Here is a 576,716-nt window from a genome sequence, read left to right as displayed (position 1 = left end):
AGACAGAGAGAGAGAGACAGAGAGAGAATTAAATTTTTTTTAAATTTAGTCAGGGGCCCGAGAGACTACTCAGTGGCTAAAGCACTGGCTGCTCTTCCAGAGGACCCACGTTTGATTCCCAACACTCACATGGCAGCTCACCACCATCTGTAACTCAAGCTTTAGGTTATCCAATGCCCTCTTGTGACCTCTGTGGCCAACAGGCATAAAGTGCTACATAGACATGCAAACAAAATACCCTTACACTTTAAACAAAACAGAAACCTTAGAAGAACAGACACCACCCTAAGTTTCTCAACAGAAGCTGAAGAGAGCTATTACGGTGAACTGGTTGCACAGCTGCTGGAAGGCGAACCAGGAAATAATACCTTCAGATGGTAGTTACCACCCTAAATCTAGAAGAACAAAAGTGGACAGATTGGACTAAAGAGCTGGAAGGAGGGGACACCATGAAACTAGAGCGTGACATCTGAGGAGGTCCCCACAGGGTTTCTTCTGGCATCATGAGTTGGCACTTTGAGGGAGACTGGTTCTCCAAACAGGAAAAAAGCTGGAGCTGGAGCGAGCTGCCACAGTAGTGTGAAATGCCACAGCTGGTGAAAGGTGCCACATCTGGAACAGTGACGCTAACATCAAGGAAGCGACAATGACTTCTTTCTTTTTTTCCTCCTCTTGACTCTGCCCTCTGCCTCCCCTGGTCACAACCCAAGAGGAAGCCCATTGCAGAGAGAACCCCTGGGTCTGGTTTGCAAAATCCCAGCTGTGTCATTGCAGAACAGAGCACAGAAGGACGACTTTAAAGCCGAGACAACTGGCAAATTGCAACTACTCTTTTAGGCCATTTGAATGCACTTTCTCCACCCTTTCCAGCCTCTTCCCCGGACTCCCACCCATATAATAACCTCTGGCCTTAGGGGCCATGCTTTACTATGCTCGTCAAGCCTTCCGATGACAATCCCTAAAACAATGCTTCAGATACCATGTTGTCTCACGTCATATTCATAAGCCATAACCCACCCTGGGGATTTCTATCTTGCTTCAACTAAGCAGAATATACCAAAGGCTAGTTAATATTTCTCAACCCAGAGAGTAAAGCAGATACTTTCCTAAACGATTGCACAACTCAAGTGTCTCTGACAAAAAATGATCCAAAGACAGAAAAGGAGGATCCTTCCTATAAGTCGGGGGGTAGTAACTACCCAGGTGCATAGTTTTCCCCCATAGATGCGCATTTACTCTGGTTCTTCTGTCTTTTAGCTATCATTGGCAGGTTCCATCTCTCCTCCCCCACTCCTCTCCATGTTGAAAATTCTAACAAGCATTTTCTCTACCTGTCTCTAAGTTTCTTTCTTCCTAATTTTTTGTTTTTTTTTAATTGATTTTATTGAGCTATACATTTTTCTCTGCTCCCCTCTTCTTCAACCCTCTCCCATGGTCCCCATACTCCCAATTTACTCAGGAGATCTTGTGTTTTTCTACTTCCCATGTAGATTACATCCATGTATGTCTCTCTCAGGGTCCTCATTGTTGTCTAAGGTCTCTGGGATTGTGATTTGTGGACTGGTTTTCTTTGTTTTATGTCTAAAAGCCACTTCTGAGTACATATGATATTTGTCTTTCTTTGTCTGGGTTACCTCACTCAATATGATGTTTTCTAGCTCCATCCCTTTACTTGCAAAATTCAAGATTGCATTATTTTTTTCTGCTGTGTAGTAATCCATGTGTAAATATATCACAATTTCCTTATCCATTCTTTAGTTGAGTGGCATTAAGTTGTTTCCAGGTTCTGGCTATGACAAACAAAGCTGGTATGAACATAGTTGAGCACATGTCCTTGTGGTACGATTGAGCATCCTTTGGATATATACCCAAAAGTGGTATTGCTGGGTCTTGAGGAAGGCTATTTCCTAATTTTCTGAGAAATCGCCACACTGATATCCAAAGGAGCTGTACCAGCTTGCACTCACACCAGCAATGCAGAAGTGTTCCCTTTACCCAACATCCTCTCCAGCATAAGTTGTCATCAGAGTAATGACCCTTGCCAAGAATTTGATCTTGGGAAATCTCAAATGCTTTTGCTTTCCCCTATTGTTGTAAAATTTTTGCCTCTTCTCTCCAGTAACACTTCCAAAGCAGCTGAGGTCTGTCTTTTATGACTACTGAGATTAATTGAAGCCAATTGTGTGAAGTAGGCTTATTGTTTGAAGCCCATGTTTCCCTAACAAAAGGTGAATGTAATCCATAAATACTATTGCTTATTTAATTTTTTTAGATCACTCATACATATTGGTTCCCATGTATATTCTTTGACTACCTTAGGGTACTATGTACCAGATGGTCTTTCCGTGGAAATTACCAGACAGGCAGTTAAATCTCTGGGTAAGTCAACTCCAAGTCTGGCACTTATTAATGAGGCTGAATTCTGTCCTTGTACCCTCTGTCCCTGCTCATCAGCTTTGATAATTTCCTCACTCTTTTCAAATCTTTTTACCACTGCCTTTTTTAAAGTCTGAATCTCCTGTCCAGTGTTCTGTTCTAATGCCCTCATTGAGGATTCCAAGGTATGAAATTTGTCCTGTCTTGGCAGGAGGAGATGATTGATCCTCCGGTGTGTAGTACTGTCCATTTCAGGCAGCTGATGAGGTGAAATGCAGGTTTTGCTCTGTGGGTGGCTTTGCCATATCCAAAGGCAAGCCTCCAGAAGGAAGGTCTTCTGCAACCATGCATCTTCTTGGAGGAGTTATAGAATGCTGGCATGTCTCTCTACCATAAGAAGCTCTTTTGTTAAAAGCCAAACTCAGATCGGTTAAGACACTAGAGAATCAGGGTAGCAGAAGATTAGAAGGAATACTTTAAAAGCCAAAGTATATTGGATGTGGAACATCTCCTTGGTAGGACCAGCACACATAGGTACTCTTAGCAAAGACGGTACTGAGGCTTTTACTTTGGCCTCAACCAAAAATGGCAGCTATGCACATATTTGTATTTTTTCAGAGCCGTTGTTAACAAGTTTTACATATTTTAAAACAAGCACACATACACACATAAAACAAGTATACTGTGGCCACATTATTTACGCATATATATTAACAGACAGATGAACAAAACTTTTTCCAGGAAGCTGTGTCTGCTGACCAACTTAAAGATCCTGGAGTAAGACCCCCCCAAAAAAACAAATATGGTATGTACTCACTCATAAGTGGATACTAATCATAAACAAAGGACAACAAGCCTATAGTTCAGAGAAACTATGTAATAAGGTAAAATAAACCCAAAGAAAAACATATATAGACCCACCTGGAAATTGGAATCAGACAAAAATTTGGGAGCAGAGGAGTGGGGATAGAAGGGGAGGAGAAGAGGGATTGAGGAGAACTTGAGGGAATGGGATAGTCGAAATGGAGGAAGGACAGATACGAGAGCAAGGAAAGAGATATCTTGATTGAGGGAGGAAGCCATCATGAAGTTAGCAAGAAATCTGCCTCTAGAAAAATGCCCAAGAACCCACAGGGATGAACCCAGCTGAGACCCTAAGCAATAGAGGAGAGGGTGTCTGAACTGACCTTACCCTGTAGTCAGACTGATGATTATCTTAAATATCACCATAGAACCTTCATCCAACAACAGATGGGAACAGAGGCAATGACCCACATCAGAGCACTGGGCTGAGCTCCCAAGATTCAGATGAAGAGTGGAAGGAGTGAGAGTATGAGCAAGGAATTCAAGACCGTGCGGGGTTCATCCACTGAGACAGTTTGCTTGAGCTAATGGGAGCTCACCAACTCCAACTGGACTGAAAGTGAACAAGCATGAGAACAACCAAGCCCTTGTGAAGGGGGTTGACAGCTGGGGCAGACTGAGGGGCCACTGCTAGTGACTGGGATTTGTCTCTACTCAGATATTGGCTTCATGGGATCCTGTTCTCTTTGGATGTAAATCTTGCTCAACTGAGATGTAGTAGGGAGGGCCTTGGACTTCCCGCAGGGCAGGCGGGTCTGTGGAGGGAGAGGGAGATGGACTGGAGGAGGGAAGGGAGTGGGAATCTAAATTGGTATTTTTTTAAATAATAATAAAAAAGAAAGGGAAAAAAATCCCGGAGTATTTGCATGAGCAAGGCGAGCATACAGGTGGTTCCATTGAGGGCCAGATCAGCAGATGCTGTAAGAGAGAACAGAAACATAAGGATGGAGCACCTATGTCGCTCAGAACAGGAGGACGATGGGGGTTGGGGGTAAGGGGGAAATTGATCCATTGCAGGGAGAATCCCAGAGTGACCAGACCACATGCCAGGAATGCAGACAAATAGCAGTGAGAGAAGCAGGCGGGGTGGGGGTGGGGAGGGAGGCAGGAGCACAGTATCCAGAAACCACGGGCATGTGGGGGTTTTATTTGATCCCACACCAGCAAAAAGTTTTTAGGCATCAAGGACATACGGTGTCAGATAGCCCCAATTTAAAAGATTTTGTAAAAGGCCACCCAAGGGCATTTGGGGTTCAATCAGGCTTTGAATTGCAGGTACCTAGTTCACAAATCTATGCCAGACCCAAAGCCTAGTGCAATGCATCCACTGTGGTAGATTTGGGGTCAAAAACCAACAAAAACACAGAGGGGTGTGAGAAATTCCCTTGAACAGAATGTCTCCTGAAAAAGTGATCCCACAGGGCAAGGCGCGTCCTTGTCCCAGTAAGAGGTCAGGAGCCTGACACAGCTGCATCTTTTGCAGGACAGTCCAAAAATCACAGGAGGCCCTGAGCCTTTAAGGCAAAGACTGGAAAGGACAACTTACCCAAACGAAGCCCATCTTAGCCTGGCAGAGAGCAGGTGCCGGGGAGGCTCTGGGCTGGTGAGAAAAACAGCCCCTCAGTGGAACCTCCAGATGAAATGTTTCTGCACTCCAATAAGCCTCTCTGCCGATGCAATAATCCAAATCAGACCAAATCAAACCGAATTAGAAAAAGTACTGGTTTAATGGATACAAATGCTGTCGGATGGCTTGCCAGCCGGCCAGAAAGGGAACAGAAAAGGAAGACTGAAAAGTTACATGTTTGTTTTCTGAGGGCAGAGTTTAAATACCCTGTGCGACTGTTCTTGAGCATCTCTGGGGTGGGTTTGCGGGCTTTCTCAGGGGCAGAGTCTGGAGTGAGGCAGCCCCAGGGGAGGGAGCTTGGACTGGAGCCCCCACCCAAACATTTAGGTTGACAACAAGTGGAAGAACAGCAACAGTGTCTACCTCTGGGCACAAGAGATGACTAAAGGATGCGGAAGATGGAGAGACTGAATGAACCAGGAGCTCTGCTTCTTAAAGAGGATGGTGGTGCACACACCTTTAATCCCAGCACTTGGGAGGCAAAGGAAGGCAGATCTCTGAATTCAAGGCCAGCCTGGTCTACAGGGCAAGTTCCAGGAAGAACAACCAAGGCTACACAAAGAAACCCTGTCTTGAAAAACAAAAAAGAGAGAAAGAGAGAGACAGAGACAGAGAAAAAGAGAAACAAAGAGAATGGAAACAAGAAGCTTGTTCACAGAACTGAGAAATAAGTGTGGAGAGGAAAAGGGAACTGACTGAAGAATGATATTTTGTTTGATTTTAACAGGGAAATGATTTGGGTGTCAATATGTAACACTAGTTCTAATAGGTGTTAATAATCAAAGCCCAGAGTCAGATATAGGAGAAATGCTGAGAGATCAGAGAGACGAAGGGGCAAGGCCGCAGTCACCTTACCTACTCAACTTCTAACCCAAAAAGAGATCGGGATCCTGTCTCCTCCCGCCTTAACATTTCCTCTCTCTGCCCAGCCACATCACTTCCTGTCTTTCTATATAGATCTCCAGACCTCTATGGTTAGCTAGTGACTAGTTCGGCCCTCTGATCTTCAAGCAAGCTTTATTTGTACAAACAAGAGATCACTAGATCTCTCCTTTTGGTCTAAAAATTTAAAAAGAGGTTATAATTAATATAAAAACTATTTACAACAATTACAATAACTATATATAATATATACAGGCAATGAATACATCAGTAATGTCTAATCTATTAACAACTGACAAATTCAGAGAAAATATTGCATATCTTTCCTATTGTAGTGAGTCCAAAAGTTGTACCTAATTCACTTTCTATTCTAACTTACGGAAAGCTAGTAGTATGATTCTCCGTTAAAAGGAAGCGTAAAGCTAACTCTTGTGTGTACAGTAGCATGGTGCCATGGTCACTACCACAATTCCTAGTGAGTTTGGATTTTAGTTCAACTGCATGCTGTCAGCTTGATTGTGAGCAAGACTTTCAGTCTCTTTGTGCCTCCTATCCATGAAGCATGCCCTGGATGGTTGCTGTGAGAGTTAACGGGGCTCATCAATATTTTGAAATAACTGCAATAACATTGGTATCATAGTGATATACATTGGTAACCACTAAATAAATGCTAACTAGCTATTATGTGGAAAGCAGAGGCTATATGTTAAACACCTGTGTGTGCATATGTACTCAACGTATACTAAATATCTATAGAAATGCAGAGAATGAGCATACTCAGGAAATCCAGAAAGCTCGTACACTGGGTAACTTAGGTTTCTATTGCGTAATTAGAAAGGTTTCTTTCCTGGGCTACAGAAAAACATAAATAACATGAAGAGGTTTTGAAGCTCTTGGAGTCCAACTCCTCCTTCATCCTCTCTCCCCCACTGTCTCTTTCATATCACAGAAGAGGGAACTGAGGTTTGAACAACGTGATGGCACAGCCCTGTAGTCCTGGCGCTTGGAAGCTGGAATAAGACGATGGAATATTTCAGTCCAGGCTGGCTAAATAAGGAATCCAGATCGCAAAACAAAAACAAACATTTTTTTAAAGGGTGAGGGATTAATGGCTTTAGATTATAGAGCAGAGTAAGGTATCAAACCTAGAGCCTTCTGCATGCCACACACACACACACACACACATATCTGCAGTCACAAAATGCAGGTATCTTGATGTTCAATCTAGTGTACAGCAGCCGTCTCAGAGAAAATGCCATAAAGATGACCTTGTCAGTCGGTCTAAATCTAAATTTACGAAATCTGATATAATTTACCAAGGGGTAATAAAGAAAAATGAGGGGAGACCTCTGATGCCAAGGGTGCAAGGGAACACAGCTACACCACACAGACGCCCGTCTCCCAATCCCAGTTCTCCAACTATTCTATTTCTGCTCTGGAATCAGTTAAAAAGACCATGTTGCTAGAAGCAAGCCACAGAATATTTGATCCTGAAACACAATATTGTATAATCAGAATGTTCTCAAAAATGTATATTCAAGGATAAAGAAAAAAACTGCACTTCAAAGAAAAATTTAGAAGTAGAAAAGAAGCAACCACACCCACCCCCCAAAAAAATCTGTGGAATGATAAAAATACAGGCCAAACTTTTAATTTTCCACTTTGGAACTTTATCAAATGATATAATTTTGGTGTGTCCTATTTTATACTAAATAGTCTCTGTTGTATATGGGAAGCCAGATGAGGTTCCACGAGGGCTGGCTGTACTTACTCTCAGATATACTAAACAAAAATTGCTTACCCAGTAGGTTAGATTTTGTTTCTGAATAAACAGCTTGCTGGTTAAATATAGGACCTGAAAGAGTCCAGATCACTGCTGGTTTGCTATTGTTTGGGTCTTCAAAAAGGAGTGATTATTTGGAAGAGAGGGATGGAAGAAATAAAAGAAGCCTGTTTTTTTGGAATAATATAAAAGGACTTAACTTGTACTTTTCAGGGAAGAATCTAATGGGAATAAAATTGGTGTTCTGGGTTTGGGGACCTGAACAGACTCAATATTGATGAAAGAAACAAATATTCTAAGGGAATGTGATACTATCATAAAAACTCCAATTGAACATTTGAAAAACATATTAAGAGGGAAAGTATCTAAAACAGAACTTTTTCACCCAGCTGACCGAAAATTGAGGTATTTGTTCTGCTTGGTTTGTTGGGCTGACAGTGTGGTGGACTTCGGCTCTGTAGTGGAATGGTTTTCTCCCTTGAGAATCTGTTGAATGTTACGAAGAACAGAATACATTAGGTTTTTTTTTTTTTTTTTTTGAGTTGCAGAAACTGAAGCCTCTGGGATTCGTTTTCCATATTCTTAGAAGGGTGTAAGGCAGCTCTGGCTCCCATATAACCACTCATTACATCCCTTTTGGGTACACTCTGCGAGCCTCAAACAATCACATTTCTTAGATAAGCATTGGTTATATGATTTTGGTCTAAACCATGAAATTCGATGCCTGAGTTTACCCACCAATAAATATAAAACGCCTGTGTGTTTCTGTCTTGTTTATGTCTAAGGGGATCGTCAAGAGAAAACAATGCTTGTACCCTTTAAATTGTTTAAGCAATTGGTATCTGAATGGGTTGCTTTACACCAGCTGTGTCCCTCCTTAGAAATCAAAGTTGCTGGATCAGCTACAAGATGTGTCCTGTAATGAAAAAGACACATGTTCACAGGCCTTGAAGCATGTCTATAAGGTAACTTTTCTATATGCTATGTTGTAGCTATCATTTTAGATGGGAAAAATGAAAAAGCTAAGACATTAATTCAACCATTTTCAAGATCATCAACATCCATGTGCTCATGCCCCTACCGCCTGAGAGCGCAGTGAGAAGCCAGCAAGCAGGAAGAATCTACAACCGGACAATGAGTGCCTCTGAAAACCTGCTCCACAAAACAAGAGTGCCGCAGAGGCTGCTAAGTTCAACTTTCCAGACACTTGCAACCGTTGAAAGGATGGTAACTAAAAGCCTTTAAAATTAGGTAAGGAAAATAAACTGTGTGCATTCTTACTCTCTGCTGCCCAGCTTGGCAGTATTCTTATAAACCAGATAGAGAAGTTCATGCCTATCATCTCAGCTTTCAGGAGGAACAGAAGGTCAAGGTTATCCTTAACTTCATAGCACACTCAAGACTAGCCTGGGCTATATGAGACCTTGTATGAATAAAAGAAGTGGGATATACTGCTAAAGAGATGGATCAGTTGGAAAAGTGTTTGCCATAAAAGAATGAGGCCATGAATTCAGGTTCCCAGCATCTGTATAAAAGCTGAAAATGGCAGCATGTAGCTGTAACCTAGAGGATCCTGGCACCTGCTGGCCAACCAGTCTAGACAGTTGACTAGCTATAGGTTCAGTGAGACCCTGTATGGGAGCCCACAGACTGGGTCCATTCCACCTTGACCAAAGGTCCGAGAATTCAAGCCTATTCCTGCTCCTCCAAGGATATGACAGGAGGTTTGACCCAGAGAGTTGCTGCCTACAGGATAGTTGGTCTAAGGTGTGGTCACTGCATGTCCTGCCTAAACAACAGAATGCTTTACTCGGGATATAGTTGCTTGATGTTTCCGGTATTAAAGCAAGTAATTGCTCTGTTTATTCCTTGTATCGTGTTAGAGCAGTCTTGCCTTCTTCCCCCCTTTTTGGGTTGGGGTATATAAGCACACGGAAAATAAAGGCAGGCAGATTCAGTATTCACTGGATTGACCCCCCAGTTCTTCTCTGCATCTCTTTTCCTTTCTTCGTATCTCTTTTCCTCCTATCGAATATTTCTAACTCAGACGCCCCTACCCTGGAATGTGTGAATTCCATTGAGACTGGACCCCACCAGCCCTGCCTCAAAAAAACAAGGTGGAGACCAATGAAAGAAGACACCCAACATGGATTTCTAGCCTCAACACACAACTGCCCATACGCACGCACGCGCATACACCCACCCACACCCACCCACACCCACCCACACACACACACACACACACACACACACACACATACACACACACACGCCTGCTGGTAACCTTGATCTGGGAATATTGCTCAGAGGTAAAGAATTTGCTTAGCATGCACAAAGTCCCAAGGGTGCTCCCAAACCACTAGAATGGAAGAGTCAAACTAGCAACCTCAAAACCATACCTGTCAAAGAACTACCCCCTAGTCTCTAATTAACCCATTAAGGCCTCTAGAGACAGCAGGAGGTTTGGAAGGATTTTAAAAGATACCATCTGTAATCCTTACATTACCATCTGACATTTGTCTGGAAACTCTATATTCTTAAGAGTTGTCTTTATTTGACCTGACTCAGACTTCACTCCTTGGGAAACTATCTTTAACGTGTTTATCAAAAAACAGGCAATTGCCAGGCAGTGGTGGCACACGCCTTTAATCCCAGCACTTGGGAGGCAGAGGCAGGTGAATCTCTGTGAGTTCGAGACCAGCCTGGTCTACAAGAGCTAGTTCCAGGACAGGCTCCATAGCCACAGAGAAACCCTGTCTCGAAAAACCAAAAAAAAAAAACAGGCAATGGTGTAACATTATAGTGACATATAGCATCAATACACATTAAAATAAATAAGAAGCTGGGCCAGGCAGTGGTGGCACACGCCTTTAATCCCAGCACTCGGGAGGCAGAGGCAGGTTCGAGACCAGCCTGGTCTACAAGACAGGCTCCAAAACCACAGAGAAACCCTGTCTCGAAAAACCCAAAAATAAAAAAAATAAAATAAATAAGAAGCTGGTCAAAATACTTAAAAGAAAAAGCTAAAGAATGATCTATCTATAATGGACATTGAAAAATTCTTTCACTATTTTCTTAGGAATCTAAAAGACTCAAAATTGCCAGGCAGTGGTGGCTTATGCTTTTAATTCCAGCACTCAGGGAGGCAAAGACATGTGGATCTCTGTGAGTTCAAGGCCAGCCTGGTCTACAGAGTGAGTTCCAGGACAGCCAGAGCTGCATAGAACAACTGTGTCTTGAAAAACCAAAAAATAAAAGCTTCAAAACCAAGCCCATAAGTATGCCTGGGAAAGGTGTATCTTCTCAACCCTGGCTAACAATAAGATACTGGGCAAGCAAGAATTGAAAAGAAAAGGAGTTCTAAGCCGCTGGCCAGTTCATTGAGAGTGTGCCCCAGTTCTCACATAGAACACAGCATCAAAAAGTAGAGAAACATTTGGTTTAAACTATCTAAAAAAATTTCTCTTATAGCTGGGCACTAAGTCAACCTAACAGAAGCATTAGTGGCCACACAATGCTTGAATGAATGAAGATCATTAAATTAATGACAATGAGGGAAAAGAAAATGTGATTTTCAGGGTCACTGTGTTGTATTGTATTAATTGTCCAGTATTTTTTAAGTGACTTACACACAACAAAACAAGTAAGTCCATGTTAGAGAAAAAAGATAGTTGATAAAAATAGTCATGAAGGAAGTCAGACTTACCAGTAAAAGACCTTGAAGCAGATATAAAATAAATCTTTTCCAAGAAATAAAGAAAAAGAAAACTCAGTCCAGATAGTTAAAGGCAAGTCTGAGAACAATGTCTTACCAAATAAGTCATATAAACAAGAAGCTATTTTTTAAAAGCATGTAATGGCTTTGTGGGAGCCCAGGTAGTTTGGATGCTCACCTTAATAGACCTGGATGGAGGTAGGTGGTCCTTGGACCTCCCACAGGGCAGAGAAACCTGCTTACTCTTTGGGCTGAGGAGGAAGGAAGACTTGATTGGGGGAGGGGGAGGGAATGGGAGGTGGTGGCGGGGAAGAGGCAGAAATCTTTAATAATTAAATTAATTAATTAATAAAAAAAATAAAATAAAAAAAAAATAAAAAAATAAAAGAATTAAATAAAGCTTTTAGAAATGAAAGGTACTACAAATAACCAAAATTAAAATTTCATAGGCAAGAAAACTGAGTTTGTAAAATGCTTGCAAAAAGCATGAAGATTTGGATTCGATTCCCCAGAACCCATCTGAAGGGACGTAGGGCATATACATAGATCGTATGACGCTATTACCAAAGAAACCACACATTTTGGTTGCAGGACATAGAGAAACCAAAGTGGAACTGACCAGGAAACTTCCTCCTTGGCTAGCTTTCAGAGTACCAGAAGGTGCTATGCAGGCAGCTTGGGGAGAGAAGATATCGGTGGTCTTCCTCAGCACTAGACCCTGCAGGCTACAGCCTGGACTTGCTGAGGAAAGCTATGGACACGGGTGCAATTGTGGCATTAGTTACAGAGTAACCAACCACTTTCTGCAGGCCTGCTCTCCAGGAAAGAATTCATCCCCAGTACCATAACCTGGTCAAAACCTCACCTCTGGGGAGACCATAGGCCCTAGGTGTGGGGAGTCTACTATTGTTGCTTTGCTAAATGGTCATGATATCAAATGTCTTTCTAAATATGTGTTTTTTCTACTCACAGACCTGGGCTACTCATAACCTTGGTCAGAGAAGGTTTTGGGTTTTGTCTTAGTTAGCGTTTCTATTGCTGTGACAAAACACCATGACCAAAAGGCAAGTTGGGGAGGAAAGGGTTTATTTGGATTACACTTCAGCATTGCTGTTCATCACCGAAGGTAGTCAAGACAGGAGCTCAAACAGGACAAGAGAGATCCTGGAGGCAAGAGCTGATGCAGAAGCCATGGAGGGGTGCTGCTCACTGGCTTACTTTCCCTGGCTTGCTCAGCCTCCTTCCTAATAGAACCGAGAACCACCAGCCCAGCTATGGCACCACTCACAATAGACTGGGCCCTCTCTCGTTCATTGCTAATTGAGAAAATGCCTTACAGCTGGATCTCATGGAGACATTTCCTCAACCAAGGCTCCTTCCTCTCTGATGACTCTACCTGTGTCAAGTTGACACACAAAACCAGCCTGCATGGGTTTTGCTGTTTGTTCCTTTGTCATAGCTTGCAGCAGTTAACGCAGAGATTTATAACTAGTCAAAATGCGAAGAATAAATGATTGTGAGTACTCGACTCCCAATGAGACGTCTCTATCACGCCTGTACCCAAGGTTCAGGGACCAATGAAGAAGAAAGGGCCAAAAGAATGTAAGAACTGAAGAGGGGATGTGAGTGCCTTGAAATGTTGTCTTCTGCCCATGAGATGGCCGTTGTACTCATGAGCTCACTTTAGCCGTGGTTACTCACACAAGAGCAAGGCCATCAAAACTCCGTGGTTGGGGTAAAGACAAGGCCTCACTACTATCTGAGAAGCCATTGGCCAGTAATAGCTGCTGGTTGAGGGGGAGTCATTTTTCACTGTGTGTATAGCTGCTGGTAAGTCGCACCAGTGGACGGCCTCGAATCTGTGTGCATGCGAACAGCACTAATTGTACTCCGTGGGTTATTTGGTTATTTTTATTTTCAAAGAAAAGGGGCTTGTGAAAAGGCCATAAAGTTGGAAAGGGACCATCTTGAGGGAGGCCTACAAGGAACTGAAGGAAGAAAACAGTGGCGGAATAGTGTGCTGCCAGATTCGGGGCAGGTCCGGGAATGTCCCTTCTGGCGAAGGTGTGCCTCCTAGGTGATTCCAAAATGCAATCACATTGGCAAAGAAAAGTAACCATCACAAGTCTATATAGTTTAAGTCTCTTAAACCCCAGAGCCAACCCTGGGAGATACCCCTGCTAAGCAGAGCACAATTTCCTGAGAAAGGTTAGACCTGGGATGCCACCTGTCTTGGAGTTCAGAGATGAGGCTCGGGGCTGAAAAAGAGAATGTTTGGGAAAATGTTTGAGACACACACAGGAGGGTTAAACCCTCCTCCTTAGCCCAAGCAGTCAACACCTCCAATTCTACCTGCTGTGCCACAGGAGAACCAGGGATTCTTGTAAGAATGCCAGCAGATCATATCAGAACTCAGGAGAACGAAGCAGAGAACAGAGCAGGAAAGGGAACTAATTTGAAAACAGTGTTTGGTGGGGAACATACATTGTTGCTCAAGCACTTCAAAGTCCTGCAGTAAAGTTCACCAGAGCACGAGCCTCACTGCATATACCTTCCTGTTTTTCCTTTGGAGCTATGTCGTAAATGCAAATAATTATATAAATAAGACAATATCCCGTTCGAGGGCATGTTCCCAGTGATGTAACTTCCTTCCCCTAGGCCCTATCTCCTAAAGGTTTCACTGCCTCCCAATAGCGCCAAAAGCTGATGATCGAGGCTTCAATGCTTGGCCTTTGGGGGGCATTGAAGAACCAAACTATAATAATACTAAAATAAAAAGCTAAAAGAATTTAAAGGGGGGCCAGCATCATGGGTCAGAAGGAAAAAGTACTTGCTGCACAAGGCCAATAACCTGAGTTCAAGCCCAGAACCCACAAAAAGGTAGAGGAAGAGAACCAGCTCTACAAAGTTGTCCTCTGACCTCCACAAGTCTGCCAGGGCACACATGTACACACACATACACACACACACACACATACACACACACACGATGTGGGATTCATCTCTGTATGCTGTGAATACGGTTGATTAATTAATAAAGAAAACTAGTTTGATCTGATAGGGTAGAACAGAGGTAGGTGGGGAAAACTAAACTGAATGCTGGGAGAAGGAAGGTGGCATGGAGAGATGCCATGGAGCCACCGCCAGAGTCAGACATGCCAACACTTTGCCAGTAGGCCACTACTGTGTGGCAATTCACAGATTAATGGAGATGGGTTAAATTAATATGTAAGAGTTAGCCAATAAAAAGCTAGCGCTAATAGGCCAAGCAGTGGTTTAAATAATACAGTTTCTGTGTGATTATTTCAGGTCTAAGTTAGCTGGGCAGGCAGGAACCAACAAGCAGCCTTCCATACTACACACACACACACACACACACATATTATAATAATAATAGTAGTAGTAATAATAATATGATAAGCCAGGCAGTGGTGCACATACTTTGGCAAGCAGATCTCTGAGTTCAAGGCTAGCCTGGTCTACAGAGCAAGTTCCAGGTGAGGTTCCAAAGCCACAAAGAGAAAGAAACCCTGCCCTAAAACCAAATACTTTTTAAAAAAGAATTTAAAGTGGTCAGTCATTTCTAGAGGACAGGACTTTGGGAAAGTTGAGCCTGGGCAAGGCAAAGAATTAGAATTTCTTATATCATCATTTAATTTTCTAGATGCAAGAAAAATAATACATTCAATGAAATGACAAGTCATATTTTAGTTTTGATTAATTTACTACAACTTTTGGGGGAGGCTCTAGGCTTCAAACCTGGGGCTGTGCATTCTAGACACTCTACCACTGAGCTACACCACCAGCTTGCCCCTCTTTTAAAAAGGGCTTTTGCTTAAGTTAAATCTAGAAAAGACATACTAAAGGGGAAATGTCACCAGTTTGTATAATCCTTGCTATTGCTATTTCTCTGCTGTAAGCTCTGTCCTTCGTCTGCTCCTATGGTCTCTGCTATTTACACTGCACTCAGAGTAGAATTACTCTCAGTGAACCATTGGTGTCTAAATCCTGAGCCCAGCTCAGATCTACCATCTTATCTGAACTGTGACTAACTAGAAGCACGCCCTTAAGGGAGTCGCTTATTTTAGAACCTCAGTTACTTATGTACAAAACAAAGCACTCTAAGTACTCTGGTCTCCTACAAGTAGGAGACGTGACACAGACATACCTGTGGGTGGAGGTGGGACAAGTTGGTTAGGGGCAGGAGGTGGTGACATTGATTGCTCCAGAGCCAAAATCCTGTGGTTCTAGGTCCAAGGCTGAGCGACTATTCATCTAAGCATTTGTTTATACTGCCCTCTGCTGCTCAGAAATAGCTCTTCCACGAAAGCCACAAAGAACCAGGGCCTGCCAACAGAACTGGGGCGGGTGTGTGTGGGGGAACAACACAGCTAACTCACAGGAAATAGTCTATAACACAGTCAGAAGACGTGAAGAATCAAGCCTGCCAAATACATTCTGCTTCAGGACTTCCAGTATTACCCTCATATTTTATATTTGTTCATGACAGGGCTTCATGTATTCAGGCTTGCTCCAAACTATGTCTTTTAGATCCTCCTGCCTCCATTTCTCAGGGGCTGTAATTACAGGTGGGCACCACCATACTGGGTCTGATACCCTCACATTATTAACCTCAAGTTTTCTTTACACTGGTCCTCCTGGCAGCTGGGCATAATAAAAGTAGGTTAAGTCTTGGGGGAAAGACAACAGCTACATTGTAGAGGATTCCAGACAGTTTTTTTTAAAAGCCCCATACACAGATGTGTCCAATCTTACGGACATTAAGACATGATATTATCATCTACAAAGTTCATATTTAAAAACCAAAGAATCAAATTACAAGCCCCTCGCCATAGCTTTCGATTGATAAATGCTATTGAAAGAGTACGTTTAACCTTTAATTGGATCTCATTTGAATATACAAATCTTTGAGTTGAGAAGGAGCCAATAAGCAACACAGCTAGTCTCTCAAGAGTCTTCTTTTCAAAGGTAGTCAGTTTTCCCCTGCAACCGGAACACAAATTATAGGTTTTTTCTTCCAATCTCCTATATTTGAGCTAACAAGATTGCTCAATGAATGGGATTGGGTGGGATCGTGTGCTCTCAGGACCTCTCTTCTGTGGTGACTTTATTCTGACGTGTGTCAAACTCAGGCTGCCAAGTGAACTACTTTATCTGAGCGGGTGGACATGTGCTAAGAATGTAGGAACCCTTCCCCTGAAACAATTAGATTCACCTAAATATAGCCTGATTCCCTCAAATGTTATTAATTATTCCCAGAAGTGTTCTGCTGTTATACACACACACACACACACACACACACACACACACACCTTCCTAATAACAAGGAAATGTCACCAAGCCCAGGAATAACTGACCTTCAGCTGATGTTGTATATACCTTGTCAAGATTCCTATTACTTCACAGTAGCCCAAGTATATGGCCCGGGGACAGCCATCTGGCCATATAGTCTGGCCCTTTCTCTTCTTGTGCTATAATCCGTCCCAACTAAGACCAAAGGCCAAAGCTTGACAACTTGCCTTTTCCTCAAACTAGTGACAGTGAAGTTCACCTTTCTTTCTGTCTTGACTTTCCCATTTCCTCTTGAGCACACAGAGCTTAACTCTTGTAAAACACAACTGTTGCCTCCTATTCTTTGAAAGGCTTTAGATTGTACTCAACATTTTCTGAAAGCTATGTGGGTTGGACTGTGTGGCAAGATTTTAGAGCCAGAAGACTTATGTTTTAATCTCTACTCTTCCATATACTAGTAATGAAATTTAGGTTATTTGACTCCATCTTTGATCAATGAATTATAATGCATGAAAGAAAAATGCATGAGAAGATGCTTTTCTTCTTAATTGAGGCATAGCTTCAAAGAATAAGAACAAATATTAACTGTTTGGCTTTAGGATTTGATTTTTTTTTTCTGTGCATGTCTCCATGACCACTGCCCGAGTACAGAGTATTTATAAAATCCGGCAAGTTCCCTGTGCTCCTTGTCAGTTGATATCCCTTTATAGGACTTTGCTCTTCTGCTTTTTCTATCATGAATTCATTTTGCCAATTCTTGATCACTGTATATTTGGAATAATGTCATTGTAAAGAGATAAAGATTTCTCCTTAGTTCTCTCAAATGAGATAATTCGGTCAAAAAATTGGAGACAATTTAAACATAAATTTTTCTAAGTGGCACTACTACATCCCAGAGTCTGGAGCAGGTTGGCACAGAGGCATTAGCATCCCACTAACCTGTGTTGTGAACTTTAAAGTTCATATGTAGTTCATACATAGCAGGTGGCAGACATTTACTTTCTTTTTTTTTTCTTAAAATATTTATTTATTTATTATGTATACAACATTCTGTCTGTGTGTATGCCTGCAGGCCAGAAGAGGGCACCAGACCTCATTACAGATGGTTGTGAGCCACCATGTGGTTGCTGGGAATTGAACTCGGGACCTTCGGAAGAGCAGGCAATGCTCTTAACTGCTGAGCCATCTCTCCAGCCCAGACATTTACTTTCTTGTTAGAACTTAATGCTCTAAGCCCAATTTATTAAGCATCTATATTCCCACAGTGATGAGTGGATGCTAATTTTGTGTTAACTTTATTAGGCTACAGAAAGCCTAGTGAGCTGGTCAAACATTCTTTACCAGTGTCTCTAAAGATGCATGGGGAGGTGAGGAAAGGAGGAATGGAAGACATTAGCATCTGAAACTCTGAATCAGTACACAGTAAAGATCACTCTCATTCATATGGGAACTACGGAGGGTCTGACAGGACAAAAAGGCATGCATTTACTATTTGAGGTGGAACAGCCATCCTCTCTGGTCCAGGTCATTGGCATTCCCTGTTCTCAGACTGTAAGGGACTCACATCATGAGTTTTCCAGCTTGGCTTTGAATTGGAATCATAGCACTGGCTTTCTCAGACTTCAGGCTTACAGTCAGCAGGTCACAGAAGTTAGCTTCCACATCCTCATGAGCCCATCTGTCAGAAGACATCCCTATATAACTCTTGACAGCCCATCCACCTCCTCTCTGTCAGTCTCCTCTGAGTGGTTTCTGAAGAACTCTTGCTGCTAAACTCCAGCTGATGATCAATCACTTTGCTCTAGTTGAACTTCTTAGCACTGAGTTATCTTTCTAGGTATTACTTGAATTTTCTTTTTCAATTAAATGAAAACTGGTATGGTTTTTCTGTTGTTGTCTCTGTGCAGCCCTAGCCGTCCTGGGACTCACTGTGTCATCCAGGCTGGCCTCAAACAGAGCTCCGCCTGCCTCTGCCTCCTGAGAGCTGGGATCAAAGGTGTGCACCAACCACCACTGCCAGAAAAATGAAAACAGTTCAAGAATGGACTCTGTACTGTATTTTTTTTATGCCTCTGTAGTGCTGGATATGTGATGGGCACTTCCACGTCATTGACTGATGCATGCATCAATGCTCAGGGTGCTTTTCCTAAAAAAAAAAAAAAAAAAAAAAAATGGGGTTGCAAGTCAGGCCATAGTGGCATATGCCTTTAATCCCAGCATTCAGGAGGCAGAGGCAGATGGATCTCTGTCAAAGGTCAGCCTTGTCTACAGAGTGAATTCCAGGATAGCCGGAACTATAACCTAAAAAAAAATGTCATAACATAAAAAAAGTAAAAATAAGAAATAAATAAAAATGGAGCTGCAGAGATGTGAACAAGAATCCCGAGAAAGCCAGCTGAGCAGCCAAAGTTGGTGGGCTAATTAGAATTTCAGTGGTGTGGAAGCGTTGGAATGGTGCAGGTCATGGCATTACAATTTTCTTATCTATCTTGTACATGGCCATTCCTCACCCACCTGTTTCAGGTCTAACATCCCATGACTAACATATTTTTTTAAAAAAATACCTTTGGTATCTATTAACCTAACAAAACCCTACTCTAACCAACCAAGAGGCTGCATGAGGCTCACAACTGAGATTTCTCTAATTCATTTTCATCTTCAGAGTATTTGAAAGGTGTTGTATGAAGCTGCGGTGGGCTGCGTTCCCAGCACCCTGCCACCCGCACTGTTAGCTTTACCCGAAATAATTACACGGAAACTATTCTTTTAAACACTGCCTGGCCCATTAGATATAACCTCTTATTGGTTAGCTCTTACATATTGTTCTAACTCATTTCTAATATCTGTGTAGCCCCACGAGGTGTAGCTTACCAGGAAAGATCTTAATCTGCGTCTGTCTGGAGTGGGAGAATCATGGTGACTGCCTGACTCGGCTTCTTTCTCCCAGCATTCTGTTCTGTCTACTCCGCCTACCTAATTTTCTATCCTATCAGGCCAAGCAGTTTTCTTTATTAGTTAACCAATGAAAGCAACAGATAAGATACAAGACCCACCTCCATCAGAAAGGCACCTTGATTTACAACTTTCTTTATTGTTACAATAAAAACCTCATAAATATTTCCACATTGGAACATGGAATTTGGGGTAATCTAAATCTATATTTCCGAGATATGATCACTCATATTTGGCTCCAGAATAAGCTGTCTTAATTAAGACCTTTGGAGTAGAAGTTGTCTTGCATCAACAGAATGAATTGCAAAACCACCCATCTCAGGCAGCAGAAAATCAGAATCTAGAGCTAATGCAATGGCTGTATTTCAGTTACTCTTATGCTATGCATGTTTTTCCCGCCTCACCAGCAGAACCAAGGCCAGACTCTGCAGCAATTGAGTCATTAGGAAGAAATGCTAGGATAAGCTGGGGCTAGAAATAACACCTCCCAAAGCTAGGAACCTACCTTCAGGCCTAGCAATGGAGGTCAGGATTGGCAATCCTTCTGTTGTCTTCCACTGGATGCATGGAACACACCTACACGCTTGTATGTGCACTGTTACTACCAACCAAGTTATCATAGTGTGATCTAAGTGGACTATTAAGTAACTATTAAGTCTCACGTAAATTCTGTGCTGTTGCCAAATGATTCCAATTCCCAGCCCACAAATCTCTTGAAAAACTGAATAGATTGTTGTTGTTGAAACAGAAATATGCTAGATATGCCATTTAGGCCTCAGTTAAAAAACAAAAAACAAAAAACAATGCATAGGCTCTGTAAAAAAAAAAAAAATGACATTTAACGCTGGGTGGTGGTGGCGCACGCCTTTAACCCCAGCACTCGGGAGGCAGAGGCAGATGGATTTGTGAGTTGGAGGCCAGCCTGGTCTACAGAATTAAGTTCTAGAACAGCCAGGGCTATTACACAAATAAACCCTGTCTTGAAAACAAAAACATTTAAGGGTTCACATGGGGGGGGGGGGGTCCATCTTATGGTAGCTTATTACTGGAAAATAAAATGCGTTGGTCTCCAAATAGAATTTCTAGATGTTAATTTTTGTTTGAGACAGGGTTTCTCTCTGTAACAGCTTTGTAGCCCCGCCTGCCTCTGCTTCCCGAGGCCTGGGACGGAAAGTGTGCATCACCACCGCCTGGATGACACTCAGTCCTTTCGTGCACAGTGAACTTTTCAACACGAAGACCCTTTATCAGCAACCAGGACTTACTGCAGATTCACGTTTGCCTTTATTTTCCAGTCCTCTAACTTAATAAAATCAGAACTGCAGTGAGGAGCTTGCTAAGTTTTGAGTGCTACAGAATTCTAAGGGACAATAAAGTGAATAACGTGTGTCTCAAACTTGAATATGGCATGCTGGCTGGATGAGCCCTGGCTGTGGGAACCTAGTCATCAGTTAGCAATGGATCTACTTGATGTTGTTAGTAGTACTATCCATCCTACCTGCCCAGCCAGGTACCAAAAAGGTCTCCTGACATGGCCATGTGCTCTTTGCAGTGGGTGAGGCAACGAACATCTTTGTAGGGAGAAACTATAAAGTGCCAGAAGACAGAGTCCACAGTCAGCTACCTGCTGAACAAAGCTATTTCTGAATCTGTTTGTATTTATGCATTATCTCCAAAGTTCAGCCAAGTTTTGTATTTTGCTAATAGAAATTTCAAGGTACAAATAACTCTCCAGAGACAAAAAGATAATTTTATTTTGCTGTCCAGTTATTTTCTTAAAAAACTTTAATGTCTGATAAAATAAAACAAAATTTTAGTACCATAGAAACCTTTTGAAATGTACAATGACTTATTATCACTATGTACAACTTCAAACAAATGCTTCCTGATCCAAGTGAAGTCATGCTCAACATCCGAAATAGAGTCAAGCTGAGGAAGCTTCCCGGATGGCCAATGTAAGCCTTGGCTTGGAAGAACTTAACAGCTTATAGAGTTACAAAGTATAAATAAGACCTTCAATGAGTTGAGAAGCATAACAATGCTGTCTGAAGTCCAGACAGCTGGTCTGGGAAGTTTGTATTGTTTACCAGATACCAGCAAGCAAAATGAAACTCTATGAATAATGTCCAAACTTCAGCCTTCCAGGAGAGGGAGGTCCCACACGTTCACAGTTGGTCTATTAATAATAAAGGTTCCCCATATGACAGAGCTCACTTTAGGATTCATATGCCGTTTTTCACCAGCTCATGAACTCCATTTTCATCGATGATTAAAGGTGCATGGAACTCTCTATCCGCCACATAACCTTCTAGCCCCTAAAAGGATAGAAAAGAGCACAGTCAGAACAGTAGCAGGGGTTGCAGAATATTGCTTTAACTATTTAAAGGTATGCTGCATTTGTTATGTAAAGATGTGTTGCTGTTTTACCCTGCCTGCCTAAGGCACCTGATTGGTCTAATAAAAAGCTGAACAGCCAATAGCAAGGCAGTAGAGGGATAGGTGGGGCTGGAGGGCAGAGAAAATAAGTAGGAGGAGAGAGGATAAGGATAAGGAAACTAAGAGAGAGGAAGAAGGGAACAAGGGAGGGAGGAAGAGGGAGAGGCTCAGGCCAGCCAGACACTGAGGAAGCAGTAAGAGTAGGGCATACAGAATGAAAGAAAGGCAAAAAGTACTGAGGCAAAACATAGATGAAGAGAAACAAGTTAAGTTATAGGAGTTAGTGGGACAAGTATAAGCTAAGGCTGAGCACTGATGACTAGTAATAAGCCTCCGTGTCGTGATCTGAGAGCTGGTGGTGGCCCAGAAGAAAGCCTGCTACAAGCGCTCACGGCACTGGCCTGGCGGGCGCACTAAAGAGTTAAAGTATGAATCCCAAAAGTTGGTTGGAGAGAAAAAAATTAGAAGTTCACTTTCTAGACTAGATATAATACCTGATTTATGGAAGCATAAGGTAAATACCCAAAAAATTTATTCAAATTTCTTTATATTTGGTTTGTGTTGTTTTGCTTTATTTGTTTGTTTGCTTCACTAGTATGGCTGAAACCCAGAGCCTACACATACTTTCCAAGTGATTATAATGCAAGTTCTACATTTACTAAGATGTTAATCATTCATCCCACAATCATCAGTAAAAACAGTTCATTTTCTAAGCAAGATGGTTATATGAAACTCCAGGAAATTTATGCAACCAGAACAAGAGGGAACTTCAACCCCACAGGTCAGTAAGGTAGCAGTGCTAAGTGTATGAACAAAGCAGATAGGTAGTTGGGGAAAGAAAACCGTAGACTGCATTTTAAAAGCAGCCAGGTGATTATAAAACACTTACTTTATTTTTAAAAGCCTACATAGGCATTAATGGGTAGGTAAAAACTATTATATGTTATAGATTTCTGTTAATGGTAAGTAGTTCATTTATGATATAGATCAGTGGTTCTTAACCTTCCTAAGGCTGTGGCCCTCTAACACAGTTACTCGTGTTATTCTGTCACTACTTCATAACTGTGATCTTGCTGTTATGAATAGTAATGTAAGCATCTGATCTGCAACATATGTGACATGTGATCCTCAAAGGGGTCATGACCCACAGATAGAGACCACAGCAGAAGTTACCAAGCATTCAGAACAGACACAGGTCCTCCTGCTCCCTCCCTGGAGGAGTCCTCAGGAAAATATTGCATTCTCTGAAACAACTCTACTGCAACCTAGGGCAACACTACATCCCTGCTTTTGTGAGGTTTTTTAAACTGGTAATAATATGTATTCACAGGGTACTAGCATGTGCCGTGGCATGATCCACATGAGCTAATTAACATATAGACCTCTTCAAATACTCTTTGCACTTCTTGCTGGTGCAAACGTTTAGCTATCTGGAGAAACACAGTACTTTGTAAAAGAACAGAAGGAAAAGGGAAGCCAACTTACTTCTCCAGCATAGGAGATGAGAGGAGAGATTTCACACTGGATTGGCACATCGTTGGCATCTTTCAAGCTAAGAAAAAATACACATGCATGTTAAAGATTCTACTTCCCATGTTACTTGCTAGTATGAAAATAAGACCATAGCTTTCCTCTGAGAAGCTTGCAAGTAACAAAATTCTTGTTAAAGAATGAAACCCGCCCTGGATCGTAGTCTCCACTAAATTCCCCCAAGGTTAACACATTCTCATGGTCAGATACAAAATACTTGACCAAGTACCTATAATTACTTCCAGCTCTTTATATAAGACCCTCTTACACAATCTCATTTCCAGTTCCAGAAAGGTCGTAAGAAAGGACTGCTGACAGACACATCTAAGTGCCAGGTGCACTGCTAGGTCTCTTGGGCCCTTCACATTTATTTTAATTCTCACAAAGCAAACTTGCAAGTCAGATCCTAATGCTAACAAACACTCTAGAGTTGCACGCTCCACACAGTTGGCCTCAGAGCTACTTAAAATGAAAATATTCAAATTAGTGAGAATTTCAAATTTCAGTTTCTCAGTCATAATAATCCCATTTCAAGAGCTCAGGAGCCACAAGTAGGTAATGACAAGCAAATTGGACAGCACATTTAGAAAACATTTCATTCCTTGTTCCATGACTTTCCAGGACAAGATTTTCTTATACAATCTAAGTCTCCTGTATTAGCTCAGTTCATTTATTGATATGTCTAAAAATACTTGTGTTACCAAAAAACCCCTTTTAAAGTACTGAGCAGAAAGTGTCAAGGCAAAGTCAAGGACAAAGTCATCACTGGTCAGTTCTCAGTCTGGGATCTACAGACATTTGGAATTCAGAATTCCTAGATAATCTAAGGTAAGTCGAGAGTGCTTTCCTTATAGTCAGTCCTTGGAGAGCTGTGCTATTTGTTTTCTCAAGAATCTTGCCAACAGCCGGGCGGTGGTGGCGCACGCCTTTAATCCCAGCACTCGGGAGGCAGAGGCAGGCGGATCTCTGTGAGTTCGAGACCAGCCTGGTCTACAAGAGCTAGTTCCAGGACAGGTTCCAAAACCACAGAGAAACCCTGTCTCGAAAAACAAAAAACCAAAAAAAGAATCTTGCCAACAGTAGGTTCAGAATGTAGCTCAGCTGGTAGACTGCTTGCCTACCATGCATGAGGCTCTGGGTTCAATCCCAGCACTGCATAAATCAAGCACTGATTCTACAGGTTTGCAATCCCAGCACTCAGGAGGTGGAGGAAGGAGATCCAGAAGGAGGCCAGTCTGGACCACAGAAGGATGTGATAATGGTAACCAGCAGTTCTCTAACTCATCTGACCATCTGCTTAACAGGGGAAAACTATACCTGGTACTGGAAATTCAGCCAAACACCATATAACACAGGGTAGTGAGGATATGGAGCTTAGAGGAGAACCAGCCACCACCATTTTCTAAGCCACCACAATCCCTAAGTATATTCTAAACATCCACCCTTGTGCTCACAGGCAAGTACAGCTCTCACCCTCTCTGTGCAACAGAAGGAAAGCACCACAGGGCAAAACTCAGAAAAAAGAGAATTGATGGTGGGGTGTCCTGCCGCACTTAATACATCTACAATAGAGCTCCAATACAAAGGAACACCTCGGAAGATGGGGCAGAAAGACTGTACGAGCCAGACAAACAGGAAAAGTGCTGTGGGATTGTCTCCTAGAAATGACAGCGAAGCTTCACACGTGATACCTCAACAACATGACTGCCTAAACACAAGCTAAAGAATGAAGAAGTACATCATGCTAGCTAGTGCTAGCACAAAGGGGAGAAATCTCACCTGGCTCCACTCCTAGACCAGGAACTACCGGCAACAAAGGAATGCTGAGAGCTGGAGAAAAGTCTTCCCTGGGGATGAGCCCTCAAATTGCTCACCAATACCAAATGGTTGAAACCACATACATACAGGAGACACCAAACAGACAGGGACAGAGCAGGTTGTATTTAGATTTATTTACATACATATATTAACAAGAGGCCATGATTTTGAGAGAAATCAAATGGGTATTAGGTACGGGGAAGGGGCTGAAGAGAGAAAAGGAAAGAGGAAAATGATGCAAGTATATCTTAATTTTAAAAAGATAAAAACTTTTTTTTCTTTTTGATTTTTTGATACAGAGTTTCTTTGTCTCTTTGGAGTCTATCCTGAAACGCCCTCTGTAGACCAGTCTGGCGTCAAACTCACAAAGATCCACCTGCCTCTGTCTCCCCAAGTGCTGGGATTAAAAGCTTGCACCACCACTGCCCGGCAATAAAATAATTTTTAAAAAAGAGTTTTGAAAAAAAGAGAAAGGAGGGAGAGAGGGAGGAGGGAAGGAAGCCATATGGAACATGCTTGTAATCTCAGCACTTGAAGAAGCCAACGGAAGTAGATCACTCAGTTGCAGGCCAACAAGGGCTGTAAGGCAAGAGCTTCTCTCTTAAAAACAGAAAACAGTCAGCCAACAGGAGACAGCACACGTAAAACCCTGCCTCTCTGTAACCTTAAGCTACAGATCTCTCCTCTTCCAAGAATGAATTCTCAAACTGTGGAAACATCAATAAAATCAGAGAGCTCCTAAGGCTAGTTGAGGCCAGTCTTCCTCCAAGTAGGTCAACTGAGTATACCCCAGGCACTGTCTATTCCAATGCCCTGCATCCTGCTACTTCCACACAGAACAAGGTGCTATACAATAATGGATTAATCCAAGTTATCCCAACTATGGTCCATCTGATCATACTCATCCTCAACAGTTTAGCCCAGGCCTCAACATCCCCTTGCCATCTCTACTCATTTCGGAGCGATTACTGCTGCTCATTGATAAACTAAATGAATTAGATACCTAGCAATCCCAAGACTAACGATGACTTAGGCCACATGGTCAGATCATAATCTCGTAATGCTGATAACATCTCTATATTTCTATGGATATGGGCCATGAATTCCAATAGGCTGTCAGAAATGACTATTTCTCCTGCATAAGATACTTCAAAACCTAGGAGACTGACAGCAGCTGCAGGCTGAGCTTGCTGGACATATGACTAACCCAACTCCAAAGGTAAACGACAGTCTAGAAGAGACACAGCCCCACATATGTGTCACCGTCTTACGACAAGAGGACTAGCTCTGACCCTCCGGGGAAGTCAGCCATACTAACCAAGGGGGGAAATGCAGGCCCATCACACTGATAAGATGCATAGAGCCAGTTCCATTTCATCCCCTGAAGAATTCAGTTATGATGAGAATGTGGTTGGAACCCAAGAAACAAATACATAACGGGTCTGAATATATAACTTCTGCTCTAGACCTGCAGTGGTAGCCCTTGCATGCAAATGGGACAAAACCAAGAAACTGGACTTCAACAGCTAAGGAGGAAAGACAGAAGTGGTCATCACCAAATGTAGACTCTCAGCTAGCTTATAGGTGAAGCGGCCCAATAACAAACTGGTCCCTAATTCTCTCACCAAGCAACCTCTCAGTAGCTAATAGTAAGTTAAGATGAAAACTAAAAACATCTCTTCTGTCAGCTCCACATCCCTGCTTCCTTTCTTTTCTTCCTAGTCTCTCCAAGCTGTTTCTTCTCTCTCCCGCATGAAGTATTTCCCTTTAATATCTCATTCTTTTCTTAACTTTTGTATCTATCATAGGGCTGTGCGTGCGCACCTCTTTGTATGTACATGTGCATGGGCAGGCTTCCCACAGTGCATATGTGGTGGTCAGAGGACAACAACTTTGTGGAACCCTTTATGTGGGTTCCAAGAACAGACTTAGGACATAAGACTTAGTGGCAAGTGCCTTTACCCACCCAGCCATCTCGATGGCCTTTTACATCTCATTTTCTTTTCTTTCTTTTTTTTTTGGTTTTTCAAGACAGGGTTTCTCTGTAGCTTTGGAGCCTGTCCTGGAACTAGCTCTTGTAGACCAGGCTGGCCTCGAACTCACAGAGATCCGCCTGCCTCTGCCTCCCGAGTGCTGGGATTAAAGGCGTGCGCCACCACCGCCCGGCTACATCTCATTTTCAAATAATCTTTCTGAACTCTCTGTAGGCATCTTTGGTACTAAAGATTTTTAGTAGGATTTTCTTACGAGCCCATGATGTCATTTGGGTTGATTATTCTTAAAAAAAAAAAAAAAGGCAATGGGAAGAAACACTTTTAAAAAAATCCAAATAAGTTACTAATGTTGCTTTTAGCTACATCATTACAAAACTGCTTTTGTTTGGTTTGGTTATTTTGTTTTGTTTTTGTTTGGCTTGGTTTCTTTTTCAAGACAGGGTTTTTCTGTGTAATAGCCCTGGCTGTCCTGGAACTAGTTCTTGTAGACCAGGCTGGCCTCAAATTCACAGAGCTCCGCCTGCCTTCCAAGTGCTGGGATTAATGATATGTGCCACCACCACCAGCAAAACTGTTTCAGTTTTAAAGTAATACTATGGTTCAATAAGGAAACTCAGAGCAAAGCTATATTTCCTAATTTATGAAAGCAGTTTGTTTACATATTAAAAATAAAGGATGTGGCAGAACATGATAAAGGGCTCTGTGCCCCAACTCCCATGGTGTAAGTGACAACAGTCATCTGTGACTCCCGGAAGAAACTAGACAGATGTACAAGATGAGATCCCTTTCTTGTCTACAGGGTCACAGAGACACAATGCTCAGAGCCTTGTCCCCTGGGAAAATGAGTAGCACGACGAGAGGCGCGTGGATGGGAAGTGTCCTCAGGAGTGGCTCTGCTTCCACCTCCAGATTCTTTGCCCTGGACGTTGTTCTAAAACTACCTGAAAATCTTAAAATTCAAACCAAATCTAGCAACTTTTAAACATTTTTTTTTTTTTTAGTTTGTACTTTATGTGTATAGGTAGTTTGTCTGCATAGATGTCTGTGCACCACGTGCTTGCCTGGTGCCCAGTGCTCAAGGAGCCTAGGAGGTGGAAGACTCCTGGAGCTGTAGTTACAGAGAGTTCTGTACTGCTGAGAATTGAACCTGGGTTCTCTGTAAGAACAATCAGTGCTCTTAACCACTGAGCCATTTCTCCAGCCTCTAAATCTAGTTAAAGGGCAGTAAAAATACCAGCTGACCTTTTAGCTACAAAGATAATGGCAAAAATAATACAAAAACAAAAAAATCTCTTTAGTAACTGGATGAGAGGTTATATATACTAAGCTATAAAATGGACTGCTGATAGTGAAAAAAGGATACATGATTTAGAATCAAAATAACTCACAATGACGAAAGCACAGTGACCCAAGCCACACATCGGTGTGTGGCCATAATCCCAGCACTTGAAGGCAGACAGAACAGACTTTTAGGCCAGCCTTGGCTATAAACCAAGACCCTTTCTCAAAACAATAACAAAGACAAAACGTGTGCAAATAAAATAAAAGAGGTCTCTTCCATATTAGAAGCTGTTGACATCAGGAGCAGTCGCCCTCCATATTGAAAGCATATGTATTCAATTCAGGAAAAATCACTGCACAATGCTATCTTCATCCAGCTCATGCTACTGGGATCCAACTTTGTTCGCCCTGCCTGTCACCTGTCCTGGATCCCAACACCTGTAAACATGTCACTATGGGCTCAAACGCCCGTGCTCAGATTCTTTAGTAAAGCATGCTCCCCACTTTCTGCATGCACCGATTCTGAGTTAGTGTTATCCAGATAGATACCTGCCACCAGGAAAGCAGCGCGCCCACACCAGAGCTTCAATCATACCCCCCTCCAGAACCCCAAAAGACAGAACACTAAACTACGATGCCAGTTAGTATGGAGAGAAGCACAGCCCCATCACCATGCACTGCAGGCAGGCTGGTATATTTACTTGTGATTGACATCAGCTGTGATGGTCTCAGACTTTCCATTTGTAGCACTGCTATGTAGGAATAAAAAGCATTAATGGGAATGGAAATAAATAATAACAATGAAATGGAGGTGCAAAATACACTTAACCAAATGGCATGCCCTTATGGTAAATCATAAATTGGGCTCTATAAACAGTCAAAAATTAAATTAAAAAACCAAACTCAATAATCAAAGATGAGCATGAGAATAATGTGACACGTCACAGAGCACGCTTATTAACAAGGCAGAACCTGCTGTAAGTGGCACAACCAGTACCATTCCTTCTAGTAGATTCTGTAAGGGGACAGTGCACTGCCCAGTGGCCCAATGTTTGAGGCTTTCTAACACTTTGGTGTATGCAGCAAGGATTTTACCTCTTATAAAAAAATTAAATGGCAAGATAACTCACCTAAATACAAAAACACAAAAGATTTATAAAGGGATATTGTAGGTGCCAATGAGTTCTATTGTAAGATAAAGGGTTTAGATTAAAAATGCTTTATATAAAATTGGAAAAGCTCCAAGTGCCTTTTTCTTAGCCTCTGAAACCCACAACATTTCTGAAGCTTGTGTATCACTGAATGTAACTGGCATTCACTTCCCTTCATGGCACCTTCTCTAGTGTCACGGTAAGAGAACGCTGCAGACAGCCTGTAGCTGAGAAAGTTTTTGGTAGGTCTCAAAAATAGACAGGGCAGCAGAAACAACTTCTGTGACCCAGAATCAGCCACGTGGCATACAAAAATACTATTGTCTGACCATTATTTAGTGGAAATTACTTCACTGATACAATGAGGATGCTTCAAAACAGACAGACAAGATACTGAGAGCTCTCCAAGAGCTTCTTAAGGAGAAGTGAAGCTGACCTTCCCTTTGTAAAGGGGCAAAGCAGTGGTCACTTTTTGTCAGTAACTACCCACACAATGATACTTTAAAAATAAATAAACAAGAAAAGATCTAGTGATACATCAGGCAGAGGAGAAAGAAGTTCAAAGCAGTACACACATACAAAAGCAAAGGCCTTAACTTACCGGGGAATTGCTGGGAGGCGAGAGCCATTTTCATCTATGAAATGTCCCCCAGCATTGAGAACCCAGCAATGATGAAGGGACATCAAAGCATGCCTTGCAGTGGTCGGGTTGTCCTTCCCATTCTGACTGTCTGCATTCTTGAGCGGAGAGAACTCATCTTCCCGTAACACTTCATACACCACAAACTTCCTAGAGTGGAGCCACGAGACTTCATTCATAGGAAATCAAACTACCCACATAGCCTGACTCCTCCCAGCATCCCAAGGCCTTCAGTGCCTAGGTTTCCAGTGATAACACACAGTGCTCATCACTAACAAAAAGAGAAATGGAACCTTTCTTTTCCATTGCAGAACGGAAACTCCTTTCCACAACACTCATTTTACATGAGACAGCAAAAAAAAAAAAAAAAAAAATGTAATGTCCAAGATCACATTAATATCTATTTGGGGCAGATGAAAAGGGCCTTAGTAAAGCTTGTGGAAGCAGGAGGCTCACTCATAACTCAGCATTCAGGAGTAGAGACACAAAGACCTGGAGTTCAAGCACACCCTGGCTAGTAGCCTGGCCTACATGAACCCTGTCTGCAAACAACAGAGGAAAAGGGAAAGGAAACGAAGGCACATGATTGTATAAGAATGACCTTATATAACTAACTGTTTCTGCATTTTCATATTGGCCAAATTCTGAAACATATACCTCATTACGCAATGTGATCTTTATCTAAAGAGTTCATTGAACACATACTTACAGGTGGACTTGGTGAAACAAAATTAGTCAACTTATTTTACCCTCTTTCATATCTGAGTAAAAAACAAACAGCTTTAACAACTTTGCAACAGATTTAGATAGTATAATTGATTATTGTTAATAGTGTGCTTTCCGGCCACTCAGACCACAGCACACCTGGACAGTGGCGTTAGACTGGAGAGTGATAATGAATTTAGACTACACGCTTGTGATCAAGACGTCTGGAGGAAATAGACACTCTCGGGGGATTCCTGAGCATAGCTTCTTAGCTAACAGTAAAAAGCGGCATTTCAAGGCATATATTTGGTCTTATGGTGCTATTCAAAGCATACTTTGCAAACTGGAAGATGTCAAAGACAAATTTTTCCATCTTTATTCCATTTGGCTTGTCTGGCTTAATTAAGTGCCCCTGGGAATCCACATATGGAATCTTCTTTTGAGCCACATGGTGCTGCAACTGAGGTTCATAAACACTGAGAAATAAAAGGAAGAAAAAGATATAATCACTTTAAAATCCAATTTAAAAGAGAAAAAAAATCTGAAAATACTCAGGCACAAGTGTATCAATAAATAACCCTGAGGTTTTCAGAGTGAAGAATATTTATTAAGTTTCAGTTCATATGTAAAAACCATATAACTGGATTCCCCAGTTATATTCAAATGATTTTTACATTAAAGAAAACAAAAGCAAAGCTAGCCATGGCAGTGCACATCCAGCCCCAATCCTAGCACCTGGAGGCAGAAGGCTCCCTTGGTGGCAGGGGGATGATGCACAGGAACAGCCCACACCCAGCACCTGAAACAGTTGGGGAGAAGCAGTCACAAGTGAGGCATTTTCTGAGAACACAGATTCTCAAGAAAATGAGTTCCGTGGAGAGGAACTTGGGGTTTCTGCCGACCTCCCCAAAGGTTCAGTCTCTAACAACAACTTTTTAGTTGAGGGTCCCTATTCTGTTCTTACTTGACAACATCTTTCAGGAACGGGACAGTGAAGAAATGGTTGGCAATGTTCCCTGCATTGAACAGCAGGCGTCCATCCGAACTCCGCTTCTGAGCTGTTGCCAAGGAAATCTCACTGTACTCTACCACCTGGTAGACTCCGTCCACTCGGCAAACCACCCCAACTGGCTCTGTGGGGTTTGTTTTCTCCACCACCTGCCCATCAAGGAAAAGCAAAAGCAAAGGGAAAATTGATTAAAGGTTCTTCTGGAGACATGCACACGGAAGGCTAACTTTACATTTTACTTATGCCATTTTTAAATACAACCCAAGAGAAAGCTTAAGCTTTAAAAAATTAACTTTGACAGACTTCTTTCCAACCAGAAATCAGGGACAAGTGTCCTTCCTACTTACCAGAGCAGAAGCACCACTACCTACATCCGGCCCAGAGGAAACCAGGACGGGGAATAACTAGATGAACAGCAGATTTCCCCAAATACCTTGCATTTCTAATTTAATTTATCCTTAACCACACTTAAGTACTTGGAAAATAAATTAATTTCTCTGGGAATCCGACCACAAAAGATGCAGGGAAGGCATTCTCTCTCACTTTAAGCTGCCCAGATTACTTCATTTGAATTCTGTTTCTTGAATTTCCAGTCAACAATTAAGTCTTTTCCTTATTTTTCAGAACCTGGATAGGAACTAGGAAGGCGAAAGCAGGAGAAAACCTGGCTCCACCACCTCCAGTCTGAAGACTCAGCCCACACTTACCCACTTTGTGCGGACCTCAGTTGAACTACAGGGGTCTAGGCCTTTACATTATGAAAACCAGTGACTTGCTCATTTGGCTCTAAGCTGACAGAGGAAGTGAGGAAGTGTCTATCAAATCCAAGGACAAAGATAAGAATATACAATTCTCAAAATCCCTCAGATGAGCCTGACCTATTACTACCTAGGTCTCAGCATGACCCAGACACATACCTGGAAGGAAACTATGGACCAACTCCACATTGCACTAACATAAAATCAACATTCCAAACTGACTTGTGGTGGGTTACACCACTGTAATAGAAGCTGAGGCAGAGGGACTGCAAAGTGATAATTAGTTATAATTAAATGTTCAGATGAGGTGATGAATAGCCCATACAAGAATCATTTGACGGCCTTGTTTTATAATGCAGTGTGTAGCAGAGTGAGTTGTTTGTTTTGTTTTGTTTTTCAAGACAGGCTTTCTCTGTGTATCAGTCCTTGCTGTCCTGGAACTCACTTTGTAGACCAGGCTGGCCTAGAACTCACAGAGATCTGCCTGCCTCTGCCTCCAGAGTGCTGGGATTAAAGGCATACAGCACCACTACTGCTTGCCGGCCGAGTTTTTAAAAACCTGTCCCAGTCTGAAAAGTACACCCTAGGTCATGTGAAATATTACCAGTAAGCTCAACCCCTACTTCAGCTATTGACTTCTTAAAATACACAAGGCCAGTCCTGGTCTCCGGCAAGGAACTAAAGTCACCATTGAGGACTTCATTTACACAGCAATTAGAGGCAGGAGAAGAATCTGGCTGCACCGAGAGGGTCCTGCACATGGAAGTGTCTGTGTAGTCAACTGTCTGCTGTAGTGAATCAAGGCTGTTTGTAATTCCTGTCAATCAATCTCTCGCCACTCTCACTCCCCACACTCTACAACAGATGCCTTACTAGGCGGAGAATTTCCAGAGTTTTTAAATGCATGTGAGGTTTATTTTCCAGTCACCACAATGCACCCTCATATCCAACCAGTCATGAGAGATAAAAATAATCATATTCTTTTACATTGTTCACATTATTAGTATAAAACTCTAAATTACAAAATTGTTTGTCAACTGCATCATATTGAAAGACAGCTGTACTATACAGAAAACTTCTATTTAATTTATAAAAACTAAGAGAGCTAGCCAGGCAGTGGTGGCGTACACCTTTAATCCCAGCACTCAGGAGGCAGAGGCAGTCAGATCTCTGTGAGTTCGAGGCCACCCTGGTCTACAAGAACTAGTTCCAGGACAGCTAGGGCTGTTACACTGAGAAACCCTCTCTCTAAAAAAATAAAAAATAAAAATTAAGAGAGCTGATCAATTGTTTATAATGTTCTGAAAAGCAAGAGTCTAAGATAAACACAATTACTGTAATTATTTCACAAAATGGCATCCATTAATAATGGTTCCTATCTTTTTGTATTTGTGCTTTTTTATAAACTACCTCAGTCTTCAAGTTTGCCACTCCATAAAAGAATATTTAATGCATCAAGATAAAGAAAGAAGCTACAAAGTACTATAAATAAATTTACTACCATATGCTAGGGCAATGGTGGCACAGAGCTCTTGGGAGTAACCAACCAATAACTGATTTTACTTAAGGACCAATCTACAAGATGGGACCCATAATCAACACTGCTGGAGTGACCAAGAACCTGAGACTAGATAGTACAAGGACCTAGGGTAATACCAAATGCTACAAAAGGAGAGAGAGAGAAAAGAAATGTAATGAGATTCTGCTACACTCATAGATCAGTGTCTTGCTCAGCCATCACAGAGACTTTCTCCTGCAGCAAATGAACAAAATGACCCATGGGCAGACCTCTGGACACTCAACCATAAATGAGATGTGTAGTAAATTGAAGTGGTGGGCTATGTCCCGCCACCCGACTAGCTTTTTTTCTCAGCATTTTGTTCTGTTTACTCCACCCACCTAAGGGTTGGCCTATCAAATGGGCCAGGGCAGTTTTCTTTATTAATTAACCAATGAAAGCAACAGATTAGAAAAAAATCACTCCCACATCAGAGATGCCTCTATCAAATTCTTCCCCTCACAGCTCAGGCAACCCTGAGTAAGAGGAGGCAGGAGGAGTGTAAGAGCCAGAGAGACTGAGGCAGCGTGCACAGAGCCTGCATGGGTCCGCACTAGGACCTCTGCATATGTTATGGCTTCCAGCTTAGTGTTTTTACAGGATTCCTGAGTGTGCAAACAAGTGGGTCTCTGATTCTTGTGTCTTCTTTGGGTTCTTTTCCTTCTGTGGAAAAGTTATCTTTTCCAACTTCAATGTGACAGTTTTTGTCCTATTATATTTTGTTATATGCATAAAAAAATGAATGAGTGAATGGATGGATGGACAGACGAATGAAAGAATGAAGACCTAGCCGCTAGGGTAAAGGTTAACAACTGAACTGTCATTTATACCTGCTAGGAGAGGGAAAGTCAGTTTTCTCCAATGGAGTGACACTGGGTATACCAACTACTCCAAGGTTAACACTCAGGCTCAGGAGTAGTTGATCAACATATAATGGATTTCACAGGGGCTTTTGGGGGGGGGGGTTTGCTTTTATTTGATTATAGGCCGATGGGTTTTTTGTTTGTATTCTTTCTGAGTGGTATTTTATTTTGTTTTATTGATTTTGGGGGTTTTGTTGTTGTATTTTTTTTTTTAAAGAAAGAACTTAAAGTTGGGTGCTGTAGAAGGAGCTGCGGGCCGCTTCCCACCGCACGGCTGGCTTTACCCGAAATAACAACACACAAATTGTGTTCTTTTAAACACTGCCTGGCCCATTAGTTCTAGCCTCTTATTGGCTAATTCTCACATCTCAATTAACCCATTTCTAATAATCTGTGTAGCACCACGAGGTGTGGCTTACCAGGAAGGATCTTAACCTGCGTCTGTGTTAGGTGGGAGAATCATGGCGACTGCCTGACTCGGCTTCTTTCTCCCAGCATTCTGTTCTGTCTACTCCACCCACCTAATTTTCTGTCCTATTAAAGGACCAAGGCAGTTTATTTAACTAATGAAATCAACACAAAGCAGAAGACTCCCACATTATTTCCCCTTTTTCTGTTTAAACAAAAAAGAAAGGCTTTAACTTTAACATAGTAAAATTACACATAACAAAACAGTTATCAAACAAGAATTACAGTTACAATATTTATATCTATTTTATCCTTTATCATAACTAAGGAAAACAATAACTATCAGGGTGTGTAGGAGGACTTGAGAGAGAGGAGGAATATGATCAAAATATATTTAAAATTAAAACCTATTTAAATAGCAAAAACATAACAAAAAGAAAAGAATATGTCAAAATATATTTTAATACCTTAATTGTCTTATTAAAAAAAAAGGCTAGCCAAGAGGCATATATCTATAATTCCTATACCTGGAAATCAGAGGTGAACTTACACCTCAAAATACAAAGCTAGGGAAAGCAGTATTTGCTAGCATTTCTAAAAACATTAGAGCTATGTCAGTCTAGCCTTAGCTTCATTCCTTCTGAATTCTTTTCCATTCCCTGAATGATTATAGTCTCAGATGACAGACCTGAACAAGTGGTGAGTGTACAGAAGACACAGCTGGACTCTGGCCACAGTCACAGCTAACAGACAAGTGGCATTCCCATCTCTGTGTGCCACTCAAAGTCAGCACACCAGTCTGCAGTTCCTAAGCTGCCAGGAAACACAGGCTACTCTCCACATGGGCTTGTGGAATGGAAGTGAGTGTAGGGATTGGGAAACATAGATTTCTAGCCCTGCTTCAGCAGACACCATTAAAGACCCTTAATCTGGGACTTGGAGAGTGTCTGAACAAAGACTGACAATGTCTTGGTTCAAATAGGCTAAGGAGATCACCTCGGATGTCCCTTCTACATCTACTCGGGTAGCGTAATCTTTCCACTGACAGAAGCTTACAGCAGTAGAGATTACATTTCTATTTCAGAAAGAAGAGTGACACCAAGTGGAACAAAGTCAGAAAGACACTGTTTGACTTTGATGGTTCTCAAGCTTGGTAGCTACTTACATCAATATGCTATGTTTCAATTACGACTCGGTAGCTATAGCACATAGCATGTGCTACTGAGTATCTGATTAGACAGATGTCTTAAATAGATTAACTACATCAATTATTCTCTTCAGAGCCAGAAAGTCTTGTGTGGTTCTTTACCTATAATTCCAGCCCCTTAGGAAGGTAAGTCTCAGTTGACAGCAATACCCTATCTCAAAGAAGGAAGTGTCTTGTTAGACTTATCAATCTCCCAAACCCTGTTTTGCTAAATTGAGGACTTCAGCTTCTGAATATGACTTATACTTTTAAACTAATGTGGCAAGAAATGACTTTTTTTTTATAATAGAAAATCCTTTAACCAAGATTACGGTATGTTTCTTGAGGTCTCATTTCTAACAAACATTTCAAATTCATATGTGATTCACTTTTGGTCAGAGCACATGTTTCTACTTTTATATCAAAATCACACACACTCTACATTTTAACATCTTTATAGTTTAACATTTATATTTAATTACATGTCCATTTGGGGGTGATTTTTGAAGGAGAGAGGAGTTTTACTTAACCAGTTTCCTCATTCTACAATTTGAAATGCTCTATTTTTTCAATGTTTCATTTTTAAATTATTATGATTATGTTTATATAATATAGTATAATTCAATAAATATATGTGTAATGGTCAAACTGGGGTTATTAGAATTTCCACCTCTTTGTTATTACTTTATGGTCAACCCAGTTAAAATGTATATCATCAAAAAAAAAAGAAAAAGTGATATATAGAAAGGGTAACGTTTTAAAAAATCTATTTTATTTTGTTTATGGATGTTTTGCCTGCAGGTTTGTATGCATTCCCCACAGAGGCCAGAAGAGGGCATTGGATCCCCAGGAACTGGAGTATAGACAGCTGTGAACGGACAGGTGAGTTCTGAGAAGGGAATCCAGGTCCTCTGGAAGAACAGCAAGTGCTCATCACCACAAGCTATCTCTCTAGGGCCTAGAAAGGAAACTCTTACACGCTGTTGGCAGAAACACAAATTCTGCACAGAAACTATGCAAAGCAATATGAAATTCCTTATAAAAACCACAAGTGTATTCATTATGTGCTCCAGCTCTAGCGCCACCGCGTACAGGTCCGAAAGAACTGCAGTCGGCGTCTCAAGGTTATTCTGTGTTCCTGTGTTATTGCTGCACTGTTCATGACAGTTAAAATATAGATCAACCCAGATACTCTCCAGTGGGTGAATAGAGCAAATGCTAGCCATACACACACCACACGCAAAATGAAAAACCTATCATTTGCACCAAAACAGATGGCTCTGCAGGACATTCATTATGTTAAGTGAACCTGTGTTTTATCTTGACCGTTTTCCCATTTTATTCCAAACTTTTCAATCATTTCGTCAGTCTCCATGGCATTTAACATGATCATATTATACTTTACTTGCTGAGAATAGAAGCTTTTAAACCCTTTCAGATAAAAAGTGTTTATATCAATATTTTTAAATCTCCTGAAATCTTCAGGTCTCTTCTGACTGTCTTATTCCTACCCTCATCTATGTCTCACATGCACACACGCACACATACACACAGATATTTAAAACTGTTGCCATATACAGCACTACACACCTACCTGCTGTTTATGTATTCCAGCAGACATTTATCACCTTTACATGGCTTTATTGTAATCTCTGCATTTCTATCTTATTCACACACACCGTGAGAGCCCTGTTAAACGCCTTACTCCAGCCTACACCGCTCTTTCTACCACTCTCCCCTTACTGACGCCAGCAGGAGACACAGCAGGTTAGGCTGCTCGAACACGACTTCATAGTGCTAAGTCTACCGCAGGCGTAGCAATCACCGTCACTCACTACATCAAGGAGTCGGTCATCCTCACACAGCTTAAATTCTTACTTGTGACAAGCATGCCATCAAGTAATGAAAACAATGGAACAGCTCAGATACTCGAAGGATGAATGGTTCTAAATTAGCCAATAACCATAAAGACTGACAAGAGAATGGTCATTCGCCTTACCTTTGCCCCACAGTCTGCTCCTTTCTGAATGCAGAATCCAATGAACCGTGGGTCTGCCACTTTTACCAGTATGTTGTCCACACAATAGACATGAATACTCCAGATGCCTCTTTGCTCCATGTCCTCCACAATGTTTTGGGCTGCAAGAGCCCGGTAGAGACCACCATTCCCATCTGAAAAAGAAAATAACCCACTAGTAGCATACCATGACCCACTGTGAAGGGAACCAGAAGATTTACTGGGGCAGCTTTCATAACAGTTTTAAAAAAATTAAAAACTGAATAAGCACTGAGTTCAGGTATCAAAAGTTACAGAACAAAGTTATTTTGAAGGCTTTTTAGTATAATTATGCATAGAGTAACATCAGTAATATAAGTCCAGCAAACCTCAAACAATAATTTAGCCTATACTATATAGTACAATATAACACTTATCAAGCAATGATTATTTCAGACCATTTTAAGTTTTATTAATATTTATGACTCAAATCAGTCCAGTACTTATATACCAAACTAACTTAACTACAGTGATACTTTATGATCTATCAAATAAAGCTTACCTGAAGATGAGTATGCAAAGCTATAGCCTCACTAGTCGGTCATAAGAGGTCAGACAGTGGTGGCACACACCTTTAATCCCAGCAGCCACACTAGTCATCCACAGAAGTCGGGCGGTGGTGGTGCACACCTTTAATCCCAGGACTAGAGAGGAGTATCAGGCAGGAAGATGGCACAGAGGTAAGGGCCCTCTAGTGGCTGGCTGCTTTGCTTTTCTGATCTTTCAGCTTAAACCTCAATTTCTATCTCTGGGTTTTTATTATTTGTGTTACACTTAACTATATCAAAATAAAACTATTTAAGCATTTTATACTAATTCACTTGTTAAGAAGCCAGATTTATACAAAAACCTATTGAGATTTAAACTAAATGTAAGTAAAAGACTTTTTCTGTTTTGATTGCTGTTTTAATATATTTCTTTCAACAATCTTGACCATTATTTAAACAATAATGAAAAAGTTCCCAAAACAGCTAAGAATAACAGTAAACTCTTCTACAGAGAGAGAGAGAGAAATGTAGGGGGGAACACAGTTCAGTTGGTAGCCTAGCATGCATGAAGCCCTGGGCTTGGTCTCCAGTACCTCTAAAACAGAGTGTGGCTATACACACCTGTAATTCCCGCACTCAGGAAGTAGGGGAAGGAAGATCAGGAGTTTAAAGTCTCATCAGCTACATGATTGCAGACCAGCCTGGCTTACATGAAATCTTCCCTCAATGATGGAGGAAGGTCATTGGTTAAAAAATAAACTGCTAGAACATAGGTGGGTGGAGTAAACAGAACAGAATGCTGGGAGGAAGAGGAAGTGAGCTCAGACTCGATAGCTCTGCTCTCTGGAGCAGATGCGATGAAGCTCCGACCCAGGATGGACATAGGCTAGAATCTTCCCGGTAAGCGCACCTTGGGGTGCTACACACATTATTAGAAATGGGCTAGTCCAGGTGCGAGAGTTAGCCGAGTAAAGGCTAGATATAACGGGCCAAGCAGTGTTTAAAAGAATACAGTTTCTGTGTTGTATTTCAGGTAAAGCTAGCCAGTGGCTGGGAGCTGGGCAGTGGAACACAGCCGGCAGCTCCCACTACACCTCAAAACAATATTCTTCTGTAACTAGGAATGCAGATGAAACAGAGGCCCACACATGGCGAAGGTCACTGGTTTACTGTCTATTGATTTCGGTCCTTCCGCCAAGTACAGACTCACATAGATGCAGGTCTCACAGTTGAACTCACACTCCGGGTCACTTACTGTGTGTGGCTATATAAGCAGTACTTTTAGTGGAACTGAAAAGCCATCAACAAACGGTGACATGCATATACTAACTTCATATATACAAGCCAGAGACCCTACTCAGCGTATACAGTTCTGCATCGTACTCTCTTAATGCATCAAGATTTCTCTTGGCCGGGCGATGGTGGCGCACACCTTTAATCCTAGCACTCGGGAGGCAGAGGCAGGCGGATCTCTGGGAGTTCGAGACCAGCCTGGTCTACAAGAGCTAGTTCCAGGACAGGCTCCAAAGCAACAGAGAAACCCTGTCTCGAAAAACAAAAAACAAAAAACAAACAAAATAAAAGATTTCTCTTGGACATTTAATGTCTCTAAGCAATTACCTCTACATGATTTAAGAGCTAAAGTCATTTGTAAACTACCATTTAGCCTCTGCTATTTTGAAGCTTTGTTTTGTTTTTTAGTATTGGCATGTGAACCCAAAACCTTGTGCACACTAGGCAAGCAATGTAGCACTGAATTGCGCCACTAGCCAAGTCTCCTACTTACTAAATACTGATGCTTTCCAGTAATATAGTAAATATTGTGCCGAAGACATTGTTGTATATATGAAGGAATATATATGCACGTGCACACACACACAAGAAAATGAATATTCAGAAAGCTGCTCAGGGGTACAATCACTGGATCCATCCATTTCAACTTTTTAAATCACTGTCAATTTGAAGGGGTGGGGGAACCTGATATTTTTAACAGCCAAACCAATACATTCAAAAGAAAATCAAAAGTTAATGATTTGTTCCTTTACTATCAAGAAACCATCAAATACGGATGATAACAAACCTGGAGCCATAGAGACTTTGTTTTTCTCTTCCAAAATAATTTTCCCATCAAAACTCATAGCAGGCAGCATTCCCTGCTGAAAAAAGACCACATTCTCCTTTTTTAAACCAAAGTACTTGTGCTTTGTGAAGAATTCCTTTGTAGATTCCATTGTTCTACCGCTGGTCATTATATACCTAAGAAAAGAAAAGCCAATTTTCTAAGCAATGGTATTGTATGAGTTAGGGCGAAGGAAAGTGGGATCCACTTCCTAAGCTACAGTCTGCGAGAGCGCCTGCTTCTTCCTCATTTGACTCACTTCATCTTTTTTTCTAGCTAAGGCACATTAATTAGCTGCTAAATTTCTTCCAGAAATTTTATCAATCCTTATGCACAAAATCAGCTCTAGCAATATTAGACATGCTTCCAGAAGCCTATATCTAGCGGCATAAGTAAGAATTTAGAACTCTGTGAAAATGCATGCTAAAGTTAAAAGCTTTATTCTAAATGGGGGGGGGAGATAAAATCAACACTGTAGGCTAATATTTTCTTGCAGTTCTTAATAAAATCTGAAATAGACCCCAGACTGATTACCATCCCAGTATAACCACAGAAGTAAAATTATACATTTTATTGCCACAAAACTTTAATTCAGGGTCTTGAGAGATGGCTCAACAGTTAAGACCACTCTCTGCTCTTCCAGAGGGCAGTGCCCGAGTCTCAGCATCGACAGGTGGCTCATAACTATCTCTAACCCTAGTTCTAGGAATGGAGTGCCTCTTCCTGTCTCCCTGGGCATCGGGCACACATAAAAGTGCTCAGACATATATGCAGGCAAAACACTTATACAAATTTAAAAAAATATATGCAAATCCTTTTTTTTCTTTTTTCAACTGAACTCATGATAGAATGGCAAAGGAAGAAAAAAACCTATCTAAAAATTACAATTAGAAACTGTAGTGGTTCAGGGTCTTACTAGAATATAATCTGCTTAAAAGTTGGAATTTTTGCTTCAGCTAGTGATTAATACTTAGCACTTAGAAACAGTAACTCAGTTAATCATCACTGAAAAAATGAACTGATAAAGAAGGGGCTGGAGAGATGACTCATAGGTTAAGAGCATGTGCTCTTACAGAGGGCCCAGGTTTGCTTCCCAGAACTCACTAGGTAGTTAACCACTGTAACTCCATTTCCAGAGGATCTGAGGCCCTCCTCTGGCCTCTGCAAGTACTGCAAGCATGTAGAGAACAGATAAGAAGGCAAAACATCCATATATCAAACAAAAATAAATTCTAAATTGAAGAATATGACATGATTTCCTACTACAGTAAGTAGGTTGCTAAGAAAATCATTCTGGGCATTTTGATCTTTGTGATAAGTTGGGTCACAATTCTTGGTTTTATACAAATATAAAAGGTGAGAAACTGTTCTGCCTAAGAACAGAAACGGAACACTAAGGAAAATTCAACAAGTAAAAACTGGGGTTGTAAATAACATGTTGGCTACATGGAACACAGATGTCCCTCAAAACCCCCACAGGAATCAAGATGGGGGAAAAAGTCTATAGCATCCCAGTACTTGTATTGAGAAGAACTTGAACATCTTGGAAAATAATTTTGCAAACCATTTCAAAAGGTTCAGAGAGCTGCAGAGCAGTGTGGAGTCAGACCTGAATACCACCCCCAGGGGGACAGGGGATCTTCCAGAGGGGAATCAGGATAAGTAGCTGCTTTGTCCTGACAGTCTTTTCTCATGCTGGTACAGGCTAGGGAATCTATCCTAGGACCAGAGGCTGTTGCTGGGAGACAGAAAAACCAGCAGTTTGGTTGGTCATATGGGACTGAAGTCATAAGGCCCTGAGGGACATCAACTACACAGCTGCTTCCCCCTCAGAACAGGCTGCCCTCCAAAAATGCTCTGAGAAAGAGATCAGAGAGAAAACGAAACAAAACTGAGAGGCAGCACAGAACTGCCATCATGGGGCCCAGGACGCAGTGACCAGAGGGCCTGTGCGCAGCACGCTATAGAGGCTGAGAAAACAAGTATGACCCACAGCAGAGAAGTCAAAGTAGCTTTCATCTCTGGGGTGTGCATGGAAGAGGTGAGCGAGGGGAATAAGGACCAGGCAACCTGTACTTAAGGACCTGACCTGCTAGACTGAAAAAGCCTAATGTGCACCCAGAACAGACCCATGCCATTTTATCATGGAATTTCAGATTCTATAAAGAAGCAGTCCCAAATGCTTGAGTGAGGAAACAAAGAAAACGATTAGGAATCAGAATTACTGGACACCAGGCAGCAACATCAGAAACAATAAAGTAACACCTTCAGATTTCAGGAAACTGGTTTTCAAACAGAAAGCCTCTTCTAGACAGGCCACCAATCAGTAAGATGCTTCTGAACTGAGGGTTTATAGAACCGAAAAGGAATTCCTAAGGTGTTCAGTCAGGGGTGTAAAAATTAAAGAGTATATATCCCTTGTAAAGCCACTGAGGCCATATAGGTAGCTATAATATATATCACCATATACATATACAGAGAATTACACTTCCAAAGAAGACTGGTAACAGAAGTGTGTCTCCCTGTCAGTAAGTTTATATACATTTTGAAGGTTATAGAGCAGATGTTTCGACATGAGACTTGGCTTACCATGGGATGACGCACTTGTTGCCATAGCGTTTTTCAGCTAACTGCTGTAGTTTCAGAATGCGTTCTGCTTGAATCTGAAAAAGGGTCTTGTGGGATGGCAAGCCAACATCATACATGCCCTTCGGATATGCAACTCCAAGTCTTGTCCCCTGACCACCAGCTAGAAGAAGAACTGCTACTTTGTTCTGAGAAATCTGGGAAAGTCCTGGAAAAGAAATCATTTGTATCACAAAACTTCCATAATCAACATACAGAATAAAGCTTAGACAATGCATTCAAACACCTAAAAACTAGACAGAGGCTTCAAGGAACACATTAAAGTAGGTTTCTGGGGCTGGAGCATTGGCTCAGCTGTTAAGAACTGTTCTAGCCGGGCGGTGGTGGCGCACGCCTTTAAACCCAGCACTCACCTTTAATCCCAGCACTTGGAAGCAGAGGCAGGTGGATCTTTGTGAGTTCGAGGCCAGCCTGGTCTACGAGAGCTAGTTCCAGGACAGGCTTCAAAGCTTCAGAGAAACCCTGTCTCAGACCAAGCAAGGAGAAGGACATATGTAGGTATATGCAGAAACAGTATCATTTTACATAAGGGACATAAATATCCACACATTTTAGAATGGAAGCGAGAATGAACCACCCAAGAATACCAATGGATGATTACATCATTGCTTTCAAATTCATATGTAGCATGCTTTCTAATTTGCTAACTTTACATTTCATATATTTTATATATTAGGTTTTTAAAAAGATAATACAGCAGGTAGAGCAAGAATTTAAACATTGATACCTCTATAAAACAGGAGTATTCTTCAGTTCTGAGTTCACATTTTTCTTAATAACCATAGTCCAATGATGGAGGAGGGTCATCTCTCTATTGGTTAATAAAGAAACTGCCTTGGCCCTGATAGGATAGAAAATTAGGTGGGTGGAGTAGACAGAACAGAATGCTGGGAAGAAGGAAAGTGAGCCAGAGGCGATGGATCCAGCCACCAGGTCAGACATGCTGAATCTTTCCCAGTAAGATAGCACCTCGTGGTGCTACACAGATTATTAGAAATGGGTTAAGCAAGATATCATAGTTAGCCAAGAAGAGGCTAGATATAATGGGCCAGGCAGTGTTTAAAAGAATACAGTTTCCGTGTAATTATTTTGGGTAAAGCTAGCCAGTGGTGGGAAGCGGCCAGCAGCTCCATCTACAGTCCAAGGACCTCCTTCGGCAACACCAGCTATCTTTTAATTATATATTTAAAGCATATTATGTTTCCATAACTTTCACCCTTAAAGTAGCCTTAGCTAGCTGAGATTTAATTTTCTTTCTTGCTTTTTATTATTATTTCTATATAATTTAATTGTACCTTATAAGAAGCCAAAATTAAGAAAACTAAATGGGGTAACTTAAGTGGGGAAAGTTCACCCCACTTAAAGTTCATTAGGTCAGACTTTATGACCGATCAGAACTGAAGACAGAGGACTGCAATCTGGACCTCCGCAGGTGTCCAGAACCAGACACACTTCTGAACATCTTTTCCACACACACATTCCAGACAAAGGCTTTGCTTTCTAAACTACGTATTCTCCACACATAGTATACATTTTTGGTTGTCTTACTGTTAATATGTCTTTTTCCATCTTTCCTAAGTTTCTCATTGTTCATTTTCAGCCTGTAAGAACAATACTTTCCTCAGCTATTCCACTCCAAAGCCAGAGCCCCGCAGGCAGCTCCATGCTTTAAACACCAACTTACCTGATGCCATCAACACCACTTCAATGCTTTCTTCAGCTGCAACCAGCCACCAAAATATCCCTATGAACTCCTTCCCTCGACCATGTCCCTAAACTGCTGCTTTACTCCAGCTTCCCAAGCGAATCAGCTTTAATGTTTGTACAGTAACCTCATCCTTTACTCAAGTGATCAGCATTTGTTTCCTAGACCTAGCTTGTCATTCTTCCTCAGTTCTTTCCATCTGTGGATGTGTACCTAGCTGGTCATCCCAAGACAGACAACTGGGACTGTGCCCACCAGTTGCACATTCCAGATTGAAATATTTTTATGTCTATCTTGCCTCCATTTAACAACCACTATTATTATATATAGTTATAGATATAATCTATATATATTGCAATTTAATAAAAAGGTTTTCTGTGGACCTAAGAGAATTTACTCTGTATGCAGAAAGGCCTGAATTCAAATCTCTAGCACACACATTAAAAGTTAGGTATGACTGCATGCCTGTAACCCCAGCACTGGAGGAGACAGATGGATCCCAAGAGCTCACTGGTCAACCAGCCTAGCCAGTCAGCCTACCTGGTAGAAAAGCTGAACTTCATAAATGAACTCCGTCTCAAGGCAGTAAGGGGGAGAGTATTAGCAGGAGACACCTGGGTGTCCTGGCCTCTGCCTGTGCGTGCAACAGTTCACACACTCACATACTTATGAGCATATACCACACACATATAAAATACACAAACGCAAAAGGTTTCTATATTCTTGACTCTAGCCTATGAGTGGACAAAGAAAAACAAAAGGAGAAAGGCAATCTATGGAGAATCAAGCCCAGGACAGTTCAAAATCAAATGCAGTTCATATAGTTGTTCACAGAACCCAAGGGTGGGTGCCCAGCTGTGTAACTACAGCATGCTTCAGTGCTTACCACTAGTGTGCAGTGCTAAAATCAGTGTCTGTCTTATAATGACAGATAAGATACCGCTGGAAATTTAGTCAAAAAATCCAGTGACTTTTTCCAGGTATAAAACAATGATACATTATTTCAAACTGTGTGGTAGCAGCATATATTTCATACAGGGAGCACTGACAAAAAGCTAACTAATCATAAATGTACTTGGCTGAATAAGAGTTAAGAAACTACAAACTTTTCATATCCTAAAGCAGTCTGGGCATGTTTTTTCACACTTGTAATCCCAGCACTTGGAGGCAGAAACAGTTCAAGACCAGCTCAGTCATCACAGCAAAACCTTGTGTCAAAATTTCTTAAATACATATATATGTGTGTGTGTGTGTACTATATATATGTATTACATATGTCCTCAAGAGTCTTCAGAAATATGAAAAGCTGAATCACACCCCTTTATCCTTTTTCACCTCTTCATAATAGGACCCAACAGTTAGACTTTCTTACAGGAAGGATTTTAACACAGAGAAAAACGGTAAGCAAGAGTGAGACAGATCCAGGTCTAGAGAAAATCTCTTTGAAGATCCACGCACTGTGAGCCCAGAAGGCCCGGAAGGTTTACAGTGTCCCTGTTAAAGGTCAAACACTTCCTGCAGGACATCCTGGCTGGACTAGTTCCTCTCCAGTGCTTTAACTTGGACAGGTGCCTAAACAAGGATGGTCTCACCAGTACTTCTGAACAGAGCACAAAGGAACTTCCATTTAAATTGTGAGCACTCCAGGACAAGCCAAGGGGCATCAACAGGCGATTTGACAAGCGGAAATAAAAAAAAAAAATCCAAGCCAGCTCGTCAGAAATAAGACTGAAACACGAGGGGCTTGGCTTTTAGAGACAAGGTCTCACATAGCTCATGCTGGCCTCAAACTCCCTTTACAGGCAAAAATGGACTTGAACTACTACTGATCCCCCTGCCTCCACATCTACGCACTGGGACTATAGGCATGTACCACCACACCCACCTTAAGTCTTTACATTTCAATCATGTTACAACTGAAACTGCTTCCCAGAATGCTGAACCCAAAACAGTGGACTAGTCAAGGACATCTCTGTCCATCTGAACTACTTCTATAAACTAAGGCCTTACCATGAATTCCCCTAGGCATTAAACATGAAGTGCCTGTGATTAGTGTGGGCTGGAAAGACCACATTTGGCATTGTATACATATTTAAAATCATATATTGAACTATGATGACAAAAACAAAATAGTTGGGATTTGCCTTAAAATACAGCAAAGAAAAAAGGGAACAAAAGGGGGAATACATGAATCAAAAAGAAAAAATAATTTTGTCAAAGCACCATATATAGGCATTCACTATACCATATTTATCTCAAAATATAATCATAATATACTTCTACTATTTCATTAAAAATCCGCATAACATTCTACACAATATATTGTGTGTGTACATAAAAAATACTATAAAAGATTACTAGTGGTTATTTTCCTCTGGATTATGGAACAACAGAAATTTGTATTTTTTTTCCCATTGACATTTTTAGTATTTTCTAGTTTCCTTAAGATATACTAGATTTAAGAAAAATTAGGAGATAATGCTATGAGTACATTTCTTCTGCACAAGACAGTTCCTTTTCTACCCTACGGTACTATAAAGTGAAGAAACACCATAGCAGGTACTGGGATGCAGCCGGGCCCTAGCATTCACTTCCAGGAACATTACAAATCCTAGGAATATACCTCATTGCAAGAAAAGTTATTGGGGGAGCACTGAAAAGTTATTAGTATAATAGTGGGCGATTAACTTTTATTTAATTAAATATGCATTTTAAATAAAGGGTGATATTTTATATTAATCAATCATATTTTCCCAGTTTATCTTTACTAAAATGCCATTCTTCCCAAAACCTTTAATTCCTTCTCTTTCAAGATCTCAACAGTTCCCCACTATTCTATATGTAGCTAGAACACTTTAAAACTCAAATTAAAGTAAGATCTCTCATCAACAAGGAGATTACATATTAACCCCTAAGAGACAACTTTCTACCCTTGGTTTCAAACGTTATCATTTCAATAAACAGACATTTTGAAACTACCACAAAATGCTTTTTCCACCATGAGGAAGAACCAGAGTTGTCCTTGAGACATTATGAGATTCCTCACAGTCCTCACAATGGCAGTCTCTCCCCTCCACTTAGTAACTGCAGAAACTTTCTTTTGCTATGAATGTGCAAACACACAGCAGTTTCTGGCTAAGTGAGAAGGATACAAAGTCAGCTACAAAACAAACCTCCACCCTACTGTTAAGCCACAAATAAATACTGCTCCCAGACACTGAGCCAAAAGGAAGTTTGCTTTGCTCCCTCTTGGGCCATACTTGGTCCTAACAACTGTGGACATAAATGTAGACCATAAACATAGATTAGTTCTACAGAGCCCATTAAAAGCTAAAGAAGACTCAAACTGAATGATGTCCTGCTTGTTGCTTGTGGCCATTTCACAAGATTCCTGAAGTGTTAATGCTAAGATTCCACCCTCTTCAAATGCTAAGGAGAACCAGTGGGCAGCTAGGATAAGGGCAGGAAGAAGCCCATGTGACTTCTGGTTTGGAGGAGAAGCCTTTTGAAAGCCAGGAGGAGGGCAGGGTTAGTGATTCCAAAGTCAGTCTAAGTTAAGGCATCACCCAAACTCCCCTCTTGCTCCTTACTGGTCCTGCCCAATTCTCAGTAAGAGGGTAAGAGGCTAGGTTAGCCATGCCTGAGCACTTCAGATCTGAGAGGCATCCTCTGAAGAAATCAGTCTTTCCCAAGCTACTCTTTAACTTTGAATACTCTTAAATAAAGCCTCAGAGAATGATTAAATGCACAGAACAGAAGGGAGCAGAACTATGACAGATGTGAAAGGTTAGAGACCTGCCTAGTTAGAATCTACTTCCTCTTCCCTAAATCAAACAGTTGTCCTAGACTGAACTCCCTGGAGCTCTTGAGAACAGTTTAAACATCAATAACTCTGTCAGTACAGAGGGAGACAGGGGTACAGAGCATGCCAATGGTGCCAGTTATCTTCCTTTTTCAATGAGCGAGAGATGGGATGACAAAAAGTCAAAGACAAAACTAGTCACCAATATAAAACTGTAGCTATAAAATTATTCACATCTATAAAGTAAACATGTGGGGCTGGAGAGATGGCTCAGCAGTGAAGAGCACTGGCTGATCTTCTATAGGACCTGGGTTCAATTCCCAGCAACCACATGGCCACTCACAACTGTCTGACTCTAGTTCCAGAGGATCCGATACCCTTACACAGACATACATGAAGGCCAAAACACCAATGTATATAAAATAAAAATCAACTATTTTTAAAAAGTAAACATATATATATATATATATATATATATATATATATATATATCTAGGTAATACAAGAAAATAAAAATAAACCAGGCAGTGGTAATGCACTTTAATCCTTGCACTTGGGAGGTAGAGGCAGATGGATATCTGTGAGTTCAAGGCTAGCCCGGTCTACAAGAGTTAGTTCCAGGGCTGGAGAGATGGCTCAGTGGTTAAGAGCATTGCCTGCTCTTCAAAGGTCCTGAGTTCAATTCCCAGCAACCACATGGTGGCTCACAACCATCTGTAATGAGGTCTGGTGCCCTCTTCTGGCCTGCAGGCATACACACAGACAGAATGTTGTATACATAATAAATAAATAAATAATATTTAAAAAAAAAGAGTTAGTTACATGACAGGCTCCAAAGCTACATAGAGAAACTGTGTCTTGAAAAACCATAAAAGAAAAAATAAGAAAAGAAAAATAGGTCTAGAGCTGGGCAGTGGTGGCACACACCTTTAATCCTAGCACTTGGGAGGCAGAGACAGGCGGATCTTTGTGAGTTCAAGGCCAGCCTGGTCTACAAGAGCTAGTTCCAGGACAGGCTCCAAAGGGGGGACAAAATAGATCTTGGTCTGATATAATTACAGGCAATTTCTGATATTTTGATATTCATTTCTATGATAAAGTAGATTAGTATCATTTGTTCACTCAGTTCAGAAAATAAGGCAGATTTAACAAGAAGTGTAGACAAACATTCAAAGGTTCTATTGGTCTGTTCTGGAATAGAATATTTGATTAACAATGTAAAAATGTTTGTGTTGCGGAATTGTTTAACTATGTAAAGATGTGTTGCTGTTTTACCTTGCCTGCCTAAGGTACCTGACTGGCCTAATAAAAATCTGAATGGCCAATAAGCTAGGCAGTAAAAGGGGTAGGCAGGGCTGGAGGCAGATGGAATAAGTAGGAGGAAAACTCTAGGCTCAAGAGAAAATGAGGGAGAAAGGGAAGCAGTAGCCAGGGGTTGGCCTGCCAGACAGACAGACACAGAGGAAGCAGGAAAATAGGACATACAGAATGAAAGGAAAGGTAAAAAGCTCTGAGGCAAAATGTAGATGAAGAGAAACAGGTTAAGTTTAAAAAAAAGTTAGCTAGCCAGAAACAAGCCTAAACTAAGGCCAAGCATTCATAACTAATAATAAGTCTCCATGTCATGATTTGGGAGCTGGCAGTCTGAGAAAACCTGCCACATTGATCTGTCTTCACTGTCAACCTGACTTTTCTAGACTCATCTAGGAGACCGGTAAGACCCATTTCTGGGTAATCCAGGAAGTATTTCCAGAGAAGATTAAATAAAGGGAAAGAAGACCCACTGTGCACGAAGATGACATCATCCTATGGTGGGAGTCCCAATAGAATCATGTAGGGACATAGCCCCACCCATTGGGGGCGTGTTCGCCTCGGGCTAATGTTTACGGATAAATCTGCCGGGCGTGAGCCCAGCAGCCCTTTTTCTTTTGCTCCGCTTTTCCGGTACACCGCGGGAACCTGTGGTCCTGTAAGTTTATTTCCTTATTAAAGCTGTATATATCTATATAATCTGTCTACATTCATTTGCGCCACCACATTTGGCGTCCCAACGTCGGGCTATTTTGCCCCCGACCCGGCACAGGGGGGGCGCAAGCTCCACCTTTCCCGGCTAGTTGCCTGAGCTCAGGAAGGCGATTTACAGTGCGCTCCCTGCTCGCTTTCCCTTCCCCCACTCCAGGCCACTACAGTCGCAGAGCAGCGACCCCCCACAGAGCAGTTAATAGCTCCCTGCTTCTTCCAAACCCTCACTGCCTGATTTAAGTGAAGCACCCGCGGTTTTGAAGTAAAAGCCACCAACCCCTTCCCTTAACAGGCAGTACAATAATTTTTGTTTTGAGTTAATTGTTTCAGACCGGCTCTGGCTTAGACCACGTGGACTCAGGTGCATTTCTTTGCCACCACTGGCAGGAAAACTTCATTACAGGTACATAATTTTCTTTTATAAATAAGAAAAATGTCTGAAAACATTACCATTCAAGACTTTAACAGCCTTTTCAGTTGTACCATGTGGGAGATTTTACAAGAAGTGTCTGTCAGCCCACAGATATGGATCTTTCTGGGATTCGTAGTTTTCCTTGGTACTGTATGGTTTGATAATAGAAATATGATAAAGTCTTTACGAGACGAGGTTGAACGCTTAAAAACAATTGAGAATGACAACAATCTTCTCAAAAATCAGTTTGAAGTTCTCCAGGCAGAGAACAGATCTTTGTTTAACACAACTCGACAAACTGAAAAAAATTTAGAAGAGGTACAGGCTGATGTTAAGGAGAAATTCATTACTATGGAAGAGGGAACAGCTGATTTGGATCGTAAGCTTCAGTCCCTTTCAGTAGGAACTGAAATATTAACGGCTGATATTAAGGAGAAATTTATTACTATGGAAGAAGGAACAGCTGATTTGGATCGTAAGCTTCAGTCCCTTTCAGTAGGAACAGAAACATTAACTGAGAGAATCAAAACTGCTGAATGTGACAATCGGATTTTGTCTAAAGCTTATGACAGATTGACAGAAAGATTATCTATACAAGAAGGCACGGTATACGCTATAAAACTTATGTCCAAAGATGAGACGTTATCTCTAATGGACAAACTTCATACTTTAGAATCCTCAATGAAGGCTTTAGAACATAATTCTGGACAGGAGATTCAGACATTAAAGAAGGCAATGGTGAATAGAATTGAAAAGATTGAGGAATTTCTAAATTCTGAGGAAGAAGAGCAGGAGGTAGAAAGGCATATTTTAACTAAATCTGTGGGTAAATCCCTCCGGGACAATTCCCACAAAGCTCTACCTACAGTTCTACCTGCCTTTCCAGTTGTAACAACTGAGAAAGTAGTTGGTTCCAGAAACCCTAGGGTCATCAAGGAAGATACATGGGAACCTGTCCGTATGAATGATCTCAAAGAAATTAAACAGGCTGTAATGACTTTTGGAATGAATGCCTCTTTTGTTAAAGAGATGCTAAGATCTTGGGCTACCACGAATAAGGTCACGCCCAATGACTGGTTTCAACTGAGCTCTGCTGTCCTTGAGAGTGGAACGCAATTGAAATGGAAATGCTTATTCAGGCAAGAGGCTAGACTTTTAGAACAGCAAGAAAGAGCAAAGGGAATTGAGATTTCCATAGATCAAATTTTGGGAGAGGGGCTATTTTCTGAGCCTCAGGAACAAGCTAATTTGGATGAAAACATACTCTCTGTGTGTACTACAGCAGCCTTAAGGGCTTGGGACAGGGTGCAAGACCCAGGACAGAGGATGGAATCATTTGTCAGAGTTAAACAGGGTCAAAGAGAACCCTTTAGTGACTTTTTACAAAGAATAACTAAAGCTGTACAAATAGGGATATCTGACCCAGAAGCAAGACGTATAATGATCGAGACTTTGGCTTATGAAAATGCAAATGTGGAATGCAAAAGGATTTTGGGACCTTTAAAGCTCAGATCAGCGCCATTAGAAGAATGGGTCTTGCATACACTAGATGTTGATACATTTGACTATGGCACTGAAGCATGGGTAGAAGAAGCAATTTCCAATGGTAAAAGGAGACATCAGAATACCAAATGTTTTAATTGTGGCAAAATGGGTCATATGAAAAGGAATTGTAGACAACGGATTTTCAGAAATAATAATAATGCATCTTCTAGAAATAACAGAAATAGGAGGACTCAGCCTTCAGGTTTATGTAGAAGATGTGGAAAGGGCAGACACTGGACGAATGAGTGCAGGTCTACAAGAGATAGACAAGGCAACCTGATACAGACGGGAAACATGAGAGGGGGGCCTCACAGGCCCCCATGGCAAACATGGTTCAGTCATTTCCAGTTACTACAGAGAACGTGACTCGTCAGGACAATTAGAAAGCCCCATGCCTACTGTTACAAGCAATAATGATCAGAAAGATGAGTTCCGTGTGTTTTGGCAAACTTCTATAAATGACCAAAGACCAAAGCTGAGTGTGTAAATGGCATTTTTATTACTGGCCTGCTGGACACAGGTGCGGATGTAAGTATCATTACCCCAGAATCTTGGCATCCATATTGGCCTCTTCAGAATGTAAATGTTCAGCTCCTGGGAATTGGAACCCTATCTCGAGTAAGGCAGAGCACGAGATGGGTTGAATGTATAGGACCAGAGGGACAAATAGAAAAATTAAGGACATATGTAGCCAATATTGCAATGAATTTATGGGGTCGTGACCTATTACAACAATGGAATACCCAAATTAACATTCCTGCTACTTCTAGAGCCTATATTTCTGGGGATAATATTAAAAGATATTACAAACGGAGAAAACCGGCCATTCGGGCTGTACAAGAACAAGCAATTGATGTCCCTTCAGAGATACCAACAGCCTTGCCTTTAAAATGGTTGACTGAGAAACCAATATGGACAAAGCAATGGCCTTTAGCTGAGGAAAAGTTACAGGCTTTAGAACGGTTGGTACAAGAGCAATTAGATGCTGGACATATAGAAGAATCTACCAGCCCTTGGAATTCTCCTGTATTTGTGGTTAAGAAAAAATCAGGTAAATGGAGAATGGTGACAGATCTCAGGGCTATCAACAAGGTTATTCAACCTATGGGCCCTCTGCAATCTGGAATTCCTTTGCCCTCTTTATTGCCAAAAGGATGGCCTCTCATAGTTATTGATTTAAAGGATTGTTTTTTCACTATACCTTTACAAAAAGAAGATAGAGAAAAATTTGCCTTCACAGTGCCTACTTATAATAATTCTCAACCTTCGAGGAGGTACCACTGGGCCGTCCTCCCCCAGGGTATGTTAAATAGCCCCTCCCTGTGCCAATATTTTGTGAATCAACCATTGCAAATAATACGCAAGAAATTTCCCAAATCGATAGTATATCATTACATGGACGACATTTTGTTATCCGATTCAAACATGGATACCTTGAACAGACTGTTTGAAGAAATAAAAATACTTTTACCAAAATGGGGATTGCAAATTGCTCCTGAAAAGATTCAGAAGGGAGATTCTGTTAATTATTTAGGTTATAAAATAGGTTTACAAAAAATTAAGACACAAAAGGCACAAATTCGGAGAGATCGCCTACGGACTCTTAATGACTTTCAAAGACTATTGGGGACATTTCCAGTCTACGGCCAGCTATTGGGATAACACCTGATCTAATAATTCATTTGAACAAAACCTTGGATGGTGACAAAGATTTAAACAGTCCCAGAGAATTAACAGCTGAAGCAGAAAAGGAACTGACGATGATTGAGGAAAAATTACAACAGGCACATGTGGATAGGGTAAATCCAGAGCTCGACTGTATTCTCGTCATACTACCGTCAAAAATTTCCCCTACAGGAATTTTAATGCAGAGAGATGATATTATCTTGGAATGGATCTTTTTACCACATAAACCAAGTAAGAAACTGAAAACTTATGTAGAAAAAGTCTCTGAGTTAATTATAAAAGGCAAGTTGAGACTTCGTCAACTAGCAGGCATAGACCCAGCAGAAATTATAGTGCCTTTCACTGCTGATGAACTAAAGAAATTATGGGAAGATAATGAACCATGGCAAAGAGCTTGTGCTAATTTCTTGGGAGACATTAATAACAACTATCCAAAAAGCAAGAGGCTTAACTTCATAAAGAGAACTTCTTGGATCCTTCCTCGAATCGTCCGTGATACTCCAATAACTGGAGCCCGTACGTTCTATACTGATGCCAATAAATCAGGGAAGGCAGGTTACAAATCAGAAGACTTGGGTAAGGTGGAACAAAGTCCTTATGATTCTGTCCAGAAGGCAGAATTATATGCCATTCTTATGGTGCTAAGGGATTTTAAAGAACCTATTAATATAGTTACTGATTCACAATATGCAGAAAGAGTTATTTTACATATTGAAACTGCTGAATTTATACCTGATGATACAGAACTAACCTCTTTGTTTATCCAGGTGCAAGATTTGATTAGGAACAGGCTTTGCCCTATGTACATAACACACATCCGATCTCATACGGGTCTGCCAGGTCCTCTAGCACAAGGTAATGCAGAAATTGATCAATTATTGATTGGTAGTGTGCTACAAGCCTCTGAATTTCATAAAAAACATCATGTTAATAGCAAAGGTTTGAAGAAAGAGTTTTCTATTACATGGCAACAAGCTAGGGAGATTGTAAAGAAATGCCCTACTTGCTCTTTCTATAACCAAACGCCACTGCCTGCAGGGGCTAATCCAAAGGGCACCCAAAGGAATGAAATCTGGCAGATGGATGTGTTCCACTTTGCAGAATTTGGCAAATTAAAATATGTTCATCACACCATTGACACGTATTCAGGCTTTCAGTGGGCAACAGCTTTAAGTTCAGAAAAAGCTGATTCAGTTATCACTCATTTATTAGAAGTCATGGCTATCATGGGTATACCTACACAAATAAAGACAGATAATGGTCCTGCTTATGTCTCTAGGAAAATGAAACGGTTTTTTGATTATTACAATATCAAGCATGTTACAGGTATACCATACAATCCTACAGGTCAAGCAGTCATAGAAAGATCAAATCGAACTATAAAGGATATGTTGAACAAACAGAAAGGGGTGGAAAACACCCCCAGAAATAGGTTACATAATGCTTTGTTAACCTTGAATTTCCTCAACGCTAATGAGAAGGGAACATCGGCTGCAGAAAGACATTGGATAATGGAAAAGTCTACTGAACTAAATCAACCAGTTTATTTCAAGGATGTGCTGACCTCACAATGGAAGCCAGGAGATGTGCTGCGTTGGGGAAGGGGATTTGCTCTTGTCTCCACAGGTGAGGAAAAATTGTGGATTCCATCAAAATTGATAAAGGTTCGTTTTGATGAAGAGAAGCCAGTTGGGAAAGATAAATAACAATTCAATCACATGGATGGCAATCATACTGATGGTAAGTAATACAAATAGGTTGGGGGCAGGGTTCTCTTCTTATCTCCACAGGAAAATACCCATCTTCAAAGAATTTAAGGTACCCCTAATATTTAATTACTGATGGAGGGACTTGTTCTGTAAGTATTAATTTATATATATATATATATATATATATATATGTCTTAAACTTTCTTTGCTTTTCCTCATATCTGTGTCTTTCTTTATATGTCAGTATATGTCCTTGTTGTTAATGTTTAAATTTCCCATAACAAGCAACAAATTTTCCTACAGTAATCTTTGAAGTTTCCAGGATGAAGATGGGGCCCCACAACATCAACTCCATCTGGTTTTTATGACGTCATGATTTTTTTTTTTAAAGCGCTAATATTAGACCTGTTTTTTGGTACCAACTACAAGAGACAATTTCGAATGGTGCACATTTTTGACAACACTCTGGTCGGACCTTCTCAAAACGCTCTGAGACTAGTTACAATTTTCTTAGGTCAAAGGTTAATTTGGAAATTTTACCATCATTTGCTTTCACAGGACCCCCTAAGAAGAACGTCGCCCCCATGTCAGCTAGAAGCAATCTTAGAGGACGGCATCCCCTCTCCCAACAGAGTTTGCCCTCAGGGTTGGGGACATCTTTTAATGGTTGGTTTAGGGTTGAGGGGATGGGGTGATATTTTTTTTTTTGGAAAAAAAAAAAAAAAAGAAGAAGAAGAAGAAGAGGAAGAAGAAGGGGGTAACTGGTTTTTTGGGATGATTGGTATTTGTGAATTACTGTCTATAGAAAATTGTACTGGTACTGTTTCTCGTATATTGATATGTTAAATATTGAATATGAGTGTTCCTACCTCTATTTTTGTATGAGTATGCTTATAACTTTGTCCATATTGTATTGATACATCTACCATATTACATTGTACATTTCTACCTCTGATACTATGACATTGTTTACAGTTGAAGATCATTGTCTTCATATATTGCACAGTTGTTTATTCTTTTAGTCTTCAAAGTTAGATAGGTATTGAGAATTATATGTTTGTCATATTTATTTTTAAGTTTATCAGGTCTTTTAGTTACATAGAGATTATATTTAGTATAGATAGTATGATCTTCAGCCTCTTCGAAGAGCTGTAGAAAATGGCCTTTAATCTAACCTAAAATTTCTATGCCAAAGAGACACAATTACTCCTGGCAACACCACTCTACTCCCGAGAGAACGTTGAGCACCAAAGACACTCCACTGGGAGCTTGTCTTCTTGGCAGAACTGGCCTTTGGGTTAAGAAAAGCCCATACCTCAACTTCTGACAAAGATACAGAATATCCCTAAGTGGATGAAACAGGATTGTCTTATCTTGCCAAGACAGGGTAGGATAGTCCTAAGAAAGTTCCTTGCCTTTAATAATGGTATGCCAGTTATGTTAGGCCTTAGCCAAAGTTGGTTGACTCAACATTGCAAACGAGACTTTGGGTGATTGCCCAGGTAGTCAGTTGTCTCTGTCAATTGTTGCACATTTTGGATATCTCTCGATTGTTAAGTGATATTTATTCCCTTCTCAGATCTTTGACGGAGTTGAAGATTATATAATTGTAGTTACTCTCTATGTTATTTAGACTCCTTGAGATAGAATGTTTAGCAAAAGTTTTGTTCTCAATATTGTTTGTTATATTTATTATTTGTTATTATTGTATATAGTTGTATTTGGTTTGGTTCTATCTTATTTAGACAAAAGGGGGAGATGTAGGGACATAGCCCCACCCATTGGGGGCGTGTTCGCCTCGGGCTAATGTTTACGGATAAATCTGCCGGGCGTGAGCCCAGCAGCGCTTTTTCTTTTGCTCCGCTTTTCCGGTACACCGCGGGAACCTGTGGTCCTGTAAGTTTATTTCCTTATTAAAGCTGTATATATCTATATAATCTGTCTACATTCATTTGCGCCACCACAGAATCAAAGGGGAAAGAAGGAGCCAGTGAGACAGCGGCATTCTTTCCTTCCAGGTCAGCCATACGTGAACTGCTCTGCTCCAACAAACCTTCTAATCAGGATGGAGGGAACTCTCTGAAACTGTGACCCAAAATACATGTTTCTTCCTTTAAACTGATTTGTCTGGTAATTCGTCAGAGCTATGCATGGATCTAGGGTATAATTTAGCAAACTTCTTATTACAGAAGAGTACTTTACTAAATTATAAAACAAAATTTTCAACTCTACCAAAAACTACAGTTGAGCTATTCTGCCATTCTCAAAAACACAAATTAGTCCTAGACATAAGACTAAATTATTGCATGTTGTAAACAATAAATCTTTGGAAAAAACACACAATATTGATCAATGTATAAGTGCAAATTTTCCTTCTAACTGATGTCTGACATACATAGACAATCAGAACATAGACTGATTTTCAAAAGTTTATGACATATTGAGAAAAACAAAAGCGAACAGCTCTTACTAAAGGTGGAATCAAATGCAAGTATAAACAACTAAATCCAACTTGGGACACTTAAGAAAGCACTAAAAATAGCAAATATGGCAAATCTTAAAGAATGAATAGAAGGAAGCCAGAGTGAAGGCTCAGTGATTTAGAGCACTGACTGCTCTTAGAGAGGTCCTGAGTTCAATTCCCAACACCTACACAGTAACTCACTGCCATCTGTAACTTCAGTCTCTGGGGATCTGACACCCTCCTCTGGCCTCTGAAGGCACTGCACACAGTGGTGTGCAGGCATACATGAAGACAAGACATTCATATATATAAAACAAAAATAAAGGAAAAAAATTAAAGAAGAATGAATGTAAGAGTTGGGTGTGTAACTCCAACTACTCAGGAGGCTGAGGCAGAAGGGCTGCAAATTCAAAGTCTTCCTGGCCTTCAGAGTGAGCACAAAACCAGCAGGCAACTACCAAGACCCTGTCTAGATCTATAGCTCAGCGCAGAGTACTTTCCTGCAAGCAGAAAGCCCTGGGTTCAAGCTCTAGTACCTCACAAAACAAAGAATGCCAGTCCACAGCAACAGAACCATTGCCTGCACAACTCCACGACCTTCAAGGTGACCCACTAAGCAAAGGCACAGGCCAGACTAAGCTAAAGGCAAACATAAACACAGGAGAAAAATGCATAACAGAACACCTCAGCTAAAATATGTGCAGCAATAGGAAAGGAGGGTAGTAATGCAGAAGAAAACGAAACTGGAAACACAGGCACGGGCCAGTTTAAGGCAGTGCAGATGAAAGCAGCTGAAACTGGAACATTTACTTTGTGCCACAAAATTTCAGGGAAAGTAACCTAGCAAAGGTATGGACTTAAAAGACAAAAAGAGACTGAGGCCAAATAAAGACCAGCATGAGAGGAGCTTTGAAGCCAGGCATCAATAATTCAAGCAAAGCACAGATCAGCAATGGCAGACACTACAGCTACCTTGGCAAGGCTGTTTGTCATTTCTAGTGGGTCACTTGGTTTCTAGTATGAAAGGCACAGTGTTAGCTATATGATCCAGCAACTTGAATGATTTCAGCATAACTCACAATATGCTGTGTAAGACATAAGCCCATGCTCAGTACCTTCATTCTCCCAGGCCTGCAGCTGGTCTTGATCTCTGGTGGCACTGCCTAGCACCTCTCGGGGCACAGGCTCCATTCGTGCATCCACCTTTTCTTGATGAGAGGAATGATCAAATCCTCCAATGGCCTTCCGGAAAAATAAGTTCAGCTCTTCAAAGTTCATGGCCTGGAGCTCCGTATAAAGGTCTACCTGTTGGGCTTCCTCCAGCTCATTCCAAAACTGCAGCAGGTGCTCTTGTCCAGCTTTGGACAACCTGAGTTTGAGGTCATTAACATTCATAGTGCGCTGGTAGCGAGACTTTATAGAAGCAGAGTTGTGAGAGCTGTGAACCAAAAAGAGAAAAGGAACTAAGAACACGCAGAAGTCTAGCTCCAACCGGAGGGAATTTTCCTTACTAAAAAATCATGCACAGCACAATGACATTTTGGTCAACAAGACTATTTATTTGACAGTGGTCCCATGAGACTGTATCACCCCATCCTAGCTACCTTAGGTTATGTATGCTGTGACGCCTGCACAGTAATGAAATAGCCTGGACACACTTCTCTCACAACATAACCTCATCATTAAGCTATGTATGACAATAGTTTTAAAAACTCAATATTTAGAAATGAGCTTCTGCCTTTCTGACACTCACTGTTTGTGAAAGCGCATACTCAGAAGACAATAATTAGCACTGTGAGCCAGCACCACATGAAGCATTTTACTCACAGGTCTTGTCGAACTTTCTAGCCCTTCCATCCCCTGTAATTGTCATCACTATTCATATCACGGAGACTCTAGCACAGACTCAGCAGTGTGGCCAGCGGAGTGGTGCAGGCTGCACTACTCCTCTGAACGCTAAGCTGCCACTTCATATTTCAACTGTTCTCCTTTTGCCATTTTTAACCACTGCTGTATTCAGAGCACAACAATCTTCAGTAGGATAAGACCACCTATAACCATGAAAACTGTATTTCAATAGCAACTTAAACAGGAAAACAAGTGAGATCACATGATTATCTCTACTCACTAAAAACACAGACCCTAGTCAGGTGGTGGTGGTGTACACCTTTAATCCTAGCTCTGGGGAAGCAGAGGCAGGCAGATCTCTGTGAGTTCAAGGTCAGCCTGGTCCACAAACCAAGTTCCAAGGTAGTTCCTTTACAAACAGAAACCCTGTCTCGAAAAACAAAAACAAACAAAAAGCCCACAGACACTAACTGGAAAGAAAAGTAAGCACACATAACAGTCAGAGATGAAGACCTGTTAGTCACAAACATGAGTATTCTATGATCACAAATCAAAATCTTAAACCGCACAGTGCGGTAGGTCAGAGAATGAAGAAATATTTAGTTTACCGCACATCTAGTATTGATAAATGCAAGATCTGAGATAGGCACTGGCCGGAAAAAGTTCACAATCTAGCTCTATCTGCAGGGTCAAGCAGACTACACAGACGAGAGCAGGAAACAAGGAGATCTTGATGGCCCTGGGGTAAGAGCGTGAGGAAGAGAAGTAGCAGTCAGAAAGTGAACGCTTAAGCACAGGGACTAGATACAGTGTAGGGCAGGGCTATCCCTTGAAAACCAGGTAATGGGTTAGAGATCAAAGAATAAGCAATAGGAAGCCAACAGTGGAATGCTACACAGGGCACTGTCACCATGTAAAAGACGAGAGAAAGAACCCAGCAGTGGTGGTACACGCTTTAAATCCCAGCATTCAGGCGGCAGAGGCAGATGGAGCTCTGTGAGTTTGAGGCCAGCCTGGTCTACAAAATCTAAAAAGTGAGTTCCAGGACAGCCAGGACTGTTGCACAGAAACTCTATCCTGACAAACAAACAAACAAAAGAGAGAGAAAGAGAGAGGAAGCAATGATACAGAATACATGGTAAAGATAGCTAGAAGAAGGAAAGCAAGCTAAAACACAAATGTGGGTATGAAAAACCAAGGGGACCCAACTAGAATGGCTATCATCAAAAAAGCAAACACTTGTAAGACAGCTCAGCAGGTAAAGGCACTTGCCTCCAAGTCTGAGGATCTGAGGTCTATCCCCAGAACTCACATAGTGAGAAAAGAGAGCTGACTTTCACTGTGGCATGTGTACACACACACTGAAACTGTAAAAAGTAAAACTTTTTTAAAAAATGACAAAAAATGCTGGTAAAGACGCAAAGGGAAAGGAACCCTTGCATGACATGATGCTATAGAACTCAGGATGGAGGTTTCTCAAAAACTAAAAGTAGAACTACCATAGATCTAGCTATCACCACCTCTGGATATCTAAGTCAGCATCCAGGGATAGCTCTACCTGGACATCCACAGTTCTTGAGCGCAGTCAGAATAGCCAGTACACAGAACCATCTTAGACACCTATCAGCATATAAACAGAGGAAGAAAATATGCTATCTAGACCAATGGGATTTTATTCAGTCATAAAGACTGCAATGTCATTTTCCAGAAAATGGGTAGAACTAGTAACCATCAGTGAAGAAAGCCAAATTCAGACAAATATTTCATTTTTTCTTTCATATGCAGAATCTACACTTAAAAAACACATACATACAGGTCTAAAGTGAGTAGAATGAGGAATGAACAGACCAAACGTATGTCTCTTATATGCAATCTAGACTTAACTACAGATACCCTTTATACGTATGTATGACATGAATACAGAAGGAAGACTACTTGGGAAAGGGGACTAAGAAGGCAGAAAAAAACAAATATGAACCATTATTTTGCACGCTAACTAAAAAAGAAAAAAAATAGAGAAAAAAAACAAGGGCATGAGCCAGACTGGTTGGGGTGAGGGGCTCATTTGAGGCTCACTAAAGAAACATCATTGCATTCCAACTGCTTAGAACAGGAGCTAAGGAGAAGATACTAAACAAGCAACCTATTCTTCTCCTTATACAGAATGGTACAAAGTGGTACAGGGTATCAACACTCCATCTGCATTCCTGCAGTTCCCCAGGCCTCAGGTCCATTTCCTATGAAATGAGACGCCCAACAGTTCCTACCTCATCACAACCATTCAGCACCCAACAGTTTACGATGATGAGAGCCTATACTTGGTGTCCACCAAGGCACTATGGCTTTTGCAACAAAAGGCAGCAGGTGCAGGCTCATCCACTACCTTACCAGACACTGAAAGTCAAAGGGTCTACCCCACAGGAAAAAGGTGGCAGCCACCTGGGAGCCAGGTCACCTGCACCTGCACCTCCTGCACCCATAAGAAGTCTTGCACAGAGAACGGACTGTGCTGCAGCACCTGAGCCACCTCTTCCTAGACATATGTAGGGCTCCAGAAGCTGTCAGGCTTGGGAACAAAATTCTCCTAATTTCATTGTCTATACCAAGTCATAAATACTTCCAATACGCGAGTCTATAAATGGGAATAAAATTTTCATTCAATGCTGAGGTCTAACTTAAATAATCTTCACAACCAATGAGAAAATGAGGCTCAAAGACCATTCGCAACTTGCCTCGGGCTACAATACTAGCACCTAGAAGGATGGGAATTTTTCTTTTGTTTTGTTTTTGAGAAAGGGTTTCTCTGTGTAGCAGCTCTGGTTGCCCTGGAACTCGCTTTATAGACTAGGCTGGCAAGGTAGGCAAGGATTAAATGGGTGGACCACCACACCCAGTAGCTGAGGTGTACCTGACTCCAAGTCTACCCTCTTTCCCTGTCCTCACAAATGCAGGAGAAATATAAAGAATCCGAGGAGAGGTCTCACATAAATATAGGCAGGATAATTAGATGGCAACCTTCACTCAACTTTAGAATCAGACTGGCAGGTTCCTACCTCAACTCTACTCCGATACAAGTTTATGATTTTGACCTAGTTATTTAACTCTCCAATGCCCTAATTGTTTTTCTTTTCTTTTTTGTTTTTGTTTTTTTTTTGGGGGGGGTGGGGGGATGGGGGTGGGGGGATGGGGGGGGTTGTTTTTGTTTTTCCAGACAGAATTTCTCTGTAGCTTTTGGAGCCTGTCCTGGCACTCAATCTGTAGACCAGGCTGGCCGCCTGCCCCTGCCTCCCGAGTGCTGGGATTCAAGGCATGCGCCACCACCACCTGGGCAGTAGAACTCTTCCTTAAACAGCCATTTAGAGCTGGGCCAGCCTTTAATCCCAGCAATAGGGAGGCAGAGGCAGGCCGATCTCTGGGAGGCTGAGGCTAGCTCCGAGGGGCAAGTTCCCAGGACAGCCAAGGCTACACAGAAACACTGTCTTGATAGTCTTGATAACAACAGAGTCATTCAATACGCTTCCCCTTTAGGCACTTGAGAAAACGTCATTTCTGCAAATAAAACAATTCATGGTAAACTTTGATATCTGGGCCCGGAAAACCAACAGTCTACAAAAGGTTACCAAAATCCTATCAGCTCATTCACATGTTATGTAACACTCATAATAATCATGATTTGTATTTACCTGACACAGCTACAGCCATCAGTATAGTACCATATTTCCTACTAATACTGGCAAGGAAGTTGTATGTAAGTAAATGGTATATAGCAACAGAGAAAAGAATTAAAGACATGAATTTTTATACTGACAATAAAAAAATCTAAGAGCTAAAAATCTGCACTAGAAATTATGACTAAATTTGGTATAACCTAACACATCAGAATCAATACAAATGACAAACCATTACCAAACATGCCTTTATTAGAATTTTTTTTTTTTTTTTTTTTTTTTTTTTGGTTTTTTCGAGACAACATTTCTCTGTAGCTTTGGTGTCTGTCCTGGAATTAACTCTTGAAGACCAGGCTGACCTTGAACTCACAGAAATCTGCCTGCCTCTGCCTCCCCAGTGCTGGGATTAAAGGTGTGTGCCCGGATGCCTTTATTAGAATTTAAATGCCATATTAAAGATGTTCAATATTTCCCATTTCCTCCTCCCCCACCTCTGCTGTTATATGTCCTCAAAAAAAAAAAATAGGGGTTAGTAAACTCCTTTTGAAAAAGGGTACCAAGTCAACGGTAGTGACACATGCCTTTAATCCCAGCTTTTGGGAGGCAGAGGCAGGTAGATCTCTGTAAAATTCGAAGCCAGACTGATCTACAGAGTGAGTTCCAGGACAGCCAGTGTTACACAGGGAAACCCTGTCGCGGGGGGGGGGGGGGGGGGGGTAAAAGAAAAACCGGTACAGAGACTGAACCTAACCACTAACTGACAGCACAGACTAGACTAGGAAGTCTTTTCCCCCAAGCCAAGTGAGTCAACGAATAGTGAAATAGACAAATGTCTTCAGTTCCCTGAAAAACCTTGGGTCCATGCCCAGTGAACTTCACCTCCAAGTCCCTAAACTACTTTTGCCTCACATAAATACATATTAGCATAATCACTACCACCCGATTTCAGATTTCATCAGGCCAAACTTTAAAAAATCTTCAAGAGCATATGTACGCTCTCAGCCCTCCAGGCCTATCCTTCTACCAGGCCAATAGAGGGGCAAACCCTGAAATTTGAACGCTCTCCCTCTATCAGTAGCAAGTGAGGCAGGGAAGTGGCAAGCCGGCTGGGAGCCAGCCACATCCCCCATCGGGATCCCCTGTCCTCTGAGCTCTCAATTTTTACTCTCCTGCTTCCAAACCGTCCCCAACTCTTTGCCTTGACAACTCCAGCGACCGCTTATTCCCACCGGGGACCCCCAGATATGGTACAACTATTTCCGAGCCCTGACTTGAGACCCTCATGGTTCCTCTTCCCCATCCAGGTGAGAGCCCACTCGCAACAGCGCTGACTCAAGTCAGGGACTCCATCACCGCCCCAGCCTCCTCACCCGGGTCCCCCAAGTCCCTCCGCGCGTCCCAGCCCTGCCGGGACTAAGCCCACGCCCCTCGGGAGCTCCGGGCAGCCGGCGCGGTGGTCGGTGCGGCTACGCGTGGCCCGGTCCGCGCGCTTGGCACGGCAAGCGCGCGGTGGAGGGGGCCCCTACCTCCCTCGGCGTTCCCGCGGCTCCGCCTGGCTCCGGCTCCTGCGGCTTGACTACTCGCCGGCGTCCCGCGCCCTCCTGGAATATATACCGTCATCCGGGGAGGGGGGGTGCCGGGGCGGCGGGGCGGGCCGCGAGCAGCAGCCGAGAGGAGCGTGGGCCCCGGCCACCCCGCCCCTCTCGCCGTGGTGAGCGCCTGCGGCCGCGGGGCGGAGCGGAAGGCTGCCGGTCCGACACGTCAACCTCCCGGAGCGGCCAAAGGGGCGGGCGCCTGCGAGGGGAAGGCGCGGTCGCTCGCGTCACTCAGATTTCTGTCCAATGGGATGGCTCGCGGTCCTGGCAGTCTGCGGCACCGCCCCCTCACGCACTGGCGGGGGCGGGGCCCTTTGCGCGCGCGGCCCTGGGGAGGATAAGACCGGAGGGAGGCGCCACCTTGAGGACAAGCTGCTAAGCGGGGCTTCGGGGGTCTTCCGGGGAGGGTCGTCGCGCCCGGTGCTGGAGAGGAGCGCGGGCAGTGACTTCAGGCGACGGATTTCCGAACACCCACGGGTGTGGTTGGGAAAGACCCGCCGGTTTCTGGGCAGAGATCCCTCTGGGGCGGGGCTGTGACCTTAGGCTAGCTGGTCTCGTCTCTGATTCTCCAGATACCTGCCTGCTACTGCCTCCGGTTTCCTCTGTCATTGTCTTCCAGGATCGTGGGTGCGAAGCCAGCCGGGTTGCCTTTGGCACAGTCACAAGTGAAAGAAGAAATCAAGTAAAAGGGGCTGGATAACCCGAGGTCGTGCTGAGTGTGCCAGTGAGAATGAGTCCAGGGTGCGGGATTTAGCTCAGAGTATGTGGACTTTACCTCGCTCGGAGGAAAGAGCCAATGTGCAGCTGTCCTGTTACACCATCAGCAGCGGGTGTGCACATGCAGGCTGTATTCTCAGTGTTATGAAGTTGCATTTATATTTAAAGTTATGTTGAGTTTTGCAGATTCTGAAAGACAGTCCCAATTTGTTGAGCTGTCAGAAGCACCTAAATTTAGCATATCTGGTAGACAGGCTTCCTCGGTTAGATTTTCAATGGTTTCCTTAGTTGTTCTTGGATATTCATTTTCATTCAGACTTTACTATCAATTGATGTCATTTAGAGATTTTATCATTTAACAAGGGGTGCTATTTGTAAATTAAAAGATAATTTTCCATTCGGTAAGGAACTTTTGTGGCTTTGCGGTATTTAGACGACTGCCCAGACAGCAAAAGAAAATCTTTACCCTCCAGAGGTTAAATGGCTGGATGAATGGGTGGTCAGAGAGTTAAACATAGTTGGTGGAAAAGGATCAAGGACAGGGGTGTAATATGTTAGCAGTATTTGCTTGACCTTGGTCTGGCATGCCTTCTGGTATCCTGTTTATATGCCACGTCAACTGAGAAACTGTAAATGCCACCCAGTGCCGTTGATAGTGTCAGACGTGCCTTCTTGGAGCGAGAATGACAATAGGGGAGTGTTCTCTGGTTTTCATACTTCGTTTTGAAAACACTGAGTCTTAAATGGAGAATATAGAACCTGACACAGTGGGGATTGCCCAGAATCCCTTGATCTTTGCATATGCATGTCTCTGGGGTTGAACTACTCTCTTGAGAAAACCCGGCGGCTACAGCATTCAATAAAGAGCAGATTGTTCAAAATGCATTTGTTGAGTTATTCTATGTTAGACCTTATGATAGATACCACGGGGGATCAAGAGCCTGTTTCTTCCAGGAGTTTCTAGTACAGTAAGAGGCAAAGGAGATAAATGCTTCTTTTTCAAAATGGAGGGGCATGAGTACAACAGCAAATACTCAAATAAAGGCCCTCAGAGCTCAGAGGGAGCAAAGGGATACCTTATCCCTCCAAAATATGTTCACTGAGGGACCACCTCATGCTTCTGAGGGCTGCCCTTCGGTACTCAGCCTCCGTGATAGAGGCTTTCATGTATCTTTCCTTGGGCAACTTCAGTACCTTTACTAATTCCTATTACCTCCCGATACTAATAATTTTTTTAAGACCAGGAAATTTGTCCATAGAATTTTTTTTTAATTGGGAAGGGAAATATCTACCTAAGAGTTGCTATTCTAAAAAAAAAAAAAAAAAAAAAAAAAAAAAAAAAAAGTCGGACAGTGATGGCATTCACCTTTAATCCCAGCACTCAGGAGACGGAGAAAGATGGATCTTTGTGAGCTCGAAGCCAGCCTGGTCTACAGAGTGATTTCGAGGCCAGCCAAGGCTATTATTGCACAAAAAATATCTGTCTTGAATGCCTCCACTCCCCCCCCAAACAAAGGAATACTAGCCAAAAGATACATATTTATCTTTAGGAGCTCAACCCAGTAATAAAAATGAATAATACTTCCATCTACTAGGTAGATGGGTGGATAGATGAATGAACGGACAGATAGTTAGATATTCTGAGATCTGAAAAGGAAAGATCAGCTGGGCGGTGGTGGCACACGCCTTTAATCTCAGCACTCAGGAGGCAGACGCAGGCGGATCTCTGAGTTTGAGGCCAGCCTGGTCTACAAGAGCTAGTTCCAGGACAGGATCCAAAGCCACAGAGAAACCCTGTCTTGAAAAGCGAAAAAAAAAAAATCACCCTGAATTTCAATTCACACAAAAAACTTTATAGAGTTGGAAAGGGAAAAGAGAAAGTGCTGGTCTACAGGCCTACAGTAGTTAGATAATAAATGTTAACTAGGAAAAGGATAAAGGGAAAAGGAAAAGAGAAGTAGGCTGGTTGTGTGGGAAAACTCCAGAAGGGACTAAGGCTGGGGATAGAGCTCATTAATAGCAGTCACCTAGGGTAGATAAGCTTAAGCCCCAGAAACACACAGACAAAAAGTAATGTTGGGATGTGAGATGCTTTACTTTTTATTATAATTGCTAATGTGTATTTGATACTTATATTAATGAATTCACTGTGAATTTCCATAAAAATCTTTCCATGTGTATTTTCCATATATAGATGAAGGTGTGTATGTGTGTGTAGCCACCCTCCTTACTACCTTCTGAGAAAATATGCTTTAGATGAACCATTATTGTGAAACAATTTAAAAATTTTTAAATGTCATATATTATTAATAGTAGATTTTATGTTTTTTCTACACAGACAATGAAATTCTGGTCATTTTATATTATTTTGGGTGGACATATTTTGCTGAATTGTAAATTATTTTAACCTTGTGAAATGTTACTTAACAACATAAACAGCCACTTGGCTTGACTGATTTCCCCAGTGATGTGGCACGCATGTGCCAGTCTGCCCAGATTTTCTTGTTTCTCATCATCCATTATGACCCACCTATTTTTTTCTAAGTGTAGCAGTACTTGGGCTGCCACACCAGAGGAGTCTTCCCTCCATTGTCTGACCATGACAGCCTCTCTGGTTCATGGAGCTCTTTGCCAGGAGGTTCACAATGCACCAGGAGAGTCTGGCTCGGCTCAGGCTCAGATGGGTCAGGACAAGGCCTGAGCACCTATGACATCACTGTTTCCAAGAGAGTGCAGACAAGCAGGTGGTGAACAGATTAGCGTTTTGACTTTCTTATGACGGTTTCCTCGGATGCAAGGAATTTCTTCCCTTGGGAGATGACACGGGTTTAGCTCACCGCTCCTCCCACAATTTTCCATAGTTCGGGGTGTGTTTTGGAATATTTTGAAATGAAGAAAACACCCTGTTAAATGTCAGAGTTTTCACTCTGTTTCCTAACATTTATACAGTCCTTCAGAGGATTCTGAGCTAGACAGTTTATCTAGGATGTGTGGGATGCCGGGAGTGATACACAAGAATGGGTGAATGCATAGCCCTTCCTTCACCACTGACTCTCACCTAAGAAGCACTTAAGTCACTGAATGAAATGAACTAGAAAGTAAAGAAGTGTGTCAGTCTGTGAGGACTCCAGGGAGTGCAAAGCTATAGAACTCACAGGGAGACAAGTTTTGTATGGCTTAAGACTCTGCATTCCATCCCAGTGGGGTTGGCGAGACACCGTCTGGTCTGCCCCTTAATAAAGAAATAACTTTGTCAAAAGTGAAGTGATTTACTTAAGGACAAAATTGATAGGAAGGCATAAAAACAAGATTTAAAGCCAAGATATTACTATATAGCAGCATTTTTGCAAGTAATGACTGTGAAAATAATCCAATAATTAATGATGCGACGTAATAACCAGGCTAGCTTAATATGAAATAGTAAACTTTAATGAGGGAATAGCTTACAACACCAGGGATTCAGCAATGAGCAGGAAATACAAAAAAGGACCGGCGGGGCTCCCACCCATCAGATTTATACGTAAGCATTAGCCCAAGGCGAACACGCCCCCTTGGGCTGGGCTTCCCCTACAAATTAAAAAGTTCAATGATAATAAACTTCTCTGATATTGTAAATGGAGCCTTGTCTCCCACCTGTCTGTTTCCAAATTTCCAGCAGCCACTTCCCAAATTACCACACAGAAGCTTATATTAATTATAAGGGTTTGGACAATTACTCGGACTTATTAATAACAAGCTCTTACATTTAAATTAACCCATTTCTATTAATCTATGTACTGCCACGTGGCCATGGCTTTACTAGTTCTTGGGCAACTGGCTCGAGTCTCCCCAACTCCGCCCTTCTTTCTACTTGTATCTATTTGGCTTTCCCACCTACCTTTATTCTGCCTGACTATAGGCCAAATCTGTTTTTATTATCAACCAGTGAGAGCAACACATATTCAAAGAGTACAAAAAGATCAACCCACAGCATATTTTTTTCTCTCAAAACTAAACAGCTCATACTGTGATAGTTATTCTTCATTGTTAACTTGACAAGATTCAGAATCACCATGGAAACAAATATCTGGGCATTTTTTATGAGGGATTTTTTAGATTAAGTTGAAAGACTCACCCTAAATGTAGGCAACACTATTCCATAGGCCATGATGCACCTGAAAAAAAAGGGATGAGGGAGCCAAAAAGCAGCTTTTATCCTTCTCTGCTTCTTAACTATGGACATAAATGATGAGCTACCTGCTGCTTCTGCCTTCCACACCTTCCCTGCCTTCACAGACTGCATCCCCACGAACTGTGAGCCAAGACAGATCCTTCCTTTAAACTGCTTGTACCAAGTGTTTTATCTCAGCAATGAGACAAGTAACTAAGACATCACCATTGTGAATTCTAGGTCAAATATTGAATGCTTCTGCTGGAGAAGCTGTTGTCTGGAACTTCTAATGCAGACAGCCTTGTAGTGATGTGGTCTCCAGGGGATGACATTTGCCCTACGGATGAAACTAGAATCGAGATATATTTTATTCCAAACCTGCCTTCCTACAGATGTAGTGACTGTTGAACCTCTCACCTCTGTTTTGCTACACAACTGCCCATAATACTGTCTCTCAGATGTAAATGTTTCTCAAAATGTAATTTGGATTTATTGTACATTTTTACCTTGGAGGCATCTCAGCTCAGCATGAATAATGTACATAAGGCTATCACAAGTTATTTCTGTTAGAGATATCACTTAGTCTCACATTTTGCCCTTAGGTAGACCTGCATATTAAAATTGCTTTATATTGTCTCATGTGATATCTCTTTAAATTAATTTATTTTCTGTGTATGTGTGGTTTCTTTTCTGCATTCATGTCTATGCACCATTTTCATGCCTGGTGCCTGCAGAGGCCAGAAAAGGGCATCAGATGCCCTGAGACTCGAGTTGCAGGTGTTTCTAAGCTATTGTTTGTACACTAGGAATTGAACTCAGGTCCTTTGGAACAGTACCTGTGCTCTTATTGCTGAGCCATCTCCCTGGCCCCTGCAGGTAATATATTTAAATAAAGAAAGGATTTTTTAAAAAAGCCTGTTTTACCTTCTACAAAATCTCAGACATAGCAAGAAAATTCCTGAGCATTTTGTTCTAGCCCCATATCTTCTCTTGGTCTGTGTCACTTAGTATTAGTTAGGGCAGATGGGACTTATGTCACAATGAAAGTCTCAAGCAATGCCTGTTGGCTTTGCATCAGAATTAAATTATAGAACTATGGTCTTAAAGCTTACTGTGAATGAAAATTATCCCAGGAGTCAGGAGGCAGGGACAGGAGTATCTCATGTTCCAAACCAGACTGGCTACATAAACACTACATAGAAAAACGGGAGAAGGGGAAGATTTACTTGGATTCTCAGTGTCATTGTCAAGTTAGTTTCTATGTCCCCACAGCATTGGCTTATTCACTTAATTTATTCAACTCAGCATAATAGATGAGAACGTGAACTCCAATGCCAGACAACATGAGTTTGAATTGTGGCTCTGTCTGCAGTCACTACTTTAACAAGTACTTTTAACAAGTTACTTAATACCTTTGGGCGCCATCAAAGATAATAATAAGACCAACCTATTCGGGTTGTTGTGAGGATAATTGCTTTCATAATACTTCAGAGTAATTTCTAACACACATTACTCTAAAGTAATTTGTGCAAATCGTTGCTTGAAAAATAATATTTGCTAAACTTAACTAGGTGTCAGGAAATAGGGTGTGAGTTTGAAAACTGTTTATTCCCCTCTCCTTGAGTTTGGACAGGATTTTTTCCCAATTAATACAGTTTACAAAAGGTGATGAGATATTGTTATGGTTTCAATGTTCCCACCAAAACTCATTGGAATTTAATCTCCCTTGTAAAGTACTAAAAAATGAACTGAAAATGAGTAGTGAGATGGCTCGGTGGTTAAAAGCACTGGCTGTTCTTCAAGGGACCTGGGTTCGATTACCAGCACTTATATGGTGGCTCACAACCTTCTGGAACTCCAGTTCCAGGAAATCCAGTGCCCTTTCTGACATCCATGGGCAAAAAGGCATGGATGTAGTGCAGCAATAATACATACATACATACATACATAAATAAATAAATTTAGGCAAATCACCCACAAACTTAAATGTTTCTAAATAAGTAAGTTAAAAAAAAAAGAGCCGGGTGGTGGTGGCGCACACCTTTAAACCCAGCACTTGGGAGGCAGAGGCAGGCGGATCTCTATGAGTTCGAGACCAGCCTGGTCTACAAGAGCTAGTTCCAGGACAGGCTCCAAAACCACAGAGAAACCCTGTCTCGAAAAAAAAAAAAGAAAAAAAAAAAGAAAGAAAGAGAGAGAGAGGGAGGGAGGGAGGGAGGGAGGGAGGGAGGGAGGGAGGGAGGGGGAGAGAGAGAGAGAGAGAGAGAGAGAGAGAGAGAGAGAGAGAGAGAGAGAGAAAGAAACTAAATGGGACATAGAAGAGTTAATTAGATTGGGAGGACTCCCTGGACATGGTGGCATATGCCTTTAATCCCAGAACTTGGGAAGCAGAGGCAGGCAGAACTCAGTGAGTTTGAGGTCAACCTGATCTACAAAGTAATTTCTCAGACAGCCAAGGCTGTTACACAGAGAAACCCTGTGTCCAAAAACCACACACACACACACACAAACACACACACCAAAGTTAGATCATGAGAACTCAGGAATGGTTTAATAAGCTAGTTTAATGGTAATGGATTAGTTTTAGAACAGGTCTGTTATAAAATGTTTGGTTCTGTTCTTGTGCACACACTTCTTGCTTTGCAATGCCCTCTGTTGTTGTAATAAGAGCGGCAGGGCTGCGTCTCCGGCACCCGGCCGCCCGCATGGCTAGCTTATGCCCCGAAATAATTACACGGAAACTGTATTCTTTTAATCACTGCCTGGCCCATTAGTTCCGGCCTCTTATTGGCTAGCTCTTACATATTGATCTAACCCATTTCTAATATTCTGTGTAGTACCACGAGCTGGCTTACCAGGAAAGATCTTAACCTGCGTCTGTCTGGAGTGGGAGAATCATGGCGACTCCTGACTCAGCTTCTTTCTCCCAGCATCCTGTTCTGTCTACTCCGCCTACCTAATTTTCTGTCCTATTAAAGGGGCCAAGGCAGTTTCTTTATTACTTAACCAATGAAACAACAGATAGAAAGATGACCCACCTCCATCACTCTGTGCCTGGGGACTCTGGAGAGTTCCCACCCTTTGATCTTGGAGTTCCCAGCCTCTAGAATCATGAGCTAAAAACCCTCTATTTGTATTTCTAAACAACCCCGTCTGTAATATTAAATTATAGCAATAGAAAATTGTGTGATATGGCAAAGGGATGGAACATCCCATTTGAGAACATATTCTATTGTGCTAGACTCCTTCCTAGTGTACTTACCTTCATTATTCTGCTAGCCTTGAAGAAAAACAACCTGCCATGTTGCCAATGGCTGTGGATTGAATTACATGGCAAAGAATTTTTCGTAGCTTCTAGATGCTGAGAGTAGCCTTCAGACAACAAAAATACAAATAAGGTGCAAATATGCTGGCACATTGTATAATTCCAGCACACAGAGAAAAGTTCACAAGATTCAGTTTAAGATTGGGCTACATAGTAGGATGCTAACTCAAGACAATACTATCAGTGAAAATATAAACAACAAGCCTGTAGCTTTCAATACTGAAAACACAAGGAAACAGTTTGATAGTGCCTTTGTCTCTGGTGGTGTCTCCAAGATAGGAAGCCTCAGATCTGATCCCTGATTGCAGCCTTCCGAGAGAGCTTCAAAGAGTAGCTACAAGAGTAGACTGGAGAAAACCATGCAACCATGCTGTGTGGTCTGACTTTCTGACTTTAAATTCACAGCTGAGACAAGCATGATGTCTCATTAGGTAAAATGCTTGCCACCAAGCCTGACAAGCTGAGTTCAACCCTTAGGTCCTACATGGTGGAAAGGCATAGCTGACTTCCGAAGAGTGGCCCCTGCCATGAGTGTGCACACATAAAAATAAATAAATAGAAAGACAGACAGACAGACAGACAGACAGATAGTGGGATGTTTGTATACTGTGTGAAGGTATATTTCTGTGATTGGTGTAATGAAAAGCTGACTGGCCAATAGCTAGACAGGAGGCATTGTCCTGGCAGAGAGAGGAAGAAGTGGGCAAAAATCTAGGCACATGAGAGAGATGCCAGGAGACACGGAGGAGGCAGGATGGGCAGTATGTAACAGAACGTTGATGAAAGAAATGGGTTAATTTAAGTTATACAAGCTAGTTAAAAAGAAGCCTAAGATATGGCCAAGTTTTCATAATTAGTAAGTCTCTGTGTTGTTATTTGTGAGCTGGTGGCCCAAAGAAAAATCCGACTACATTTGGCATCCAACATATGGTCCATACCCAGAGCCCACTGCTCACAGCATACAGAGGCCTAACTCATTTTAAGAGGCCTTATGGCTCATTTAAGAGGCCCTGCTATGAACAGCCAATGAGCTACTCTGTAGAGGGAAACTTGATAGAAACGCCGGCTCCAGTGCTGGGGTACTGCAGCTTCCCAGAACTGGGACAGTTAAGTGCAGCTGGAAAGATTATGCAGACCTGAAGGAGGTGGAACCAGCAACCAGTTCCATAAGCCAAAACAAGGCAGCAGAGGGTCTAGCCAAACAGTTTAAGATTTGTCTCACATGGTCAGAGAATACCAAAGGTGTTTAGTCAGTTACAGACTGAAAAAATATCTGAACAGATACAATGTATTTGAATAGGCTTAGTTGATACAGAAATAAAGGAGGAAAAGAAAATGGGTATAGACAGTCATAGAAAAAATAGTTTAAAAATAGTAAAGTATTTAAATAAAAAACTAATGTAAAAAAGATTAAGTCACATAAAGATGGGAAATACCCAGGGTGTCTGGATCTTGTATGATGCTTTGTTGACTTTGAATTTTTTAAATGCTAGTAAACAAAAAAACAATAGGTGCTGAGACATTGGATTATATTAACTGCTAAATTAAACCAACCTACATATTTTTTAAATGTCTTAACTTCAGAATGAACATCATAAATAAGTTGCACTGCTAGTCTCAAATATTTTACATTGGTATGGATTTTTGTATACTGGTGTGGGAAGTTCTTCTATGTGTTGCTTTTATTGGTTAATGAATAAAGAAGCTACTTTGGCCTGTAATAGGGCAGAATAGAGCTAGGCAGAGGTGAGGGGACCTAAACTAAATGCTGGGAGAAAGAAGATGGAGTCAGAGAGAAGCTGTGTATCCCCTCCAGAGATAGACGCCAGATGAAACTTTACCAGGTAAGCCACAACCATGTGGTGATACACAGATTAATAGAAATGGGTTAATTTAAGATGTAAGAGTAAGCGAGAAATACACTTAAGATATTGAACAAACAGTATTGCAAATAATATAGTTTCTGTGTGATTATTTTGGGTCTGGGCAGCTGAGAACAAACGAGCACTTTCCCAACAGTATACTGATACAAATTTAAAGTTGTTTTTGTTATGCTGTATTTATGTTTAAGCTATTATATACTCTTGTTTAAGGTATTGTACCTATGCAGCTCATTTAACAATGTAATGTAATTTTCTAGTCCTTGAAAACTATTATTACAAACTATATAGGATAATTAAGAAATACAGGTTAGTAATTAATCATCTATAATAGTCAAACTTGTCATGTTAGGTATGTTGTCAAGTTCAAACAGATTTTGGATAGATGGGTGGTCCTCAAACACTTCAAAGACCTATAGAATATGTTATTTAAAATGTTTTACTAACATAGGTTTATAATTCATGACAGTGAGATACTTCTGTTCCTGGCAACATCAATTTACTTCATAAAAGGATGCTGTACATTGAAGAACCTACATATGGAGTTTGCTTTTACTATGGCAAAGTTAACCACTGGGCAAGAAACTTCCCTTGCCTTGACTGCTTGATAGTATATTGTCCAAACTGGACAAACAGGCACAAAAGAAAGCTACTGCCAAATTTCACCAAGACAAGGTAGAACCGTACTTCAAAATTCCTGCTTCATAGAAAAGTCTGCCAGATATTCTTGGCCTGTAGGCTGAAGATAGATGCCCTAGAATTGCAGAGGCAGCCAGATATCAGTGCTTTCTTTCTTTCTTTCTTTCTTTCTTTCTTTCTTTCTTTTTTTTTTTTTTTTTTTTGGTTTTTCAAGACAGGGTTTCTCTGTGGTTTTGGAGCCTGTCTTGGAACTAGCTCTTGTAGACCAGGCTGGTCTCGAACTCACAGAGATCTGCCTGCCTCTGCCTCCCAAGTTATCAGTGCTTTCTTAATTTTGGGAATTGCTTGCTCTGCACTTCCTGCTTAATCATATAATATTATATCCTTCTCATGTCTTTGATAGGGTTGAAGACAAGACAGTTATAGTTTTACAGTTTTTCCTGTTACCAAATTCTGAAAAGAAACTCACAAAAGCTGTAAAGCTTAAGTTGTTTATCTAAGAAAATGTTTTGAAATCTAAAATGATAGTTTTGGGTTGGTAATACAAGTTAGGATAAAAAATAAATTAGATATAAAACTTTAGACTCACCAAGATAGGTTAGATAATGGATTTTTTGTGAGATTGCCAAATATAGAGAGACTATAATGTAATTCTTACCTGATAATTGTTCTCATTGTATAATTTTACTATGTTAGAGTTAAAACCTTTCCTTTTAATTTTGACAAAAAGGGGGAAATGCCGTGGGATATTTATATACTGTGTAAAAGTGTATTTCTTTGATTGGTATAATAAAAAGCTGAATGGCCAATAGTTAGGCAGAAGGTATAGGCGGACTTCCTGGCAGAGAGAGGAGAAGTAGGAGGCAGAATCTAAGCACATGAGAGAGACACAAGGACATAGAGAGGGAGCAGGATGGGCAGTATGTGACAGAATGTAGATTAATAGAAATGAGTTAATTTAAGTTATAAGAGATAGTTAAAAACAAGTTTAAGCTAAGACCAAGCTTTAATAATTAATAAGTTTCTATTTTGTTATTTGTGAGCTGGCAGCTCAAAGAAAAATCTGATTACATAAATAAGCAGACAAGTATGAGTTAAAATTAAATCCATAACTATTGCAATACCACAAACTTCTCTAGTCTCCTCATATTGCCATTCTCTTTGGTAATTCCTATATTTTCCTGAGACTCCTATTATTTACCACATACTTACTTACTCTTAACAGATAACCTTGTTCCTTTCATTGAGAAATGGTCAGAAGGGGACTTTCACAGACCCCATACAAACAAATCCACCCAATTACTGTATCAGTGCCAGTTTTTTCTTCAAATGCTCATGATAAAATGCCCATGGTCCAATCCCACTACCTGTGTATGAATGTTCATGCAGAGGTCAGCAAACAACCTCAGGTGTCATCTTCAGGACCACCTTCCACCTCTTTATGAGGCAGGGTCTCTCCTAGGTCTGGAACTCACCAATCAGGCTAGACTGGCTGCCAGTGAGCCTCAAGGATGCTCCTGTCTACACTTTCCCAGTGCTAGGATTACGAGACCATACTATCATGCTGGCTCCTTTTAAATTTATTTTTGTTTTTATGTGTTTGAGTGTTTTGTCTACATGTATGTGTATGTGTACCATGTGTGTACTTGGTGCTCAAAGAGCCCAGAAGAGGGTGTTTGAGCCTCAGGTATGGGTGTTTAAATTGGTTGTGAGCTGCCACGTGGGTAATGGGAATAGGACCCCTGCCTCTGCAAGAGCAGCAAATGTTCTTAACCACTGAGCCAACCTTCCATCCCCATACCTGACTTTTTGTCTGAGTTCTGGGGATTGAATCTACGACCTCATGCTTTCAAGGTAAGGATTTTATCATCTAAGCTATCCCAGAGGCCTTAACAGAAGATTTTTTTGGTTTTGATTTGTTTGGAATTATTTTTGCAGGAGGGAGATTTGAAACATAGCCTCACTATGCTGTTCTGGAACTTACTAGATAGACCAAGTGACCTTGAATTTGGGGTGAACTCCTGCCTCTACCTCCCAAGTTCTGAGATTATAGGTATGTATCACCATGACAGGTCTTAGAGATTTTGGGTATTTGTTTTGTTTTGTTTTTTGTGTTTTGTTTGTTTGTTTGTTTTCTCAAGACAGGGTTTTTATGTGTGTCTTTGGTTGTCCTGAAACTCCTCTATGACCAGGCTGGCCTCGAACTCACAGACATCCCCCTGCTTTGGCCTCCTGAGTGCTGGGATTAAAGGTGTGCACCACCAAGCCAGGCTAGATATTTCTTTTTATTTACATAAGCATTATAAACATAGAACTTTAAATATATGAAAGGGAAAAGAAGAGGGAAGAAAGAAAATAAGGGAAACACCCTCTGGGCCTACCACACATAAGAATTTGTGTGAACACTTCAGTTTCTTTCCTTACAGGCTAGAAATTCTAAATACTTAAGTACTTTAAAAAAAGAGTATTTACAGATAATTTGTAGCATTCTACCCCTCCCTGTCTTCCCCTGAGGAATGAAAGGAACAATTTGGCTTTTTTTTTTTTTTGAAAACCTGACCTGGTGTTTACAAACCACACCCTGACCCAGCTGAGCTCATCTCCAGCCAACAAGCTTAAGAAAAGACTACTGAGAGCTGTTTTGTCTGTGAGCCCAGACCCTTCGCAACACCACACAGAAGTCATTTCTTTCTTTCTTTCTTTCTTTCTTTCTTTCTTTCTTTCTTTCTTTCTTTCTTTCTTTCTTCTTTTTTCTTTTTTTTTGTTTTGTTTTGTTTTGTTTTGTTTTTTGAAACAGAGTTTCTCTGTAGCTTTGGAGCCTGGCCTGGAACTCACTCTGTAGACCAGGCTGGCCTCGAACTTATAGAGATCTGCCTGCCTCTGCCTCCCAAGTGCTAGAATTAAAGGCTGTGTGCGCCACCACGGCCCAGCTTCACAGAAATCATTTCTAATAAGGCTTTCTCAACCATGGGGCTGTCCAGATTCGTGCTCTGAAATGGAAAGAAATTTTGTTGCACTGTATTAGTAAAATAAATGGATGATAAACTATAAACAGAATAGATTGAATCCATCAAAAAAGATAAAATCCTTTCTGTAATTATGCAGCCACAAATAAGTCTGCACTTGCGGGTTCTAGAGCCATACATGTATAGACAAGCCCTCAGGCAAGTGCCTGGATGATAAGGGCCCCATGTGACCCACTTGCCCACATATTTAGTTCCATCCAAGTATGACTCAGCTAAACCCTTGTGAGCATGCATGAGCCCATCATTTGCAAGTGATGTAGTCATGTCAACCCCCTGTGTACTTGTGCTAGGCAGCTTTTCAAAGCTGGATGCACCATCTCCCTCTCTCTCTGCACACCGATTCCCCAGGCCTGTACCCACCCCCTCTAATAAACTCCCAAGCGGGTTTGTTGCATCTTCCGAGTTTCCTTCTTGCTCATGCCAGGTAACTTCACTTTCATTGAAAGGGGGGTACAAACCAGGTACGATGTCATTTGCAGGTGGGAAGGCTGAGGCAGGAAGAGGGAAGCTTGAAGGATAGCCTAAGCTAGTTCCTGTCCCAGCCTGAGCTCGTTCCTGTCCCAAGATGGAGGGGAAGAAGGGTGGAATGGAGATAGGGTGGGGGAGGTAACACAAGAACTTTCTTCGCCTTAACCAGAACCCTCATTAAATTACAGTGTGAGGAATTTCACGCTTAATCTGTTTTTTTTTTTTTTTTAAATCCCAGTGTGCCTTTTAATGTTTGTTTTTGTTTGCTTTTTTGTTTTGTTTGGGGAGGGGGGCATGCTTTGTTTTGTTCTTTCTTTTCCCAGTAGAAACTGTTCTATTGTGTCAGGTTTTATTTGATTCTACTAAAAAGGTGACATTTTTGTTATAGATTAAGTTTCAAATCCGGGTCAAATGGCTGAGATGCCTATTTAACATACCAAAGCCGACCTGGCCACCAGGTTCTCCCAGCATCCCTCAGTCCCTGGTACAGGGTATGACTGGTTTACCTCACCCTCTACCCTGAACTCTAGCTCACTGGCTGGGCTGCCTTTCCCCCAGAGCGTTTCCTCTATCGTCCAGACATTTTAGTTACCGCCCCTTTTGTACCTTTGCCTTTTGGCTGCAGTTCCACTCTCCCTTCCTCTAAGTGTCAGGACCACTCTGGACTCTCCTAGATGTCCTGCCTCTGACTGTGCTCTCCCACATCCCTGTAACAGACTTCCTCCTCCACCATGCCAAGAACAGTCATGTCCTATCAGTTCTATTGATTTTTTCATTCATAGATGATCACTTATTTAAATAAGTGTTTTAAAATTATTTGTTATTGACTTTAAAAAGGAACTGGAATCCACAATTTAACAGACAGAAGTAGTAATTTCCTCATAAGTTACTAATAAATCTAAAAACACAAATGCAGCTTTTCACGTGGCAGCTGGAGGCTGGCACAGCGTATGCAAAGATGGTGGCCTTTGTCTTAGCGGGAGACAGTAGACAATGTGCTTGAGCTGTTTTTCACCATGAAAGTTGAAATCAAAAGGAAAAAAGAAAATATCACTTCCTAGTAATTAATTGATCGCATTTCATCACTCCATCTCTGCGCCGTTCATCTAGAAACCATCAGTAAGCTGCATCCTAAATGTAATTTACTGCTGTGGAATGGGAAGAGTTCCAGAGTCCCATCATTAATTATATCAACTTGCCATTTGTTAAGCACAGAAAAATACTTTTGGAATCTTTCTAAAAAGATTTATTTTTATTTTATTCCAGAATTGGCTGAATTGATACATATCTATTATTTCCTAGACACATGTTATGAGACACTGAGTCCAATCCTAAGTGTGCTAACAAAGTTCAGGAGACTTTTCAGTGATTCTCAAGAAGCACAGTGTGGGTGCTGGGTCCATCTGGGGCTCAGGTGGTTAAAGTACTTGCTGTCCCAGCAAAGCATCTATAGTTAAAGCCGGGTGTGTGGCACAGGCAGTTGAGACAGGCAGATCCTGGGGCTCAGTGGTCAACCAACCTGGCCTAATCAGCAAGCCCCAGGTCACAGTGAGAGACCCTACCTCAAAATTCCAAGTAGATGAGCAGGGTGTGTAAGACTTTAAGACAATTCTGAAGCCATTTCTGACAATTCTGAATCCTCTCAGCCTCTGTGCCATAGTGCTTCCCCTCCTCCCCTGGGAACCAAGGACCTAACAGCTACACATGTGCGTACTCAGTTCCTGAACAATTACCCATATACCTATGTATTGATTCAGTCCCCTGGGAAACAGGGTCAAAATGACCTCTTACCTCATCTGATCTGGCAACAGCTCTCCAGCCAATTATTGGTAATAGCCCTTTTGAATAAGCCAATCATAATAGTCAAAGAACAACCCCTCCTTGCTTCTGTGGCCTTCTCCTTTAAAAGTAGCCTGTGCCAGCTATTCGAGGTCTCTCTGCTTCCCAAATGCTGAGGGACCCTGTCATGACAGAATTAATAAAATCCTCATGCTTTTGCATCAGCTGTGGTGTGTGAGGTGGTCTCTGGGGGAGACTCCTCCTCAGTGTTTGGATGCTAGAGTCCAACAGGTGCACTTGGGAGGCAGAGACAGGCAGATCTTGGTGACTTTGAGGACAGCCTGGTCCACAAAGTAAGTTCCAGGACAGCCAGGAATGTTACACAGAAAAACTCTGTCTCCAAAAACAAACAAACAAACAAAAAATCCAAGTGGACGGTGCTTGAGGAAGGACATTTAAGGATGACTTCCTACCTACACACAAACACACGGGTTGGGGGTTGTGAAGGAGGAGGAGGGAGAAGAAAGAAGAGGTACAAGATGAGAAATAAACGGCACGATGCTTACAGGGAAAAATATGAGAATTCTAAAATAAATCTACATCTAAAATAAACACCTGGCACTTCAACATCCCATTGACAAGTAGTCAATAATCATTTAGTGGATATGGAATTTGTTTTTGTTATTTTGTTTGTTTTTTGTTTGTTCTTTTAAAGATTTATTTATTTAATTAGTTAGTTATGTATACAACAATCTGCCTGCTTTATATATGCTCACATGCCAGATCTCATTATGCAGTTGCTGGGAATTGAACTCAGGACCTCTGGAAGAGCAGCTAGTGCTCTTAACCACTGAGCCATCTCTCCAGCCCTTGTTTTGTTTTCTGAGACAGGGTTTCTCTGTAGCTTTGGAGCCTGTCCTGGAACTAGCTCTTGTAGACCAGGCTGGCCTCGAACTGACAGAGATTCCCCCTGCCTCTGCCTCCCAAGTGCTGGGATTCAAGGCGTGTGCCACCACCGCCCGGCTCGTGGATATGGAATTTGACAAGGCTCAGACAAACCAGTTTTCAGTGGGGTCTGAATTTGGTGGAAGAACAGTCTATACATTTGTTCCATTTCCTCTCCATGAACTTCAGATAACCCCTAGCACTGCACAATTGGGGTGTGGTGGTGCTTACTGTAACCCCAGCTCCCAGGCTCAGACCTAGGATTACTGCAGTCCCAGCACCCAGGTACAGACCTAGGATTACTGCAATCCCAGCACCTAGGCTCAGACCTAGGATTACTGCAATCCCAGCACCTAGGCTCAGACCTAGGATTACTGTAATCCCAGCACCTAGGCTCAGACCTAGGATTACTGTAATCCCAGCACCTAGGCTCAGACCTAGGATTACTGTAATCCCAGCTCCCAGGCACAGACCTAGGATTACTGCAACCCCAGTTCCCAGGATCAGACCTAGGATTACTGCAATCCCAGCACCTAGGCTCAGACCAAGGAGGTTCAGGAAGCTCAAGGTCATCCATGGCTACACAGGGAGGAAATACTGAACCTAAGATACCTGTGACTGTGTCTCAAAAGCAAGTAAATAGAAATGAAGAGATGAAAACCCATTTCTCAGCCTTATTTATACACATAGTTACCATTTCTGGGACTCTGAATTTTCCTCTTATGGCCTAAAATGCCATCTGGGCCACTTCCTTCAGCCTAAAACACTTCCCTCAGTGTAATGGTCTGTCCTGTCCCTTTAAGATACAAGCCCCGCCCACTCCCCCTCTGCCTGGGCAAACTGATCTTCAGCTTCCAGACTGAGCCCTTCCTTTCCAGCTCTCCCCCAAAGAAGCAGCTTCTGCCTCTCTCCCTTCTCCCCACTTCTTCCCACCCACTTGCTTCTCTCCCTCCTTCTCTCCCTCCCTCTCTGTTCTTCCCCTTTCTCCCCTTCCCTTCTATAACCCACTAAATAAATGGGTTATTTAGAGACATTCCCCATGTCTCTGTCTCTCACCTACCACATGGCTCTCTGCATGGGACCAGCTGCCTGCCACCACTGGGGGACCTGCAGCATGGTCTCATGGCGCCATTTAGGAACCTACAGTGTTTCTGCCGCTGCTCCCCTCGGGGAACAGCGCTGATTTTACTTAAACCATAACACTCAGTGTTTCTTGAAAGCAAGCTTGCTGCAAAGAATTTTCTCACACATGTCTAAACCCGGGAATATATTTAGCTTGCCTTCTTTATTTAAAGCATAGCTTTCCAGAATATAAAGGTCACCCGTTTCTTTCTGATAAATTTTTATATTTTTGCTGAAACATGTTTCTCACTTTCCACCCAAATAAGCCAGAACCTGCCAACAGGGAAGGTTGTATTCTGTACTGTGAGTCCTGCAAGGGTGTGTGTGTGTGTGTGTGCGCGCGCGCGTGCATGCGTGTGTGTGTGTGTGTGTGTGTGTGTGTGGCGAGAAACACACACACACACCTAGTAGAAGAAGGGGAGGTGGGGGTGCACCTGGCAAGAATACCACAGGCTCCACGCTCAGACAGAAGCGCATCTCTTTCTCAGATTAAATGCTTTTACATTTACTGTTGGCTTTTGTTTTTTTCCTCAAGCTTGTAAACAATTCTTCTCCTTAACTGCACGTGTGATTTTAGAGCAGTCTGGGAGGAAGGACTTCCCACCATCACACTGCTCTGGTATATACAGATTAAGTGTGTGCAAAAGCTTGGATACTTAGAACAGCACCCAGCAGCTTGAGAACACTTAATTGTATGAGTTGCTTGGCTCCATCACAGAAGCCTATCCTTCTGGAGTATGTCACTTTAGATTTTTTTTTCTTGTTGGAAACTAGAAAAAATTATTTTTTTATCAGGGATCACGGGCAACTCAGATGTCCTGAACATCTGCTGGGTTTCTAGTGTGACATATTATCCATGTACCATTGCTCTCAAAAATAGAAATTTGGAAGCCTCAAGTCACGGCTCATGCTTGTAATCTCAGCACCTAGGAGACTGAAATGGTAGACTAACCACGAGTTCCAGGCTAGCCTGGGCTACAGAGTGAGAGCTGATTCAAAAACCCAGATGATGCTGATGACAATGATGAAAAACTGGGGCTTTTTTTTTCTTAAGAAAGCTTGAAAAAACACAGGAAGAATTCACCTTCAGAAATATTTTCAATTGCTACCACTCCAGAGAAAAGTTTACATGTTTAATATTTGAGTCTATTTTAGATTGCCACCAAGAGAAAGATTTACTAATCATATGTAGCATATTGCCTGTTCCCTCGTTTCTCCATCCCTCCCCATGGCAGGAGCCTATTGTGTGTGTGTGTGTGTGTGTGTGTGTGTGTGTGTGTGTGGACATGGTCTGTTATGTAACTATGGGTATCCTAGAACTTGCTGTGACCCCAGACTTGTGCTCCCTCTGCCTCTGCTCCCAGACGCTGAGGTTGCAGAGATGCACCATCATGCTCTGTTTAAAGATTATTGCTGCTACTAGGATCGATTTCCATCAGAACAAACTTGGAACAAAAAAGAAAAGAATTTTAATTTGAGGTCATACTTCCCCTTCTCTCTCTTTTTTTTTTTTTTTTTTGAGACAGGGTTTCTCTGTAGCTTTTTTGGAGCCTGTCCTGGAACTAGCTCTTCTAGACCAGGCTGACCTCGAACTCACAGAGATCCACCTGCCTCTGCCTCCCGAGTGCTGGGATTAAAGGCGTGTGCCACCACCGCCCGGCATACTTCCCCTTCTTTATGGGAAGAGCTAGGATATAATTTATGGAAGATGAGCCTAGGAAAGACCAAATGCTTCAATAGCCAGAACCCTCACTTTGCAAGGACAGCCGCACCAAGAGTGATATTTAATGTGTGTTTTGTTTCTTTAGCCTTTGTCCCCACAGGGGTGCAGGGTTGGGCGCAGAAATTCTTCTTTTCTGTCTGGGCTTCTGCTCATTTTTGGATAGAAGTCAGTGAGAAGTCATTGGCTAGTCATCGGTAGGAGGGGTGCTGAATTGGGAACGGAGGAGGCACTCCTCCTCCGTCACTTTCCCAAGAAGAGGAGGATCCATCCCCTCAGGAGCTGACACAGACTGGGCAGAAGGGACCACCACTGCCAAAACCTGAGTCATTTCCCTCAGTGCTTAGGCAAACCCTGAAAAGCATTTCCTTCTCCAGCATTTGGGACTAAAATCTCAACATGGCTAAGGAATCTCTTAGATCTGGGAGTTTGGAGTCAGGGAAGGGAAAGAACAGAGCTTGAAGGCAGAAAAGTTGAGAGGGTAGACAGTTTAGTTAGCTGGACTCTAAGTCCCATTTGGTAGCTAAGGGGAGGATCTGCTCTTGACTCAATCCTAGAAGTTACTGTTCTCAAATGTACATGGGTACCAGTCCTGAATTCAAAACTACATAAAAACACAACTTGAACCCCAGATGTACCCAGGTGGGGTTTTGTTGTTCCTGAGAGCATCATAAGTTATTTATCTAAATAAATAAAATAGTCTTTGTGCCATGGCTTTGGGGTCCCCCCACAAGGAGAATAATCAGGAAATCATTTAACATTCTCTGTTTGAAAGTAAGAGAATCCTGTGTTCATGTGTATGTATGTGTGTTTGTGCGCACGTGCATGTGTGTCTGCGGTGGTGGTGATGGCAGCACCCAAGGTTTCATGCATGTTAGGAACCTACCGCTGATCTTCCACAGCTTCTAGAAGTTACTTGGTCTTTGCCATATCTATACACTAGTCTATGTATCTGTCTTTTCATAATCCAAAGCCCACTGAATTGTTTCCTCCAAACAAAAGCTAACTAATTCTCTTTAGAGTTATAAAGTTTGCAAAATTACAGTGGTTTTGCAATCTGTGGCTGTGATCCAAAACCCATTTTAAAATGACTGAAAATTTCCTGGCTTCTTGTTCAAAGTTTGTCTTTAGGCTCTAGGATCTCAATTATCCCATCGAGAATATTTTCTTCTTTCTGTTTATTTTTTATTTTTGAGATGGGTTTTTACCCTAGCTTAGGCAAACACTGAGTTCACCATGTAGGCCAGGTTGGCCCTGGGTTTGAATTGACAGCACTTCCTGTCTTAGTCTCCTGTGTGCTAGGATTAGAAACATAACCACTATGTCCATCTGAGAATATTTTCTTTAAAAAAAATACTCTTCTTATAATGAACAATGTCGTTGGATAGGAAAAACATCTGCGTGTTCATCATACAAATCCCTAGGCGAGAGTCACGTGATCCGGCTGCTGGGGTATGGACTTTCAGTTGTGCTGCCTGTCCAGTATGGTAGGGTGAACCCACCTTTTTCCACTCACAGGCTTCTCAGTGTTCATCTGGATTGTTCTAGCAAAGGTCACAATTGCCATAGTTAATATTTGACTAAAACTATATTTTTTATAAAGAGGGTGTTGCTTCAAGCTAGTTTTAAAAAAAAACCTTCAGAAAGATTTAAGGTGGAGTGGTTCAAGAAAAAGAAAGGCTTGTGAACTCAGACAACTAGAAAACTGAGATATGCTCAAATCGTATTCAATTCATAACCTTTGAGGTTAGTCATTATTAGCTTTAATAACAGAAAATTAATTTTTTGCTATTGTGTGATCAGTTTACAATTGCTATGATGAAAATACTTGACAGGCTGGGCGGTGACGCTCGCCTTTCCTTCCAGCACTCAAGAGGCAGAGGCAGAGACAGGCGGATCTCTGTGAGTTCAAGGCCAGCCTGAACTCTACAGAGTGAGTTCCAGGACATCCAGGGCTGTTATACAGAGAAACCCTGTCTTAAAAAAAAAAAAAAATACCTGATCCACCCTCCACCCCCTCCCTGCTGCTGCTGCTGCTGCTGGGCTCGTCACGCTCCAGCTGAGCCCTGAGTAGCAGCAGGACCAGGGCAGGGACTGACTCCAGTCCTTGGACTTAGGACGCCGCAGCGCCTTCCCTTACGGGCGTGACTTAGTCACATATCATTTCTGTTTATGCCTGGGGTGGGAAGAAAAATTCCAAACCAGCCGTGTAAATGAGTATGGAAGATTATGATTTCCTGTTCAAAATTGTTTTAATTGGCAACGCTGGAGTGGGGAAGACGTGCCTAGTCTGACGATTCACTCGGGTCAAGGAGCCACAGTTGGAGTGGATTTTATGATTAAGACAGTGGAGATGAATGGTGAAAAAGTAAAGTTACAGATCTGGGACACTGCGGGCCAAGAGAGATTTTGTTCAATTACCCGAAGTTATTACCGAAGTGCCAATGCCTTGATCCTTACCTATGACATCACCTGTGAGGAATCCTTCCGTTGCCTTCCTGAGTGGTTGTGAGAGCTAGAACAGTATGCTAGCAATAAGATAAGGTCATCACTGTACTAGTGGGCAACAAGATTGACCTGGCTGAAAGGAGAGGGGTCTCCCAGCAGAGGAATTCTCAGAGGCTCAGGATGTGTATTTCCTGGAGACTTCAGCCAAGGAATCTGATAATGTGGAGAAACCCTTCCCTGACTTAGCATGCCAGCTCCTCAGTGAAGCAAGACAGAACACACTGGTGAACCATGGATCTTCTCCCTTACCCAGAGAGGGAAAGCACCAGCTATTTGACTTGTTGTAATTTCAGCTAAAGGCTGAGGCAAAGAGAATCAAGGGAATCAGTAGTTGCATTGGTGGGCCGTGTGTTGCTGGGGAATCTGGACCTTCTGACTCCTGTGGGCTCAAGAGCTTACAAAGCATGCAGGCCCAGGGCCTCGACTGCAAGCCCAGGGCCTCGACTGCAGGCCCAGGGCCTCGACTGCAGGCCCAGGGCCTCGACTGCAGGCCAGCATCAGCAGCAGAACACATAATGGTTTCAGCCTTTTGCAGTCTGGCATTGGAGCAAGGAGAAAATTGCAGTAAGCGCTCCATGATCTGCAGAGCGTGTGCTTTCGTTTTTAAAAAAGCAAGTAAAAATGCATTCCTGAACACAGTACAGGGGATCACGTACTGTGGGAATCCCTCCTGTGTGTCAGCGGGTGGGGAGGAGGCTGTTCTTTAGACTTCAGTGGTTATCTGGTGCCCATGGTTTTCTTGTCTACCAGGTAAACCAAAACTGGAAAGGCCAAGTACTTATCGGTAAGTACCACTCTCTGTGCCACTCTCTGTGCCACTCTCTGTGTGGTACTTATCGATAACCCCGTTGGAGATTTTTTTTTTTTTTTTTTTTTTTTGGTTTTTCGAGACAGGGTTTTGGAGCCTGTCCTGGAACTAGCCCTTGTAGACCAGGCTGGTCCTGAACTCCCAGAGATCCACCTGCCTCTGCCTCCCAAGTGCTGGGATTAAAGGCATGCGCCACCACCGCCCGGCAAAAGTATTCAGTTTTGCTATGACATTTTTCCTAATAAAATGGTCTCAAACTCACAGGTCTGTGCCCCCCAAGTGTTGGGATTAAAAGCATGGACCACCACCGCCCAGCTGTTTCTCCCTGGCCCTTTCTCCTCCTCTCTAACCCTCTAATCCAGTCCCCCGTAGCCTTCCTTTTGTTCTCAGGTCACAGGTGTCCTTTTGCTCCTCTCCCTCCTTCCTCAACACACTTGGTCCCCTCCTGTGGTCCCCTACCTAGTGTCATATTTATAGGCGGTCTCACGTCCCTCATTTACATATAGGCAGACATCAACACATCTGCTTATGACAGAGAACATGTGATTTTTATCTTTCTGAGTTTGGATCCTCTCACTTAATATAGTATTTTCCAGATCTGTCCAATTTCCTGCATATTCATAACTTTATTTTTCTTTATAGCTAGGTAACATTCCATTTGTTTAAGTTCCACTATAAATTTATTTACTGATGGACATCTAGGCTGGTTCCATTTCCTTGCCATCAAGAATATAGTGCAGCAAGAATACAGATGTATAAGAATCTCTGTGCTAGGATATAAAGTCTATCCATAAGGGTCATTTTAACCTACAGAGTTTCTCTGCATAACTGCCCTGGCTGTACTGGAACTTGTTCTGTAGATCAGGCTGGCCTTGAACTCACAGAGATCCACCTATCCTGTCTCCAGAGCGCTGAGATTAAAGGTGTGCACTACCACCCAGCAATTTTAATTTTTTGGTAAATGCCACACTGATTTAGTAATGTCTTACTAGCTAACATTCCCACCAGCAGTGAATACGGGTTCCCTTTTCTCTACATTCCTTCAAGAAATCACATAGCATTCTGATTGTAAATGTATCCTTTTAGCTGTAAAATAAGCAAGATACAACCATTGCTCTTAGAGCTCTCATGTACAATGGAAATAAGTCGGAAAACGTTACCAAGTGTGGACATAAAACTTGTTGAGACATCAAGGAAGACTAATCGCTGAGTGAGCCTCGGAACCACAGGTCTGCAAACACCTGGCTCATGGCTGGATTCTTAAGTGGCAGTCGTTTCCTAAGCATTGAATATGGAGGAAATATTCTCAGCAGATAGCACAGCAATACCCAGGGGAGAGCTGAAGGAGGAGAGGCAGAGCATATAGAAAGTTTGGTAAGCAAATGAGATGTTAAATTAAAACACAAAGTAAGGCTAGCAAGATTGTCGCAGCAAAGGTGCTTGCTGCCTGAGGACCCGTGCGGGCTCCATCCCCCGAACCCACATGATGAGAACAAATGCCTGAGAGATGTTCTCTATCTTTACAAGCATGCTGGAGCATGCATGTACTCACTCACGCTCTTCTCTCTTACACACACACTAAAATAAATGAAGGCGATAAAGGTTTGGTTTTGCTTTGCTTTGTTTTTCAAGACAGGGTTTCTCTGTAGCTTTGGAGCCTGTCCCAGACTCGCTCTTGTAGGCCAGGCTGGCCTTGAACTCCCAGAGATCCACCTGCCTCTGCCTCCCAAGAGCTGGGACTACAAGCGTGCGCCACCACCTCCTGGCTGGTAATAAAGTTTTTAAAAAAGCACAAATTAGCAGGCTTTACTATAAGTTGGCCAATTAAACATCTCCAGAACAGTGACCAGAGAATCTGTCAGTCAGCATACCAAGTAATTGCTTTTCTTTTTCTTTTTTCCTTTTTTTTTTGGGGGGGGGGAGGCGGAGTACAGGGGCCTCACTGTGCGGCAAAGTTAGTCTAGAATTTACAATCCTCCCATGTCTGCCTCCTAAGAGCTGGGATTCTTGGCTACTGTAACTTTGGTCAAGACTGCCTAACTGAAAAGTCATTGAAGTGCTTCAAAACCAGGGGAAACTAGTCAGGAGAGAACTGTCACTGTGTTGGTGGCATGGAGCCTGAAGTCAGGGAAACCACATTAATAGCAACAGATTCTAACTGCACCATAAGCTGCAATAAGTGCAAGCTTCAGGGGCTACACTTGAAACGCATTTACGGGGCCAGAGAGATGGCTCAGTGGTTAGGAGTATGTACTGCTCTTACAGAGGATCCAGGTTTGGTTCCCAGACCTCAGGCAGCTCACAACTGCCTTTAACTCCAGCCCTAGGGGGATTCAAGCCCTTGGTCCTTTGTGAACATCTGCACATACCTACACACACAGACATAATTTAAAAAAATAAAAATAAATCTTAAAAAAAATTTATTTAAGGGCTGGAGAGATGGCTCAGTGGTTAAGAGCACTGCCTCTTCTTCTAGAGGTCCCGAGTTCAATTCCCAGCAACCACATAGTGGCTCACAACCATCTGTAATGAGATCTGGTGCCCTCTTCTGGCCTGAAGGCATGCTTGCAGGCAGAATACTGTATACATAATAATAAAGAAAACTTTAAAAAAATTTATTTAAGAAGATGGCTAAAGACATTTGTTGCATAAATTTGATGACCTGAATTCAATTCCCATGTGGACATTGTCTTGAGACCCACCCCTGGCATGCACGAACCCTTCCCACATATACTTCACACACAATAATAGTAGTAGATACAAATCAATAATATTTGGGGGCATTTAAAGTCTAAGATGTGGGTGATTTATGACTGAATGTTGGCAATGAGGAATGGATGATTGAGAGGATGGCACAGTGGGGTCTTTTTTCTTCTCCTCCTCCTCCTTTTCTTCTCCTCTTCTTCTCTTCTCCTCCTCCTCTTCTTCTTTCTTCTTCTTCTGCTTCTTCTTTTCTTTTTTAAAGATTTATTTATTATGTATATAGTGTTCTGCCTGCATGTATGCCAGAAGAGGGCACCAGATCTCATTATGGGTGGCTGTGAGCCACCCTGTGGTTGCTGGGAATTGAACTCAGGACCTTTGGAAGAGTAACCAGTACTCTTAACCTCTGAGCCATCTCTCCAGCCCCACACTGCTATTCTTACACCTGATAAACTCAAGGATCCTGATGGCAGAGTCTTGTTAACTGTTCATGTCAGCTAGCATGTCTTTGTGTTGTTGACAGTCGAGGAAGAGAGATGATGAATGGCGACGCAAACAGCTATAAGACACAGAGGTGAAAACATCCGGTCGGGCTCTGACCTATGAGCATGGCACACGGAATGTGACAAGTAGTTGGTATAAAATAAATGTATGCCTGTGTTTCGTGAATCCTGAAGGAATATGGTCACCTCAAAAGAGCAGAACAAGGGAGCTGGAGAGATGGCTTAGAGGTTAAGAGCACTGACTGCTCTTCCAGAGGTCCTGAGTTCAATTCCTAGCAACCACACGGTGGTTCACAGCCATCTATAATGAGATCTGGTGCCCTCTTCTGGCATGTAAGCATACATAGAAGGAATGACTTTTATACATAAATAAATAAATAAATAAATCTTAAAAAAAAAGAGCAGAACAAAAGCACAGAAGAAAAATAAATGTAAGGGGAAAAAAGATAAAAAAAAATACAACTCAATGGCTCACACCTTTAATCCCAACACTCGAGAGGCAAAGGCAGGTGGATGTCTGTGAGTTCGAGGACAGCCTGTTCTACAAGAGCTAGTTCCAGGATAGGCTCCAAAGCTAGAGAAACCAAAAAAAAAAAAAAGGGGGGGGGCAACTTATTTAGGACACTAAAATGCTTAAGAAGTTAAATGTTTACTTCAGTGAATGTAGAAATGATCCCTTGGTTATCGTGGTAAAAACAGAATTGTCCGTCTTAAAATTATTAAATATGATTAAATCATATAAATAAAATAAAATGTATTAATGAGGAGAAAACCTCCCTCTATCAACCAAGCATTACATGGCTTTTACTCCAGATGTGTGAAGCATCCGCACTCAGTGTTTCCAGTGTTTCCATTTCCGCTTGGGAAAAACCAGCCACTGGTGAGCAATGTCATGATGCCGTTGGCTTTGCTCAAGAACAGGGGAGTAATTCCTAGGCTTAGCTCAAGGAAGGACTGGAATGCCTGAGTCACACTGAGACATCCATCAGAAACCACAGTGGGGTGAGATTCTGTCTGGGGTGACTGCCAAACATGTGCTCAGCGTTATTTGTCTTGGAATTTTGTGTAAAAACTTTAAAATTTATTATTAAATGATCACTGGACTAGAGCATTTGTCAAGTATGATAATTCTTTGGCGCATATTTGTTCTTTTTCCTCTTATACTTAGATATTCCTTTAAAAACATACGTGTACATGGAATTTAGTTTTTGAGACGGTATCTCACTATGCAGCCTAAGCTGGCCTTGAACCCACAATGCTCCTACCTCAGTCTTCTGAGTGGTGTGATTACAGGCAAACTCTACCTTATCCAACTAAAATATATTTCTAAGCATAGCCTCTGAAATAAATGTCATTTCAGCATGCCATTCTCCTGGCACACAGACACAAAATTTCATATTGACCCACCTGCACACACACACATACATATACACAGGCACACTCACAGAAACACATGCTCTTTCACCTTCCCACACACATAAACACAATGCACACATGCACATACACACATGCACACGAACACAACACAAAAATGCAACACACAATCGCATGTACAAGCACACATGCATAAACCCTCTAGCACACCCATATAAACACATTCACATATGTAGAAACATGTATGCACACACTATCGGGAATAGAAGGTCATAAAGGACAATTAGAGTTTAGATACATGTGCTCATTTGACTATCCAGGATGAGACAAAGATGGCTAACACTGGACAGCCAGAGGGCCAGAGAGCCAGTGACTGTTATATAACTACTCCTGGGAAAATGCCACTTATTGTAGGATTCTGTTTGAATACAGCCTAGAGAGCAAAAGCTTCAGCTGTCTATCTACTGGCCTGTGTGTCTAATTCTGTGCAGGCTGTGTGCTGATGTGTTCTGGGTACCTGTCAGCATCTACCTGTGTTTCAGTAAATAAAACATTTCGCATTTGTCTATGGCTCCTCAGGTCTTTAATTTCCCAATCCCCTGTGACCTTTCTCCTTTTGTGGTATTGGAGCTCAGACCCAACACACACACACACTCACGCACGCACGCACGCATATACACAAGTATATATATACAAATACATGCAAATACATATGCATAATCACATGCACAATAAAACCACACACATACATAAAGCATATCCACAAACATGTACATAATATATGAAAACATACACACAAAACCAAATATAAATACAATTATGTACCTAAATATATGCACAAATAAATAGGATTCCATCACACAAAAGGAGAGGGCAAGGAACTGAAAGGTGAGAGGGCTAAACCACAGGAATGAATTCGGAATTAGCAGAAATGTGAGTAGTTCCGAATTAGTTGAAGCGTGAAGAACAAGATGGGAAAGACATAGGCACTGAGGCTGGACTGGCAGGCAGGGCTAGATTGTGAAAAACCTCACTAACAATGTAAGAGGATTAAATCACTAACTAGAAGGCAAATGGGCAAAAACAATGTTTGTTTGTTTCCCAACACAGGGTTTCTCTGTGCAGTAGTCTGGCTGTCCTGTAACAGGCTTTGTAGACCAAGCTGGCCTCAAATACAGAGATCCAACTGCCTCTGCCTCCCAAGTGCTGGGATTAAAGGCGTGCACTACCACGCCAGCTAAATGCAATGTATTTAAAAGCAGGAAATAGTGCGGCCAGGCTTATTGTTAAACACAAAGGGGTTGCAGAGATGGCTTGGTGATTAAGTGTACTTGCAGCTCTTGCAGAGGATCCAATTTCAGTTCCTCACACCCACAAGTAGCTCACAGCTGCCTCTACTCCAACTCAAGGGGATTTGATGCTCTCTTCTGGCTTCTGTGGACGAACGTGCGTGCACACACACATTAAATAATTTTTTTTTTAAAAAAAGGCAAACAGCAGTGGAGAGCAGAGCGTATAAAACTGGCAGCAGCTGGGCCTTGAAAGCAGCAGTACAAAGGAGGGTTCAGGGATTGACGTGTTTGCATAGGAAATGGAAAGGTGGATGAGGAGGAAACGGGGTTCTACCGAGCAGTGGTGCAGAGAGCACAGCACGAAGGCTGGCAAGGTGGCTCGGTGGTTAAAGTATTTATGCCGTAGGCAAAAGGGCTGGACCTGGGACTCCCTAGGACCCACATAACGGTAGGTGGTGTGGCAGCTCACCTGTAATTCCACCCACGGAAGGCGGAGACAAAGGATCTCCAGAACAAGGTGGCTAGCCCAGACTGGTCATATTAACAAGCTTTGGAATTGACCGGGCACCCTCTTCAAAGACTAAGGTGGAAGAGTGATTGAGATAGAGTCCTCACATCAATCTTAAGCCTTGACACACGTGCGCACACATGTACACCTCCTCTGCACACACAGCCTCACACACACCACACATATACGAGAAAGGAAAAACAAACACATGAGATGCTAGACATTCATTGTACAGACCAGACCCTAGGTCATGTGAACCTGCTTCAACCATACAATGGAGGCCGGGTGGTGGTGGCACACGCCTTTAATCCCAGCACTCGGGAGGCAGAGGCAGGCGGATCTCTGTGAGTTCGAGGCCAGCCAGGTCTACAAGAGTTAGTTCTAGGTCAGGCACCAAAAGCTACAGAGAAACCCTGTCTCGAAAAACCAAAAAAAAAAAAAAATAAAAAAAAAAAAATCGAATGAGTACTAGCTATTGCACTCAGAGTTAGAACAGGTCTAAATTAAATGGAGGAGAGATACTGCACTTAAAACAACCCAAAAGACCTGTTTGAATGGTTATTGTAGTCTCGAGTGTCAGGGGGTCCTAGGTAGCTTGAGAATTAGTACTGTTTCTGCTTTTTTAGTCTTAGAACAAGCACATAACAGTTTTAAGTGTGGCTCCAGGCAGGCAGCGGCTGTACCTGTGAGCAAGTCAGAAATGCAGTCTCAGACCTCACACAAACTAGTTAGGTCAGGGCACAGCAGCAATATTCTCGAAAGCTCTCTGAACTGATTCTATTGTGTGGTCTATTATGAGAATTGTTGATTTCAACACTGAAATTGCTGATTTCATTCATATTATTATTATTATTGGTTTTTCGAAACAGGGTTTCTCTGTCACAGCCCTAGCTGTACTGGAACTAACTCTTGTAGACCAGGCTGGCCTCGAACTCACAGAGATCCGCCTGCCTCTCCCTCCCGAGTGCTGGGATTAAAGGTGTGCGCCACCACCACCCAGCCTCAGATTATTTTAAGGTACCATTATTCCTCCTAAATCATAGGAAACTGGCTCAGTTTCATGAGACATTGAATTTCAGAACATTAAATATGACCCAAACTCTGGAAAATGTGTCTGCCACCTCACTGATATGCTCTCACGAATCATTACTATCACACTATTTCATTCACTCCTCATAAACATACAACTATTGGCAAAATAACATCACTTGATTAAAGCAATCCACTCTTTAGTATTGTTAATTTGGGTTCTGTAGTTACTAAAACTAAACATATAGTTTTTTGTGTGCATTTATTTAGTTGCATGTGTGCACATGCCTGTACATACATGTGCATCAAAGAACATCCTGTGGAGTGTCAGCTCTCCCTCCATCATGATTTCCAGGGAAAGTAGTTATTTACTCCATCATGTGTGTGTGCGTGTGTGCCTGAGTACATATATGTGGTGTGTGTATGTTTCTGCTGCTTAGAGTAGCCAGGAGGGGGCAGCACACACCCTGGAACTGGAGCTATGGAGTTATAAACAATTATGGGAGCCAAATCTGGGTCCTCTAGAGAGCAGCAAATTCTAACCACTGAACAATCTGTCCAGATCTGGGGAAATTTTAATGAATTAAACCTAGGGTCTTATGCATGCTGGGAAAAATTACTGTCAGAAACCTCTGAAATAAAACTAGGGCAATGACACTCACCTGTAATCCCAGGACTTGAGGTGGAGGCAGAAGGATCAGGAGTTCAAGGCCAGCCTCAGCTACATAGTGAATTGAAGGCCAGCTGACCTACATGAAATGCTATCTTATTAAAAAGAAGAAAAAGAAACAAAAGAGCATTTCTTTTATTCGTAAGCTTTATTTTGATCACTCTTATCCACCACACATCGGGAAGCTATCAACAGTGCATCGCATGGTGAGTCAGTTCACAACAAAACTCAACAAGGCAATTGTGTTTACAGAGGAGTTTTCAGCAGAAGTCCGCAATGCAGCTCGCTGAAACACAGTGCTCACACTTTATAGGGAGGTGGAGATAAAGTCCTCTGCTATCAGCAAGAAAACAGACGTCTGAATGGGGGGTATGGAAATCAGAAATTTAGGGATTTGAAAAAAGAACACCTTGGTACTAAAACACATCTATCTACACTTATAGTCCGTCCCACTTAGTTCAAACAAACAACAACAAAAGCCCAACCATTCGCAAGCAGTAAAACACCATGAAAAACAGAATCATGGCATCAAGAAGTGCCAAGACCAACACACCACTGGAACATGGGGTAGACTGTCAGCGACGGCCCCTCGCCGCGCATTGTCACGCTCCTGTCCTCTGAGGTGAAGGTAGCCCAGCAGGAGCCAACACGCCTTAGAACTGGCTTTGGTTTAGGTGATCCTTCACATGTTTTTAACCAGACCTTCTATGCTCAAAACATGTTTGCAAGGGAAAGCAGTACTAGGTTTTCATATTCAGAGCCAATCACTCCAGTGCCGACATAGTCTCGAATTCAGAAACCATGAAAAGGTATTGATAATAAAGGAATTCCTAGGAGTGACAAAAAGATGGAAAAGATAGAGCCCTTTTTAAGAGGGGAAAAAAAGCCTTCTACCCCAGATCTGAATCTACTTAAAGGAGATTAAGGAATGTTAAAGTATTTTAAGATTTTTCAAAAAAAGAATGAAGAATGAAAAATAAAATTCTGATGGAAAAGATGTGACAGTTTTATATTCTGCTAATTACAGACGTAAAGATTAAGGTTTTTAACATAATAATAAACAGTACTTACACTTCTTTTCACAAGGTGCTGTAACTCTGCAGTTAGTGCATACTAATGCCACCACTTCCTGTGCAGAAGGAAGACACAGACGCTGACCCTCAGCTTCCTTCTGAGTCTCAATTTGCAATAGTAATAAAGCACAAATGCCCAGGGCTGGAATCAAATACTTTACAAAATTAGGAAAAACTCAATATGGACATTTAATCTGGCCTCATAACCCTGACGATAATCTGCTGGGGAACAAGGATGAGGAATGTGTCCGAAAGGCAATGTTTTCATGCTACAGGTAATAACCTGGACTTTTAGACTGTGAACTGTATGCGGAAGTTATGTGAACTAACACCACTAAGTGAGTCACTTTCTTCTTTTCTCTATCCATATTAATCGTTCTCTTCCTTACTCTTACCTCTGACAGCCTTCTGGTGACCCACCTAATAAAATAACATAGTAAATGTAATTCAAGTAACTGAAGAGATTCTGAGAGGAGCTGACAGAGAAAAGGAAAGTGATTCCAACCAAGGATTTTATTTATTTTTATTTTATGTGCATTGCTGTTTTTGCCTGCAAGCATGTCTGGGTGAGGGTGTTGGATTCCCTGGAACTGGAGTTAGACAGTTGTGAGCTACCGTGTGCATGCTGGGAATTGAACCCAGGTCCTCTAGAAGAGCAGTCGGTGCTCTTAACCCCAGCCATCTCTCCAGCCCTCCAATGGAGGATCTTGAAGAATTACTAGAGGTACACTCACTTATAATAGTGGCTGCAGGTGGTAGTAGCCTGTCTACACAAGTTGCTCAGTAAGAAACAAACAAAAAAGCAAACAATTCCAGTTTTCTTCTCAGAATGTAACTTGCTTTCATTATACAGAGAAGTAGAATAAAGCTGTCTCTTGCACAACAGAGATTAATGGTCACTCAGGCAAGTAAGAGCATGCCTTGTTGCCTTTTCATTAAAACACTAGAAACTCAGTTCACAAAACACACACCATCTTCAAAAGAGCCACCAGTTTCTCTTCACATTGTTGTGACAGCTACCTAGTTTAATACTCAGGCAATTGTTTAATGAGGTTCCCAGGAATGCCAGCATTTAGAATGGTTAACACAACTGCCTTGGTTATAACTCTCTGAAAGGCACAAATACAGCAAATTTAAAGCAATCATTCCTATAAGCAGCACAAGAAACAGGGAAAGTGCTGAGCTACAGATAATCAATAGTTTATCAGGATAACAAAATTTGTGTAAACTTTTGTGTTTGTCTTATATCCTGAAAAATTCCCTTAATGATCATCTATAAAGTTTCCTACAAGAGTTGAGCATGATGGTGCACACTGTGATAAGCAGCACTTGGGAGGCTGAGACCGGAAGATCCTGAGCTGGAGGCCAGTCTAGGCTACACTGTGAAACCCTGTCGCCAAAAAGCTGTTTATTCTAAATGCTCCCTGGCATATATGTATTTCTTTGACATCTCATTTCTTCTTAAAGTCATAGCAAAAATAGTCTAAATTGTTTACCTTCTTAAATATCTAGTACCTGCCAGCTGCTGGTCATGGTATGAAGCACTAGTCACCAGACAACTTTAGATATAGTGAACACCATCTTGGGGAGGACAAAAATCATGATCCACCCTGTGGTATCAGGTGAAGAAAGGATCAAAATTCATTACAAACGCGGAGGGGGGGGGCACTCTAAAAACTAAAATATCCAAGTTTCTCCATGATTAAGAATCTAAAAATCCAAACACACCCAGATGAGCTCCACATGACAGAGACTGAAGATCAGGGTGTTCTTTGAGGAAGTTAGGACACCAGGTGGAAAGACCACAGACCCCTACTCAAAAGAAAGGGAAAAGCTGAGCACCTCAAGAAACAGGATTTCTTTTGAGCTAGCAGTGACCAAGGACTGGTCTGTATGTGACCACAATTTACAAGAAATAGAGAGAGAGCTGGAGCAATAAGGTTTGAGGAAAGAACCCTAACAAATGGAACGAGATCTCAGAATTAGATGTGCTGGAGAACTGACCTCTCCATCAACATGCAATGCTGAGATATATCAAGTAGGGATAGTTTCACACATACATACTTTTTAAGTAAGCCAAGGAAATTCTAAACTCACATGACTCAATCCAAGTTATTCCAAGAAAAGTGACAGTGTAGTCGTCACCTGGAGCTTTTGCCCAGATGAGGTTTAATATTCACCAGGAAACACAAGGCACTTGCTCATATGAGCCAGCTACACATCCAACAGATGGAAAGTCACGATGTGATCCTACCTGTACCCTAACCTGAAAAAAAAAAACGCTAGCCTGTACCCTTTGAGTGAGAGTCGGTAGACCACACGGCTACAAGGGTCTCCCTGACTGATTCCCTCACTCACTATGCTGTTCTAATTACCATCGGGTATGATGACGCTCATTTTCAAAAACTGATGAAAAATACAATGCTATGTACAATAGGCCTAAGAAGTCAGAGTGAGAACTACCAAAAATGATAACAAACTGTCAGCCACCTGCCTTTGATCAACAAATTCAAAAGAGCCATGAAACAGCTTCTGATGAAGAGTCTAACCTGCCTTTAAAGTTACTCCGCAGCTGAAGCCTGTACTTGAGGGAAAGTCCAGTGTAATAAGACACCTGCAATTCTTCTGCACTTCTCTGTGAGGCAGCATGGTTGGTGGCAGGTTAACATCTCAACACTCTTTAGCAGCTATAGATGAAAGAGAAGGCTGTGCTTCTCTCAACGAAAACAGAGGCAGATGAGTAAAACTATATTAGTCATATGATTCTAAAAGCAGCTGTAAACTTAGCTCAGGAGACAGCAGAAAGGGAGATTTCCCAAAGATAGCCACTGTGCTAACGGCCGCAAAGGAAGGAGGGCGTCCAATGCTAATGAACCTCTTACTGGGGTGCCCAATACTACTATTCTCTTCTAAATACAGTGTTAGAGCTTTATCACGGCTACTAGCCACCTCCTCCAAATACTTCTAGAGAATGCAAAACCCCCCAGGGGGCAATCACTTCCTATGCCTGATCTGGGACAATGTGCACAGTAGAGCAGTGCCATGGAAGAATAAGGAAGGAAGTGGGAAGGCAAGAGGAACGGAAGCACAAATACTAAAACAGGGAAGAAAAACTACCTGAGATAAAATTTGCCCCTAGAGAAAGGTGCTAATATGAATCCTTGCCTCTTTACCTTGCCTGGTAAGAGAATTCTAGGTTTTTAATAACTTCAAAGAATTAAGACTTCTGTGCATATATTTATTGTGAAAATTGCATCTTTTATAACATTTGGTCCTATTTAAGAAAGTCCTCATGGTATCAGAGGAGGGAGACTATGCAGCTGTCCTCTTTGGTAAATGGGCTAAGAACTAGCAAACAATGGTTTAAATCATAGGAGGGTAGCCTTTGTTTTCAATTTTGTGGCTTCAATATAAAATATTTAATTCAATACATTTACTTGGGCCCACCATTTACTTCCTTAGTTTCCTCAAAATCAAGTTAGCATCGTCTGAAGTAAGTCTACAGAGTCAAACACGACACACATTTATGAGTACATTTGCACTGATGAGGATTACAGAAGGCTGAGTGCAGAAATGTTAGCAGCATCCACCCGACAGAGCTTGGAAGCCTATCTGCAGTTTATTTGCAAGGATCTTTTTTGTGAGACAGGGGAACATATGTCAACATACTTGCTCTTCCAAAGAACTCACTTGTACCCTGTGACCACAGAAGCAGTCCCTGATGTAAATATTTATGCTCTAGGAAAGCGAAGGACTTCACAGTACTGATTCCATGCTCTCCAATTCTTATTTGAAAACCACCTAATCAATTCTGAAAGAGCCTTCTATCTAAGGAACATATCGGGGACCATGATGTAAGACTATGACGTAATCCCCTTAAAACAAATTTAACTTCATAAGAGGGAGCTCTGAATAATTTGATTTTACTAACAAATGTTGGACAATGTATTTTTCAACAGGGTAAAATAACTCATCCTTTAAAATGCAAATTGTAATGGAGCTTTCAGGAGCCTACATGGCTCAGACACGAGAAGACTATATAAGCAGGCTGCTGTCAGGGAAAGACACATGCCCTTTCCTAAGGAAAAATAAATAAATAAAACTTTCATTTAGGTAAGGAGACAGGGAAAATTCCAAACTGGTGTACAGTCTGTGGGTTATTCTGTACTTCCAGTGCTTTACTAAGTTACAGCTTTCAAAGCAACCCACTACAGAATAAGAAGAATCCACGCTCACAATCCTCAAGTCACAGTCCATCTGTGCCCACAAACTCATGAGAACAGGTGCCCTCTAATCAAGGACACATCAGATCACTACAGAGCTTTTAGAAACTCAGTTTTGATTCCTTTCTACTTCCACCTCATAATACCCCAACCTTTCTTTACTCCGTTACAGTCAAAAGCCCTCCAGCTGCAGACAGAGGCAAAGGGGACAAGGGATGAAGGTGGCAGGGCAGCAAGGAGGACACAGAAGAGGAAAGGATCCATGACTACCTTCTTTGCACTTTTCTCTTTTCCCTTCACTGTACAACAAACTTTTTTCTGATCCACTTCAATTTCCCATTACAGCAGAAAAAAAAAAAAAAAAACTACATCTGAAGAAATTTTACAATTATCACAAGAGGTTCAGTACAAAACAGATGAGTTAATCTTGGGTCTAAAGTAGACCAAAGACTGGGATAATTTACATGTACAAAACCTTCTTTGTTCCAGTCACTCGGAAGAGTTTCAGTGTAACCCTGGTCTAGACTCCTGTTTGTTCTGCACTTTTTGTCATTTACATTCTATCAGTCAGACCAACTTTCGAGAAACCTGTTTGTCAAGTCACAAGTGTGAAACAGGCAGGAAGAAATGGTTATAGACTGTATTAGCTCACAAAACTCACACTATAAAGTACACTGACTCCAATTTCTCTATTCTTTCACACCTGCACACCCACTCAAGCACACATACTAGACATAAAAATTGTGCAAGATCAAGCATCAGCTTTCTATTGTAAAAGCCTTAATAGTAATTTTAAAAATGTTGATAGGCTCACTGCAGTTTCTTCAGAGGAATATTAAGTTCTACAGTACTCCCTTAGAAAAATTCACAACTCATTGTTAAGAACACGGTAGGTAACTGCTGCTTGACAATGACTTAACATTATTAGAGCATCCAGTGCCAGCTAGAATAACAATGAGATACACCTGACAATACAAACAAATAATCTGTGATGTCACCAACCCTAACAAATTTGTTAATAATATTCACTATGACAAATTACTCATCATTGCTTCATCATCACATGAAATGACATCTCTTTAGGTTACATACTAAAGAGCAGCACCTGCCCTACTGCACAAGTTAAGGGTGCCCACATGGGTGCTCTAACCCCCTCAATGTATAGCTGAGAGGTCTTGTCCTACTCAATGCCAATGTTTGTAATGCAGTCACTGTTTGGGCAATGGCTGCACATTAGTAGGATTAAATAAATGTACAAGGTACCCTTTAAAATGGGTAAAGGGGTGCTCCTGCATTCAGCTGTGGAATATAGTAATCCAAAAAATGGAAGAGGAGAAACGGGAAATAGTCCTTAGGTTACTAATTAAAGCAAGGTTTGATACAGGTATCCCCTCTTGTAGGCACTCAGCGGGTAGAATGTAGCCACAACAAACTTTCCATCAAACATCCTCCCAGTCAGCAATTTCTGAGCAGCTTTGGAATCCCCAGCGTTTGCGTACTCAACAAAGACCTGTGGAAGGTTAGAGAAGACAGCATCATTTCACAGCAGTGAGTTCAGATTTCGATCAGTACTTTCATGTCTACCCAGTTACATGACACAGAAAAACATTAATTAAAGACATGTGAGACACTGGTCCTCTAAGATCATAAGTGAGTTGGAAATTCATATTGCCTGGTATTTTACTGTACCTTTCTGGCATTTACACCAGTGTTTACCTGTGTATCACAGCTGCCTACAGTATTCAAGAGAGTAATATCCCAGGTTTGTAGGTCAGCAACAACAGACTACATGCAGTCTAGGTGTTTTGTAGGCTCTATCATGTAAGCATAAGTGTGCTGTGTATCAGTTTGCACAACAAAATCACAGAGATACATTTCTCATACTATTTCCTATTATTAAATGACACAACTGTGTATCACTTGGGGATTTTGTTAAAATACAGATTTTGCTTCTATTAGTTCAAAGTGTAGCTTCAGTGTCTGTAATTTTTTTAGAAATTAATTCTGTGTGTGTGTGAGTCAGAGGATAACTTTCAGGAGACAGTTCTCTCCTGCCATCTTATAGGATCCTGCAATTGAACTTAGGCCATCTAGCCTACCCACAGAAACCTCTACCCCAAGTCATCCTACCTGCCTGTGTCTGCTTCGGCACATTTCTTAACAAGCTCTGATGGCAATGCTGATAATCCACTGAGCACACTTTATAGTAGGTTAAAACACTTCCTTAGAACTCAGCTCAATTCATCAAATTCTTAAGAGCTATCAAAGACAAGTTAGGTGAAAAAGCATACGAGTTTTAGTGAAACTCACAGGAGTAAGAAGTAGTAGATGACAGAGCCAGGTAAGGATGTAGAGCCCAGAGAGAAACTAACACCACAATAAAGAAATCTACACTCGTAGAAATACGTGGTAGGAAAATATCTGAACAAAGCTACTAGCAACTATGCCTGTCAAAATATTTGTACAAACTACAGACTGAAACTATAATAAAGAAGTTCAAACCCAGTGATTTCCTTTCCTGGAGCATCTGAATCCTTCCCCAAAGTAGAGACTGGAACAAGGAACCATGGACATTCTCTTTGCTGCCCTAAGCAAAAGGGCAGGGAATGGGAATGATTTGGAACGACTTGTTCTCAGTTATCCCACACATCAGAAAATGAATTAGATTCAAGAACTGCCTCTCTGCTCTCTCTGTCACTTATTCATTATGTCAAGAATTACCACCTGGCGATGGTGGTGCATGCCTTTAATTCCAGCACTCCGGAGGCAGAGACAGGCAGAACTCTGTGAGTCAGCTTGGTTTACAGAGTAAGTTCCAGGGCAGGCTCCAAAACCCTGCCTTGAAAAGAGAGAGAGAGAGAGAGAGAGAGAGAGAGAGAGAGAGAGAGAGAGAGAGAGAGAGAGAGAGAACACTGAGGGAGGGAGGGAAGAAAAGAGGGAGGAAAGGACAAAGGAAGGAAAAAAGGAAGGAAAGAAGGAAAAAAGAAAGAAAAAAAGGAAAGCAAGCAAGCAAACAAAAAAGAAATTCAGAGACCTTTGAAAGCAATGTGAAAATGGATCCTCACCTTCCAGTTAGGTTCAGACAGGGTCCCAAGTCACCCAAGCTGGCCTAAACATATTTTATGTAGCAAGAAACCTTTCAACTTGTTTTTCTGCTTCTGCCTCTGCTTCTCAAATGCTGGGATGATAGGCATGTGCCACCATGCCTAACTCTTCTATACACGTTCTTCTGTGCTTTCACACTAATTCACCTACAAATTCAGGCACATTCCCAGTTTTCACCTCTCCCTGCACAGGAACCCTTCTCTCATTAAAAAAAAAAAAGAAAAAGAAAAAAAAGCCAAGTTCGCTTCCATGGAGTATAAAAAAACATTTCTAATAATACAGCTTCACATGCATGCATGTGTATACGTGTGTGTGTGTGTCTGTCTCTGTGCGTGTGCACAGGGGTGCAGGTGCAGGCCAGAGGCTGAGGATAGGTGTCTTCCTCAATCACTTTTCCATCTTTTTTTTTTTTAAATGACTTATTTCTCACTGTCTAGCTAGAATGGATGCCCAAAAAACCCCAGGAATTCTCCTGTCTTTGGTTCCTCAGTGCTGGAACTGTAGGTACATGACAACACACTTGGCTTTTTACATTGATATTAGTGATGTAAATGGGTCTTCATGCTTGGACAACAAGTCCTTTCCCCTCTGTGCCATATCCTCAGCCCCTAATACCCAATCTTTTATGGAATATTCCTAGGCGACCTATGATTAGTCATTCCATCTCATGCGAGTATTCTGTTAAGCATGATGTGTGTGTGTGTGTGTGTGTGTGTGTGTGTATACATATTTGTATTTTTGAGACAGGGTTTCTCTGTAGCTTTGGTGCCTGTCCTGGAACTAACTCTTGTAGACCAGGTTGGCCTCGAACTCACAAAGATCCTCCTGCCTCTGCCTCCTGAGTGCTGGGATTAAAGGTGCGCGCCACCACCACACAGCTGATGTATAAATTTATACCTAAAGAATTTGGACCTCTGATAGAATTTTCTAAGTTTATATATGTTGGAAAGTGGAAAGGTGGTACTAATTTTGCTCCTTCAATATAACTATGTCTAAGATATGCAGTGCTCTTGAAGACAAAGCAAAGATTAACCAATAATGAACATATGTAAAATGACAGGCAGCCATGCTGCTTTGTCTTAATTTCATCCTCAGAAGGCAGAGAGCCAGGAAATCCCTGGAATAAGCCAGTCTAACAAGACTAGCCATATTCGCAAGCTCTGGGTTTAACGGAGAGACACTGTCACAATAAAGAGGAAAAGAAATGGGGAATGATTCCCAAAATCAGACTTAGGCCTCTAAATGTACAAACACGCACGCACACAAACACACACGAAAATGAAAATAAAAAGTTAGATAAAATATACTTGTCAGCTATTCAGAGACCTCATCTCTAATATATGTCATTAATTGAAATAAAAGCATTTCCAAATGGCCAATGAGCTATAAGATATTATCTTCAATCAGCAGCATGGTGGTGGCATGTGCCTGTAATTCTAGCACTCAGGATGCTGGAACAGGAGGATTTGGTAGAGTACATAGTCAAGTGGTGGCACCACTCCAGATGAACATGTCCAGTGGGAGACGGTCGGGATAGGCAAGGGCTGCTGCAGCACAGCCTACGCTCTACAGGGCAGTTCCCTCAAAGTGAGATGCCTTGAATGTTAATAGCGAGTAGGAGAGAGACCTGAAATGTACTAGAGTAATGTTCTGTTTCTCCAAAAGTAAAAATAACATAAACAAAGCATTTGCATGTTCTTATCCTTTTTTTCATGTGATTTATTAGAGAGAGACCTTCTAATAAAAATAATGTGATCATAGTTTTCACCCAGACATCTGACTGAGGACATATGGACCATCACAGGCTGGTCCAACTGAGACACCGCTCAGGCATGAGTCTCCACCCAGCAATGCTGTTTTTCTTTAAATGATCACTAATCATTTTTATTGCAGTCAGAACCTAATCCAACTGGTTTTTCAAGTGTACTTAATATGAACAAAACTGAACCAATTAGCTCTCTAATTAAACATAATCGAAATGAACACACAATTCAGCTTGTGTCACTGTCTACAATGGCTCAAAAGTACATTTTTTAAAAGCAGAGTTTAAGTGACTACAAAAGTCAAATATACTGCAAAATTTCTAGATGGGTAAAAAGCCTAAGAAAGTAATTATAACCTATACTGAAAAAAATTCTGTACACCTTCCCACAGAACCCATCTAACACACAATTTTAATAGTCTCCAAATAATTCTGCAATTATAAAAAATGGCTTACTTGTCCTCTGCCAGGATTTTCCTTAGGAACAAGCAGAGAAACCACTGGTCCGTATTTCTGACACTCCTCTTTGACTTCTTCTACAATATCTGGTGAGAGAACCGCACAACAGCAGGCCAGTTACCACATGAGGATGCAGGGACACATAGCTAAGTAGGGAAGCTATTTTCCTTACCTTAGGAAAAAAGCTTAAAATATATAAAGTCAGAGCATTAACAATTTAATAGTCTATATTTAATGTTTTAAACTTCCCAACTGTCATTCTGTTTTTCCTGTTAAAGTCAACCAGCACCATGAAGTTACTACTGTATCTGCCAGAGTGTTATCAGTTACACAAGCAAATATAATTTTATGTAGTTTAAGGAACAATTTCCACTTTAGTATTTCTTAAGTATATCTTTGTAGTTTTCTAGATTTTATATTTATTTTAACTTATTACTTAATTTAGTGTATTTAAGTGTTTTAACTGCAGATATACATGTGCAACATGTGGCTGCAGAGCCCCTGAGGACAAAGAGGGCATTGGATCTTCTGGAACTGGAGTTATAAGATTACTGTGAGCTGCCATGTGACTGCTGACCCACCTCTCTGGACAGTTTTCCATATTATTAAATGAAATATTCTCATTTGGTTTTATGACTATGTACTTTTGGACAGTTTACTATACTCAAGAAATTACCCAACGTCTCCCAACTGATGACTACTCAACTATTTCAAAACTTCTTGATATTGTAGACAATACTATTTACAATTCATTTCACTTCATTATTTCTTGCAGCTGATATTCTAGAAATACCATTGCTAGGTCAAAACTGACATAAACTTGCAATATTGTTACAATTATCAGGTTGTCTTTCCTAAGGGTCTAACATAAATTCTTTTAAGCAGTGTAATCAAAAATTTCTTTTCCTATTCCCTATAGTTTTTGCTGTTTCTGTGCCCAGCAACAAAGACAGCAATTTGGATTGAACTGACGTAAACTCACTCCTTTCTACCATAAATGTTTATTGGGTGCCTACTATGCATTCTTCCAAGGGTGCTACAATCCAATTCTTAATCACAGTCATCAAGCCTGTTAGGTATGTGCACACTGGCTACTGTTACAATTTTAAATGTTTTCCACAAGTAAGTTAAGATACAATCATGCCAAGCTGCTGCTCCCTGAACATGGCACACTTTCTACTTGATGTTACTTCTTCCTACCACTCACCTTTTAGGTAACTAATCATTGAGCTCAGCTGTAACCACTGCAGTGAAAGCCCTCACTGATCACTCAAGCTAGGCTGAGCACCCTTTTTCTGTTGTCATTTGTATGTGTTTCTCTTGTATTAAAAACAAGAAATAATCCCATGTGTCTGAATGAAAAGGCTGTTAAAAGGTGCAGAGAGAGAGAGAGAGAGAGAGAGAGAACAGAAATGAAAGCACAGAGGAGGGACAGAAAACAGATCAGAGACAATCTTATGGGTAAATATTAATTTGGTAAAGTAAAATGTCAGAGTCCAAATGACTTTATGAATCTAAAAAGCACAAATATTTTAGACATCACAGAGTTCAATGGCCTGTTTAAATTTTGTGTTTAGAAAAAAACAGAAGACTCTTATGAATAAAATTCAGATTATACAGACATTGGTCATACTGTGTGTGTGTAAGAAACACTACAGTAAAATTTGGGAAGCACTAACCTTCATATTCATCTTCATTTTTAAGATAATCATCATCCAGCACATTGAGGAGTCTGAGCACTGGAGTTGGAAGCATCACCAGATCTTCAATATGAGGGGCTGTGAAGGTTCATGACAATATGGTTAAATGTAATAAATTGAGGACCTGATCAAATAAGGAACCTGAGAATATATACAGATAATTGCCAAAAGACCAGGGAGGGGACATAATGACAGACACAACTTACCAAAAGGAATGCTAAAGAATGGGCTGCACAATGCCATCTCAGCAGGAATCCTTCTGCTTGGGTCATCATGAAGCATGCTGAAACACAACAAAGTCATTACGATTACTGCCAGATCTTCTGAAAGTAAAACTATCAGAAAAACAAAACAAACTCAGTGTTCATCTCAGCACCTCCTTTATTCTCGCTGATTACTGAATCATTTCCCCGTGGAGAATAGAAAGATCACCTGAGTAACAAAACATGAAACATTTCTGACATAGTATCATGCTATGATTTAATGTTTCTGACTAAAAAATGAAACAGGAAAGTGATGCACACGCTATAGCACAGTGGGGCAGGGGCTAGACAAATGTTTAAGATAGCACAAAAAAAAAAAAAACCAGGCAAACAAAAAGCAAAAACAAAAACCAGAAGATAGTAGTGGCGTTATTGAATCTTGCCAAATTCTCCTAATCTTAAAACAATTTTATGTAAAAATTTATAGGCAATAATACCAGAAACAGACTATTGATAGTAGTAATACACAGTATAGGCATTCATTTATAAGAAAGTAGAGAATAGCTGGGCGGTGGTGGCGCACGCCTTTAATCCCAGCACTCGGGAGGCAGAGGCAGGCGGATCTCTGTGAGTTCGAGGCCAGCCTGGTCTACAAGAGCTAGTTCCAGGACAGGCTCCAAAACCACAGAGAAACCCTGTTTTGAAAAACCAAAAAAAAAAAAAAAAAAAAGTAGAGAATAACAAAAGAAAATAAGGCAGGAGAACAAAACAACAGGCCAAACAGATATCACTGGGAAGTGTGTAGGGGAAGTGTAGCAAGCCAATTATTTTATTTTATATATTTATTTATTATGTATACAATAATCTGTCTGTGTGTATGCCTGAAGGCAGAAGAGGGCACCAGACTGCATTACAGATGGTTGTGAGCCACCATGTGATTGCTGGGAATTGAACTCAGGACCTTTGGAAGAGCAGGCAATGCTCTTAACCTCTGAGCCATCTCTCCAGCCCCCAGCAAGCCAATTTTAAAAAAGCAGATTAAACTACAAGGGACTACTGCACTATACCAGGTAAATATAAATGAGTCTCTGGGAAATCCTAAGAGCTAGAGTAACCCAGAAACTAGGATTTCCTAAAATAAGCAGCCAAGACACTGTCATGGAAAATTCCAGTGAGAAAAAAATATTGGGAAAAGAATTCAAATAATTAAAATGGGGGAAGACAGGAAGATAGACAGAGGATAAGTAAGATTTATTAGAACAAAACCAAGGAAGAAGAGTCAGATTGCAGGAAAGGGAAAAAACACACCTTTTTCCCTCTTGTTTGTGGTTATGAGACAATGTCTCACGTGTAGTTTAAGGCAGCCTCAAACTACAGCTCTCCTGCCTCCACCTCCCAAACACTGGGATTACAGACATGCACCATCATGCCTGGCTTTTCTTTAACATTACATAAAAACAGCAGAAGAATGACACTTATATAACTAGAAAGGCTATCTTAATTGCTCTGCTTTGAGACAAGGTCTCACTAAGTAGCTCTGGCTGGCCGGCCTGGAACTCTCTTTGTAGACCAGGCTGGCCTTGAACTCAAAGAGACTCTCCTGCTACTGTCCTGGAATGCAGGGATTAAATCAGTAGCACAAATATAAATTTAAAAAGGAAAAAAAAAAAACTTTAACTGGTAAAGTCTGAGAAGCAAGTTATACTATGTCTAACATACCTTTTGATAAGGTCTCTGAGGTGATAGGCTGGAATTGCGGCATTCACCACTGCTTTACTGGCAAATATATGATCAATAATAGCAGAACTGTTTGCCTAAAAGAGGAATAAAAGTTTTCCTTAGGTTATTCATCTCAGCTCACATTTAGTGAGCAGTAGCCATGTGGGCACTATTCCATGAGTAACATGCGATACCTCTTCCAAGAACTTATAATCTTAATGGAGGAGACTGCATTACAGTGAATTTCTAGAGGCACTAATTAATACAATACCTGGCACTATTAACATCTTCAAAACTCAAGAAATCACACTGAGATGAAATTTTATGAATGGCTGTAATAGGTGGGTTGTAGTGCCTAATGATGAGTCTTTGTTAGTATTCAGGTGAAATAAACTGTCACTGAGAAAAAGGAGGAAGCATGAGAATGTTGCCTTCGTTACATTACCCACATTCCATTTGTAGACGATAGATAGCACTTGCTCCTTGAGTACTGTGATGGTTAATCTTCAATGTCAATTTAGAATCACTGAAGACACTGGTAAGGTATACTTCTTGGGTACACCTGATAGTGTATGTCCAGAGATTAACTGAAGGGAGAAGGCCTACACAGCATGTAGGTGGCACTATCTGACGTGCTTGAGTACAGAATTAAGGAAAAAGGGAGACAGCCAACCAGGCACTAGAATGCCCCCTCTCGGCTTCCTAGCCACCAGAATGCAAACTGCCTGCCACATTGCTACACTCTTCCTGACAGCATGGACCAATACCTCTGAAACTGTGATCCAAAATAAATATTTCCACTAGATATAAAAATGTAACTAACAATATGCAGCGAGTACTATACTAACTCAGAATGCACAACTGTGTAAATAACAAACATTCAGACATCCACAATAACTAGGGTCTACTGGTTACTTTCCATGGACCACACACTATGCTGAAAAACTATGCCAACATTTCTTTTTTAGTTTTAGTACACTTATAAGACATTATATTCATAGTCTTCTTACATTACAGGAAAGTAAAAGGTTTAATGAACCCAAATAACTTAGTAAGAGGTGAAAGTAATATATAGTTGAGCTTCAGAATCTATGCTCACACAAGCTTGGAATTTTGCCTCTGCAGAAGGTGATAAAACAGATTATGACACTATACCTAGAGAGACATACATTTGAGATTCCATTAGTATATGTCATGCCTCCAAATTTCACACAGAAATTTGAGTGTGACTTATCTCTGACGTGCTCTGGGCCAACTAGATACAGTTCAAAGGGCCTGAACACAGTCTAAGCTAATTTAAATGGCTGACCCATATTCAGATAGACACTAAAGAACACTTGGCTTGTTAGCTATTGGGAAATATCATTAATACAAAGAAAATAACATTGGTTTTATGCCCATACATGGCATTTTTTGGGCCAATAATAAATTTAAGGTAATCCCACTAGAGAGTTAGTGTATTCTTTCCAAGAATCACTAAACCAGAAATCAGTGACTATGGTTTAGCACAAATGAAACTATATTATAATGGCCACCTACTATTTGTTAGATGTTTGTTTGTTTATGCTGTTTCAGGACAGCATTTCTCTGTGTAGCCTTGACTGTCCTGGAACCCGCTCTGTAGACCAGGTTGGCCATGAACTCAAAAAACCGTTTGCCTCTGCCTCCTGGGTGCTAGGATTAAAGACATGCACCACCACTGCCTGGCAGCTAGACATTTATTATTAAAATACTTAATTTCAAATACTTATTGCTTAAAACCAGATTCAACGATAATGTCAAAGTATTACATACAGAGATACTGAGAACATCATCATAATAAAACATCACAATACATCTGGAAAACTAATTAGATGAATTCCTAACTTAGAGACATACAAAAGTTCATTTCAGCCGGGCGGTGGTGGCGCACGCCTTTAATCCCAGCACTCGGGAGGTAGAGGCAGGCGGATCTCTGTGAGTTCGAGGTCAGCCTGTTCTACAAGAGCTAGTTCCAGGACAGGTTCCAAAAGCTACAGAGAAACCCTGTCTTGAAAAACCAAAAAAAAAAAAAAAAAAAAAAAAAAAAAGTTCATTTTATGTCTGAGGTTTGGAATTTAAAACCATGCTCCTGCAGAAACAACAAAAGCAGTAATCGCTATACCAGTCACACAGGCTAACTAGGCAGTGCAGAATGTATAATAGCCTATGGAACAGTAACAAATACAAAGTACTATGGTGCTATGGAAAGCTTCTAGAAAAAGAAGCTAGCACATGACCTGGAACCAGCTATATTATACAACTCTAGCAGCCAATAGGACTGTTCAGAAAAGTTAACAAGATTGTGCTATAAAGTACCTTTTAACTGTAAAGCATTATAAAAAGATTATTATTTAAATTAATACCTATAATTTTGCTAGTAATACTTCTGAAGCTAAGATAACTAACTTGATCAACAAAGGAAATTTCTTTTTTGGGGTGGAGGGGTGTTCAAGACAAGGTTTAGGGGGCTGGAGAGATGGCTCAGAGGTTAAGAGCATTGCCTGCTCTTCCAAAGGTCCTGAGTTCAATTCCCAGCAACCACATGGTGGCTCACAACCATCTGTAATGGGGTCTGGTGCCCTCTTCTGCCTTCAGGCATACACACAGACAGAATATTGTATACGTAATAAATAAATATTTAAAAGAAAAAAAGACAAGGTTTAGAGCCCTGGTTGTCCTAGAACTAGCTCTGTAGACCAGGCTAGCCTCTAACTCACAGAGATCCACCTGTCTCTGCCTCCCCAGTACTGGGACAAAAGGCGTGTGCCACCATGATCAGGGAATTTCTTTTGCCAGTTTGGGAAAATGCATTCAGACATTTCAGCAAATGCTTACTATACCCCAGGACCTAGATGAACAGCTGCGAGGCAGCAAGTCAGTGCATCTGAAGCTGTAGGAATAAGAAGAGGCACTGAAGTACATAGAGAACATGAAGGAGAGGAGGCAATCAGATTCTCTGACCAAAAACAAAGAAAACATCATAAAGCAAATTACTAAACTGATGAAGACCCCAAAGCAAAACCCTCGTGCACTTTACCTTCCATTCCTGAGATCTGACTGTATGTTTCAGTTTCATTCCTGAGAACATTTCCAGTAAAATGATTCCGAGGCTCCACAGATCAACAGCTGAGGTACATTCTGTATCACTCTGCAGGCCAGCCTGGGCCAAGCAATTTTGCAGTTCTGCTTCTGGAGCTCGATACCCGTCTGTCTGAATATACTTTACATCCTACGAAGATGAAGACACACTGCAGCAATAAGAAGGCTCTCACTTTCCATCCTTCTCTATCATTCTTCAAAGGCACAGCAGCGACCGACAAAACCAACACCATAAGCTCTAGTCCTCATCTACCATGATTCTTCAGCTCCTTTTAAGGGAGGTTAGCACAGAAAAGCTGCATGCATTCCATACAGTTGCTCAAAAACAAGTTGTTTTTTTTAAAGACAGTCTCTTACCTATTATGATAAAGACCCTCTGCAAAACCCCGATAAATCATAGAGAAATAGGGATTTGCCTGAATTGTCACATCTGCTATCAGTCATGAATTAGAGTCCCAACACCCTAATGCTGACAGACCGAAAGCTTTCTATGTGGGTTAAGCAAGCTTATTAATTTCTGAGCTTTCAGAGACTTACAAACTCCTTCTACCTGACCCAAATTTATGTCCTTGTTTCACAGAGCATCACTGAAGTTCTTTTAATTTCTCTCAGAAGCACCGCGGTACTTTGCAAGTGTCCCTTTAGTCTCTAAACTGCCACTGTTATTAAAAACATTTGGCTTGGATCATCAGAGTTTAAACCATAATGGAGAAGAAAAGAATCTTACCTGATTGCCTTCTTTGAAGCTAAGTCCAAAGTCAATAAGCTTAAAGCATTCATTCTCTGCACTCCACAGAATGTTTCGTGGTTTGAGGTCTGCGTGGACATAGCCCTCGTGGTGAAGGAAAGCAAGGGCCTCCAGAACATCTCTGGCACAATGCTGTATCATCCACATGGAGCAACCCTGGTGACTGGAATATAAAAGCAATTCCGAAACACTGACATCCAGGAGTTCAAGCAACAGACAGCGTGATGGCACATTTGGAGGTAAGTGTATGGTAAAGACTCCATATAAAGTCACTACAAAAAGAAAAAAATTACAGTACTTTAAATGTCAAATTCATAGTAACTCACTACCAAAGTAGTTAACTCTTCTATATAAAATCTAATTATTATGTGTGTGTGTGTGTTTGCACGCGCACATGCATGTGAGAGCTACTATTATAGTAAAACAATGGAATTTCCCTCTAGGTAGACCTTATTTACCCCCTTAAGAGCTAATCCAGTTGGTGGGTCGATGACGGTCTAAGGGTCTAGCCCTAGCCATGCTAAAGAGGTAGGAGGTATATTAGTCCTTTCATGAGATATTTATTTCCCCAGAATTCCAGCCCCTGGCCCAGTCTCTTGCAAAACAAACCATGCTTTTCTCAATCACTTTCTTAAAGGGACCTCCAGGCCTTGTGGTTGTGTGACCACCCCATCTCCCTACCAAACACGGCTGGCCCCCACACTGGCTCGCCACTGGCAACATGGCTTCTTCTTTTATTTTCATTTTCTCCTCCTCAGAGCAGCTGTTGGGATTTCAGCTTGCCTTCCCTGGGGTTTTTCTTTTAAACTCCCAATGGAATTGTCCTCAAGCATTTCCCCAGTGTCATGTGACCACTGAGGCAGTATGCCCCCAAATCTCTAGCAAGACTTGGAACCAACCTCGGGTCCTCTGCAAGAACAGCTGAGCTACTCTACCTCTTGCTCCCAGATAAGGATAACTATGATCAGCAAGAAACTTCCACTATTTTCCAGTGAGTAAACTCTTTGGACAGTGGGGTTATTTAAATAAAATAAAATACTGTATATGGCAGTAGTGGGTGAATATGCACTTAAGATGTCAAGAAAAAATTATTTAAAGTAAAAACCATAATATTAAGTAACCCTTAAAAACAAATTGATTGGTTCATTCATATCTTAAATAGTGAATAAATAAATCAAGACATTGCAGATAACATTTTAATGTAATCTCGCAGGGAATCAACAAGTACGGAGGCTTGCACGAATTTTCCCTGACAAACATCAAGGTTATGGTGATACTCCAGTTAGCAAGCTTAACGAAAGAAAAACACAAGTATCCGAAAATTCTTCTGCCAACAAAGATGTATTATAAAAAGGGCTTCAATTTATACATGGATTCTGTATACCACGATGTATAACCAATACAAGCTTGCCTTCTGAATATCTGAGTCACGAAAGTCTTACTGGAGCAAAAGCAGAGCTCCTAAATTTCACTCTTCCATAATTTCTAGGTAATACTTTATCCCCTCTCCCAAATCCACACTAAATATGTAGCATCTGAGTTGCTAGTATGTCATAAGCTGTCACTGATGTCACTGGATGCCACAGCCCTAGAATATTTTCCATTTTCTATTGGAAGGAAAAGATACAAATATTTCCACTCAAGACATAACAACCTAGCAAAGGAATGCCTTTCGCTGCCGAAGGCATTTCTCTATGCTACTAAGTATAGACTGAAAACCGAAGCACTGCTATGTGATAATCACCTCCACCACACCTCAGAGCGCTGCAAAGGAAAGGCGGAGGGAAAAGGGACCTGCATCGGGCGATAACCAGTGAGGCCCAATCCTCTCCTCCCACCTAAAAGGACCAAGGGCCGGAGGGGCGAGGGCGGCGCTGAGGACAGGTATGCTGGGAGCGGGACCTAGGCAAGAGACGGGAGACGGCCACATTTACCGATGTTCCTGTGGCCCTGCAACTGCTCCAGCGCTGCCCTCTCTTTGCGGAAACCATACTCGGCGGCCGACGCCGCAGCCCCGGTGGTTCCCGGAGGCAGGAACTGCTTGAGGGCTCCGGGGGGCGAGCCCGGGTTGCCGCAGCAGCGCACCCGATACACCGAGGCCGACGAGCCGCTGCCCAGGCGGCTCTGTACTTGCCACAGCCGCCCGAAGGCCTCCAGGAAGCGCGGCGGCTCGGCGCCCCAGGCGCAGCCGGACCCCGCCATGGTGCGGGCTGGGGCGAGGACACGCGAGCCGACACGACGCGCCAGGCAGGCCCGCGGCTCCCGCCGTCACATCCCCGCCCGGACCCGCCGCTCCGCAGGGAGGGGCTCGCAGAGCCCGTACCGACTCCCGGCACCTCAGGCCGCCATGACACCGGAAGCGGGAGTGCGCTCAGGCCCAACTGCCGGAAGTGGGTGAAAAGCCAATCCTAGAGGCTGAAGGAGGCGGGCCTAGAAGGGGCGGGGCCTCCACGGGGAATGGGGGGGGAAGCTAATTTGTTTCGCAAAAAATGACTGTGAGATACTAAACTTAATTATTTGTCCTGGGAGTGTAGTGCAGTAGTCGAGTGCTTGCCTAGCATACACAAGGAAGGCCGTGGGTCCAGTACCCAGCAACACATACGTCAATATTTTTTTGGTTTTATTTATTTTATTTGTGAAGATTTATTACATTGGGATTTATAAGTTTGTGTGTGTTATGCCACATGTGTGCGAGAAGGCAGAAGATATCATCTCTGGTGCTGGAGATACAGGTGTTTGTGAGCTGCCCTGTTTGGGTCATGGGAACTGAACCTCCATCCTCGGGAAGAACAGTATATACTCTTAGTCACTGAACGGTCTGTACGGCTATCTTTTTTTTTTCTGCTCGAGACAGGGTTTCACTGTGTAACCCTGGCTGTCCTGGGTCTCACACTGTAGACCAGGATGGCCTCGAACTCACCAAGATCCACCTGTTTTGTCCTACTGAGTCCTGGGACTAAAGGTGTGCACCACCATACCTGGCCTGTTTGCTATCTTATTTTTTAAGTGCCTGTTATTGCAAGCCCAGTGCGACGTACCTGCTTGTTCGTCTGCCTGAAATCCATCATTATTATCTTCCTTTCTAATATAACCCTGATTTTTGTTTAGTACAGTGACATGCATAAACGAAATACAAGTACTCCCTCAGAGCCGGCTTTGACCACGCCTACAGGTCTGGTCAATGAAACCTTCCTGCATAGCTGCCAAGGGGTTATTGGAAAGTTTTGCTTGGCTCAGGTAGACGTTGTGTTTTCTTCCCTGATGTTTCCTTGTCCATAAATAAATAAATATAAAGTTAAAGACAGATTAGTCATCTTGTGTCCATGCAGCAACTGAGAAAATGAAAATCAGATACTTACGTATTAACTGGATATAGACCTTTTGTTACAAAGAAACCCAAAGTACAGTGTCTTAAACATGGAAACATCTAAATTAGGGTTCTGCCATTTTCCATGGGGCTTCTATCTTTGGGACCTATGTGTTTATTTTGCTTTTCAGCGTTTCATAGTTTTGAGAATGGGGAAAGAGACCAGAGAAGCACAAACCTTATCCTATTAGCTAGTGCTTAGCTAGTCATATAACCTCAGCTAGCCAGCAGACAGGCTGGAAAACCCAAGCATAATTCGATTACTAATGGAAGAAGAGGAGAATGGATGTTTAGGGGCAAAAGTAAATCTACCTCACTCATGTCCCAGCAGAAATACAGAACGCTTCTGGGTCCTTGACAGTCTTGTAGAAATCATTCTGCTTCCCATAACCATTCCCCAGACATCTTGTTATGTGTGTGTGCACATAGGAGACTTGGGGGGGGGGGTCTACAAAGCAAGTTCCAGGACAGTCAGGGCTGTTGCACAGAGAAAACTTGTCTTAAAAAAAAAATCACTAGCTGAGCAAATGGCATGAGAGAAAAGGGAGGGGAACTTCACTTTAGCTTCTACCATGCTCCAGTTTCAGCAGGAAGTAGCCAGAACTGAAACTGGTACCTGTAAATCCCTGGGCCCCATCTCTCACGACTCCCTCTTCTGATACCTGTAAATCCCTGGGCCCCATCTCTCACGACTCCCTCTTCTGATACCTGTAAATCCCTGGGCCCCATCTCTCACGACTCCCTCTTCTGATACCTGTAAATCCCTGAACCCCATCTCTCATGACTCCCTCTTCTAGAAAGTCTTTCTTTTTATATATGCAAAACGTAGGAATATCAGATTACAGAAGCACCTCGGTGGAAGAATCAGCCATGCCTTATATTTTCTGTCTAGCATGCCCACACACCAAGCTGCTAAATTCTTAGCATGATGCAAGCCCAAGATGGGGTGAGAAAATAGAACTAACTTCCTAAATTATGAATTTTATTCTTTACTACTCAGAAAACCCCTTCCTTCTAAGCTCATAGACCCTTCCTTCTAAAGTCTATAAATGTAAGATAACTGATTCCTTTCTACTGTGTGTTGCTATTGGATTTCTTATCCCACTATCCAAAACTGAGAGTGGCTGGCCTTACTAAAAGATATTCTACCTCAAAGAAAACACAAACGAAGAAACCCTCACTGGGCCTGGTGGCACAGACTTGTAATCCAGTTTCTTGGAAGGAGGATGTAGGAGAATCTCAAATTCAAGATAGGTCTGGACTATTAGAATAGGCTCCAGGCCAGGCTGTGAAATTTATCAAGACCCCATTTAAAACTTTTGAAAGTTCTTGAGATACATTGTAACTCAGATTGTAGAATATTTGTAGATTATAAGGATACTCTAGATTAACTCTTCAGTACCACCAACATCAAATATCTAAAACTATAAGTAGTTTTGAAATAAAAAATTAAATGCATAGTAATTTGTCTTACTTAACAGTGTCTATTTCAAAACCAGCAGTTTTTTCTGATTCTGTTTACTCAGTGAAGTAATTCAACATGGCCTGCTTTAAAATATTGTCACTAGGTTTAGGCTGGAGAGATGGCTTAGCAGTTAAGAGATGGCTGCTCACAGAGGTCTTGAGTTCAATTCCCAGCAACCACATGATTTCCTAACTAGTCTATAATGGGATCTGATGCCCTCTTCTGGCATGCAGGCATACATGCAGACAGAGCCCTAATAAAATATAAAATACATAAATAAATAAATAAATAAACATTTAAAAATTACTGATGGGACGAGGGGGGTGGGTCATTGTGCAATAGCACTTTCTGCGCTAATACACGGATCTGAGATCAAGTCTAGAGTACTTATGTAAAAAGCAGACATGGGAGGTATGCCTGTAACCTCAGTGCTAGGGACCCTAGGAGACAGGAGGACAGTTAGGGCTTGTTACATGCCAACCTGACACCCTCCTTTGACTTCTGCACATACACCACATACCACAGAAAGGATATACAATTTTACTAAAAGTTTTAGCAGTAAGAGTTCTAAATTTAAAATTAAATTTAAATAAAAAAATCTAAAAGGTTTTTAAAATCAGAAACAAACAAACAAACCGTGAATAAAAGATGGCAGTGTTTGTTATAAACAGCTAGTGATTACCTGAACATTTAAGGATCTGGAAAGAAGCACTGAGGAATGTTTGAGTCTTTCTGATTAAACCAATCTCACAGGTTAAAAGCGTAGTGGTGAGCTGGGCAGTGGTGGCACACGCCTTTAATCCCAGCACTCTTGAGGCTGAGACAGGCGGATCTCTGTGAGTTCAAGGCCAGCCTGGTCCACAAAGTAAGTTCCAGGAAAGGTTTATTTATGTTATACAGAGAAACCCTGCCTCAAACACAACAACAAGCATAGTGGTGGCGTTAAAATCAAGATGAACTTGGGAGGAACACTTCAGCTTCATTATCTCTTGAAGGGAAGGAAGGAAATCAAGTCTACACCAATGCTTCATGCACACTAGCTTGCAAAATGGCCTAAGATAGGGCTCAGAAATACAAGACAAAAAGGTTTTCCTCAGTTCTCCAGATTGGTGTCTTGTCACGAAATAACCTACCCCCTGGCTCTGGTCCTTCCTGACTGAGCCCCTCCCAGCATCTTCCTCCAAGATGGAATAGAAGAGATGGCACATCATCACAGGTCCCAACAAGGATGACCTCCTCAACCAATCTCTGTAGGTATCTGAGGGTGGACTGTCACCGTCACCAGTAATTCAAACTTCAGAAGTGCTTAATCTGTGACAAGAAGCTGGTACTTCTTCCAGTCTCCATAACAACACAGTAGTTTTTTATAGTAGGAGAAATACTATACTGAGATAAGATATATATATGATAAGATATATATATATATATATATATATATATATATATATATATATATATATATAATACTGAGTCAGAAGTCATTTGCCTAAGGTCACATGCATCATGAAAAAGTCACAAACTTAGGGTTGAAAGCTGGGCAGTCCAACTCCAGAGTCTATGTTCTCTCCTGTGCTTTTGGATATAAATCACATTCTGCTTTCTATAGACCATATAGTAGTTCATCAGTTAACAAGAAATGCTGTCACCTGTCAGTTCTGCTGAGTTCTGCTGAAGCTTACAGCTGATCTTAGATTAATATTTTAGGCGCTAGAATGACCACTAAATGTATCAGTGATACTTTTTTCTTCAGACTATATTTCCTAATTTATGTGTTTTTCTCTTTAATAATCCACTAGCCCCACCACTCCCTAGCCTTCCATATACAACTAGGAGAGGCTAGTGGTTTTAGCTAAGGCTTTCTGGCTTCTGGGAGCAGTTCTAAAACTACTAAAGACGTTTTTCTGATTATTAGCAGAAGTTGGAGAAGAAAGCAGGGAGACTGAGAAGTCATTTTCCCCATCACCACGTAGAGAGATGGTTGAAAGGTTTGAAAGGAGATGATTAAGGTCCCACATTTACTTTTTTCACTCTGCTTTGCCACATTTTAAAGGGGTGAAAATCTCAGTTCTGCTCTTCTTCATTGGTGTGTGGCGTGAGTGGAATACAAATCTTTTCTTCATTGCACATCAAATTAGTGTCCTTAACAAACTCAGTCATTGCTTTCTGTATTATGATACAGCTCTGACACGGCCATAAAGGGAAAAGGCTTCCCACCTTCTCTCTGCACCCACCCCTTCCCCCATGGAACACACACATCAGAAGGTAAGATATTAAAGTATGCTCAGTACTGCAGGCCATGGCAGGGCACAGCTCTAATTTACCCAGCACTGGGGTTTTCCTGATCACCTTTTCAATGTTTATTAACAGTCCCACCAGAAGGTGGAGACAAGAGCGGGGAGATTAAGAAGTCTACATTGCTCAAACAGTACCTTGGGGAAAATGGCTTTCCTAAGTCTGAGGGAGAGACTGTAAGCAAAGAAAGCCACCAAAGTGAACACTTGCTGTGTTTTCCCAGCCCCTTTCCATTGCTGCTTCTTCTCCTTACTTTGCCTTCTCCAAACCCTTCCTATCTTGCATCTGGTATTGTCTTAGTTAGGGTTACTGTTGCTGTGATGAAACCAAGCAACTTGGGGAGTATGCTAGACAGTTTTATGTCAACTCCACACAAGGTAGTCATCTAAGAGGAGAGAACTCCAATTAAGAGAATGCCTCCATAAGCCCAGGCTGTAGGCAAGCTTGTCGGACATTTTCCTAATTAGTGATTGATGAGGGAGGGCCCAGTCCATTGTGGGTGGTACCATCCCTGGGTTAGTACATCCCTGAGTTCTATCAGATGGCAGTCTGAGCAAGCCATGTGGAGCAAGCCAGTAAGCAGCGCTCCTTCATGGCTTCTGCCTTAGCTTCTGCCTCCAGGTTCCTGATCTGCTTGAATTCCAGTCCCGATTTCCTTTGATGAAGAACTGTGATGTGGAAACGTAAGTCAAATAAACATTTCCTCCCCAACTGGCCTTTGGTCATGGTGTTCCACCACAGCAATAATAATTCTCAAAAGAAAACGACATGGAGGAAAGGGCTTATTTGGCTTACGCTTCCATATCACTGTTCATCATCAAAAGCGATGAAGGCAGGAACTCAAGCAGGGCAGGAACCTGGAGGCGGGAGCTGATGTGGTAACTATGGAGGAGTACTGCTTACTGACTTGCTCCTCATGGCTTGCTCTGCTTGTTTTCTTATAGAAACCAGATCCAAGCATGAGCCCACCCCAAATGGGCCAGACCCTCCCACATCAATCACTCATTAAGAAAGTGCCCATCAGCTTTGCCTACAGCCCAATCTTTTGGAGACATTTTTCTCAACTGGGACTCCCTCCTCTGATGACTCCAGCTGTGTCAAGTTGCTATAAAACTAGCCGGTACAAGTAATGCCTTTTAAAAAGTACAATAAATCTGTAAGAATTGTCCTCTGTCTGGAAGAGATAATGTTTCTACATCAAAGGAAAGGAATTAAAGTTATTTTTTTGGTTCTTTTTAAAGTCCTTTTAATCCTACATAAAACAATCAGGGTCCAAGATTGAGGATCAGAAAAAAGCAAACAAACAGCTAGCCGAAGATCCCCCTGCTTCGGTGAGGATTGTGGCCTCAGGCTTTTGAAGAGGGCCTGGGTCACCCCTTTAGAAGTTACAGATGAAGCGGTGGCCGGTCAGCTCGGTTGGTTAGAGCCTGGGGCTAATAGAAGTTTCAGATGACTCTGCTTGGTCTGAGGAAAAGGAATATAGAAAACTAGACATGGAGCTATTTTAAAAAGCAAGAATGGATCCTGTAGGAAGTGAATACTAAACAACAATCCAACAGGCTGTGGGGGTAGCTCAATCGGTGAAGTGCATGCAGGAGAAGCACAGGAACTTGGCTTCAACCTCCAGAGCCCACACAAAAAAGCCAGGTGGGATGGTACACACTTGTAATATTAACCCTGGATGCCGAAGTCGCGAATATCCTTCAGGCTTGCTGACCAGCCAACCTAAACTAATTGATGAGTAGCAGGCTATTGAGAGATTCTCTCTTGGAAAACAAGGTACCTCCTGAGGGACAACATCTGAGGCTGACCTCTGGTGTCTGCACCCACGCATACACAGTGTACCGCACACTCATCCATGCAACCGCATGCACACTTGCACGTACAGCCCACTCTGCCTTACCATGCAATAGTCTTGTACCTGAAGCTTCCCTTAAATTTAAACTTTTTTTTTTCCGATTATTTACATAGAGCAAGCTGCTCTTGAACCCGGGATCTTGGGAACAGCAGTTGGTGCTCTTAGTCTCTGAGCCACCTCAGATGGCTATTGCTTCCTTTAAATTTAGGAGAGGATCTGAGAGACTGCTGTTTCCAAGGAGCACAGAGAATTTCTCTATAAGCTAAGATTCCCTGTGGACAATGCCATGCCCCTGGTACCCAACCATCCTGCTACATTGTCTGTTTTTTGTAGTTTTTACTTGTCTAGGAAATCCTCCTCTGTAGTAAGAAATTGTCAGACTAGTTTGGATCCCCAGCACACAAATAATGACACAGAGAGTTTTTGATTCATTTTTTGTTGTGGGAGCTCCGGGCTGCGTTCCTGCCACCCAGCTCCCGGCCTGGCTAGCTTATGCCCCAAAATAACAACACACAAACTGTATTCTTTTAAACACTGCTTGGCCCATTATATCTAGCCTTTACTTGGCTAACTCTCGCACCTGGACTAGCCTATTTCTAATAATGTGTGTAGCACCCCAAGGTGTGCTTACCGGGAAGATTCTAGCCTACGTCCATCCTGGGTCAGAGCTTCATTGCATCTGCCCCGGAGAGGGGAGCATGGCATCTGTCTCTCAGAGGAGCTGCCTGCATCTGAGCTCACTTCCTCTTCCTCCCAGCATTCTGTTCTGTTTACTCCACCCACCTATGTTCTAACCTATGAGGGCCAAGCAGTTTCTTTATTTTTAACCAATGACCTTCCTCCATCAATTTTTTCTTTTTGAGACAGGGTTTCTCTGTAGCTTTGACATTCTTATAGACTAGTTCTTATAATACTAGTTCTTGTAGAGCAGGCTGGTCTCAAAATCACAGAGATCTGCCTTCCTCTGCAGGATCTTGCTGTCATGCTTGCCTGAGACAAACCCCTTCTTTGTTGTGCTAGAATAGTAAAACATCATCTTCTGAACTTTTGGCATAGCCTATGAGGATGGCATGAAGAGTTTGAAATAAGAGAGAGAAGCTACAAAGAAAGACAGCCTAGCAGAAGACAGCCTGACCAGCGAGCTGTGGCAAGAGCAGACAGGAAACCATAGCTGATCCCTCAACACACGGGAGCTAGAAAAGCTTGTAATAAATGTCATCTGTTTAGTGTGACTTCGTGAGTACAAGGAAACTGAAACTGGGTCTGCATTTGTAACATGTGGAGTCCAATAAGAGAGATATTGAGGGGTAGGAAGGATTGGCTGGTGTAGGCAGAAGTTTGCTGTACTGCAGTCGCTCGCAAACACACTGGGGCTTACATTAATCATAAACTTACATTAATCATAAATGCTTGGCTGTTGTGGGAATTTATTCAGTTAATAGCTTTTGGGGGTACTGGACTCAGGGGCATGGTCTTCTGTTTGTAGATATGATCGCTTTTAAAAGGAGGGACTTGTTCGCTTTCTTGGGTGGTGGTTGGAGATCTGATCACTGCTCCCAGCGCCCACAGAGCAGAGGACCGAGGCAGCTCTCTATCTTGTTGTTCGTGAGTGCTCCCCAATAAATATTTAATAACCCCTCTATCTTGGGCTCTTGTGGATTCATTTACTGTTACTTGGCTAACAGTGCAAGCTTATTACTAACTAGCTCTTACATTTAAAATTAACCCATATTCCTTATTTATGCTCTGCCATGTGGCATACTTTTTTTTTTTTTTTTTTTTTTTTGGTTTTTCGAGACAGGGTTTCTCTGTAGTTTTGGAGCCTGTCCTGGAACTAGCTCTTGTAGACCAGGCTGGTCTCGAACTCACAGAGATCCACCTGCCTCTGCCTCCCGAGTGCTGGGATTAAAGGCGTGTGCCACCACCGCCCGGCGTGGCATACTTTTATTAGCACAGCACATCCATCTCCTGCTCCCTCTCTGTCTGACTGGCAACCCCAGCATCTAACCTTCTTCCTCCTCCCAGCATTCTTAGTCTGGCTCTCCTGCCTAACAATAAATTTGTGATTTGAAACCCTGGTTTTTAGTCCTCTGTGCTGGAGCTACAGAAAGCTAATACAAGGAGGAAATAAGAAGTTTATCTAGAAAACATTCTAAACCCTTCCAGTCATGTCAATCAAACCGAGGGGCCACCTTAAAGAAAAGCTATCCATTCCCCAAGACCCTGAAGGAGCCTTCCTAATGCAAGGAGAGGAAGGGAAAGGTGTTTTAGAAGCCAATGACATGATCTGGGCCCTTCAACATGACTACAGTATGGAGCTTCTGGGGTAGAACAGGGGCAGGTCCGGCAATCTTTCCATAGTCATGTGCTTTGGCTTTTTTTTTTTTGATATAATGGGGCGAGAAATATAAAACCAAGAAATTAAGTGAGAAGTGGGATTAAAGTTCTTTTCTGTATAGATGCTGGAAGAAGGGACACCAACTCCTTCAGATTCTTGTTAGCTGAAATTAGATTTCCTGTAGCCTAGAAGGGAATTTTCTACAAGAGTTTCTCTATGGGAACTTTCTACCCCCTTTGGCAGGAGGTCAGAGGACTGTCAATAGAGGAGGGATAGGGACATAGATTCACATTGCCATCTTCGGCATCTAAGGAGCATCCCCTATGCTTTTAGGGATCCCAGCTCAGGCCAAACCTGGATTCTTGGCTTCAGGGATGGAAGAAATTTCTCAAACTAGCTGGTATTGTAAAGCAGAGTTGAAATTTTTATTAACCACATATCTAATAAATTTATATAATCTTTTTGTTTTTTTGAGACAGTTTTTCTGTGTAACAGCCCTAGCTGTTCCCGAACGAGCTCTGCAGTTCAGACTGGCCTTGAACTCACAAAAATCTGTCTGCCTTTGCCTCCTGAGTGCTTGGATTAAAGGCATGTGCCACCACCAACTGTATTAATTTATATAAATTAAACATATATATCTGACTTTTCAAGACATGGTTAAACATGATAGCTAGGAGAAAAAAAGAAAAAGAGGGGATTTGAAAAAGTAAGACACACCCACACCCAAAAGTATGAATGTGGGCTTCTCGAAGAAGTCAAGGAAAGTAAGATGAGCCCAAATGTGGGTATGGGCTTCTCCAAGAGAAAATAAGCAATTAGTTGCCATAGCTTTAGCCATGGGTACCATTTAGTGACTTGGAGGTAGTGGTTCTCAACTTGTGGGTTGCAACCCCTAGGTCGCATATCAGGTATTTACATTACAATTCTTAGCAGTAGTAAAACGGCAGTTATGAAGTTGCAATGAAATAATGTTGTGGTTGTGGAGGTCAGCATAACATGAGGAGCTGTATAAAAGGGTCACAGCACTAGGAAGATTGAGAACCACTGTAAGCTTACATCTCAGAATGTTGCTGAGAAAACTTCTGTCGGCACCCTCTTGATGAGAGATATGTGAGGTGGTTCCAGAGGCCTTACATGGAAGTATAATGTGATGAAATGAAGCCAGGAACCACAAGGTTGCACAAGAAGTTTAGTATGTTTGTACTTCCCCTATAAATGGGGATTCTGGTGCGATTCCTAGAAAACAGCATGTTTATGGCTGGGATGGGAGAAGATCTTGAGCAATTGTTACTGTGCCGGATGGTCCCTTTTCTGCTGGTGAGAAGCATCAGCCAGTTTCCCAAGTGAGGAAATCTTTTTCTTTCTCATGCCTCTCCAACTATTCTCTGCCCTTCTGTCCTGCCTCTGATCCTCATAGTGGAGCCATCAGAAACGCTGGCCATCCACAAATATTTGTGATTATGCTGTAACTGAAGGTAGCCAATAACTGTAAGCTCTGAAGATCCCAGCTCCCATGAAAGCCCAGAAAACATATTTAAAAGTGACAGAATCCAGGCGGTGGTGGTGCACGCCTTTAATCCCAGCACTCGGGAGGCAGAGGCAGGAGGATCTCTGGGAGTTCAAGGCCAGCCTGGTCTACAAGAGCTAGTTCCAGGCCAGGCTCCAAAGCTACAGAGAAACCCTGTCTCAAAAAACCAAAAAAAAAAAAAATAAATAAATAAAAAAATAAAAATAAATAAATAAATAAAATAAATAAAAAATAATAGTGACAGAGCCAGGAGTGGTGCATGCTGGTAATCTCAGTATGTGGAAAGTGGAGGCAGGAGGATTAGAAATTCAAAGTCATCTTTGGCAATAGAGTGAGTTTGAAGCAAGCAGGCACTGCAGGAGTTCCTGTCTCAAAACAGCAACAGTAAATACCGTATCAGAGAAGATAAGATGTGATATGAGGTTTAGGAAGTGGAGACCTGTGTGGTTTCCTCATGCTCACCAGATGGCCCCTTCCTTGATGTTCTTTAGCATCTGAGTACTAACCAGGCCCAGCCATGTTTAACTTTTGAGATGGGATGAGACGAGACTGGGCACACACAGGGTGCCATGGCCATTCATCCCTCTTATTTCTCCTTCTGCTTAACCTTGACATTTGCTTCTGCATCCTCTTTTGGTTCTGTTTCTTCCTCTGTCAGGTACCAATCTGATAAGCTAACTAATGGTCCTCTACGCTCTGAGCCATGTGGATACGTTTAGTTACTTGAACAAAGAAGAAAATGCCTTCTACTAGGAAGGGAACCACAAGACAGGGAGAGCCAAGAGGTATGGAGGAAGTGGGTCTGGCAAGAGCACGTGACATGGAAGCAGAAGGGAAGCTACTGGGACAGGGTACAAAGAGCAACAGGTGAATGGGAGAAAATCAAAACCAAATTTTGTTTGACAGTCTCAAGAGTAAACCTAATAATTTGTATAGTGATCTTAAAACTAGTTTTTATCTAAAACTAAGATAAAAAATAAGAAAAAGATGTTTTTCAGGTAGAACTGAGATTTCTAATCAGCCTGTTTAAAATAAGGAGATTATTCCAAATTATCTCAGATATATCCAGGGTGTAAACAGGGATGTTCTTAAAATTGGAGGAAGACAACTTGGTGGTCATGGATATTCATGGGAATAAGGGGAAGGTAGAGCAAGCATTTGAGTGGGGATCAAAGGGTCAAAGAAGCTAATCACTGCCGGGCGGTGGTGGCACACGCCTTTAATCCCAGCACTTGGGAGGCAGAGGTAGGCGGATCTCTGTGAGTTCGAGACCAGCCTGGTCTACAAGAGCTAGTTCCAGGACAGGCTCCAAAGCCACAGAGAAACCCTGTCTCGAAAAACCAAAAAAAAAAAAAAAATGTTGAGAAGCTAATCACTGTTATACTGTTATTTGTTCTGAGGATAGAAGAAGGTGATGAGCCAGGAAATGTTGGAAGTGTCAGGTGGTGTGGGAGGTCTTGCTGTCTATATGTTGCTTTTATTTGTTAATGAATAAAGAAACTGGCTTGGCTTGATAGGGTAGAACTTAGGCAGGTAGGGAAAACTAAACTGAATGCTGAGAGAAAGGAGGCAGAGTCAGGGAGAAGCCATGTAGCCCCCTCTGGAGACAGACGCTGGAAGTTTACCCGGTAAACCACAGCCTTGTGGTGATACACAGATTACTAGAAATGGGTTTAATTAAGATGTCAGAGTTAGTCAATAAGAAGCTAGAGCTAATGGGCCAAGCAGTGATTTAAACAATATAATTTCTGTGTGGTTATTTTGGGGCTGAGCAGCTGGGAACCAACAAGCAGCCTCATTCAACAGTCAGGAAATTGATAATGGTGTGACTGACAGCTAACAATAAAAACCCAACCATTAGAGACTTCCAACTGCAATGCATGAAATGTGAGTCCACCAAAGACCCCAGTACACAGAAGATAGATTTTTTTTACATAGAACCTCAAAAAAGAACAGTTCTCTGTGAATATCACAATATTTTAAAGAATTGTACTATTTTTAATTATGTGTATGCATGGGAGCAGTACATACACATAAATACATGTGCATTCCCATGAATGCATGTACATGAGGGAGCCAGAGAGATGTTGTATCCCGTGGAGCTGCAGTTATAGGCATTTGTGAGCTGTATTTCAAACTATACTACAGAGTTATAATACTAAAAACAGCATTGTACTGGCATATAAAACAAACATATAGATCAATCATATAGGATTGAGAACCCACACAGAAGTCCACACTCATATAAGTCAACTGACTTTGACAGAGGCCAATGATACACATTGGAGAAAATAAGACATCTTCAACAAATATTGCTGATCAACATATAGGTTATTATATGTAGGAGAAAAACATTCTATCTTTATCTCTTATCTCTTACTCTATACAAAGCTCAAGTCCGAATAAATTAAGGACCTCAATATAAGACCTGATATCCTGAATCTGATAGAGGAGAAAGTTGGAAACGTGTTTGAACTTTTATTGACCAGGAAAGAACTTGTGAACAGGACTCTGAGAAGCCACTAAGAACAACTAATAAATGGGACCCAGTGAAGTTTTTCAAAAGCTTCTGTATAACAAAGGACACTACAGAGGGAGGGACCAGCCTTCTACAGGTCAGAGAGACTGGGAAAGAGATGCAGAGGAGGAAAGTGAAACTGCACAGGTTTCTTTTCTGAGGGATAAAAGTTTCTTATTTTTCTTATTCTTTCTGTCCTTGTTCTTCTCTGCTCTTTTTCGGTTCTGCCCTTTTACCCTGGTGTTTCCCTTCCTTCTCTCTCCTGATGCTTCTTCTCATGACTTCCCCATGTTTTCCTTTTCTCTCTTATTTTTTCCCTTGTAGCCAAAAACCCCCAACAGAATCTTTCAAACATTATAAAAATTACAACGTGGTTACATTCTGTTTTTTTTAAATGAATGATATCAATGAGTATGAGTAAAAAGCAACATATTTCCCATCTCCCTTTCATGGATAAACACTTTACATATTGCAGGTTAAAAAACCAAATTATCCTCAAGAACCCACATGTAGTTAAACATTTATCTTTTAGACTTCTCATAGATCAGGAGTCTTTCAGCCATAATTGTTTACATATGCAACAGATTTTAAAATTGCCAGGAAAACAGGTGACTAGTTTCACTTTTCATATTTTAGAGTCCTGTCCAGTTATCTTTATTCTTTAATTGATTTTTAATGAGCTCTACATTTTTCTCTGCTCTCCTCCCTGCCTCTCTCCTCCCCTTCAACCCTCTCCCAAGATCCCCATGCTCCCGATTTCCTCAGGAGATACTGTCTTTTTCTACTACCCATGTAGATTAGATCTATGTATGTCTCTCATTGTTGCCTTGGTTCTCTGAGATTGTAATTTGTGGGCTGATTTTCTTTGCTTTATGTTTAAAAACCACTTATGAGTGAGTACATATGAAAACTGTCTTTCTGTATCTGGGTTACCTCACTCAAAATGATGCTTTCTAGCTCCATCCATTTGCCTGCAAATTTCAAGATGTCATTATTTTTTTCTGCTCTGTAGTACTCCATTGTGTAAATGTACCACATTATCCATTCTTTGGTTGAGGGGCATTTAGGTTGTTTCCTGGTTCTGGCTATGACAAACAAAGCTGCTATGAACATATTCGAGCACATGTCCTTGTGGCACAATTGAGCATCCTTTAGATATACATCCAAAAGTGGTATACTGGGTCTTGAGGAAGGTTGTTTCCTAATTTTCTGAGAAATCGCCACACTGACATCCAGAGAGGCTGTACCAGCTTGCATTCCCACCAGCAATGCAGGAGTATTCCCTTTACCCCACAACCTCTCCAGTATAAGTTGTCATCAGTGTTTTTGATCTTGGCCATTCTTTCAGGTGTAAGATGGAATCTCAGATTTGTTTTGATTTGTATTTCTCTGATGACAAAGGATGTTGAAAATTTCCATAAGTGCCTTTCAGCCATTTTATATTACTCTTTTGAGAGTTCTCTGTTTATGTCTGTACTCCATTTTTTTTATTGAGTTATTTGTTCTTTTGATGACCAATTTCTTGAGTTCTTTGTATATTTTGGAGATCAGACCTCTGTCTGATATGGGGTTAGTGAAGATCTTTTCCCATTCTATAGGCTGTCGTTTTGTCTTGTTGACCATGTCCTTTGCTTTACAGAAACTTTTCAGTTTCAGGATGTCCCATTTATTAATTGTTTCTCTCAGTATCTGTGCTACTGGGGTTATATTTAGGAAGTGGTCTCCTGTGCCAATGCATTCAATTGTACTTCCCACTTCCTCTTCTATAAGGTTCAGTGTGGCTGGCTTTATGTTGAGGTTAGCCTGGTATTGGCATAAGAACAGACAGGAGGCCCAATGGAAATGAATAGAAGACCAAGATATTAATCCACACACCTTCAACATCTGATTTTTGACAAAAAAGGAAAAAATATCAAATGGAAAAAAGAAAGCATATTTAACAAATGGTGCTGGCATAACTGGATATCAACATGTAGAAGAATGAAAATAGATTCATATCTATCACCATGCACAAAACTCAAGTCCAAATGGACCAAAGACTTCAACATAAAGCCAGAAGTTCTTTTATTGTACAGTATTGTTTTGGCTATCCTGTTTTTTTTGCTTTTCCATATAAAGTTGAGTACTGTTCTTTCAAGGTTTTGAAGAATTTTGCTGGAATTATGATAGGTATTGCATTGAATCTGTAGATTGCTTTTGGTAAGATTACCATTTTTACTATGCTTATTCTGCCTACCCAAGAGCATGGGAGATCTTTCCACTTTCTGGTGTCTTCTTCAATTTCTTTCCTCAAAGATTTAAAGTTCTTGTCATACAAATCTTCCACTTGTTTGGTCAGAGTTACTCTGAGTTATTTTATGCTATTTGTGGCTTTTGTGAAGGGTGTTGATTCTCTGATTTCTTCCCCAGCCCATTTATCATCTGTGTACGGGAGGGCTACTGATTTTTTTGAGTTAATCTTGTATCCTGCTATATTGCTGAAAGTGTTTATGAGTTGTAGAAGTTCCTTGATAGAATTTTTTGGGATCACTTATATAAACTATCATATCATCAGCAAATAGTGAGAGTTTGACTTCTTTTTCGAATTGTATCATCTTGATCTCCCTTTGGTGTCTTATTGCTCTAGCTAGGCCCTCAAGAGTTATATTGATTAGATATGGAGAGAATGGACAACCTTGCCTTGTTCCTGATTTCAGAGGGATCGCTGGGAGTTTCTCTCCACTTAGTTTAGTGTTGGAGGTTGACTTGTTGTATTTTGCCTTTATTATGTTTAGGTATGTTTCTTGTATTCCTGCTCTCTCCAAGACCTTTATCATGAAGGGATGGTGTATTTTCTCAAAAGCTTTTTCAGCATCTAATTAGATGATCATGTGGTTTTTATATTTTAGTTTGTTTATATTGTGGATTACATTGACATATTTTCATAATTTGAACCATCCCTGCATCTCTGGGATGAAGCCAACTTGATCATGGTGGATGATGGTTTTGAGGTGTTCTTGAATTTGATTTGCCAATGTTTTATTTAGTATTTTTGCATCAATGTTCATGAGTGAGATTGGTCTGTAATTCTCTTTCTTAGTGATGTCTTTCTGTGGTTTGGTATCAGGGTAATCATAGCCTCATAAAAAGAGTTTGGCAATGTTTCCTCTGTTTATATTGTGTGGAATAATTTGAGGAGTATTGGTATTAGTTTTTCTTTGAAAATCCTGGCCGGGTGGTGGTGGCGCACGCCTTTAATCCCAACACTCGGGAGGCAGAGGCAGGTGGATCTCTGTGAGTTCGAGACCAGCCTGGTCTACAAGAGCTAGTTCCAGGACAGGCTCCAAAACCGCAGAGAAACCCTGTCTCAAAAAAAAAAAAAAGAAAGAAAGAAAAAAATCTTGTAGAATTCTGAGCTGAAACCACCTGGTCCTGGGCTCTTTTTGGTTGGGAGACTTTTGATGACTGTTTCTATTTTTTCAGTGGCTCTAGGTCTGTTTAATTTGCTTATCTGGTCTTGATTTAATTTTGGTAAATGATATTTATCAGAAAGATGTCCGAATAAGGTACAGAGTCACATGGCTAACACAGACAAAAATAATGGGCTAATATAAGTTATAAGAGTTAATAAGAAGTCTGAGTTACTAGGCCAATCAGTTTATAACTAATGTAGGCTTCCATGTGATTTCTTTGGGACTTGACAACTGTGGGAACCAGGCAGGACAGAAAAGAAACCTCAGTCAACAATATGGGACACCATAAAAGGGCCAAACCTAAGAATAATAGGTATAAAAGCACAGAAAATATGTTTAACAAAATCATAGAAGAAAACTTTCCCAACCTAGAGAAAGATATGCCTATGAAGATACAAGAAGCTTACAGAACACCAAACAGACTGGATCACAAAAAACAAATGTCCCCTCGCCACATAATAAACAAAATACTAAACATATAGAATAAAAAAAGAATATTAAAAGCTGAAAAGGAAAAAGGCCAAATAACATATAAAGGCAGACCTATCAGAATTATACCTGACTTTTCATTGGAAACAATGAAAGCCAGATGGTCATGGTCAAGCGTTATGCAGACATTAAGAGACCATGGATGCCAACCCAGACTACTATACCCAGCAAAACTTTCAATCACCATAGAAGGACAAAACAAAGTATTCCATGACTAAACCAGATTTAACCAATACCTAGCCACAAACCCAGCCCTACACAAAATACTAGAAGAAAAACTCCAATGAAAGGTAGTTGGCTACATCAACAAAACCACAGACAATTGATGGTGTCATAGCAGCAAATTCCAAAGAAGGGGGAAATGCACAAATTAACATCACCAACAATGAAAACTAAATTAACAGGAGATAGCAATCACTGGTCATTATTGTCCCTTAATATAAATGGGCTCAACTCTCCTATAAAAAGGAACAGGCTAATAGATTGGAGGATTGGATACAAAAACAGAATCCATCCATCTGCTGCATACAAGAAACACACCTCAACCTCAAAGACAGACATGTTCTAAGAGTAAAGGGTTGGGAAAAATATTCCAATCAAATGGACCTAAGAAACAAGTTTGTATAACTATCCTAATATCTAACAAAGTAGACTTCAAAATAAAATCAATCAAAAGAGACAAAGAAGGACATTTCATATTAGTCATAGGAAAAATTCATCAAGAGGAAATTTCAATACTGAACATCTATGCCACAAATACAATGGCACCCTTATATATAAAAGAAACACTTCTAAAGCTTAAATCATACATTAAACCCACACACTAATAGTTGAAGACTTCAACAGTCCACTTCCACCACTGGACAGGTCAATCAGACAAAAAAATGAACAGAGAAATAAGGGAACTAACAGATGTTATGACTCAAATAGACTTAACAGACATCTATAGAATATTCCATTCATACATAACAGAATATACCTTCTGGAACTCAACTGTTTTCCTTAATCAGTCCACTTCCACCACTGGACAGGTCAATCAGACAAAAAATGAACAGAGAAATAAGGGAACTAACAGTTGTTATGACTCAAATAGACTTAACAGACATCTATAGAATATTCCATCCAAACATAACAGAATACACCTTCTGGAACTCAACTGTTTTCCTTAATCATTAACCTAAACCATAGCCTCTATGACTCTTCAAGTAAAACTCATAAGTCCTAGCTATGTGATACTCCCTAATCCCTCTTTTCTATCTTCCGCAGCCCCTGCTTATAAAGGGCAGGGGCAACCCTATATCCTATCTCTACCTACATTAATTTTCTCATTAAATAGCCTCTATCATAATCCTTTACTACTGTTGTTCCCACGTTGAGAACTCCCCGCCCCCCCCGAGAGGCCACCAGAATCTAGTCAAGTCCAGAATGCAAAAGCAAGGTCTGTTTATTATGCCAGCTATCTGGGAGCTGTCCCCAAATGTGATGCAGTGCAGTAGGGAGAGCTCCCACTCCTCTTTTGGGATTGACATATATAGGCAAAAACCAACATTATTCATGGTCAAAAGAGTTAGTCTTTGCTAAATGTAGGGTATGAACCATTTCTGCATACCCCTTTCTTTTTTAATCAGTTACTTCTGTTTTTGTGCATGCCCTCCCACCCACTCCTCAAGCAGTGCCTCTATCTGGACCACAAAGCTAGGTGGCTAGCTGCTTCGGCACTTTTGCAAAGGTTCCTGTTTTCAGCTGACTCTTAATGCTGCAAAGAGTTGTTAGCCAGTGTCTTGACCGGCTCTTGACCAAGCAAAGCTTTTTAAAATTTTATGTCCTTACAACTGCATTTGTTAAAGATCCCTTAATCATCAAAATTCTATTTAAACTAACACTATTATTGTATAAAATCATTACTTCAGTTAAACAGTATAGCTTAAGAGGAAATTATCTTCATGTAATCCACAGATAAAAATGCTCAGGAGAACGGGATACTTCCATGAGATAATGACACTACATTAAAGGCACTGGGAATCCCCCAATACCCAATTACACCATGCCAGATACCAGAGAAAATTACAGTGGCAAACATGTAAAGGCAGAGAAGTAGCAAGAGACAATCCAGTGCCAAAGCCTGTGGAGCCTTGCCTATCCGAGTTTCATCCAGCAGTGTCTTGCATTCTGGTTGGCTGAACTCCTGAAGTCAATTGCCACTGGCTGCTCTTCTGACATGGCCACCAGCAGGACACCATCATTGGAGTGAAGAGGCAGCCCATAGAATGGGGAAAAACTTTACCATCTATACATTTGACAAAAAAAATGGTATCTAGAATGCACAAAAAACTAAAAGAAATTAAAAAAAAAACCTAAATATCAAGAATAAACAACCTTTTTAAAGAGTGGGGTGTAATAGTACTTTCTTGTTGGGACTTCCAGCTCACAAATAACAGACTTCTTATTAGTTATGAAGGCTTGGACTTAGCTAAGGTTTCTCCCAACTAGCTCTTATAACTTAAATTAATCTGCTTCTATTCGTCTATATTCTGCCACATGTTTCAATTTTCTGTACTGTATGTCTGACCTCTTCAGTGTTTCCCTGGTATCTCTACCTCTCTTCTTCCCAAAGTCCTCTCTTCCCATGGAAGTCCCACCTATCCTCTTCTGCCTAGCTATTGGTCATTCAGCTCTGTATTAAACCAATCAGAAGGAGCCTTGGCAAAGACACATCTTCAAAGTGTACAAAAAGATTATTCCACAACATTTACCCCTTTTTGTCTAAACAAAAGGAAAGGTTTTAGCTGTAACACAGTAAAATTGTATGCAGTAAGAACAATTATTAATTAAGAATAATTCACAATGTCCAGTCCATTTGTATTTGTTATTTTAGAGTAAATATTCTTATTATCTATCCTATCTTGATGAATTCAAAGTTTTATACCTAAGCCACTTGTTGTCATAACTTGTATTACAATCTAAAAATATCTTTTTAGACCTTAAGACATTTTTTAGATAAAAAGCTTAAACATTTATGTCTCTCAACATTATAACATTATACCTTTTTTGTGAGTTTCTTTTTTGAACTTGGTAAGAAAGAAAATGCTATAACTATTTAGTCTTCAACCCCCATCAGAGACCCAAGAAAGATATAATATTACCCGAGTAAATAGGAAGTACAGAACAAACAACTTCCAAAGCTACAGAAATGACAAAGACAGCTGGCTGCCTGGATAGTTATCCAAGGTTCCTCTGCAATGTTGAGTATCCATCTACCACCCACAGGCCTACAGTATCTGACATGTGGAGGCCCCAAAAATGTAAGCCTATTTCCACCTTGTCTGATGGTCACAGAGTTTGAAGGTTGCTTAAAATTGTTAACAACAACCAGAGTTACAAATCTTGACCCCGGATGTGGTTGTTTGGTTCTTTTGACATTAAGATGGTACATACAGGTAGATCCACTCCATCCTGACAGATGGTCAGGATATGCAAACATACTTCTGCTCCTTCTTTTGTAACAGGAATTTTGATCTAGGGAATGGCTACCTTCAGGATATTTGATCTAGGGTGGTTTCACTGCCTAAACAACAGAATGCTAATAACTTGATGTCTTAAAGTGTTGAAGCAATTAACTGTTCGAGTTGTCCTTTGTATCATGTTAAAGAAGTCACTTGTTACCTTCTTTACCCTTTTGTATTGTATGTACGAAAAATTAAATGAGGTGTATGAAAAATTAAATGAGGGTGATTTCATTATTCACTGGGACTCCCTCCCAATACTATCCTATGTTTCCGTTTTATTGTTTTTACTTGTGTCTTCATCCTCTTTACTTTTTTTCTGATCCCCATGCCTCTACCCTGGCAAGTGTTATTTTTGTTGAAGCTAGTCTCTAACACTGACAAGCTTTTCTGTGAAGCAGGAATTTTGAAGGACTGTCCAACCTTGTCTTTGCAAAGTATGGCAGTTGCCTTCTTTTGTGTCCTATTTTTCCCATTTGAATAACATATTGTCAGCAGTAGAGGCAGGGGCAGTTTCTTGCCCAGTGGTTAACTTTGTCACAATAAAAGCAAACATCATATGGAGGTTCTTCAATGCTCAACATCTGTTTTTGAAATATATTGATGCTGCCAGGGGCAGACATATCTCACTGTCATGAAAAGCCTTATATTACTAAAGCATCTTTTTTTTCTGATTTTTTCAAGACACAGCTTCTCTGTAGCTTTGGAGTCTGCCTTGAACTAGTTCTTGTAGACCAGGCTGGCCTCAAACTAACAGAGATCTACCGGCTTCTGCCTCTGAATGCTGGGGTTAAAGGCATGTGCCATCACCACCCAGCAAAAAGTCTTATATTATTAAAGCATCTTAAATGCAATATTCTGTAGGTCTTTAAAATGTTTGAAGACTACCTATATGTTTAAAATACATCTCTGTTTGACCTTGAAAACATATATAACATGGTCACAAATTTGATTGTTAGATTACTGCTAATCTGTAATTATCCCAAATAGTTTGTTATAATAATTTTTGAGGACAAGAAATTTACATTACATTATTAAATAAGGTGTATAGTTGTAACACCTTAAACAAGAGAAGAAACATATATACAGTATAACAAAAATAACTTTAAATTTGTATCAATATACAAAAATGCATAGCAATGCAAAATTTTTGCGATTAATAGCTAGGTTTTAGTTTAAAAGTAGATTTAATAATCTACTCTTTTATCCTAGCATTTCTATGTCTCCACTTTTTTATCTTTTTAGAAAAAGATTTCTGAATCTAACCTCTGTTTAGTTTCCTCTCTGACCATGATCAATAACAACTTGTAATTAACCCCTCTAAATAATTACCAATATTCACCAAATGACCAGAAACCATCTACCCTACCTTGGGAATGGGGGTATCATGTTGTCTATATTGCTTCCTGTTATCTATGGTGAAAGCATCTCCAGGAGACCCTGAGAAAATTGGAAAAATGGTCAAGGTCTTGGACAGCTAACTTATTTTTTGTTTAGTCTCTGTGTGGTTGGAAAGGGTAGAGATTATCTGAAGTCTTAGCTCGAGTAGTCTATGAGGCTTGACCATCTTAGCTAGTAGCTTTGAAGTTGTTCTAAATGTAGAATTTTGAGAAAACTGCAGCAGAGACATTTTGAAAGGCTGGATCACCTCAGCTACTTGTCTTTATTGATATTTGACCCTTTTATCTATAAATATACACACTTTTAAAGGAAATATACATATCTGCATTAGCACAAGTATGGAATGTGCAATATGCACAAATCAAGTAAAAGTAATTCTTTGTTCTATGTTTGAGAAGGTAAAGGACATCTGTCAACTTTATAAGTCCATTAGGACTGCATAACCAAACTGCAATACAAATTTCCAGCTACACCATATGAAAAGATTCTATGTAATAATAAGTCATGAGTACTCTGTATCCAACAAGATTTATCATGTTTTATCTAGTCTCAGAGTTTTTCCCATGTAGAAAGTCAGTTTAAATGTCACCTGTCTTGTAGTTTTCTTGTTTATTTCTTCATGTCTAGCCAAGATTTTCAGGAGGTATCCTCCAGTCAATCTGATCTTTATTAATTTTGAAGAAATCTATAGCTTTTTGTTTTCTGTGGAAACAAAAACATAACCTCTCTCCCAATGCAACACAGTTTTTGACTTCCATTCTAGAGTTAAGACATCTTTATGAGATGCCATGTAGCTGTCAAAGGAGTCAGATGTCAGAACCTTACCGGTAGGCCATAGCCTCATGGTGATACATAGATTTATAGAAATAGGTCAATTTAAGATGTAAGAGTTAGCAAGAAATAAGCTTGAGTCATTGGCCAAACAATGTTGTAATTAATATAGTTTCTGGGTGATTACTCAAGTCTGCGCAGTCAGGAAACCAAGGCTCCTTTTACATAATGATGCCCAAAATTTGGCATTGTACATCCACATAAAGCCTAAGAAAGCTTTACAAAAGCACTTCTAAACCCACAAAAATGGGAGTCAGTTGGAGCTTCTTCATAGTCACATATTTTCAGATAGGCTCTGTTTGCTGGCAGTGAGCAGAGGCATGGTTCCTTTTAAGAGAAGTCTTCCTGATTCAGCATTAGCAGCAAAGACTGCATGGCTACTTTAAGAGATGGCTTCCTGGTTTGTGCTGGCAGCATGACTAGCTCTGGTTCTTCAGGGAGGTTCTGTTACAGAGCACTTAAATAAGGTTTGTGAGCAGAGTCTACAAGTTACTTAATGGTGACATAAACCAACTACATCCCTGGAGCTGGAGTTATAAACATGGTTCAAAGAGGTGGTGACCATTCCTCTGTCATGTTGGACTGGGCAGAGCCAACAGACAAAGCCACAGTGTTAATCCTAGCCATGCCTGCTTAGCATTTCAAAAACAAAACAAACAAACAAACAAAATAAAACAAAAAACCTCTCCTGGTCAGAAAATGATCACAGATATACAATAAGACAGATTCAGATGAAAAAGACCTCTGAATGGGTTATAGTTATATATCTATAGTTAGATAAATGTACATAGGCTTAAGAGAAAGAGAAGAAAGAGGAATGCAGATAGTCATAGATTGAAGAAATAAAAATAACAAAATAAATATTAAAAAGTAATAGAGTAAACAAATAAGACACATAAAGACCAAATATATACAGTTAGTCTGATTATGCATATTATTGTGTTTTCTTGACAGCAGAGAGACTTTTGATTATGGGAGCTGCTAAGCTAAACTAATATAAAGGTATCTTGATTTCAAAATTTGAGTCTAAGAATATGTTACTTTGGAAAAGAGGCTCTGCTTTTGTTTCCACAGAAGATGAGAACCTGTCCTTCTAGGCTGTTGTGGTTTGATGGAACAAGACACTGAAAGATCTCTGTGAACCCTAAGAATACTTGCCCAACAAACATCAGGAAGCAGTTTGGAGAAAACAATGCCCAAATTCCCGAAATGATTGTTTATAAAAGTTTGTTTAAAGGGGGGAAATGATATAGAAATGAATACTTTGCATTGGTATGGATCTTGGTCTATTGATACAAGCTTAAGGTTGATTTTTGTTACACTATGTATATGAATATTTCTACTCTTGTTTAAGGCATTATGCTTATATAACTCATTTTAATATGTAATGTATAATTTAAAATGATAGATTAATAGGTAGTCATTTATAATAGTCAAAATTATAGTCATGTATATATTTCACTTATCTAGATAATCTTCAACACTTCAAATAACTACAGAATATGGCATTTAAAATGTTTTAAGAACTTGGAATTTTTTCAACAGTGAGACATGTCTGTTTCTGGCAGCACCAATTGCTTCAGAAAGGTTGATGGGCATTGAAGAAACTTGTTATGGAATTTTCCTTCAATGTGGCAAGGCTAGCCATTTAAGCAAAAAACTGCTCTTGCCTGGACTGCTTGATGATATGCTGTATGAACTGGACAGTCCAGACCCACAGAAAAGTGACTGCTAAACTCTCCAAAAGATGGGATTGTTCTTCAGGATTCCTACTTCACAGAGGAAACTGCCAGACATTCTAGAGGACCCAGAAGAAAGTGACTGACAAATTGGCAATATAGGAAAACAATCTTTCAAATTTCATGTTTCATTAAAAAGTCTGCCAAATACTATGGGTCTGTAAGCTGAAGATGAATACCCCATGATTACAGAAGAACTTTGTGTGACTGTCCAGACAGTGAGCTGTCTCTGTCAATTCAAGAATGTTGGAAGTTCCTTGTAATGCACTTTCTATTTACTTAGGTAATATTATATCCTTCTGGGGTCTTTGATGGAGTTAAAGTCAGATAGTTATAGTTATTATAAAAGATAAATTAGATATAAATATTGTAAGTGTAATTCTTGTTTGATACCTGTTTTGTTATATGTAATTTTACTATGTTAAATTTAAAACCTTCCTTTTTATTTAGACAGAAAAAGGGAGATGATGTGGGATTTCTTTCTCTATGCTATGAATGTATTTTATTATCACTGGTTATAATAAAGCTACTTTGGTGTATGGCAGAGTAGAATATAGCTGACAGGAAAACTAAACTGAATGTAAGAAGAAAGAAGTTAGTGTCAGGCAGACATCATGTAGCTGCCAAAGGCAAAAGATGCTAGAAACTTAAAGTAAGCCACAACCTCATAATGATACACAGATTTATAGAAATGGGTTAATTGAGAATTTAAGAGCTATCTAGGAAAATGCCTGAGCCATTGATCAATCAGTGTTGTAATTAAAAAAAAAACACACATCTTTAAAATATGTAGGCTGGGGGCAGACGCACAAGCCGGGCGGAGACCGGCGGGCAGACACATGTGGGGGAGACCGGAGGGCAGATGCGGCGGGGATCGGAGCGCAGATGCGGCGGATGTGGGATAATCCAAGCATGAAACAGTGAAGCCCACACTGAGAGCAGATCAAGTAGGTTTCTTGGGGCCTAACCTGCAGAGTGGGAGGCCTTTTATTGGCGAGGTCCTCTGGCAAACGGGGAGACTGGTCCTGTCCCTGAAGACCTTCCTGGGTGGGGAGAGTGTTCTTGGCCCGCGGTGGGACACAGAAAACGGAGCAGGGACATTCCTCGACCCCCTTGACCCTCCGGTTAGTCTGTGAGGGCTGGTACTCTCTGCTGGGGCTGCTCCTCCTCTGCTGCAACCTCTCTCTCCCTGGCCCATCCCAGCTTGCGCCCAGAGGCCTCCTTCACTCTCTGTCCCTTCCGTGGGGCCGCAGGACCACCCAGTTTAGCCTGTTTGGGCTCTGGGTCGGGAGCTCGGGACAGAGGGCAGCGGGAGTTTCTCTATTTTGGTGGCTGGCCTGCAGAGTGGTAGACCTTTTGTTGGTGAGGTCCCTGGTGAACGGGGAGCCTGGTCCTGTTCTTGAAGACCCTTCTGAGTGGTGAGAGGGATCTCGGCCCACGGCGGAAGCCAGGAAGCAGAGCAAGGGCATCTTGTAAGTGGGGCCCCTGGCCAGCAGGGAAACCTGATCCTGCTTTAAAAGACCCATTAGATAGCATCGATAGGAGGAGATGGGCAGGCACCAAGGCAAGAATTCACCCAACAATCTGAAAAACAACATGAAAACACCAGAACCCAATGATCTTACAACAGAAGGACTTGAACACCCTAACACAGAAGAAGTGGAAAAAATTGACTTTATGAGAGCAACAGAGTCCCTTAAACAACATGTAAAAAATGCCCTTATAGAAATGGATGAGAAGTATAACAAAAAGTTTGAAGAAATGAATAAATACGTAAATGATACCCTGGGAAACCAAGAAAAAAAGATCAAACAGGTAATGGAAACAGTTCAAGAATTGAAAACTGAAATGGAAGCAAGGAAGAAAACACAAACTGAGGACAGGCTAGATATGGAAAATCTAGGTCAACGAGCAGAGACTACAGAAACAAACATAATCAATAGAGTACAAGAGATAGAAGAAAGAATCTCAGATTCTGAGGACACCATAGAGAAAATAAATGCACTGATCAAAGAAAACAGCAAAGCAAACAAATTCGCATCACAAAACATTCAGGAAATATGGGACACAATAAAAAGACCAAACCTAAGAATAATAGGGATAGAAGAAGGAGAAGAGTCACAGCTCAAAGGCCCAGAAAATATTTTTAACAAAATTATGGAAGAAAACTTTCCCAACATAAAGAAAGATATTCCTTTGAATATTCAAGAAGCATACAGAACACCAAACAGACTGGATCAAAAAAAATACCCTCGCCATATAATAATCAAAACACAAAATGTACAGATTAAAGAAAGAATATTAAGAGCTGCAAAGGAAAAGGCCAAGTAACTTATAAAGGTAAACTGATCAGACTTACACCTGACTTCTCTATGGAAACCATGAAAGTCAGAAGGTCCTGGATAGAGGTACTGCAGAAACTAAGAGACCATGGATGCAAACCCAAACTACTATACCCAGCCAAGCTATCGTTCACTATCAATGGAGAAAACAAGACATTCCAGGATAAGAAAAAATTTAAACAATACATAGCCACAAATCCAGCCCTACAGAAAGTTATAGAAGGAAAATCACAACCCAAGGAATCCAACATAGCCAACACTGCCTACAATAACTCAGGGATCTAGCGACCCTTCACCAGCACGACTCAAAGAAGGGAGGCATACAAACTCTACTACCAAAAACAATAGGAATAGCTGGGCTGTGGTGGCGCACGCCTTTCATCCCAGCACTCGGGAGGCAGAGGCAGGCGGATCTCTGTGAGTTCGAGACCAGCCTGGTCTACAAGAGCTAGTTCCAGGACAGGCTCCAAAACCGCAGAGAAACCCTGTCTCGAAAAAAAACAAACAAAAACAACAACAACAAAAAATTAGGAATAACCGGAGTAAACAACCACTGGTCGTTAATATCACTTAATATTAATGGTCTCAATTCACCTATAAAAAGGCACAGGCTGAGAGATTGGATACGAAATCAGGATCCAACATTCTGTTGTTTGCAAGAAACACATCTCAACCACAAAGACAGGCATCTACTCAGAGTAAAGGGTTGGGAAAAAGTTTTTCAAGCAAATGGTCCTAAGAAAAAAAAGCAGGTGTGGCCATACTAATTTCTAACAAAACTGACTTCAAACTAAAATCAATCAGAAGAGATCGAGATGGACACTTTATACTCATAACAGGAACAATCTATCAGGATGAAGTCTCAATCCTGAATATCTACGCCCCTAATATAAAAGCACCCACTTATGTAAAAGAAATATTACTAAAACTCAAGGCAGACATCAAACCACACACACTAGTTGTAGGAGACTTCAACACACGTCTCTCACCAATGGACAGGTCAATCAGACAGAAACCTAATAGAGAATTAAGTGAATTGTTGGAGGTAATGAAGCAAATGGACTTAACAGACATCTATAGAACACTCCACCCAAATAGGAAAGAATATACCTTCTTCTCTGCAGCTCATGGAACCTTCTCAAAAATTGACCACATACTCGGAAACAAAGGAAACCTCCACAGATACAAAAAAATCAGTGTCCACCTGTGTCTTATCAGATCACCACAGATTAAAGTTAGAAGGCAACAACAATGCTACCCCCAGAAAGCCGACAAACTCATGGAAACTGAACAGTCAACTACTGAACCACACCTGGGTCAAGGAAGAAATTAAGAAAGAAATTAAAGTCTTCCTTGAATTTAATGAAAATAAAGAGACAACATACTCAAGCCTATGGGACACAATGAAAGCAGTGTTAAGAGGAAAGTTCATAGCACTAAGTACCCACTTAAAGAAAACGGAGAAAGCATACATTGGGGACTTAACAGCACACCTGAGAGCTTTAGAAAAAAAAGAAGCAGACGCGCCCAGGAGGAGTAGAAGACTGGAAATAATCAAACTGAGGGCAGAAATCAACAAAATAGAAACACAGAAAACAGTCCAAAGAATCAATGAAACAAAAAGTTGGTTCTTGGAGAAAATCAACAAGATCAACAAACCCCTATCCAAACTAATTAAACGACAGAGAGAGAACACGCAAATAAATAAGATCAGAGATGAAAAGGGGGACATAACCACAGACACAGAGGAAATTCAGAGAATTATTAGATCTTACTACAAAAGCCTGTATGCCACAAAACTGGAAAATGCAAAAGAAATGGACATTTTTTTTAGATAAGTACCATATACCAAAGCTAAACCAAGACCAGGTGAATGATCTAAATAGACCTGTTAGTCGTGAAGAATTAGAAATTGTTATCAAAAATCTCGCTTCCAAAAAAAGCCCAGGACCAGATGGTTTCAATGCAGAATTCTATCAGAACTTCCAAGAAGAGCTAATACCTATACTCCTTAATGTATTTCACAATATAGAAACAGAAGAGTCATTGCCAAATTCCTTTTATGTAGCTACAGTTACCCTGATACCAAAACCACACAAAGACCCAACCAAGAAAGATAATTACAGGCCTATCTCACTCATGAACATCCACGCAAAAATTCTCAATAAAATACTGGCAAACCGAATCCAAGAACACATTAGAAAAATTATCCATTACGATCAAGTAGGCTTCATTCCAGAGATGCAGGGCTGGTTCAACATATGCAAATCTATCAATGTAATCCACCATATAAATAAACTGAAAAAAAAAAACATATGATCATTTCATTAGATGCTGAAAAAGCATTCAACAAAATTCAACACCCCTTTATGATAAAGGTCTTGGAGAGATTAGGGATACAAGGGTCATACCTAAATATAATAAAAGCTATTTACAGCAAGCCGACAGCTAACATTAAATTAAACGGAGAAAAACTCAAAGCCATGCCACTAAAATCAGGAACACGACAAGGATGTCCACTCTCACCCTACCTCTTCAATATAGTTCTTGAAGTTCTAGCAATAGCAATAAGACAACATAAGGGGATCAAGGGGATTCGTATTGGAAAGGAAGAAGTTAAGCTTTCATTATTTGCAGATGATATGATAGTATACATAAGCGACCCCAAAAACTCCAACAAAAAACTCCTACAGCTGATAAACACCTTTAGTAATGTGGCAGGATACGAGATCAACTCCAAAAAATCAGTTTCCTTCCTATACACTAAGGATAAGGAAGCCGAGAGGGAAATCAGAGAAGCATCACCTTTCACAATAGCCACAAATAGCATAAAATATCTTGGGGTAACTCTGACCAAGGAAGTGAAAGATCTATTTGACAAGAATTTTAAGTCTTTAAAAAAAGAAATTGAAGAGGACACCAGAAAATGGAAGGATCTCCCTTGCTCTTGGATTGAAAGGATCAACATAGTAAAAATGGCAATTCTACCAAAAGTAATCTATAGATTCAATGCAATCCCCATCAAAATCCCATCAAAATTCTTCACAGATCTGGAGAAGACAATAATCAACTCTATATGGAAAAACAAAAAATCCAGGATAGCCAAAACAATCTTATACAATAAAGGATCGTCTGGAGGCATTACCATCCCTGACTTCAAACTCTATTACAGAGCTACAGTATTGAAAACAGCTTGGTATTGGCATAAAAACAGAGAAGTTGACCAATGGAACCGAATAGAAGACCTGGACTTTAACCCACAAACCTATGAACACCTGATTTTCGATAAAGGAGCTAAAAGTATACAATGGAAAAAAGAGAGCATCTTCAACAAATTGTGCTGGCAAAACTGGATGTCAATCTGTAGAAGAATGAAAATAGATCCATATCTATCACCATGCACAAAACTCAAGTCCAAATGGATTAAAGACCTCAATATCAGTCCGAACACACTGAACCTGATAGAAGAGAAAGTGGGAAGTACTCTACAACACATGGGCACAGGAGACCACTTCCTATGTATAACCCCAGCAGCACAGACATTAAGGGCATCATTGAATAAATGGGACCTCCTGAGACTGAGAAGCTTCTGTAAAGCAAAGGACACTGTCACTAAGACAAAAAGGGAACCCACTGACTGGGAGAAGATCTTCACCAACTCCGCAACTGACAAAGGTCTGATCTCCAAAATATATAAAGAACTCAAGAAACTAGACCATAAAAGGCTAATCAACCCAATTATAAAATGGGGCACTGAGATGAACAGAGAATTCTCAACAGAAGAAGTTCAAATGGCCAAAAGACACTTAAGGTCATGCTCAACTTCCTTAGCGATCAGGGAAATGCAAATCAAGACAACTTTAAGATACCATCTTACACCTGTCAGAATGGCTAAAATAAAAAACACCAATGATAGCCTTTGCTGGAGAAGTTGTGGAGAAAGGGGTACACTCATCCATTGCTGGTGGGAATGCAAACTTGTACAACCACTTTGGAAAGCAGTGTGGTGGTTTCTCAGGAAATTCGGGATCAACTTACCCCAGGACCCAGCAATACCACTCTTGGGAATATACCCAAGAGATGCCTTATCATACAACAAAAGTAAATGTTCAACTATGTTCATAGCAGCATTGTTTGTAATAGCCAGAACCTGGAAACAACCTAGATGCCCTTCAATGGAAGAATGGATGAAGAAAGTATGGAATATATAAATATTAGAGTACTACTCAGCAGTAAAAAACAATGACTTTTTGAATTTTGCATGCAAATGGATGGAAAAAAAACACTATCCTGAGTGAGCTCAGGGGACATTGCAGAAGAGGGTTCAGAAAAAGAATGCAAAACCCAAAGACTGGGGAGGAGTGCTATGAAGTACCATTTTCTGGATGTGGCATGGTTATTTCACTCATGAACTCATTACTGCCTCTGTGGTTACTTATAAAAGAAGTGCACAAGATCAAACCGATAGGATGAATCAACACCCAAAAGCCTCACTAATTGGACTCATTGACTCACGACAAACAAAGGAACTGAAGCCAAGATGGAGAGATGCTGGTGAGAGCATGCGTGGTATGATCAAAATATATTGCAGACATTTCTGAAACATCAAAAAAACAAATAAAAGATCTAATAAATAAAATAAAATAAAATATGAAGGCTGGTTTAATTTAGCAGTTTTTTTTACAATCCAATGTCTCTCAGTAATGGTTGCCTTTTATTCATTGATACTTAAAAAATTTAAAGTCAGTAAAACAACATACAGGATCCAGATGCCCTGTGTGTCTTCCATCTTTTCACAACTTATTCTTTTTACATTACTCTGCTCTCTCTTTAAAGACTTTACTTTAGCTGATGAGAGAGGGGGAGTTGATTGGGGGACGGGGAGGGATATGGGAGGTGGTGGCGGGGAAGAGACAGAAATCTTTAATAAATACATAAATTAATAATAAAAAAGACTTTACTTTATTATTTTCAAACCATTTATTTTTTCTGTGTCTGTCTATACCCATTTTGTCTTTTTCTTTAGCACCTCACTACATTTTAATACATATTGTACCTGTTTAGAGGTTTTTATCAGTCTGGACCTGATTGTTTGTATGCCTGTAGCTGTGTACTTTGAGAAGACAAATCTTTTTTTTCTTTATTTTTCTGGAGACAGGGTTTCTCTGTAGCTTTGGACCTAGCTTTTGTTGACCAGGCTGGCCTTAAACTCACAGAGATCTGCTTGCCTCTGCCTCCCAAGTGCTGGGATTAAAGGCGTGCATCATCACCACCCAGCCTGAGGAGATAAATCTTAAACTGCAGCGCTATACACCGGTACCTGTCTCCATCCCCTTCAGATGATGAGAGCAGAGCCTCATGCCTATGGGGACCAACCTGGAGCTGGTCTATCCTCCCAGCTCTGGAAAATTTCTGGGTCCACTGTGTGGTAGGCATTTTGACCTAGTCTCCCACCATCAAGTAGTGCTACTCACTGCTCGTAAGCCCCATTCAAGTGCCTGGTAGCAGAGGCTCTTAAAAGATATGTGCCTCCGTACAAAATGACATATCTTCACAGTGTCCAAAAAGATTATTCCACAACAGTGGGGATGGAATTAAGCAGAGAGCTCTCAAACGATGAAATATGAATGGTGGGGAAACTTTTTTTCAAAGCGTTTAATGTCTCTAGTTACCGAGAAATGCAAACTAAAAGACCATTTTAGTTTATTACAGTCAGGGTAGTTAAGATTAAAAACCAATGATGGGCCGGGCGGTGGTGGCGCACGCCTTTAATCCCAGCACTTGGGAGGCAGAGGCAGGCGGATCTCTGTAAGTTCGAGGCCAGCCTGGTCTACAAAGGGAGTTCCAGGACAGGCTCCAAAGCTACAGAGAAACCCTGTCTCGAAAAACCAAAAAAAAAAAAAAAAAAAAAAAAAAAAAAAAAAAAAAAAACAACCAATGATGGCAGATGATGTCATGAACACGGGGAAAGAGAAACACTCATTTATTGCTGGTGGGAGCACAAACTGGTGTCACCACTATAAAAATCAGTGTGAAGATTCTCAAAAAGTTAAAAATAGATCTACCACATCACCAAACAATATAACTATTGGGCATATACCCAAAGGCCCCTATGTACTTCTGTAGAGATTTGCTCATCCATGTTCATTGTTGCTCTGGAAAATTGAAACATCCTAGATGCCCATAGACTGCAAAACAGATAACGAAAATGTGTTACATTTGCTCAATGGAATATTATTTAGTTGTTAAAAAGAACAAATTATGAAATTTTCAGGTAATTGAATGGACTTGGACAATCATTTTTTCCTTTTTTTTAAATTTGAGATAGAGTTTCTCTATGTAACATCCCTTGCTAACCTGGTACTCGCTTTGTAGATCAGGCTGGTCTTGAACTCACAGAGACCCACCTGCCTCTGCTTCTGGAGTGCTGGAATTAAAGGAGGAAATAATCATTCTTAATGACATAACCCAGACCCAGAAATACTGAAGTCGTATATTTTCTCTATTTGTGGGTGTTAGCTTTGAAGCTTTAAATATGTATGTTCTATTTGAAATACCTATAGTGATGAGGAAATTAGTAAGGGCCCATGGGGTGATATTTCAAGAGAGGAACTAGGATGCAGTGATACAAGAAGGGGCTAAAAGAATAATGGTACAGGAAGGGTTAAGTGAGGAACCGGATAGGAGGGTAGGCTAGAAGAGGGAACACGGGGAGGGACAACTAACACTAAAGGCGTTTTGAAAAAGTTCTTTCTACTGTAGAAGTTTGTGTGTGTGTGTGTGTGTGTGTGTGTGTGTGCATGTATACATATATTAAACACTATGGTGGCATTTCATTTATGTCTTAATAAATAAAGCTTGCTGGAGGATCAGAAAAGTAAAACAGCCACACTGATCAGCAAGGACACACACCTTTAATCCCAGCAGCAACACTAGTTTGCCATAGAAACCAGGCGGTAGTGGTGCATGCCTTTAATCCCGGAACTAGAGAGGATTATAAAATGGGAGGAGACAGCTATCAGGCTCAGTCTCATTCTCAGATTCCTGGAGGCAGGATCGCCATTTCAGACTGAGGTAGAGGTAAGAGCCAGTGGCTGGCTGTCTTGCTTTTCTGGCCTTCAAGTTGAACTCCAATTTCTGTCTCTGCATTTTTATTAGTCGTGCTTCAATACACATAAAGGATTAAAATGGCGCTACCTGTAATGGTGCACAAGGCCCCATTAGACAACGCAAGCTAACAACTAAGAATCCTAGTGCCAGGAACGGCTTACTTACTTTGGAGTTGTTGTCTAGTGAGACCCTACCTTAGTTAGGGTTTCTATTGCTGTGAAGAGACACCATGACCATGGCAACTTTTATTAAGGAAAACATTTAATTGGGTGGCTTACAGTTTTAGAGGGTTAGTCCATTCTCATTACGGCGTGACATGGTGTCCTGGAGACATAGTGTTAGAGCAGGGCATGACAGTCTTCACATCTTGAACAGAAGGCAACAACGAGTATTCTGAGACACTGGGTAGTATCTTTAGCATAAAAGACCTCAAAACCCACCCACACAGTAACACACTTCCTCTAACAAGGCCATACCCACTCCAACAAAGTCATACTTCCTAATAGTGCCACTTCCTCTGGGGGCCGCTTTTTCAAACCCACCACAGGTCCCATAGACTTCAAATATTATAGGTTATTGTCATTGTTCTTGGTTATTCTCCAGAACTCTATGGTGAGTCCCTGAAACTGAAGACATCATATACTCAAGTCATAAAACACAGGGAAGATAAAGTGCCTCTTATCTGGAAGCCTCATTCTTGGCTAGCTTTCCCAGCTCTGTATATGCTACTACAGAAGAAAAGTCATCATTATTTTTACGCAGTTGTGAACTCTATGAGTTAAAATAATGACCAACTGTCAAGTTAAGTGCACTGGCGCGATACCAGCACAAATGTCATAGAAATAACACACCCAGTTTCTGATTGGATTTAAAGTTCACTGCACTAATTGAGGTTATAACATGTACCCGGACACTAGTAGACCACTCGAGCTTAGCGTACTGATGCCATGATGAAAGTACCATTGAGGCCATAAACCTCAGTATACAGACGCTGCCACCTGTCAAAACAGTAGTTCTCAACCTTCCTAATGCTGCGATTCTTTAATACAGTTCCTCATATTGCGGTGACTCACAACTGTAAAGTTATTTGGTTGCTACTTCATAACTGTAATTTTGCTACTTTTATGAATCATAATGTAAATATTCGATACGCAGGATATCTGATAGGCAACCCCTGTGAGGGTTACAATCCACAGGTTGGGAACCTCTGTGCCCAAAACGAAAACAAAGACCTAATCCATCCAAGTCCACAGATCTGGGAAAGTCTCTAAAGGTACTAAGCTTGCATTTTAGTTTCTGTAGTCCTGCTCTGGCTGTCCTGAAACTCACTCTGTAGATCAGGCTGGCCTCAAATTCACAGAGATCCACCTGCCTCTGCCTCCCCAGTGCTGAGATTAACGGTGTGCACCACAACACTCAGTTTAGGCTAACTCTTCGTGATGAGGTGTGTTAAGCCAGGATGTGGTTTTGTGCTTGGGGCTGCACAGGGATCCTGAGCACCCAGTGTAGTTACTGCTCAGTTAATAAAGACTTTCTATGGGGACCTGTGTCCGAGTAGTCTTCTCTGATGGATGCTCACAAACAGAGACTTGTGCTTAACACTGTTACTGAGGTCAAGAACCTGTGGCTAGAGGGTTCTTGTACCAAGGGGAGACTCGACTACTATGACTTTGTGAAATGGACATGGTATTAAACCAACACCAAATGACTTATTGTATCCGCAGGTCAGTGCAATTCTCAACCTTCATCAGAGCTTACTTTTAAATAGATGTTGATGAACACAGAGTATGATCAGAGAAAGCCCAAGAAGAATATGGGTATCCAGTACTGTTGTACACAGTGAAGTTGCGCCATGTAACAGGGCTCACATATGAAGTTTATGTAAGAGGAGAGAAAAGGGGAAGAGAAGGGGGCAGAGGCCAGTTCCTGGATTTAAGAGTGGTGGAAGAGAAAGAGAGAGAAGGAGAGGGAGGGAGGCAGGGAGGGAGGGAGGGAGGGAGGGAAAAAGAGGAGAGAGAGAGAGAGAGAGAGAGAGAGAGAGAGAGAGAGAGAGAGAGATGGGAGGTGGAAAGGGAATGGGGCAAATGTGCCCAGGGGATGCTCTCAGTGACTGCAACTGAGGACATATCCTGTCAGGACCCAAGGGCAGGTCAGTACAGATGCCTGAATACTAGCAAGTCCAGCAGGATCAGTAGTGTGCTGGTTAGGGAGCACAATGCTAGCCAGAAGGGATGAAAACCAGTGGGAAATATGCTGGACCAGGGAGCTTGACTCTAGCGTTGCTGCTGCAGCCACGAACAGCATTGCCTGTGAGCTGGAAGGCACTCGCTGCCTTCTGTGAGTCATATTTGAGACACCCACCCCTAGGCTGAATGCCTTGGTCACTTTATCACCCCTCCCTTCTCATTTCCTGTGTCTGCTAAAGCTGACTGAACCCACAGAGCAATTTCATCTTGTTTGGACAATACTTGAAGAAGGGACATTTCCCTTCCACACCACTCTCTCCACTTCCCTCTTCAAAGTCACGAGTTGGCCTGGAGCTGGATCTCAGGTTGCCAGGACAGTTAAAGCATTAACTTAGCCTTCCATGGAGCTGCCTTACTACCACGGCCCGCTAACCAAGCAAGAGTGTGAAACCCTGCTCCTCAAGGGCGGGGAGGATGGCAACTTTCTGTTAAGAGACAGCGAGTCGGTACCAGGAGTCCTGTGTCTCTGCGTCTCGTGAGTAGCCTTGTCTTTATGAGTTGAACCCTGATGGCAGCCATATACTCAAGGAGTTGAGTCTAATTCTACTTTGAAGTGCTAAGGAGTCAGACATGGCCAGGAGAGGCTAGAAGGCTGTGCCTACCCAGCTCTTCGGCTTTCCTTTCCCTCCCAGTTGTGGATGCTATACGAGCAGACCCTGAGATAGCAGAAGTAGGGATGGTGGAGAAGGAAAATAAGAGGGTGATGGGCAGAAGGAATAACTGTCAGAACACCGTCTCCCCTCTGTATCTCTTTATTTGATATAGAGAAGTCGAGGGACCCTTTAGAATGCTTCAGGCTGAAAGGCTCTCTGGCTACATTCTCACTCAGTATCTAAAGTGCTAATATTTCATGCTTTGTCTGGTTGGTAAAAGGCTTTATAAGTAGCATTTCTTTGTTTCTTTTTATCCTTTTTGTGGCCTTTTTGAGGCAAGCAAATGTGACCATCATTTTTATAGACAAAGAAATAGAGAAACAGCGAGTCCTTGGTCATGCCTGTTCGAGACATGGAGGAGGACATTATGGAGGGCCTCCTGAGAGGCGTAGTGATGGATGCAATGGTGACGTCAGTGGGAGAGAGAGTGGGCTGAACTCTGAATCTAGAGTGAACAAGAATTCATAGCGATGAGCAGGATGGGGGGTCAGTACACGGAAAAGTACTAAGAGAAAATTTGAGAGAGAAGAGAAGCGCTGGCTGAAAGGCACCCTGGGTTTTAGCTGAGTAAAGGCCACCATGATTAGATATCATCTGGTGGACGGCGGCAGATGAAAGAAGCCGATGAGATACTGAGGGTGTTCAGATAGTACCAGGATCCTCTGATGAAGCTGAATTTTGTAGCCAAAACGCACAGGTGGGCCGGGGAGGTTTAGGAGCTCGGATGAAGTCTGGGCAGACAGAGGGTTGTTGTCCCTGTAGGAGAGCTCTCTTATGCTTCTCAGAGAAAGTTTCTTGGAGAAAGCTAAGAGGGCAAAAGTGACTGTCATTACTAACTGTTATGGGGGGACCTTTGTTTCTTTAAATGGTGCCTGGAGAAATGGGGGTGTGAGAAAGAGGGCATTAAAGTCCATCCCAGCTTCTGAAGATAAACGTGATTTTCAGGTTGTTTGTGTGTCCATCTGTGGTTCCATGTGTCAGAGGCCTGGTCCCCAGGTAGTAATATTAAGAATGGAACAAGGGGAGACCATAGGTATTGGAACTATTACCTTTGGAAGGATCTTAGGAGATGCTGGGTTAGTTCTTCCTAAGTGTGCAGTTATAAAAATAGTAAGACTGGCCCTTCCTCTGACCTTTGTTCTGGTTTACTGTCTCCCCATGTGATCCTTCCCTCTGCATGATGCCATCTGCGGCTATGTGATACAGCCAAGTGGGTCTTCACCAGAACTGGGCCATCCTGAGCAGATGAGTGGCAAGCGCTGGGATCTGGAACATCAAACTGATAAGGAGAAAGCATTAATCCCAACGTGGAGAATAACACTACGATCACAGTTTGAGCCAAATTTAAAGCAAGCTTGATTTTTTTTTAATGGAGTGCATCAAAGAGCTGGCTAGTGACTGCCTCCTAAATTGAGTTAAAGAGAACAGTCTTGAATCCATTTCTTGGGCACCTTTTGAGGAGTAAAATCATGAGTAGTTTTACAGAAGAGAGACAATGGGGCAATAAGGAAATTAAAAAAAATCTCAAAAAAGAAAAATAAACATCATATGGTCGCCATGATGATTGTGGTTACCTGATTAGGGAAGGTTTAGAGAAGGTTCAGGGAGGGTCAGGGAGGGTCAGGGTGGGCCAGGGAGGGTCAGAGAGGGTCAAGGAGGGTCAGGGAGGGTCAGAGAAGGTCAGGGTATTTTTAAAACCAAGTTCTAGTCATGGGTCGGGGAATGTCAGGTTCCTGGAAACAGAGAGCAACTCAGCTTTTACAGTAAATAGAAACTCATGTTTAACGATATAGCACAATGGCTCCTGCTTTCAAAATACAGCCAGGAAGAGTCCTCATTAGTCCTTAAACTAGTGCTACACCTTTGCCCCTCTGAAGGAAGTGATCAGAACTACTTAAGGTGGGGTACATGGCAATAGGAAAAAGTGAGACTGGACCCGTCTCACCCAGGATCCCAGAGTACATGATCTGCACTGAGATTCTCTTTAAACTCTTAGCTTCCCTGAGGTGTGTCAACCCATCTCATATATTCATCTAGAGCAAAGGCAACTTAGACTTGTTTAAAAACAACAACAACAAAAGTCAAGCGAGAAAAGGAATAAATGAGTAAATATTTGCTGAGCACCTTCAGAGGATCAAGCTTCACCCTCCTCGCTGCCCAGGTCACGGAAGAAGAGGTCATGTCCTCACCCATGTCAGAGAAGAGCCGATGAAATGTCATGTGGGCTCAGACATCAGGTGTAGGTCAAATGACCCTAGTGACCTCATCATAGACTTATGATCACCATTATTTAAAGTTTCTCACAGATCGAGCCCTGGGCTATGTTTTGAGCTGATACCTTCACTACAGGCCTGAGCCCATTAGGGGAAATTAAGAAGGCAGTGGACCCTGTGGGGCATGCAATTGGTATGATGATCAGAGAGTATCGTGGTGCACTGTGGGAGCCGACAATGAAGAAGGACCAATCCATTGAGGAGCGGAGAGTCTCACATTGGTGCTGAGTCTTGGAGGATAAACAGAACCTTCTTTTATTCATTCAGCAAGTGTATGCTGAAGTTCTTTAGGTTCCAGGCATAGTCGTAAGCATTGGAACCCAGCGACAATTAGTGGAGGAAATGCCCCTTTGCAGAGATCCTTGTAGTAACAAATGTTAGCCTATTTTATGAGGGGGGGCTTGTTCTTGTTTGTTATTCGTTTTTTGGGGGTGTGTATGTGTGTGTTTGAGACAGGGTCTCACAAAGTCCAAGTATTCATCACTATGTAGTTCAAACTTATTTCAAAATCACAGAACTCTGCCTGTCTTCACCTCCTAAATGTGATTATAAGTATCCACCACCCAACTGTTTATATAGCATCCTATGTCTAGATTTTGCTAATGCCCCCAGAGTCATTAAAATATGTTCAGGGTGGTTATCTCAGAACTAGGCTATAAAGTGCCCAGGGAACTATGCTATAAAGTGCCCAAGCAGGGAATCTGAGCCCTGACTGTGCCCTCATATCCCGAATCTTGCCATCCTGCTTGCCGGAGACAGACCCCTTCTTTGCTGCACTATATGGACTTCTGAGCTGTTACCGAGCCAAACGAGGAAAGCAAGAAAAGTTAGAGATAAAGGAGGGAGGACAGCCATGGTGGCTCATGCTTGTGGACCTAGCAATTTGGATTGCTAACCTGGATTATAGAATGAGGCCCTGTCTCAAAATCCCAAAAAGAGAAAGAAAAGAAGGAAGGAAAGCCGGAGGGAGGGATGGAAGGAGGGAAGGAAGGAACAAAAGAGGAAAGGAAGAAAGGGAATGGAGGGAAGAAAGGGAATGGAGGGAAGGAAGGGAAGGGAAGAAAGAAAAAGGAAAGGAAGAGAAGATGGAAGGAAGGAAAGAAAAACCATTTAGCCAGGTATGATAATGTATGCCTGGAATCAATTCCAGCCCTTGAGAGGGAGAGCCAAGAAGATCTGGAGTTTGAGGCCAGATTTGGCTACGTAATAAGTTGAGGCTAGCCTGAGCTATACAACATCCTGTTAAAAAATAAATAAAAGATAAAAATCAGGGAGAAATTAAATAATCTTTCCTTGAAAAATAAATAAATAAATAAATAAATAAATAAATAAATAAATAAATAAATAAAAGGAGGAAGAAGATGAGGCGGATAGGAAGAGGAACTAATGAAAGGCGTGGGAAGCCTCAGAGAACGCCAGTCTTGTAGAGAGCTACAGTACATATAGACAGGAAACCGCATCTGATCACCCAAACTCATGAGAGCTAGAAAACTTCAATGTGTGAAATGTCTGTGCAGTGCGACTTCGTGAAAGTGAGGAAATTGAACCTGGCTCTGCCTTTGCACCTGCAGATTCCAGGCAGGATACACATTGGAGGGTGAAAAGAACTCATCCGAGGAAAGACTCCATCAAGGGGAGGGCAGACTTCTTGTAGCCAGAGAGGCTGCAGATGTTGTCTGCACTGAGGGGATTGGGGCAATGACTCTCTGTCATCAGAGTTGCAGCTTCCAGATCTTTAAAAAGGGTTCAGAAAAAAAGCAACAATCTGAACAGCTATATTGTCCTTAAGACATATGCAAACACCTTCAAGAAAAACCAAAGGGCTGGTTGAAGTTCACTGGTAAAGAATTAGTCTATCATACACAAGGCTCTGAGTTCAATCATAGTACCAAAATACAATTACTACTACTAATGTAATTCTCAAAATAAAATGTAAAACTGGGCATGGTGATTCTTGCCTGGGTTCCCAGTATATAGGAGGTTGGGGTAAAAAGATTGTCATGAGTTTCAGGCCAGCCTGAGCTACACAGTGAGTTTCAGATCAGTCTGGAATATGGTGTGAAACCTTGTCATAAGGACAAGAAGAAAAAGAAAAAAAGAAAGTGGGAGGGAAGAAAGGTAGGAATAAAAGAAAGAAAAGAGGAAAAAAGAAAGTAGAAAAATAACCATTAACACTTATAAGAAGGGAAAGAAAAGCAGAAATTATTTCCCTCCAAATTCAGAAGTCACTTATATTTCAACACACATCAGCAAACTTTTTGCCACGCACACATTGCGCTTGTATATGTAGTAAATGTCTCTCTACACAAAATAGTTTTGAACCCATTTTTCTCTGAACATGATGTGTGTGTGTGTGTGTGTGTTTCTGTTTGTGTGTTGCTTTCATTGGTTAATGAATAAAGAAACTGCCTTGGCCTAATTGATAGGGCAGAACTTAGGTAGGCAGAGAAAACAGAACTGAATGCTGGGAGGAAGAAGGGCAGACAGAGTCAGAGAAGCCATGAATCCTCTGCCGGAGATGGACACTGGTTAGAATCTTCCATAAGCCACTGCCATGAGGTGATACACAGATTAATGGAGATGAGTTAAATTAATATGTAAGAGTTAGCCAATAAGAAGTTAGAGCAGTGTTTTAATTAATACAGTTTCTGTGTGGTTATTTCGGATGTAAGCTAGCCTGGTGGCTGGGACAAACAAGCAGCCCTCTCCCTCATAACGTGTGTGTGAGTGTGTGTGTGTGTGTGTGTGTGTGTGTAGGCCAGAGGTCAATGCCAAGCATCTTCCTTAATTGCTCTCCACCTTATTTTTTGCAGTAGGATCTCTCATTGATCCTGGAGCTTACTGATTTGGCCAGACTAGCTTGCCAGACTTCCTCAGTGATCCTCCTGTCTTCTCTTCCTCGGTGCTAGGAATACATGCACACAATGCCATGCTCAGCTTTCACACGGGTGCTGGGGATCCGAACTCGCTTCTTTATGTTTGCATGGAAGCACTTTACTGACTGAGCCATCTCCCTAGCTCAACAAAGCTGGCACTACCATCCTCTGACTGAGCAGCATTTTTCTGGTTGCAATTATTATAATTTTTATATCATCAAACATCTAGGTTATTTCCAATTTTTATTTTGCATTTGATCTGGTGGATTAAATATAATTTGGAACAATTGACAGCTTCAAACTGACATCTTTGAAAACTTGCCTTTCACGAAAGTCTAAACATTTGAATTTTGCCATGCACATCGACAAATTGATACAGCACCAGCTTGCACTTACATATGTCCTAATCAAAGACAGGAAAATGATGGGCAGTCAACAGACTCAACATGGCTTATAACCTTGGGTTCTCAGAGTTCCCAGACATGGCATGGAAAAATGTAGTCCACAATCGTTTGACACCATGGGGTCCCGTAGGTTCTATTTCCTTCCACTAATATTTCAAAGTTTGGTTCAAATAAAACTAAAAGGCTGACCACAAACATGCCTTTCCATAATACTGGCCACAACTTGGGACAAAATACTCATGAATGAACTGCTCATGAATCAGTTGAGATTTACACATAGTGTTTCATGCTTCAGCACCAAACAACCATTCCCAAGGCTAGCCCATGCTGCAGTGAAACAGTTCAAAATAAATGAAGCTAAAAGAGTCTAGCCTTTTCCAAATGTTTTTCTCTTTGATTTTCTTTATACTAAAGTTTCTTTTCTTCTGTGGCACCTATTCTGCTGCTAAACCCATCTAGTGTACTCTTAAGGAAGCTTCACCCTGCTGTTTTTTTGCATCACCATTATCCACACTTTAACTTTCCCTCTTCCCTCCAGATTCTTAAACATCTGGAATAAAATTGTGTTGTTATCTTTTTCTGCTTCTCCTATTATCTGTGTCATTCCTGAGTCTATTTTTATTGACTATCTTATTATGGGTTTACTTCTTCTCATTGTTGGTTTTATTTTCTGTCTTTATTTGTGCCTGGCAAATTTGGATTAGGTGCCAGATACAGTGAATTTTACCTTTCTGAGTGTCAAAATTTAGTGTTCCCATGAATGTTCTTGAACTTTGCACTAAGAGGCACTAAGTTACTTGAAATGGTCTCATCTTTTGAGGGTTTACTAGATCCAAGAATAGCTTTGGTTCCAGAGCAACTTCTGTTCCTCTATGGGGTAGAGGTAGGCTATCTTTCTGCATAGCCCACTGATGGATGTACAAGACAGTCTCCCTGTTCCACGAGAAAGAGAACCATTTTCAGACCACAACCTTGGGCTTCTCTTAGCTTAGTGCCTTTTCATTTTAGGGGAACTGTTCAATGTCATTGCACTAAGTCACCTCTGTCCTTGCCAAGCCACAGGGGGGATAATTGTCTTTCAGCCAAAACTAATGTAGCAAGGCTGCATTTCCCCCTTCTCTTGGGTAACAGTGTCCAATGTAGCAAGGCTGCATTTTTCCACTTCTCTCTGGGAATCGGTGTCCAGTATTCAAAGGCTGCAATTTTGTGTATCTTTCCCCAGTCTCTCAGGGTTTTTGAGGAGAAGGGATAATAAGTATAAGTATGGTCCCATTATTCCATCTTGGCTGGAAGCAGAAGCTATAATTGACATACTTTTAGTACTTACCACAAATATATATATATATATATATATATATATATATATATATATATATATTGCTTTAAAGTTAGAAAAAGCAGTCATCACTGTATGGAGCATTTACTATGCACCAAGCAACAGGTTCACCACTTAACACAACTATTTTAATCATCAGCTCAATAATAGGACTTAGCAGAAAAAATGGAGACTTGAAGGCAGGGGGTCATGATGTTTTGATTTATAATAAAAATGAAATATATCCACAATAATTTACATACCTATTTATGTACACAATTAGTGTTCATCCTTTTTTCTAGTACAGATTTCTAAAACTCGTTGGGTCTCTAGGGTAATGAGTGGCTTTTATATGTTAACAAAACAATGCCAAAGATAGCCTTGGGATAGACTAGGTGGATAAACTATTCAAACTTCTCAAGACATGTGGAGAGAAACAAAAGATGATGTTGCTGGGTGTGGTGGTGCACACCTTTAATCCTGGGACTTGGGAGACAGAGACAGGCAGATTTCTATGAGTTTGAAGTCATCCTAGTCTATGTAGTAAGTTACAGGTCAACCAGAGCTTCATAGTAAGATACAGTATCAAATAAACAAATAACGATTGTACTAATGTATAATGTTGTTGAAAGTGTTTATGAAGTACAAAAGGGAGGAAAAGGAAGAGAATACAGAGAGTGCAGAGAGCCACTAGTGGTTTGGGGACCTCTCTGAGCAACTGAAATCAGACACGCTGATGGAATGGTGAAAGAAGTCAGCCAATAGAAAGAGAGCAGAAGGGAGCAGAAAGTGAGGTTGAATTTGTGGATTCCGTAGGTCATTGGCTGGTGTGGGAAATCCTTCTGTCTATGTGTTGCTTTTACTGGCTAATAAATAAATTTGTTTTGGCCAGTGGCTTAGCAGAATAGGGCAAGATGGGAGTTCAAAGCAGATAGAAGAGGAGTGAGTAGGTGGAGTCACAAGAAGCCATGGAACTGCCGGAGGAGAAAGAAGCAAGCCGCCAGCCCAAATCTTGCCAGTAGCCTACAAGCCTCATGGTGAAATATAAAATAATAGAAATGGGTTAACCAAAGATTTATAAACTAGCTAACGAGCCGGGCAGTGGTGGCGCACGCCTTTAATCCCAGCACTTGGGAGGCAGAGGCAGACAGATCTCTGTGAGTTTGAGACCAGCCTGGTCTACAAGAGCTAGTTCCAGGACAGGCTCCAAAGCCACAGAGAAACCCTGTCTCAAAAAACAACAACAACAACAAAAAAAAAAAACAAAAAAAAAACTAGCTAACGATATGCTTAAGCTATTGGCCAAACAGTATTGCAAATAATACAGTTTCTGTGTAATTATTTTTGGTCTGGGTGGCCAGGAAATTAACAAGCAGCCTTCTCCAACACTTGGCTACTATCAGAGCTTCTAGTTTTATTATAAAAATAGTAAGAATCAGAAAGGGTTGATATTTATCTATCTATCTGTCTATCTATCTATCTATCTATCTATCTATCATCTATCATCTATCTATCCATCCATCCATCTCTCTATCTGTGTTTACCTATCTACTACTTACACACTGTGACTCAGAATATCAGACTCCTGTGGATGTATGTATAGGTGTGTGCACTGCTTGTGTCTGTGGCTTATCATTTATTTATTTATTTATTTATTTATTTATTTATTTATCTCTTTATTTATTTGTTTAGTCTCACATCCTAGCTTAGGCTGACCTCAAATTCATGGCAATACTCCTGCCTTGGCCTTCCAAATACCAGGGTTGTAGGTGTGCTACCACACTGGGTTTATGGTGTGCTGTAGACAGGCCTCGGGGCCTCAGGCAAGCACTCTACCCACTGAGCTGAGTTTCTTCTGTTGCTCTTACTACTACTTTCACTGGCTTGTTCTTTTACTTTTCCTTGCTTGGGGGTTGTTGCCTACATTCTTTCTGGCCCTTCCCTTCTCCCCTCTTCTCTGGCCTCCTTCCTTCTTCCCAGTCTGCATCTTTACCTCTATATCTGATTCATAGTTTTAAAATATTATTTAAGATGCTGTGTGTGGAACAGACTGAAAAGAGTTACATATTAACACAGCAAGGTTAGGAGAGACTACTGAAAGAGTCTAAGTCATCAGAAGTTAGTGAAATAAAAGTGGAAGCGATGTGATGTAATTCAATCAACAAATACCATGAAGGTACTTGGACAGTATCATATATTATAGGACATGAAGATGACTGTGGTCCATTTGCACTTTATTATGAGCAAGAAAACAGGCATACTAATTGAGGCAAAATTATGGCTATTTTCTGATATTTATATCAGATGAAATCAAATGAGTATTGACTACATTACTGTGGAGAATTTTTAAATGGATGAATATACACATACATATATAAAGAAAACATTTTTTGCTTGGTCATATGGGATTATTTAGTCTAAAGAGAATATGAATTGTGAACTGTAATTATAAATACAGTAATGTGGGCTGGAGAGATGGTTCAGCCATTAAAGGCTAGGCTCACAACCAAAAATAAATACAGTAATATTTAATAAGATTGCAACAATTCATCCACACTCCAAGATATATTTAGATTTTGTGCTAGTCAAAGACCCAAGTAATGTAGTGTTGATGTCCATAGTTCATTTCTTTAAGTGGTTTAGTACAGACAGACATTCTTCCAGAGATGGGTTTGTGTTATGGTCTTGGCAAGTGAAATTTGTGCTTTAGATGGGGTTCAGTCAAAGGGAGACATGTATACACACAGTATATATGTAAAAATAGAATAGGGTATTCGATCAAGAAGGATGAACTAAATAATAGCTGGAGGTTGTAGACATCAGAACACAGAGCAGTGTGGAGAAGGTTAGGAAGGGGATGTGGGACACAGAGCATCCAACACAGGGGCCATGTTGGGGTATTCATCACATCAAGTCTAAGAAAACTCACAGGTACATAAGAGGAGACATGAAATAGAGGGATAAATGAACCTGGGATCCAGGGGCAAGTTGGAGCTAGGAACACAAATTAAAATACAATTCAATAAAAATATTTTACTGATGGTCCTTCTGTTTAAAAACACTACATCTTTCTTTATTTGATGAACTGTTCTTTCAAAACCTCCTGGTAGCATTTCTTCGTATAGATTCAGCACATTCAGTGTAAGTCAAGAACTGTGTGCTGGGTCTGTATCTAGAGCCAGGCATTGTGCTAGAATGGATAGATCACACAGTGTGATTCTAGACGTGAGGAATTTACATCTGAGTGTAAACTGTAAATGGATAAATGGCTAATTAAAGTTCAGTATGTTAAGTCCTGGGTATGGATAGTAGCGGGTGATCCTCCCCCTTCTCCCCCGCCAGAAGTCTGTCTCCTTTGCTCTATCTCAAAACTTTTCACTGAGGTTCTCAGCGCCCAGAATCATCAACTCAGCTACATTGTAACCCCAGCTGTCTGCACAGAGCTCTTTACTGGGATAATAATCATAGTGTGATGGTTGGTCTTAATTGTCAATAAGACACAATCTAGAGTCACCTTGGAAGGAAGTCTTAAGGAAGGATTCTCTAGACCAGGTTGGCCTGTGGGCACGTCTGCGGGAAATTATGTTGATAGAGTGGGAAGGGGTCACCCCCCCCCCCGTGGATAGCACCATTCCCTAGATTGAGTCCTGAACTGTGTAAGAGTGGAGAAACGGAACTGAGAACAAGCCAGTGCGTATTAAGTTCTTGCTGTTTCCTTCTTGACTGTGGATGTCAGTGTGACTTCCTTACAATGACAACTAGAGCCCTGAACTAAGATAAACCCTTTCTCCCTATGTCATTTTATTATGGTACTTTATACCCGCAACAGAAATGAAAGACATAGTTTTATAAGAAGACACCATGCACCTATCAGCTCCTCTTCTTTCCCCCACAGGAACTACCTCTGACTATCTCGTCCCTGCCCCCATCGCCACCCCCAAACACACAGGGGAAGAAAATCAGGAGTACAGAATCTCTTAGATTGACATTTTAGGTCAGGTTTTTTAAAGGGTATAAAGAATTTTTTCCCTGAATGTTGAATAAGATCTCCCCCCTATCCCCCCCCACAAAAGAACTGTTAAATAATGAAAGCATAGCCTGGCTCACGCCTTTAGTCCCAGCATTCAGGAGGCTGGAAATCTACACAAAGGCAAATCTTCAGTGGACACTGAAGCCACTGATGAACTCCTCCTTACCCCTTCTTCCTCTCAACATTCCTGCCTTCCTTGACTTTCCATCCCTTCATCCCCCCCCACTTCTGTCCTCCCTAGGGTTTATCTTTAAATCTGCATTTGAATAAAGCCATTTTCTTTCATTTGCTCCATAATGAATAGCAACATATTAATGATAAGTATTGAATCCCCAGTTATTGGGTTCCTCCGTCAATGCAATAAGCCAAATCAGATCAAATCAATAAATCTGGATTCCATAAACAGAGCAAAGCAACTCCTGGGTGACTCTCAGAAAGGCAGGAGAGAAAATCCTATGGCAGCTCTACCCTGTAGGCAGTCTTGTGCAGTTCCAGGGCAGGAAGCACCACACTTGGGTTTTCTGAGGGGTGGGGTCTGGATTGGGAGGCGGGGAGGGGAGGCGTTGGAATGGGGGAGTGGGAGACTGGACTGGAGATCGCCAACAGTTAGGTTTATGGTGTTTTAAGCTTTTTTTTAGAGAGTGTGCGTGTGTATGTGTGTGTCGGGTGGGGAGATTGGTACACATTTGTGAAGCACAAGGGAGCCTGAGGTTAAAGGAGGGAATCATCTGTAATTGTTTTCTTCTTATTCGTTGAGGCAGGTTCTCTCAGTCAAACCCAGAGCTGACAGATGAAATTAGTCTTAATGAAGGGACCATCGCACTGTTGGGTGCAGACCACACCCCAACACAATTTCCAACAAAAAGAGATCCTTGATAAAGAGATAGATGGTGGTGGTTGAATCTGAATCAGGCAGAAACAAGTGGCTCAGTAGAAGACAAAAGGGGAAACCCATGGTAGGGCAAGTGACTGGAAACGTTGGTCAGTGTAGGCAAATAGGGATGTTGATAACTGGACATTGGTGGTCAGCCCCGGGAATGAGGAAGTGGCCAAACAAGGAAGCAGATGGGCAGATGGGAAGAGCAGCCTGCCAGCACCACGTTTGGGTTGGTTAGGGCCTTTGCTTACCAGCCTGCTTGCTCTGGGGATCCCTTCAGAGGCTGGGATTACAGGAAGTCACCCCCACCTGGCATTTCCAGTCCTCATACTTCCATTGTTAGTGTTTTAACCATGGAGCCATCTTCCTAACCCCTACTGTGGAGTTACTTTAATAATTTAATTTAACCACATTAGAGATAATTATGTAATTTATTACTTTATGTATTTACTTGATTTTTATATTCGTGAATTTTTAATATTTTATTTTATCATTTATTTATTTATTTATTTATTTATTTATTTATTTATTATAGATTTCTGCCTCCTCCCCGCCACCGCCTCCCATTTCCCTTCCCCTCCCCCAACCAACTCCCCATCCCTCAGCAGCCCGAAGAGCAGTCAGGGTTCCCTGTCTTGTGGGAAGTCCAAGGATCTCCCACCTCCTTCCAGGTCTAGTAAGGGGAGCATCCAAACAGCCTAGGCTCCCACAAAGCCAGTACGTGCAGTAGGATCAAAACCCAGTGCCATTGTTTTTGATTTCTCAGCAGCCCTCCTTGTCCTATGTTCAGCGAGTCCGGTTTTATCCCATGCTTTTTTTTTCAGACCCAGTCCAGCTGGCCTTGGTGAGTTCCCGATAGACCATCCCCATTGTCTCAGTGTGTAGGTGCACCCCTCGTGGTCCCGAGTTCCTTGCTCATGCTCTCTCCTTCTGCTCTGGGCCTTGGGATTTCAGTCCGGTGCTCCAATGTAGGTCTCTGTCTCTGTCTCCTTTCCTCACCTGATGAAGGTTAATATCCAGGAGGATAACTACAAGTTTTTCTTTGGGTTCACCTTCTTATTTAGTTTCTCTAGGATCACGAATTATAGCCTCAATGTCCTTTATTTATGGGGTCATGCTCAACCTCCTTAGCGATCAGGGAAATGCAAATCAAAACAGCTTTGAGATACCATCTTATACCTGTCAGAATGGCTAAAATTAAAAACACCAACGATAGCCTTTGCTGGAGAGGATGTGGAGTAAGGGGTACACTCATCCATTGCTGGTGGGAATGCAAACTTGTGCAACCACTATGGAAAGCAGTGTGGCGGTTTCTCAGGAAATTTGGGATCAACCTACCCCAGGACCCAGCAATACCACTCTTGGGAATATACCCAAGAGATGCCTTATCATACAACAAAAGTATATGCTCAACTATGTTCATAGCAGCATTGTTTGTAATAGCCAGAACCTGGAAACAACCTAGATGCCGTTCAATGGAAGAATGGATGCAGAAAGTATGGAATATATACATATTAGAGTACTACTCAGCAGTAAAAAACAATGACTTCTTGAATTTTGCATGCAAATGGAAGGAAATAGAAAACACCATCCTGAGTGAGGTAAGCCAGACCCAAAAAGAGGAACATGGGATGTACTCACTCATAATGGGTTTCTAGCCATAAATTTTATTTTATTTTAAAGATGCACTCATTTTTAGCATTTGGGTTTTTGCACCAGGAGTGTGCCTAGTCCCCATAGAAAACAGAAGAGGTCAAATTCCCTGAACACCGCACGGCTGTGAACTATGTGTGTGCTGGAAACTGAGCCTGGGTCCTTTGTCAGAGCAGCAACTGTTAAGTCATTTCTCCTTTTTAAAGCCCCTTTTCCTTTATTTCTTTCATGTGTCTACAGACATCTCCCTTGTCTCCGTGTCCTCATTATCTATTAGTGCTGTAATGGACTTCTCCAGTCTCTGGACGTGTCCACTTGTTGGCTTTAATTAAACAAAGGAACAAAGAAACAACAAACACATTACTCTGTTTTGTAGCTTGAAATTTTTACCATTGAAAGAAAAGTCTTTCTTACTTCAAGGTCATTAAGCTGTTTATTTACAGTTATTTCTCCAAAGTTTAATGTTTTGTTTTTTCCAAAATGGAGTCTTTTTGTTTGTTTGTTTGTTTTTTTGAGACAGGGTTTCTCTGTGGCTTTGGAGCCTGTCCTGGAACTAGCTCTGTAGACCAAGCTGGTCTCGAACTCACAGAGATCCGCCTGCCTCTGCCTCCCAAGTGCTGGGATTAAAGGCGTGTGCCACCATCGCCCGGCTCCCAAAACAGAGTCTTTAGAGTATGGAGCAGAGATCCAAGTTTATGTGTTTCTGCGTGGAGATGATGCTACCTGTGGTCTCTTTCTCCCGCCAATCTGCTGTGGCAGAGCTGTTGTCTGTCAAGCTGTCACAGCTGCGTAGGTCTACACCTGAGCTAGCCTGTGCAGTAAACACCGGTGAATACCGTTCTCCTTGGAACCAGCTCCTCACTGCGTTCTAAGAAGCCTTGGAGCCGTTGAGACGGGACCTTCTACCGTACACACACACTCCAATCTTTTGCTTCTCTAAAATTGGTCCAGCTATTCTAAGCTTAGATTCTGTGTGTGCAGAGGAATGACATGATCTGACTCACAGTTTATAAAGGGACCACACAGGCTGTTGAGTAGACTAGTGATGTCAGAGAGGGGAGCAAAGAATGCCTGGAGCTGTGTCCTTGCAAAGGGAAAATGAGAGGAACTTGATTGGAAAAAGTAAATACACTGCTTGTCTACAGTGACAATGGCCAAGAATTAGAGTTATAGGCTTTCATGTGTGCAAGCATGACAGTGACAGGTGTGACAGTGACAGGTGTGACAGTGACGGGTGTGACAGTGACAGGTGTGACAGTGACAAGTGTGACAGTGACGGGTGTGACAGTGACGGGTGTGACAGTGACGGGTGTGACAGTGACGGGTGTGACAGTGACGGGTGTGACAGTGACGGGTGTGACAGTGACGGGTGTGACAGTGACGGGTATGGCAGTCATGGGTGTGACAGTGACGGGTGTGACAGTGACGGGTGTGACAGTGACGGGTGTGACAGTGACGGGTGTGACAGTGACGGGTGTGACAGTGACGGGTGTGACAGTGACGGGTGTGACAGTGACGGGTGTGACAGTGATGGGTGTGACAGTGACGGGTGTGACAGTGATGGGTGTGACAGTGACGGGTGTGACAGTGACGGGTGTGACAGTGATGGGTATGGCAGTCATGGGTGTGACAGTAATAGGTGTGACAACGATGGGTGTGGCAGTGACAGTAATAGGTGTGGCAGTGATGGGTGTGGCAGTGATGGGTGTAACAGTGATGGGTGTGACAATGGTAGGTATGGCAGTCATGGGTGTGACAGTGGTGAGTGCGGCAGTGATGGGTGTGATAGTGATGGGTGTGGCAGTGACAGTAATAGGCGTGGCAGTGATGGGTGTGGCAGTGATGGGTGTGGCAGTGATGGGTGTGGCAATATCTGAGAAGAGATACTGGTGAGCACATGGTAGAAGGCTGGGATTCTGTCCTGATTGCTTCCATCCTCTCAGTTCCCACTTCTCACCGAGAAGATAAGAGCAATCAGCCGAGAGTAAGACTCTCTAAAGAAACAGAATGCTGTTCCACAAGGAAGCAGAAATCATGATACGTTATCTAGCTAGGCTGAAACAGTATTTATAATGTCATCATAATGTTAACATTTAATATTAACTTACTTAAAAATTATGTGATTACTGAGAAGAAAAAGCAGAAACAGTGAAACAGAAGTACACAAAAGATAAGCCCTCTAAAAGAGATAACATTTTCAAAGAAGACAGTTAACAGAAGTCTGCGTACAAGATTTTGAAATAAGGCAAGTACAAAAAGTTACTAAGAGAGACAGGAAGGACTGGGCAAGAAGCAGTGCCTGGTGCTGAGAATGGAAAAATAGGCAGGAAACTGCAAAATTTGGTTATAAATTTTATAGTTGACATTTAAACTGCATGCATATATTACTCTGGCAAAAATACATAAACCAAAGAAATCATAAAGTTGAAGTTTGTAAGCCAAACCATTGATTTAGGCTACACTTCCTTATAAAGTCACATAAATCATTATATGTGTGTGTGTACACATATACACATATATACACACATATATGTGTACACACAAACACACACACACACACACACACACACACACACATATATATATATATATATATATATCACCTGAGTATTAAAGGAAGTAGTGATAATGTTAAGTAAGTAATCTAAGAAGGATAAATATATTAGCTTGGTTTCTACTGCAGTGATAAATACCATGACCAAAAGCAACCTTCGGAGAAAATAGTTTATTTGGCTTACATGTCCAGATCTCAGTCCATCGCTGAGGGAATTCAGGGCAGGAACCCAAGCAGGAGCAGAGGCAGGAACCATGGAAGGATGCTGCTTACTGATTTGCCCTTTAGTCTCATGTTCAACTACTTAAAAAAAAATCTGGCATATTCATATGTAAAAACAGTGAGTTCACATGAGATATGGAAAAACATGGTTATTATTAGTGATGAGTGGGGTAGGGTGGTAATTTGTGGCTAAAAAAAACTTGCTTCAGACTATCAAGACTCAGAATATTTCATACTGACTTGATAATGATGTGTGCACGACTCTAAAATAGCCCACCTTTCCCTACTAGGGAACCACGGTGAAATGATGTTCTCCTACAGTGGTAAATATTCAAAGAAGCTATTTTTTCTCTGCGTAGCTTTGGAGCCTGTCCTGGAACTCACTCTGTAGACCAGGCTGGCCTCGAACTCACAGAGATCCACTGCCTCTGCCTCCCAAGTGCTGGGATAAAAGGTGTGCGCCACCACTTTCTTTCTTTGTAATGTTATTTTAAATATTGTGAGACAAAACTTATTCTTGCAACAAAAGAATATGTTCTTGGAAATTTAAAGAGTTTTTATAAAAATATATATCAACATAAGTCAGGGAAATAAAAGTGTTATGGAGTTCAAGACTCCTGGAAAAAGACCACAGAATCAATCTGGATAATAAAGAGTTAAATTTGTGAAAACTACTACCAAGAGAACAGTCTCCGAGTCAGCCCTGAGACTGCCATGAGAAGGGGAGTGGGGGAGGATTTTTAAAGTGAAATGAGGGGACTGGAGAGATGGCTCAGTGGATAAGAGCATTACCTGCTCTTCCAAAGGTCCTGAGTTCAATTCCCGGCAACCACATGGTGGCTCACAACCATCTGTGATGAGGTCTGGTGCCCTCTTCTGGCCTGCAGACATACATGCAGACAGAATATTGTATACATAATAAATAAATATTTTTAAAAAAGTGAAATGACAAGAAAAAGCAGAAGCAGGTTCTAGAAGCCAAAAAAGGCAGTTAGTCACATCATAACAAATAGATGGTCACTGAACCTGTACATTTTGGGGTAGGGGGTCACTGAGCCAGGGTTTCTGGGAACTATCTTCCAGGGACAAGCATCAGAGACAAGCTAGCCAGGACTAAGATGGATGACCATCATAAATGGAGCTGGTCAGGACCAAGATGGATGGCCAACATAAATGGAGTTTCTTTTGCCATCACAGAAGGAATCATCCTGTTTCTCCTCTGTGTGTTTAAACCAACTGCAGCTATCTTTTTTATATGTAACAGGACCTGCCCAGGGAAGGCACAGCTCATAGATGGTCTGCCCCCTACATTCATCTTTAATCAAGAAGAGGCCCTACAACTTTCAAACAGGCTAATCTGATAAAAGCATTTTCTCAGTTAAGGTTTCCTTTTTTCAGAGGACCCTTGCTGTGCCAAGGTGACCAAAAAATTAACCAGAACAAGCAAGGAAGGAGTCGAAGGCACATAGGTGAGAACAGTGAAGAGAGGAGAAATTGGTGGATTGGAAAATTCATGGGTCAAGAAATTGTGGAATCAGTGAGCTAGAGAAAGAGATGAGAGACAATAGAAGAGCAGGGTTCTCAATATGAAAAAGTTGCACTTCCTGATAAAGATCAAGATGTAAACAAGAACCTTCAATTCTTCCTCTTCATCCTCTTTGCTAGAGTTCACGCTCTGTTATCTCTAAGAGGCTCTGTTTCCAAACCCTTCTTTCTTTCAAATTCAAATGAGAGAATCTGGGAATGGTCAGTTTCTTTCTTAGGATCTAAAATGGAAAAACACATTGGGTCTGAACTATATAGACAGCCATCACGGAGTTTTGTATATAAGAACATCAGTATTTACAAACTCATCTTTCCACAGGTTTAAGAAGTTTGTCTACACCTACCGAATCTTCAGAGAGAAACATGGATATTACAAGATACAGGTGAGAGAATGCATAAGGACTGTCACACAACAGTATGGGAATTAGGGGAAAGCTGGGGTCGTCTCCTGAATCTTTTTTTTTTTTTTTTTTTTTTTTTTTGGTTTTTCGAGACAGGGTTTCTCTGTAGCTTTGGAGCCTGTCCTGGTACTCCGTTTGTAGACCAGGCTGGCCTCGAACTCACAGAGATCCGCCTGCCTCTGCCTCCCGAGTGCTGGGATTAAAGGCGTGTGCCACCACTTCCCGGCTTTCCTGAATCTTTGATGTGACCACGCGGAGGTTTTTACAAGCAGGAGTACCACACCAAGTTCAATAAGCAGCAAGTGTCACCTGTCTCTGAGAGAAACAGGCCAGTGCTGGAGTGGAGTTCCACGCTTTAGTAATCCTAGCTGTTGCTCCAGACTGCAGAGACAGTCAAGCCCACTCCCATTAAGGTCAATCACACGAATCTGGACACCATTGACAACTGCTGTATAAAACTAAACCATATTCCAGGGTGGGAGTGAGAAGGCAGATGTTCCAAAGTCAAGCGTATCTGCAGCTGTCTGAAAATAGAACAGGAGCCATTAAGTAGCTGGAAGTTTTAGGGACTCCTTTAGTTTCTCTGGTTCCCTGTGAACTCAACAGGGAAATCTCTTTGCTTCTTTTGAATTTAGTTATGTGCTTTAAGAAATTTAAGTATAACAAATGTAATGGAATTCTTAATTACCATCATAAGATCCTAAAATACATTCTGAGAAATATCTTCAATATGCTCACGTAACTGTGAATATCTGAAAGAGATTAAAACATACAGAGATCCCTAAAATACCTAAGCATCTTTTTTTTTCTTTTTTCTTTTTTTGCTGTGGAAGACATCCTCGAGGCAATTGGTAAAATTTGAATTAGTTACAAAATTCAAACAAGATTAGTAAGTAGTACTTCATGAAAGTTAATTTTCTCATTTTAATCATTATAATATGGTTATGCAGTGTCTTTGCTTTTTGGACTACTGAGTACTTAGAATTAGTTAAAGAAATATACCTTCAACTTTTCAAATGCTTTTGAATATTTTTTTGAGATCATACTTAAATTGCATCATGGTCTCTGCCCTTTCTTCCCTCCAGACCCTTTTTCTCTTTCATGGCCTCTTTTTACATTGTCGTTTTACACACACACACACACATACACACCACCTAAGCACACAAGTATAACCTACTCGGACTGCATTATGTTACTTGTATCCATAAGTTTTCACTAACATGACTTGAATATGGATGACAGCAATAGACATACTAATGTGGATGGCGAAAATCTCACGAGGCCTCAACTGTACATAAAGAAAAAAGGCAACTGAAGGATGCTGAGAGCAGGAGAAATGGCCTTCTGAGGAGAAAATTCACACCAGACTGGTTATTGCATACCAAATGGTCAGCCCTGAAAGCTATTTTTAAAAAAGAATGTTCATATGTAGATTGGCTCATGTCTGTAATCCTAACACTTAGGAGGTAGAAGCAGGAGGTTCACAAGTTCAAAGTCATCATCAGTTGAGGTCAGCTTGGGCTACATGAAACCTTTTTTTTTTTTCAAAAATAGAGCAATATATATATATATCCATTTATTTTAGAGAGAATAAAAAGGCAAACAAATAAAATATTATTATATAGTATATGAATTGAGAATTTATGGAAATTTTATTTTTACTATTTTTCCAATTTGCCCGTGTCTGTCTACAATTACCTCAAAATAAAATGCCTTCTATTAAGTAGACCATTTTGAAAGCCATTTTTCTTTTTTTCTTGTATACATTTGGGAATTCTGGATATTCCCTCAGAACCTGCTTTGTCCCTCTTGTTTATGTTTCTGAACAAACTGGAGAGCTCTCCCCGCGGCTCATAACTCAGATCCAGAGAAGCATTTGGCTGAGGGAAGGTTGGACCCTCACAGGCCTGCAGCAGGCAACGTTTCGAGCTGCAGCGACGCTCACACAGCAGCGCACACTGAAGTGTTCGCATCTCTACAATGGAGGTTAAGCAGGTGCTTCAGAAAACCTTCCAGCCCTATCTGTTAGCCAATGCTCGGGCCATAGATCACCACAGTGACGGCCAAGGAAACCACACACAAAAGGGCAGGAGAGAAAAACTCTTCTTGTTTTTAAGGTCCTATCAGAAAAGTTGATTGTTTTTTTCTTTCTGGTTGCTAACCGGAAAACACTAAGTCACGTTGACAACCTACTCTCAGTATAAACTGGGACTTGTTTCTCTTTATCTGCGCCCTATGGAGAGCCCACATGCATCTTATAGGTCAATTATTTGGCATTTTCTCCCAGGAGTCCCCTCACTCAGCAAAGGTCAGGAGCACGGCACAGTCTGGTAGGGAACTCCAGTGGGGCTACAATAAGAACCACCCGGGGCGAATTGCCAAGGAAGGGGTTCACTCAACACAGTGGCTGAGGATCTTTTAAGTAGAACTCCCCTTTATACGGAGTTGCTCAGTCACAAGCTTCCTTTCCAGAATGAGGAACCTCTCTGTGAAAGGCCGTTGGTGAGATCACCGGGCCTGACCTGCTAGCCTCTTGCTTTCCGCTTGTCAACTCAACTCTCAAAGGCAACCCTAAGAAAAACCACTGTTGCAAGAAGTGTCATGTTTCACCCACAGCTGCACAGTGACCAGTGACCTTTCTTATGTCTTTGCAGACTGTGGAAGGGGCACCAAAACAGATCTTTCCAAACCTAGAGGAACTAATCTCCAAATTTGAAAAGCCAGGTCAAGGACTGGTGGTTCACCTTTCAAACCCAATAACGAGAAAGATCTCCTGCCCAAGAGGAAGAAGGATGACGTTAGAGCTGAATGTCTATGGTAAGAGCCCGGACAAAGGGTCAGAACGGACCCTGATCCCCACGTCCACTAGTAGTCTATTCTGTACAGTCAGTGGAAATTGATGCCTTGCTCTAGGACATTCCTCTGAAGAGCTTCATCTTGCTAAGTGCAATTTCTACTATCCTGAGAAACAGCATCTTTTGCCCTGCATGAGGCCAAGACATGGAGTTGTCTGTGCTAGGACAACCAGCAATGAGAGGGAAGGCCCTGAGAAAAAAGTTAACGTGGACTTCATTCTGGGGCCATGTGCATTCCACTCATGGGAATAAATGTACAGATGGGCAGGTTTTCACTGAAAAAAAAATCATATTAAATCACCCACCAAGACTTCTCCTGTTACATTTTGCTCCATTTTTGCTAAGCTTTCATTTGTAAGATGATCAGGAACAAATTATTTCATATATATCCCGAAAAGAATGAAGTCATTGTGATACATGGGGTGGGGGCTTCAGTACCTGTGAGTAAAGTTTACTCACAGGACTCGCAGATTATATTCCAAGCTTACCCTCACCTTCGTCATCTGCCCATTGCAGTACATTTGGGGAGAATCAAGCATCTGTCCGTTCCTGGGAATTTTGAATTAAACACAGACACCCAGAGACATTTCTGGTCCCACCCAGTTCCTCGTGACCAAGTGTGTGGCTTCATTCTGTGCGAGAGGGATTGCAGTTGTCTGTGGGTGGCAATGGTGATGACAGCAGGTCTGCTAACTAGGGAAGGGTGAGAGGGCATGAGTTCTCAGGGGTCCTGGAAGCATCCATATCCATGCTATTCTGTGTAAGCATCCCTATCCTTGCTATTCTGTGTGAGCAAAGTCACTCTTTAGGCTGCTGTGGTAAGCTTCTCAATTCTCTAAAATGATGAAGCATGGGATTTTAATGATGAAAAGAAAATCTGTCCCATACAATTGTTCCCATACATCCACCTTCATTCGGGGGATTGTGTGGTCGGTACAGTCTGGTCATTTCCTACAGGCCCAGCCACAGACATAGCCCTACTTCTCTTTTCCACAAAAATTTACAGAATTAGGAAGTGTAAAAGGTCTTGAGAAATAGTCCGGTTGGTAAAGTGCTTGCCTTGATTGTGTGAGGCCCTGAGTTAGATCCCTAGAAATGATGGTTTTGAAAATCTGGACATGGTGGCACAAGCTTGCCACCCCAAGGCTGAAGAGGCAGACACAGGTAGATCTGTGGAGTGCCCTGACCATCAAACCAGTGAGCTTCACGCCAGGTAGATCTGTGGAGTGCCCTGACCATCAAACCGGTGAGCTCCACGCCAGGTAGATCTGTGGAGTGCCCTGACCATCAAACCGGTGAGCTCCACGCTAGGTAGATCTGTGGAGTGCCCTGACCATCAAACCGGTGAGCTCCATGCCAGGGGAAGGCCCTGTTTCAAGAGAGAAGGTAGATGGGACCTGAAGAACGACATGTAAGGTCAACCTCTGGCCACACTCGCAGGCACTCATGTGCATGCACACCTGCATACACACCTGTATATACGCCTGCCTCCATGCATACACACTTACACACAAAAGTGTTAAGGGGAAGAAGAGGAAAGCAAAAATGTGTCAAAGTCAGATGCTTGTGCAAATCAAGATGAGTTGCTGGGGATGGCTGGGATGGTAATAGTATTGTCTAAGCTGTAATAAAATGCTACCAAATCCCTGGAAATTGGTAGCGAAAGGGGCTTGGGATAGGTCTTTCCCAAGAACTGTACATGGAATTTTCCAAGTGTGATCAGACCTGGTAGAATGTGCTCCAAGTACTTAGCTACCAAAGGGGAAATACCTTCCCATGGCCGGAATTCTTCCTTCTCTTCCTCTTGTCTCCTTAGAATAAGCTCCGTGCAGAGCTACATGAGATTTTCACTGGTGAGGGCAGACGTTGAGTACTAGAAACTAAGGCTCCACTTATCAAACAAAACAAAACAAAAACAGAAACAAAAAACAGAAAAACACAAAAACCCTATTTGGCCAGCCGAGTTCCCAGTGCCACTGCAGCCTTTGACGGTGTCTCTGTGATGTGGAATCGGCACTGCTCTGTGCATGGTGCTCTCTCCCTCGAGTCAGGCTGCCTAGTGGGACTTCTGGGTGTGATATCTCATGGCTGTCCTTTGCTTATCCCCAGAGAATACTAGCGAGGACTACGTGGATGTCTTGCCTTGAAAACAAGAACACAGGAGAAAACAAGCTGGCGGGAAGGTGGTAGAGCTCTCGGCCGCCACCACCTCTGCAAGTGTTGATTGAAAGCGCCAGTTTCTAGCGGGCCTTTGAGACTCCTCTGATCTGGTAGCAGGATCTTCTCTACTGAAGCCTTGGAGAAGTCCCTTCCCACATCCCGGCCTTCAGGCACAGATCATAAGAAGTTCCAAAGCCACCGCTCACCTGTCACTCTCCTATTTTGGGATTGGACAGCCAGAATCCAGTCTCCTGACTGGCTGGTCAGAGGCACCGCCACTGATCCTGGCTGGCAACATCTAACAGGACAATGGGAAGCACTGCTTCATCGAGAGGGAAGAATGCTCTACAATGACTCCAGAGTCCCCGTCCCATGGTTGTATGACTTTGGACAAACCACCCTTTCTGGTGTGGTTGAGTGGTTGATACACACTAACCTGGACCCTCTGTTGAGCCTGGTTGTCCCGGGTGGAGCAGGGGTCTGAGCAGAGGAATTAAGATCTAAGGATACTGAAGAAGCAAACATGTCCTCCACCTGTCTTGGTCTTGATGAGGGCTGTGACCCACCCGTGGTTCCTTTCCCTTCAGTTTGGGCTAGATTGACTTCCTGCCAGACATTCCTCTGGCCACAGTTTTTCCTGATTTTTCTGAATTCTATATATGCAGCAATCACTTTGACATCTCTACCTTCTGATAAACAGGATAAAAATATTTATTTTTTAATAATTTTGTTGGTTAGCATACAGAGAAATGGGTTTCATTCTGACCTTTTTATACCTTAAATCATCATTTTTTCTTTTTCTTTTTTTCTTTTTCTTTTTTTTTTTTTTTTGAGACAGAATCGCAGTCTAGCCCAAGCTAGCCTCAAACTCAAACTTCCTGTCTCAGCCTCCCAAGTGCTTGAATTACAGGCACACGTGGTCACATGTGGCCAATACTTTCTTCATTCTTGATCTTCCATTGTACTGCCCACTTTCCCCAGCTCGCTGGGACCCCCCCATCCCCACAGAGACTCCCTTCTGCATATATTCCTTTGCCTTCTCAGTTCATGCTTCCATTTTAGACCTCTTCCTCCCGTTTCATAGTCTGATTTCTGAACTTTCATGTCCTCCATATGTATGTATGTGTTTATTCATATAAATTTAAATCTAGATTTTGCATAGGAGAAAAATGTGGTTTGTCCTTCTGAATCGGATAAATTTCATTTAACATAATGATCTTCAGGACTGTCCGTTTCTTGGTGTGTGCGTGAATGCTATAAATTCATTGTCCCAATTCCATTGCGTGTGTGTACCAATGCGTGGTTATTTTACGGATGTTCTCACATGGGTGGTCCTATTCCTGCTTGTGTTCTAAGTGCCATCCAAGTATGGCTGTGCCCCCTTGTGGGAACATGATGCACAGAGACACGCCTTCCCTGCACACAGGAATTACGGAATAGACACATTTTTCTGAAGGGTTGGATGTGCTGACTTTAAGGCCTCTTGAATTTTTCTGCTAGTTTAAAATGTTAAGCAACAGCTGGACATGTAACTCAACGGTGGAGCAGGCAAGCAAACAAACAAATAAATATTAATTAAGGCCTGGTTAGAAGCCAAGTGTGGGTGCATTCATCTGAAGCCTTAGCCACTGAGGGGGACTGAAAATTTGAGGTCAGCCTGGGCTGCGCAGTGAATGAAAATGAGGCCATGACTGCTCCAAGGTAATGATGAAAGAGAAGGTTTTATTGTAGATATGAGGGAGAGAACAATTAGAGAAATCTGGAAGGGTCAAGGCTGAACCGGGCCAGCAGACTGAAAGGGCCATGGGAGGGGGCAGGCATACGACACGGGGTGGATGGGACAGGACAACCCAAGAGAGGAAGTTTCACTCAGTACTTGTGGTACCTTCCAGCACTTCTCACCCTGCCCCCTACCCTAAACCTCTCCAGCCCAGGGCCTGGGCTTCCTCTCTCTCAGCTTCTCTTTCCCTTGTAAACTTAGCCTGTGGTTATGGCTCTGGGATCTCGGTTCCTGGTTTCTCCTTAGTCTCTTGGTTACCATGTGCTCTATTTTTGTTTCCTCTCTCTTCTCTTCTTCCTCTCTTCTGTTGTCCTGTACCATCCACCCTGTGATGTGCGCAAATGAAATAAAATGAACCTTGGGTCAGGAGGCTGAGTTAGCAACTAGTTGGTAGAAAGTAATCAGAGAGCATCAGAGGGCATCTGTGAGAGAGAAAAAGATGTACAGGAAGTAGTAGGGAGGGCTTTTGAGTGTTGCAGCCTTTTCTGTTTTGGTAGAGCAGAAGGATGTGCTTTTGGGGAGATACCAGTAAGGAGAGAAGGTTAGCTAGTTGCTACTCAACCTCTCTGAGCTAGCAGGTTTTCACCCCAGCCTTTGAGTCTGGGGTTTTATTTATAAATAGAACAATAGAGATTCAGTTAAGGCTACCTTTATCGGCAGTGGCAAAACCAGGGCATGTGCGAAAAGAATTCACACCGAGCCACTGCCAAAGAAGCAGGAGCCACTGCCAGAGAAGCCAGCCGGTACCTGCAGAGTCACAGTGGCTGAAATAGCAGTGGATTAAGGTGCAACCACTGTGCCAAAGAAGAAACTACAAGTAACAAATTTTACCATACAGGTTTTGTATATTTTATTAATAATTAATTCTTCCTTCCCTTCCCTTCCCTTCCCTTCCCTTCCCTTCCCTTCCCTTCCCTTCCCTTCCCTTCCCTTCTCCTTTCCTTCCCTTCTCCTTCCCTTCTCCTTCTCTTCCCTTCTCCTTCCCTTCTCCTTCCCTTCTCCTTCCTTCCTTCCTTCCTTCCTTCCTTCCTTCCTTCCTTCCTTCCTTCCTTCCTTCCTTCCTTCTTTCTGGCATTTTGAGACAGGGTTTCTCTGTGTGACCTTGGCTGTCCTGGAAATTTGCTTTGTAAACCTTGAACTCACAGAGACTCACCTGCCTCTGCCTTCTAAGTGCTGGGGTTAAAAAGCATGCACCACCACCACCTGGCCAAGAATTAATTCTTAATTAATGTATTAATCATTTTCAATTGCCATAAATTGCAACTTATATTTTATTACTTTTCTACTAGTTTCCAATAGTACCAGGATTCTTTCTTAGTAGACCCACTAGTTTACCTCTTGGCTCTGGGTTTGTACTGTGTAAATTTCTTTCCTCCCCTTTTTTCTTTTCTTTTTTTTTTCCTTTTTCTTTTTTTTTTGGATTTTTGAGACAGGGTTTCTCTGCATAACAACCCTAGCTGTCCTGTGATGTGGGAGTCTCCTCTGTGTGCTGTGATTACCATTAACGAATAAAGAAACTGCCTTGGCTTGTTGATAGCGCAGCATTTAGGTAGGCGGGGAGGACTGGACTGAATGCTGGGAAAAAGAAGGGCGGAATCTGGAGCCACCATGGAGCCACTATGGAGCTGCCAGAGATAGACATGCTGAAACTTTGCTGGTAGGCCATGACCTTGTGGTAATATACAGATTAATAGGAATGGATTAAATTAAGATGTAAGAGTTAGCCAATAAGAAGTTAGAGCTAATGGGCCAAGCAGTGATTTAATGAATACAGTTCCCGTGTGGTTATTTCTGTTCTGGGCCACGGGGACAAACAACTCCTCCTACTATAGTCCTGGCACTCCCTTTGCAGACCAGGCTGGCCTCGAACTCACAGAGATCCACTTGCCTCTGCCTCCCGAGTACTGGAATTAAAGATCTGCACACCACTGCCCAGCCTATGTAAATTTTTTTGAGGGTGTATTTAATAACATTTTGTTCTCTTTCTTTTCAAAACTGATGTGTCCTCTTTTTGAGTTTATTTCATTGGCTAAGGTTCCTACTATACATTAAGTCCTAGACCAGACTGGCTGTGAAGTCACTGAGAACCACCTGTCTCTGCCTCCTGAGTGCTGAAATTAAAGGAGTGTATTACCATCGCACAATGACATTTCATCTTTATTGACATGATATCCTTTTTATTATTTTAATGCTCCTTTTGCAGCTACTGATGTATCTTCTTCATTACTCTGTATATTAATTCTGTCCTTCTCTTTTATATTAACCAGTTCTATCTTAGTCCTTTCAAAGCCAGATTTTTGTTTTATTCTTTTTGCTTTTGTTACTGTTTTTAGATTTTTTTTTTCTTGATAGGTTTCCCATCTATGGGGGCACCTAAACTGTCTTCATTATTTGCCATTTCCTGATTTACTTATTTGTTTTATTTATCTATCCATTCATTTATATTTATTTTGAATCAGAGTCTTCCTATGTAGCTCTGGTTGATCTAGCATTCACTATGAAGCCCAGGCTAGTCTCAGATTGGTGGCAACTTAAGTTTTTACTTCCCCTCCTTTTCTCCTATCTACTGAGAAGATCAAGTTTATTTCTTTTAATATGAAAGCACTATTAGAGTGTTTTGGTTTACTCATAACTCATTATGACTTATATTTCTGTTTTTCTCTGTAATACTGTAGTATTTTCCATTTGACCATCACCAATCTTGCCTGGTTTCTTAATATTATCTAAAATGTAGCCAATTTATTTTGTATCTTTTATCACTTAAATGACAGTAAACCTGGAAGCCAATTACCCATTCTTTTCTCTTATGGGATCTCAAAGCACACAATGTCCTTCTAACTTTATTTTGCTAATGTGTTTACTGCAAGGGGATTTTTGTATCCTGGCAAATTTTCAGTGTTCTCATTAAAGCTGATCTTCGAGTGGTAAACCTTCTTTGGTCCTGAACGCTTTATAATGTCTTTTAGACATTACACTTTTTGACATTGTGATAGTTGAACCAAGCAGCAAATAGCAGATTAAAAGCTCACAAGGTAAAGAGGCGAAGCCATTGTCATCAGCCTCCTTACTTTGGTGCATGGGCATCTTACTGAGAACACATGTCAACTGCATTCTCCTTCACAGCTGAGTTTCCTCCTGGAAATTTAAAGGATGGTTTGTCTTTATGATCTGAAATTTCCATGTAATGTGCCCAATTGTAACATGCTTTAAAAAATATTCTCTCCCCCTCTCTGTTTTGTTTTGTTTTTCTTAATTCTACATTGTTGATTCTCAGGATCTCAGAGTTTTGGAGACTAGTCTCTGTCAACAGGTCATCACTACATTGCTGAGGCTGCCCTGGAACTTGCTAGGTAGCCCAAGCTGGCCTCAAATTCCAGATTGCCTTTTGCAGGCATTATAGGACAGCATGGCCATTCCAGGCCCTACACTTTTATATTATCTTCTCCCTCCATCTAGAATGTCTAGTTAGGGAGTGTCATCGCCTTTATTTTTTCTCCACAAACTACTTATGTGAAGACAAATGAGCTTAGCATAAATGCATGCAACTCTAGGCGGAGGGCAGCATTTATTAATGCCATTTTTGTCATGAAAAATCTTCCTTTTGTGGAAGGGATGAGAAGCTGCAATCCTAAATCGATCCACAAGGGGTCAGCCGGCCATCGCGAAAATGAGTGCCACGAGGATTTTTTGTTTTATTTTGTTTTGTGTCAAGCACTGTTGAGTAACCATGGTAGCTGCAAAACCTGAACGATTTCTTTAGCAGGTATTTGCCAAGCGGGACTCAGCGCCCGGTTGAATAACTCCAGGATCGATAACCAGATACGTGCATAAGCCAACCCTCTCCGAGTTTGTAACAGAAGCACCCCTGCCTCTCGATTCCCGCCACTCTTCTGCAAGTGGAAACGCTTGCATTTCAGAGTGGATTCTTACTAACGCCCTTAAGAAGGAATGTTTTGGGAGAGATAGCTCAGTAGTTGAGAGCACTGGCTGCTCTTCCAGAGGATAGGGTTCAATTCCCAACACCCACATGGCAGCTCTGAGATACCTAGAAAACAAGGATAAGGACTCTTACTGCTAAGGGTTACTGTGGGGATTGTTTTTGTTTGCTTTGGCTTCCTTCCTTCCTTCCTTCCTTCCTTCCTTCCTTCCTTCCTTCCTTCCTTCCTTCCTTCCTTTCTTCCTTCCTTTTCTTTCTCTCTCTCTTTTTTTGGGCGCGGGGGTGGGGGGGTGGGGTGTGTGTTTCAAGGCAGGGTTTCTCTGTGTAATAGCCCTAGCTGTCCTGGAACTCACTCTATAGTCCAGGCTGGCCTTGACCTCACAGAGATCCACCTGCCTCTGCCTCCCAGTACAGACACAAAGGCATGCGCCACCACTGCGATTCTATGAGACTTCTTCCTCACTCTGGTTTCAAAATGCAGTTTGCTGATTCCTCTTCTGGAAAACAAGGGGCAGAAGAGAGGGTCTCTAAATTCCCATACTAAATAGAATATTCAGTGTTCAGGGAAATTGCATTTATCCCTAGAATGAGGTCAAAGTAAAGCAGATATTTTTGGGCCGTGACTAGTTTCTGGACTTCTTATTCGCTGGTGTGGTGGAAGCACACAGAGCTGTGGGTGGCAGGGAAGGGGAGCGATTCCCCAGTCTGAAAACGCTGGCCTTCGGGACTTATTCTGCTTTTCATCATTTGTCATGTTCATTCCCCCATCCCTCAGTGCTGCTGAAATACCCCTCTCAAGATAGAAGAATTAACAGACTCATGTGTGGATTTTTCTGAACGTTGTTAAAGAGTACATGTCTGAAAAATGGGCTTCCTCAGATTGCCTGTGCAGTGTTCCTGAGAAAAGCATAGGAGATGGTGTGTGCAAATTGATCAGAACAATTGCTGGACTCCTCAGAAGCTTTGGAGAATACAATGAATCTCCCACGAGGGCCTAGGATGGCAAAGGGGAGTACTAAGAACTGGAGCTCAGGGGGTAAGCATCTATCTGGCATCAATAGGTGCTAGCATTCCTGCCTTAGACTGAGTATCAGCGTGTTTCTGGGCACCCTGTGGCAGATGGCACCCGTCCATCCAGGGAGCAGAGTTAGTAAAGGCTCTGGATGGACATACATGAGCTACTCACTGGCCTATTGGTCAGTTTCCATTTTGAGAATGGTCTCCCATAGTCCACTGCACAGTGACCAACCTAGCCCAGAAAGGCTGCTCTAGACAGAGACACGGAGGAAGACAGCCAGCCTGAAGCAGCAGCATGGGTCTACTCTAAACCCCGGTAAGTTCATCCCATCTGCCCCACACAGATTAAAATCACAAATTCCTTGAGTTTAGCTCCTTTCATGCACATTTTCCCCAGGTCCCTGCAATATACCAGGTGCTGTGTGGGAACTGTATGAAGATGGCATGACCCCTGCCTGCCCCCAAGTGCTCAGAGACTTGTAGAGAGGCATAGAAGGCTCCACTGCCCTGCAAACCACACGGAGACACATGATCAGAAACGTGGGGTGCTGTGGGGGGCAGAGGGCGTGGGGTGAGTTGTGAATGTAAATATTCCCTACATTTAAATATTTGAATATGTGGGTCCCCAGCTATTGGCCCTCTTTGGGAAGATAAAGCTCAGCCTGGCTTGGAACACATCATTTAACATTCAAAGAGCAACAGGGTGTTGTCAGGGCAGGAAGCCTAGCGGAAGGGAAAAGCCCCAGTGGAGATGTGAAGGATGAATTACCACAGCCTGACCAGATCAGAAGAAAGGAAGGTGGAAGCTTAGATGTGGCAGCCGCAGTGGTGAGTGCCTATAAGCCCAGCACTTGGGAGGCCAAGGCAGGGTGATGGCAAGTTCAAGTCTAGCCTAGGCTACGCAGTCACACCCCATCTCAAAAACCAAAACTAAAACAAAGGCAGAGAGGCAATTCTGGGCAATTTGGGGTGCTGGGATTCTGGGGCAGGGATGGAATGGTGGTATAGGAACCTGAACGGGGAGCTAGGTTGGGGCCTGGCAGAGAACCATCTGACAGCTCACTGCAGGCTTCACAACAGGGCTCCAGGTCTGGTCGCAGCATTTGCTACCCCCACAGTCACGGGTTGATAAAGGCCTGGCTGAAGCCCCTGAGTCCCCTCTTCCTGTTAAGCTGTAATGCACAAGTCACCCCCCCACAGACTAATACCGCATCTCTAAAAGATACAGCTCCCAGAGAAACCTCACCAAATACAGAGCATTCTCCAGCTCTGCTGACTCTTCCAGACAGAGGACCAAAGACTGAGCTGGGCCAGCAAGACTAACTGGAACAGAGTTTACCCAGAACCATGAGCTGACTGAGTCTGCCCATTACAGGTATAGGGAACTCATCAATGGTGCTTGAGTCTCAAGCCCTTCACAGGGCTGGTGGAATTTACTTCCCTCGGCCACAGAAGTCCATGAAGCTCCCTTTGTTATCCTTCAGTGGTTGGGACCATCCTAAATCCCCTGGGAGTTGTGGGTTGGCCCACAGTGTGGGCTGAACACTTGGATGTGCTCGAACATCAGACTGAGCCAACTAGAATTACGTAAGAAGAACAAGTTTAGAGAGATAAGGTGGCAAATGGAGGGTTGTTTTAAGAAAGAAGGTAGCTAAGCAGATGGCACTGGAAACAGCTCACTGTTGAAACAGTTCAAAGGGGTAGGGGAGCTATAGTTTGTTGGTAGGTTTTATTTGTAGGCCTTTTTCTTTTCCTATAGCAAAGGAAAACACAAGCCACGTTCCCTGTGCCATGCAACCAACATAAGTCTTTAGCAACTCCCATGGGAGAGAATGCAGTCTGCTGTGTTCGAGTTGGTCCTTAAATATTTCTTCAGGACTGTTTTCCCTGTCAGTATTAATAGCCGAGTTTCCTGGGGGTAGAGCTGCCCCAGGCTCCCTTGGGCTGGTCTGTTCATCATGGCAGCAGCTGGGGATAAGCTGGACACAAAGACTTGTGTCTCAGGAGGGTCGGTCCCTAGATACGGAAGGTGGAGGAATTTTCTCATTAGTCGGAAGTCTGGGCTTTTATCAGGTGCCCCCGGTGCAGATGGCAGCAGAGAGGAAGGCTCTCTGCGGGGGGGAGGGGACCTCCACAGGGCTTCTACTGGCCAACTGGGAGTTTCCAAAGCAAGCTTTCTTGGGAGATGAAGAGCAGACATACCACTGGTACTCAGAGAGGTAGCGAGTCTGCCCATAGGAGCTATCTGTACTTGTCCCTACTTCCAGGAGCACCATGGTAGGGGGTGCTCCCAGTGAGGCACCCTAAACCTTGGGGGCGGGGGGTGGGTTGTGGGGACCACTACTTCGTGAATCTAAGAGATCCCAAGGGCCAAAATCTTAGAGATAATCATTATAGCCAGGCTGGGCTGGGAAACTCAGAGGGGGCGGGATGTCAGGGAACGAAGGGGCAGTGGAAGCCTACAACTCTCCTGAGCATTCCTAGCACCCCTATACCTCAGGGGGATTCCAAAACTGGTGAACAAACCGACCAAAAAGGAATTCTCTGAGTTTGGGACAGCATCTGGGGCTGTTCAGAAGTGCTAATTCCATTACATTTGAATATCAGCTGGCGTCCCCCACCAGCATTGCACAGACCCTGGGAACAAAGAAGAGCTCCTAAGGCCCTCCAGTAGACTACCAGTGTCCCTTAGCAATCGCTGTAAACCCAGAGGAAACAGACATTCCTACAGTGAAATGCACTGGCCTGCTTTGGGTGGCTCTGCCATGCTCTAAGACATTGGCATCAGTGTCTGGATAAAAGTGCAGTCTTTGTCCCTTTAGTTTCTAGACCAATGGTTCACCGTAGAAGCCAGCACAGAAAAGGGGTCACGTGCACATCCACTTCCACACTTAGAATTTCCCCCAAAACCTTTTTTCATAACCATTTCTGCATACTTGACTATAGGCAAAAACAATAACAAAACCCCAACCCAAACCAAAAAAAAAAAAAAAAAAAAACACCCAACTTTGCACAGCAGTGGGAAAGGAGGACTCGTAACAGGCAAATTTCACACCTGAATTGATGACAGAAGCAGATCCCCAAACCATCCAATGGGAGAGGTCGCCTAAAGAAGGGTCATCAGAGCACACTCTTAAAGACAAATGTTGCTATTGTAAGCATTTTCAATGCATTTTCCCATGCATGGACTACCGCTGGGTCGATTTTTGTGTTACTCCTGTTTTCTTGGAATAATATAGCCGTGCCCCACAGTGGGGCAAGCAAGCTCACTTAGAAAACCCAGTTTTCCTCTTCCTTGTTCCCTTGGGAAAACACAGTGAGATGCAGAAAAGGTCAGAGCCTTCACTTCATGTAGAGATGTTCCTGACATAGAACCAGGGAGCCTCAACATACTAGACCATAGGCTCCAAAGCCAGGTTTAGTCACGGCAGCGAATGAAAGGTCTAGACAAAAAGGCCCCTATCTTTCCCCTCTGGTAATGTGGATGGCTTGTGTGAACTCAGTGGAAGCCCCTTTCCTTCCCTTCCCTTTTCCTCTCTACCATCTTCCTTCTGAGGAAATCAAAGAGCAGCAGTCCCCAACCTTCCTGATGCTGCGATCCTTTAACACAGTTCCTCATGGAGTGGTGACCCCTAACCATAAAATGATTTTCATTGCTACTTCATAACTCTAATTTATGAATCATATTGTTACGCTACTGTTATGAATCATAATAGAGATAGCTGTGCTCTCTATCGGTCTTAGGTGACCCCTTGTGAAAGGGTTGTTGTCACGACCCACAGGTTGAGAACTGCTTCTAGAGCATGAGTCCTCTGGACCTTGAAATCTGACAGCAGTAATGGCAAAGGGACTCCACACCAGTTCTTGTTTATGATGTCAGCAAATGTCACCAAAGGCTGTCCCAGTCCAGAGCAGCCATGGGAAAGCAATTTCCCCCAAGTGGACAGCTTTGAGTATTTCTCTGCTAGTCCCTGATGCTAACTCACTCCCTGTGAGGAGCTGCTCTGGTCTCTGTGGTGAGTGTGCACACAAACATGTCGCTCCATCCCTCTGTGATGGAAGCATGCTGCATAGTCCAGGGTAAGACCTTCAAGAAGGATTCAATGGGCATCTGAGTTTCCTAACAGCTTCCCCCCAAACAGGGCTGGACATGTATCCACCATGTTGATGGTCCAGAAAGTCACAGGTGGAGACTCTTGAAGCAGTCAGCTAGTCAGTGGCATCAAACACGGTCCATCCTAAATGCATCCTCGTTCCTCTAACAGTCTCAAGCTGGAGGTTTGTTTGCAGTAGCCTCCTTTACCATCTCTTCCAGCTCCCTCATCCCTCCATCTTGCAGGTTTGCAAAGCAAAATTTCATGGTTCTGCACCTACCCAGGGAGCCTCCAGGAGCCCAGGACTCCAGAATTTTTCACTAGTCAGGAGGAAAAAAGACAAGCCAGCAAAACACATTACCATTTTATTATGTAATTTCCTTCTACAAGAAAAAAATCTCTAAAAATATAAATATGAACTCTCTAAAAAATACCCAGAATAGAACTATAATCTTGTTCTTCCAAACAGGGACGAACCCTGCTCTGTAGAAGATGATGGATTCGAAACACATGTCTTCATATCTCCCAGATACAGAACATTCACAGATACATTTCTAGAGAGAAGAGTGGGCTGGGACAGGGGAGGAGATACCTTCTCTCCAGGCTTCTGGAAGCTTATTTTGTGATCGCTCTATCATGGTAAAGCTATGGACTGAATAGGGGTATACGATGGGGCTGGAAAGAAGTGGAAGAAAAGGCTCCAAGGCCCCAGCTTCTTTAAACATAGAATTCATATCCTTCATTCCTCTCCATTAGCCTACCCTGACCCCCATGCAAATCAAGCTATGCAAAAACTAAGCCCCCAGGGGATCTTGATTCACTGTGAAGGCGACCGTGTTGCAGTCCAGACTGCTGAGATGGTCAGTGAGCCTGACGCGGCCCTAGATGGAAGAACTGGTGTGAGTCAAAGCCTCAAGAGGATTTGTTCCTGCTGGTCCCTGGGAAGCACTTGGCCCCTAGCACCAGGCCTTATCTGCAGCATCTAAGACAAGGCTCAGTCTCAAAGGACCTCCTGAGGTAGCAGCATCCCATCTGTAGCAGGAAGATGGTGTAGACATCCATGGTACCTAATTCAACATCAAACGCCATCTAAAGTACTCAGAAGTTTCTATTACAGGGGTCTTGGGACAATATGGTGGGATCTCTTGGCTAATCCTACGCCTGAGGGCCAGGACTCCAGCAGTGGCCTGATTGCTTAGGTAAGCCAAGCCTCATGTTGTCGGTCTTAGGCAACCATATCACTTCATCTTTGGGGAGGAACAGCCCCATTGGTCAGCTACTGGCAGAGCTTCCCATCAGAGGAGCAAACCAAGATTCTGGTATGGAGAGCTCAGATTACACTAGACTTGCCCTCTGGTGCATGCTTAGACTTCCCACTCCACAGCCTGAACTCTCTGTTTTGGGTAATCACAAATCATTCTGGGAAAATTCATAGGTCCTCAAATGCTAGTTCTAAGGACTTCTCCGACTTCAGGGTCAGATGTCACATCTTTGGGATGCTCTTGGAGCAAGGCACATGTGACGCATATGTGCTAACAGTCCTGTATACTCCACCAGGGCCTTCAGATGCCTGGCTACACGGGTTCTCATTTGAGAGGAAGAGATAGGACTTTGTAGGGAGCTGGGATGGGTCAGAGGGCAGAGATAGCTGAAGCCATACAGCTGCTTAAAGAAGCACGTGAGAAGGGAAACCTCATCCCAGGGATCCTGCTGAGGCCTTCTCTTCTGGTTCTGCAGGAGTTAGCTCAGATGTCTGCTGGTTGGGAGAAGAGCAGCCCATTGGTGATGTTGAACTGGGAAGTGAGGCCCGTGTGCCCAGTCACAGATGGGAAGCCAAGCAAGCAGAAAGGGGAGGACCACAGAGAGAAGAGAAAACTGCTACATGGCCTGCCCTGGCTGGATGCACCATCTCCAGCCTTCTTGTGGGGCTCTGACATCTTTGTTCAAGAATAGGAATGTCCTCTTCTGGCTACAAAGACCCTTGTGGCTGGGGTCAATACAGGGCCTCCAGGCCACGGGAAGACAGCATGATAGGGCCCCTGGCGGGAGAAAGGAATACAAAGCAAGTTAACCTGGAAGGCAGAGGCTGGTCAGGGGTCGATAAGCCTTGTTGGTTCCTTACACAGATCCTGCGGGCAGAAGCAAAGGAAGATCGCCCTTACCTGGATGAAGGACAGCAGCTTGGGTATCTCTGGGCAGGCCTGGGGCTGCAGGGAATTCAGGCAACCTCAGCACAAGCATAAAGCAGCACCCACACTCGCCAGCATCTGCTCTGCCTCCACAGCCCTCAGCACATTCCAGTCTCTCACATGCTCCACCCTGGCTCCCACACACACTCTTCCCAGGCCCCGGCACTGCCTCCTTCTGGGTGTGGAGTGGCCTGAGAAGCTGCCCTGATTCTCAGTGATCCCCTTCTCAGTCCTGACTTCACTCTTCTCTATGATCTCTGCTCTTGGCTCTTGCAGGCCCAGTCCATGTTCCCAAGCTCTCCTTTTGAACATCAGAACACTCTCTGCTGCTTCTGCAGGGGCCTGCCCACCCCTGTCTTCACACACACACAGCAAGGAACCCCAGCACAACTGCCCATACCATTTTCCTAAGTGTCTATCCAGAGAGGTAGAGCTATATCTAACTGGATGGGAAAACCCTGGGGACCCTGGTGACAAAGTTCAACCTTTGAGGTAGTCCTCAAGGTCCCAAGCCTGGGAAGAACATCCTCTAGCCCTAACCCAGAAACAGAGGAACGATGGTGGCTAGGGCTCCACGCGGCCTAGAGACTGAAGGAACTATGTTGCAGTCAGGCCTGATCCCATCATCAAGCCAAACCTACACAATCTTCCCTAGCAGTACTATCATCAAGGCAGGGAGTCCTGGCACCATTATGGATGAAAGGGGCAGAATCAGGGATTGGGGTGAGGATGAGAGAACAGATAGCATATGCATCTAATCAGACAGCAAAGAGAATTCCTGCCGGACCCATCCTCCTAGGCTGGTGGCCCCGTAATTCTGTAGGAAGCTGGGACAAGCCTGAGAGTGGATGATGAGTCCCAGCAGCAGCAAGAAGATCTTACAGAGAAGTAGGATCCTTTGCCATTCTGCAGACTCCTTAACTGGGACTACTTGTGGCCATCTGGTCCCACAACCCCTCAGGTAGAAAGGGGGGCTCTGCTCTGCCTTCCACAAGGAAGATGAGGGCGTGGCAGAGCTGGACAAAGGACCTGTGTGCAGTGGAGGACACAGTGAAGAACGTGCTCAGCAGGGAAGACAAGGCACACTACTCGAAGGACAGCAGGTCTGGGTGAAGCCCCTCCTTGTCAAGGCTGGAGGTCCGTGCCTGTGGAGGTGGGCTGTTGTTCTCCAAGGACTCAGCCAGGCTGATGGGGCTCAAGCTAAGTTTGAGGCCGTTCCTCTCAATGGGAGCCGGGGAGGAGGTTTTTCTGCACTCGTTTGCTTTCAGCTTGGGTTCCTCCTGGTTGCTCTTGTGTATTAGGTCAGGCACCAACAGGGACACCTCCCCGTTGGGCAGAGCCTCTTCCCTGTCTCCCACTTTACTGATAGACTCCGGCTGAGAGGTATCTGCAGAGACAGGCCGGGCAGTGTGGGGAGAGTCCTGGGCCTGCTCAGGTGACAATTCCATCCCATATTCGAGACTGCTTAGGACAGGCTGTGATGAGATCAGCATGTCCTGGGTGGTCTTCAGGGCCCGAGGGGTTCGCTTCCGGGTTATGGGAGGTGGAGGATCCAGCAGAGGGAAGGCTTCTTGGACAGACCTGCAAGACCATGACAATAAACACCCAGGCTTTATGATGGCTGAAATACTGATCTATACACATTCTCAAGTCTCTACTCCGGCTGCTCCTTCAGCTTGCCTCTCCCGTCTTTCCCCAGTGCGTGTTTCCTCTGTTGAGTGTTCATTTTGGGTTTAAAGTGTAGAGTTTAGCAACTTCAGCACAATTAGCTACAGGGCTCTTCCCTCCTCATGCAGTGCTCAGAGCGGCAAAGAATGCTGCGTCTGTGAGGCTGGATTCCAGTCCTCGTGGAACCCGAGTACTGGGCCTCGAGAAAGGGCACACGAGCTCTTGGTATAGGTGTTGGAACCAAGGCCCAGAAAGGAGCTGTTGGGTGGAAACGGAAGTAGCTGTAGCAGCTGGTTTCTCCCTTCCTATCAGGCACTTAGGCTATAAGCAACAGTTCTCAGGAATGGCTGGCATCAGAACCCACATGGGGAGTTTCTGGGCAATACCAGACTTCAAATTCAGTTCCAAATACTAACTGAGAGGCACAGCTATTTCTCTGAATTGGAGTCATTTGCAAGTGAAAATATATCTAAACCTGCCATAGTGGCTCACATCTATAATCCCAAGAAAGCCAAGACAGGAGAACTGCCATGAACTGGAGGTCAGTTTGGGCCAGAAAGTGAACTTCAGGCTAGCCTGGGTTACAGTGTGAAGCAGAGCTAAGGCCATAACACCCAGGCAGGAAATATTTTCTCTGGTTACAGAGGCTGAGTGGGCTCTCAAGAACACAGGTCTATCTCAGTTTTCCTTGCCAAATGCTCATCCCCTCCTTGGGTCTGTTCTCCTCTGAAGACAATGTAGTCTGTCCTTGTTCCTACCCCTTCAAGTGGGATAACGGGCAACTGGGAGGCCTCACCTTTCATCCTCTAACCAGGCTCCACAGGCTGCATCTTCCCCACCAGCCAGCTGGGCCCCAGCGGTCTTGTTAATCTCCGTCACACCCACACTGCCCAGGCTTGAGGGCTCCTTTCTTCGCAGGAGGTCATTGACTTTGGCCCCCATGGCTTTGCCAAGGTTCTTAAGGTGCTGACTGCTGCCCACCCTCAGTCCCGGTCCTCCTGGTTCTGCAGAGCCAGGGGTGATGGAGTTTGGGGCCACAGATCTGGACAGGTGCGGGAAGGAACGGCTGGACTGGAGCTTTGGAGTGAGGGCTGTGTTCAGATTCTCAAACATGCTGTGGTCAACTATGAACAAAGAAGAGAGAGAGACATGTAAGCCGAGGGGAGGGGGACTCTGGTCTCTGTTACTCAGCTTTCCTTCTTTTATAATACACTCAACACTTATCAACTCACAGAAGTTTGGAAGTTTCTCATAAAGATGCCTTTAAACTTTCCAGGGTAGTTTCTTGTGATAGGACATGAGACCAAAAATTCCAGTTATTCCCCACCCTTGTCAATCAGTAACTGACTCCAGTCATAAAAAGTCAAGCATATTCCTTGAAACCAGCTTCCTTGACTCATGGTTTGACCTCTTTGGCCTCGGGGTCGCCAGACCCTTTGAAGCAGAGAGAACATGAAGATGAGACATGAAAGGCGAGCGGTTTGCACTGGGGCGAGCACATGCTGCACTCTCTGGTCGGGCACTGGGCACAGGTTTTGTATCGGGAGCTGCTTACTGTGTGTGACACATTCTCTCCATGGAATATGGGCCAGCAGCTCCCAAGGTCTCCTGGGGTGAAACCTGGGAGAGTAGATAAACTTGTAGACACAGAGATCAGGCAGCCAATCAGGGCCTTGCTTCCAGTGAAGGACAAATGTCACCATGAAAACCAACTAAAGAAGTTCATTAGACTACGGAGAGGCCCAGAGTAGTAACGGAGGGCCTGATATCACGATACGAGCTATTGATTGTCTGGGATCAGAACTCAGGCCTTCTAAGCCAGATTCTTGGGCTCTGTCCTCTACGTGGGTCATGGAATGGCTATGGAAGATGTTCCTCTTGGGACCTCTGAATGGCTTGAACAGTTGGCTTGAGGGTTCATTTACTGGGCGGTAAACACTTCCAAGGCAGAGGCCACGCATCATGTATCTTTGCATTTATATCCTCAACACCAAGCATGGGTCTGGTACACAGCAGGTATTCAGTGAGTATCTCAAATGAACTGCCCCAATCCACTTGGCCAGTGAAGCATGAGGAAGAGTAAGAGGGCGGCAGCCCTGAGGTCTGTTGTTGAGACAGTTAGAGCTCCAGGCTCTCTGCTATGCTGCTCACACACTGGGTGCTGTATAATTTTATGTCAATTCGACACAGGCTAGAGCCATCAGAGAGGAGGGAGCCTCAACTACGAAAATCTCTCCATAAGGTGACACCCTAAGCAAGCCCGTAATTAGTGACTGATGGAGGAGGGCCCAGCTCATTGTGGGTGATGCCATCCCTGAGCTGGTGGTCCTGGGCTCTCTAAGAAAAGCAGGCTGAGCAAGCCACAGGGATCAACATAGTCAGCAGCATCCCTCCACGGCCTCTGTATCAGCCCCTGCTTCCAAGTTCCTGCCCTGTTTGGGCTCCAGCTCTGACTTTCTTCAGTGATGGTCTATGGATGTGAAAGCGTAAGCTAAATCAACCCTTTTCTCCCCGACTCGCCTTTGGTCACGGTGCTTCATCACAGCAATAGTAACCTCAGGACAAGGTGACTCCTAGGCATCCATATCCTCTCTGAAAATTCATCTAGGTCATTAAAGGAATCAGACTTGGAGCCTCAGTTGTCCGTGACCATTGTTACAGCTTTATTGTCTATCTGGACGAAGAGAGGTTGCACGTGGTCCCTGGACTGTCATTGCCAAAAGTTCTGCTAAGGGTCTATCTCAGTAAGGCTTTCCTACGATTGCCTGAGGATACGCCTTCATGTTCTGTCTCATTTGTCCTGAACTGCTGTGTTCCAGACCAGGGGGAATGCTTCGCTTTCTGTGATTTGAGTTGACAGATCCCCCATTGGATCAGTCACCTAGATAACTTGTATTTGAAGGGTCCCTGGGTGGCAGGGCGAGTGCCATGGGAAGAAGAGTGGAGTTCTCACCCATGGGTGACTTCCATGGTCTTTACCTCTGAGTAGCCTTGACCCATGGACACATTTTTCTCATGGAATATGGGCTGGCAGCTCCTCAGGGCTCCTAGGATGGAATTACCGTGGGAATTTGGGACAAGTCCCCAGCTGTTTGGACTCCAGATGTGCACCCAGTACACTGGCACAGCTCTCAGCCTACCCCACAGCTGCTCCTGACCGATCTCTTAAGAGTGTATCTTGCCATGGTCATACACTTTGACCTAATTTGCCTATCATGACTTAAATCCTTTCGTTTTATTTACTCAGGCACTCCACAAGCTGGCCAAGGCTATTTGGAAACTAATTTCACTATCCCTCTCCTCCGCCCATCCAGAGAGTGCAGAGAACAGAAAGGAATTGTATGTAATGATCTACAGGTGTGTAACAGGAACAGCACGTTCTTCACTGTCTCCCGGACCTCCTATTTCTCTGGTGGTTTCTATATATTGTTAGAGCAAACACACCCAGTTTTTAAGGTGGAAACCCTAAAAACTTTACCTATTGATATTGCCTATCAATGTGATTTGTAAATCAGGAGAGCTTATTACTTTTGAAGCACACCTTTAACTAACAACTTAGATGACGCCTCATCTGGATTTTCTGTACTTCTCTGTGAAAGATTCTACACTCAGCAATTTAAAGTGGATCTATTATATGATTTCTTTATCATTACCTCAGTTTTCCTTGAAAATACACCTGGTCTATCTAACAGAATGGGAATGCCCTCAAAAGGGGCTATAGGATCTTTGAATATTTTCATTATCCACAAGGTCTTGCATAACAACAAGCATTTAATAAATTAGTTTAATCGAATTTGACTTTTATGTGAATTATGAAAAAAGAAAACCCTCATCTCAATGATGGGCTGATAATAGAAGCAGTCACTCAGGCTGGCTCCAGACTTGGGAAGAGTCTCAGGAAGCACTCAAGCCCTCGCTGTGGCGGTGGCTACAAGCACTTGTGAGTGCAGGCTAAGGAACATTGTCTTCTCTGTCTAGCTGGCCTCTGTCGTCCCCACTGTGGGCCCCTTTCCTGCTAATGGTCCTCTCGCACTCTGTCCCTTCAGCCTCTGTCTTGGTGACTGAGAACAGTGATGATGGATGGCAGATGACAGGATCCAGCAGGGAGCCCCCGCCCATCACACCCCATTACATGCACATACTCAAGCAGGGGTGGGGATATTTGGGAAAATACATCATCCACAAGGAAGAGGTGATCTTACCTGTCCGAGAAAAGGGCTCGAAAGGCAGGTGGGGAACAAATAAGAAAAAGACACATTTATGTAGTGACCAACCACTGTGAGAGAGGTATCTCCTGTTTGAGCCATCAGCAACAACACAGGAACAAGGCCGTGCCACAAACCTTTTTAGCAAACCATGGAAAGTCCAAGTTCCCACAGACTCTCCGGGAGCTAAATCAAAACAGGGTCGTGTTTTCAAAACAACAGAAAGACACTACTACAGCCTTCCCAACTTCCCTCCCAACATATTGGCCCCCTTTACAAGAATTCTACGTACCTAGTTTGCACTTGAACCCTGTGCAGATAACTCACATCCATGGCCTTTCACATGTAAACTGCTACATTGTAGCCAGGAAGACATCCATTCGCACACTCTCACTCAGGCTAAAGAAACAGTACAGAAAAGCCAAGTGGTAGAGGCTGCCCACCACAGAGGCAGCTGATGGAAAAGGAGGTTCAAAATCATGTAACCTGACCCCAAGACCCATGAGCTTTGCCTTCCACCATGGTGACCCAAATGACATGGTCAACAACCTTAGAGACACCAAAATATTAAAGTTCAGTGTACACTGGCAACATTCTAGCAGTCTCGGTCAACCATGGGGAGAGACCGGAGGGAAATTAGGTTCCCTCGTTCCTCCAAACGTCCAGGTAGCTGGGAATAAATTCTCAGACAGCTTCTACAAGATGGTCATAGTTGGGAGTTTAGGATGGGACTGTCTTTCTCAGACAGTGTGTAAACATTGCCATTTACATCCAAAGCACTTTTGGGTATCTAAACTGATGGACTTCGATGATCCTGAATCTTCTCTTCCAAGGGTCACAATCATCTTTTACTCTTATTCTATATCCTGCTAAGGCGCCAAGCTGTTATATAGGGAAGGAAGGCAGAGAGATAAAGCGGCCCCAGAGTCCACAGTCTCATGAGCACACCGCCTTACAAGGAGGGAAGTAGGATGGAGGAAGCCACTTGCCTAAGAGCACCAGCAGTTAGAAACAATATCTGATCCCTAACCTTAGGAAACATAGGTTGAAGTGCTTAGGTATAAAAGGATATAGCGTAACTTACCTCCAAATAGTTCAGAAAACAAATAAACAAAGCATATTAAGGACTGGGAATGCTGTTCAGTGCTAGAATGCTTACTCAGCACATACAAAGTGTTGGGTTTCATCCCCAATCACAAACACACACACATGCATACACTCCTGCATGCATGCACACACGCACGCATGCATGTGTATACACACAAATTATGACAGGTAGAGGAACTGATAACACAAATGGGATAAAACGTTAAAACAGGAAAATCTACCTACACAGTATATGGATGTTTTTGTACTAACTTTAAGTTTTGCAAACTTTGGAAATTAACATTATTTCCCAAATGTGTATCAAAAAGCATGCTCTAAACAACACAACCAATAGAACAAGACAACAACAACACCGAATAGAGGTAGAGGCTAGGAAAATAAGAGAGAAGGAAAGCAAGGTGGTCACTCCCAGAGGACGGAGGGTCCCAGATGTGGGAACACATGGGGATGTTAACACCTAAACGGGGACACACATAAAGAAAATAGGGGACAAATGACACCACTGTCACGGCTCTACAATAGTCTTCCCTTTGGCCAAGATGGACCACTGAGGAATGACAAAAACAAACAAAAAACCACCACCACCAACAACAACAACAATGAAGACAGAAAAAGAAAGAAAGGAAGAGAAAGAAAGAAAGAAAGAAAGAAAGAAAGAAAGAAAGAAGGAAGGAAAGAAAGAAAGTAAAAGAAAACGAAAAAGAAAGATAGATAGAGATAGATAGGTAGATAGATAGATAGATAGATAGATAGATAGATAGATAGATAGAGGTAGATAGATAGAGATAGATAGGTAGATAGATAGATAGATGGATGAATGGATGGATGGATGGATGGATGGATGGATGGATGGATGGATAGATAGATAGATAGATAGATAGATAGATAGATAGATAGATAGATAGATAGATTCTGGCCAGTAGCCCCCACCTGAAGTATGGGTGCCAGAGACTTTCTTCCATTTGTGGATACCTGTTCACTCCATCGAGAGTTTCTTTTGCTATGCAGTGGCTTTTTAATTTCATGCAGTTCCATCCTGGGGCTATTTCCTGAGTCCCTGGAGTTCTGCTTAGAAAACTCTTGTCGATAGCTATAATCCTGAAGTGTATTTATGTTTCCTCTAGCAATTCCAGCATTTCTGGGTTGTAATTGTCTCTGATCTACCCTGAAGTCACGTTTGCATGTGAGGAAGGACCGTGGGTCTGACTGTATTCTTCCGCAGACGGACGCAGTTTCGCTAGAACCATTTGTCTTTTCGCTGTTGCATGCTTTTGACACCTTTGTCAAAAATTAGGTGGCTACAGCTTTGCCAGTTTATTTCCAGGTCCCCTGTTGTATTAGTCTAGCACCCATGGAAAGTATAATATTAAACAAGGCGACCCAACTCAGAAAGATTAAAAGCTGGACATCTTTTTTTTAGGTGCGGATTCTAGTTTGTGATGTATATAGATTGGTGTCAGGGTGGTTAAGGTCCAAAAAAAAAAATACTAGAAAAAGAGACCCAGAAATAATTAAAAGAGATGCTAAGCAAAGTGGAAAAGAACAAAAGGACACATGGGTGTGAAAACAGGGAGATGCTGGGAAGGCTGTGGGGGTTGGGTGGCTAGAGGGGGCAGAGAAAGGAGAAGAATCTACCGAAACACAACTTTGTTCAAAAATTCTATAATGATAGCGAATCCTTTGCATAACGATTAAAAAATTTAAGTTAAGAGGAAAAATGAAAACAAAAAAGTAGTTAAGTTTTTAAAAGGCCAAAGTCTTGCATCCAAGAACACTACATCCATCTTTTAAACTCGTAATGGAATCGCAGGACCTTGTGATGTCAGCTTCATTCAGAATGTTTACTGCCTAGACAATCTGGCTAGCTTCTCGGGAGCATCTGTGTGACCGCCATACCTCGTGGTAGTCAGAACATGGAGAGCTTCTCACTTCTTAGCATTTCTAGACCGCGAATCTCTTCCTCTGCCCTGAGTACTTTTCCTGATATCATGTCCTCACTTGCCACCAGCTTGCCAGGTAAATGCTGAAGTCACTAGGACCATAAAGATGTGGGATTCCCTTCATTAAATTCATTGGAGTTTTGTCTGAAAAACATGATCCTGTCAGATCATGCTATAGGATCATGATTGGTTGAGAAAGCCAAGTAATGTCGGGGGAGAATATAAGTTTTCAAAAGAATGCATTCCTGGTAAATTTTGCTGATTCATAATCTCTGGCAAGGACAGACGGCAAAAGCATTTGTGGTCATATTTCTTTCCCTTAGAGGCAGCTTCTATACGAAATCTCAAGTGGGTGATCTGCCTATATAGAGAGCAGGCCCTCCCATTAACTTGGTCTTAAATTGGAGAGAAAAAAAACATTAGTTAGTGGCAAATAGTAGGCTAACTGATGAGCGCAGGGAGGAACAAAGGAAGACACATGAGAACTTGTCAACTGAAGTGTGATCCTGGCTCTTCAGTGTGAGTATCTTGGAAGCTGAGAAAGGCAGCTTCCCAGGCCTCCATCCCAGATGCAACGATTCAGAACAAGATTCTCTAGGGCTTCCCATGCTCACTGGAATTGAGCTGTATGCTGTGGAAGTTCTCCTAAACATTCCTATGCCTCTATAGAGAAAAGTTTAAAATACGTCTCCTCAAAGCTCAGCAATTGTCATGGGTTCAAGGCAGAGCCACTTTCTCCCAGACCCACCCAGTGGAGGTCAAACCCGGAGCCTCATGCACACTTGGCAAGTGTTCTCCCACTGAGCTAATCCCCAACCCTAGATGACTGTAAACTTTTCTTACATGAACTCCTCATTTGAGATTTAGTAGCTACTTCAGCGAACAAAATACAACAAGGCCCCCTACACACCCTCTGAGAAATGCTTCAGTTGGAGAATGTGGCTTGCTTCTCATGCTCACAGGGACTGTGCAACTTGCCTGTGTGGGCTGTGACCAGAGCGTCCATCCCCAGGGCCATGTGGGAAGCTACAAAGTGACAGGAGCCGAACCCCAAAGGGAAGGGTGTCTGCAAGTCCACTCACTACGTGCTCCCTCCTCCCCCGCACCTCCTTTAGAAGAGGCCCATAGGCCCATGAAGGCTTTTTACATCCCCAGTCCTCTCTGCCAAGTTCATGTGGAGAGCCAGTTTCTGTCTGAGCAGTCTATGGATTAGAATGGGTACCGAGACTGGAAAAGTTGGTGGCAAACCATTGGTGGCAGAAAGATTCTAAGATGTCACATGTCTGTCTACCTGTCCTTGCCTATCTTTAGAGGTCAGAAGTCAAGTGGTGTCTACACAGGGCAGGGTCTGTCTCCAGCCCAGACACCCAGTGGCTATTTTCCCTAGCAGGAAAAGAATGCAGCAGGAATGGATGTCTTGGGCTGTTCTTTCCATCACCTCACCACCTGAGATCTCTTAGCCATCACCAAGGTGGAGAACAGGTCTCCTGAGGTTGTGGCTGCCTGTCTGTCTGCTTTCTCTGACTGCCTCCGGACACTTCAACCTTCCTTTAGCCCCAAACTCAGACCCTGCCCTTTCCTTTGCAGACTTGAGGGACAGCCAGAATGGGGAGCAGCTGAGGCGAAACTGCACCATCTACCGACCCTGGTTTTCTCCTTACAGCTACTTCGTATGCACAGATAAAGAGAGCCATCTGGAGGCCTATGGGTTCCCAGAGGTGGACTGGGAAGAGGGCAGAGGGGACAACTGCCTTATTGAGGATGTGACTGAGAATGTCTGCTCATCTTCCTCCTCCCAAGAGAACACAGTCCCCAGGGAGGCCAACAGGAAATCCATGCATGGGTTGGAGTCTATTACATCCCAGGATATCCTAATGGCTTCCAAGTGGCAGCCGGCCCAACAGAATGGCTACAAGTGTGTGGCCTGCTGCCGCATGTACCCCACTTTGCACTCCCTCAAGAGCCACATTAAGGGGGGCTTCAAGGAGGGTTTCAGCTGCAAGGTGTACTACCGCAAGCTCAAAGCTCTCTGGGGCAAGGAGCAGAAGGCCCGGCCAGGAGACAGGCTCTCCTTGGGTAGTTGCTAGGCCTTCAAGTAGTCTGCTGACACCTTCAGTAAATAGGGATAAAGCCTACTTGTGCCTCTGGAGAGGTAACAATAAATTGATGTTAGTCATAATCTTCTTTGGTCAAGTCTGGTCACCACCATCAGCTCTTCTTGGTACCCAGTGGATCTTCGTCATCTTCAATTAGTGATAGCCTAGCAACACCAGACCCACCTCTGTCCCTACCCCCCTCTAGATAAATACTATATATACTTGAAGTTTGAGAGCATCCTCTAAGCCGCCATGAAAGCAAGGTACCCAGACTCACAGAAATCAATAAGAGAAACAATTCTTAAATCATGCTCAGACCTACTTGGTCAGAAACTCCAGGGAAAGAGCCTGACCAGCTGTGCCATAACCATCCTCCACGATGACTCTGAAGCAATTCAGATGGAAAGAAACCACTGCTCCAGGGTGCTGGTCTATAGGACCAGTCCTTGCCCACACTGAACAAAGGGCAGAGAAAGAATTCCTGTAGTTTGAAAGGTGTCTTAGATATTAACCTTTTGAGGGATTTGTACCTCTGGAGAGGACCACATGACTCTGAGCATAATTCAGAGACAAGGAGTATGGGCTGTCCCCACCCCATGTACCATGACTACGACTTGGAGTGTGTGCCTCTTGCTAAAGCAGACAGAATTATGCTTATCCCAGGGGATATATTTCCATGGCTGTTTTGAGTCATGTCAAAATAGGTAAGCAACCATGTGATAACACTGTATTATGTCCCCAAACAATGCACCAGCTGAACAGTCCTGACCCTGACTCCATTTCAGGGCCACTCTCTCTGCCAATCTGAAACAGAAAGAAGACTGGGCATTTCCTTTCGGGATTGGGTATTAATCGTTTTAGTCCCTTTGTTTCTCCCATGATACACGAAGACCCTTCCTGGAGCATGACGTTATGGTTCAGCAGAGAGGCTTCTGTGTATCATTGTGTTGTCAAAATATCGTGCATGATTCTTATGTTTCCCCAGCACGAAAAATGCTGTGCTCAAATCCCCATCACACAACATATTGTGAGAGCAACCCTGACCCTTCATCAAGTCCTGTATTTCACGGCTTTTTCTGTGCCCTCCCTTCTCAGCAAGAGTACAGAGTCTTGACTGTCGGGCTCAAGAGCTGGGATTTTCAGGCCACAACCTGGCCACTCAGAAGCCAGGTGGTCTCTAGGCAACCCTGACATCACTCCCTGGATACCATCCCCCAAGGGATAAATGTAGCTGGTGAGCCTTTCTAGTAGCCACGCTGTGTTTCTTAACTGGAAAAGCCACCGAGTGCTCGAAGGTGGCATCTTAACATGTGTGGTTGTACTTATATGGCATGTCTCTTTGATAGGGCTCCTTAGCAGGTACAGTGAAAAGCATATACAGGAGAGGCCCTTGGGCTCACCACTGCCTGGGGAAATGAATCCTAATTTGCGGCCAACTCCATGCTCCTTGTTATGGGACCTCTGCATTACAAGACCCAAGCAGCCAAGAGGAAGACTGGCCATTGGGACTAGAGAAGGGACCACTCTGTGCTCATTGCTACCTAGGGACAGGAAGGTGTCTTGAGCATTTTGCATTTAATATACCGAGAGGCATCATAACTTCATAATCTAGGACCAAGCCCCATTAAGTTTTAGAACATAGAAAAAGGTGCCCAGCAGTTCCTGTACCTACCAGCACAGGTGTGGGAAGGAGGAAGCACACTAGATGCTATACTGTGTCCCCTGGAGTGGTGTTAGCTATCTCTGCTGGGGTCTTTATAATGCGATCTCATATGCTCTCATGAAAGCTGCATATGACAGGCACCATCCCAGTGTACAGGTGATGAAACAGCCCAGTTCACTTCACTGTCAGAGGAGAATAGAGGGCACATAACCCTGGTTAATGGCCTTCCTGGTCTTGCCTCTGGCCCGGGTCTGACAAAGCACCAGAGCTAACAGCTGCCTGCCTTCAAAAAAGCCAAAAGTCCCAGTTTTTGGAAGTCAGAAAAGTAAAGGCTGCATCGTGAGGCCCATACTCCCACATGCCAGGATTTATCAGTGAATCCTTGTCACTGCAATACTTCTGGGAAGACATGAGGAGGAGCTTGTTTTGTTCTCTGTATGGCACCTGGTTGAAATGGGCACTTTGGGGCAACTACCAAATAGTAATCTCAGAGTTCGGGAGTAAGTAAAATTGCATAGTTCCAATCCTAGATACTATGGAAACAATGACAGTGTTTTTAACAAATTCACTACCACTACCCACATACTCTAATGGTATCTGGAGTCTGAAAAGACCTGGGGTCATAAGAGTCTGAAAAACTGGGTGGAGGCTGGGGGATTACAATCTCTGTTTTAATAGCCTTGGACTAGATAATTATTTGTCAAGGCTCTCCTATGTATGGTAGGATCTCTGATTTCTACCCTCTATATGCCAGAAGCATCTATCCCCTAGCTATGAGCAATGATGAAGCATCGAGACACTGTCAAATATCCCCCAAGGAAGCAAAATTATTTCCAGTTAACAGCAGCAGACTGTCCAACCCTGCAGGGCTGGCTCATAATCCCTGCAACCAAGGATCCACCTGACTCTTCCCCTCCAGGAAATATGGATAGTTTCTATATCATGTCCCAGAGCTGATGATACCTAGCTTAGGAGGTGGGTGCAAAGGAAGGGGACAGAAGAAGCAGGTTAAACAGAAGAAGCAAGTAGAGACAACGGAAAAGCTTTTAGAAATAAGAAAGGTTTATTTAGCAAAAGCCACTAACTAGTGACAACATCCAGGGAGTAAGTGCACTTACATCAACAGAATCGTTTCCCAGAGAGCTGATCCAACAGTTAATGACACATTGGGTTTCAGGAAGCAGAGGGCTAGCAGGGGGGAGGGGGGAATGGGAAAGCAGTCAGGCAGAGTCTAAAGAAATACAACTCATAAACAAGGTCAGCTGAGAGGAACGAGGCTCAGAAAGGTTTTTACAGACAGCATCAATATAAGCAGGAAGATAAGGAATATAGTTTTCAGTTCCCGTAGGCAGTCCATCCTGTGCAGAGAGATTCTGTCCAGCCTCTGCAGCTGAGAAGCCTTGTACGCCCAAGAGCTTTCTGGCACCTGGGGCAGGCTTCAATAAGGAACCCCTGGTGTCCGTGTGTCCTCCATAAAGAGTATGGGCAGAGTAGAAGGAAGGAGAAAGGCAGAGTTGAGTTAGCAGAGCAAGAAGCAAGGAAGGCGGAGGATGCTGCTGGGAGATCAGGTCTGCAACATTGCCTGTCCTGTCCATTGGCATCCATGGAGGGCTGGTGGCTGGTGACCCCACAAGACCACTAGATCCACTCTTTGTGTCCCGTTTCCACATAGCAAGTGTGTACAGGTTTAGTTCTTACTAGGGAGGATACCAGCACATGAAAGAATTCTCCAGAGAAGGTCATAATCAGGGAAACGGGAGGGTCAAAGAAGGCAGAAACCAAGGGCAAAAGTCTAACATGAGTCTCACGTCAGCATCCATCCATTCACAGTCTCTCCAATTCTATTTCTTCCTTTCACAAGCTTTTAAAAAACCATCATCTTCCCCACACACTTCTTCACTCTCCTCTAGCCCTATCCACTCGCAGTTCATGCACCTCCATTTGTCCCCGATTTTATCCTTAGCCTCTGCTCACAGGGTGGCCCTTGAGGAAACAGAACACCCTCCTGCTCTCTCAGGTATACCAAAGCTTGGATCCAAAGGAAACCCTTTCTCGAAAAACCAACCAACCAAACAAACAAACAAACAAAACAAAAACAAAGGTCCTACACTCAAGGAATCCTGGGTTGGGATTGAGTAAGTTAGACAGGCTCAGCCAAACTTGATTCCTGCCAGCTGTTCCTGCAGTTTTGTGAACCTCACATCTCAAATTCTTCCTTCCTTGTGTATCTGGACCTCCTTCCAACGGTTAATTAGAAAATCAACAGAATTTTACCTCTTCAACTAAATGCAGGGTGGGAAAAGGAAACAATGCTATTGCTCATCCCAACACTCTGGAGCTCTTTCTAGTCACGTCTCAAGTTCAAAAGCATGACCTTGTTTCCCTTACACACACACACACACACCCTGATACACTCGGGAGTAATAATGTAAAGCTATGCTAATTTCCTTTAACTTGACTGTTTAGTTTAAAAGAAACTCTATTGTAGCTGTAAGAAAGGGCCATGCTTGCATTCAGATACTTTCAAAGCAAAGCTGGGGCTGAAGAACTCCATTTGGGCAACTCCATCCTTATTAACTGTCAGTTTGATAACACTGCAGTTCAGCCTACACTTGTCCAGGATGAAAATGAACGACTGCCCCCACCAACCCTACTCTCCTAACCCTACCCCTCACCTCCCACTGCCAATCATATGACTTTGAACATGTCTCAGCTATCTTTTCAGGAGTTGGAAAATCTATGAATCAGTTAAGGTCTTATGGGGGGGGGGTTTCTCATGAGCAAAGCCAGTCCATTACTGAGTGGAGACCCCTAGGCAGGACCTAGACGGTGAGAGATTAAAGCTGCACTTCCAACACCTGTGCTCAAGGCACACACTCGCAGAGAGATGGGCTGGGGTGCCATGTCTGTGGTCCCTGATCTAAGTGGCAGTGATTCTGAAGGGTAGATAATCTCAGCCATTAGTTTGCATCCGTTTCTCCCAGTACTGACCACTACAGCCCAGTGGAGGGGACAGGTACAGAGGTAAGGCAAGAGGGCTCTGGGCTCGGAGACTTGCACAAAGGCATATCACTGTCACAAAGGAGTGTTAGGGTAGTTCTTGATCTTATGTATATGAGCTGGGCTGCAAGCAGGAAATGGGTTGGGGCAGGGTTTCCAAACTGAAGAATCAGACCTAAATGAGCTGCAGCAGCAATGAGCTATCCTCCTCCTGGGCTCTCCCAGCAGGGTCCTGAACTGCTTAAAACTCCCAGCTTCCTCAGAGGCAACAGCCAACACCCAGCTAGAGAAAACCCCTAGTTAGCCGTTCTGACTTGTGACTCCCCTCAACTCCAGACTCAGGCGTAGCCTCCCTTTCCCAGGAGCCCAGGGCATCCAGCCTCTATGGTCTCAGCCAGGGCCTGGGGAGGGAATTCTCTTATAGCTCAAGGAAAGGTTAGGCAACTTGTATCATCCTGATATCCAAAAACAAAGTACCCTGAGAAGGTACCAATGGCTTCCCTTTCTGGTCCCCACCACAGAGACAGGAGAGTGTGAGCGTCACCGGGGAGATTGAGTAGAATCTGACTATAGTAATAGCGGTAGCAGCAGGCCTTCCGGAACTGTGGTTCTGAAGACGGACCTTGTCCCAAGGCCCTAGGTTCTGGGAAGCCCTGCTTCCACCCCTTCAGTCGTTAGCAATATGCAGGCGCTGATTCCTGTCTCTGGGAATCCAATTTCTTCCCCCGATTTACCTTCCAAAGCAAAATCCTGACCCTCTTCCGAAGCCCCACACTCTCCGCCATGGGTGTTATTCTCACGCCTTCCCTGGGCATCCCCTGCCGCGGAACAGGCAGACTTGACCCCCTTGGCATCATGCTGCTACCTCCGCCAACTCCTTGCCCTGCACCTACACGGCGATCTCATCATCCAAACTGTCACCTATCTCCTGCCGCTGTAGGACATTGAGCAGGCGTGGCAGCTCCTCCTGGGACCATGAGTCACGCTCCTCGCTTTCGTCCGTGTTGGACTCATACTCTGAGGCGATGCCTGACTCTCGGAACTTGATGAGCTCCAGGCCACCCAGGAGCGGCTCACCCTGCGCCATCGGTCGGGTATCCTCAGATGGGAGGAAACGAAAGCACTCCAGCTTCACCAAACAGTCACGCCTACCTAAGGGACTGCCCGCTGGGTGGGCAAAGTCAGCCAAGCCGGCACCAAGCAGCGGCGAGTGTAGGTCTTCCGGCTTAGGGGTGGTGGGTTCACAGAGCACAGGCAGGGCACCTGAGCGGAAGGTGATCTCCAGCAAGCTGTCCTGGGAGCCCACTGAAGGGAGACAAGGGACAAGAAGAGGCAGTGTTAGGCAAGGCTTCAAACGGGAGCTTATTTATTAACCCTTGCGGCTGGGAAAGCTTGGTTCTGGCAATTACAGTCCTTGAAAGGGTCCTTTGACTGACTCGGCAGCAACCCTGAGAGATTTTACAGCTTAAGCCAGCACTTTGTCTCTTCCACCCTTGCAAACATCAGATGCACTTGGCTGCTGGGTGGGGTGGGGCTGGGGACAGCTTTCAGAGAGTTGGGGAGGATGCTGAATGCCACAGAGTGGATTTGTATGGGGGAAAAGGTACCAACCCACCCACATTCCAAGTATGGGGTAATAGTGGAACCTTGCAAGAGAATCTGGACACCAGAGTGGGTTACACACATTTTAGACCCCCAGCCCTGCCCTGTCTCTGACCACTGATGAGAAGTCCCCATGGGCTGGACTATGAGATAGCTATGAGCTATTAACAAATAGCTATTAGATAGATAGCTATTAGGAAACCAATGGTAGAGCTAGAAAAACATCAGATTTGAGGTGAAGTCTTAAGTGTGAGTCTAGGCTCCACTCACTGTTGGCTAATTGTGTGACTGAGCTACTTATTAAACCTCTCTTGAATGTGTTTCCTCAGTTGTGCAATGGTCAGGATGGCATTTACTACTACAGAGAATAAAGGAACTTACACATTAAAAAATTCGGTCACAGTTCTTTGTGTAATAGCTGATCGGTAGGTATTTGCCAGCGCACAGTCAACACAGGCTTCATGCATGCCTAGAACCCACTCAAAGGCAAGTTTATGACAAAGGCCAGGAACTAGACTGCCTATTGCTTCCCAGTTCAGCTTGGAGGAGTCTGGTATACAGATGGCAAAGCATCTCAGACTAGGGGCTATGCATAGACTCTAGTTATGCCACAGTTACTCAGCCGCCTTATCAATTAAGTGGACATCTACGTAGTGCAGAGAACCAGCTACTAAAGATTTGGGAGGAACCTACCGAGTTCACAACATGATACCCCGTATGGGCTCAGTATATTTTCATCCGGAAAATCTCTCTGAGAAAGAAATGGGCTTTCTTGGAATATAAAGTGACCGAGTTTTCTATAAGGAGAGAGTGAACAGATATGTACTAGTTTCTCCTAGAGACCTTCAAGGTCAAGTCGGGGTAGTGGATAGAAGGCAGCCAATATGGCCCTGTAATTCTATAATTTATGAAATGTGCAGACTAGTAACAATGAAGCCTGTGTTCTATTTAACTATAAGGGCGCAATCAAGGCTTTGAGCAAACATCCCCCGGATCGTGGAAATAACTTATTTTATGAAGAGCGAGGCTGGATGGGACCCCAGCTTACTGGCATTCTGTCCTGACAGCTTCAGCTCCAGCTCCTGCACTTGCTTGACCAGCAGAGAGATATGCTGGAGCATGTCTTTGTTCTGCAGCAGGAGCTGGTGCACTCGCGCCTGGGCCTCCAGCCGTGCCGCAGCCTCAGCAGCCAACTGATCCTTCAGCAAGTGAACCTGCAGAGAGCGAGAGGCAGGAAGACAGAGAGAAGGAGGGACAAAGAAAAAGAGAGAGGCATTACTACAAATGACAGTTGCCAATGGATGGCCAGGGCTGGAGATGCCCCTTTCCACATTCAATTCCAGATGAAGGAACCCTGTATGGAAAATTGGGGACCTAGAATTGTAATGTTGGAAAAGTGGTCCCCAGCCCTGTGGACTTCTCTCTATACTTCAGGCACCACTCTGAGCCCCATGTCAAGTGCAAAAGTAGGAAAGACAGTGTCTGTGAAGATCAACTGTCCTCCATTCCTGTTTTAAGAACTTACTTAGGCCGCATACAGCACATTTTTCTAACTTCAATTGTTTGTTTCGAGACAGGTCTTGCTATACGGCCCTAGCTGGCCTGGAGCTGGCTGTATTGACCAGGCTGGCCTTGAACTTGCAGTCACGCTGTGTTTCTGCCTCCTTGGTACTAGGATTGTAGGTATGTGGCATCACATCCAGCGTTACCCATATCTTTTAAAAAAACAAAAGTAGCTCGGTATGGTGGGTACACGTATGGTGGGGTACACGTATGGTGGGGTGCACGTTGTAATCCTAACATCTAAGAAACAGAAGCAGGAGAATTTTGAGGACAGTCCAGTCTATATAGCAACTTCCAGGCGAGTCAGGGCTAGCTAGCAAGACCCTATCTCAAAATCAATTAAAAAATAAAATATAAAAGCTTATATATTGACCAGACCATCATCATGTAACGCCTCACCCCAGCCCATAACCTTTCCTTCTACTTTCCTGAACATCAGTGCAACAAGACACAGGAGTTAGAACTCCATTGCTGTTAGTGAGCTGGTTGTAATAAAGCTTGGCTTCCCCTATCTGGGTACCAGCTTCTCCATCTTTCAATTCTTTTCTTATTCCCAGTGGACACCCATAGAATCCCCGATTCTTTCTTGGAAGGGGTTAAATGTTTTGTTGAGTGACTAACAGTAGTGCTCTTCTGACAGCCATATAAAGCCAAGGTTGGTGTTCACAGTGGACACTTCATCTATTCATATGCTTCTTGCAGTACGGGGTCAGCCACAGCACATTCAATAGGCTCTAGGCCTGTGGTGGTTACGTGCTCATTCCTGGAGTGTAAATCTTGAATAGAGGTGAAATCACTGGGGAGAGATGGGGCAATTATATCCAGGAAGCTAGCTTCAAGAAAATAGAAGGCCAGGGTTCACGTATACATGGTTCTTGTACTTAGGAAGGGGATTGGAAGGATTTCGGAAGGCTCTCGAGAAAGAAAATGAATGAGCTTGGTCACCTGGAACCAAGTCAGCACATAGGAAAGATGGTTTTCTTGGAGACGAACCATGGTGTTGACCTGGGTGGGTGGGATGTGGGGTGGAAGAGGGGAAGCCTCCACTGTTCTCTCTCCCCTTTTCTGAAAAGCAGCATTCTCTAGAAATTTCCATGTTGCTGAGGCTGACCAAGGCATCTGCAGGCCTCCGCATCTGCTTTCTTGGGACACAGTACTAAGACGATTGTACTGAGGTGCAGCGGGTGCTTCCCTCTCTGCCCCGTTCAGAAGGGCTGGCATTGTAGCTGGCTCTGCTTTGAACTGAGCAAGGGCACCAATGAGGTTTGCCAATGCTTCCCATTAGTGGATCCTCAAGGTTGGGCTCATCCTCCCCGGGGAGATGATGCTTAATGAATCTAAAGAAAATCTGGCCATTTAAAGGACTGTCAAGGACAGAACTCTTGTTTTCATGAGGATGATCCTTTGCTGTTTCAGATTCCCGGGAGAGATTCTCAAGAGGGACGAGACCAGGAAAAGAAGTGTCAGTAACACTGGAGCCTGGGGTTCTGATGGAGGGTGGCTATGACACCTGCAGCTTCCTGGGAAACAGGCACGGAGAAATTTCACCCAGGGGTCTCCTAAATTCTAGTGAATCTAAGAAACAGGGAAATGGCTATGGGAAGCCCCAACCTGCACCCCCACAGGACAGGCAAGCTCAAAACTCTAGCTGCTAGTACTGTTACTTACATGAAACAAGAGTATCAGGGAAAGGACCCTGCCATCTATGCAATCTACTTACTAGATCTTTCACTTTCTACTTACTTTGGAATCAAACAGAAATATAAGACAGAAATATGGACTGTGGCATTTCAGTGGATAAACAGAGCACAGAGCCTTGCACACCACTAATTAGCATCTGTTATAGGCTATACACCTGCTACACCCTCAGGTACCAGCATCCCAACAGAATAGACCCAGTAGGAAGCAAGCATGAGACTGGCAGCTGGGGTGCTGGCATCTTCGCTGACTCCTGAGACAGCCCACTTTTCCTTGGGCTTCATCTGCCCCATCTGTCATGGGAGAGGGCTGGCTAGGGGCTGAGATGGTCAATTCTGCATTCAGACAGTTATAAACACTGGAAGGCACTTAAAAAAAGTCCTCAGATCCCATGGTGACATCTGAGAATTGGGAGGGAGAACAAAAAAAAAAAAGAGGTTCCTTCTTGCAGAAGTTAGGGGAGTGTTGGAAGCTTCTCTGGCAGGTGTCCAAGTTCCAAAGGTGGAGTGCCATCAACACCCGAGAGACGACCCTTGAATACTATGCTTCTGGTAAAACCCATTGACGTTAAGTGCCGTGAGCAAACACCCCAGAGAGTGAGTGCCTCTTGTTCCGGATTACATAAGAATTTTACCTCTGCCAGCGCAGAGCGGTATCATTTCGGATGTTTTTAAGCCCCACGAGCACAGAAACAACGTGCTGCTGTCACTGCCCAAGCCAGCACTAACGAGCCTCCTGCGTCTGCAGTCATCCAAAGTGGAATCAAGCATGAGGCTCAGACCTCTGCCTGCAGCGCCCAAACCAGGCCAAGTGAGGACAACACGGCTCAGAGCTCTTTAAACTCGGAAAGGACTGGTAAGATGAGGTGATGTCAGCTTCACCCTGGGCTTGGGCTCCGTTTCTCAACGAGCACAGGAGTAGAAGGCACCACCCCTGCCCCCGACACCCACGAGTCGTGGACATTTATCTTTAGACACTTTCCTTACAAAGAATCGAACATTTCCCACACAGCTGACCACAGTCCTTTCTGAAAAGGTAACTGTGGAATGTCTCCTCTCCAGAGCATCTTGAGTACGGACTATTCCATTCAGACTAAGCCAGAGGCACAAACACAGCACTGTGGCATTTAGAGCCACACTTTGTGTTGGCATCCAGCTCTGCATCCCAATCCCAGAACAACAGTATAACATCAACTCTGGCCCCTCCAGCCCTGTATCACTTCCCCAAAGTCTGGCACTCACCCTCAACCCACCCGGCCACCTCAGACCATCACCCCACTCACTCTCCGGCCTACTTGCCTGGACTCCAGCTCCTCCATCAGAAGTGGGGGCAGGGCCAGGCTGAAGTTAGGGAGTGGCAGGCACATGGAAATGGCAGCGGGGATAACCACAGCAACGCCCCCCCCCCCCCCACGCTTCCCTATACCAGATAAAGCAGAGGCAGGCAGCGCTGTCTCAGCATGCATTAGGCCAGGGACTGGGAGAAGCCACAAGGACAAGCTACGTGGCGGGCCAGGGTGGGGGTGCAGATTTCAGCGCTGTTTCTCTAACCACAACGCACAATGTCACAAAGCATAAACAACAAATTACTTGTTCCTAAATAAGCGGAAGTGGCAACAGGCAGAGGGCTTTAAATAGCAACAATGAGCTTCACTACCATTTTCCCAAGAGCTAGGCTAGGGCTTGGCAAACTGTAAATATGTCTGGCCCACTTAACTGCTGTCAGTCAGCCACAGTCCTGGAGCCAGGCAGGCCCAGCATGCAGCTATGCAGGTACCAACTACATCCCAGGTACGATTCAAGGTGTGGCTCTGTTTTTCATCCACACCCTTGAACTTCTGGTCCAGGTAAAAGCAGAAGCTAATGCAGCCAGGCGAGCCTCATGCTGGGCTGGGAGAGTCTCAGAGGGACTAGGGTAATTCGTTATTTACGCACTGCAGAATGACCTGGAAACCCTTAGGAGTTGGTTAATACCATCTTTGCTTGTACGTGTTTAAGGCCAAGGAAGGCCTGATCAAGATCAGCACTGAAGGAATTGACATGAGGCTGGAAGAGGACTTGAGGTCTTAGAAAAAGTCACAACAACATCAAAAAGAATGAACTATGGTCCTGAAGGCAAACAGCCAAATCAGATGGGTGTGTGAGAGCCACTGCGGTGGGGGCCATAAAGAACGCAGTAAGCGGCTTTAAGAGCACACATTATCTGCAAGAAATTGGGGTTTTACCCTTAGATTTTAGACTAAGAAGTAATACAGGAGGGTTTGGGAGCTCAGAGAAAGGGAAACGTTCTCGCTCCAAACACTAAGATGACTGTTACAACTGCTGAGTTCTGGGGACCACTAGTGGTTCAATGAGACACCTTGCTGCATGCCAGCCACTGTCTGACAGAACATGGGAAAGTTGACACCCCCAGGGAACTAATCGGTCCTGCGGAAGAACCAGGGGTATTGCAGTTGGTCCGTTGCAGGCCCATGGTAGATGCCAGGATGCCCTGTCATCAGCCTGCTTGCATGCCTTACATAACTGATTAGACCCATAGATAGGGACAATGACAGAAAGTCCTTTGATCAAATCCTACAGAGGAACAGAGCTCGAAGAGGGTGGTTTAAGACTGAACCCACCTGCAGAACTGGGGGGGAGGGGCAAGGGCCAGCTGAGAGTACAGTTGTACCCTACTGTGTCCCTGGCAGTAGATATAAGATGAAGATGGAAGGCAGGTGGTCAGAGAGCGACTTAAGGACAATGACAGGGACAGGGTAGAGGACTATGCTCAAGAAGTCATATGACCTTAAGTCGAGTTTGACGGAAAGTTCAGAAGTCTACCGCTCAAAGTCGTCACTGCCCTGTGGCAGCCTTTTACCGTATTACTGCTTGAGCCGAGGGTCCAGCAGCTCACTTGCCAGCTACACCCAATAGATTCTGAGTAAATGAGAGGCTTGGACTGGCCAACCTGGTGAATCGCCTAGAACTTAGATAGAGGCTCATGAAATGGATCTGGAACACTACACGGTTCCCTTTCCTTAGATCCAACGCCTTCTAGGGGAGAGGCAATTAGAATAGGGCAGGGCAGGGAGGTTTTGCTAAGACAGATACTTGCTATGCCGGAAAGTCACTCTTAGGTTTGGCCCTGACGGAGGCCGACCTGTGACAAGTTGCGCGTCTGACTGAGTGCAGGCTGAGTGCTTCCTTCCACTGCCACAATGCCGCGTGTAGATGTGACACTTGCAACTGATTTCTCTCTAGCACTTAGCTGAGACTTCAAATTCAGATGCCCTTTGCTAATAAGACAGCATGAATATGCATCAGACCTACTCTTGGGTAAATAATAATTACTTGGGAATTGATATGCTGAAAGAGAATCATTCGGAGAATGGATCCGCATTCAGTAGGAAACTTGGGGAAATGCTGAGCCTCGGAATGGGCCGGGGCTGAGATGCACAGGCTTTGTGTTGCTGTCTACCCCCACACTGAGGAGGAGAGTCTCAGACTGCCATGCTGTCATTAGCTAGAGATGGATTCTTTCATTTGACAAAGAACATTTTTCCCCCTCCAAATATAAGAAGTCATTAACGACATTCCCTTTTCTCTGTCACTGATTTGCGAACACCTGCAAATCCTCCCGCCAGCATGGCGTAGCCTTTGATTTCACAGTGAGATCTCCCACCCCCATGCCGCCTCCAAGGCTCTGTCTGCTACTTGGAGCATCGTCCCACTGGTTCCGCTCTCCTGAAATGTGGAACCAAAGTGACCCACAAGGCACCAGCCTCAGGGACAGTCAGTGAATGCTGGATGACAAGAGGGTTCTCTCAGGCCAAGCCTTAGCCGACGGAAGGATCACTCTTTTGGGGAATTCACTTCATCCAGGAGTCAGCAGAAGAGGAAGCAGATCACACAGAAGGATCAGTAAATTCTCCCTGGCGGAGTCTCTTTCCTGTACCGAACACGGAAAATCTCAGCACGTAGTCAAGCCTATCCGATCCAGAACACTGGTGCACACAGTAGCCTTTCACAGACAACTCTCCGACCATCCCATCCCATCCTCCTGACTACCTTCATCTACCCACACAAGGCCTATCCTGCCTGGCTCTGGCTTCACACTTCAGCTTTTACACGGAACAGATGCATGTGTCTTCACCATTCCCTGACCTGCCCGTCATCGAGAGAAGGCTCAAACTACGAAACTCCAAGGAAGTATGGATGGCAACAACCTCCAATGGAAACCAAACAGAAGGGATTCCTGCTGAAAGCAGCAAGGGCAATCAGCTCAATCCTCTCCTCAAAGCAGGAACGATCCAACCAGACTCCAGGGCACAAACTCCATCCAGATGCTAAAAGGTAGCCATTTCTCAAATGGCTAAGATCATCTAGCTGAATTCCCACGAGTTCATTGCTATTATAATGAATTCCTAATCAAATACTGTCTGGAATAAGTAGGTCACTAATGGAGGCTTGAGGACCTGTTCCGGTCAAGAGGGTTGGGATGCCTGAGCAGCAGTCTGTGCAAGGATGCTGATCACAGATTTACACTTGGAGCTGTTTTAAGAGTTGTCACCCCTGTCCTAACTCCAAAGGCATCCCTTCCCACCCCAAACATGAGGAAATAAGGTAGGGAAGGGAGGGTGGGACTGCGTACTTCTTTTTCCTTGGTACATTCAAATCATCATCCAACAATGTTCAGCCAAGCCAGCCAAGCCTAACTCAGAGCGAGGGATACACGGGGGAACCGATGTGTTTTTCCATTTTAACCATAGCTCCCACCTGTCCCCCTCCCCGTCACCTCCTAGAACCCCAACAAGCAATGATCCAATAGCATGAGCAATTCCTTAGAGCTCCCTAGGTTGTAAACCTGCCCTGAGCCCCTTGCTAGGGAAGGCGCGTCAAGCCCATGAGAGTGGAGCCTGTGAAGAAGGGAGGAGGCTGAGGAGAACCTGGGCCACAGCCACTTGCGTCTGCTGCTGCTGCTGCTGGAGGAGCTGCTGGAGGAGCTGCATCTGGTGGTGAGTGGACAGGGGTGTCCCTGCGCCCAAGCCTGGTGGCTTCGAGGAAGCAGAAGGGAGCAGCATGCGGGGTGAGGCTGTCAGCATGGGCTCCTGAGGACTGGGTGAGACCTGAAGAGAAAAGACAGAACATGGCTCATAGGCAGAAACCACCTCCGAGGGAGAGCTCCCTCTCACTGTAATGGTCGCGATGGGTACATGGGCAGAACGAAACCCATGTGCTAGAAATGCCGCATCTTGAATGACAGGAATAGCTCCAGGGAGAAAATACAGGCACACCTGGGCTTGGACCACAGAGCCAGAAAATTCTATCTCCATACCTTGGGAACATCATTTGCCAATAGGGTGGAAGACGGGCAGCTGACAAAACGTTTTTTCTTTTTAACCCCTCATTTCCAATAATATACCTTTCTGATGAATTGGGGCTTCTAGCTTTAGAATCTATGTTTGTGTACACAGCTGCTTATCACGTTACTATGGCAACAAGAGAGCGATGGTCTCAGTTCTTCCCCGCGCTATCCTTTGCTTCCTCTTCTGGGGTCAGATGCTCCATCCTCTCCCATCTCTTCATCTCTTCTCACAGTGAAGAAAGAACATTTGGACATCACATGACCCGGAGGGACTTCTGTTAGCTAGGTGACCACAGCTGCAGTCTCTTTCTCCTGATGGACACGTTCACTCAGATGACTCTGGTAAGTCAGAGTTGAAGACCAGGGAGGTAGGTTTTGTTTCCGGTGTCTCTGCTGATCTTCAGACACGCAGGAAGAAGGCACCCGGGGACAAATGCCTATTGCCCCTATCACCTCCTAGACACCCTTGTAGAGAGGTCATGGGGCAGCAGAGAAAACTGGAGGCACTGCCCACCAAACTACACAGGTGTTTCCTCATGAACTGGTCTAATCCAGTTGGAGGATAGAAAGTGCCAGAGAGCTTCCTGGGAACCCAAGGGTCGGGAGCTTCCCTTTCAGCTTTTATTTTCCTTAGCTTAGTTGCCTCTAAGTTTGAATTTAGTCTTGGGGCTTTCGGGGCTTGTTTCATGGATCACATCAGAAGCTCCCTAAGCCTTAGTTGTCCTACCCATGGAATGCCAGGCTTGGGGTGATGAGGCCTGTCTTAATGTGGTCTGTTTCTAACATGCTGTGGGCCAGTTTCCAGACTCAACAGAGCTGTTAAAGGCACATGACTGCTAGACGAGGCGAGAGGGCTCAAACAGACTTTTTTTTTTGCTAAGTCATGTGATTATCTGCATCACACGGGTCTGTTGGGTGGGCTCTGCACAAATATTACAAGACGCTGTTGTGTATGGAGAAAGGGATAGAACATTGACAGGATCCCCAGGCGGGCAATAAGCTTCAGACACAAGCTCCACGGCACCCTCACATGTGTGCTGGCCTGTGGATGCTGAACCTGCGGAAGTCAGACCTCTGGGAGAGGCGACAAAATAGGCTCTAGCGCTGCCACTGGGTGGCAGGGCACCTCACTTCTGAAGCTGCAGCCAGGGGAGCCATAAGGCACACAGCTTGCTCAGAGGATCACCTACCGTAGAGTCTATGTCTCCATCCTTCCCTACAGCATCCAGGTCCGTCACCCCGCGACTGAACTTGAGAATGTCATTCCCGGGGAGTGGAACCTCCACAGCATCAATGTCAGTTTCCTCTGCCGTAGCCGTGGAGGCCCTTTCGGCTCCAGGAAGCTGGCGGCCTGCAGGGACAACAGGGCAGGAAACCATGGCATAAGGAACAGTATTTTCGCTTTGTTAGTCCTCCATTCGTCAAGCCCAGGTGTGCTATGGGCTTCCTCTGACATTTCACACGTTCTTTAGTTCGAGTACACAAACACACCTTTTCAACCCCGTAAGATACTTTTAGTCTTATCTCATTGTAAAGTTCAGAAACAAACAAAGGTTTGCTCAAGCTGGGTGCAGCATCTCCACAGCCTGGAACATTTCTAACAGCAAGGTGTAGACACTAGAAGAAAGGGCACTGTCATCTCTAACTTCCTCCCAGCTCAGGACTCCAGTTCCCAGCCTGGCAATTACTCTCAAGAGTTCCACAGAGAATATTTCCTTTCCCTATATTTGGGATTAGGTTTGTCACTATGTTCTGTTTTGGTGTTTCGAGATGGGGACGGGGACTTGACTTTATAGCTCAGAATAGTTCACAAGGCCAGCCCTAAACTTATGCCTATCTTCCTGTCTCTGCCTCCTGGGTGCTGAGATTACAGGCATGTGCCACCATGCTCCTCTATGTTCACCATGATTTCTTCAAATACAATTTCCTAATAGCTTTCAGAGACCAAGCAGCAGCTGGAAAATAGAGTTAGGTGGTGGTAGCACGGTACACAGAGTGCTGATTTCCTAATGTTGGAGCTAGCCCAGACAACCAGGTGTCAGGCATGCGTCTGCTATGCAGAGCCAGTGGCTGTAAGTCCTTTCTATGCAGATAAACCTGACCATGTATGGGAGCGAGCTCAGTATTTAGAAGTCAACAGCATGCTAGGTTTTCCTCCTAGCTGATCCAGATTTTTATTTCCTTGTTTGTATTGCGTTTATTTATGCACTTGTATGCCCGTGTATGGGTGAGTATGTGCCACGGTGCACCTGTGGAGGTCAGAAGACAGCTGACCTGAATCGCTTCTCTCCTGCAGTGTGGGTCCCAGGGATCAGATTCAGGCTGTCAGTCTTGGCAGCAAACACCTTTACCTGCTGCGCTCTTTTGCTGGCCGCTAGCAGGTTTTATTTGAATAAAGTCCTTCCAAAGGCTTCCCAGTCTATGTACATGCTGGACAGTTGCTACGTGGGAGAAGGCATACCTCCAAGGAAATAGATCTCTCCCGGGAAACCCTCCCCAGGGAGAGTCTGAGAGAGGGTAAACTGCACAAACAGGCAATAAAGATTTGAGCAGTGGTCCCACCTTGCTCTGAGCCTTGGGGGTGGCCAGAGGCAGCTGTTGCCAAAAGATATAAAAGATATACCTCCCCCATAGTACAGGGAACAGGAGAAGAATGCGGGAGACAAGAAAGACAGGCACAGATCAGGGAAGGAGAGAGGAGGCACTGGGAGGCGTGTAAGTGAGAAGCAACATAAAAACCCCCGCTGAATCCCAGAAGAGAAAGCGCTGACATCAAAGAAGCCAGGACAGCTTCCAGCACTTGCCCTTTTCAATTTCCAAGTGTAAATAAGTTTCCTCTGTACAATGAAGGGCCTGCCATGCCATCACAGGCAGGGCTCCCATGGAAAGATAAACACTGCATTCAATGAAAAGCTCCTCAACACAGAAGCCAGATCCCCACAGGAAACCATCGGTTTTCCTCTGGACCTTCATAGGAAAATCCTTCTCAGGAGAGCAGATGCGAAGAGAAAAAACAGGTTGTCAGCAATTTACACACACTAAGAAGGTGAGTGGTGAGTGGGAGGCATAAAGGAAGCGACCAGGAAAAGGCAGTGAGCAGGCTTCCTGAAGAAGAAAGGGTTCCACCTCCAGATCCAAAGGGCACCGACTGCTGACACTCAGATACACTCAGCCTCATGGCCACAGGAAAGCCAGATCAACCACTCAGCTCATACCTACTGTGAACTACAGACCTTTAGAGCATCCCCGCATCCATCCCTTTGTGCATATGTTCCATATGCAGAACCCTAGCTACACTGCTAGCACCAAGAGCTTACAATAAACCCCGTCCTGGGTTCATTCACCTGCGTTCTCTCAGCGCCTCAAAGAACTGGTACCCAACACATGGTTTGCTGGAGATCACTGAGTGGACAAGGGTAGGGTCAGGAGGAAAGTCTGACTGCCCTGTGTAGTGAACCTGATGCTCCAGTGACCTCTCGACACGGCCTCCTCACTTCCACAGCAGCCAACAGTCTGTGCTAAAGGGCCAGCCACCACAGAAGCCAGGCATCTGCCAAAGATTATTCTAGAGCTTGCTGTGGAGTTACTTTTAAAATTGCAATTAATATTTAAAGCAATAAACCTTGTGTCAAGTGAATGCCCGTCTGTGGGCAGACTGATCTGATCCGATGGAGGGTCAAACAGAACAAAAACGAATCTCCCACAAAGAGCAGGGAATGACAGCAGCGGATGGCCTTCAGACTCAAATTCAACCTTCCCGAGGTCTCCAACAGCACATTACTGATTTACCAGGCACGTGAAACAATTACTTAAAATGAACCACCCATTAAACACAAACACAGACAGAGATGGGAAGGAGGAAAAAGATTTCTGTGTAGCTATTTCTAGCCAAGTTTAACAGCTGGGGAGAGAAGACTCCTCAGGGATGGTGTTCTTGATGCAGCTTCCTTCAAATCACACATGGTCCTGGAGGAACCCCAATAAACTCACTGGTTTCCCAAGCCAGACTTGGGTGTAATATTCTTTACCGTCAGGGCTCTGTGGGCTGAATGAACATTTGTTCCTGTCTCTGCAGGAGAAGTTGCACAACACACACTCACACACACACACACACTCACACACACAAATGATATGTCATGCACACTTTCTCCCTCACATTACTGCATAACCTCACCTTTGCCAGCAGGTGCCTCCCTCCCTCTCCCCTAGGGATGCCAGTATGATAGAGTGTGCCAACTCGAGCTTGATTGGCCTTGAAAAGATACAGCTAGTGTATCTTTGCCATCTTAAACCTCGTAGCAAGCATGCTGGGCGAATTAGTTTGCTTTCGATGGCTGTGCTAAACGTCATGACCAAAAGCAATTTGGGGAGGACAGGGCTGGTTTGGCTTATGCATCTCCGTCACAGTTCATCACTGAGAGAAGCCAAGGCAGGAACTCAAGCAGAAGCAGCAACAGAAACCATGGAGGAGCGCTACTTACTGGCTTGTTCAACCTGCTTTCTTATGCAACCAAAGAGGACTTGCCCAGGGATGGCAGTGCCACGGTGGGCTGGGTCTTCCTACATCAATCATTAATCATGAAAATGCCCTACATGAACATCTGATCTAGGTAATTCCTCATTGGAAGTTATCTCTGTCCAGGTGACTCTAGTTTATATCAAGATGATAAAAACTTACCAGCACACTGGGCTTGGCACTACCTGTGGAAGGCCAATTATATAATTACATTCTTTAAGGTATATAAGAATGTGAAGCAGATGATACCTCATGTATATTAATGCAAATTAAGAAAATTGTCTCTAAAAAGGTAACAGAACAGGCCAGGTGTGCTGGTGCATGCCTCTAACCCTAGCACTCAGGAGGCAGAGGCAGGTGGATCTCTGTGAGTGTGAAGCCAGCCTGGTCTACATAGCAAGTTCTATACTAGACAGGGCTCCATAAAGAGAGGTAACAGAACAGAGGGTTAGTGGTGCCTAGCATGGCTGGAAGGTGGGTGCCGACTTTTATACTACAGCAAGAAGAGAGTAACTATGCCGGACTCTTCAGTAGCCACCGTCTCCGCCACTGCCTTCCTGGCAATCCACCGTTCAGCCTTCTGAATTCACTTTGCGTTTACTGCCTTAGTTGTATTAACTCCCCCAGCCGAGGTGCCATCATTCCTCATCAAAGAGGTGGCTTAAAAGTCACTCTGGTTGGAATCTCTTCTCAATCTTCAAGCTCATCTTAGCATGGAATAAGCACGTTATAGATGATTGTTGACAGTGATTAATACACACGCTATTCCTTGGCCACGCTTATTGACTGTTTGTTAGTTTACCCAACAAGTATTTATTGTGCTAGGAGGTCTCTATGCTCCCAAGGTTCGCAGCCCATTGAAGACAGAGGGCAAGCATCCTCTGCCTGGTACTCAGAGGACTAGATGTTAATGTCAGTGGAATCCTCTAGGAGTGCCCAGAACATAGGCACACAGCAGAAAACAATGTATTCTGAGTTTCTGAAAGGGGAAGGGGAGAGAATGGGAGCTAGGAATCAGGCCCCCCAGGGGAGAAAACAAGAGCACAGAATAAAGAGGAACTCTGCAGGAAGCAGAGGGCACTGCACCAACAATGGCTATAAGGTACATGAACTACCCAGAGCAGGAAAGGAAGGAGTTTGGGGTACCTGGGGGAAATGAGACTGAAAGCAAAGAACAGGAAGTGATCCCTACTGGGAACTCCATGATTCCCCAGAGTCTCCTCCTCAGCACGACAGGAAATCTGTCATCTACCCCAGCAGATGGCTGCAGGAGCTGTAGGTGGAAGGACAGCACTGTTCTGATTGCAGGAAAATAAGGCCTATTTCTTAGTGTTGCCTCTAAGAAAGGTCTCTGGCAGTTCTTGTTACTGGGTCAGCCCAAGACATCCTGACCTCCATGACCAGAGGCTGAGGGACAGATCCGGTTAGCTACTTAGGAATTACAGTAACCTCCTCAGACAGGACTTCTGCGATGACAGTGGTCGTCTCTTCCACTCTAGGGTTAAGCAGTTTCACCAGATCAGTGTACTCTACTTTCTGGTTAGAAATCTCTCTCTCTCTCTCTCTCTCTCTCTCTCTCTCTCTCTCTCTCTCTCTCTCTCTCTCTCTCTGTGTGTGTGTGTGTCTGTGTGTCTGTGTGTGTACCAGCTGCCAGTGTGAGCGTGGGCTTGAAATCTCTTGAGATTTCGGCTGCTACTCTCTACCAGCAAGGCAGCAGGCCATTGGCAAAGTGGTATTAACAGAGGCTGGGGATATGGCTCAGCCAGCCTATACAGTGCTTTCAAGACCATGGCCTGTTATAAACCACAAGTGGTCCAGTGCATAAGGGAAAATACAAGGCTCCATCTAGTGATGGTTATTATTAGGGAAGATTACTGTGATGCTTGCATTAGCCAGAGGCCACCATCAGTTGGCACAAATGAGAGAGCCAAGAAAGAAGCACAATGGTCCCTGTGGTCACAGAGAAACAGGGCACTAGATGAAATGTCATAAATGTCCTAATTTATGACTAACATGTGTCCAGGGTAGAAAAGTTATGAGTACAGTGGGGGTAAATCTTCTTGCCACCTCAGCCACCTGGCTCCTTTTCACAGAATGATCTATGTTGCCACTTTCTTGTGAATCAAGATTCTATGCATGGTAAACTTGCATGTGCACACACATGTACATACATGTATACCAGATGTGTATGCATGATTATTCCTACGTACTTATAATAAAATGTAATCTCTAGGAAGCATAACCACAGTTCTAGAACTTGATTTTTACAAAATAGACAAAATGTCTTAAGATGGAATTATATCAGTTCACAGATAACTGAGTATTCTTCTTAATCTTTGAGCAATAGTTCACTATTTATATTTAAAAGTGACTTCACAGCCAGGCATGGTGGTGTGCACCTTTAATCAAGAGGCAGAGGCAGAGCAGAGGCAGAGGCAGAGCAGAGGCAGAGGCAGAGCAGAGGCAGAGGCAGGCTGATCTCTCTAAGTTTAAGGCCAACTTGGTCTATAGAGTGAGACCAGGACAGTCAGGGCTACAGAGCGAGACTCTGCCTCAAAAAGAGAAAAGAAACGAAACTGTCTTTTATAATCCTTTGGCTTTATAATTGATTCCTCGCTTATGTAACCATGCAGAAGGTTTACTGTTTCACATGTACGGTCTATCTTTAGAATGCAGACCTAGAGATACTACGAGCATGATTTAGGAGTCAACTGACATGTAGAATTTTGAGTTCTGCGGGTATTTTCACGTTATTCTCCCCAGGGATCTGCAATATATTAGCGCATGTGCCTGACTCGGGCTCTGGCCTCCTGCTTTGAGCAGTTCAGTTGCTTCACAACAGCACAGCTCTCCCTGGTCACATCTACACAGATATTTATTTAAATATAGAGTGCGAATCCTTTGTTACTCACTTTTCCTAGAAACTTTCTACCCTTATTTTAAAAAAATTCACACATCTGTGCTCAAATAACAGCAGCTAACGTGTGTATATATAGCTAACATGTATGCATCTATAGCTAACATGTATGTATCCAGGGCTTTCTGTGTGCCAAGCATCAGACTTGGCCTTTTAAAATCTATTAGCTCACTGAATTATGTCATGACCCTGAGGCACACACTCTGAGCTATTTCTCCAGAAGTAGATACTTAGGTTCAAGGCCGAGTGGAACTAACTTCTGCATGCATGCCTAGAGACCGTGACTGTACTGTCCCAATGCAAACCAGGAGCCTGTCTGTCCAGCCACGTGACAATACTGCTGTTTAAGCATAATACCCATTTTTGTGATTTTAAAAAGTATTTAATTATTTATCATGTATAGAGTGTTCTGCCTGCAGGCCAGAAGAGGGCACCAAATCTCATTACAGATGGCTGTGAGCCACGGTGTGATTGCTGGGAATTGAACTCAGGACCTCTGGAATACAGATGTTTGTGAGCCACGGTGTGGTTTCTAGGAATTGAACTCAGGACCTCTGGAAGAGCAGTTTTCTTAACCTCTGAGCCATCTCTACCCCTATTTTTGGGATTTTTTTTTAAACTTTTTTCATTTCTTTTTGAGACAAGCTATATGTACAATGGGTTGGCCTTGAATTCTTCATGATTCTCCTGCCTTTCCCCCCTCTGTTTTCTAACTCCGATGTGAATAATTAGTTCATACGACTTTTAGGATGTCTCATTTGCTAATGGAAATAATTGAATCTTTGCATTTTTCTTTGATTACCATTTTAACTCTTCCACATAAGCTTTTTGGATATGAGTACTACAGGTTACCAGGATGTTCCCTTTGCTGATAAAAATCTGTGCCCTGTAAGACACAGTATTCATGCTTATGACATTTAGGTTTTCCATTCAATACTATGGTATGTTCTTCCATTTCTTAAACTAAATATGTATATCTATCTATTTTTAAATACATTATCTTGGTTAAACTGTTATATTAATGAACTTCTTTTTCTGCAAAAGAAATCATGTAGATCTTGTTTCTGACTAGTTGTTATTGCGACATATTAACACCATCCCTCACTCAGGAAGCTAAGGTAGGAGAAGTCCAAGTTCAAGGTCAGTCTGGGCTACAGAGCAAGAACTTATCTCAAAGCTAAAACAGACAAAAAGAGAACAAAAGGAGAAAATGTAATCAAAGTAAGCGTGGAATTATTAGAATTAGTTTTTAAGTAACTTAACAGCATGGACCACACTGTGTTCTCCCCATCTGCAGCCACGGTGCCTACCTGGGTCTCCTGAGCCGTCGCTGTTCCTCTCACTCTCCCCATCTTCCTGGCCATCTGCATTCTGCTGAGTGTGCTGCAGGCTCAGCTTGTGGCAGACTTCAAAGGCCTGACCCACCGTCCGCACGATTCTCATAGCTTGACTCTGGGAAGGAAGACGGAAAAGAAAGAGTGAAGGATGTGGAGACTCCACAAGGGCACAGCAAGGGTCAGTGTGGCTGAGGATGTGCACAGAGGTCAGAAGCCTACGCAGCCAGAGAAGGAAAGGTGGAAAAATTCAAGATTTCTCAGATGCACACATACTCTAGAAACAGCACCTGTGTCACCATGTCTCTGAAGCGGTCGTCAGCTGAAGACAGGCGCCAGAGGCAAGTGTTCCAATTCTGCACTTAGAATTGGACTTGGCCTCATTTGTCCCTTCCAGTATGAAAGTAGTTCTGATCCTTCAGAATCTGTCACCAGCCACTACCAAATGTCCAATGAGCCCATCAAACTAGGAGGGACTGGGCCATCCGACTTCTAATGGCAAAGTTCCCAGGAGCTCCTACAGACGGGCCTCTACGGGGCTGAGAAGACAACGGTTAACTGCAGAACCAGCTGAAGACTGGCATCCTCACAGACCCACAGTGACCAGCAGAAAGGAGAGGCAACTCTTTACCAGTGCTTCTCCAAGATATTGTATACCCAGATGTGTACACACAACGGGGAGAGTCTCTTCAATCAATGGCATTAGGAAAATGAAATATTTATATGCAGAAGAGTGAAATTAGACTCTTTACTTATGCCATATGTAGAAATTAACTCAGATCAGAGTCAAAACTATAAAACTACTAGAAGAAAACAGCGATGAAGCTCCAGGGCACTGGTTTTGGGACACAATGCAGCTCCTTCCTTGCTTTTATTCTGCTATGTAACTTCTTCCTTTAGGAGCCCAGTGGGAAAGCTCATAGGCTTCCACCACTTAATAAGGAAAGATAGGAAGGGCAGAGAAGCGATTCCCAGATTGTCTGCAGCAACCCAGCACAGCTGGGGTCCCTGGGCATGGTCTCAAAGGGGTCCCTGGTTAGATCACATGATGATTAGTTACCTCTCACCTACTTTCAAGTATTGAAAATGAAAGATATGTAAATATACAGTCTCAGAGCCCACAGTGAGGAAAGCCAAACATTGCACCATCATCAACTCTGGGTTATCTCACTGGACTTTACCTTATGCCGAAGTTGAGCACTAGCCATGTTTTGACAATCCGAGTTTGGGCATGACTGCTACCTAGTGAGACTACATAATCCACTGATAATACTCAAGACCCCCCAGGGGATACCAGCATGAGGTGGATGACACTGTATTACTACTCTAATATCCAAGGCGCTGACAGACCAAGGGCTCCTGCTGAGGTTACAGCATGATTCATTTGTACTTCTCATGATGTTGAGATTTGTCTGTATCTCCCACACTACATCTGTAAACTCCATCCCATTCCTAAAGCATGAGAGCCTGTACTTCAGAAGGTATGGTACCTAACAAATCAATGACAAACATGTCCCAACTCTGTACATCTCTCTTCTATAATGATGATGATAAATCATTTGAGAATTTTATGAATCTCATATGATGTATTTTCATCATATTTACCCTAACTTCTCCCTTTAACTCTTCCCAGATCCACCCCTAACTGCCTACCCCTCCAAACTTCATGCCTACCTCCTCTTTTTTAATAACCCATCAGCTACAATTTGTGCTGTTCAGATACTTCTGTGGGGCCATCAGTAGAGTGTGTGCAACTTCACCAGGAGCTTTATCTTTAAGGAAAGCCTACTGTCCCTCCCTTAGAAACCATAAATTGTTCCTAGCTACTTAGGGGTGGGCTCACAAGTACCGACTGGACTGCCTTCGTCAGCAGGCAACTGCAGCTGCCGGGCTGTAAGGACATCTACATCACTTTTGATCATGAGGATGCTTCCTGGTTAGGGCTGGACCAGGAAGCTCCACCCTCAGATAAAAAGACACTTGCTGCAGCCTCAGTGATGTTCATCTTCTGGTTCCCTCCCCCCTCCTTTCTGAAAAGAGGAGTAGGCTGCCTATGGCTTCTCAATCTTTCGCATCACAGCAAAGCTCATTCCCCAGTCACTGCATGTATGGCTTTATTCTGCCTGCCACTGTCCCTTAATGGAAGATTTCACTTCCCCTCCCCAACTAACTTTTGTAGATTTTCCTCTCCTAAACATCTTTACATGATGCAGAAAACCTAAATGCTTTAGGTTCGCAAAACAAAAATGGATAAGACTAAGCTTTTGGGCTCTTGGTTTTTGTTTGTTTGCTTTTGTTTTTGTTTCGTTTTGAGACAGGTTTTCTCTGTGTGACCCTAGTTGTCCTGGAACTCACGCTGTGGACTAGACCGGCCTCCAATTCACAGAGATCCACCTGCCTTTGCCACTTGAGTGCTGGGATTAAAGGTGTACACCACTACCACCTAGCTGGGCAATATTTAAATAGCAAGAGTTTAATTCTATGACTTTCTTATATATAAATTAACCCAGAAATCTCATTCTGAGTAATATTTTCAAGGAATGGGTCAGTTTTCCCCATCACTCCCAGAATAAAGACTCAGTTTCCCTCTTTAAAATATAGTCACATAGGAAACAAAGCTCATTCCTGAGTGTGTTGCTGTAAAATCTCAAATTTTCCTAAGAAAGACATGGTACAACTTTCATCACCTCTGTAAATCACAGGCATGTCCTCGGATTACAGGATTGGACAGGAGCAGAGGAGGATGTATAGGCTTAGTTTTGCATTTATATAAGAGGCTGGGGTGGGTGGGAAAGGCCTTCATAGAGGACTTTCATCTCTCATGTATCTGCAGCTGATAATGGGTGCTGGGGGGTACTCTAAGAACTGAGTATTTAAAGCCTCTAAATTCTGCCTCAGTCTCTAGTCTTCCACCTTCAACAAGAGCAAAGATGCGGGCAGGCACAACTAAAGGTTCAGCTGTAGAAGCCTGCCATGCTGTATGGAAGTACACTGGCTTCAATGCTTGATGCAAGCAGCATTTTTACATTTCAGTGCATCTTCTAGACTCAACAGCCAACTCTGAGCTCTATCTGATTCCACTGAAAATGCAGAAAGAGCTGCTTTTGGTTACTGGTTGTGCCTTTCCCCCATGTTGGAAGGGGAAAGTCGTCCCCTCAGCCCCTGATGTCCTTCTATCCTCCCCTGGTCACAGTTTCTCTGTTTAAGTTTCTCTGACTCACTAAGGATGTGAACCAGAAGTGTGTCTCTCACCGCATCTCATCCACGGCACGGAGGACCGAGGTGTGAGGAACGCACACGCTAGCAACTCCCACAGGGCTCTCATACAGCAGTGCTCAAGAAATGCTTTACTCTGACAAGTGTAGTATCAGATTTCTGTAATCCTAGTTCTTGGGGGGCAGAGGCAAGAGGATTGGAGTTCAAAGTCAGTCTGGGCTACATATAGTGGCCTTGCCTCAGCTCAGGGGGATGACCTGAGTTTGATCCCAAAGACCCACATTGTGGAAGGAGAGAAGCAACTCCCCCAAGCTGTTTGCTGGCCTCCACATGAATATCATGGCACACACACAAACATGCATACAAGCACACACAAATTAAATAAATAATGCAATAAAAATAAAAACCTCTATTCTGATTAAAAATTTATTGCATCAAAAGGTAATTAAGTCAAGAAAAAGGTAGATCAATTATTCAATTATATTACTTGTATAGTGTTCTACCTGCATCTACACCTGCATGCCAGAAGAGGGCACCAGATCTCATTATAGATGGCTGTGGGCCACTATGTGGATACTGGGACTTGAACTCAGGATCTCTGGAAGAGCAGCCAGTGCTTTTAACCTTTGAACCATCTTTCCAGCTCCCAAAAAGATAGATCTTGATAGGCTATTTGTGTTTTCTTTATTCAACAGCATGAAATATGAAGAATGTAAGAGAATCTCCTTTTCTTTATATATCCTAAGGTCAAAAGGACGATAGCCATGCCATTGCCTCATTCCTATAGCATAAGAGGAAAACCCTTGGGCAAATGCATCTCAATTCTGAGCTAGTCCAACACCTTCTGTGTGGGAAGACGCTGGTGAACTTCTACATTTGCACAGTTGGTGTAAAATGATTTCATTTCAGTTTCTTTTACTCTTTTTTAAAATAAAGGATATGTCTCCATTCACAATAAAGGGGCATAGCGGCATGTTTGATGGATAGCTCTGTGTTCTTGAGGAGGTGACTTGGTACACATGAAACTAGCCTGTCTGTTCTGCAGAATGATGGCATACCTGTAAAAGCCTGTCCCTCGCATTCACCACTCCTAACATTACTTGCCGACAGCTATATTGCGTCCAGATGCCTTTGACCTTTAAGACTTCCCTTTCATCACCACTGAAAATCTTTTTAGAGGACTTTCTAAGAGGACCTTGAGAGGGAACAATTACTTGAAGGCAGGAGCTCATCCTTGCACAGCTGCTCTCTGCACAGCCCAATGGGCTCCTTTCTACAGGTTAACCACACTTGGTGATCCTAGGCAAGAAAACTGGTTCTGCTTGCTGCCTTGAAATGCAGGAGTCATGCAAGCGGGGACCTCTTAGAAGGCCAGGTCTGAACCTAAGAGGGGGAACTCCATTAAAGAGGAGCTTCAAAATGAGCTCTTTCAGAGGTTTCCATGAAGACAGGGTCTCCAAGATCACGTGGAAGCAGCTGCCCGGATCTCATGACATTGGGAAATCAAAGTGGAGGTTTGGAGATTACAGGCATTCACGCACACCGTGGAGCCAGCAAGTGGACTATTAGGAAGACAGCCTTTTCCAGCTTTCAGAGATCTGGCCACTCTCTGGGTTTTACTAGGTTGGGAGCATCATTATGCCGCGTGATTTTTGTACAAATCCAGCTTAGTTTTCCATAATCCCCTGGAAGTGCTGGGTGGCGCATGGACCAAATCTTCCTGTCCAGGAGCCAATTTCTCTTAGCAGCCTGGAGCATGTGTGGCCTCGTGGTTATCAAGATTAGCTTGGATATGGCTGCTCTGATGTTTTCAGAGCTGGAAAGGGGTACCTAACCTCAGAGTGGCTCTCAGCTGCAGATGGAGAGCACTGACACCCACTGGAAGTGCCAATTACAGGCAGTTTCGTGAAATCAGGCCTGGAAGGAAGCTACCGCAGAACCGTATGCCTCTGATCCCACCACACAGTGCTGCTTTAAACCATCTCCCTAGCCTCTTGATAGAAGCCCTCTCCCAGCCTACAGTCCTCCTCTCCCTGGTACGGAAACCAAGCCAAGATGGATGAATTAGCTATTCTCCTCATTATGCCTAATGTGGGCTTCAACATAGCAGGTGTCAATAGTTGAAACACTGGTGCAATGAAAATAACAGGATTCTCTGTGAGCGTGAGCTATCTGCTCAAAAGTAGACAAAGGCTGGTGTATTCGCTTCAGAAAGCCAGAAATCAAATGTTGATTCTTCTATTTGATCCAACCCCAGGAAAACCATTTATGACACCATTTCACCTTCTCCATCTGATGAGCCCGTTGCTGGTTGGCTATCTATACTTGGGAATCTTTTCAGAATTGATGATTGCTGGCACTCTTCTGAATTTCACCGCTCTGGACAAAGCTCCTCTCTCCTTTACGTCTTGTGGAGATGATGAACAAGGAAAGCAGAGCCCTCAGATAAGCAAGGAAAGCAGAGCCCAAAAGCACAAGGTGCAAGGCGCATAAGAGATGGAGAAGATGAAGCTGCCAGTGATGGGAAAAAGGAAGAAGCATGAGGCCTCTTCTGTCAAGAAGCCTTGTTATTGGCCCACCATCCCTCTACTCTGTGGCTATCCCTCTCCATCTTCTGGGATTTATCTCCCAAGTACTTCCGAGTTCTTGGCTTCCACCCAGTCAGGTGCGCAAGGACTTTTATAACTCTCCCCTGCCCACAGCAATAAAGTACAGTGCCTTTATGTTGAGCTCAACTACTGCAGAATATCACCAAGAATAGAACTGAATGTCATGTTTCTTTAATGTGTCACTTAAAGGCATCTCAGAAAGGAGCTGGGGAGATAGTTCAGCTGGGAGAGTGTTTGCCACACAAGCACAAGGGCCCGAGTCTGATTTTCAGAATATACAAATACACACACACACACACACACACACACACACACACACACACACACACACACACGGGGCAGGAGAGGGAGGGAGACAGAGTGTGACATGAGGCCTGGTGGCTCAAGTTTATAATTAATCCCAGCATTAGGAAGATAGGTACAGGTGTATTTCTTAGGCTTGCTGGCCAGCTAACCTAGCCTAATGAACAAGTTCCAGGCCAATGAAATTTTGTTTTAAAAAGCAAGTTGGATGGCACCTGAGGAATGGCATCAAGGTTGACCTCTGGCCTCTGCATGAACACAAACACCCACAAGTCATGCAAAATAAATTAAAGATAGCTTCAGTTTGGCGTTGTCAGGGACTACGAGCTGAAGCATGAATATATTTCTATGTGGGCATAAATATGTGAGGTACTAAGGGCTTGAAATAAATGATAGGTGGGTTAGGATTTTGTCCACTGTGTTGTTGATGGCTCAATTACATAATTTGGTAGAGGGACCTCCTTGGACAATGAATCATTGCCCAGTATGGAAAATTTACTTTCAAAGTGGGTCTGACTTGCAACATTGATGGGAAATAATGGTCATAATCTCAGTGCTGTCAGTATCTAGATAGAGGACAAGGGATGGGTTAACTCACCTTTCCAAATGTTACTAGACACTTGTCATTTTTTCAATACTTTTATATTATAAGCACTGGTATTTTGCCTGCATGTACATCTGTGTGAGGTGTCTGATTCCCCTGGAACTAGAGTTGCAGACAATTGCGAGCTACTGTATGGGTTCTGGCAATCAAACCTGGGTCCTCTGGAAGAGCAGACAGTGCTCTTAATCTCTGAGTCATCTCTCCAACCTGACACTTGTCATTCTTTAACACATGATCGTCACTGCCCTTCCAAACCTCCTATAAACTCTAAAGGACAGCTCGGCTTTGCATCTGTGGACCCCAGTTTGCTGATAAGAGCGTGACAAGAGGAAGCAACTTCTCCTCACCCAACCCAACTGAACTGTGATTGCAGGAAAAAAGGATGTCGAGAGGTTGACTTTGCGGCTGGTAGAACTCCCTGCCATTCCCGCTAACCACTAACAAGGCCTGGGGAAATGGGCTAATAAGCACAGCTATGTGCATCAGGCATGAGTGCATCCTCCTGGGGATGTGAAGAAAACATGCCAAGAGGGTGACATCCACACCACAGGACAGGTGGAGAGGCCAGGGAGGGGGTTGCCCAAGGGAGGAAGAGTCTTGCAAATGATACTATCGTTATATCCCAGAAGGTGGGAAGCACAGGAGATGCCAAGTTGCCAGGAAGTCATCATCAAGAGCTTCCACTGTTTCCCAGCACCAATGGGAAAGGTGCTGGGACCTCTTCACCCCAACCCTGACACGCAGAACTCGATCCTTCAGATCAGAAACACCAGTCCACGGCACACACAACAACTAGCATTCCTAACATGCCTCTCACCTTCTTGGATGACTGGAAGACTCAAGCTCTGAGAGGTTCCTGGGTTTCTCTTCATGCCACAGGGTTAGTGGTAACAGCTCTGGACTGTCAAGGAGGAAGCCTATCTATTTCTAATTTCAGTGACTTTATCCATTCACTGTGTGACCAGGGGTAATTAACTATCCTGGGTCATTTCTTTTGCTAATTATAAAGTGGGGACCAAGCACTGTTAACCATATAAGGACACTATGGGATGAATACCTACGTCACAGTGTTGGGGTACTCAGAGTAAAGGGGATCTTTATAAGCAAGGAGTGATTACAGCAAAAGCCACTACAAATTGGCCTTGAGGACCAGGGCTACACCGTAGGTATGATTTTCTTTTTATTTTCTTTCTTTCTTTCTTTCTTTCTTTCTTTCTTTCTTTCTTTCTTTCTTCTCTCTCTCTCTTCTCTCTCTTCTCTTTCTTTCCTTTCTTTTCTTCTTTCTTTCCTTTCTTTTCTTCTTTCTTTCCCTTCCTTCCTTCCTTCCTTCCTTCCTTCCTTCCTTCCTTCCTTCCTTCCTTCCTTCCTTTCTTTCTTTTTTGAAACAGAGTTTCCCCGTGTAGCCCTGCCTGTCCCGGAACTAGACCAGACTGGCCTCAAACTCAGAGATCTACCTGCTTCTGCCTCTGCCTCCTGAGTGCTGGGATTAAAGGCATGTGCAGCACTTGCTGTCTAGCTTCCGGCAAGAGCCCAACAGCTGCAAACAAACAGCTGCAAGTTAAAATCCCCCAAATGAGAAGCACACGGGTCATTCATGTGAATGACTAGAGAAAGATCCAGAGGTACAGAACAATCGTGTTGGAAGCTAGGGGTAGGGATTCCTTAAAGAGGAAGACCGAGATGTCTGGCCAGTATTCTCAATCAGCAGCAGAGACAACCCATTTTCTATAGCAAGGATTACTCTGCATTAGCGGCCCATCATGAGAAACATGTCACCGGCACACAGAGAGACACGGTGTGGAATAGTGGTAACTAAATCTTAGGCACAGCAAGCAAGACACTTACTCAAGACTTTTCTATGCTGTGATCCATCTGAGAACTCAGGAGAGCATTGGGTCTCCTGGCTTCCCACCAATGTGACTCTTAATGGTCCACAACCATCCTTGCAAGATACATTTCCTTAGAGTCTACAGTTCTTTCTCCCTGTCTCTTAAATATGCCTATGATTTGCCCATTAAAACTCCTTCCCAAGTTATTATCTCCAGAAACCAGAAGGGCTTTGTAAGAAAGTTAAACACTTATTTGGAGGCCAACCAGGATGGCGCGCAAAGCCTCCTAGACACATTCCCCACCCCTCCCAAACTGGGTTTCCTTTGCTGAACAATTCCTTGCTCTTTCCTGGCTTGGAAACGGGTCCTCCTGTCTAGAGTTTAACAGCAACAGTGCTCATAGTCCAGGCGGTCTGGAAATAATTATCCTAGCTGCATGGCTGCAGGCCAGCACAGGGCCTGAGAACCAACCCCACAAAGAGCTACAGACTCAGTAGGTAAGGGCAAAAGGGATACAGAAAGCAGGAGAATGAGAAGTAGCTCTGAGAGCTAGGAGGTGTGAAAGAAACTGGGGTGACCCGAAGCAGAGAATGTGTCCTTGGTCAATAGGAACTCGATTCGGTACCTAACTCTAAGACCCAGGTTCTAGGTGGAGGCCATTCTCACACACTGGTTTGGCAGCAGGACACCTCAGCCTGCTGTGTCACCAGACTAGATCCCCAAAAAGGATCCAGGATCTCCTTCACCTATGTTTTTTTTTTTTCTCAAAATCCTTTTGTTCTGTGTGTTTTCTTGGTTCTAGCGACTGCCTTTCTAGGAGAACCTGGCAAATCACTCAGACTGAGTGTCCATACTAATCTATGAAAATGAGAATAAAAAGCATTTATTTTATCTTCCTCAATATGCATTATAAAGATAAAATGAGATAAACAATGTAAGTAGTGGGTAAATGACTATGTTATCTATAACTCAAATCTCTAAGTTGTACATAGCCTATGCACAAGACTGCAGTCACTGCATAGGTAAGAACTCATTGGAAGGTGGGGTGGTTCACTCTTGGGTGGCACACGAGAGAACACTGCAGACAGTCAGTCCAGTGGCTATCCATCACTGAGCCTCTCACTCTCCTAGCCCTAAACCCGTCCATCCCCAGTGACTAGGACTTATTCTCTCTCCTTCTTCCTACTCAAGTTCCCTTAAGTTCTAACACACAGCCTAATATGGCCTTACTCACATCTCCTGCCCTTCCAACTGTCATATAGACGGTAAGCCTGGCAATTCATCCACCTTCTCATCTCAGTAAGAAGTTACTGCTCCTTTCCTACGCTATATGCCTTTCCGGTTCTAGAACTTTCTGGTCCATTCTATGACATATTTCAAAAGGGCCTGAGAGCTGAAGATGGAGCTCAATGAAAAAACCGTTGGAAAAGATCCTAAACTTCATCCACAGTATAGCCGATCAATCAACCAATCAAACAAACAAACCATACATAAAAGGCCTAAAAATAGTGTGTCTAAGGGCACAGATCTTAGAGGGCATGGTAAGTTAGCAGTGTGTTCCTCCTTCATAGGAAACAAGACATCTATCTGATATGAGTTATGATGACTTGATTTGGCAACTTTTTGACTATTTGATGGCATAAAAGCTACATATACATATGGATGGTGGATGGATGGATGGATGGATAGTAGAAATTATACTTCAAAATTTGAGTTTTTCCCCCTAGACTAATGGTGTTCAGTAGGAAATGCTTGTGGCACTGGACAGTGGCAGCCAGCCATAGCTTCCAGAAATGGCTAGTCCACAGGTACTGCACTGTTGAGCAATAATGGATGCTATATTGGATATATTAAATACATTTTCAGTTTATAATATTTTCAACTTAAGATGGGCTAATCATGACATATCCTCCCGCACGTCAAGAAACACATGTATTAGTGAATTTTGACCTTGTCAGGCCTTACTTGTATGTAGTACCTATTGGATCATGATAAAGTACCCATGAGTCTATGAGTGGCACCTTAAGGCACAGGAGGGGATGTGCAGGCAGTGGATGGGAGTCTTATGAGAAGCCAGACTTGATGGTTTCTCTCTGAGAGTAGAACTGTAAGGCCTTAGAAACTGCTGGAATGCTTTCTAAAAACACACACTACATGAAAAAATCATGGCTATGTAGCCAAATCAGTTTTTGAAATGCTAGACTAAATAAGTTAAGGGGCTTCCTTCACATCAGGGTCTTTCAGAAAATTAAATACAGTAGTTATAACATGGAACACTTTGGGTGATAAATGTTAAAAAATACATTTATTTTTGGAAAGAGCTGGTTTTAAGGCATCAGAGAAAGTGGGAAGGGAACAAGGTGGGGTAACTGGAATGAATATAATTGAAACACATTGTGTACATGTATGAAAATGCCATAAATCTCATTATTATGTATAATTGTATAATTACGATGTGCTAATAAAACATTTTTTAGAAGAAAATGCTAATTTTGTCTATCCTCAATGTATCTTTAAAGAAGCTGAGACTCAGTGGGGTGGCAATCGACTTAAATCATTATGGACTACAGTAGGAGTGTGGGGTTAATTCTAGGTTTTCTACCCCTCAGGCAGGCATTCCAAATCCTAGTTTTGTATGTCAGGCCCTAGAGGAATGACAGGGAGAAAGGGCACCTCTACAGAAGTGTAAAAATTACATTTACCCAGTGTCAAGGTTGTCATATTAAAATAATTTCCCATGACAACCGATATCCTACCCTAAGCTAAATTAGATTCCCCATGTCATGATTTACTAATACAGCTGGACCATTGAGTTATACACAACATTGAGGTCAAGGGTCACCTAAGTCAATGCTTCTTTTCTGCAAGCTAAGGTCAGCATCTCTGCTGGTTCTGCCTATCTGGTCCTCTCTCAAAAGATGTATCAAACAGTGGACCCCTCTCTATTGCTATATGTAACTAAGTACAAAGTTCAGATGATACTACAATCAAAGAGGGTTTTATCACATTGGAGCAATGACAGGTGACTAACGTGGTGTTACCAGTTCTGATATTAAAAAATCCACCTCTAAACCTCAATTAGGGAGACAAATCAATGACAGATACAAGCTGGGTCCATCAGACAAAACTAGCAGATGACCCATGACAGCCCCCTTACCTTCTTTTTGGACTTAAAGACATTACACCTGAAGATATTGCTGGCCCCATCCCGCGCGATATAACTGAAGATTTTCAAGTCTTGGGAATCATGGGAGACGTAGAAGATCCTATGGAAAGAACAACAGAAAAACATACTGAATGTGGCATTCAGTCTAGGGTGTCCACAGGAAGCCTCTGATCACGAAGAGGCGGAAGGCAGAACTCACTGATGCCAAGTCATCAAAGAAAACCCTTTTCCTGTGGGATCCAAAAGCTGCTACGCAGGAGGCTCTACAAACATGGCTGCTCCTGTGAGGGACTTCCAGATTTGGGAGAGAAGGCATGGTAGGGTGTGGAAACCACATTAATATTGATTACATCCTGAGATGACCAACCTCTGTTGGAAGGGGGAAAAATAGTTCCCATCTTTGCCTGAGCAATAAATCTATATTAAACCCAGGGAAATGTACACAAGTTTTCTGAGACCTGCTCACATTTATCCCCCAAAAAGGAGCCTTGGGAAATTAACAATCGGGGCCATGTTGAAAAATCTAAGACATTTGCATTATTACAGGTCTCCTGGTGACAGTGACTTCATTTCCCACCCCATTCTACATGAGCCAGGTTTCTAACTTTTCCTCACGGATCTTGGAAAGCACGGGCAGCCAGGTGCCGTGGCCGCAGCAGGGCGCTGAGTGCTCCTGAGCTCACAAGACTTCTGTGTAGATATCAATACACAAGTAAGATGTGCTAGGGTGAAAACTCCAGCAGTGGAAGCGGCAGAGTATGACAGAGGCCGCTGTTTTAGAAAAGATGGCCAAACAACGCACAGCGATTCAGAGACCTGATGACACGTCAAGGCAATCGCAGAGACTGCCGGGCAAAAGCACTTTAGGAAGAGGGAATAGAGGTTACGAGCCAGCCCTACACAGCACAGAAGGTACTAGAGGGGTTTGAAAAATGACCAGTGTGATTCAAGCAAGATCACAGAACCCAAGGTCAGAACACAGAGGAAGTTCAGAGCGTGTATTCTAAGTTGAAGATGAGAGACCACTGGGGGCTCTTGAGCTGACGACTAACTTCTTCATGCTTAGAACCAAAAGTTCCCTCTGGCTGCTGGCTTGGGGCTTTAGGAAGGTAGGGACAAAAGTGGAGGCAGAAGTAAAAGGAGGGAAGATTATAAATGACGTCCTGGAGGCTGCTTAACATGGGCTGGTCCAGGGTTCTATCGAGCATAAGGTGGAGCAGTGGAGGCCAGTGGGTCAGCTCTGGGTGGTTGGGGTACAGCTCTTAATGAAGTCTACTGGGGCCACAAGTTCTTCACATATCTTTTTTTCCTCTCTCAATAATAACATTGACAACATTGGTAATGTTCATAGGTAAGTTTCTTTCTTCCTTTCCATGTATCTATCTGTCTGTCTGTCTGTCTGTCTGTCTGTCTATTTATCTATCTATATTTATATCCATCTTTTTTTTTTCTTTTTTCGAGACAGGGTTTCTCTGTAGCTTTGGAGCCTATTCTGGAACTAGCTCTTGTAGACCAGACTGGCCTTGAAGTCACAGAGATCCAACTGCTTCTGCCTCCCAAGTTCTGGGATTAAAGGTGTGTGCCACCACCGCTGGGTTATCTTTATCTATCTTGAGTCAGGGTCTTGTTATGTAGCCCTAAATCTCCTATATAGCCTAGGCTTGTCTCAGCTCAAGGCTATCTTCCTGCCTTCGCCTCCCGGGAGCTAGAATTAAAGGTGTATATAGATGGAGGCTACCACTCCTGACAACAGGCCCATTTAAAAAAAAAATAGTGTTAAGGATAAGGGCAAAAGGATGGAACTTAGTGTCTATAGCTTTATAAGTTTGTTATTTACTGCGCTAGAAGTAATGGAACCATTTAGAAGCTTAAATGTGTTGTCTACAAAGTAGGGCTGATCATAGAAATATCTTGTGTGGTTATCAAGAAGATGAATGTTTAGCAACATACCATTTCACTTCTCTTTACCAATTTTGTTGCTAAGTAGTTTAGAAACTGGGACTACTCCTAGAAACTGGTAAATACTAAAAAGAAAAGTGGGCTGAGACTAAGAACACTGCAAAGGACCCTGGGAAGGGAACCACATCTCCTCTGCTAAATTCTTTTCGATGTATTTTGGTGTGTCTCATCTTCCAATAGACACCATGGCTTCCTAGAGAACTAATCTGAGGTTGCAGGGTGCACAGGGTCCCCCTCAGCCTTCTAAATATGTCAAATTGTTAATATATTAATAGATATTAATAGCAAAATAGCAATCAAGCCAACAGCTGGGCCACAGTTTCTCCTAACTGAGCTCTAGGCTCATGAAGTAATCCCCTAGACATCCTCCCTCCTGGAGACTCAAGTTTCTCAGCCTTACCTGTCTTCTACCTACAGTCACCATTAGCCCCTATCTGCCCTTCTCTTCCGCATGGCCTCAATGAGCACAGTATCCACTCAAGACCGAAATCTAGGGACCGGCCTTGAGTCCTTCCCTCTTCTGTTGCCAGTACCCGTTCCTCATGATCAGGTTCTCAGCACTTCTTCTCAGAGTGTCCCTCATTTGTTTTTCTCATCTCCACAGTCTGCTTTTGTTCGGTTGCAACGCATTCCCCAGGATGCGTCTATTTCCTACCTCACTGCCAACCCATTCTTTACAGCGCTAGCACTGGTCTTTTTAAAAACAGGCTACACTCCACTATTTTTATCCTAAAACCATCTAAAGGCTTCCTACTGTCTGCAGGATAAAGCCCAGCCCCTCTACCTTGGAGTATCTGCCCTGTTTCCATCTCATTCCAGAGCCCTGACCTACCCAGGTCTGCAGAGCCAGCTATACACATCCTCTTGAGTGCAATCCCTGGGGACACCCTGCAGCTCCTTTAAGACTTGGATCAGAGAAACCTTCTTTCTCCTTCAGCAGTCTGAGCTGCTTAACCCTGTGGGGCTCACTTGTGTCACAGCGTGCATCACACTATGACATTTGTACGGGAGATCTTTGAAGAAGCGAGGACTCCTCTTGGCATTCTCAGGGCCAGCACAGTGACTGGCATGTGGGAGACAGGCATTCCCACTGTTGTTAAAGGAGAATCTTTAATGTAATCCGCCCAGCTACTCATTTTCCCCACAGGAAGTCAGGACCAGTTAGTACAGACGCATCACACATAAAATTCCTTTGATCAGGTTTTTAATTTATTATGTAATGCCCGTAAGGACTGAGAGCTTGATTTAAAACGGACACAGCAGAGATGAATGCAAACTATCAAGCCAACAAGACACAGAGATATGGAAAGTATGCAGGGGCAGCGGCGGGCTAAGGTTAATGTAACCTTAATAGACAAAGCTCCTTTTCAGACCATCTGGTGACAACCTCTGCATGGAAGCTGTCACTCTTTCTGGACTGTAGCTCTCTGGAGACCACTCTGCTTGCTGCATCTAAGTTCAGAAGTGCCAGGTGTTGTTATAAAAAGTAAGCAATCTCTATGCAGCCAAAAATAATTATTTGGTGAATAGAGACAACATTCTACCAGCAGGACCAAGAAGTAGGACTCTTTCCAATGGGGCCTCATTCTTTAGCAAATGACTAAATCCAGAAGTTAAAGGCTCAGCTCTAGACTTCTAGATACAGAAATACACACCGAGAGCCTTTATTCTTCATTACTCGGTTTGCTGAAAAACTGTGGATAGGAGGTGGGGTGGGTAGTCAAAACTGGGAGGGAGGAAAACCATATTTCAGGGATTTACCTCCTCCCTCCTTTTCCCTCTTTGTTCGTCTTTATTCTTAAGATGAGGGTGGCTCTGAACCTCCTTCCAGAAGTGTCCTGGTCAGTCCTCTTACCCCTCACCATAATCATCAAGGGTAGGGCACTAATGCAGATCATTAAAGTAGTGATGGTCCTAAGGGTTTGGAAGGCTTTGCTCCTCTTCAAGTTCAAAGAGCTCTTGCATAATATGCACAGAATTATAATTTTCCCTTATTTAATAAAACATAACAATGAACCCGTACAGATTCTTTTGTTATTATTATTATTTAATTAAAAATTTCCACCTCCTCCCCTCCTCCCATTTCCCTCCCGCTCCCCCTTCCCCTCCTTCTCCAGTCCAAAGAGCAGTCAGGGTTCCCTGCCCTGTGGGAAGTCCAAGGTTCTCCCCGCTCCATCCAGGTCTAGGAAGGCGAGCATCCAAACAGGCTAGGCTCCCACAAAGCCAGTACATGCAGTAGGATCAAAACCCAGTGCCATTGTCCTTGGCTTCTCAGTCAGTCTTCCTTGTCAGTCACGTTCAGGGAGACCGGTTTGATCACATGCTCCGTCATCCAGCTGGCCTTGGTGAGCTCCCATTAGATCAGCCCCACACCCGTACAGTTTCTTGCGGCCATATACTTTCCACAAAGAGTGAGAACTTCACAATCTCTTGTATAAACTATACTTGGCATTATCATTATGTTGGAGTTCAGGTGGACAAAGCCATAAAGATCCATAAGACTGTCCAGTAATACCCCTCCCCTGCTTCCTGGACTAGTAATTAACAGGTAAAATTGTGTTTCTGTTGAGGATGGTGGTCACAGAATAAAAACAGAATTTCAGATTAAAACACACACACACACACACACACACACACACAAATCCCCAACAACCAGGCAGACATCAGGCTTGGAACCCAACATCTCAGTCAGTCAGAGTTTGTCAGTGATAGGCAATTTGTTTCCTGCAAGAGCATCCATTCCCTTTTGGGAAGGTTCTAATTACTTGGAAGCGTTCCCTTATGTTGATTGGAAATCTACCCACAGGAATTCAGGGAAGGAAAGTGGGTACGAAAACTGGCCTGAGGGTAGGACAGACCTAGATTTCAACAGGGGCTCTGCAGGGATGCTGGACTTAGCCACACCTCCTCCCTGCTCTGGCTCCTTGCTCTTTAGCTGTACAATGGGCGTGGTCATACTGCAGACCCTCATTTACAGGGCTGAAAGAAAAGGTGCAGGGGGTTGACTTAGAGCCAGTGTTGACAAATGGCAACTGCCCAGACTAGGTCCACCTTCCGTCTCTACTCTGACACCTTAAATAAACCTATTGATAATGACTTGAATATTTGTATCCAACTACTACATTTGCATTTATTTTGTTACTTCCCTCTTAGAGACAAACATTTCCTCTTCCTTCAGTAGTTCAACTAACCCATCTCCACATCTTTTTGTTCCAGCAGATTGGCACTGTGGAAAGAATATGAGCGTTGGGATAAGAAGAAACCAGGCTCAAGTCATAGGTTTGCCACTTCTTATCTGTTCGGCTTAAGCGAGACAGTTAAATGATGTAACCTTTTGTTCCTGCATCTAAAACAGCGCAGAAATGACTTCTATCTGATACTATCTTACACGTTAACATATGTACACAGCATTCAATCTGATGCCTAACACACAATGAGCTGCTTGCTCGGTAAACAGGAGTATCACTTCCCTTTTTAACCTTTTATAGCCATGTAAAAACTTGCCATTGACTCCTTTGAAACAAATGCACTTCCATAAAGCGATCTGGCAACATAGACAATATCTTTTGATGAATATTTTCTATGCCTGAGAGCTGAATTTTCATCAGAGATCTGTTTTCTTCTTTCGTTACAGTGTCTCGCTGCTGGCTCGCATTGTGGTCAGCTCACAGCTTCAAAGGCTGTTTGCACATTTGCTCTGAGGCAGATTTCCTAAGCACACCTGGGTACCCAGCTTCTGGGACTGGCTCCTAACGGTCACTCTGTCCTTTTCCAAGCCCTCACAAACCATCTGCTCAACTGTCTTCTAGATTCTATGGGTAATGACGAATCCACTCTGTTCCAATTCCTGGACCTAGATGTCCCTTCTTTAAAAGGCTTGGATGTCTCCGTATAATCTAATATATGCCTTCACAATGTTACAAAGACAACCAAATGGTATTTTGGAATCACACTTTTGAGGATCCAAGGGACTGAGGAGGTCTGGGCACACTGAAAGGAGATGCATTACTTCCTTGCTTTTATATTTTACATCTTCTGTTGTTCTGCATCACATATGTTCCAGTGTTTCTAACTTGAAGATCAGTTCTCTATGTGACAGTGGGGCGGGGGCAGAAAAGAGATGGTTGGGAGGTGGGGAGACTTGAGGCCTTCTCTCTATGCACTAACTTTTTCTTCCCTTCCCTTCTTTCTGCCTTGCCCACGAGTCCAGTGTCCAGGCTCTTAGCTCACAAGGAAGGCTTTTCTCTTGTGTTCGTTTTGAAGCCCCCTTTCACCATGTATACTTCCCAATGTACACAGCATGAAAATCTACACAGCTACGTGATTTCTCTTGGTAGCCGTATATTCTGGAATGTTTAGTCAACTATGCCGTACCTTCATCTTCAACTTCTCATCTCTCTAGCCACAATTCCACTTCTTACCATGCCATGCTTCTCTCTGAGCTCTAGGGAGCCATGGCCTCTTTGATGCCCAGCATTATGTGCCAGCTTGTTAGGGCCATGAGTCCAGCACTGTTCTGGGTATATCTGTGAGACTGTTTCTAGATGATAACATTTTAAATAGTGGACTTGGCAAAGCATATTGTCCTCCATAGTGTGTGTGGGCCTCAAGTGAAGGCCTAAGTAGGACACAGTGGCTGACCAAGAGGGACTTCCTCCTGCCTGAACACTGCACAGCACTGGTCTTTGCTGGTGTCTGGGCTTGAACTGAAACATCAGCTTCTGGGGCTGCAAACCCACCAGCTTTTGGAGTGAAAGTTATACTAGCAGCTTTCCTGGTTCTCAGGCTCAGACCTGGGCTGAAACCAGACATCATCTTTCCTGGGTTTCCAGTTTCCCAAATGCAAATCTTGGAAATTCTCAAGTCTCCAGAATCATGGGTCAGTTCCTTATAATAAATCTGTGAGTGTGTGTGTGCGTGTGTGTGCACGTGTGTTTGTGTGCATGCGTGTATGCACATGTGCACATATACATGTGCATACATACATACTCATTTTGTTGGCTCTGTTCCCTATAGAACCTTGATTAATACAGCCATTGCCTTAGTTAGGGGTTCTATTTCTGTGAAGAGACACCATGACCACAGCAACTCTTATAAAGGAAAGCATTTAATTGTGGCGGCTCATTTAGAGTTCAGAGGTTCAGTTCATTATCATCATGACAGGGAGCATGGCAGCAGGCAGGCAGACATGGTGTTGGAACTGAGAGTCCTGAATCTTACAAAAGCAAAAGGAAGTGGTCTAAGATACTGGGTGATATCTTGAGCATATATGAGACCCAAAGCCCACCTCCACAGTGACATACTTCCTCCAATGAGACCACACCTACTACAACAAGGCCAAACCTCATAGTGCCACTCCCTTTGGGGGCCATTTTCTTTCAAACTACCGCAGCCATAATTTTCCTTATGTTCACATCCTCCCTCTGATGCCTCTCATCTCCACTGAAACTGCTGATTTTAGAACTCCATAGCTGCTGCAAAGAATGTGGAAAATCTTAAACTCCCTGGAAGATTTCCTACCAGGTCTGTATTTAAGCTCTTCCCCATTCCAGACTCACAGAGAAGTCTCCATCCTCTTCCTAGTCAACCCCTGCCAGGTCTCACCCAGTCATCCCAACCATGACATAAGCACAGAACCTGAGGTCAGAGGTCTGGACCTGCCAAGGGCCTTTGAGTCAACTCTGTTCCTTCTCTCAGACCTCATTCTTAATCTTAATTTTTAAACTTTGAAGTAATAATAGGAAAAACATCGTTTACTATTATGGAGGCCATAATGTTCATATGAACCAATAATGAGGAGTGGTAGGCAACATTGTACAAATATTTTAAAATTATGGAAATGAGCCTAGACATATCAAATGAAATACCAAGAAACATACTCACTGCTCGCCCAATATCACTGTCTTTAGAGGTAGGATAAGGTAATTCTGTAGCTTGAACATGGAGCTACATTAGTCTGTTTTTCATTAATATAGTGAAATACCCATGGCAATATATTCTAAAACAAAAACGAGTTTGTTTATACAGCTCACAGCCTAGAGGCCGTAAGTCTAAATAACATAGCATATGATCTGGTGAGTGACCTCTGGCTGTGTGACCATAGCGGAAAGCATATGGACCTCTACATGTCCTTTGGTCTCTTTCCCCTCTCCTTATAAAACATCATCTTGTGCTTAGGGGAGTTCTACTCCAATGACCTAATCGAATCGCTTTCTAAGTCATACTTCTAAACATCATTGTGAGTTAAGTTTTTATGCGTTACTGTTAATACAGTGTTTTAGGGATCAAACCTGGGCATGCATTTGGGGTAGGGTGGGTCAACAGCAAACCACATTCAGAGCACAGTAGGCCGGAGACCTTTTTCCTTGAAGTTCTGTAAGTCACGGGTATTCCTAACTCAGAAAGGCACCCACAGGACGGAGGAGAATGAAAGCCAAGGGAAAAAGACAAGAGATGAAGTTACTACAGTTGGTAGGGACAGAATCAAGTCATCTTCTTAAGGGAAATGCCCAGGATATGTGAAGTACTGTGAAAGACTGCACACCAGAAAACAGCCCCACCCCAGTTGGGTGACGCTTGACTACAGAGAGCATGATCCTTCCAGCCTGACCCTGCACTGAGGAACAATGATTCCCCAGATAGCTCAAACAAGTTTGGTGACCGTCGCCCCAAATGAGCGTGCTATCCCCAGAGGACCCTGGGAAGAGTTTGGAACAGGTGCTAGGTCAGAGGGAGGCCAGTGTCCCCTCTGCTTTGTGGAAAGAATACACAGAGAATCTGCATAGGAAGGACCGCAGCGACCCTCACGCCCACCCTCAGACACTGCCTGAATACTCGCGTGTCCTTTCCCGCTCCCACATTGTGTCATGGCATCAGGACCATTTCACAGTCTGTCCCGGGTTGTCTCTCACTCTCTTTCCTGCACCACATTTATTTTTAGTCCAATCTTTAGAAAGCATTGACCCACCTTGTGTTGACTGTTTTTATCTCTGACTGCTGGCTTGATCTGCTTATCCTTCTCCTTCTCCTGGACTTACAGGACTCATTATCATTTTGGCTGCTTCTCTTTTATTAGCAGTTACTTTGATTTCCATCTTTTACATCCCTCATGCTCAGATCTCAAGACTTTTTGGCACGGAGCATGTGTGCATGTGTGTGTGTGTTAGAATAACCCCCAGCAATGGTGTCCTTTAAGTCCCTCGTGGAACTTTCACATGACATGTAGGTATTGTGACACACTGTCCAGTATCTGTTTGTCACAATGAGTGGGATGTATGTCATCTGCCACAGTATGCTGTAGAAGGAAGTCTGGGATCTCAGGGCTGGGAGACACTTTGACAGCCAGGCTCATTTCTCAAACTGCAGGCAAAGGAAAGCAAATACAGGAGCTGGTTTATAAGGTCCTCTGCAGGAACAAATGCATAAATGTCTCCATTACTGCTGCAAAACATCTCCTGTGCACCCACAGAAAGGAATAAACACAACTGAGTTTTAAAATCTGCTGAGAGCTAGACAAATGTATGCTTATCTTTTGAGAGTCTAGTTAGGGCACCCTTGTGGTCTATCTCAGCTGTTAATTTATGTTTTAATTTCACAGCTGTTACCAAGTTCTTTCTTAGGTCCCACTAAAATCTCCCCTGCTTTGCTTGAATCAACCACAAAGCATCACACAGCCCTTCCTAAATGCCAAGTGCGTGATAAGTTAATTTCTTCTTGTTCTGTACTTGACAGGCAGGAAAGAAAAGTCAGCATCCCTTAAAAACATAGAAAAATCCTTTTCATATACTTCAAGGCTTTCTTTCACTTCTTTCCAACACTCAGAATGTCTTTAAAATAACTTCACCTGCTGTTGGCTGTCAAGATCCAAATCCATTTATACAACCTGCTAATTCTCTTTCCTCTAAGACAGAGTTAGAGTTTGGATACGAAGCTTCTTCCAACCATTGCTCAGGTGTTGGGGGCCTGGTCCCAAAGCAGGATTCAGAGGGAACTTGATCACAAGAGCTTGAACCTTATTAAGGATTAGCCCGCTCACGGACTCATACTTAGATGACATTGTGGGGAGAGGACAGAAACTAAGAGGTTGAACCTCGCTGGAAGAAGCAGGTTCCTGGGAGCATGTCCTGAAAGGGTATCCTGTCCACAGCCCCTTCCTCGTTTTCCTCCCCCCCGTCACCCCTTTCCTTGCTTCCTACCACTTCTTCTACCACAGAGTGAGAAGCCTTTCACCATGTCCTTCCGCCGTTATCTTTCTGCTATGCCACAGTCCTAAGAGCAATGGAGCCCACTGATCTGGAACTGAAAGCTCGGCCATAGCTGTTTGCCCCAAGTATTTCATCATAGAGTTATAAACAAACAAACAAACAAACAAAAAAAACAAATAAACAAATAATGCAATCTATCTATTGAGTTTGCTCACATTTGCTCAGAGTAATCCCTGTTTTTTCTATACTTCTCAGAGTCCTCTCACTTCCTGAAGACTCTTGTTCAAAGATAGAATTTCCAGCCAGTACCAGAAAGCAGAGGGAAAGCCAGTAGTGTTATTCTGTTTGGTATATGTTGGGGCCCTTGCATACAAAACTGCAGCCTCCTCTCCTTTCTTCATGGGCAGTGACCGTGGTCATCAAGCATCCCATAAAGAAAGGCATTAGCGACGGATGTTCCCGGTAAAACCATGCACAGAGGTGTATACCTTCTATCCTTGGCTCCCCATAGTCACACTGAGATCTCCATGTTGTAGAGAAGTGGAAGAACAGACAAGAGTCACACCGCAGGCCACAGGGCGGTTCTACCATGTAAAGCTAACTGAACATTCTGAGACTTGGTCTTTTCAACTGCAAAATGGGAGAAGAGGCTCATGGGATTATTCGAAGAATAAGACTGTGTGGTGGAGACTGGGGGTGTTGGCAAACCCATCCAGGCTGTGAAAGCAACTGCATCCCTTGAGAACTCTGAGGAGAATTAACTGGGAACTATGGGTAGAGGACAGGGCAGAGGATGGGGCATTGCTGAGGACAGAGCAGCACCCTAAGGTGATGAGAACTTCCACAGTCTAAAGAGAGAACTCCATAACAAATCCACAAAGGTAGTCTATAGGCTGGGACCACAGTAGGAAGAGCTGGGGAGAAGGTCTGAGGGGGACAATGGAAAACTGTCAATCACAGAAGCAGAAGGGAGCAGTCGTCATGGTAGACACTGAATGGGAAAGGCAGAGTCATAAGACGCAGTCCATTCGTGGGCAGGGAGCAGAGGGTATGCGGAGGGCCCACAGGAGCTGGGACTAGACGGCTGTCAGGACCAATAGCAGTGAGACCAACTGCATGCTTCAGACCTCACCTCACGAGCTGAGGGCACTGGTGGGGTTCTGAGCAGGGCAATGTGGTAGCTTAGGTCAGCAGGATAAATGGACTGGAGGAGGGCGCCAATGAAAGGCATGCTAACAAGAGGGTGTTGTAACACGGTGTGTGGGCACACAGGAGAGCCTGGACCTGGGGCTTGTCAGGTGGAAGGCTACACTGATCCTCTGTGCCCAGCTGTGAGACACAGTGAGTATTTTAACTCTCAGGTTTTGCTTTGTCTTGATTTTCAATCTAAGCTCTGGGAATGTCATGATAATTTGAGTTTGTCACGTCAGGTGCCAACCACAGGCTAGGGAGAATGGTGTGCCCTGGAAATATGCAGAATAGTCAGCATGGCTAGACTGAGCAGCTTGAGACAAAGTAAGAGATGCCCAAGTCCTAAGGCAAAGGCTGCAGTCACAGGTCTAAGGAGACAGACTTGGGGCATCCCTGACAGGAAGAGGAAAGAAGGGTCTGACAAAGCTGACTGAGTGAATGGCAAGGAGATGGGCATTCCTCAGTTGGGAGGAAGATAACTCTGACATGGGACACTTGGTAGAAAGGGACAAAGTGGGAAAAGGAGGCTGGGAAGGCAGGGAAGGAAGGGACAGAGGGTGGTTGGTGATGGACATGTCAAATTTGAGAGGTGAAATTGGCAGGGACTTATAGCTGGGATTTCTCACCTCTCAGGAAGCAGAGGGAGCTAGACCTGAACTAGGGTTGAGCTATATCTTCAAAAGCCTGCTCTTAGCAACACGCCTTCTCTAGCTAGGCCCCACCTCCTAAGAGCTCTATAACCTTGCAACATAGAACCAGTAGCCGGGATCAAGCTAAGGACCCAGAGAAGGATCATCACAGCAATGACAGATTCAGGAAGGGTTGAGAAGGACCGAACGACCACATTAGAGCTCCCACTGGGTGTCAATGGAAAGAGACCTAGTGAAACATCACTGGTGGATGACCTTGGCAAGGTCCATCTTGGTTGAGTAACTTGGAAGGCCCAGTTAGAAGGAGCTGAAAAGCTCAAGGGAGTTTTGGAAAGACAGACAGCAAATGCAATTAGTTAAAGAGCTTAGCAGCAACAGGGCAAGACTGAGGAGCTGAGAGTTATCTTTCTTTTATAAGAGTGTGTTAACAGAAAGAAAGGAGGGAAGGAAGGAAGGAAGGAAGGAAGGAAGGAAGGAAGGAAGGAAGGAAGGAAGGAAGGAAGGAAGGAAGGAAGGAGTGAATGAGTTTGGACAATAGCTCAGCCAGTAAAGTGATTGAACCCGAGTTAAATGCCAAAAACTCACATGAAAGATACTGGATGCACACAGAGACAGGCATAGACACACACACACACACACACACACACACACACTATGAGAGAGAGATACACAGAGAGAGACAGAGACAGACACACACAGAGAGGGAGACAGAGGGAGAGGGAAACACACACATACACACAGACACACACAGAGCCAGTCAGCCAGGGGACATGGATAGGGAGACAGAGAAACACACACACACACACAGAGGCAGAGAGAGACAGAGACAGACACACACAAAGGAAGACACAGAGAGAAAGAGGGAGAGGGAGACACATAAATACACACATACACACAGATGATGTGGACAGAGACAGAAACACACAGACAGACAGACAGACAGACAAACAAACAGAGAAAGAGAGATACAGAGACACGGAGACAGAGACAATAGAAAATAAGTCTCAGGACCCTGGGAAATTACACAGCATATGATGGCTCAAGATTTAGAGGCAGCTGAAGACAGGGTCTAAGTGGACGAGTCACCTCAAGAGGATGATCTGCCACTATAGTGGGCGCTGGCCTTGACTCCTTCTCCCTTCCTCAGACAGCTCTCTGGCGGCCTTTTGAAGCAGTCCAGCTTTTCCCTGACAGGGAGCTGGAGCTGTTTGATGTGGAAATCAGAGTCGGGTTGGTGGCAGCGAGGGTCAGCACGGGTTTGAGGACAGTGTCCTGATCAAAGCCATTCACCTGTCCATTACTTAGTTGGCTCTTCTGAGGGTGGGGACAGCTAGCAGAAACGTGACCTGGGTCTGAAGAAAAGCAGGCAGAAAGCAGAGGAGATGCGTACTGGCTTATCCTGGCAATGAACTCCCGAGGAACCGGGCTTGTGTAAATATGGAGGCTGGATACACCAGGAGGCCAGGCGCCAGGCAAGGCTCTCCTGGGACTTGGCTTCTGAACACTTGGAGTTTCTCTTTTAGAGTTAGCTTGTCAAATTCTTCTTCATCAACTGAGGTGTCTGACAGGCTTAATTATTTCCTTAGGGCTTAGTTTTCCCTTCAGTGAACAAAGGCAATTGGGAAGATTAGGCTTAGCTCTTTTCCTAATAAAGAATTCTTACCCATGCAGATATTCCCACACTGGCACACACCGAAGTTTGGGTACGACAGCAGACTGACCGGAGTACTCTGTTATTGTTTGGATATTGCCCCAAATACAGGAGGAATTGTACCTGTAGCTTCTCCCATCTTCAAAGATTAATTATGTGCTAAAAGTAGACAATGATCCCATGCACACATCATAACTATGGGGAGCTGTCATTCTGGGGTCTTCCTGCTTATCTCCCTCAAAAGGAAATATTTTATGAGGCCATTAACAAGAAGAAGAAGAGCCCACTTGCTGGTTTTTATCATTTCACCCTTTCATCTACTCTCTGAATGTCAGGAATTATCAGTGAGATTGTAACAAACAGAGCAGGAGGCCAAGTCAGAGGCCAAGATAACGCACAGTCAGGCAGTGATGAATGCACAGTCGGGGGTCTTAGCCAGGCAGCCTCCACCAGCTGCAGGAAGGAGCGTGGGCATTTTCAAAGGCAGCCTGCCCGGCTGTTAATCCCACAGCAGTAAGAGGTGCTGGACTGTCTGAGCAACCGTGAACACGATCGTTTGACCCTTGTTTCTCCCTGTTCCCGACTGCAATGTTCTTTGGAATAGTAATTACTCAGTGGCTTGTTTTCTGTTAGGATACACATTTTCTTGGTCTAACATTACTGTTGGTTTTATTCTTCAAATACTTGCATACAGGGGAGACATTCGGGGTTGAATGCAAGGTATCATAGGTTGATTGGTGAGCTCATCTATTTACCCAATCTTAGACGAAGGTTTGAAGAAGGATCATTTCTACTTTGGGGGAATTTTGTAAAGATTCAAGAAGAAATCAATTAAACTGGACAAATATGCACTGAGCACTGTTATGTGTAAGAGCCGGAGGTCAAGCAGCCGGGGTGACCATTAAGTTGCAGTCCCATTTCCCTACAATTTTATTTTATTCATCATTGGGGCCGTGGGGAGGGCAGAGCTGGAGGGAGGGCAGGAGAGAGAGAGGGGTATGTGTAGTGTGTGGGTATATGAAGGTCACAGTTATGTATGGAGGTCAGAAGACAATTTTTGGAGTTAGTTCCGTCTTGCCACTTTGACATGTATTTTGGGTATTGAACTCAGGTCTTTAGGTTTACACAGCAAGTATTCTTACTGAGTCATCTTGTTGGTCCTCAAATGTTGTTCCTACTAAAATATATTGGACAGCTAAACAACTATTACCAAAGAGATTATCTTAAGAGCACTTAAGAGGCTGAGACAGGAGAATTGCTGCTGAGTTTGAGGCCAACCTGAGCTATAGAGCAAGTACCAGGCCAACCAAGACTATATAGCAAGAACCTGTCCCCCCCAAAAAAACACAAAGCAAGGGAAAAGATAACAAATCTTTACTGTGAAGGTAGGATGAAATACGGAATTCCTGTGGGGTGTGATATTTAAAATAACCCTTTTGAAAGATGGATAAGAATCCGACAGGCAGAAATGTTAAGCCAAACACAGAGAATACTTAATTAATCATACTTTGATCTTGACTGCCGCCAGCAACTTGGAAAAGCCGTGATTCTTCAAGAGCCAGCACCTCAAAATCTCTTGATAGAGGACATAATTCTCACAGACGAGCCAACTCCTATTTGTCCCATCTCATTTTTCATCTCATCCCAACTCCCTGTCCATCCCATCCTTCATCCCACGCAACTATTCTATCCCATTTCATCCCATCATCCCTGTCATGTCCCATCTCATTCCATCATCCCATTCTGTTTAAGGGACTACCAGAAAGAAAACCCAGGGCCACAATCCAGTGATGCTCCCAACAGTGTTAAGACACAAGAAAGAGCCCACAGAAAGCTTACTAGCCAGGCCAGAAAACCAGGCACTGCTATAGCATCAGACTGGTTTTCAATGGAAGGTGTCTTAAGTGGCCAATGTGGGCTAAGCAGTGGCACTACTTACTGTCATCTTAGAAGCTGTCTATTAATATTAAATATCTGTCAACAAGGGACTGTATCACCAAGTCAATGGCTCTTCATTTGCCTTTAAGGTTGGTTACACAGTAGCCCTCCCCATGAACTATGATTTTTTTTTGGTCTCTGGAAGGCGGTAAGCCTTATCACTGTATCACCAAGACATCACCTGCTTTTTAGACCTGTGTGAGACCCAGGCCTTATGTTAACTTCCTCAGAATCCAAAAGATGCCAAGGACACTGAGGATACCATCAAGGCTACCCCTTATGCAAATCCGAGCTTTTAAAGCTATTTGAAACTCAACAACACAAGATTGGTTTGTTCTGAATAGAGAAACTCCTCTAACAACCTATAAATGGCTCCTGGATTGGTGAAGAGGCCAATCATCATTTAAACATTAAATTGTTAAGGAAAGTCAATAGCTTTGATTTTTGTTTTTGCTTCCCAGCTCCTAAACAGTCTGAGAAGTAGGAGAGCTCATGGCAAATCTTCTTGGCTTTAAAAGTAAATTTTTAAAGATGACATGGAACCCTTAGTGTCACGAAAGGCTATTCCTCGGGGCTCATGGGTCCGCAGGACAGTAGGTCCCCAAGTTTCCCTAAAATTGAAAATTCTGATTGGGGCATAGTAGCGCATACCTATAATTCCGGCACTTGAAAGGCTGTGGTGAGAGAATGGCTGGGAGTGTACAAGAGTATTCATCATCCAGCTCTAATCAGATTCTCAAAGATAGTTAAACCTAGGGAGTGTCAAGACCACGCAATGAACGCCCAGGACAATGCCTGCCTGGCAGCAGGGAGGGAGGGGTTTCACTTCGCACACAATTTCCCCTCTGAGATTCCTCAGTGCCTCACAAAGCTCTAAATCAATTCTCTTGGCATGTTTAAGGAGAAAATGAAGCGCCGAGTAATAAAAATCATTTCATAGCGGAGCTGGCCCCAACCTGGCTCCCCAGTTCCCTGCTTCTTCCTCCACAGAGTAATCCTCTCCCTGGAAGACAATGTTTAATTATGTGACGTTTGCTACCGTTGGCCTAATTGGATTTTTCTTCATTAGCGTAAAAGATGCCCTGTAAGGTCAGGCCCAGAGAGGCTGCCGAAGTCGGCTTCAGCTCTTCTCCATGCCGGCCTACTTGCTCTTCAGTGGGCTTTGTGCCACTCTTGGGCTGCTCTTAGGCCACCATGAAGGACAAGGCCACTGTAGTGGTCTGAATGAGACCGGCCCCCACAGGCTCATCTATCTGAATGCTTCGTCCCCATTGGGCAGGGCTGTTCAGGACAGGGTAGGAGGCATGGCCTTGTTGGAGGCGTGTGTCACTGGGGTTGGGCTTTGTTGTCACACCCTGCTGCCTACTGATCAGGACACAGGCTCTTGGCTACTGCCCCAGTGCCAAGTCTGAGCCATGCACAGCCATGACGATAACGGACTAACCCTCTGAAACCGTAGGCAAGCCTCCAGTTAAATGCTTCCTTTTATAAGGTGCCTCCCTTGGTCATGGTGTCTCCTCACAGCACAGGATACCGACTAAGACAGCCACCAAGAGGTCAAGTAAGCTTAATGGCCTTTCTGAAGCGAACATTTTAAAGATTATATTTATTAATTCACTTATTTTGAGGGTGCTGGGGATCCAACACAGGATCTTAAAATTTTTTTTTTTTTAGATTTATTTATTTCATGTGTGCTTTGCCTGCATAACGTTAGGTCTGCATGTCTCTGTATGTATGTGAACCACATGGATGCCTGGTGGTACGTGCAGAGGTCAGAAGAGGGCATTAGAATTCTTGGAACTGTACTTATGGATGGTTGGGCTACCATGTGGGTACTGGAAAATAAACTCTTACTGTTCCTGTAGAGGATATTTCATGTGTGCTTTGCCTGCATAACGTTTGGTCTGCATGTCTCCGCCTCCACGGCGCTTATGCTAAGGGTCGACACAAAGTTCTATTTGTTGATCAGGACTGAATTTCCAATCAAGTGGGATGCCACAAGAGACAGAAAGGACAGTTAGGTAAGTATTGAAGTTCCAGTGGGCGGTGACTGGACCCTTCTTTCCCTCCTTCATTTATTCTCTATACTCAGACATCACTGAGTTGGCCCATGCCTAGAAGAGCTCACGGGTTAGGGCATTTCTGCTGCTCTCACCTGTTTTGTTCCGACACTGATATCTCCCATTATATTCAGACCACGAGGCAACCGTTCCTGTGTTTGTCTTGTTGACCCGCGTGCCCCCCCATTTATCGTACATTGCCCTCCAAGCCAGGTGAGATTCCCTGCAATGCTGCTTTCACTTTGGCACTTTCAGAGCCAAAGGCATCATGGGAAAATTGCAATGCAGAATTATACTGAGCTTTGAAAACACCAGAGTAACCATATATTTGCAAATACAGTACCCTAAACAAGGTGGTAAGATGGATACACCATACACATTGATGATGCTGGGGGCACCAATAGCTTCCCCCTTAAGAAACTAGTATTTTACTTTATACAACAAATATACACTATTTGGGCATTTAGAAAACTTTTTGTCTGAGGGGTGCCCAGATGGCTCAGCAGGTGTCTTAGTTTGCTCTCTATTGCAGTGACAAAACATCATGACCAAAAGTAACTTGGGGGAAAAATTTATTTCAGTTCACAGGCTAGGCTAGGGTCCCTCATGTGGGGGAGTCAGGGCAAGATCTTGAGGAAGGAATGAAAGCAGAGGCCACGGAGGAATGTTGTTGGCTGCCTTGTCCCAATGGTTTGCTCAGCTTGCTTTCTTATACAGCCCAGAATCACCCGCCTCAGGGTGGTACTGCCCATGAGGAGCCTGACCTTGCCACATTAACCATTAGTCAAGAAAACGCCCCTGTAGGCTTGTCTAGAGGCCAATCTGATGAGGACAATTTCTCAGTCATGATTCCCTCTCCCCAGATATGTCTACGTTTGTGTCAGACTGACAAAAACTGACCAGTGCAGCAGGTAAAGGCTGGTGACTTGAGTTGGATCCCAGGAGCCCGCATAAAAGTGGAGAGAACCAACTCCGCTAAGCTGTCTCCCGACTCCCATGTGTGTTCCACCCACATGTAGACACACCATGTACACATTCTCCATGATAAATGAGTGTAAAACCCCTTACATTTGCATCCCATTTCACTAAACATCTGTCTGAAGCCTGTCACAGGGAGTAGAGGCCAGAGCGAAAGTCTGGAGGATAAGTGCTAAGTCCTTTGGTATTTCCACCCCCATAGCTTTTTATGGAGCAGCATTATCCTGACCGGAAAAGAAGTGATGAAAGCAAAGGAAGGAAGACAGAGGAAAAGAAAGGTCAGACAGCTGCCCAACAGGGCACGAGGCTGCAGCTAGTGATTTACAAGTCATCAATCCTTGGTGGAAGCTCAGCGGCCATTCCAGGTGTTATCTGAGACTCACTAAGCAGCACCAGAATATGGGGGTCCTTCCCACCCTATGGAGAGGAATAAAGACAACGCAGAACTTGGCCATAAAGAAAAGTCAAGACTGCTCACAACTCTGAGGGAACGAGAACAAAAGAGGGAGAGACAAAATAAGCAGAAATAAGAGATAGGCAAGAGAGGCATGTGTGTTGAGATCACAGCTGGAATGACGAGAAGAACCTAGGAGAAATGTCTATGTATATTGGGCATATTTCATATTTGGACATATGAAGACCATACAAATGAAGACATAGTGAGCTGTTTCTATGAAGGATATCAAAGCCAGACAGTGAGGAACTGCCAGAGAGTGGGCTCTGATGAAGACAAAACCATGATGTTGGAAAGGAAGGGAAGTTGACAGAGGACATACTCTTGCATGCTGTGTGATATTTTGATTGCATTCTGAAAATTAAGTTTGTTTTGAATCAGAGGGCGGAGCTAGCCACTAGCTGACCAAAATTAACCACAGAGGTTTTGAAGGACTGAGGACAGATAGAGAGCCAGAAAGTAGTAAGGCAGGGCTTAAAGAGGATCTCTGCTCTTTTGGAGAGAGGAAGAGAAGAGGTAGGCAGTCACTGGTGGCTTCTCCGCAGTTTCTCTGATCATTTAAGCTTTTACCCCACTATCTGACTCCTGATGTTTTATTGATAAAGAAGAACTAGAGAAACTACTTACATGAGATTACCAGGACTAAAGGGTAGTTATTTCAAGGCAGAGGACAGCTGAACATGTGTGAAGAGAGGCAGGGAGCCATTGAGATTGAGAAAAGAAAGGACAGGAGCTGAAGCTGACCACGAGTGAGGGTGGGGTCCAGAACAGACACAGCTGGCAGTGGTATGAGGATGCTTTAAGGGACAAGGGAATCTCATGGGGGAGGGATCTCCCACAGGCAGTAAGGGTGTAGGGTTGACAAGTAATAGAAGGTGAAAAGGGCGGGTACATTAGTGAGGATTTCTACCAGAGTGAACAAGGGATCACAGGGCAGCTGTGGGAGGTAACCAAAGCCAGACAAAATGAATGCTCTCCTCCCCCCTGCCTCTCGGTTCTTTTCATAATGTTCTCCATGCAGAAAATTGGGTGAGTTATTCTTACTCATGCATATGTATGAGATACTGTCAAGGAAAGGTCTCAAAGCTGGGAGAAATAAAAACATCAACTTTTCATGAAGCATTACTCATGGTTAGAGTAATAGAACAATTATATCTGTCAAATGAGCTGTCCAGAAATGACACAGGAGAGTTAGGGAGAGATCCCTCGGCCGGGCGGCCTTCACATTCCTGATAGCAGTGTTTCCAGTTTAGCAGAAGCCCCATAAGAACCTAGATAATGGGAAGTAAAAGCAGGAGGAGGGAAAGGTGCTCATCTAGAAACAGTCCAGGACTCTGCAAATAGCAACATTCATTTAGGAGACATCATAAGCAGGGGCTGGCTCAAGGTCCAGGTCTATACCTACATCCCTGACCTTTTAGGGCTTTCTGTAGCCTGGGTTCCTTCCAGAGTCCAGTGGAAATGGACTGCATGCCAGGATTTAAGTTGGCTTGTGGTGGTTTAGAGGAAGGTGCTATGGTTTGGCTGTGCCCTCAACAGTTCATTTGTAAAGCCATGGTCCTTACTTAGTGTGGTACCTGATTGGTGACAGTCTTTGGGAATTGGGGTCTTATAGGAGACTCCACAGGTCACTAGAAATGTCCCCCAAAAGGAGACTATGGGAATCCATATCCATGTTCTCTCTTCCTTTTCCCTGGCTCAAGATGTGTCCACTGACTCCGATATGTGTTTCAGTCATAAGCAACCTTCACGTCATAAGCAACCTTCACGAGAGGTTCAAACCAACAGAAACACCTGAACTGCGAGCACAATAAAACCTTATCTTATTTTATAAATAACCTGGATTGAGTATTTTTTTATTGTGCCAAAAAACTGACTAATAGAGACAGGATTCTCCGGAGCAGAATCATCCCTGATTCTAGAGAGGCAGTCTGAATTCTGGAGCATTCTAAGGGTTTTCTTTGTCTTCATAAAAACAACAGAGTGACTAAGGATTAGTCCACCCACCATCTCTCCTAACTAGCTATCTGAGATCTGAGTTGTGTGTCATTACATGCCTAAACATAGGAACTCTCCAAAGTTGTCTGTACTTTACAGACCGCCAGTCTTTCTTTGTCCCCTACGAATTGCTCCTCTTCCCTTTGTGACCATATTACTGTCTCTTCTTCTTAAAATAGATTTCTGCTCTACCTCATCATCAGTTACAGTTCATTACATCACAATACCTCCTTCCGCTGCCAAGTAACTGAAAGGTTCTAGCCCACACCCCTCGCTGAAGGAGCTTCTTCGACCATCAGGTGCCCTCACATCATCTTTCCTTCTGTCTTACGTCTTCGGCCCAAACGCATCCTTTCAGGATGGATCCTCTCTTATTTCTAAGCCTCTCCACTAAGGTTACCTAGGATTTCTTTTCCTGCTTGATTTTCACAATTAAAATGTTTTAAGGAGCTCTTTCTAAGCTTCAGCACTTAACAGGTACTTAACTTAAGCATATTCTTAACAATAATTCACTGTTTTCTGTCTCTATTCTCCTAAAAAGTATGTTTCTTTCCAGGTATTCTAGTTTCTTTTCTGTTCCTGCAATAAAATACCCTGACCAAGAGCAACTGCAGCGAGAACGGGTATATTTGGCTTACAACACCACGTTATGACCGTGACTTTTGGAAGTCACTGTGGCAGGAATTTGGAACAGCTGGTCACATCACAGCCACAGGTGAGAGCAGACACAAATATACCCATGATGCTCATTTGCTATTCATATATCTTTTTCTGCTCATATGAGATCAAAGAAGACCCCATGCCTAGGGAATGGTGCTGCCCACAGTGGGCTAGTACTTCACACATGAATTAACAAGCAAAACTATTCCCCATTCACACACCCACAGGATGTGTTCTAGACACATCCTCAGTTAAGACTTTATTCTTGTGAGTGTAGGCTTCCCAAATTGACAATTAAAACTAAGTGGTATAGCAGGCAATAGATATTTTTCCCAAGGCATGCCTAAAAATCTTTGTCCTGTGAATTCTAGAGGTTTATTACTATACACCCACAATTTAAGAATAAACTCTCTTTGCTTGAAATCTGGTGTCTTTCCTGAATGTGAGGAAACATACAATGCTTGCTAACTTTATGTCAACCCAACAGAAGCTATAATTTTTGGAAGAGGGAGCTTCACTTGAAAAAATACCCCCACGCCGGGCGGTGGTGGCGCACGCCTTTAATCCCAGCACTCGGGAGGCAGAGGCAGGCGGATCTCTGTGAGTTAGAGGCCAGCCTGGTCTACAAGAGCTAGTTCCAGGACAGGAACCAAAAGCTACAGAGAAACCCTGTCTCGAAAAATCAAAAAAAAAAAAATACCCCCACAAAATTGGCCTGTGGGGGTGCATTTTCTTGATTGATGATTGATGTGGGAAGACCCTGCTTACTATGGGCAGTGCCACTCTTGGGCTGCTGGTCCTCAGTACTATAAGACAGGCTGGGCAAGCCATGAGGAACGAGCCAAGTGTCTTCGGTAACAGGGTCATATCAACCAGTTCTGGTGGGTAACCAAAAACAGCAGAAATTGTTGCCTATATCATTTGGGGACTTCAATATTGTTCTTAGGACCTTGACTAATAAAGTTAACACATATTAATTATATGTAATAGTGAATTTTATTAATTCTGACATTTACACAGACATGATGTATTCTGATTATGTTTGTACACATTCCCACTGTTCTATTTTGTTCTCCTTCTCCCCTGAATCCTCTTTTTCTTAACTAACCCTGTTCTTCTACTTACATGTCATTATTTATTTGTTTTTTTTTTTTTTTTTTTTTTTTTTTTTTTTTTGGTTTTTTTCGAGACAAGGTTTCTCTGTGGTTTTTGGAGCCTGTCCTGGAACTAGCTCTTGTAGACCAGGCTGGTCTCGAACTCACAGAGATCCTCCTGCCTCTGCCTCCTGAGTGCTGGGATTAAAGGCGTGTGCCACCACCGCCCGGCTATTTGTTTACTTTTGTGAACCAAAGACTTTCTTTAGGATTGTTACAGGTAGAGGAGTGAGTGAGACCTTGTTTACAGGGGCATGTACACCTTACTAGTGGCTACAACACACTGAAGAAAACGTCTCTCTTTCCAATCAACCATTATCTACATACAAATCTTGAGGGAGGGTTAGGGCCCTGTGATGGCTAATTTCAATTGTCAGGTTTTTATTCTCTTTCTTTCTTTCTTTCTTTCTTTCTTTCTTTCTTCTTTTCTTTTTTTTTTTTTTTTTTTTTTTTGAGACAGGGTTTCTCTGTATAGCACTAGGTGTCTTGGAACTTGCCCTGTAGACCAGGTTGGTCTCAAATGCATGGAGATTTGCCTGCCTCTGCCTCCTGAGTGCTGGGATTAAAGGCGTGTGCCATCACGGCCCAGTTTTCAATTGTCAATTTGATCAGATCTAAAGCCATCTGAGAGATGACCCCTAAGCCAATGGAGGATTGTCTTGATTTGGTTACTTGAGGTGGGCAGACTTGGCCACTGTGGGTGATACCTTTCTCTGACTCAGAACCTAGATACTGCATAAAAGGCAACTGAGGTCAGCCACAGCATTCAGCACTCTCTGGCTTTTGACTGTGCCTGTGATGTGACCTACCAGCTGCCTCAAGACGCTGCTGTTGTCACTGCTCTGCCATGGTGGGCTGTACCCTTAAACTGTGACACAAAATAAACCCATTCTCCCTCGAGTCGCTTTCGTTAGAGTGCTTCATAACAAAGTAACTAAGGCAGCCCTGAAAGCCTCCTCCTCCTCTAAGCCAGGGTGGTGACAGCCCCTGGTCTTTTAGAGATACTATGGAAGTAATCAGAGATGTTGTGAGTTCAAGAATCCAGCAGCCAGGACTTGTCCAGAAGCCAGGGCTCCACACCACTACCCCCCTTTCTCTGGCTCTAACATTTTTTCTATCTCTTCTTCTACGATGTTCCCTGAGCCTTGGAGGTGGGATAGAGATGCCCCAGTGTGTCCAGACTTCAACAGTGGCTTATTATCTGTACTTTGATCAGTTATGGTTTTCTGCAGTCACCACTGATAAAGAGTTTCTCTGACCAAAACTGACTGTTCTATGAGCACAGATCTTCATTAGAAGCCAATTAGACAGGCACACCATATTCATTCAGCAATGTAGCAACCGTAGCTTAGTACTAAGGCCTACCACCACTCCCAGCCATGGACTGTAGGCATGTTTACAGCACCATATGCCCATTCCCTCCTGTGGAATGGGCATCAGAAAGTGGTTGGTTACTCCTTGTCCTAGCTTTATTTTGTTGCATGTTTACACCATGACCAACAGTAACTTAGGGGAGGGCTTACATTGTCAGGTGATAGTCCACCACTGAGGGACATCAGGGCAGAACCCATGAAGGGAATGCTGATTGCTGGCTCATACTTGTTAGCTTTTCTTATATAGTCCAGGACCACTTTCCCAGGGATGATGCTGCCCGCAGTGGGCAGGCCCTCCTACATCAACTAACAATCAAGACAATGCTCACAAACCAATCTGATTTGGGCAACCCCTCAACTGAGACTCCCTTCTCAGATGACTCTGGGCTGTGTCAAGTAGACAAAGCCAAGTAGGACATTCCCATAATAGACTTGTCAGTCTATTGGACCGGTGAATTCATCTTGTTTGGTTGTCAGTCCACAAGGGTCACAGCTGATTAAGACTGCAGCTGATTCTCCTCCATCCTGCATAACACCTTCTGGCACTATGGTTGCTATACGGCAGAGAGGAAGCTTCCTACCCAGTTCCAACTTTCTTTCTCTATGCCTGTCACCAAGGTATGAAGTGTCTTCAGTAATAGGGTCTTATCAACCAGGTCTGCTGAGTAATTAATAACAGCAGTAATTGCTTGTATTGTCTTGGGAAACCCAGGGACATTCCTACTCAACAATTCTTAGGGAATTGACACTGGGATTTCCATTTGATAACCTATTGCTTATGCAAGCAGCTTAATAGCTTAATAATTATTAGAAAACTCGGTTTAAATCACTATGGTTTCTGTCTCCCGACTGGTCTCAGCATAAAATACCACACTGTTTATCCCAGTGCCAAGCAGTTTTCCATGCACTTCTTCCTCCCTCTCCAGGAAGCCCCGAGTAACGGATTTCTCATTTACTCAAGAATTGAAGCATGGATGGAGGATTAAGTTCAGTACTGGAACACACATACCTGACTTCAAATGACCACAGCAGCTGTTTGGATATTAATGCCATTTCTGAGAACTGTCTGGAAGCCTGTTGGGAACAAATCTATTTGATTTGGTCATTGAAAGAACTGGAGAATTACTCTAGTCTGCTTCCCAAAGACTTTGAGTCATATTAATTTACTTCCTCTAGCATTAAGGGGGAAAAAAGTAGGGGAGTTGTTTGTAGTTCAATCTCTAGTAGCAAGGAATATAAATATCACAGGAATGGATGTAGTCAAATATGCTAATTCTGTCTGTGCTCAATACGAGTAGAAGAGGTGATTTCCAGGTAGTCACACTAAAATTCAGAGGCAATGGTTTCCACGATGTGAAATAAGTAAATACACTATTAAACTTATTTTTATCCTAGGAACTATGTCATTTAAAATAAAAGGTAAAATAAGCATCCTCACGAAGGAAATGAAATCCAAGGTTGGTAAAGAGTTGAAAACAAAACAACAATAAAACCCTCATGCTCTTCCTTTTCCAGACCCATCTCTGCTTTATTCCATGTGTGACTTGGAAGAAGATGCTCTCATTAAAGACACACACACACACACACATACACACACACAGAAAACTAGGAGGGAGAGTCAGCCTGCTACTAGGTTGCTGTATAAATTCTTACTGAGTGAACTTGACCAAGCTAAACCTATGTGTTCCAGGATCTTCTTCCCCAAAGACAGACGAGTGAGAAATCTGGATGGTGGAGGAGAAGCACCAGCTGTCCTCTTCTGGAGATCCTCAGGGGTTAGAGGAAGCATCTGGGCATCATGGTCTCTCGAATGACTTTTTGGAGATTGTCCTCACTTTTGTATGTCCTGTGTCCAGCTCTCCTTCACAGCTGTCAGCTCTGCTGAATAGCAGTGGGCCCAGGTCTGACATCAGAAGCTTGACTGCATTGCCAGGAAGAGCCAGCAGCCTAGCATGGACCCTGCACTTGGTCCCTCTGTAGGTGAAATCCAGCAGACTCTAACTCAGGCTCCCGGATGCTCCCGGATGCTCTGACTCAGAACCCACAGCAGGCAAGGTGGGTGAAGGATTTTGCTCTGACCCTTTCTGGACCTTCTATTTGCAGCTCCCCCCAAACTGTGCAAGTCCACAGCAAGTCCTTCATTTCTGTATTTAGGCTAAGAAAACCATAACATTAAAGAACACATAAAATAGGATTCAAACAACTACTTTAAATATTTCTAAAAGTCTAGAAACTACCACAAGCTAAGACCTGTCATAGTTAGTTACATAAACAAACAATAACATGATGCTGTTTTAAAGAACCATTAAATTCCACATTGTGGAAGTAAATATAGCATCTAGAATAGCCTATCAAATCCTAACACTTTAAAGAAAAATCTCTCTCTCTCTCTCTCTCTCTCTGTGTGTGTGTGTGTGTGTGTGTGTATCTGAGAGAAAGGGAGGGAGAGAGGGAAGGAGGGAGGGAGACAGAGAGGGAGAGAGAGAGGGAGAGACAGGAGAGACAGAATGTGTGCATGTGTTCTGAAGCAAAGAAATACTCATTTAAAAATTCACTGATGTTCCCCTCTTCAGGGTATATTTTTCTTTCTAAAAATGAATAGATGCAACAACAGTTGAGTGGAGAAAGAATAACCTTCAACAAATGGGGTTAAGATAACTGGCTATCCATGGGTGGTAGACAGCAGCGGACAGAGGACAGTGGACGGAGGAGGGGAGGAGGTCTACTTAGTCCACCCCTCACATGCAACCAAAACGAACTATTTGCATGTTCATAAACCTAAAGCTGCCAGGCGGTGGTAGTGCACGCCTTTAATCCCAGCACTCGGGCAGTAGAGGCAGGTGGATCTCTGTGAGTTCGAGGTCAGCCTGGTCTTCAAGAGTTAGATCTGGGACTAGCTCCATAGGTACTGAGAAACCCTGTCTCAAAAAACCTAAATAAATACATACATACATATATACATACATACATACATACATAAATAAATAAATAAATAAATAAATAAATAAATAAGGCCTAAAACTATCATGCCCCAGATGAAAACAGAAAGTCTCTGAGTCAGGGAATGATTTTATGATAAATTTTACTTCTACCAAAATTTGAAACTTAATAGACATAGTAGTGCCCGCCTATAACCCCAGTACTTGGCAGTCCAAGGCAGGAGGACTGCAGGTGTGAGGCCAGCCTGACCTACATAATGCGACCCTGTCTAATCAAGTTAAAAAACATAATTAGAAAAAAAAAACTACTTATGAGATAGGGCTTCTCTGTGTAGTTCTGGCTGTCTTGGAGCCCATTCTGTAGACCCGGCTTTCCTCGGACTCAAAGATCCACCCATCATAAGCATGAAAAGGATTCTATTCAGGAATCTCTCAAAATTCTATAGTGGAGTGGGGGTCGGCAGAATATGGAGTGGGATGAGGAAGGACTAGAGAGGGCACAAGGTGACTCTGGGGAGTGACACCAATGTCTACTATCTTGGCTAAAGTGATGGTTTCACAAATGTACATACACATCAAAATTTGTCAAGTTATTTGTTTGAAAGATATCATTTTTTTAAGAAATGTCATTCTACAATCAATAAGACTATTTAAAAGTAAACAGTTTGTTTAGAGTATATGAAATGGGAAAGTCCTTCCAAGCAAGAATAGGCAAAATTAAAATTCACAAACAAGACAGGCATGGTTGTTCATGCCTTTAATCTAAGTACTTGTGAAGCAGAAGCGCATGGACCTTTGTGAGTTCAAGTCCAGTCTGGTCTATATAGTGAGTTTCTGGACAGTCAGGGCTACACAAAGACACTGTCTCAAAAAAAAAAAATCATGAACAGCATCTGCAAAAGGTCACTTTGTTTTATGTACATGGTGCAAGAAAAAAACCCTCTATCTATCAACAAGATGACTCAATGTTGAAAGAGAACACAGGACCCAACTTTACAGCATCTATATCAGTGGGTGTTGCTCTAGCTTCAGATGATGCGGTGCCCTCTTCTGGCCTCGACAGCCACCCATGCTCATGTGGCTGCACACACAGATGCCACACATTCACATAAAGCGTTCTTCCTTTACAAAATGCACAGTGTAGTAGTTTGTCTATTTATAGTCTCTAAGCTAATGTGATCTGTTTCTTAAAGCCTTTCTTCATCAATCAAATAGAAATTGTTCCCTCTTGTGAATTACCATAATTTATGCTAATTTTCATACCGCAATTTAACGCATTTATCTAACCACTTACTAAGTGCCTCACATGGGCCAGGCATAGGCTTGATAGACCATATACAAAGGTTAACAGAGAATAGTTCCTCCCTTAAAGTGCCTTACAGCCTAGTGATGAATTACTTATTCAATTAGCTAACAAGCAAACAAGCTGCAACAATACACTAAAACAACTCTTTCAAGAGCCCTTACCCACGTTGTCACCAAATGCATGGTAATAATCTGAGAGTTAGCAAAGGCCAAGGTCTAAGTCTAGGTCTCCAAACTCTCCTAAGGATAACTCCTTTCCCAGTGGAGAAAACAGGCAGAAGGGAGGAGGTAGATCTGCAGATGGAAGAATGATGCCCACAAGTCAGGGTTATGCCATGGTTCCAGGCTCAGTCCTGGGTTTTATGCTATTGCTACTGATTTTCTCATCCTTAGAGAAAACACATGGGTGGCAGCCATGGGATTTCTATGGGGATCGTACCAATCTAATTGTGAAAGCAACTTCTGAGGTGTGTCAGTTCAAGTTGCTACAATAGCACACCATAAACCGGATGGCTTGTAACTAACATTGTACTTCTCACAGTCCCAGAGGTTGGAGAGTCCAAGACAAGGGACTGGCAGGCTCAGTATCTGATGAAGGTCTATTTGCTGATCCAGAGATGGTACCCAAGAGCCCTGTCCTTGTGTGGTGATAGGAGCAAACTAATAACTCTCTGAGACCTCTCTAATCCCAGACATCTACCCTCATGGCCTAATTCCTTCCATATACCACCCATCCTCATGCTATCAGCTCGAGGGTTAAGTTATCCACAGATAAATTTTGGAGGATCATAAGCATTCGGGCCACACATTGCCTGGGGGTGTCCTTGGGACATTTTGCTTTTTCACATGACCAAAACCTCTTCCCTATGTTCAAATTCTAAGGAGGAAGAAAAGTGGAAGCGACAGCACTAGGGAATTGGAAGTATGGGAGATGAGCTAACTCAGTTACCTCTCTTCCCATGATCAATATCTATGCGATTACAGAATTCCAAGTAGCACAAAACCCACAAATTGAAAAGGTCTCCAATTACAATGCGGCCATTTGAATTAAACAGCAAGTAGAGATCCCTCAAACCCCCCTCAGGGCAATTCATCACCAGGAAAACTTTTAACCTTAAAGACAGTTCCATCTACAGGTTTCAGAGGGGAAAAGCATTAGTATTTTATTTAAATTGGTCTGCACCCACCGGCAAAAGAGATGGCTCCAGGAGACAGCAAGGGTCCCTGGGGCTCTGCATCCTCCTGAGCACTGGGGCTGGGCTCTTACCTGTAGATAGGGTCCTGCATCACCAGCATCTTGCTCTCATCCCATGTCCACTCCTTTTTCTGCAATAAAAGAAGCTGTAAATGAATAAGTTAGGCTTGTCCTCAGGGCAGAACCAGGGCACACATTGTGCTACTAATGCATATGCAAACACACGCATTTGCTCCTGACTTTTTCCCTCGAAGAGGCTCAGAGTTGATTGCTTCAAAAGGACAAGTGGAAAATGTCATGTGCCTGGTCTGATCAGTTTCCTCCAGGCACTTTAGGAAAGCGTCTCTCCAGGGACAGAGGATGGGAAGGAGCCAAGAAGGCCTCATGGGAGCACAGGCAGACTCTAAATTTCTTTATAGAAAGTAAGGGGGCAGAGAGAAGGCTATATATCAATCAATCAATCCAGAGGAGTGGAAAGGGGGAAATAAAACAGAGAAGTGGGCAAAGATAAACCTTTAGAATACGTGGAGGATGTTGTCCAACCCAAGTGAAATGTAGCCCCAGACTCCTTTTGGAGGGAATAGGGACTGAACCCGTGTGTCAGGTAAGTTGACTAGTGCCCTTGCAGTTCCTCATAAAAGGATATTCCATGCTGGCTGCGACCAACTTGCTGTGAACTTGCTGTGACCACAGAAGAGACTGAGGATAAGAATGGGGATGAGAAAACTCAAACTGAAGCGCCCGAAGAAGTGAGCAGCACCCCAATGTGAGGAGGGAAAGCTCCTGAGATCAGCCACCTTCCCTCAGGCCTGACTCCCAGTGCAGGGACACAGAGAATCCTGTGCCTCCTTTCCTAGTCTTTGTCTTAGATACACAGTGTTGTCAAGGGAAACTGGGGGAGATTGCATTCATCTGTGAAAAAAAAAGAAAAGACTCAAGAGAGCAGGGAAACACTGCATTAGTGAATGAGGTCTTTTAGTGAGGTGGGGTTTTAAATAGAAGGCCAGGATGGCTAGCCACTCTCAAAACATGGAGGTCTGAAAGCTCTCCAAGAGATTACAGAAGACCATGATCAGGCCCAGAGAGTAAACCGGTCTCGCTGAACATAACGGACAATGAGGACTACTGAGAACTGAAGAACAATGGCAATGGGTTCTTGATCCTATTGCACGTAATGGCTTTGTGGGAGCCCAGGTAGTTTGGATGCTAACCTTAATAGACCTTGATGGAGGTGGGTGGTCCTTGGACCTCCCACAGGGCAGGGAAACCTGCTTGCTCTTTGGGCTGAGGAGGGAGGAAGACTTGATTGGGGGAGAGGGGGGGAATGGGAGGTGGTGGCGGGGAAGAGGCAGAAATCTTTAATAATTAAATTAATTAATTAATAAAAAAAAGAAAAGGGAGGCGTGGAATGGTATAAATACAGTTCTCATATATGGAATTCTCAAAAACTAAAATTGAAATAAACAAAATAATAAAAAAAATAAAATAAAATAAAAAAATAAAAAAACAAAAAACAAAACAAAAAAAATATCAGAAGAAGCAAGTAGCTTTACCAAGAGGAAAAACACACACATACACACACACACACACACACACACACACACACACACCACATACTTGTTTCTTTTAAATACTTGTCTGAGAATTTCAGGCATGCATGCAATGTGTTTTGATCCTTCTTTTCACTTCCTTCCCCACCTAACTACTTTTCCTTCCCACCATCATGAGCTCTTTTATTTATATCCATGGAGTGCATTCAATGCTGCCTAGATGTGTATAGGTATAGGAATAGGACCGTCTATGGGAGCAGGAAACTGACTCTCTCTTTCCTAGATACCATCAATTGCCAACAGCTCCTCAGCTGAGGATGGAACTTCACGAGTCCCTACTCCATTCCTGCTGAGAATTTGGCTGGCGTGATCTTGTACAGGCAGTTCCAGCCCTTGACAATGTAACATCAATGCAAAACTAGAGGTAGATTTAGACTGGTTCACAAGTACTCAAGATTAATCAATTAAAACAATTTTACAGTCCACAAAACTTCAGTTATACCTAAATTGTAACTATTGTTTAAAGAGTCTTTTTCATAATGGCTATTCATTACCCTCTAATGTTCTAAACGGCCTATTTAGAATAGCACAAAATGGGGAGACTAATTAATTGTCTAAGAACCCCTTCAGAAATATAAACATAGCAGATTCACAACTTCTTTACTAAATAGTTCCAGGGTTTACAAACAGCCCTTACTGGACACATTTTCCAAAGTTTCTGCTATCATGGTTGGCACGTTTTATACATATGACACCTGTTCCTGCAACCCTGATTCTCTGAAGCCCCTTGACTCTGACTCACCTGTGGTCTGCTCAGCATGGGAGGAAAAGACAGCCCTTGCTGTATTTTGGTAAGGACATCACCCTGAACCCATCGGCTTCACCACTTCATCAGCTGCCTCACTACCCCACGGGCATCCATTGGAGCCATTTTCCAGTTGATGAGCACAAATATTTTCAAGGTTTAAAGTCCAAATAGCTGGATGGCTACTTCCAACCTACAAAAGTTTACTATACACACTATTTAAATAACAATATAAAATATATGAGGTATGATTTGATTTGGGGGTGGGTAGTGGATTTTTTTTTATATAACATGAACATTAAATTAAGCCACATCTGTAGTCACGATCTATTCTGCCTGACCTTTCAACTCAACCAGCAATATTTATAAAGCATCGACTATTCGCTGCTGAGGCCTTCTGGTGAGCTCATTTCAACTGTCATTTTTTGTTGTTGTTTCTAAGATTTCTATTTAATTCTAATTAATACTAATTTCTTATGTATCTACTTTGTACTTTTTTATTTGTTCAAAGACAGAAGCTGGACATGGTGATACTTAAACAAACTGAGCAGGAGGATCACTGACCCCGGGAGTTAAAGAGCAACCTGGGTAATATACTAAGGCATGTTCTCAAAATGAAAATAGAAACAAGAGTCTCTGTGGCTGCTCTAAGAGCATTTTATGACTACTCCGTTAGAGTCTTTGTCAGGTAACTTTACCAGAGTGTTTTGTGCTTGCCTTCCACGTATCCTCCACTTGATACTGCATGCAGACTCATTACTGCCAGGCATTGGTAGGGGTCCAGGAGCCCGAAGGCCTTCACTGACATCACACAGGGAATAAGGTGAGAAGGTGGGAGGAGACATTAGCATCTGGCCAGGATGGAAGACTTTCAGCTTTCTCTGATGGGGTAGGGTGTCTGATTCTAGCCCACCAGTGGGGAAGTCAGGATTCTACTTAGCCGGGTTGGCTTCACTGGGGGTTTAGAGAACAACTATTTTCTAAGCATTTGCCTGAGACAGCAGTTATGCTCAACTGTGTTCTACCTGGCCAAGATGATCAAACCTTCTCCTTTGGCTAGAGAGCAGGCTGCATGTGCTCCCATGGCATTAAAGAAGGGTTGTCAGCTTCTTTAACATGAGTCTGGGATAGATGAGGCATAAAGAAACTTCAGCCCACGATCATTTAATTCCTGGTATCCACGGTCCAAGCCCCAGTAATGGCAGATGGTTTCTGTGACCCACATATATTTCTACTCAAAGTGGCTGTGATATTGAGACCGAATCAGAACCTAGATTACATTTCTGGCCTGCCCAGTCTGCTCCTCCAATTCAAAGCTAACCCTGGGAGGACTCATCTTTGCAACTCTAAAGAACGCAACTAACCTCTCCATTAAAAGGAAAGAGTAGGGAGGCACAACAATGGCAAGCAGCTCTTTCCCTTTTTTGGCATTCCTGGACAGGAGGATGGCAAGGCCAGGCTCCAGGCATCTTGTATGAATTTCATGGGAATCAACCAATACTGGCAGAGTCTACTGAAGCCAGAAATTAATTTTAGGAGCAATTCCTGCATCCACAGAGCACATCCTTAGAAGGCAGGAAAACTCTCTGCAATACATTCACCCAATTATTGTCCTTTTCTGAAAAAAATCCCATTAAGACTTTCTCCTCTTGATTAAAAACCTTGCAATAAGCCTTGGGTGGATTCAACAAATCTATGAAAAGAGCAAGAAATGAACACAGTAACTCAAAAGGTTTAGGGGAAGGGTAGCCTCTCTAAGGTTTTGATTACCCAAGAATTTAAGGCAAACAGGAATTTTGCTTTTTTGTTTTTTTCTTTAAACCCAGACTCTTCCATGTGCCAGTGATACTCCAAAAGTATCAGGATGGGAAGGTCCGCAGCCCTCAATATTGTCACACACCTGGTGCTCTTCCTGCCCACCTCATCCACAGAGCTCACCAGAGTAAGGTGTGGCTCCCGGTTTGCAGCCTCTTCAGGACAAGAACCCAGTCTTCCTGGTTCTCAGAACAATGTTGGCCCCCACTGCTGGGGATAATTTAGACACCATCCAGTGTTGGGAACAGCTCGACCCAGGGGAAGCTCCACACGTCTCCACAGTGCCTTAACTGAAGACCATGGTGGGCTTTTGTTTCTGCAGCACAGCGGACGGAAAACAGAGACTCCCACAGCACCTTGCCACTGAGCTATGTAGACCCCAGCTTAACTAAAGGACTGTTAGATTCTCCTTAGGCCGAAATGATCTCTCATCTCCTCTATTTCACAAGCGTTTGAAAGACAAATAGAGAACAACACAAACAAGCCACTCCCTTCTCACTTTTCCAGATAGAAATACATTTTTCATGGAAAAGTAGCAAATAATAATAATAACGGGAGAATGAAATAGGAAGAAAGACTAATAACTGATCTTTACAAGATTATATATTAAGGTTAGCTTCAAGCTTAGGCTAGAAGGTATAACTGAACAGTTATCATAGCCAAACTGGTTCAACCATCTTCAGCAAGCTCACATATCTCCAAGCTGTATCCAAAGCCAGTCTCCTCTTCTTCTCCCCTCCCCTCCCTTTCTTCTTACATAAATGGTTGAAAATAGGCCTTCAATTCTTGGTAGCTGTGAGGACATTTTTAGTTTTGCTACTCTCCATCCTGGCTCAGCTGTAGTCTCCGAGACAGGCAGGAAATGAAGACGTTCCCAGACTGGAGTGGAGTGGAAGGATACAGGAGGGGTTCAGGCCTCTAAACCTCCAGCAGCACCCCTTTGGGTGCCCTCTGGGGACAGGGTGTCCTTCACAGCATGGGAGGAGCAGCAGGGCTACCTTCAGTCTCCTTCCACCCAAGACATGTCTCACATGGACCCTCTGGGAGTGCAAGCATTAACTGTGGAAGGGGTGGTGGGCAAATTAGCAAAGACTCCAGCAAGAAAACACTCACCTCCCACCAGCTCTGCAAGTACAATATAATGGAATGGAGGCAAGCCACAAGTGTGGAGCTGGTCCCTGGTGAAACACACAAATACCTAGCCTCCAGCCACACCTTGTTCTGCGGCCCTAGGTGTAAGTCCCCTGCTTACCTTCAGGGCCCTACAGAGCCTTTTATGGGTGCTGTGAGCCCAAGTTTATTAGCCTGACCATCTCTCTAAACATGACTCTCTACTTTCTTTTATAAGTTCCTTATCATAGAGTCTTCTTAATGCTTATTTTATTTATTTAATTATTTTGAGGCAGGATCTTACTAATGTAGCCAAGGCTGGCCTGGATCTCACTATGTAGACCATGCTGGCCTTTAAACTCATAGTGATCTTCCTGCCTTCTTAGTGGTAGGATCAAAGGCGAGTACCACTGTAACGTGACTTGCACAGTAGTTTAAAAAGTCATTTGAAAGGTGTGGACACAAGAGCATACTGTAATAAGATCCAGAGAGTGTCGCTAACCTAGTGCCTGGGTGTTGTACCTTGCAGGCCATTACAATCAAGCAGGGATCACACAAGGCTTGGTTGCCACTAACCCAGTACTGGGGAGGGAAAGCAGTCCTCCCAGGAATAGTAGGGAGTCTCTGAGGAATGGCCTGCCAGTCCTGAGGTTGTCCAGCAGTCCCAGTGGCTCTAACCAAGCGGCCCCAGTCTGGCACTCATCAGCCTTTCCCGGCTGCTGCCCCTTTTACCCTTTAGGCCTTTGCCTGGCGCTAGTGTCTTCTCAGACTAACAGGGCAGGGCAGGAAGGACAAAGAGAGGGAGGGAACTCACCTTTACTCCTTTCAGCTTTTATTTTCAGATGTTTCCTAGTTCTTACGGGATAAAAGCCCATTGGGCCTCTTTTGCTCATTAAAAAGTTTTTTAGATCTATTTATTTTGCATGGATGAATGTTTTGCCTACAGGTATGTATGTATCTATGTGTACCATACGCACGCCCAGTTACTGTGGAAGTCAGAAGAGGGCATCAGATCTCCTGGAAATGGAGCTACTGATGGTTGTGAGTCACCTAGTGGTTGGAAAAGGAATCTGAGTCCTCTGTAAGAGCAACAAGTGCTCTTAACTGCTGAGCCGTCTCTCCAATCACTACCCCCCACTGGTTTTTGTTTTGTTTTGAGACACCATCTCTTGTAGCCAGGGCTAGCCTTGAACTTATACAGGGCTAAGGATGACCTTAAACTTCTAATCCTCTGTCCTCTGTCTCCAAAATATTAAGATGATCGGTCTGTAGGCCTACAGCTGGTTTGTATGGTGCTCCATGCATGTTAGGCAAATACGCTACTGAGGAAGCTGCACCTCCAGCCCCCACTGATCTACCTAAGCAGGGAATTTCTGAAGAACATTTCCATATTAAAATTGGCCTCCTGTTTTAAAGATGAACACAGAGGCTGTAGGGGCAAATGAGTTCCCGCTAAGGCCCTTTCATCCTGTTGTAAACAACCTGCCTTATCTGCTTCTAAACCCTATTCTCTTTGTTAAGGTGATGAAATACAAATCTTTTCCTTTCCACTGCCAGGGAGGACTCAGCTTCCAGCAGAGAGAGTGGGGGTGAGGGGCCTGTGTGTGCTTCTCTGAGTCTGATAAAGAGGGAAGCACATCCTGGATCCAGAACCTTCATTCCTTTATGTTCCAAGTCCTCCATGGAAAGGCACAGACCTTTTGACATTCCAAAAGCTTGCACTAGGAAATATTTTCTGAGATCCAGTTCACAGGTAGGACTAGTTAGACAAGTGAGAGAGAGAATAGAATGAATAAGAATTAGCACAGTGTCCCTCTCTCCTTTAGAAAGTCAGGAATGTATATGGCACCTTCGGAGCCCTCTCATAAGAACCCAGAGGTAGTAAAGGAATGTGTACTGAAATTTATTTGCTGACCCTATTGGAGACCAGAGGCAGGCACATTTTAGCCTGAAGTTTGGTATTATTCACTCTCCAGACAGCAATGGCAGCTTATTTTAAAATAAATACAAACGGCCTAGCAAGGCTCTATAAACCATAGGCTGTATAAACTCAGCTTGACACATTCCTCTGCTTTCAGGTGAACAGTTACTAGCCGGAAAATAAAGCTGTCTTCCACGCACAGGGAAATCAATGGCTCCAGGATAACGCATTTCAAAACTGAAGGGCTAATGAACCCCACACAGTGCGTGTGATTTCTAATGTGATTATTTTAAAACTACTAGGAAATAAAGTCCTACAATCCGATAGGAAGACAAGGTTTGGGCTGCGAATTCACAATCTCTCCCTGTCACTATCTGGTGACCTCGCTCTCATCCGCTCATCCTCTGTGGCCACAGCTAATCAACTTGGGGAGGTGGTAATAAACCGGATCATTTTTGAAGTTCTTCTAAACTCTGGTTCTGTAATTCTGTGAGGGCCTCCTTTCCTTACCCAGTGAGCTCAGAAAGAACTCTTTGTTTCCATAGTATCACCAGCACTTGGACAATACGGTAATTTCCTTGCGAGGTGGTGGCCTTGGTAATAGGAGTTCAATATTGGGTTTTGTTGGGGATGCAAGTTAGTTGGGGATGCTTGCCTGATGTGTGTAAGGTCCCGAGTTCAAGCCTCAGGTCTGGAACAATAATAAGCAAGGGATGGGGGTGGGGGAGAGTATGAGAATGGTTTTCACATCCTGGGATACATGAGGATGCAGAAAATTTGAGTGCACCATGGACCACTAGCTAGAAAGCGTAGGTGCTCAGTGTCGGTGTGTGCTATTATTAGCGGCCTCTCCCATCATCATCTCAGGGTGTAATTACTGCTGTCCCTCGCTCTCTCTCTCCACCTTCCAAAGCAGATGATATAACAAGTTAGAGAGGACATGCTCCCTTCCCACGAGAGGCTCACACACAGGTGGGGAAAAGAGATAAATTACTCTAACGTGGGATGGGTCCCTGGGTTCACCCTTCAGCACTCCAAAATACAACAAGATACCTTTAGTGCAGTTTTCCAAGAGCTGTAATGGCCTTATATACAAATGCCGTCAGAAGTAGTCAGTTTGGGGTTGGCAAGATAGTTCAGCAATAAAAGCATTTGCCACCAAGCCTCACACACACACACATATACACACATGCACACACACACACAAATGTAATAAAAATAAAAGCCCCCTGCCTCTCTCACACACACATACATAATAAAAATGATTTTAAGAAACAGTTAGTTTTGGGCTGAGACAATGGCCAGAGTCAAATATGCTGTGGAGGCATAAGTACTGAATTTGGATTTTTAGTCAGATAACAGACAGACAGATGACAGAAAGGCAGATAACAGACTCATACACACACAAATGTAATAATTTTTTTTAAAAAATGAAGTAGCTATGTTAAGGCTGTGGAGTTGGTTCAGAACAGTGCCTGCTACACATAAGCATTAAGAACCTGAATTTGGATGCCCAGCACCTGTATAAAAAGCACTGAAAGCACCTGCCTATATATAACATTAGTACTGGGAGAGCAGAGGCAGGGGATCAGCCTAGCAGAACCTGTGAGTTCTAGGATTGGGGAGAAAACATACCTCAAAAATAAAGTGGAGAATGATGGAAGATACCCAACATTGACCTCTGTCCTCCACACATGTGTACGAACCTATGAAACATATACACACAACTAACGTCTCTCTCTGTCTGTCTGTCTGTCTGTCTGTCTGTCTGACTGTCTGTCTCTCTCTCTCTCTCTCTCTTTCTCTGTGTGTGTGTGCGTGTGTGTGTGTGTGTATGTCCCAACTGTATGTGAGTCTCTCGTGTGAAGAGAGCATGTCTTCTCTAACATGTTATTTCATCTGCTTTGGAAGGTGGAAATAGAGCAAAATCAAAACAAAGTCAACCCCCCCCCCCACACACACACCTGATTCCTCTATGCTTCCAGCCTATAGTTCCCAGAACATGGTGGATCCATGGTACTTACTTAATAATTTGATTATTAGAATGTTGAAGCCTTTCTAATCTGTCACCTTAGGGGATTCCAACAAAGTCAGTGATTTACAGAAGAAATCTGAAAACATGAAATTGAGCTGTTTAACAGAAAAATTCCTTGGACGAAGTGTTAATCTTAGTCAGGATTCTACTCCCCAGCAAATGGTGCCATAGTGTGGTTCTAGGATTATAATAAATGGGCATGATTAGCTACACAGAAAAGCTAACTACTTGGGCCTCCATGAACATTGAAAATGATGTTCTGATTGGAATACATCAAAGCAAAAGCAATTATCTTAGCAACTGAGCTTCTGAAACTAATTCAACTTAAGATTCATTATCTTAAGTTGGCACCAGTTCAGGGAGAGCACATTCCTAAATGCTTGTTAGCAAACCAAAAAGATGGTTTTTACACAGCAATGGAATGACCATCTCATATCTGGCTATTGCCCTCACTAGTGGAATATGCATGAAGGCTTGTACCATCTGAACAAATCCTACTACTCAACACTGATCCTTCTTTGATAGGTGTGTGTGTGTGTTTGTGTGTGTGTGTGTGACATGCTTGCACATGTCAGTCCCAGGCGTGCCATTCCTCAGGAGTCATTCACCTTAGTTTTTGAGACAAGGTCTCTCGCTGGCCTGGAGCTCAACGAGGAGGCTACATCGGCTGCTGGCAATTCCCAGAGATGCACCTGCCTCCATCTTCCCTTTGCTGGATTGTATCATGCTCAGTTTTATATGTGGTGAGCTGTGTATATGTGGCATGTATGCATGCATGTTTTGCATGTGCATGGGTGAATATGCATTCTATTTACATACCTGCACATGGAAAAGCCCAAAGTTGACTTCTGCAGCTGTCCTCCATCTATTGAGGCAGGGTCTTTCACTGAAACTATAGCTCACTCATTCCAGTTTGTCTAGTTAGCCAGGACCTGGGTCCATGTCCCAAGTGTTGGGGTTGCAAAGAGCCCACATGCCTGTCTTGACTTTACCCAGTACTAGGGATCTTGAACTTCAACCTTTAATTACAGCAAGTTCTTTGCCTACTGAGCCATCTCTCAAGGCCCTCTGCTCAGTTTCTTTACACTGGTTCTGGGACTGAACTCAGGAACCTCCCAACTCCCTGCTCAGTCCCTTAAACAGACAGTGACAGAAAAGGAAAACGATGCTATGACCAAAAGTAACAGTTAAGACTTCACTGCTGATTTCTTCTGGATTTAATGATGCGACCGCACACAAATAACAACCATTCATACAGCTAGCCCACAGCCACAGGCAACGGAAACATTCTAGAAATATCAGGCCATCCAGGAAAATGTTGAGCTCACAAAGATAATCCTGGCCTTATAAAGCTCACTAGGCAGCAGGGGTCCCTTTAAAACATGTCTCTTCCGGTGGGAAGAACTCCATCACTGATCAGTCATGGACAGATTGAAGACAAAGAGGCCACCTGATGGCTGGTCTGGGAGGTGTGTGACCTCAGAGTATCCCTGGAAGACTGAAATTGGCTTCTGAGGTCTGCTTTCTCTTCAGCCAAGTAGGTTGACAGGGGCCTGAGCACATACACGTGACCTGGATCTACAAACAAGCATTAAAAAGCTTCATGGCTTGTGCTGAGATCTGAGCTGAAAAATTAACAATGATCCTCGTCAAGCCATCTCTTCACGTCATTGTTAAAAGCTCAAAATGAATTGCTCAGAACATATGCCAGGAAGGGTGGAGGCAGGACCAGAACCCAGGTCTTCTTGCCTCTGCCAAGGGCTCCTTTCAGCGCGGCACACCGACCCAGTGAAAACTACCATGCTTCTTGCAGGAGGGAGGACCAGTCAACATCTCACAAGCAAGTTACTGAGGACGAGGCAGGAGTGCCAGGCTCAACATAAGCTGTGCTGCTCTGCCCAGGGTTAGGGGCAAGAGCGCCAGGCCTTAGCCATGGTGGCCTTAACTCCTGGCACTTGCTCACTGCTCCACTTCTTTGTAGAAAACTGAACAGTTACACTGCGGCATGTCACACCCTTCTCAACCCTATGCGAGGGAGAAAGAGAGTGAGTGTGCCTGACTTTGGTGGCAGCACTCTCAGCTACGGCGACTGTCGTGTGGGAAGCAGACGACAAAAAGGCTGATTGCTGCTAATGCACATTCATCTGCCAGAGGCGGTAGAATATGCACACAGTGATTAAAGGCATTATCCACAGCACAGCCCGGGCCCTGAAATGGACACCGGCGTGGGTGGAGAAAATAAGACAGGAGGCTCCTCTTTCCCAAGCTGGCATGGGAAGAATCAGATCTAGGACTGACCTGCTACCCTGCCTCCTTCCTGGGGCAGGAGGGCAAACGCTACAGATTACCAAGCATGCAGTTTCAGAGTGAGTCACAAGTCCCCAGGACCCCCTCAGGGACATGCTGCCCTAGCTTAGCTTTCATGTACTTAGGGAAAGAGGGGGTGGCTTCTCTCCCAGGTAACACCCCAGCATTCCGCTGCCCTTGTCGGTGTGTGATCTAGCCTGTCTCCCAAGACATGATGGAGATGGCACCACACATGGTACCTGATACAAGGGGGAGCCCTGAGTGAGTTGGGAAATAAAACTATCCTGTAAGGACAAGACCTGAAGTTACTCCATAGTGGACGGCAGCAGAGCTATACTAAGTTATCTAAAGTGGACATAATAGCTCCCAGGGGTCTAGCTAGAAGTAATATGCACCAGGAGGGTGGGGTGGAGATTTTAGGAGTGTTAGCCATAGATGAACTGAAGTCAGACAGTCATGCAGAGAAGCTCTGTCCGGGACTAACTATCAAATAGACTGGAGGAATTGTACTCCCAACAAGGTCATTCTGAACATCCAGTGGACTCAACATTCCTAGTGGAGAATAGGCAGAGCAGGCCTGACTCTGTGTCCACCCAGCAGCCCTGCACTAAATTGCCTTCTTATGTGCTTTGCCTCAGACTGGTAGGAAATGTGTGCTTATGAGGATAACCTCTGGTCCAGGAGACAATTCTACTTCAGAGTGGATTAAGAAACTGTTAGCCCAGTTTATATGTCTTCTGCCTTGAGCTGGTCATGTGACTTAGCGTCCCAGGAATCATAGCTTCAAAACTGTAAGTCTGGATAATATTTCAGGCCAGAGGAATAAGTTTATTATGCATTTTTCTCCTTAAATTTTTTGACAATTTTTTACATGTGTACAATGTATTGTGATCATATTTGCCCCCATTGCCTGCTATGGTTTCTTTCCCATTCCTGCTGACCCCTTCTCCTCCCTAACTAGTCTCCCTCCTGCTGACCCCTTCTCCATAACTAGTCTCCCTCCTGCTGACCCCTTCTCCCTAACTAGTCTCCCTCCTGCTGACTGCCCTCCTCCATAACTAGTCTCCCTGCTGCTGACCCCTTCTCTCTAACTAATTTCCCTTCTTCTGACCCCTCCTCCCTAACTAGTCTCCCTCCTGCTGACCCCCTCCTCTTCCCTAACTAGTCACCCTGCTGCTGACTCCTCCTTCCTAGTCTCCTTCCTGCTGACCCCCTCCTCCTCTCTTACTACTCTTCCCTCCTGCTGACCCCCTCCTCTTCCCTAACTCATCTCCCTGCTACTGACCCCTCCTCCCTAACTAGTCTCCCTGCTGCTGACCCCTCCTCCCTAACTAGTCTCCCTGCTGCTGACCCCTCCTCCCTAACTAGTCTCCCTGCTGCTGACCCCTCCTCCCTAACTAGTCTCCCTGCTGCTGACCCCTCCCCCCTAACTAGTCTCCCTGCTGCTGACCCCTCCCCCTAACTAGTCTCCCTGCTGCTGACCCCTCCCCCTAACTAGTCTCCCTGCTGCTGACCTCTCCCCCTAACTAGTCTCCCTGCTGCTGACCCCTCCCCCTAACTAGTCTTCCTCCTACTGTCACATCCTGTTGCTTCTTTGTGTAGACTATGTGCAGGCAGCCGCAGCTGCAGTGTGCTCATGGTTCCCACACCTCCAGCATATCCAGAGGGCAGATTTCGGAGCACTCTTCCCAATCTCAGTCTCCTATCATCTTCCCGCCCCTCTACAATACTTCCCGGATTTTGAAGTTTGAAAAACTAATAACTCAGCCCCTGGCAAGGGGCGAGGAAAATCTGTGAAGAAATCACCAGCCAATGACACGGCCACAGTGACTGGTGAAGGGCTGTGTAACAGCGGGTGTGAAAGCATCCTGTCACCTGGATAAGCGCTCACAAATGACTTTATCAGTGGAGGATGCTGAGCCACCATTCCCCTCATGTGAAGACCCGAGGACAGCAATCTAACACACATGATAGAAACCAGTCTCCCTGAACCAGGATCGTGGGTTGGACTGGTTCTGCCAACTCTGAAAAGGTCTTCCTCAAGTTATAAGGTCTTTCCTTACTTATAATTTCAATCCCAGAAACTTAAGAGGCATCTACATGCTTCATCATCTCTCTTAGTCAAGAACTTCCCAGAAGAAAACACTTCAGGTCTCCCCCACGGCTATGTGCAGTGTGCAGACCTGTGTGGGTAGGGAGAAGGCACTGCTCAGGGGCAGCAGCGGCTGTGAAAGAAGGCCACAGGTCACAGAGAGTGGGGGCTGCAGGACACTTGGGGTGGGGTTGAGCGTTCCAGGTGGCTGCCTCCTCTCTTGTGCTCTCCCCGCCCCTGAAGCTTGTTACTAATTTCAGGTTGACAATCTCTATCCCAAACATTTAACACAAGCAAGTTTCACATTTCAGAGGACTGGGGGAAGGGGATGCTATTTAGGGAATGTTTGTATAGACTTGACCAGTCTGGAAATCTGAATTTGAAATGGCCCAGCATCAGAAACTTTTGCAGTACTGACATGATGCCCCAGAAATTTCAAATTTTGAAGCATTTTTGGATTTGAGTTGAGCAAAATGCTTTGTGTGTGTCAATGTGGAAGAATTTCCCATCATGGGACTCAGATAAACCAGGTGTGAGAATATACCTGTCATTTCAGTGCTCAGGAGGCCAAGGCAGGAGGAATGCAAATTCAAGTTCAGTCTAGGTTACATAATGAGACTCTGTCTACACACACATGCACACACACACACTCACACATGCACGTGTGTGCACACAACACACATGCACGCACGCACGCACGTGCACACACATACACATCTCAAGGGTAAAGATATTCAAATGAAGGAGAGACTTTGAACATGAGGCTGCTGGGAAATGACCCACAGGCTATGAGTTACTGAAACTCATTCTGAGCAATAGGCCCACTGGGTCACAGGCCTCTGCCTCACTATGCTCCAGCTGTGGCTTAGCAACATTACTGCTGGACAAAGCAGAGGCCACTGGATAATGTTCTAGAAGGAAATGATGGCCCATGCCTAGCTTGCCAGTTTCTGGTCCAGAGTCACTCACCTTTTTCTTCTTCTTTAGAATCACTTTCACACCATCCACGGAGACCATGATGCTCACTTTCTTCTTCTTGATGTTCTTGGCTTTAAATTCATACTGCAAAGAGAACAGAGAAATGGATTCCGATTAGACCAGCCACCTGCAGCGCCACAGCTGGCCACCAGCCTGGCAGCAAGGGCTGCAATGCTGTGCAGTCCGTAACAAGCACCTCTGGGGACGAACAAGCATGTGGACAACTCCAGAGAAGACTCTGGGGGAAGGAACTTCCAGGTTAGAACAGGGACCCGAGTCATCATCAGCTCCCCCTTGGCCCTCACCTAGGACCATGTCGGCAGATCCAAACATCCTCAGATGGACCTAAGCCATTCCATGAGATACAAATACGGTCTGCCTTGAAAGTCTCCCCTATATACCAAAACCTTCTCTCAATAATTCACCCTGCTGTGTAATGACTCACTGTCAGGCAAGTACTCCTGTATCTAACCAAATGCTACTGGCACACCACTCCACCCCCAGGGAAGATTAAGGGCTGGAACCAGCCTTCTTCATACCAGGCTTTTGCATAAGAAAAAAATTGTGAATTCTAAGCTATTCTCCATGAGTTGCACCTCCAAAGTCCTTTACCTGCAAGTCAGTCTCCAAACCTACCCACAGTTTAATCCATCTGAACATTGCCAGGCTGGAAGATAGGGGGATGGGGGAGGAGCTAGACCAATGATACTCATACAGTTTACATTGGAAGATAGTGGGGTGGGGGAGGAGCTAGACCAATGATACTCATACAGTTTGTATTGGAAGATAGTGGGTGGGGGAGGAGCTAGACCAATGATACTCATACAGTTTGTATTGGAAGATAGTGGGGTGGGGGAGGAGCTAGACCAATGATACTCATGCGGCTTGCGTTGCCTCACACCTCTGTGTTTTCAGCTCACATCTGAAGTCCTGCCTCGCTGCAGAACACCTGCTCAGACTACACCCCAAGTCTTTCCATGAAATTTCCCCAATCACAGCCACTTTTTATGCCTGTACAGATGTTTATTGCCGGCGGTCCAATTCATCATTTTCCTCAATGAACTTCATTCTGAGTACTCCTCACATTTAGCAAAACCATTTTCAAGAGGCTTGATGAGCCATGCCCGTAGTTCTAGCATTTGAAAGGCTGGTGAGGGAGGGTTGGCACGAGTTTGTGGCCAGCGTGGTTTACATAGTGAGCTCCAGGCTACATAATGAGACCTTGTCTCAAAAATACAAAACAACAAGAAAACAAAAAGCACTTTCATTTGGTCTCCATTTTAGTATCACCACATTAAAAAAATATATCTGGAAAGCTCTCAAACATGTATGATACAGACTAAAATAATCAATTGCTTCAGACACAGAGCCAAGACTTCCAGCTACGCCATCGTCCAGTCCTAGCTAAAGGCACCCAGCTCCTCACTTGACTCCTGAAACTCCATTATTTTGAAATGAGTATGCTGCTAGGAATCACAGGAATCCATCCCAAGAGAAGGAAGAAAACACATTGATAACCTTACCAGAGGCCATAGCCCGACTTCCCTACCCACGCCCTTCAAGAAGCAGACCTCAAGAGATGCCAAGCTGGTGATGTAGTTAATCTGGAAGAGTGCTTGCCTGCCGTGTGGAAGGTATGGTGGTACACACCTGTAATTCCAGCACTTAAGAAGTGGAGGCAGGGGGAGCAGAGGCAAGGGTCATTCTGGGCTAGGTAGCAAGTTGAAGTTAGACTGGGTTTGAGGTGTAAAGGCACTTCCCAAGCAAAGCTGCTGATGTGAGTTCCCTCCCTGGAACCCACACAAAAGTAGAAGGAGAGGACTGATTCCATGAAGTTGTCCTCTGAGCTCTGTATACATGTAGACACACAAATAATAAACAGAAGTAAACAAGCAAGCAAATAGTTCCCTATTGCCCATAGTCTGTCCCTTACACCAAGATTTCTTTTATTCTAAGTCATTTTATTTTATAAGAATTTGAGGATCTAATTAGTTCAAGAGCCATAACATACACGTAAAAATACATTTAAAATATGGACTGTTTGCTCCTTTATTCAGGCCAGTAATAGACAGAAAATAGAGTAGGAATTGTGGCATAAAAAACAAAACCAAAACAAATGCGGCACCCTCCCTTAGCGCCTAGACCATTCCCTCTGAATACAGGAGGAAAGGAGAGAGAAAGGAGGGAGATTTGGTAGCAAAAGACAATAAAAATTTCACAAGGAACCACCCTTGTCATTACTGGCCAACACCATTAAATAACTTTGCAGTGTAGAGCCCCTATGTTTGGGGAAGAAGCCAAGTATCGTCAATAATAAAAATAAATTACATCCATTTTTGACTTGGGTTGAAGCTGAACTAAAATATAAAGCAAATATTTGGGATTCCTTTTTTTTCCCCAGAAATCTGATTCACCGCTATGCAAATAATCTGACATTTCAAAAATGTATTTTCAGTAACATTTGAATGAACCACCAAGAATTTGCTAATCCTCCTGTTCTGCTTACAATGCTCATACCTCTTGGATACCTGCTTCCTAGAGACAAGGACACAGCCTAACAGAGGTTGTATATCCTTATTTCTACCATCAGCACATGCTGTTGATCACAGCTGAATAATCTCTCGGTGTCAATACCATGTATCTTTCAGTCTGATGGCCACACACACACACCCAGCCTCAAGCACAGTACCCTGCCAAAGAAACATCTTATCATGGGGGCCTGGAAGAAGGGCAAATCCAGGTAACAATTACAAAGAAAACAGCGAAAGTCTGCCTCGGCCAGAATCCAAAGCTAATGGAGAATAAAAGGAAAGAGGAGGGTGGTGTGTATAGAAAGGTGGGAACGGGAGTCTGGCTTGGGATGGGAGCTCAGCATCCCATCACAGTGCCCTCTAGCTGTGCAGCACCCGCACCCCTGGTGGACAGAACCGGAACTGCATAGCAGGCACCTGGGGAATGACTCCAACTCAGTTTGTCCCTGGACTGCAGAGTTCCGTTCAGCTGCACTCTAGATGAACTAACATGACCTTGGGTGAGAAACCAGTCGTGGCAATCTGCAATACAGCTGACTTTGGACTTATGCCGACCAGGAGAGGGGAACCTGCCCTAGTTCCTGACCACACCTTCCTTTACCTCCGTTTACTTGAACTTGAATAAATACACCTTCCAGCTGCACCCCTTTCTGAACAGGCCTTCAAAGGGTAGGCTGCTCCTGCAGTCACACACATGCTCAAGAGGCATGCCAATAAACTCTGGCAGAAGTTACGGGCACAAGAGTCTGGAAAGAGCCAGTGAAGGGCAAAACATGCCCCACGCAGGGCAGTCTCAACTGCTTTTCTGTCTTTGGTTTCTTCAAGGATGCCCCTTTCACATTTTCTTACATAGTTCCCTTTTCCCCCTTTATAGCAACAAAATTATTATTATTTTTTTATTGGTTTTTCGAGACAGGGTTTCTCTGTGGTTTTGGAGCCTGTCTTGGAACTAGCTCTTGTAGACCAGGCTGGTCTCGAACTCACAGAGATCCGCCTGCCTCTGCCTTCCGAGTGCTGGGATTAAAGGCGTGCGCCACCACCGCCCGGCTATAGCAACAAAATTAAAGCAGATCCATCAGTACCTGCTTCTGCTAGGTACTGTGCCGTCTCTTCTACCCTCAATTTTACTGTATTTGGGTGTGTATGGAAGGGGATAGGTGCCCGTATGCATGCATGTGAAGACCATCAGTCAACCTCAGGTACCATCCCTCAGGAAAGAATGGCCTTGTATTTTAGAAAATGCCTCCCAGGTAGCTAGACTGGACTGGCTGGCCAGAGAACCGCAGGGATCTGCCTTGCTCCATGTCCAAAGTGCTGTGCTTACAAGCACATACCACCATGGTTTTTTTTGGATCAAACCCTGGTCCTTAAGCTTTCAAGGCCGTGCACTTTACTTATTGAGCATCTCTCCATCCATAGCCCCAATTTTAGATAATTAATTGCCTACTAAGCCAAACACAGGTGCCTCCTATTTCGAGACGAATCTTGTAATTGACTACATCTCTTCCCTATTTGTCTACTTCTCTGCTGGATTCACTCTGGGATCAAATATCATGATTCATCGCCTAAGCCTAGAAAGATGTCCCCAGCTGGTTCCTTGTGATTCTGAATCTTACCTGTATTTTTACAGTTCATGTAGAATGGGGTATGGTTGGTGCACGCCTCTAATCTCAGCACTTGGGAGGTGGGGCAGGCCGATTTCTATGAGTTTTAAGTCATCCTGGTCTTCTACATAAAGAGTGACAGGCCAGTCAGGGTTACATAGTGAGACCCTATCTCAAAGACAATCAAAACATAACAGAACAATAATAAAAGAAAAAAAAAAGGCAAAACCCTCCACAAAATCTGGGGTCACTGAGATGGCTCAGTGGGTAGGATACTTGCTACCAAGCCTGGTGATATGAGTTCAGTTCCCAGAACCCACATGGTGGAAGAAGAGAATAGACTACTTCAAATTATCCTCTAACCTCTTCATGAGCTCTGTGTCATAAACACACACACACACACAAAACAACAACAAAATCAAAATCACAAAATGGAACTAAACTTTCTTTCAATTGGAAGCACTTTCTGTCTCTATCACCATGCACACGCAGGGCTCTTATAGGTCTGTGGGTGCAACTATTACCAAAAAAGTGAGACACTATTTTCTCCCAGAACTCAGTGACATTGTCAACACAGGTGCCTCTTCTAACAGTTGGCAGAATGCTCCGGAGTGCTTCAAGTTGAAAAGGAACGAGAGACGCAGGACGCAGGCCCCTAGGTCCCATTACACGCAACTGCCAGCACTGCCCGCACGCTGCCCGCAAAGGCTCCGAGCTCCGTCACCCTCTGCGTTAGTCCACCTGCCTCCTGATGTCCTGACCGCTTTCCACCTGCAGAACTGGAATGGAGCTGCAACTCTTCTGGGAACTCCGGACATAAAAGCAAAATGCCGAAATACATTTGCCATTAAGCCATTTCTTTTCAGGGTAATAACCCTCCACTCAGACAGCCATGCTTTCATGCTCATTATGGGGAGAAGGAAGGGAAGGGGCTCCCAGAAAGAAGTCCTCCCTTTTACTGGCTGTTGTTGCTCTGAGGTAGAGTGCTGTTGGGTAAGCGGGCTCGGGAGGAAGCATCTGTGTCCCTTGGGACAAGAATCTTATCTGCTCAGGAGTTGCCAGGGGCTGAAGAACAAATAGAATCGCTGGTGCCACCACTGTGGATCAGGCCAGCAGCAGAGTGTATGCCAACAGGCCTGGCCCTCCACCCACTGTGGCCAGACTCTTTTGATACATTCACTTTGCTGGCCACGTTAAACCGGAGGACCCAACATTTGAGGGAACAAAACAATACAAAGTCCTGGAACACCAACCCCTTGGAATGTCAAAGGGAAACTACGTGAGGTTCATAAAAAGCCTTGGGATCTTGTATTGGAACGAAGGCCATGGAACTCGGTGTGCTGTGCCCGTCAGTGAGGCCCAGGAAAGGGGAGGCTGGCTAGGGGATGCCAAGGTGTCAGGAGGACGCACTTGAGAAGTGACATGAACAAGAGGATTGGTTAGAAGCCAAAGCTGCATCCAGACCAGCACTCGGGAGGCAGAGGTAGGGGGATCTCTGTGAGTTTGAGGCCATTCTGGTCTACAGAGTGAGTTGCAGGACAGCCAAGATTACTGGGGAAAAAAAAGAATGCAACACATTTTTCCATCATTAAAACAAATGCTTCACAGTATAAACAAATGCAACACATCTTAAAATAATATTCCACAACAATATGACTCAGTCAAACCCAAGGAGGAGGGCAATGAGCTTCTGTTGTCTAGGGTACCCAGCTTCTCTCAGTTCCAGCTCCTGTACATATGAAATAAGAACTTGAGAGACAAAGGCCCTAAAGCAACGGTTCTGACACTGTGTACCAGTCAGGGGCCTGTGGGGTTTAGTTATAAGAAATCTCAGAACACCATCAAGATCTAGAACAGAGCAGATGCCAGATCTCATCTGCAGAGTCTGTGAGGATTCCTGAGGAATTAATTTTTCCTCCATCAGCTTCAATATTCTAGCCACAGGCGGGAAAAAACAAAAAACTATTCCATGGGCTTGAACTTTGGGCTCAGTCACTACGAGGCCTTGATTCTACATTTGAAAGATTGGCTGGTTTTGATGTAGCAGGATTTTTAATGGTCTAATGAAACATTACAAATTTTATTAGTTTAAGAGAATAAAACTGGATCTAAATAATAATCCATATAATCTGCAAAATCCTTTAAAGAATGTTAACAGAAAGGTTATCTTTAAGAGGATATTTATCAGCCCAGCATGGTGGCACAAACCGTTAATCTCACCACTGGGGAGGTAGAGGCAGGAGGATCTCTATGAGTTCAAGGCCAGCCTGGACTACAGAGCTAGTTCTAGGACAGCCAGGGCTACACAGAGAAACTCTGACTCAAAAAAAAAAAATACGTATTGTTCTCATGACACATGGAATTGCAGCTCTGTTCAGGTTCAGCTCTGTCAACCGAGGAGATCTGGAGTTAAGTTTTAAACTATATATTGCAAATAAACACCCATACCCCCACAACAACAGACAGCACAAAAGGAGATGCTCATCCAGGGGATCTGGTGGAAAGGCCAATGCTGCTTTTCTTCTTGTTTCTAATGTGAATGGTGGTAAGGCAGGAGGATCCAGTCACGTTGTCTAAAGGACACAGGTTTCCTCTGTAAGTATACCTGACGGGGGTTATATAGTGAACGAATGTAAATAAGGTTACTCTCCTGTTAGAGCTTCAAGTGATGAAAGCAGTCAGGCACAAACTGATCGATCGAATACTGACGCACTGTTCTTCCATGTCTGGCCAACAGACAGCAGACTCAGGTAACTGCCTCATACAGAAAGAGACGGTGAACAGATCTGAAACTTTGCTGTTATCTTCTTGGTTCCCAAGTCAAAGACTGTAAAAGAGACTTTTGTCATTTCTAAAGGCCCCTGGGCCTATGACAATTATAACTTCAGACCCACTATTTTCACGGAATCCATGATCTAGGCTGATTACAAACTCTGATTGTCCTGGATAGTGGCCCATAACTATAACCCGAACTCTTGGAGGGCTGAGAGAGGAGGATCACAAGTACAAGGTCATCTTGGATAACACAGCTTGTAAGCAGGCTTGAGTGTAATAGGAAGACTTTGTCTCAAAAACGCAAGGGCCAAGAAGCTGGGTGTGGTGGTACACAGCTGTGGTGCCAGCATTTGGGAAGCAGAGGGAGGAGGACTGCCTCAAGTTGGAGTCCAGCCTGCACAGACTCAGCCTCAAAAACAAGACAAACAATAACCAAAGGCTAGAGGTATAAATCAGTGGTAAAACACTATCTTCAAATCCTTGGTTCAATCCTCAGCAGAAGGGTAAAAAGGAAAGGAAAAAAAAAAGTGAACATGAGAAATATAAAATCTGTTGGCAATCTATGGGGACTCCAGTCTAGCCCACTGATAATGCATATGGAGACCACACTTTTGTTTCCTGGTTGCCCAGAACCTAATAATCACACAGAAACTATACTAATTACAACACTATTTGGCCAATGGTTTAGGCATATTCCTTGCTAGCTCTTACATCTTAAACTAACCCATTTCTATTAACCTATGTATCGCCACAAGGTTGTGGTACCAGTAATGTTCTAGCATCTTTCTCCTTTGGTGGCCACATGACATCTTTTTGACTCCACCTACTCGCTCTATCTGTTTGGATTTTCGGCTTGGCTTTACTTTGCCAATTCATTGGCCAAAACAGCTTTATTCATCAACTAATAAAAGCAGCACATAGACAGAAGGACATCCCACATCATACTGATGTCAAGCAAGAGATCTAAACAGCCATTGCTATTCCAAGGGAACTTGTGTGTTCCAGCTACAAGATTCATCGCACTATCATAGGCATCCCATACACCTTGTACTGGCTCCCAGACTGTGCTTCAGCCTTGATGGATTCAGAAAACTTTTAGATGATTCTTCTTATAGCTGTTTCAGATGGTCACTCAAGACCTGCAAACAGCTCTCTTCAATAGGCTCAGAAGGATCACTTCCCTTCGCCTGTGACATCCAGTGTGCTTGTATGATTAGATCTATAAGTAAACCTCTTACTCTCAGCACAAAGTGAGAAATTTGCTCCCTGCAATGATGATCAGCTTGGCCTCAGTCCCATAGTAAGGGACCCAGTTGGCCATGGACTGGGATCTCTAAGACCCTGGACCAAAATGAGCCTTTCTTTTTTTAAGGTGTCCCTGTCAGAGGCTTTTATCCTAGTGATTAGAACCTCACATACCTTAGCACACATAAAAACAATAAAAAGAGTCACCTTAGAATAAAACAATGTGCCAGGATCACAGGCACACCACTTTTTAATATATCTATTACTGCAACCATTGAAACTCAGATTCTTAAGAAAGGATCATTGTGATTCGCCATCATCCATTTGCTAAACTAAAGGCTGTTAAAACCATATTACTAGTGTGCTGGAAGCAGCTCCTGCTAGGTGGTAGGTGTCAAGTCCTGCCCATACACACACACATACACACACACACACATACAGAGAGAGAGAGAGAGAAAGAGAGAGAGAGAGAGAGAGAGAGAGAGAGAGAGAGAGAGAGAGACTCATACCCTTTGTATACCTGTATGTTTAACCCCATCAAAAAGTTTTTAGAGGAAACCTGTGTTTGAAACATCTGGATTCACAAATGTTGTCCAAGATTTTTAATCACACAGATGAGAAGCTGGTGCCCAGGGCTGGTAAAAAGACTCCCTTCCAGGTCCCTCTGCAGAAAACCCAAGCCTGAAACTCACATCTCTTGATTCTTAGCTTTGTGATTTTTATGTTGCCTGACATCTGTACTTTTCACTGGCCTCATATCATTGCTCCAGGAAGTCAAATTATTCATTAACATCTCCATTCATTCATGTATGTTTAATGAGTTCTTTGATGTGTACGCAACCCTATCTTAAGACAGGAAGTGGGAAGAGGAAGAGGAACTCATTGGAAAACATGGGGTCAGGGACATTTCCAGGGTCTTAGTTGGAAATCTGCAACATCCTCCCCACCAATTCTTCCCACCCTAATGGCACAACCTGCCCTCATTTCTTTTGCTTCTTCCCACTCTCTCCTATGCTCAGGAACATATGCCAATAACCCGGGGAAAGCACTGAATACCAACAAGGTCAGAAAAACATGGTCCAAGGACCTGCTGAACAGAGATGACTACCAGGCAGGAAGTAGACAAGTTCATTGCTGTCTGAAAGACAGAGAAGGCATAGGAGAAGTTTGTCCAAACACAGATGCTCTGTAGGCAGGAGGCATTTTCATAGCATCAAGAGACCAGAATGATGGAAGAGGGCAAATTAAAGCAGGCCCTCAGAGGAAAGGCAGTGGCAGCCTCGAGCATAGGCAATTTGGGCTGTGTTCTCAGGGGAGCGCCAGAATGGCAGCTGTTCCCTGTAGAGAAGACACAAGACTGCCTTGGAATACAGATAGTGCTTTTTCCCTGGCTGGGAGCATACTGACAGGTCATGGGGAGCTGAACAGCCATCCCAAATGATTGAGGGCCTGACGGTCTGATTTATCAAGCAAGATAAGTACCAGCACTAAAAATAACCCATTGCTTCCAGGTTGCCTTTCCTTCTAGAAACTCGCACAGCCCATCAGAAACAGGAACAGGCTTCCCTCAGTGTGTGGGGTTGGCCCCCTGATCCATGGCAGATACTCTAAAACCACAAAGGATGAAGTCCCTTATATAAAACAGCGCACTATACACACATAACCTTTGCACAGCCTCTTGTATATGTTAAATCAGTGTTGGGTGACTTACAATCCATTATTTGGCGTAAATTCTATGAAACAGTTGCTGTGCTCTTTTTTGTTAGGGACTAATGAGAAAAAAGTATCCACATGTTCAGGACAGATGTTCAATTTTTCCTCCATGGTTGTATGGCTCACATGTAGTTGGGAAAGTGCACTACATTAGAACCTCTTTCTTTAAGTCCATTCAGAGACAGAGGAGGACCAATCTAAAAATGTAACGCAATTAACTCAAGTCCAGCCAGTTCTGTTATTCTCCTCGGCTCTCCTCTAACTAGCTCATATGACTTAGCACACAAGTGGGAGGGCGAGACATCAGACTTGCCGTTCAGAAGCAGGAAAGGCACAATACTGCTCTCAGGGATGGCTCAGACCTACACTCTCACACAGCAGAAAGAAAAACTTCCCCAGGATTGAGTAGAGTCACAATTTAAGGTGTTCTTCCTTAAGGAAAAATGGTTATGAAACAAATGATGGATCCTCTGTCTGTAAGGTTTGACCTCCCTCTCTCTGTGAAAGACATGTTTCATGGCCCCCAGCACTTCTCAGTGTCCACCACACACATCCCACCTACCTTTAACAGAAACACTTTCAGCCACGCTGAACCCTAATGAGAATCCCATAACAAGCATTTGGATTGCTTTGTGCAACCGTGAGGAGCCCTCTGATCTCTCTGGGTATCATTCTCCCTTTTGCACACTGAGTACATTGGTTTAGATTGCATCTGAGAAACTTCGTGGCGAACACAAACTTCAGAACCCTTGTCAGAAAGGGTAGAATGGGCACATTTAAGGAAATGAAAATAAATCGACAGAAACAAAGAAATGAAGGAGTTTGGCGACATCGGATGGACCTTAGAAGCAAGGGACAAAGATGGAGAAGGAAAAGGGTGTAGATATAGAGGAAATGTGAAATGGGACTTTGAGATGTAAGTAGGAGGGTGTCTCAGGCTGAAGGGTTTTTATAAAGAGTGAGAAATAGAGAGGCAGATGTTGAACATGATTTTGGCACCAGCACTGAGAATTCAGAAGGAAAGACACTGGGAATAAGAAATTCAAGAAAGAGCAGGAACATGTATCAAACATTGGGTTACACAAATTTCTTACTTCTGGATGAGATCACTTTATAGGCTGAGAAGCAGGATGAAGAAATGGTTTCTAAATTCCACGCCTGGAAAAAGCAGCAATGCATTCAATGAGCACATGAGAGCACAAAGGATGTCCTATGCATCTTGCACCAGAAAACCGGGGAACAAGAGTCACAGAAAATTTTCAGAGGCCCAGAAGTCATTCACTGGGACCCCTTTCAAAGTCCTTCTCGAGTCCTTAAAACACTGACTCTCCTCTACAATTGAAGGTAAGTAAGAGGTAAGAGACTAGGTTGTGTTCATCTCTTAGGACCTAGAGAGTTCCAGGCATGAGGCAGGTACAGAAACCACAGGAAGAATAATAGAGGCCTTGGTGAACACCCAGGGTAGAGAGGAAGGCAGGATGAAGGAAGGATTCTAAGGAGATGCTGAAGAAAGTATGGGGAGGACACTAATAAAACCAGAACTGACCCAGTACACCTTTGATGCCAGCACTCAGGAGGCAGAGGCAGGCAGATCTCTGTGAGTTCAAAGCCAGCCTGGCCTACAAAGTGAATTCTAGGACATCCAGAGCTACACAGGGAAACCCTGTCTCAAAATAAACAAACAAACAAACAAACAAACAAACAAATAATCAAACACAAACAAAAAAATATTAAGTAAATGAAATTAGAACTTGGAAAAATACTAAGAGTCAACAGAGCTGTCAGTCATTCAACCTATAAAAGATGAATGAAATCTCTAAAATGCAGTTCTTCCGATGCTTCTGGAACCTGCCCCTACCACCAAGCATCTACTTACTCGATTCTTGAAAGTTGTGTTTCACAACAGTTTAGGTCCTTAGGACTCTCTAGGGGTCCTTGATAAATCATAAGCTCTGCAGGTTTAAGGGAGATCACTCAAATTCTAACAAGGTCTTAAGGCCATGGACACTATGAGCCAGCTTTGGGTGGCAAGGCTCGAGAGCTGTCGGCTGCTGACATTCTATGATCCCAGACATTAGAATATGTCAACATTTCAAGTGATATAAAAATACAACACAAGCTATTTCTCAGAAACAGCCGAAGATTAAACTCTAACACACACATGCTAAAACGCATTCAGCTCTGATGCATACATGGTAGAGATAGAGCACACACAAGTTCTCAGGGCAGAGGCTTCTTCCAAAGCCTAAGATCCATCTACAGTCAGTAGGTGGCAACACTTCCTTGGGGTCAAAGGGACAAGAGTTCTCAAAGTAGGCTGAGCACCAGAACCACACAGGAAACAGAAAATGCCAGATTTCAGAATCACACACAAACATTCTGACTGAATTGGTTCCTGCGGCATAGCTCAGGTGCTGAGGTAGATATTTAACTTTCAGGGTGATCTTAATAGGCAGCTGAATCTGAGGATCAGTAGAGATGAAAATCACAGTGGACCATAGAAACCAAGAAGTAAGGTGTCATCTAGTCACTCCATAGCCCTAGTCCCTCCCCATCTTCACAGCTGATGCAGGGCACCACATAGAACCTCCGTTAAGTCTTTCCCTCCAGCCCCTCAGCTAGCCTGCTCCAAGCTTAGATCAGATTTTACATCTTTAAATTGCTATGACTACCCATGGTCCTGGGTAGAAAGATGCCTGGATGTTTTGGTAGGAAAAACAGCAGCATCCTTTATTCTCTGTGGGGTGTAGAGGAGGTTAATGTACAAGTTCCTGTAGGTGTGTGCACAGAAGTACCCACGGGTGTGTCCAGAAGTGTGTCTATGCATATCCAGAGGCTGACATCAGGCATCTTCTTGCATCCTTCCTACCTCATTTTCTTTAAAATAGATCTTTAGCTGAGCCGGCTGCTCACTGAGTCTGCTAGGCTGGTTGGTCAATGAGCCCATGGTGGCTTCCAGCTACCCATCACTCTAATTTCCAGGGACCCAGTGCCTTTTTCTGACCTCCATGGGCATCAAGCACACACGTGCTGCACATGAATGCTTACAGGCAATATACTCTGACACATAAAAATAAATATATAAATCTTTAAATTTGAGATTTGAAGAGTTACAAAAATAAAACTGAACTAAACAAATATCAGCAGTTGCTAAGGATTAGGGGAAGGAAAAAGATAGGCTACCAAGTGACAGCACCAAGGACATTTTAAGGATGATGGAATATTCTGTAGTCTGACAGTGGGGGTGGTTACACAACTCAGAGATTAAAATTTCCCAAACTACAGGCATAACATCAATTTCACCGTGCTAATTTCAAAAGCAAGGTGAGAATTAGATTGGGCCGCATGAGGATAGGGAGCACCTTCCCAGCTCTACCCATTCTACAGGAAGGTTCCAGACTGCCGATCCTAGCACAGGCTGAATAGCACCATGCCCTCCACAGCAGAAACTAGAGTAACAATTCTGGACTTGCTGCCTCCACGGTCAAGGTCAGGGTCTGCAGAGTCTCCCTAAGGAGAACTTCACAGTGACTGAAGAAGATGGAAGGTTCCCTGACGCTGGGTCCCCTCCAGCACATAGGCAGTTTGTCCAGGTAGGGACAAGATCACCCAGGAGGGCCACAGCATTTTGAGGGTCATTAAAACTTTCTGCTACCAAGTTATAACTACTGCACTCCCTGTGGGAAGCCATCGAGATGCATTATTATCTCAAGGAGTTGCAATCAGATCTGGACACGTCTCTATAGGCGCCAAGGTTCCATATAAAGAACTCTCCCATCTCCATGTATGCAAGTAATTGCCCAGTCTAGCTTTCCTGGTCAGGTGTCTTATCCACTCTGTTCTGTTCATAGCAAAGCTGCCTAGTTAGTTTCTGAACATCTCTGCCTCCTCACGGGGTGTATATCAAACAAGGGCTTACAGAGAGAGAGACCCAGCTCAGACACAAGAGCACACGGAATAACAGATGTGTGTCTTGGCAGACAGTGGAAGGAAGGTCCTCAGGGTTGTAGCTGATGAAGTCATCAGGCAATCATGGGTTAGAGAGGAAGGGGACACCATCTCTTCCATTAGCTCTCTCTGCATATGCTTCCCCTACCGAGACATCACGTATCTGCGCGTCCTTCTGTGGAGCTCAGAAGACACACGACCTGTGAGCTGGAGAGAGTCCCAAGCTTCAGTCAGCATTCTGGAACACACAATGCGGAACCGCCTTCCTGTTCTCCACACACCAGAAAAGAAAAGGGGGAAGCAGTTTTCAGGGCACAGAGTGTTGTGTTCCTCCAAATTCCTGTTTGTGGCCTAGTTCCAAGGAGGGGGGAAGTTTGGACTATAACTAGGCTGAGACAGGGTATGGAGTGAGGGAATCCTAAGGATGGGATTGGTGTCCTCTTAAGAACTTGACTGCGAGGCTGGGTGTAGCGGGACATGTTTATGGTTCGATTCTATCACTTGGGAGGCAGAGGCTGTAGGGCTGAAAGTGTAAGGCCAACAGCTCTGGTGTCAGTGAAGAGGAGAGGAAAGGGTAGGAGGAGGAGAAAGGCTTGACTGAGGAAAAACCATGTGGAGACTGCAAGAAAGTGGCCACCTGCAAGAGGCCCTCACCACAGTCAACCATGCTGGCTCCAAAAAGCCTTCCTGCCCCCAGGCTATGAGAAATAAATGCCTGCTATTTGGGCAACCCTTCCTATCTCACTCTTTTATCGAGCCCAAGCTGATTAAGACAGATTGGCGGAGGAAATCATAAAAATTATCAGTATGAGAGGCAAGAGAGATGGCTGCCTATGATAACTGATGTGGAAACCCTGGGAACAGGCACAAACAGGGCTGCATTGGTCTCTCCCACTTAAAGGCCACCTGTTCTCCCTCACTCTACCATAATCCCATAATAACTCTCACATAATTTAATCACTGACCCCAATAATCTTTTATAAACATCGGGTCACTATCATAACTGTTATCCTATTTAATATCATCTTGTACTCATCAACTCGGCCCTTAGTTTCTCCCCATAAGTCATTTCGGTCACACTTGCTTGCTTTTCAGTGTGAAAAAGTAGCCACTCTCCCTTCACCCCTGGGAATATTCCACGGATCATGACGGGTATCAGAAGAGTGGGTACCTCCTCCCCATCTTCATCTTCCTAAAACACTGTATCTTAGGACCTGACTGAAAACGTTTCACGGTACCCCACTGTCTAAACGATGTGATCAAACTGATACGGAGCCACCAGACTCAAAACAGTTTTCTCTTTCTCACCAAGCAGCTCCTCACGACGTCTGGCTTCTACGCTGTGTCCTGTGTGTGATATGAGGATCTCAGAGACCCTACTGGGGCCGAGACCCCAGCACAGATACCTAGCTCTGCATCCTACTCCTCAACCAAAGCTGCAGTCCTAGCGTTTATATGTAGGCACCCCACATAATGTCTCGTTGAACAAAACCTTTCACTTTAGACATAAAAACATAAAAACCACTGACTTGCTGCAGTGGTTCAAATGCACTATCGCATTCTGTCTGTCCTGAGGGTATTTAGGTTTTTTTTTCAACGTCTAAACTTGGACTTAGCATTTACTACCCTAAACTCCCACTCAGTCCCTAGTCCATCTAAAATATCCTACAGTTCTACTTCAATTAAGACTTCCTCTGACAATCACAGCCTGAAAGACAGCAGCAATTAGTACTCAAGGGGCTAGCTTTACTATCTATCTATCTATCTATCTATCTATCTATCTATCTATCTATCTATCTATCTATCTATAAATGTATATATATATATATATAAAATGTCTTTATATAAAGCACATATATATATATGCTCTTCCTGCTCTTTACACAGCTCTTTCTCTTCCTTGTAACCGGAACACTAGCTCTTTAAAAAGAGACATATAAGGGTCTTTGAAGATAGACGTTATGTAAGGTCAGCCTCTTGCCCTCTTTAGTGCCTATTCATAGAATTTTCGACTAAGAACAAGGACAATGTAGACGGCTGGCTGGGGCTGTTGTGTTAAGACTGTGAAAAAGCAAAGGACGGAGCAAGGAATCATTACAGCGTCCAGCTGTCCCCAGTGGAGCAGGAAAGGTGTTCACGAACTATAAACCCAGGCTTGCTAGCATTACCCAAACCCGAAGAAAGAAGACTCCAGGCAGGAGGGTCTGTGGATAGCCCCTTGTTAGCCACCATTTAATGTGAAGAAAAGCAGCCCACTCCATGTCTCCTTCCGTTTATTTTTAACGTATCTGGCTACTCTAAAGAATATAGCCTAAAATCTCAGCCCTGGTAGATCTACGCATTTGATCAGTGGTTGCTTAGTGGCCCCCAGACTCCACGGCCAATGTCATGTTTTCCTGTGCAAAGACCACAGGCTCGGCCTGTGTAGCCTCCGGCTCTTTCGCTAACAACTTTGAGGTGATGGGGCTACTGCGTGGACCACGGGTAAATGTTTCTCTTTCCTACTTTTTCAAGAGAAAATTGAAAAAGGAAAAAGAATTGTAGTGACAGCGCTTTGAAGATCACCTCTAATGGCCACTTGTTTTGTAGCAATCAGAATACTCTGAACCCAAATCAAAGATCTTTTATGACTAAGCTCCATAATAATATGTCATTTAACAATTTATTGGTGTGGAATAATTATGCCAAAAGGAAAACAATTTTCCTCCAGGCTAAAAGAAACTCAATTTCGACTACTTTTCCCCCAGCTCTTTAAAAATGTATAATTAGAAAGATCCTCAGTTGCAACCAATCACATTTAGATCACCGTTTAAAAATAAGCCCTTAAAAAAAAAAGAAAAAAAAAACCAACCTCATTGTGTTTGTCCATTTCCTAAAATGTTGAAAATCACTTCTCAAAATGTCCCTCATTTCACATCTCCTTATCTCTTACCGGCCTCTCCAGTCACTACAGAGAATAAAGGCAAATCCAATTTAAACGCAGGGATCTTATATCTGATACTGAGCAGTGCATTCAAGAACCTGTAAGGGGCTTTGCCCTTGAGAAACTGGCGACAAGGTGGCTTACACTGCTCAGACTCAATGAGCTTAACAGGCAGGGCACCCCCAACCCCAGCCTGTTTCTCTGGACATACCGAAGCCTCTTCTAAGTCAGAAAGAAGGACAGCTACCGAGAAATGCGCTAGCACACCAGTGTGTGTGTGTGGGGGGGGGGAGCCCATCTCTGTGGGCCTTTTGCCTAAAGCACCTGGGGTACTCACTGGGTCCTCTCCATTTGGAACTAGCAATCTGGTAGCAGGAAATATTTTCTCCCATGTTCCCCCGTGGCAACTCCTACCCCACCCCTCCAGGGACACCTTTTCCTTGTATTGTTTCGGGATTCGATTAGTCGGATGCTGGGCTTCTCAGATGGACCCAGACTGGCTTCTGGTTCGCATTTCTAGTCTACTCTCTGGCTGATTTCAGAAAACTGTAGCCATTCTCCTATTTCATTTTTAGTTTGGCTCTCATGGTTTCCATCCATTTCTGGGCATTCTTTGATTCATTTTTTTCAGTGTCCCTTTCTTGTTTTAGGAGACAATGTCTTCTTAATACCAATTTTATTGTCACTACCTCCTCGGTTTCTTTTGTGATTTCTGCTATTTGCTTTCTTTAGTTTAGCCTATTATGTATATATTCAGATAGTTAATATCTATATCCATCTCTATCTATCTATCTATCTATCTATCTATCTATCTATCTATCTATCTACACACACATACATGTGCGCACACACATGTGTGAGTGTATGTATATCTGTGTTTCCTTAAATAAGTTACTTCATGGAGCTTGGCTGCTGACTCAGATTTACAAAGAACAGTAAAAGTGGAAACACTGTGAGGAGATACTTGTTGCTTGGAAGACTTCACCTATACCAAGCTTTACTGTAAAAGTAACCAGAAGACAAATTAGGCTTTTATTTGTAGAAACCTCCATAGAAAAAGATCTGGAAGTCTTTCCTCTGGAACCATTCAGTAACTTCCCTGTCAACATTCTAGAAACACAGGAGAGGTTGAGGATTTGCCAGTTCAGTGTGAACACTCTTCCCTCGGTCACCTCAGTCTTGCCTTCTACATCAATGTGTACCCCAAACATTGAGCCTTACCAGATCTTCTGGTGTCACTCACCTTCCCTGCAATCAGCACGTCTTCCTGCGGACCGTGGGCTGGAGAGGTTGCCTCTGTTCCAGTGAGGCCATCAGTATTATCTGCCCCTGCACTCTGTCTTTCAAGCAGTCACGAAACTCTCTTTTTCAACTTTTATTATTTTTATATCTTCTCCTCCTGTCCCCCCTCCTCTTCCTCATCTACCCCCTCCCCATCCACTCCTTCTCCATCTCCAGTCAGAGAGGCATAGGCCTCCCCTGGGTTTGTGTATCGACTTGATGAAGGACAGCTCTTCCTCTTACATGGAGGAGGGACCAGGAAATGCAGCATGGGGAACAAGTTACCAAAAGCCAGCTAAGTTCCAGGCTCTGGTTCTGCTCTCAGTGTTAAAAGCCTTACTAAGAGACTAAGCTACACAACTGTCACACACATGGAGAGGGCCTAGGTTGGTCCCATTTAGGCTCCCTGACTGTTGGTCCAGCATCCAAGAGCTCCCGCGAGCTGTCTCTGTGGGTTTCCCCATCATGACCCCCTTGGCTGGTCCAATCCCTCCTCTCTTTCTTCAGCAAGACTCTCAGAGCTCTGCTCAGTGCTTGTCTGTGGATCTCTGCCTCTGCTTCCATCAGTTACTGTATCTCCAGAGCATCTCTGGTGGTAATCAGGGAAGTCACCAATCTGCTTACAGTAGATAGCCAGTTCAGGTACACTCTCCACCATTGCTGGGAGTCTTGGTTGGGGTCATACTTGTGAATTCCTGGGGGTTTCCCTGGCACCAGGTTTCTCCTTAACTCCAAAATGCCCCCTATCAAGACGTCTCTGTCTCTTTCGTTACTCTTCCCCTCCATCCTGCCTCCAACCTGCCTCCTGCACCTACAAACCTGCCTAACCTGTTCCCTCTAGTTCCCATCTCTTCATCCCTCCAACCCCCACCCCAGTTTATCCAGGAGATCTTTTCTTCTTCCCCTTTCCAAGGAAATCCATGCATCTTTCTTCGTGCCCTCCTTGTTACCTAGCCTCTAAGGGGCTGTGGATTGTAGGTTGATTATTGCTATCCTTTACTCCTAATAACCATCTATGAGTGACTACATACCATGTTTGTCTTTCTGGGTCTGGGTTACCTCACTCAGAATGATTTTTTCTAGTTCCATCCATTTGACTCCATATTTCATGAGGGCTTTTTTTTTCTCAACAGATGAGTAGTCCTCCACTGTGTAAATGTACCACATTTTCCTTATCTATTCTTTGGTTGAGGGGCATCTAGGTTGTTTCCAAGTTCTGGCTATGACAAATAATGCTGCTATGAACACAGCTGAGCAAGCGCCCTTTTGGTATGATTGCACATCATTTGGGGATATGCCTATAATTGGTATAGTTGGGTCTTGAGGAAGATTGATTCCCAATTTTCTAGGAAACCACCGTACTGGTTTTCAAAGTGGCTGTACAAATTTGCACTCCCATCAGCAGTGGAGGAGTGTTCCCCTTACTCCACATCCTCTTCAACATAATCATGAAAATCTCTTAATTGGCCATTTCTCCTTCCATTTTCTTTGCCTGAATAGTTATTTCAGTAGTGTTTCAGAGACTGAGGATAAATACCCACAGCCAACCCACCAGGTGGCCTGACATTATCTAACATTGGTGAGGACTTCTGGGAAAATGCTGGCATCAGTCTCAGAGTTGCTGGAATTCTAAAACAGGTGGTCTCTTCTCACCACAGTCATTAAGGGGCAGGGCTGGTAGTGGGTACAGGGAGTCCAGTCTGATGGTACTGCTGAAGTCCTGTGAACTGAAATGCCTAGGTGACCAGTCTGATGGTACTGCTGAAGTCCCGTGAACTGAAATGCCTAGGTGGGTGGAGAGGAGCAGAAACAGCTGAATTTAGTAACTGGTCCAGAAGTAAGGACCAACAGGACCTGTGCCAGATTAGACATGTATAGCAACAAGAAGGTGGGACCAAGAGGGAGGTCTTGGGGTGTAAGCAATTGCCAAGAGTGGTTCCAGGCACCAGATTAGTGTAATCGGAATAGAACTAGACTGGCCAGGAGGACAAAGGGCTTGACTTCAGATCAAGTCTGGTGGTGCTTGTTTCATAATGCTGGCACTTGAGAGGCTGCTGAAGGAAGACCTTAAGTTCAAGGCCAGTCAGAGATACATAATGAGAACCTATCTCAAAAAAAAAGTTTGATTTTGGCACAGGAATTTTGAGATGCCTTTGAGAAATCTAAGAGATGTTACACAGGAAGTGGTTTATATAATTAGAGTTTGGAGTCAAGAAAGAGAGCTAAGCCAGAAATACAATTTCTGGAAGTCTGTGGAAAGTTGAAAATTATCTGAGATTGGGCAGAGTGATTTTAAGAAGAGAACAAAATGATACAAATAATGCATAGACGCCAACAGGCTGGCATGATCCTTTCTGATACAAATAATATATAAACACCAACAGGCTGACATAATCATTTATGATACAAATAAGTATAGATCCCAACAGGTTGGCATACTTTATGAAACAAAAGGAAAATGGTATCTTGAAGTATGCACGGTTGATTTCCCCTCCGATCATTTGAATGTGTCTTCTAAAACTGAGGGAGTCAGAAACTTAATCCCCAGTAGAGCAGTGGAGGTTGAGCCTAATAGGATATGTGTAGGCTGCACCAGCATTCAATGGGTTAACGCCATTCTAAAGGGGCTCTCTTGTATTCTTGTGCCTCCACTGTGTGAAGAAACAGCAAGAAGCTCTTCATCAGATGCCAGAACCTTGATCTTGACGTCCCTGACTCCAGAACTATGAGACATCAATTTCTCTTCTTTATCAACGACCCAGTCTGTGGCACTCTGCTTCAGCAGCACAACACATCCTCAGGCAACCCAACATTTTATCACAGTTCAAACTCATGGGAGGGATGACCATGGGTGATAAAATTAGGGTGGTGTGACAGACGGGGAAAGTTAAAAAAATTAAAGAGACAATCAAAATCCATGCTAACAATCTAATCCTGAGAAGCTACTGACAAACAAAATCCATGCTAACAATCTCATCCTGAGAAGCCACTGACAAACATCCTGTAGGGCTGGAGAGGATGGAGCAGGGCCAACTATTTTATCAAGACTTACTGTGGCAGAAAGATACAGCTAAAAGTCCATTTAAGATGAAAAAGACAAGAAAGAGAATATGAACACATAGGAAAAGTAAGCAAGAAGCTTAGTAGTGGTGGGTTTATTTAAGGTCTCAATAAATGGCTCAAATGATTAAATACAATTTTTATGTTGCGTCTAAGATTACTGGTACCTTTGGGTCTCAGGCCACTTACAATGTTTTGTAGTTAACAACATCCAGCCAATTATTTTGGATAGGAATAACTGTTAGGTAGGAAGAAAAGCATTCTAAACCATTGTACATAATTTGTAATTAAAAGGAGCTATACATTCCTAGAGAATCAGATGGCCCATTTTCCTCCCATAAAAATGTAACTTAATCTAAATATGATTCTGTGTTCCTCATTCTCTCATTCCGTAAATTACCAGAAACTCTCTTGTCAGAATGTTATTGGGCTATTACCATAATAAAGTTCTTCCCCTCAAAAAGAAAAAGTCCATTAAAAGAGATGCTGTTCTGTGACATAATCCACCACCAAACAATTTAATAGGAGAGGTATGAGGGTCTCCAGTGTCTAGGAAAGGAGCTGATTTCAGGTTTACTCCTTCTGAATGAAATAAAAACACACTGGCCACAGGCTTAATCCTTCAGTAGTTTATATTTTTCATGCCTTTCTTACCCATGAGTGACATTTCAATGTGAAGAGCAAAAAGGAAGGAAGACCTTAGGAACCAACACAGTTCCTGAAGAAAAGGAATTTGTACTCCTTGCTTTACCTGATATGCCCTTTCTCATCTAGAACTTAATCAGACAAGCAAGCCTCTCTTGATCCCATGGCCACTGTGACTACACACACACACACACACACACACACACACACACACACACAAATGCATCCCGTCAGACATATCAACATGATCCCCCACAAGACAGTCACCTTGCTGTGAATTGCTTCTAGTGTTCATCCATAATTTAGCTTCAAACCCTGGCTTGCAAATGGTTAGTTTCCTGTCGTTCCCCAGCCTAGTCTTACAACTGGACCATTTCTATCATAAAGCAGGATCTGAGGACATACTGTTTATTTCTTTCCATTTAGGTCACCTGCCATATAATTGATAACAAGGTTTTCTTGAACAGGTGGCATGCTTCTAACAAACTGAATCAATGTGTTCTACTGTAGAAAGTCAGAAGAAGGGCAATGTCTTAGAGTCTTACTGCTACCGTGAAATACCACCACGAAGTTACTGGTGTAAAGCAAGGCAAGTGTATTCTTCTATTCTGAAGGTCAGAGCATAAAATGGCCATTATATGGGGAGACAGTCCTGGGGAATCCTAGGGGGAATTCACTCATCTTCTTGACTCTTTCAGCTTCTAGAAGTTTCCTGTATTCTTTGGCTCCCAGCTCCTTCCTTCATCCCAAAAGCCAGCAACACAGTTTCTAGATCTACATCTGTCATGACAATGTCATATGGCTCTCTGACCTCCTCACTGTCAGGACCTTTCTGATTAACTTGGACCCACCTGGATGATCAACACTAACCGCATTACAAGATTCTTAATCCCACCTTCAAAGTCCTTGTTGCAAGGCAACAAATATCAGAAGATATTTGGTTAAAGGAGAGCATGACATAACAAAATACTTCAATTAAATAAGCATTAATTTTAAAAACTAAGACTGATGCTTAAAAGAAGACATTTTATTACCTGAAAATTGAGGTTATATAGAAAGCAGCATTATCTGATGCTAATCTAATATGATATTTATTCTATTTATCAGAGATTTATTTCCATCAAGTGTTCTTGAACTTATGTAACCAAATACTGATGGAGGAGGGTCACCTGTCTATATGTTACTTTCATTGGTTAATAAAGAAACTGCCTTGGTCCTTTGATAGGACAGAAAATTAGGTAGGCGGAGTAAACAGAACAGAATGCTGGGAAGAAGGCAATGAGGCAAACGCCTCAGTCAGATGCCATGGAGCCAGTCGCCAGGTCAGACATGCTGAATCTTTCCCGGTAAGCCACCACTTTGTGGTGGTACACAGATTATTAGAAATGGGTTAATCAAGATGAGAGAATTAGCCAGTAAAAGGATGAAAATGAATAAAATTTGTGTGTTGTTATTTCGGGTGTAAAGCTAGCCATGCAGGAGCTGGGCAGGATGAAAAGCAGGCCTGCTTGCCTCTTCACTACAAAATACATGTTAACCCTCAAAGGAGTCACCTTGGAAACACAATAAATCCTATTGAAATAATTATTGGTTAAAACTTGGAAGAAATCTCTCCTTAAGAAGATATTTTAAAACTAATATATAAACAATTTAAACCAGTGTTATTGCTTTAGAACCAAACCTTAGCTTTTAAAAAAAATAAACAAACTAGACTAGCAATAAAGCAAACTGATCAAGGCAGGTAATCATTAGATTTAGTTGAAAATGAACGTTTACCCATCCCCAAGAAAAATATTTGTTATCTGCCCCTGCCCCAATTATAATAAAAAGAGTAAGCTATAAGATCTAGATGCTAAGAACAGGGGGATCCAATTCTGAAAGAGAAGTGTCCAAAGCAGAGGCCCAATCGCTGCAGCTTCCGCAAACAGTACCACACTCCTTAGAAAGAAGTAATGGATGTCGTTCAATACGAATCTTCCTCTGGTAAAATGGTCTCCATTTATATGGGTCACTCATCAAATTTCATTTATGTATACAGAAATACAAATTCAGGCAAGTTAAACTAGATGATATCTACTTGTAGTAATACCTGCAGATGCCCTGACTTTACAAAGCTCCCCTCTGTATTGATGCTGATGTCAGATATCAGGTGCTTCTGAATACCATGACAAACAAACATAAATTTGTCCCCCTTTCCTCCCATAGATGTTAGGGACATGACTTCACAGACTTTGGTTTCTACCCTGCAGACCTGGGAACCAATGGTCTACTGGGGTGTGGGATGCATTTCTGAATCACACACGCATGGCTTCACAAATACACACTCCACATGAACTGCCCAGAATCACTCTACAAATCTCCTAGTTGAACATATTTCAAGTTTCGGACAGCAGACCCTCCACTTGCAACTTCATAGGTAAAGCCGGGCTCTATCAGTGGCTTGATACATGGCACTCTTGGTGGTCACTAAAGCCCCATTCATAGCCATGACATCACTGTTTCCATAGAAACAACATCAGCACATTTTCAAAGGAGAAGAAACTAGAAGGGATTCTCAGAGAAGACAAAACTCGAACAATTGAACTGGAATAAGTAAGCTATTGCTAATGTGCTCTTTTGAGGGTCTCTTAGTTTCTTGGGGGGAAAAAACAGAATTTCCTGCATTACAAATAACTAGAAATTGTAACTGCTAAATTTCTTTCAGTAATAAAATTTATTGCACCTTGAATAAGTCAGTTTTATATTAAAAATTTATTCTTCTTAAAATAGGACTCATAATTCTCCAATGCCCGTGAATGCTTGAATGCTTTTTAAAAATATTAAATGTTTTAATGTCCCTTTTGACTTTGTATATATGCCATGAATTGAATACAATTGAAGGTATATTTTATTGAATTTTTGGCAGTTCAACTAGAACTAATTTCACATACAGTTAAATTACATAATAACAGGAAAAAACAGAATCACAATTACAAATACTGAACAATAGAACTATTTTTATGAAGTTTCATACACAGACTGGCAAAGTTAAAGTATTATGTAAACTTCGATCAAAACATTTTCTAAAATAATCATGACTGATAAATCCATAGAAAAGGGAGTCAGCCACCAGCCACATCCAAAGACTGTCTATTCAAACAGAAGAGTGTCTGTCCATATTGTTAGAAATCGACCATTGAGCTTAGAGAGGGAAACCAGTTCATCCTTGTTAATCAGACAATTAATAGTCTGATTTACAGCCCCGGAAGCATCTTAGGAATGCCTTTCTAAACGTGGGACCGCCTTTCAACAGTGTGGAAATACTGCTCAAGCCAGTCACCCAAAAGCAATTTAACTCAGAAAAGACAAGAGTGCCATTGGGGTGTGGCCACAGGGAAAATGCCAGTCCAGATGATAACAATCACCAGCAGATACCAACAGCCAATCAGAGATCTCCTTTCCTTGTTGACATCAGCAATGGCGAGGCTAAGCTTCACCGCTAAGGTTACAGGGAAAGGGTTCTGTATTATGAGAAACTGTCAAGTGTATACATAATTTTAGCCATCACAGTACTTCACAGAAGCAGAAAGACATCATCCCATATCCCATGAACCTTCATGACACCCTCTGCCAATCCCAAGATTATGCCTATGTACTAACCTCCGGTATTAAATAACTCCCTCAAAGACCCCATTGTGCAACTGTTTCCCCCACAATTAAAACACTTCATCCTGCAGGAAGATCCTTAAGCACTGAGGTAAACAACTCAAAAATAGCTTCAGGAAGGCCCTGAAACCAATCAGATTCACTAGGTCCCTCCCTGCCAGAGTAAGCAACAAAAGTTGAGAGCCCTTCTCAGAGAAGAAAAGTTGTGAAGAAGACTCTGAGACAAGCTCCTGGAAGAAGCAGAAGCCAGCCGAGCTGCCTGAGAGAGGTGTAGACCAACGGAGACTCCTGGAAAGGACACCCTCCAACCTGTGTAGCTACATACACCTGAAGGCTGTGCAGTGTGCTTCCTGTTCCCAGCTATGTGAGCTGTTACCCACGTTGGGGTGGCCTTTGGTGATTCAGCTGTCTTTGAGTAATTTCTCCTCCTATAAGTAAGCTTTCACCCATATTCCTGTAAGTAACCCCAACAAAACTCCCTGGTTCACCAAACTGAATTTTGGTGACATCTGCACTTTGGTCTGTCATGGTATCCCTATCTGGGGTGAGTAGAAGTGTGGGTTGCGTCTCCCTAGGAAAACTTAGTCACAGAACAAACCTGTTTACTTGTCTCAGCAGCAGACTGTTTTGTGAGCACTCTTACCTCCTCTAAAAATGCATCTGTAGTGGGGAAACAGTGACAGACAGCATAGAATGAACATGATGTTCAGAGCATCATCTGGTTCTACAACAAGTCAGATAAAGACGGTACCATGATGGATGTACATGTCAAAGGCTTGATCCTGAGAATACACAAACTCCTGGAGCTTGAAGCTGGGCTAGGGAAGATTAAGATACACAGGACTAGCAGATATTCCTGTGTCACCCGGGTAAATAGAAAGATATAAGGAGAGAACAGAGAGAAGTAGTGGGGGATTCCCTAGAAGTCAAAGATGATAAATGTGTGGTGGGCATCATAGATCCCATTCATATTTGCAGTGTAGGACCCATGGGTAAGGAGGCTGCCTATAAAACAAAGCTATATAAAATTATGAAGGCATGGTTCCTGTTCTCACAAAGCTCGGAGACATTCTATTGTTATAAATACCATGTGAGGACATAGGTTGACTAGCTGCTTGCCAGAAACAGAAGAATTTGAAGGCTGGAAAACACTGGGAAGTGAGAATATGTGTAGAAAGCTCTAGATATCCACACAATAGTAAAGAAATGCTAATAACAATACTCCGCAGGAAATCACAGGAAAGTTGCTTGCTCAAAATTTAGACACGGAACAGTTCATAGACAATTGGAGAAAACAAAACAGAGTAATAAATCTAAAATGCTTGATTAAAAGGCAGGAAATACACTCATAGAGATTTTAATTAAAGAAAAATGGCTATGATAATGAAGAAAATCTGGAAAAATGAGGATTAAGCTGAGTCCGGCAACCTCAGGCTACACTCACGGTGATCCACAGCACTATGATGTCACCCAGGCCTCAAGATGCTACCGAGCTACAGAAAGTCACCACCCATGCGGGCGGTGCTGTCTTTATACATGTGTGCCAGACTTGAGCCTGGCTTTCTGCCTCCTCTTCAGCTACTTCTCGTAGCACTCAGAAAAATGACAGACAGCATAGAGAAGCCCACTCTCTTCCACTGTACCCCCCAGCATGCCAAATCCATGGCCTCAGGCAAGCTCACTCTCTAAGATACCCTTCCAGCCAGCTGTGGAGAAGGCAAACACCTGTAATTTTCTTTGCATTTTAGAGGCTGAGGCAGGAGGATCCAAATTCAAATTCAGCCTGGACTCCACAGAAAGACCCTTTATCTAATTAATTGATAAATTACTTAACAATCAGTTCTCCAAACAAAAGGCTATGATTCACTTATCATGAATTTGAGAGTGATTGGCTGTGTATTAGATTAAAATTTTAATACTCTTTAGACTCATCTATCTTTTTATACTTTTATTTTATCTCCATTAGCCATTTTACCTGTAATAGCTTTATCCTCTGATTTATTCTTAGAAAATGGCTGAAAAAAAGCTAGTTTCATCCAGAAATAATTTGTAGGAAGAAGAAAAGGCCTTTAGCACCCAGAAGACAAAGCTAGGAAGACCACAATTTCAAGACTAGTCTGGGCTCTCTGGAGGGGCTGACTCCAAAACGAAGGGACAGAGGGTAAAGACTGCACCGAATGTGACAAAAGCTTTAGAAGTGTTAAGTGACTGAAGGATTTCAGTTCATCTAAGAGAAGTGATTAATTAAGATGAGACACATTCATAAGCATCTCTGGATGTTTGGTTCAAGGTGGCAGGTTCGGGACCAGTGAAATGGCTCAGTAGGCCAAGTCATTTTCTATCAACCCTGATGGTCTGAGTTCAATTTCTGGGACTCACATGGAAGGAAGGAATTGACTCCTAGAAGTTGTCTTCTAATTTTCACATGTGTACTGTACATACACACAGATACACCATGTAAAAGAAAATGTTTAAAAAATAAGATATGGCTAAAAAAAGTCCTTGGCATGTCAAGTTTCAGACTAAATTCATCAGGGACTCTAGGAATTGATGAAAAATGACTTAGGTATCATACCATTCCATTCATTAAAAATATACTTTTTATTTTATTTAATGTGCATGCCTGTGCACATTATATATGTGCATCATTTGTGTCAGAAGTCAGAAGAGGCATCAGATCAAATCTCCTAGAACTGGAATTATAGATAGTTGTTAGCCACAGGGGTGCTGAGAACCAAACCATCTCCCTGGTCCCAGCCCTCTCTTCTTAAGGGCCAAGATACCCTGTTATTCCATCAAACCATACATTTGAGTGTGCATGTGCACATTTGTGGGCATGTTTATAAGGAGGGGAGTAGCCATGTGTTTGTAAAACAGGAAAAAGGCAAATGAATGAGCAGGAGGAAGAGCTGATGTGTCCATGGAAGGTGAGTCATGCCAGGGCTCAAGGACAGTTTATTTATAGAGGAAACTACATTAAATAAGGTTCAAAACTAAGGCAGTTTTGGCCAACAACTGGGAATCTCAAGGACTTGTGAACAACTAGGACTTACAAAGACCTTGGAAGGGGTGTTCAATCCATTAGAAGATTAAATTGAACTCAGAAGGCAAAGAAAAGAAAACAGCCGCAGTAAAACCTGGTAGGTATACCAGATGGCAGAAGAACAGAATTCTCGCTCAGATGCACTGCCACGGGCTGGACTGGGTAGATGATGTTTTGTCTGTCTCATCACCACTCCTCCCATTTACCCAATTCCCTTTTTTCTTAGTCCTTCTATAACATCTGGATCTGCTTGCTCACAGAGAAAATAATCGCAGGCATGGCTGTCTGGTTCTCCCAGCCCACCCTGCCCTACTGCAGCACATCACATGTGTGCAGTGAGTTTACAAAGCTACAGAAATCATTCCCCAAAGAATTCACTTGACCTTGCTGTGTTCCAGGCCACTAAATACAGCGTTCACCTTGGCTGGGACTCCTGCCCCCATCAGCACCTTATATACAGCAATGGAAATCAAAGCATGTGACTATTGAACATGGAACAGTTCCTTACCTGTACTGAAAAAAAAAAAAAGACTGCCTATCAGCAAATAACCCACATCTGAACCATGATCCCCATGCTACACCTTAGCCCCACAGGTTCCTGGACATAAAACAGTTGGAACAGGAGAGTGGAGATATTTGAAGTCCTTGGCTTCCTGTGAAAGAACCATTGTTATCAAAGAAAGTTCTCAGAGGGGTTGGGGAAATGGTTCAGTCGATAAAGTGGCCATGAAAGCATGAGGACCTGTGTTCAGTCCCAAGCATTGTGTAAAAAATTAGGTGTGGTGATATGTATCAGTCATCCCTCCCCTGGAGAGGCAGAGATATGAGGATTCCTGGAGCTGCTGCCCGGCCAGCCTGGCTAAATCTAGAAGCCTCCAGTCCTACTGAGCAATCCTGAGTTAAAAAGTCAAGGCAAATGACTCCTGAGGAACAACACTGAAGCCTGACTTCTGGCCTCCATATACATATACCCACAAGAAAGGGAAGGGAGGGGCAGGAAAAGGAGGGGAGAAGAAACAGAAAGCTCCCAGAACTGGTATGATGGAATACACCTGTGACCTCAGCCCTAAGGAGGCTAAGGCCAGGCCAGACCTGGCCAGCCTGGACTATATGGAAAGACCCTGTCTCAAACAAACAAACAAACAAACAAACAAACAAACAAACAAAATCAGAGGGTGGCCACTCTGCTATACAAGCCCTGTGTCCTAATTTCATTTCTATTGGGAGAATCAAATACTCTGATCAAAAAGCAACTTGGGAGAGAAGAATTTTCTTTCAGCTTACCACTCCAGGCCACTGTCCGTTCTGGGGGAAAGTCAAGGCAGGAACCTGAACTGATTGCTAGTCCACACAGCATTACCTCAGACCACGGAACTCACTCCACTGCCATAGAAGGGCATTAGAAACCACTGAGGATATAGAGGGTACTGCTTGCTGACTGGTTCAGCTAGCTTTCTGACAGTGCTCAAAACCATCTGCCTAGGTATTGTGCTGCCCACAGTGGGCAGGGCCCTCCTACATCAATTAACAACCAAGATAACCCACACGGACATGTCCACAGACCAATCTGATCTAGGCATCTCCTCAATGAAGGCTTTCCTCTCAGATAACGCTAGGCTATGTCAAATTGACAGTTAAAGCTAACTAGCAGATTCGGAATGCCTCTCAAAATGAGCTGTTCCTCAAGGTCATCTCTGAGGCCTTGGACTTTAGATCTGCCTGACAAACACCAATTAATCGTCCTGATCCCACAGCCCCAAGGGAGATGGCAAACGTGTTAACAGATGAGCACATTCTGCACTACCCCTTCAACCCCAACAGCTTTTTAAAGGGCCCTTTGAGGAAGAGCACTCAACAGCATCATAGAATGCTCACACTGAAACGGTCCAGAAAAGCCTAGGTCAGTCATATACTACTACTGTGTGAGTCCTGGAAAGTTAGTTACACCCGCTAAGCATCAGCTTCTTTATCTACAGAAGTCCACATGCGCCACAAAGTGTATTGGTAAAATGACATGCTCTTTCCAGTTTATAGTGACCTGTTCCTACAGCAAAACTGGTCATGTTCAGTACACTAGAGCATATTATAAAATACTGTAGTTTGCAACAGAGAGACTCCTTTCTTTATATGCATGCACTAGTCCGATCTTCATGTAATCTAAACACGTCCATGCGCTCCTAAGACCTCATATGTCTCATTTGCTCAGCAGGGTAACAGCACAGTCCCTTTGTCAGCTCCTCCGTTGGAACCCAAGTTTTCCAAGCGTTCTGTCTCCCTCTAACAGCCCTATGCTTTTCCCTTGACACATCCTCACCCTGGCCCCTCCCTAATTGCCTTCTTGCAGCCCAGTTCGTACCCATTGGCCTCCAGAGAATAGGGTATGCTAATATGCACATCTCTCCACTTATAAATACACCCAGCATGTTATCCTAAGCTATTTGTGGGAAATTCCAGTCCTCTGTCCTGTTGTTACAGAAACAAACTAGCTTCCAATTACCGAGAGCACATTTAATGGGGATTCAATCTACAGACTCTAGAAGGACCTACTATGGCCAAACTTTAGAGACAATGTCACACACACACTTATCAGAGCGTTAAGATGTAATGTCCATTGTTTATGGTACAGGTGAAAAGAACAAACTGTCTCAGTTGCTCAGATCCAGAATCTAGTAATTCTGATTTTTCTTCCACAGGACCTGACATTGTCTCTCCAAGACGGCTATCATTGTTTCTTTGATACAGGATATGACTGATTATTTTTCAGCTGTCTCTAGGCCATCCATTCTGTGAGAACCAGAATGAAGTATCAGCACTTTGGCTGCAAGAGTCCTGGGGTCACATCCCATGGCTGTCAACAGTTTGTGCAAACTATGGGGACATCTTCAAGTTCTAAGTCTTTGCCTAATATGTAGAAGGCTTCGTTGACTCCTACTCATCCTTTACTTCAAAGAAGGTGTCCCCAAGAGGTGATATGACCTATCACACATATGAATATCACAGCCCTTCTCCTGGAGAGCAAGTCCAGGTCAAATGTTCATACTCATCTGCAATTATCTGATTAGCCCTCACCTTCCTTACCCCTACCTTCATTTTAGCACAGAAAGCAGGCCCATTTCCCCATCACAACTGAATTCCAAACTCCAAGGGAAGACGGTGATTTCAAATTAAAATGTGTCGAACAGTTGAGCGGATGAGCTCATGCATGCGAAAATGATCTGTAGAACACAAAGCAGAGTGGAAATGTTGATGGTTCTTGTTTGGTGTGGATGGAGGTAATCCTTTTAACTGCTGGAAACCATTCTGCTCCCATTCAGGCAACAAACTGCTCCCTTTGAAGGACTCTATAAGGAAAGGGACTCTGACATGCTGCCCCACAGTGCCCTATTTCAGGATTCTCTCATGACCATGCCTAAGCTCCCAGCTCATCTGTGTTCAGATAGAATATTTTTTTTTATTCTGATCCATAGATGGTCACTGTGGGAGGCTGGGTTGAGTCACATGAGTATCCAAAAGAGTGAGATGTCTATTGGCTAAATCGGCAGGGAATCTGGTGCTGGACCAGGGAAAGTGCATTCCGACCATGAACAAGTTCAAGAAAAGCACTCTGGGTCCCTCCATCCCCCGCTTCTGGTTAAATCCAACTCATATCCGAAATGCTGTGCACATCAGGAGCCAAAGGAAATTGTAGTGGCCAAAGCCCGGGAGAGCTTGCTCCCCCATGCTGATCCATTCAAGGGAACAAAGCCCTTCCAAGTTGCACTGCGCTGGTCTGGAGATGGAAGGCCTTTATGCAGGTTTCCAAGGAGATGAGTCAGATGTTGTTACCATAGAAACTATTGCTACCATTTATTGTCCATCACCCCCTGACAGTAAGGGAAAGGAGGGCAGTGTGTTTTGATGGAGACGGAAACAAGAAGAGTTGGATTTAAGTCAAGATGAAGAAGCATATTGAGATAGGTCCCTGAAGGCTTCAATGGCGTCAATAACAAAATGTCTAATTTCCAAAGCAAATGAATTAGAGACATGAGTGTTGGTGGTTTGTTGTGATTTGTGTTGATAGAGTTGGGCTGAATAAAGCGGCACGTGAGAATGACCTCTGCCCATCTGTTGGCCCTGTCAACAAGACCCTCCAGCGAAAAGAAATAGGGGTGTGAGGCTCATAAACATGGACAGCATCACAACCCATGAAAGTGGCAGGGTTAGAAGGAAACTGAGGTAAACTGTCTGCTTAATCCTTATCTTGTTAAAAAAAAAAAAAAAGCATTTTTAGAAGTCCCTTTGATTGGACCAGTACTTTAGAGATAGTGTTCTAAGGTAGAAGCAGAAATCAAAGGAACTTCCAGGCCTGCAGAGACGGCACAGTGGGTAAAAGTGCTTGCTGCGTAAGCATGAAACCCCAGCTCCAACATAAGAAGCCAGACACTGCTACACGTGCTTATAACTCCAACTTTAAGGGACAGAGACAGGAGGATCCCAAGAGCTTGATGGTCAGACAGCCTAGCCAAAATAGCGAGCTTCTGTTTCAGTGAAAATCCTTATCTCAAGCCAATGAGGTGTAGAGGAACATACCCAGCATTCTGCTCTGGCTTCTGCATGATCATACAGAGGCATTCACACCCCACACTTAGTATGAACACAACCAGCACACACACACACACACACACACCCTCCACACAAACCAAAACAAACTTGCTTTCAGCTTTTTCTCATCTTTTATAAAGACAACCTCCACCTGGAAATTCATCTAATGGCACCTGCACTCACAAAGCTGCCTGGAGGGACCTGTGGCGCTCAGGGTCTGTTCCAGGAGCAGTTACTCAACCCTGGGCACTCCAGGAGCCAGACAAAGCAAGCATTCAGGTGCCCTGGGATCAGGTAAGGAAAAGAAAACAGTTCAGTCCCTCTGGTTCCTCATTTATGTTTTTCTTTCAAATAACACTGCTGGGCACTGTTGGGATCCTCACTGATCAGAAGCGTCTGTCTCAGGGTTCAGTTTGGAGGGGATAATGGAAGAAAGAGGCAGGGAGAGCCACTGCCTTTCCAAACATGGGATTGGAGACATTGACTAATTCTAGACGCCAGGCAGGCAGGAACTAGGACAACTCAAAACACCAGGAGTTGTAGCCCTTGTGTGCACATCCCTTCTGGTCCCTTCTGATGACCACCGGAGAGCCAGCAGGAACCCCACCCACACAATTACAGGGAGCTGCTGAAGTCCAGTGGTAGAGGGAGCTAATGCCCTTGTTCCCAGAGCTGATATTCAAATTCAGCTTTGAGCAGACTTCCCACAAGAGGACTTGGAGAGACTGACGAAGTGAGTGAGTGTGGTGGTTTGGAAGATGATGGTCCACAAAGAGAGTGGCACTCTTAGGAGGTGTGGCTTTTTTGGAAAAGGTATGACCTTGTTGGAGGAAGGGTGTCACTGTGGGGGTGGGCTTTGAGTGTCTCAGTTCACTTCCTGTTGCCTTTGGATTAAGATGTAGAATTCTCCAGCACACTGCGTCTGCCTGCATACCTCCATCCTTCCAGTCTCCATGCTCCCCGCCATGATGATAATGGACTGAACCTCTAAAACTGTAAGCTTCCACCGCAGTTAAAATGTTTTCCTTTATAAGAACTCCAGAGGTCATGGTGTCTCTCCACAGCAATAGAAACCCGAAGTAAGACAGAGAGCATTGCAGTTCCTTGGTATCTTCACTGACTCTCACTGTGCAATCACTATTACACTACAATCAACATACAACTGGAAACTAATCTCATCTCTCTAATTGTATCACAAAGGTTAAGACAGGGAGAATGATAATTTTACTAGTAGTTCTAGATAAAAAAATACTAAAGTGTTTCCTGGCCCAATCCTACCCATTCTTCATAAGGGATTCTCCTAGGGGTATCCTCACTAAGGCCTTCACCACTCTGCACTGGCCTGTGCGGTCATTCTCTCTGCTGGACTGTAAAGGTTTTTGAAGACAAGACTACATCAAGTCTTGTTTCCTGTGTCTCCATACACTAGGAGCTAAAAGGTGGACTATAAAAGGATTCTGATCTACACACATCACAAAACATCACAGTGGGAGGTGGTCACACCCACCCTCCCCAGCACACTGCTTGGCTCATTAGAAAGAATTCTAGCCACAAGATCATCTGGCCTGATGCCTTCAGGAAAGATCAATAATCACTAATTACCGCTACTTCCCTAACATTTATTTTAATACTGGCATAAATAAAAGGAGTGAGTGGTTGGAATTACATGTTTTCTTTTAAAATTTTCATTTTTTTAGGATCCGGTATTATCCATCAGCAATAAATAGCTCAACAGGGAGACTCAGAGAAAAGAATTGCCAAGTCCACTGCCAAAGAGAATGCTTATTTCAATGACATTCTGACACACCTCCAAATCCAGCTGGTATTTTGGCTCAAACAGATGTTCTCAGTTTGACCCATTTCTATCCCAAACCTGACTAGTTGGTGGGATGTCAAGGAATGTCACAAAGGCAGCTGCTGGCGGGCATCTGGCCTGCCTCCTGCCTTCTCCTTTATTGATAAGGCTGCCTTGAACCTCCACATATGAATCTCTGCGTGGGCATATGCCTCCATTTATCTCAGGGGATGGCTGGATCTTAGGGAAGGGAATGTTTAACATTCCAGGGACTGTTAAGTTTGTCAAAGTAGCCATTCCACTATGTCTTTCCACCAGCAGGGCATGAGAGTTCCACATTCTCCCCCTAACATTCTCACCTACACCTGATACAGTCAGGTTTTTCATCTTAGCCATCTTATAGTTACATGTAGGAATTCATTGATTTTCATTTTTCTTAAGACTAATGACATTGAGCATCGTGACAAGCATTTATTGGTCATCTCTATAACTTCTCCGATGAGGTGTCTTTTCAAAACATTTGTCCATGCAGGGGTTTGTGTGTGTGTGTGTGTGTGTGTGTGTGTGTGTGTGTGTGACTACATGGAGGCCAGAGGTCAACCTTGAATGTTGACCCTCAAGTACTGTTCACTTTTTTTTTTTTTTTGAAGACATCATCTGTCCCTGGGACCTGGTACTCATCAAGCAGGCTAAGCCGGCTGGCTGATCAGTAAGCCCCAGGGACCTCCATCTCCCCAGCACTGGGATTACAAGCATCTGCAACCATACCCAGTTTTTCACCTGGGAGTTAGGGATCAAGTTCAAGTCTTCCTGCTTGTACAACAGGCACTTTATTGACTGAGGCATCTCCCCAACCCTTTATCCACTCTTAACATCATTTTCTCAGTGTGTTTTAAGGATCGTATGTATTTTCCAGTCTAGTACATAAATAAATATCTACAGCAATCACCTATAGTACATGAAAACTTAAGCATTCTACTGGTCTCCTCTCTTCCGTCATCCCACCTTTATCTTCTGCTGCATCAAAGCAGAACCACAATCTTAGCGCTAAAGTAAGCAAAGCAACAGGCAGATATAATCTTCTCACGTCCCCTGCCACCCTACAATGACCAGCACCCAATTCTTCCTGTGCAGACCACAGGGAGCTAACCTAAGTTATCTGTAAACGCTCCTCTACTAGCAAAGATACACAATCCAATGGCTGTTTACTCAAAAGTACACACACTCTTAGAGCAGGCACGAGGGTGTCCTTAAGTTGCAATGCTTACGGAGTTTGACAAAACGTTCAACAGAATAGCTCTGAGAACATCAGCAAAGCCAAAGCAAAGCAGATGGCCCCAAGCACCTGCCCAGCAGCCTGAGAACCCCACCGATCAGGCTTTTTCCATCCTCCAGCCTACATACACAAACATGAACTCAGGAGCAAATGTGACTGTCACTGCTGAGCAGGTGCCAACCCTTCAGGGCCTCACAGAGCTGGTTTCCTGACTTGAAAGGGAAAAGCATGCCAACGATGTGGTTGGTCTTTGAAAAGTCAGGTAGAGTTCTCAGAGGAAGCTGCCTCGTGGCGAGATCCTGGGACAATCTTTAGTCAAGAACAGGCTTCATTACAGATTAGTCAATGAGAGCCTTGTATCCTAATCAAGTTTCTGCCACTTGTATCCACTTTGAGAGGAAGGAGGTCTTTCAACAACGCTTGTGACAGCTGTTGCGCAGGTTTAATGAGCTGGGGAAAGGCTGCTGTGGGTCCCGGCAAGGAGGAACAGCCAGTATTTTAGATGGTCCTTGAGTAAGGTTCTTTCGTTTCAAAAATAACTGAAAATTAGGAACACTCATAACAGTCACTGGGAATGCCTGCCTCTTGAAAGTGATCCTCCCAGCTACGCCAGGATGGCTACTCCTCCAGACAGCCTCATGACTTCTGCCTGAGTCACTGGAGCAAGGCGGGGAGAAGGCCAGGCCCTGGTGAGGATGATGGAATTTTGCTCCTCAGAGCAGACTGATCTGAAAGATGACTCTGTTTTCTTGCTTTTTCCCAATAAGGTGAGGGTCCACCACTCAGCACAGCCCTCTCTCTTCCCTGTTTCTCGCCTGTGGAGGAAAAGGAAGACTCCCATCTGCAGGTTTCCCGGAAATCAAAGGCTAAGTCCATACAGGTTCCAGAAGTGGATGTTGTAGTCTTTAGGCAGATGCGTTCTTTCTGTGCAACCCCATCCCCTCTGCCCCTCACACTCCCACTCGCTTCTCAGAGGAGCTGGCTTTTCCCCACCAACAATGGACCGCTCACTCTTCTTACCTACCTAGCCCTTGGCTTGCCACAGTCACCTGGATGTCCCACCCCCAAGCAAGACTACTACAGACATTATAAAAAGTTTCACCCACTGAGATGTCAGGTCTAAATCAAGAGCGAGATTCATTACCAGCTTCCAGACCGAGTGCAATTGGTCTCCATGGCAGACACAGAAACTTCCTGTTTTTAATCAGATTTCTGTTTTGCCCGATGCATGTGTGGGTGGGTGTTCAGGGGTGCCCAGGAGGGTTGGGGTGTTGAGCCTAGAACACCACGAAAAATCAATTCCTCTCCTTGATAGAATTCTCCTTTTACTTTTCCCTCTCTGCTTTTTCCTGCTTCCTCCTTCCCAAAGACCAATTAAAAGAAAAGTGGGAGGTATGGTCAGAGCTCAGAGCCACGCTGGAAGTCTTGAGCAATTCTTTCAAAAGTTGAGTCTTTTCTCTACTGAGTCCCGTAAGCTGCTGCTCCCTTCAGATCGTGGAGCTGAGACATGTGTGTGTGTGTGTGTGTGTGTGTGTGTGTACGTACATGTATGTGTCATGCATGGTGGGCTAAGCAAGTGCTGCGCTCTAGCCATGACCATTCTTTTCACTTCTTTTGAGACCCCAGTTTTCCGACTACAATTTCTATGTAACTCATGGCATCTACAGTCCAAGCTCCATTTTATTTTGGCACGCTTGTGGGCTGGAAATATGGAGAGGCTTGGCTGGGCAGATCGCGCTTGGGGTCATCACACCGGCACAGTAGGCTGCTGGCTAGGGCTGCACCATTTGAATTTCCACGCAGCTGGGTGTCCAGCATGGCTCACTCACAAGCTAGCGGATGAGGCTGGCTGTCAGCAGAACGCCCAGCTGGAGCTGCCGCCAGCATGCTGGCACATGGCCTCCCCTGGATCCACCCAATCAATTTCTTAGCAGTTAGTATCCCTCGGAATGAGCGGGAGCAGCCTGGTCATGAGAACAAACCTCAGAAACCACATACTTGAATTTTGTTGACTGTAAGCAAGTCACTAAGTTCGGGCTAGATTTAAGGGGAGCAGTCAGAGACCTCACCTTCAATGAGATGGATGACAAAAACTTATACATTTAACATTTTCCACACTGGCCTGTTTTCAACGATTTAAAAATCCTCGCCCATTTGAGGTTAGGAAATCTGTTTATTGTTATTGCTCTCAAGTCTAGCAGAGTTCGTATACATACTAGACATGCAACAAACAGATTTTTATTTATTTATTTTTTTCTTGAGACAGGATCTCATGTAGTCCAGGCTGGTCTCAAATTCACCATGTAACCAAGGGTGAGTTTGAACTCCTGATACTCCTGCCTCTACTGGCTAAGCGTTCCTAGGTTCTGGTAACAGGACTAAACGCTAGGAATCCCAGGCCTCTCAACCAGGCAAGTACTGTGTCTCAACATAACTGTACGTATCTACTGACCACACACTGATTCAGGAAGGAGACCTGACCACACACTGAATCAATGTGGCCCCGTATTTGGGAAGTGGGAAGTAAATTAGTTCATTAGGGAGTGACCATAAAGCCATCAGAAGACTCATCCTCACTGCTAAAGGCACGGGCACAATAAGTGTGTCAGGTGCAAGGCAAGCAAATGGATACGGCAGCAAGATGCAATTCTGTTTGAAGAGGCACCGACTGAGGCACCGGAATATGGGCTAGGAGCTCTGGGCTTTCTCTAACTACATGATGTACCCTTGGCTCTCCATACATGTCCTCGAGGGTTAGCTAGCAATATGGAGGCCTCCTAATTCCTGGACCTATTTTGAGAAGAAAACCAGACAGATGGAAAAGAAAAGAATACGAAAGCAAATCACTCTAGACGCTGCCCCTCCTCGGATCTGTGTTTTCTACTAGGACCCTCTCCTGCTACTCTCTCCCTTCACAATGACCACTCCCCCATTTTTTTTTCTCTCAGGGGTGCATGACTCCACCAGGCTCATTCCCAGGTGACCCTGGGTCAATAAACACGCATGATGGGTTTTCTGAGGTCCTTGGCACACTGAAGACTTGATGAAGACTTGCTTCCTTGAAGATGATCTGAGTTGGTGTATGTACACACACATATATGTCCTGCGTTGGTGTATGTACACACACATACATGTCCTGCGTTGGTATATGTGCTCACACATACATGTCCTGCATTGGTGGATGTACACACACATGCATGTCCTGCATTGGTGGATGTACACACACATACATGCCCTGCGTTGGTATATATGCTCACACATACATGTCCTGCATTGGTGGATGTACACACACATACATGCCCTGCGTTGGTATATGTGCTCACACATACATGTCCTGCATTGGTGGATGTACACACACATACATGTCCTGCATTGGTGGATGTACACACACATACATATCCTGCATTGGTGTATGTACACACACATAAATGCTCACTGTAACCATCTTCAGAGCATTGGAAAAACAGACGAATTCCTTTGGTGAACAGAGACCAAAGGGTGGAGTTATTGCATGTACATTTTTTTCATTGTGCTCAAAATAGAGTTTCAATGCATTGGCATGTACAGACCATTGAATTCTAAGAATATTTGACATGTTAAAATCTAATCCAATCCAGTAACTGGGGAAAAAAGGAGACTTGTACTAAAATAGTGCAGTGGCATTTTATTTGTATTTTAATAAATAAAGCTTGCATGGGGATCAAAAGGTAAAACAGCCACACTGGCCAGCCTTACAGACCAGGCAGCAATAACACACACTTAATCCCAGTAGCCATACTAGTTTGCCATAGAAACCAAGCAGTAGTGGTGTATGCCTTTAATTTCAGAACTAGAAAGGATCTTAAAACAGGAGGAGACAGCTCAGTCTCATTCTGAGGTTTCCTGGAGGCAGGATCACCATTTTGGACTGAAGTAGAAGTAAGAGTCAGTTTAAAGCTAGCTGCTTTGCTTTGCTGATCCTTGAGCAAGTTTTATTTATTAAAATAAAAATGAATGCCGCTACAAAATAGTGTGATCTGTCAATCAGATGATTCCTTCATAACCTTTCCCCAGATGAGCCTCCACAGATCACCCTAGAGGTACCAGCCCACGCCGAGGAGCCACTCACACCTGAATTGACTTCAGTGATTTTCTTACAGTGAAACACTTTTTTTAAAATCAACACAATCATACATAATATATAATATGTGCACACCTTAAACATTATTAGAAAGCATGAAAACATACATTTGCTCATTGCAATGCTGATTTAGGTTGGACATCTTCCCTGAAGGTGGAGGTCCACAGAGCAACTTCCCACAATATTCCTTGCACAAATAGCATGTTGGCTCTGCCTCTGAGTTTTGCGTCATTCCAAGTGAATTAAGAGCTAACAGCCACTTGCTAATAGGCCATCTGAGTGTGGAGCCACTCCATGGTTCCTAGTTTCCCCCCAGCCTTCATGGTTATTTTCTTCATTCCTAATTCGTGAACTAACTGGCAACTTCTCTTGCAGCAACTCACTCTTACCCACTGTGTTCCAAACACTCAACTTGGTTTTGCAAATGCGGCAAATGGAGGAGAGTACGCGTGAAGCTCCTAGAAGAGTGCCTAGCACCTAGAGAGTGATCAGTGACGGGTAGCGACGTAATAATATTCCTACGTAATAATTATTCAATTACAAGAGCGAATTTAGCTGACACAAACAGGGTTAGGAACTCACCATCGGCTCTGGGTATGAACCAAGCCCTAAAGGGAAACAGGAAGTTCCTGGTGAAGCATCAAGAACAGCAGCACCAGCATGCAGCAGGACTAAGTAAATGTGGGTTCACACAGGAATGGAGACAACCAAGTTAGACGGAGGTCACTTTAGAAGAACGTCCTTTCTGCCTCCTTAAGTCCTCGAGACTCCTACCTCCACCGCCCACTGTGGACTCCATTTCCACCAGTGCTCATGATAAGCTAGCACAGCTAACGGCCTGCCCAAAGGCACTTGGGAAAAGGGCAAGTTAGTCAGGAGCGAAACCTAGCCTACATTCCTCTTCTTATCGCACATCCTGGTGCGTGGCTACCTCCGCAGAAGGAGGAGACGGCCTTCCCCAGCTCCCACAGCTGTCCTCCCCCCACTGCGTGCTCGCTCAAGCCCACACTCTAAACTAGTGGCTCTCAACCTGTGAGTCTTGACCCTTGTGGGGGGGTGCTGAATGACCATTTCACAGGGGTCACCTAAGACCATCAGAAAACACAGATACTTACATTTTGATTCATAACAGTGGCAAAATTACAGTTATGAAGTATCAACGGAAATAATGCCGTGGGGGTCACCACAACAGGAGGAACTGTATATTAAAGGGTCACAGCATTAGGAAGGTTGAGAAGAACTGCTCTAAACAGAATGCAGCTAAGCGGACCTATTAGAGCGAGCACTGTGGTATGCTGCAGGGGACACCTTCATTAAAAAAAAAAATAGTAAAAAAAATCTCATTGAAAACAAGAGATCACAGGGAGATGTGATCTCCTTTTGAGCCTGGTCCACTAGACCCATGGTTCTACCACCAAGCCATCCTACCCCAAGCCTATCTATGGCTGGCCACATACCACACCTGTGTAGCATGGTCCTCTCATTTCATCCCACAGACGGACAAGGAAACTGCAAAGGACTCACATCTCTCTGTGTCCTCTAAAAACCACTTCTATTTCTAGTAAAGACCAAAAATAACAGCGACAAAGGAGTCTTTATTTGTAGAGTACACTTAACGTTTTCAAAGTATTCAGGCAACAATCTCCTTGCTAAGTTTCCCTTTTGGTGACGAAGTACTGAAATGGTCGCTCTGTGCCCACCCAAGATCCCTTCAGGAATAAAAGACTCATGTGGATGCTTTAATCCTCCAGACCTTATTTTTAGGTTTATCGGCTGATGGACCATCTCCCATGTTAACTTCAGGCACTGGTAATAAAGTTGATCCCCAGTTACTGGACTGCTAAACTCTAGTTGGAACAGGGCTGGGGGATGAGTTTGCTCTGAACCTACAAGGCCCGTGTGTTAGAGGCACAGTCCCCAGGGTGGCATTGGTAGGATGTGATGGAAGGTCACAGAGTCACTGGAGCCCCTGTAAGGGCTAGAGAGCAACCCCTTTGGTAGTTCTTGCAAAAGGGTTATCAAAAAGCCTGGACCAGTCTCCGTCTAGTTGTTCTGGCTTCCTGATTGGCAGTGTGGTTTCTTGCCACTGCTGTTTGCCATGATGTGGTGTATTAAGAGGGACCCCACTAGAACTGATCAATGTAGGTACCTCTGAGCCTCCAGAACTATAAGCTAAGCAAATATTGCTTTATAAAGTTAGCCTGTCTCAGGTATTTCGTTACAGTAACAGCAAAACTGACTCTACTAATACTACAGGCACCCCCAACACACCAGTCCTTGAGCTAAAAACAGGATGCAACAGTCCTTAGTGCAAACACCTCAATGCACAATGGGAAAACAGTGACAGAAAGTGGCAGACCGAAGGTCCAGGAATGACTAAGGGACTAGCGGAGGACTGGGGACCAAACTTAAAATCTCCAACCTCTAACCCCAGTAGCTGTTCTACCTTCCCGAACAATTTTACAGCCAAACAGTTTAACGAGAGCGCTGCTATTGGAGGGCAAAGTTGCAAGACATCACATGCCCCCAAAGCAATCTCCAGCCTTCAACTCTGATGAGAATTTGCCCAATTAAAATCCCAACATCAATCTAACCTAAGGGATGTTGGCTTTCAGCCCAAAGCTCTTGAAAACTCTCGACTCAGGAGTTCCTGCCACAAGGAAAGATTTGAGAGTCCTCTAAGGCAAAGGTAAGCTGGCCTCAGCAGCGACTTTGGAACAAAGAGGTTTAAATCACCGCCCTCACCAGACTCCAAGATGAACTTCTGTGAGGGCTGGAATTGCCCAGGACTGATGGACAAGCTACCACCAAGATGGAATCATCTTGACTCTTGAAAAAGCTGCAATTTACCGAGATGAGGTTCTTTTGACTAAGAAAGGCGAGCACAAGTCAGTGAGTCAGCACAATCCTGGGGGTAGCTGACAGGAGGGCTGTCAGTTAGGGGTTCCATTTTACATGGCTCGCACTTCCAAACAATGGAAATGACAAGCAGAATAGAGGAACAATACCCACCCCCCAAGACTGGGGAGTTTTATTTTTTTCTAGAAAGCAAAGAAGCAAATATGGCAGCCTATACTCCCAGTACTTAAAAGGCTGAGGCAAGAAGGTTGCAATTCAAGGCCAGCCTGGGCCAGAGAGAAAGAGAAAGACCCCAATTTTTTTTTAAAGGTTGGGTTGGGGGGGGCTGGAAAAATGGCTTAGCAGCCAGATAACCTGAGTTTCATCCAGGGGACCCATGTAAACATGGAAGGTGTCCTCTGACCTCCATGTGCTCCACGGTAAGTATGCCCCTCCCATCCACGACACTGAACACACACACACACACACACACACACACACACACTAAATTCATAAATCTTTAAAAAGAGAGGAGTAAATCCATATGGGAAGCAAGATTAGAAGACAGAGAATGAAAAGATGAGAGAGGACCAAAGTGTAAATAGCTCAGCCCCCACCAGAGATTAACAGGGGAACACACGGGCATTTGCCATTATACTGGGCACACAGGAATGGAAAGCCTTTCACTAGTGACTCCCTGGAAATCCTTGGGCACGTTCTCAAGTTATGTCCTTTGACTTTAAATACACGAGTGGCAGTCGGGTGTTGGTGGCGCACATCTTTAATCCCAGCACTTGGGAGAGGCGTAGACAAGGGGATCTCTGTGAGTTCAAGGTCAGCCTGGTCTACAGACTGAGATTCAGGACAGCCAGAGCTATTAAACAGAAAAACCCTGTCTTGAAAAAACAAAAACCCTAATTATAATAATAATGAACACATGAGCAGCAAACTGTGAGGATTAAGCCAGCTAACGTCTCCCTTAGGATTAAACGATAATGTTTCCATAAGACGCCTAATATTGATACAAGCACTTATAAGGGGGTCAATATTATAAGCTTCTAAAACTGGCAACCAAGGAAAATGTTCACAGTGCGTAGAACACGGCAGGTATTGAAACTTGGGGGTTACACACAGGAATTGGATTGCCCTAATGCTGAGTTTCAAGGCACAAAGGAATCCAGTAAAGAGGAAGTCAGCAACAAAAGCAAAGACTTTGACAGTGACTGATTAATAAACACCTGTAAAGTGGATGGCTGAAAATCTAAATAATCAATCTGTATTTAACATTCAAAACCTAACTCTATGCCAGGACAAGAGGAGTGACATGAAAATTGGCTCTGCTCTTCACCAGCTCTCACAGGGCATCTGTGGGCTTAGGTTCTCTAAGGGGTGGAGAAAACGACCCCTAAGTCCCTTCCTGCTCTCAGACTCTGTATTTCTATGACTCACTCAGAAAAGAGGACAGGTGTAGCATCCTATCTGCCCATAGTCTTAGATTCCTAAGTGTTTGCAGGGGTGGGAGTGTGTGCGTGCATGAATCTGCTCACATCATGAGTGGGTGAGGCAGGCCAGTGTCCCCTGCATACCAGCCGCCTGTGGACCAAAAGACAGAATGCCAAGAATCACTCACCATTACCTTTGTGTGTGGGGGTACCTACCCCTTGCCTCTAATTACACTGGTAGGCACAGAAGCCTGATTTTAATTAAGCCAAGCGATGACCGCATCTGTCTGCCATCAGAGCTTTGATCTCCCTATGGGGCATGTTTCTGCACTGTTGCCCACACTCCAAAGAGCCTGAAACGAAAGCCAGAGAGCCTTTGACAATTCAGCCTTGGCAAAACTCCGAGGGGTCCATCTACAGGTATGAGCAACAGTGGGGGACTCTGAAGGTACAGAAGCCATGGAGACTGTGGTGCAGAAGGGCAGGGAAGGCTTGTGCTGCAAAGCTCCGAACCCAGAGCCTGAGGAGGACGTGGGGAAGCTTTAAGCTCTGTCCCAGCAAGTCAGTGAATTGCCACAGGGTATGACGTAATCGTGACAGAGTGGCTGCTGTGGGGGAATGACTAAGTGCAAATTCAGGATCACAAGTCAACCCTTCTATAAGGGGAAAGTCTCTGGGTCACCAGGAAGTAAACATCATAACAACTGATAAACAAATAAAGTCAAAGTTTAATACTAATCATCATTATTATCATCATAAAGCCTTTCTCTCTCCATCACATCTCTTCCTCCGCATAATAAGGGCTCCCAGAAGGAACCCTTAGGTTCAATAAAAAGTGCCACCTGCAACTATATGGACAAGTTGACAATGGGACCCGTGAGGACTGCACACAGGCAAGGCAAAGATGGGCTGGAATCAGAATGGAGTTCTGCCTCATTTGCTACTGGCACAATGCAACTTGTGGGACCCCAGAAGTAACATGGCTACAACTTCAACATGCACTGTGGTTAAGCACAGGAGAGAGGGCTGGGGTTGTAGACAGGGGGGTCCTTCTGCGGAGCTCTGGAACATGTCCCGGATCCATGTGAGAACAATCCCTTCTTCCCATGAAGGGAGGAAATCTCTGGGACTGGACGAGAAACATGCTGGAAAGCAGGACGGTGCCGTTAGAGAAGGCAGAGTTAGAAATAACAGGGATATAAAATCAAACAAGATTCAGAGAGGAACAGACAGGCCTCTTTAGGAAGGGATTTAGGAGATGGAGGCCCTGGGCCATTTAGAGGAGATGCCAGAATGATCTTGCTAACTTCACAGACAAAAGTTCTATTAAAAAGACCTCTTGGAACACAGACTTCACAGGGCTGTTCTCAGATCCAAAAAAATGTTGGATGTGAGCCTGATATGGAGCCAAATGCCTGTAATCTGAGGACTTGATTGTCTGAGGCAAGAGGATTACAAGTTTGAGGCCAGCCTGGGCTACACAGTGAGACTTCATTGGCAAACTGACTTTTCCTACTGTCTCAACATGGACACTCAAGTTTTGCTTCCTACCCTGTAACTGTATCATAGTTCCATCTTTAGTTCCATCTCGTTCCCAAGGACAACTCACACCAGGACTCTGTACCTGGAGTCTCCCCAGCTCTGGATGTTGATCCCTCCACTTAGAGCTTTTCCTCATCTTCATCTACTGAGAAAAACACTCATTTTCAAGGTCTGCTTCCAATACCTCCTAATGTAGGAACGGAGTGTGCTTCCTAGGCACTGTGTAGCTCTGTCATGCTCTGCCTTGGGTTCCGGCCCTCTGCACAATAGACTTTCCATGACCCGCAGGTAGAGACAGCCTGTTGTGCAGCTTCGTAACTTTCCAACAGCAGACAGGAAGCTCCCTCAACGGAGGTGATTAATATATGATAAACAGCTTAGTTCTTAAGGGTACAGATTCTGGAGACAGATTGAACATTGGAATCATGTGTCACCCTCCTACAGGCTGTGTGATCTTTAACAAGCTATCAAACCCCTGTGTGTGTGTTAGTTCACCACATACGAAATAGGGGAAGTCACTGTGTATGATGGGTTATTATGATGCTCATAGGATTTAATTTATGACAAACACTTAGAACAAAATGCTTTTTAAAAAATGTATAGCCACGCTCAGTATTGGCTTCATGTTCTTTCAGCTTCCCTGGGACAAACTAGCAAGAAGATGAGGTGCGAAATCAAAGCACAATAGAAAATGCCACAAAACAAGCAAGCTCTCCTGCAGCTCTGCAGAGACCTCCCCACCAACGCACACCCCACCAAAGATCACAGCATTCCCTTCTTCAGTGTCCCCAAGGAAAATACAAAAGCATCCTTACTTTTTATGAAAGAGGATAAAATGCTCTATATAGAAGAGGTGAAATAAATCAGTTCTAATAACAGCCTTTTAATCCCCTGGTCCCCAAGGAAGAAAGGAAATGAACAACGCCAAGCATTCCAAGCCCAGCCATCACCAAGCAACTTGCGCCAGGACCTGAACAGGACACCATCTTTCCCCCACAAACCCAGAGACGAGGCTTCTTCCTCCTACTTCAAGGGTCCTACTCATGACTTCAAGCTCAAAACAGCAAGTCTTTCCTTACAAACCTTTTCTCTCAAAACAGTGGAGGCTTGAGGACCTAGACCCCCAAAGAAACTCATCTGACTGGAGTCACAAATAACAGCTCTGAGCCAGGAGCAAAGACTGACTTCATGTGAATTTAACTGCAGTCTCATTAGGGAAAATTTCAGAATACATGAGCCTAGCAAGGGGCATCCCTGTTGATATGCTGGTGTGTTTCTGTTCTGTTTTCACAGTGCTGAAAAGTCTGTTTGGAGTTTTGTGTTGTTAAAATATTGACATTCTGCTTTTTGCAATTCTGCATTTTGTGATCTAACACAAGCCTTTGTGTGTATATGTGTTGCACACGCGAGTGCATTCCTATAGAGGTCAGAACACAGCTTCAGGTGTCATTCCTTAGACACCGTCCATTTCTGTTTGGTTTTGGTTTGAGATGGTATCTCTCATTGAACTGGTCTTGGCTAGGGTTGCTGGCCAGCAGCCTCAGGAATTCACCCATCTCTGCCTCCCCAGTGCTGGGATTACAGGAGTACCTCACCACACCCAGCTTTTCTTTTTCCTTCCTTCTTTCCTTCCTCCCTCCCTTCCTCCCTCCCTCCCTCCTTCCCTCTCTCTCTTTCTTTTTTTAAAATGTAGATAGGGCTCAAACTCAGATCCTCACAACCTGACCTATCCCTACAACCCAACCTAAGTCTTTAACCAAATTCTTTCAACTTTTTAGAACACCACTTTAAGGTATGCATCATATTCTACCACATGGGATATTATTGGTTATCCTGTGCCTGTTTCCAGTAATTTCCTGTGCACTTCACATCCATGTTTTGCCCTGCTTTCTAACTCTGGGGCTAGCTCCTGTAAACTGCCCTGAACCAGATGCGTTACTGGGCAGTTGAAAAACAACATGTATGAAGTAATTGAGATGTTCTGTAAGTACAAAACACACACCAGATTCTCAGGACTTAGTTACCAATGCAAAATAGTTCATTAATATTATTTTTATTTTAAAATATATTGGGTTAAATATATTCTTGAGATTAAGGCAACAAAATAAAAACAAATAGAAAAATACATCATAATTTAAAACTTCCATGCAGAGAGTAGAGTGCAGGTCTCTCTCTCTCTTTCTCTCTCTCTCTCTCTCTCTCTCTCTCTCTCTCTCTCTCTCTCTCTCTCTCACACACACACACACACACACACACACATACACACACATACACACACACACACCACTAAATAAAGTATCCTTAAAATTTTTTCAACATTATCCGGGTGCTGGTGGTGCACGCCTTTAATCCCAGCACTCAGGAGGCAGAAGCAGATGGATCCCTGTGAGTTCGAGGCCAGCCTGGTCTACAAGAGTTAGTTCCAGGACAGCTAAGACTGTTACACAGAGAAACCCTGTCTTGAAATACCAAAAAAAAAAAATGTTTTTAAACATTAATAATCAACAGAGAAATGCCAGTCAAAGCTACAATGGCATGTTACCTGGAATCTATCACGATGGCTGCTATCAAAATTAAATAAAAGTAACAAGTACCAGTGAGCTTGTGGAGAAACTGGGAGCCTCGTGCACTGTTAATGGGATGGTAAAATGGTATATCTGCTACAGCAAACAGCATGACAGCCTCTCAAGATTAGCGCTAGGGTTGGTATCTGATTCAGCAACTCCACTTCAGAGAACATGTACAGAAGAGCTGGAAAGATGGTCTTAAGGATACATTTATACACCCATACTCATTGCAACATCGTTCATAACAGGCAAATGTGGAAGCAACCAAGAAACATCTACTCAAAAGTGCTACACATTTACAAGAATGACATTCAGCCTTTAAAAGAGGAAACCATGCATATGCCACAACAGGATTAAGTAGGGACATTATGCTAAGAAACAAAAAGACATCACCATGTGACCCACTTGTATGAGGCTCTTAGAAAATTCAAATTCAAACAACAGGATGGGCCTTGCTAGGCACTGGTGGGTGCTGATTAATGGTTATAGCTTTAAATCTGTAAGTTGAGAACATTCTAGAGACTGATTGCATATGAGCTACTAAATCACACATTTAAAACTAGTTAAGACAGAATTGCATGCATTCTTGCATGGTATTTCTGATGGATGAGCTGTTCTAGACTTCCCTGCATCACCGGCAGGCACCACCTCAGATCTTGTCAGCCGTTGGAAAGAAGAGGGAAAAAGAGCCTCCCTTTCTGGACCCGGTGCTTCTAGTCTACCTTCTATGGCACAGGAGGCAACTTCCTGACTCAAGGAAGATCCATGGTACACACCACTTCACCTAAGTCTGAAGCAGCTTCCTGCTTCACAGCCCTGTCCTAAGGCACCCCAGTGAGTTCTCTGCCACTGATGGGCGATCATCTACTCAAGTCTTTAAGGAGCCCCACACCTCAGTTTTGGAGGATCTTCCTTTTCCATTCTTCTTTGGATATACTTCTTCAGCATGAGAGACAGAAACTGCATATCTGTGTTAGTCAACATTCCAACACGGTGACAAAAGACCTGACCTAGTCAACGTATTAAGAAAAAAGGTGCCTTTAACTCACGGCTTTAGAAGTTAAACTCCACAGTCACTTGGTTCTGTTGCTTTGTGCTTCTGGTGGCAGGGTAAAGCCTAGCGGGACCACACAGTGGAGGCAATCTGTTTGTGGTATGGTGACTCGATATAAAGACACAGAAGAAGGGGCCAGGTCACAATATCCTCCTCAAGGACATGGGGTCACTCCACCCGGACTCAACATCTACAAGTTCCACCATATGCCTAAAGTGCCATAGACTGATGACTAATATGGGCCTTTTGGGAACACTTCTAGACTGTAGCATATTTACACAGATATATGTGTGTATATGTGTATGTATGTGTATATGCATATGTGCACTTTATAGCTCTCTCTAACCCTTCTTGGGGGTTCATTATCATTTACTGGTTAATAATTATATTAAAATTTCCTCCAAAGCACACATATGAGCCTGTGTAACCCAACATTCAGGAGGTTGAGGCAGGAGTATTACAAGATCCAGGTTATCCTGGGCTATATAATGAGTACCAAGCTGCCTGAGCTGTATAACAACAAGACCCCATGAAGAAATAAGAAAAGTACAGTTCTAGACTGAACTTCACCAGATACAGCTAGAAATGAGGGAAAACAAGTTGCTAAGGGAGCAAGAAACGTGTTTGCAAAGTGGCTTTTCTTTCCTCTCAATGCTGCTCACCTCCTCTGCCCTAATTTTAATGCCCCCATAGTAACTGTGTTTTTCACGGCATATCTACCACCCTGGAAATACATTCGGAAATTCTTTATGGAATCAAATTAATGAGTCAAACGAGAACTATGCTTCCTGCCATTGCTTCCATGGGGATTTACTCTCTAATGATGGGAGGGTGAAGCGCTACATGAGGGGAGATGGTAGATGAGGGAAGGGAGAAAACTTGACCTGCAGAAAATAAAATACTAAATGAAAATAAATACTAAATACAACCAACCAAAAGTCCTGAAAAAACTTGAAAACTTCATAGTAAAAGTCCTGAAAAGACTTAAAGTAGATGGACACATCTCAACATACCAAAGTCACAAAGAACATGACAAGCCTGTACCCAACGTTATAATAAACAGAGAAAAATCTGAAAGCATTTCTCCAAAATCAGGAATGAGAGAGGGTTGTCCACGCCCTCCTTTCAGATTCAGTATAGTTTCTGAAGTCTGAACGAGAACACTAAAGGTAAGAGAAAAGATAAAAATGATGAAAATGGAGAAAAGAAGCCAAATTATTTCTAGACCTGATAAATATTTTCAGCAAAGTAACAGAGCACAAAATAACACAAAGTAACATTTTACTATATACCAACAATAGTTTTCTGACAAAGAAATCTAGAAAAAAAGTCACTTCACATTTTTAAAAAGAGGTGGAAGGCCTCTGCGGTGACAACTTGGAGTCACTAAAGGCCTAGAAGAAGCTTCTAGAAGATGGAAAGGCCTCCAAGGCTGAGATGGAAAAACTAATTATAAAATGGTGATATTACTACAAGCAATCTATAGATTCAATGCAACCTCCATCAAAATTACAATGACATTCTTTACAGAAATAGAAAAATAATCCTGAAATTCACATGGCAGCATGAAAGACTCCAGATAACCAAAGCAATCATAACCAGAAAGAGTAATGCTGAAGGCATCACAATTTCTGCTCTCCAATTATACTACAGAAGACAACGTAACAAAATGCATATCACTGGCCATATAGACAGGCACACCAGTGGAGCAGAATAAAGGTCCCAGAAGCTGACCCACACAGTAATCACCATCTGATGTTGACAGAGGTGCCAAAAACATACACTGGAGAAAAGTCTTCAACAAACGGTGGTGAAAAAATTAGAGACTGACACGCAGAACAGGGAAACTTCAGCCACATGCCCCACTCTGTGAAAACATCAATTAAAAAATGGATCAAAGCCGGGCGGTGGTGGCGCACGCCTTTAATCCCAGCACTTGGGAGGCAGAGGCAGGCGGATCTCTGTGAGTTTGAGTCCAGCCTGGTCTACAGAGCTAGTTCCAGGACAGGCTCCAAAACCACAGAGAAGCCCTGTCTCGAAAAACCAAAAAATAAATAAATAAATAAATAAATAAATAAAAATAATGGATCAAAGACCTGAAACTTTGAAACAGCTAAAGGAAAACATAAGGGAAATCCTTCACGCCCACAGGCAAAGGCAAGGGCATCTTGAAAAGGAAATACTAGTAGGAAATGACAAATGGGATTTCATAAGACTGAGAAGCTTCTGCACAGCAAAAGACAACTTCACAGACTGGGAGAAAATCTTACGCAACCAGAAATCAGACAGTAGGTTGATATCAGGAATGTATTAACTCCAAACGATAAATCCAAAAGAGGAAATAATCCAATCAGCAAGTAGGCAAGTGAACCGAGCAGAAAGTTCTCAAAAGAAGATATATAAATGGCTAATAAGTGCCTAGAGGAAAATAGTGTTGTGGTGTACCCCTTTACTCTTTGTCCCTGGGGAACAGAGGCAGGGGGACTTCTGTGAGTTCCAGGCCAGCCTGGTCCGCACAGTAAGATCTTGTCGCAAAGTTTAAAAACAATAAGTCCACACAATTAAAACTACACGGAATTTTCCATCTCACTCCAGTCAGAACGATTATCATTAAAAGAAGAAAGGGTAAATGATGAGAAGGATTCAGGAGGAGAGGATTATGGATTCAGGGGGAGAGGATTATGGATTCAGGGGGAGAGGATTATGGAAGGGTAAACTAGTTCAGCTACTGTGAGAGTCAGAATGGAGAATCCTCAAAAAAATCTAGAAACAGAACTACCACATGACCCAGCCACAGCGCTCCTGGGTGTGCGCCTGAAGGAGTCTAAGTCAGTGCACCACAGAGACAGTCTACCCACAACAGGAGAGAAACTATCCTCGCTGCCAAGAGGTAAGGCCAGTCAGACGCCCACCAACTACATACAGATACAGCAGGTGTTTTATTTGGCCGTAAAGAAGAATGAGATGATGTTACTTCCTGGAAAATGGATGGAACTGGAGATCATTGTATGAGACTTGGGCATTCAAATATAGTGTTTTCTCCCAAAAGTAGAATCTCAAATTTAATATTTGATTTTTAGGGGAAAGACTCAGTCATCTGGAGGGGGAAACAAGAGAAAGTAAAGAGACAAAGGGAATATATGCTTTTCTCTCCTATATATGACATGAAAGCAGGACCAGCAGGGGGTAGTAGACACAACAAGAGTAATGGGGGAGGTAAATACAATACTATACATTTATGAAAAGTAATATTTCTTAAATTAACTTAAAGCAGGAAATAAACTACTACTCGTGGTACCCTAATTAACTGCAGGAAAGTTCATGAAGCTTCCCTCCCTCCACTCCAGGCACCTTACTAACGACTTACTAACCAAGGCTTCAGTAGAATCTCACTCAGCAATTCCAGATGCAGTATATGCATACAACCTGTACACACACACACACAGCCGGAGCCCGGTCTCCCGGTCCCCATGCTCGCCTCTGCTTCCTTCCGGAATCACAGGCCAGCGGCAAACCCTGATGACCATCCTGAACAAACAAGAGGCACTGTTTCATCAGCCAGGGTCCCAGCCCAGAAAGAAAGGATTAAAATGTTGCCTCTCCTGGGAAAGTGTTTGTGTTAGAATCTCCACACTATTTCTTTTAGTAGTGACAGGACTCTCTGTCAGAGTCCTGTCTGGTCCTTAAACTTCTTGACCACATTTGTGTTTAAAATCCATGTGGAAGAGTTTCAGTGTATGGGGTTCACCTGAAAGACTGTCTCATTGGTTTCCTTTTCCTCAGTTTTCAGTTGTTTAGTTTTATCCTCTCAGCAGCTACTGTTTGATGTCTAATAAGCATTGCACATGACAACCAGTAGCATCACTGTGAGTCCTTAGTGACGCCATCACCCTCCAGGGAAGGCTTGTGTTTGCTCTAGGCAGGCAGGTGGGATTGAGGAAAGAACCTCCATCTTTAGCTGACCAGAAGTCTACTTGACCTTGCTGAGAACAACTTTATTTCAGGGTTGTCCTATTCCCAAGAGAGATAGAAATATATTAGATAATAGGCATCAGCAGGGAGATTAAAAGTTTCCTCTACGATATTAGATATATACATTCTGCGATGCTATGTGATAATTATGAATGTTGAAGCTATGAGGTGATAGATCAGAGTGCATAGGTGTGCTATGTATTTATTTCCATGTATATATAATATATTTTCTTAATATCTAATTATTATTGTCCAGGATGCCTTTCTTCTTGAGCCTTCAACCAAAAAAGGGAACAGACATGATTTTAGGCAGCATGATGGGTGAGATATTCTCTCCCGCCCCTCCTGTCAGACAAATAGCTCTTTGGGAATTAAAAAAAAAAAAGTGGAGGCATATAAGGTATACTGGAGGGAGAAGCCTCAAGAGCTGAAAGCACAGTCTGACATCAGAGTTGATTAAAGAGGGGAGAAGCGAAGAGCTCCCCGAGGGGAACACTAGCTTTAGAAAGACAGAGTGTGCTAATGGGGGTGTTTATCACTTCTTCCCTAACTAGCTGTTGAGCTTAGAAAGAAATGCAGCCCAGAGTCAGGAAACGTGACTGAAGTGGCCCAAGGGGGTAAGTAAAAACAAGTTGAACAGATCCAATGCTTATTTAGAACCAGAAGCATTCCAGATTAACAAGTGTTTCAGATTTGGTGTTTGTGTAGATGATACCAGTTAAATACCCTAAATCTACACATCTTAAATCTAAACTGCTCTTTCTTGGTATGGGAGCATTTCAGAACACTATGGGTTAGGGAGGAACAATCTACAGTTTGAAAAAACTGGTATTTAAAGGTTAGTTATAGTTTTGCTGGGTCCTCCTCGTATGTGTCAGCTCAATCAGGTAACTGTCAATCTCCCGTTGCCCACTTTACTACGTTGCATTGTATTTCAGACCATTGGCAATGTCATACTTCCTGGAGGAACGCTTGGCTTAGTATTTAGATCCCTAGTGCCTGTCACTAGAACAGTAACAGAAAACAGTTCTTAACTGAATGTCTGATATAAGCAAAAATATTTTTATCTGGCTTTACTTTCTCCATTTCTTCTATATTATTCCTTATTCTTAAACAGAGAATACATTTAACCAATCATTTTAAATCATTTTTACAAAAACACAGTCTACACTATTAACACTTGATGCCTGGAAGAGAAGGGTTTCCTGGGCCCATCCTATCCTGAAAAGCACCATTAGCAACAATCCAAGGATGGCAAAGATGGAGAAGGGCATGGAGGGTTGTGTAAGCCTCTGCGAGACCCGGTTCCTAAAACTGCACCCCTTTAGATGCATAAAACCTCAGAGATTTGCAAACTCTCATCTGTAACTTGGATTCTCCAGATCTAGGACAGGGGAAACAGAAGCGGTTACAATGCTGGCTGCTCATGAAACGCCTGGTGACACACTGTTGGTCTCTGGACAACGGAGCCAAGAACACTACCGAGACAGCAACTACACAAACTAGCTGAAGGAAGAGGCGCTGTGGGCGTTGTTCTCTCTAGTTCGCAGGCAGAAAGCTGAGGTTGTGGAGAACAAATGGAGCCCTTACTATGAAGGATTTATGCACCTGTTGTGGCAGAGGATGCCAGGTCAACAGAATAGAAGCCCTGAGGAGAGGGTGGGAAAGGTGGAGACAGGACATGCCCATGCCATGGCTTGTGCCGACGACAGCACTCTGGGCCTTTGGAAGACCAAGACTCTTGGATAAGAAACGAGGAGGAGACCTCAAATAATCTCACAGGGAGAACCCTGGAGACAGAGGACTGCCATGCTTGCAGGCCTTTCTACCACAGCAGGGTCAGGACTGGCCCTAAAATGTAGAGAGTAGGTGGGGCAAGGGGGGGTGGCCAAATTGCTGAGACTCGAGCATATCACAGGGAAGATAACCATTTCCTAGCAGAAAACTAACTAGAACTTTCTATTTACTGAGATGCTTTTTGTTGGGGGAGGGTCACATCTTCCCTGTTTAAGACTCCCCAGAGCTGGGCATGGTGGAACATGTCTCAAATCCCAATAGTCAGGAGTTGAGGCAGGAAAAGCACAAGTTTGAGGCCAGCCTTGGCTACACAGTGAGACCCTGGCTCAAACAGACTCTCTAGGGCCCTGCTTTTATGCTATAATCACTCTGTGATAGAGGGGAGGCACTCTGGACTGCAGAAACATCAGCCCTAGCCAAAATGGCAGCAGAAAGTCTAATCTGTCACCCTGGCAACAAGGCAGCCAACTTCCTAATGTCGTCCCAATGTTTCTCTTGCTCTCTACCAACGTAGCTCTAGATTAAATTAGGTTTCATAACCCATAGACCATAGTGGGTCCATAGCATTTCCTATCTTCGTGTTCAGAAATTTAATTTCATTTTTCATTAGTCAAAATCAAAGTTTCTATCCGAACAGTAATCTATCTCCACAGTGCAGTGGCCAGCCTCAATATGGTGCTTATTTTTTATGTGCCTTTTCCCCAAACTTCTGTGGTTCCAGCTTTAAGATAGATTCTCATTAAGATCTATGACCATCAAAACTAATGACTTTTGATCCTCTCCACCAAAGTTTCTCATTCTCAGGAAAGTCATGAAGTCACGAAGTAATATACTAAGGTAAGGAGGACCGTGTGGCTACCAGAAGCAGCAAGGAGGTGCTAAGTCAATTCTAGGTGTGGTGGCATGTGCAGAAACACTGTTGGGGCTACTCCTCGGGAGGCCAAGACAAGAGGATTCATAAGACAGGAGAAGAAGGAGAGAGACAAAGAGGGCAAGGGAGAGATGTAAGGGGAGACAGATAGATGGAGGAAGGGAGGAAGAAAGGAAGAGAAAGAGGGAGGAGGGAAGGATGGAGGAAGCTGTCTTTCTGGTCTCAGATTCCTGCCTATGAACAGCCCAGGTGACACCAGCTCTATCCTGTGAACACGTTCTACTCTTTTATTTCCTCCAAACACTCTTGTGCTCTTGAACAAAGTGTGAGGATAGCAACGTTAATTACAAGTTAATGACTCTACAGTCTTTAAACCTGCGAATGAAAACTGCCATCTACCACAAATTAAACAACTCATTATTTACATACGTTTCCTAACAGTGAACTAGACATGGCCCCTAGCAAGAAAGTCTGGCAGAAAGTGCATTACTCCCGGGGCGCACAGGCGCAAGTGAAGGGAGTTCTTTGGATTCAGAACAAATCTCCCACACACTACACCATCATGGATGGTACTGAAATATTGACGTTCATTTGTCATCCTAAGCTTCAGCCCTTGCCTTTCAAACCATCTACACTGTGAGCGGTGTGCTAGGCGTGCAGAACCACAGAATACCTAGTTCGGCATTTTACTGATTTTTTATATTCCATCTGCAAAATTGATACTATTAAGTTTAACAATAAATACTGTTGAATTTAACAACAGATGACTAAAAACAAAATCTTTCATGAAAGCAATAACAAATGAAATTGGGAGTTTCTCCTTCCAAGTCACTGAATCACTGTTTAACCAGGCTCAGAGTTTAACCTTCAACTTCTTGAAGTTTTCTCTGGGCCTTATCCCTGACACCCCATTCCTAGACCTTCCAAACATTCAGCTCTGCCTCTCCCACAACCCCCATGCCCTCCTGGGTGCTTTTCCTTAAACCATGCCGCCTCAAGCCTTTTACACTGCTCAGTGTAAAGTTTACATATACCATGGCTCCATGGAAAGGTTAGGTTTTCATTGTTTTTTTATCCTCAAATGAGTTTCTATGGCTTCTTTTCAATACAGAACCTCCTAAAAATGTTGAGGAAGGGAGATATGTCATGGGGTTAGGAGATCTTCAAACATCACCTCAAAGTCAAAAAACTTAAGAATTCTTAAGATAGGTAGATTCTCTCTAATCTAAGCAAGGTGTTTGTTGGGTTGTTTAAAGTCACATAAGTATGGATAAAAACACAATCATACTGAATATAATTTAAGAATCTTTTTTCTTTCTTTTTCTGTCATTTGTTTTAGTTTTTATACATGGTCTTAGCTCTCCTAAGCCTGCTTTCAACTCTCTGTGAAACCAAGTCTTAACCCTGATCCTCTTGCCTTCTAAGATGCTAGGGGTAAAGTTTGAATCACCATGCTGGCTTTTAGAACCATTTTCTTCAAGATTCTCATACCATACACTCAATATTTTGAACAAAATGTTAAAATGTCCACAGGGTATATATATCACATACTGCCTTGTAATTGTTGTAGATGGAGAGGCAGGCTGCATCCCGCGGTCCAAGAGGAGCATGGACCCTTTGTTCCAGCTGCCCAGCTAGCTTATATCTGAAATAATCACACAGAAAACTGTACTCATTTAAACAGTGCCTGGCCCATTATATCTAGCCTCTTCTTGGCCAACTCTCACATCTTGATCTAACCCATTTCTAATAATCTGTGTAGTACCACAAGGTCGTGACTTACCAGGAAAGATTCTAACCAGCGTCAGTCTCAGACAGGAGCTTCATAGCATCTGCCTGTCTCTGCTTTCTTCCTCCCAGAATTCTGTTCTGTCCTCCCCGCCTACCTGAGTTCTGCCCTATCAACTAGGCCAAGGCAGTTTCTTTAATAACCAATGAAAGCAACACAAATATAGAAGGGCCTCCTACACCATGTAATGCCGAAGAAAAAGCATCAACAACACTTCAACAGCAGAAGCTCAAATCCTTGCAACTTTTAAAAAGCATTTTGTTAAACCTAACAAAATTGGCATAACCAGGCTGGGGAGTCAGCTCAGTGAATAATGTCCTCATTGTCCCAGCATGGGAACCTGAATTGGATCCCAGTAGTCCACATAAAAAAAAAAAAAAAAGCCTGGCATAGTGACATGTAACAGTAATCCCAGGCTAGGAAGGTAAAGACGGGTAGGTGATAGATCCCTAGGGGCCACCAGCTAGCCAGTCTAGTCTACTAGGCAAGTTCCAGGCCTGTTGTAATAAGAGCGGCGGGGCTGCGTCCCCGGTACCTGGCTGCCCGCATGGCTTTACCCAAAATAATTACACGGAAACTGTATTCTTTTAATCACTGCCTGGCCCATTAATTCCAGTCTCTTATTGGCTAGCTCTTACATATTGATCTAACCCATTTCTAATATTCTGTGTAGTACCACGAGCTGGCTTACCAGCTGCGTCTGTCTGGAGTGGGAGAATCATGGCAACTCACTGACTCGGCTTCTTTCTCCCAGCATTCTGTTCTGTTTACTCCACCCACCTAAGGGTTGGCCTATCAAATGGGCCAAAGCAGTTTCTTTATTAATTAACCAATGAAAGCAACAGATTAGAAAGAGATCACTCCCATATCACAAGCCAATAAAAGACCCTGTCACAAAACAATAAGGTGATCACTCCTAAGACAACCCATGGTCGTCTTCTTCCTAACACACATGCATACCCACATACACATGGGTGTACACACACACACACACACACACACACACACCACACACACATATGCTGGCATAGTCTCTAATTCCACTATTCCACATCTCAGAATAAGGCTGTAAAAATATAGAGTATCACAACAGACAAGAACATTCATTGTTAAGTTTTTATAGTAGCAAAGAATGTTAATGCAAATATTTAGTGGGCAAATGGTCAGATATGTTATAATTGTATTTATACATCAGAACATTATGAGGCCATTAGAAAAGGATGGAGTGTCTGTATGTATCATCACAGGAAGGTGTCTATGAGTTATAACTAAGTAAAGAAAAACAAAGCTATAAATATGTATATATTATGATCCTATTATGCTTAAAAATCAGAATCTGACATTCATTAAATCTTCATGTTCCAAACAGTATGTTAAAATTGCAACATGAGTTTGAAATTTAATAATTGCTAATGATGCTAAGCTATTTAATGTTCTCCATTTGAGAATGTAAGAAGGTAAAGCTAGGAGAGGATTAGCAATTTGTCACCAGACCAAGAAATCAATGAGCTGTGAATCCAGGCTTTGATGGACACACACACACACACACACACACGCATGCACGAGAGAGAGAGAGAGAGAGAGAGAGAGAGAGAGAGAGAGAGAGAAATAGAGAGAGAATATACAAGTCAGCAAGTTTTCATTGTAAATTTCTGAATAGGTTAACACCATGCAATTAACTTAACCACTACCTCCAACATGTAAAATAGTGTTTAAAGGGGTTTTGCTATGTTTTGTTAAGAAAAGAGCCCTGATCATTAGTTTAACCTATTGGGGATAATAAGATCTATTATCTCATATGCATATTCAAATAAAGGACCATACCAGAGTGTTCTACCATTAGCCCAAACATTCTTAAAGTGTATGTTAAAGAAAACCAGCATGCATGTGTAAAATAACATGGCATTCTTGGGATGGGGCCCCCAGGGAATGAATGCATTTGCTTGAAGGAAGCCAAGTGTGGAAATTTACAGCTAAATGGAAAAGTCACAGTCCGAGTAACACCACAGGGCCTGGGAAAGGTCCATTTGATGGAGCATGGAGAACCATGGGCCCCACACCCACTCTATATACCTAGGCTTCCTGGTTACCCAGTGTTGATCATAGAGGCACGCCCTTCATCTGTGCAAGGCACCTAGCAACTGCCTCAGATTCTGGCCTATAGAAGGGAAGGAAGAGATGCTGCTGAAAAGAGTCCCTCAGCATCCCTCACTCACACCCACAGGATGAAAGCAAGTTCTCTACTTCGTGTGTCAATATTTACTCTTCCCCAGGGGCACAGGAGATTAAAGCTGCTTCCTGAAAGTGAAGTTACAGGCAACATTTTTCCAAGCCATCAATCTTTCCTTCCAGCAACATAGCGATCAGTCCAAGTCAGGACGATCACAGACTAGAGCTTAACTCATGATGAGTCCTAGGAGGGCCTGTATCCTTGCTGGCTGACTGGAGGTGAGCAGGGCTGCTCTTTCAGCACTCACTGCTCCCCAAGGGGTGACAGATTACTCTGCAAATTAACACTGCCCTTCAGTTGTGTGAATGAATAATTACTGCACCCTGTCAATTTCCTGATGAGGCCTGCAGCAGTTCCCCTTTAAAAAGAAAAGGAGGCGGGAGAGATGGCTGATACCTGAGAGGGCAAGGGTGATTGCTTACAAGACTGATGACCTCAGGTCATCCCCAGGAGCTACCTATATAATATAAGGAGAACAACTTCCTGTAAGTTGCCTGTCCTCTGACCTCCTTCCATATACAGGCCATTACACATGTATGTCTGATGGAGGTGGGTCTTGTATTAATCTGTTGCTTTCGTTGGTTAATTAATAAAGAAACTGCCTAGGCCCATTTGATAGGCCAAACCTTAGGTGGGTGGAGTAAACAGAACAGAATGCTGGGAGAAAGAAGCCGAGTCAGGGAGTCACCATGATTCTCCCACTCCAGACAGATGCAGGTTAAGATCTTTCTTGGTAAGCCAGCTCGTATGCTACACAGAATATCAGAAATGGGTTAGATCAATATGTAAGAGCTAGCCAATAAGAGGCTAGAGCTAATGGGCCAAGCAGTGTTTAAAAGAATACAGTTTCCGTGTAATTTTGGGGGGCATAAGCTAGCCATGTGGGCGGCTGGGTGCCGGGGACGCAGCCCTGCTGCTCATATTACAACATATGTCTTTTCTCTCCTCTTTTCGCTCTCTCCTCTCTTACACACACATAGATAGATAGATAGATAGATAGATAGATAGATAGATAGATAGATAGATAATAGATAGACAGATGATAGATAGATAGATAGATAGATAGATAATAGATAGATGATAGATTGATAGATGATAGATTATAGATAGATAATAGATGATAGATAGATAGATAGATAGATAGATAGATAGATAGATAGATAGATAGATAGATAGATAATAGATGAAATGTAGAGAAAGAGAAAAACCTGGATCCATGGCTCCTAGGCAGAGCAACAAATAAAGGATGACTGATTTTGTTTTTTAAACAGAAACAACTTCTAGGATGAGAGATGAAAGACTGACAAGCCAAGAGTCAATCCAAGGCCTAAAATGTCATCAGAGATTTAAGTCTGAGTTCTCATGTCCTTGGGGGCAAACTACTAGTAGAAGCCAATATTGCCAAGTACCTATAGAGTAAGCAAGAACACCAGCCACTGTCCAGAGCTCCTGATATTCTTCGTGTCCTGAAAAACAATGAACCAGTGAGATAGGTGATGAGTTCTCATTCCCACTTCATAGGAAGGCCAAAAGTGAAGGAGCTTGCTCGGGGAGGGGCAGCTGATAACAGATTTAGGATCCAGCTGTCACTTAGCACCCATGCTGTCGCCTATTCCCTGGTGATTTCTCACTGCTACCAGCTGCACCTGAGGTTTTCCTCGAGGCACCGTGGACGTCCTGGGACAGCTCAAAACCTGTAAGAGAAAGGCTATTCTAATCCCCAGACATCAACAAATCCTCTGGTGATGTCAAGCCAGACACGGGTGGAAAAGAGACATTCCAAAATAGCTAGAGAAGCGAGGTGGAAGATGGATCACTCGGAGACACACCTGTCTTCATGTCTGGCAGCAGCCCCAGATGCCATTGGGTGGGGTTGGAGGAGACAGTGCTCTCTAGATAGTCCTGACAGACTCTTCTACTCCCTTCAAGGCTGAATTCCCGGAAGAGCAACAGGTCAGTCAGCAAGAGAAGCTGACCTTAGACCGGTTCTACAGCTGGCACAGTGATCTGTGATCATCTCTCCAAGACCAAGAAGTCTATAATCAGTCCTAAAGATACTGCCACAAGATTTGCAAATGCTAACTGCAGGGCCTGGCTCTGGAGGATGGTAGGCATCAGAGCATCAGTAGGATAGCATTGTAGCTGCATCATTCAAAATCCTTACGATGGTTGCTTGAAGGTTTGGTCAAAGCATTGCCACCGTAGTGGCATACTCATTAGCTTGAGACCTAAAGTGTAATGGAGAAATTGAAGCTCGGTGAGGTCAAGTGACTTTGCAGCATCCCAGAGCAAGATCTTAAGTTATCATCATTTCCTCTACTGCAGTGCTTTTCAGTTTGTAAAGCCCCGACACTGTCTCAAATATAATCTCTAAAAGCTCAACTTTTAAGTCTGACCAAAGATGAATTATTCTGACGGACTGAGAGGTGCTAGACTACCCAGTGTGGAGCAGACCTCACTCAAACGCCACTCAACCACTCACCAGCTTTGATAGCTTGAAGTTCATCCATTTTATTGAGATTCGGCTTCTTCACCTGGGCTGTGTTTGAATAGAGATGCTCCCCCATAGACTCGTGTGTTTGAAAACACGATGATGCTGTTTTAGAAGGTTGTAGAACCATTCCGAGGCACAGTCTTGTTGGAGGAAACGGGTCACCGCGATTTCACAGCCATGCCCCATTTCCTATTTGTTTCCTTCCTGACTGCCAACCCAGTGTGTCCAGCTGGGTCCCTGGGTGGGTCAAGCTTCTGCCACCATGCTTCTCCACCCTGGTAGACTATATAACTCTTATTAAGCTATAAGTCAAAATAACCCCCCTCTCCCTTGGGTTGCTCTTGTCAATTATCGTGACACAGTGGTGAGAAACACAGTCTTAGTGAGGATAATGCTGTTCTTACAGCTGGCTATCAGCAAGCAACAAGTGCATGGAAAGTCCCCAGGCACCTGAAACACAGCGTTAACTATTGTTACTATTACCACCCTGCCTGCAGGGTAAAGGAAGCTGACAACATTTAGCAAACCGGGCAGCAGAGTGGCCAAAGGTTCATCATGCAAACCAACCAGATGGAAAGAGGTAAAGATTCAGGGAAAGGTGAACAGGTGACCAGTTATAACCAAGGAGTGAAAGTACAGGCTATGGCCTTCATTTCGGCATCACTGAGTCAGTACCACAGGCTCATGTTGCTTCATCGGCACAGATGGTAATCAGGTTACCCGTGCTCATGAGATCACAGCAGTGACTGAGCCAGAAGCTGACAGCACAGGTTTGGGGACACAAATGGGAAGTGGTACAGTACAATAAAACAACACCAATTTGGAGCTAGGGAAGTTGGAGTCTTGCCAAATATACCTCAAAGTTTCAGCTTTTTCAGCTGAAGGAGATAAAACATGGACATTATCAAGTTGTGCATCACACAGCGAGACACCAGCTCCCTTCCTTTTTCTGGGTGAGTCACTTGGGACTTTTCTATAAACAGCTGACAGAGGCTGTTGACAAAGGGCCATTAGAGATAATAACAGCAATAATACTTAGAGATGTGCTAAGTACTGTTACCCCACCTTGCCCATTTGAAAGGAGAGGAATTCCAGGAAAGTGCAATCAGGGAACTCACTCAAGGTGAGCCATGGAATGGCAGCGTCTTGCTGTGAACTAAGGCTGCTGGCCCCATAGTCAGTGCTCCAATACTCTCATGCTGACACACTTATTTTTAATATAATTATTTTTCTCTTACATTCCATGGCATTCCCAGAATGGCAATAGGCTTGGCACGCTATCTGCAAACAAATGAATAAGTTTATATTCCCATTTGACAAATGAACAAAGTAAAGCACAGGGGTTAAGTAACTCACCTACAGTACCTATCAGGGCTAAGTGGCAGAGAAAAGGCTACAATTCAAATGCAAGTTGCCAAGATTCCAGCTGTAAGATATCAGATCCATTCTAGAGGGAAAGAGTTCAATGATCATCGAGGCACAGATTCAAGTGACTTTAGCCAAACTTGACAGCACACACCCACAATCTCTATTCAGGAGGCTGAGGCAGGGTGATCATGAGTTTAAGGCTAGCCCAGGCAACATAAGTCCCTATATTTTTTTTTGTTTGTTTTTTGTTTAAAAAAAAAATCAAGCCGGGCGGTGGTGGCGCATGCCTTTAATCCCAGCACTCGGGAGGCAGAGGCAGGAGGATCTCTGTGAGTTCGAGACCAGCCTGGTCTACAAGAGCTAGTTCCAGGACAGGCTCCAAAACCACAGAGAAACCCTGTCTCGAAAAAAAAAAATCAAGAAATCAATTTTACCAACGCTTTCCCCATCAGCAGCACCTATTCCCCTGTAACTTTTAGCTGGACAGAGTTTAGCTTGCACAAACCCTGAGTCAAGCCCCAGCCCTAGCCTAGGCTTCCTCTGTCATGCCATTTTAGGTTTTTCCCTTGGCTTGTAAGTGTAGTGAGCAGCAGTCAGAGGAAGAACCCAGTTGGGGGGTAGGAGAAAGTAGGAATGGGAGACTGGTGGCTCAGGATAGTGAGCCACAAATGACCAAGCAACCTGGGAAGGCATTTGAGGAATGAGCACAGGGCAGAGGCAAAGGAATGTAAACAACTGTCACCAGGCCCAAGAGTGATGATGGGAGAGGAGTATTGGGAGAAAGAAACAGAGGTGCACGAGGGGCTCCGCGCTGGTTCTGTTTGCCATACCACACACTGGCAAACACACCAGAAGCTGCACACACACCACACCACACACACACACTCACACTCACACACACCAGGGGATGGCCTACAAGCACCTTGGCATAGTTAAAGAATGAATACTTGCGTAAGAAGGCTGATGGAAATGCAAACAAAACAAAGATAGTGAGCTGTCATTTCTCCTCTCCTCTGTTTTTCAAATGTTTTCAAAGTGTCTCGTGATCATTGCAACTGTCCTTGTTTGAGCCTAGAACACATTTACCAGAAGAATCAGGCTGATCTGAGAGTAAGTGAAGGACCCATGGGGCCATTCTGTTGGGAACCATCTAGATGATGGACAGGAGGACCTGTTGGAAGAATCTATTCTTCTGAGGTAAAAAGGGTTGGGTGCTCAAGATTGGGCCAGACACAGGGTGGTTCCAAGCCTAACACATCACCTGCCACTCAGACTGCCATCTGATTGGCATTCAGGCTCTCTCATTTGCTTAGGAAAAGATCAAAGAGGAGTATGTCTGAGAAACACAGGCAACAATGGCCCTGGACTCAAGCAATGAATCCACTCAATGCTGCAGGTTAAGATGACACCATTTTAATAGAGGACATAACAGGGTCACTACCATCCCAACAGGGCAGTGTCAAACAGTGCAGTACCAGGACCACAGCAGGGTACCAGGCCCAGCTCTGGCAAGTGCCAGAGATAGCAAGTCCCAGGACCTCAGGGAGGTACATCCTGGAACTTGCTTACTCTGTAGCTGAGAGTACATGCAGGTATTATAACTGAAGACAGCCTAGATATCTCTTGGTCTTGAGAACACTTGAGGTATCTACCAGGGACACTAAAGAATTCTTGGGAAAACTCTTAAGGAAATCATAAGATTATCATATCAGACAGGTGCAAAAACAGAATATTTTTCTGTTATTAAAATTTTTCTGTTCTTGGTGTTCCATCACTGATATGCCCTAGAGTGTGTGTGTGTGTGGGGGGGAGTAACAATCTAAAATAATATTAAGAATTAAGAACAAAGGTCTATTAGTAATCAAGGCAAGCAACTACAATATGCAAGAGAAACCCACAAATCTAAACACAGGGACAGTAATCCCATTGGCTGTCAGCCATTCCTTATAGAAGAAATAAAAATTAAGCAAACTGACAGCTCTGTAAGGTGTTTCCTAAGAACAACGGGAAGCAGTAAACATCTGATATCCGATGAGAGGTAAAGGAATACGCCTGGCTAATGTAGATGAGGATTTCACAAAACGAACAAGACCAGCGGGTTGGCAGAAAATGGAAGCTGATCTGCCATTCGAATGGTGGGCAGATAAGGTAGCTGTTTTGAACTATTCTGAACCGAAGACGGATTATCAAGGCAAATCAAAAGCTAGAAGCAAAGCAGCTCTTCCACCCTAGTTTACATGCTATTTCCTTCCTGCAATGACTCTAAAGACGGCTCGGCTGTGTCCTCAGCTCTCTCTTTAACCTCCGGCTAGACTGTGGGCTCGGAGACAGCCAGCTGAAATACTCACCTCTCCGGCACCTAGCACAGAGTTTGGCAAAGAAGACACGTTACACTGGCAATGAATGAATGAATGAATGCTTAACAAGCAAGTCCATTAAAAGGGCTGAACAGAAAGACTCTCTCTGAAAGCTATGGAAAAAGGAAACTCAGTCCATATCGTATACATACACAAACAAAAAAAGGACAACATGTTCACTTGGCATTGAATTAAATCTAACTTAATTCTTTGATGGTTTTGTGTGCATATACTATGCCTCTACCAAGAAGTCTTAGGTCCTAGAGGGCAAGAACTACAAACTTCTACTTCTCTGCCTCCCATTATAGCACCTGGCACAGCACTAGATCTATGGTCTTAAATACATATTCATTAAATAGTCTTGAATGAAGAATATGAGAGAGGACAAGTAAAGTTACTTCTAGTAGGCGAGGCTTTCATTTCAATTTCCAGGAGAAATGATCTGGCTATTTATCCGGCTCCACTGAGACGGGCATTCCTCAGGACAAAGGCAGCCTTTGAGAAGGACAGGGGTGGCAGCGCCTTCTCCAGAGAGCCACGCTTGGCATTTCCAAAGGAGAGCTAGGGGTCAATAGTAAAATCTGCTGGCATGGGTACATGCCAGGCAGGTTGGCAAAGCACCTGCCCAAGCTGGGACTGACTCCAGGCATCCTGACCAAAGTCAAGAAAGCTCATAATTCATCCGATGGAGAACCTAAAAACTCTCCAGTTCTCTGGATAGGAGGGTAGACTGGACAACCAGATGTCAACTGGGGGCTGGCACATCCTCATTCACTAAAGCACATGGTCCAGGTGAAGGTGGAAGGTCTCTGCTTCCTGCTTCTGGCAACTCTAGCTGTGGAATTTGTCAGCGAACATGCCCGCACAGGGTCAATGGGAGACTCGTATGACGCAAAAATTCCGTGAGCGGGCAGCACCCGGTACATCCACCACGGAACAAAAAGGGCAGAACAAAGGAGCTAATTATTAGAGAAGGAAAGGATCTACGCAGGAAATAAAGATGGTTATTATGGCTGGCGCTGTGGATGAGTGTTGCCAGTCTACTTAAACACTATTTAAACACATTCGGAACTAATCAAGGGGTCATGATCACAAGTTCATTTCCTTTCTGAGGAAATAGGCCAAAGTTTCATGCTATCCCAGACTCCCCAACTGCGTATGGATTCCTGGAAACTGGGATATGCAGCCAGCCCTGCCGTGATGCCCAGAGATGCCAATCACCTACTTTGCCTAGACAAAATGTCTTGCACTGCCCCATATTGCTTAAAAGAGTCAGAAACAACAGTTACACTGGGCAAGTTACACTGGGCAAGTATCTGTAGCTTGTGGCTTAAGCTCAAAGGAGCTCTGAACAAGCTTTCAAATGACAGTCTCCAAACTTCCAGGAACTGTTACGGTCCATGGACTGTACACTGTGTGTTCGTATGATGAAGTGTTCACTAGTTAACAGTCAAAGTCCAGGGAGGAGCCGGGATAGAAGAACACAGCCTGAGCAGGAGCAGAAAGGAGACAGGACACTCTTCATGGCCATACCATAAACCATCCTCTCCCTAACCCCATTGCTCCTTTCCCAGACCCCCTGCCGATTCTTAGGTCTCCTAAACTGCTCTACCTTACAAGAATTCAAGTTTCCACAGCTACCATCTGGTGTCACCTTGTAGCCCTCTGTTTCGCTACCACTGCCAAATGCACATCTATTACCAGGTTGGGGGGAAGGTGGGGGACTCAGACCATACCCCAAACTTCAGATGCTCAGAGACTCCCAATCTTACGTGTCAACGAGGATGTGGGTAAGAAGGGTATGGATGCACAGAAGTGGACAATATTTCCTTTTTTTCCTTGCTACTTTTTTTTATTACATATACAGTGTTCTGCCTGCATGTATGCCTGCAGGACAGAAAAGGGCGCCAGATCTCATCATAGATGGTTGTGAGCCACCATATAATTGCTGGGACTTGAACTCAGGTCCTCTGGAAGAGCAGCCAGTGCTCTTAACCTCTGAACCATCTCTCCAGCACCTTGCTGTTTTTTTTTTTATTTTAGGAATTATAATATAATTACAACATTTCTCCCTTTCCTTCCCTCCCTCTAAGCCCTACCAAATACATATGCACTCCCACCAATCTCCTTCAAATTCATGGCTCTTCTTTCGTTAATTGTTATTGCATGAATATGCATACATACATAATACATTCCTCAATATAACCTGCTCAGTCTGTCTAATGTTATTTGCAAGCATGCTTTTCAGAGCTGACCACTTGGCACTGGAAAGCCAATCGGTGCCCTCTTACCTGGAGAAGCCTACCCCTCCTGCTCCTAGCTCCCCTCGGTTGTCTATAGTTCTTTGTGTAAGGATGATGCCGTGTGGGCACTACCAGTCCACTGCTGTCACCTGGCTCAGCTTACATGGGCAGCCATGTTGGTGAGACTTTATGGGTGGAGAGACAGTCTCACAGCATGCTCCCTGCTCCTCTGGCTCTTACAATTTTCCTCCAACACCCTCCTCAATGTCCCCTGAGCCTGGGGTCCAGGAGTGTTTTATAGAAGTATCTACTGGGATTTGGCTCCGCATATTCATTAGCTATGACTTCCTGTAGTGGTCTCTGTTTGTTGTAAAGAGAAATTTCCTTGATGGGGGGGTGAAGACTACACCTATCTGGGGTATAAGGACAAATATTTATAAATTGTTGTTGGGGGTTATGTTGGTTTAGGAAAATTAGTGGTTGTAGATTCTTCTCCAATAACCATGACTGCACTAACCCTGAGTAGTTAGCTAGGTTTCTAGCACCAGGCTGTTTTCCCTCTTGCTGAGCAGAGAAAGCATAGTCTTAATGGACTATGCTTCTTGCAGGTGGGACAAACTGTCTTTGCTCACCACCATGCCCAACTAGGACTGAGCCAAAATGTGTACTGTCACCTGAATTAAAAGTAAAACAAATTGGCCACTCAGGGTAACAGGCACAAACCTTCACGAAACCTGCTCAGACACCTAGCAGTTCTTACAGTGGCTAGGAATAGTGACAGTGTCGGCTGACGATGATGGAGACCCGGCTGGGAGATGGACGTCTGGGAATGTCTGTGGGAGACTCATTGATCACATTCACGACGGAGAAAAGGACCATTTCCTAGGCAGGGTCTGTGAACTGAGAGAACTAGCTAAGCTCAAGCATTCAAACACTTGTTTCTCTCTTCTGAGCGGGGACATCAAGGAGCCAGCTGCTTCAAGTTCATACCTCTGTGACTTCCCCACCATCATGGGCTGGGTAGCCTGGAACTGAGAATCAAACAAACCCTTCCTTTGGTCATATTTTATCACTTCAGCAAGATATGAAACGAATACAAACACGGTGGCAAGCTGAAGCAAAGGCCAACAGGTGAGCTGACATAGCACCGCTCACTGTCTCTTCAAACATAAGGTGGCACCAGAAAGGGGGTGAGTTGTCAATCCATGCAAATCAGCTCTTTCCACAATTTCCCTAGACGGTCACGGCTGTACCATCAACCCGAGGTGAGGAGCTAAGTATTCTCTTTCCAGCCATTTCATCGTTTAGAGCCTTTGCTTTCCTTTCTTAAAAACATCATCTTTAAAAGGAGGGAGGTTATAAGGACTGGCTTAAAACATAAACCTAGGGGGCCAAGGAAGACTCAAGACTGGACAGTCTTAGTTTAGCTGGCCCCCTTAATGGCAGGACACGTAGAAAAGCTACACTTTATCGGTTTTCTTTTTTTTTTTTTTTTTTTGGTTTTTCGAGACAGGGTTTCTCTGTGGTTTTGGAGCCTGTCCTGGAACTAGCTCTGTAGACCAGGCTGGTCTCGAACTCACAGAGATCCGCCTGCCTCTGCCTCCCAAGTGCTGGGATTAAAGGCGTGCGCCACCACCGCCCGGCTTTTATCGGTTTTCTTAAACCACGAAACAGTCAGCTGTTTTTGACAACAGACTCACATGGGGAGGAAAGAAAGTAGCTCGCCAAATAGAAAAATGCCAGGGGAAAAGAGAACCAGGACACTACCAGGAAGACCGTCACTGAGTTTGTTTGTTTCTTTTAAGCCCCAGAAGGTTGATTGGTTCTTTGGAAGGGGAAAACAAAACAACACATTAAATGGACTACGTTATGAAAAATCCCTGAATCTGTATACTGAAGCATTCATCCTCAGTGTTATCATAGGACTTTAGGAGACATTAGATTAAATGAGGCGGGGAAGGTCTTAATCCAACAAGGTTGCAGCCTTATCAGAAAAGGAAGAGAAGGCTGGCAAGATGGCTCCACGGGTAAAGTGCTTGCCACATAAGCCTGATGACCTGAGTTTGATAACAAGAACTCACATAAAAGTGAAAGGACAGAGCTCACTGTACAAAGTTGTCTTGTGACTGCATTATCTCCCCTGTCACATAATAGATGCTTTTGTTTTATTTTAAGGAACAAGATAAGATTTCTTTCTCTCCCACACCCCCGTCTCCCCATGTGTATATGCCTAGGAAAGACCCAATGAGGATAGAGAAAGATGGCAGCCATGTGCAACACAAAGAGATCGTTCTTATTAGATATCAACCCTACCCAATGCCTTGACGTTACTATCCTCCCCAAACTAGGAGAAAATAAATACTATTCAAGACAGTGGTCTATGGCAACCCAAGCTAAGACAAGAGAACCAAGTAGCCACTAGCTCTTCCAAGCCTCCAAGGCCACACACCCTCATTTCCAAGGCTAGACAGGCCTATGGGTTCAACACTCCCACACGAAAATATGTGCTTAGTGGAGACGAAGCACTGAAGCAGCAAGACACAATAGGAGTGAAATAGGAGGTAGCGAAGGAAAAGTTGAGAAAGTTCTTTCAAAGTTTCCAGGTTTGAGGGCAACAGTGAAAGCTGGCATCACGACAGGTTGGGACCTGGCAAAGTACACTGGTGACAGTCAGTTCAGATGCTGTGCCACAGTGGTCATCTACAACGGAGATAAAATAAAGGAAGAGGTAGATTGAGTGTCACACAGCCATCTGGATGTGTCACCTTCTCCCTAGATTTGAATTAAACTGACCTCCTGTGCCACACTCAGGGAAGCATTGTTTTGAGTGCATAGGCAAAACACTCCTGAGTAGCCACTGCTGTAGCCTGGCAGATGGTGATTGCCTTGAAGTAATTACAAGTAGCAAAAATATGTCTAGTCAATTACAGAGTGGAGCAGGTAATCTATGGAGTCCTATAAAAATATGTCCATGAAAACCAAGGACATCACAGGAAAGGGCTGGCCTCTGACGGCTCAGAGCTGAGAAAATCGTGACTCCAAAAGAAAGAATGTTCACAGAAAAGAGATTAATTTTGACTCCTGGTGCCAGACACCTCCTATGACAGATGATTTAGAGCTACAAAGAGACAGACAGTAGATAGCAGGGAAAACAAGTTTGCATGCTGCTCAGTGACGTGGGTCAGCTCACAGTGAATGAAATGGAGCTGTAGGTTGGCAAGGGGGCAGTCACTGTGCAAATGAAGCTAACAGGCCAGAGTTTACTCAATGTTCCCTTGAGCCCCTATACTTCAGATTACTCCCACTCTAATAGTCTTTTTAAAAGACACTCTACAGGTAAAGCAGAGTACCCACGAGTCTGAGACTCCATAATGGTGCACATCCCTGGAGTAGTAAAGCATGGATCACCATACCTGCAGTCATGGTTGCTTTCCTCAGAACTTGAACATTAGCAGTTATCCCTACAGAGGATTCATCTCCTGGTAGGAAGATGCCTCCCTCACCCTAGAATTGAGGTATAACTAAATGTATATATTAACATATAATATTTAAAAATCTCAAGGGCCAGAAAGGGTTTAAAATCAGCTACTCCCATTGCCTCATCATTCACAAGTCTTCTTGAGCTTCTACTGCAGCATCTCCAGTGATGGGAAATGCCCCAACAGTTACTACAGCATCCTCAGTGATGAGAAGTGCCCAACAGTTACTATAGCATCCTTAGTGATGAGAAGTGCCCCCAACAATTCTGATGGCCTGAAAATTATCTTTTATCTATTTATAAACTGGATTCTTTTCAACTGGTTCTACTCTCAGGTACAGAAGCACCTAGGTTCTTTGCTATATGACAGTCCATCTAGGACAGAAGATGACTGGTCCTCATGGTGTCAGGGGGACCCTGATGCAACTCTGCCATCGTGTTTTCTTCTAGGAATATCAAAGACATTGTCGTTAGAGTGAATTTTGCATTCACTGAACTTCACAGAGACCACTGCATTTATCCCTCTTCTTTCATGGGTGAGATCCAGTCTCAAAGAGAAAAATCAGCTTAGCCCAAGTCCTCACAGACTTTCCCAGAAGCTTAGCCTCTATACTCTTCCTTTTCAAAGGCAATCTGAACAAGGGCTGCGGGGCTGCCTCATTTCTTTGCAGTGCTGACACTCTTAATGTCAGGGACCCATTCTATAAGGAAAAGCAAAATGACAGCCAGGATATTCTGAGTCAGAGGCTCTCAACCTTCCTAATGCTGTGACCCTTTAATATAGTTACTCATGGCGTGGTGACTCCCAACCATAAAATTATTTTGCTGCTACTTCACAACTGTAATTTTGCTACTGTTACGAAATTGCAATGTAAGCATCTGATATGCAGGATATCTGTTATGTGACCCCTGTGAAAGAGTCATTCGACCACAAAGGGGTCGAGACCCACAGGTTGAGAACCACTGTTCTGAGGAACTGTGTGCTAAGTATGTGCTTAGCCAGAAATGATTGTGTTCTTCCAGGGATCATCTGGCAATGCTGGGAGGCATTTATTGATAGTCACAACAGAAGCTGCTGCTAGCAGTCAGAGAGCAGAGGGCAGGTGTCAGGGATACTACTGAACATCCTACAAGATGGTTCCTCACATGAAAGAATTATTTGGTCCAAAATGTAGAAATGAGGGTGAAAAAGCCTAAAGAGAATGTTTAAGGGATGACGGCTCAGCTGAATCAGAATTGATTCATTTCAGTGTTTATTCAGGGTGCATCTGTGTGAATGAAAGATAAACAGGTCTTCTCTCAAGGTTGCAGGAAACCATGGTGAAAACTCAGCTAGTAGAGTGTTTGCTCAGCATCCAGCATTCAGGAAGTGGGACTGCGAAGATCAGAAGCCCAAGATCATCCTCATCCTTGGGTACGTAACAAGTGAGTTCAAGGCCAGCCTGGGATATATGGAACCCACTCTCTCTCTCCGCTGCCTGCCCCAAACAAGATGAAGAATGACCCAAAGTTAAATCGTACTTTAGGATTTAAGAAATGCATGACAACTTACAGCCAGCATCAGTCAGGAAGAAGGGTCCACGCTTGATCTTGGAATAGAGATAACACTTCAATAGGAAGTGAACACTGGGAAGTGAACAGTCTGAGCTACATGATATTAGCAGAATCCATGAAACATAGTGTGGTCCTCCCACACCACAGGGGGCTGGCAGAAGTCAAGGCTGTCCAGAATTAGTATACAGTTTCCTCCCACGTCTGCCCCCATGCCTGAGACAAGAGAGGAACTCAATGAACAGGAAATAGCATAAAATAAAGGCTATCATCTACTCAGCATTTATTCCATTCCAAGTATTGTGTAACAGTTTTCCATAGTATCTCACTCAGTCCTTGACCACAACACTGTAGAGTACCTAGAATATGAATGAATGAATGAATGAATGAATGAATGAATGGCTTAATCAGTCACAGAGAACCAACCTAAACAGTTGAACTTGGGATCTTGCCAGCTCCTACCGTTCCAGGTGCCCTGCTCCGTTCTTCTGTACATCCACACGTGTGGTGTCTGTCCAGTACCCAGCTGTCCACTGCAGATGTGTCTAGTAAGTCAGTGTATGAGCATTTCAAAGGCCGTTGTGACATTAGTACTCCACAGTACCCAGAACTTGCCAGGGTTTCTGTTGGCCAGAAGCTGTACAACAAAGGACACCAGAGCAAGGGCAGCATCTTGGGGCATCCTTGGGGATAAAGTCCAAACCCTGGCCTGTGTTAAAGCCAGGCAGCGGAGTGCATGCAGCTTCTTTTCATTCACACATTAAACACACTCTCTAATTATGTGATAAAAATCCCACTGGCAACTCTTTTCCCAAAGCAGCACATAACCACGATCCAAATATTGCTCAGTCTCTAAATAATAGGGTAGTTTTATAAGGCGTGTATTGGCAGCAGCTGCAACTGCACAAATGGGCGCTGGCTAATTCCTTCTATCTATACAGTGCTCCTGCCATTTATAGTAGGCCCTGATGGTCTAACTTCACTAGATCCAAGCAATCGTGCTGCAAGACCCACAGCCTTATCTTCATCTTACAGCTAAAAAAATTGAGGCTTGGACCTGAAGAGATGGTGCAGTCACTAAGAGCATAGCACGAGCTGGAGGGATGGTTCAGCGGTTGAGAGCACATCCTGCTCTTGTGGAGGACCTGAATTCAGCTATCAGCACCAACATCAGGTGACTCATGACAACCTGTAAGTTCAGCCTCAAGGGACACCACATTCTGACTTCTGAGGGCACCGACACTCATATGCACACAACCATACACACACATACATTTAGACACACAATAAAAATAAAATTACTATCTTTTAAAGAAGATATTTAAAATTTATATGTACATGTATGATCCCATCAGAGTTTGTGTACATGTTCCACGTACGTACCTAATGCAGGAAGACACTGGATCCCTGAGACCTGGAGTTACAGGTGGTTGTGAATCACTACATGGGTGCTGGGAAGCAAACATGGGCCCTCTGCAAGAGCAGCAAGCACTCTTAACTGCTGAACCCTCTCTCCAGCACCTAATATCTTTTTTGGTTATGCTTTAGTGTTTTAGTTTGAACCTCTGATTTGTGTTATTTCTGAGATGTCGCCTTCTTTGGTTCTCAGGGTTGATATATAAGAGGGGATAAAACAGTGATCTTGCAGCATGCTGTTCCTACTGATTCAGCCTTTAGTCAGTCTGATCACTTCCATCTGCCTTTCTGAATCTTCTTAGTCTAATTCATAAACAGTATTTGGGATACCTAGCAGCAAACATCAGGAATAACAGGAGGAGGTATAGCAAGAATTGTAACTGTTATTAATAAAAAAACCCAGAGTCAGATACTAGGAGGTGAAAGCTGAAAGATCAGAGAAACAGAGCAGCCAGCCCCCAGAGAGACCTTTTACCTCTACTGATGCTCAGACCAAAGGGGCTATCTGGTCCTCAGACTGCCTCCTCAGAGTGTGTCCTCTGACTGACTGCTTCACACTGCACCTCAGACTGAATTCTCAGACTACATCTGAGCTCTTGTCTCCTCCCACCTTACGTTCCTCTCTCTGCCCAGCCATATCCCTTCCTGTCTGCACCTCCCAAGTACTTGGATTAAAGGTGTGAGATAATGTGGGAAGTCCTTCTGTATATGTGTTGCTTTTATTAGTTGATGAATAAAGCTGTTTGGGCCAATGGCTTAGCAGAGTAAAGCCAGGCGGGAAATCAGAACAGAGAGAGAGAGAGAGAGAGAGAGAGAGAGAGAGAGAGCGAGCAGAGTGGAGAAGATGCCATGTAGCTGCTGAAGGAGAAGGACACGCCAGAACCTTACCAATAAGCCACATCCTCGTGGCAATACACAGATTAATAGAAATGGGTTAATTTAAGATGTAAAAGTTACTTAGTAAGAAGCCTGAGCTAATTGCCAAAGAGTGTTGTAATTAATATCATTTTTGTATGATTATTTGGGTCCGAGAGGCCAGGAAATGAATGAGCAGTCTCCGCCTACAATGAGCCACCACCACCTGGACTAGTGGCTTTAGCTCTGCACTCTGATCTTCAAGCAAGCTTTGTTAAAACACAAAATACCACTGCAAAGAAGTCTATCTACTCCATCCTTGCAGCAGCCCTACTGTTCTAGTTATGAGATAGGATAAATAATTCCATTTCTCTATCAGTCCCTGATCATCAATAAGAGTGCATAATACTCTCTAACAGCACTAACTCAGTAAACATTAACGGGCTTAAAACTTTACTCGTATATGGCACCGGGGGAAATTAAAGGAGACGTATTCCCAACACGATGACTTTTCTAAGATTTTTTTCCTTTGCATATGAAAATCGGCAATTGGTTACAACAGATAGGTTTACCTTTTCTGTTCGGTTTTATTTTTATTTTTTTATTCAGTATACATTTGTTGATAGCCATGTAAAAAGACCTAATTAAATTAATAAAAAATTGAGGCCAGGTGAGTTGGCACACATCTTTAATCCCAGCACTCAGGCAGCAGAGGCAGGTGGATCTCTGAGTTCAAGGCCAGCCTGGTCTACATAATGAGTTCCAGGCCATCTGGGGCTATGTAAAGAGACCCTACAATCATCATCATCAACAACAACAAAAATTGGATTAAAAAGAAGAAAGAACAAAGAAAAGAAGGAAGGCAGGAAGCAAGGAAGGAAAAAAGGAAGGAATTGAGGCTCAAACAGACAAGGTGCATTGCTCATGCACACACAGAACAATCTTCTGACCACAGTGGCCTTGCCCTGGTAGTGATATGAACCAGCCCCTGGTGTAGTTTTCACCCCTGTTTCCTTTCTTATTTATTTGTTACTGATAACAAACAATTTGTACTTGGATGTCTATAAAGATCATCATGATACATCTGGCTCCTCCTCCTATTCCTGTTGTAACAAGGCTTAGCCAATTTCTCAGGCAGCAAAATTGAGATCAGACTTGAGCTATCACAGTCACTCACCTTTACTCTTTGGAGAAAAATCAGTCGCAAATAGGTGTGGATTTGTTGCAAATAAAACTTCATAAACACAACGAGCGAGACACAGATCTCATAGGGTCAGCCTGCCAACTCCTGAACTAAAGGAGAGGGGTCAGCCCATCCTCTTGTACACTGAACTGACTTCCAGGAGTCAAATCTACAAAATAGGAGTCTAGAGAATAGGAAACAGTGCCCATCTCATCTGATCCCACCCCCAAATGGTTTTAATGGAAGATTGAGGCCTGGGCTGTAGCTGAGTGGTAAGGAAGTTGCCTAATGGAAACAGGTTAAAAATACCTAGGCCATGGCCCTCTTCAGAGTTCCCTGAACTAAACATTTCTTTATCCATTCCAGCAAAGGGCCAAATTATTGGGATGTGTGTTTGTCTGTGTGTGTGTCTCTCTCTGTATTTCTGTCTCTCTCTATTCCTTCCTCCCCTCCCTTCTCTCTTGTTTTCCCTCTCTCTCTCTCTCCTTTACACACACACACACACACACACACACACACACACACACCATTTTCCTTTCCCCCTGTTCTGTCCAATTTTCTCATTTATGGTATAACACTCTCTAGGAGGCTTTCTGGCCCTGCTTGGCCTTTCTAAGTGGGAACACATGGTTCCCAGGTCCTTCCCAGAGGGGTCTTCACTGTATGAACAGGAGCAGCGACTCTGCCGATAGATACAACAAAGCCTTTATTACTCCTGACACCAACAAAGAACCTTAAAGACCTGCAAGGCCCCAGCCGGCCCCCAGAGCGAGGTCTGCTTGGCAAGTCGGCTCACACACGTGTTAGCAGTTGTAGCAGGGCTGGCCTAGCACTACAATTCTGTGCCTGTCACCTGTCAACATACTTCTCTGCCCCCCTTAATAAAGATCCAACAGGGATGAGGTGGAAGGCTTCATGGATGGAAAAGCCTGACATCCTTCTGCATCGAAATGCAAATGGTGGGATGAGGGCAGCAGGACGAGGGCGGAGCTTAGAAGGAAGGAACCCCTTTAATGCAACCTCCCTTTCTCTTGGTCCCCATTCACTTGATGGTCATCGCCCACCAATGAACAGATTAGAGGTACGGTGACTGCCATGAGGGCCACACTCATTTTCAATACTCTGTCCTGCAAGGCAGTGACACAAGCAAGCCCCACTCTTATGAACTAAACAGACAGCATCTATAACCAAGCCAACGCTAATACCTAAACACTCCTAAAAGGGAGCACAAATTCATGTAGCGCCTGGGAAAACAGGTGATGTGTATTGAGGTTCAGGCACGCCTGACGAACAGTAACCAGCAAATGTTTGCTCAGCTCGTGGATGCATAACCAGCAGGAGCCAACATCCTGTCTGCGACTCAGTCATCTTCTTTTCGTATCCTAATTCGTTACAAAGCTTTGTCACTAGGGCCGGTTTATTAGCAGTTTGACTTTTAGCCCTTGATCTGTGGGAACTCAAGCATCACAAGGCAGTTCCAATGTTATTTAGATTCTAGCTGACGGGAGTGTGGCAGTGACAGACAGCATATGCTTGTGTGCCTAGCACAAGGGGCTGAGGCAGGAGAAGTCAAACTAGGCTACACAGTGAGTTATAGGGCAGCCTGGGCTACAGTGTCACACCTTGTCTCACAAAAAGATTTAAGATCAAATATATGTTTTGTTTCTAGGATATATATATATATATATATATATATATATATATATATATATATCTGATTCAACAAAATCTGGGATAAATGTGAATGGCTTTTTCTCAACCCAACTGCCCCCCACCCCCGCAAACAAATCATGATCCATTCGTGTCTCATACACGCAGTCACAGCCACATGTGCCTGCACAGTCTGAAGATAATTGCAGCATCACCAATCAGTGATTCTGGTTCCTAATGGTTTCTAGGAAATCAGAAAGCCCAAGCTTGACAGACCCACTCCTCCCACCCGCAAAAGCCACTCGAACAGATGAGTGCAGCTGCAAAGACCAAACAGCTAGGACTTCACGCACAATGGGGCAAGAGGTTCTAACAGACTGTGCCTAGGGCAGAAAAGCAGAGGATGGTACCCCAACATCTCCATCTGACCTCCTGTTGTGAACCACACACAGTGAAGCTACACCATCCTGACATCTACCCGCCAGTTGTTGGACCTGAGCTCCAGGCCAGTGGCCACATGACCACATCAGCAACAGAACAGCAAGTGTCTTCATCAGTGACCGGCTATACATGGAGAAGTGAAAGACACCATCGACAAACAAAAACCCGACAGATGACCCACAACTTCAGGGTCGCAAGAGCTAAGGAAAAGTGGACGACACACAGGAAGGCCTGAGGCAGGTGAACTCATAGTGTCAAGAGAGAACAGTGGAGAAGGAAGGGGAAAAACAGGCCAGGTCACTCTCGTGCAGCCTTTGAGGATGTGGGAGGAAGTCTGCAGCCCTATGAGCAATGGGTGATCGTTGCAGAGGTGGTGCAGGGCTAGATATTTAGGAGAAGTGCTTGGGTAACCTGTGGAGGAAGCTGAAGAAGTCTAAGCTAGCTATAACCCTACCACTTGGGAGCTGGAAGCAGAAGGACCAGGAGTTTAAGGTCAACCTTAGCTACATAGCAAGTCTGAGGCTAGGCTGAACCACACAAGACCCTGTCTCAATAAAAATAAATAAAAAAAGGAGCCAAGCTCAAGGAGCTGAGTTTGATCCTGAAGATCCATATGGTGGTGGAAGGAGAGAACCAACTCCTACGAGTTGTCCTCTGCCCTCCCCACAAGTGCTGTGGCACATACATGGTGGTGGTACTCACACAGACATACACACACCACAAATGAAATGTAATTCAGAATGCTTTCTTTTGATTTATTTACTTTGTATGGGTGCATTGTCTGCATGTATGTCTGTGTACTGTTTGCACACCTGGTGCTCCCGGAGACCAGAGACGGTGTTGGATCATCTGAAACAGGAGATTACAGATGGCTACAGTCCATGATGTGGGTGCTGGGACTCAAACCCAGGTCCTCTGAAAGAGCAACCAGTGCTCTTAATCACTGAGCCATTGTTCTAGCCCAATTTAAATTTTTTAAAGGAAATTTTTTTTTTTAAGGGAGAGGGAACGGGGGAGGAAAGGAGGGAGCATAGAAGGATCTAACTCAGGCTCGGGGACTTGTGGCAACAAAGGGGACAAAGAAAACTCCACTCTTGTGGCATGCTTTTGTTTTTGCCTTTTGAGACCAGGTCTCACAGGTAGCCCAGGCCAACTACAAATACACCATCTTTTTGCCTCAGCTTCTGAGCACTGGCATCACAGGTGTATACCTGCCTGGGCTGTGTGCAGTGTGTTTCCCGTGTCTCATTATTTCCCCATGCTGACTCTCAGTGCTGCTAAAATTCATCTTGTGCTTCTCGAAAAAGACCCTCTCTTCTGGGGTCCTGTTGAGCAGGTGGGAGAATTCCCGTCAGAAGCAAGACAGAACTGTGTCTTAGAGTTTCTGTAGCTGTGAAGAGACACCATGACCACAGCAACTCTTCTAAAGGAAAACATTTAATTGGGTGGCTTACACTTCAGAGGTTTAATCCTTCATCATCATGGTGAGACATGGCAGAGTGCAGGCAGACATGGTGCTGGAGAAGCAACTGAGAGTTCTAGATCTTGAGCACGCAACAGGAAGTGGTCTGAGATTCTGGGCATGGTTTGAGCATATATGAGACCTCAAAGCCTGCCTCCACAGTGACACACTCCTCCAATGAGCCCACACCTCCCAACAGTGTCACTCCCTACGAGCTTATGAGGGCCAATTACATTCAAGCTACCACAAGCTGGATGATCAACACTTAAGAAAAACTTCAAGTCACACACATGGCTGTTTGTCACTTGATCTCCTAAGTGGCATCAGCCCTTCGAAATATTGGAGAAATATTCAGAAAATGCACACAAAGACAAGAGCTAAAGTCAACTCAAGGGAAATGTCAACAAGTCAATTAAAAAACAACACACACATACACACTACTGCATGTATGAATATCTGCCCTGGGCAGTCCTGATACTCCTTTTTTCTACTGCTGTTTGTCATAATGCTGTCAAAACTGCTCAGAGAAGATACTTCTCTGGGCATGGTGGCATACACTTGTAATTTCAGTAGTTAGGTGGTTAGAAAGGGAGGGATCAGTGATTCAAGATCATCTTCATCTCTGATTGCTCAGAAAGTTCAAGGCCAGTGTAGAAACTATGAGACTATCTTAGAGGAAGGAAAAGGGAAGGGAGGGTAGAAAGAAGATAGGAATGAAGGAAGGGAAGGAGGGAGGGTGTTGTAACAAGATTGTTTTTTGTTCTCAGCTCTGAAATAATCACACAGAGACTATATTACTTAAAACACTGCTTGGTCCATTAGCTCTAGCTTCTTATTGGCTAACACATCTTAATTTAACCCATCTCCGTTAATTTGTGCATCACCATGAGGTTGTAACCTACCAGCAAAGTTTCGATGTGTCTGTCTCCAGTGGAGGTTCCATGGCTTCTCTTTGACTCCACCTTATTTCTCCCAGCATTCAGTTTAGCTTCCCTGCCTACCTAAGTTTTTCCCTATCAATAGGCTGAGGCAGTTTCTTTATTCACCAATGGCATTGACAGCATACAGAAGGGAATCCCATATCAGGAGGGAGGGAGGGAGAGGGATGGAGGAAAGGAGACAGGAAGGAAGGGAGGGAGGGAGGGAGGGAGGGAGGGAGGGAGGGAGGGAGGGAGGAAGGGAGGAAGGGAGGAAGGGAGGAAGGGAGGAAGGGAGGAAGGGAGGAAGGGAGGAAGGGAAGGAGGAAGGGAGGGAGGGAAGGAGGAAGGGAGGGAGGGAAGGAGGGAAGGAGGGAAGTAGGGAGAAGGGAAGGGAGGAGGGATATTTTGGAGGACATACTCCAGGAAGAAAACTGTTCCTTTCTTTGCTTTAGTCAATGAAATTAAGGCATGGAACAGTGTGGGGACCTAGTTAGAACCCACACCTCTAATTCCTGGTCCAGGGCTTCAGTCCATGCTCACGGCTGGACAGACAAACAAACATGAGATGGATAGCCCAATGAACAACACTAGAAGGTCCAGTGTTGCACCTCCTTTAACTCACAGACCTTTGTTCATATCAAGAAGGCAGACCTAGTAAGCAAAGGAATGAGCATTTCCTCTGATGGAGTCACACTGTGTCACTCAGACTGCCTGCTGACTCAAGTTTGGCTACAGTTACCCTGCAGAAGGCCACACGAAGACTCCATACCCAACAAGTCCTTTCTGCATCGGTAAGGAAAGAGCAGAATTCTGTCAACATTACTTGAGCCCCTTTATCCAACAACATGGGATGCTTAAACTAGCATTACATCTGCAAATAAAAACAGTACATTCCTGAATTTTTGCTGGGGTTTGGGTTTTATTTGTTAATATTTGAGATAAGGTCTCACTATATAGCCCAGACTAGCATGAAACCTATGATTCTCTGCCTCAGCTTCCCAAATATTGTGATTATAGAGTGCTGGGATTAAAGGGAAGTAGTGCTCTTTTTATTCAAATGAGATAAAGTTAGGTCTTCTGATTATATGAAGAAAAGCTGGTTTTAAAGATCTGCTCATTTTTAATTTACATGTATGAGTGTTTTGTCTGCATGTTTGTTGTGTGTACCATGTGTGTCCTGGTGCCTGGAGAGGCCAGAAGAGGGCATCGGACCACCTGGGTGCTAGGATTCAAACCTAGGTCCTCTGGAAGAGCATCCAGTGCTCTTTGCATCCAAGTATCCCCAGCCTCTGGAGGGAAGCATCTAATTAACACAAAACAAAAATTAGGCATTTTTGTGAAACCACGTAGCAATGTATATCAAAAGTTTGAAGTTGTTCTTATATGTTGACCTGTCAACACATTTTATTTGTTCTTGACATGCCTGGACATTCGATTCTAGGACACACTCAAGGAAATATTCTGAAATGCATGCAAAAATGTGTGCATGATAATATTTACTATAAAAGGACAAAGTAGGACATAAACTTAATGACCCACCTTGGAAGAAATGATTAGATAAAATTACTCCACAGCTTTAGGATAAAATATTAATGATTTTTTTAATGAAACCACTAAAATGTGTGTTTTCCATAAGTGAGTAAATTTAATGTTAAATATTTTGCCCATGATCAGGCATAAAAGGATTCAAAGTGTCTATGTTCTGATTTTAACTTTGTAGGAAAAAAAAAAACCACAAAATACAGAAAACATTGTATCAAAGGCAAGTGGTGACTGCTTCTATATAAGATATTACAGTGTTCTGTTTTTCATTATTATTTTTCATCCATCAAATATTTTGTCATGAGTATATATAATATTTTGATTATGAAGAAAAATGAACAATGTATTTCACAAAATGGAAGAGGCAGTTCTCTTCATATTAAAGATTCTCCCCTGTCCCTAAGGCATTTGGGACATAAGCTCATAACTCCACTGCAAGCATCTCTGGTACATTTTTGACATGGATGTACCAATGGCCTTAACCTGACATTAAAATTAGTACCCTACCTCTCCCATGTCCGCAGACCAGAATGAGTTCTTCAATTCTTTTCTGAACATGTTCTAATATGTTGTTACCCTCTAAAATATGCTGTTCTGTCTCATTACAATACTTCAAGTATATGAAGTAAATTGTATCAAGAAAATGGGAAATTCATCTCTCGTTCTAGATAAGCATCTTGATTAATACAGCCTAAGCTTCTATTTCTTCTTCTCAGGAGGGGAAGAGTGCTAAAGTATCCCTGGAATGGGGGTGGTAACAGGAACATCATTTCTTCACCCAGCGCACAGATGGAAAAACTGCACAAGTGAGTTGAGTTCCCAAGATCTCACACTGAAAGCCACCCCAGTAACAAGCAGTGCCCATCTCAGGGCATACCCTCTGGTTCCACCAGTACCTGTTGCCATGGGTATCAACTGCTTTCTGGACATTAGGACCGAAGCATTAACTTGCATTTCACTTACTCTACATTTGCATACAGAATTAATAGTCTCTGATTTCAAGTGGTAAATTAAATAATTAGGTAATGTCCACTGCAGTTGTCATCAAATCCAAAATTATGTGTTTTAACCACAAAATATTAAATGTTAAACTGATTTTGTTCAATTATGTCCCTGGGAATCAGAAATCCCTGGGAGCTGGCTCTTAAGACAGGCTGTTTCTCTGCAATCAGGGTGAATTACTGGAGAATTTACAAAGATAAGCACACAAATAAACAGAGGCATGCACACTCACACACATGCATGCACTCATGCACACACACACACACACACACACATGCATGTGCGCACACCCAGGATCAACTACAGAATCTCCAAAAGCTCCACTGTCCCAAGCAGTCCTTATAGAAACCCTGGGAACTGCTCAAGCCTATGATTTCGCCTCACTGTCCACTTGTTAGGTTGCCAATCAGGGTAGAAAACCTAGGAGAGAAACTTCAGCCAGCTCTGCCTGTTACCTGTTGCTAATTCTCAGCAAAGTGGGGATGACACCATCTACAGAGTCTTCTAAAGGTTTAAAAGAGCACATTAAACCAGCGTGGGTAATAACTGGTACAGCTCAGCCTAGCGTGGTCTACAATCAGTACTTTTCCCATCCTTTCTTTAATGATAGCTTTGCAAGTTTCTGTTGGAAGAGTAAAGTCACCTTGTCTCTTACATTGAGACCCACACAATTCTAGAAACAGAAGAAACTTTGATGGTCAAATGACAATTGAAACTGTTATTGGTGAACTAGGGGAAATGTCCAAGTCTTAGGTGCTCAAGGCAGGAAGCCAGAAACTTCTTCTAAATGATGTTGGAAGGGATATCTGCCATATTTAATTGATAAGTCATTAGTTGTGTGGCTATTCTCTGCGGGGCACGAGGCTAATTCTGCCTTCCAACTGCTTACCTGCCAGCTGAGAAAACATGGCCCCAAATCATGGCCTCTTTGGGGACGACATCTTCCTTTCTGGCCTCAGAGGCTGCATCTAAACGGAGTGGAACTGGCTAGACAGTGTCCTCAGGTCCCATGTGAGCTCAGAAGGCAGGCAAGGGGTAACCCAAGTCTGTCACAGCTCTCTTAGGGCCCAAGGGTGACATAGGGAAGGGACTCAGTAAGTACCAGGTTAATAAGTGAATCATTGGAAAAAAAGAAATCCAAGCTGAGTAGGGGAAATACAGTCTGGCATGTGCATTCTCAATGTCTACAAGGAGAAATAAAATGTCCTCGGCCCCTGGGACCCATCGTCTCAGAAGTCAGGACAATCCAGAACCCTGCACTGCTTGCAGATGTCTCTTGGGGGGATGACTTTGGGTTGAGTTTCTTAAAAAGCCGCCTAGAAATGCCTGAATCAACTCCCTTACATGTCAGTTACTATACGCACTCCTTTCGCCCAGGACAGGATCACAAAGGTTAGACTGAAGGCAGCTTCACCAGGAGCAGATAGTTAAAGCCTTAGCTCTAGCTTCTGATTCATATGCAGATACCTCTGGTGACTGGAAAATAAGAAGTAGTATCAGGAAAGATTATAGGCTTGACAGCTCATAGTGTGATTAAGATATCATTCTCATTCTGGCTCTCCCCGGTCCCTCCCAAAGCCCCGATATGAGCATCACTCTCTCCCACACCCTTGGCTCATCCTTCTCTCATAGTTTCTTAAAATGACTTCTAGGTCAAACCTGGAGGAGGTGAGTGCAGAATCCAGCCACACTGCAGTCGCAGCAGCAGAACTGAGAAACCCTAAGGGCAGCCTTGTGGAGACTCTGTCCCTCTTCACGGTGCCCACGCAGGCACAAGTCTCCAGGCACAGCCCTGAAGAGTAGTCACCTGGGAACACAAGCTAACCTGCAGACACTAATACGCAAGTGCAGTTGGGTCAGGTAAGGATCCAGGAAGGCAAATGCTTTAGTCCTGGGCTCTGGGGCACACGAGGCCCAGGTATCTCTTCTTGCTCACTTAGACATTGGCGACAGAGCCTGGTAGTAGGATGAGAACTCTAGGCAGGATTTCAGCAAACCCAGCCTATGGGCCTGTTGCAGGAGATTTGATCACACTGTGTGAAGATGTGTCTGTTTTACCTCCTCTGCCTAAGGCACCTTCTTAATGGATTAATAAAGAGCTAAACAGCCAATAGTTAATCAGGAGAGGATAGGCAGGACTTGGGGCAGACATCGGGACTCTGGGAAGAATCTGAAGCACCCAGGATTCACCAGCTAGACATGGAAGACATTGGGCATATGATACTGAGGAGAGGTAGCAAGTCATGTGGCAGAATGTAGATTCATGTAAACGGGCTAATTTAAGTTTTAAGTGCTATTTGGGAATAAGCCTAAGCTAAGGCCAAGCTTTCATACTTAGTAACAAGTCTCTGTGTCTTTATTCGGGAGCTGGCAGTCTAAAGAAAATTCGACTACATGGGCCTGATCCAAAGTGAGCAAAAACAAGCATTTTCCCTCTCCTGGGCCTTAAAACAGCTGGATAAGAGAAGCCCCGAGGAGCCTCCCAGCTCATTCGTGTCCAGGTTCTTCCTCCACAGGCTTTCAAGTGAAAGGCGCTTCACTTAGGCCTTACCGTATTCCTTAGACAAGAGCAGGCTCAATTCACTTGTTCACTGCATAGACCCAGACCTGAAAATTCCCAACTGAGATCATCCATAGTAGGAAACCACCGTGGCCTGTGTGGCCACTGGCAAGAACCTCAGTTCCAACACCCTCACTGAGTAGGACACCCACCCCTATACGTATGCCCTCCACTGTACAGGAAACATCAAAGGACAAGGTTAAACGTGGCTACACAAAACCAGGAGGTTTTCCCACTATTTCATCAAATTTGGTTCAAACATCATTGTTCAAGCTTGTCTATGCATGGCCTTCACCTTGGCCCAAAAACTCTCCCTGAGGGAAGACTGTTTCTTGAGGCTTTGTAAAAAAAATACCCAAGGCAGTGCCACCAGCAGTTAATTATTAAACACATGGACTCTGCCCCCAAACGTTTATTTCTATTTACTTGTCAGTAAATATCTACATACAAGTAGCTCTTCAGGCTCTTCCTCAAAAGGAATAGGAGAAGAAAGGAGAGCAGCCCAGAAATTCTATCCTAGCTACTCTGGAAAGTTTTCTGATCACAGAACATGAAAAGTTACTGCCTATACAAGGTGCTGGGGTAGGTACAGCAAAGAAAAGTCAAGATATGGTGGGGCCCCCAACACTGTACCCTAGATTTGCTCATGCAATAAATGTCTCCTTGCCACCTGCTAAGGAACAGGGAGTCTGTTCCCCCAAACCGCTGTTAGTCTATAAAGTTAGTGATTACTTACATGTTGATTTTATAATAGAATGTGATAACTGCATGTGTCCATCTTTTCATTTTTATCTTTCCTAGAGTTGACCTTCTACAGCTGACACGGTCACAGGAGATTCACGTAGCATCTCCTGCCTATTTCCTGTCAGGTCACCCTTGAGAGCTGGTACCCTCACCTGTCATTAGATATCCCCCCAACCCTATCATATCCCCTGATCCCCCACCACTGCCATCACACACACACACATACACACACAGAGAGAGAGAGAGAGACAGAGAGAGAGAGAGACAGACAGAGAGAGAGAGAGAGAGAGAGAGAGAGAGAGAGAGAGAGAGAGAGAGAGAGAGACCTGGTAGATGAAGGATGGTGATAGGATCAAAAACACAAGGGGCTCATGGGAGAGTAAACCCTGCACCACGCTCACACAGTTAGGGAAATGGAGGGAAATAGAACCATAATCCTGGTACCTGTGTGAACATGTTGTCCTCAATGCTGTCCACTTTATTTTCAAGAGAGAGTCTCTCATTAAACTTGACATTCTCTAGTTCTAGAATGCCTGGCCCGCAAGCTTCAGGGGTCTTCCTATCTCCTACAGCCACCTACCACTGCATCCAGCAGGCACCACACCAAACACCTTAGGTATTAACGCAGTGAATTGAAAGAGGACTCTTTGGTTAATTATCCTATACTAATGTGCTAGCCAGGAAACAGTAATATTTACCTCCCCCGAAAAAAATCACAGAACTTCTGAGCTCAGGGGCAGCCTTCTGAACTCGGTGAACAATACTGTATCTGGCATTTCCTCTACCAGTTGCCTGCAGCACAGAAATCCCAACCCAAACAGACTGCTGAGAGCAATGGGCTCGGTCTGACACCATGCACCCAAGCAATGCTCCAAGCCATGGTCAACAGCCAACTCTTGCTGCAGACAACACACTCTTTTTTTTTCTTCAGGACACAGTATGCCAACCCAGTTTCAAATACCTCAAGGATAAAAACACAGCTCTGCTTTCTCAAAGCATTCCAGTTCCCTGTCCACCTCCCCTTCTTCTCTTTCTATCCTTGTCCCCAAGGGCTGTTGGCAAGACACCATCTCAGTCCCACAATCCCAGACCAGAGGTAAAGGGAACATGGGCAACCTGGCCAAGCCCTGGGAGCAGTTTTTATGTGATTCTTTTGAAGATCTATGAGATCACTTAAGGAAAAAAAAAGGACCATTTTCATTCCTAAGCACCCCCTGGAACAAAATTCCAAAAGGTTGTAAGGAAACTTTTCCACAGTCACAAAACCAGTAGGGAAGAAGAAAACACAGCACTCTTTGGAAAAGGACTCAAAAGAGGGCGCTGGGGAAGACTCCTCAGGCAGAGAAGGGCCCACCCAGGGCAAGGCCCAGCCAAGTTCTCAACAACCCATGCCAGACAGAGCAAACCCACAAACCTGCCTGGGCAACACAGCAGACTCCCCACCCCAGAAACACAGTAATGGCTGAGTTCTTCATTTTACCAGACGAGAAAGGTCTCTACTAGGTAGGAGACGATCCAGGGAAGTGGTCATCGGGAAATTAAAAAATTATGTTTGAAAAACAGAGCCATGGTGGATTACACGTATAAAACCAGAACTTGGGAAGTTGAGGCAGGAGGCTGGCCGCAAGCTCAAGGCCAGTTTGAACTACACAATGAGTTGCATGCCTATGTAGGCTATAGAAGGATAAGTTGTTGGGGTGGGGAGGCAAAGGGAGAAAATGACAGGGGAATGCTGGGAAGATGGCTCAGTAGAGAGGAGAGCGTGGTGCACAAACCTGAGAACCCAAGTTCAAATTACCAGTACCCATGTAAGCAGCTAGGCATGGCAGCAGGTGCATGCCTGTAACCCAAGTGCCATGGGATGGAGACAGGAAGAGCACTAATGCTGGCTGGCTGCCAGCCTGTCTCAGAGCAAGGGACTAGGGCAGAGAGTGATAGAGCAAGACACTGGATGTCCTCCACGCACACACATGTCACATATGACACATGTACCCTGAAGGAGGAAAGAATGATGCGGGTGGGAGAAGGGAAACAGAACAATATGTCTGGGATTCTCATTCAAGGCTGCAAGCACCGTGTTATGTGACACTGACCGAAGTGTCAGTCCTGGATCTCTGCAGAGCTCGTGAGACAGGCAGCCTTAGCAGCTAAGTCACACTCCAGGAAACTGCCAGCTTTGCCTTGGCTTTCCAGGCAGACTTGCCAAAAGCTCAGACAGAAAAGCAATGTCTTAGGAAGGAGGGAGGGAGGGAGGGAGGGAGGGAGGGAGGGAGGGAGGGAGGGAGGGAACAAAGAGAAATGTCAGGACCCTGAGAACAGAGCAACAAAAGGAGCTTCTAGCAGGTACCAGAGGGTGGGGGAAGGATGACCCCAGGCTGTGGAACAAGGGCATCATTTCTAAGATGTGCCCCTTTCCTCCATTTCCCTTCCAAAAGCAGGTGAGATTCCTTGGGGAGTTATCTGGGAAAGGAACAGACAGCCCAAACAGATACAGATGAAAGCTGTGGGAATTCGCAGTCTTGGCTGCTAGTCAGTAAGACAGACAAACATTTATGAAATGATAAAAAAGGAAACAAATTAATATTATCCACAAGCATAGATTCTCCAACACTCTCTCCTCCCTCCACTCCGACTTGATTGCTTGTCTAGTTCCTTCACAGCCTTCACCCATTCCTCTTTGATTTCTTTTAGGGCCATTTCAATAGCTCCATGTTCAACAGCTATGAGAGCCAGGGCACATGCACCGATGTAACGTGGCACAGAATTTTATTTCCCATCACCTCACCTGGCCTCTTCTTCAGACTGGTAGAATCCTCAAATCCATCTTAGGCCAATGTACAACAGACAACCTGTTGTTAAAATCGACCTAAAGTGAGGCAACTAGCCAGATGTTCCAGCACCTAGGAGTGGAAGCAGGAGAATCAAGGGTTCAAGGCCAGCCTCCACTACCTGTTGATAAGAAAATAAATGTAAAATGGGGGATCTAGCACTCTTGTTATGCCAGAACAAGCCACAGTATGCTGGCTAGAGCTCCGTTTGGGCCACTTCAGTATTGTTCCTTCACTTTCTTGGAATCCCAGGGTCATCTTTTTTGGTTACAATTCAAACACTCCCAGGGTTAGAACAATCCTAGCGAGACACTGAGGATTCTCAAAAGGTCAAGTTGAACTCTCAACACAGTGATGTCATCAGCTGTGACTAGCTGACTCCTCAGACATGGACACCTCCTTGACATCCATAGCGGTATTTGGAAGGCAGAGAAACCAGCCCAGCTAACTTCAGGGGCTCTAGACAGTATAAAGATTCAGTTTGCTAGGCCCCAGGGCAAGAACATCAGGACTTCTGAGCATCAAGCTGAAAAAACAAACACAGCAGATGCAAAATCACCCAGATGAAACAGAAAGGTGCCCCGGCTGGTAAACACTGGTATTTTAACATAGACCCACTATTATGGGCCAGTGGCAGGGTAGATCCTTGCTGTGGAGGTCTAACTAGTCTTTGAGATTCTTCTTCCTCTAGGTGATCTAACACATCTTACCCACAGTTCTTGTCCTGTGGTTCCCAGCAACTCTTTGATTTCTCATTCTATCCCTTCTGGCCTACTCCACTAGGTCTTTCTCATGCTCTTCTCAAAATGTCACCTTTCCATCCAGCTAACAACAACAGAGAACCCAAACAAACCCTTGGAGAATTCTCCAGAGCCTTTTCCCATCCAACAGAATCATCTTCAGAGTGCAGCCACCAGGGCTGGGTGGGCTGGCTCAGAATATACAGGTGCTTGCCCCAAAGGCTGACAGTCTAAGTATAGTTCTTGGTACCCACATGGTGGGGGGAAAGCATGGACTCCCACGAGTGGCCTTCTGACCTCCACAAACATGCCATGGCATGTCACATGCACAGTAAATAAACAGTCTTTAAAAGAATGTCAACTTTCATACTGGCATTACACAAATCCCCAAACCCCTGTGCACTTAGAAGGGTGAAACAGAAGGATCACAAGGTTGGGGCTAGCCTGAGCTACATAGGAAGATTCTGTCTCAAAAACAAGAACAAACAAAAATCTGGAAAGAAATCAAGGCAATGACTTAGATGATATAACAAGCAAACATCAGAACCCCTTGAAGGACCTGTTACAACACATCTTGTTATGTCCCCATCTCCGGGGTCTTGGGGACAGCTCAAGACTCTACATATCTAGCAAACTCCCAGGTGAGTCTGATAATGCTAATCTTATATCACACTTAGAACCATTGTGTGTGTGCACGCATGCATGTTTTACACTGAAAAGCACACTACCACTGAGTTACATTCTCAGTTTAAAAAAAAGCCATGTTTGAATATCCCTAACTATTCCCTTCAAGAGGACAATCAGCCCCTCCCTGTGAGAAGCAGTAACACAAAATCTATTAGCTGAGCAAAAACCACAGGCCAGAATCTACACAGACACTTTAGCTTGCATTATATAATTCTAAACGAATAGGAGAGCGCTGAGTCTAAACGAACGGTGCAATTGCAATGACAATAATTATTATTATCACCATTATTAAAATTAATTGGTCAATAAATCTTGATCAAAAGGATCAAAAGCAGATGACAAACACAAAGAGGTCAATTTCGGAATCAATCTGAGCTCAGCCGTCTCCTGCCCCCAGGCCTCTTTAAGGGGTCAAGTAGAACAGGGGAATGTAGCCAGCTATCTGGGAAAAGGCAGCAAGAATTTCTGGAATCCCTTATCTTCTCTGCCAGGCCAAACACAGATTCCTCAAGCAACTCAGTAACTCAAAGAATACAAACTAACAGTCCCGAGAAGATATAGGACTCCCCCACTACACCTCCTGGCTGGTGCCTTTTCTCTCAACTCTACCATGATAGAGAAGCTTTCAACCAACAAAGGCACTCCCCTCCCCTGCAAATGGTGTTAGGAGAAGATCTGGGAAGACCCAGTACCCTGTGGAAGAGGAGAGCCAGCTTGATGAAGCAGAGGGGTTGCATAGAAAGAGCCGCAGAGCAGTTCTCATTTTTATCTCATTATTATTATTAGTCTATGCATGTTCATGTATGTGTGTGCATGTACATGTGCGCGTGCACGCACGTGTGTGTGTGTGCGTGCGTGCGTGTGTGTGTGTGTGTGTGTGTGTAAAGCAGAATTCAATCTTACATGTCATTCATTTCTCAAATCCCCTTAGGTGTCCATCTTGGGTTTGGTTTGTTTCGTTTTGTTTTGTTTTTTGCGACAGAGTCTCTCAGTGGGGTCTGGAGCTCGCTTATGAGGCCAGACTGACTAGCAAGGGAGCAGAAGGAAACCTTTTTCCACCTCCTCAGATCTGAAATTAGGAACAAGTTTCACCAAGCCAAATCTAACAATCTGAGTTCAATCCCTGTTACCCATTTGGCAGGAGAGAGCCACGCCCACCAAATGTCCCCTGACCTCCCTACTTGCTAAGGCACATGTGTGTGTGCTCAACATGCATACATTCAAATAAATATTTTTTAAAAAATAAGTTAGTATACCAAAGCCAAGCATAGCAGCACATTCCTTTCACCACAGTATTTGGGAGGCAGAAGCAAAAAAAAATCTAGAGTTCAAGGACATTTTGGCTACACAGTGTTTGAGGTTAGCCCGGGCTTCATGAAATCCTGTCTCAGGAAAAAGAGAAGCAAAAGAATTAGCAGATAGCTAACAAAAATGATACCATTTCTTCCAAAATAAATTATTAGTAAATAAGAACTTTAAATGCTTTCTTGTTTCCAACAAAGCTGGCTTAGATAAGCATGTTATTTTGGTTTTTCATAATGCTGGTTTCAAGTGATAATTACTGGCTAGTTATTAATAGCCAAAATGTTCAGCATGAAAAAGATGAACCTCTAGGTGTTGGGTTTGTTTTAAATTTTTGTTTTTCAGCAATGCTAGGGATAAGCATCAGACCCCCGGGAGGCCAGACATTTAGCCTACTACTTGGCTCTACATCTGACCCCAAAGACCATCCTTAAACTTTCTAGCATAAGGCCAAAGGTCAGGATGTAAGTATCCTGATACATACATGCCAAGCTACAAATGCAAACTCTGCATCTCTTCAGAAAATGTGAATTTTAATATCAACCAACTAGAAAAACAAAACTGAAGGTTGGCATGGTGAACTCATCATCTCAGCATTTGGGAAACTAAGGCTAGCCTGGGCTACAGAGGAAGAACTCTTCTAAATAGAAAAAGCAAAATAAAACAAAATAACTCAAAAGAAAAGTGAAATGGAAATATTTATCATACTGGGACAATTCAGCAAAATTTACTGTACTTCTCAGCTGATCCCCATTTAACACCACCACACAAGTAGCCTATGTTAAAAATTCCTCTGTTCACTTTTCCCAAAGATTCAAGAGCAAGCTCTTACACTGCATGGCTTGGGCACAGAGCCCATAAACATGATTGCTGGCCCTGCACTCTTAAGAAACAAATCAGTAAAGCTAGTGATCTGGGACATTAGCAACCGAGCATTAATCAAGCGTTATAAAAATGGCCTATAAAGAGACAGCATGTGAGCCTGTCTCTGGCCGCAGAAATCCAAGGAAGAATTATCTCATTAGGCAGAGTTTGTGGAGGAGCCCACTGAGCAGTCTCCCAGCAGGCCACAGATAATCTACAAAATGATTACAAAGGGGTTATTTGCTTATGCAAACCAGTACCTTCTATGTGACAAGTGCAGTATGCCACTTGACCAGAAGCTGTTTCTATGGGTGTCCTAAATGTGAGTGAAAACCGATACCAATTTTAAGAGACCAGATCCTTTCTACACCCAGCAGATGAGAAGTCAGTGGGTGGTTAAACTGGTCACTTTGACCGCTACTGATTTCTCCTGTGAGGAAAAGACCCCCCTCACAGAGAGAAGGATGGCAAGCCAGGGACAATGACCGGAGATGTTTTCCCACTATACCTATGTGGCCCTCAGAACTCCCCAATGTGCCTTCTTTCTGATCTTACACGATTGAGAACGTATCACTGCATCAGGCGAAGTCTGGAGCAGCACACGGCATCTCGGACATGGGGCAATTCTCAAAGAGTACAGCAAGGAAGTAAGTGGTCACGACTGAAAGGGTCACAGCTCTGGATGTGACCACAACCACAGGACTCAGATTCCAGCTCAGGAAGAATCTGCCTATATCCTCCAATCAGTAATCCACATTGCCATGAATCACCACCATGCTCGGCCAGAATCATGTGTCTCTTCATCCCCATGCATGGCGGAGAGGGAAGCAGGGACACCCAGAGAACATGATGTGGAGGCAAGGGTAACGCATGCATCAAAAGGCCTGGAATTCTGCAACCCTTTGAATACACATGCATTTAGAAAAATATTCTAAAGAAATAATGGTGAACGTGGTCAGTGATAAACCAGAACGAATATGGTCTGGAATAAACTAGAAACAAGCTAAATGTCGAAAAACTTATTCTAAGTAAATTACACTATACCAACGTAGTAAAACACAATGGGCTGGTGAGATGGCTCAGCAGGCAGAGTGGCTGTGTCTTAAGAGTCTGATGATTTCAGTTCAATCCTCAGAATCCATATAAAGTTGAAAGGAAAGAACCAACTCTGCAAAGTTGGTTTTTTTGACATGCACACACACACACATACACACTCACATGTATATTTCACATACATACACACAGTCACATACACACATCATGGAATGCACATGTGTATGCACATGTATGTACATACATGTGTACAAATGTACATGCATAATGATAAATATTTTAAAATATGTTAATAAAGTTATGTAACCATTCAAATGTTAAAAAAATAAATGATGCTAGAAATAATTATTAAAGACATAAAATTACTTTATAAAATAGCAAGTGAATAAAGATTATAAAATATTCTGCATGGAAACATCTTATTTTATTAAAAATACTCCATGTTTTCAAAATCTATTCTATTTCTGGATTTTGAGAAAGTCTTATGTGGCACAAGCTGGTCTCCAACTTCACTGTGTACCTTAGTTACACTTGAACTTCTAACCCTCACAAGTGCTGGGATGCTGGGTTTATAGGCAGGTACCACCACACCCAGCTTTGTTTGCAAAAATTATAAGTTGAAAATATCTGTCTGTTGCTATAACAGAAACCCAGAGACTCCTGGTTTAAACAACAAACACTTCTGAAATTCTGAAGGCTAGAAAAGCCAACATCAAGATGCTGGGAGGTCCAATGTCTGCTGAGAGCCTGCTTCCCAGTTTCCAGACAACCATCTTCAAACTCTTTCTTCATATAACCAAGAATTAGCTCCGATCTCTTCAAATTCTTACAAGGCTACCAAGCCCCTCATATGAGCCCTGCCCTGTTGGCACTTCCTGGACCTGAGTCTCACCTCCTAATACCATTTCACTAGGAACTGGGGTTTCAACACATGAACTGGAGGGAAGGGGACCACAGACATGCAACCCATAGCAAGAAAGTGTAAAATTCACAGTGATAATGTTAGGTCAGGGGAGATCTGCTTTGCTTCTTTCCCATCCACCCCCATTTAAAAAAATAATCTTTTTATGAGAAATGTGATTCAGACTTTGCATCAAAGCAAACAGAAATCGCTGTTTAAAGATAATTAAATGTACCATGGAACATCTCACAGGCTTTCAATGCCCGTGCGTGGGAGACTGTCACAGCAACTCAGGAACAAGTGCACCCATATTAAGATTTCTGCCCAGCGACAGGCATTAGAGCACAGTGCCAACCACAGTGTGGCTTTGCTGCATGCTTCCAGAGCTTAGACAAATGCTGCTGGATAGAGCCCCGTCTTGGTGCCATAATTACCAGTGTTATCTTAACATTCACAAAAAATATGTCAACAAAACGTTAAGAGAAGCAACTAGGGAAAAAAGGAGGAAGATCTGCCCTGGCTCCCCGGCTAAGCTTATCAGATTTACTCCCTTCCTGGGACCTGGCACTGGGGAAACCTGAAGGAATTGCAGAAGCTCAGAGTGTCCTCAGAGAAGGACAGGAGGTGTCAGGCAAGGGGTCAGATGGAATCTGGTTCCAGGAGGAGATGTCCGTGCACATTCTTCTAAGTGTGTGTGTGTGTGTGTGTGTGTGTGTGCATATGATTTCATCTCCTCCATCACAAAGCCCATGGCACTCCTCCATATTATATTTGCTTTTATACTGTGTGCACATGTGTGAAAATGTTCCTTTAGAACATGCATTATAATCTAGAGACTCTAGCAGCTCTGGAGGTGGGCGGGAACGCTCACTCCTACAGAAAATCAGAAGTACAAGTCAACGCAATCTGTCTCACTGCACACAGTGAGCTAACACGAGAGCCCATGCTTAAGGACACAGTTCCAACTCAGTCACCTCCTTACTCCCCTGCCCTTTACCCACACTGGCTACCCAGAAGACCCTGATCAAGACTCCAGAGCCCCTCGAGGCACTAGCGTATTCACCAAAGGCTAAAGTACTCTGCTGTAGCAATGAGTTTGGGGAAGTAAGGTAGAATTAGTTTAGCACGGAATAAACATGAGGTGCCAACTAATGCCACCAAGCAGAGATAGAGATGCCTGCACCAGCACCATCTCTCTCACAAAGATATCCACATGCCGATTCCCAGGACAGTGAACATTGTAACCTAACACTATGAAAGGAACTTCATAGATTATGACTGAGTTAAGCACCTGGAGACAGATTACTTTGTCTGAACCACCCAGTGGCCAATGTAAATTTCAAAAAGTCTTAGACATGGAAAAAGAGGCAGAAGAGGAGCAGAAGACACACACACACACACACACGATACAACAGCTCAGGATCTAAAGATGCAGGAGGGGGCCATAAGCCAGGAATGCTGGTAACCCCTTAAAGTTGGAAAACCCAAGTCAAAAGATTCCCTAGGAGTTGCAGAAAGAAATACAGCTTTGCACACCTTTATCTTAGTTCAGCGAGACTGTTAGACCTCTGACATACATAATCTTACAATAAGCTTATTGAATTTCAAAGTTTGCAGTGATTTATTACAGCAGCAATATAAAGCAATATAGATACTAACTTTGTACTAAAATGGGGTTTCTCTCCATGTAGCCCAAGACGGCCTGGCTCTGGATCCTCCTGCTGTGGCATTTGGAGTACTGTGATTACAAGCATGTTCCAACACACCATACTGACCAATTGCAATCACGATTATTCAATGGCTAGAACCTGGTCCCCACTGCAGCACAATGAACAAGGCTTCTTAATTCAGTCAGTCAGTCTCGGGAGCTCCTGTAAATCAAGACTGCTGACTCTGTACAGGCATCCTCTGGGGACCTTGCCAACTGTGCTGGACACAAGATTGATGGATCAGAAATGACTGTCGGAATGCCACACGATACGAGAAAGAATAAGGTATCGGAGACAGGTAAAACAGGGCTTAAATGTTGCTTGCTGCATGGTGAACAGCAAGCAACACACCTAAGTCTACTTTTACTTTTCACCTGAAACAAGGTAAAAGTACAAGCTTGACAGTATTGTGACCAACTATAAAGATGTGAATGGCAGCCCCCTGCACAGTGCCTGTCAGGGAGTAGACACTCTAAATGGGAGCTGCCATAATAATGGCAATTAATTATTATTCTCTCTCTCTCTCTCTCTCTCTCTCTCTCTCTCTCTCTCTCTCTCTCTCTCTCTCTCTCTCTCTCTCTCTCTCCACTCCCAGTGGGGTAAGGAGTGATGTGACCTTGACTTCCTTTCTCCTTTGGTAGGAAAGAAAGCAGACAGTCCCCTAACCGCCTTGCTCCGTTCCTCTGTGGATCAAAACAGCAATGGCGGTGGAAGCACTGTGAACAACACAGGCCCAACACAGACATAAAGCAGGAGGGTTTTCATTTCTGTACATGAACTTTCCAGAGTCTTCCAGAAGAGCTAGCCTTCTCAGGTCAAGGCCAGAAAAGAAACTGCACAGCTGCACACCCTCGGTTCACCTCAGCCCATTGTGGGAAGCCCACCATCCTTCCCTCCTGGAATAAGGGGCACGGCTTATAGAGCTCGCGCATTTTCTGAGGTATGGTTCCTCATAGAGGCCACAGATGAAATAAGCTGACCACTCTGGCCTCTGGCCTCTCCCCGCTCAAGCCCATTCTCTGATTCCGGGCTGTCGGGAAGCATCTACACCCAAAGTGGTTCAGGTTCGCTCTGCTTACCTATTCAGAGGCCTTGGAAACTGTGGTCCAGAAGCAGCGGGCACCAGAGATGCCTCTCAACACAGGAGCTGCCTCCGTAAATAATGGAAAAACTGAAAGGAGCTGACAGCGAGGCTTCATCTTTTCAAATGAGAGAATTATGCAAATAAGTTATTTTAAATGGAAATCATTATTTAAAATATGGGTCATAGAGATTATATTGAATTTTGCCTAAATTTGTGGACTGGGCTGAGTTAATTAACTACTGATTTATTGTAATTTTTCTGACATAAGATGATAACATGACGTCCTTTATTTCACCTCTGACTATAACAACACTCCTACACAGAGGCAAATCCTCACAAAAATTATGTAAGGGCTCCCACTTTCTCAAAGGTGTGTCTTAAGATCCAAAACTATTCAAATCTTCCTCTTTTGAAGCTGGCTTCTTGTCAGTGGGCCACGTGTTTTTCTCACCAATTATGTGTGGCTCTCACCCTGCCTACCTCTCATTTATCTGTGAACAGGTTTGAGCCGTGCCCAGGAAGCTTTTATTGACTACCTATAGGCCTAAGCCTTCCACAAGACTTGCAATTTTACTTTGAAATATATTTTGATGGACTTTGCATTGTATTGTCAGATTCAAAAGCTCAGGCTTGGATAACGGAAGAAAGCAGTTGACAGAGAATGCACAAGAATAGATGTTGTGCTGGGGGAGGGGAGGAACTACAGAATGGGGACCCCTTTAGTTTCCCACTGGTCAATAACCAGTGGCCACCAAACAACAACCTTTGTTCCCTGTCAGTCTCTCTAGGGTTCTTTACTGAGGATCTCGCAAGGCTTCCATGGCAGTGTTCACAAGGCTAGGATCCACTGATGAGCCTGGCATCCTCTAAACTGACATGACTGTTGGCAGAACTCAGTTCCCTGCAGCTACAAGACCACTGTGGTTTGAAGCCCCTACTGACTCCTATTTTCAACACTTGTTCCCCAGGGCTGGGGCAGTTTTGAGAGACTGTGGAGAGCTAAGAAGATAGGGCCCAATGAGTGAAGTCGGGAACTCGGCACAGAGACATTAAAGGTTATAGCCCAGGCCTTGGATCAGTTTCTGCTCTCTACTTCCTAATCTGCCACAATGTCTTCCCACCACCACAAGCTCCGCCATGCTTTCTATGCTACAATGACCTAGAACCTCCCAACTGTCAGTCAAAATAACCTTTCCCCCTATAAGTTGATTCAGGCATTTTGTCACAGCCACACAAAGGAACACGGAGGTCACTCTCAGCAACTAGAGACTCCTGCATTTCCTCCCACACATCCTTCTCGCAACATGACTCCTTAGGTCTCATGTTCCGGGATAGTTTTACACTGTGTGAAGATGTATTTGCTATGATTGATGTAATAAAAAGCTGACCAGCTAATACCTAGGCAGGAAGTAAAGGCGGGATTTCCAGGGAAAGAAAGAACAAGGAGAATTTAAGCACATGGGAGACACCAGGAGACACGGAGAGGAAATGAGGTACAAGACGGAAGAGAGATAATGCCACGTATAGGATGGAGATTAATATAAATGGGTGAATTTATTATAAGAGCTAGTTAGGAACCAGTCTAAGCTATAAACTGAACTTTGATAATTAATAAAAATTCTCCATTGTAGCATGATTAATAAAAAACCCAGAGACAGAAAAGTCAGAAAAGTAAAACAGCCAGCCACTGGCTCTTATCTCTACCTCAGTTCAAAATGGTGGTCCCGCCTCCAGGAATCTCAAAATGAGACTGTTAGTGAGAGCTGTCTCCTCCCATTTTCTACTCCTCTCTAGGGCTGGTATTAAAGGCGTGCACCACTACCACCCAGTTTCTATGTCAAACTAGTGTGGCTACTGGGATTAAAGGTGTGTGTCACCACTGCCTGCTCTGTAAGTCTCATTAGTGCAGCTGGTTTACTCTATGAACTTTAGGCAAGCTTTATTTATTAAAATACAAATGAAATATCACTAAACTCCATGTCATTCATTGGGAGCTGGCTGGTGGTACAGAAGAAGACTCCTTACCGTCTACACTACCTGCAGGAGCAATAGTAATTCCAGTCTGCTAAAACAGAGTTTTATATCATACAACTGGGAACGTTATGCACTGGGGTCACTGGCTACTTCTACAGTGACTGTCTCAGGAGTTGACTGTGCTGTTGTTGGGGCCACTCCTGCTTTCCAAAACACAGAATACTTCAGAAATCCACACACAGAAGACCTTCATAGCCTGGTCCTCTCCTCTCACCTCATCATCTCCATCCTACTCCGGGGCTCTAATTTGGGCCTTGACAGTCTTTCTTTCCTCCTCTGTCCTCGGCAGTGTCCAAGAGCCTACAGCTCTCAGCATGTTTCTTCTGACAGAAACATCTCAGTAGCCCCTACCACCAGCAGGATAAGCTCAACTTTCAGCACACACGTCAGTACCTCTGTGACCTTATTATCTAAGAAGTTAAATGCCAAGTGCATCCTTGCCCAGTCTCCCTGTGCTCTATTCTGAAGGCCCAGGATGTGCTGCCCTCTGTCGGGACTCTCCTCTTTGTCACCTGTCCTTAGCTGGAGGACCACAGCCTCTGCGAAGTCTACCTTGATCTCCCCAGGAGGTTCTTTGTGATTGTTCTCCCACACTCACTCCCTGTGTGATTAGCTCCTCGCTCCCTCTGCCCTCCATGACAGTGACTGGTTTCCAGGGTCTTTTCACCAGACTGGGAACATCGGAAGGGAAACAGCTAGGAACTGCTCTCCTTCCTGCATTTTCCATAGCAATGGCTGCTGAATTTATCATATTTCCAGCCCAGCATAGTGAGCGAGACACAGACTGTGGGAAATGTGTTTGGAGACCATCTTGATCCCCAGTAGCTGTGTTCTACGGCTTAGATAGATTTTGAGTTTCACTCATCATTTCATGTGTTGAAACTTAGTTCCCACTGTGCAGAATTAAGAGATGAAACTTCATCTGACTCTGGTATTGAGAGGTGAAGCTAAGGTGGGGCCCTTAGGAGGTCACTGGGATTGGATAAGGCCATCAGGGTGGCGTCCCTGCAACTGCATCTATACATACACGTGTGTGCGCGCACACATACACACACACAGAGAGAGAGAGAGAGAGAGAGAGAGAGAGAGACCATTTATTGCCATGTGATGCCCTGTACCACCTCAGAACTCTGCCACAGAGAGCCATATGTAGCCCCTCCAACTCTGACCCCCAAAACCTCCTTCATCATTTATCTGGAGTATAGGACTATGTTCCTGGCAGCAACAACAGCAGAAAAAAGGCTAAGATACTATGACACAGGTCAAATTACTCGCTTTCTTTGTGCCATGGTTTCATTACCTCTAAAATACGAACAGTGTAAAACTAAGCACATTCTCTTCTTAAGACCATAACCTTACTGTTTATCCAAACGAAATTAAAATGTTTGCCTCCACAATAACCCACATACAGATGTTTGCAGTAGCTTTTCTCATAATTGCCAAACCTTGGAAGCAGCCAACATGTGCTTTGGGCGGTGAATGGATAAGTAAACTGTGGTGTGTCAAACAATGAAGTAGTAATCACAGCTCAAGAGGCATGAGTTAGAATGCTTTGAAGAAACACGGAGCAACCTTATACATGCCTCCTTCTGAAAGAAGCCAGTCTGAAAGACTACATTCTGTATGATTCCAGAGGCATGACTTTCTGGAAATGTCAAAGATTATGGAGGCAGTGAAAAAGATCAGTAGTTGCCAGAGGGCAGGGAGGGGGGGAAGGAAAGCGGGCAGAGCAGAGAGGGTTAGCAGGGCAGTGAATGTCCTCTACCCAGACCTCCGACCCTGAACATTCACCACAGTCTATTTGTCCAAAGCAAGCAGGACAGCAAGCGTGAGCCTGACATGACACATGGACTTTGGGTGATAACAATGTGTCACTGGAGGGCCATCGATTGTCACCACTGTGTCCCTTGAGTGCGTGATAGCAGCAGCCGCAGAGACGGAATGTGGGAGTGGAACATGGGGTTCCTCTGTACTTTCCATGCAGTGTTTCAAAAATTGTTCTCAAACACTGGTTTATTAATTTTTATCAAGTAGAAAACTTTCCATCTTTATGCAATTAAAATGTGTATAAATAAAAAACCCCATGAGCAGGCCAAACTAAACAAAAGAGCAGGCAAACTCTGGATGTCAGCATCTGGATCGACAGGGCAGCGACCTGCCGGGAAGTGGAGATGTGAGAAAAGGCAGAACAGAGGGTGAACTGCCAACCACTCAAATGGCAGACTCCCTTCCAACCTACCTGGAAGACCTGCTATCACAGCCTGCCCCGAGACCTGAAAGGGTCATGTGTGGGCCAGTTCCTCTCCTGAGTCACACACGGTGAGTTACTCTTGGCACAACCTCCCCAGGGTTACTGGCCCTTTGGATCAAAGCAAAGGGGAGGGAATATGGCTCGCGGGACTGAACTGCTCAACACCAGAATGGTCCTGAGCTCCAAACCCAGAATTACCCTTCTCCTCCACCTCACTTCCTGGATTTAAAAGAGAACATTCTCGGGCTGGAAAGATGGTTCAGAGGTTAAGAGCACTGAATGCTCTTCCAGAGGTCTTGAGTTCAATTCCCAGCAACCACATGGTGGCTCACAGCCATCTATAATGAGATCTGGTGCCCTCTTCTGGCATGCAAGCAAACATATTATGTATATGTTGTATACATAATAAATAAATCTTAAAAAAAAAAAAAAAGAGAGAGAGAACGTTCTCTAGGCCGGCAGAATGGCTGCTGGTCAAGGTGCTGGCGGCCATGACTGACAGCCCGAGTTTAACCCCAGGGACCCACATGGTGGACTCGAGGAATTATCTCCTACAAGCTGTTCTCTGAGCTCCACACAAGCTATGTGGAACATGCGTGCCCCCACACAGCCACACACAAATAAATTAACTTTTAAATAATGGTTTAAAGTTCTCTGACATAAGGACACTTGCCACTTACAGCTGGAAAAGAAAAATCAGGCAATAGGTCAGTATAGAGGCAGGTCAACAGCAAAATCGTCAGTTCTCAGAGTGTGCTGATATTGCCCTGATAGAATTAGGGGAAAGCAGATGTTAAACAAGGAAAAGTCCCTCTACATGTTTATCTAATTGATTTGAAAACTTGAATCTACATTAAAAACCTGCCTAGGAGTGTCTTAATCAGCTGCATTCATAACCATCAAATTCTAGAAGCAACCACAAGGCCTTTCAGTGGGTGACTATATAAATTGTGGTACATCTGGAATATTATATGGTAACCAAACCAAATGAGCTATCATACCATAAAAGAGACATGAACCTCAAGTACATCTTGCTAAACAAAAGAAGCGGCTCTAAAAAAGCTACACCCTCTGTGGTTCCAATTACATGGCAAAGACAACACTATGGTGACACTGAATGGACCAGTGTCCCGAAATCTGTAGAGGCGGGAGAGATGAAGCACAGAGGCTACTCAGAGCTGTAAGATTATGAACAGCCAGCCCTGCTGCCCTACGCAGGGGTCCCCAGCAAGCCACAGTCCCCCAACCTCCTCCTCAACAGAAAGAGACTTGACGGGTTTGGGCTCTGCATCTCCCCACTCTTGCCCTTTTGATAAAAACATCACATGTAGAATATCTGGAGTGACCATACTGAGTAGGACAAGAGCCAGGTACAGAAACTCACAATTCCTGTGTCCCCGCCAGCACCAGGAGGGCGTATGGTCTCAATACCTCAGACATACTGTACCTTACTCCAAAGGCTTGGTTAAATCCCCACCTTCCCTGGAGAATTAGTTCTACTCTCTGAGCAGCCTGCCTCTTCTGTCCCATGGTGCTCCTACCTGATCACTGTCCTTTTCCTTCTCCTCTCCCCTTTTCTTGCTTCTATTCCTGCTCATCTTCATATCCCACCATCAGTACAACTTTTCTTTATGTGCATGTGCAGGGCAAGTACCTATAATGAAGGATATTACACAACACAGAGATCGAGAGACTGGAGTCAAAGGCCATGTAGTTCTGGAGGAACCCCCAGCTCTGCCACTTTAACACACACACACACACACACACACACACACACACACCTTCAGCAAGCTATTCAGTCTGTTCTCGCTACCTTATCGGTCAAACAGCACTGAGCAGAGAGCCTCCCATAGGAGCTTTTATAAAGACGAGCAAGGTTAGCACCCATGGAGTGCTGAGAACAGAACACTCGAGAAAATCACTGCTTCCTGAGCCCTGTGTTAGGAACACACATGAACACAGGATCACCACTGTCAGACAGCTAGGTAAGAATAAACAACAGTCAGGGCTGGGAATGGAGCTCTGTTGACAGCATGCTTGCCTAGCACGCATGAAGTCATGCGTTCAATCTTTAGTGCCATACAAACAAGGCACAGTGACACATACCTGTAATCTACCAATCTAAGCAAGAGAATCAGAAGTTCAAGGTCATCCTGGTCTACAATGCAAGTTCATGGGCCAGCCTAGGCAAAATAAGACCCTATCTTAAAAGTTAAAACCATAATACAAAGCAGATTGAAAAATCTGCAGTACAGAGAGGGTAGCTGTGGTGGTTTGAAAAAAAATAGTGCCAAAGGAAGTGGCTCTATTAGAAGGTGTAGCCTTGTTAGAGAAGGTGTGGTCTTGTAGGAAGTCTGGAAGCAGGTTTTGAGGTCTCATGTATGCTCAAGCCACACCCAGTGAGATAGTTTACTTACTTTCGCCTCCAGATCAAGGTGTAGCTTCTACTCCACTCCCAGCTCCTTCTCCAGTACCACGTCTGCCTGCACATCACCATGATGGTAATGGACTAAAGCTCTCAAAATTTAAGGCAGCCCAGTAAAATGTTTTCCTCTATAAGAGTTGCCATGGTCATGGTGTCTCTTCACAGCAATAGAAACCCTAAGACAGTAACAATCTATCAGGTAACTATAGCTGAGAAATTGAAAGACTCGAGTGTGAACGTTTTTAGTGTTAAGACAGGCTTTGAAGAAAACAGACCAGCAGGAACAAAGAGAGAGAGAATTCCAGAGAAAAGTAAAACCACAAAGGTCAAAGAAGGTCAAAGTAAACAGGTCACCCTGGAGGGTTAGTAGGAAATTTATTGTGGCCAGAGATCTGGGTACCCATGCGAACATAATGAAAAATGACTTTGGACAGGCACAGTAGCACCAGACCAATGAGCTCTTTATCGCAAAACCCTGAGGAACCCCTGAAGGATTTTGGGATGAGGCATGACAGACCTAAGGCTTTAGTGGGTGACCCAAAGTGGTGTCCTCTGTGGATGAGATGAGCTCCCAGATTTCCACTGCATGACTGCTCTCTTTGGGGACATGTAAATGTGTGCCCTGGGCACAGAGGTCCGTCTCTTACACTGTGAAGGGGTCCTCTCACTCTGCAAAAGGGAGGTAGACCCTCTGAGGAGCTCTCAGGGTGCCCAGCCACTCAATCAAATGCAGAGAATCTGGGATAGATTTCTTAAGTGAAAATCATAAATCAATACAATCTCTTTCGATAAACAATCCAGCTACTGAGTCCCCATCAGCCTCTCAGCGGGATTCTGTTGTTTAGTTTAGAAGCAGCCAAGCTCTTACTTAAATTAAGTGTCATCCCTGCTAAATGAAGACCAGATGTGTGAGCCAACAGAGACATCTAATCAAGTTTGAAGAAAGAATTGCTGTAAATGAGAAAACCGAGGGAGGCTGGGATCCAACTGAGCAGGGCAGGTGCTAAGGGGGCAGTTGGACCAGGGAAGGTCACTTGGCAAGGGAAGGCTGATGCTGTCCTAAAGCCCAGACAAAGGGGCCTGAGTGGGTAGGCAGCGAGAACCCCAGCACTCTTAGAAACCCCAGCCAGGAGGGTTCATCTTTTACTTTCATCTCCAAGTCCACTGAGAACACTGCCCCAGCCGAGTTCCCAAACCTCATACTAGCCAACGCTAACCCATTCCAGAGAAGGCCTGAATCAAGCCTGATGTATCTTCACTCTTTTGCTGCCTCTGCCTCTAAAACCTCCCGCTTGACAGCGAATAACAACTTAGTCCATCACAGAGAAGAAGTGGAGTTTTGAAGGCTCCTCGGCTCCTCGATGTATCATCTTCACGGGGACCTCGTCTTAGTTTTTGTCTTTCTTGTTGGGACAGGCTTTTACAGTGTAGCACAGGCTTGTCTTAAACTCCTGAGCATTCTGCCTCCACCTCCTGAGTGCTGGAATAACAGGCATGAACCACCATGCCTAGCTGGTTTTGTTTTGAGGAAGAAATACTTATGAGTATGTGTCCGTGTGTGTGCATTTGAGGGCCCGTGCTCACGGTGTACATACATACAGGCCAGAAGTGGTCGTCGTCTTCCGTCATCCTCCACCTTATCTGTTTTGTGTTGGTTTAGTGGGTTTTATTTTTTTTATTTGCTATGTTTTGTTTCAGACAGGGTCTCCTGTAACCCAAGCTGGCCTTGAACTCACTATGTAGCCAAGGGTATCTTTGCGCAGCTGACCCTCCCAGCTTTGACTTCCCAAGTGCTAGGATTATAGCTATATGACACAATGCCTAGCTTATACAGTATTGGGAATCAAACCTGAGGCCTCATGCCTGAGAGGTCTACCTCTCTACCAAGTGAACTATACCCCCAGCTCCCCACCCTATTTGTGGGACAGAGTTTCTTCACTAAATGGGAATCTTGTTCATAGACTGGCTGACCAGAAAGCTCAAGAGATCCGCCTGTCATGGCCCCGCCCCCTCCCCAGCACAGGGGTGACAGATGTCAACCACATGGAAGCCAGAGATCCAAGCTCAGGCCCTCAAGCTTGCACAGCAATGTCTTTACCCACGAAGTCATATCCCCAGCCCCTCCTTTCGGTTTTTCAATGGAGGAAGGAAAGAGAAGGGAGAGGGTAGAAAAGGTGTGTATCCAGGCCCCCACCAGTCCCTGAGCCCCAGCAAAAGGTCCAGCACATGGATTTCTGGCCTGACTCTGTTTATCAGCTGTCTTCACAGCTGTACCAGCTGATGTCACAAAGCTTGGCTGTGACCCAAGAGGAACAGGTTGTTGTGGAAGTTCATACCTGAGCAGGCCAGCTCAACAAGCAGCCCCGAGAAGTGTGGAGGGCTGGGACTTGTTTCAGCAGGATAGGCTAAATGTGGACCAGTATTGATTCTACGCAGGGCCAAGCCTAGGGAGAGGTCACACCCACACTTGGCAAGAAACACACCGACTAGGTAGCAGAGGTTTCCCATGGGGCAATGCAGCAGCTACTTCTATCTGCCTTAGAGGGGCATCATAGAGATCAGGAAGCCAAGTTCTAGGTCCCAGATCTGGGCAGTGACCAACAGAGCAATGCTGGGCAGGCTGCTTCTCTTTCAAAGCAACTCCATAAGTATGGTGAATTTCCTGCGGGAAAACACACAGAGCAGCAGCTCTCCGCTAACACCTGCTGTCAGGGATGTGTGTGGTACTGATGCTTTTTAACTAGACACTTGGATGCTGATATGGCTCAGCAGGTCACCTGGAAGAAAGAAAGCCATGCCAGGAATCATGCAGGGTTCAGGCCTGTAATTCTACTACACGAGAGGATGAGGCAAGAAGGTTGCTAAGAGTGCTAGACCAGCCTACTCTACAAAGTGAGATTCTGATTCAGATATCGACGGATACATATATACAGACAGACAGAGATGATAGATGCATACATGCATATTACATACATACATAAATACATAGAATGATAGATGGAGAGATATTCATACACAGAAGACATAGATGCACATGTGCATATATACATACATACATAGATACATAGGATGATAAATGGAGACAGATAAGAGGCAGACAGACAGACATAAATGCATAGATGATAGATAGATAGATAGATAGATAGATAGATAGATAGATAGATAGATAGAGATGGATGGATAGATACATACATACATACATACATACACACACACATACATACTTGTTCAAAAGAAATCTACCCCCTAGTCCTGCTGTTTCCTGATTTTTCTGTGAAGTGACTTTCAGACTCATATCTCTAAAATTCAACTCATATATACTCACACTAGCCAACTTCCTTCCCTCCCAGTTCCTCTTGGGCCAGAATAAACAAAGACCCACTTGACTCCACAAGTGATAGAACAAGGCAAAAGAAGACAAGGTGACAACTGACAAAGATATATGGCAGCAGTCTGTCTGATCTAATCCCCTTTGCTGGGAGAGGCTGAGGCAGTGGGGGAATATGTTTAATGGAAGGCAGGTGGGGAGGGACATTGGCCTGGTGGGGGCCTTGGGGGGTCCAGCTTGCCTTTGAAAAGAAAACAGAAATGCAACACATTAGCCCTTCCTCAGCCCACAGTCACCCTGCAGTTAACCTATCAGGACAAGCGTCTTTGGTAAGCCAAGACCCAAACCATTAACTCCCTGGCCCCCTGCCAGCTCTCCCTGCGATCCAGGCCTGGCGCTCAGCAAGGCAGCTAACGGGGAAAACTAAGGTCAAGTTCCCTCAATGACTGTTTTCGGGAGGCCAAAGGCAGGTGAGAGCTCACCTATTTAATTAGCCAGCGGGCATGAGATGAAGGAGAACAAAGAAGGTGCCAGGCCTCCTCAGGAGAGTGAGCAGGTAAGGAGGGGCAGGGCACCAACTGCTAACAGGGCACCAACATCACATTAGCAACGTAACCGCCACCGTAGACAACGGGTTGAGAGGGATGTGGAGAAGCCATTTGTCATTCCACCGCCAACCACCGAGTGGTTAAAAGGCCTCTCCAGGGCTACAGCTCTCACGGAGCCCAGAGAGCGTGCAGGAACAGCAGCCTCTCAGAATTGTTGACACTGATTCAATACCAAGGGGCTGGGTATGCACAAGGTACACCGGGTGGGTCAGCAGTCTCTGCTCGGCAGGCTGTCAGTCTGGACTCAATGGGGCAACAGAGACAAGCCGGGGAAACACCGCCAGACAGGGGGCGTCCTCCTAGCCAGGGCCCTGAGCAAATGGCTCGTGCTGCCAACTCCTATGGCACTCTGTGCCCAGCCATCACCTAGCAGTACACACCCCAATGATTCACAAACCCCTCTGTGAGGTCTCTCACCGAACTCCTACCAACCATTTTCAGAAAGTATTTCAACGTCGGAGACAGCTGGGCAAAGTCACAGGTCTTTACAGAGTGTGGTGTTGACATAAAAGATAGGAAAGCTACTTTGAGGGGTCAAGAGAAACTTACAGATTTAAAAAAAAAAAAGAAAAGAAAACGGACACCAGAACTGGGCTCATGGAGAAAGGCAGAAGTTGAACTGGGTCCTAAGGAGACAGGTTTCAGCTACCAGGAAAAGCTTCCCAGGCAGAAAGGAGGAGGGAGCAGGAATATAAAGATGCTCTGCACCTTTCCTGGGGCCTGAGCTACTAGAAGAAGCTGATGCTCCTTGCTCAGAGCTCAGAGTCCAATCAGGAGATGGCGAAGCTTCACAAGTAGCTGTTAAACGGAACAACGCCAATATGACGACCCTCAGAGGGACAGGCTGGGCGGCAGGGAAAGGATGGGCCAGAGAAGCGGGTGGTGAGGCACACTGATACAGAGGTCCTCTGCAAGGCACACACTTGACCACTTCCTACACCCCAACCGCTGCAGTCATATGTGCAAAAAAAGAGACAGGGCTCCCCTTTACTTTCAGAGGGGGAGAAAGATCTACATATTTGAGGCGTATTTGTTTAGCAGGCAGTTTGGCATGGTTGGTTCGTGGGAAGACTAGAGATAGAAGAAAGGAGGTGAAGACGACCCTGAGCTTGGAAGCTTACATTCTGGGTGGGCAAGATGACTTTCACTGGCATAAGCTGGCATATGTAAAAATTCAAGGGAGAAAGTTCAAAGAGGAGAAACTGCTGCAGAAATAATAAATCTGGGTTTTGACACACTGAATTCAAGGTGGCTTTGGAACACAAAGTGGGGAGGTGGTGCCACACAATATATGAATTTCAAGCTCTGAAAAGAAGTTTATAAAAATCAAATAAAATGGCCTTATTTACATCTAGTGCTATGCACTGCCTGGCAGTGTTCCCGGATGGAAGGCAGACACATGAGAGACACAGACGACACTGTCTGCCCAGACACTGGGGATTGAGGAGAATCAGCCTGCTCTGGATCCCTGAGCCAGACGCCAGTCTTGGTTCCCAGTCACAGCAGCACCACGCTCAACCTCTGCCATGTATCAACTCTGAGCTAGAGCAAGCTATTTAACCGTTCTCTGCCTCAGCTTACTCATCCATAAAGTGGGTGATGGTTACACTCACACCCACACAGAGGGGTGGTGACTGACACTTCTGCAGTGCTCTCTGTCAGATATAGCAACATGGCGCAGTGAAATCTAGACCCATGTCTGCTTAGACTCCACAAGGACAGAACACGGAGCAGGGGCTCCACTCGTATGACCCTTCTCTTTAGCAAATAAACAAAAAACCAAAGCAGTAATACCCACTCCTGGCAGGGTTATTGGAAGCTAAGACAAAATCACAGTAGATGAAGGAAAAAAAAAACCCACCTAAGCCACTGTGGAGAAGAAGAAAACCACAAATGGGGACCTCTCCACACAGGTCAAAAGAATGTGCTTCTCAGAAGCTGAGTCGTCACTGTGGTACCAAAGCTATCTCATTAGGTGTCACAGCATCTTTATCCTACGGTGTGTATGATCCCAGGAACACTCTGGCCATATATCAAAACCAGTGTCATATGCTAGGTACAAAAGGTCACCAGAGACCAGCCTGGGCTCTCAGAGTCCAGCTCAGAGAAGTCACAAGAAAATATACTTTCTGGCTAAACACAGGAGTGAATTGCTAATGCATGTTATGACATCGATGGGCCCTGGAAACATCTCATCCAGTGAAATAAGCAGAAGCAGTGGCAACTCTGGCATAAGAGTCACTTGCGGGAGGTCCCTAGAAGAGACAAATGAAGAGACAAGACACAGGACAGAGTTCCAGGCTGGGATGGAGTTACTGATTAATGAACAGGGTTTATAACAAGGATAATATAAAGCTTGGGATATTGACAGTGGTAAAGGACACAGAGTATTGTGGTGTATTTAAACCCACTGATCTGTATACTTACATATATTTAAAACAAAAAATACATTTATGCATGAATGTGTGTTTAAGGCCAAAGAAGTCACCAAAGTAAGCATGTACCGTGTCACCTGCTGCCAAAGCCAGAAAGCTGAGCAAAGGGACCCTCAAAGGCTGCTTAGTGTAGCAGCCACAAACTGACATTCGGTACTTACTCCCTCTTTCTACAGCAGACAGACTTTGCCAAAAGGATACCCAAAGGCCAGGTTTGGTGTTGTTCACCAATAGTGTCAACTACTCAGCAGGCTGAAGCAAGAGGATCATTTAAGCCTACAAGTTCAAAACCAAAGTGAGACCCTGTATCAAGAAAAACCTCCCTGTTCCAAACGAAGCGGCTTATCTAAGAAAGCAGACTGAGCTGGATGCATCCAGGCATTCCTGCGGAAACTCAAAGATAGCCCCGCTCGCTAAATCTGTAAGGCTTTCATAGAGCCAGTCCCTTATTTAAAAGCAACTGTATGTTTTGTCTTGACAACTCTGGGCTCTAATAAATCATCTCTGCCCTAGTTATTTTTAAAAAGTCATTCCTGTGTTGGTATAATGACTCACATTTAATCCCAGCACTCAGGAGGCAAATCTCTGTGAGTTCAAGGTCAACCAGATCTACAGAGTGAGTTCCAGGATGACCAGAGCTACATAGTAAGACCCTGTCTTAAAAAAACAAAACAAAACAAACAAAAAATGGAAAGTAAATTACTGAATTCCTCATGTTAGAAACATAACTGAATTAAGTGTCTTTTCATTCTGATTCAAATTTAAAGAAAGATCAATGTGTTATTCATGTGTAATCCAGGTACTCAGTAGGCTCTTAGGGAATTAGCTTCTCTTGAGATGTGACTCGCGGGGAAAATTCCTACAAATAACCGCCCATTCCAGCTCAGGTTTCTACGCCACCATTCATACTTTCCCCCAGGCTGCTCCTTGAACCTAGAAAGCCTATCCTCTGCTCCAGCGTTTTGTACTTACTGTTCCCTCTGTGTGAAATGCTCTTCCTGCAGAGAACCAGATGGCTCATTCCCTCTCTATCTACTCACATAACCAAGAGGTCTTCCCCAGCCAGCTATACAGAAACGGCACTCAGTCTACCTCCTGGTACTGCCTAGTCTCATTCTGCAGGGAGTTTCCATGTGATTCTGTATGTCTCGTCTCTCCTTCTGTTCTTTCTCAGCCATCAGAATGTAAGCTTCATCCAGGTAGGGACTTCCTTTCTTAGGACTCCAAAGCTTAAAATAATGTTGGCTCAGAAGTATAAGTCAATATCTCCCTCCCAACGAGTAAGGGAAAAAAAAAAATCAAGGTTGGCTGTGTGTGCATCAGTGCTTCTGTTGATGAAAATGCCTGCCTCAGCATCCCTAGGGATGCCAACTTGTGTCCTTTGGTAGAAAGGAAGACAGCTGTAATAGGCTGCTGAAGTGTTTTCTTAAGTTTTTTTTTTGACTTTATTGTTTATTTATTTATTAAAGATTTCTGCCTTCTCCCCGCCACCACCTCCCATTTCCCTCCCTCTCCCCCATCAAGTCCCCCTCCCTCATCATCCCTAAGAGTAATCCGGGTTCCCTGCCCTGTGGGAAGTCCAAGGACCACCCACCTCCATCCAGGTCTAATAAGGTGAGCATCCAAACTGCCTAGGCTCCCACAAAGCCAGTACGTGCAGTAGGATCAAAAACCCATTGCCATTGTTCTTGAGTTCTCAGTAGTCCTCATTGTCCATTATGTTCAGCAAGTCCGGTTTTATCCCATGCTTTTTCAGACCCAGGCCAGCTGGCCTTGGTGAGTTCCTGATAGAACATCCCCATTTCTTAAGTTTAAACAAAGCCAAGCCCCTTTCAAAGAAACCCAGAAAGACTAACACCCAGTGTTTGACGAACTTGTATCTAGTACTTCAAAAGTATAGTGTGGAATACTAGCCAGTAACAAAGTGAAATTAAATGGTGAAGCATGAAAACCCACAGGGGTACTTTGCAAACACTGAAAGAAGCCAGACACGAGGCCCACATATTCTCTGAGACCATCAGAAGTAACTGTCCAAACTAGGCAAATCCATTCAGGTAGGAAGTGAATTGGTAGATCTGTGGGGCTGGGAGTTTGGGGGAGACTGAGAGATGAGATATTAGAGGTACAGAGTTGCTAGAAGCAACGGTTCTCTGGTAGAGCACTTGTCTAGAATGGGGGAGGCCCTGAATTTGATCCCCAGTGCTGCAAAAGTTTCAAAAATTCAATAGCGGTTCAGAGTTTCCTTTGGGGGAAAATAAGTTCTATAATAACAGTTGTACAACACTGCATATGAATATATAGTGGATCCCACTACTAAAATTGTATAGTATGTGATGTATAAATTATAATAGCATATGAAATATATTTCAATAAAGTCATCACCCAAAAAAGTATTGACAAATTATAATATCATTTAAATATGTAAAACATAGTCTAGATATAAACGACTTATGCATACAGGCCTTAATAGATTCATAATTTAAGCCCAAGTTATATTATGTAACCAATAAATTCAAATAAGTCAGAGAAAACTTTGCACTGAGATCACATCACTGCTCTCAGCAGGAATCCACAGTGGATACCTTACCCGAGATCTCTGGAGTTCAGAATAAGCAAACTCCAGACTCAGCAGTGTTACTCAGAATGTCCACTGCCAGGACCACACAGGCACAAACAAGTCAAAAAACATAGCAAAAGCAACAAAAACAAACCCAAATGGCCATGCCCAGGCGTGGGCTGCTACCAGTCCTATATACCACCTACTGTGCAAAGAACCCGCAGATCTATTTACCTTATGAAAATTCATTACATACAGATGAAGAGCTCTTTTTTGAAAAAAGATTTATTATTTATTATTGTATATACAGTGTTCTGCCTGCAAGTATACCTGCAGGTCAGAAGAGGGCACCAGATCTCATTACAGATGGTTGTGAGCCACCATGTGATTGCTGGGAACTTTACTCAGAACCTTTGGAAGAAGCCAGGCTGTGGTGGCACAGGCATGCCTTTAATCCCAGCACTAGGTAGGCAGAGGAAGGAGGATCTCTATGAATTCGAGACCAACCTGGTCTACAAGAGCTAGTTCCAGGACAGACTCCAAAGCTACAGGGAAACCCTGTCTCAAAAAACCAAACCAAACCAACCAAACAAACAAACAAAAACTTCAGAACCTTTGGAAGAGTAGTCAATGCTCCTAACCTCTGAGCCATCTCAAACTTAGCCATCCCCCTGCCTGTGCCTTTTAAGCACTGAAATTGCATGTATGCAAATGGCAAGGCATTCTGCTGCTGGTGATTTGTTTTTGCAGAGCAGGGCTCCCATCTTTGTGCATACCAGGCAAGCCTTCTACTATTAAGGTGTAGCTTCTGCCGAGTACTGTCATTTAGGGCACACAAGTCCACGGGTCAGGCACATCTCTTTGTACTGTGTATGCATTCGCATGTATCTGGTTAAATCTATCTACTGAAAAGACATCATATAAATTTTATTGATAATTAAACAAAGAATGAGGGGTTGAGTCTGTCCAAAGTCCCTTGGTCACAAGCAGAAGAAATGGGTTATGAATTTTATTCTGTCTCATTTCATACTAGAAACCATCCACAAGAGGGTGGGACCTTCCTAATGGCTGGAGTCCCAAGCTCTAATTCACTGTGATAGACAGACTAACGCCCCCAGGCCTACAAAGGTGCTACAAAGACAGAATGCCTTTGCAGGTGTGAAGAGAAGATGAACCTGGCAGAGGAATAAGCTGGGATTCTTGGGGAAAAATAGAAGTGAGGCTACAGTATGTGAGGTGATATATTGATGGGAAGCAGAGGTCACAGTGGCAGGACCTGCTGGCTGTGAAGACAGAATGAAGGTCCGTGCTAAAAACATGGGCAGCCTTTGGGCATACCCAACCTTTTGACATGTGACACCATGTTGTCATCTGAAAAGGTCACATTTGAAAACCACGCAATTAGAACAACAATAAAACTCTCACCATGTTGTAAGTTTATAACTGCATGTTAGGTCCCTTTCATAGCTATCTTCAGCTGAATGTGCTCAAGGGGCCACAGGTTGGATCCACTTGCCAGGATGCTGGAACAACATGGAGCAGGCTGTTCTCCAGGGCCTCCAGCAGGAAAGTAGCCCCACCAATGCCTTAGCAGTTTCCCATTTCAGACTTCTGACCCCCAGAAACGAAAAGATGAGAAGTTGGAGCTATTTTAAGCCATTGTGTATAGAAAGAGTTGTTACTGTGTCCTGTGAAGTGGCAGGGCCAAGCTAACACAACAGTGTGGTACTTAGACTCTGAACTTGCAACAAAAATGAGAGCACATAGTGACAAAGGAGCCCAGTGCTGACCGAGGCAAGCTACCAGGGAGAAAGATGATAAAGAGGCCACATGAGATCCACTGCCATGGGGAAAAGGGACATGTAGACAGGACCCATTGATCCAGTCACAGTCCTCCTCAAAGCTGCCAGTCCCCCATGAGTACCAAGAAGACATCTAACTCAAGCCTTCCAAAGAAAGCACCCATGGTCTTTTATGGTTTTCCATCCTTTGGTTTTCCTTGAGAAAAGTTCTGGGAAAGCTAACAAAAGTGGCCACTGCAGGGAGAGGTGGAGGACAGGGCCAGTTCCTGTTTATCAAGCCACTGACAACATGTCCCACCTGTGCAACCAGACTAGAGGAAATCAAGGCACATTAGGTAGGAAACATTGATTTCATTATTGCACCATTTTGGAAGCCATTTGCAGCGTGGACCAGAATGTACCTAACCTCTGGTCAAAGTGGCCAATGGGAGGCCAGGATCAAGTGCCGGACACTAGGAGTGCAGTCATTCCTATACTACCAGTGACCGGGTATGTGGCAGGTGCCTGAGAGGACAGAACGAGCCACTCAAGATGGCTTCCCTAAGGAAGGAACACTAGCACCGAAGAGGCTGGCTGTTAAAAGCAGCAGGATGAGGCAGCTCAAAACCTCAGGGTATTTATCTGCATGTATGAAATGCTCTGAAACCCAGAGGAAAGGTCTACAAAATGATAGCCATGAATATAAATAGCCCTTTATGGTTTAGAAAGCATTTTTTTTCACGCACTATCCCAGATCCAACAATAGCACCAGAGAGACAGGATGAGAAGTATCATGCTGTCTTTTATGAACGAGGAAACGGAGATTAACAGCAGACAGCGGCCTTGCCAAGGTCACACATTAACTCAAGGGGAAAACTCCAGCCCAACTCTCATTACTCTTCGTTGAGAGCCCTCTCGACTATACTGAGTACCCTTCCCAAGGAGACTACAGTGAAGTGGCCGGGACTAGTGTTGACATCTGAGAACAAAGGACACAGGAGAGTTGGGCACCATGTTGGACACTGGAAGTTCAAAGGATAGTTGTGACAGGATGTGGTCCCGTCCTCCAGGACCAGACCTCTCAGAGCTGTGACAGCCTCGTCTCAGAAGCCATCTGTCAGCAGCACTTATCACTACTGGCTCATTTCTGTGCACTGCCACAAAGGCTTGCCTGTCTCCCCCAAATTGGGTGTAATCTTCCTGCTGGACACATACCTTCTGAGCCTCTTTTCCCTTTACTAATAATGTCTAGAACACATATTGCTGTGCATCATAGGAGGGAAGGCCAAATGAAACCATTGTGAAAAGCATGGTGGAAGTCCCTCCAAGAACAGAGCTACTGCCAGGCACAGTGGCAAGCCTATGGGCCCAGCTACTCAGGAGGCTAAGGCAAGAGGATCACTTACACCCACAAGTTCAAGACCAGACTAGATAACATAATGAGATGCCAGGTCAAATATTCAATCTGTCATATTCAGAAATCCCTTTTCTGAGTATATAGACTAAAAATATCAAAGTAGGTTCTCAAAGAGGCATTTGCGCACACATGTACACACAGTACTCTTCACAATAGCTAAGAGAGAGAAGCAAATTCCCGTTAGTAGATGAATACATAAGAAAAGGGTGGCCTAACCACACAAATACAAGGAGGCCTTGGGACGGAAGGAAATCCTGACCCTATACCATATGGATGGACCATGAAGAAAGACATCATGCCAACATAAGAGCCAAATACTGCATGGTTCCTTTCTCATGATACCTTCAAAGTAGTCAAAACTGCAGAAACAGAAGGTAGGAAGATGGCCACCTAGGGCTGGGGAGAGAAAGGATTGTATTTAACGGCTATAGCATCTCAGCTTCACAAGAAGGAAAAAAAGGCTGGAGATTCTAGATGCAACGGTGAGAATATATTTAACTACTGAACTGTCCACCTTAACTGCTGAACCTTTGAAAACCCTTTGAAGAGCAGAATTTAGTGCTATGCACTTTTACCATCCTTTTCTTAGAAGCATATTAAAAGGGGGGAAATGTCTATGACCGATACCATAAATTGAAAAAGAATGTGAAGAAGGTGAAAAACCAAATGAAAAATGAACAGAAGGCAGAGGAAGCATGGCAGTCAATGACGAAATCTACATGTATTTGACTGAGTCCACACTGGGGCACGAAGTTGGAGCTAAGCAAGAATGCATCTACCCTTGCTCTTGGATTGGGAGGATCAACATAGTAAAAATGGCAATTCTACCAAGGGCAATTTATAGATTCAATGCAATCCCCATTAAAATCCCATCAAAATTCTTCACAGATCTGGAGAGGACAATAATCAACTTTATATGGAGAAACAAAAAACCCAGGATAGCCAAAACAATCTTATATAATAAAGGATCGTCTGGAGGCATTACCATCCCTGACCTCAAACTCTATTACAGAGCTTCAGTATTGAAAACAGCTTGGTATTGGCATAAAAACAGAGAAGTTGATCAATGGAACCGAGTAGAAGACCCTGATTTTAACCCACAAACATATGAACACCTAATTTTTGATAAAGGAGCTAAAAGTATTCAATGGAAAAATGAGAGCATCTTCAACAAATGGTGCTGGCAGAACTGGTTGTCAACGTGTAGAAGAATGAAAATAGATCCATACCTATCACCATGCACAAAACTCAAGTCCAAATGGATTAAAGACCTCAATATTATTCTGAACACACTGACCCTGATAGAAGAAAAAGTGGGAAGTACTCTACAACATATGGGTACAGGAGATCACTTCCTACGTTTATCCCCAGCAGCACAGACATTAAGGACAACATTGAATAAATGGGACCTCCTGAAACTGAGTAGCTTCTGTAAAGCAAAGGACACTGTCACTAAGACAAAAAGGCAACCCACTGACTGGGAGAAGATCTTCACCAACCCTGCAACAGACAAAGGTCTGATCTCCAAAATATATAAAGAACTCAAGAAACTAGACTTTAAAATGCTAATGAACCCAATAAAAAAAATGGGGCACTGATCTGAACAGAGAATTCTCAACAGAAGAAATTCAAATGGCCAAAAGACACTTAAGGTCATGTTCAACCTCCTTAGCGATAAGGGAAATGCAAATTAAAACAACTTTGAGATACCATCTTACACCTGTCAGAATGGCTAAAATCAAAAACACCAATGATAGCCTTTGCTGGCGAGGTTGTGGAGAAAGAGGCACACTCATTCATTGCTGGTGGGAATGCAAACTTGTGCAACCACTTTGGAAATCAGTGTGGCGATTTCTCAGGAAATTTGGAATCAACCTACCCCAAGATCCAGTAATACCACTATTGGGAATATACCCAAGAGATGCCCCATCAAATGACAAAAGTATCTGTTCAACTATGTTCATAGCAGCATTGTTTGTAATAGCCAAAACCTGGAAACAACCAAGATGCCCTTCAATGGAGGAATGGATGAAGAAAGTGTGGAATATATACATATTAGAGTACTACTCAGCAGTAAAAAACAATGACTTCTCGAATTTTGCGTGCAAATGGATGGAAATAGAAAACACTATCCTGAGTGAGGTATCCCAGACCCAAAAAGAGGAACATGGGATGTACTCACTCATAATCGGTTTCTAGCCATAAAATAAAAGACATTGAGCATATAATTTGTGATCCTAGAGAAGTTAAATAAGAAAGTGAACCCAAAGAAAATCATATAGTCATCCGCATGGAGAGGGGAAGTAGACAAGATTCCAGGGCAAAAACTGGGAACTTGCGGGTGAGGTGGCATGGGGCAAAGGGGAAATGGGATGAGAAACATGAGAAGGGGAGGATGGGAGGAGCTCGGGGGATTGGGATTGTTGGGATATAGGAAGGAAGGATACGGGAGCAGCGAAGTATATATCCTATCTAAGGGAGCCATCTTAGGGTTGGCAAGAGACTTGACTCTAGAGGGGTTCGCAGGTGTCCAGGGAGATGTCCCCAGCTGGTACCTTGGGCAACTAAGGAGAGGGAACATGAAATGACCCTATCCTATACTGATGAATATCTTGCATATCACCTTAGAACCTTCATCTGGCGATGGATCGAGATAGAGACAGAGTCTCAATTGGAGCAACGGTCTGAGCTCTTAAGGTCCAAATGAGGAGCAGAAGGAGGGAGAACATGAGCAAGGAAATCAGGACCACGAGGGATGCACCCACCCACTGTGACAGTGGAACTGATTTATTGGGAGCCCACCAACGCCTGGTCTGGGACTGAATAAGCATGGGTTGAAACTGGACTCTCTGAGCATGGCGGTCAATGAAGGCTGATGAGAACTCAAGGACAATGGCACTAGGTTTCGATCCTAACACATGAACTGGCTTTGTGGGAGCTTAGTCTGTTTAGACGCTCACCTTCCTGGACATAGATAGAAGACCTTCGTCTTCCCGCAGGGCAGAGAATTTGGACTGCTCTTCAGTATCGAGAGGGAGGGGGCATGGGGTGGGGGGAGGAGAAGAGGAGTGGGGATAGGGGGAGGGGAGTGGGGGGAGGGGGCAATATTTGGGAGGAGGGGAGAGGAATGGGAAACGGGGAGCAGGTCGAAATTTAAATTAATTTAAAAATAAATTAAAAAAAAAAAAAAAAAGAATGCATCTACCTACAAGACCCCAGCTCCGAAGAGGACCGGGGACACCATCAGACAGACCCATTCTCTCCCTGAATGGATCCTTTGGGAAACATAACAGACTCACAGCCACTTCACAACACAGCTCTCCAGAGAGGACCAGGAGATGAGATCTACAGAGTTTAGCAATGATAGGCATGGTGCCCACACCTGTACCTGAGCACTCGGGAGACAGGCAAGGAGATCTTAAATTCAAGGTCAGACTGAGTTACATCGTGAGATCCTATCTCAAAAATATGAGACGAAATAAAATAAAATGCAGGCCTTGGCAAGGCATCTCACCTGTGAGGCTCTGATTCTTATCAATAGCTTTCTCTCATCTCAGGACTACCTACTGCTCTTTGGCCAAGCCCTGAGGCCTGGGGCTTCTAAGACCAGCAGAGTACCCAGCAACCAAAGCCTGCCGTGTCCGACCCAGCATCAGCCAGGCACCACTCAACAGAAAAGGACAATGTCAGCTGTAGTCCTTTACACAAAAATCCCATGCCCTACTTCTTGACAGCTGTAATTACAGCCCAAACAGCTTTTGAAAGGCAAAGAGAAAGAAGAAAATAGCAGCCTGGACCCAGCAGTGAATTGTGGGGCTTGGGGCGGAAGACACACAATCACAGCTCTTACTTCTAATGGCAGCCAGTCCACACAAGCAACTGGACAGCCAGCCCAAACAACTTTCTGACCAATTAATTTCTCCTCCTAACGTAATGAGCTCCTTATTAAGCACTGGAAACAGCTCCCACACGGGGGCTGGAGGAAGAGGCATGCAGTTGCCAAAGCTGGCAGGTACTGAGAGAAGAGGAAACTGCCACATCCCAGTCCCAGATGCCTGCAGATCCCATGACCAGCTAGCGCCACGCCATGTCTGGCCTGCCCCTGCTTCCAGGTAATGTTTTCCTATGCCTCTGCCCATTCCAAGTTGTGCTTTAGCCATGGGCTCCCTTTCTGTTGCAGTTATTTGGTTCCACCCGACTAGGGTCAAGATTCATAATCAGCATTCCAAAGAGCCCTCAGAGGGGAACTAGGGGCCACAGCACAGTCTTGAGTATAAACCCTTAAGTGTGGGATATTCCTTTATACTGTGTGAATATATGTCACTGTGACTGGACAACAGCTGGACAGGACAAGGTTAGGCAGGAGAACCAGACTAAGGACACTAGGAAGAAGAAAAGTGGAGAAAGAGGAGTCACCAGCCAAACACAAAGAGGAAAAGGATGTACAAGATGAAAGAAAGGTAACGCCAAGTGGTAAAATGTAGATTAATATAAATGGGTTAACTTAAGTTGTAAGAGTTAGCTAGTAACAAGCCTAAGCTATTGATTGAGCATTTATAATTTGTATTAAGTCTCTGTGTAGGTTATTTGGAACTGGCAGCCAGGAAAGGAAGTCCACCTACACCCAAGCTCTTGTGAAGTACTTAACCATGTCCTCATACACGAAATGTACTAAGAACATTCTCACCTCATCTAAAGTAGCTATAAATAATATATTCAATATCAAAATATCTAAAAATTCACCCAACACAGAAGTAACTGTTACTATTGGAGGAGCTACTGCTTTCACACTGATGGTAATATCAGCAACAGCCATTCCCTCCCCATCAGTCAAACATAAATAAAAGAGGACTTTGGTGGACACCCAGAGTGCGGGCTGCTCCAGGCCCAATCTTTTGATCATAGCAGCAGTGAACACAACTCAGGGCTTTGGCTTCTATCCATATAGGGGGGCAAAGGAGGAAGTAAGGAGGCCTGAAGCTCTGTGCCGCAGACCTGCAGCCAAAGAGGGAGTAAAACTTAAAACTTTTCCATGAGACCAAGTGGTAAGTGACAGAATAGCCATTTGTCCATTTCTGGGCCCCCATGACTTCTCTTGACACGATCCTCTGATGCCGTGAGCATTCAGTCTCATCAGATTACTCTCATCAAAGTACTTTAGGTTTCCTAATTACCAAATCCATGAAGACAGCACAAATGTACATAGTAATAGTATCAATAAATTCACCTTGGTAAAGAAGAAAAGGTTGGGACTGGGAGCATCGTTGAGCCACACAGAAAGCCAACGGCAAGCATGTTTACACTCCCCCAGCACTGATGTCATTGCACTGAGGCTTCTGTTGACAGGGTAAAGAACCAGCTCAAAGGAAAACTAACCAAAGCAAAATGAAGCTCTGGTACCTATTGTGTTTTTCCTCTTAGGTGAACAGATCATTCCAAAGAACAATGACCCAAACCAGGCTACACCCGGAGATGGCCAACCCAGCCATGCTAACACCAGCTCCTGCCACAACACACTCAAAATACACCTGAGCGATCCCAAGCCCACGTCCGAACTGCACAGTTCTCTTGTTCTGGTGTCCCTTGTCCCAATGGAGCAGAGTCTGAAAGCAGTGGGTTGCCATGTGTAGCAAACTCTTCCAGGAGATACAGGAAAGAGTGGCAGGGGGTTGGGCAAGCACGACATCCAAAAAAGTTGACACATTCTGAAGCCTCAAGCAGCTGACCAAATAATGTTTGTTGAAATTTCATATCCACTTAAAATTCCAAGCAAACCTTCAATTCTGTGCCACAATCAATTACCATTTTAAAATGTTCTGATCAACTACTAGAAGCTCACTAAAGTTTGTTCAACCTTTTACCATTCTCCTTTACTGACTAGCCAACCATCACACAAACATCGCGGATGGAAGAGCTTTCAGACACGAGACAGGGAGGATGGCACTGCTTAGACATCACACCCATTCCAACCTTTGGCCCCTATTGCACAAGTCACAATAGTCTCCCAGTGGTGTCGGAATATGGACTCTGGGGCCTGGAAGGGAGCAGCCATCCATTCTGCCTCTCAGCTCTGGCTGAAAGGGCAAGCAGCAAGGAAGCTTGACTTCAGAGTCACACACAGGGGCCACTCACCCGGATTCTGCGCATGGCAGCCACGATCTCCACCCTGCTGTTGGGTCTCGGCACATCCAGGCTTCCCACGTACTGTGGAGAAGAAGCAAAGAGAGAATGAGGGGGGAAGACAATGTCCCCAACCACAGAACGTCAGGAGTTCAAAGAGTCTGAGGTCGCACATTTTATCTCCACATTTTACAGAAAAGGAAATTAAAAACCCAACGGTTATCATCTTCTTTGAAACAGTTTCTAGTTTTTAATAAATAAGTAAGTTAACCAGAAATTACTGCTTCCATTTCCATTTTCCTCCTAAGGTAGAAAGGCCCGTGTTGGCTAAGAAGGCATCTGAATAGGAAAGGCTCTTTACAGGGATTCTTGCCAACGTCTACATGGCACAGTAGGTGGCTTTTTTCTTTATCTCCCTTCAATTTCTTCATCTGTAAGATCAAATAAATTAACACACACACACACCTCTTACATAACAGTGCTTGCAAAAAATAAAAATAAATGCACTTAGAGAAAAAGAAATACTTTTGAAGTTGTTCCAGGTATTTTGTTTTTGCTTTGTTTTGTTATTGTTTGTATTTTTACAGGACTTCACTCTTAAATCTAAGCTGTAGCCTATTATGTAGCCCAGGCTGGCCTGGAGCTCATTATGTAGCCCAGGCTAGATTGAACTCACAGCACTTCTCCTGTTTCAGCCTCCCAAGGGCTGTGATTGCAGCCTCAGCCCTATATCTGGCTACTTTTTTTAAATTATTAGAATTTTACTGAGTCATATTGGAGACCTCTGACATTTTGGGAAGCTCCTGACTGGAGAACGAATGGACTGCTAAATTTTATGTAAATTTTTTTATCTAATTGTACTTGTATTAATTTTTTTTTCCAAAGCAGGGTTTCTCTGTGTAGCAGTCCTGGCTGTCCTGGAACTCACTTTATAAACCAGGCTGGCCTCGAACCCTCAGAGATTCGCCTGTCTCTACCTCCCTGAACGCTGGGATTAAAGGCGTGTGCCACCATACCCCACCAATCGTACTTTTTATTTATCTTTGGTTTTGGAGACAGACTTATCATCTAACTCAGGCTGATCTCAAAATTGCCTATTCTCCTGTCTCAGCCTCCTGAGTTGGAATCACACACGTGCACCCCACACCTGCCCCTGATTATACTTAAAAATTATCTACCAAACCAGACTGCGTTCAGGTTAATGTTAAGCATGAAATTCCTTGCTAAAAACTAATCAAATAATGCAAAATTAAGCAAAATAAAATAAGTCCCCACCTCAACAGGTTAGTACCAGTCAGTCTCCTTTTTCTGTTTGCCAATGGGCATAAACTCAGACTATTAGTTCTACAGAAAAAAAGTTGGATTATTCATGACTTTAAACACAGCCTAGGTATCTGTCTATGCCCATGCGTATAGGTGGGTCATCAGGAACATAGCACCTCTTTTCCCAGTGGATCTACCACACCAGATTGCAGCACTTCCCTGAATCAGCTAAGGAGTCAGCCTTGGATAGCTTGCTATGTACCTAAGCAAAGATTACATTGATAAAAATAGGAACGTTCAAAAGATAATTCCCATGGTTTCAAGAAAAGAGAGTTTTTCCCAAAACTTGGAGCCAAGGACTGGTTCCAATCAAGAGAGTTTCACAAATGACACTGAGAACAAGCGGATTTCCCCTAGTATTGACCAACAGCTTCTGTTGACACACTGAAGAATGAAGTTCCGAGCAGCAGATCAGGTGGCTGCAGTCTGGCCCCTGGGGGAGCCCACCAAAGTACACGGGCTTATTGGCCCAGGACCTTGCACCTTGCTGAGGCAACAAAGCCCCTAGATCGAATGTGCGGTCATGGCTTCTCTGTGGTTAGCAATTCTCCCCAGTGAGCTCTGCTGGAGCTGCCAGGGCAGCAATATGTCAGTGACCTATGCAGCCAGAGATGGCATGACACCATTCATGATTGCCAAATTACAAACACCCTCCAGGCAAGGGGAAGTGTCCACGCTCTCTCTCCTGCCTGATCCATGCTGCTCTGCCCCAACCCATCGCAATCAGAAACATAAACCTTCTGAGGCTCAGTTCCTCCACAATCATGTGAAGGCCAAGGCCTCAGGACTGAGCAAGGCCATCCATTGTAGAGAAGCCTGAGGGGAAGGGGAGGTACATATCCTTGAGTCACTGCCAGCTCAGAAGGGAAGCTGTTAACCACAGCGCCTGGCTACTGTACCCCAGCCCACGTCCTTCCTAGGGAGGGGTGCTGCTGGACTGGTAATACTGGAACAGTGAGGAAATTGGGGGGGGGAAGAATAATGTGGGAAACCCTTCTGTATGATGTGCTTATGTTTTATTACCATTAGTTAATAAAGAATCTGTTTTGGCCTATGGCAGGGGAGGATATAGCTAGATGGGAAATCCAAGCAGAGATAGAGAGAGAAAGAAGGCAGAGTAGTGGGATTCGCAAGAAGACGTGAGAAGCAAGATGTGAGGTAACAAGCCAAGAGCCTCAAGGCAAACTATAGAATAGAAATGGGTTAATTTAATTTATAAGAGTGAGTTAATAATAGCCTTAGCTAATAGGTCCAACAGTTTGTAATTAATACAAGTTTCTGTGTGATTACTCCAGACTGAACAACTAGGAAACAAAAGCATAGCCTCCAGTTATGGAGGGGGGCAGTTAGGGGGACACAGCACAGGACAAGGAGATGTAACGTAGAGAGAAGTAGTTCCCCAGCGTCTGCTGAAGTTTTCAGATGTGAGTGCCCCTATTCACACCCATGTTCACACTCCAAGGGCCTGCCTCACTCCACCAGCCCCTACCCAAGCAGCACACACCTACTACGCACTTGCTATACGCATGTGTGTGTGTGTGTGCTGACATAACTCTAACACACACACACTTGTACTGCACACCCACTAACTCATCACTAACTCACACCACACGCCCACTCTCTCCTTCCTTGCAAAGAAAAATCACAAATCTGCCTTCCCTAAAGTGGGCCTGCAAGAGCCAGCGCAGCTCCGTCAAGCTGCGCCTGAGGGTCCACTAAGAGGTTAGAAGGATACACACGAAGGGGCACGCTAGTCTACCTCTCCCAGATGAAGGCTAAAGATCCACATTAACAACATCAATGACAATGAGAGCCATGATGCCGGGGAAGCAGAGAGGTCAGAAAGCCAGCGCCTCAGGCCAAAGCAGAGGGTGTGAGCACCGCAACCACCTTCCTTTCTACCACAGCCAAGTAAATGTACCTGACCTAACCACCATCATCCCCACAGCTAACACTTCTATCCTGAGCAGGTCACAAGACAGTCCACATCCGCCCCACTTGCCTGAGGGTCAGCTCATCCTGCTAATCGCTCATTTTTGGTGGTCAAGTTCACTTTGTTTTTATAAGAAACTGAACTAGGCTAGGACACCCCACCCCCGCCACCCCATTCTAGACCAGAAAGGTGATTCCCAGGCTGTTAACAAACTGCTGCTCCCCACTTGCTACTGGGATCAGGCAAGGCCAGCTCCCTTTCTCTGATGGTTGGGGGAAGGGTTACCAACTTGAAATCTCCTTCCCTTTACCCGCATTTAATGAAAAAGCCTTGTTCAAAACCTAGAAATTAAAATAATTTCCAAAACGGCAACTTGTTTTCTTCCCTTCAGCTCTCCACATCACATCCCTCCCATCATCCCCCTCGCCCTCCTCTAGACAGTCAGACAAGGCTGGAACTCAGGCTTCATCCTTGAAGGACTTCTCCCTGATTGTTACAGTTCATGAGTAACCGTGACTTGTTCATTTCTGTCCCTTTGGGGATGGAGAGATGGCTCAGGAGTTAAGAGCAATGGCCGCTTTTTCAGGGGACCCAGGCTTGATTTCCACCACCCATGTGATGGATCATAACCATCCATAACTCTAGTTCCAGATGATCTGAAGCCCTCTTCTGGCTTACTGTGGGCACTAGGCATGCACGTGGGACATTAGCATACAGGCAAGATACTCATACACATAAAATTAATTAAAAAAAAAAAACTTTAAGAACCTTCCATGATGGCTTGCACCTGCTCTGAAGATGACAAATAGCCGTCTCAATGTGGCCTTATGGTCCATGTGGCCCAGCTTCATCTTACACCAGCAGACTCCAGTGACTCCATCCTCACATATACCTTACTTCCTCCTCACATGCTCCTCCCTGATCATGGAACACTCCTGTCTCTGCCTAATTCAACTGGATCCCCACTCGCCATCCCTGACTTCTAAGGAAGCTGAACGCTTACCTTGAAGACTCCATAACCCCTACAACTCTCTTTTGAGGCATCCACATGGGACTGCATACATGTATTCCCGGGCTGAACATGCCCATGACTTGTACCTCTCTCTGGTCGAGGCGCAAAGATGTTCAAAAGTCATCTGATTGACTGTCATCTCACAAGAACGCATGTGTACTTGCCCTGGATGCTCATGGAAGAATCTCTGCTTGGAAGAGAAATGAAGGGAAAGGCCTAAGCGCTGGCTTCTACCTGGAATTCCAACACTGACATCACTGCTCTGCTTCTCAGTATCAGTCACCCCCTTCCATTCTATTGTGGCTTCATAATACACCTGTCATCTAGATGCTTGACGTAGATCGAAGCCAGGTACTCCTGAGTACCACACACGATCCCCAGCTTACCATAGGACAGTGGTATATTAAACCCTGCTGCGGGTGGATTTCTAACCACCTGGCCTTCTACACATCTACAGCATCCCTGTGTCCTCCTTTCAGGAATCCCTGCTGCGAAACATGACATGGAGACTCTATTCAGAGCAGCTACCACAGAGCAGAGGGAGGACTCAAGTAAAAGAGTTTAAAAATACCGCAGTTTTCAACACTTTCATTATTATCTAAAATGAAATGAAAAGCCCATAAACTCCAAAAGAAAAGAATATCAGGTGTGGTAACTCACAGTTGTCAACTCAGCACTCAGTAAGCTGAGGCAGGAGGATGACCATGAGTGTGGGGCCAGCCTGGTCTACAGAATGAGATTTTATCTCAAAGACATTGAAAAAGAAAAGGGAATAAGTTAAGGGCAATGCAAACTGGATAAGTAATCATGATAATGAGGGTGAGACAGCTCTTTTATTTGCGGCTTCAGGTTTCGGGTAAGCAGGAATTAACTTCATAGAAGATTAACAGAACTTCGAATGCTTTTCTGAAAATTTCTGGGTAACTTCAGCCTGGGTGCCACACAACTGCCTTGTGAAGTACTTCCATGTTCCTGCGTCCACCTTATTTCTCAGAGATTAATTCCTGTAGACGGCCATGAACTGAACTGCCTTGTCTCCTCGCATGTGAGTGATAATGCAAACAGCAAAAAGACAGAACTACTTGTCATACCCCCCGGTGGAACGCTCACCACCCACAGATCCCTGTGATGTCTGCCATCACCCTCCCCTGGGGGATCCCTCTGTTGACAGAGCTCACGTCAGATGTCTCCAGGGACGAGGTAGAAAGTTCAGAGCACAAAGATGAACACTGTGCATGATTCTACTTCTGGTAAGATCGAACCAGCAGGTACCAGACCAAGCCTCGTATAGACACTGGTCTATGGGAGGTCTGTATAGTGGTCAAGTGTGTGTTAATGAGGTGGTTAATAAGAGGGTGTATGGGAACTCTGCTTCAGCCCATGAATTTTCTGGTGTGTGAACCTAAATGGACTTTTAAAATTAACTATTCATTAGAACAGTAATAATTTGATTGTTCTGGAAAATCCAAAACCAAGACGAGACTGGCAGGTCTCCAACTCCGGAGAGGAAGTGTGCTGGGGACACATGGGTTCTGGCCTGACATCACCATCACAAAACGATGGTGATTTGTCTGGAAACAGAGTTAGGGTTAAAGAGCAACCAATTCAACTCTTGAGGAACAAGAAAACATTCAGAAAGACAGCAGAATCTTCCAGCATGGATCTGTTTTTTTAAAAGAAATCCAGTGGTTGTTCAGCAGAAGCAGGGCCACCCCAGCAGAAGGACACAGCTCCACCAATGAGCCAAACATAAAGAAAGGTTCCTGGTGATGCTGTATTTCCAGTTCTCTTCTCTCTGAAATGTTCTAGAGTCTCAACCCAGTCTCTGCCACGAGGTGCCATAATAGCCTCCTCCCTTTACAGAGAGCCAGCTCTAACAGAGCCAGCCAGTGACAGTAGACAGAAGGTAGCAGATCTCTCCCCGGCCTCCAGCCTCTAGTGCAGGACCTGCCACACTGTATTCTTCAGGAACCTTTCTCTGAGAACTCCAAACCAGGTCTGCTTTCTGTCCTGTGCACCGCCTATCTCCTCTCATCCCTCTGGTCTCCTAGCCACACCCTAAGCTCTCTCTAACCCACACATACAAAGTCATGTGACAGCCTGCATGTGGCTAGAACTCATCAGCTGGAATGGACCCATCTCTGAGTTTCAGGTTCTATCCCGTGTCCTGATATCCTACAGATGAGCAGAGTCACAGGGAGTTGTATTGCTTTTTTTGAGACAGGGTTTCTCTGTGGTTTTGGAGCCTGTCCTGAAACTAGCTCTTGTATACCAGGCTGGTCTCGAACTCACAGAGATCCACCTGCCTCTGCCTCCCAAGTGCTGGGATTAAAGGCGTGTGCCACCATCGCCCGGCCACACCAAGGTTCTTAACAAAGCAAAGCATTAAGAACTCACAAGTGTTTAGCTCAGTAGGGTCATCCCGCTGGAGCGAATGAACACTCACTACTGTGACCCCAGCTGAAACCTCTCTTCTTATTACCCTGTTCGTATCTTTCCCCACACGGTCTGCAAGGGGAGTTGTATCTCCTTCGCACGGTTCCTATCTTCCCCAATCCAGTGTGAGACCCTATCAGGACCTTGCTCTTATTCTCTACTCCAGTTCTTAGAACAAAGTCTAGAAAAGCAAGCCTCAACTATCCCCTGGGCTGGGCATGGTGACATAAACACTTGAGACTGGAGACAGGAGTATTACTGTGACTTCAAGGCCAGACTTTGGTATATAGTGAACTAAGCCAGTCTAAGCTACAGTGAGACTCTTGCCCTGATTCCTGTCCCACAGTGAATAAATAAATGAAAATAAAACGCAATGACAATAAGGAAAGCTCCACTGAACCAGTGCAGGAGAAGGGGAGCCCACAGGAGTCAAGCACTCAGCCCAAGGACACACTCCTGCAGGCCCGTGGCCCTGCTCCAAAGGGAAAACCCTTCCTGCCTTCAGATCTGCGTGTCCTGCTGAGCTAGACTGCCAATGTGACCTGGGCCACAGTTCTCGCCTCATTTAGCATGGAACAAAGCAGCATTAACCACAGCGGCCAGAGCAGCCCAGATTCCAGAGCATACTCAGAGAATGACCTTCTAGTAACTGCTCTGGGGGAGGGGAGGGAAGAGAAAAGATGCTGCACTTAGGGCCCCACTCCCACTTCTGAGGCCTGCAGTGTTGGTCCCTGGGTGCTGAGGTGCCAGGGACCTGGGGAGCGATAAGACATATACCACAGTCCTTTCGGCTACAGTCAGGACCAAGCCTCAGTACCCAATCCTGCCCAACTCTCTGCTCACAGGTGTGTGCGTGTACATGCGCACACACACACACACACACTTGCACATACACACTCCGGAAAAGCTTCAAATGCAGCTGTACATCGCATCTTTATTTACTTTTAGTCAAATCACTTATCTTTTCTCATCTCTCCACTAGTCACTCAAAAAGGCAAGTATTATGTGAAACCGGTCTGATGTGACTGTCACTATTGATCACAGCAAAACAGTGGGACAAATGAGTATGTCAGAGAACACCATAGAGTCCTTCTTATTCCTCAACATTTGGGGCTGGCTGTAAATTAGCTGTGGAGCCCTGTCTTTAGGCTAATGCTATGCAATCCTCTAAAAGGGACAGAGGCAGGACAGAGCTGTCAAGGGACTGTCTCTTAGTCACCATTAATAAAAGCTTAGGAATGCTGGCCTGGTTATTCTTTATGAGGACTTGACAGGTAAAAGCTGTAAGACAGAAACTGCTCTGGATGTTCAGCTACTGGATGGAAGCCTCAGTGCTGCAATTAACATCCCTGGATCTCGTCACAGATGCAGGTATGGGGCAAAGGCCAGGGCAGCATCCCGGGCAGGCAGCACTCACTCTCCGCCTGCCCCAAGAGCTGTCTGCCCACCGAGGATTCTCACTTGGTCAGCAAAGAGGAGAACGTTTAGAGCCTGGGGAAGAGAAACGCTGACACAAGCTGCACAAATTCCCTGTGAAACAACCAGTCAGTCGGGAATGCAGACATGAACCAGGAACACTTGAAAGTGACAGAAGCCAGGTCAATAGCATAGCCTAAATAGCAGCCTGCAACGGCATTTGATCCAACTCTTCATTTTCATACAGGGGGAGATTGTGACTTAGAGACAGACTAGAACCATAGCTTTTGAGTGGCAGGATCAGAAAACAGTGTGGGTTCCTTCCTCTACTCCATACTCCAACAGGAAATAAAAGCAATCGGGAAGAACATGGCCCAGTGCCCCATTAAGGCCTGATTCACTGCATCAGATGTAAATTCAGCCGGATAAGGATATGTGTGCACAGACATTCACATACTAGTGAGGTCAAAGCCAGTGAAAAACTGCACAGCACTGAGGTATATGAGCAAAGGGCAAAGGACCCTTATTTGGCCACATCCAAATACCTTAGGGGTGGGATGAAGATACTCAGCAACGAATATGGAGTCATGTCACTAAAGGAAAGAGAGAAGGGGTCCTACTATTACAGAGGAACACAGAACCAAAGGAGATAAACAATGAGGAGACCCCAGGGTAGCACTAAAAACAACCTCTTCTGCAAATAAGAATCAAATATTTAGTTTTGGGAAGGACCAACATTCTAGTCAACCAAAGTCTAAGTTTTCAAGTTTTCAAACTTCTGTTTTATCCGTGAAGTACATCTAGTGTGTGTACCGCCTACATGCCGGACCTGTCCTAGGAACAAATTAGACAATACCTGTTGGAGATGGAAGTCAGTGGTAGAGTGCTTTCTTGGTTTATATAAAGCTCTCTCTGTCTGTCTGTCTGTCTGTCTCTCTCTCTGTGTGCCAGAGACAGAGAATAAATATGAACTAACTAATACAATCAAAATTACATCATTTATAAAATGCACAATGGTAAGGAGATTTTAATTTTTTAATTGGTTGAGAGGTGAGTCTCCTAAATGTTTTAATCTTATTCACTCCCATAACTCTTTCATCTCCTTACCCCTCCCCTTCCTTATCCACCCAACTTTCTGTCATTTTAGAGGTTATTTTTTTCTCTTTGGTGTGTGTGTGGGGGGGGGGACTTGTTTTTGGTTTTCCCTTCAGGACCAATTTGTGTTGCCCAAAATATTTTTGGATGTGTGGTCTTCCACTACAGCATGGCCAACTTACCAGGAGCTATAGTCTTAGAGAAAGCTGACCACTTCCCTCTTAGCAGCTAACAACTGCCAGTCACTCCACGGCTAAGGGTGGAATCGTATGTCCAACTCCCTTCTCTGTGCTGATATTTGGTCTAGCTTGGAGACATTGTTCTTACATTACTATGTCTTTGTCCTGTGCATAACTGAGACCATGAGGATACATAATCTGTGGCTGTACAAGCTCCCTCTCTGAATCAGCATTGACTAATGAGAGCATGGCGCAAAGTGAGCCAAAATGCCAGAAAAGTAAGCTGAAGGGCAAAGCCAAGACATTAGACTTCACAGAATCACTGTGCATTAACAGGGAGTGAGGGAATGGGGTGAAGGATACAAGCCGATAGCATCACCAGTGACCAGACCACACAGATAACTGACAAACGTCCTGACTCACCAACCCTCCTCCTCAGAGAATGACCACGTGTGACATCGTTCACAGGACAGACTCCGCTGGAGGGAGGCAAGCACCTCGCCTCCTCTCTGAGCCGTGACAAGAAAAGCTTACCTAAGACTGGGGATGTGGGGACTTCATTGATCAGTCATCAGCCTTGATGCTAAATGAACCCCTGCATGTGAGCAACATCCCCAGACAACCAGCAGGTAAAGCCACAGAAACATCAAAGCTTTCTCTATTTTAAGCTCTCTTGATTAGAAGTCTCCCTCAAGTCTAACATGCACTGCCCTAAATTAAGAATTCAATGGACTTCCTCAGGATCAGAGAAACCACTAATTATCCCCTTCCATGTCTAAGCCAAAAACACAGTGATGACCCTGTGAGAAATGGCCCCGCCCCGCTGCTATACCTTGTTGAGTCTCTGAAGGTGACTTTCAGGTTTTTTCTGATACTTTCTTTCCCTCATCAAAATGAAACTTCTACCGTTAGCAATAACTGTTTCAAATCTTCAAGAAAGTACCACCTAAACTAATTCAGCAACATGTAAACAGGATTATTTACAATTGCCAAGAGGTGTTTATGTCAAGAAGAAAAGGTTTGTTCAATACACATTAAAAATAACAAATCTTCATGGAAGAAAGGACAGAAGATCATGCATGTGCAGCTCTCAAAGTGCAATGAAAATGAATTTGACAAAATTCAATATCCTTTCATGATTTAAAAAACCCAGGCAATAAACTGAAAACAGAAAGGAAATTTCCCAATCTTAATAAAGGGCACTTATGGAAACTCTATGACACATCTAATGTGAAAGACTGAACATCTTTCCATTAAGAAGAAAAGGGTGGAGGGGAAGGACAGGAAGAGACTATCCAATGAGAGTATGCACACCTGTGTCCCAGGCACTCAGAGGCACGGGCAGGAGCATCAGGGGTTGAGGCCAGCCTGGGCTACAAAGTGATTTCAGAACAAGACAAGGATGCCCACCTCATCACTTCTATTTGGTACAGGACTGGAAAGATGACTCAGGAAATTATAGGAAGAAAAGAAATTAAAAACACCCAGACGGGAAAATAAAAGTCAACTAATCTATATTTACAGGTAATAATTTCATATGTGGAAAACTCTAAAAATCCATCAAAAGTAAGGTATTGAACAATGAGTAGATTCAAAAAAAAATTAAGGATATAACCCCATCTGCTACATTATCAAAAAGGACAAAATAATCAGGACTAACTCTATCAAGATTTATATACTGAAAATTATTAAGTGTAATTGAAAGTATAATTGAAAAAGATCAACAGGAAGACATCCCAAGCTCATGAGTTAGATTTAAACCACTAAGATGAGATAGTTCACAAGTAGGTCTACTGAGTAAGGGTAATCCCTAGCAACACCTCACTTGTCTTTCCTGCAAAATTAGCCAGTCAATTCTAAACCTCATGTGGAAATGTAAGGAACCTAGAACAAAGAAAACAATCTTGACAAGGGACAATGCCAGGGGGATTCAAAACCTAATTTGACTGGCAATCAACAACACAGTGTGACTTTGCATACAGTCATGTATACAGGTCGAAAGAGTAAAAGAGTCCAGAAACAAGTCTTCATGGTCATAGCCATCTAGGGAGTCATGTCATCTCATTGTGCAGCCCAGGCTGGCTTTAAACTCCTGATTCTCCTTGTGATAATAATGTTATGTCAACTGGACACAAGCTAGAGTCTTTGGAGAGGAAGGAGAGAAAATGTCACCATAAGTTCAGCTGTAGGCAAGCCTGTAAGGCATTTTCTTAGTGATTGATGTGAGAAGACCCAGCCTATTGTAGGTGGGGCCACCCCTGGAAAGGTAGTCCTGGGTTCTATAAGAAAGTAGGCTGAGCAAGCCATATGGAACAAGCGAGTAAACAGTTGTCCTCCCAGGCCTCTGCATCAGTTCCTGCCTCCAGGTCCCTGCCCTGTTTGAGTTCCTGTCCTGACTTCCTTCAGTGATGAACAATGATGGGAAGAGTAAACCACTTTTCCTCCCCAAGTTGTTGCTGGTCATTGTGTTTTATCACAGCAGTAGTAATTCTAACTAGAACATCCCTGTCTTCCATATCCTGCAATTACAGACTTGTACCACCACACCCAGACCATCAATTGACTTCTGACAAGAGAGCCAAGACAAGTTCATTTGTGAAAGAATGGTCTCCTACACTGGTACTTGGAACACTGAATAGTCACATGGGAGAGAATGAAGTTAGACCTCTCCTGTGAACCATATGCAAAAACTAATTCAAAATATATCATGCATTTAATATAACATTCTTAGAAGAACACAGAATCTGAATGAATGGTTGCCTAGATACGACAATGAACAAAGGAACAAAAGAAGACTTAGCTGAAATGAAAAACACTGCTTCAACAGAGTTCACCAGGACATCAAGAAAATATGGGCTGGGCAACATGGCTCAACAGGTATAGATTGCTGTTGCCAAACTGGATGACCTGAGCTGTATTACCAGGAAGTACATAATAAAATAAGAGAATCAACACTTTCATGCTGACCTCGACACATGTGCTGTGGCATGCTTTTACACATACACACACACACACACACACACACACACACAAAATGAGACAATAATTTAAAATAAGTGGAAAAAATGGAACAGGACAAAAGTTTTAAGTTTTATTTATTTATATTTTTGATGTATGTGAGAAAGAGAGATGTATTTACTTTTCCTTGAGGCCAAAAAAGGGGTGTCAAATCCCCTAGAAACTAGAGTCGTGAGCCCAACATAGGTACTGGGAACCAAACTCAGATCCTGTGCCACTTTTCAACTGAGCCATCTCTCCAGCCTCAGGACTAAAGTCTTCACAAATCATATCTCTAAAAAAACAAATACCCAGCTGGGCAATGGTGGTGCATACCTTTAATCCCAGCACTCGGGAGGCAGAGGCAGGCGGATCTCTATTAGTATGAGGCCAGCCTCATCTAAAGAGTGAGTTCCAGGACAGCCAGGGCTACACAGTAAAACCATATCTTAAAAAAACAAAACAAACAACAAAAAATGGGTATCTTAGTTAGGGTTTCTATTAATGTGAAGAGACACCATGACCAAGGCAACTCTTATAAAGGAAAACATTTAATTGGTTGGCTTATAATTTCAGAGGTTCAATCCATTATCATCATGGCAGGACATAGAGGCATGCAGACAGGCATGGTACTGGAGAAGGAGCTGAGAGTTCCTCATCTTGCAAGCAATAGGAAGTGAACTGAGTGTCACAATGAATGAAGCTTGAGCAAAGGAGACCTCAAAGCCTGCCTCCACAATGACACACTTCTTCCAACAAGGCCATAATTACCTCAACAAGGCCGTACCTCCTAATAGTGCCTTTAGGGACCATTTTCTTTCAAACCAACACAGGGGGACACATATCCAAAATATAATGCAACAATAAAAAAATAAAGAACTACAAAAAAGGAAGAATAAGGCTATAAGAAAGTAAGGATATGAACAACACTTCTCCAAGGAGATACAAACAATAAGTGGTATCATGTGATCAGTCATTTAGGAAATATAAATCAAAATCATAGAGAGGCCAGGCTCCATGTGCATGCCTGCTACTCACGAAGTCGGGAGATGACCACAAGCTCAAGGGCAGTTGTGGTCCATAGTGAGTAAAAGGCCAGTGTAAGCTACACAGCAGGACCTGTCTCAAGGCAGCATCAGAGCTATGATGCACTTCACAGACCCAGTGGAATAATAGCTTCAGATATTAATAATAGAACAATTTAGATAAGCGCTTTACCTAGGTCAGTCCTCTCCCCCTCCTTTCTCTCTTCCACCCTCTTCTCTCCCTCCCTTGCTCCACACCCCCATTCTAGGACATACACAACTGTCCTGTGCTTCACAAACATCCCTCTCTCCCCTCCTCCTAATGTCTGTTCTTGAGTCTATATTAAAACCTCTTCTTAATAAACTCCAACTTTTAAAAAAACAGAATTCATGAGGCTGTGGAACTAGAATCCTTTCTCATCTACAGCTATGGAAGGTAGCCCAGTCTCTTTGGGAAATGGATTAGCAGGTGAGGGCCCGATAATAGGTGTTAGAGTTAACATATGAGCCAGCAATCAACTCATAGTAGATATCCAGGAGAAATGAAGACAGATAGCCGCACAAAAACCTGTAAATAAATGATCTTGTTGCCTTCATTCAAGCAGCCAAATCATAGACACAATCCAAACACCTATCAAATAAAAAAAATGGATGGTGTGGAAGGGCACATCTTCATGCTCACGGGTAAGCAAAGAGAAACTAGGGCCATCAAGGACGCGGGCTGTCTCTTCAACAGAAGGGATGTATGCGTACCTGTTTTCCACACAGAAGACTGGCAGTGAATTAGTTAAGAGCCAGATGACCTGTGCTATTGGTAGGGCCAGATCACATCTGAATCCCTCAGATTACTGTATTTCTTCCGGACTCTTCCTCCCTAGACCTTTATCTTGAGCGCTGCTTCTCAGTCAATAGAAAGAACCCTTCCTTCCAGGAAATGTCACGTATACTTTCTAGCCTGGTGACCTCTATGCTATCTCCGTCAGAGACCGTACCAGATCCGAGGCCCTTAAGCTATAGAACCCATCCTCATGGTAGAGGTCACATGAACTATGCAAAAGACTTTCAATGTAGTCACTCCTTAAGCTTTTTTGTGCACAGGTATTAAAATCATTATTACTATAAAACTTTTCTTCCAAAATTGTATTGTATTTAAATATGTCTAAAATGAACTGCCTGGCTCAGACTCTAGAAGTTTGAACCAGTTCAGCTAAGTCATGCTGAACCAGATTTCCTTTCTGGACTCTCAAGGTTCATTTTTCTGCTGGCCATCACATTTTAGGGATCCCCACATAAGGCTATTTAGGAATGATGGGACACCACTCAAACCATGGAACTGTATACGCTTGAAAGGGCAAATGTAATAAGTGAACTCTGTCTCCACAGAGCTATAACATACATGTGCACACAAACATACATCATGTGCAAGCATACCCATATAGACGCATGCGTGTTCACATACACACTCTCCTCCCTATTTGGTTTTCTGTGAACTAGTACAGCTACAACCAAGCTTGGTTTTGCATGAGCTTTTGAAGAGCACTTTTTCAAGTAAAGGCTATGAGCCTCCATCCATTTTGGCTGCTAATTATCTTTTCTGTGGATTTCTGAGATGCTGGCTGTCATCTGGATGCTTGAGTTCACTAGATAAATAATTCATGGGAAGCTAAGCTATAACTACACTAAATTTCAGCTCTTCCAGAAGATATATTTTCCTCTCCCAAAGACTATGAGATTTTTTTTCTTACACTGTAAAAGTATAGCGATCCCATTTCATATACTTACTCCCTGAGGCTGTAAATGGGACAGAAGCTCACAAATGAGATTATTTCTACATCACACTGAAACTTCCAGAACAAACTCTCCAGCCACTATGCCTTTTCTGGGACTGCCTTAGATGACCCCATGTGGTTCCATTTCTAGGTCTGCTTCTTACCAGCACCAGTCTTCAGGGCCAGAATGCGTTTTTAAAGATTCACTGAGAGAGAATTAAAAACATATTACACATTTTCCAACTCATAAAGCTTAAATATTCAAAAGCAGGGACTGAAGCGAGAGTGTTTCGCACTGCGGTAAGAATTCAAAACGGGAAGTATAGCCTCAGGGTTGGAAGAGCCCTTAAGACAACCATGATGCCAGGCATTGGGGCACACACATGTCCAACACTTGGGAGGTGAAGGTAGAAGGGTCACAAGTCCAAAGCCATCATGGGCTATAAGACCTTGCCTCAAAAATAAGAAGAAAGAAAAGAAGGAAGGAAGAAAGAAAGAAAAAATGAAGGCTAAGATAAAGTATGAAGACTACTACCAGCCTCAGGCTAGCTTGGGCTACATATTGATTTTCAAATAGACCAGCCTGGGCTACATTGTGTGACCCTACCTACAAAATTCCTCATACGCAAGCTAAACAAGGTCTCTGTGCATGTGATCTTTTCTCCCAACCTGGTAACATAGTCTCTTCGCTGTGGTGCCCACGGGCTCTCTTCTGTGCAGGGCAGCCTTCTCTAGACCACTTTATGGACTAGGCTTCACTCTTCTCAAAGGTTATCTGCCCTGCCAAACACGACCACTGCCGTCACTCATGGTAGGCTGAGGCATAGGAGGGCAACAAGGCTTGAAAGCAGGGAAATGAGAGGAAACAATACAAACGGGTGGAGAAAGAAAGCAACAGAGAAGAACTAAAGAGGGGGATGTTTCCTAGTTTCACCTCCGTGGCTATGATAAACCAAAGAAACTTACGGGAGTGTATGCCACTCTAATTGTGGGTGTGACCCTGGAGAGCAGGGCCAAAAATTGAGGTGGACTCAATTCTCATGCAATAGTCAACTTTATTCAGAGCACCAGACAATTTATACTCTGAGGTTAATAAGAATCACCTGAATAAAGCATACAAGCACAAGGACAAGCCACACATGGCAAAAACATGTTCCTTCCATGGAGCCATATGAATAACAACAACTGAAGGGCACTCGCTCCTCTCCACTACACCTTGGAGGAGCACGAAAACACATTCCAAAAACAGTTCTGTGTTCTGGAAAAACTGAGGCCACAAGACTCATGTCTTGTTTTCTAGAAGTTTTCGCACAGGCCCTCGGAAACATCCTCACACAATTCCATTCTTGGAATGCGTTCCGGCAGGGAGAAAGGGTTGATTTGGTTTAGAACTCCAAGCTGCAGCTGACGGTTTGAGGAAGTAGCGGCAGAGCCTCAAGCACCTAGAGATGATGCATCCATTGTCAAGAACAATAAGGGAGGAAGGAGAGGATAAGCAAGCAGCAGTCCTCAGCTACTCATGAATCAGGACTGCCCACAGGGAGCGTCCCACACCAACTAACAATCAAGGCAGTCCCACGGGCATGCCTAGAGGCCAACCTGACCTACACAATCCCTCAGGAAGACTCTTTTCTGAGGTGATTCTAGGTTATATATAATTGACCTTTAAAACTAACCGGCACAGGGCCCAAGAAGTTACCCTGGATAGAAAACCAACCCTGACTCCACCCAGTGACACCCAAACCCTAAGTGCACAAGAATCAGCGTACTCTAGGCTCAGCCTGTCCCTGTTATATTTGCCTATTTTTTGTTTTGTTTTGTTTTGGAAAAACGGTCTCATTTTATAGCCTAGGCTGACTTTGAGCACCTCAGTTTGGTCCAAACTCTCCTCTACCTCAGACTACTGAATTCTGGGAAATACAGACACAAACCACCACACCCAGTTGGTTGACTTGCACTTCACAGAGTAAAGGATCCTCAGAGGCTATTGGTCCTCAGGGTTCCGGCACTGAATGGCGTGTCAGCAGAGAGTGTATTCAGAGACGGAGGTGCCAGAGATCACGGCCCAGAAATGATCAAGTGTGATGACGAAATGACTCTTGCACAGAGAACTACGGGGGCTGAGATGAAAGCCTTCTAGGGAGTTAGCGAGGAATGGCCCGAAAGGCCTGGGCTTTGGAATTGGATCTGGACTGAAGTTTGAGCCTTAAAGCCCTCTATAAGATGGGAAGAGCATCATTTCGTGCAGAGAGCCACCCTGGAGTCAAACCGTGGTGAGTGCGTGACAGCTCTTGCCCTTCACAGCTTCTCCCGGCTCTGTCTGGGTTAGCATCTGCTTGATTTTGCAATTAAACCGTCTCCCTGCAAACAGAATTCGCTGTCAACTCTAAGGTGTCACTGTGCATTCCTGTGCCCTGAGCATATGGTCCAAAGCCTGGCCCATCCTCCAAATGAAAGGTAGCAGTCACTGCTTTTCCTGTTCTTAAGCAAGAACCTTTAAGATATGATCGCATTCTTTTACCTGCCTTCAGGCGGTCCCACACCTCCCACACTCGAAGGACTCCCTGTATTACCCAACATCCTACAGTGACCCACCCAGGAGTCCTCATAGCAGAGGTCTTAATCATTCCCATTAACATAACCATCACAAACCAGCACATACTTTTGCAAGGTCTTTTCCGTGGGGCAAATCCAAGTAACCTATAGGAAGGAGGACGTCAGAGGGCTATTCCTCCCCGCCAAAAGAGAGAAAAAGGGAAGGGTTAAGAAAAGGATAATGAAGTCCAATCAAAGGGGAAAGAGGAGCCAGCAAAGGTGAGGGGCGCAGTATACTGTGCAGACAGGCGTACCTGGCAGGAAAGGAAGACACCCAGGAAGGCATGTGCTGGCCCAAGTCTCTGGGCCTTACCTCTTGCTTTACTCCAAAAGGGTCCAATGCTGATGTCTAAAGAACAAGAGTTTCAGGCAAAGTAGTCCAGCTACAGTGTGTCAGACTGTGATCCAGGGGCACTGCCGCAAAGCCAGTGCTCTACAAATACCATACTAGACACACAAGAGAGGGTCAATGCTCCAATCAGGCCCAAAGGAAACTCCAGCTCCCCAAATTCCAAAAGGCAGAAGGGACAAATGGCTATCTGAGGTGCCTGTTAGCCTACCTAAGAGCACACTGACCTCCAGGCTCCCTCAGTATCACAAGCAGCTATGACACATCTCACAGTTCCTTGGCATCCTAGCCATTCTCACCTCCTCCCCTGCCCTAAACTCCCTCCAGCTCCTGGGCTTCCCTTCTCCCAGCTGTTTGTTCTCCATATAACCCTGTGATTTTCAATTCTCTCTCTCTCTCTCTCTCTCTCTCTCTCTCTCTCTCTCTCTCTCTCTCTCTCTCTCTCTCACACACACACACACACACACACACACACCTATAATAGAAACCTTCCTGTTCCCCATACCATGGAGCAGTCACGTCATCCGCTCCATTTCTAGCTCAACTACTTTAAGCTGCTCTGTGAACTCGACAGCCACTACCTCAGTTTCTCACCCATGAAATGGAATGCCATGGTTTGGAGGCTGGATAGAAAGATGGGAAATTTTAGGGAACATTGGAAGGAAAGTAGTACTTTTGCCCTAAGGATCTGGCTGAGAGTTAAGAATTTTGATACAGCTATGGGCAAGGTGGTGAATGCCTTTAGTCCCAGCATGCAGGAGGCAGAGGCAAGTGGATTTCTGTGAGTTTGAAGTCAGTCTGACCTACACAGAGAGTTCCAGGACAGCCAGGCTACACCAGTTAGACCCTGTCACAGAAATGTAAAAGATTATGATAATAATTTTGGCACAGTTGACCAAAACCCCTTTATTGGCCACAGCATCTGCCATCACCAAACCACCACTTTCTTTTGGAAAGATATTTCAAGCAGGAATGCTAAAGCATACTTAGGCCAATGTATGCATGACCTTTCACTTTTACCTCATCAACATTCCTTTCTCATCTTTAAATATCTACTTTTCTAAGTAAATATCATAAACAAGATTACGAGCCATATTCACAGTCAAAACATATCTTGACTTGTTTGTGGCTATGTGCAGTAAGGCTTCCTTTGACTTTTTCACCTTTTTTTAATCAACAAACTTATCTGTAAACCTTTCAGTACAAAGTACTTTATAAACCATTTTTGTAATCCCATGCACTACAGAAAATTCTCTTGATAAAAGTAAATTTCCTGGCTAGTTTTATGTCAACTTGACACAAGCTAGAGTCGTCAGAGAAAAGGAAGCCACCATTGAGAAAAGCCTCAGCCTATAGGGCATTTTCCTAATTAGTGATTGACTGGAGGGCTCAGGCTGTGGTGGGTGGGGCCACACCTAGGCTGGTGGTCCTGGGTTCTATGAGAAAACAGATGGAGAAAGCCTGTAACCAGCACTCCTCCGTTGCCTCCGCTACAGCCCAGGTCTCCATGTTCCTGCTGTTTTGAGTTTTTGTCCTGACTTCCTTCAGAGATGGACAACAATGTGGAAGCATAAGCCAAATTAACCTTTTCCTCCCCAACTTGTTCTTGGCCATGGTGCTTTATCACAGCGACAGTAACCCTAAGACAGCAAGTGCTCAAAAGAGTTCCACTTAATCTTTTCAATCCCTCGGACGCTGTAACTTCAAAAGCCACCACAATCCAAACTGAGGGCCAGGAAGATGGTTCAGCACCCATGCAAATGCCCAGTAGGTATGGCAGCTTGCCTGTAATCCCAGCACTTGGTGTGTGGAGACAGAGGATTCTCCAGGGCAAGCTGGCAAGCTAGACTAACCAATTCAGCAAATTCATCGTCCAGAATGAATGGCCCTGTCCCAAAATTTAAATGGACAACAATTAAGACATCTGAGGTCATTCTTTAGTCTCCAGCTACACACACACACACACACACACACACATGCACACACACACACACATGCACACACACACGCACATTTTTAAAAGCTCCAAATATACATTACATTAATTCTCTTCTTTTGAGAAGCTGGAACTCACCTATCTTGTTCTATACTACCTCCTTTCTTAAGAGTGAGCATATGTCTTCATGTCCTTGACCAAATGCATAGTGTGAGTTACCTTTTTTTGTGTTAAACAGTGCAGTCTCCTTTACCTAATAAATCTCAAATTTGCTCTCTATGACTCATTCTTAAATTCTTTCTGTTGCATTAATCAAAATCCCAGCCTCACCTAATCAGAGGTCTGAGAAACTGATTCCTCAGGATGCTACAGACCACATGTCAAGTCGTGTCCCCCACTGTTCCTGGCAGTGTTTACATCTAAAATGTCGCCTGCAGCCTGCACTATTGGAGGTTCGGTTGGCAAATGATAGACTTTTGGGAAGTCATTGGACCATGAAGGGTCTGGCTTCATTGATGAATTAATTTGATGGAATGATTGGGAAGTGGCAGAGACTTATGAGGTCCTGCCAAGATGGAAGAAATAGGTCACTGGGAGCATGCCTTTGAAGGATATCTCTTGTCCCCTGTCCCTCTCTGCTTCCTGACTGCCAGGAAGTGACCAGCCATCCTGGGCCATATCCCACCATCATGGCACACTGACATGTTGAAGCATCATCAGATGACAGGCCCAGAAGCAAGCAATAGACCCAAATGACTATGAACAGAGGCTGTGAGCCAGAACTGGGTCTTTCCTCCTCTGTCTTCCTCAGTTATTTCTCAGAGTGAAAGAAAACTAACACAGGAATTAAACAACATGCGGTGCCACATGGAACTCCACTTCTTTATGATGAAGTCTCAGAGCACTATATATTTGTTGAAGAAAACACAAATGTGCGTGCACGTGCGCGCACACACACACACACACACAAACACTCAGAGAGAGTTGGTGACTTAGAAATGACGGGAGGACCTTGCATGAGTTCAGTAAGAATATTGTTGGAAACCTAAGCAGGCTGTACCAGGCCTAGCTTAAAGATGCTCTCAGTGTATGCTGTCTACCTCACCCTCCGAGACACCAAGAACCAACAGCAAGGGTCCACACTTGCATTACAGGTTCGAAAAGGAAAATACAGTTTTACGAAGACATTGGTATTTTAACAAGGATATTTTATGGGGAGGAGCAGAAGATTCATGCTACTTATAGCAGAACCACAAGCCATCTCCATTAGACATACTTGTTCATCTCCCCAAACAGAAGTCACAACCCATCTTCTCCTCTCCACGAGAGAGCTCAACAGTCACCTTGCACTCCCCATACAAGCAAAACCTTAGAAAGGAGTACACCTGAGCATCTACCTGTCCTTACACAGAGCAGACAGCTAGCTGCCATGAAGTCACTTCCAGTCATAGAACACCTGTCAATCACACAGCCAAGGCTTGTCCCTGGAATAGGTGAAAAGAATAGGGAAAATCTTGTCCTCGCAGACAAACAGGAAGCAAGCCATAAAGCTTAGGTTGGCTTCCGGCCCCGTACCAAACAAAAACACAGTCCCTTGGTGGTTAGAAGCTGTGGTGTTCAACCGCCTCATCCCTGGAGTTACGGAAGGTTCGCAGAGCAACACTAACAAGGAAGAGATGAGGCCAGAACTCAGGACAGGCACAGGCAACTACTGGGTCCGAGGAAATGCTGCAACATCTCCAAGCAGGGCCCTGGGCCACAGGATGCCTCAGCTACATGCTTGCCTCTCCAGAGCTGGGAAGTTACTGGGGGGAAGAAGCAGGGGCAAGGACGGTTAGGTGCAAGGCTGAAACAGGAAGCAACATTAGGCACAATTAGAAGAAGCTGTCCAGTTTTCCAAGCCATATCCTGGTTTTAGCCTTGAAAGCCCACATACCAGGAATCCCCAGTCCTAGATAACAATGGAATAAGGTACCCTCTCCTCCCTACCCTGAGAGCTTCCAATTGCAAGAAGTGAAACACCCTGGTTAGGTGCCAAGGTTGCCATAGGTGCTGCTAACAGCCACATAAGCTAAGCACACACCTTCCTTGTGCTCCACACAGAATGGGAATAAAAGGAAGATTCTAGGAGAGAAAGAGCAGCACTTCAGGGTGATCTGAAGTAGCTGTACTTTGAAAGTTTGTGCCCAGGATTTATGTGTCAGAAAACTAGTCTTCAAAGGTCTGTGTTGGTGGTAGTTGAAGGTAAGGCCTCTGGGAAGTGATGGGGTAGGAAGACTGCTGCCCCTGTGAATGGACTTACCTATTCATGGATTAATGAGTGGGTTATTGTGGGAATGGCTTTGTTTTTAAAACTCTTCTGATTTACTTGCTCATCACGGGATACCCACTACCGTAATGTTGTAACCCTTCAGGAAAGCTTTCACAGGGTGCCCTTGGACTTCTCAGCATTCAGAACACAGAACTAAATAAACTACCTTCCTTTACTAACTATCCAGCCGTGGATATTTTCTTTTTTTTTTTATTGTTTTTTGATATTTTCTTATAACAACAGACAATTGACTACACTGACTGACCTCATGGCCTGGCTGACCAGCACTACAGGGCTACCCTCTGAAAATTGGCATTCAGTCACACCAGCTTCTCCACCCCCTGCCAAGGTTGGACCTGGTATGGAGAGCAAATGAACAAAATAAAGGATCTAGCACCATAATTATTAATATCAGTGCTTATATTTTTATACACATTCCAAGAACTTTACCCACCCCATCTCTACAAAGCCTTATCCTCTTGGGTCACTGCATCCACATTTACAAAACCTAACCAAAGGAAAACCACATATCCCATTCACCACTCAGCCCCATGGCACAATAGGGGGACAGACTAAATATAATCTTCCAAGACCTTGAGCAAGAACCACACAGTCACTTTCCTCCTGTAAACCCAACCCATAAAACTATGAGAATAAATGGATTATAATAACTTCCAGTTGATAAGGTTTTATTATCTCTATTATATCTATTTATTTAGTTAGTTATGGTGAGAGGCACATGGTCACAACACAAGTGTAGAGGGGTCAGAGGATAACTTATAGAAGTCAGATTCTCGCTTTCCATAATGTGGGTCCCAGAAATCAGACTCAGATCATCAGGACTGGGGGCAGACACTTTACCTGTTAAGCCATCTTGTTGGCTCTCAACTGATGAGTTTGAGGCAACTGGCTATTAGCACGGAGTATATACTTGTTATAAACTACAGTTCTTCTTCTTATTATTATTATTCGAGACAGGGTTTCTCTGTAGCTTTGGAGCCTGTCCTGGAACTAGCTCTTGTAGTCCAGGCTGGCCTTGAACTCACAAAGATCCGCCTGCCTCTGCCTCCCAAATGGTGGGATTAAAGGTGTGCACCACCACCGTCTTATTTATCAAATCAACATATTGCATAGTTAAGAGGAAAACAAAGGAGCGGCATAATGTAGTCTGCTCCCTGGGTGTACTCTTAACCTGGACTATAAGGAATGGATAGTGACTTCAAAGACCATTCCAGCATCCCTCTTACATACTAGTCTCTTTCGCAAATCAACATGTGCTTATGTGCATACTCCAAGCCAATCAGAACTGTTTGTTGCTTCTTGCTTTCAGTTAAGGAGGATAGTCTGTCTGTGGATTCCCAAATTAATATGCAAGATAAAGACATATATCAGCAACCATAACATTCTACATATAAGACAAGACAGCTACACCCAACTACATGTGCGGCTGTACACAAGTGTTACTTAAAATGAGACCTAAGTAATCACAGCAGAAGGAGGCAGAGGCTTTTCATTAGCTGGACAGCAGAATACAGAGCAATCAAAGGGATGTTGGAGAACGTGGGGTTAAAAATGAGTGGGATTAAAAACAGAGAACTAGTGAGTGAAAACAGCTCCATGACTTACTTCTGGGGGTCTTGGAGTTCCCAGACCACCTCAGCTTTAAAGCAAAGAACACAGTAGCAAAACACATTGTGCCGATCCTATACAGCACTCCTAGAAACCATGGTAATGGGTGTTAATTCAGACCAGCCGATAGGGCTTCCAGAGGCACAGGCCAACCCAATAAACTGCAAGAGCATGGCAAATCAATAGTGCTAGAGAAGTGCAGAGGACAGAGAAACAACTCTGGGGGTGGCAAGAGTGGTCCAGAATTCAAATGTGCTCACCAGTGTAGCTAGAATGCCACTGACCATGAGGAGATGGATGGATGGAAAACGTAGGGAACTGGCCTTGCTTCCTTCAGAAGGTGGGGGAAAACTGAATCGTGCTTTGCTTTCTACATTTCTCTGTTAGGGGCATGTGCCAATCACAAAAGTAGGAAGCCCAAGAGTACAGACTCCAAATTTCAACTCTAATCTTCATTACTAAACCTGAACTCTGAGAGGGCGAGAGGTTGGTAGCATGGAGGTTCAAGGTCAAGTACTAGGTTGAGCAGAATCTCAGAGAGTCCAGGAGCAATCCCTGAAATTTTCACTAGTCTCTCATCCCTCAGCGGGTCGGGAGCTGCTGCACTCCAGCCCTACTCAGGTTGGCCTGATAATCCTCGCCTCTCAGCATAGCAGGGCATGGCTGGAAGGGCAGTCTTCATCCCAGAAGGGCTAAAAGGGACTTCTCAATAACCAGATATAATAAAGGTATAGAGAGGAAATGTATACACTTCTGCAATTAAAACACACACACACATATAACATACATACATACACACATACACACCTAGAAAACAGTGGGAAATGAGCAAATAAGCCCACTGAACAGAATCTCAAATTTTAAATTTACATTCTAATTTCTAAGGCCTGTAGCTGGTTCTCTGCTTTTCTACACAATATAGTAATCAATGAAGTTTAAGCTCTATGAGGAAAGGGTGGTGTCTTGCATTTTCTTTCTACCCAGGTATAGTGACTCTACAACAGACAATTAGGCATGAGTAAGGGGATGGGAAGATCGGGAGCCTAGGTTCAGATAATGCGATACTTGGTTGGGCATGTTGTTTCGTGATCTTGAATATGAGGCAAATCAGAACGACAGAGAAAAACCCTGTCTCCAAAAGAGGGGGTCTATTTATAACATATCCTTTCCTACACAGACGTAGGAAATTCAAACAGATCAGAGAAAATGTGGTCCACTAAGTTTATTTACTAAGACACCTGCAGTCTTCTCAAAAGTAGGTCTGCCCATTTGCCACTGGTCTTGGAACCAGATACTGTCACTGAGTCTCCAAAAGTCAGAAGTTGCAAGACATCGTCATGCACTGAGCTAGAGCCCCAGATGGCCACAGTAATTGTACTACAAAGTAACCCATCTCCCTGCACAGACTCTGCTGTACCCTTAGGAGACATGAAGGCTTCTGTTTCTCAAGGTCCAAAGAAAATGCCAGTTTTGTACCCAGAGCAGGTGTCCCCATATCAAGATGACATCTACAAATCCAGGACATTTGTACCAACTGTTCCTGTCCTCCAGTACTGGAAATCTTCCAGAATGAGAGATAAATACATCCTCTCATGATTCCAAGAGCCGATCTTTTATCCTTGCCGTACACTGAAGTTGAAAATCTTTGCGGATTCTCAATACACTGTGTCCTTGAGGATCTGGCAGCTTGACATGACCCAGTCCTTCTTGGAGCCAGCAATGATTGCCACAAAGCAGAGGGAAAATAGACACTAGTCTTTTAAGTCCTAATAGGACACAAAAGACCGAGAAGAGATTCAACAGTGACATCATGCAAGGGTCACAGATATGATAAGGAGACAGCGACAAAGTCCAGCACAAGTTCAGATGGACAAGCACCTAATTTACTTAGGCACTGGTCAAAAGTATCAGAGAGATGGCTTTTGAACTTGAAGGATGAGTGGTGGCTATTGGGTAGAAACAGAGGAAGGGGACCAATTCTAAGCAGGTGCATAGCACACACAGAAACAAAACCTAGACCAGCATGATTCACTGACGTGTTTGGGATGCTACCAGCCTTAGACCCACCAGTGAAATGATGCAGAGCAGGTGGACAGAGAAAGGCGGGAGGGTTTCATATCCTTACTGAAATCATGGACAACCATTTAGGGTTTTGTGCAATAAACTTTGTGGGAGTTGGGTCTTAGCAATCCAACTCAGGTTGTCAAGTCGCCTTTATCCACAGAGCCATCTCTCCAGCCCGGAGCTGGAATACACTTGACTCGATGTATCTGGCGGCTCTGTGGATGATGGATCAGAGAGGGGACAAAATGAGAGTGACACAGTGAGAGACAAGGAGGGTCTAAACCAGCACAAGAGAATTGGGAACAGGATGAGGGGGTGTCCAGGAAGTCAGAAAGTCCAACGATGTAGTCGCGAGGTAGGGAGAAGAACCAAGCATTCCAGGGTTCTTTCCTCTTACAGCAAAGGCACACTCGCTGGTTTCTCAATTCTCTCCTCCTCCCCCACTCAGACCTCTAAAGTCATGCTTTGGATAAGTTATGGGCCATACCTGGCTTTGCTGTCACTCACACCTCAGATCTGTGTCATTTACCACAAATGCTGGCTGGATGGCTATGCCACCGAATTCCTGTGACCTTCTGAACTGAAGTTCATCATCTTTCCTTGTTAGAAAATAATGGTTTTGTGAAAATGTATCATCTCCCTCGTCCTTCCCCACTTAGCCCAAATCACATCAAGTTCACAGGGCAAGAACTAATCTAATTCTATGTTCCCCTTCATGCCAAGCATGTTCTTGGCACCCAGAGAACGCTGATTACTTCTACCAGCCACAAAAATAATAATCTATAAATACCTTGGCTTCCTGCAGTTGAGAGGAATTAACCAAACTGCAATTAAGGAAAAGCTGTAGAAAACATTTAGTTAGCAACTTTCCGATGTAGACAACAAGATTAAGGCAATAAATACCAGCTCCAACATATTTCTTTGTGACATTCTATAAAACAGCCCATAAAATACTAAGGACTGCCCAATGTCACAGCAGAATGCTTGCAATGTATGAGTCACCCATAAGCTAAAACTGAACAGATTAACCCATCGTGTAAAAGATAGAATAAGAAGCATCAACAAGTTTTACTAATGCCAGAGAAGAGAGATGTTTCCTCCCCTAAAATCTCATTGATAGATCATACACTAGGCCAGCAGGATGCCTCAGTGGGTAAAGGCACTTGCCATAAAGCCTAGTGGTCCAAGTTTCATCTCCACAGCCTATGTGGGAGGAGGACAGAACTGAACTCCTGTTGGCTGCCCTCTGATTGCCACATGTATACCATGGCAGGCAGGCAAGCACGCAGGTGTGTGTGTGTGTGTGTGTGTGTAAAGCAATGTAATAAAAATTTAAATCATACTTTAGAACAGCAGTTCTCAACCCCTTTGGAAAACCTCTATCCCCAAAAATATTTATATTATAATTCCTAACCGTAGCAAAATTATAGTTATGAAGTAGCGATAAAAGTAATTTTAGAGTTGGGAGTCACCACAACATGAGGTATTAAAGGTTCCCAGCATGAGGAAGGTTGAGAACCACTGGTTTAGAACAATAAAACAGTGTTATAGTATGATCTTATTTATATACTTCAAGAGAAAACTATAAATGGCCTCTGGATTCAGGCACAATAGTCACCGGAAAAGGACATGAAATCTACCAGTCTTGGTTCTGGCCAAGAATAGATAAGATAATAGTATACACCTAGAAAGGAATGTAGGTCCATGACTGCTACAGACTGAAGTCAAAAGGACCTTAAGTCATGGACCAGGCATCTAAGGCAACAGATAATACTACATTACATCAATTACTATCACACAGAACCTCGCTGACACAAAAGTTTCAAGGACAATCAAAATCTATTACAAAGAAAAGACAAAAACCATACAGCTCCAAGAGAATGGCCAGAGAAACAAGGAACTGAGGATTCAAGGAAGAAGGTAGGAAGTCTCAACAAGAATGGAGCGTCAGGTCTGGAATGAATTTTAAGCCATAACAGCCCCCAAGGTACACTGAAGGGGTTCAGAGGCACCCTGTGTTACGGGGCTTCAGAACTCAACAGAGATGTGACTTGGGGAGTTCTGTTCTAGATTTCTGCTATGACATCAAAAAACCTTTTATCTCAGTAACAGAGCTTCAGAATAAGGTTACCATCACTTTACATGTTACTTTAATGAGCTGAAACTCAGTTGAATAATTATGAAGTTATCTTATTGAATAATAATTGTCACATTCCCATGAGCTCATCTCACTGCATAATTAAAGGCAAGTCTCCTAGTTCCATTACACACACCGGCCACTCAGGGAGGACTCTGAATTATCTTGACTATCTCTCTATCAAGGTGTGGTGGTTTGAAAGAAAATGGCTCCCATAGGGAATGGCACTATTAGGAGGTGTGGCTTTGGTGGGTGGCGTGGAGGAAGTGCATCACTGTGGAGGGTGGGCTTTGAGGTCTCCTATACTCAAGCTATGCTCAGTGTGGGACACAGCTGCTTCTGTTTCCCGTGGATCAAGATGTAGAACTCTCAGCTGCTCCTTCTCCAGCACCATGTCTGCCTGCATGTCTCTATTTCCCACCATGTTAGTAATGGACTAGACCTCTGAAACTATAAGCCAGTCCCAATTAAATGTTTTCCTTTATAAGAGTTGCTGTGTAGTGGTGTCTCTTCACAGCAGTAGAAACCCTAACTAAGACATAAGGTGATTTTACCTAAGTTGTGATTGATATAGATAGAAAATGACTAAACACTAACTCCCTCTGCATCCATCTACCCTCTCCTCCCCAGAAGTACCTCTGCCCTCACGAGTGTCCCTTGCCCGAGGAGGTATAACTGACATGCACTTTCTCCTTCCCCCAAAGTCCAAGATGCCATCACTTTCCGGTAGAAGGAGTAATACATTTGACAGTATTTGACAAAGTCTACCCCATGACCTTCACCTTCCAACACCACATTTGAAAACTTCCTATAACCCTTCATGACAGTCAAGTGTTTCAGCCCACCTTCCTATGCAGGGCTGAGGGCCACATGTCCAGGATACACATATGTGCCATCACTACTAGACTAGATTTATTGTGCACTTTCCACTTTGAAAGTATTTCCATATTTTCGCTGTCATTCCACCCAAGCAACGCTGCTGCTTCTAGTTCACACGCTAGCAGCTTAAGGAGTGGAGAAATGCAGGCACTTCCCCAAATTGTCCAAGGACGCACAAAGGACAAAAGCAGATTTCCTCTTCTGTTTATCTTCGTCACATCCCAAAGATGCCACCAAACAACACTAGAGCCCACAGAATGACCTAAGAGGCCCATAAAAGGGGCTGTTGCTTGTTGTGTAAAGCTACAAATAAGACTCTGAGACCAGACCCGCTGCCTGGAAGAGGTTTAGATCAACTGAGGCACCTGGAGAGGACACTCTCCAACCTGGTAAACTGTCTGCAGCCTGTGCACTATGCTCCAGGTTCCCAACTTTGTGATCAGTCACCATGCTGGGGTGGGCCTTGATGATGCTGCTGTCTTGGAGTCATTTCTGCTCCTATAAGTAACCTCTCCCCCCTATTCCTCTATATAACCCCAGTAAAACTCAGTGGTTCACCAAACTGAACTTTGGTGGTATTCCTACGTCAGTCTGTCATGGGCTCCTATCTGGGGTGAGTAGACATATGTGCTGCATCTCCCCAGGAAAAGTTTTATCACACAACATGCTGCAGAGCTTGGACAGTAGATGAATCGAATCACCTCTGAATATTTTCTAATGGCATAGGGAAATTTCCCTGCAAGGACACTCCGCTTAGATTGGGCTGTTTACAACCATAACCAAACACAGCTCTCAGTGGGAAGTCAGAGTTCTAACTATCACCTACCTCTGAAGCTAACACGATGAAGACCCTGCTCTCCCTACTGAGCCCACTTCATGCCCTATTGGTCCCTGTCAGGTACTGCACAATCAGCTGCCATCAACAGGGGGGTATGAGCTTATATATCTACTTCTAATTGCACTGTGAGGCCCCAAGACTGAGAAGATTCTGTGCGTTCCCATACTTGACAACAGGGACAGAACACAAGCTGCAACTCAAATGTTCAACCAAATATAAAATATATACAAGTCCTGAATGCTCACATGTCCTACAGTATTCATTGACTTCCACCTTGGAAGTCTGAAGAGGAAACCCCTCCAATTGTAAAAACAGTAAGAAAATAGGAAAGCATTTTTGCTTCTCATAAATTTTAGCCACATCCCTTAATCTTAATTTTTTTCCCATTTACAAAATGACAGAGGGGAACTAAAATTCTGACCTATTTGTCCTAAATTAGCAAATCTTAATCTGTTAGGTCTACAGAGAAGTCTAGGGATTGGTCTCATTTTTGTTCAGTCCTCAGGGGGCTCTGAGATTAGCAACCCATTCACCTAACTGCCACGGCACACACTGCTCAAGATTTTATCTAATGTAACCAGTGCAGGACCTGCCTAGGGAGGCTGACCACACAGTCAAGTGTGAAGGTGCCACTCATGGTAGCCTCTCAGGGTTCTCATTCTGCTCAACATAAAGGAAGTTTCTAGAAAGACACTCCCCTGCCTTGGCCAATGACTTGCCCTATTGAAAACCACAGCAGAGACATTCTAATGTCCTTATCTGTCCCTCGTGTTCTTGGGAAGTGGGAGCTGAAGACTCAACACCTGTGGTCCCAAGGCAGAGATGCTGCAAAATTCTGCCGGATGCAGAACACTGGAGGCAAACCACGCACTCCTACACTTGCCAGGGAGGACCACAGTCCCTAGGATGTATGCAAATTACACTGCTGCCGCTTATGAGCCTTGAGACTTTGGCCCAGTTTCTTAACCTCTTCCTTCCTTTGTTTCCTCATCTGCGCAATGGAGAAAATCCTCCCTCCCCTACAGGCCTGATTTTACTACAGCCACTGTTAGAACAGGAGCTCAATGGATGGAAGCCATTGCTGCTGCAATATATTTGACACTAAGAGGGAGACTTTTTGGTACAGGTGGCTGAGGTGGGAGAAATGGGAATTCCAAGTCTAGCGTAGCAGTTCTCTACAGAAAGCCAACAAGTACATGCGAGTCTCAAGCAATTTATTAGTCACATTCATTACTGTAGGAGTTAGAAAGGTCCTGGCCTTATTGACATACAATTTAGATAGAATTAATATGATAAATCAAATCACAGATACGATCTGCACAGGATCTGTGTTCTGCAGTCACTAGCTCTCCAAACATTGCCTGTGTTTTCAAAGGGAAGGACTTGTACCCGAGAAAAATGTGGATTCATTCATTTTTCAGCACACGTGGAATCAACAGCATACTTACCAAGAGGGAGAGAAGCTTAATAAAAGATAATTTCCAACCTCAAGGAGCTAGAGGCCCCCAAAACACTGCCATTGGTGTACTGAGGACTCAGAAGGGATGGCATAACTTTGTAAGGGGGCTGAGGTCAGAAACAATGGCAGAAATGCAGCATTTGATCTGAGGCAATCAGAAGATACCGGGGTTGGGAAAACATAACAGGCACAAATGTAGGAAAGGATGCTCTGAGCTCTTGGAGGTGACAAGACTGGCCGGAGCAGCATATGAAGTTTAAACTGTGGGGTAATGGGCTATGATGGGGGGGGGGGTGCTAAAAGGCCAAGGTGGATGGTATAGAGTCTAGCTTTACTTACTGAAGAGAAAGACAGAGGAAGCAGCAATATGATGACATAAGGTACATGCGACCATAGGACAAATCCGTAGACAGATAATTCCATGGAGGGCAGATACAGAGGGCTAGAATTGTCAAGTGAGGCCTTTAGCGGCATCGGGGAGGAGGCGTGAACACAAGAACTGAAGATAACACAGGAGAGAAAGCTTAGCTGGGGGTTCAGAAAGAGCTTGGCATGAGGATGTTCACAGTGGCTGGGCAGCACAGTCTGCTCCGGGAAGCTTGGAGTAAAAGACTGTCTCAGAAAGCATTCAGATGGCTGCGGATGTAGCTTAGGTGGTAGAGATGCTTGGAAGCATGGAGGGGACCCCGGGCGAGAACCCCAGTACTGCATACGACCGGCCATAGTGGCACACCCCTGAAAATCTAACACTTGAGAGGTGTGGACAAGGATCAAGAATCCAAGGTCATCCTTAGCTAAACAGCAAATTTAAGGCTAGCCTGGCATATTCTAAGATCCTGTCTAAATAAATAAATCGATGACAATGAAGAAAGGAGCTGGAGAGGTGGCTCGGTGGTTAAGAGCACTTTTTCTAACAAAGAACTGGAGTGCGCTTCCCAGTGTCCCCAAAGCAGCTGACAACCTCCTCTAACTCCAGTTGCAGGGGATCCAATGTCCTTTTCTGACCTCTGCAGCTACCAGGCACACAAGTGGTATACATACAGATGTGCAGACATAATGCTCATACACGTAAAAGAAATACATCTAAGATTTAATTTTAAATTTCACAAAGAAATGGTAAATTCAGCTTACAAAAATATAACTCATTTAAGTTCTCATGAGTCTCTGTGTGCAAAGAAAAAGGGGGACTCAAGCCAGGGGTTATCAAAGGAAAATGAGACTCCCCAGAGACTGAGAGGAAGAACCAAAGGATTCGTCAGACCCACCCTGGACTGACTCAACAGCCACAGAACCGACCAGCCGTGGAGAAGTCCCAGGCTGTGTCTGGCTTGCAGCAGATGCCTGGAGCTCCAGAGCATTTCTTCAAGCAATGAGAGGAGACAGGGGTCAACCATGGAGCTGAATCTTCTCCTGCTTATACAATCCATGCCCTGTCACTTGCTGACAAATTACCTTGTAAGCAGCAGACATTTAAACATCTGCACGAACAAGACGAGAGAGGAGGAACACCGACAGTAGTGAAAAGGAAGGAAAGCTGGCTCACAGCAAAGGAAGATCACAGAGAAGCAGGGCTATAATCCAGACATTTGTGTGAGGAGTTCTCATTGAGAGCTGTTGAACAATGATGAAGAAAATTATCAATATTTAATATAACGTTGACTATTTCATCGTGGTATGATGACATTTTTGTAAATGTCTTATTCATATAAGGAATAAGAGTCTGTGATCAGAGTTAAACAATGGCAGACTAGAGACAGCATTTCCAATTCAATTGAATGAGTGTGTCCCCAAGGACAATGTAACATAATAGTATAAAAACCCAAGGTTCATATGGAAACGTGGCGTATAACAAAGTCAGTATTTTCTAAGTGGGAAAAATTAACGTAGCAAATACTATTGGGAAAACTGAATTGCAACTTAGAGAAATATAATTTAGATGGGGGCGTGGTCTGGAGATATGGCCGACAGCTAAGAGCAGGTACTGCAGAGGACCTCAGTTCAGTCCTCAGCACCCTGCATTAGGCAACCCACAGTCACCTGATGGACTGAACCCTACAACCGGGAGCATATGGGTCTTGGGATCAAACTCTGGGCCTCGGGCTTAGCAGCAAGCACCTTTACCTACAAGCCATCTCGCCAGCCCTTGTTAAAGCAATCAGAAACCTAACTGGTAGGTATTGCATCGCTGTTCATTTCCTCACTTGACAGTGGTGCTGTATGTGAGGAAAAACCCTTGTTCTTAGGAATCTGCACAGAAGTACAGACGGATAAAGAAACTCATGTCAACAAATCACTTTCGAATGATTTGGGAAGGGGCTCAGGAGAGGGCTCAGAAGTTAATATCTGCTGCTCTTCCAGCAAACCAGAGTCCAATTTCCAGGACCTGCAACAGGGTGGGCTCACAACTACCTGTAACTCCAGATGCAGAGGATCTCATGTCCTCTCCCCACCTCAGGCACCATACACATGCGGTACACATACACACACTCAGGCTCACACACACACACACACACACACGTCCTGTTTTATACTATTGCTATTTTGCTATTATATAGAGGGAAATTCAGTATATAATCCTGTAAATAATAGTCTGCTGGAGCTTTCTATTTAAAAACATCCTGAAATCAATTGTTTAATAAAGGGAGGGAGGGTCCATTTTAAATTATGGTACCCACCCAAATTTATGTGCTCATAAATTCCAGCTTTTAAATATGAGGTTGTTCATCTGTGTTACAACAATCTTGCTTCCAATCTCCTTAGCTTCTCATAAATGAGTAGGTCTGCCCTGGCTGCAAACTTTCAGTTATGGCTCCATGCTCCCTGTGTGGACATATTAGCTAAGCACTGATCCAACACCTGCAGGGAGGTGAGGTGCTAAATCCTGACCCCGTCCAGACAATGACAACAGAGTTCTTCCTCTGGGGTAGGAAAGGGAAGAGTGAATTCTCGCTCATTTCCACCATCACTGTTGGTTCTTCTGATGACGAAGGGACACGGCGCTGAGGGCCCTGTAGGTCGACTTCACTCGACAAACGCACCTACTAAGACCCTGTGCAGCTATAGAGCTAACTAAAGCCACCGCGCCCCTCTGAAAGCGGGGGTACTGTCCCTGTCACCACCAGCTGCGAGATTTGGGGCAAGTCACATGGCTTCCATTTCTTCATCAGCAAAGATTCAGCTCCATGAATGGATACGTTGCCCACAAAGGCAGTGTTCCACATGAAAAGAGGTGCAAAGCGCTGCGCTTTCAGTAGCAAACCTGATACTCAGACCTGCACAGCATGGGGAACCCTGCTTCTGCAGCAATGGAGTGAAAGGGAAACCCAGTGTAGGTCTCGTGTGTGTGTGTGTGTGTGTGTGTGTGTGTGTGTGTGCACTCCAGAAACCAACCTCAGAACATACCATCACCTTGTTTTTTAAGGCAATGCCTCTCACTTGCTAAGATGGCTAGATGACTGTGTGTGTGTGTGTGTGTGTGTATGCAAGCTAGAAATCAGCCTCTGTGCCATCCTCAAACATACCCCACCTCATATTTTAAGCAAGGTCTCTCATTTGCTAAGCTGGCTGGTCAGTTGAGCCAGCTCTCAAGGTTGGGATTTCAAGCATGCACCACCAGGCCTAGCTTTCCTCCGTGCACTCTTGCTATGAAACTCAGACCCACATACTGGTACAGCAAGCACTTTACCAACTAAGCCATGTCTTCAACCTGGCATGGGTCTCTTTCAGAATCTGTCTTAGTTAGGGTTTCTGTGGCTGTGAAGAAGCACCCTGGCCAGAGCACCTGGCGAGGAAAGAGTTGGTTTCATCCTGCCCTTCCAGGTCACAGTCCATCACTGAGAGCAGTCAGGGCAGGGACCTGGAGGCAGGAGCTGATGCAGAGGCCATGGAGGGGTACTACTTACTGGCCTGTTCCCCATGACTTGCTCAACCTGCTTTCTTATAGCACCCAGGACCACCAGCCCAGAGGTGGTACTGCCCACAGTAAGCTGGGCCCCCCGCACATCAATCATTTATCAAGAAAATACCCAACCGGCTTGCCCACAGACTAACCTGGTGGGAGCATTTTCTCAGTTGAGGTTCCCTCTTCTAAAAGGACTCCATCTAGCCTTGTCAAGATGACACAACACTAGCCAGCACAATATCCATACCCATGAGAAACAAACTCCACGGAGGAGGGGAGGCATCCACACCCTGGGGAGCAGCAGACTGCTGGGGAATGCAGTCAGAAGAGGGGAAGATTCAGAGACAACACCGGGGAAATGGTACATAGTGCATATAGAGAACATGTCTTTTAAAATGAAAGAGAAAATTTAGAACAATCCTCTGCCTAGTTCCTGGACCAGATTGCCAGTTCTGTCCTTGGTTCCTAACTGCCAATCAACTAAACGACTGCACAGATTTCCATCGGCCAAAAGACTTCACTTGCAGAAAAATTCCTCAGTTGTGGACATCCAAGCGGTATTTCCGCTTTCCATTTCCACACTGCTAAAACCATAGGGATGCAACTGTACAATGCACAAAGCAGTTGGTCATATCAGGCTTCCTTTAGGGTGGGTTCATCAAGTCATGACAGCATGATTTGATGAAAATAAGAAAGGATGACAGAAGGCAGCACCGCGATTCACATACCTGCATGCGTGCACCAACACTCACGGCCCACACATACGCGTATGCAGCTACGTAAACCTGACAGCTTTCTTAAGAGGTTAGAGGAAGTCGCACTGCCGCCAGCAGCATGAAGACATCCCGCCACTCACATTGGATCTCAGTGTTTCCCTTGGGCTGTGTGCAGACTGTGGCCACCCATGCCGCCTCCTCCTCACCATCCGTTCCCGTCATGCTGAGCCAATGATCCCTGATATGCCTCTCACTTCCAGTCCCCACAGGACAATTCCAGGCAATTCTATGTGTCCCTGGAAGTCTCCTTACTCATTAAGAATCCCTGTCCTTGCCTTTGGTACCTTAAGAAACAAGACTGAGGTCCCAGACCTGGAAGCCAAGTGCTCTGGGATTCAGGAGGAAGCTGGAGCTGCACAGGAAATTGGGAAGACAATCACAACCCTTTTCATAGAGAAAAAAAAGCCATGCAGGCAGGTCTCTACTACTTCTTTTGAACCGAGCCCTCTTCGTGTGAGCGACTTTTCAATGAAATTTCAAAACAAACAACAACAAAAAGAGCAGCGACAACACCAGTTCTCTGCTTACATTTTGCCATTTGTTGTTTTTGTTGTGTTCTGTTTGGGGCTTTTGTGGGATGTAGAGGACCCAGAAGAGATTTCACTTTTAAACAGAAGCTGGGAGCAGAGACACGCCAGTCCCCAGGGAAACACTGGCACCCGGGCTCCACACTGGCGTACTTGCCTCTGGTAAACCCTTCCCGGTTAATCAGGTTTCATGTTGGCTTGTGTCTGTAAACCCAGAGCGTAAAGCCCTTTTTGGAATGTGTCCACAGGCTCCCCAGACCGGCTGTGCTGCCCCACAAGCTACTAGAATAATACCTGCCAGAAGTCCCTGAGTAGCCAGCCCTTCTTTGTTTGTTATGGTAATAAAGGGCTTCAGTTTCTAGATCTTTCTTTAAAAGGAAAATACCCAGGCCAGGTGAGATGGCTCAGCACGTAAGGCTCTTGCTGCCAAACCTGAAAACGGAATTTAGATGATAGAGAGAACCAGCTCCCTCAAGTTGTCCTTTGACTTACACACACACACACACACACACACACACACACACACCATGGTGCACACACTAAATAAATAAATAAATGTGATTTTCTTTCTAAAGGAAGAAACTGGTATCTCTACCTTCCCCCAAAGGCCGCAATTGATGGCAAATTATCATGATTATAATATCATCAATGAGCCTCATGCCAGGGTTCTAGAAACCCTGGTGAATTTTCCTATTGGGGCCACAGGCTCCCTGAAATGATACGATAAATGCTGTTTAGGGGCAGTTTTCTGAGAAGAGAGGCTGTGCTGGCTAGTTTTATGTCAACGTGACACAAGCTATAGACATCTAAGAGGAGGAAACCTCAGTTAAGAAAATGTCACAATGGAGTATTACTCAGCTGTAAAAGAAACAATGACATCATGAAATCTGCAGGCAAATGGATGGAACCAGAAAGACCCAGAAAGACACACACGGTATGTACTCGCTCATAAGTGGATACTAGATGCAAAGCAAAGGATGACCAGACTACAATCCACAGCTCCAAAGAAGCTAGGTAACAAGGAGGACCCTAAGAGGGATGCATGGATTGGCCTGGGAAGGGGAAGCAGATGAGATCTCCTGGGTAACTGGGGAGGGGCAGTAAATGGGAGGGGATAGGGGATGAGAACATGAGGGAACAGGATGGTCCAGTTGGGAGAGTGGGGGAGTAAGAGAGCAGTGAAAGAGGTAACTTGATAGAGGGAGCCATCATGAGATTAGGGAGAAGCCTGGTGCTAGGGAAATTCCCAGAAATCCACAAGAATGACCCCCCAGCTAAGACACCTAGCAATAATGGAGAGGGTGCCTGGACTGGCCTTCTCCTGTAATCAGATTTGTGAACACCCCAACTATCATCATGGAGCCTTTATCCAGTAATTGATAGAACCAGATGCAGAGATCCACAACCAAGCACCAGGATGAACTCTGAGAATCCAGTCGAAGAGAGAAAGGAGGGGATATATGAGCAAGGGAGGTTAAGATCATGAAAGAGAAAATCTACAGAGACAGGCGAACCAAGTTCGTGGGAACTCATGAACTCTAGTCCAACAACTGTGGGGCCTCCAAGGGCCTGAACTAGGCCCCCTGCATGTGGGAGACAGGGAGACAGTTGTGTAGCTTGGTCTATCTGAAGTGTCCTTGGAAGTAGGACCAGCATCTATCCCCGGTGTATGAGCTAGCTTGACAAAGCCCATTTCCCTATGGTGGAATGCCATCTTAAGCCTTAATACGGAGAGAGGCTTGGTCCTCCCTCAACTTAATGGGCCAGGCTTTGTGGCTTCCCCATTGGAGACCTTACCTTTTGGAAGGAGTAGATAAGGAGGAGGGGCTTGGGAAGAGGCGATGGGGGTGGTGGGAGGAAGAACTGTGGTTGGAATGTAAAGTAAAATTTAAAAAAAAATCATTAAGAAAGAAAAAGAGAGAAAAGAAAATGCCTCCAGCTGGGTGGTGGTGGTGCACGTCTTTAATCCGAGCACTAAGAAGGCAGAGACAGGTGGACTCTGTGATTTCTAGGCCAATCTGATCTAGAGAATGAGTTCCAGAACAGCAACCCTGTCTTGAAAAACCAAAAAAGGAAGGAAAAAAAGAAAGATGGAAGGAAGGAGGGAGGGTAGGAAAAGAAAGGAGAGAGAGATAGAGAGAGAGAGAGAGAGAGAGAGAGAGAGAGAGAGAGAGAGAGAGAGAGAGAGAGAAGGCAGGCTGAATAAGCCAAGGAGAGCAAGTCAGCAAGCAGCACCCTTCCACGCCTCTGCATCAGCTCCTGCCCCCAGGTTCCCGCCCTGTTTGAGTTCCTGCCCTGACTTCCTTCAGGGATAGATTACAAAATAAACCTTTTCCTCCCAACTTACTTTTGGTCATGGTGTTTCATCATAGCAATGGTAACCCTGACTGAAACAGAGGCCAAAGCTGCCAAGACTCAGAGGAACTCAGGACGCTCCCAGAGGATGTGTGACCTGCACCTCTACCACATCCTCTGCACGGCCCCAGCCACCTACAGGCCTATATGCAAGCAGGTTTAAAGATACGAATGATTACTAGATCAGTTCAGAGAAGTGTGGGTATGGAAAAGCTCTCACAAATACAGGTTCAATATACAAAAAAAAAAAAAACAAAAAAAAAACTGTGCAGAGAGAGCACTTTGGTTTTTAAGAGTTGACTGTGCTATTGGTGAGACAACACACTTGGTAAGCATTTGGGATCGAGGAGACATCTTCCAATCTTTTCAGCTGCATCTTCTCTTTCCATTGTGAAATAAAAGACAATTTGAGATGCACAGAGAAGCGACAGGAAATTGTCTTGACTGATACATAGTAAGAACGTGGAAACAAAGGGCAGGTGTGTGGGTCTGTGCATCAGATGGCCAGCAGTCACAAGGGCCTTTAAGGCTGCCAGGAGATGGTAGAAGACCCTGTGTCCTGATGCTTTCTCTCTCTCTCACTCTCTCATTCTCTCTCTCTCATTCTCTCTCATCTTCTCTCTCTCTTCTCCTCTCTCTCTCTCCCTCCCATCCTTCTCTCTCTCTCTCTCTCTCTCTCTCTCTCTCTCTCTCTCTCTCTCTCTCTCTCCCTCCCTCTCTCTCTCTCTCTCTCTCACACACACACACAGGCACGCACACACACACGCTCCTGCCCAGAGCCTTCCTGGAAGAGCTGGAAGGATAGCCGGGCTCTTCACAGGAAGAACTAAAGGGCATCCTAGCTGCAGTCTGGCAGGGCAGCAGCCCTTTTTATTATGGGGCACACAATGACACATTCCTTCACCACTGAGCTCAGCAGTATGTCTAAAATGCAAAGAGGAAGGAAGCCAACCAGCCAGGCTGAGGGGTAGCTGAGGGGAACCCTGGGCATATTATTTGATTCCTGGTTTCTTATGTCCCCCTTTCTGTTCAACAGGATAACACAGCAAGAGTGGCTCACTTCACGCTTCCTGTCTAGAGAAAGAAAAAAATGATGGTAAATTCTCTATCTGGAAGGGGGGAGGAGGGAGGAGGGCGGGGGAGGGAGGGGGAGCATTAAAGTGTCAGGCAGGGGCTGTAATCCATTAAGCAGCAGCAAGTAAATCCACATACAAATCTAGTCACAACCGGCCAGCATTAATCTGCTGACGATGGGACTGAGGTAAGGCTATCTGGAGAGACAGCCCCGAGAACAGAACAGGGTGCATGGAATGAGCTCCTTTCCCCAGGAAACTGAAGCCAGCATTTTCTGATTATTAGATTAAGCCCAAGAAAATGTCTTAATGCTATCCATAGGGGTACTTTTCGCTCTCTTCCTAGTTCCTAGTGCTTTGAGAGACGCATAGCTGTTCAGGAAGCATCACGAGAGCTCAAATAATTTAAACGAAATGGGTTTAACTCAGATTCAGACAACGGAACAAAGGCTGCCTCTTTTCCAAAGCTGGTGAAATATACATGTCCCTGTCCCCTAAAAGAGCACAGTCCCACATAGATAGGAACATCAAAGAGAACTGAACCAAAAGCTCTCCGAGAAGACTCCACCTACACAAGAGCTTGTGCAGAGGAAGAGCCAAGTGAAGCCTCCCCCAGAGAACTTCTAAGACACAACCCACACAGAGTCTGCACCAAAGGTGGAGTTTCCCATCTTCTGCACTGTCTGTGGGACACAAAAATATTTCCGAAGGGAGAGCTCTCAAATCAACAGCCGTCTCTAGCTAGAACAGATCCCCGTGTCATGCACTATGACATTAAGCTACCAGCTCACGGGTTTTTCTCTTGTCCTCCTGAGACCTGTCATACTCAAGATATTTACTTCATTCAACACTACCTTGTGCTCAGCATTGCCCTGCCCACAGTGTTTACTCATAATCAGACAGATCTTACAAGTGCTCTTAGTAGCAAGCCATCCCTCCAGCCCCCAAACCTGTTCTCTTTTAAGTTCATTCTTCGGAGATAGGCCTCACTTTGGAAAACAAAAAACAAAAACAAACAAACAAACAAAAAAACCCTATCTTTAGAACTCACTCTCCTTTTACGCCCAGCACTGCCCATGCATGTGCAATATTTTAGACCTAAATTACTCTATCAGCTTCCAAACTGTCTGCAGCCTCTTACTGAAGTGTTTCTCAGTAAGTATCAGGCCCACTTGGTAGCTCCGGTAAAATGCACATTTGAGTCAATGGATCAGCGGTTCTGGCAAGTACCCCATGACACTGCATGCTGGTCTATAAGCCACACTCTAAGGGAACGCTCTAACTACCTCAAATGACATTTCCAGACAATTCCTCTTTCTAGGACCCCTTTCATAAACACATGCAATGGTTCCCAAAATCCAAATCTCTCATTGATTTATGTCTTTTTAAGTTAATATCGCAATGGGGGTTCTAAAAGCTGAAGCCATTTGCCCCGTATCACGCAGCCAGCAAAACATTTAGACTCAGAAAACACCTACCAAATTTAGAGTCACATTAAACTGCTTTGATTTCTTCAATACACTGAACTCTATCTGAAATTAACTCAATCATTTTACTTATATTATTATAATTTGTCTCCTTTTACCCATATCTCTAACACTGAGGCTAGCTTATTATTCTCAGAACCAACGAGGGTTACTTCTGTTGTCTTCACTGTTACATTCCCAGATATAACTCAAAAAGATGTCCAGCTCATAGGATAATACCTGTTGAATGAAAAAGTAAATGCTATCAAATGAAAGACATTGTTGCTTCTTCTATAAAGAGATAGGCCAAGAAATGGACCATTCTGGAAGCTTCGGGCAAGTCATAAGCATGAGCCACTTGTTTCTGAGAAGCAGCTCAGAACACTACAGCATGAACACAAGACAAATGTGGGGAAAATGCCAACCCATCTGTCACAGTTTGGATACAAAGTGTTCCCGTTCCCACGGGTTCACACATTTGAATAGCTGGGCTCTGCTGGGGGCTGCTCAGGAGTTGTGACATCTTCAGGAAATGGGGCATAGCTAGAAGAAGTGAGTTGATGTGGGGGAGGCCCCGAGGTTTACAGCCAGGTTCCAACTCATGCCTTGTCTCTGCTCCCTGGCCCACTGAGATATGAGGAGAAGAGGGGGTGCAACCATACTTTCCCACGGATGTGGATCCGCCTATAGCCACGCCTTCCCCACCATGACGCACCATATCTCCTCAAACTATAAATTCTTCAAATTTTTTTAAAATAAATTCTTCCTTTTCTAATTTGCTTCTTGTCAGATGTTGGGCCACAGCAACAAGAAAATTAACTAATATACCTACTTGGCAAGACATTCCGTCCATTCTAGGGAAGGGATCTTAGATGCACAAGGCAACTAGTGCAAACCTAAGAAACAGAACTACAAGTAAATAGGATGAATTGGATAAAGTTGCCAAAAAAAAAAAAAAAAAAAAAAAAAAAAAACCCAAAACGAACAACAACAAAGCCCTGGGTGAGTGGAGCGGTTAGATCATGTCTTAGCAGGAGCACTGTTGAAAGGGGGGTTGAGCAACACAAGTGCATCCAACCCCCAAGATCAATGCAGAGGATGAGGATGTCAAGGCCCCTGACAATCAGCCAAGCACCAAATAGCCTTGGTGTCGCCGTTAGTGAAGATATTCATGCATGTGATTGGGAGTCCTAGTCTTGGATGTAAAGGGGGAATCTCCTGGGTGATCTGGATGGGACTGATTCACTCAAAGACCTGCAGAGCGGAATGGGAGCCCCAGAAGGAACTCCGCCTATGGATAGCAGCTTGCCTTGTTCCCACGTGATGCTCTGTCCTGGGACTTGTCTAACAACTTCCACACTCACATAAGCCAGCTCCCTTCTGCATGTCTCGCCACAGACGCTGCCTAGTGGTCCACTTCTCTAGTTGAACCCTGACTGAGGTCTCAGCTGAGCAGGATGACCATGTCCTGCTGAAGAACAGCATGGCCTCTTCCACCACCTACATCCATAATGAAAGCCACCGTGGTCCTCCCCATTCACACTGTTTGTGTGTGTGTGGACACCATAGCACCTTAAACTAGGACTATGTTTGTGTATGTGTGGACACCATACCACCTTAAACTAGGACTATGGATGAGTAAACAAAGCCACATTGACCATCCCATTGCTTGCAACAAAGGGCAGGTATTCTATTGTGGCTGCCGTGCCTCCGAAGGGGAGAAGGGCACAGAGGCAGAGGAAGAGATCCTCCCAGACAGCCTAAGCCCCACACTGCACCACATCCCACCAACAGGACTCTACTGAGCACCCAGACTCATTCCTGCACTTGATATGTGGATGTCCTGCCAACTGAGTCATGCATGGCCACCTGCCAGTCCTTCTCCTTCAGAAGCAACTGTGCTCACTACAGGAACCAAGATCACCCACCACAGGCCTGCTGCCAGTCCCAAATGTCACCTCCTCCAAGGCCTTCAAGAGGAAAGGGGTATGTGTGCTCTCATCCTTGTCTCTGGGTGCCAGAATCCTGTCAGCTTGCTTCTTCTCAGTGCTCTCTGTGCCACCATCTTCTTCTGACTCACTTTGGGCCCAGCATGCCCACGTAAAGATGGAGCGCAAACCACTAACGAAGCACCAGGCTCTGAGCACGACATGGTGGAACCTTCAGGATGCTTCACCCTCCTGGAGTCCTACACATTTCGTTGGAGTAGAGCAACTCACTCCATTGCTTTATTAAAGACCCAAACCGTGTGGGCAGAAGGTAGAACAAGAGCTAATTCTTCACCGTCAACTTGAATAGATTGAGAATCACAACTCTGGGCTTATCTGCGGGATGTTTCCAAGAAGGGTTAACAGAAGAGGGGAGGCTACCCTGAATGTGGGTGGTGCCGTCCCACAGACTGGGGATCCCAGACTGAGTAGAAAAGGTGGGGAGAAGAAAAGAAGCTAAGCCCCAGCATTCTCCCTGCTTTATAACTAGAGACACAAAGTTACCAGATGACTGACATCCGTGCCACCACCCTGAAGGATGTACCCTCAGACACAAGCCAAAATAAATCCTTAAGCTGATTTTTGTCAGGTGTTTTGTTACCTCAGTGGGAAAGTAACGAATACAGAGGCTACTAGTCTACCCCTGGCCTACTTACAACACTAATTCACAGTCTTTGGTACAAGTACGCCTGCACTCAAGGGAATACTTAGGACAAGTGATTTGACTTAAACAGCAAAAGTAGCAGGGAAAACTTACATTTCTTTTTCATAAATGACAGCTTTAACACACTACTGACAAATCTACTCAACAGTGTTTAGGATGGCTATCTTTTAAATGCTTATCTGTGTCAGGATTTCTTATGTCTCAAGCTCGAAGGAAAGAAAATCTTTCTAAAAGTCCCTAGGTATCACTGTTGTTAAAAGCCGAATCAAAGGACATCTTGAGATAGGGACAGCCCCTCCAGGAGCCACTGTTCTAAGCTCCCCAGCATGTTTGGACATACATCGACTGGAGATGAAGAGGACTGAGAGAAGTGACCTGGGCTACGCATTCAAACCCAGTGACACATTCTCAGGCGCCTCCCACTAGAAGCTCCCGGGATGGTAAGACAAGCCTTTCCTTCTGAGCTGTTTGCTGGCACCCAGCACTGCACAGTACCTCTGCTGGCCACACCAAGAAAAAGTTCTGAACTAGAACACATCTTCAGAGACTATCACTGGTTCCCAACCACCAGAGAGGCAGGCAAACTCCTTAAGGAGGCAGCTCTAAGAAGTGCCGTTTTTGACAACCAGTTAGGTGGAAAATCTAGAACTACCTTAAATAAGGCACCACAGTAAATAACAGAGACCCCAGGATAATTCAGGGCCTCCCTAGCTTAAGGACAGTGAAAAGACTCAGGGCACAAGGAGATAACACCATGAACTGTCAGACCCAAAGGGTCATTATTGGGGATCTTCCATGAATCTTTAATACCGCCTATGTCTACTGTCTATGGGCTGTCTTATATGCCTTGGGCAATAAGCTCCCGGGTCTGCAGGATGGAAGACTTCAGAGATCAACTGATCCAAGTTCTCTTCCAACTCCAGTCAGGCTTGACTCATTCTGACAAGGAAGAGGGCAACTTCTCGACAATCATGAGGGAACACAACAGCATCCAAAACCTCTGTGTCCATTTCCGTCCAGGAACATCAGCCTCCTACTTGGCAGGCACCAGCCTCTCTGTATCTCATGCATCAGGAAAGCTCTGACTCCACAGCTTTCTGGCAACCACGTCACTCTGTTGACACTGCTCTCGTGACATCATTTAAGAACCCTAAACAGTTTTCACACTTGCAAGTAAAGCCAGATCTCCACCGTTCATATCATTCTATTAATTTTGAGACTCCAAAATTCCTAAAAAAATATTTTTAAAAAGACATTCTTGTGGGATGGAGCGTGCTTCTCAGATATGAGTCCCGTCATAGGTCAATGGGCTCTTCTCCATTGTTAAAGGTGGCACTCCTCAAAACAGTCATGGCTGATCATAGGGACCCCCTGCAGATCTCCCCTCAGCATTGAACAGACAACCCTGACTCTAATAGCTCCACCTCCTCCCCAAACACACCACACTAGTTCCCACTACAGGGCCTCTTCCCATTCTGTCCCTCTGTCTAGAACATTCAAGTCCTGTCTAATTTACAGGAGCCCCCAGCCAGCCAGAAGGAGCAACCCCAGTCACCTACCTTGAAGATTTCACGTTCTATGGCCCAGTTCCTTTAAACAATTTATCCCTGCCTACATCACTTCCTATTAGCCTCGGAACTTGGTTTAAGACAAAAGATTATCTTGTCTTGTTCACAACTGTATCCCTGGTGCCTGGCATCCAGGAGACAAATGCTCAATAGATATTATTTGAATGAATATCCATGAGTAATTTCATGGCTGTAGCTCAGACCTTGTCATCTCTAGATACCCTTGGGTTCAAATCCTGGTTCTGATGTTCATTAGTGTTATGAGTTAGGCAAGTAGCTCATCTACTCCAAAGTCACAATGTGGTGTTTGTCGTGTTTTGTTTTGTTTTGTTTTGAGACTCCTACATAGCCTAGGCTAATCTCAATCTCAACAGTCCTTCTGAATGCTAGGATTACAGATGTGTGCACCAATTCCAGTCACTTAATGTAATCCAGTTACGTAATGTAATCTTAATATGTTACACAGAATATTAAAGAGAATTAAGTCTTATTATTTGTAAATATTAGGGTTAAGGACTCAAATTCCCAATATCCCTGGAACACAGTTATGTTCTGAGTTGACAACAGTAGAATTTGTTCCTCTCTTGACCGTGGCAATCATTGTGGTGGCCTGTGCCACACAAATGACCAGCCACTGGCATCACTTAGGCTATTACAACCTCTGCTAAAGGAAGGAGGAAATATGACAAAGCAGAGACAGCAAGGAGTTTGTTGTCAGAAGACAATGACTGGAGTTTTGGGCGTGACCAATCAATCACCCTGTCACTGTACGTGGGCGTGTTGAAGAGGGATGTATGAGATGGTACGATTGTGTGAAAAGCTTCCTAAACTCCAGGGCACTGAATTTAAGGGTATTATCTATAGAAAAACTTCACTCATCTATAGTTTAACATTCTTTGGGTCCCACAGGCTCAGCTCACTTCCTTGGACATGTTCAAAGTCCTCCAGCTGCCGAACCAGGCAGGACAAGCCTATAATCTCAGCTATTCAGAAGGTGAACCAGAAGGATCACAATTTCAAGGCCTACTCTTGGATACACAGTGAATTCAAGGATAGCCGGGGCAACATAGAGAGAACTTAAAATAAAAACACGGCGCACGCCTTTAATCCCAGCACTTGGGAGGTAGAGGCAGGCGGATCTCTGTGAGTTCGAGACCAGCCTGGTCTACAGAGCTAGTTCCAGGATAGGCTCCAAAGCCACAGAGAAACTCTGTCTCGAAAAACCAAAACAAAAAACAAAACAACAAAAAAAAAAAACACGAAATGGGTCTGAGGTATAACTCAGTCATGGAATGTGGGAGGTCATGAGTTCAATCCTCTGTACTAAAAAAAAGGGGGGGGAGCTAGTGAATGGGGGCCCAGACAGACAAGGGTCCATAGACGACTGAATGTAAAACTAAAATAGCATGCTAGAGGCTCAACAAAAAATTCAGGCAACCCCCCACATACACATGGGCAACCTACTTGATTGCAAAGCAGGAGAGTGCAGGGCAGTGGATTTAACCCGGGGTTAAATCCCAACTCTTGAGAAGTCACAGCCCCTCAACAGGCCTGTGAATCTTGGGGATGAGAAAACAACCCAGAGACACACACTCTGTAGTTGGCTGGAGGGAACAAGAGAAGACAAAACAGAGTGAAGGAGAATCAAAGCGCACAGTGCGAGGTTCTCTGGTGAAAGGCCTCCTGAGGATGCAAGCTCGAGTCGCCTCCCTCACACGAGCTGACGGCCTGGTGAGCATGGAACCAAGGAACCCAAATGGGAACAAACTCAAGCCACTGTGTGTGCTCTGTTCCCTCCAGTAACTTGCCTCTAACATACAGGGTCAACATAAGAATAAAGTCCCATACCATTTGCACAGAAGTTTTCAGACATTCCCTGTTTGAGCTGGGTCTATGCCAAGCGCTCCATTTTCATTTCAGGTTTTACCGCGGATAACCTTCAGCGTACAAAAGCAGAGACAACACAGTGACGGATCCCCAGTGGTGACCCAGTTTCAGAGCCACCAACTCAGAGCCACTTAGTTTTTCCCATACCACAGCCCAGATATCATATTATTTCCAAAGTAAGCAATTCAAGAAACACAAGATAAAGATCATGAGTGTGTGTGCACATGTGAATGCAGACGGTGCACATGCGTGTGGAGGCCAGAGTGTAGCGTTCCTCTGGTGCTGTCCACCCATTCGGCTAGACTGGCTGGCCAGCAGGCCCGAGGAATAGACATGTCCCCACCTCCCCAAGGCTCAGATTACATGTCTGAGCCACCGCACCCAACTTTTTAGTGTGGATGTTTGGGATCAAATTCAAGTTCTCATGCTTACGTAGTAAATGCTCTGCCAACCAGGCTAATTCCCAGTCCACAATCTTTCCTAAACAGTCTCATTACCAGCCGGGCGGTGGTGGCGCACACCTTTAATCTCAAAGGCAGAGTCAGGTGGATCTCTATGAGTTTAAGGCTAATCTGGTCTACAAATCAGTTTCAGGACAGTCAGGTCTACAGACAGAGAAACCCTGTCTCAAAAAACCAAAGAAATAAATAGAATAGAACAGAATTGTCTCACTATCACTAGCCTTGATTTTTACCATCAATCACCACCTCAAAAACATTGTTATATGTCTCATAATAATTAACATTCAAATAAAGTCCAAATTACAACTGATTAATTCATTTATTTTTAATTCTCAGGTTCATCTCGAATTTTTCTTCTCTGTAGTTTAGGCAATTATTAGAAAACCCAGATCATTTTCCTGTGGGTTTTCTATAACCTGAGTTTTGCTAACTGCATTCCCTTGGTAGTATTGAGCAGGTCCTCTGTTCCTTGTAGATCTTTTAATCAGTGTGGTGGTACGCACCTGCAACCCCAGCACTTGTAATACAGGTAGATGTCTCAGGAGGCTAAGTGGCCGTGGCTACATAGCAATTACAAGGAGAGCCTGGGGTAATGAGACTGCTACAAAATAAACAATTAAAAAATTCTTAAGTCTTAAGTTTGGAGGTTTGGTTAGATTATGGCATTTTGGGGCCAAGATAAATCCAGAGACATAGGAAAAATGACTCAGGGGGTAAAGGTACTAGCTGCCAAGCCTGACGACCTGAGACCTGAGTCTGACTCCAGGCAGTCATTTGATGGAAGGAGAAAATAAACTTCCGCAAGCTGTTTACTGACCTTTGCATACACACACACACACACATACACACACATACACACTCACACACATACACACATACACACACATACACACTCACACACAAACACACTCACACACATACACACAAACACACACACATACACACAAACACACACACACAAATTAATAATTGTTTTTTAAATCCAGAGACATACAAAGCCTGGCTGGCTCCCCTCTGAGTTGTCAATGTCCTAGAATCATTTCCTAGATCCATGGATTTATGGGACATTAGCAGACTATGGTCATTCCGTTCCTTCCCCCTTCTCCCAGCTGCCCTCCCCTCCCAGGACATCTGGGAAAGTTCTTTCTTTCCCTTCATTTGCCAGTTGTCACAGTAATGAGCTAATATCCAAGCATCCAACAAAACATAGAGTTTTTTCTGGGTATCGTTTAATTCATCGACATGTTAATTTTTAATGAAGTCCAAACTGTCCCCATTTGGCCAATAGAAACATCTCCAGTTGATTTTAAAGCTTTCTTCAACACGACCTTGGAAATCCTTGATGGATTCCCGGCTTGCTAGTGTGACAAGAAGCTCCAGGCACATCCTACTGCCTGCCTCTGACCGGAAAGCCACCCCTTCTCCAGAGAGCCCCTGGCTGCTTTTCTTGGGAAATGATCCTTGTCAATCACAAAGGAAGGCTTCCTGCCACTGGGTCAGCCATTTGGAGCCTTGCCCATAGTCAGAACTCAAGTATTAAAAAAAATAATAATAAAATGCTTCATGAGTTCCTACCATGAGCCATCAAACTCAGGACGGCGGGATTTCCGTCACCTCATTGTCCTTATGTCAGCACTTCCTTCCTCCTGCTAATATAATTAGCTGTTTACCCCACAACACATATAGGAATCTCGGAATAACCCCCTCAACACTGCCGCCAGCAATGACAACTGGAGAACAGTCTAAAATGTTTTCAGAAGCATCCTGACATGCTTCTTGGGGATGCAGACGATTGCGATGGGTGTCACGAAGCCAGGCAGCTGAGTTCTGCTCCAGTAGGCCATGCCAAACACCTCAAAACAGGGACATTTATTTGACTTTCTCAGAGCTCGCTTTTTATTGTACAATTATGTATAATTTTATATTTTTCCGAGACTAAATAAGCAAAGCAAGGTATATGAAGGAAAGACTACATCATCCCGTCCCCTCTGGGCTGTTAGTTCTTTGCTCCTAAGGGCAGCCTTTCGCTATTATTCTGATTATATTAAATGACTCACTCTGCCATTTTCAAAAACAAATCAACAAATAAACAAAGCCACATAGTCTCTTTCTTTGTACGATAAATAGTATCTTGTGCTTTTGTCTAACATATCCTAGAGAATACTCCATTACAGATAGAGTGGCTCCATCTCCCTCTCCCAACACACACACACACACACACACACACAGTGCTGGGGATTGAACTCCGGGCCTTAAGGCATGCTTGGTAAGCATGCTTGTGTGTCGTCCCCCCCCCCCCATGCCACTGTTTCTGAGAAATGCCATCTTTGTCTGATCTGAATCACTCTGAATCAAATTGAGCATCTTTTCATAAGGTTACGATCCATTCATGATAACAATAATCCATATGTCAAGGATTTTATATCATTAGTGTGTATGTGGGTGTGTGTGTAACTGTACACACCATGCCAAGGCATGCCTGTAGAGATCAGAGGACAACTTGTGGGAGCTGTTCTCTACTTCCGTGTGGAGCCTAAGGATGGTAGTCAGGCTTGGAAGTAAGTACCTTTACCCACTGGTCCTAACGTTTCTCATTTTCCCTTCAAAGGTCTGTAGCTCAACGGTCTAAGCAAAGGGAACAAAAACATGCACTGAGAAAGCTGCAAATCTTTCGAAACCTCGAAGCCTGGCCCCAGTGACACACATCCTCCAACAAGACCACACCTCCTAATCCTTCTCAAACACTTCTACCAAGTGGGGATCAAGTATTCAAACATAGAAGCCTATGGAGTCATTCTCATTCAAAATCACCACAGGAACTGGAAATCAAACATAGTCCAAGTGTCTGAAAACTTGTGAAAGTAAAGATACTAGTTGAGAGGGAGGGAAACAAAAGAGGGGGGAAAAGGAACAGAACGCATACATCCCTTGATGGGGCCATTTTCTCTCATGGCAAATACGTTTCTCTTACTGTCGTTCCTCTCACTCGACAGCTCCACTATGGCAAAGAACCTGAACAAAGGATGCACTGGAGAGCATAGAAGAGGGATTAACACTCAGATCCTCCTTACCACGTTATGTAGAAAGCCCCCCTTCCTCTAATTTCATATAATTTAATACTCAATTATGCACGCACGGTCAGTGACTTCATTCATCTTTTCTTTTCTTCCAAACAATTTCACCAGTACATATACACCAACTGTAAAGCAGGTAGCAGGCATTCATACACAAACATAAATTATTATATTCTTGGTCATCTTTCCTTACTTATCCTCTTGACCAAGAGAAACAAAACTACCGGGATAGAATGGGTGCTGACAGTCATGAGGTCAACTCATTACGTCAATTGTCAGGAATCATTAATCAATAGGAATCCTTTTCTTGGAAATGTCACCAGTCCCACGTTTGCCACCTGGTGCAGTGAGAAGTTCTCTGGGCCCAGCCAGGCCTTTCAGGTCTGCCCTTGCTTCTACCATGAACAAGTTGTGAGACTGCTTCGGACATCCACCACCTTACTCCATAATTACTCCACACAAACACCAAATTACGTGTGCCTCTATTTTAAGTAAACCCACTATTTGAAACACTGAACTTCTTAAAACAAAAGAGTGAATACCCTCCAATTTACTCTGCACAAGCCCTCTTCTTTCTACAATGGTCTACTTAGCAACTACACAACAGGAAGCCTGGGGCTTGAGAGTCTGGCATGGGTGAAGGAGCCTAGACTGGCTAAAGAGCCTACCCCACCACCTGGTTCATCAGTGGCCTTGCTTTTTGTTGTTGTTTTTTGTTTTTCCAGACAGGGTTTCTCTATAGTTTTGGAGCCTGTCCTGGAACTAGCTCTTGTAGACCAGGGTAGCCTCGAACTCACAGAGATCCGCCTGCTTCTGCCTCCCGAGTGCTGGGATTAAAGGTGTGTGCTAACACCACCCAGCACATCAGCAGCCCTGAACAAGACCCTTTCACCTCTCTCTACCCAAGTCCCCTCATCTATATATAATGGAGTTGACTCAGAACCTGAATCTTGATTAAGGCTCTGACATTCCTCCCCACACACTGCCAATTCTATTCTATCTCTCTGGGGTTCTTATTCTTTTCATGTTCTCAGTAAACCATGTTTCTTTGCCCCAGTGAAGTCAACCTCCATCATCAGGCCCACACACTGGGTCAGTCAGAGCAAATAGCCAGAGCCCAGCCAGACTGCTGACCTTCACGGGTTCTCGGACTTTATAATGTGCCCTCGGGAGTCATGGAAGGGGACACCCGAGACCTTCCTTCAGGATCTTCATCAACACATGGATCAAACAGAAAATGGAACCACATGCAGGTAAAATGGATGTATAAACTGTCCTATGTAAATATTTACATCATTTTCTGCTTCAACAGGGGAGAGGGGGCTTTAAACAATGATTTGCCACGGTATGGTGAAATGTTTAAAAAATGATACGCCATGTGCTTTGGGAGTCTTCTGCATTCCTACAATGGTGTTAACAGAGCAACAAAGCAAAACTAAAAATTCAGACAACATTCAACAAAATTTCGTGACAAGGTGCTACCACAAGCTCCAAATTACAAGCAAATCACCAGAAGCCAGTGTGATACTGATGTCTGTGTGCAATGAAACAGAGACGAGGGGGCCTGGCGTGCAGCACAGAGGGAGGACACTTGCCTACTGTGACTCTGGGCCCATTCCCGGCACTATGAAAACTAGAATAAAGAGGTAAAGACATGAGGTCCTGGTAGACTTGGATGAGGGGACCCCCCCAAAAACCAATGGAGGAAACCGGAGCCCTATAGCTTCACACAGAACTGCAAGGGAACCGCAGTGTGGCCTGAAGGACTGGAGTGCCCGCCCCCTGGAGCCTTCAGAACCAACTCCCTAGGACAGGACAGTACCGGGAACAGAATGGCGGGGAACAGAATCAGAGCTGAGCGAAGCAGGCAACGGCGGTGAAGGAGTGGGCAGATACACAACACTGGGAGATGAACTGTGGAAGCAGGGTCACTATTTTGTTTTGTTTCCCAAGCTCCAGGCATCGAGCCTAGGGTGCATACACGCATGCCAGGCAGCTGAGCTATACGCCCTGCCCACCAGATTTTTAGTCCACATGAAAATAGAGGAGCTTTGTTAAATTAGAAAAATCACCAAACCGAGACCCCTTTCAATGCCTATGGCTAGTTTGCCTGCATGTGTGCCTATACACTGTGAGCAGGCAGTGCCCATGAAGGCCAGAAGAGGGCATCAGAAACCATGGATATGGAGTTAAAGGTGGTTGTGAAACCGCCAGTGGGTACTGGGAACCAAGCCGGGGTCCTCTGCAGGAGCAACAACTTAACCACTGAGTCATTTCTCCTGCACTCGAGACATCTTTTTTAAACTTCATGAAAACTGGTTACATAAATATTAACAGAGAAGCAATAAATCTATAAGCATTTCTATAAGGAAAAGCGAGGCTAAGGGACAAAATTACATCTCTAGTGGTATGTGGCAATGAACGCATGCCAAGAAGACATTTAAAAAAAAAAAACACATGAAATGTAACATTTCAAAATAGCCTATAAATATTTTAAACTATGCAAAGCTTGGAAGGAAAAAAACATAAATTAGAATCAGGAAAATTCATAAGTGAAATGACAGATTTCAAAAAATAAATGGAAGTTGAAAAAGTTCGTTCAGAAATAAAAACTAAGACCTAAGGTATGAACCCCTAGGTTTGATTCCCAGCAGTGGGGAAGGAGGGTCGGGGGCAGAGATGAAGATTAAGATGGGAGAAATGAAAGAAAAATCAGACATAGCAAACTTATGGGGAAATGGTTACCGAGAAATACAGAGAGGAGGAGGGCTTAAAATGGTAAATGTTGAGGATAAGCAGAGAACCAACATACGGACAAGGAAGCCCCTAAAGAACAAACTGAGGCAAAGGGCGATAACCCACAAACAGTGATTTGAGAAAGCTTTTCCAAAGAAGAAATTAAAATAAGAGGATTGGAAATTTCATATTGAAGAGAGAGGCCGGGGCTGGATATGTAACTGAGCAGTACCGCCTTGCCTAACCTGTGCCAGGGCCTGAATCTGACCTCCAGCATGGGAAAGGGAAGCACACTGTACCCCGGGGTACCACCTAGAACAAGGTGCTCCCTAGTGCTGAGTGTGAGGGCGCATACCTGCAATTCCGACACTTGAGAAGATCAGGCGGGCAACCTTGGTCACACAGCAAGCTGAGGTCAGCCTGGGCTCTACAAAACTGTTTTTAAAAGATAGGCACCTCATTTTTTTCAAAACACAAGAATTATTAGGAAAAATTAGGTCAGCTTACAACAAGCTTTAACACCAAGAGAGGGAGAAACATTAATAAAAATGTAAACTAAAGATTTTATATGCAGTCGTTTTGACCTTTCATAGACAAAAGCTTAATAATTTGCAGGAAAATAAAAAGATTATTGTCCCCATGAGCCCTTCTTATAGATACCAGAAAAGAACTTTACATGAGCAAAATGACTACACACGGATCCAAGTTTTAGTAGTGTTAAGTACGTGGTTACTGAAGAATTAAACGAAGGTTAAAAAGGAGATTTTTTTTTTAAAATGTGTCCTGGGGAATGCTGGGCAAGTAATGTACCATCATAATTGATCACAAAGTCAGTAGCTTAAAACATTAAAAATTTATTCTTTCTCCATTCCAAAACCAATTTTACCTGACTGGTCACAAGGTGTCAGCAGGCTGTGCTACCTGAAGATGTTCTGGGCAGGGTCTCCTCCTGCTTCTCCTCCTGAAGCTTGACTTGTGACTGAGTCACCCCAGCCTCGGTCTCCATGGTTACACATCTTCCTTCTGTGTATACGTCCCCTCTGCCTTCCTTGTGAGGACAAGTAGGATTTATTTAAGGCCCACCCAGATCACCGAGGGCAGTCTCCTTGTCTCAAGCTCCTCAACACAATCATGGATGCAAAGCCTGCTGTGGACAACGACAGTCACGGGTGGGTTCCAGGGGTTAAAGAGTGGAGGGCTGTTTAAAGGGCCTCTCTCTAGCCCTTTGTTAACATTCCATTACTGTGACACGTGCCTGAGACTAACCTTTTCTCTTTACGCACAGTATCCAGCTCAGTCTGAGATGTTTTCTTCACGGTAATTTGGCCTTGCTGCTTTGGGGACCCAGAACAAAGATGAATATCACAGCAAAAGCCAAAAGAGAAAAGCTGAGTGTTCATCTCGCCTTCAGTATATGAAAACAAGACAGAAGAACTCTGAGTCCCCTAGGCCCCTCTAAGGGCACTTCTCCAATGACTAAACACCTTCCACTCGGCCACTTATTTGTCTGATTGACTGATTTTTATATTTATTATGCTTATCTGTGTGTATGTGTCTGTGTGAATGTGTGCCACATGTGTGTAGTACCCTCAGAGGCCAGAAGAGGGTGCTAGATCTTTGAAGCTGGAGTTACAGGTGATTGTGAGCCACCCAACTTAGGTGCTGTGATGGAGGAAGGTCATTGGTTAATTAATAAAAAAACTGCCTAGGCCCATTTGATAGGCCAACCCTTAGGTGGGTGGAGTAGACAGAACAGAATGCTGGGAGAAAAAAGCCGAGTCAGGAGTCGCCATGATTCTCCCACTCCAGACAGACGCAGGTTAAGATCTTTCCTGGTAAGCCAGCTCGTGGTACTACACAGAATATTAGAAATGGGTTAGATCAATATGTAAGAGCTAGCCAATAAGAGGCTGGAACTAATGGGCCAGACAGTGATTAAAAGAATACAGTTTCCGTGTAATTATTTCGGGGCATAAGCTAGCCATGAGGGCGGCCGGGTGCTGGGGACGCAGCCCTGCCGCTCTTATTACAACAGTGCTGGGAACTGAACACTGGGTTCTCTGCAAGAACAGTGGGCTCTTAATCTTCGAAACATCTCTCTACTATCAAGTAGCCCAAGATAGCTTGACACTCATTATGTAGTCTAGGATGACCTCGAACTTTTGGTCCTCCTGCCTTCACTTCCCAAGGGTTAGAATTAGTTGTGGAACACCACTCCAAGCAAGGTCCCATTTCTTTAAGGTTTTACAACCTCCCACAATGCCACTCTGCATGTGGTGACCAGAGGGCCACTTTGTTTTTTTGAAACAGGCTCTCTCTAAATCTGGAACTCACTGTTTCAGGCAGATCACTAGCCATCAAGCTCCAAGCATTCTCTGCCTCCCCAGCATCAAGCTTTTACACAGGTCAAACTCAGGTCTCCATGGTCATAGGGTAAGTGCTATATCAACTGGGCCCTCTCCCCAGCCTGACTATTTGAACAGAGAGTCTTGAGGCCATTCCTCATCTAAACCATATCAGACCCCCCCAAAATAATCTTTTTAAGTATTTGCTCTTTTACATTTTAATTATGTGTATATGGAGGGGGGATATGTGTGTGTCCATAGAATCAAGATAAGAGTATCAAATCCCCCAGAGCTTGAGCTATAGACATGTGTGAGCTACCCAAGGTGGGTTCTTGGGACTAAACTCAGGTCCTCTACAAGAACAGCACCCAGTATTAACCACTGAGCCATCTCTCCATCTCAACAATTGTTCCTTCTTTTATTTTTAATGGTACTTGAGACTGAACCTAGGGCTCTCCTACTGAACTATACGCCAGAGTGCCAGGTCCTTTCTTTTCTTCTCCTCCTTTTCTTTTTGAAAGTGATTCTCACTAAATTGCCCAGGCTGGCCTTGAACTTGCAAGCCTCCTACTTCAGTCTTCAGATTTGCTGGTTATTGCAGGCCTGCACCACAAGGCTCTGCATATAATCACTTTTTAAATGGTAGAATATAGACGGCACATGCAAAAAAAGCGTTCAAACTGTTTTCAGTGATCATAACTGTTACTGATATTAGTATCATTAGTCTGAGAGTGCTAATTATGTGTTATAGAATAAAAAAATGCGTAATTATGGGATATTCAATTGTTAATTCTTATGTGTGCAAAACCTAGAAATATTGGTGTGGCAAAAAGAACCAGTAAAGTATGGAAAAATATCAAACTTCTAGACTCCAATTCTTTCTGGAAACATGGGTCCACTCACTCCTGCCCTGCTTGGTGCATGCATTTCTACCCTTCTTCTATTTCCCACCTCTGTCTCTGAGAAGTGGCTCCACCAAGCAATGGCCACCCAGTAAAAGCGAGCATTTGCGATGCCCAAGATGGTGCTTCCGCACCACTGCTGCCCAAGATACCAGGTCTTCCTAGAGAAATGGGTGGTTCCAGGTTTGAAGCAAAAGCACACACAAAGTCTAAGGGGAAGTGAAAGGAGGGAGAGCAATGAGAAAACAGGTGTCAGAGAGGAGCGTGGAGGAAGGCCCGGACCAGCAGGCAAATCAGTTCCTAGACTACATATTTACAAATGTAAGTAAAGACCCGAGAAAGGGCCTAGACTGGATCTCAAGCAAAAAAAAAAAAAAGGAAATCAAGCCTTACCCAAGAGGAGGGGAGCATCACTTAGCTCTAAACACAACAGGCACAGACTCAGACCAAGGAAGCATGTCATTCCAGAGGCTAAGGCAAGAGGATCACAAATTCTAGGCCATCCATCCATCCCTCTATCAATCAACCAATAAATCAATCACATGTTTTTAAAAGGCCATGTTGGCAGTATCTAATCAAGACTGCTGGAGTGAGCTTTGGCCTGGAAACTTTGAAGACTCTAATCCCAACTAGGAAAGTATCAGTACAGTGTGCACATCAAGCCTCCCTGGCCTGCTGCCATTAACATTCCCCAGCATCCCATCCTCTCCTAACCAGCACGCCATACCTGAAGGAAGATAAGGGCTGGTTTCATATCTACCGAGTTTATCCAGTGTCCCATCCCATTATGTATCCCGTCGTAAACCCATAAAAAGGGCACTCTGAACTAATTAATCAGGTTTGACAACCTGGATAACCCAGGTCTGTCCTTGAATGTCCCCATTCTGTGTGCAATGCTCACCGGCGGCTATCTGGATGCATCCTATCTGTAATCACCCTGGGAGTTTTTAAAATTCATAATGCAGGTGGCACCTCCAAGTTAAGCAAGAAATAAGAAGCCATGGGTACAAAGGAACACATATTTTATAAGTTCCCTAGATGATTATAGGGTTCAGCTAGATTGCAAACACTGTTACACAAAATTCCAATTCTGGAGCAACAAGGTTAACGGGCAAGACTTTTGAACTATGGGCTACAAATGCCACCATTTAAGGCCAAGATCTTGACCCTGGGGCAGCCCCTGGGGGTGGAAAGTACACATAGGCCTCCTTTTACTTGAACTTGTCAGAATTCAAGATCCTATCTCCAACTTTTCTTTCTTTCTTTTTTTATTTCACTTTTCTTTTCTGTGGAATTTGACCCTATGGCATTCTGCTGCTTTCAAAATTCCCCCTTTGGGCTTTAATAGGGCAAAACTGAAGACTAAGACATACATGCCCTCTCGTGAAACAGTAAACGGTATAAATATTTGAGAATTAAGATATGTAAATTAAGATATATAAGAGATATAAATATTTGAGAATTAAGATATGTAGAGAGCTTATTCTGCCTGCACGGACTTCTTTTTGAGCCACACGTTGAGCAAGAGAGATGAAGGAAGGAATACCACACATCCCTCCTCTTCGTCTTGATCACCGAGGGCGCGGCACACAGCCCGGGAACCTGTGCAGCACTGTGCAGCCTTGCTGGGCTCCGGCTGTTTGTGCTAATTGGTCTGTCAACCCATAAGTGGGCTTAAAATTATGGAGATGTCACCTTACCAGGGCCAGGGCACATGGTCTGTACAGAGCAAAGGAAGAATCAGAAAGCCCCAGAGATGTGGGGCTGGGGGAACTTCATTCTAAAAGTCAGGTGCTGACTCAACTCCATGGCTTACAGGGGAGGGGACTGGGGTACAAAGAGATGGAAGGAACTTACTCAAGGCTGCCGATGCAACAAGGGCTGGGGTAGGCTCTGCAGCTGTTCAGAAGGCTTCCCTGCCTCCACGCTAGACCTCAAGCCCAGTTTCCTGCTGAGAGTTCTTATCAAGGACGGAAAATGTAGGCTGCAATGGGGACTTGGGAACACTACAGCCCTCCCAGCTGACATATCCAAGACACCAAGGCTCCTCCCTTAGAAGAGGTGAGTCAGGAGCCTCAAGTGTGTGCTTCAGGCATATTTTTAATGAAAAGCAATTTCCAGCTACTGCTGGAGAAGGGAAATAAAGAATCAGTAAGAAGCATCATGGTCACAAGATGCCTGGTACCACTAGAGCTTTAAGGATATTGGCTTTGCGCTAAAAAAGCAAGAGCCTCACGGAACCTCAGCCACCTCTACATGCCTCTGCAGCCGCTGCATGCCAGTGCTACAGAAAACATAAAAGTAGAACCGTGTCTATGGAACTATGCTACTCAAGTACATAAGGAAACCTAAGACTATAAACCAAATGCTATAATAGCAATTCAAGGAGGGACACACGTATAGATGGAGAGAAGGGAGAAACCAGTATTTGATGGGCTAAGCCTCACCAGCATGGGGTTGGGATACTCATCGTCCTAGGCCTCCAACAACAGATCACAACCTAGCTCACCTTTAGGAGAAAAGTGAGAGCCACATCACAAAACTCCATAGCCCTGCCAAGGGAGAGCCTGGGAGTGGGAGTCAAACAGCACGCTCTCCCCAGAAACCATTTTTAAACCAAAACCAATCCATCTTCGATGACCACTGGGCTGGGCACGGGAGATGGAATTCGTACACTGCAAAAGAGCCATATTGGGTGGCTGTAGAGATGCTCAGTGGTCAAGAGCAGTAACAACAGGGAGCGATGGCACACGTCTCTTTTTTAGACTTTCTTTTCATTTATTCTTTGTATCTTTTACATCATGCATCTCAATCCCATTCATTTCCCATCTCTTCATACCCACCCACTGCCCTTGCAACCACACCCCCAAAATAAAATAAAATTTAAGAGAAAAAAAGGTAAAGGTAAAAACAAATCTCCTCACAGAAGCTGTAGTTTGACATAGTGGGGCATGCAGCCAATCCTTGTATCCATAGAACTTTATGTGCAAACGTTGATTGCAAAGGGTCTTTGGCCTGGTTTGAGGCCTCTGGTTTCTTCTACACTCACTGGAGCTCCTCTTGGTTATCCTGTCATTGCCTGATGGGGGAGAGTCTTCTGTTTTGTGTTAATTTCATTGGTTAAATAAAGAGACTGCCTTGGCCCTTTAATTGGACAGAAAATTAGGTAGGTAGAGTAGACAGAACAGAATGTTGGGAGAAAGAAGTCGAGTCAGAGAGTCGCCATGATTCTCCCACTCCAGACAGACGCAGGCTAAGATCTTTCCTGGTAAGCCAGCTCGTGGTACTACACAGAATATTAGAAATGGGTTAGATCAATATGTAAGAGTTAGCCAATAAGAGGCTAGAACTAATGGGCCAAGCAGTATTTAAAAGAATACAGATTCTGTGTAATTATTTCGGGTAAAGCTAGCCAGGTGGTGGGAAGTGGCCCGCCGCTCCTATTACAACAGAGTGGCGCCCAACCGCTCCTACTACAACAGTTTTTACTGTGTTGTGGAGATCCTGCAGCTTTGGGTCTGTGGGTCAGGCCCCTTCATGTGCTCTAGCAAATCACAGATGGGGTGGATGTTGGGGTGGGTCAACTCATAACCTTGGTTCTGAGCCTGGGTAGTTCCAGGGTTGGTCAACCTGCAGTTTTCCCCTGTCTTCATCACCAGGGTGAGCTCTCCAGCATCGTCCTGGCTTGTTCACCCCTTTCAGCCATGAGCAAGGGGCGGGGCCAGTTCTCCTCCTTTCACATACTCAGAGTGTGACCCAAAAGTACCCAAACCCAGGTGTGCAGGGAACGAGAAGGTACCAGGGATGACACCACAAGCTCTCACACATAGTCTCATTCTGAGATTCCTGGAGGCAGGATCGCCATTTTGGACTGAGGAAGAGGTAAGAGCCAGTGGCTAGCTGTTTTGCTTTTTTGACCTTCGGGTTGAACCCCAATTTCTGTCTCTGGGTTTTTATTAATTGTGCTACATTCCAGTTGCAGCTCTAGTCCATGGTCAGCTGGCCTGGACTACTGCTCAGGTCTGTGCAGGCACAGTGCAGCATGGTGGGGACATGTGTCCCAGGAGGTCTTCTCACCTCATCTAGCCAAGAAGCAGAGAGAGAAAGGGGTCAAAATGCCAGGGTTTCTGTGTCATCATCAAGGAACCTCCGGAAACCATCTTCTACTGGACCCCACCTCCAAGAGGGCCCACCACCTCTCCATGGTGCTGCGGGTCAAGCGGGTCAAGGACCATGCCTTTAATACATGGGCCTTTTGAGGACCCAAGGTCCAAACTATAGGTCTGGCCATATGTGGTTTCTCCTCTTATTTTATTTAACTCCCCCAGAGAGTCCAACTAGCAATGTGTCTGGGAAACAGTGCTCCAGCATCATGGCTCAAACACTCCATCACAGCAGCTTGGAGAACCTCCAACATCACCCATGCCATCTCAGCAAGCCTGGGCCTGGAGGCTTTATTCGTTACCTTTTCATTTCATAATATTCTGATATAGACCAACTGAGAACAGCTGCTTAACTGATCACAGGCATCTACAGGCAAAATTCCCTTCATTTGCAGAAACTGCAGAACTCCGGACCACAAGGAGAGGGCTTCATTCAAGTGACTTGATGGTGGTCGTTTCCACCAAACACTGGCTATGGGTGTCCAGGATGTGCTTAGCCTGGGCTGCCAAGTTAAGGAGGAAATCCACACACATCCAGGAGCGAGTTTGAAAGTATTATTCCAGGACAGATTATATGTGCTTATGGGAAACAGTAGGGTGGGAGTTGAGCTAATATGTTATCTGTCACTTGGCCCATGAGAGACGTTGGTCTTCCTCTTTGCAAAGAATAGCGAAAAGAAAATGCTTCCATGTGAGTCACGTTTCTTCCATCCAGAGACCAAAGGACAAGAGTTTACAACGAACATGGGCAAAAAGGTACAACCAGGTACCCACAAGGCACTGTGTCCCTGTGTCCCAGGAGAAGTATTTCAGCATGGACACTGTCTCTGCAGTGTGTTTATCCTCTGACTCCTTTCCTTCCCCAAACACACACACACACACACACACAAGTCAGTATGTTCTCAATTCAGGGTGCATTGTGGATAGTGCCCTCTTCCTGGCCATTTCCTTACACCAAACAGACCCTGGGAGTAGAGACTCTTGAGGCATATTATAAACTAGCCCCCACCAAGGGGTGTGGCTTCAGGAATAAGTTGGGGTAGGGGCCAGGAAGATGGCAGCACAAGTCTGCAGATATGAGTTTGACTCTTAGAACTGACAACCACCACCAACACCACCACCACAACAACAACAAAGCCAAACGTGGTGGCACACATCTATGATCCGAGCATCTACAAAGGGATGGAGAATGAGCTGCAGGTTCATGGGCCAGCTAACCAGGATGCTATCAAGTGGCAGAAACAAGACCAACCTTGCTGTAACAGGGTAGAAGGCAAAAGCCGACTCCCAAGAGTTATCTGACGCACTAATATGCATACACGTACTCCAACACAAGAACGCACACAAAATTAATTAATTTTAAAAGTAAGATTAAGAGGGGCATAGCCACTGTCCTCAGTTCTCAAAGGACACTCAGATCCTACCGTAAGAAACCAGCTGCAGGGTTACATGCCGGGGTATTTGAGGATTCAGCTTTCTGTGGGCACGGAACTTGCTAGAAGCGCCTTTTTAAACAACTTTAAAGCCAGCTGCTGTGATGTTTAAAAGTAAACATGGTGCTGAGCATAAAAACTGAAAAGGGAAATGTAAGCATCGCAAGGTATTAATTAATCCCATGCTGCAAGATTCCTTCTGCTTAGATTAGCTCTGCTTAAAGAAATATTTACCCAAGAAACTCAAAGACAAGTGAAGACAGACAACATGCCATACTTAAGATGCTGTGATTTTTAATCATAACAGGGATTAAAAAGCTGGAACAAATGTGATTGTGGCTTACACCAGAACCTAGTTAACCCTTCCCCGCCCCCTTCCAAGAAAGCTGACAGCTATTTTAAGCCCACACAGCAGTCTCGCTGTCTGATTTGCAACTTGGGGAATCAGAGTAATTCTGCGGCTAGAATTTTTTTTAACCAGGCATGTATAATGAAGTTAATGCGTTACCAAACCTCAGAGTTAAAAAAGACAACGATTAGAAAAGAGAAAATGCTATTCTGTGGATTAAACCATGTGCGGACCAAACAAGCAAAACAAACTGCAAGTTGTAGAATTGGATTTAATGAAAACAGCAAGCCACTCTATGCCAAGCACTATGCTAGGCATTTACATGGTCAGTTCCCTTCACCCTCCCACCCACCCTCTGGGGCATATGATGTGCTGAACCTCTCTTCCAGACGAGAGACGTGAAGGAATTCATACATGGTCATAAGCAAGTAAGAGGCAGAGTCAGGGTTTGAAGCCAAACACAGCATGGGCTCCTGAATCTAAGCTAGGAGTTCTTGACAACCAAATTTATGTGACATTAAATAACAAAGTAAAGAAAATAAACAGAATTGTGGGTGGGTGGGGGTCATTAATGAAAACATACGTAAAGGACAATTAATAAATGATAATTACCTATTCCTGAAATTAAACATATGTTCTCATTCAATCTCTAACTCCTTTGTCCATCACTCATTGGGGTTTCCTTTCAGTCAGGAAAAGACCTTCCTGGGAAGCAGTGCAATGTAAACTAGAGATGAGAGGAATAAGTAGAAAGACACCGTGGCTCAGGTTACTCAGAACCAAGAACTGCAGGACTAAAGCAAGGGAAGCAGTGAGAGGTGATTAGCACCAAACAGCAGCTCCCACTGAAGGTGGCCAGGGAGGACCCTGACAACCACCACAGGCAACAGTTAGGAAACCACATTTATTCACTCATTCACGTTATATATACGCAAGACACTGCATTCACCACTGTGAAGGACACAGGACTAGCATCGGGCCAGGACAAGCAGCCCTCATCCCAGGCAGGGGTCCTGAACTTACCAAGTGAGTGGACAGCACAGACTCATTGCTCTCTCTGTTCCCTGTCTCTGGGTGCAGGGTGACCCATCCCCCTCAAGTCCCTGCCACCGTGTTTCCCCGCCATGATGGACTGTCACCTGAGCCATGAGCCAGAACAGGTTCCTGCTCCCTGAAGTTGCTTTTGTCAAGATATTTTACCACAGCGACAATAAAGGAAACAAAGACAAGGTCAGAACCAACGGATCATATTATTATATGTTTAAAGTCATGGAACGTCCAGAAGAGGAAAACCTAGAACCAGAACATGGAATAGTGACCACTTAGGATTGGAGCACAGGGGTCCCTTCGAGATGACGGAAATGTTCTCAAAGGACTGTGGGAATAGATATGTTTGTGAATATATAAACATCACTGAATTATACATTTTACTGGTGGATTATATAATGCATGAAACATATCTCAGTAAAGCTACAAGAAAGGGGTTGGGAAGAAGGCTCAGTCAGTAAAGTGCTTGCACTGAGGACCTGGATCTGGATCGCCAACGCCCATGTTACAAAAACAGTAACGGCAGCACACATCTGTAATCCTGGCCCTGGAGGACAGACACAGGCAGATCCCTGCAGCTCACTGGCCAACTGTCCTTCTAAGTCTCCAAATTCAGCAGGAGACCCTGCCTCAGAAAATAGAGTGGAGGACTCCACAGTTATGAACACGCACTGCTCTCTCAGAGGAACCAAGTTCAGTTCCCAGCACCCACACCAGGCATCTCACAGCTGCCTGTAACTCCAGCTCCAGGAAGGTCACCTTTCCCTGGCCTCTGGGCACCTGCACTCAACATGCCCATATACAGGACATCAGGCTCTGGTCTCCACATGCACACAAATACATACACCACACCAAGAAGAAGAAGAAAGTAGGAGGGGGGAAGAGGAGGAAGAGGAGGAGGAAGAAGAAGAAGAAAAGAAAAACTAAAGAAAAGGGGGATGGGCAGCAAAGAGAGGAAGTTTTTCCCAAAAGAGAAGAGGAAAAGAAGTAGGGGGAGGAGGAGAAAGAAGAAGAGTATCAGGAATCAAGTTTTCAGTGTAGGGCAGGAAAAAGTAAAGCCTGCTCCTTGGGCATCAAGGGTAAGGCTAGCTCAAAGGTCCCCAAGAAGCTCCAGGCAGCATCCTGCAGTGAAGAGGAGGTCGGTAATTATAGCCAGCGATAGCACTTAATGTTCCAGTTCTTTGAAGCACCATTATGAGTAAGCAATAATAAACAGTAAGTTGAGTCTAATTAGGGTCCTATACATAGGTGACTGGTCAGCATTATGCCTGGATGCATGATTTTGACCACAAAAAATGACTATGACATGTTGGGCAAATGAACAATGACCAAATGCCACAAAATCATGAAATTTACAGCTAAGGTAGAAATAGATTTATCTCAGGACACTTGGGCCTATCTACTTTTATAAGAAAGACACAGCTCTGTGCATCAGTAAAATCTCTCACCCGACATGTAATTTTACAACTTGGCTTTGACACTCCCTCATTAAGAAGTGGGGTTTAGGAAACTGTGGATAGCTCATTTGATAGTCCTTGCCTCATAAGCACAAAAACCTGAGTTTGATCCCCGGGACCCAGGGATGGTGACACATGCCTGTAATCCAGTGTTGCAAACACAGAGGCAGGAGAATTGCTGAGGCATGCCAGTGATATGAGCTGGCATCCTGGGCAAGCTCCTGGTCCCAGTGAGAGACTCTGTCTCAAAATTACAAAGCGGAGGACTGGAGAGATGGCTCCACTCTTAGGAGCAGAGGTTCTCTCGCAGGGAGCTCAGATTCAGTTGCCAGCACCCACTTGGTGACTGTTTATAATTCCAAGAGGATTCAATGCCCTCTTCTGGCCTCCACTGGTACTGCATATATATGGTACACAGACACACAGAGGAAAAACAAAGCAAAAACAAAAGACACACATAAAATTAAAAATAATTCTTTTTTTAAAAAGGTGAGCAACCCCAAGGAACACTGTACATATGCGCTCACACACTCAAACACACATCTAGAAAGGGAGCCTATTTCTAGTCCCCTCCAGTCATGAGCAACAGAACATAGCAGAAGTGACCTGTAAAACTCAGAAGGCCAACATGTGCTCTGGAAAGCCAACCACCAAACAAAAGACCCACCATGCTAGGAAAAAATATAAGCCAGTCATTAGATTCAACAACCACATGGAGAATCTACTAAAGCTGTGTAAGTGAAGCCTTCTAGGACTTTCCTGTCTGCTCACCAAGAAAAATAAAAAAATTTAAAAAAAAAAAACCAACATAATGTTTGTCATGTACACCGGAAGAACAGTCCAGCCAAGCCCTGCCTGAGTTCCTAGGCCACGGATCAGGAACAAAATACACGGCTGTTGTTCCTAGCCCGTCTAAAGGTAGTTTGTTAGATGGCAGCAGGTAACTGGACCCAGAGATCCCCAGTCGTTCTGTCACTGTCTGGCTATGGACCTTAGGTCAAGACTTCCCTTTGGACCTCAATTATCCATAAAGTGAGTCGACACCAGATGCCTAAGGCGCTTTTCAGCTCTGATGACCAGAACCACAGTCCAGAGAATGTGGCTAGGAAAACGGAGGGAAAAGCTGTGTCAGGAGTAGATAAGGTGGTCACGGACCAGGGGTCAAATGCTCTGGAGGGTGCGTATCCAAGGAGGCAGAGGCTAGAACGAAGGAGGGTGTGTAAGTGTCCAGTAAATACATTATGGTTTCGAAAGGCAATGTTCCCCATAGGCGTGTGTGTTAAAATCTTCATCCCCAGCTGGCGACGCTATATTAGCGGGTGGTAGAAATTTCCAGGAAGGGGGCCCTAGCTGGAGGAAGGAAGTAATGACGATGGCTTTGAAAGTTAGACCTGGTCTCCAGTTTCCTTTCTCTGCTTCCTTTATAGCACAGAGTGAGTCACTTCCGCCACATGCTCCCACCATCACGGTGTGGGCAGTAAGGGCCACTCCAGCGAGAGGAGCATTTGCTTCTCTGGGCAGTGCACACCTGCGTGCCGCCCTCCTGCTGGCCGTATGCCAGGTGTGTAAGCTCTGCTACCTCAACCAACAGCTAGAACCATCCATTGAGGAGGCAGAGGCTAGAACGAAGTAGGGCGTGTAACTGTTCAGTAAATACATTATGGTTTCGAAAGGCAATGTTCCCCATAGGCATATGTGTTAAAATCTTCATATGTGTTAAAAGTTCTGAATCCGTGAGCTAAAACAAACCCATTCTGCTCTAAGCGGTGTGAGTCAGGGATTCCATCACAGAGACTGAAGTCTGGCTGGGGCAAAAACAAGTTTTCACTGTTTGATGCTGACACGCTCTGTGAGGCTCATTACCAAGTTTTCCACCTGAAAAATCGACAATGCTAATGTTCCTGTTTCTGAAAGCCCCTGGCAGGCAGCAGCCTCCCCGAGCCTATATCCCGCTTCATCAAACAGAAGACACATCTGGTAGAAAAGCGGTGAGACTTGAGTGAGATCTTGCAGGTGAAAACGTATAAATTGGGCTTCATCGTTATATGCATTTGGGATGGGGTGCATGCAGGAAGAAGGGGTCTCGGGTATCCAGATCTTCCCTATACTTCCTGGGTGCTGGGATTGCAAGCATGCATCACCACACCCGAAGCAATGGTGCTGAGGATGTAACCCAGAGCTTCGTGCATGCTAGAGCAAGCACTCTACCGACTGAGATACTGGCAGGTATGTATGTTTCTTAAGTAGGCAGAGGTTCAGCCAGGGACACACTGTCCCACCTAACCCTAAATCTTTGTGTCTCCATGGAACTCTGAAAACTGAGAGGCAGATGTCCCGAGAATCACTCCATCCAGTGTTGATTCTGAAAAATTGCCAACCCTTGGAAGAGGAAGGCTCTGGCTCATTTTCCAAGGCACCTAACAAGGCAACAATGCATTTGCATTTTTACGGTCTGTGCTTTTCCAAAACAAGGAGCAAATGGCCTGTGGCTTTAACCCTGAAATCCCCACCGTGATGCATTTCCAGGAACAGACATGGCTCAATAAAAAGGTGGAAGTTAGCTGCAGAAGGTACTTACTGGGGTGTACAGGGGGAACAGAGAACTGATCTTCTGCTTCCACCCCCACGCAGGTCTTGGCTGACACGGGATTTGAATATGCCAGAGTCCAGCATGAACCACAAAGAGCCAGGAGGAAGGACCCAGTCCATCAACTCAGTCTTGGCCCATGGAAGCTCCACCTGCCCTTGTCCTTTCTTTTCCACCTCACCCTTCTCAATGCTGAACCCTGGCCCCCTGTGTTGTCTGCCTTAGGAACACAGACAAGCCATGGCTTTCCTCTTATTGACCAGCACTATCTGTGAATCCAGAGTTACTATAGAAACCACACTATGCAGCCCCCAGACATTTGCTCAGAAAAGAAACTACATGTTTAGTACTAGAGAGAAAAAAAAAGAGAGTGAGATCCAGTAAGTTGAAGGCAAGCGTCAAGCCCAATATTTCTTAAGGTCTGGTTGCAATCACTTCATTATGTCACCCAGATACTCATTAAAGGTACACATGTCCCCTAAACACATCAAGCTAGAAGAACTGTTCGCTTATTTGGTTTGTTGGTTTGTTGGTTGGTTGGTTAGTTGGTTCATGGTTAGTTGGTTCATTGCTTGGTTTTTCCTGATAGAAGTATGTGGCCCAGGCAAGTCACTAACTCATGGCAATCCCCCTGCCTCACCATTCCAACTGCAGAAGATTATACTAAGAATTGGACTTTACTTGAAATTTGTATGTACTTACTTTAGATTTTGACAGCTAGCTATAACCAAATGCAGAGGCCTGTGAGAAAAAAAAGCAACTTTAAATCTGACTAGTCTCTTTATCTGAACTCTTAAAAACAACCAAAATAAATAAATAAATAAACAACAACAACAACAACAAAAAAAACAGCGCCCATTGGGCTGGAGAGTCCCATCACACAGCTCTTGCAAAGGAGTGGAGTTCAGATCCCAGAGCCTACATCAAGCAGCTCAGAAGTAAGTAGATGTAACTCTGGCTCCAGGGAGATTCAGTGCCTCCGGACTCCAGGGAATACCTTCATTCAGTGCACATAACCACACACAGACATATAATTAAAAATAATAAAAGTAATTTTTTAAATATAGCACTGGTGAACCAAACAAGACAAAAGCCAATTTCTCAGTGTATGTCTATGCAAGAAAATTAAAGCATAACCATAATGAAAAGTTACACTCTTAAGAAACTGCTTACGGAATCCACAGGCCCAGACACACGAGACCAAACACTGAATATCCTGGGCCAACCAGATCTATTCTGAGACAGAGAAGTGAGATAAGATCTTGGCTGACAGCTTCCCTCTGGTCCCAGTCATATTCAGCAACCCAGTCCGCACTCCAAGGTAGAGTTTGATAACTGCAGGATGAAGGGGTGACGCCTCTAGTTCTAGCAAATGTGACTGAGAAAAGCTGTTGGGGGTGGGGGGTATGATTCACCAATCCATACATCGGCATGAGAAAAGGGACACAATTCTAAAGACAAGTGACCTCTGGGCTCCTAACTGACACTCCAAGGATGTTTTGCAAATCGAAGGAAATGGACACCTGAGGGCAGTTCTTGCACAATTTACTAACCTGTGGTCATCCAAGAAGAGAAAGCGGAGCAAGTTTGCCTCCGCGTCAAAAGTGCTGTTCTCAAAACCATCCAAACCCAACCTAAAACAGAACTCGCTTACACTTCACTCGGTGACAAGCACATCGTGCATGCTGAGTGTCCCTGCGTCTTTCTTTAGGCTATAGGTGGGGGGAGTAGGGCAGCGGTACCAATCAAGAGCCTTTCACGGAAAAGGACCGGTCCGAGAAGAGCAGTGGGAAACTCCACTGCAGTCTCAGAAGCCAAAACTCCTCGCACAGCCAGGTGCTTCACCATTCCAGGGTGGCCAGCCTTATACACAGCCACTGGTCCAGCACGCAGATTTCCACTCCCCACTCCCCCCCACCGCCCCAAGGGTGGCTTTGGGCTTGGCCCTGCAAATGTCAGTCCTCTGGGCTAAATTCTTCTTTAGCAACTGCTGAGATTTAACAGCCCACCACAAAACTGGAAAACGGGTTCCACCCGACCTCCACACCAGTGACTGGCACATGTAAGAGTCGTATGAAAGCAAACATTTGGGGAGTGACTTTAGCAACTAGACCCAGCTACTTGGAAATTTTCTTTTCTTTTAATGTTTTTAACTGGTCGGGAAACAGGCATTCTCCTCTTAAAACACCTCCCGAAAGAACCTCTCCTGGAAGCCCAGGAGGTAAATAACACCAGCGCTTCCTTAAAAGCTTTCAAAAGAACCAGGCGGTCAGGCTGCGCTGCTCAGGCTGCTCCGGGAAGTAACTCAATCCAGCCTTGGCGGGCAAGGATGGGGTGTCTGCAGGTGGGAGAAGGGGGTGAGGCAGTACACCCCAAACTTTGCAGGTGCTCTTTTTAGCTGTTCTGGGCAGGAGCTGAGAAAGGCCTAACCCACCTGCTCTGCGTCCAGGACAGCTGGCATCCCAACCACCCAGACCTGCCCCCTCGGGGTACTGCCCTCCCGGTGGCCCCTCACCTTGGCTTCAAAAGAGATGCCGTGCTGGAAGGCGTCCTCGTTGTGCAGAGGGATCCTCAGGTCGTGCCCGTCGTCCACAAGGTTGTACTTGGTTTTACTGGGCATGGTGACCCGCGGTGGACCCGCTGCTCAAGGGGCGGCGGTGGCGGCGGCAAGAAAGAGCTGGCGAGACCCGGGAGAGGGAACAGTGGGGCCAGGCGAGGTGGCGGCGAGGACCCGGGTCGTGCAGTGGGTAGCCTGGGTGCCAGGCGGTGGCTGGGGGGGAACCCGGAGCGAAGCGGAGGGCCGAGCGGCAAGGGCGGCGCGGATGCGGCTGGTTTGAGCTGCTTGGTGGCTGAGCTCTGGCTACCGGGAGGCGGCCAGGCGGCCGGGAGGCGGGAGCGGGTGGCACGGAGCCCCAGACCGCGACGCCAATCGAAGGGCGCACGGCCCGGAGCGGTGCTAGACCCGGAGCCCGATCCCGAGCTCGGCGCGCACAGCCCGGGACGAGGAAGAAAGGCAGCGGCGGCGACGGCGGAGCAGGGTGCCTGTCACGGAGACGCCGGATCGGCTGCCAGCCCGCGGCTCCTCCTGCGGGGCGGGCCCGGGCCGACTCCTCCCGCGCGCCAGAGCCCCGCCCGCCCTTCGCCGCCGGGTCCGCCCCGCGCCCCGCGCGCGCCCAGCAGGTGAAAGTCCCCGCAGCGTCTAGCCGGGACGCGGGAACTTCGCCCCGGCCTCACCAGAGGACCTAGGCGACCCAGCCTGCTCAGCTGGTAGCGGCGAAACAGCATCGCCTTGTATTTGTTTGTTTGTTTGTCTTGTTTTGTTTTGTTTGAGGAGCGGGAGAGGAGCGATGGTTTTTGTTTTGTTTTGTTTTCCCAAGAAGGCCCAAGATCTGTCCCAGATACTCTAGGTCTGAACTGCATTAATTCTGAGATCCCGGCTTCTCGTAAGAATCAAGGCGAAAAAAGGAGGGGGGGGGGCTGTCTCCAGTGCCTTTTGTCCCTTTGGGTGTGCTGCTTGCGTTTGGGGACACAACAGGGTGTCTTTGGGAAGAATTTAAATATTTAAGAGTCAGCCTTGTTGAACTGAAGTAGGCAGAAAAGGGAGCATTAGGAACAAGAGATTCCAGAGTGTTCTTGTGCCCTTAATTAAACTTCTATAACTGAGCATTGATTTAAAAAAAAAAAAAATGTTGCCAAAATTCTGTGAGGTTTCTTAGTAATGAGCAAAAGAAGCAGCCATAGGAGGATTTAGAGACTAAATATTCACTGTGTGTCAAAACGTCATAGATAGTGTTGTATAACAGTTTCCTCTGAGATTGACATATTCCATCCTACTGGGAAGCTCCTTAAGCAGGAAGGTAAACAAGTCAAAGTAGCTCCAGGAAGTCCCTGAAACTGGTCAGACCCACTAGGCCCCTCCCTGCCAGAGTAAGCAGTAGATGCTGAGAGCCTCAGCAAAGACTCCCAGAGCAAACCAGCTGCCTGGAAGAGGTCTAGACCAGAGTGGCTCAGCAAGGGCACTGTCCAACCTGTTGAGCTGCCTGCAGGCTGTTTTGTGTGCTCCAGGTTCCTAGCTCTTGTGGACTGTCACCCGTGCTGGGGTGAAACTTGGCGATACAGCTGTCTTTGTGTCATTTCTGCTCCTGTCAGTAACCTTACCCATATTCCAGTAGGTAATCCCAGTGAAAGTCATTGGTTCATCCAAGTTGGACTTGGGTGGTATCCATCCGTTGGTATGTAGTGAGTTTCCTATCTGGGGTGAACAGGTATGTTCGCTGTGTCTCCCCAAGAAATGTTTGTCATACAGCTATGCATTTATAGATGCAATTTATGTCTTCATAGCACCAGACGCCCCAATAATAACCAGCCCAGCTGGTGTCAGGGTTAAGATCCCCAGTGATGAAAATGACCAGTTTTGGTTGTACAAACATGTGATTGCTAACATCGTCAACTTAACCAGATCTAGACCCTCCTAGGAGACAGCCCTCTGATCAGTCTGGAAGGGAGGCTCACACTGGGGAGCTGGGATGGGAAGACCCACCGTGGACCCCATGGGCTGGGCTCCAAAACTGAATTAAAAGGGGAGAGTGAGCTGAGCACCAGCACCCATCTCTCTCTGCTTCCTGACTGTAGATGCCGTGGGCCAGCTGCCTCGCACTCCCATCACCACGCCTTTCCCACCATGACAGACTACGCGGGAATACTGCAGCAAAAGAAATCCCTCCTTCCTTCATAGTGCTTTGTCAGATATTTCATCACCGCAACAAGAAAAATAGCAAGTACATCTCTTTTGTTTGGTTTTGTCTTCGTTTAGGCTTGGGTTTTCTTCTCCTAGTACTGGGGATTGGATCTACCCTTGAGCCCACTCTTTACTTGCTGTTTTCAAACAGTCTCACTAAATTGCTCAAGCTTGCCTTGAGCCTGCAATCCTCCTGCCTCATCCTCTCCAGTGGCTGGGATTACAGACCAGCATCACCAGGTCCAGAATAACTCTGCCTTCAATTCTCTGTGGACACCGCCACCCAAACCATTCTTAGATTGTTGCTTGTTGCCTAGGCTACCCTTAACATCCCCCAGAAATACCCCAAAGACACCGCTCTGTGTTGTCTCCGTGATGAATTTAAGCGAACGGATACATTATTGTCCTGATGGCATTTCTTATCTTGTCTCCTAGGGTGAAAAGTACAGCTGCCCTTAGCTGTACGCTGCTGTCCCCTGTCTGCTCAAATTCCTGTGAAGAGATATCATCTTCCGGGGATATCTCCCTAAATAAAAGCAAGCCAGTGACTAGGACAAATTAATCACACACATTATGCTGCAGAGACTTTATTATATTCGTAAATATTAGTAAGAGCCAAAAATAATTTGCACCGAGGAAATGCACCAGTAACCTTTTTATAAATACGAGCCCTAAAGCTCTAGTCGGGCATGTATGGTTCTTTGAATGTCACCGTGGCTTTAATATGCATCAGAAATGCACTTTGTAAAACCCAGCCCAGGAACTCAACAACTTAAAGGCAAGATGTTAAATAACTATTTACATCTCATATTCTCTCCCAAATTAATCATGTTCCCTGACTCTAACAGGCCTTTTCTCTAGAGTAACTTGCACCTCACTGGTCTGATGAATTTGCCAGAATTTCATAACTAAGACTGTAGCGCATTGTGTCGAGACATGACACAAAAAAGGCGAGAGGCCTCAAAGGTCTGTCAGGGTCTAACGTAGAGAGCACCACACAGAAGATACCCGGTGATTATTTACGAGGCTGATGTGTGGCACCCTGTTCTCACATCTTACCATTGCCTCGTGTGATATACACAGCAGCCCTAGCGTAGCAGATTGCATGAAAAAGCTGGGACACAGAGAGGTTTTCACAACTTGCCGAGGTCACACATACAAAGGAGAGGACCGGAATCAAGGTGCAGACTGGCCCTGCAACGCTCCTGTGTGTAAATATGACTCTGGTGAAACTCCAGGGTTATGGCTTGTTTCGGTGTGTGTTGTTGCTCGCCTTTGTTCGCTCTGCTTCACTGAGATGGAATGTTCCAAAAAGGAGAGCCTGTTCTGATGTGGCCTTTGCCTTCTGTCACGTCAGCACCAGACAGGCCTGCAAACAGCCTTCTTTCAGAAAACAATGGACATCCACAGTAATTTCCTTTTTTAATATTTTTAAAGTGATATCAGCCTTTTTTCTATACCTTTGATTACCATTGAATAATACCTCAGAATTTCCAAGTCCGTTGAAGAAAAAAGACAAATAAAAGCTTGAGTTCTCTTGTTCTCAAATTTTCAGTTTGTTTCAGCTTTTATGATTTTATTTTGCGATGGGCTCCCACTCAGCAGCCCAGACAGGACTTACACATTTGCTGCCCTGCTTCAGTCTCCCAAACTGCTGCCATTTCAGACCTGTGCCATCGGGCCCAACTCGCAGTGTTTGAAGTAACCACTTGCTGTGTAACTCAGACTGCCCTGGAACTCATAATTCCCCGGCCTCAAGCCTAACCAAATCCTGGGGTCGCAAGTGCGGATGACCACATGGAACTCCCTTGTATTAGTATTATCTGTGTATTTGTAAGAAGAAAACAATGACTTTATTCTCAATGTGAGGGAACTGAATCCAAGGCCCCGTACACATCAAGCAAGTGCTGTATCCCTAAGCTGTATCCCCACTTAATGCTTCTGGTTCTTAATTATGACATAATAAAACTCAGTCTGAATTACATTTCATTTAAATAGAAATTGCTTATTCATAAAATACTTCCTATGCTAACTTTGTTTAGTTATTTTTTAATTTATTCATTTTTATTTTATGTATATGAATGCCTTGCCTGAAGGTATGTTATGTGCACCATCGCTGTCCTGGAGCTGGAGTTACAGACAGTTGTGAACCACCATGTGGGTGCTGGGAACCAAACCTGGGTCCTCTGGAAGAACGGTCATTGCTTTAAACCTTTGAACCAGCACTCCCCTTAACTTTGTTTAAAAATTAATTCTAGCACATGCCAGTAATTCTGGTACACAGGAGGCTGGGAAGCTGAGGCAGCTGGGGGAGGGGGGGCGGGCGGTCAAGAAGTCAAGGCCAGCCTTGGCTATGTTGCAAGTCCCTGGTTCAAACATAAATAAATAAAAATAGGGGGTTGTAAAGACGGCTCAGTGGTGAAGAGCCTGGCTGCTCTTTCAGAGGGCCTGGGTTCCACTCCCAATACCCACATGGTGGCTGTAGTCACCTGTAGCTCCAGTCCTAGCGCATTTGTTGCCCTTCTCTGGCCATCAGGCATGAAAGAGATTCTCAGATATACATGCAGGCGAAGTACCCACCCATATAAAAGTAAAATAAAACTTTAAAAAATCAAAATCAGGCTGGGTTTAGTTGTGCATACCTTTAATCCCGTTATTCAAGAGGCAGAGGCAGGTGAGACTCCAAGAGCTAGGATTATGGTTCGGTGGTAGAACACCTGTGTAGCAACTGTAATCTTCAGCAATCTTTTCATTACACAGTCATAAATGAGTTTAGAATCAATACCAAATCTATTTTTTTTAATTTTATAACATATTTGGAATTCAAAAAAACAGATTTGCTCATAAATTTCTACTTTATGGGGCTATAGCTTAGGTTCAACCCCAGTACTGCAAAAATAACAACTAGATAAGCCTTGCTCTGACTCACTAATAAAGTCTTACTTAGCCACATGAACTGTTCACGTCTTCATTTGACAGATGAGGAAACTGCATCCAAGAGAAGGAAATCCTTTACGTGGATGGAGAAGCAGTAAGTCCTGGGAATCCTTACACGAACATTAGCCAACAAAAACGAAAAATATATTAGCTTGCTAAATGCTACCCAGACACTCTATGATCGCTAATCTTGGCTGTCAACTTGACTCCATATGGACTCAACCAAGCCCCAAGCATCTTACATCTTACGCACCTTTCTTCTTTTTTCTTTTCTTCTTCTTCTTCTTCTTCTTCTTCTTCTTCTTCTTCTTCTTCTTCTTCTTCTTCTTCTTCTTCTTCTTCTTCTTCTTCTTCTTCCCCTTCCCCCTCCTCCTCCTCCTCCTCCTTCTTATCTCGTCTGTATTTACCTTTTAAAGCAGAATGGAATTGGGCACTGTATTTCCACTCACAAGCCTTGCTGAGTTACAAGACCTAGGGAAGCTTAGGATTTTGATCTCGGTACCTCGGAAAACAAGCCACATGGGCAAATTCCGTTGCTTTAGCTTGGGTACTTACTCCTAAGACTAGTAAATGCAGCATTGACTATTGAGAATGGAAAATTTTAAGATGAAACCTAAGCCTTCTTATTTTTTTTTCCTTTTAAACATGAAGTTATATCTCAGAACACTTCCAAGTGACAAATTATTTGGTCTACTATGGAATCCAGTTCAACAGCTAAACACTTCAGACCACAAAGTTAATAGGTTTAATTATATCTCACAACAAGTGTTCTACCAACCTATTGAATCGGACCTATAGTATCCCAGGGTCACATAAGTAGAAAGAAATTTTATCTTCCTCTTAGTTTTCATGCCACACAGATGTTTTAAATGTTAATAAAACGTTCCAGAAAATATATTATCAGAAGGAATCAAAGTAAGCATCAAACATGAAGTTCTGGTGACATGAATTCATAGCCACCAAACCAAAGATCCTATGTCAAAACATATACCCATCACACTGGTGTGGCTTTACTGTATCTCATGGCCCTTCTTGAGATGTAAAAGATATGTCTATTCACCAAAAATAGGGAGAAACTCACAGATAAAAAGAAAGATTCCTCAGGTTCAGTTTGTTGGAACCCACCTTAGTCAATTTCCTACTCCTTAGACACTTGCACGTTCCTAGGTTCCATGCACCAGGTTCCATATAACTGGTAGTTACCACATCAACAGAGGGTTCTAGGCAGGTCTCTGGCATCCCTCTACTTCGCCAAGAGGAAACATTAACATTCTCATTTGTCTGCTGTTCAGTTCTTTTCTGTTCCCATGATGGCTGCCACAGCCCCTGTAAGACACCATAGCTGCTCTGGTTTATGAAGACCATGTGTCAATCAAGCCCAGAAAAAACACCTATGAATTGCCTCTGCAAATTCTAGCTTGTGTTTTTAACCAAAAGAGACTAAATTTTAAAATTTACGAAGCTTATCAAAAACTTAAACTATTCTAAACAGCAGGTAGGTGTGGTGGATAAAGCCTGTGACCCCAGCACTTGGAACGTTAAGCAGGAGGGTTGCCATGAATTCTTGGCTATCCTGGACTAGGGAGTGAGACCCTGTGTAGTAGTTTGAGGAGTATTTCTCATAGGCTCACATATGCAAGCACTCAGTCCCCTGGGGTGTTGCTGTTTGGGGAGGTTATGGAAGGTGGGGGCTTGACTGGACAAGTAGTCACTGGCGTGGATTTTGAGAGTTCGACAGCCTTGCGCCACCTCCAGCTCACTCTCTCTCTGTCTCATGGTAGTGGTGGAAGATGTGTTCTCAGTGTTCCATCTCTCCTGCCTTGGCCTCCTGAGTGACCTAACCGGTATGTATCACCATATTCACATCCGTAGTACCATTTTTACCTGACATTGTTTGTAGGGAACCTAGAACTAGAAATTGTTACCCACCTTAGAGGATAGCAATAAAGATATTAAGTTCTTGGGGCTGGAAAGATGCCTCAGTGGTTAGGAGGGCTTATTGCTCTTGCAGAGAACTCGCATGATGGCTCACAACTGCCTGTCAGTTCCAGGGAATCTGACGCCCTTTTCTGACCTTAAAGACCACCAAGTGTGCCATGTATACATACTACATGATGCTATTATAAAATTATATAAGTATAAAAAACCAAATCATTATTTAAAAGATATTAAGTCATTTTCCTTTAGGAAAGAAAAATAGCATACTCAGTCAGGTATGGTGGTGCCTGCCTTTATTCCCAGCACTTGGAAGCCAAAAGCAAACAGATCTCTGTGAGTTCAAGGCTAACCTGGTCTACATAGTGAGTTCCAGGTCAGCCAGGACTACGGAGTGAGACCCTGTCTTTCTAGTACGAGTTTGGTCTATAAAGGTCTTTATGATGTGACATGTTTTCTCAGTAAGAAAGATTATCCTCTTGGGTGTGGTGGAGCATGACGTACCTATCAGGACGATTACTGAGAATGCAAGGCACCCTGAGCTACAGAACAAGGCCCTGTCTCAAAAAAGCATAAAACAAATGGCCAGGTATGATGACTCATGCCTGTAACCTCAACACTGGAGAGACTGAGTCAGCAAGGTTAGTGCAAGTGCAAGGCCAGCTGGGGCTACCTGGCTGAGAGCCTGATTCAGAGAGGGAGAGGAAGAGAGAGAGAAGGGGAGGGAAGGGGAGGAGAGGAGAAGAGAAGAGAAAGAAAAAGGAAAAGGAAAAGGAAAGAAGGAAATTTATTCTGAAAGGAATCACTGTGTTGGAGACATATATATTCTACCTGCAATAGCACACCACCAGTCGTTTTAAAGTAAATCTCTTTTTAAAAAGTATGTACATAGTCTGTTTTTATAAACCAAATATCTTGTCAAATTCACTTCCTAATGGGAATGCCTCTGAGATACTAAGGTTTCCCCAACAGTCAAGTAAGAAGACGGAAGGCAAGCTGAGTGAAAGCATGGGGAACATGCCAGGCTGGAGCATCTTCCTCCTGGACTGCCTTCCCACACACATCCCTGGACCAAAAAGGCATGATACAAGTGCTGTGTGTCAAGGGTATGGCCCCTGGGTCCCATGGTGCACATCCATGGTCCCAGGGACTCAAGAGGCTCCAGAAAGAGAACTCCTGAAGTCCCAGAGTTTGAGGCCAGCTGCCTAATGGGGGTAAGGAATTAGAAGAGGTGAGAAAAGGAACAAGGTCTTAGAAATTATGAGTTAAAGAATGAAATTAGGTAATTAGCGTGTTTAAAATTCCCTTCTTCATGGATCTCTCTTAGATAGTATATAACTATCCCATCCATCCTTTTCTAACTCACAAGTTTAATTTCCACATTAAACTTAATAATTGTGTTTCTTGGCCCTACTCAGTCTTTCAGGCAAGAAATATTTGTTGATTCACGAGTTTGTGATCAATAACAGCAACATCGCTTTTATCAAGTACTCCTGCTGTAAGATTTTCCCAGCAGGAGCGGTGGATGTGAGCTAGTGCTGCACCTTTGATGAAACAGACTTTGAAGTCAGAAGATAGCATGTAGTTCAAGCACAAGAGTGAAAGGCAACATGTCTACGTAGCATGAAGAGGAGAAAATCTGTGGGGTCCCATGACCAGGCAAAGTTCAAAGAACAGGTCTAGTTTGAGTTGTGTTTGAAAGGGGGGCAGGAGTTTGATAACACAGCAGATGAGGAGATGTGGAGACAGGGTCTTTGGAGACATTTAATCTGCGAAACGTCCTTAGGGGACTGTGGGAAGATAAACTCACCGGAAGGAGGGTCTCCTGGGAGCAGCTGGTGATAAAGCTGGTAGCTGCTGGAGACAGCAAGGGGGAGGATGTCGGGACTTGGCTTGATGACTGTACTTTGTGAGTCTGAACTGAGCTGTGACCCAGGGTGCTATACACACACACACACACACACACGTGCGCGCGTCTTGTTTAGTTCCCTTTCTAACCACTGATATTCAGACCTCCTCTACCTTTCACCCTCTAAACTTCACAAACTCTGCTCCTAAATCCGGGGCTATTTTCATTCGCTATCTATTTAAAACACAAGAAGAGACAGCTGTTAAATTTAGAAAATCGGGGCTTGTCTGTTTGACTAAATCTATCCTATGGCATTGTAATGGATCTTGGTTCCTCTTTATAAAAACCCACATTCTTAAGATGATACAAGGTTTGTAAAAAGACCATCGGGACAATTGGGAATGTGATATTAATATAGCTCATGATATTTTACTTGAAGATGTCTCTTTAGGGGGTATGAAGCTTTTAGACAGTTTAAAGCTGTTTTTGTTGCTGCTGCTGCTGTTTTGATAGATAAATAGGGCCAGGGAGATGGCTCAGCAGGTAAAAAGATTTGCTACTCAGGCCTGATGACCTGAGCTTGATCCCCAGGGTCTCTGTAAAGGTAGAAGGAGAGAACCAACTGCACAGAGTCGTCTTTTGACCTCCCCAACATGCCCCCCTCCACCTATCATACTCACACATACACGGTAACAATAAGCTTTAAAAAGATGGCTAAGTAAAGGAGCTAGGAGGTAGAGTACATGCTTAGCATGTGTAAGACCCTGAATTTGACTCTGGGCCCCACAAACACTAACTAAACAGAAAACATACAGACCATCTCAAACCCACACGAGGATGCTAAAAAGGGAAAAGAAGGTGCCGATAGCACAGTTCAGTGGCAGAGAACTTGCCGGGCCTAAGCAAGTCCCTGGATTCTGTCCCCAGCAAGGTAAGAAACAATAAAACCTACAAGCAAATGAGAAAGGAAGAGACAGATGAGCAGTACCACCAGGTGTGTTCCCACTTGCAGGGCCAGAGTCACACTTCTGGCTCCGTGTGCCCTGAGAGCCCCAAGTGGTTACTCAGAAGCAGGTTTAGTCCTCCGCACTCAGCTGCTGTCTTTCGAACTTCACACAAAGGTGATGGCACAAGATGTTTTTCCAGTTACTGGCACCTCGGCCAACGAGGCAGGCGTTCAGATTCAGCTTAACAGTTTTCCGTCATTAGCAGCTGCCTCATTCCCTTAAAAGGTCCTGTAATCTCTTTTATAAATCCCTTGACATCACCAGCTGGCCCCTCTCCACACCACTCAGGGCATTTTTCTTGCAATCATGCTGGAGGGGCCTCCGAATTTTCCACCTCTTTGAGCAACCTCCCCGTGCTACTCACTGGCTGAAGGCAACCTCTGTAATTTGAGCTCCATGTACGCGATAACACTTTAACTGCAGCCAAGTTTAATTCAGAACAAATGTTCCTCACGTTCATACCTTTTTAGAAAATCATCCCAGCCTAATGGCTAGAACAGTGAAGCGGTCAGGGTGAGGGTGGGGGTGGGGCCGGGTGGGACCGCCCAACAAAATCTGATGGTCCACATGAACGCACCGGGTACCTACCGCAGTCCACTAATCCCCCAGTGACCCTCATCACCTTTCCTGAGATGACAACAGAACTCCTTTCACTGCCTATGTTGTGTATCTGCCGCACAGAGCAACCCAGGAAGAGTCCGCCCCATGGTGGAATGGAATCCGTTAATAAATCAAATATCAGAGTTAGTAGAAGTTGCCATGGGTATAGGACTTGCCAAGAAGCACACAAATAAGGCAACCAGAGCACACTCCTTTCTAAGCAGGTGGGTACTTATAGGCCTGTGTCCATAGCACCATTATCCGCCAAAAACTTAAAAGCAATTCAACTTGTCAATTGAAAGATGAATGGATAAACAGCAGCAGCAGCAGCAACAAATGGTGTCTACATGTACCAGAGTTACAGCCTCAAAAAAGGAGAGAGATCTTGGCAGCTGCTTCAACAGGGATGAATCTTGAGGACTTAAGCTAAGTGAAGCAAGCCAGTTGCAAAGAGACAGGTCCGCTGTTATTCCCCTTAAATAAGGTACAGTTTAATGGATACAACGTTTCTCTTCAGGGTGATGGTGTTCAAGAGATGGGTAGGGATAGGCCTGCAAGATGACTCACTGGTTAAAGGTACTGGTTACCAAGCCTGACAACCTGAATTCAGGCCTCCAGAGCCACGTGGTAGAAGGGGAGAACTGACCCCACAAAGTTGTCCCTTGACCTTAGATGTAGCTCAGTTCATAGAGTGTTTGCATAGCAAGCACAAAATCCTGGGTTTGATTCCTAGCAACACACAACCTCTGTGATCCCAGCACATGAGAGGTAGATCCGGAGGACCAGAAACTAAAGGTCATCTTCAGGTACGTAGTGAATCTGAGGTCACCCTGGAACACATTAGACCCTGTCTCAAAAATAAAAGAATAAAACCAGGCTGGAAAGCTGGCTCAGCAGATAAAAGCACTTGCCACCAAGCCTGAGGACCAGAGTCTGACCCCTGGGATCATCCTGGGAAAAGTGGAAAACAATTTCCTGAAAGCTGTTCTCTGACCTCCACATAGAATCATGGTGCTTGCAACCACGATCAGTCAATCAATGGAAAATCAATACTCATTCTGCTGATGAGAAAAAAATTTCTGCCTGATCCCTATCTTCTAATTGAGACAACCTGAAGTCAACAAACATGTCCTATTTTGGGACATTCAAGTTTTTCTGGAGACCAATTGAAACAGTAAAACAAGCAGACACAAATATCACACTTGAGCATATTAGATTCACCTGAGACTCTGTATGTGGCCAAGCAGTAGCTATCCAAGACACGTTTATTGTTATTTCATGGAAGTTCCTATTGCCTGGAGCATTACATGACGCTGGTTTCAAGCTGAATTCCAAGGACAACATTTTTCTTGTATTTACCAGGTGCCTGGATGTCGACATTACCTCATTCTGAATACATTTAGTGAGTGTCTACCACATACCAATTTTATGTGAGACATCTGACCACGTGTCCAATAGATACGTGTTCGTTGTTGAGTATGCTCTGAACAATAGGAAGATACAGACAAAATAATTTCTCTTCTTAAGTAATTCATCTTGACCTAAATAAGGAGTTAAGACTGATATCATGCCCGGAGTAAGTAGTGTATGCCTGGAATCCCAACACCCAGAAAACTGAGGCAGGAGGATTGTTTTGAGTTTGAAGCCAGTCAGGGCTCCATAGCAAAGCTCTGTCTACATACCCAGGGAAACTTAGTGTCCAGGTATCCACATGGTACAGAAATAAAACAGAAAAAAAAAAAGAGTCAAAGAGCTGCCATAGGGAATGGTAGTAGGAGAGGGTAATTGGTATGGCAGCCAGGGTGAGTGTAGGGAGGATGGAGAGCCAGGGAAAGTGTGTGGTACAAGCAGTACTCGCGTCCAGCATTGGAGAGTTATAGTACTTCCATAAGCAAGGACAGAAAAGATCCTTCTGGGTAGAGAAGATTCAATCAGACTGTTGCCGTCTGTCCATCTGCTTAAGGCCAGGGCACCCCAGCTGCCTTTGTAGATGCAGTTTGACTTCTAGTCTATCAGTTGAGTCCTGTTCGGTTGTCCAGTAAGCTCTTGGGTATTTCCCAAATTAACTCCAGAACCCTGGTCATAGAGGTTAGGAGGACACAAGCCAGGCATCACAAGTCACCTGAACTCTGACCTCTGTCCTGTAACCATACATCCCTGGCCAGAAAAGAAAGAAAGCTCTACCAAGGACTTCTCTTCTTATTCTAACCAATAGAGGGAAAAAGATAGGAAAAAGTAGTTGCTCATTTTGAGATCACAATTCTTTACAGAAAATAAAAATGACAATGTGATTCTTGGGGCAGAGAACTTGTTCATGGTATTATTTCTTTATTTGTACATATAAAGACACACACATCCACTAGACACATTGTACACAGATATGGTATAGATACACAGTGTAGACACACTGTATACACATGCTACAGACACATGTTGTATACACAACAAGATATACTACACACACATATGCTATACACACACAAGACATACTGTACACAGATGTACAGACAGGCAGACACACACATAGACAATTCCAGCAGCAAAAAAACTAATTATATCAGCTACGCTCTGCCCTTGCTACACCTCAAAACAAAAGGATCAAATTCTGGATTTCACAGTACAAACCCCTCCTTGAGCTACGAGGGACACACTCTGCTGGCTCGGGGTTATTACTATCTGTGGAGGAAAGATGGGACTGTCCCACAAGGAAGAGAAGGAAAGGACATGTACCGATGCACCCCACGATTGGAGGCTCCCAGCACTTCCACTGAGCCAAAGATCAGAAAAGAGCATTATCTCATTTAGACTCACAACTCCTAAGGCCAGAGATTGCTAAACAGATTTACAACGAAGACATAAGACTTCAGACTCAGCTCACCCCATCACTTCCAAAGTTCACATGACAGCTGTTGTATGGATCTTATCTGTTTTATGATGTTATAGGGTGGGGCGTAGCAGGTGGAAACAATGAAAACCCAAGTATTATATACGGTCTTGTTTTGTTCAATTGAGTTTAGGGGTTGTTTAGTGGGTGGTTTTTTGTTTGTTTGGTTTTTGTTATTGTTTATTCCTTTTGGTATTGCCCATGTTTTCTTTTTTTTTTAATTTATTTATTAAAGATTTCTGCCTCCTCCCCACCACCACCTCCCATTTCCCTCCCCTTCCCCCAATCAAGTCCCCCTCCCTTGTCAGCCCGAAAAGCAATCAGGGTTCCCTGCCCTGTGGGAAGTCCAAGAACCACCCACCTCCATCCAGGTCTAGTAGGGTGTGCATCCAAACTGCCTAGGCTCCCACAAAGCCAGTACGTGCAGTAGGATCAAAAACCCATTGCCATTGTTCTTGAGTTCTCAGTAGTCCTCATTGTCCGCTATGTTCAGCGAGTCCGGTTTTATCCTATGCTTTTTCAGACCCAGGCCATCTGGCCTTGGTGAGTTCCCGATAGAACATTCCCATTGTCTCAGTGTGTGGGTGCACCCCTCGCGGTCCTGAGTTTCTTGCTCGTGCTCTTTCTCCTTCTGCTCCTGATTTGGACCTTGAGATTTCAGTCCGGTGCTCCAATGTGGGTCTCTGTCTCTGTCTCCTTTCATCAGGTAATGGAAACAGTTCAAGAATTGAAAACTGAAATGGAAGCAAGGAAGAAAACACAAACTGAGGACCAGCTGGATATGGACAATCTAGGTCAGCATAATCCATGTTTTCATATGTTCAAAAGATTCCATTTTAAAAATGTTTTAAGGCAGTCAGGCAGTGGTGGCACACACCTTTAATCCCAGCACTTAGGAGGTAGAGGTAGGCGGATCTCTGAGTTCAAGGCCAGCCTATCTACAGAGTAAGTTCCAGAACAGCCAGGGCTACTCAAAGAAACTCTGTCTTGAAAAACCACAAACAAACAAAAGTTCTTAAAGCAGGACTAGAGAGCTTGCTCAGCAGGAAACGGTATGTGTCACCAATCCTGAAAACCTGATTTGGTCCTTGGAACCCAGATGGTAGAAAGACTCCCACAAGCTGTTCTCTGACCTCCACACATGCCTCCCATAATATACCAAATATATACATTTTATAGTTTTAGAATGTTTTGATTCAATTCATAACAACTCAAAAGTCAAAATAATTCAAATATCCATGAGAGGATAAATATAATACATTGTATATACACATGAAATAAGGAATATTGAGTAACCATAAAAAAGAAAAGAACTCCTAGGGCTGGAGATGTGGCTCCAAAAGCAACAGTTTCTCTTCCAGAGGACCCAAGTTCAGTTCCTAGAACCCATATGGTGGCTCAGAGCCATCTGTAACTCTAGTTCCAGGGGATCTGGTAGCCCCTTCTGACCTCTGTGAGTACCATGAGTGGGGTACACGGAAATACATGCAGGCAAAGCAATCGTACATATCAAAATAAAAGAAAAGGAAGAGAATTCTCAGCTGAGAGTGGTGATGCAGGCCTAACGTTCCAGCAGTCAAGAGGCAGAGACAAGAGGATCACTGCAAGTGCCTGAGCAGCCTGCTCTACGGAGCATCTTCAGCAAGTTCCAAACTGTTACATGGTAAGGCCCTGTGTCTTGGTTAGGGTTTTTATTACTGTGAAAGGACGCCATGACCATGAGAACTCTTATAAAGGAAAACATTGAATTAGATGGCTTAGAGTTTCAGAGGTTTAGTCCATTATCATCATGGTGGGCCATGCAGCATGCAGGCAGACATGGTACTGGAGCTGAGTTCTATGTCTTGATTGGCAGGCAAGAGGAAGTAAACTGAACTAGTGAAAACTGTGCCCATATTCCCAAATATTGTCTAGAAATGTTTGTTTACATGTAAAGGGGGATAAGATATAGATATGAATAATTTGCATTGGTATGGATCTTGGTTTATTGATACAAATTTAAGGTCAATTTTATTATATGTATATGTATTTCTGATCTTGATTAAGGTATTGTGTTTGTGTAGCTCATTTAAAAATGTAATGTATAATTAAAAATATGTTAATAGATACTCATCTATAATAGTTAAGATTGTAGTCATGTTATATTTTCTAGATGTACAGAGATATATTTCAGATGGATAGGTATTCTTCAAATCTTTCAGGAACCTTCAGAATATGGCATTTAAAATGTTTTAATAGCTTAGGACTTTTCATGACAATGAGACACATCTGCTCCTGGTGACACCAGCTACTTCAAGAGGAAGATGGGCATTGAAGAGGCTCCTTAGCCATTTGGGCAAGAAACTGTTCCTGCCTGGACTGCTGAACTGGACATGCAGGACCCACAGAAAAATGACTGCTGAACTTGACTAAAGGCGAGACTATTCTTTGGGGTTCCTGTTTCATGAAAGAGTCTGCCAGACATTCTGCAGGGCACAGAAAAAAATGACTGACAAACTGCCAATATAGGCAAACCTGTCTTTAAAATTTGTGGCTTTGTGGAAAATTCTGTTGGATACTATGGGCCTGTAGGTTGAAGATAGATGCCCCAACAGTACAAAAGAACTTTGGGTGACTGTCCAAGTAGCAAGATGTCTCTGTCAATTCTAGAATTTTGGAAGTTGCTTCCAATGCACTTCCTGTTTACTTAAGTAATATTATATCCTTCTAAAGTCTTTGATGGAGTTGAAGAATAGATACCATTTTCCTTAGTTATAATAAAAAATAAAGTAGATATAAATATTTTAACTATAATCCTTGCTTGATAACTGTTTTGTTATATATAATTCTACTATGTTAAAGTTAAAGCCTTCCTTTTTGTTTAAACAGAAAAGGGGAAATGATATGGGAGGTCCTTCTGTCTATATGTTGCTTTTATTGGTCAATGAATAAAGAAACTGCTTTGGGCCTATAGCAGAGCTATAGGGGAGCAGAGATAGGAGGTGGGGTCGGGGGGGGGAACTAAGCTAAATGCTGGAGAAAAGAAGCAAAGTCAGGGAGAAGCCATGGATCTGCCTGAGACAGATGCTGGGAACTTTAGCTGGTAAGCCACAGACACGTGGCAATGTACAGAATAACAGAGATGGGTTAGTTTAGAATATAAGTTTAGTCAGAAATACGCTTAAGCTATTGGCCAAACAATATTGCAAATAATATGGTTTTCTGAGTGATTATTTCATGGCTGGGAGGCTGGGATGAACAAGCGACCCTTTTTCCAACAAACTAGGCATATCTTAAGCATATATAAGACCTCAAAGCTGATCCTCACATGACACACTTCCTCCATCAAGGCCACACCTTCTAATAGTGCCACTCCCTGTGTGCTTATGGGGGCTAATTACATTTAAACTACTACACCCTGTCTCAAAAACCTAAAAAAATATAGAAACAAAAATAAATCTTAACACCTGAAAAAACACTGGAGAATTATACTAGGTCTTAGAGCAATTCAGGTACTTGATAATGACAAGCAAGCAGCCAGTCTGTGGCTTCTGGCTGTATCACAGCATAACACAGGCACCCCTTCAAGAGCCTGTCTGTGGAATGTGGAGAACATGTTTCTGGTGACCCTGTCAGGACACAGGATGTTTGTGGTGAAGAGGCAGAACCTGGACCAGGAACTCATTGACATCTGAACTTGCAGAGCTCAGGCCTGGACAGTGGGCTGAGTCTGAGGCCTGTGATGGGGAGGATTATGTTTTCTACCTCTTTCTCAGCTTGCTAGAACCATGGCCTTGCATTCACTGCCCCTGCTCCCAACACACAACTGAAGGTCGGATGCTTGGGAATTTGGTGCTATGATGAGGGAACTCTAGCAGATAGACTTTCACCTTCCTTTTCCCCTCCTGATCAACACAAATCTGATCTTCCAAAGAAGGAAATGGCTAAGATAAAAGATTTTAAAAGTATGGTTTTACTAATTTAAAACAATGACATTCTGCTTTACTTATAAATACACATCACACTTTCCACCCTGTTGTGAGCTCCTACCTAATACTGGTTGTCAAAGGCATGTCATGCATCCATAGTGCTGCACTGAGATGAAGGGTCACACCCAGGACCTGGAGATGGAGCCCACTGGCAGAATGCTCACATCACGTGTGCAGGAAGGACACACCTGCTGTGGAATAATCTGTCTGTACTCTGTGGATATGCATTACTCTCATTGGTCAATAAAAAGCTGATAGGCCAGTACCCATGCAGGAAGTTAGGTGGGAAAGCCAAACTGAGAATGATGGGAAGAAGGAGGGTGAAGTCATGTGTTGCCAGCAGACACAGAGAGAACAAGATAGGTGTGTTGTACTGAGAAAAGGTACCAAGCCATGTGGTGAAGTATAGATAAGAAATAGAAATGTGGGTTAATTTAAGTGTAAGAGTTAGATAGAAACAAGCCTAAGCTATCAGCTGCACATTTGTAATTAATATTAAGCCTCTGAGTTTTTTGAGAGTGGGTTCAGGACAGGAAAACTCCAACTATACACACCCAACCTTTCAGAGATGTGTTTTAGGTCTGTGGATGCAGCTCAGCTGACAGAGAGCTTGCCTAGTATACATAAAGCCCTGGATTCCATCCCATCTCCTCCTAAAACCTGGCATAGTGGCACATGACTGTAATCTAGGTCTTGGGAGAGAGAAACAAGGGAATCATGAGTATGAACATCTTCAGCTACTTGACAAGTCCAAGGCCATCCCGGGAGGCATAAGATCCTTTCTCTGTGCGCACACACACACACCCCAAACAAACAAACAAACAAACAAAAATAGATATAGCAATTTAGTAATACAGCCCCCAGGAAATCTCCTCCTAGGTCCTATGACTAGACTTGTCTATGAGTGTCTGTATTGCCTGGCTCTTAGACCATAGTATGTAGGTGGGCTTGTGTGCTCCTCAAGGGAGGTGGTCACGGTCTTCTGGCCTTCTGCTCTCTACTGATGGTTGGTTGCTGTATAAATTGTGGGGAACAAGGCAGAAGGTTCTCCTGTGCAAAGCATAGAACTACAGACAGTATAAGTAGATTTTCTTCAGCCCCTCCCCCAGTCTATGACAAAGAGTGATTTCTGACCGCCAGAGTACCATGCCAGACTAGAGAAGACGAGGGCAATGGTTCAAGCCCCACACTGAGTTCTCTTGAACCTGCTCTTGAACCCATTTACAAACCCAGTGTGTCAGCACCTGAAATCACCCCATAGAAGGGCTTCTGGGAAGACCTCAGGGGTCTCTCAAACACAGAGTGGGAGGAGTAAAATAGTTCTGGCACTTTGATCCATACCCACTGCTTCTGTCGTTCACGGTGTCTTATTTTCAACCACTCCTTTCCAGCTTACAAAGCCCCTTTTTACCCATCACCCCATCTGATTCCCAAGAGACCCCTCTTCTGGGGGAGAGGTGATCCTGGTAGCCCCTATGTAGACAAAGAAACTGAACCTGAGGCAGGTTGTGAGATTTTTTTCCAGGATCAGGTAGATGTAACCGTGGGGTCAAGAATGGAAGGCAGTCCTGCGTGTCGGTAGCTGTAACAGTGGGGTCTGTAGCAGGCCTTCTTGGACCACCAGCCCCCAAATCATGACCCGGAGACTTATTATTAATTATGAATGCTTGGTTTTAGTTTAGGCTTGTTCCACTAGCTACTATAACTTAAATTAACCTGTTTCTCATCATCTACATTTTGGCTCAGAGCTTTCTACCTTTCTTTCATTCTGTATGTCCTGCTCAGTGGCTGGCTGGCTGGTATCTCCCACTCTTCCTCCCTTGTTCACTGCTGGATGGAGCCTAGATTCTTCTTCCTACTTATTCTCTCTGCCCACCAGCACACATCTATCCCTCTACTGCCTAGATATTGGCCGTTCAGTCTTTTATTAGACCAATCAGGTGCTTTAATGAAGGCAAGTAAAACAGCAACATATCTTTACATAGCTAAGAAAATGCAGCATAAACAAACGCAGCACATCTTAACATAAAGTAATATTCTACAACAGGGGTCAAGTTCAAAGGCCAGCCCTGGGTGTCCAGAGCAGCCTTCTCAGGGCTTTCCTTCTCTTCAGGTTCCCATCTCCTGCTCTGTAAACCTGTTTGCCCTTCCCTTCGTGGGAGGAGCTTTCTGGAAAAAGCAACAGCCATGAGGCCAAGGCCAAAGGAAACATAAGTTATCTCCACATAGCTCCCCTGGGAGAGTGGTGAATTAGCCGGGGTGGCAATGGCTTAGAGAAAGGCTCCCAGAGGCCTCATTGACGCCGTGGCTCTCTGAGAAATCTTCATCCTCTAACACCCATCTCACTCTACTGGTCCATGTTCCACCTGACATCCCTGCAGGGCAAGAAGCCCAATGTTTGTGATGTCCCCTGCACAATGAGTACAAAATCCAGAACCTCTCCTTGTCTGTTGTGCCGTGTTCACAGCACAGAAGACCTCGCGCGTTTCCCACAGTCTCTCTTGAGTCCTGTGCCCTGGATTCCAAGTCCCACCTATGCGCAAACTCAATCCTGGACCGTAACCCAGGCCCCTGCTGGCCTATACATTCTCTTTGCAGGGAAGAGTTCCGCTCCTAAGGTCTCTGTCTGCATCCCTCCAGTCTGCGCCACCGCTGTCCACCCCCCGCCCCAGGGCCAGCCCTTCGGTGTTTGCTTGCTTTCACTCGGCTAACTCATTCACTCACGCAGGAGCAATGCTACATACACGTGTTTTCTCTTCTCACACCAGTGAGTCACTGTGAGGCAGGGCCTTGCATACAACTCAGGTGCGTACAACATCGGAGACAAATGCTGGTGTTTGAAGAGAGCTGTGAGAGAGACCGCAGCCCTGGGCAGGCTCCGTTCGTGCTGCGCTCTGTTGAGAGCTACTGAGATTTCCAGCCTTAATCCATCTCCCGAGTCTCATTCTCCTCTGTTGTCACTGACAGCTGTTACACCGGAAGGCTATCTTGCCATAACTGATTGCTAGTCATGTTGAGATAGTGCCCACGGCCGGTACATTTTCAAAGGCTTCAGGAAATAAGAATCCATGCTCTTTTATCATTTGTAGGCATTCCTTTCTATTATTATCTTTTTTTTCTAAATAATTACTATAACACTGAGCTGTGTGTCTAGACCTCTTTTGTACTTCTTAGTCTGAGATCGGGTCTTAATCAATTAGCCGAAGTTGGCCTCAGACTTGCAACCTTCCTGCCTCCGTCCCCTGAGTAGCTGGAATTCCGGGCGGGTGCCACCTAGCGTGGCTTTCCTTCCTTTAGGAATCTGGAGAGTATGCCCACCACTCTTGCATAGGAAGAGGTCTAAGCCCCGAGCGCGGGAAATAAGACCCAGAACCACACATCCAACTGACTAAACTGAAGCTACAGCTCAGGCTTCCCGGGTCCTGTCACTACCCCTGGGTTATCTCCCAGCTAAGAAGCCTTCTTCAGAGCCGTGCCCTGGCTCCCGGTGCTGAGGGTGCATGGTCTCCAAAGGTGCCTGCCCTCCTCCAGCGCTGTTCTCTGTAAAGCTGACAGTCTCTGGTGCCCTCCAGGGGCAGAACTGAGAAGTGAAAAGCTCACACAAGGTCCATATAGAGCTGTGGTTCTCAACCTTCCTAAAGCTGCGACCATTTAATACAAGTCTTCACGTTATGGTGACCCCAATCATGAAATTATTTTCATTGCTACTACGAAGCTGTAGTTTTGCTACTGTTATGTGTTGTGATGTAAATATCTGTGTCTTCGGATGGCCTTAGGCGACCCCTGTGGAAGGATCGTTCCACCCCCACCCCCAAACCACTAGTTTAGACGTTCACTGAGATGTATAGGCTTTGGGTCTGGTTATTATCAGTGTGTGACATTTTTCATTTGCAGGGTTTTGTTTTTAATAACCAAGTTTATTTAAACGTTTTAAAGAAATAAAACGATGACTCAGGAATCTGCTCCACCCGTCTATCATCTCCACAGGGCTCTCTGGGTCAGGACAGGTAATAATTCTCAAGTGAGGAGAGAACTTAGTCCCCTCAGGCCAGCAGCGTGCTTCACCTTTGCTCAGAGTTCTCAGAGAGGATTCGTCACCTGGTTCCGCTTACTTGTTGCACCGGCCACTGAAACGGGGCTCTCTGATGGGACAGCTGCTTGCCGTTGGGGATTCTCCATATTCGGAAGGGTCATAAATTTTTGTTATAATCGCCTATGCCAAAGCAATGTTTTATAGTAAGTAAACACTGCCGTCTTGTTATGAGAGAAGTGAAGTCAGAACATTATTTGCCATATCAGTACTATACTGTGGGTCTGGGGACATAGCTCAGATGATAGTTTAGGAAGCCCTGGGTTCTATTGCTAGTACCACCTAAATTGGGCGTGGTGGCTCAGGTCTGAAATCCCAGCCTTGGGGAGATAGCGGCAGTAGAATCAGACATGAAAATCATACTTAGCTAATATTGAGTTCAAGATCCCAGCCTGGGATACACGAGACCCCATCTCAAAGTAGATGGACAAGTTAAGTAGGTTTGTGAGTAGGTAAGCAGGCAGACAGACAGACAATAAGGAAGACAGCCCGGTACTGGGCAGGTTTATGAGCAGCCTTATCTACAGCGCCATAAAGATAGCCACCAAGTTGGAGCTGGCACTAAAGTGGCAAGAGGTAGACCAAACTGCCCTTCAAGGCTTACTTGAAAGATGGGAAGGGCAAAGAAAGCTGCTGTGGCAGTCTAGAAAGGAGGCTGGCATTTTCCTGGTGAAGGTTCTGTTTCTTTATAAATTTTACACAGCAAGTGACTGTGGCACACCATGGTTGGTCACCTCCCTAGGCTGGGGTCCCAGGTTAATTAGATTGATTAGATGAAACTTCCGGTACTACAGGAAGGAGTGGTGTAAGGAATCAGGTTGGGAGGGGGAGAAAACCCTGACCCCTCCCTCTGATGCCTTTGCTAGCCCCCCCAAAAACTGAATTTGATGGTGCTTGTGTCTAGCTCTTCCCTTAAAACATGAGACCAGCAGACAATTTGAAAGGTCTCTAATGTGACATGTAGTTTCCCATAACCTCTCTAGAAGTGATCATTTGAAAGTGATATACTTTTTTATCTGCTTACTTGTTTTTAAAATAGAGTTTCATGTTGCCTGTCTGGCCTCCAACTCATTTGGTACTGGGGAATGACCTTGAACTTCAGAGGCGCCTGCCTCTGCGCCCAGAGTGCTGGGATGGCAGGCCCTTGCCCCATGCCTGTTCTATGTGGTGCTGGAGAGAAACTCTAGGGCTTCATGCATTCTAGGCAACATTCTATCAACTGGGCTACATCCCCGGCACCAGCCCATTGGATTTGATAGAAATGAAAATGATTTCTAGCAGTATCCAAGAAAAAGAAAACCCGGGGGCTTTGGTCACTATGGGAGAAAAAGAAAGACAAACCAAACACCCTCAAAAATTTACTGGCCTCTTTTTGACAATTTGAGCAGATCTGGTGACTATTCACAGAGTGCTTTGGTAGAAAAGATTCCTCTGTATTTATATTAGGGAGCAAATCTTTTTGGTTGCTGCAGTAGATTCTAGATGAGAAACAAGGCTTCTCATGCACCTTGCAAATAACACAACACCCAGAGAAGAAAGACTTCAATATGTTACTGAAAAGTATATAAGCACTCATATGGAAAAGCCATATAACTGATCTATGCCATTTTTAACATCAATAATTTTATATAACAAGTTTCCGTGACTGAAATTGGAAACATTCATATATTTGCTTGAACGTTTGCTGTTTCATGTGCCCTAGGGCGGATTTTTATGGCGCTCTCTACTTTTATCCCAACTTGTACAAAAATCTGAGAAACCAATGGTTGAATATATAATTAATTAGGTTTTCTGACTCATATTTTATCTCATATATGAGCTCCAGGTATGTGTGTGTGTGTGTCTTAAAAATAGAAAAGGGAGCTAAGGAGATGGATAAGTGATTAAAGCGACTGTAACAACAGTATGGGGACTAGAGTTTGGTTTGGTGCCCATAAATGCCAGGCAAGCATGGTGGCTTGCCTGTAATTTCAGCCCCAGAAGGCCAAAAGGGATCCCCAGAGCCATCTGCCTAGAGAGAACAGGCATACAGGTGAGCTCTGGGTTTGATTGGAAGATCTTGCCTCAGCCATATGCACACCCACACACATGTGCCCACATGCATAGAACATGCATGTAAACATACACTTGAATACCACCACACCCATATGAAAATGGAAAAAGAAAAAAATAGAGCAGGGACTATGAGAGGCCAGAAAGGGAATTCAAAGGGCAGAGAAAGAAGAGAAGAACATTATAAAATACCTGTGACATGACAGAAAAAGGAAGCAGAGAGTACTTAGCAGGGAGAAAAGGACCATGAGAGACAGGCAGGAGAAATGAGAGAGGGATGGGGAAGAAGATGAATAAATTCATATAAAATATATGACATAAATGTATGAAAATACCATGATGAAACCTGCCACTTTGTATAAATTAAAAACAAGTCAAAACTGTATTTTCTTTGAAAAAATTATGCATATGTGTATTTTTTCTGGATGTATGTCTACCTACATGTAGTGCCCATAGAGGACAGAAGAGGGCACTGCATCCCCTGGAGCTAGAGAAAACCGACAGTTATGAGCTACCATGCAGGTGCTGGGAATCACACCCAGTGCTCTGAACTGCTGAGCCATCTCTCGAAGTTCTCTCTTCTAACACACAGCTAACTGGTCAGCTGCCACATCTAGAATATAAACCTTTGCCCAATGGTCGTGGAAGATGAGCAGACACACAAGCTGGTGTGCACAGCACAAGGGAGCACTGATGCACTGTGAGTCCAAACGCATCCCTTGCGGTCACAGTTCAAACTGGGGGTACCAATCTTACCTTGAAAAACTCCCTATCATTCCTGAGCTTCCATTTCAGTTTTAAAAGTAAAGCACACAATAAGAGCTTATTTGGCATCATCTGGAATGGCAACATATAATCAAACACTGCCACAGACTTCAACTTGAGCCTGTGTTTGCTACTGTACACAGACATAGTCCAATTGTGTACAGGAGCAAACCCTGGTCATTTAAGTAGAGGAAACCAGGGGAGAGCCGAGTTAGCCCCAGATATGCGGAGCTCAAAATAATCTGCATGTTTCCATCAATACTATTTTTAGAAGGTTCGTTAAATGGTGCATCCACACTAAAGAAAACATGATTGAGTTTACAGCCTAAGTTGTCATTGAAGAAGGAACGCTTAGCCCTTGAGCCATTCACAGAATTCCACATGATCACAGCAGCTGTGGGTCAATGACATTTTGACATTAGGATATCTGTGACTTTATCACACAAAGAATCAAGTGCTACACCAGGTGTGGGAGTGAATACCTGTATTTCAAGGGGTCGGGTTGAGGCAGGTGGATTGTTCTAATGCTGAGGCCAGCCAGGGCTATAGTAAGACTCTGTCTCAAGTAAACAGACAAAAAAAAAAAAAAAAACAGGTAGACAAGTAAATAAGAGATGACAGAGAATCAACACTATCACATTGTATCATCAGGAACCTCACGATCATACATGTAAATGTGAATACAAACCCTAAAATCACAACCGTCTTCTAAATCACTTTAGAATACCCTATGCATGACCTTTAGAATATTTTCAAGATGAAAATATTAAGATTAAAAATTCTACTGAGTGGTAGTGGTGCACACCTTTAATCCCAGCACCTGAGGAGGGCAGAGGCAGGCAGATCTCTGTGAGTTCAAGGCCAGTCTGGCTTACAGAGTGAGTTCCAGGACAGTCAGAGCTGTTACACAGAGAATTTTTCAAAACAAAACAAAACAACAAACAAAAAACAAAAAATCTGATAAGATTTAAATGCTGGCAAATCTTTCTTTTAGTTGGTGCTTGTGATTTTATTTTTGTTGGGAGCAGGTTCTCACTATGCAGCCCAGGCTAACACCAAGCATACAGCAACCCTGCGGACCTCAGCCTCCTGAAGGCTGGGATTACAATGAGGAGCAGCTCAGAGCTTTCATTAAAAGGACATAAGTACCATCACAATGCAAACTGGACACTCATTTTACTTTCCACATAGACAGGTTATCACAGGCCACATGAGCAAATATATGTAGCATATTCTGGTGAGACATTTATAAACAGATATACAATTGACACAGTATAGATAAAGAATAGGCTAACGCTGTGACCAAGAGAAAGAAATTAGCATAGAAAAAATCACAGCTAGATGGTGGCTGGAGTTTAGTGGACAAAAGTGCCTGCTGGCAAGTCTGAGGACCTGAGTTCAGTCCCCAGAACCCACATGATGGGAGGAGGGACCCAGCTCCCAAGAGTTGTCCTCTAATCTCCACCTTCAGACCATGGCTGCTGTGTGCGCGCATTCATTAACATGAACACACACGCGCACGTGCACACACACACACATTTATACAATGTTTTTGCTTTGGGACTTTTCTTGACTACATGAGTTATTTCTCCTGGTTTCTTCCCACTATGCTTCATTGGCCAGATGTGCAGTACCTGCTCACGGAAGTGACTGGCAAGGAAAGGGAGCCAACAACAGCGTCTGGAATCTATCAAAACAACTCTGGGAAGCAGGTGGCGTTACCATGAGATAAGTCACTTGATAAGCATTGGAAAATGCGTCTTAGGTGTGCATCAGTAACCAAACTGTTGATTCCTCAGAGAAATGCCTCCAGCCAGCTCCACTCTACGACATCTAAATCTATTCTTGATGCCCAAAGAGGCCTCTGATTTCAAACAACTGGCTACTCCACTGAGGTTTTTATAATTGACTTTTATCTCCGCTTTGGTTGTATTAGACATATGAGGTTGATGGTGTTTCCCCTTTCTACCAAATTTACACCCACCAGAAACTCAGAATGTGACCTTATTTGGAAATACAGTCCTTGCCAATATAGTTAAAATGGTGTTAGTGTGGATCCTTTCTGTGAGAGAAACTACAGGAGGACATCAGGTATGGCTGTAGTGACATGCCATTCTCACAAACCAAGGCAGGCCACAGATTGCTGGCCTCCTCTGGAAGTGAGACAGAGGCAAGGAAGCATCCCTTCCCTAGCCTTGTGGTAGACTGCTACAGCAACCACCAAGGACATCAGCCATTGTTCTCTCTCTTTGTTCTGTCAGTCAGTCTGTCTGTCTATCTCTGTCTCTGTCTACCCCAACTGTGCTACTTTTGCCTAGCCAGAAAAAAAAGTTTAGCTTGGGATAGGGATTTTATACTTTAAATCATTCATTACACCATTTGCATTGTTTATTCTAAGAATTTGAAGTCAACCTGGACGGGTGTAGTGAGGGGCTGGAGATGTAGCTCAGTGAGTAAAGAACTTGTCTAGCATGCACCAAGCCCTGGGTTCGCTCCCCAACATTCCCTTCAACCAGGTATGGTGATGTGTACCTGTGATCTTAGCAGCTGGGAGGTGGAACAGAAGTGCACCTTCAGGTACACAGCGAGTTCAAGAACAACCTAGGACACAGAAAAGATAAAAGTTTGTACCACTGCATAGAATGTGATTTTTTCCTGGTTGTTGTTTTCAAGATTTCCTCTTTCCTCCTGGCTTTCGTTGATGTAACTATCACATTCTTTTGTTTAGCACGCATATGTATGTGTTTTCTATTGCGAGTTCATTTAGCACCTGAGTTCATTAGTTTTGGGGTTTTCATCCACATGGAGGATTTTCAGCTACTGTTTTTTTTTTGTTTTTTTCTTTGTTTGTTTGTTTGTTTGTTTTTGGTTTTTTCGAGACAGGGTTTCTCTGTGGCTTTGGAGCCTGTCCTGGAACTAGCTCTTGTAGACCAGGCTGGTCTCGAACTCACAGAGATCTGCCTGCCTCTGCCTCCCAAGTACCGGGATTAAAGGCGTGCGCCACCATCGCCCGGCCAGCTACTGTAGTTTGAGGTGTCTTTCGTCCTCTGCGTGTGACTGCAGCTCCAGGTGTGCTTGACTCCTCGCTATTCTCCTGCAGCTCGCTGTGTTCAGGAAAATTCTCTGGTTGTTTTGTTGTCCTCCCCTCAACTGTGGGTTTTTCTTCCTCTGACATTGACTTTAGATAACCTTTATTGCTGCATTCTCAGAGTTATCCACCATTTCCTATACACCTCGTATGCTGTCTAGTGGGTTGGTTTTTCCATTTTTAAATGCTGTATTTTAAGCTCTTTTTTCCTCATATTTATGTTTTCCATTTGTCAAAGAACAAGTTATATATATACATACATATATAATGTATATATAGTTTTATTTATTTTACTTTACTCTGGAGTCAGGTAGCTTTCATTCCCTAAAACAGAATAAGTACATTAATGGAAACACAGAGAGAGAGAAAGACAGAAAGATTGAAAACACACACACACAGTGGGTGGTGGTGAGAACTTAAAAATAACTTCCTGGTTTGGACAGGATACAGGGTTATGTCAGAAACACTTCCTTATCATGCCAACTACAGCTGCCCTGTTTGGGAAATGGAGCTGTTATCGCTCTACCCCTGACTCCTTGGGCTGGTCAGATACACAGCTTAGCATGAGGTGAGCTATTCCATGTTCACGTTTGCCCTCATCTGTGGGAGCCACATATAGGAGCTTAGACCAAAGCAACGACCTTTCTGATACAACAGCCCCTCCCCCTCTCCAGCCTCAGTACTGGGGCATTGAACCTAGAGCCTTGAGTTCAACAGGCAAGGGCTGTGCCGTTTCAGCCAAATCTCAGATCCTACATTAAAATTTTTTTTTTTTTTTTGGATTTTTGAGACAGGGTTTCTCTGTAGTTTTTGGTGCCTGTCCTGGAACTAGCTCTTGTAGATCAGGCTGGCCTCGAACTCACAGAGATCCTCCTGCCTCCTACATTAAAATTCTTAAGATTTCCTTTATTGAGTGTTACACTAGCTACTCTTCTTCAATTGCTTGGGTCTATTTCTATTGACTGGGTGTGCTTTTTTGTTTTGTTTGCTAGCTTTGGAGACAAGGACTTATTCTGTAGCTCAGGGTAGCTTTAAACTCGTGATCTTTCTACTTCTGCCTTCCAAGTACTGGAATTAGAGATGTGACCAACATAACAGACTGATGTTCCTTTTGATGATGACCTAAGATTTCTTAGGGGTGTGTGTGTGTGTGTATTTAGGAATATTTTTGCTAGGTGCTGGACATTCAGGATACTACACTGTGAGAGTTCATCAATAGCTTCCTTTAACAAGAGTCTAAACTCCATTTTGTTTTAGAGAAAGGGTCTTGTTATGTAGCCATGGCTGGTCTGAAACTCACTATGTAGACTGACTCTGCCTCCCAAGTACTGGTATTAAAGGCATGTATAACTAGTTTACTTTTCTTTTAAGGGCTAGCTAAGTTTTTTGTACATCAGCTCTATCTTCTTGACGCTTATTTATTTAAAATTTTATGGTGAATGTTAAGACAGTTTCCCTTAGTGATACTGGTGGGATTTCTTTTCTCACTCACCACCAACTCATTCTGACATCAACCCAGTGTCCTGTAATTTAACTCTAATGACTCAGAATTTGCATCAGATTCTATAGTCCAAAACCTTTAGTCCCACAATACTGTATTCACTTTATGTGCCTGTCTTTATCATCAGGTATTTATAACTCTGCTACCAAATTGAGGGTCCCCCCAGCCACCTGCCTGCCTGTCTATGGCTTGCTAAAGTGACCTGAGAAACTCACAGGACTGCTTTGCTGATGTCACGAGTAAAGGAATGCCTTATAGGGGGAAACAGACAGGACAAGGTCTGTGGGGAGCCATGCTTTCATACCCAGGTGTGTGACCCTCAGCATGCCAATGTGATCAACTGCCTAGAAGTAAGATGACTAGGATCACCAGAAAGAAAAGATTGCAAAATGATTCTAGTTACCCATTTAAAAGCATGCTCTCACCAGCATTGCCTTAAAACACAGATTAAAGCATAAGACCAGAATGTCTGCACATCAGGAATGCCTCTTACACCTTGCTGATACCATGGCTATGCAGGGGCTCATTACCAAGGAAAAACAGCATCCCATAAAATGTCCTTGTAAGCTCCACAATCAGCTCGGATGGCAGATGATCTGCCAGAACAAAACCACAGCCTTCATCTGCTCACGTTTTGTTTTGCTTCTTTGAGACAAGGCCTCATTACATAGGCCTAGCTGGCCTGGAACTAGTGTCAATCCGCCCCAGTGTTAGGGTCACAGGTGTCAGCCACCATGCTCAGCTGGATTTGCTCTCAGTTGTCTTGTAAGTCACTAATTTTGGAGATTGCACAGCCAAGCAGTCCATTATCAACTCCCCACCAGCCTGCTGGTGTTAACGCCTCTGATGTGAGGTTGTAACACTTGCTACAATATTTAGCAAAAACATAAAGGCTGTCTTTGCTAAAAACACTGGCTCTTCACGACAGCATGAAGATATCGGATGAATGACTCAAATGGGATAAAAGGCTTGATATCTCTGCCTTCATACTGTGTCTTCTCCCTTCCTATCTTAATCTTCAGATTCCACCCAGGTCTGCATGTAGACAGACGCTGGCCATTTCAAAATTAACACACAAAAATCAGTAGCTTCCTATATACAAATTACAAGCATACTGAAAAGAAATCAGAAAATAGTACCTTTCATAATAGTCTCAAACAAACAAACAAACAAAACTTGGGATAGCTCTAACCAAGCAAGGAAGACTTCTATGTATAAAACAACTTTAAGACATTGAAGGAAGAAATTGGAGGATATCACAAGATGGAAAGATCACCCATGGTCATTGATTAGTAGGATTAATATTGTGAAAATGTCCATCTTACCAAAAGCAATATATAGTTCACTGTAATCTACATAAAAATTCAAACACAATTCTTCACAGTAACTGAAAAATAAAAGCCTCAACTTCATATGGAAACACACACAAACAAACAAATAAATAAAGCAAAACAAACAAACCAAAAAACAACCCAGGATAACTAAAACACCAAAACCCTAAATAAATAGTCAAAGAACCTCCGGAGGCACCACCATCCAGATTTCAAGTTATATTACAGAGATATTGTAATAGAATATCTCCTGTGTATGGGGATTGCAGGCATGCAACATCATGCCAGACTCTGGGACCCTGCATATAAGAATCAACTAGTCAAATTAAGGAAAAGGTTGACAAAGCAGAAATCAAGGATGCATATATAGAAATGGGCATTCCATGTGCTAGGTAACAGTAAAAGGAACATACAGTTGAGGCAGGCTAAATTTATCAAAACAAGCTGTGGTAGCGTGAATGTAATTGACCCCCATATGCTCATAGGAAGGGGCACTATTAGGAGCTGTGGCTTTGTTGGAATAGATGTGACCTTGTTGGAGGAAATGTGTCACTGTGGGCCCGCAGGCTGTGAGGTCTCATATATGCTCAGGCCAGGCCCAGTGTCTGAGACCACTTACTTTTGCCTGTGTAAGATGTAGAACTCTCAGCTACCTCTCCAGCACCATGTCTGCCTGCACACCGCATGCGCCACCATGATGATAATGGACTGAACCTCTGGAAATGTAAGCCAACCCTTTGTAAGTAGTTGCTATGATCATGGTGTCTCTTCACAGCAATAGAAACCCTAACTAAGACACAGGCCCATTTCAAAGCAATTTTGCCTTTAATTCTAGTTTGTTTGTTTTTTTTTTTGCGGGGGGGGGATAAAAATGTTTCCTGCTTCTTTGATTGATTGACCCTGAGTGAACCGGAGATAACTGATCCATCTTGGTTTAAAGGAGACTCAGGGAGGCTGGAAAGCTAGCATGAACTCGAACTCATCACTTAGAGCTGTAGGCACTCACCTACTTTGAGAGGATCCACAGCATGTATATGGCTTTCATCAATACTCTGAGAACAACTTGTAGTGGAAGATTAGCATCCTGGAAGGGCACTGAACTGATGACTTTTCTCTGTAGCTTGGCCTTAAGTAGCAACCTGGGCTCATGAACTGCTAAACCTAAATACAATGAAAGTAGTTGAACCTTGGAGTGACAGGACCCAAGTATCAGCATTGAACCCATCAGAGACAAAGTGGTTATTGCTGCTATAATAGATAGCAGAGACAAAGTAATAACAGACTCCTGCCTTGTGCTAGGTGATTGTGGTGGTTTGACTAGGTATGGCCCCATAAACTTATGTGTTTGAATACTTGGCCATAGGGAGTGGCACTATGAGGAGGTGTGGCCTTGCTGGAGGAAGTGTGTCCCTGTGGAGGCGGGCTTTGAGGTCTCATATATGCTCAAGTAACACCCACTGTCACAGTTTACTTCCTGCTGCCTGCCAATCAAGATGTAGAACTTTCAGCTCTTTCTCCAGCACCATGTCTGCCTGCATGCTGCCGAGCTTCCCACCATGATGATGATGGACTGAACCTCTGAACTGTAAGACAGCCACAATTAAATGATTTCCTTTATAAGAGTTGCCATGGTCATGGTGTCTCTTCACAGCAATAGAACTCCTAACTAAGACAGTGATCATGGAGTTCCTAGAGGTGAAACAGGTACAAAGGCTAATACATTTTCACTTGACTTAGAAGAAATGTCCGTTCAGAGGCAATACCCTCTCATATGCTCCCAAAGATGTATCCAGTGCACCCTTCCCATCCTGATGTGGGATTTCCCTCTGCCTTCCCCAGAAGACTTATGGTCTTTCACAAAGGTGACTGTACATTGGAGAAAAGGATCTACTTAGACCTGGGCACTGCCTCTGAAAAGACATTGATTCTAGAAGACCCAAAACATCACTGTAGCCCTCCAGCCAGAGTTAAGAGATTCATGGAGGTCATGTGACCAAGGGAAAGTTTTATGTTAGGTCTGACTCACAGTTGGTCCAGTGCATTCCAGTAACTACCTTGAGGGAGTTTCTCTAGGTGTTAGGGCTGGGTGAGACTAGACATATCCAGTCTCTGTAGAATCTGAACATTGGTTTCCTAACCTATGGGGTAAGAGTCTTTATAGTGGGAGAGATTAATTAGAATCATCAGAGATGTCTCTGTCTGGGAAAATAGTGACCCCAAAGCGATGCTACATTCTTAGGGGGATTATAGAATGTGTGCAATCATCAAGTCTTGAAAGATGCAAGGGAAGCATTATGGTCTAGATGTGAAATGTGCCCCATGAACTCACCTGTTTGAATATTTGGTCCCCAGCCAGCAGCTCTGGTTTGGGAGATTGTAGAACCTTTAGGAGGTGGCCACACCTCTTAAGATCTCACAGCGGGGATTCTATTTCAGCCCGAGTTTGGTGAGGACATTTAAACCACAGCAATGCTTTAGAAAATTGTGCAATAAAAGATGAGCTTACAAGCCTCCAAAAGGCAGTAGCAAGAAGCAGCGAGCTGATAGAATAGCTCAATCACACTGGTAGACCTGGGCATGAGACAAATGTCATAGTATGTGTAAGGTTTCCTGCCTCACAGCTGCCTCTAGACAGAGGAGTGAGAGGGAAGGGTGGAAGTGAGCTTGGGGCTAGAGAAGAACTTAGCAATTTGATGGAAATTTTGAATGGTATTATTTATAAAGCAATATTTTTTTTAAAGAAAGAAGTTAGCAATTTGATGGGTTTGGAAAACAACACCAGACACCAGGTGTCACTATACCCCAAGCCTGAAAACCGCCAAGCAGCCACGGAGCTGCCAAAGGACTTTCCAAAGTGATGCGAGCGCCATCTGCTGGCTGGGCTCCATCCTGCCAAGCGTTCTGCAGGGCTGGCTTAGAAATTCTACTTACACTAGAGATTCAAAGGTTGCTGGACTCTGCGGTTGGCTCCCTAGGAATCTGAGCAGTATGTCACCAAGTTCTATAACTGAAGAGCCAGCCCTTTGAGCGCTTGGGGAAGTAAAGACCTTAAGCCAGGGTTTGCAAATTTGCACTAATGTAGTTATCAATTTTGATCTTATAAGAGAAAGAAAAGGGCTAGGCAAACTAGATACCATACACCCCCTGCGGTGGTTTGGATAAGAATGCCCCTCATAGGCTCATATATTTGAATATTTGTGTCCCAGTTGTTGGACTGTTTAGGAAGAGTTAGGGGGTGTGGCCCTGTTGGAGAAGATGTGGGCTGTCTGACATGGGTGCTGGGACCCAAGCTCAGATCCTCTGTATGTAGTATGTGCTCTTAACCACAGGGTCATCTCTCCAGCCCCAATGTACTGTCTTTCTAACACATTTCAACATGAAAAACAAAACCAAACCAGCAAGCTATTAAAATTGAAAGTGAGTATCCAGCATCTGAAATATTTACAAGTCCTCCCAGAAGTATGGATGCCATGGGCTGGGGAGCCCGGGAGCAAGCCTTCACTTCATGCTGTGAGCGAGTGAGGGTGGATGTGTGAGCAGATAAGCCCTGGGCTCTAAGATGGACTCTGAACCATGGGCTACTTACTTATACTTCATGAGTTTTTGTTCTCTCGCCTATGACACAGAGGAAAACACATCTGTCTTCCAGCAGGACTTGGAGAAGTGCAAGGCCAAAACAAACAAGGAGTTACACCATCATCAGCTGCTGTCAATACTTAGCTTGTCCCCAGCTACAGTTCAACACCAGGACCACCTGAGACAGGAAGTGTCCACCAAGAATAACCAGCAAATTCTCTCATCCCAGCCAGACTCAGGGTAGTTCTGCTAGTCCCCCGCCACTTACCTGGTACACAATAGCTATACAGTCATCAGATTAGAATTTAAGGAAGCATAAAGAGTCATCGAGGGTATACCATGAAAACACAGAATGTCCACACTTTCCATATCTCAGGTATTCAACATTTTCTGCAGCAATTAATGAATTACAGGAATATGGATATAAAGCATCCGTTCTCTGTGGAAAACTATATTTAAGGCCATTATGTTTGAGAACACACAGTAGGATCAATAAATCAAGCTGCTTGGTTTTGCTCAAGAATCTGGCATCTTGCTGTGCAGTGATGGCCCAATCTATCATTTGGGAGGCAGAGGCAGGTGGATCTCTGTGAGTTTGAGGCCATCCTGATCTACAAAGTGAGTTCCAGGATAGCCAGAGCTACACAGAGAAACTCTATTTCAAAAAACAAACAAAAAATCTGGCATCTTAGGTTTAAAAGGAGCCACTTAGGAATCATTTAATCAAACCAATTTCTTTTCTTTCTTTTTTCTTGTTTTGATTTTTTTAATTTTTCAAGGCAGGAGCTTTGGAGCCTGTCCTGGAACTTGCTCTGTAGACCAGGCTGGCCTCAAATTCACAGAGATCAATCCACCTGTCTCTGCCTCCCAAGTGCTGGGATTAAAAGTGTGCACCACTACCACCCGACCAAACCAGTTTCTTAGCAAGTATACAAAACTGAGGTCTGGGACTTCCAAGAGAGGTCAGTGGCTTTCCAAGTACACACCACTGAAGTGGCAATGCTGGAACCAGATGCCAGGTCTCCTGGGCTGAAATATCTCACTACCCACAGACTACGGTCAGCTATTTTTGTGTGAAGCTGCTGTTTCACATGTAGTGAAAGTACAACATAGTTAGAGTGTCTTTAAATGTGGAATTGTAGAGAAAGACAAAGTATGTAGGTGAGGTGCTAAGGCCAGGCTTTTAAAAGCCAAGCAAGCATTTAGGATAGGGCATGACCTGGAGTCAAAGCTAGCCTTAGAGCGATGTAAAATGGGATGTCAAAATGAGGAGCAGAGTGGATGCAAGTGTGGTATTTTATTCTGTATTTCCTCTCGTTCTTCCCGTTCTTGTTTTTCTTTAGGATCATATCATGTTCCTTTCCGTTCAAGATAACTTGTTAGAATCAGAAGGTATTTTCTGTACGCTTCGAGGCATCTACAGAACAAAAATGTGTGATAGACACACCAAAATGAATCAGCAAGGAATCTAAATGCACCAGTAGAATAAGTCAGTTACCACAAAAGCAGGCTGCAAGAACAGGGAAAAGAAACAGCAAAACTAGAAAAAAAAAGTTATAAAATCATTCTGCTTACTGTGGGAAATATTCAATTCATTGCTGGAAGCTTTGTTTTTATTTTTTGCTTTTAAAAAATAGGGATAATGACAAAACTTCAGTTGACGACAAGCTCTCAATAATGAAATATATTGACAATTCACAATAGTGCGAAGGTCTTTCTCTCTCTCTCTATCTCTGTTTATATTAATTGCAGCCATGCAGTTCCGTAACTCAATACCTTTCCACATACCCGGACTCGAGTACAGTTTTTCAAAGGGAATACCAGCTAGAGGCAGGCTCCTCCCACTGGAACTTTTATCGTACTACAGCCCAGTGAGGAGCCGAGCACTCATGACTAAAGTATGCGCTAAAGCTGGGTTGTAGGCACTTGGGGGTTGCAGTTGATTTTAGCAAGAGACATAACAGGCGTGGAGTCACAGAGTCTGTGGAAACCTCCCTTATTACGGCAAACGCCCAGTTCCGTGCAGTTACAAAGAGTCTTCTTCGGATTCACAGCGTTAAGGCCCCTAGTCCATGTTGAGGGGACCCATGCCTTTAGAGCTCTATTATGGGGGTGGCGCATTTTGGTGGGAGTGGAGAAAAGTTGATTACATCATAGCTAAAAGGGAAAGAAAAGAGGGAGGGTCTGGGGGTTCTACCCTCCTCTTGGGGGTTCACCTCACTGACTTGGAGACCTCTTAATAGACCCATTTCTCAAAGGCTATGCCTCTTCCCAACAGTGCCACAGGCTGGGACCAAGCCTTTATGCCCATGGGCCTTGGGACACCATAGCGACTGGATTAACTGTCCTGTTGCTGCGGCAAAACCCCCAATAAAGCAACTTAAGAAGAGCAGTGTTATTTTGGCTCAGAGTTGAAGGGTGCAGCGCACCATGGCAGGGAGTAAGGGTAGCAGGAACTCAAGGCAGCTGGTCCCATTGCACTCCAGCCTGGGATTTGGGGAGTGAGGAATCAACCTGCTTTCCCCTTTTGATTCAGCCCAGGACCCCAGTCCATGACCAGTGCCTCCCACAGTTAAGAGGCTGCTCCCTTCCAATCTACACAGTGCCTCACAGACATGCCCAGAGGCTCGGCTGTTAGCTGTAGCCCCTGTCAGGTTGACCACAGACGTTAACCACACCAGTAGCATGCTGGAGCAGAATCTGGAGTTGGATGTAGAAATTTCTCTCCTAGGTCCAAGGATTCTTTCCGGTCTTACTCTGGAAATGCTGTCTTCTTACATGAGGGCTTCCCTCTGTTTCAACCCAGTTTTGAGAACACAATTCAGCTTAGTTCCAGCCACCCCTCAGACACAACTGCACGCCAAGACAGAGGGCATTCTCTCAGACTCCAAGTGTGTGGTATTTTTGGAATTCTACGAGATTATAGGGACGTTCAAATGAATTTTTGCCTTTTGTTCCCATTTATGGTTTTTGTTTTTGTTTTTGAATGGACAAAGGAATTCCTGTCAGGAGAAGCACAACTTCTTATAGGCAAACGCAGACTTTGCAACTGTTGGGATTGTGAAAGGAGACACACTTCTATCAAGTGGTGGTAGCGCACGCCTTTAATCCCAGAACTAAGAAGGCAGAGGCAGGTAACTCTCTGTCAGAGTGAGGTCATCTGGTCTACAGGGTGAGTTCCAGGACTGCCAGGGCTGCAAAGAAGCCAACCAACTAATCAAGCAAACAAACAAAGGAGGCACACTTGACAGCAAAATTTAACCCTTTCATGCAGAAAAAGGCAGAAGCCTTAAATTATTGAGTTTTGCCATGTGCACACGAGAAAACACAATCCATATCAAGACACAGAATGTTTCTTCAGCCCCAGAAAGTCGCCTTCTCTTTCTTTCTGTCAGTAGCAACATCTCTGAAGAGGCAATGGCACAATGTTGTCAGTATGGCTTTATTTATTTTGTCTGGCCATTTTCATTTGTTTGTTTTGGTTCAGCACAATATTTTTGGCTTTGTTTCTGTTATTATCTGTACCAGATTTTATCTTCTGCATTTTTCTATAGGAAAAAATTAAATTTTGCTATCAAACACACCTCCTTTCACAACCACAACAGTCGCAAAAAGTCTGTTTTTGCCATAGGAAGTTGTGTTTTTCCTGACTCGGAGACCCTTGTCCACTCAGAAAAGCCATAAACGAAACAGAAGGCAGGAATTCATTTGAATTTTCCTATCACCACTTAGAATTCCAGCTTGTATTCCTTTCACTGGATATCAGTCCACTACAGAAATATATATATCGCATTTTTAAATGATCTTTAATTCATAAATATATTTGAGTTATTTTTAGTTTAGGCTCTTATGAGCAAAATTGTCCGTAGCCAGACACCGTAGCACTGGGAAGACTGAGGCAAGAGAATTATGGATTTGCAGCCCCTGTGGGCTACACAGAGAATTTCAGAACAGACAGGGTACACCACACCTCAGAAACAAACCTACTAGCTTGCTATTTCCCAGTTGTTTCGCCTTCAACAATTTAGTCCGGTTCTCAGCTTCATTTTCTCCATACCTGCAGCCTGAAGGTCATGCCCACTCTGTGTGATGGTTGTGAAGACTAAACAAGAAGAATTGTTTAAGGCCTCTGTCTTAGTCTGTGTTCTATTACTGTAAAGAGACACCGAGACCACGGCAACTCTTATAAAGGAAAACTTTTATTTGGAGCTGGCTTAGAGTTTCAGAGGTTTACTGCATTATCATCATGGCAGGGAGCATGGCAGCAGGCAGGCAGACATGGTGCTGGAGGAACTGAGAGTTCTACATTTGGATCTGCAAGCAGCAGGGAGAGACACTGGGCCTAGTTTGAGCATTTGAAAAATCCCAAAGTCCATCACACTTCCTCCAACAAGGCCACGCCCCCTAAGCCTCCTAATCCCTATCAAGTAGTCCCACTCCCTAAAGACCAAGTATTCAAATCTATAAGCCTGTGGGGGTCATCCTTGTTCAAATGGTCACATCTTGTCAGCCTAAAGAGACCTGTGCACCTTGTCGGCTCCCCCTGCAGGTGCCGAGAGGCAGTGCATTTCTCGGCCTTCAGCGCTGGGTCTGATGCTCCAGGGAAGGAACCCGGCTCTTGGCCAGAAACACTGTTGCTCAGGAACCACACGTACCACTTTTAGATAACAAAACTCCAACTGTTTTTATTTCCTCGCCAGAAGCAAGTGAGGAAGAGAGAAAAACAGATGGTGCATTGAATGAAATCAGAGCGACGAAGGAAGGTTAGGGATAGGGGTGGGAAATCCCACGATGGCTTAAGCTGCTTTAAAACCAAAAAAAAAAAAAAAAAAAAAAAAAAAAAAAGAAGACTGTGTTTTGCGGGAGAGAGAAGAGATGCTGGCTGAAGATGAAGAGGAGGCTCCAGAGGTCTTTCCAAATCTCAGCCGTGTGGTTTTTATTTCAGGTGTCTCCATGGATAGGAACTTTGGCTCTCAGAGCACATAGCTGGGTTTCTTTCCATCTGGAGTGAGGTGACTTTCCGCTCAGGTCCCAGCTGGTGCCACTTCTGCTTAGTTACTTCCTTGCTCCACCCTGCGATAGAGATGACCCCCGCCCGCCACTCCTCAGGCTATAGCTACCTGGGCATTGGCGTCTGGCTGCCTTTGTTAGCAAAGCTGAGTGTTGGCAATTGATTCCAGGGTCTAGGCTCTGCGATCACCCCAGACATTGCTGTAGCTTTAGAGAATTATTGGTTTGGCTGGGGGTCAGCAGGTGACTCACTCCTATAATCCCATCACTGAGGAAGCTGAAACAGGAAGAACTGCAATCTCCAGGCAGGTTTAGCCAACTTCATAAATTGTCAGGCCTAGATTAAGACCCTGTCTGAAAACAACAAAAAGAAAGGAGTGAAGAAGAGAAAGAAAAAGAGGAGGAGAAGGAAAAAGGGAGGGGGAGAAGTTTGAGGAGGTGGGGTTTCTTTGGAAAGGATAAAGACACATGGGCGGTCATGGCATAGAGGAAGCAGAGGAGAATAATATTTTAGTTTTGCTGCTGGCTTTTGAGACAGGGTTTCACAATGTAGCCCAGGCTACCCTTATTGTGTGTCTCAGCATTCTGACACAGGAGGAATGTGATTCGTCCACATTAAGATGGAAACTGAGACCCATAGACAAACACAAGTCACTAGCAGCAAACACTGGAGTCCATGCTGGACACCAAAGTCCATAGAACATGTTCCAGAAAGGACTAAGGTCAACTGAGTCTTGACTGCCTGTGGTAGCTAGTGTTAATTGTCTGTCAGCTTGGTGGAAGACAGGCCCCTAAGCATGCCTGGGATTAATAATCTTGATCACATTGTCAGTGTGGGGAGACCCATCTTTACAGCAGGCAGGACCATTCCTTGGCTGGGAGACCCTGGACTGCAGAAGGAAAAGGTAAGTTGAATGCTCATTCTCCAGTCTCTGTTTCCTGAATGTGGATGTGATGGGAGCAGCTCTGTCAAACCCCTGCCACTGTGACTTCTTTGCCAAAAGGGACAATAATCTGAAGCCGTGAGTTGAGTCCACTCTCTCCCTTACGCTGCTCCTAGTTCATCACAGCAATGGTAAAGAGACCAAGGCTCCGCTTCTGAGTCACTTCTTTTTCTCTTCTCGTTTTTCTTATTTTCTTCTCTGCTTTATGAGACAAGTGTCGTGTAGCTCAGACTGGCCTTAAATTGGTTAGGTAGCCAACGCTGACCTTGAACTCCTGATGTTCCTGTCCCTACCTCCTGATTGCTAGGAATATGGATGCGACCCACCAGGTCTGACCTGTACTCAGTTTTTTTCTCTCTCTGCCCAGATAGAACGTTGACTTTCTCTCTGCTCCAAACAAAGGAACCAGTGTAGTTTTTTTTTGTTTGTTTTTGTTTTGTTTGTTTGTTTTTAATCTTTGATCTTTGGGGGGCCTGCCATCAGCTCCCAAAGAAATAGAGAGACTTTTTCTTACTTATGAATGCCCAGTCAGTTTGGCTTACTTTTAGCCAGTTTCCCTTAACTTAAATTATCCCATCTACCTTTTGCCTCTGGGCTTTTTGCCTTTATTTATTCGGTATGTCTTTCTTCCCTTCTTACTCCACAGCTGGCTGTGTAGCTGGCCCCTAGTGTCCTCCTCCCCTTCTCCTTTTTTCTCTCCTCCCTCTTCTCGGTTTCTCCTCCTATTTATTCTCTTTGCCTGGCGGTCCCACCTATCCTCTCCTTCTCCTGTTGGCCATTCAGCTCTTTATTAGACCAATCAGGTGTTTTAGGCAGGCAAAGTAACACAGCTCCCCAGAGTGAAACAAATGTAACATAAAAGAATGCAACCCATCTTTCCATGTTAAACAAATATCCCACAGCATAAACAAATGTAGCACATCTTAAACTAATATTCCACAGCATACCAGTGCCTCACACCTGCTTCCTGGTGCTGGTGAGGAAGTCAGGCTGGCCAGCACACTGGCTTTCCCAGCTTTACCCCAGACCCCACTGTGAAGGTATCAGAGCTGGATCACTGAGTTGAGTTCCCCAAATTCACCAACAAAGCAGAACCTGGCTCTAGAGTCTCTCTGAAATCAGAGCTGCCCAGAGGGTGGGAAGACATCGGGCTTCACCAAGGTAGGAGAAAGAGGCTGTCTGTCAAAGGTAATATACATCTGGACATGCTGACCAAGTCTCAGGGGATAGGGAGGAATAATACCCTTTGTGGAATACATAGAAAATGCGAGAAAATAGAAATCAGGCAATATATTTTGGCTCAGCATCTAGAACCTAAACAGCATATCTTTATTGAAAACATAATTTGTGCTTGATAAGCACATGCTGATTTGATTTTGACTTAAAATTTATGTTTTACTTGGTTTAATAAAAAAAGAAATGTCAATGGTTGGCAGAATAAATAAATATAAATGTCATTAAACACTAGAGAAACCCAAAGAAGAAACATGTAGTCTTACTTGACAAAAAAAAAAAAAAAAATCTGTGGTGGGAAAATGTTCTTTGTCCCCATTCCTAGGATCTTACAGGAATACTTTCTTTTTGTGTGTGCCCCTGAGTGCTTATATGGAGACCAGGCTCTAATATTGGCTGACTTCAATTACCTACTTTATCTCCACTTTATATTTTGAGACAGTTTGAGACAGGCCCTCCACTGGCCTGGCTGACCAGCAAGCCCCCAGGATCCTCTTGTCTCTGCCACCCAGGGTTGGAATTATAGGCACACACCACTCTGCCAGCTTTTTATGTGAGTGACAGAATTCAAATGCTGGTCCTCTTGCTTGTGAAGGAAGTTCTTCATCTCTACTGAGCCATGTTCTCAACCCCTATAGTCATGATCTCTAGAATGTGAGTTCCTGAAGTCTGAGGCCATGCTGTAACCACGCTGTATTCCAGCGTGTTGTGCCCAGTCAGGGCCCCCAGCCCCCCATGTATGTTCAGGAACTGAGTTAAGCTGAACTGAAGAGAGAAGAAAAGACTAAGGGAGAAATACGACGAGAAAGCAGAGAAGCAGAGAGACCAGGGAAGAAAGATCTCATTTTCGACTGCGCTTTCCTCCCTCCCTCCGTCCCGCATTTATTGCAGCTCCCTGGCCTGGCTCCGACTCTTAGCCAGCCAGGAGAGGGAGATGGCAGAATGATGTTGCTCATGGGACCCTGCTATGCTCTTTGATTCTGCTGCTGTGGGGCAGGTGCTTTTTCTAAATCACACACGGAGGTGGCAGGTCATTTCTAGCCACCAGCCCCACCTGGCAAATGAAGCTGTGGTTGGCAACAGACTGACATTTCAGAGGAAAGCCAGGGGGCTCCTGGGTAGATGGGAAAACAGATGCTCCTGCCAAAAGCAAACTGGGCGGGGGCTGGGCGGCAGGGTGATGGTTGAGGTAGTCAGGCAATCCCATGCATGCAGCAATATACCGGCAGGCAAAAACGGGAAGTGTCTCGGGTCTCTGATAGCTGAATTGGCACACTTGGGGCTTCTGAGACCCTCCTTGAACATTTCCATAGCATGTCCCACTCCAAATCCATTTCTTGTAAGAGGAAGTGATGTCACCGATTTGGGGACTGAACATCACTTGATACCCGGCATAGGCTTGGCTCTCAGTGCAGCGCTGCCATCTTGCAGACTCTTTCTTGTCTTGGCACCTTGGTGATTTCATCTGTTAGGCACGAGGGTTGTATTTACTTTATACGAACACACTGAGGGTCGAAGGACTTGAAATCAACAGGCTCTTAGCAAGGGATCTGGGGAGTCTCCAGTAGATAACTCTGTGGCTTGAAAGCCAAACCAAGCCCAACTCAGTATCTTCAGATCAGGGTACAAGATTAGCAGGTAGAGACCTGGCATAGAGATTTCCAAAAGTCACATCACAAAGGCTTTTTGGGGAAATGCTTGAACATGTCCTAAGAACATGTGGCCTGGGCATCAGAATCTTTGACTGGCTACTCAAACTCCAAAAAGGAAAGGGGTTGGTAACTTTAGTGGTACAGTCACAGCTTAACTAACGTGAAGGCCAGGATTCAATAGTAAGTGGGGAAGCAGGGAGGGAGGCAGGGAGATAGGGAATCAGGGAGGGAGGCAGGAAAGGAACACTGAGGAGAGTCTTTTTATGGTGGGTGTAAGGCTAACCACACTAACTCCATTTAAATGAACATTTTTTAAAAAATGACTTGAATAAAGACAGAAATTCTACTTATTAAATCTGGAACTCACCCAAAGTTATAACAAATATATATATATATATATATATATATATATATATATATATATATATATATATAAATCATGCTTTCAACAGATTGAAACTGATGGACCAAACCCACCATAATTTTCAGTGTTAAAAATGTAAAAAGTCCATACTTGGGTTAAACAAAAATCACTGGAATGCAGAGAATAGAAGAAAACTTACATACGAAAAATGAAAACTACATTAAAAAATAAATCAACGTGAATCACTTGTGAAATGTGACTGCCAAAAAAGCTGAGGCGGCTGCATGCTTCATTAATGAAAAAGCAGTACCAGGAAAGCAAGGGTGGTGACTCACACTGGTACCATCAGTGCTACAGAGGCTGATGCAGAAGAAATGCCGTGAGTTTGAGGCCAGGATGGCCTACGTACCGAGTTCTGGGCCATCGCGGGCTAGAATGAGACCCTATCTCAAACACCAAAACCAAATGCTTTCTTAAAAGAGCAGAGTTAAGAAAAAGTAAACCTATTTTTCTGTGCTCCAACTTTTCTTCAAACTGGTACAGTGAGAGAGAGAGAGAGAGAGAGAGAGAGAGAGAGAGAGATACAATAATGGAGGATCTGGAAAACTACATGATCTGAGAAAGATACTAAAATGGAGGAAGACCATAGAGAACGGGAACCTATTCAAAAAATGAGGTGATTTAGAAGGTGTGTAATTTGTTTCATCACGTGAAAGAAAAGCCCTCTGGTGGAGACCTAATAATCACGTTCTTTGGGACGTAAGAGTTGAGTATTTCAAAGATACTTTAAGAGTGAGTCTTAGAACAACAATGAGGACCCTAAGAGAGACATGCATGGATCTAATCTACATGGAAAGTAGAAAAAAATAAGATATCCTGAGTAAATTGGGAGCTTGGGGATTATGGGAGAGGGTAGAAAGAGAGAGAGGAGAAGGGAGGAGGCAGAGAAAAATATATAGTTCAATAAAAACAATTTAAAAGAAAAGAGTGAATCTGAGAAAGGAGTTATCCTCCAGATGAGGAAGATAGAGATTCATGGCCTCGAGAACAGCTGCTGTAGCTCCAAGCACCATGACCACATTCAAAGATAAGAGGCAGGGAGAGAGCGTCAAAAAGCCCCCACTTTCCCCTTGGTCTCTCATCAGAAATCGAATATATCTTCCAGAAACTCCTGGCAGGCTTGCTTATTCAATTTGTTGAGCAGCACAGAATCCTATGGCTACGTTTTGCTGTAGAGGAGACAAGAAAATTGAGTATCTGACTATGTGTAGCCAAATCAAGCTTAAACCAATTATGATCAGGTCAACATGCCGATACCCTAGTAACAGTAGAGTAGAAAATGAAAAGAGTTTGGTAGGTTCCTTGATTACATGACTGAGCAGCTCAATAGCCAACTCCTATAGTTAGGGGGAAATGTGTATTTGATTAGGGCATTGCTAGTGGGAGTCTCTGGTACTGCGGTCAAATGCACATCAGTGAATACAATGATGCTGTTGATGAAGGCAATGGGGAGTAAATACATCCAGTCATACTACTTGCAGCTTGCATTTATTCAGCCAATAGTCACTGAGTGGCCACTGTGCTTGTGGTATTTATTCAACCAATAGTCATTGAGTGGCCACTGTGCTTGTGGCATTTTGAATGAAAATGTCCTCCTTACCCCCATGGGCTCATACATTTAAATGCTTGGTCCAAAGTTGATGGAACTCTTTGGAAAGGATTAGAAGCCATGGCTTTGTTGGAGGAGGTGTGTCACTAGAAGTGGGTTTAGGTTGCAAAAGCTTGTGCCAGGCCCAGTTTCTCTCTGTGTCCTTTGCCTGCAAACTAGGATGTAAGCTCTTAGCTATTGCTCCTGCCCGCCTGTCACCACACTCCCGTCCATGATGGTCATGAACTCTACTACCCTCTGGAACCATGATTCCCAACTAAATGCTTTCTTTTTTAAGTTGCCTTGAGCATGGTGTTTGGTCAAGAAAGTAGAAAAGTAACTAAGACAGTGCTCCAGGTACCGGTGGCATTCTGAAGATGTTAACAGTTCCTGCCGTGTTGCAGTGGGAAAGACAGATCAATTCCCAATAACCAGTCCTGTAAAAATACATCACCACAGAGGAACCATCCTGGGTCAGGAAAGGCTTTCCTGACTGGTGACTGTCATCTGAAAAGAGAATGTGAAGATCGAGGCTGCCATCTTCCCGGAAATGCATCTGGGATGCATTGGATCTATCTCCTACCTGTTGAAACACCCTCACTGTGATGGTCACCCTCCTCAGTTTCAGTCTTCCATCAAATCCTTACTGACCTTCTTGCTAGCATGGCCTGCTTCTTCTTTTAGCTATGCAGGATATGGTTGTATTCTGCCTTAGGGTCCCCATTGCTTCTTGCACCTCCCAGATCTACCCAGGAAACACCTTGCTGACTATCACCTTGGATTTAGTCAGCCCTCAACATTTATTTTAACTGGACTTGAAAACGACATTTATAGCATTAATCCCCATCTAGTTTCAGACAAGATCGGATAATGTTCATAGAAAAGCGTGTATGTAGCGTTCCTGCAAAAGTACACATCTAGAGGCATAGATTTTTCTACATAATCTTTTTTTTTCTTTTTAAGAAAATACTAATACTTGTTATTATTAGGGTCAAGGGTGTGGTCAGTGTCAGAAAGCTTGTCTAGGATCCAGGAGACCCTTAGTTGGATCCCTAGCACTGAAATATTAGTAATGGTGATTAGTAAATGGTAACATTACATTTCTGTCAACTATCATCACATCTAAGCTGTAGTCTGCTTGATTTATTACGTTTATTCCAACCTTGTTGCTTAGCTTTAGGTACAAGGTGTTTGGGATTTCTCAAGGCGGTCCAATCCTTGAATTGATCTAGCTCCATTGAGCATCTTCAGAGAGACAATTGTCCTGGACGATAGAATGTTCTTCCTGAAAGTGACACATTGTTAATCTTCAGAGTAGGCAAATACAGGGGACACTGATTAAAAAGCACGGTGGTATACTACCAAGCCCTTGCAAGTATACACCCTTTAAAGATTGTCAGGTCAGAGAGAGGGAGTGGCCTGGCCATTGGTCCCAAACCATGAGATTTTTAAGAGGTGTTCCCTGTGGTAGTTGTTTGGTTCTGGGAAGTCACCAGGACAAACAGAGCGCTAGCGACCCGTAGCCAGTTTTAAGTGTTTATCTAACTCTGCCACCCTCTGGCAAAAATTCAAGATGCATCCTCTGGGTGAAGGTATCAGGTTCTAAAGTTGTGGCAGGCATGCGAACTACCATTGGCCTTAAGTTCAAAGCTGCCCGCACTCCCGGTGGAGTCAAATCCGGCGGGCGTTTCTCCTCTGTACAAGTTGTAGTCCAGGGACAAGTCAGGGCGTGAAGAAAACTCGAGAAAAGACACATGAAGTCCCACTGGGGTCAGTATCTACCGTCCGAAGCAAGGCCAGCTGCGCCCTTCCCACGCCGGCCGGCGCCCACTAGCGCAGTGGCTGATCGGGGGAGGAGGCGGGGTCCCCAGGCGCAGAGCCCAAATCTGTGCGCTTCCCGGTCCTCCTCCTCCGCGCCGTCACTGGCTGCATCTTTCTGCCCCGGCACAATAGAGGCTCCGCCCTCCCTCCGCTCCAGCCCCGCGGCGCCCTGGGCCAGCAGCCCTCCCTCGCCTTCCGCGCCGTGGCCACTGTCCGTCCTGCACTCGGTCCCCGTTGCTTCGAGTTTCCCGGCGCCAGTTTCCACCTGAGCCCACCCTGCGGTGACGCCCTCAGCGAACCGGCGCCCGCCTCCGCCCCCTCGGTCACCTCTTTCTTGTGCCCTCTCTGCACAGTTCTAGGCTGCTGGGGTCAGGGAGGAGATGCTCAGGGTCCCTGGGGAGTTCAGTCCTGCTCCACTCAGCCACACCCAGTTTTAGACGGCTCTCCGAGCAGCGGCCACTCTTCCGGACTCCTGTGAAGACGCCTTCCAGCCTGTCTTTGCTGAGATTCCCCAACCCAAGGTGGTCTCTGAAGGGACTAAGGTCTCTGTGTGTCGCCACTCATGGCCAGTCCTCTGACATTAGTTCTCTGCTTTGCTCTGATGGTGACATGGGTCTGGGGGTCCAGTACCCCTCCCACAGGGACAAGCGAGCCCCCTGATGTGGAAACAGTGGCACCCACGGAGGATGACACTCTGCAAAATGAGGCGGACAACCAGGAGAACGTTTTATCTCAGGTAGGATGAGGAATCTCACGCCCTCCCCTCTTGCCTTGGGGGGATGACAAGGATGTGAGGCTGGCCCTGGATGAAGAGTTGTGAGCAGCTGGTTTTCTCTTTATTTTTAGTGAGGGGGGGTATTTCCTTTTCGTTTATTATAGTATATTGTTTGTTTGGTTTTGGACAGACTTTCTTGTAGACCAGGCTGACTTCCAGCTCACTGTGTAGCTGAGGCTAGCCTTGAATTTCTGGTTCTCACTTCTCAAGTGTGGAGATTCCACCACTCTAGCTTTTTTGGTTGTTTTGTTAAGGTATCTTCTTAAAAGTCGGTGTATGGGTCCTCCTCTAACAATTATGGAGTGTTTCAAACTTGCCAAGTGAGGAGAAAGGAGGGGAAAGGAGGACTTCATACAGTCCTCGAGAAGAAAGGTGAATGTGTGTGTGCTGGTATAAAGGCTGTGAAAAGTACCTCTTGCCTGGAGAGTGCTTGTCACAATTGGAATGTGTAAACAGGAGGGCATGCTGGATAGGAGGCAGATGGCATAAGCCATGGGAGATGTTTTATGGGCTCAGATGGGACACTGGGGGGCCGAAGCACAGGGCGAAGACAACTGCCACATGTGTGATGCATATGAGGGGAACCCCAGGGCAGAGAGATTTATGTCAAGACCTGGTTCGCTGGGAGTAGAGAGAGGAAGTACGGATCCACACAGTGCTGGCTGATTCTCAGTGGGGGCCAAGTGACCCACGATAGTGATGAGCATTGTGGCGTGTCCATTTATGAATCTCACTCAGTCCTCAAAACACCCTGATAGCCCTCCCAGAGATGCTAGAGGTGAAAGGGCGAGCCCGGGGCTTCTGGCAGTCTCCAACCTTGTTCTCAGGACTGCAAGGGACACTTCTCTCACTTATGTGGCATTTGAGCTCTCCGATGCTGGCACTCTGATGTGCAGTGGGCGTCACCATGGTCTTCAGGATGAGTAGTGTCAGAGAAAGGATGCTGAGTATTGCCTGTGCCTCCACTAGGCTCTTAGTCTGGGTGAGAGAGAGAGAGAGAGAGAGAGAAAGCTGTCAGCCCTACTTTGAGGTTGATCAAATGCTTGTTTCTTCTTTTAATAATTATGCTAACATATGCCCTGTGCCCACCCATAACCTCACACTGACCCTTCAATTGAAAAGACTTAAAATTCCTCCCACTGGGGCTCTGGAAAACCATAAACAAAAGCTTGCCTGAAACCGGAGCCCCCTGAAGGGAAGGAACCCATCCCGGGTTCTCTGAGCAGGGTTGCCTAGGAACCTAGGCAGTTTCAGAAAGGAGACAGGAACGATTTATTATCAGCGTGGAGAGACTAGCTGCTTAAGTCACCCTGAACTACACACACCTCCTTCTCCCACTTGGTCCAGTCTGTATTTGACAACAATCTTAAAGCAAACATTAGCTTTAGAAGAAACCCAACCATTGCAAGGAAAACATTACAAGCCCTCTTCCCGCAGACAGTATCCCGAGGAACCTTGGCAGGCTCCAAGCCGGCCTGCTGCCATCGTTGTCAAATGAAGGAACCCCTCTGCCTGGTTAGGATAGGAGCCTTGGCTCTGGGGATATAAGGCCTATTGGAGATGAGATGATGGGACTTATGAGGGCTTTTCTCCCAGGCCAGGGACCACAGAAAGCCTGCATGAGGAGGCTGGGAGGAGCATGTGTCCAGAAGGAAATGTTTAACATTGTAACTAATTTTGGTTCTTCTGGTTTGGGGCTAGAGTTTTGGGTCAGTAGTCAAACTTAGGCTACATAAACCTTACAGACTTCTGGATCTGGTTTTTTTTTCCCTGTCTCTACCAGATCTCTGTCAATCTAATCTGTCTTTGAAGGCTCACATCAAATACCACTTCCTCCAAGCAGATGAAACCTTAGCTCCCAGCACAAGTTTATCCCTGCTCTTCAGGGGCACTTGGCGCTGTCTAGTCTGTGTACCTTACTTCTGTGGGCTATTCCGGAACAGGCTCTCTGCCTGGCCCATCACTGCCTCTCAGCATGCTTCGCGCAGACCTGAGGAGGTGCTCTGTAAGTGTTGAAGAAATGGAGGAGACCCCTGTAGTCCTCATCATCCAAAGGCCAGCTTTCCCATTCCTCCTTCAACTCTGTCTCCGTTTCTAATGTAAACCTGGATTTGAGCAAATGGGCTATTGAAAGAACAATGAGGATTGGTTTTGGTTTTGTTTTCTTTAAATGGTAAAAGGCTAAGCCCCCCCTCCCCCTGCGAGAAATAGACAGCTTTCCAAGGCCAACGTGCTAGCAGAGTTCTGAGTACATTCAAGGAAATGTCTGTGTCAGCGAATTATGAGCTATGACTTGTTCACTCCATGGCTCAGGGCTAAAGCCTTTGGCTAGGGCATTTGACAAAGTGAAATGACAGCCTCCTAGAGAAGCCTGTTTTTGCATACCTCCAACTCCGTCTCTATGTGTGTGTCTAGTTGCTGGGAGACTACGACAAAGTGAAGGCTGTGTCTGAGGGCTCCGACTGCCAGTGCAAGTGCGTGGTGAGACCACTGGGCCGAGACGCCTGCCAAAGGATCAACACGGGGGCTTCGAGAAAGGAAGATGTCTACACTGTGGAAACCATCACCTCGGGCTCCTCCTGTAAATGTGCTTGTGTTGCTCCCCCATCTGCCGTCAATCCTTGTGAGGGAGACTTCAGGCTCCAGAAGCTTCGGGAAGCAGACAGCCGGGATTTGAAGGTAGGAGCTGGCAATGGGGAAGTGCCTTGGATCAGAGGGTCCCTTGGGGTTCTAAGAGACTACGTACTCGTGACTGGGCATGGAAGGTCTTCGAAGAAGGTCAGGTCTGGCCCCTTGAGTCTTCAGTGTCGATTTGAGGCTGATCTAACAAGCTGGACGTTTTCATCTCTGAAGTCAGAGAGAGATGGGAGTGGGAGGAGAAAATTTTGCCCGATGCCCACCCCTCCTATGCAACCAGGGAGGCCAGGCCTTGGAGAAGCTGCCAGGCCCATCTGGCCAAAAGAACTCAGTGTTCTCCAGGAAAATCGCTGTTACAATTTACTGTCTGCCTACCAAGAACACAAAAGATGCTAAAGGCACAAAAAGGAGTGAGCCCTTTGGTCCTGGCACCACTCTTAGAGTGACTTGCTCCAGTCAGGTCTTTACTACCCCAGGGCTTGTGTTTTGTAAGCGGGGAAATTTAGGTCCACGTGGACAGCCCCTTGGTTGGCTGGGGGCTTCAGCTGCCCTGTTCTGGCTCTTTCACTAGCAGTGTGGGGAGGTCAGACTGCCTTGTGTTCCAGTCTTTGCTGCCTTGATTTCTCTGAGTTCAGCGCCCTTGAATACAGTGTGGAGGGCCTTGGGGCATCTGGGAACATTGATGGATGACACCCATTGAGTAGTTGGCACAATGCCCATGAGTGAATGAGGGGAGGGCTGATGTGTTGCTGCTGGGTCTAGGATCTGGCACCCACTCGCTGACATAGTGGCAGAGACCTTTTTAACATGACAAGGACTGGCTCGGGTTTGGCCATGTGACTCAGGGTGGTGGCTCTATCCAGGGCTACTTTCCGAAGCCAGTATCACAGTATTCAGTTCTAGGGTTGGACCCTGTGGGGATTTCTGGAACCACACCAGACAAAATCTGTTAGGACTCAGGAAAGTTATGAAAGTCCATGCTAACCAGCTATAGGATCCTGGGATGGGAAGAGCATTTCAGTGTGGAGTTCTTCATTTGGAAGCAAAGCAAGGAGATCATGGGGAGCAAAGATTACAGAGGCGTGGCCCAGCACTCTCCCCCACACAGGCCCTTGGTTGGAAGGAAGGCGCTTTCCCATGTCTCACCTGTCCTTTTGCCTCAGCTCTGCAGGCCCTGGATGCTGCCACAGCCTAAGTTATTAGGGGAGGTATTTGGAAAAGACAAGAAGGCTGTATGCCCTGAGGCAGGATGCCACCTCAAACACGGACCACTGTGTTGTTTATAAGCCAGGGTCAGTTTAGTTTTCTGTACTGAGAAGATACTGGGTGACTTTCAGGGCGTTTAGTCTAGAAAGAAGTGAAGGGTTTCAGAAGCATGTCCTCGAGGTGCTGGCATACTCTGAATTACCTGCTAGTGAAGAGTGAGTCATATATATGTATATACACACACACACACACATGCACACACACACACACACACACACACACACACACACACACACACATATATATATATATATATATATATATATATATATATATATATATAGAGAGAGAGAGAGAGAGAGAGAGAGAGAACAGGGATGAGGAGCTTAGAGTCTAGTAAGAAAGGCAGAATGGAAGCAGCTGGCCTGTTCTGTAACAGACACAAACAACCTGTTAAAGCATCTAGACCCCAGGTTTATGTTCCTGTAAGGTCATCTATCTAACTGACTTTTTGCTGGCAGACTACACATCACAGCTGGGGCTTTTCTGTGTCCTACACAGATGTGCTTCCCAGGGTACTTCTCAATTCCTGGCTCGTGACCTCCATATAGAGCCTCCAACATAGAGACCTGAAAGAGAACTTCTTTCTTGGAGTTCTCTTGGCCCCAGCCCTGAACCTGAACTAACTAACCCTCTGTTCTTTTTCCTTAGCTTTCCACAATTATAGACATGCTGGAAGGAGCTTTCTATGGCCTGGATCTCCTAAAACTGCATTCAGTCACCACCAAACTGGTGGGGCGAGTGGATAAGCTGGAAGAGGTAAGGAAGAGTCCAGTCTTACTATTGTTTTTGCAGGCGGGCCCCAAAGGATAGAACCCTTTAGTTCTGCTCACTCGGCCCCCTGGGAGAAGCTCATGGACGGGTGCTGCTGGCTGACGTCTAGCTCTTGTGCCCAAAGAGTTACTGCTTCAAGCGCAAATAAATGTATTGTGTTAGTTTCGGAGTGTGGCTCTAGAGCAATGGTTCTCAACCGTCCTACGGCTGTGGCCCTTTAATACAATTCCTCACATTGTTTCATTGCTACTTCATAACTGTAGTTTTGCTACTGTTTTGAATTGTAATGTAAATATCTTATATGGGAGCCCTGTGAAAGGGTCATGCAACCCCAAAGGGCTCGCAACCCACAGGTTGAGAACCGCTGCTCTAAGTGCTGGATTTAATAACATTTGTAGCTGTTTTGCTGAATATGTATGGGTTGCTGACCACAAACATGTCGGCATTCCTCATGGAATAGATAGGCTTTGGGGGTCCTATCATGGGGAGTCGGAGGTTCCCTGCTGAGTGATTAGTAGCTGTGAGAAAGAGAGGATCTCTAGTTTATGCAGAAAGCAGCAGGCTTGGAGTTAGCAGAGTGAGTTACTCTGTCGGCCGCCACCAAGCAGCCATGCCCCCGCCCCTCTCATGATGTCCTGCCCACTTTTGTATGATTTTCTGGGCGACAAAAGGTACACTAATCATGACGGAACTACGTCAAAATCATTAAACATAGCATCATCTAAGTTACGATCAAGGAGAGGCGAGGGTAAACATTCCCACAATACCCTGCTGGGAATGCTGGGCAGAGAAGATGAATCACTGCATTCATGATTAGCTAGCTCAGCACCTTCCCTTCACTCGTAAAAGACACTCCCAGAAGGGCCTGTGAGATGAGTCAGTTGCTAGAGGTGCTTGCCCCCTGCGCCTTTACTGAGTTCAATCCCTGGGACCCACATAGTGGCAGGAGAGTACAGACTTCCCCAAGGGACCTCTGACTTCCACACCTGTGCTGTGGCGCGCGCGCACACACACACACACACACACACACACACACACACACAGAGAGAGAGAGAGAGAGAGAGAGAGAGAGAGAGAGAGAGAGAGAGAGAGAGAGAGAAACAGATTTTTAACTGTCCCCAAAAGCCAGTCATGGTAGCCCATGTCTCTAATCCCATCTCTTGGGATGCAGAAGCAGAAGGATCATGCGTTCAGTGTCAGCCTGAATTACATAGCAAGGCTTGTTTCAAAACCCTTTCCTAGAAAGTGAACCCCAGTTCTGCTTCTGTCACTCTTAAGTTTAGACCCTTCCGTGCTGAGAAGAGTTTTCAGAATATGAACATTGCTCTGGGGACATCAGTGGGCCTAAAGTCACTTCAGTTGCCAAGTGTGATAAGAAGGGTCCAGGGTCTGCAGCTTGAGCCTGCAGACAGAGTGAGGCAGCCACATGGGCCACATCAGCCCTCTCTACTCTGCCGACTGTCACCAGAGGGACTTCCTGGCGAAGTAGAGCCGATATTGATAACTAGAATGACATTACCATCTCACTTCAGGAATCCATGCAAACACAGGACCCTTCCAAACGCATTGGTTCCGAAGGGTCAAACCAGAGCCCAGAGCTGGAAAGTGCCTCAGTTCCCAGAGTCCCCTAGAACTGTCCAAATGTGTGATATCCCTTTAAGAAAACAATTAACAGCCACCCTTCACAGTTTCATTTGCCCTTGACAGCCACATAGTTTCCATTCTTGCCAGCAAGTACAGCTCGGGAAGATAGCTCTGTGAGAGGAGATCAGAGGCCAAGGGCAGTTACCCATCCTCAGAAGAGGCCAGTGGAATGGACTCCCAAGATGGACCAAGCCCATTCCAGCTCCCATGACAGCGGACCCACTTCTGGCTGGGGGCGAAGCGGGAGGAATCTGGTGCAGGGCAGTGCAGTGGCCCAGCGGGATGGCACTGAGTCACTGAGGTTTTGTCTCAATCGTCATAGTGACGAGAGTATCTCTTTTCAACGCTCACGTTTGGTAGCCAGCGTTGGACTTTTATAATAGCCGTCCTTGTATTTACACAGCATTTTACAGGTTTTTTTTTTTTTTTTTTTTTTTTTTTTACACATTCCATATACATTTAGTGATTTGTTTCTGTGAGCTGAGCAGGATGTGCGCCCTCAGGAAATTCCATGGCTTGCCTGAAATCAAGAGTTAGGGCTGGGTTCTGGTTCAGGCCTTCTGGTTCTGGTCCAGGGCTCTTTCTAATCAATCTCAGAAGTTCCTTCCAGTTCTTGTTGTCTGCCCTGTTGGCATCAGTTTTTCCTAACCAGAGTTTAAAAACCATAGTTCTTCCAAAAGAGTCTCTCAAGGAAATGTGGCTGTCTCCCATATGTATGAAGGTCCCACTCCAGGGAGGTTTCCCTAAGCCAAACAACCCGAGGGAACAGGTCGCTGTGCTGACAGGAGTCTTTTGACCCATGAGGTAAAACGCTGTATCCTAGACTGTGGTGGACTCAAGACTATGCAGGGCGTCTGTCTGGGGTATGCAGTGATTGAAAAGGCAGAATGTGGGTAAATGGAAAAAACACTCCCTCTCTCCAGCCCAGCTCTGTAGGAGGAACTGAAGTAAAATTCTGCTCCCACTTCTTTCAGATTCTTGAATCCCAAGGGGAGTTCTTTGGAGGTCAGACAAGACCAAAGGAGGTCAGATTGGAGGGTTTGTTCTCTCAGAGTAAGTGTGTTGCTTGGCAGAGCAAGTGGGCACACATGTGCACATCTGTCTCAGGCACAGAGGAGAGTGTAGGCATGGAAACCTCATTTGCAGATGAAAGAGGAAGGAAGAGGGGAGAAATGAATCCCAGTCAGAGACTCCTCACTCAGTAAAATCCTCGCTGGCAGCTCTGCCTGCGGGTTGAGTTGAGTTGAGTTGAGCTTTTATTTTGAATGATGTTAGCACACCCACAACCCCCACGACCTCCCAGGCTCACTCCCAGGGAAGCTTAATCACCTTCCTTGTTTTCTTTTCTTTTTTTAGGTATTTTTTAAAAGGATTTATTTATTTCATTTTTATGTATTTGAGCTTTTGCCACTTGTGTACCTGGTACCCATGGAGGTCAGAAGAGGGCATCAGACCCCCTTGAACTAGAGTCACAGATGGTTGTACAGATGGTTGTGGGTGCTGGGAGCGGGACCCTGTCTTCTGCAAGAGCAGCCAGTGCTCTTAACCACTGATTCATCTCTCCAGCCCCCTCCTTGCTTTGCTGTACAAGTTTATTCTCTAAGGATGAGTCCCAAGTGTGATAGCTGTATCTGTTTTGGAACTTTGATTATATAGACTTCTATAGATCACATGTGTGTCTTTGAGAACGTGTATATGTTGAGCTGCTGTCCCCTAACTTCACATTTTCAACATTTAACTCTGTTGTTTCTGTGTTTTCTGATTCACCAGTTTTTATTCCTCTGTACCATTCTGCTATATGGATATACTATATGGATATTACCTATATGTTCAGTGATGATAGACATGTGAATTATTTCCACATCCATCATTCAGAACAGCCCAGGAACACCCCTGTGTAGCACCAACCCTGTATAGGGTGCGCCCGGGCACATGCCTGCTCGCATTATCTATGGCATAAGACAAAGAATAAAGCGAGTGGACCATTAATTATCAGAGGGCATCGGTTCTTAGCCTTCCTAATGCTATGTGCCTTTAATACAGGTTATACAGGTTCCTCATGTTGTGGTGACCCCCCAACTATAAAATATTTTGTTGCTATTTCATAACTGTAATTTTGCTACTGTTATGAATAGTAATGCAAGTATCTGATACACAGGATATATGATATGTGACCCCCTAAGGGGTCATGACACACAGTTTGAGAATTGCTGTTTTAGACCTTAAGGGGGTATTGCCAAACTGTTTTCTCGAGCGAGTATAAGCTTATGTCCCCCCAAGCCGATATGAAACTTCATCAGTCCTTGATAAGGCCAGGCTTTGTAATCTGGGGAGGGGCAGATATACTGTAGTGAAACTATTGGATTGGGTTTCAAAATCTGAGCCCCAAACACCTTTCATATTCACTTTGGGGAGTCCTGAAACTCATGCACCCTGCTTTGAGAACTGGTGCAGGAAGAAGAAACAGCCTTCAACATGGTAGACTCATGCCGACAGCCTCCTGCCAATGGCTGGGGAGGGAAGGGAATTCAGAGACTGTGATGGGGGAGGTGCAGTTGAAAGATGGGTAGACACAGCATAAGTGCTGGAAGAGGGGAAGAGAGGAAGTTTAGGAGGGAACCCTATAGTTTCCAAGGGCGATGATAAACCCAGCTCATTGCACACAGACCTAGGTGGCACTGATTCAACGGGAAGCAGAGTTTCGCCCTTAACTCCAGGTGTATCATGGACACAGAGACTTTCCAGGTTGTCTAAGACTGAAGCTGATTCTAAAGGCTGCAGGGTTAGAAGCATGGGCTGTGACACCTAGTACTGCATATTACTTCCAGGAGCTTAATCAGAGGTGAAGAAAATGATGGAAGAAAGATTATTAAAAGACAGCTCTATTGTGGAGCTTCGGTGGGATAAAATTCCCATAAATATACAAATCTTTTGAAATGTTATTTATTTATTTATTTATATGAATATAGATGTAAAGATTCTTTTTTTTATTGATTTTATTGAGCTACACATTTTTCTCTGCTCCTCTCCCTTCCTCTCCTCTCCCCTTCTGTCCTCTCCCATGATCCTCATGCTCCCAATTTGCTCAGGAGATCTTGTCCTTTTCTACTTCCCATGTAGATTAGATCCATGTATGTCTCTCTTAGGGTCCTCTTTGTTGTCTAGGTTCTCTGGGATTGTGAATTATAGGCTGCTTTTCTTTGCTTTATATCTAAAAGCCACTCATGAGTGAGTTCATATGATATTTGTGGAACCCCACCCCTAGTGGCAGGACACCTATAAACAGTTGTGTGCACGTGTCTGGATATGCCTGTCTATGGCCGTGTGTATGTATTTGTATATGTGTGACTGCATATCCCATGCTTATAAAATACATAATACAAACTGGTAGCCCTCACCTATAGTGTCAGCCGCTAGGAGCTGGAAGCAGGAAGATCAAGAATTCAGGGTAATTCCTGGCAATAGGGAGTTCAAGGCCAGCCTGGTTGACTTAAGATACCATCACAAGTAACAGCAAAGAAACAAAACCAAATACATGCATGCCTACAATTTTTCGAAGTGAGGTTTCTGTTGCTGGGCCCGTGTGTGGCTTTTCCTTTATCCCTGGGCACCAGTGAGCACTGGGGAGGACATTGTGCATCAGCTGAAGCGTTTTCTCCAGATAGTGTTCCTCTGAGGAAGATTAGAAGTCTCGGCTGGATTTTGCAGGCTCAGAACTAGCATGCTCTCCCTAGAATGCACTGGCCCAGGCATTGATGAGATTCTTTCCGAAATCTGAAGATCTATTGTTTTCTGTGGTTCTGACTCAGAAGGTACCATCAAAGGAGCATTCCTCACTCAGGGGGATACACATTTGCACTAACAAGAAATGTAATTTTCACCTATGCAGTGCTGGCACCGAGTTAGGGAAAAATTTGCTTTCCAATCTTCCCTTCCTCCCTACCTCTCAGTCCATCAAAACACCCCCAAGTGCTCTTTCTCCTGATCAGAAGGACTCTCTGCGGTCATTTTACCCTTGCAGCTTCCTCAAGCGCAGCTTTGGAGAGGAAGGTTTACTCTGTCTCCTGCAGTACACACTGGAAAGGCAGAGGGTCAGCTATAATATTTCCAGTATACACTTCTGCTTTACTTAAATAAATTTACATCTTAATGTGAGTTCAAGCCAATATGTCACCTCTCCTGGGGCTTTCTATGCTTCAAATTTAATTTGCTACTGTGGAGTTCAAGCTTTACTTCTTGGCTAAAGGTATAGGAGTCTGCCTTGCATCCACTGGCTTAGGTAAAGTTCATCACTGCCAGGATATGACGGAGCATGGGGCTAAGTGTCTGAAGGTTCATCTAACATTGAAACTCATCCCCAGGATCCTGAACTTATCTGAGCCCCCTTCCAAGCTTGGGATCTCCTGAGGTCAGCTGGCCGGGGATCTCCTGAGGGCAGCTGGCCGGGGATCTCCTGAGGGCAGCTGGGTAGTAGTAGTCCTCTTTGTTCCCCAGGCCTGGCTAAGCAGCACCTGACACGCACAAGATGCTCAGCAGCTGTTCAGTTAGGAAGGGATTTAGAGCAGCAGCCCGGGACTCCCTCACCCCAGGTCCACCTGCTCCACCAGCTGTGGTCGGAGGGATTGGGCCACAGCCTTCCTTCTGTGCCGCCGTCAGGCGCACCGGCTGCTCGCAGCTGCTCTTCCTACCCTCGCTCTCTTACTAGTTAGCTGGGTGACAGCTGTCAGCTGGGATGGCTGTCCCTGGCCATCTGGTCTGAGTTGTATCCCCAAGGGCTCAGATGAGGAGGGGGACAGCCAGGGCAAGCTGACAAGAACCATAGCTCTCCCACTTTTGATTCCTTCACCCCTACACAACTTCACAATACAACTGCAAGACCACTTCACGTTTGCTATCAGCTCCCGGGCCTGGTGCACGCCAAAGTAGCTGATGTACTGACTTGGGAGCAAGGTTTGGCCCACATGCAATCTGGCCCAGGTTCCTCCTTCATGTATCTAATGTATCCCAGGGTTCTTTCTTCCCTCCCTGCCTCAGCCATCCCAACCGTAGCGCTCCTTTCCATTCACATCTGTTTGTCTGCTTCTGTGACAGAAAAGGCCATTCTGCAGCTGCGCCACCTCTGTGTGTCCAGCCTACTTTGCTCCCAGGAACTCTGTCACACACAGCCCCTGGTCTGCTCTCTGTAACAAGCCTGGTTGCAGCGGATGCCTTCATTCTTTCTCCAATCTGCTTGGAAAGGTTCCGTTGGTGGCATGGCTATAAAATTAGGCTGTGGCCTCCAGAGCCTTTCCCCGTCCATACTCTTCATTCTGGTTAGTAAAGCAAGGCCATAGAGAGCTGCCAGAGCTCTGCCACCTTCCTCCCTCACCCTAAGTAGTTCTGTCCTAAGTAAGGCACCGTACCTTCTGTCTCCACCTTCCATGCCCACCCTTGTCCAATAGCTATGAGAGTTGAGTCTGCACCCAGAGGAAACCCCTTCCCCGCGCCCATGCTCCCAGCGTGCACATTTGGGTGTACTGGCTTCCACACCAATGCAAATTATATGCTGAGCAGTGTATTGATGAATGTCCCTTGCTGACCCCCGTTCCACCTATGCGTTGTTGCTACATTGCCCAGGGACCCTGCCCAGCCCGCGTGCTCCCTCCCTCTGGTTTTTGTAGTCTTGCTTACAGTTAGCACTGACACCATATGACCTCCTGGGCTTGCTCTCAGCTGATAGCTTGCCATGCTATACCCAACTGCATGTCTTTCTGGTGCGTGACACTTTCAGTGAACACTCCCCGGTTCCCTAGTCTAGGGACTCCTAGCCAAGCTTGCAGATCTTTAATTGTGTTCAGCCGTCTATTCCAGCCCTCTGGGATGCCTGCTCTTTCACTTTTCCTCTCCACCCTCCACTTCATGGCGCCAGGATCCTTGGCAAGGACCATGTAGAAAGCTGGCGTAAGCCAGATAGGCACCCTTCTTGCTGTCTTCAGTGCGTTCTTCATGAGTCAAGTTGTATACGCCGTAAATGTCATGGCTTCAGCTGTCCCAGAGGGGAGGAGCTTGAGGCATGAGGGTGTGGTGTTTGCCCATTTGACAGGGTAGGATCCTAAGCGTCCTGAGTGGGTGAATGCCACACCACACACCTCCAAGAAGTGCCCCCATGAAAGGTCCTTGGTGTGATGATGACAGCCTCAGAGAGAGCCAGCAGCCGTACATGGGAGGTGGCTGGGTAGAGGTAGCCTCAAAGGGGCAGCAGCTGCTGCTGCCACCCTAGGGACATCAGCTGGCTTAATCCAACAGGCTGATGGGGGTGATGCCACCTCCAGCCTAGTGTTTATTCAGGCGGCAACAGGCTTTGCTGTTCCCACGAGGAAAATAAACTATATAACTCTTCTGGGTTTTTAGAGCTGGCCTGCGTCAAACCCTCCTCTGTGGAAATCCAAACTAAAGGCCTTGCTGAAATCAAAAAGAGAATTAGACTATAAGCCAATGGGCAGGGAACCCCTGGGGCCCAGTGGGCAGGAGCCAGGAGTTGCACCTGTGGGCTGCTGCACTGGAAAATCACGTTTGGGGGTGCTCTGGAATCAGAGGGCAGCCTTTCATACAATAAAGACACTCAAGCCCACGTGCCCCACCATCTCGAGCACTCCAAAATATCAGCCGTTTGGGTGGAGTCCTGGGTCCCTTGCTGGGAAGTGGGTCTAAGCACAACTCAGCCCTCTTGGGGTGCTGTCCCTGCCCTTGGTGGGGAGTCAGTACTGGCCTCTTTTTGTGTGCCACATTCATTTAGTTTCCCATAATTCTTTACTCTTGTTGGTGTTTGCTCATTTCTTGGTCTGTTGTTTACTTCCTATGGAAGATGACCTTCTCCAGAGTGAGATCCTCACTGAGCCATCCCTGTGGTCCTCAGCATCCATGCCTGCTCACTGGGCCACCCCCACTGAAGCCACCCCTGCAGTCCTCAGCATCCATGCCTGCTCACTGAGCCACCCCTGCGGTCCTCAGCATCCATGCACTAACAGAGAAGTTACACAGTGGGCCTCTGCGCTGCGGGCCTTTGTTCTCTGGTTTAGAGTAAGAGGCTATGGGAGAGATGGCTGCTCTAGGCTGGTTCATAAGAATGCCAGAGACCACGAACCTTTCCGCTCTTACCCAGGAAGACCTTGGCTGTCACAAACAGCTTTTCCCTACTTCTGTTTACTGGCTACCTCAAACTTCTATTTAAAGCAGCATTTCTCAAACTCCTTTGTGGACTCAGCACACCTGGAGATTTGGCGGAAATGAGGGTTCTGATCCTGTAGGTCTGGGAAGGGGGTGGTGCTAATGATGCTGGTCTCTTGTCCATTCCATGAGTAGTGAGGCTCTGTGGAAGCCCAGCATCCTGATTTGCTCTGCAGATATAGGATCTTTCGTGCATCTGAAAGTTAACTACAGGGATGCTGAGGCATCTTTGAAGTGCTTGGTACTGCGGAGGATGGGCTGGACTGGCTGGGCACCCTTAGTAGTCTAGTAAGTGAACTTCGAGAGCAAAGGCCAGCAGGGGGTTGGGCGATGAGTCAGCTCTGCCACATTTTATTTATCGTGATGGTGTGTAAAAATGATGTGTGTATGTGTGCCATAGTTCACGTGTAGAGGACAACTTTGTGGAGTCGAGTTCTTTCCTTCCAACTTTATGTGGGTTCTGGGAATGAAGCTTAGGTTTCCATGTTTTTTGAAGCAAGTGACTTAACCCTCAGAGACATCTTACTGGCCTTCTACCAGTTTTTTTTTTTCTTTTAATGACATTTAGCAAATTGCACCCATGCTGTAGGCCTCAGCAACTTCTCTGTAATAGGAAAGATTAGGCCTGAGTACTGTTCCAATGATGATGCTATGAACAATACCTGCCTAGTATATTCTCTATGCAGTCAGATGTACCAGTTAATTCCATCCTCATAACCATGTATAGGGCACATGCTGGTACTGCCAACATTTCGCTAATGGGAAATGGCTGCCGAGGGAGTTTAAATAACTCGCCTGAGGTCATCAAGCTAGGAATAGCAGCAGTGAGGTGTGAACTGAACACCCTCCTCCGGAATCTATGACTTTAACCATTGCACCCCTGAAGCCCTGTCGGGAAAAGGCCACAGGCTCTCATTCTTGGTGACTTCTCCAAATGAGACCCGTTTCTCACGGACTGTAGTTTTCACAGTGAATTCTGCGCCATTGGGATAGCCTGGCGTGGGCTAACCTGTGGAGAACATGATGAGCTCTTGTAAAGCACAAGACAAACTGCCCCTCAAACGCTGCGCTGGCCGTTCTGGAGTCTGGAAAGTTCAACAAGAATCTACTGCGCTCCCCTGGGCCACCCCTACAGGAGGCCTGGAGCCACAGTGTCTGGGTGTCACCATCTTCTTGGATATGTGAACATCACCTTGGCTCTGAACCACCCAGGCTCCCTTCTAGGACATTAGTGGCACCAACTAGGCTGCAGGGCTCTGCTTTTGAAACCTCTAAGCTCTTGTGCTTTTGTCTGGTAAAGTGTAGAGAGCAAATATATCTTCTCTTTTACTCGGCTGCTTCCTCTATCAACCTCACCAGCTTAAAAAACAGGTCCCAGGGGTGAACACATCTGACATGTAATTTTAACTGATTTCGTGCACACGTGACCCTGGGGGTTGAACCAAGGACCTCACACATGCTAGGCAAGTGTTCTACTGCGGGCTACATCCTCAGCTCTTTTTGTGTCATTTATTTTGACAGTAAGTTGCTGAAGCTGAACTTGATCCTGCTCTGGATCCCAGGCTGCCCTTGAGCTAGCTCTGGATTCAAGGCTGCCGTTGAATTTGTAGTCTTTTTTTTTTTTGTTCCAGCCTCCTATGTAACTGGGACTATAAGCCCTAGTTACATAGCCTCTTTTATTATATTTATTTTCAGAGCTGAGGATGGAACCTGCGGTGTTGTCAAAGGTAGACAAGCTTCTACTACTTCTACTGCTGAACCGCATCCCCAATCTTCCTTTTTAAAAAAACCTTTTATTTTTTATTTGTGAATGGGAGCATGCACAGGTGCACACACACTCACACACATGTGCACATGTCACAGCATGTATGTGAAGGTTGGAAGACAACTTGCAAGGTTGGTTCTCTTCTTCCACCATGTCTAGGAATTGAAACCAAGTCATTCCCCTTGGTGGCAAGCACCCTTTCTTGCTGAGCTATGTTGCTAACTCCACTCAGAAATAACATTTTGAAGGGTTCTATTTTTATTATTTTTAATTATGTGTACATCTATATGCCTGTGTGCCTGTGTGCCTGTGTGTCCGTGTGTGGGCACGTGCATATGAATGCAGCTGTCTCCAGAGGCAGGAGGTGTCAGATCACTGTGGAGTTGTAGTTACAGGAGGGGTGTGAGCTTCCTGATGTGGGTGCTGGGAACCGAACTCGGGTTCTCTGCAAAAGCCCACGTAGAACATGTAGAGACTTATAGAAGCCTTAGTGTAGGACCATAATTGGACAATGTTGGATCCCTAAAGTCGCTTCCTCTAAAATAAACTTCTGGGCAGAGGGGATGGCTAAGCTCTGTGATTCAGATCCCACCCGCGCCCGCCTTCGGCAGGTACCTCCCCCCACTCCTGCTGGAACGTTCTGACTGTCATATCCGTCAGGTGAAGAATGTGCTGCAGTGTCTCTCCCCTGTGACAGCAGCCCCCTCCCCGAGACAGAACTCCGGGGGCGTTTGGAGCCTGCCTCAGGCATTTGGAAGACAGCAGTGCCAGCTGACCGTGATGCAGGTTTGGCCCTTTCTGGTGTGAACCAGGGCTAGAGCCAGGCAACTGCCAACTTGGGGTCATTTCAGGCAGCTGTTCTAAGGCATGGGTAGGAAACTCTGAAGCCAGCCTACCCATTTTCTGTGTGAGTGATCCAAAAGCGCGGGAACGAATGGTCTGCGCTCACAGGAAAGCAGTTAGCACACTCCTTTCTCCGACCAACTTTTCTAAAGTCGCCTCAATACACTTCTTTCATCCACTGAATGATTGATTCACTTGTGCAAGTGAATGGAATCGCTGGCACTGTTCTTCATCACTTGGTAAGAACACTGTATACGAAGAGCCAAAAAAGAGCTTGCCGGGTGCCCTGGCCACAGCAGTGCTGTTAGTAAGGAAGCTAAGGTAGTCTGAGCATGCTTAGCAGTTGGGTGTCTCAGAGCTGGAAACACTGGGTGCCTGTCACTGGTTCCCAGACCAGTGAGCCTCACTCTGAGCCATCTCATGTATCTCCATGGCTGCCTATCTCCATGCTCCAAGCTGTCCCCACACCTACACATCTCATGGTCGCTAGTTGCCTATTGCCTGTCTCCAAAACATTTTAATGTATTCTCTTTTCAAAAACTCTTTTTCCCCCCTCAGGAAGTCTCTAAAAATCTCACCAAGGAAAACGAGCAAATCAAAGAGGACGTGGAAGAAATTCGAACCGAGATGAATAAGCGAAGCAGAGAGAACTGCTCTGAAAACCTCCGAGGCAGCATGCCCGACATCCGCTCAGCCCTGCAGAGGGATGCAGCAGCAGCCTACGCCCACCCAGAGGTACAGCCCCACACCCCCAGGGCATCTCCTCAGCCTGGAAGAGTGAGATCCATTTCGGGAAGAGCTCTTCAGGGCTTAGTCCTTCCACAGCCAGGGTCTCTCTTCTGTGTAACAGCTCCTTAGGTTTGATGAGCAGGGATTAACTCAGCTTCACTCGACACTGACAGCCAGGGAAGTTCAGCGAGTAAGGACGGAAGTTAGTACTCAAATCTGGATCTTCTGAGCCTTGGCACCATTCTCACAATGCCCCTATTTGTGAGCATGTCCTTGCAGGACATATGTGCTCTCGTCCCTGGGACCATCCAGGTTTGTGCCTGTCCAGGCATCATGACTGATAGCACATTTTTTCCTCTCGGAAATGTCTCAACTTGGAGACAATAAACAATATGGTCCTCCTGCTTATAAGGGACTTGTTTAGCCACCGTCATCACTGTGTGGTCATCACTAAAGTTCTGGAAATCAGGCCAGACACAGGTCAGTACCCCATCTTACAGTTGGACGTAGATCTTGGATCAGTTGGAAAGCAGCAGGCAGAGTGTTTCAGACTCTGTCCCTTCCACCCAGTTTTAGAGCCCCGTCAGTCACCCCAGCATGTAGGGAAGCAAAGGAGATGTGGAAAGGGGTTAGAGTCCTCATCTGACTTCTCCCACTAGGCCATGTCTTTTTTTTTTTTTTCAAGACAAGGTTTTTTTGTAGCTTTGGAGCCTGTCCTAGAACTAGCTCTTGTAGACCAGGCTGGCCTCAAACTCACAGAGATCTGCCTGCCTCTGCCTCCCAAGTGCTGGGATTAGTGTGCACCACCACTGCCCGGCTTAGGCCCCATGTCTTAAAGCTTGTGCCACCTCACAAAACAACAGGCCTGAGACTAAGCCTTCGACACATGGACCTTTGAGGGGGGAACTTAAGATCCAAACTAGCAGGCCACATTATTTTGTGGGATTCTGTGGCCTGAGTCATTGTGAATTTGGATAGGAAGGAAGGTTGTGTATGTGGACTCAGGACTCTTTTTTCTTTTGGTTGGTTGTTGGTTAGCCTAGGCTAACCTAGGCTAGCCTCAAACTTGCTGTGTTGCCAAAGATGGCCTTGAACTCCTGATCCTCTTGCCTCCACCTCCCAGATGCTGGGGTTACAGAATCTGTAGACCACCATGCCTGGTCTATGAGGTGCTAAGGATTGAACCCAGGACTTTGTGCAAGATAAGCACTTTGCAAAGCAAACTACATTCCCAGATTACAGGCCCAGAACGCTTGGGTAAAAAAACTCATTGTAGTGGGGCCAAGCATACCTGGTGGATCTGGGAACGTTGGGGCACATATGTTCTGAAGGCAAAATGAGAGAAGAGGGCTTTGAGGCTACAAGCACTGGAAAAGTATGGTGTGTGAACTTCCCCAAGATGTAAGTCAAAAGTGATTCTATGCTATAAAAATGAGGAAGGGTAATAATTATCTGGCTTTTTATGTTTTTGAAACATTATATTTCTTCAGAAATATTTTTTCTCATGTTTGAGTATCCCTGACATGTTGGCCACTAAATATGTGTTTAGCCTGCCTGGTGGGTCACCCCTGAGGGAACCCAAGATCATAACCCCAAAGCCAGAAGATTTGGGGAACCAGAAAGAGACTTGAGGGCTCTTGCACCCCACTTGGATCCTGTGCCCCTCATCTCAGTCTCCTACTGCCCAGTGCGGCCAGTACTCCTTGCCGTCTGTTTCCAGCTTCCCAGCCAGCCAGCTAAGCCGAAGAATTTCGTCTGTTGTTTTGATGATACATTCTGTGGTATGTTCAGGAACCCAGCTCAGATTTCCTGAGGGCAAACCAAATCAAACACATCAAACTCCTTTCCTCCTTGCTCAGCAAAGTCCACATCCTTCCTTAAGTCCCCACAGTGCACAGTGCTGAAGTTAGCACAACCCACCTAGCCAGGCTGGTAGTGTAGGAGGCCCAAAGGTAGACTCATCGTCTCCCTGTGCTTGCAGCCCTGTGTCTTTGGTGAGCACCATGCTGCAGCAGGGGAAATGGTTTAGCTGTTGATCTTTGGTTTTTGCAGGTAGTGTCAGGAGTTCTTGGAATGGCAAGTGATTATTTGTACGGTGGTCTTCCGACATGGGCCTTGTCTAGAAGTTTGGCGGAGGGAGGGGCTCAGAGGCCAGGTTGAGTGGCAGCGTGGGAGTAGAAACACTAGATGCCAGGAGATGAAGTCATTTGGCAGACTCTTGGATGAACAGAGAGAGGCAATCAGAGCATGGTGGGGGCAGCTGCCACCCAGTTCAACTTGTCGCCAGTGAGTCCAAGGAAATTATATGTTGTCTGGCAAAGGCTGTCCACTGTCTTGCTCTATATCCTTGGCTGGGACCAAGAACTGCAGTCCCTGCCCTTTCCCGAGATCCTGGAACTAACGACAGTTCCTGAGGTTTGCCACAAAGGGATGACAGCTAGCTTCTGTAACACAGAGGGAAGCCAGGGCCAGCCATCAATTAGATACCCCTGGGCATCTGAGGTAGGGGCTGCGGCAGGGGCCGCCTGTCAGCCGCACAGGCCGCTCTTTCCACTGGGAAATGAAACATCTTCCACGTCTGCTGGGCAGTTGCCAGGCCACAGCCCTGGGGACAGGGGGATGCAAGCCATATTTTGGATGGCAAGCAAGTAGTCTTGCGGTTACAACCAGTGTGACTTAGTGTAAGAAAGAACATAGGCCCAGGAAGTGACAGCAAGGCCTACTTGATGATTGTGTGACTTCATTTGTATCCTCCTCAGCCACTTCACTGAGTGATTTTTCAACTAAGTTACTAAATGTTTTCTCATTGATGAAATTTTTGTAACATTACATTGCTCCATTTTTGTGAGGACTAAAAATAATAAATAGTGGGTTGACCTTAATAGGTGCTCACTAAAGTGGCATGACCAGCAAACAGATGTCCCCATTCCTCTGGTAGAGGTTACCTCACAAGAGCAGAGGTTTGAGGGAGACCCAGGGAACTGGCATAGAGGATGGAAGCTGCCCAGGGCACAGCTGACATCCTAGCATGCTTTGTGTTTTCCTGGGCAGTTCTTTGACCCCAGTAAAGGGAGACTGGCAAAGATGTGTACACCACTATGTGCCAGAGAGACACACATATTTAAGGTCTGCCATATCTGTTGCACAATTTGGCAAAACTTTCGTTATGGGAAAACAAGTACAGACCATGAGTTGTAGTGGGAAGGGAGCATGCCAGCCTTTCTCCAGGCTGGATTTAAAGGTCAGAACGAAAGCCTGGTTTGCCCTCTCTGCGCACAGTGATGGGGTGTTGTCATGATGGCTGGACCTCTGTAACTAATAAGGAGTGGATAAAACCCTACTGTGCCCTGACCCAGGTGCTGTTTCTATTAGGGCCTTCCTCCCAAGGCCTGAAGTTCGGGGTTTAAGGAACCTTACGTCTCCTCTGATCAGGGAGGAGGCTGATAGCGTTGGTGACCACTGAAGGCTACGTCTTTCCTCAGCCACTAGCATCCTCAGGAGAGCAGGGCTGGCCCCGTGCTCCCACACTCACGATCCCACACTCCTAGAGCTGGAGTCGCCTGCAAGGTGGCCCTGACTTCGAGTCCTGCCAGTACAAATCTTGCACCCATAGTTCTTTGCTCACCAAGTGGGTGATTGTCCTGCCTGGGAGGCTATCGTGATACTGTCACACAACAGACTCTGGAGGCCAGTGTGTGGCAATAGCCTCTGAAGGGCAAGGTAATTTTTCAGCACAGCCAGCGCCATCAAGGTGACATTCTCATCGTGTCCTGGGGATTTCCTAGACTCCAGGATGCTTATCTTCAGGCTTCATGTCACTTGACAAAATCAAATGCCAATCATAAATAGAGGAGGTTCCTTGGGATTATTATGAGTCAGAACTTTAGTAGATATTAAGGAACATCTGCCTGGGGAAGTGAGATCATGGGGTGGCCTCTTCTCTTTCAAATTCTCACAGTCTAGAGAAGCGACAGCTTCCTTCAGTAGTGCTCATGGAAAGCATCTGTCATGGAAGTGCAATCTTATTTCCCTTGAGAATTGAGTCTGTGACTCAAAAACAGGTTTTGTTTTCTTTTTTTTAACATTGGAGAAGTCTTCTAGGCTGGCCTCAGATTCAGAGATCCACCTACCTCTGCCTCCAAAGTGCTAGAATTAAAGACATGCATTAGCACACCAGGCCTGTGCCTTAATTTCTTCATCTCTGAATGGACGTGATAAAAAAGTAAGCCTGATTGTTTGTTCATTTTTTTCGAGACAGGATTTCTCTGTGTAGCCCTGGCTGTCCTAAAACTTGCTCTGTAGACCAGGCTGGCCTTGAACTCACAGAGATCCGCCTGCCTCTGCTCCAACACTGCCCGTCCTGTCCCATCTCTCTGAGCAGTGAGTGACTTGTCCTTTCATTTTGCTCCCTCCGAGGAACAGTATGAAGAACGGTTCCTGCAGGAGGAGACCGTATCACAGCAGATCAACTCCATTGAACTCCTGAGGACGCAGCCGCTGGCTCCCCCTGCAGTGACGAAGTCACAGCAGCCCCTGCAGAGAGAGGTGTACCTGAGGGGTCGGCTGGCCTCCAAGCCCACCGTCATCAGGGGAATCACCTACTATAAAGCCAAGGTCTCTGAGGAGGAAAATGACATTGAAGAGCAGCGTGAGTCTGGGTCAGCGGGACGGCCATTTGGATCCTGCAGAGATGGGGCTCCACACACCGCCCATAGCGCAGTGTTCAGTTACCTACATGTTTGCTAAGAAGCCTTGGGCAGGCCACCTAAGTTTTCTGGGTTTTAGAAGACACCATGGCCAAGGATAGATGAGTTGGAGGGACTTCTGCATCTTCTTGTCCAGTCCTTGTTTGCAGATGGAGAAACCAAGGCCAGGACAGAATGACTTCCTTGGAGATACTTGGTAGGCTCTGCCATCTGCTCCTCTCCAGGGTCATCAGGCTGGCTGAGTATCCAGCACCTGCCCCTGTCCACCTTCAACCTTCCTGCCTTTTTGTAAGGAATAGACGAGCCTGTTTGTGTTGTCTCCAAGTCTACTGTCATCTTTCTTTTCCTTGCCCAAAGCTCCCCGGAAGCCACTATTCCCCCTCCCTGAACCAGCGCTTTTCCTCGCTGGGATTTGGAAACAGCCTTCCAAGCTGCCTTCCTGCTTCAGCTTGTTCTTTTGTCCGCTGCTTTATTCTCAGCCTGTAGCTGCGGAGTCATTTTGCCTGCTTTAGCTGTGTTTTCTGTTATTGACTGTGGGAGCTCTCTCCAAATCCCGCTTCCGGTCCAGCCCCTGGGATGCCTTCTCCTTGCCTGCTGCTTGCAGTTTCTCTTACCTCCTGGTGTTCTCAATGAACATCTGAAATCTAACTTTCTGGCTAATTTTCTTGCACCTAGAGCCCTTGTCCCCTCTAACGAATCTTTGCTTCCCATGTCTTTTCTGCTCAGAATCCTTCAGCTTCATCCATGTCACCCAGAATAAAAACTGAATTCTACAAGGACGCCAAGCTGCCTATGACCCAAACTCCATTTTCCTCTGACCTTACCTCCCGCTCACACCCTCTGCTGTGTCCACACCAGCTACCTCAATGCTCCTCAGCCTCAGTAGGCTTATTCAGGCCAGCGCTTCTCATCACTGTCTTTCCCACCTAGAATCCTTCCATCCCTCCCGCTTGCTGCTCGGCTTACGGTGTTAACCCTCTCCAGGATCGCTCCCTACCATCTCATTGAGTCTCATCTGGCCACTCTGTTTGTTCCTGCAAGGTTTTAGTCGTTTTATTTTCTGTCTTTCTTCCTTTAAAATTATTTTTAGATATTGTTTTCCAGGCTGGCCTCCAACTGGCTGTGTAACCCAGGCTATCCTTGAACTCAAAATCCTCCTGACACACTTTCCCAAGTGCTAACATTGCAGGTGTGAGCTGTCCAGGCTCATAGTCCTTGACTGCTCCTCCCCAGTCCCCCACAAAGCTAGGGTAAGAATAGCAACAATTTGTTCACAGACTCCCAAGGAAAGACACTGCCCTTCTAACCATGTTCCTGGCCAGCTTCTAAGTCCCCAGCCAGGAGGGTTTGGGATAGACTTCACCTAGAGGACTTGTATAACACGCACGAGGCCTAGGTTCGACTGCCAAAAAGAAAATAAAAGTGATAAGGTGAAATTTTGCCTGCACTTCCTCTCCAAGATCACTGCCACCTTGCAGCAAGGAACCCTATTCACCTGCCAGTCGCCCCCCATTCTTGGCCAGATTGTTCCTTGCCCCAGGCCACAAATGAGTCTTGTGTTTGTTCCACAGATGATGAGCTTTTCAGTGGCGACACAGGCGTGGACTTGCTGATTGAAGATCAGCTCCTGAGGCATGAAGACCTATTGACAAGTGCCACCCGGAGGCCAGCACCCACTCGCCACGGTGCTGCTGTAACAACTGATGCAAGCGTCCAGGCCACATCCTTGTCCTCAGTCCAGGCCTCTGCCTCAGCAGCCAGCCTTGCTGATCCTGACCAGGCCTCAGCTGTACAGCTCTTGGCAACCACACAAAGTAACACGGTGTTTCCAGAACCTACGGGGGCGATGCCTTCTACTCATGTCCCACCCACCACCGTGGCCCACACAGCCATCCCACCACTTCCAGCCTCCCTTGCTCCAGCAGTGGTTCCTGAGGACACATCTGTGGACGCACCACACTTGGTCCCAGGATTGCCTGACACAGCTGGGACAGACATGCCTGAGGAAGAGGAGACTGCGGGGCAGGAAGCAACTTCTGCTGGCCCTATCCTGAGCCCCGAAGAAGAAGATGACATCCGGAATGTCATAGGTGAGTTCTTCACCCCTGCACTGGATCTCCTCTGGTTGGTTTGGTAAAAGGTAGAGAACGCTGTAGAGAATGGGGACCAGGAAGCTAGGCCTCTAGCTGCGGCCGAGCACTGGGCTGGCATGAGCGAGGCTCTGGGTCTCACTCTCAGCTCTGCCAAAGCAATGCAAGAAAGGCTAGGGAGGGTCTGCCTCTGGCCGGCAGTTAGTTTTCACAACTAGCAGCAAGGCCAACATTTTGATGAAACATGGCATTGTCACCTGCAGAATACTGGAGAACTCTGCATAGAGTTACAAAGAAAGAAACAAGCGAACAATCAAAACAAAACAAAACCTACAAAAAAGTCTTATATTTTAATTAAGTTTGCAATTTTGTATAGGACTGTAATTTTGACTGTCCAAAACTACGGTTTGGACATTTCTGAAGTGTTTATGTATCTGACTGTATCAATGATAAGATTAGTAATCTCCTTTCTAAACTACATATGAATGAATAAAATGAAGACCTCACTGTCATGGATGAGTTTTCCAAACATCAGTTTGTGATGGATACTAAAGTGTCCATCAGCACCCAAATAGAGTTTACCACAGCAAGGTTACCAGACCATGAACCAGCAGAGGGTTTTTATTGGCAGTGGTCCCAGAGTCATAGCAAAGTAGAGCCAGGTTCTTGGTTAGTTTATGGCAACTTGACATAAGCCAGAGTCATTTAGGAAGAGGGAATCCCAACTGAGGAAAATGCCTCCATAATATTGGCCTATAGGCGAGTCTCTCAGGCATTTTCTTGATTAATGATTGCTGGGATAAAACATCATGACCAAAAGCAACCCAAGGAGAAAAGGGTTTCTTTGGTTCGTCATTAGGGAAGCCAAGGCAGGAACTTAAGGCAAGAATGTGGAGGCAGGAACTGAAGCAGAGGCCATGGAGCAGTGTTACTCACTGGCTTGCTGATCATGGCTTGCTCAGTCTGCTTTTTTATAGAACCCAGGACCACCTGCCCAGAGATGGCACCACCCACAGTGAGCTGGGCACTGTGCTGGCTGCTGGGAAGGCTGGCAAGAGTTTTTAAAGAAGTTGTCATTTGAGTTGGGTTTAAAAGAATGAATAGGAGTGTTCTATGAAGACAAAAAAAGAGAGCCTTCAGACTGGCAAGTCCAATGGTTCAAGGTACATTCTAGAAGCAAGGCAAAGACAAGACCTTTTGTTCAGAGAACTCCATGGCCACAAGATGACTCTGAGAATAAGGAAACCAGGGAGCAGGGGGTTGGGATGGCAAATAGAAAGAGTCATAGGAAGTAGCTGACTACCTGGGTATGGTGGCGTGAATTTAAAATCCTAGGACTCAACAGGCCAAGATAGGAGGAACTCCAGTTTGAAGCCAACTTGGGCTATATAACAAGACCCTAAGTTCAAAAACTGAGTGGCGGGGTGATGCTGTTGGGTGGTGGGGTGATGCTGTTGAGTGGCGGGGTGACCCTGTTGAGTGATGGGGTGACATTGTTGAGTGGTGGGCCTGTCAAATATTTGGGAAATCTATTTGCTTTAGCAGAGGGCAAGGTCTGTCTCATTGTCCTCACTCCCTTCTTTCCAGCTCCCATCCCTGTGGTAACCCTGTTCCTGGCCCCTCTTCAACATATGGTGCTAGTTCCAAGAACAAAGTAGTACAGGGGGCACCTACCGAAGGCCACACATCTGGCACTGTACCTTCTTTCCTGTCCCTGCCACTGGCAGCAAAGTGATCTTGGCAAAGCCTGACCTTCCTTTGAGTCTCTAATGAAGTGAGCAGTTTTCTGACTGTCTTTTCTTTCATGATGTTCTGTGGTTTTTCTGAGGAAATTTACAAGGCTGTAAGGCATGTCAATTGGGGGGAAAGTCTCAGAAAAATGACAGAGTAGGAGCAGGGGACAGGTAGTGTCTTAATTACTTTTCTTTTGCTGTGACCAAACACCATGATCAAGGCAACTTATAAAAGACAGCATTTAACTGGGCTTCTGGTTTTAGAGGGTTAGGATTCATGATGCTGAAGTAAAGGCATGGTAGCAGGGACAGCTGAGAACTCACATCCTGATGTTCATGCAGGAGGCAGAGACAGAAGGAACATTGGAAAGGGTAAAAGTTTTTTGAACTCTCAATGCCTGCTCTAGTGACACACTTCCTCCAACAAGGCCACACCTCCTAATCCTTCTCAAACAGTTCCATCAACTGGAGATAAGGAATTCAGACAGAAGAGTCAGTGGGGGTCATTCTTATTTAAACCACTACAGGTAGTGAGAGTCCCCAGGCTAGGCTCTCAGGGCACAGTTTCAGGCAGGCTCACCAAGAAGGCAGCTCTTAGGTGGCAGAGATAGTGCTGGAGAAGGAGAAAGGGTTTGTTTTGTTCTCTCTCTCTCTCTCTCCCTCCCTTCATCTCTCTTCTTCCCTCTCTCTGTATTCCTCTCTCTCGCCCTCCCTCTCCCCCCCTGTGTATGTGTGTGTCTCTATGTGAGATGTGTGTATGTGCTTACGTGTGTATATGGGTGTGTATACACATATATGTGACAGTCTTAATGTGACACCAGGTATCTTTCTTGATAGCACTCCATGCTATTTGTTGAGGCAGGGCCTCTCACTAAACCTAGAGTTTCAGAGTCTGGCGAGTCTAGCTGGCCAGCTTGCCCCTGGAATCTGCCTCCTGAATGCTGAGACTACAGGCAATCAACATACTACCCTGACTTTTAAGTGGGTTCTGGGGACCTGAACCCCAGTCCTCATACTTGTGCTCTCCTAACCATCTCTTCAGCCTTTCCTCTCCTCTTCTTTCCATTCCTCTCCTCCTTACCCTTCTCATCCCTTCTCTTCCCCTTCCCTCCTCCCCCTTCCTCTCCTCTCTCTCCTCTTCTGCCCTTCCTTTTTCTTTCCTTCTTTTTCTCTTATTTTTCTTCCCACTGCATGGATAACTGCCATGCTACCCTCAGGTTACCCTTAACCATAGCCCTAAGATCCTTCACCTTTCCAGCTCCCTTGGCCCCACACTCCACCCTTCAGCTTCCTGACACCCTTGGGTGGGAAGGGAAGTTCCTTTAACTCTTTCACCTTCTGACCCCACTGCCCTCTGCTGGTAGCTGAAAAACTCACTGTGAGGCTAGCCTATAGATGAGGTCTACAAGCCTTTGATCTTGAGGTCATTGGGTTTGAGCCTGGGAGCCTCTGCTTTCATAGACAAGAGCCAAAGGCAAACTCCCCACTGTTTCCAGCCTGGATCCTATCTCCCAATCTCTCCTACCTGCCTTGCCAGGTTTTCCACCTATGGACCTTTAAACCAGTGTGACTGCCAATAGGTACTTGTCTGGAGTTCTCTTAGTAGTTCAGCTGGTATGCCCAGAACATCTGTGTCCTGACCCCCATTTACCTGGTGACCGGAGCTGGATATTGGGGACACATTCTCTTGGTGCTCAATATTCTGTTTGCCTGGGCTGAGTCTTGCAGACCCTGGCAGGGGATGTTGTTTCAAAGGCACTGGCGTTCCTGCCTCTTCTATCCACCCAGAAAAAAAACTTGAACGGTGATGGATACAGTGTTTTGTTCGGTTGCCAAGGATAGGACAAGGGAGTGGTCCAGGGAAGGAATTATTTTACCCTTTATTTTTTGATAGTTTGACGCATATATACAATGCATTATGGTTATATTCACCTTCCATTATTACTGCTCCCCATTATCCCCTCGTTCTTCTCTCAACCCCATCTTCCTGACTAGTTCCCCTCCCTCAACCATTAGCAGCCAACAGCTCTTCGGGGAAAGGCGGGACCTCGTGGACACCTCCTCTATCCAGGATGGAATGTTGAAGGCTGTGTGCTCATGGTTGCATGGGCCATGCCGTATCTGGATGGCAGTATTTTATGTCTGTCCTCCTCATCCTCTGGCTCTTAAATTCTTTCTGCTCCTTGGGTAGTCATTTCTCCTCTGCTGACCAGCGCCTCCCCCTGGCTGCTGTTAGTGTGGATAAGGTTCTATTCCTAGAATCCTCAACCCAAACTCCTGACTTTCTGTGCCTGGCTAAGCAAGAACATGATGTGTTGATATCTCCCAGTCACCAGCTAAATAGAAATCATTTGGCTGGAGGAGGTACAGGCCACTAGGTTGCTGCTGGCAAGGGTGTACTGCTATTTTGTTTTGTCATTTATTTAGGTTTTGTTGGGGGCTGGCAGTTTTGATTTTTTGCACAGCTTAAAATGTGTTTCTTTTCTCTTTTCTTTCCCTAAAACAAAACAAAACAAAATTTGGCCTCCAGGTCATAATTTTTTTATTTTTGCCTCAGCTTCACAAGTGCTAAGATTATTTGTTTAGATTTGTTTTGCTTTTGAGACAGGGTTTTGCCACTGTCCTGGAATGTCCTGAAATTTGCTATGTAGCTCAGGCTGGACTTGAACGACTCAGAGAGATCTTCCTGCCTCTACCTCCTAAATGCTGGGAATAAAAGTGTTCCCTACCTTGCCTGACCTTCCCACATGGTTTTAAAGGCAGTGTAGCCTAGGTTAACCTCAACCTTCACCTTCTGGTCCTCCAGACACTTTTTGACTTTTGGAATTATAGGAGTGCATCACCACACCAGGGTTTATGTAGTGCCCAGGATAGAACCCAGGACTTCACGCATGCGAGCTACATCCCCAGCCTCTAAAGGGAATATCTTACCCCAGGTTTCTAGACCTGGTTTTGTGATGGCCTAAGATAGCCAGCACTATCCTCAAGGAAGCTTAAATCTCAAGAACTTTCTAGCACAGGTAAATGGGGATTGTTTTTCTGACACTGTGGTGTAGCTCTGAGATGGAGAGAGGGAAGTTCCTGGTAATGTCAAGCGGCAGCCTGGACTCAGGAGAGACTGAGGACCCAGGAACTCAGTGCCTCTGCTCAGCAGCTCCTGTTGCTGTAGAGAACTAGAATGCTTGCGCTAAATGGCCACAGCCCTGCAGATTCCTAGACGTTATCAGTGCCAAGTCCTGATGTGATTCTGTGAAGGGGTCAGTTAGGGGCAGTGGCGGGGGAGGGAAGGACACGAAGGGCAAGCCTATGACAACACCAGCATGCGTTGGTCTGTTTGACTCTATCATGATCTGTAAAGAATGTCTCCCCCACAGAGCACAAAGCTTGAGAAACCCCAGGGCTTGGCCAACCACTCTGGCAGTGCTGTGAGGGGCTGGGCCTGCCTGCCTCAGGTCAAGGAGGCCGCTGCAGGGACACTCAGGGAGAAGGATGCTGATGTAGCCTGGGACTGTGCTTTTCAGTGGCTCCATGGCCCCAAGACTCTGTACAGGACAGACAGCAACCTGTCACAGGCTACAGGCAAAAGTCTGGTAACTCCTCTATCCCAACCCTCAACTCATAGGGAAATTGACGGTCTCCTAACACAGGCCGTAAAAATATGTCTATAAAGTAAAGTTGTTCCTTGGATGTATATAGACAAAAGTCTGAGGCCCTCAAGGAGGATAAATCCTCTTGTACTTGAAGCTACACCCCTCGATGCCAGGTCATGGGGATCCAGAATGAGCAAGGCATGGTCATTCCCTTAATGGGGCTGACCAAGGGAGGAGGTTGGCAGCCAGGGTAACAAACATGTCTGAAGTAAGCATCAGACACGTCAGAGACCACTGTGGTGGGGCTCCCCCAGGGTCACAGGACAGAGAAAAACCCAAAGCAGAATACAGTAAGAGCCAGGCTTGTCAGGGGAAAGACAACGTGGGTGTTCCAGCACAAACTGACACAGGATAAATTGTTACACATCCATATTAGTTATCTTTCTGTTGCTGCGATAAGACATCATGACCAAAAACAACATAAGGAAGGAAGAGTAGATTTTGGCTTATGGTTCCAGAGGGCCAGAGTCCCTAATGCCGGGGAAGACATGACCACGTGCAGCAGGAGCAGGGAGCTGGCTGGTCACATTTTCTCTCCATCCATGGGAAGCAGGGAGGTTTCACAGAAAGTGAGCAATTCTCAAAGCCTGCCACCAATGACATACTTCTTCCAGAAAATCTGAACCTCCTGAAGGTTCCAAAACTTCTCCGAACAATACACTTGCCTCTGGGAGATGTCTTCCCCTCAAATCACCACACCTTAGGGTTTTCAAAATGGCAGCTTCAGAACATTAACATGGAGCAAACCCTCCGAGCAAGAACCCTTGTTACTGCACAGGCCAAAGGCTCATCAAGACATCCCTGGGCATGGCCCCCATCAGGCAGCCTGGCATAAGCAACTAGAAAAGGGTGAGAGACCTCGGGCCGGCAATCTTAAGACTGAGTTCATTCTGAGGTGTCTTTTTCTATGTGTGTTCTTGCGTTTGAATGCCTTTGGGTCATTTGCTGTTCAGTTCCCTGTTCAGCTGCTGTTCTGTGGCGATCTGCCACAGAGATTGTCGCACACTCAGCCTGGTGGGCTCATTTTAGTGTCTGCTTGCTGCCTAGAAGCAGCTGAGTCAAGACTTCTGAATAGAAATGTTAAGAAGTAAGAATGGTTCCTTGAGGTGATGGCACAAGCATTTAATCCCAGCACTCAGGAGGCAGAGGCAGGTGGATCTCTGTGAGTTCAAGGCCAGCCTAGTCTACAGAACAAGTTCCAGGACAGTGACAGTCAGAGCTACACAGAGAAACCCTGTCTTAAAAAGACTAATAATAATAATAATAATTAATAAATAAAAAGATGAAGTAAGAACGATGATGCTGGAGGACTGTGATATATGATGAGGACTTGAGGCTTCACATGGTAGTTAGAGATGTACAGTTACTAAGGTCTTAAGCAGATGTATATTATGGGAATTCAACTCTTACGTAAGGCTGTGGGCAGGCAGGCTGGATGGAGGTGAATTAGCAAGAGCGCTGGTGTCACCGGCATGAACCATGCCAGTGGCAATGAGATCTACACGAAGTCTGTGGTGGAGGGGGAGGGCTGGGGGTGAGGAGGAGAGAGAATGGATGCAACTCACAGACCACTTGAAAAAGCATGGGTGGAGGAGATGTCAGAATTACCCCAGCTTCTGGCTTGGTTGGTGGGTATCATGCTGTGTCAGGAAATCCAGGTGGAGTAGAATGTGAATGAGGGGAGCAAGTGAGGACACTTGTCAGTAACCGGGAGTAGGGAGGCAGAAGGACACCCAGGGACAGGTGTCAGGTAGGCCATCGCATGCACCATGTTGGAGACCCAGACCGGGCTCTGTGTCTTCAGTGGGAGCTGATGGGAGCAAATGAAACACCTGGGAGGGAATGGGGGCTGAGAAGTTAGATGGGGGGATGGGATAGGGGCTGGGCGGCAGTGGCCTGTACCACCTCCTGAGATGGGGCGCCGCAGATGGCCCTCAGTGTCTGAGCCGAAGACAAGCTTGACTAGATTAGGAGGATGACAACATCCCCGAGGGGCAGCGGCAAGCATGTAAGGCAGCAGGCAGGGAGAGGCCAAAAGCGTGTAGGTATGGTAAAGGGAACACCCCGTAGGATGAAGGAGTACCTTGCAGATGTACTCCTTCGAGCTGACGGTGGGACAGGGGACTTAAGTTTGCTGCTCTCATCATCTAGGCTATGACATGTAAGCAGATGTATGTACTGAACGGGGAGGGAGTCTTCCCCTCAGATCCGGTAAGCTGGCTGTCTGCCTCGAAGGACTATGGATGAGCAGCTGGTTTAGAAGAGCAAGTGCTCAGTGGATGGTAGTGTCTGCCACCATCATCCATGGTAGCCCTGCTCCGAGTTAGACCAAGAGGGGCACAGGTAGAGCTCTCTTCCACGAGGGTCCGTGAAGCCCTGCTACCTCTTGCTTCCTCACTAAGGCCGATGGTCTGTGCCCATGGGTGGGAGCTTTGAGACTCTCTTAGTGACTTGCTTCATGGCTGTCACAAAATACCTGACAAGAAGCAAACTTAAGGAAAGGAGGGTTTATTCTGGCTCACATTCGAGGACGCAGTCCGTCATGGGGAGGTGGGGAGTGATGATGGCCGGATCTTGGGGCAGCTGGTCACACTGTATTGACAGTCAGAAAGCAGGGGGTGATGGGTACTGTTTAGGTCACTTCCTCCTTTTTGTTTGGCTTAGAGCCCCAGCCCACGGAACAATTCTGCTCACAGTTAAGGTGATGGTCCCAAATCCCTCATGAGCTTGCCCAAGGCTTGTCTTCTCCATGATTATAGTTCCCCTCAAATTGGCCATATTAACAATCACACGAACTGTCCCAGACTCTGAGCATGGTAACATGTCTGGGCCTCGTGCTCTCCTGACTCCCCGGGATCCTGTCTTCCAATGGTTCTGACGTCATGCACATCAGTCCTACCTTCCTGCATGGATTCATTATTCTGTAGGGTTTTCTACAACCCAGGGACATAGGGAAGTTTGTCCCGAGGACCCAGGTATCAGCCCTGCACAGCTGCAGGCTGGGATTTCCATCTTCCTATAGGAGCAGGGACACCTCCCCTTGCTCCAGATGCTGACCCTACCTGTATCCATTCCCACTCTACCCATTTGCCCTCAGCCTCCTGGCTAAAAACAACATTTATTCTCTAGCAGCTCTGTAGGCTAGAAGTCTCAAATGAGTTTTATAGGACTAAATTCTTGGTGTCAGAAGTCTAGTTCCTTCCAGAGACTCCAGGGGAGAACCTGTGCCTTATTTTTCCAGCGTCCACTTGGTGCCAGCATTCCGTGGCCTGCGGCTACATCAGCCCAGTCTGTGTTTCCATCAACACAACGCTCCTCCTCTTCCGTAGCCTGTTTCCTGCTTCCCTGGTGTGTGGACAGTTGTGATGGTTTAGAAGCCACTTAGATAATCCCTGACAATCTCAAGATTTTTGATCCAGTCACACCAAGTCCTTTTTGCCATAGAAGATCACGTCCGTGAGCCCGAAGGGTTAGAGCGTGGGCATCTTGGAAGGCCTGTCTTGGTTTATTTCTTTTTAAGCTGCTGCAATAGAGTACTCCAACAAAAGAAAGCAGCTTGATGGAAAAGGGGTTTATTTCAGCTTACAGCTCAAGGTCCCTTTTATGGAGGGGAAACCAAGGCAGCAAGAGCTCAAAGCAGCTGACCGTCACACATCCGCAGTCAGGAAGCAGAGAGTAATGTCTGCATGCGCCACCCCCTGGGGGCAGGACATTCCACTCTGCCACAGTCACCATAATCCCCCAGTGGTATGCCCAGAGGCTCGGCAGGCACCCAAACGAGTCCATACTCTGCAAGGGTGACAGTGAACACTAACTGTCACAGGGCAGTCACTCTGCTGGCTCTCTCTTGTCAGGGTGGATTCTCCACGTGCTTTCGCTGTGTGCTGTGAAAAAGTCAAGGCTCTAAGCCATCATGGGGGCAACATAGACATTGGAGTTAGCGGCAGGGCCAAAATGGAGACAATTGGCTCTGAGGCCAGGCATATTGACAGTCCTAACCTGAAGGCCCTGCCACTGAACATCTCAAGGCTGACATGGGACCCTACCTACCGGTGTTTGGCTATTCCCAGGAAATGAGGAATTCATCTTGGCTTCCAGAGCCGTTGGCAACTACTTAATGTGTGGTGAGAGATGGGTATGGCTGGAGCATCTGTGACAGTAACACCTTCTCTTACATGGCATTTGTGGGCCTTCAGGGCATGGCTGGCAGAGAATTGGTCAAGGAAGGAGGTACATGAGTTCAGGCTGCCTGGGGATGGCACGAGCGGGCTCACCTCGGTGCGGGGGAGTGTGGCTTCTCCACTGGCAGTCACGGCCCCGCTTAACGCCAGGAAATGAGATATTTTCCATCCGACTGCTGCCAGGCCCTGCTGGAGACTTCTGTTTTATTGTCTTGAACAAATGAGCTCAGGCCTGAGGGAATGAGGCTGGTGGGTGGTTTCTGCTGTTTGTCAAATGGAGACAGCGTCTCTCCCCACTCTGTCAGAGTTGAACCCGATAAACCCCACTCGGAGATGCCTAAAGCCGACCATCTGCAACTCACTGTGAGGCCGGCCTGGAAAACACTGTTCAACCCAGTTCTACCCGATGTCTGCCCCGGAGCCGGGGCCAAGGCACAACTGCCCTTTCCCGCCCTGCTAGCCATAGGCCTTGCATTCCTCCTGCCTCAGATCACTGGGACAGATTTCATGCAACAGACTGGAATGGGGTCTCCTGGAACTTAGAGAACCCTGAATCCAAAATTATTTTTGCCCTATCTTATTTTTGTCCCAAGTGGCCAGAGCCAATCATATTTATCACTATTGTTCCCCAGGGCCACTGGTTTTGATGGCAGGTAGGATGGTGTCTGCTGATGCCCATGGTTATGGGGCCCTGAGGAATCCGATTCTTCGGTTATGCTTTTTCCCCAGAGCCCACACACACGGGGTAGACAAGTGCGTGCTCTGGGAGTTGCACGTGACTTTAGTATCATTCAAGCTGATATTCAGTAATGTCGCATATCAAGCATTTCACATTTTCTATTTAGTCTAGAGTCCTAAATAGTTCTAGTGACCTGTAAGGACCTTTGCTGGATACTGGGCCATTCCAAGGCCACTTGGAGGGGTCCTGCTGAATTCCTGCTCCACTGAGGAAGACCGGAGCTTTAAAAGGGGGCCCACAACTAAAGCTGGTGGGGTGCCTATCCGTCCAACTCCCCAGCAGGAATTCCAGACAGCCTGTTGCTGGTGAGGATATAGATTACGGATTTAATAACAGTTCCCTGCAGACATGATTGTCCACTGTCCAGCCAGAGCCTCCCTGGGCTGCTAGGCACAGATGTGGGCTCCTGGCTATGCCTGTCAGGGTCCTTTCTTTTCACACTTCTCTCTGTTCCCAAGTATCTGACTATCTGCTGGCGCCTGTGGTGTGCCAGATGTTTGGTGTTCTGAGTTCTGAGAATGCAGTAAAAGCCACAGCCCTTGGTGTGTATGCGCTTGTTGGGGTTGATGTAGAGGCACACCCTGGCCTGGTGATCACCCAGTGGTAGAGTACTTGCCTAGTGTGCGTGAAACCCTGTGTTCAATCCCTGCTAACTAAAACATATACACTCACACAGGCACAGGCGTATCATGTAATAGAGGTATGTTTTTGGTACTGTGGTAGCAGGGATCAACAGAACAGGACAGACTGGCTTTCTGGGAGATGGTATATTGTCCAAAAAAATGACTTCATCTCTTTGCCTGTTAAAGAACGGGATCACAAAGACAGAGGCAGGGTGGCATCACAGCGGCCCACCATGACGACTGTGGGGAGCTTTGTGGGAGCAGAATGTAGACTACACACTGGGAGTACCATCGGATGATGCTGAGACGCCTGGTTCCTCGGGACCACAGAGGCGACAGCTGGAGGGAGCAGCAGAACTGAAGGGGCAGGGAGGACATCTTCAGATCACTTAAACCCTTCCGTCATCTCTTCTCCATTAGGAAGGTGCAAGGACACCCTCTCCACAATCACGGGGCCCACCACCCAGAATACATATGGACGGAATGAAGGAGCCTGGATGAAGGACCCCCTAGCCAAGGATGACAGGATTTATGTAACCAACTATTACTATGGCAACACACTGGTGGAGTTCCGAAATCTGGAGAACTTCAAACAAGGTTTGTGGCTCAGCTCTGATGTGGTAATGCCTCCCAGCCACATTCCCCTCTTCTCATTGTGGCATAGTGAGGGTATGCAAGAAGCAGGACATCCTCTATAGACTGGAAAAGGGCATTTCCTGGAGGGGTGGTTGCCTCTTTGACTCTCTCTCCCTCTCTCTGCCCTCTTGGCTCTGCCCCTCACCTTCCTAGCTCCTGGGATATGGAAGACCTTGAACGAGGATAGAAAACATCCTCTCTTCCCCTTGGCCCTCAACAGTTTACAAATCTCAGTTGGATAGATGAGCGTAGGACCCTTGGGACACTCAGCAAGAGGCGAGCGGGATTGCTGTTGCTCTGTGACAGCTGAGGATACTGGGTGAGAACAGGCAGCAATACGCCATTCGGCACTCGGGAGTGGTAGTGCCAAGACCCAGACCCAGGTGTACAGACCCCAGTCTATAGCTGGTCCATCCCAGGCAGCGCTTCCCTGAAGCTTCCCACCTTCTTGCCACCACAGGTCGCTGGAGCAATTCCTACAAGCTTCCGTACAGCTGGATCGGCACGGGTCACGTGGTGTACAACGGTGCCTTCTACTACAACCGGGCCTTCACCCGAAACATTATCAAGTATGACCTGAAGCAGCGCTACGTAGCTGCCTGGGCCATGCTCCATGACGTGGCCTATGAGGAGGCCACACCCTGGCGGTGGCAGGGCCACTCGGATGTGGACTTTGCTGTGGACGAGAATGGCCTTTGGCTCATTTATCCAGCTCTGGATGATGAAGGCTTCAGCCAGGAGGTCATTGTCCTGAGCAAGCTGAACGCCGTAGACCTGAGCACACAGAAGGAGACTACCTGGCGCACTGGGCTCAGGAGGAATTTCTATGGCAACTGTTTCGTCATCTGTGGGGTGCTGTATGCCGTGGACAGCTATAACCAGCGGAACGCCAACATCTCCTATGCTTTTGACACCCACACCAACACGCAGATTGTTCCCAGGCTGCTGTTTGAGAACGAGTATTCCTACACCACTCAGATAGACTACAACCCGAAGGACCGCCTCCTCTATGCTTGGGACAACGGCCACCAGGTCACCTACCACGTCATCTTCGCCTACTGACACACCTGACCCCACAAAGAGAAGCGCAGAGGGGCCACTAGCACCTTGTGTGTGTCTGTGTGCATGTCTGTGTGTGCGAGTGTGCAGGTGGGTGTGTGTTGTTTTAAAATATATATTATTTTGTATAATATGACAGATGTAAAGTGACAGTTCGGGTCTTATTTTTTTTATATGGATTGTAGATCAATCCATACGTGTATGTGCTGGTCTCATTCTCTACAATTTATATTTTTGTGCAAACGAACTTCTCCTTTTGACCAGTAACCTACCTTCCTTTGTGCTCGAACCTCTAACTCGTGAGTGCAAGGTGAAGGGTTTCTTCCGCTGGGTCTTGAGCCAGACTGTGTCAGGAGCAGGAGTGAAGGGCTCAAGAAAGAAGTGCTAAGTGGCGGGAAATTTTTTAATGTATTAGAGAAGTTCTTAAAACTTGAGAAAAAAATGTCTTTTTTTTTTTTTTAATAAAGGAGAAGTTTTAAAATCCTTTCCCAGGTCATTTTTGTTTAACAGAGATGCATTTCACTAGGTGTCAGCCTCCCGCTCCTGCAGGAGGGTCTGCTGTTCCTTGGAAGCGGAAGTATTCTTTCAGCCTAGTGACACACACCTGAAATCCCAGGAAGGCAGCAAGTTCAAGGCCACGTGGGCAGAGTGAATTCCAGGCCAGCTTAGGCAACTTACCAAGCTTCTGTCTGGAAAAAAAGAGAAGAAGAAAAAGAAAGAGTATTCTGTTGCCAAACTGGCCTAAATACAAGTTGAGGTGCAAGACACTCCTTCTCTTGTCCTTGGCATAGTGGTGTTGTGAGTTCTTTCTCTTCCTCTCCTCTTGTCTCCCCGCCCTCTTCTTCTCCCTCCCTATTGCCCCCCTTCTTCCATCTGATAGCCTCATACTCACAATCCTCCTGTCTCACCCTCCCAATCACACTGATCACAAGCACTAGCCCCCCCGCCCACACACACACACACAGCACCAGCAACCCAGCCTCTGGCTCGAAGTTAATTACGTTGAAAATACAAAGCTGAGTGTGACCATCCACAGCCTTCCTTAAGAAATCTTCCCCGAATCAGTCAGCCAATCCACCAGACAGCTGTCTCCTCTTCTCCCCCCAATCTTATCCATTGTATCATCCCAAATGTGCCCCCAGATAGGACATTTCTTACAGAAACAAGGTTCCTAAGGGACAAGGAGAACTGCAGAGCCCCCTAGTTCAAACAGCCCCACATGGGACCTACACCCCACAGTGCAGTTCTGCCAAGGCACAGGCACCCTGAGAAATGTGGGGAATGGTTTGGGAGGAAGCAGAGGTGATAAGGCGGGGAGAGAATGACATCATGTCGCCACACAAGGCCCACTGTCCGTCCCACTCTCTCTGGAGAACCACAGCTGCCGATATATCCTTGTGGGCCTCAGCCTCCTAGCCATGGCCACCCCTCATTGCTGCTCTAGTCTTCCTGTGTGTCTTCCCAGTCTGCCCCTCCACTTGACCCACCGGCTTCCTGGCACCACCCACAATGGACAGGTTTTACTATCCTTTAACGTTATCCATGTCGGCTCCAAGTCCAGTTTCTCAGATGATTCTAGATTTTATCAAGTGGGCAATTAACACTCACCACCTTAAATGATACATTATAAATAAGTACAGCAAAAGTTGTTTTAAGACAAATTTGTGAGTGAGTGTCCATAATTTTTATTTTAGTGTTCTTTTGTAGACCTTGTACCCAGGGATCTGTACAGTTTCTCAGATGGAGAGGGGTTTCAAATGCAGAAAGTGTGAGAAACCCTATCGTGATAGGCGCGGAAGAGTAAAGCAGAAAAGAGAGAGGAAGAGGGAAGGGAGGAGCTTCCTCACTTTAAGCCTAGACTGCCGGTGGCCTGGATGGTTCCAGAGATTCTGAGGTCACTCGGTGAGGTTGGTGGCATTCTGCTGCTACTGCTTGGTCAATGCACGGGAACAGCATGGGTGTCTGCATATGCCTCCTTCCCATCTGCTCCCAGCTTGTGAGGAGGGATGTTGGGCGCCTGTGTCTGAGTCCTGGCTCCCTGCTTGGTCCTTATGTGAGCTCGCGTAAGCCCCTTAACCACTCTGAGTCCAGCTGTCTCAAAATACAGGCCTGACTTTGTCTGCAAGGAAGGTAGATTGTGAAATGCTCAAGGAGGGTAAAGTACAGGTGTGAAAAACATTAGCCATCAGGCTGGGAATGGGGCTCAGTGGGAGGCTTGCTGGCCTAGAACACATGAAGTCCTGGGTTCCGTCCCCAATACAACATAAACAAGAGTTACATATGGCAGTGCACACTTGTAATCACAGCTCTAAGGAAGGGAAGGCAGAAGGATCAAGAATTCAAGGTCATCCTCGACTCCAGAACTAGTTCAAAACCAGATAGGGATAGATAAGACCTTGCCTCAAAAACAGCAGCAACAAACACTGGCCATTATTGCCATCTAAAGATAAATTCCTTATCTTTACTTCCCAAGCCAGCCCCTCCTTCGAATACCTTGATGTTCTCCTGGTCCCCGGGGTCCTAAGCAAAAGACCCTCTTTACTCTCCTCAAGTCTCCACAGCAGCACTCAGGAGGTCAGTAGCTCTGTCAGACAAATCCTAACCCCAGTGTGTGTTGGCTGTGTGATCTTATGATCGGAAACAAGACATTGAGATTCTCTTAGTCCCATTTTTCTCCTGTTAAAAATGTCAGTAATGGATGTCTTAGAGGACTGTTTGGAGATGTAACAAAACAGCTAAAGCATAAGAAGAAATAAATAAGCACTTAGATTTAGCTTTTATTATGAAAATAATTCCAAAAAGAAGAAACCAGGGTGCTGAGGAGACAGCTCAATAGGTAAAGTACCTGTACAGCAGGAGGACCTGAATTTGTGTTCCCTACATCCACATAAAACACGGAACATGGTGGTGCCTGCTTGTTATCCTACCACTGGGGAGTGGAGACAGGCATCCCAGGGGCCCCATGGCCAGCCAATCTAGCTGAACAGGCTGGCTCTGGGTTCAGTGAGAGACCTTGTCTTAGACAGCAAGGTGGAGAGTGACTGATGAGGACACCTGACATCAATCTCTGCCCCACAGAGAGAGAGAGATACACATAGACACACAGACACAGACATACACACACAGACAGACACACACACGCAGACACAGACATACACACAGAGACGGACACACAGACACATACACAGATATACACACAGAGACAGACACACAGACAGAGAGACACAGACACAGACATACACACAGATATACACACAGAGACAGACAGACACACACACAGACACAGACATATACAGAGATATACACACAGAGACAGACACACAGACACACACAGACACAGATATACACACAGATATATACACACAGACAGATATACAGATACAGACATACACATAGATATACACACAGTCACAGACAGACACACACACAGACATACACACAGTCAGACACACACAGACAGACACACACAAAGGTACACAGATACACACAGTCACAGACATATACACACAGATGCACAGACGCAGACAGACACACACACACACAGTCACAGACGCACACACAGATGCACACACACAGTCACAGACATACACACACAGATGCACAGATGCACACACGCACACAGACACACACAGAAAGATACAAACATCAGCCACCACAAAATAGAAAGTATAAGAAATCCCCATATTTGTATGTCCAAGTCGTCATAATCATCAGCATTTTGTTATATTTGCCTTGATTTCCCTTTCTGCGCATACACTCTAAACTGGTCAGCTCACCATTTTACACCGGCATTCTGTCCGCACCTCTCTGACAGGAAGAGATACTTTTCCACACTGACTTCCACTTAACAAGTTTAAGGCAATCCTGAGACCATTACCACTGGCCCACACCTAATTTCCCAGCGGTGAGACATCTTGTACTATGAGGGGGGCGGGGGTTGGAAAATTTGGCCCACACATTGATCTTAGGGCTTGTAGCTTAAGTCTTTCTTCTCTTACTAATTTTTTATTTGGGGCTAATTTTAGACTTCCAGAAAAGTTACAAAATCAGTAGAGATTTCCTGCATATCATTTCCCCAATTTCCCGCAACGTTAACACTTTACCTAATCCTGGTCTCTGACAAAATTAAGACTCCTTGTGCTCAGTGTGGTCAGATGACTCCCTCCCTGCCTTCTGTCACGCCATGGCCTGGCTGAAGAGACTGCTGTTTTCTGCAGGAATGCCTCTTTCCACTCACTCTTTCCCACCAGTCAACATAGTTGTCTCACCTCTACTTTCCCTTTAAAGATGAGGTTGGGCTGCAGAGATGGTTCAACCTTTAAGAGCAGAGGACCCTCGTTCATTTCCCAGCATCCACACGGTGGCTCACAACCATCCATAATGCTGTGGCGCATAGACATACATAGGGGCAAAATACTCAAATACGTAAAAGACAAATAAATCTAAATACTTAAAAAAAATAAAGATGAAGTTAAGTCTAAAGATTCAGTTAGCGCCAGGCAGTGGTGGTGCACACCTTTTATCCCAGCACTTGGAAGGAAGAGGCAGGTGGATCTCTATGAGTTCAAGGCCAGCCTGGTCTACAAGAGCTAGTTCCACGACAGGTTCCAAAACCACAGAGAACCCCTGTCTCGGGAAAAAAGAAAAAGATTCAGTTAGTTAATTTCCATTCTCCCCTTGCTCCCCCGCCACGCTGGGATGCTGTCTGCAGACGTACCCTCTCAGGTCCACCTGTCTCTTGTGGGCCCTCCCAGATTTGCTGCTGACAGATAGACCTGGCTTTGATAGTGTGGATGGCCACTGGGCCACTATTTATTCTGATCGATATCCCACAATTTATTTGGTGACTTTATTTATTTATTTATTGCTCCCGTAGGAGAGTTCGGTGAGTCTTTGAAAACTCTCAGGTCAGCCGGGCGGTGGTGGCGCAGGCCTTTAATCCCAGCACTTGGGAGGCAGAGGCAGTAGACAAATCTTGGTGAGTTCGAGGCCAACCTGGTCTACAAGAGCTAGTTCCAGGATAGGCTCCAAAGCTGCAGAGAAACCCTGTCTTGAAAAAAAAAAGAAAGAAAGAAAGAAAGAAAGAAAGAAAGAAAGAAAGAAAGAAAGAAAGAAAGAAGAAAACTCTCAAGACACACAAACGACAACAACAGCATACAGATTCATGTGAGTAACATATGGTGTGTGTGTGTATGTGTGTTTGTGTGTGTGTGTGTGTGTGTGTGGAGGGGTCTCACTATGGACTCCAGGCTGGCCTAGAACTTGTGATCTTCCTCCCTCAACCTCCCAAGTGCTGAGATTTCTCGCTGCGCACCACCATGCCACGCTGGAAAACATCAAGTGGCTGGAGAGATGGCTGGGCTGTTAAAAGCACTGGCTGCTCTCCCAACGAGCCAGGTTCAGTTCTCAACCCCCACATGGTGGCTTCCAACCATTTGTAATTTCAGTTCCAGGGGATTTGATGTCCCTTTTCATACTGCAGACTATGGGCATGCATGTGATACACAGAGCTACGTGTAGGCAAAACACCCATATCCATAAAACAAAAATAAAATTTTAAATAAGTTTAAAAAGAAAAGAGTTGCAAAACCAACCACTGAATTTGGGCTGTTGTGGGCAGGAGTCTTGGGATTGGGGAGGAGGTCATTGCCACACGAGAGAACGGGGTGGTGGGGAAGTGGTAGGGGAGATGGAACGAGGAAAGGGGGATAGAAGGAGGAGGCCAAGTGAAACGGCGGGACAGCATTGCCTGCCTGTCGGGCTCCTGGGGTCTGGGTCTCTGAGATGTTTCAGAAACTCTCCCAAACATTTCTGTGGTGCTCAGAAGAGTTCCCTACAATTTAGTCGGATGTTCTGCCATTTTCTCTTCATGTGACTAGCCTCTATTACAGCTGGCCATTCTCCTTTCCTGAAGGTGGAGAAATCTCAGGCTGTCTCCTCTGCCCCTCCGAATGGTCCACTTGGACAGGACCTAGGATGACCTCATCCATGACCACATCCGGTCCACAGAAAATTCTCACACATTATTTATCCTGACAAAGGCTGGGAGTGCAGGCGCAACCCAGCTAAGGAATTACTGCTGAGAACTCATCTTAGGTTACCCAAATGGGTGTCAGCTGCTGGTCCACTGTGTTCCTCCCCAAGCTACAAGAGCATGGACTAAGTGTCCCCAGATGTGTGTTTAAAGCCACCCTCCCACAGCCTTGCATAAAGAGGAGGCATACCCAACCCAGAAAGACAGCAGAACCCAGCAGAGCTATTTCTAAAGGAATCCTTCAAACATTCTCTTAAAACCTTGATCCAATGCTGAATGCTATTATGATCTTAAAGTCAGTCAAGAGTTTAAAAGTTTCTGGACCACTCCCTGATGAGTCCTGGCCATGGATTGGCTCAAGCTTAGAGATCCATCCTCTGGAATGTGAGGCAGGCTTGGTTGAAACTCATCTTTGTATCCTAGGATACTTCCCCAGTTCCCTGTAGTCAGGACACTTTCGCAGCCCCTGTGGCCTGTCCTCCTTGACACTTGGGCTGTCTGTAACGTCTTATCCAAGTGAAGTCATGTCCATTCCCCCAAGCACAGAAAAGATCGTCCTAAGTATGAGCCCAGCAATGACTGTGCTTGCCTTTCATCACGTTTGGCACCAGGTAGTCCCTGCAAGAATATTTCTCTCATCCAGACTGAGAAGTGGCTCTTCTCAGCACCGGGTCTAACTTATAACGCCTGTACATGAGAGATTTGTCGCAGGAATGAGGAGTTGATTTAGACCACAGAATATGCAGAGTCAAATTAGAGATGCCACTAAGTGGACCCTGACCGAAGACACGGGGCTTCCTGCAGCAAGTGGTCAGGCTTTTCATCAATGTTCCACGGGCCAGGCAGATGATAATGTGGCCATGTTGAGAATTAGGGAAACTAAGGCTCAAGGAGGGCAGACTCTGGATACACTGAGAAGGGGGTCCCTATAGGAGTCCACAGTCTCTACCCCAGGAACTACAGCATTCACCTCTCACTGTTAAGGCCTGAGGGTGATCAGCTGCCTCTTCAGGAAGTCCAGAGAAATAGAACTATACCCTGGAGTCCAGTAGTAAAGAGACACACAGGAAATGAGGCCACGTGGGGTTTCTTTCACAGAGCCCAGTATTTGTATTAGAAGAGCAGGAGATGTCAGCTTTATTTTCTGAAGACTGTGTCTTGGGTAATTTGGAGATGAACTTACCTTTCCCAACCACAGTTTTCTCCGGCTTCCCATAAGTACCCCAACACTGGATCCTCCTCCCTATATGCTTCATTAACAGCTCCCCAACTCTTGTGAAGTTGCAAATGGGAACCCCTAAAGGTCTGGGGCTGCGACTTTCTAAGAAGCCAGCACAGACTCAATCCTTTGCTTTTTGAGGGCATCCTCACACTCTACACAGACTGTTATCAGCCTCGTGTCTTTAGGGTCCTCTGTTACAGCTACAAAAATAGTTTCTTGCTTTCTTAAGCCAAAAGGAATTTATTGGAAAAACCCTGAGAAGTTCATAGTCTCGGAGGCAAACGTGGAAAATCAGATCATGGGAAAGACAGAACGGGGCAACTCTGGACAGCAGAACTCTGTGACTTGTCTCCTGAAGATGGTGCCTTCGCAGGAGACTCTGATTCAGACACCTACAGCTCCCGAGGACTATCAAAAATTCAGATTTCCACGAGAGTGTTTGATTATGGGTTTGGATGCCAGCCCTGCCTCATACCAAGGGTGGGTTCTGACTGACAGCCCCACCTTCATCATGCAAGTTAGGAAAGAGCAGCTCCTCTAGGAAGGGCTGCTGAACAGAAAAAAACAAAACAAAACAAAGCAAAACCAGATGTCCACTATAAACATTATATTTAATAGCAACCACCACTAATACATTCAAAGTCCGCCTCAATTTTCCAAAGTTCATGTCAGAGTTCTCTTTCCATATTAGCTTCTGGAAAACTGAAGCCCCGTCAGAAACATGTGGGATTTTTATGGTATCCACACTGACTTTGCCTCTCTACCAGGTCTATTTTATGTTTTCAATGTTACTTTTCTTTCTAGATTGCCGTGTTGGAGGATGTGTGTGCATGTGTGTTTGTGTGTGCTTGTGTGTATACGTGTGCATCTATTTCTAGAGTAAGTCTGAGCATAAATGAGCAGATTATCCATGACTCTGCAGGAATGTGTGATGCTGTAGGATGAAGCTTGTCTCTATTGAGGGTTTTCCGATTGGCAGTCTGGAAACCAATGGTTACAAAGCTGTCGTGGCACAGTGTCCACATGGTGCTCAATTTCTGGTGCTTTCCCAGAGTCACCGAATGTAAACAAGCTATATCAACTTTGCTGCATAGTACTCCTGTGTGGGGACCACAGTGTGACCGACTGTGACAGGATCAGGACAACGAGAGTGTGCGGGAAAGAACCCAAGAACAAAGCCTGGTTGGCTAAGGAATGTGGGGCAGGGCTCCACTCCGGGGTTACTTTCCAAGTGACCTCAGCTGAGCTCTCTTTCTGGAGGAGATGGTCTGGCCCGGGAGCACCAAGGAAAATCTGGCGGTGCCTAGGGGAGTTAGAGAGCGGCCAACAGCCATGAGAGCCAAGAATGGCTGGAGAACTCTGGTGAATTTCCCAGAGTCCCATGGCAACCAGCTCTTGACTGAAGAAAGGCTGAGGTTGTAGAGAAAGACACTAGGTCTGCCTGCTGCCCTCCGGAGAACCCCAGCTCCACCCTCCGACCTCTGATAAGCTGGCATTCCGCCTGTGAGCCTGGAGAGACCTGGGGGCGGGGTACGCTTTACATGGCTTCTGGTTGCAGAGGGCAGTTCCCCACCAACTCTGCCCCGCTCAAACAGAAGGCAGCAGTCAGAAACCTACAGCAGGCAGCCCTGAGGGCTCTCACTGGCATCCCTGCCCACTGCTCTTGCACGTGGCCCCACACGGCAGAACAAGGAGCCTCTTCCAGTTCTCTCAGCGTGAGTGCTCATGGCTGTGTTCCTGTTCTAGCTCAAACCCCCTGATTGGTCCAACACCTGGACCAGCACATGGACTGACCATGTTCCCCCCTTGTCTAGTTAGCCATGGCTAGGAGAAATCCTTTGGGATCATAGAAGAGCTCAGTAAATATTAATTCTATTGAGTTGTTAGTTCTGGCCTTTTCCTTTAGCTTAAAAGTCCCTGAAAGAACCCTCAAAGCCTTCTTGGGCTCAGATGGATAAGGATTCCTGTACCCCAGGGCCAGAGAGCTCAACATTCTGAGGGGAGGAGGTATGTTTGGACCTATGGTGAAAAGCAGTTGTCTGTGCTGGAGTTCCCTAGAGGTACATAACTTATGGAATGGGGCATTTATTCAATGGCTGTGATTCAGCTAGTCCAACAATGGCTGTTTCCCAATGAAAGGGCCAAGAATCCAATAGTTGTTCAGTTCACGAGGCTCGGTGTCTCAGATAGTCTCCAGTATCCACTGTAATCCCGAAGAAGTAGGCTCTAATGCCAGTGAAGTAATGGACTCCTATGGTTAAGAATGAGAGAATAAGAGCAAGCTGGAGAGAGATGAGAGAGAAAGAGAGAGAGGGAGAGAGAGAGAAAAAGAGAAAGAGAGAGAGAGCGCTTCTGTCTTCCATGTCCTCATATAGCTATACAGGCTGCCAGCAGAAGGTGTGGCCCAGATTAAAGGTGGATCTTCCCACCTCCAAAGATCTGGATTAGAAATGGGTCTTTCCTCTTCAAATGATTTAATTAATAATAATAATAAAAAATCCCTCACAGGTGTGCCCAGCGATTTGGTGTTTAGTTAATTGCAGATGCAGTCAAGTTTATAACCAAGAATAGCTACCACAGCTGTGCTCTGTGCCTTTGAAAGGACTTCCCCAAGCAGAGGCCTATGCAGCATCCCCTAGGACCCTTGAGCATAACTCTGGAAACAGATCTAGGCTCAAGGAGTCACCTGAACCCTTTAAGATTGTTCAAGACCAGTTTTCGCACTGAGACGACAGACTGGATATAAGGCCTTATCTATTGGCCATTTTGACTCTTCCCTGGGCACTACCAGCCTTTGCCCTTGAGGTTCCCCTGCCCCCTGAAGGAGCTTGTTTGCTTTTGCTCAGCTGTCTTTTCCAGTCAACATGGACTCAATTTTTCACCTTTCCTCGAGGCCACATCCGAACCACCCTTCCACAAGAAGACCCCTGTCCTCCCCTGTGACTGTCCCCGCCCCCAAACCTATTCAGCTGTCTTAACATATTCTGTATCAGGACACTTCAAGGTCTCTCATTCTCATTTGCTCCTTAGCCTGGTTGTTTCTGGAAAACATTTCTTGTCCTTGTCAGAGCTCAGCAAGGACTGTAGTGGATAAATGTGCTGGTGGCCACCAGAAAGTTCTGATTTTGGTCAGACAATAGGACCTTTACATTTTTTTTTTTTTTAAAAAAAACCTATTCATGTATTTGTGGGCACACGTACTATCCTATGTGTGCGCTATAATACACACATGTGGAGGTCAGAGGACAACTTGTGGGTTTCACTTGTCTCCTTCCCCATAAGGATCCCAGGGACTGGATTCACTGAACTCAGATCCTCGGGCTGATGGCCACACCATTACCCTTTGAGTCGCTCCGCCCTCTCAATAGCCCCTGATACCCCCCCAGGCTTATTCCGCCCTTCTAGCCCTCATTACTGACTGAGGAATTCTTCTCTGCCTCCACACACCCTAGCGCCATGCTGATCCCTCCACCTCACAATGGCTGCTTCTGTTGTGAAGGGCTCGCTTTCTTCCATGATGCACTTTCAGAACAGAAAGGACCTTCACAGGGATGCCCTTTTGGTCATAGCATTCCTGCAGGACAGACCATCCCACCCTCTGTGGATCTGCAGGAGACACAGTCTTGACTCGGAGGGGCCATGGCCCCTATTCCTTTCTTCTCTCTTAAAATCTTAGAGCAAGTGACTGCTTCTGGCTCCTGGGCCTTGCTGCTTTTTGACCTCTGAGGAAGGCAGTCTACCTTTGTGTCTGTGACACCCAAGCCAGTGGTCAAGATGGATAGGAGGCTGCAGAGAATGCTGGGAGGCCTGACAGGAATTGAACCTCTTTCCCATAGGGAACTGCTGACTGGAATACAAGGGCCGCGGAGGCAGCTCCTGGCAACAAGCCTCAAAGACTTGTATCGTGAATCCCAAGAGCATCCCAACACAGCTCCCAGGCCAGGCCAGCAGGTGGGTGTGGCCTGAGCAACAGCGCTGAGGGACCATACCCAAGAGGAGTGACACTGGCTGGCAGATACTCGAAACATTTGATGCTGGGCTCCCAAGAAGGCCATGTGCTTCCCTGAGTGTCTCTCCTGAGCCTCCCAGGGAAACAACTTCAAATGGTGGGGGCAGAGCCGGATGGGGCGCCTGTGTCGTGCCTGTATCTTGCCTCGCACAAGCTAGTCTCACTGGTGAAGGTGGGACTCCCTGCCTGTGCCGAGGCACACTGGAAGTCAGAGCCTTCTTCCAACCCCAATGTGACACAGTTGGCCTTTATATTTTGTAGTGGCTTGTCATAGCAGGTGGGTTATATGCACATCCCCTGATGAGAAAGTCTCATGATGCTGCACACAGTCATGGTAAAATCTTTCCTCCAAGAATTTAAGAGTTCGCATAACTTTCCTTGGTTTTAAGTTCTTTTCTTTTCTTTTTTCCCTCTGGCTCAATTTTTGGACGGGTCTCCCAAGAGAAGTCACTAGAGTCTTACAGATATAAGACTCTAGTGATATAAGAACCAGACATGTGCCAACGTTGGGTTTGAGCTGTTTTTCTGCACCCCAATAAACATACATGGGAGCCGAGGTTGAAGCTGGCCTGACTCTTAGGCGCCGCCATTCCTAGGCCACTCTCTCCCCAAGAGAGTTCCAAGAGGGAGGGTTTGGCTTCCCAACTCAAGGCATGGAGTCCTCTCCCAGGGGCAGGAGGAGGAGAGAAGGGAGTGAAGGCATTGGTGGCTCTTTTTCTCTGGAGAACCAATCTGACCAGAAGCCGCATGCTAAGCCTCCAACCCCCAGGAAGCCTTCCAACTCCCAGGAGTCCAAGGCTTGAAGGGTTTGGTCACCTACCATACTTGGTGTTTCTCTCTGAGTGCGATTTCAAGCAGGACATCTCAGGAGCCGCATCTGGAGGAGAGCAGGTCGTCAGGGTGTCTCCTTCCGGGACTCAGACCCCAAGCCCTGGATGCTTGCTGACTTGGCTGTGCCTGTGCATCCGGTGAAGGACCTGGTCCTGACTCCTGTCACTTCAGTTGGGAAAGCAGCCACCCGGGACAGCAGGAGGCCATGTGACCCAACAAAAGAAGTGGATCGCTCTACTTTCTCTTAGTTTATCTGTCCTCCTGTTGCTTCAGGCTCCTCCTGGGTCAGCGGCTTCCCTCTTTCACCTGTCCCTCACACCAACCCAAGCCTCCTGCTCTCTTCCTCTCTGTGTGGACCATTTCCAGAGACCTGGGAGCAGAATCTCACTCTCCTCTCTCTCTCTCTCTCTCTCTCTCTCTCTCTCTCTCTCTCTCTCTCTCTCTCTCTCTCTCTCCTGGGCCTCCCTGCCCTCTTTCTTTTCTCCTCCTCCTGGTCCTGTTTCCTCTCCTTCCAAGAACATGCCATTTCACCGAAAGTTCCATTTGCAGCCATGGTTATTTTCATGTTTCCCATTCTAACATCACCGAGGAATGTCTGACGTCATCTCTACAAGAGAATCCAATAGCCAGCCACCCCACTTACTCTCTCCTTTCTTTACGAGAATTTGCTCAGTCTTGACTCTGATTAGCTAAACACAGCCTTTTCTGTGTGTCCCTGGAACCCTACTCTCCCCTCAGTGTCTTGCAATGTGTTACTTCAGAAGCAACAGATGTAGGTCTCAAAAGACATAGCTCATTGCTTCCCAGCCTCTTCTCCATCTATATTAGAATCACCTAGAGAAATGTAACATTCCTGCACTCACAGCTTACGGCAGCTAAGTCAGAACGTCTGGGTGTGGGTGCCAGCCTCCAGCAGACTCTCCATGATTCCAACCAACAGCAAAGATTGGGGGAACTGCTGATATGTAGAGAACCGTGCTGAAGGGAGCAGAGCCCGTGGCTGACTGGATAGACTCTACAGAGCTTGGGGGATGTGAAGAGAGAGAGAGGAGGGCGCAGGACCCCTTCCAGGTACACCTGAGCTCTCCCAGCCTGTGTCTCTGGGAGGGCTGATCATCAGTCCGAGAGGCATTCTTCTTCCTCAGCAGAGGGTGTGATTTCGAGCAAGGTGCCTCAGAAGCCCTATTTCCGGGAGTCGTGGATCTGGAGGAGAGCCAGGAATCAGGGTGTCCCCTTTGGGGATGCAGCCCCTGAGCCCTGGATGCTTGCTGACTTGGCTGAGCCTGGTGAAGGACCTCGTCCCGGCTCCTGTCAGTCATTTCAGCTGGGAATGCAGCCACCAGGGGCAGCAGGAGGCCATGTGATCCAACAAAGGATGGGAAAGCGAATGTTCACAATGACCTCTGTCGACTTTCAAAGTGGCAGTCACAGAAGATGGACGCTGCAGTTGGGGTACCAGCGGCAGAGCCTAGATGTCCTTAGCTCCAGCTACTTGGACAGGCATCTTCATAGAGGGCTCTCAGACGCCTATGTGGATCCTTCTAGAGGCCTGCTTAAACAGATTACTGGGCCTAGCCAGCCTCGGTCTGTCTTGGTTACTTTTCTATTGCTGTGATAAGGCAGTGGTGTTTAATTTGGGGCTTATGGTTTCAGAGGGTTTAGAGTCCATGACCCTCACGGAGGGGAGTGTTACAGCAGGTAGGCAGACCTGGCACAGAAGCAGTATCTAAGAGCTCACATCTCGAGACACAGCCATGATGCAGAGAGAACTAACTGGGAATGGCATCATGGACTTTTGTAACCTCAAAGCCCGACCACAGTGACATACTTCCTCCAACAAGGCCTCCTCCAGTGACACACTTCCTCCTCCTTATCCTTCCCCCAAAGTTCCACCATCTGGGGACCAAGTATTCAAACAAATGAGCCTGGGCGGGGGGCGGGGAGAGGCTATTTTCATTCAAACCACCAACCGTCTGACTCAGTAGGTTTGGCTTGGGATCTGAGGAGTTGCCTTTCTAGAAAGTTCTCAGGAGCTGTAACTGCAGAGCAGCTTCAAACCTGCCAGACAGAAGGCAGAGGGAAAAGGCTGGAGGAAGAAATGAGAAAAGCGAAGGACGGCCCATCTGTTGTGGGAAGGCTGGGCTCTTTCTCTGCCAGTCCCGTGTCCCTGCTGAACCCCATGCACTCTGCATTCACTGTTAGTGTTCTGTGACCATTAGCATGTGGCGGCATGTAGACACATGTGGCGGCATGTAGACACATGTGGCGGCATGTAGACACACGTGGTGGCATGTAGACACATGTGGAGGCATGCAGACACACATGGCGGCATGTAGACACATGTGGCAAATGCCAGTTGATGACCTATTCTTCTGGAAAGACAGTGTATGTTTTGGCTCCGTAAAGACACAACAACACGATTCAAACTACTAGCTTAGCATGCCCCAAATCCTGTGTCCAGAGCATGCTGTCCACACAGCAGTCCTGGACCTAACACAATGGCTGAAATCGTGACAGGGTTCCTGCCTATCTGAACATCACTGCCTTACAGGAATTATGGGTATTTAACAAACACCTACTTCAGAGGTGTTGAGAAGGAAAAAAAAAATCCAATTTCTGTGAGTTCAATTCTCCTTCTGGGTTGCTTCTCTTCTGCTGGTCTGAACCAGATTATAGCTCCTGGGGACAGGAATTAGTCCTGTGTGCTGCCAGCTACAATGTGCCTCTAGAGGAGCTCACGGGCATGGTGACCCACGGAGCTGTTTACGACAAAGGTCTCGATGCTTCAACCTCCTCCCCACCTAAGCTGTTGAAAATGAATTTCCAGTTCCTTCCCACTAATGGCTTGATGGGAAGGGCCTGGCTAGTGGTATGGGGGCTGTTGGATTTTGTCTTCTAAGAGACTGCCAGACTCAACAGGGCAATGTGCTGGTCTGATGAGAAAAATGTGCCTTAGCAGAGGGGAATTCCAGCAACTTGAAAGCAGAGGCAATGTGGTAAACACACCATTTATATCCTGGGAGCAGTAGTCAAATGAGGGAGTGAACTCTGCGGCTATGGTAAGACCCTGGTCAGTGAGCCTCCCACTCCCAGATCTCTCCTGGGATCAACTTGTTCTCTAACTTTATTCTTTTGGGCTGACCAGCAACTTTTGGAAGTTGTCTTTTCTTCTGTGGGAACAGAGGGTGACCACATGGAACCAGGGAAGAGGCAATGTTTAAAGAGTATTGTCTAGTCTCTCTGCAGTTTCCCACAGCCCAGTGCAAGATGCTCGAGCCTGGTGCAGCACTTAAGAGTCTGTGGTTAAAGGTTCACATTCCAGGGCCATGTCTTCTATCCCACTGTCTGTGAGGAAACATCCGAGCATCCCCACCAGCTCTCCTGGTGCTCAGACAGTGGAGTGGCCACAGAGACTTGAGAAGCCAGGCTGGACACCTGGAAATGGAAGTCAGAGATGGAGTCCGGGGCTCTGAGTCCTTCCTGGATACCTAGTTCACTGTTTATAGAATTATGGGTTATTTCTGTAAACAACTGGAGACAGACTTTTTCAAATTGGTCTTACAGGGTTCTTCCTCTAAGAGAGCACAGGTTTCTGAAGTCTTGTAAGCAGTCAATGTTATAAAATGACCCATTTATTACTATACTATGTTGCACTTACAGTAAGACAGATCCTTTGGTGCTGGACCAATGTATTGCTTGATTGGTAATCTCTCACCATCTCATGATCCAACACCCTCACCAGGAGATAATTCTGCAAGGAGAACTCTTCAAGCACGGAAATGTGATCAGCAGAGCAGGCAGTGGATTCATCCTGGGAACAGGGGCACACGTCATGTCCCACTGTGAAACTCATACAGATGGAGACCACAAAGGCTAATGTCAGGGGAGGCAGAGCAACAGCTGCTCTCCACGCAGTCAGCACTGAGCATGTGTCTTCTAAGGGAGTGAGTCACCCACGGCAACCTCCTCAGCACCACTGGACCCTTGCCTTTGAGTAACGTTCCCCTTTCGGGAACAAAACTCAGCACCTTGTCTGACCTGGTATCACTTGGTTTCTTTCTCTCAGCTTTGTCACCTGTTGTCATCCTTTTTGGATGGCCTCCAAGGGCGCCTGGCAATGTAGAAGGCTATGACTTTATAATCCTCAGGCTTAATGTCAAACTTGCAGCTTCACTAAATGCACTTACTAGTCGTGAGATCCTGAGCCAGCTAATCCCTTCTGTTTCTTTGTCTGCGATGTGTGTGGATAATGTCTATGACTAAGCTGATATCTTTTAAAAATTCTTTGGCGTTTATTTTTCTATAAGTATATATATATATATTTTCTCTGCATGTATATTTATGTATATGCCTTGAATTCCCTGGAACTGAAATTGGAAATAGTTGTGATTTGCCATGTGGATTCTGGGAAAAGAACCCCAGCCTTCTGAAAGAAGAGACAGTGCTCTTAACCACTGAGCCATCTCTCCAAGCTGACTGGCCGTTTTGAAGCTTAACTATAATGCCTATTACAATGCCTGGCAGAAAGGTACAGCTTCAATAGGCAACAGCTATTACCACTAACTGAACTAAGGAAGGATTCTCTTCTAGTGTTTGTACTGATCATATCATATGAACGCAATGCAATGAAACATGCAGTAGATTTTGTGGTAAGCAAAACACTGGATCTGAGTCTCTATCCAAAAAGGAATAGTCAGAGAAATTGCAGGGTCACAAAAGAAGAGTCCTCTATTCAAGATACCATGTACTGTGCAACCAAGTGACATTTGCAACTGTCTTTCAAGATTCTAAAACTGGCTTGATCTACATCCCACATAGAGTCTGAAGTCAATGCTTGCGTTAA

At 44.3% G+C, this 576,716-nt stretch overlaps 6 protein-coding genes and 1 pseudogene across 12 annotated transcripts; 4 read left to right on the top strand and 3 right to left on the bottom strand.

Moving 5' to 3' along the window:
* Positions 1-21,242: 21,242 nt before the first annotated feature.
* Uap1 (UDP-N-acetylglucosamine pyrophosphorylase 1) lies at positions 21,243-66,778 on the bottom strand. Of its 3 annotated transcripts, none has more exons than XM_057770448.1 (11): positions 66,546-66,778; positions 60,619-60,941; positions 44,102-44,306; positions 41,474-41,649; positions 38,849-39,021; positions 32,032-32,225; positions 31,403-31,543; positions 30,324-30,512; positions 29,273-29,323; positions 23,434-23,500; positions 21,243-21,827 (listed from the first exon to the last, which is right to left on the bottom strand). In XM_057770448.1, exons 2-11 carry the CDS (start codon positions 60,896-60,898, stop codon positions 21,735-21,737), a joined length of 1,569 nt encoding a protein of 522 aa, XP_057626431.1. In that variant the 5' UTR covers positions 60,899-60,941; positions 66,546-66,778; the 3' UTR covers positions 21,243-21,734. The 3 variants fall into 3 exon arrangements, with proteins under 3 accessions (XP_057626431.1, XP_057626432.1, XP_057626433.1); XM_057770449.1 differs by having other exon boundaries at positions 29,273-29,320; XM_057770450.1 differs by lacking the exon at positions 29,273-29,323.
* A 21,820-nt stretch (positions 66,779-88,598) lies between these two features.
* LOC130875201 (ras-related protein Rab-30-like) lies at positions 88,599-89,190 on the top strand (annotated as a pseudogene).
* An 8,737-nt stretch (positions 89,191-97,927) lies between these two features.
* Uhmk1 (U2AF homology motif kinase 1) lies at positions 97,928-118,236 on the bottom strand. Of its 2 annotated transcripts, XM_057769606.1 has the most exons (8): positions 117,827-118,236; positions 115,872-116,164; positions 115,083-115,274; positions 112,025-112,119; positions 110,309-110,385; positions 110,082-110,180; positions 108,400-108,488; positions 97,928-104,586 (listed from the first exon to the last, which is right to left on the bottom strand). In XM_057769606.1, the coding sequence occupies exons 1-8, from the start codon at positions 118,092-118,094 to the stop codon at positions 104,440-104,442; spliced, it is 1,260 nt and encodes a 419-aa protein (XP_057625589.1). In that variant the 5' UTR covers positions 118,095-118,236; the 3' UTR covers positions 97,928-104,439. The 2 variants fall into 2 exon arrangements, with proteins under 2 accessions (XP_057625589.1, XP_057625590.1); XM_057769607.1 differs by lacking the exon at positions 108,400-108,488 and having other exon boundaries at positions 104,445-104,586.
* A 36,347-nt stretch (positions 118,237-154,583) lies between these two features.
* On the top strand, positions 154,584-178,971 carry Sh2d1b (SH2 domain containing 1B). Its single transcript, XM_057770410.1, has 4 exons — positions 154,584-154,846; positions 173,093-173,156; positions 175,829-175,991; positions 178,139-178,971. Exons 1-4 carry the CDS (start codon positions 154,713-154,715, stop codon positions 178,174-178,176), a joined length of 399 nt encoding a protein of 132 aa, XP_057626393.1. The 5' UTR covers positions 154,584-154,712; the 3' UTR covers positions 178,177-178,971.
* A 10,430-nt stretch (positions 178,972-189,401) lies between these two features.
* On the bottom strand, positions 189,402-476,794 carry C5H1orf226 (chromosome 5 C1orf226 homolog). 3 transcript variants are annotated; one of them, XM_057769571.1, is made up of 12 exons: positions 476,244-476,794; positions 405,600-405,671; positions 281,902-281,994; positions 267,370-267,443; positions 237,580-237,688; positions 225,838-225,979; positions 218,285-218,445; positions 216,676-216,855; positions 209,536-209,701; positions 208,038-208,190; positions 193,671-193,998; positions 189,415-192,787 (listed from the first exon to the last, which is right to left on the bottom strand). In XM_057769571.1, the coding sequence occupies exons 1-12, from the start codon at positions 476,346-476,348 to the stop codon at positions 192,292-192,294; spliced, it is 2,079 nt and encodes a 692-aa protein (XP_057625554.1). In that variant the 5' UTR covers positions 476,349-476,794; the 3' UTR covers positions 189,415-192,291. The 3 variants fall into 3 exon arrangements, with proteins under 3 accessions (XP_057625556.1, XP_057625554.1, XP_057625555.1); XM_057769572.1 differs by having other exon boundaries at positions 267,370-267,428; XM_057769573.1 differs by lacking the exons at positions 216,676-216,855; positions 218,285-218,445; positions 225,838-225,979; ... (3 more) ...; positions 405,600-405,671; positions 476,244-476,794 and adding an exon at positions 213,047-216,624 and having other exon boundaries at positions 189,402-192,787.
* Positions 200,100-202,213, top strand: Spata46 (spermatogenesis associated 46). The gene is made up of 2 exons (XM_057769574.1): positions 200,100-200,202; positions 201,714-202,213. The coding sequence occupies exons 1-2, from the start codon at positions 200,100-200,102 to the stop codon at positions 202,211-202,213; spliced, it is 603 nt and encodes a 200-aa protein (XP_057625557.1).
* A 46,100-nt stretch (positions 476,795-522,894) lies between the features above and the next one.
* On the top strand, positions 522,895-560,226 carry Olfml2b (olfactomedin like 2B). 2 transcript variants are annotated; one of them, XM_057769787.1, is made up of 8 exons: positions 522,895-523,457; positions 525,912-526,175; positions 528,051-528,158; positions 540,190-540,366; positions 544,783-545,008; positions 546,638-547,156; positions 558,503-558,679; positions 559,179-560,226. In XM_057769787.1, the coding sequence occupies exons 1-8, from the start codon at positions 523,284-523,286 to the stop codon at positions 559,778-559,780; spliced, it is 2,247 nt and encodes a 748-aa protein (XP_057625770.1). In that variant the 5' UTR covers positions 522,895-523,283; the 3' UTR covers positions 559,781-560,226. The 2 variants fall into 2 exon arrangements, with proteins under 2 accessions (XP_057625770.1, XP_057625769.1); XM_057769786.1 differs by having other exon boundaries at positions 544,777-545,008.
* The last annotated feature ends 16,490 nt before the right edge of the window (positions 560,227-576,716 follow it).

The sequence above is a fragment of the Chionomys nivalis genome, chromosome 5, assembly GCF_950005125.1.
Source record: "Chionomys nivalis chromosome 5, mChiNiv1.1, whole genome shotgun sequence".
Lineage (NCBI taxonomy): Eukaryota > Metazoa > Chordata > Mammalia > Rodentia > Cricetidae > Chionomys > Chionomys nivalis.
This window is presented reverse-complemented; position numbering and strand designations above follow the sequence as displayed.

Excerpts from the sequence above, each read along its gene's own strand:
- C5H1orf226 (XM_057769571.1), bottom strand. The coding sequence starts at position 476,348 with ATGCCCAGTAAAACCAAGTACAACCTTGTGGACGACGGGCACGACCTG. Across the intron at positions 267,444-281,901 it reads TTCTAAAGAAGAAGAAAAAG|CTTCTTTTATTGCAGAAAAA; the intron begins GTGAGTGACTCT and ends ATTCATTTACAG. Across the intron at positions 208,191-209,535 it reads GCTGTCAGGACAGAATGCCA|TGGGCTCCCAGGACAGCTTG; the intron begins GTAAGCTGGGGT and ends GTCTCCCTTCAG.
- Olfml2b (XM_057769786.1), top strand. The coding sequence starts at position 523,284 with ATGGCCAGTCCTCTGACATTAGTTCTCTGCTTTGCTCTGATGGTGACA. Across the intron at positions 526,176-528,050 it reads CAGACAGCCGGGATTTGAAG|CTTTCCACAATTATAGACAT; the intron begins GTAGGAGCTGGC and ends CTTTTTCCTTAG. Across the intron at positions 540,367-544,776 it reads CAGCCTACGCCCACCCAGAG|GAACAGTATGAAGAACGGTT; the intron begins GTACAGCCCCAC and ends GCTCCCTCCGAG.
- Uhmk1 (XM_057769606.1), bottom strand. The coding sequence starts at position 118,094 with ATGGCGGGGTCCGGCTGCGCCTGGGGCGCCGAGCCGCCGCGCTTCCTG. Across the intron at positions 115,275-115,871 it reads GCTTCAAAGAAGGCAATCAG|GATGTAAAGTATATTCAGAC; the intron begins GTAAGATTCTTT and ends TCATCTTCGTAG. Across the intron at positions 112,120-115,082 it reads TCAGATCTCAGGAATGGAAG|GCAAACAGTTCTGCTATTAT; the intron begins GTAAAGTGCACG and ends TTCCTCTTTTAG.
- Spata46 (XM_057769574.1), top strand. The coding sequence starts at position 200,100 with ATGGAGAGCTTCTCACTTCTTAGCATTTCTAGACCGCGAATCTCTTCC. Across the intron at positions 200,203-201,713 it reads ACTTGCCACCAGCTTGCCAG|ACTTGAGGGACAGCCAGAAT; the intron begins GTAAATGCTGAA and ends TTTCCTTTGCAG.
- Sh2d1b (XM_057770410.1), top strand. The coding sequence starts at position 154,713 with ATGGAGCTGCCTTACTACCACGGCCCGCTAACCAAGCAAGAGTGTGAA. Across the intron at positions 173,157-175,828 it reads ATGGATATTACAAGATACAG|ACTGTGGAAGGGGCACCAAA; the intron begins GTGAGAGAATGC and ends ATGTCTTTGCAG. Across the intron at positions 175,992-178,138 it reads GTTAGAGCTGAATGTCTATG|AGAATACTAGCGAGGACTAC; the intron begins GTAAGAGCCCGG and ends GCTTATCCCCAG.
- Uap1 (XM_057770448.1), bottom strand. The coding sequence starts at position 60,898 with ATGAATGTTAATGACCTCAAACTCAGGTTGTCCAAAGCTGGACAAGAG. Across the intron at positions 44,307-60,618 it reads GCAGGCCTGGGAGAATGAAG|GACTTTCCCAGATTTCTCAG; the intron begins GTACTGAGCATG and ends TTTCTTTTCCAG. Across the intron at positions 41,650-44,101 it reads AACAAGTGCGTCATCCCATG|GTATATAATGACCAGCGGTA; the intron begins GTAAGCCAAGTC and ends TTCTTTTCTTAG.